The sequence below is a fragment of the Enhydra lutris genome, unplaced genomic scaffold (genome assembly GCF_002288905.1).
Source record: "Enhydra lutris kenyoni isolate GAN:26980312 unplaced genomic scaffold, ASM228890v2 scaffoldscaffold16, whole genome shotgun sequence".
In the NCBI taxonomy this organism is placed as follows: Eukaryota; Metazoa; Chordata; class Mammalia; order Carnivora; family Mustelidae; genus Enhydra; species Enhydra lutris.
Genome location: NW_019154100.1, coordinates 12,379,487 through 12,921,651, shown reverse-complemented (window position 1 = coordinate 12,921,651; position 542,165 = coordinate 12,379,487). Strand labels below are relative to the sequence as shown.

Here is a 542,165-nt window from a genome sequence, read left to right as displayed (position 1 = left end):
CCCCCCCCCCCCCCCCCCCCCCCGCCGCCGCAATCTTCAAATCAGAAACAATGCACCAGGTCCTTCTCACACTTCAAATCCTTTTGACTTTTCCTGGCAGCCCCATCTCTTCCATCTCCAGCCAAAGGAAGTCTCTACTTTTACAGGCTCCTACATTCTATCACCCAGATAATCCAGGATAATGTCTCTTTTAACAGCTGTGAACTTAATTACATCTGCAAGGTCCCTTTTTCTATAACATAGCATATTCATAGATTTCAGGAATTAGAGCATTGGTATATCTGGAGGTCTATTATTCAGCCATTTTAAAAGATGATTGCTTTTGAGACATCTTGCCATCCAAGGTAAGAGCTTGGAAAGGTAATTTGGGTCTGTAACTTGAGTCCTATCAGTGACTTCCTCCAGAGTGGGAGCATATGATTTGGCATGTAGAGGATATTAGATTCCCTAAGACAGGGGAACTAGATATGGTCCCTTAAGGTTTTGGTCAATGCTCTATGTTGAGGAATTCATGATCATATATTGTCTTCTTCCTGCAGGGTTTGTTTTTGGACATGTTTGTGTCCTTTGACTAGAATATTATATTTCACTCAGGATTCTCCATATGTTTGCTTGTGTATCTAGAAAGCTGCTCTAGGCCTTTATGTTTATGGTCAGTGAAATTCTCTGAAAACCTTTTAACATATAGCTGCCCATTTGCTGAGAGCAGCAGTTCTTAAGCTTTTGGTCTTAGGATTCCTTTATACTCTTAAAAAGAACTGAGGATTCCAAACAGCTTTTTTTATAGGAGTTTTACCCATTGATTTTTAATATACTGTAAGTAAAAACTAAGAAAATTATAAATGTTTATTATTTTATAAACTAATAAGATAATTTCATATTTATGAAATATGAAATTCATAATTTCATATTTCATAAATAGCATATTTTATGAAAAAGAACTAAAAATTTCCAGAACAAAAATATATTTAATGAGAAGACTAGCATTGCTTTACTTTCCTGCAAAACTCTTTACTGTCAGATTTAATGGAAGATAAGCCATATTCTCATATCCACTTCTATGTTTGGCCTATTGTATAATACATTGTTTTGGTTTAAGCAATTAAGAAAATCTGGACTACACAGATAAATAGTTGGAAAATGGAGAATTCTTTAATAACCTTTCAGATAATTGTAAATATTTTTCTTTGACACTAAAGTTCTACAAGTGGTAGTTTTTAAAAGGCTAGTCATTATATGGAACCTGGTATGATATGAATGAAATTCTTATACATTGTTACTTTAAAATTCATTGTTCTACTTTGCCTAAATGGATCTTTCTGACACATATATGATTTTGTAATATCATGTATTTGTCATTTGGGCAATGTGGATTCACTGAGTTATGCAGGTCTTCCAAATGCTAACAAATTTCATTATAAAATAAAAACGAAAAAATCATTTTCATCAGTATCATCACCAATCTCAAAAGAAATTATTAAGCTATGATGTTCCTAGTGGCAGATACAAGTTTTCCAAAATTCAAAATTTTACTTGAAATTTTATCACTGGCAACAAATACTAACAGATGTTTTTCTTTTTTTCCTTTTTTTTTAAAAAGATTTTATTTTTAAGTAATCACTATACCCAACGTGAGGCTTGAACTCATAATCCTGAAATTAATAGTCACAAGCTCTACTGACTGAGCCAGCCAGGCACCCCTCAGATGTTTTTCTTGAAGTGACAGACTTGCTTCCTTCATTTTCAGAGAAGTATCTTCCAACTACCCAAGTCTGAATAACCTGAGCTTTTCCTTCAAGTAAAAATAGTATTCCATGAAAAATGCCACTGGTTGGACGGTTCATCATTTGTGTGACCATGCGGCTACCTAAATTCAAAACAAATAGGCCTTTCAGCCAAGGGGACTCAAGAGAACTTTTTTATCTATTTATGCATTATAGAGAAAGCTCTAAGATACTTAAGAACATGTAAATTATTAGAAATCATTTGAATTTACAATGGTACATTAACTATTGCCGAGTAACAATTCCCATATTTAAAAGATTTTTTAAAAAGGTTTGTCATTCTTACAATACTGTGGTTTGGCCAAATGTTTTGCTGGTTTTCCCTGAACTCTTTCATGTAGCCAATTCAGTTGGAGGGTCATCTGTGCTAGAACATCCATGATGGCCTCACTCACATGTCAGACACTTGGTCCTGGTTCTCACTGGGAGCTTTGATTTCCCTCTAGGTAGCCTTTCATCTTCCAATAGGCTAGACTAGCTTTCTTACATGGTGATCTCTGGGCAAAATCCAAGAAGGTGAAGGTAGAAATTGCCACATCTTATTGGTCAAAGCAAGTCACAGAGCTTGATGGAAGGGCCTGCAAAGACCCTAGGGCCATCTTTAATCTATCATAATGACCACCGAAGGTCACTTTTAATATGACTACAACAAGCCACTTTAGAGAAGCTTCAAATCAAATAGGAACAAAGTTTCTTAAAGTCAGTGTCTGCCATAGAAGATGGAGGAAACATATTCTCAAAAAGATAACACAAATCTCAACTGTTAAGTGTTAAGTGTCAAGTGTTAAGTGTTAAATACTATTTGATTGCTTTGTAAGGCAGTGCTTAAAGAAGGATGGGACATGGCAAAAGGGCACAAAGTTTCCAGCTGGCAAAATAAGGAACAATTTCAGTGTCAAAATAAATAACGATAGTAATGGATTATGTCCCATTAAATAAGAGTCCATGAGCCCATTAATTTATATTAATAAACAGAGGGAAAGAAAACTGTTCTACTTTACAGTAGTAGACCAAGTAATAAATGAAGAAGGAATACTGGAACTGGACAAATTACCATTTGACAACCACCTATTAATAACTGCTCCAGGCAAATATCATCAATAAATACTCAAACTAGTGGGTGTAAGCTTGATGAGGAATATTGATAAGGTCTTAAAGTAAATCTCCATTAAGACGTTTTAGTTACTGGAAAGAGAAACCTGGCAAACATGATCTGACCGAAGTGATCAGAGGTAACTTCACCAGTAATGGGAAAAACAAATGTCATGTGCCTCCTGATAGTATGCACTGAGAAGAACACAATATCATTTCTGTGATATTCTTGTCAAAATGTTACAGTCCAAATTTAATCAAGATGAAACCTCAGATAATCCTAATTTGAGGAAGATTTTACCAAAATAAATGAACTATACTTCTCAAAAGTATCCAGGAGATGAAGGAAAAAGAATGATGTGGGAACTGTCATAGACTCAAGGAAACTAAAAAGACATGACAGCAAATGCAACATGTGTTCCTGGATTGGATCCGGTGCTCTCAAGTGTGCACAAAAGGATATTAGTGCGATAATTAGTGCAATCTGAATGAGGTCTTTGGATTAGACAATAGTATTTTATTGGTGTTAACTTCCTGATTTTGATAATTGTGCAATGGTTATAGAAGAAAATGTGTCCCTTAATAAGAATATACACTGAAGTGTTTATAACACTATTAACTGTTATAGATCTGCAATTTATTCTCAAATGTCTCAAAAATTATAATACTTAGGTGTATATTTACATAGAAAATAACAAACCAAGTGTGATTAAAATGTTAACATTTGCAGTATCTATATGAGGGCAATTCAAGGAGTTTTTTTGTACAATCCTTATAACCTTTCCCAAAATAATTTTAAAATATAAAAATTAAATAAATAAAATCAATTTTTTTAAAGATTTATTTAATTGACAGATAGAGATCACAAGTAGGCAGAAAGGCAGGCAGAGAAGGTGGTACGGGTTGGGAAACAGGCTCCCCCTGCTGAGCAGAGAGCCCGATGCGGGGCTTGATCCCAGCACCCTGAGATCATGACCTGAGCTGAAGGCAGAGGCTTTAACCCACTGAGCCACCCAGGCACCCCTAAAATCAATTGATCCTAAAATCAATTTTAAAATTAGTCTTCAAAATAAAGAGCCTAAATTGTCTTTTATGAACCAAAATATAAAATTATATATAAAACTCTGGAAAGCAAGTACCAAATTACTAAATCTGCTTCTACTAGTTATTTTTACAACATACTGGTATCACATATGCTAATATAAAGATAGGAACATTTTGGCTGCTACTTCTTAAGGCTAAATTCTGAAATTCAAAGCTTAGTGAAAAGCAAAAGTTCAATTGTTAAAGAGCCACTTTGGATGAGATTCAAGGTACATCAGAACATTGTCCAAAAAAAAAAAAAAAAAAAAGAATAAATAAATAAAAAAGAACATTGCCAGCATAACATCCTAGGAGACAATAAGAAATCTGCAAAAAGTAAGTGTTTGTTTGAGAAATACAGCAATCAAGATGCCCAAATTAGTCCAAATTCATTTCAAAATCCCTATTAAGTGTCTAACTCTTTTAATCCACCTCTATATTTGCAAAGGAAGAGATCACTGAACAAAAATGAATACCTAAATAGAAACAATAACTTATACATTAATTGTGTTGCAGTAAAATTTTTCATGATTGGTTCTAAAAATAATTATGACCCTCTTAACAGAAAGGGACAAGAATCTCTGAAAAGGAAATGACAGAATTTTATTAATGCCTAGGATTCTGGTGACAAAGTTAAAAAAATAAAAGATAAATAGTTAATCATCAGGTCATTCTAAGAAACATTTTTTTCATTTTAAAAGAAATTTTTAAAAATATTAGTATATAAGTGTTTTAATTATTGATAAATATTTTATAAATAAATATTTTATAGGGGTGCCTGGGTGGCTCAGTCTGCTAAGTATCCAACTCTTTTTTTTTTTTTTTAAGATTTTATTTATTTATTTGAAGACAGAGATCACAAGTAGGCAGAGAAGCAGGCAGAGAGAGGGGGCAGCAGGCTCCCTGCTGAGCAAAGAGCCCCATACAAGGCTCAATCTCAGGATCCTGAGATCATGACCTGAGTCGAAGACAGAGGCTTAACCCACTGAGCCACCCAGGTGCTCCAAGTATCTGATTCTTGATCTCAGCTCAGGTCTTGACCTTAGGGTCATGAGCTCAAGCCCTGCATTGGGCCCCACACTATGTGTGGAGCCTACTAAATAAGTAAATAATTATATAAATTTTATATAAATATTCTATACAAATATTTATACAAAATTACATTAATATGTTATATTAAATTTTAAATAATTATTTTATATTTAAATATTTTATATTTTATTATCTATAAAATATTTTATATAAAATTACATTAATACTCATCATAATGGTAATACATGTACAAATGAAATATTATTACAGTGCAGGATAAAATGCAAACAAAATTTTCCTTTATCCATGACTCTAATTTATTTTCCGCCAGGGAGCCTAATTTATTACCAGCAACTTGTATTTGTCATACAGATCAAATAATCACTAATTATACTGAGATTTTAAGATTGTGAAGATGTAAATATGGATATAAAACCATGCTGAATTAAAATAATGAACATCTTAAAAATTGTTGTTATAAAATTCAAGCAATGCTAAGAATTACCTAACTCCACAATTACCTTACTTGCATTATCTGAGTAAAATTTTAGAGATAAGGGTTTAATACCAAGTAGATTTATTTTCTTTAATCTCAACTTAAATTGTAATTCTAAAACCCTTAATTAACTTTAAGACTTCAGACTTAATTAACTTTAAGGCCTAACACTTAAAAATGTTTAAGTAATTAAAATAGAAACTTCTTGCAACAAAGAATGTAGTACTTGGCAAGTAGGGACACTAGCAGTAGTATAGTTACTGCACAATTTTTACTTATGTAGTCTTATTTGTTACTCTGATTTTTTAAAAAGATTTCATTTACTTATTTGACAGAGAGAGAGAGAGAGTACAAGCAGGAGGAGCAGTAGAGGGAAGGGAGAAGCAGGGTCTTCGCCAAGCAGAGAGCCCCATGTGGGGCTCAATCCCAGGACCCTGGTATCATGACCTGAGCCGAAGTCAGATGCTTAACTGACAGCCACGGAGGTGCCCAGTAAGATTAAAGTTAAAAGAAGCTATGTATAATAGAGAAATTGAGCACTGGTGGCCCACAAAGAAAACTGGTCTTTCAGTATACAACCTGTTTTAAATAGAAGGCTGCACAAAAGTATTTTTGTTTTCTTCATATTCTACCCAGATGTCAGGACTTTTGCCTAACCACTGCATATGTGTACTGTCACAAAGGTTTACTGAGTTTGACATTTAATAAATTAATATTTAAAACTGTAAATAATTATTGGCATATTTCATAGCTGTAAATAATTAAAAGCAAACAAATAAAAAATAAGGGAGTTCTCTCTTTTATAAAGCTAACATTCCTTTGGTAATTATAATGTATTGCCATTCTGGTTAATAACACAGCCAATACTGTGGCTATTTCTTGTTCTTTGGAACTGTAATTTTATCTAACAGTTTCATTGTTGATTCAGGATAAGGCCCCAAATTCCAAATAATAAAATGACCAAGTGTTTCTTATGTTCAAATCATCTCTGGTACTCTCTTGAAGTACAGACCCCCTCTCCTTGCAAGAGAGAATGAATTGGCCTTGGAAAGGAGGGATACTAGCGATAGTTAGTTAACATAGATATGCTCTATATTTTCTTAGTTAATTGAAAAAAGAAAAGCTCAACCCAATTAATCTCATTCAGTGGACGTGTTATTAATATGAATATAATTTGGTAAGTATGTAACCCCTGAGAATAAATGAAAACATACTTAAGTTCATGAACATGGGCTGCCACAGTGACTCCCAACAAACTGACTTCTAAGAAATTTTTTATTTCATTTAAAATTTTAATTTTAAAATACCTGGATTACGACCTCTGCTTCTGGCCAACATGGAGAAACAATGATTGGATTTTTCTCTCCTGCCTGAAAAAACAAAAGGCATACAAACTATATGAATGGTTTTCAAGGCATTGGATATCAGGCAACAAAAGGCAATGACCCTTGAGAGGTGGAAAATAAATGAGGTGAACTCCACAACTGTCCCAGTCAACTACTTTGATAGAGTTTCCACACAATGGAGATCCAATAAATTAAATAAATTTAGCAACTCAGGCTGTCTTGAAAGTCACAAACTACCAAAGCCCACTCAAAAAATAGATAACCTGGATCTCCCTATACATCTGAAGAAATTAAATTTTTAGTTAAAAAGCCCTCTGATAAAGAGAACTCAAGCCCAGGTGGCTTCACTGGCAAGTTCTATGAAATATCTAGAAGGAAATATCAATTTTTCAGAAACTCTTCCAGATAATTGAAAAAGAAGGAACACTTCTCAATTTATTCTAAAAGAAAGAACACTACTATGATACTAAAACTAGACAAAGATGTTACAAGTAAAGACGATCACAAGTCAGTATTTCTCAGGAACATAGATGCATTCAAAACAAAGTTTTAGTAAACCAAATCCAGTGATACATAAAATTAATAATTAATCATTAATAAGTAATGTTTATTCCAGGAATGTAAAATCGGTTTACCATTTGAAAATCAATGTAATTTACCATATAAACAACTAGAAAATAAAACTGTATGATATCTCAATGGATGCAAGAAGAGCATTTGACAAAATCCAACACCTCTTCCCGATAAAAACTTTTTCAACAAACTTAGAAGGGAATTCATGAAAATTAATAAGGGAACTTGTGAAAAACCTATAGGTAACATTATACTTAATGGTGAATGCTTTCCCCTTAATATCAGGAACAAGACAGGGATGTATGCTCTCATCCTTCCTATTCAATATTTTACCAGAGGTTTTAGTCAGAGAAATAAGGCAAGAACAAGAAATAAATCTCTCATTGGAAAGGGAAAAGTAGAATTGTCATTATTCACATATAATACAATGGTCTATATAGAAATTCAATGGAATCCACAAAAAAAGCTATGAGTTTATGAATTATTAATATGAGAACTGTAAATATAACCACTGGATTTTTGAAAGAATTTAAGTATAATGCCTCTAAAGTCTAGAATTCAGAAGTGATTTTAAAATAGGTTGAGCTCAGAAAAAAAAGCATAATTGTTTTTGTTAAAAGATGTTGAGATAAAGTTTACTTATTCTAACCACAGACTATCAGTAAATAATCGAACCACTGATAGTATTTATGATGATTCTGTATAAATTGCATATGTGTGGTTTGGCCTTGCTTTAAAACTTGTAAAATAGGTCCAATATTATGAACAATGCCTTTATGGATTCCCTGTACTGCTCATGGCAATGTGGTTATTTACATAATTTCAACATAACTAGGTAAAGCTAATTTATAATCATAACTGTACCAGAAAAGTCAGACTTGAAGGCAAAGCTGACTTAAGTATGACAAGCCCACTCTGAAGGAATTAGGCACTTCATACATCGCATTGGGACTGGTACCTATTCTCTGACCAACAGGGTTCTAGCCTTACAGGATATAGCACCACTCTAACATAGCAGGCCACTTACAGTGATGAATTTGGAATCCTCAGAGACTAATTAAATAAGTAAGTAAGAATAGTCCTACATTTTTAGGGACAGTGGGTAATCCTAGAAGAAAATAGCCACTTGTTCTTTGGTCCTTTGACCTCAGCATAGACAAGGTGACAAGAGAATCTGAAGGAAAGAAGGAAGGAAAGAGAAGTAAGAAAAACTAAAGGAAAAAGAGGGAAGCGGACAGTAGAGGATCGAGGTGAGAAAAGAACAAGATAAAGCCGGGGAAGGAGAAGATGAATAAGGAGGGGAATACAGGGGAAAAGAGAAAAGGAAATTCTGGAACAATAATGTAATTAGGTAAATAATGTAGGCCATGTTGAAAAGAAAATAGATAAAAACTTTAGTCCACAGACCATGTAAAACAGCTAATATTGATTCTGAGTTGCCACAGGATTTTGTTTGGAAATACTCCTATTAAAGAGGAAAGGGACTATCAGTATATAATGAAACACTGTGGATATCCTGGTGAGCATGAACTACATATATACTGCATAAATTAAACCTATGTCTAATTTTTACCATTTATAAAAAATGTTAAAGTTCTTGAACAAAAAAATCCTCTGAATGATCTTAGCACAAATATGCAATGAAAACTTGCCTTTTGACTGAGACAGATCTTTAAAGACTGAGTCAACAGGTGGACTTAAACCTAAAAACTGTCCCAAAATCGCTCTGAGAATCTTTTTTGTAATGTAATATAAAAACCTCATCCCAAGGGGAAAAAATGGTATTCCTCATGGACTATTTAAGCCACTTCTGATGGATGCTAACTGGATTAAAACCTCTTTGGAGTAAATAGTAACCCACCCAATTTAGTTGCCTATCATTGACCTTTAACTAAATTTAACCTTTAACTAAATTAACTAAATTTAACTAAATTTATTTTTTAATCTCGCTCTCTCTTCCTTATAAATATCTCTACTGAGACAGAAATCCTTGAAATGGCCTGCTATTTTATTAGTCTGTAAATATCTTGGCATGTGTACATAGCTAAATACTCAATGTTATTTAATAGCATTTTGTGCAAAAGAGCAAATTGTAAATTATTAATAGATGTTTAAAAATGACAATACTAAAGATAAATTGCATTGCTATAGCTTAAGGGAAAAAAATCAAAATAATCATTACATTAGACACCAGTTTGAGGGGAAGATAATTCCAAAGTTATCAGTATCAACATGTCACGTATGACATGACAGCTACCCCTGGGGATGACATGGGACATATACCTAAACATGGAGAATAAGAACAATGAATAATTCCTGGTGAGATAGAGGAAATTAGGAAAACCAGCCCATGTTTAAGGTTCTGAATAGGATTAAATACCACAAATGGGACTATGAGTATCAGAGAAAGTAGTCAGGAGATAGCATATTAAATAAACATAGTGATTGAGAGGAAAGAAATAATTCATAGAAAGATGGAATTAGAGTAGTATGTCTGTTGCAACCCCCTCCTCTACAGCATAGAGGGCTGAATCATACGCAAAGACAATTACGAGGTATTCAGCAATCATGGCCCTGGTCAGGGCACATGAAAAGCTACTTAGACTGTCACTAATGAAATTATCCAAAATTTATTTTCAATTACTACAAAAAGATTTGAGATAAACACTAGATTTTTACCCCTCAGAGTTGTTTTCTTCTTCTCGATGTTTATTTTTTCATTTAATTTTTGAGTTTGTGTTAAATTTTTTTTTAAATTATGTTATATTAGTCACCATAGTCATCGTTAGTTTTTGATGTAGTATTCAACAATTCATTAGTTGTGTGTAACACCGAGTGCTCATTACAACATGTGCCCTTCTTAATACCCATCACCAGGCTAACCTGTCCTCTCACCCAGCCCTCCCTTCTAAAACCCTCAGATTGTTTCCCTTGGTCCATAATCTCTCATGGTTTGTCTCTCCCTCTGATTCCCCCCTTCAGTTTACTCTTCCTTCCTCTAATGTCCTCCATGCTATTCCTGTATGAGTGAAACCATATGATAATTGTCTTTCTCTGATTGACTTCATTTAGCATAATTCCCTGCAGTTCCATCCACGTTGATACAAATGGAGGGTAGTCATCCTTTCTGATGGCTGAATAATATTCCACTGAATATATGAACCATATCTTCTTTAACCATTTGTCTGTTGAAGGGCATCTCAGCTCCTTCCACAGTTTGGCTTTGTAGACAATGCTGCTATGAACATTAGGGTACATGTGCCTCTTCTTTTTACTACATCTGTATCTTTGGAGTAAATACCCAGTAATGCAATTGCTGGGTCATAGGGTAGCTCTATTTTTAACTTTTTGAGGAACCTCCATACTGTTTTCCAAAGTGGGTGTACCAACTTGCATTCCCACCAACAGTGTAAGAGGGGTTCCCCTTTCTCCCCATCCTCTCCAACATTTGTTGCTTCCTGCCTTGTTAATTTTGCCATTCTAACTGGTGTAACAAACCTAAGAGGCAACCCACGGAATGGGAGAAGATATTTGCAAATGACATTACAGATAAAGGGCTGGTATCCAAGATTTATAAAGAACTTCTCAAACTCAACGCCCAAAAAACCAAATAAGTCAAAAAATGGGCAGAAGACATTAACAGACACTTCTCCAAAGAAGACATACAAATGGCTAACAGACACATGAAAAAACGTTCAACATCATTAGCAGTCGGAAACTCAAATCAAAACCACATTCTTTTTAATCCTAGGCTGCCTGAGAACACATAACTCATATCACGTGAAAAAAATTAGAGAATGGGAAAGTGAACAACAGGATGTTTAACTTCAAGTTATAAAAAATAAGCTATGTACTATTTAAGAAATACGGATACAACAGATGAAAACTTATAACCACACCCAAGAGGGGGTAGGCTTGGGCACAGCTTTTCCAACATACGTGCCACATCTTGATTCTTTTTTACCTCTTGCAAGCCAGGGAGGACAGAGCTGCAGAGAGGCTTTATAGGATCTGGGGGGCCCACTGATACAAGGGAGAGTCAAGAGTATTGGGAAGACGGTAAATCTAGTTTTCCTGGTAATTTATATTTATCAGCTGTTTATAACCTGAGCAATGGGGTAAGAAAATACATTACATTTTGTTTGCCAGCCCCAAATTATATCATGTAACCTTTTAATTAGGATAGTTTGTTTTTAGTATGCTAATATTTTCAGTGATCATCCCAGAGTTCTGAGCACTAGAAAACAGTGATTCAGGTACAAAGAATGAACTGTAGCCAGAAGGTCATTCAGGGACTCATTTTCCACCAAGTGTGTGCTCAAGGAATTCAAATTTTCTTTGATTCTAAGATATTAAAACTATAAAAACCTCTTCAGATTCTAGTTCTCTGCCTGAACTGCAATTCTCACCCATAAGCACCTAGAGGTCCTATTCTGAAAAGGATCATACTTCCTCTAGTGCCTTCCCAGCTGCCCCAAGGAGGGGCTCAAATCAGGTTGGAGCATAATAAGCACCTGTGGTGAAGTCATCCCAATGGCGCTATTCTAGGTGCTATTCTAGGTGCTATCCAGATTTCATTCTACACATCACTCTTTTGAAATGCATGCCAGACTTGTCAGCCCCCTTTTGAAAACTTAGACCACTCTTCTCATTTTGGATTTTCTCCGTCATCTAAATTTCTTATAACTAAACTTAAAGGTAGCCTACGGAATGGGAGAAGATATTTGCAAATGACATAAATGATAAAGTGGTTAGTATCCAAAATCTATAAAAAAAAATCTTATCAAACTCAACACCCAAAAAACAAATAACCCAGTTAAGAAATGGGCAGAAGACATGAATAGACACTTTTCCAAAGAAGACAACCAGTTGGCTAACAGACACCTGAAAAGATGCTCACTATCACTCATCATCAGGGAAATACAAATCAAAACCACTGTGAGATATCACCTCACACAGTCAGAATGGCTAAAATTAACCAGAGGAAACAACAGATGTTGGCGAGGATATGGAGAAAGGGGAACCCTCTTGTACTGTTGGTGGGAATGCAAACTGGTACAGCCACTCTGGAGAACAGTATGGAGATTCCTCAGAAAGTTGAAAATAGAACTATTTGATCTCTATGATCAAATATGAAAATATAACTCAGTGATCCAGCAATTGTACTACTAGGTATTTACACAAAGGATACAAAAATATAGATTTGAAGGGGTACATGCACCCCAATGTTCATAGCAGCATTTAGCATTATCAACAACAGTTAAACTATGGAAAGAGTCCAAATGTTCATCTGATGAATAGATAATGAAGAATATTCCATTTCATACATAAAGTGGAATATTACTCAGCCATAAAGAAGAATGAAATCTTGTCATTTGCAAAGATGCAGATGGAGCTACAGTGTATTATGTTAGGTGAAATTAGTCAGTCAGAGAAAGACAAATACCATATGATTTCACTCATATGTAAAATTTAAGAAACAAAATAGATGAACACATGGGTGGGAGGAAAAAAAGAAAAAAGAGAGTATCATAAGATACTCTTGAAGATAGAGAACAAACTGAGGGTTGATGGAGGGAGGTGGATGGGGGAATACAATAGATGGGTGATGGGTGATGGGGATTAAGGAGGACACCTGTTATGATGAGCACAGGATGTTGTATGGAAGTGATGAATCACTGAATTCTACTCCTGAAACCAATATTGCATTGTATGTTAACTAACTAGAATTTACATAAAAATTTGAAAAATGAAAACATAATAAATTTCTTATAATTAACATTACCAACTTGGTTTGGAACTTCTCCTTGCCTCCCACAGATTGGTCAATCATCTATTGCTTTCACTCTGATAAATTAATGGAGTCTTTCTCCTCATTTCTTTGTACCCCTTAGATTTTCCCATCAACCAGGATGCAGAAGTCTATGGACTCACTCTTATGGAAATTATATAGAATAGAAAAAAAGAGTCAAATTCTTTGGTTTAAAAATCTACAGCAAATACAAATATGTGAAAGCCAGGACCTCTGAGTGCAACAGTCACTAGAAACACATATAAAGGTGTTTTGTCATTTTCTTCTCATTTTATCCCCCCAAAATAAATTTAAATTATAAATAATAGAATATAGGGAAGGATGCAAGTTAATGGAAGGTCTGACTTTTCCACCAATAGGAGGTAAAGCTAGGAGATTTTCTAAAGGAAAAAAAAAAAAAACTAATGGAAAAAAGAGCAATGGGATAAACTTCCAGTGTGAATTTCAGAACAGGGACTTCACACACACACACGCACACATGCACACACTCAGCCCAATGTGTTGGGAGCAGGGAGCACACAGAAATTCCATTTATATTTAAGGGGATTTGAAAGCAGACCGCAAGCATCCTCATTTCTTTCTGGTATGAACATGGTACCACAGCCAGAAAAAATATGATGGCAACAGGTAAGGTCCCAGAGGAAAAGAACTGAGGCAGCTTCCCAAGTGGCTCATAGCCATGGGATACAGGAAAGCATCTCACGTTCCCTAAGTACCCAAGATGAGCACAGCAATGACTCAAGGAAGATAGAAAAATATAAGAGGTCTCATGGTTTTGCCAAAGGGACACAGTCTGCAGAGGTACTATGGACAAAAAAGGGTCAGAAACCATGCTAAGAATGCAGATATCAGCAGCAGATGGTGGTGGACAGATGCCAACTTCCAAAACCCAAATAGAAGCCATAATGAACACAGGACAGTATAAACCAGATACCTCACTCCAAAGTCCAACTACAAGACATTATGGTGAAAGCTCCTTAAAGCATAAACATACCCCTGGAGACAGGACATGGAAACCAAAAATACTAAATACGAAAAATGACAGAAAACATTACTGAACCTTATTCAGTATACCTGAGAATGACAGACTAAATTTCCTCTTTTCAGGGGGAAGAGTGGGCTCAAGACAGATACTAAGTTTGGTTGTAAGACAATAAAGAAAGTGATGCATTTCTGTATACGAAGTTTGTGGAAATTATTCTTGCAATAGAAAAACATCCTTTCTCTTCTCTCTTACTTTCTAGAATAACTGAACTTCCTTTCCTTCTCCTACTTAGCTTATGTTTTGGCACTTTCAGACTCCAGAAGTTCAGTCCCACTTACCATCCTAACTAGATGTCTGGGCTACTGTAGACAGACATTCAGCAAATGGCATTGCACAAAGTTATTAGCTAAGTAAGGCAGCTAGATACATAATGCTCACAAACATGATCTACTTTTAAGCCCATCAATTTTTATTTCTTTTTAATATTTAGGGATATTTTAGTATTATTTGGTTTTGTTAAATAGTTTAAGACTAATGTATTATTCCAAGTCCAACAAGAAGAAGAGAATGTGAAGAGTGTGTTATCACAATGCCACCTAATACTTCAAACTGTTTCTAAGTTATATGTCAAACAAAAAGAAAGTCACATACAAATATATAATTTTTTTAAATTGCAATTAGTCTTCCCTTTGGTTGAAAACAAATTAATTGGAAACCACCTGAGTCATGAGACTATTTGCTATCTGCGTATCTGAATGCTTCACTTTCTAAATTTGGTCACATCTGTCACCATTTTTTTGGTGCCTCAATACATTATATTAAGATAGGCAAGAAATAGATACTATTTTTTTTAAAGGATTTCAGAGGCAATTGTTAAAAGGTGGTTGGCAAAAAAAAATCTGAATGATGGGATTCTCAAGATCAGTTTTAGAAAAGAATACATAAGGAAACTGGACTAGAAGTGGATTTCTCTTAAAACTGTCAATTTTTGGGGTGCCTGGGTGGCTCAGTGGGTTAATGCCTCTGCCTTCGGCTTGGGTTATGATCTTGGGGTCCTGAGATCGAGGCCCACATCGGGCTCTCTGCTCAGTGGGGAGCCTGCTTCCCCCCTCTCTCTCTGCCTGCCTCTGCCTACTTGTGATTTCTGTCTGTCAAATAAATAAAAATAAATCTTTAAAAAAAATGTCAATTTTTATATTCCACTGGGAGTATTTATACTATAGTTTGAAGACCAGAGCTGTATATCATTGTAGAGCTGGGGATAGAGCAATGAATAAGACAAAGACCCTGACCTCAAGGAAATTTTATTCTAGTCTGAGGACACAGATTTCTTAAAAGGCAAGTAGAAACATAATCAAGCAATACAGTCTCAGCAAGAAGTGCCACAAAACATTTAAAAAAGGGCGACAGTGTGGTCAATGGAAAATTCTCTGAAGGGATCACTTTGAACTGAGACCTGAAGGATACAAAAGGGACAGATGTAAACAGAACTAGAAAGAGAAAGTTCCAGGCAGAAAGAAAACTAGTCACCAAAGAACGCAATCAGAGAAGAAGAAGGAAGCAATATGCAATGGAGTTTGAGAAGTAAGTGGCAGGGACAGATGTCTAGGTCATACGGAAGAGGTATCACTTCATTCTAAGACCGCTGGAGTGGCACACTCTATTATATTCCTTAAAGTCTGGCTTGTAAAGAAGGTACTACAGAGAGGCCAATTAGGATGCTTCTGTCAGTGAGGAAAAATAGAAGTAGGTGGGTTTGAGATGCATTACAGAAAAATCAAGAAAAATTCCTTGTGGTGTGCTTATGGGAGATGAAAGAAAGGGAAATAAAAAATAATCCCCTAATTTTTATTTGAGTCACTAGGAGGATGACTGATCTGAGATGGAGAGGAAGACGTCTGAGAGGGAAACCAAGAGTTCAGATTTGAACGCTTGGAGTCTGAAAAGGTTATTAGATCTCCAAATAAAGATGTCAATTAAATATTTGTTTATGTGAGATTCTCCAAGAAGAAAAGATGAGGTCAGGGTTAACTACATAAATCTGAGAATCATCAGTAGACAAATTGTATGTTAAAAATAGGTGTAGATTAGGGTGCCCGGGTGGCTTGGTCAGTTAAGCAGCTGGCTCCTGGTTTCAGCTCAGGTGGTGGCCTCAGGGTTGTGAGATTGAGCCCCATACTTAACAGGTTCCTTACTCAGCACAGAGTCTGCTTGTCCATCTTTCTTCATTCCCCTCCTGATCCTCCCCCCCGCCCCCCCACTCACATGTGTGCACTCTCTCTCTCTCTAAAATAAATTTTAAAAACCTTTTAAAAAATAGGTCTAGATTAACTCAATTGTGGAAAGAATGAAATGGGTAGAGGAAGATATAAGAACAAGCTCTGGAACAATCCAACAATTAGTACTTCACTGAATTTTAGAACACGGTAGTCACTGGAGACCTTGACAAGACAGTTTCACTGAAGTGGAGTAGGATTAAGAGCAAGCAGGAGGTGGACAATGGGGGCAAGCATTGGAGATCAGATAATAGCTAGTCAGGGATGATAACATAAAGCTTGTTTTCATTGCTTTTTTTTTTAAAGATTTTATTTATTTATTTGACACACACAGAGAGAGAAATAACAAGTAGGCAGAGAGGCAGGCAGAGAGAGAGGGGGAAGGAGGCTCTCCACTGAGCAGAGAGCCTGATGTGGGACTGGATCCCAGGACCCTGAGATCATGACCTGAGCCGAAGGCAGAGGCTTAACCCACTGAGCCACCCAGGTGTCCTTCGTTGTTTGTTGTTTTTTAAGATTTTATTTATTTATTTGACAGAGATCACAAGTAGGCAGAGAGGCAGGCAGGGAGAGAGAGAGGAGGAAGCAGGCCCCCTGCTAAGCAGAGAGCCAATGCGGGGCTCGATCCCAGGATCCTGGGATCATGACCTAAGCCAAAGGCAGAGGCTTTAACCCACTGAGCCGCCCAGGCACCCCGTCCTTCATTGCTTTTTAATAGAGACAAGTGCTTGCAGTATTTCTGCCTCCTCAAATGCCTACTTGGAATTTATGAAATCTATGCCTACTTCAAATGGTCCAGTCAATAAGGAGAAGTTGGTGATACAGGACAGCACTGGAGAGACCAAAAATGGTGGGAAAAAGCGATTCTATGCTTGGGCAGATAAGGGACATATCTGAACACCATGTGCAAGGGAAGAATGTGAACCATATTTTAAAAATAACTTGGGGCTATAGGATGCAAACGCTTCCACATAAAATAACTCCCTGGGTCAGTACATTGAAGCAGCCAGGCAGCACGGTGGAGAAGACTGATCCAAGAACTGCCAACAGAGCAGCTGGCCCACTTCATCCCAAGGAGCACAAATCAACTGCCTTTCCAGTGGTGTGTTGGTAAATGGGCTCTCCAGGGGGAAAAAAAGAGCAAGGGGAAAGGGGGAGAGAGGGAGAAAGACAGCGAGAAAGAAAGAAAACCAGGGAGGGAGGGAGACAGGAAGGAAAGGAGAAAGGAAGGAGGGAAGGAAGGAGGGAACTGGAAGCAACAGGAATCTGTCTCCCCACCTAGACAACAATTACACTGGCAGAATCTTTCTGGAATAACTCTTTTGGAAGGAACTCTGGAGTCTATCGAAGGCTTGTAACTACGGGAGAAAGCTTGAACAGTGAATTGCAGTTAACTGCAGTCAGCTTCAGCTCTTAGCACAGTAGCACTACCCATCTCCCACCTCCAGAGCAGGCAGCCCCTACACGTTCTGAGCAACCTGCACCAGGGTTGGCAGGAAACAGTGTAAACAAAAGGATCTATGCTTTGATTGCTGAATGTGGCTTCTGGCCACAGCAGTTCAGGGAGCAGGTGCGCCACTGTGGTTGCACCTCTCCCTATTGTCGCAAGCCCCTGCTTCTTGAGCTGAAGTGACTTCTCCGGGATTCTGAAGTGACTTCTCCAGGATTCTCTGGGCTAGCCCTCTTCCTTCTGCCCCCACTTAATTTTTATCTTTACCTTTGGGAGCCAGAAATCGATTATTAGGTCATTCTAAAGCAACTGTGTATATGGGGAAAATAAGAAAATGACCATGCTTGCCCAGGCAAAAGTACAAACTCAAAGATATTTGATCTATCTCTCAGGCCCATCCTTTTCTTGTCAAGTTTCATTTCTCTGATAGAAAGAAATAATTTCTTTATATCTGTTTAGAGTCATTCTGTTTAAAAAAAAAGATGACATATATATTTGTTAATAAATTTACACTCACTAGTCAGCATAATACAAAGGAGGAAGTAGTTCTTAAGTTGCCAATAATCTTAAGATTACAATAAATAAGAGGTTGAATTGTACAGCATGGAGCAAATGGTGAATACAAAATGAAAATCATAATCGTTTTTTTTTTCAATGTGTAAAATGCCTTTATTGATATGTCCTGTTCTTAAACAATTCATGCTAAATAAATATAAGATAGAAACCAAATTCTGCAAACAGTAACGAAGAATTTAAAGTTTTCTTTTGTCTTCATATGAATCTACAATTCCCAGGTATAACAGATTCAGAAAGCACTGGGCAAACTGAATAGAGTTCTGAGAATGCTATGCACATTTGCTGAAGAATCAAAATACTTCCAATAGAGGGGATGGGACCGAGGCGGGGATGGGGAGATGGGGGGGGGATCTATTGAAGAACATTTTCATGACACAGGACCACTGAATTAAATAACTTTCAAATAAACACATGGGACACTTACAATATTTTCAAGTAACATTCAATACGAAGAAAAGATTTACAAGAAAGACCTTCCTTAGGTGTATAAACATTCAGATGGAAGAAAGATGTTCAGTGAAGTAGAGAACCCAAAATGTTTGCAAAAGCCTGTCCATTGCTCAAGCATTATGACTTCAAAAGGCACTACAGAAGGAAATGAAAAATTGGAATAAATACGGATCAAGCAGTGAAAGGGCAGAATGAAAGCAAGTTTCCATATTGATATATCCAAGTCCAGACATCATTTCTCTATGGATGATCCAGAGATGACTAAGTCACAGCAAAACCTGAATTCATTCTCAGTCTGTTGCCAAATTTTCTTTCTTTAGATCTTGTTTGAAAATAGTCCATCGACCCAGGTACAACAAACCTCAGTCATCTTTGAATCCTTGCTCTTTTTCATTTTTCCCATTTTTTATCAATTATATTGATTTCACTACTAGTATACAGACACTCCTTTCAATCTGTATGTTAATGATATGCATCAGAGACTCATAGTTCTCTTGCCTAGGTCACTCTAACAGTGTCTTAATTGATTTCCCTGTCCCGGGTGTTCCTTCTTTTAATCTATTCTCCACATTGCTGCCAAAGCAATCATTCTAAAATGTAAATCTGATCATATCACTTCCTTGATAAATATTCTCCAAAAGTTCCCTGATACTAACTGGGATAAAACCCAGACTCCTTAGCATGACATAAAAAGCCCTTGATAGAGAGATTAACCTCCTTCCTACTCATTCTTTCCCTAGATGCTTCCTGGGTGTCCTTCCAGATCCAATTTAAGAATTATCTTTTCTGAATATTCATTTGTGAAACCTTTATCTGAATCAGGTTCCATAACCACAGTAGTTACTATTCCTTTTGTCTTAGAATTTATCTTAGTTTATTGTAATTGACCACATCTCTTCATTCTTAAGATTCTGTCAGCAACTTAGGGAAAGAAATCATTGTCTTTCATTTTTGTATCCCCAGCATGGAACACCAACACAGTAAGCAATTAAAGTCCTTGAGGAAGAAAAGAAATAGGAAAGGAAAAAAAGAAGGGATCAACTAGGTAACTCTTAGAACTCATAGTTCTAATATTCTGCCTCCATGATTTCATTTAGTTGGCCAGACCCTCATGTTATGCACATATGATTTACATGCAGTGAGGTGTGAACTATCAAAACCAATAAGCAATAGCTATTCTTCTATTCTCCAACTCCTAGGGAAATAATTCCCTTAAACTTATCACATAAAGGCAACAAGGAAATTTTTTAAAGAGAGAAACTTTAAGTACTGTAGAGAAATAGGTCCCCAAGTGGTATAACAGAGACCTGGTTTTTACCTCCAAAGCAAATGCCTCCTCCCCACCCTCCCAAACCCAAACCGTGACTGCAGAAAAGTTGTCATCAAAGCCAAATGTCACAGAGCTGAAGCTTTCCATACACTAGAGGGCAGTCTTGGAGCAGTAGTTGGTGTTCTCCATGCTGATGAAGTTCCTTTGTCTTGATTTTTCTGCCCTTCATATCTAGTTAAAATGTATCTTCCCTTCGTAGACTCAGCTAGGTTGTGACCTCCTATGTAGCATACTCATAACCCTTTTTCAGAATACATCACACAGTTGTTATTATTGTTGTTATGTAAATGTTGATAGGGGATTCTCCATGGGGGTCTTGCATTCCTGCTCATTTGAGGCAAAGACACAGATTTTGTTTCTAACTATCTTTTCAAGGATGTGTGTATGGCAAACCGCCTTCAAAGACAAAGAGAGTGTTTCTCTTTGAGGGGGAAGAAGGTGGAATTTTTCTTAAGGGTACTGTCTCCCACCAAGGTAAAGGTTAGGCAAATTTGCCAGCAGCCTCCTTTATACAATGGAGAGCTTCCTAAGCTTAGGGTTCCTCAACTGTCATACAAACCTACTGTGTACACATCTACCTGGCCATTTCACATCACCCCATGGAACTCGGTGAGGGTGGGGAAAGAATTCATGAGAACATAAAGTTCATGTTCCTTATTGTACCATGAGAAATAAAGTCCTTTTCTCTGACCAGGAATCTCATATCTTATACCAGCATCTATGAAACTGTAGTGGGCTCACTTGTTAAGCATTTAACTATAGTAAAAGCTCAGGCCCTCTCTGAGTTCCTGATAATGTGTAAAATATGTGTGTAACCCATTCAGTTTCTTCTGATCATGAACTCCTTAAGAGTACGAACTGTATCTAATCCATCCTGGTAAGTCTAAGAGCTCACCTGCTTAAAATTAAAATAGATGTTAACTGAGTAAAAATCTAATGAGAATATGAATAGTTAAGATGAAAAGGGTCAGGGAAAACCTGCCACATAATTTACAAATCTTTTCATTACCTAAATTCATGCTTTTCGTTAAGTTAAATTAATACTATTGTTCCAAGTTAGAAAAATACTAGACTGTTGGTCATATATTTTTTCATGACAATTACTACCTTAATACCAACTCTCACACTCTCATTTTATCCTCATATTATAAGTTTTTTTCCCTACTTCAGTAAAATAAATGCTTTCATTCTAAGCTCCAAAACGTTTTATCACAGATGATATAAAAATTTACAAAGAGTTTTGCTTAAGCAAAATCTGTGCTTAGATGTAATCAGTTATAGAAATGAGATGTCATTCTTCCTCCATTCTTTCTCTCTTGATTTGAGAGGAAGTGGGGGGAAAATCCCTCCTTTAACATATATTTATCTCATACCATAAATTTATATACAAGAATACAAATCTCATGGAAGATAAAGAACTTGGACCATGATTCTTCTCCCCACTTCCCACATCACCATCAACAATAAAGTTCAAAATATAAAATCACATCTTTTTGCAACAGAGGACAATGAGAGCTTCTCATTGAACCACAAGAAAGGGGTGTGTTTCTGTGTTCCACATAGGAATGCTGCTTCTGGATTCCATGTTTGGTTAACTTTGGAACTCATCGTTATTCAGTCACTTTTGCACTGTGGGTTAGTCTGGAGAAATGACTCTATTGATGTGCATTCAAAGAGGTAAAACATTGTAACTAATAATAATTACTTATTGTGGGTCTGTTGTAGGTCTCTCTTCTGACTGTGATAGCAAGGAAAGAAACGTCCCCTTCCTCCCTACAAGGAAACCTCACAGCTGGACAAGGCATCCAAAGAAGTGGGAGGTTCAGTGGTGACAGCAATGCCATTAGTAATTGAGGCATAAGAACAAGGAGGAATGGAAAATTTACCTAAGCCATATCTCTGTGGATCTTCTGGGTCCTTGTGGCTTTTCTCATTGACCCAATGAAACTGGAGGCACCTGACTGATTGGACACACCTGACAGATCAAGTTATCTGGGTATCAGCCACAGTGGGGTCCAGACAAAAGGTCTGAATTTCTATTTCTTCTGAAACAACTGATTCATGGGCAAGTGTGGTCATCCCTGGAGAGTCTTAGAAACACTTGGGAAAGGGAACCTTGCTAGTAAACGGGGTGAAATTTTAAAGCCATTGAAATTTGGTCATAAATACAGATGTAATTTCATTTTATCCACAAGCTTGTGAAGCACAGGGGACATTTAGTAACAAAAATATCAAAGTACAAAAGACAAATTTCAGAGGAAAAGTTTACAGCTTGTCCTCTGCAGGGCAGACTATCTCTGATGCTCTTTCATCACAGTTAGTTAAATGAGGGTTCTGGCAGTGCAATGACTCAGAGATAACAGAATAAAGTTGTAACATCAATATCCTCAGATGTTTGGGGATATATTTGAGAACATAAATATTAAATGTTGAAAAAGGGATTCAACCGGCCCTTCAAGGTCCAGCCAGCTGGCTTCCTCCATCATGCAGTGTCCTCTAAGATTATTCAACTGAAAAAAAAACAAAACTCTCCAAGAGCAATGGACTGTAGTACTTTGTAAAGAGGTGGTGAATTAGTGGTTTTGTTGTTGTTGCTGTTTTATTTTTATAAATCAAAAATGTAATTGCTCTAATTCCACAGGAAAAGATACCTCATTTGAGGGCTGCTATTATAGCACAAGGGGCTCTACGTACCAAATAAAGCCTTCTCGCATCTATCCGACATTGCCAATGGTAGATAAATTTCAGCAAATCCTTTCTTTAAAGGAAAGCCTTGTTAACATTCAAGGTCTATTGACTCATAATGCATTAAAGTAACTTTGCTTATTACCCTTCCCCATATGGCAGTTATGGAGAGCCATTTAGAATAAGGAAAAATGTGAAGAATAAGTGAAGAGCACTACATACAAACTTCATTACCCAGACTGCCATAAAAGAGAAAGGAAAAAAGGAGAAAACAATTAAGAAGGAGGTGAGACAGCTCATAGATTTTAAAAGGAGAAAACAGTAGAGAAGGAGGTGAGACAGCTCATAGATTTTTAAAAGGAGAAAACAGTAGAGAAGGAGGTGAGACAGCTCACAGATCTGACCTGAGTCCTGACAATAAGAGCCATGCTAAATATCTAAATTCCTTTCTGAAGTATGGAGCTTTCTACTCTTTCTTGGAAGTGCACCTCTCAAAATTATGTTAAATGACAGCCACTTAGGGGAATCTCTGAACCTTGCTTGGCTATGCATTACTGATAGAAGTATGATGTCATCTTAATACACTAAAATGAAAATCCCATCAAGAAGTAAAAGGATGATAGAGAGAAGCAAATATTCCCCTAGAAAGTATGATTAACACCCCTGACTATTTTTCTTAAGTTCAAAGAGCTATTATTAGAAAATTGTAGCACTGTGCAGTTAAGTGTGGCAGATGGCATATAGGAGTGAGTGGTGTGCAATTTACAGTAAACAAATTCTTTATCTTTGACGGGTCATGGGGAGAACTAAAACGGTCTCCAATTCAATCAGGGAATATGCTAGAAAACACTGACATGCAGATTCACTAATTATAGTGAAATGTGTTAAAAAGCTACAATTATCCCAATGGATAGAATCTTTTCCCATGAAGATTAAAAAAAAAAAAATAACCAGCCATGATGGACTGACAGCAGGATGCCATTTGTAAATGTGCCCCAGATTGGTTGACACCTGTTCAGAGAAGAGATTCAAGTCTTCAGGGCCTTCCACTTGGTCTCCTTTCAAGGTAGGTACACTTTTTGATAGTATGTGCGAATGGGATTTGATCAGTTGCTCTTGTATCAAATATAAAAGGAAAAATTACAGCTGACATTCTTTCTGTCTTAAAAAGGAAGGGATCCTAAGTTAGTAGGGAGTGATTCCTATAATAATCATTAGTTTGGTTATCATTGAAATAATGTTTGAAATACTCCAGAGTTTGGTTTCTACCACTACAAAAGGGGGAAAGGGAAATAACACAAATATTATAAAAGATATTTTTTAAAAAATAGTTGTCTGATCACACAGTGAACTGTGACCATGAAAATTTACCAGATTGTGGAATAAAGGTACAAGAATGTACAATCACATAATATACAAGAACCACCCAACTGATCTAGAATGTGTTGCACATCATAGTACTCCATGGAGTTTCCTAGTGGTTAGGGGCATATAAACCTGCATAGAGGTATGATAGGAAGCTCTGAAATACCACGTGGGATTTTGATCCAAAGGGATGAGATCACTGCACTGGAAGAAGAGTGGACAATCCCTTTAATTTGATTATAGATACTAGGATGGGTAAAAAACAAAAACAAAAAACAAAAAACACCCAGGATTTCAGGAGAGTATCTTCTAAAATACCCTAAAATACTCTGGAGGCTTGGGAAATTTTGCTGTGTTTGTGCCATTTTTTGTGTGTGTTATTACCTGTAATATAACCATTACCTAAAGAAGCTCAAGCTAGAATTTTGATTGTCAACTGCTGTCTGGTCTACTAATTGTACTGTGAATGACCTAAGCATCCCTGAGTAGGCCAGGCAAATTCTACAATTTTTTTTTCTTTTTTTTTATTTGACAGACAGAGATCACAAGCAGGCAGAGAGGCAGGCAGAGAGAGAGGAGGAAGCAGGCTCCCCGCTGAGCAGAGAGCCCGATGTGGGGCTCGATCCCAGGACCCTGGGATCAGGACCCGAGCCGAAGGCAGAGGCTTTAACCCACTGAGCCACCCAGGTGCCCCGGCCAGGCAAATTCTAGAGTGTAAGTCTGCAGACGTTGCCCTGGAATGGTGGGATTCCCCAGTTTTAAAATGAGAGATTGATTTCTCATTCTAACTAGGAAGAGGCAACTCCCTGCTCCTCTACAAAATGTAACAACATGTTATCTAAGAGATTCACCTATAAGGAAAAACTGAGAATTGTTTGAGCCCACTCAATGTTTATCATGTCACTGACCATACTTTCTCCTAAATTCATGACTTTATGCTGGGGACTGTAGTATAGGCCATTGTTTCTGGACCTGGGGCAGATGTAAAGAGACTGCCACCACCTGGGCCTCATGGTCATGTTTTTAAGAGATTCCTATTATACAAGAACTGGTAGAAGAAAAAAAAGTTGAACTCTAATTCATTGATGTATAATTCACAAGAACAAGAGAATTTGATTCAGGACTTTAATTGTTTTGGAATTTAACTTAAGAATTCTGGAATTTAATTTCTTTGTGTTTTTAATCTTTGAACTTTAGTTTTTTCCAGGCAATTTGATAACAGTGTAGCACAGATATTCAAATTTAGGGCTCCCCTGTGTTAGTGGCATTGTGTTATTGGAATATCTTTTTGTTGTTGTATAATCTCATTATGTATCTGGTGAGCTCTAGTAGACCATATGTCTAGATATAATGAGGGAGGAGAAACAGAATAAGGTGACCTCTAAGCAATGGGTAGAGCAGGGTCCTGGAATTGATTTAAATAACGTTATCATTCTCATTCATTTTTAGAGCCTTCTGGCCCAAAGTATACACTATTCACCAGAAGTTTCAGGAAGCTGCATGGCTTGGAATTAAGAAAATGGCTTCATAAAGGTCAGAGTACTGTCTGGATAAGAGGTGATCTCTGGGGCCCACAGTCACATCCCTGGGCAATCACAAGCTAACTGCTAAGCCAAGTAGTTTAAAAGAGTAAAAAGTTGGAAATGTTATGGAGACTATCTATCCCTCACTCTTCACGATTCCCTGTGGAGAGTTTCAAGTACAGTAAGTCTTCTAGACCTTTGCACTACCACTTTCTCACTACTCACCCACTGTCTAGTAGGGAGAAGTCAGCAGATCTGGTTTCCAAAGCAAATGGAGTCTCATATTATGTCTCTTAAACATTGAGGGTTAGTGTCTTTTTCTTCTCTGGGCATCCAAATCAGTGAGTGGGTAGCAGTGTTATTGGGTAGGTCTCCATCTGGGAAGCTCTAGCAACCTCATTTGTTCCTCTCCTTTAAGCCACATTCTTCAAACTATTAGTAAAAGTAGTGCTATTGGCTGATGTAAGTAACTATCTCCAATAGTTCTGCACTCAGGCAGAGAATAAGGGTGCCGCTCATTAGTCTACTCAGATTCCTAAACATCCTAATTGTCTTAAGTTTCCATATTATTTTCAATATCAAAATGGGAACATTCACTCCTACATATTTGCTCTTGGGAACATTCTCTGGTTTCTAAATACTTAGAATGTCATCTTTTCCGGAAAAAGTGAAGGACAAATAAGTATAGTTTTATAGATTTTATAAATCCCTTCATGTTATATTTTCGGCATAAAACAAAGTCACAAATTCCATGGGTACTGCATTCATATTGGGAAGAAAAGAATTCATATATTCTTTCCATTTAACTTTTCTAAAATTTTTTAATCTTCAGAAGCCCTCCATCCTAGGCTACTGGATAGTCAAAAAACCCAAGCTTATTGGGCAGACACTGCCCTTCTTTTGGACTACAGCAGCCCCACTCCACCCCACTCTATTTGTGAGGAAATGCCGCCTCCATGAATCTTGATGAGAGGCTCTGACTATCGCCCATTCTGAGAACAGAAAGCTTTTTCCCCCAGTGTTCCTGGTAACTAGGTCACATGACTGAGATTCTGCCAATAAAACGCACACACAGTAGACACTGGCTTAGAAGCTGGGATGCAAAGAAGCAGGTTGTGTGAAGAATCCTTTCTGCCAATATTGGCTGTAAACACAGTAGTTGAATCTATTTCCCGGAGGTGGAAGCAGTGAAAGTGGTTCTAGTATTATCTCTAATGCCCAGCATTGATCAAGGAGGCAATTCTAGTGCAAACACTCATTCTCAGCAGTGCTGTTTTGATGGACCAGTTCTGCAAAATGATTTGGACTTGTCTCTGACTATCTGATTATGTACTCTCCAAGTCTAGTTTTCTAGCAGTCACAGAGATTGTTACCCACCTAATAACCTTAACAAATCTGATTTTCTACTTAAATTAGCCAGAGCTGGTTCTATCACTTGAAAGTAAGAACCCTGATGGATAGATAACCCTGTCCAGTTAACACTATCTGAGTTACTGTTAGCATGAACCATCTCCGATCAGTTTAAAACTCTCTGTTTTGGGGTTAAGTCCTAAGTTTTGCAGAGTTATGCCCACTTCCCTTTTTCTCCCACAAAAAGTACCTAGGTCTGCATAGTTTAATAGAGCAGAACTAGTCACAAGTGGCTATTGAGCACTTGCATGTGTCTTTACTGAGTTTCAAGGACTTAATACAAAAAAAACCCCAAACAAACAAACAAAGCAGAATATCTCCTTAAAATTTGTTCATATTAATTACATGTTACAATGGTGTTTTGGGGGCTTCTGGCTGGCTCAGTTAGTGAAATGTCTGCCTTTGGCTTAGGTCATGATCTCAGGGTCCTAAGATTGAGCCCCATGTCGGGCTCCCTGCTCAGCAGGGAATCTCCTTCTCTCTATGCCTCTTCCCTCACTCTCTCTCAATAAATAAATAAAATCTTTAAAAAATCAAATAAATAAAATGGTATTTTGGAAATATTAAACAAAATTTCCACATTTATTTTTACTTTTTTAAATATAGCTACTAAAAAATTTAAAATTACATTTGCAGCTCACATTATATTTCTAGTGGACGAGCGCATGGAGAAGCAAATGGTCATACCTTTATATATTATATCATTATCCTATTAACAATTATCCAAATACTTAGTACTTAAAAATAATAAAATCCTTATTTTCCACAATGCAATTTTATAACTAGATCATTTTTATTACCAAGGGAAGATAAAGGAGCCAATGTAATAAAACTGCCCAGGTGCCTGGCACAGTGCTATGTAATTTGTATATATTATTTCATTTAATTTCATTACCATGCTATGAAGACGATATTAGCATCCTCACTTTATAAATGAGGGTATACACTAAGAATTTAGGTAGTTTTCCAAGTATATATATCTATTATGTGGAAAAGCAAGGTCTGGAACACAGATCAGTTTGGCTTCCAAGAACTATTTCCCGTTGTACTGTGTGTGACACTCCCTCCCTCCCATCCTCACCCCGTTAACCACTCAGAGGAAAGATTCCAAAATAAACCTACAGCCCACAGATCAACAGAAACTCTTTGTTCTAGCCTACACATCATATTCCTCTATATTTCTATTTCAGAAAATTATAGTATCTCCCCTAAGTTACATTATTACTTACTGTTTCAGACTGTCAAATTCTATAACTAATGGGGACTTAAACTTATTGGAATGAGACATTCTTATTCAATACAATTTCTGAACCAAAAGCAATTTTCCATTTCTTCTATCATTTAGGTCTAAGTATTCAGGTCTCCTTGAACTTATATCTATTTTAAAACATAGTTATTTTTAAACTATTATTTCAATCAACTCACTTTCTGGCCCATTTGAACCCTCTGAGCCAGTGTGAACACTGACTATATTTTCTGTACATATGTACAAGTGGTCAAATAATTTACTATGTGCAAGAAGTTGTTTAGGAAATGTATTTTTAAGTTATGGAAAATTGAAATTTTCTGAGACATTTTGATAGTTTATGGGACATCTGGAAAGACTTCTTTTATTAGTAGATATCAGAATATCTGGAGCATTTGAAACTATAAACAAAGATTCTGGAAAAAAATTGATACCACTATTTATAGGTTCAAAATAATTACCAAAATAACTTCATTAACTTAGACTATGAGACAGACTTTTTCCAAAATCTGGTTCTTTTTAGCCTCTGAACTTCTATTAGTTGTACACTAATCTGTCCCACATACACATTCATCCTAAACAAACTAACCCTGCTGTTTTGTATTCTGTGGTGGCCATAGAAACAATAGTGGTCCTGTGGAACCAAGGGCTCTATTGAAATGTCCATTAACAAAAATCTTCACAACTTCTGAGTGCCACGATTCACATATTTCAGAGCGTAACTGATATACCTCCGTATTAGTCGGGGACTGGGATCTGAGAAAGGTATAAAAGGTGTCACAGCCTGTCTTCTGGTAATAAAATTCACATACTGAATTCATCTAAGTAGTTTCATTTGGAAACTTAAAAAATTTTAGAAAACTTCTAAAAGGTCCTCAAATACGACCAAAGGAGAGAAATAAAGAAATATATGTATGATTTTGTCTTAAAGATGAACACAGAATAATAGTGAAGTTGAAATTAACAGACTTTCAGACTTTAAATGCAGGAATGATTGCTGTAAACCAAAATGATCTGAGGAGGCTATCAGGCCTTAGATAGGGACAGGCATTGGGGGATGGAAGCAAAGAGACCTCAGAAGTAAAAGTACAAAGGCAGAAAGAGAATTGCATTTTCCAAGACAGTGAAAAGATAAAGTTGGTTGCAGTAGCGTGTGAAGGAAATGAAAAGGAAATCAGATAGAATATCTTTGCTTTAGTTTATGCTGTGAAATGTCTTGAATGTCAGGTTAAAGATTCTGGATGTTATCCTATATGCTACTGGGTAATATTAAACAATTTTACACCAAATGATGAGAACATATCGATTGGATAAGATTTTTAATGAATGAGATCAAAATGAGGAAAGGGGGATGTGATACATATGATATAGCAAGCACGAACAAAACCGTGGTTCTAGGTGAGGAATGAGAAGAGTTGAATACAAACTGAAGCTAACGTACCAAGCCTGGAAGTTTAGGAGAGGCACTTAAGTATGGACAAAAACAGAGATAATACGGATGTTGTAAGAGGACGCTAAGTTGGAAGAGTAAGATAGAAAATTCTATCGATTCCGAGTTGACACCTCTATTAACAATACATTTAAGCCGCTCAAGACTGTGGACAGGCTTATGGGGTGTGAGGTTTTTTTATTTTCTAACTTCACCAAATTTATTGAGTGCATTAGAGTGAAGTGAACAGTCAAAATCACTGAAAATTTGCTTTTTATTAGAATTACCTACCAGTTGAAATAACATAGGATGAAGTGATTCTTTGAGAAAAAACACTAGTAATTGGGCAAATGAGCACACACATGCAGAAGCAAAGAGACTACTAAAGGCATTTATCCTCCAAAGATATAAAACATGTAAACTAGGTGTTTTTGTTTTCATTCATTGGAGTGTATTCTTTGATTTGACATGATAAAATTTCTTACAACAGATACAGTTCACCTTGATCTTCACTTTTTAAAACTGCAATCAGCAGTTCTCCAAAACTCCATTTATTAAAAATAATTTTTTTATTTGAGAGAGAGCAAGACAGACAGAGAGCATGAGTGGGGTTAAGGGGCAGAGGGACAAGAAGCCTCCCCTGCTGAGCAGGGACCCCAATGCAGGACTCAATCCCAGGACCCTGGATGACCTGAGCCAAAGGCAGATGCTTAACTGACTATGCCACCAGGTGCCCCCGAAACCATTCTTATTCCGTATGACCTTTATACCATGCACCCAAACATAGGAAGTGAGAGAATGAAGAATGTACTGAGTGGTGAATTTGTTTATTCCTTTAATATACTTCATATTTTAAACTAAGATTATTGAGTTTTCTCTAAGTTATTTCAACCACATGATTTTATAAGAAGCATATGAGGACTTGTTTTGGGGAGGGTGCATTTGGGAGGACTGGCTTTTATTTGATCACATACTCAATAGTAGTCATTTGTACAGATTGGGGGTCTATTTATCTAACTGCTCTTTGTCATCTAAAATTACCTCCAAGGTCACATTCTAAGTCAAACAAATTTGGAAATAATAGAGATTTGAGAACTTTAGGAGCATTATAACAAGTAATACTTGATGATTCTTTATGGTACTTTGTAACAGACAAAAAATTACTTACATTTTGTCTCTTCCTAACCCACCTTTACATCACAACTATAATAGAGACACTATGAACTTTATTCTATCTTGATTCACTTGGAAAAATAAAAGTACATAAAAAAGTTCTAAGATAAATGGACTACTATTACTAGTGCCACAGCTATTAGTATTATTTATAATTGCTACTCTCTTTTAAAAGGAGCCCCTTGCCAAAGGAATCATAAAAGCTACCGATTTTCACTTCTGTGGAGATGGATTTGTGGATATTAATGTCTCCTTTTGTCACATCTTTTTATTTTATTCAGCAAAGTCCAGAGAAAAGCTAAACTAGGCAGAACAAATAGAAGTTCTTTGACTCGTATGACAGAAAACTCCCTCAGGTGGAGGCTTCAAACAGCTATAATAAATCTTGATTTAGAGAAGTGTAATATTTCATGATAGAAGATATTTCATTTCCCTAAACTGTATTGCACATGCCTATAAGAGAAGAGCAAGAAACATGAGATTTTTATTGATTCATAAAAGCAGGACTGATAGTTACTTAGGATCTGAAAAAAAACACAAAAAAACAAAATCTTAATTTGTGAAATTAAGACTATAAATTATAGGACAGTATTAGTACCTATTTCATAGGGACAATATGTTTAAGGTGCTTGTCAAAATCACTGGGTATTCCGTCAAATACCTACTATGACCACCATCAAGTGTTACTTTTTGTTTGACATTTTATTTTTTATTTTTTTTAAGATTTTATTTATTTATTTGACAGACAGAGATCACAAGTAGGCAGAGAGGCAGGCAGAGAGAGGGGGAAGCAGGCTCCCTGCTGAGCAGACAGCCTGATGCGGGGCTTGATCCCAGGACCCTGGGATTGTGACCTGAGCTGAAGGTGGAGGCTTTAACCCACTGAGCCACCCAGGTGCCCCGACATTTTATTTTTAAGTAATCTTTATACACAACAGAACTCACAACCCTGAGATCAAGAGTCACATGCTCCACTGACTGAACCAGCTAGGTGCCCCACTTGTGTTACTTCTAGTACTACTAATATACCTTAAGCAACGCAATATATTAATTAAAAGTATTTATATTATATTTAAATGACTTTATCAGAGGTTACTACCAATTAGGAATCACACTTTTGTGGTGGGGGGGGCACCTGGGTGGCTCAGTCAGTTGAGCATCCAACTCTTGATTTCAGTTCAGGCAGTGATCTCAGGGTTGTGATCTCAGGGTCATGAGATTGAGCCCCACCTTGGGCTCCACACCATGCAGCTCAGAGCCAGCTTGGGATTTTTCTCTCTCCTTCTCCCTCCCCTCATTCTTTCTCTCTCTAAAAAAATAAATAAGTAAAATAAATACAAAACTTAAATAAAGAAAGAAATCACATTTTTCTTACTCCTTTTTACACTTGAATGTAATTTAATATAAATCAGGATTAGTCGTATAGTCATCATAACCCTATTTGATAATTTAATAGACAAAGATCAAGTTGAGCCAAGTCCTCACTCTAAACATTCTATTCTAGCCTACTTAAACAATCGATATTTAACTCCAGAAAGAGTTCTAAGATTATTTTGTGAAGATACGCTGGAGGCCGTCATCAGGCTACACCATGATGTAAGTGGGGTTTTGGAAATGTGCTTCAGGAAGTCACAGAGGGGCTAGTTTGGAGAGGAAGGGCATGTTGGCAGAAAAAATAGCTAAAACGTTGTTAGAGCTATTCAGGAATAAAATGAGAAAGAATGTGTCCATTTTTGCACATAATATGAAATGAAATTTAAAAATGGAGTAGTACCCAAGCTTAGGTAAAAATTAACATTGACTTTTAGCAGGTCATAGTCATCCAAAACAAAGCTATGAACCTGTCCTGGAGCAAACAAACAAAAAGACCACAAGCACATGCATAAGCAAATGACCCTCAGCCCTATATAGAGCCTATTTTTACTTTGCGTATAAATCCTGCAATCCATCCCAGGCTGCAAAGAAAGTATTTTCAAAATGAAGGAGAATTTTAAAATATATAAAAGGAGAAAAACTATTATAGCAATACCTCTAGGGAATATTTTCATCTAACATCATCATCAAGATGAGTTTTGTTATATTTATAACTCAACAAGACAGCATTTCACCAGAATTCTTGAGAGCTACAGATGGTCAATAGCAAAGTGAGGCTGATTCTCAAGAGGATAATAGGATAGCAGTGGGGAAAGAAAACTGCCAAGTTTCCTAACTGGCTGCCAGAAATAGGGAGGACAGACTTGGGAGGAGACAGAGGGCATGGGAACTAAAGGAATGCCATGGAACCCCATTTGAATGCTGTAATCCACGCACAGCTACAACCAGAACCAAGGTTCAGAACAATGTCCACCTAAATTTCTAAAAGACAGACAGGATTTCGATGGCATCGACTTTCTGATTAATGAGAAAAGCCCAAGTTTTATTTATGCATTACTGTTTAAAATTTCTGTCACCTGAAACAGACTAGTTTAATAGTTCTAAGAAGTGACTTTGGAGTCAGGCAGATCTGAGGTTAAATTCCTATTTCACCTGGGCTGTATTACTTTGGGCAAGATATTTAACATCTCAGTCTTTCTTCATAATAGTAATGACAATACCTACTTTATTGGACCGTTCTAAAGATGAAATGATGTTTCTGAAGTTGTATTAGTTATTAATTACTGCACAGCAAATTACCCCAAAACTTAGTGGCTTAAAATTCATCATGCTATAATCACTTAACTCAGTTCACAATCAGAGGAAGAGATTATACAAGAGATGAATTCCAGGAGGTGGGATCATTGGGGGTCAACTTGGAGGCTGCCTGCCACTCCTGTGTTTCACAAAGTGCTATAGCATATAGAAAACTTATTACATGCTAGCTCCTAGGATTATTATCTTCTGGAAAATCTACCAAACAGCCAAATATTGTTAGCAGATAAACAACTTAGTACTTATGCTCAAGTTTCAAAAATGTCCTAAAGAGCAAATAAAATGGATATACCCAAGTATGAAATTCATATCAAAATATTAATCAAGCAAGTTATATCTGAACACACAATATTATAAAACATTTGTATCAGGGAAGAGGGGAGACAGTCAGAAGCAGAAGGCTATGAGGAGGGTTAGCATCATCTCTCCACTCTGGAGACTTGAAAAAAGTGACCTGCTCTTTCCATGACCGTGAGATTCTGCAACTGAAGACACCTGAATTAAGAAATGCTCTGCTATCTCTCAAATGGTGATGTGGGGCAAGGAAAAATTAGTATCCATTACCTCAGGAATTTCGTAGAATGGCTAGGCAATTGTAAATCAGACTTCCTTCAAATTAAGTGAATACAGTTGTGCTGTAGGAGAAAATGAAAGAGGAATTCAAAGAACTTGATGGGCTAAATCCTAAACTAAAAGAGCTGGTCTTTCTAGTCTTTGCCAAGAAAATACTAGAGATGTCAAAAACAGGTCACTACCACTGTTACAAACATGAACATCCCTCAGAAGAGCCCAATCTTGGATACTGTAGACACCCTAAAATGGACAAGCTCAAATCCATTACATTCTAAATGTATCTTTGTCCGCAACCCACCCACCAACAAAATGTCCTAAGACAGCTGCTAATTTAAAGGCAGGATTAATTATAAGTGACTTAGTGACAGATGCTCTAGTTTGGACTCCAACTGAAAAGTCTCTGTGTTCCGGGCACAATGCTGGTGTTCTACTCTAAAGATTTTGCTATTGCCATGCAGTGCTACTTGGCGGGTGGCTTGCTTGCAACCTGTTTGGGCATACCACTGTGACTTAGCCTAGTTTTCTGATTTCCCCAGCTTGCTGTCCCTTTGCTGGTCCTTTTCTTCTTTCCCTACGGCTAAAGCACAGTCTTACCTGTCACAGTCCATCAAGGTATACAGGAAAAAGGGGATCCATACCAGGTAAATTTACACACCCTTCCTTCCTCTATAAACCAGATACTTCAGATAGAAAGCACAGACACCGAGAAGAGTCGCTTCCTCTTTGGGACTGGTCACTGCGTCAGTAACTCACAGCTATTGTGTCTGTCAGTATTCCCACTTCCCCAGGAAACATCTGATTCTTCATACCAGAGAAGAAACCTAGGATGTTTTAATGTTTATTTTAGAAGTAATACATTTGAATTTTACAAAATTAGAACTGCAGAACATTTTTAAGAAAATAAATAATTGGAATACATTTTCTAGTCTATTAGGTGAATTTTTTTTTAAGATTTTATTTATTTGACAGACACAGATCACAAGTAGGCAGAGAGGGAAGCAGAGAGAGACGGGAAAGCAGGCTCCCCACTGAGCAGAGAGCCCGACTCGGGGCTCAGTCCCAGGACCCGGAGATCATGAACTGAACCGAAGTCAGAGGCTTTAACCCACCGAACTACCCAGGCGCTGCTAGGTGAATTATTTTAAAGAGTTCTCCGTGTCTTGTTTTTGGCAGAAGTCCTTGTTATATATCAGACATAGAGGAAAAGGATGTTTTTGCCTTAATTTTATACCTTATATGCCTGGGGTAAGTGTTGATCAATGCTATTTTTTGCTTTTTATTTTGATTAAGGCATTCTTGAATTCAATTCAGCATATTCTAAACACTGAATTCTACTATGTCATACAAGATAAGATAACCAATGTGACTAATTCTTTTTCTTTATAAAATTAAGCTTCACTTACTGATAAGTTTAGAGAAAAATTATGGTGCTTGGGAAACCATGCTTTCCTTTTTGTCTACTTAAATCATATTTTTTTTAGAAAGAGTTGACTTTACAAATGTTACTCCTATCACATGTTTTGTCCACCAAACTTCTAGGAACTTAACAATCCTCTTTCATAGATTCTACCCTTCAGACTGCCATATATTTTTTTTAAGTAGGCCCTATGCCACTTAAACATGGGGCTTGAACTCATTACCCGAAGATCAAGAGTCAGCTGTACAAAGTGAGGCAACAAGACGCCCCCAGAGTGCTGTGTCAACTTCATGTAATCATTACATTTGACAATCGTGACTTGCAAAATATTAAAAAAAGGGAAGTTATTTCTGTGTCTTATTATCTTTTAAAGAACGCTCTATGGATTAGATCATTCCTGGTACCTGGGTGAAAATTAAGGCAAGCCCCTTGATGTTTTCTGGTACTTCTAGGTAATAAAAAGTTCTTTGGTCAAGTCTCACAATACAGTTTCAATAAAGTAATTCGATGTTTCATTCCTATATAATAGTCAAAATTCAGTCCTGCTTTAAAGTTAGAATACCTCCTTTGAAACTTGTGCATCAAGTTTTTGTACCTCACTTTGAAATACAGTATCAACTTCTCACTGCTTCAACCAAAACTTCTGTGACAACATTCTTATGTATCCCTTTTTCCTTATGCCCATAACTTTTAGAAGTTATACTAGAATTCCCCAAATATTAGCTGTTAGTATACTTTAGAGCACCTGTACTCTGTGTCAAATGAAAATAAACCAACTCTCATGTGTCAATGGATTTACCTTTCAGAAGAAAAAATTGCCTTATAATTTTGCTTTCTCTTCTAATTATCACAAGCATCATATGCTTCCTCCAAACAGTAACAACAAAAGGTCTAAATTTCATCTTCAGGGCCTTCAGTGAATCCCAACGAAGACAATTTTATTCTAAGTAAAACCTCGCCAACTTTTTTTTTCTTTTTAGAATAGAACTATCCCTGCCTGCTTTCCTCCTTAGTGTTTCTGGTCTACTACTCTGTAAATTACCTCATTCTGGTAGACATTCTCAATTCTCATCACTCCCCTTCCCAAACCTACCCCCCCCACATTATTAATATATTCACGACCCACTTTCCAACCCACGATCTTATTCATCCTAGTTCTCTTCATCAATACCTTTGGCACCAAAACCTACTACCCTTACATGAATGCAAGTTTATCCAAATCTACATCTTAGTGTGTGAAAACTCTGTTTTACTCCATTATTATGGCAAATATCCTAACAGAAATTAAGCAATGCATTGATGTAGAATCTCTTACTGGTCTATTAAAGGTTTTCCTGCCTCCGCCTCCATTCACTCAGAGCAAACTAGAGAATAAAAAGGTATCTGCTATCTCTGTTCCTCTCTACCACTAAGCTGGGTCACTACTGACCCACTCCATACCACACTCCTAGAGCGATCAGAGTGCAAACATGTCATAACCATGCTTTCGGTCAGAGTTTCCCCTCATGTTGTGTATTCTGCATCCACAGAATCTACTTTGTCTTCATAAAACCCAATCTTAAATCACTTATCTCCTGCACTTATAGTACATTTTCTCCACCATTGCTCCAACTAAAGACACAGGAATTATCTGGGTAATCGGAAAAATATGACTTATCATCTATCCCACTATATCACTATCATTTTTTTCTCCTAAAACACAACTCTTTCTTTACAAACCTTTGCTTAAGTACCTTTAATAGTTCCCCTTTACATACAAGAGTAAATGCCAGTTTGGATTTGAGCTCCTGCACTATAGAGACCTAGCCTTACTGTACTGGAGATAGGGTTGCCAGATTTAGCAAATAAAAACACAGGACTTTATCTGGCAATCCTTATTGAAGGATAACCAACTGTAGCAGAGAGACAAACTACTCCCAAACCAAACAAATACTACGCTTGCTACTATTTAAAATTCTAAATCGTCAGGGGAACCTGTGTGGCTCAGTTGGTTAAGCATCCTACTCTTGATCTCAGCTCAGGTCTTGATCTCAGAGTCACAAGTTCAAGCCCCACAGTGAGCTCCACACTGGGGGTGGAGCCTACTTAAAAAAAAAATTCTAGGGGCGCCTGGGTGGCTCAGTGGGTTAAGGCCTCTGCTTTCGGCTCAGGTCATGATCCCAGGGTCCTGGGATTGAGCCCCGCATCGGGCTCTCTGCTCGGCAGGGAGCCTGCTTCCTCCTCTCTCTCTGCCTGCCTCTCTGCCTACTTGTGATCTCTGTCTGTCAAATAAATAAATAAAATCTTTAAAAAAAAAATTCTAAATAGTAAGTATAGCATGGACATGGACCAATCAGAATGGATGCAGATGGTTAACATGCAATAAGGCTGAATCAATGTTCCCCCATAACCTATCAACTTTGAGCACTTTCCAACTTGTACTGCATTCTTCAAGAGAAATACCATTGCCCTTTTCCTTATACCTCCAAAAACTACCCATCTTTCAAAGATCTCTTTAATGTTAACTTTTTCTGTAAAACTCTTCTGAGCCAACCAAACTTATTTGAGTTTAGTATAAAGATCAAGTTGCATGCCCCTTACCTGTATTTCTCTAGCCAGGATTGCTTGTGTGGCAGCCTGTGCAGAGTCAACTCTCCATACACCTTTTGCATTTCTGCATATCTTACAAGCAGAGACACTGGCTGATCTTTATTCTAGACTATCTTTTCAAGGATTATTATACAGCAAACAGCCTTGGAAGACAAAGGTAGTGTTTCCCTCTGGAGCAAAGGACAGGCATGCTTACTGCCTATTATAAAAAAATTCAGGTTTCCCAAGCCCTGTAACAAAACCCAGTGAGAGTACAAGTATTCATCAAGCCCATGGGTATCACTTCTTTGGAACTTAGAAGTAAGAGGAGCTGACTCAAATATGCTAATGCTTATATAGTGGGCTCTTCTGTAAGTATTGAAGTCCTTGTCCTCCCACCTAAGAGTCTTGTATCTTCTATGAGTATATATGAAACTGAAAGGCCAATTTGTAAGCTTATTAATACAGTAAAATCTCATCAGTTATTGCTACTCCCTTATTATTTAAATGTTTCACACATGTGAATGTAGCACCTCCAACTAGATTATACTTAATTAATCATTTAACTATCATTTAAGGCCTAGCACTGTCACAGTGACAATTACACACACAAAAAAACTCATTGAATAATACTTTAGCATATTTTGAGAGGAAAAACAAAAATGTAAAGGGGAAGAGGTTATAGGAAATGTTGAGGAAAGACTCTAAACAAGGAAGAAAGACTTCTTGAGAAACTGGGCATTGGTTAAGAATAAAGCTAAATTTGGAATGTTGGAAAAAGATCAACAAAGTGAAAGCATCAATAGGAACCTATCTCCAAATCTGATTTCTGAATCAGTGCTGCTTATCAGCACTGCCTAATTTCCTAAGAGCCTACATCATCTTCATCCTTGTCTTCTCCAACAAATGATTTACTTCTTTTGCATGTCTAGTGGATAGTATTATGGCTGTCACTGCCACGAGGGCAGGACAGTTGGACAGCAGGATGGCCTCAAGCTACCGTTGTTGATTTAGAAAGAGAAATGTGTGGTATTGTTCACCATAGAAGCTCAGGTAAAAGCGTTCATATTATTACCAACTTGACCTCTCCAGCATTCCACAAGCAATCTGTCGTAAAATGCTTACCTTCTGTCATTATAAAGAAATGCCAATGGAATGCACTTGATTTTTAAGTAGCAAAGTCCACATTTGGAAACTCAAAACCTTTCTTGACCTGAAATTTTATATTCCAAATAGGCACATGGATTATGAGCTAAATGTCAAAATTTTTCTAGCCTCGTTCCCTGACTTGTTTTAATTTCATAAGACAATTTTGGATGCCCTCATGCTGAGTCTCATCACCCATCAGAACATTTAAATTAAAAATATCTGACAGACAGACTTGGCTTATGAATTAATTTTCATAATGTTCAAATATCCATATCAATGCTCTATGTCTGATAAGTGGGCTCTTTTTTGAAAAAAATATAAGCATATTATAAACCAGCAGGAGTTATCCTGCTACTTACATTTTTATGCAAGAATTAGATATTAAGAGATCCCTAGGTCAGTGTAATCAACTTCAATTTAAACTTTTTTTTTCTTTTGTAGTACTTAGCAGGTTCTAGAAATGGGCTATGATGACTTCCAAATGCAAAAAGAAAAAATTGCAGGGAAAAGAAAAAGCATTGTGTTATCACATTTTTCTGATATCCTCTAAGCTCCTTATCTTAAAATCTATAACTGAAGTATAAAAGTAACAGGTTTATAAAACATATACTCTGTGTTTTTCTTGTCTCCTTCAACAAGGCCTACAACTTGGATATTCACAAAGTTTACTTTGTTCACTTCCTCCCTAATCTCAGTCAGATTTCTCATTAAGAGCTGAGCCTCCACAGTTTACCCCAGATGCCATGTTCTCTCCCCAGTCCAGGACCCCAGGCTTCCAGAGTATAGCCACCTTCAATGACTAAGAATGCCATGGTAAAGGGAAGTACCAACCATTTCACATATGATTTTTCTGAGTCCAAAACAATGTACCTCACACCAGGCTTCCTGAGAATTATTTTCTTAACATCAGAAGGTTATTCTAATAGTCACATAATATAGTTCCTAGCACATTACATGGGTTCAATAGCTCTTTAACTGAACTGCACTAATCATAACAATATTTAGCAAAGAGAGAAGATGCTCTAGTTCTCACACATTTGTGCTATAGACGCAGGGCCTGATAGTAACAGACGGACAAACCTTGCATAGAGAAAGGGATAAAACCAAAAATTAGGCTGAAAATGTTACTCAATAATTCATCGTACAAGCAAATTTGAGCCATTTTATATTCATTATCAATTTTTTGAGTCAGATAACAAATCATACTGATAATCATAAAAAGATAATTTTAAGGATTTATTATGCAGTACATATTATGCCCATCATGTTATATACAGTGCCTCTGCACTGGGTTATACCATGTATCAGTCAGGACATGTTAGTTAATACTATAAAACAAATAGCCCTGAAATATCAGTGGCTTGAAACAGCAAAATTTTTTTCTGGCCCACATTGTGCAGCCAGGAGGGACCAGCTGGCACTGACAGAATACTGTGTCAACACTTGCTTCCATCATCTCCAAAACAGGGGGAAGGTTGTGGCAATTTGTGCATTGGTGTATAAAAACTTCTGTCCAGAAAACATACCTATCACTTCCACTCACATTTTATTGGCAAGCAAGTTACTGACTCCCAAGTGTTCCCAGAAGAAAATCCATAATATTATGAACAGTCCTAATTACAACACCTTACAACATATTAGAGCCTCAAGAGACTTTGGAGATTATCTTGTAATAACCTGTAATTTTACAGATATGGAATGAAGACCTAGAGAGATGAAATTCACACAGCCATCAATGGTAGAGCCAGAGAAAAGAGTCTGCATCCTGCTGCGGGACTTTCACATTTAAGTAATCACGTTATTGTAGGAAATTTGTCTTTATGTGTAGGCTATACATAGATAAGGCAGCATTTGTCATGGGGGCTGTTTTGTGGGTTTATTTAATTCAAAGAGAGTTTGACTATATATTTTAGTATGGTTCTGTTCTGTCCAGATATTTACCTATGAGAGAATCTAAAAAAGTCTTTGAAGTTCTTAAAATGACAACAAAGAATTAGTTTAAGGTAAGTGTATACTACCCAATAGCTAATATAGTAAGTTTAAACTACAATGATAGCAAAATGTACTGCCATTTACTATGTGCCAGGCACCACTTTAACATTTAATAGGTACTAGTCATTTACTCCTTGGAGCAGCCTTTTAAAGTATATACTACTACTTTCACCATTTGACAGAGAACTGAGGAACCAAGAGTTAAATTACGTGTCCAAGGCCATGCAGCTATTAAGTAGTAGGCCTAAGATTTTAAGTTGGACATTCTGGCTAAAATCTGCGCTCTTATTCTCTGCCATCCTAAACCACTACACTATATGTGAGGACTTCATTGATCTGTTAATCTAAGTATGAAATAAATACACACAATAATTTACCGTTAACTTACAGATCCTTCAGTCACATATGGTTAAAGGAAATGTCCCTGGCCTACCTAGGTTATTTCATTCTATCCATTGTACCTTTTAAGTTTCTTGAGGGCAGAGATTAGGCCAATATCCAGCAGCATGCCACCAATGTAATTAGTGTCTAATAAATATTTCTGGAGGGAATGAATGAATTCAAGTTCTCCATTGTTTCTGACTTATCATTGTTACTCATAACATCTAATCTAGAAAGTCTTTTTATTAGAAAGTTTTAAAAAAATGTTAGTATACATTCCAAAAGAAAAATACATGTCGTTGGGCTCATGCTTAAACCTCATTCCTGACATCACGATCAATTTCTTCATTAGCTTATTTATTCTCTTCAAGGGAGCTTTCAATGTTAGTTAATTTCACCTTCTCATCTCCAATTCACTCTTGAACCTGACTCAATCTGGCACTCATACTCACCACTGGATTTAAATAGCTTATTTAAAAATCTATTTGTTTATTTATTTATTATTTATTTTAGTGTTGCGGGGGCAGAGGGAGAAGGAGAGAATCTCAAGCAGACTCCCTACTGAGCACGGAGCCAGATGCAGAGTCCCACACAGGGCTTGAAATCAAGAGTTGGACACTCAACCAACTGAGCCACCTAGGCACCCTGTTAAATAGCTCTTTTTAAAAGAACTAAAAGCCTCCATTTGGCCAATGTAATTAATTAGCATCCTTTTCAACACTCTTCAATTCTTCTTCTTGAAACTTTGCTTATTTTGGCCTCTGGAATCTCACTTTCTTCATTTTCTTTCTACCTCACTTCTCTTTGTTAGATACTTCTCATCTCCCATCCCCAAGGCTCTATCCTGAGACATCACTTCCCTGTCTGCCCTCCCTTTAGAGGTGATAGCATAGCTTTAACTTGATCTCTTGGCTTTAACTTTCCTTTATAAGCTAGGAATTCCCATATTTATATCATCAGTTCAGACCTTCTCTCTAAATTCCATACCATACAACTACCTACTCAATATCTTCATATATTCATTTAATAGGAATCTCAAAAATAATACCCACAAAAAGTATTCCTTCCTATCCCTCATAAAATTCCTCATAAAATCTTCCTTAAGTTAGTAAATGCAAACTTTATCTCTCTGTGGTTCAGACCAAAAACTTTGGAAGCATCCTTGACACCTCTTCTTTTCTTATACCAATATCCAATCTATTAGCAAATTCTGTCAGCTCTACTCCAAAAGTATATTCAGAATCCAACCACTTCTTAATACCTTGCCCACAACCTCTCTAGTTTAATCCATTATTTCTTTTCCTGAACCACTAGTTTCCCAACGTGGCTCCTTCTCTCCCCATCACTTTCTACAATCTATTCTCTGCACAGCATTCCAAATGATCCTTTTAAAACATAAGTTATATCATGTCACTCTTCTAATTGAAATTCTCTAGTGCCTTCCCACCTCAGAATTAAAACTCAAAGTCTTTATTGTGCTTTATAAGACTCTACATGATTAGGCATCTGCCTCCTCTACTTTCCCCCTTGCTGTTTCCAGAATAAACCAAGCATATTCCTGCTATCTATTTGAAACTCTCTATCACACATTTACCCCTTACTCGTATAAAATTCTCTAAAGGGTATATAAAATATCACTTCATTACTCTCTACTTCCTGACATTTTTTTCCTTCTTAGCATTTATCATCCCCTGAAAATAGTATGTATATTTTTATTTCATATCTCTCTTCCCCCTAGAAGTTTATAAGTTCCAGAAGAGCAAGGACATTTTTGTTTGTTTGTTTCATTACCATTATATCCCACTTCCTCAAACACTGCTCAGAATATATAGGGATTTGGTAAATATTGGTTGAATTAACTAATTCAATACAGAAGCACTGGAGTAGCAAGGGAATGAGATTGATTGACATTCATAGGATGGTCATCTTGTCCTTTGCAATAGAGTACTTTTCATGAGAATTCACATAAGACCCAAATATTCTCTCATCTGGGATCAAATTAGAAAATCCCCCCCAAATTTATCTTCCCTTAGACCTTTGTGTTACCAAACTTTGAATTTTTCTGTTTCTCAGACCCTGATCATTTAGCCAATCTTTGTCATTACACATGAGTCATACAATTCTTTTTTTAAAGATTTCATTTATTTATTTATTATTTGACAGAGAGAGAGATCACAAGTAGGCAGAGAGGCAGGCAGGGGAGGGGGGAAGCAGGCTGCCTGCTGAGCAGAGAGCCCGATGTGGGGCTCCATCCCAGGACCCTGAGATCATAACCTGAGCCAAAGGGAGAGGTTTAACCCACTGAGCCACCCACGCATCTCGAGTCATAGAATTCTTTTATCTCAAAATTTCTTCTGCCAGACAAAGAGGACAATGTGATATATTTGGAATTAAGCCCACCTAGAGAATTTTCTTTTCCACTGTCCTCTAGGAACACTATACATCATGCAGCATCATCTGTAATTAAGATTTGAATCTTCTCCTCAATATCATCATCATCCCCAGGTGGCCATGAATGTAGGTTCACAAAGGTAGAACAGTAAGGAGTAGGATGTTAAGAATTTAAACTACCTACTCAGGCAACTTTTTTGTGCCTTCAGGATCTGCTGGCTTGCCATTCAGTTTGAAGATGGGGTGCTGCTGGGCACCCACAACTTAATGGCTAGGCATATATGACAGCACCCATCTACGAGGCACAACTCAGGTCACTTCATCCCTTGATTCTATGGTGTCTACTGAGCTAGTTGCAAATAAGAGCTACTTCTTTTGTTTTTGTTTTTGTTTTTTTTCAAGATTTTATTTATTTATTTGACAGAGAGAGAGAGAGATCAAAGCAGGCAGGCAGAGAGAGAGGGGGAAGCAGGCTCCCCAGTGAGCAGAGAGCCCAATGTAGGGCTCGATCCCAGGACCCTGAGACCATGACCTGAGCCAAAGGCAGAGGCTTAACCCTCTGAGCCACCCAGGTGCCCCTAAGAGCTACTTCTTAATGTGACTACAGTTACTTGCACAAAGGGAACTATTTTGCTCCTTTTCTTATGGTTTCTTGTCTTGGAGCTTGACTTGTTTTCACTCAACTTCCCAATCTGCCACAGACAATTTTTTTCATCACAATATCTGCTACTTCATTAAAATAGAGTGGCATGACTACTGGACCAGTTTGAGAGCTCTTCTCTCATTCTGAAAACCTTCAGGTTCACATGACATATGTAGATGTAAAAAGCATAAACACATACTAAAGCATAAACTACTAAAGCATAAACACACACACACACACACACACACACACACAAATTCAAAGATTTTTACCCCTTTCTTAATGATAATGGGCTCACTGAATAACTATTTGTTTTTCACTTTGAAGAAAAAAATCCTAATATTCTTCAAAGAGGTGACAAGATGCTATATTGTCAAGATCTTTATCCTCCTCTTCAGGTCAGATGTCTTACAAAGCTTCTAGAATTTCTTCCACTTCCCTTTCTCCTCATATCATCAAGATGTGAAAAATGTAGTAAACCAACATGACATTCAGTGGGACAGTGATACAGCCACATTTCCTTTACACAAAACTGTAGCATAAAGCTGAACAATTGGTTGGACCCTGGGGCAAAACAGTAAGAGTGTACTATTTTCCCTGTCAGGTAACAACAAACCGGTTCTGTTATTTTTTAGTTACTGGATAAAGATAGAAAATATTCACCAGCTTATTAGCTACAGAACAGATTCAATGGGCTGTAATGATTTTCTTGACTTAGGAGACCTCATCAAGAAAAGTAACCATAATTGAATTCACTACTTGATTAAGCTTATAATAATCTACCATCATTTTCCAAGATACATCTGTCTTCTACATTAATCTAACTGGGGATGTGATAAGAATCATCAATCTTCATCTTTCAAGCCTTTAGTAGGGAGTAGCGACACTAATATCTACAATTTCTCCAGAGATACAGGGTTGATTTTGATTTCCTCTTTTGGAAAAGAATAGAAATTTCAGATGCTTCCACTTGGCCATTTCTACCACAATGGGATTCATACCAATTGTTTTCAACCCAGAGAAAAATTGTGATTCAAGAAGTGTATTTATATTTTCTTTCTGTTTTGCTCCTTACTCTCAACCGTATAGATTGAATGCTGCATTTCTAATACCTCTTGTAATCAAAGTTTAAGATGTTAGTGTCATTCGCCCTTTGAAATACATCATGTCTTCCTGAAAAAGGAAGATCATAAGCTCCAAACAGAACCAAATAGATTTCTAATTATAAACCCATTATCCGCTTAAACACATGTGATTGCCCACATTAACTTTCCTAAGCCTCAGTTTTCTCATCTATATAGGGTGTAAGTCTAAAGATTTATGAGGCACCTGCCTCTCTGCCTACTTGTGATCTGTCTGTCAAATAAAAATCTTAAAAAAAAAAAAAAAAAAAAAAAAAGATTTATGAGGCAAAATCACTGAGCATAGGCATTTATAATAACCACAGACAGGGTTGTAAAGCACACACTGATCTTTTTGCCTAAAATATTCCAATTCTAACTTTCCTTTGGATTTTTCTGGGGAAAACACTGTTTCTTTTCTCTGCTTAGGTTAAATTCCCCCTTATGTATATTCCCTTAACACCAATTCTCTTTCCTTTCTACCGTTTGTCTCGGTTGTTATTTTATATTCATTTTTGTATTTACTTGAGGATTATCTGTCTTTACCAATGCTCTCTATGCCCTGTGAGGGGAAGCCACGTCCACTTTAGCTCATCTTTGTAGTCTTTATGGTAAGCATAGGGGTTGACTATTACAGGAACTCAAAAATTAGTTGAATGGGGTACCTGCCCAGCTGAGTTGGTAGACTATGCGACTCCTGATCTCAGGGTCATGAGTTCAAGCCCTATGTTGGGCAGAGAGATTACTTAAAAAAAAAAAAAAAAAAATAGTTGAATGAATGAATATCACAAAAGAACAACTAATTAGCACTTAGGATGGGTAATATATACTCCATGCTTTATGTACATTACACATATAACCCAAACATCTTTCATATTTCATTATAAATTTGAGATTTATAATTTTGTGAATTTTATGGATTTTATAAAGGTGAGATTTAGAGAAGGCTCTCTGCTGAAATTTATCCATTTTTTTCATTGGTCTGCATATTCTCTCTCTTCCCACAATATCTGGGTCACACAAAAATCTCAAGAGCTGATATAATTTCTCTGCAATTTCAAGACCTCCAATGCAACACAGCTGATTTGGGAACTCCAGTCTCCGTGAGCTTTCATATGAAAGCTAGTTTAAGTACCTCTATCATGCACAGAGATTCTATTCTGTAGTTCAAGAGAGAGACCCAAGTATGTATATTTTTATAAAATACCTCAGGTGGTGCTGATGCCAATGCAAAGACTATGCATAAATCACTTCAGAAATTTTGAAAGCTGGGAGTTAGGGAAGCAAACAGGTGGTAGGTTTGGAATGTTTAGTGGCAGATCACAGATAATGTCAAAGGAAAGTCTTAGGGAAGAGAAATTCTTACTCTTGGAATCTAAACTCCAGTATTCTAAAATGTCTAAGTGTTCTAGGTGGTAAGAGATTTTTAACTAGTACTGTGATAGGCAAAGAAACCATCAACACTGATAACTTAAAAAAATACATCCTGGAAAATTGACATCATAGGCTGAGATATCTTGATTTTTTTTTAATTAAAGAAACACTAAAATTATTTATGTGAACTATTTTACATTTATGTCTAATTACCATACAGCCTAACAACATCTGTGTATCCTCCTAAATGTATGTCATAGAGCTTCCGTATAATTGCAACAGAGATTTCTGTGAATCTCGGTCTTTTTAGGTTACTTCTCTAAAATTACAGATATTTGTTTTGGTTTTTAGAGAGAGAGAGAGCATGCAGGAGAAGGGCAAAAGGAGAGGGAGGAGAATCTTAAGCAGGCTCTGTGCCCTGTGTACAGCCCTACAAGGGGCTAGATGAGATCATAACCTGAGCTGAAATCAACAGCTGGATGCTCAACTGACTGAGTCACCCAGACACCCCTAAAACTATAGACGTTTGATCATAACTCTAAAACAAATAGTAAAAATCTAGTGTTTGTTTGTTTGTTTGTTTAGGGTGATTGCTTTTGGAATTGTCCTATAGCTTACTGGAAAAAAAAGAGTGTATATACTTTCTAGAGGGAAATTTGGCATCTCTGAGAATGACAACTGAGATTTTGGAACCAGACACAAAATGTTCTGTGCTCTTCTAAGCATTCCACTTCATATCTCTGGGCAGTGGACAAAAAAGCCTTATATGCATCACTGAGGCACACTTTGAATGTTAACATAGGACTTCATGTATAAGAATGGGCACTTCACTCTACGAATTAAATGATAACCCTGCCTTTGTCATGGAGATTATTAGATTATTTATCTTTAAAATATTTGCCCAGATCTTTATGAAGAACAAATAGAATTTTCCACTTACACATTCAACTCATGTATCCCCTTTATATAATTCACTTGGTTCTCAAATATTGACATTTAGTCAATACAATGAAATTGAACAAATTGAGCTAAAAATAAATTATCAAACCAAAAATACTTTAACCCTATCTTACAGATTTCAAGTTTCAGACAACTCTTCTTTAAAATAATATAGATATTGTATAGAATATAGATGTATAAGAATATGTAATTACTAAGCTAAGACTCTGAAATCAGATCACCCAAAGTTCAAATATCAGATTGGCCATTTACTAGCTATGTGATCATTGGTCAAGTTTCTGAACTCCTGAAAGACTCAGCCCATTCATCAGTAAAATGGGAATATCTACTGCATAGGTTTGATGTGAGAATTAAATGAAAGTATGTATTGAGGAGTACATTAAAATGGAACTGGTGAAGGTAGATACCAAGAATTATTACTTTTAGGGGGCACTCAACTAGCTCAGTAGGTGGACCGCATTGACGCTTAATCTCAAGGTTGTGAGTTCAAGCCCCATGTTGAATGTGGAGCCTACTTAAAAAAATAATAAATAAATAAATAAATATTAAATAAAATGTTACTGCTATATTTAAAAAAAGGAATTTTTGCTTTTTATTATTACTAGTCATCACTGATAATAAAAAACTTCTCAGAATAATCATAATAGTGATTATCATGATACGAAATGAAGGACCAGCAGATCTTTCAAAACCTCAAATATGTAAATACTTTAGATTGTGGCCACAGTTGTTTATAAACTCTGACTCTTGCCTTTTGGACTCTGATAGATACTTTTCCTTCTTAGCCCAGTTGTTAAAAAATATTTAAGAATTTGGGGTTAACGTACCTGTTGAACAAAATGACAAAGCTTCCTTTGGTTCCTAGTTTTCAAGTTTCATGCTTGTTTTGATGTTTTTTTGAAGGAGGGAAACTGTTGTGATGCTCTGTTGGTAGCAACACTTTTACCACATGCCCCATTAGTCAGCTCTCTTGATGTGAAAAGCTGAACTGGTCCACACAGCTGTCATTTAGCATTCTCACCTGTGAAAAGAAAAATTAAAGAAAGATGGAAACTTGCTATTTTTCTGCTTCAAAAAATAAAACAAGGCCAATAAAACTGTCATCAGGTCACTTTTCTCACAAAAGCACTGGCTGATATCCCAAAGCAAATTGAATTGTGGAAAATATCCCCACTGATTTTTGCAGGACAAAGCAAGATAACTGGGGACAAAGCAGGCCATGAGTTGAAAATAGGAAGGAAACTAAAATGTAAATGAGCACTCATGAACCCACATTTATGTTGCCTTGCTTTATCTGATGAACAAAGAAAAACACTGGGAACTGATTTTACTGTTAAATATTTACCTAAAGGTTGATTAACATAAAAGTATTTAATTTGGAGCACTGAAGTTGAAATGAGGTATGCCTAACTTCCATGGATGTTAACTTTGCACTTAGAATTATGTACAGATAAATGACCAAGGAAACATTCTGTCAGCCTGAGTTGCAACATTAGAAATTACTCACAAAGAGGGACTATGTTTCAAGTAACTCAATTTGCATTACTTTGGATCTCAGTGGAAATCATAATTTGACTCACATTCTAATGGAGAACAGGAGAGAAAGAGCAAATATCAGTACTAAATACAATTACATTATATAAATATATGTGTGTGTGTGTGTGTGTGTGTGTATATATATATATATATATTTTTTTTTTTTTTGGACACAGAGATCACAAGTAGGCAGAGGCAGGTAGATTGGGAGATAGGGTGCTGGTAGCAGGCTTCCTGCTGAGCAGAGAGCCCTACTCGGGGCTCAATCCCAAAACCCTGAGATCATGACCTGAGCTGAAGGCAGAGGCTTAACCCACTGAGCCACCCAGGTGCCCCCACATTTTATTTCATTAAACCTTTTTACTTTGGCAAGATGACACTACAAAGAATAGTGTTATAAAACCTCTATCCTCTGGGCCCTTGACTGGCTCAGTTGGTGGAGCATGGGACTCTTAAGCTTAGGGTCTTGAGTTCTGGGCATAAAGCTTACTCAATTAATGAAAAATGTTAAAAACAAATAAATTAATTAAACTTTCTCCTCAAGCATTAATACTTCAAAGACTGGGAAAGACATTATATAATTAAATAAATAATGAAATCATTTGCAGGAATAAAAAAGGATTAAGAGTTATTTGCTTTTGGGGCGCCTGGGTGGCTCAGTGGGTTGAGCCTCTGCCTTCGGCTCGGGTCGTGATCCCAGGGTCCTGGGATCGAGCCCCGAGTCGGGCTCTCTGCCGGGCGGGGAGCCTGCTTCTCCCTCTCTGCTTGCCTCTCTGCCTACTTCTGCCTACTTGTGATTTCTCTCTCTGTCGGATAAATGAATAAATCTTAAAAAAAAAAAAAAAAAAAGAGTTATTTGCTTTCTGGGGCCCCTGGGTGGCTCAGAGGGTTAAGCCTCTACCTTCGGCTCAGGTCATGATCTCAGGGTCCTGGGATGGAGCCCTGCATCGGGCTTACTGCTCGGCAGGTAGCCTGCTTCCCTGTCTCTCTCTCTCTGCCTGCCTGCTTATGATCTCTCTCTCTCTGTCAAATAAAATCTTTAAAAAAAAAAATGAATTATTTGCTTTCTTCCTTGGAGCATCTCTTCACTAGCTTTTATTAGATGAAAAATACTTTTGAGTGCAATTCCTAATGGAAAGTTCTTATGTTTATATGGTTCTAATTTTTTACACTCAGATAAGTTTCAAATTACAGAAACATTCTATTAGGGGTTTCCTTTTAAAGAAAAAGAAAAAGGTGGCCAGAAATTCTAAGGTCAGCTGGAAGTTAAAAACTGCAATAAATTGTAATTAGAAAATACAGGGTAAATTTATATGAGTAACAAAGAGAATATTTTTTTCTGAAACTTGACATAGCCCTCCACCAAAGTATTATTTTTTGATTATCAGTAAAGGATACTAAATAAACCAGATCATAATTTAAAATAATTTTTGTGGGAAATTTAATAGATCTAATCGTGAAACATAAAGAGACTTATAAATGGAAAAATTTATAAAATGAGGAAGTAGTCATCTTATCAGAAACGGCAATATAGTTTCATAAAAATAGTTAATTAAGATAATAGGGGAAGGGTAGCAAAATATGCCACATTAGCATAAATAAAATTTTAGCCTGAGTGCAATTGGGAAGGAATATAAACACAAAAAGCTCTTGGCCCTTCCCCATTTGCCTAAAAGTAGGACATAAATTTATAAAGTTGTTCCCCCCAACCTCTTCTACCAGGAAGGACACAATTTAATCACCAGTGACAACTCTAGACCATTATCAGCCCAGAGATGCACTAGAGGAATCTACATATCAATCTTTACTTACTAGACTTTATTGCCCATTAGTTCCCCCATACATTACCTTCCCACAATTTGCCACCTTAGAAACTCAAAAGTCTCTCTCCTTTGTCCTATCACTTCTCTAAAAATTTATTGTTCTTTTAAGATACTGCGTAAGCCCAAGTTTTAACCACCCCTTTCGGTATTCATCATTGAGTTCTCCCATGTACATGTTCAATGCACAGGTTAATAAGCTTCTCTTTGTTTTTCTCTTCTTAATCTGTCTTCTGTCAGTCTACTTTGCAGGGCCCTAGGTTTAGAACCTCAAACGGATAGAGGAAAAAGAAGACTTTTCCTCACCTACATAGGGACTCAGCAAATTATTTATTATCTTAAATCATAAGAAGACTTAAATTGTAGAAATAAAAGCAGGTATGATCACTCCACTCATTCATGACAATGTGGCTGGTGAACAACGTAAGATAAGGTGCCATATACTTAGCAGAACACCATGTGAATTACAAGCTCCTGTCTGGGAGATATCAGTGAGCTGTAGCATGGTAGGGGGAAAACATAAAGATGTTGTGCTCTAGCCTCCATTCCCTGAGAAACATCCACAGTCCCCCGGATATGCCAAGGCTATTGTCTGGCCAAAGCTCCAGGATAACCAATAGGCCTCTGTCACAGGAAGACAGGGTAAGTCTGTGCAGTTGTCCTGGGAGTGGCAGCCTACCATGAACTACCTCTATGATTGCCACAATCCTGTGGGATCTAGGAATGCAAGCTCCCCTGACCACCAGACCCAGGCTATCAAGGGCATTCCCTGGGAGGGGTGGGGGTGGCAGCAACAAAGACCAGGGTACCAGACATGCATTAAAAACTCCCCTCTGGGGAACCCTCCTACACTGTTGGTGGGAATGCAAGCTGGTGCAACCACTCTGGAAAACAGCATGGAGGTTCCTCAAAAAGTTGAAAATAGAGCTACCTTATGACCCAGCAATTGCACTACTGAAGATACAAACGTAGTGATCTGAAGGGGCACAAGCACCCAAGTGTTTATAGCAGCAACATCCACAATAGCCAAACTATGAAAAGAATCTAGATGTCCATCTAGATGTATATTTATATACAATGGAATACTATGCAGCCATCAAAAGAAATGAAATCTTGTCATTTGCGATGACATGGATGGAACCAAGGGGTATTATGCTTAGTGAAATAAGTCAATCAGAGAAAGACAACTATCATATGATCTCCCTGATATGAGGAAGTGGAAATGCAACGTGGGGGGTTTGGGGGGTAGGAAAAGAATAAATGAAACAAGATGGGATTAGGAGGGAGACAAACCATGAGAGACCTTTAATGTCACCAAACAAACTGAGGGGGCCAGTGGGGAGGGGGTTCGGGAGAGGGTGTGGGGTTATGGACATTGGGGAGGGTATGTGCTATGGTGAGTGCTGTGAAGTGTGTAAATCTGGCGATTCACAGACCTGTACCCCTGGGGCTAATAATACATTATATGTTTTTAAAAAAATTTTTAAAAATTTAAAAACAACAACGACAACAAAAACAACAAAAACTCCCCTCTGGGAAACACTGGCAGACTGGAGTACAGCAGCAAGATAGCATGAAGATAGCACCCACCCTCCGAGGGCTCTGGAAAAGATTGCAGGTGGCCCTTACAAACCTGCCCTTCAAGCTACAGCAGTATACAATGAGGAGCTAACAGGCCTCTTTCACAGAAAAACTGACCCGCTGGGTCTGTTGCCTGTTGGTGGACCCTGGAGATAGTAGCCATTTAAGAACTCTGTCTCTCTCTGTAGGACGCAGGGGCGCCAGCCCTATTGACCAGTAGAGCCAGGCGATGTAGAGGTCGCCCCAGCAGAAGTCACAAAAACTGTGGCAGCAGACCAGTAATAGCGGTCCTCCAGGAGATACTGAAGCTCGGGAGAAGAGTGGAGGGAGGAAACAAAGACGGCAACCACCGGCTGGAGTGGGCAGAGAGATGAGCTGAGAGATGGCGCCTGCTGGGTAACGAGCACTTTAAAAAAAAAAAAAAAAAAAAGGAAAAAACAAAAAAAACACACCAAAGTTAGCGTTCAAAAAAGAAAGAAAAAATATGGTATCTGCCAGCTAAAGTAAGACAAAGAGAAGACAGAGAGATGGCATCTGCCAGGAAAGAAAAAAAAAAAAAAAAAAAAAAGAAAAAAAGAAAAAGAGGGGGGGGGTGAAGAAGAAGACAAAAAGCCTGCAATTAAAAAAGAGAAAAAGAAAAAAGATGGCGGCCCACAGTGGCAGCAAGCCGTGAGGAGAGCACAGAGGAGGGGCTCCCCTGTCTCCGCCCTGCAGACACCCCTAGTGTGTGTTAAAGGAGATGCCTGCCTCTCAGACCAACATCCCAAGACAAGAGAACGGACCTCTCCCACGCGAAATCCCGGAGCCCTCGAGGGGCTGCTTCTGTGCTGGGACCCGCAAAAGGTGAGTCCGTGGGCACGAGCCCTGTAAGAGTTCTTTCTCAGATCTCTTGTGGATCTTGCGGACATGAACCCCACTGGCTTCCAGAGCTAGGTGGTTTTCAAGGTTCCTGTCTCAGGCTCAAGTCCAAAACGCGGGGGGCGCCCCTTGTGGGGTTTGAAGGCCCGGCTCCTCTGGGAGACGCTCTGGGTTGCGAGCTCCCTCCCAGCCTGCACTGCGCTAGGGGTGGGGCTTACTGCCAGGCTGATCGTGTCCCTGTGCCTCCTACCCAGGTCACTAGGGACCGTCAGCGTTTTGTTGTCGTTGCTGTTTTCCAGAGGCAGTTGTTCCAAATGTAGTGTAGATTTGGTGTCTTTGTGGGAGGAGGTAAGTTCCCCTCTTACATCGCCATCTTGAGCAGAAAATACATGTGTGTGAACAGTGTGTTTTAAAATTACCCCTGAAACACAAATGTGTTAAGCCATTAAGACCTACTGTAAATGGGGCCCAAGAGTGTAAGAGCACCTCACTCTGAGGGTCCCAAAGGCCTCAACAAAATCCAAACGCAGAGAGACACGTGGTGGTGAAACAAGAAAGGATTTATTTCAGTGTGGCCAATATTCGGAAGACAGCTCAGTAACATCTCAAAGGACAGTCTCCAAAGCGCTGGAAATACTTTTAGATTTATATAAGGGAAACGTGGAGCAAAGGTCAATGGGTAGGAGCAGGTGGGCAGTAAAGGTCAGGCTGATTATTGTTTTAGGGTCAGTCACTTGGGGTCTTACTGGTGTTAGGCCAGTCCCTATTGCTTGAGGGAGAAGTTTTGATTTCGAAAAAGGAATGCTTGGCCTGCAGGATCTTTTGCCGGAGTTAAAACAGAAGCTGAAAAGAACTTAATCACAGAGTGCAGAGGGCGAGGTGGGGGTGTGTGGTTTGGGTGGCTCAGTGGGTTAAGTGCCTGTCTTCTGCTCTGCTTGATCCTGGGACCCTGAAATTGATCCCTAGTCAGCCGGGGTGTGGGGTGGGGGGGGGTGCTTCTCCCTCTTCCTCTGACCACCGTCCCACCCCTTACCCTCCTCCCCCCTCCCCAACCCTCAGCCCGCAGTCCTGCTCTCTTTCTCCGGCTCTGCTATCTCTCTCTTTCACAAATAAGTAAAATCTTAAAAGAAAAAAAAAAAAAAAAAAGTACAGATGGAGGCCAAAATGGGGTAGTTGAAGTCCTCTTTCAATACCAGTATCTACTGTAGGCCAAGGGCTTTCCCAGGCACTACAGGTACAGCAAGGAACAAACCCCATGAACCAATGGAATTTACATTGTAAAAGGGAAAGAGTGGATAAACATTTTCAAGTAATGGCAGATACATGTTTCAAGGGGAAATAAAACAAGGTAATAGAAAAGAGAGTGCTGGGATGTTGTTTTCCACTGGGAGACCAGAGCATTCTTCTTTGAGTAGAATATTTGAAAAGTAGGCATTTGGAAAGAAAATTGAATGCGGAAGACTGAAACTGAGGGAGGAAAAACCAGGGAAGAGGCTGTAGGCATGGCCCAGGTAAAAAAAAAAGCCAGGATCATTGCAGGTTCGTTGTCGTGAGCACAGAGAAGACTTCAAAAGAAGTTCACAGTGTAGCAAAAAAAAAAAAAAATTATTTGAAACTGCCATTCTAGGGGTGCCTGGGTGGCTCAGTGGGTTAAGCCTCTGCCTTCAACTCAGGTCATGAACTCAGGGTCCTGGGATCGAGCCCCCTATCAGGCTCTCTGCTCAACAGGGAGCCTGCTTCCCCTCCTTCTCTCTCTGCCTGCCTCTCTGCCTACTTCTGATCTCCGTCTGTCAAATAAATAAATAAAATCTTTAAAAAAAAAAACCAAAAACTAGCATTCTACTGGTAGCATTTACCTCAGTTTTCTCATTTCACACCAACTGCAAAATTCACAAGGGGCAGAGATGGGAAGAATTTTACATGCACATTTAAAACTAAAAACCCATCTTCAGCATAGTAGAAAAAAATCAAATCCCTAGGGCTCTAAGGACTGCTGAAAGAGAAAACTGTCACATTTCCACTTATGCTCAACAAAAAGGGTACAGTCAGTAACAGTCATCATCAAAACATTTAATGAGGAAGAACTGTGTAAGAGATGGAGACACTCAGAGGCAAGTAAGCTGCCTCTATTAATGGTTGTATTAATTATTTAGTGGAAGAATATAGCATGTAGTTACCTTACAATGTGTAATACAAGCTATGGAAAACAAAAGTTAGGGTTATAGGCTTTATGGTGCTTGCCATAGCAAATGATAGCAGAATTGTTTGCAATAATTAAACATTTTACTCAGAGTATTGCTTTATATTTATCAGACTTGCATATAACCTGAGATGTTAAAATCCTGTATGTCCAATAAAACCTCATACTATTTTCTTACCTCCTGCTTAATGTAGTTAATAACTGAGAACCTATACATGCCTGCTCATAAACAGTCTGGACATCTTCAAGGAATGAAAAAAATGTAATGAAAATGTTTAATAAACTTAGTTCAATCCTGGGGTGCTGGATGCCTCAGTTGCTTAAGTGTACCACTCTTGGTTTCAGCTCAGGTCATGATCTCAGGGTCCTGAGATCTAGCCCTGAGTCAGGCTCCGCACTCAGGGGAGAGTCTGCTTGTCCCTCAGCCTCATGCTCTGCCCTTCCCCAGCTCCTATGTATTCTATCTCTCTCTCTGTCTCTTAAATAAATAAATAAATAAATAAAATACAGTCTTACAAAAAACAACTTAGTTCATTACCTGCTAGGATAGTTCAATATGTGAAACCCAGCTGGTGCTCAAATAGTAATCAGGGTTTTGTTGTGGATTCTTTTGTTTGTTTAATTCTCTAATACTAGACAATATATATATGTGAGTGTATATATGTATACATATGTGCATATGTATATATATGTATATATGTATATATGTATGTGTATATACATATATTTGAGCTACAGAAGAGGTAGCTAACAACAAGACAAACCTTTGGAAAATCATAAAGCAAATACTTCAAAGAAAATGTGCTTTCCCTGGAACACTGCACAGTGCTTAGCTGGCGTGTTGTCAGCAAACAAAAAGAAATTCAGTGTTCTCATCTATGACAGAGCACACAACATAATAAAGAACATTTGGTCTGAATAAAGAGATGGTCCTAAAACACCTCAGACCATTTGCAGCAGCACTTTAGGACCCGAGCAGCCTTGTGGCCATCTTCTTCTCTAGCAACTATTTGTTGCCAGCCCCTGAGATAAGAAATGCCCTACTGGTATTATTAAAATGGGAAAAATGGGAAATCTCATTAAACACTGCCAACAGCTTCAACTCATTCTGAATATCTCCATAGAGCAGCCAATAATCCGATAATGGTATTGTTTCCAGTAATACACTAAATATATCTCACTACAAATAATTGTCTTGACACTCCATAAATGTGTTGCATAGTGAAATCTTTTTTAGTTCAAACGTCTTCATTTTAATGATATTTCATAAAACTTGACTATTAGGTAGAATAAACCAATACTATAAGCAACTGTGCAAACCACATAAAACAGCTGCAACATTTTTCTTTTTTTAAATCTATAGACTGTTTTCCTATAGCCACTGTCAACAATATTGATAAACTTAGCTTTCTTTCCCTAGTTGTCCGGGCTCATTTGAGTCTACCTTGTTGTCTTTCATAAACAATGTTTTCTTCTATATTTGCTTTCTTTGCCCCTTTCTTCTAAACACCCCCAATACTTAACATGCCAGTTTTTGAATTTGGTGTTTGGCTTGTTAGAACTGTTATATCAAATAAACTTAGACTCTGGCCCCTTCCAATGATCCTCCAACGCTCAATATCTAAAATATTTTTTTCTTTTTTCTTATTAATTTCTCAGAAAGACACCCTGCAGGAAAATTTTAAGTCTGTAAAAAAATGTAAGTGACATCAGCTGTGAACAATAGTAACTGACAATCCTTGAAATGGGCTGTCAGTATTTGAGTTGCGTTTACAATGGCAACAGCATATGTTGTATTGGTTTTATTTTTTTTTTAAGATTTTATTTATTTATTTGTCAGAGAGAGAGAGAGAGTGAGCGCAGGCAGAGTGGCAGGCAGACAGAGTGGCAGGCAGAGACAGAGAGAAAAGCAGGCTCCCTGCTGAGCAAGGAGCCCCATGTGGGACTCGATCCCAGGACGCTGGGATCATGACCTGAGCCGAAGGCAGGCGCTTAATCAACTGAGCCACCCAGGCATCCCTGTTGTATTGGTTTTAATGGATAATACCAATCAGGGGAAAAGAATGTGGAGAAGTTAGATGTTAGTTCCATGCATAAAAAAATAAAAATTTTAGAAGGATATATGCAATACATAATGAGGAAGGGCTAGGCAGTACTATTAGGAAATTTTACCATCTTAAAATCAGGGAGAAATTTAGAATGGACAATATGTTGTAAGAGATTCTGCTCTATGATAAAAGCAGAATGAATTACATCAACAGAATGACACAGATGTGATTCAGAAAACAAAAGATGTCTTTGTCTCAGGGGCTCTATAGTTAAGGTATAGTTTCTTTTTTTTTTTTTTTAATTTTGAAATCTGGTAAGGTTTTACTGGTGTTTTTTTTTTTAATTTTATTTATTTTTTTCAGTGTTCCAAGATTCATTGTTTATGCACCACACTCAGAGCTCCATGCAATACGTGCCCTCCTTAATACCCACCACCAGGCTCATCCACCCCCCCACCATTCTCCCCTCCAAGACCCTCAGTTTGTTTCTCAGAGTCCACAGTCTCTCATGCTTCATCTCCCCCACCGATTTCCCCCAATTCACTTTTCCTTCCCTTCTTCTAATGTCCTCTGTGTTATTCCTTACGCTCCACAAGTAAGTGAAACCATATGATAATTGACTCTCTCTGCTTGACTTATTTCACTCAGCATAATCTCTTCCAGTCCCATCCATGTTGATACAAAAGTTGGGTATTCATCCTTTCTGATGGTGGCACGACACTCCATTGTATATATGGACCATATCTTCTTTATCCATTTATCTGTTGAAGGGCATCTTGGCTCTTTCCACAGTTGGCGACTGTGGCCATTGCTGCTATGAACATTGGGATACAGATGGCCCCTCTTTTCACTACATCAATATCTTTGGGGGTATATACCCAGTAGTGCAATTGCAGGGTAATAGGTAGCTCTATAAAATTTCTTAAGGAATCTCCATACTGTTCTCCAAAGTGGCTGTACCAACTTGCATTTCCACAACAGTGTAAGAGGGTTCCCCTTTCTCCACATCCTCGCTAACACTTATTGTTTACAGTCTTGTTAATTTTGGCCATTCTAACTGGTGTAAGGTGGTATCTCAATGTGGTTCTGATTTGAATCTCCCTGATGGCTAATAGTATAGTTTCTGATGATAACAATGACTGAGATCCTATGGGAAGAAAAAGATTGTGTATATTAAAAGGAAATCTTTGAGCTCATGAGCTCAAGAGCATCTGCTTGGTTCTGCCTGTCAGTTCTTCCACAAACCTGATCTACCAGATCTGAAGTAAATCAAATATTCATAGCTCCATGATGCCTCCCAGACTGGTCTTCTGCCATCAGTACACGAAGAAACCCTATAGGAGGAAGCATCAGAGCTTCTACATGTGATCATATTTTGTTCTTTTATAAGTAGATCAGCCATGTTACTTATTATCCAAATGAAGAAATTTTTTTTTTAAGATTTTATTTATTTGTTTGAGAGAGGGAGGGAGAGAGAGCACACACTAGCAAGAGGAGGGGCAGAGGGAAACTCAACTTCTACAGAAGTTTTCTACACGTATATCTGTTTCCTGCATTTTTCCATCTAGGCAGTATACTTCAGAAAATCTTATCCTTAATATGAAGAAAATGATTGCTCTTGTGCCTGCTAAGAGGTAATATGGGGCATAGGCCTGACCCTGTAGTAAACCGGCATTCAGCAGGCTTTCCCTGGCTCCATGAGAGACTGGAGCTCTGTACCTCAGCTCTTCCTAGTGTCCAGGTACTGCTAGAACAGATTGTCTCCTACCCTGTAAGGCCAACTGACCTCTGATTCACCCACTGGCAGCCGCTCAATCCTACCTGCAGGCTGGTCGCACTGAATGGGGGTTTCCTTGGCCTCCCAGGCCCCAGGGCTGAGAGACAAACCTAAAAGCAGAGTGGGAGCCAGCATCCAAAGGACAATGTGGTGGGAGGAGGGGGGATTACTCGGAATGGTGTCTCCAGGGTCCTCTCCACAGCTCTGCCCCAAGGTCTGAGTCGGTGCTCCTGCCTCTGGCTGCCTCCTGCCTGGCCGTGCGGCCCTCTCACCTGGTTCTCTGGCCTCACAGAGGTTCTGGGAACTACCTACAAGCCTTTAATGAGTCCCTTTCTGCAATTCTGTGAGGGACAATTCTGTGATCTGCCACTAAGAATCCTAACTAAATCAACTTTTATGTTTGAAAATATATTTCTTCCCTTCTTGTCTTTGAATAATAGATTCATTGGGTATGAAATGCTAGCTTCAAGTATTTTTTCCTTCAGACTTTTTTTTAGGATTCCATTTTCTTCTTGTGACTTATATCCCTGCTTCTCATTCCCCGGTAAATCTGTTTCTTCTCTCTGGAAGTTTTACCAGTCTTTTCCTTATCCTAAGTGTTCTGAAATGTGCCTTCCATTTACCTGGTGTCACTTGAGGTTTTTTCTTTGCCCTACTTAGCACTCAGGAGGCCATTCACTCTGACATTAAGTGCAGAGAAATTCTGCTCTGCTCTCCTTGGCAGGTTGCCTTCCATCTGTTCTCTCTGGTGTCTTCTGTCTCCTCCTTGACTGGTACCAGAACTTCCTCACCTATCCTACATCTTTTAAAAAGTTCTTTCATACTCTTTATGACTTTATTTCATCGCTGCAGATCATGCCCTGTTGGTGTGTTGCCCAGACTTCCATGTGCATACAAATCACCTGGGGGTCTTAGTGTCAGTGAAGATTCTGATTCCTCTTGGGCGGTGGTGCCTGAGCGTCCGCATTGCTGAGGAGCTGGCGGAGATGCCAGGGCTGCTGGTCTGCAGCTCCTGCTTGTGTAGCAAGGTCCCAGGCAACCTGGGAGGCAGTGCAGATACTGGACCGAATGTGCACTGGGAGCACAGGGAGTCCGCCATCAGCCAGCCTGGGGAGCTCCCTCCCCTACTCACTAGCCATATGACCTTGGGATAACTGAGCTCATCTCTTTTTGAGAATCTGCTTTTCCCCCTACGAAATAAAGCTACTTGTCCCCACGATTCAGATTCCCTGCCATGACTAAGTGTGATATTTAGCCTGCACATGCCATGGGGGACAGGAAGTGGACCAAGGACAACCCTCGGCTTCTGCTCTCAGGGGTAGGCTTTCATCATACCAGACAGAAAGTGTCCTGGCAGCCAGAGCTCTACCCAGTGGGGAGGGATCTATTCTCAGCTTGACCTCAGCCATGGAGTTGTTCTTTGAGCTGAAGGGATTGGAACAAAACCCCCACACCTGTTTCATCCCCACCCATAGGATAGGAACAAGCACACTCAATTTCAATAAAGGCAACCTTCAGGGTCAGCCATACAGATACAGTAAATCATTCTGTGATTAATGGAGTATATTGAAAGAACAGATTTCTGTTTAAAACATAAAGGCAATACTTCAAGTGAAAAGTCATGGACAGACAGTGAAGATAAGGGCCTGGTGTTTGGAGGCAAATCTTCCCCTAAAACCGTTTGACAGTTATGGCTGTTCTGAGCAGAGAGAATGAAACAGGAAGTAAGGAAGTCGACATTAAGTAGATACTTCATGCCAGCCATTTTGCAGATATTATCCTGGGGTCCACTCTGATAATGTGGGGTCCACCAAGCTGACTTCAGCTCCCCAGTCTTAGTTACAGGGCCTCAAAGAGCAAACAAAGTAGCAAAACAAGCAAACAAGTAGCCTCAAAACAGCTAAATGAGAGGATAAATTGGCCCAGAAAGATGTTTTAAAATTTTTTCCAGTATTGATGATTGAATTACAGATTTATGTTTGGTTATAATCTTGCTATCGATGCAAACGTTTGGTTACAATTTTGCTGTTAGGAGGCCAATTTGCGTTTGTTCAATCAAACACAGAAAGAACAGCAAAGCAAAATATCACTAGACTCTTGAAAGAATGGGTGACAGTTTTCCTAAGAATAAATTTTATCCTTATTAATTCTCCTTAAGTTTATCAGAAAATTGCTTAGTGGGGCACATGTGTGACTCAGTCAATTAACCATCTGACTCTTAATTTCGGCTCAGGTCAGGATCTTGGGGTCCTGAGATGGAGCCGCAAGTGGCATGGAACCTGCTTGGGGTTCTCTTTCTCCCTCTCCACGTCTCCTGCCGTGTGTGTGTGTGTGTGTGTGTTCTCTCTCACGTGTGGTCTCTCTCAAAACAAACAAAAAAGAAGTAAAATTGCTTAGTATTTTATTAGCCATGTCAGTATTTTTCCAAAGGGAATCATGAATTGCATTGCATTAAAAAATTCTGTTCTGGGGGGGCTTGGGGAAATTTTTCTTTGGCTAAGGATTTTCACCAGTTTCCTTAATGTAGAAAAAGGAAGAAATCTGAAAGTGGACTCCACACAATGTAAGGCACAGTTTGCAGTAAAACAGTTAAAAGAACTTTTCCCCAAGAATTGCTTTAAGTCATTTTCTCTTGGTGGGAAGGGTTTAGGAGAGTACATCTATCAGTCAGGGTTCAACTTGTCAGAGAAAATTGTGATATTGTGATTTATAATAATAAATCTATAGTTGGTCTTATTCTGAGGTTCCTGGCTCATAGCTCCTCAAACCCTTGAAACTTCCTGTGATAGAGAATGATCAGAGATGTCTTTTGTTATGTTAATGAGGTAACTTATGGACCCCACCTGAGGACTGGGGCTTGTTGGTAGGAGAACCAACCTTTTGATTAAAGAGCTAGGACATGCCAGGGCACCTGGGTGGCTCTGTCGATTACGCAGTTGCCTTCTACTCAGGTCAAGATCCAGAGTGCTGGGATCAAGTCCTGTGATTGAGTCCTGCATCCAGCTCGACGCTCAGCAGAGAGTCTATTTCTCCCTCTGCCCCTCCCCCAACTTGTGCATGTACCTGTGTGCTTTCTCTCTCTCTCTCTCTCAAATAAGTAAGTAAATAACATTTTTTAAAAGAGAAAAGGAGCTGGAACTTCCAGGCCCACCCAGAGATGAGAGAGGAGCTAGAGATTGATTGCATTCAATCCTCAGTGGTCAGTGGTTTAATCAATTATGTCTATGTAATGGAGCTTCTGTAAAACTCCATAAGGATGGAGTTTAGAGAGTTTCTAGTTTGGTGAATGCAGGGAGGTACTGGAGAGGGCATGAACACTTTCTGCCCTTTCCCCATGCAACTCTTTCATCTGGCTGTTCCTGAGTTTTATCCTTCTGTAATAAACACAAATGATCTGGTAAGTAAAATGTTTCTGTGAGTTCTCTAGTGAGCTGCTCTAGTAAATTAATGGAACCCAAGGAGGGAGTCATGGGAACCTCTGATTTCCAGCCAGTTGGTCGGAAGCACAGGTAACAGCAGCCTGGGTTTGTGACTGGCATCTGAAGTGGGAAGGGTGGTGCATTCTTCTTGGACTGAACCCTGAACCTATAGAATCTGATGCTCTCTCCAGGTGTCAGATAGAGTCAGAATTGAACTGAACTTTTCAGACATCCTGCTGGCATCCAAAAATGGCTTGGTTTGTATGAGAAGTCCCAGCCATATGTTGGAATTGGGTCCAGGAACCCACAAGAAGGTGGAAGAGGTCTGTGGCACTTCATAACGTGTCTTCAGTAGGGCAGTTTCTATCCAGGTAGGCTACCAGCTCCATCAGAGCATATGTGAGATGTCCAGCACTTAAAGTGAACTCAGATCTACATTTTGTTCTTTATTTCCTGTGTACTACTCTCTACTCTTATTCCTTTCCTTCCTCCCCTTAAGAGCTAGGCTTATTTAGCATAGTATTTCAGGACTGAAGAGGTTCTCCCTAGTCCCAATAACCTTTGTAACCTACTAGCATTTACCTCAAAAATATTTAAAATAATACAAAGTGCTATAAAACAAAACAAAACAAACAAAAACAAAACAAAAAACAAAGTCCTAAATTCCTTTTTTTAAGGGGGCACCTGGCTGGCTCAGTTGGTGCAGCATAGGACTCTTGGTCTGGGGATTGTGAGTTCAAGCCCCATGTTGGGTGTAAAGATTACTTAAAACTAAATAAATAAATTCCTCATTTAGAAATCAGATTAAAATTCAAGTAACTAGGACAAAGACCACATAGTGTTGATGAGTTTTTTTCACCAAGCAAATATTTCAGATCTTTTTCTTTTTAATTTGAGAAGGGCTCAGACAAACAAACAAAACAAAAACAAAACAAAAAACCACCACCAATAACAAAAACAAAAACAAAACACAAACAACATCAACAAAACATGTACCTGAATTTATAGGGTTAAAGAGGAATGACTTGTAATTAGGCCTGGCTATAAACTACACTTGCTTATAGAACTTCTCTAAACTCCAGTTTCCTACAAAATGGAGCTAAGAATATCGCTCACTAGGCTGACAAATGATTCAGAGCTTAGCCTGGAGCCTTGGATACAATGTTGTATCAGTTAGCTATTGATATATAACAAAGATGTCCCAAATTCAGTGTCATGACAGAAGTGAGCTTCATTCTCATCTGCATAGGTCTAGATTTACTAAGGAGATAACTTCAGGCCGCCATTGTGCAGGGAAGCTGAGCACATGTCTCAGGCTCTGATGCATATGTCTCCCTTTTCTTGGCACCAGTGCCCCCCGCCCTGCCCAGGGCGTGTTCTAATGACAATGACAGAAGCACAGTCAATTAAGAAGGATTCAAGCATTTGTTTATGTAATCTTCACTAACATCCCGTTGGCCAAAGTAAATCACATGGCCAAGCTCAGCACCAAGAAGCTGTGGGAGGCAAGGAAAAAGTGTTTTTTTTTGTTGTTGTTGTTTATAGTCAACTCTCTGTTTATATTAATTTATATCCTTCCCGTATGAAAAGCACATTCATCCCTATCCCAAGACCCTCTAGAAGTGTCCTCTAATCACAGCATCAGATTCAAAGTCCAGAGACTTGTGACCTACATCAGATCTAAAAATAGCTTTTCTTGTTCCAGAGGTCTTTTCATTAAATCTGCCCAGTGCACATCCAACGTACAAACGCAGAACACGGAAGGGAGAAGTAATAACTCCCTTTAGAAGAGTAACAGTTTTCCCGCACTGATTCCTGCCTGAGGAAAGCAGGTCCCAAGAACTTTTTATCCCTCAAATGATTTCAGTCTTTTAGTTCAGGCCGGCAGTGCTTTCCCCAATGTGGTTCTTTTCAAAAACATTCCAAGTTCCAAACATTGTGGCACCAAAATATATGACACCCGTAATTCTTTTGGAGACATGCCTCGCTCTGTCTCTTGAGACTCAATTACAGATAGTTTGGCAGTTTCAGGCATCTGTAGACCAAAATCTTAATCTTTGTAGGAACTCTTTTGTCCATGTAAGAGGATCTAGTACACACCTTAATCATTTCAGTCAGGAGTCTCAGCAAAGGGCCTTACAACCACAGTCTTCAATTCATCTTTACCCTGAGGCAGTAGCTTACTGCCAGTACCCTGAATTTGTTCTTTTCCTTGACACTATGTCATCATGGCTGTACAGTTTTGATGAGAAATGGTTTCATTTTCTACTTCCACTCCCACTGACATTTTTTTAAATGTATTTATTAAACAGAACCTGATTTTTCTATGTGAGTAAGGGATGACCACCCATACCGTCATTCTTCAAAAAGTATTTGGAAGTGCATGGAGCCCTTCAGATGCAGACTTTGGTCCTATAAATGAGTTGTCAGATTATGATTCCCTCTGATAACACAGGGAGCCTACAAAGAATCCAAGAGATTCAGCAACAGGAGCAAAATTAATGATTGCACTTCAGGCACGTGATGAGTTCTTGGTGCCGGTCTACGCAGTGCAATGAGAGACGTAATAAAGAGTTTCAGAAGATATTCATGGACTAATTCACTGTAATAGAGTGAGCATTATTGATGAATAAAAACAACCACCAGTGATTATACCTGGAACCTTGGTGTGAGGAGAGCAATTAGAAGCCACTCAATTAAAAAATCTGAAGGAAATGAATGTTCATAATGGATGCCATACAATTGTGTGAAACTACACCTTCTCACAGTATCAGCAGGGACTAGAAAAGCATTTGGTGTCATCAGCAGGCCTTTCTGGATTGACATATAGAACCGTGAATTAAAAAGTTGAATAGAATTACCTGGAATCATGCTTTTGATCCTGTCTTTGCCATTCCTGGCCCACAAAAGTGGCTTCTGGTTTCCTCTCGAGTGTGATGAAAAGTCTAATCATAGGTACTCCACACACTAGCCCCATACAACTATAGGCCATTCCCTGAATACATTTTTTATTCTTTCTCAATTCCCTGTGGCCTCCTTTAGCCCTTCATTATCTCTGACCTGGATATGACTGTTGCACTATTCCATAGGTCTTAGTTCCTATTCCCTTGTCTTTCAAAGTCTTGTTTCAACGCCATCTCCTCCCTAAGCCCTTCCTAATTACATTGTTCAGAATTATCACCATTACATAGTGCTCTGTTTATCCCTCATTTGGGGATAATTACCATGTAATGCATTTTACTACAGTCTGATATATTGAAGTCTGTTGCCCATATTGGACAATAAGCTGCCTGAGGTAGCATATGGGCTTTCTTCCATTTTATCCTTTACACATGATATCATTTTTCTAAACTCTATTCTATGCAAAACTACTAACATTTGAATTATTTTCAAAACGATCCTAACTTCTCCATATACTCAGACCCAAGTTAGACAAATATACCTGTCAACCTGTTGACCTGAAACCTTTATTTTCCTAATCCATAGTTCTACCATCAATCCTCTTATCTTTAAGCCCTTCAGAACAATCTTCCTATATAATTTCAAGCCAAATACTCCAATTAGAATACTGCTAGCAACAGTAGTCAAAGGGACTCTGAAGTATGCACTAGATTATTATGAAAATACATAACTATGGATATGCTCATATGTGTCTATGTAGGTAGAAGATTTTTGAAAAATTCTGAGGCTAGCTACAGATGGCTGACAAATATATCTGAGTAGAAAAAGCATAAAAACTTATTTATGAAACTAATTAAAGAAAAGCTATTCCTGAATGCTTATTTGACTGCTGTATGGCATCTTGTACATATATTTTATGAAGCCAAAGATGATAAGACAGGCTTGGAAATCACCACATGTAGGTATTAACTGAGCATGCATTTTCTTTGTAAAGCTCAGGTAAGATGAACAAAACATCTTCTAAAAAAAAAAATTGCATGTGAAAACTGAAGTTGGAGGCTCTAGTTTATTACTCCATATTTTCTTTCTGACCACCCAAAAATGCAAGCAACACTTAATAGTTACAGAATTTTCAAGATGTTATTTGTGATGATCTCAGCTGGGGAGGTGAGAAAAGGTGGGATCAGTCTAATCGTGGTGAAGAATCCTCTAAAGAATTGATGTAATTGTCTCCCCAAAGACGGAAAGGGAAAACCACATCAGACATATTTAGTTCTGGATATTGAGTTCATTTTTGTTTAAAATTTGTGGTGAATGTGAGATATGTTTGAAATGATGAGCACAACCTAGCCATAAAAAATGATGGTTACAAGGGGCCTAAATATTACTACACTTGATCCTCCTGAGTAAGAGCAATCAGTTAGGCCCTCACTTGTGTAAGTAGTTCTTCAGGGTGCATGAATCACTGAGGGAAGACCTCACATCTCCAATATTCTGAAGCTGGAAGGGGTAGCCTTTCAGGTCATGGAATGATTTAAATTGCGTATAACAACTGACGTGCTCTATGCCCATGCCTAGAAGTCCAGCTCTGCTGTTCTGTGCCCTTCTGTTTGCTTCATGAATAGGATCCTGGGAAGGGGAGCTACCATTACACAGTCTCAGTCATGGAGGTGCTGTTAAGCCTGCATCCTTCACAGTCTCATGACCTTTAGTGAAAATTTTCCCAGATGTAACAGGGGTCAGGGGAACTGGGTGAGGGTGGGCAGTTGCTGCCAAAATTTCCACTTGGTCCCTTGCTGCTTAGCAAGTAAGTCTCTATGCCTTTTTCATTTTTTTGAGTGCCTGGAGTTGGATACCCAATTCTAATGTTAGATCTGAGTTAGGGAAAAGCCACGGGAAACTTTCTGGCTAGCTTAAAGAAGGTATTCCTAACAATAATGATCTTAATGAAGGTGGTATAGGTGTATGTTGTCAGTTGGTATAACTGCAAATTTTAAATCCATTTTCCCTTTTGTTGTTGTTCAAGTGTCTCTCATTGCTTTTAAGTTAATAATCTGACATCTTCCTTTACATCTCTGCTCTGTATTCATTTTATCATAGATTTCTCCCAGAGAAACCTACCCAGTGCCTGAATGATTCTAAATCCTGGTGCTATCCCAAATTCCTTGATACATTAACAATTTGTTGTTGTTGTTGTTGCTTTTTATTCCTACTGTTTATTCCTCAGGACTGTTGACTGTCATTTTCCCTTTCTTGATCATTCTAAAGCACCTCCTTGTTCAGGAGTGTTCTCCATCCACCCCTCATCCAAAGGATAGAACTATCAAATGGGTTCCTTATGTGCGTTCTGTCCACACCCATACTACCTCCAAACCCTACTGGTTCTACTTCAGGAAAATATCAATTTCCCCTCCCTCATGGCCACCACTCCACACTTTTCCATATTCCCTGATTCCTCCGCCTAACTCTCCTAATTCCAACAGAATTGTTTCAATCCATATGCCGCCCATCATTGGCATTGTTAAAATACAGACATAATTATGTTATTCTACCATTTTAAGGCTTTTGATTTTCCCATTTCTTCAAAACAAAATTGAGAATAGAGTATTTTGTATAGTAGGAAAAGCTATCCATAACTTGACTCTATCTTTCCACCATTTCTTTCCATTTTCCTGCATGTGCCCTTATCTCTAGTCACCTGTACTTCCTCCCAGTTTCCAAAAATAACTTGCTTTTGTTCAAGCTGTCCCTGCTTCTGAAATACCCTATGGCTACTCAAAGCACCTCCAGTCCCTAGATGTATGTATTGAATTAATATCCACCCTTCTAGACCCTCCTATCACAGGATAAATGTTTTCCCAGGAAGCATTCACAGTGTACTTTGCATTCTCTTTGTTGTGTGTTAGTGTCTTGCAATTAATTTAAAGTAAAATGTGTTCTAAATGCAAACTTGTGTTAGTGCAATATAAAGTGACTATTGTTTAATCAAATTTTGGATTCCCTGTACTAGGTAAATTGCAGTAAGAATGGGACCAAAATATTTCTAAAAACCCCTTTATGGACAAATATTTATTCAGATAGTCTGTGTTTTATTAAGAACTTGATGTACCGCGTGGTTTTGTTTTTGTTTTGTTTTAAAGATTTATTTTAGAGAGAGAGAAAGAGAGCATATGGGTGGGAGGGGCAGAGGGAGAGGTAGAGAATCTCAAGCAGACTCCACATTGAGCATGGAGCCTGATGCAGGGCTCAATCGCATGACCATGAGACCATGACCTGAGCCATAACCAAGACCCAGATGCTTTTTTATTTTTTATTTTTAATGAGAGAGAGAGAGAGAGCACAAGGAGGGGGAGTGGCAGAGGGAGAGGGAGAAGCAGGCTCCCTGCTGAGGGCCTCAATCTCATGACCCTGGGAAGTAGGGATCATGACCTTGGCCGGAGGCAATCACTTAACTGACTGAGCCACCCACGTGCCTCCAAGAGCCAGACACTTAACAGACTGTTCCACCCCTGTGCTCTCAAGTGTTTTGTAGTAGGCCGAGAATACACATACACATACTCTATCCTTATGAGGTTAACATTCTGAGGAGGGGTTTTGAGGTAGAGGCAATTAAAAAAGTAATCACAATATCAGGTAGTGAGAGAGATTTTTTAAAAGAATTGAACAGTGTAATAGGAGAGTGATAGAACATCCAGCAAAGGGTTTTTGAGTGCTAACATAGGAGAAGAGACCTGAATCAAGTGAGAGCTCTCACCTAAGCTCCAGGGAAGCATAAGTGCAAAGGCCCTGTGGCAGGAATGGGCTTCCTGTGTTCAGGTACAAATCAGCAGACCCATGCATATGGAGTGAAGTGAGTGAGGGGAGAATGATATTAGAGGAAGCAGGAGGTGAAGGCTAGAGGAAACATCTTGAAGGACTGTGTAAAGGGTGATGGATAAGGTGACTGTACTGGGATTTTTCAGAGTACTGGAGGAGCTGGGGACTCAACACTGTTTCAGACTTATACTTCCACACCTTTCCAAAGGTAAACACTGGAGTATCCATAGTGATTCCCAAGAAGAGCACCTCCCAGTGTTTAGTTCTTTTTCTGTGTCAGAAGTTCATGGACCAACTAGGCCTCTGGAATGAGGGGTGGGAGAAGTAAACAGAACCTCTGCCAGCCTTCCCATTTGACCGGAGCTTGCCAATAGCTACTCTGGGTTTTTTTGGAGCCTAAAACAGTGTTCTAAAATGCTATAATGTTGGGGTCACCTGGGAAGCTTGTTAAAAATATAAATTTCCATGTTCCTCAGCATTCACAAATACAAAATATATAGTTTATGAGAGCCTACTATGCATATCTGGTGGAAGGAGGCAATATTTTCATTCTCATCTTCTGTTGGTACAAATAAGGAGCCCTCCAAGGTACCATAACTATACATTAGAAGTTGCCAATGGCAGCTGTTTTCTTAGTGATGATAGAATTTATTTCCTATGCTTTTAAGTATGTTAAGGGCTCTTGTAATAATAAACTCTTAGAAGTGGCTTTGTTCAAAAGTTTCCAGCCATATGTATTTATGTACCTATTTTCTATTTCGCCCAAGTCTCATGGAACTCTGTCTTTTCTGGGTCCAGCTGGCCCAGAGATAAGGAGGTGTTTGGAAGACTGGTGTGATGGGACCCAGTGCTGAGGTTAAGTGAAAGGGGCAGTGTTTCCCTGAGATGCAAGACTCTTTTTTGTTACAGTTGCCTTCCTCTTGTCATCTGCATCTGTTAGAGTGGTCAACCCCAGTGACAGACAAGAAGTAAATCTGAGAGTAACAGATCTGTTCTTGAACAACTGATCTTGCATAACAGGACTGCCGCAAGCTGTCAGTTCTGTATGTCCCCAGGCTCTAGACCCTTGCACTCTCTTCCACGCTGCAAGCCTGCTGACCTGTTAGCCTATACATAAAAGAATAATGCTAGCTTGCTGTCTGGCTCAGTGTTTTCCATGAAATGCCACAATTTGAGACAGGGAATTGATGTTTCAAATGCATTTCTTTTCCTAACTTGTTGAGGTGAGTCTGGTTGGCTAAGTGGGAAATACTAGTTTTTTAAGCTTAAAAGTGTAATTAGAAATATAGGTACCACCCTGCCACAAAGCACCATGATGACATGAAATGGCAAATTTTGATTAAGAACAAAAATGATGGAAAATCTTTACCACAGAAGGAGTGGTCACATTTGTTTCCCATGTGAATGGTCCAGCAATTTCAAAATCTGAGATACTCCAACTAGTTAACCCATGACCAGTAAGATCTCACATGTTCATCTAATCAGAAAATGGCTTTTGGGCTTTTTCCTGTGGCTTTGCTTATTTGCTTTTGTTTATATGTAATGATGAAATAATTTTTGATTCATTCCACTCTGTGACAGTTTTATAAGGTATTAAGACAATGATTTGCTTTCAAAGTCAGTGTAGTTATCTGAGAACAATGAAGAAATTATCTGTCACAATTTTAAGCATTGATCTTTCCGTAAACCTAATTTTAAATATTTGTTTTTTTTATCAATTCCTTTCTCTTTATTAAAACACATTTATTTGTTGGAATAAAACTAACAAGGATACTTTTATTTACAAGACATTTGAAAAAAATAGAAAAAAAAAACAAGTCTTTAGTAGATCCGTTTATCCAATGACATTTTTTGTCCCTTGCCTTGAGGATATAACCACCCAGATAAACATATGAGGGAGAGGTTTGGGTCTAGGCATTCACTCACTCTTCTCCTAAAACCCATTTGTTTGCAGAGGCCATATTTTATACACATCTGTCTTTAAAAAAAAATGAAGTCTTCTTTTTTTTAAAGATTTTATTCATTTATTTGTGTGAGAGAGAGGCAGGCACAGGGAGAAACAGGCTTCTCATTGAGCAAGGAGGCCAACACGGATCATGACTCAGGCTGAAGGCAGACTCTTAACCAACTGAGCCACCCAGCTGTCCCTGGAATTTTATTAATTTGGTTGATCTTTATGGCACCAAAGACAGAAGGAAGATAAAACATTTATACAGAATGCTGTAAAAATACAAAGAAACAAAACAGAAATACTTGGGGGGAAAGGGTACGCTGCCATGGCCAGTAGCACAAGAGACATTAAGTGTGAATTTGAATGTCTTTCCTGATTTCATGCTAGTGCATATGCAAAACTTATGTGGGGAAAACTGGAAAGCCTTCTAGAAATTAAGAAAGAGTTCACATTCTAGAGGGCCCAAAATATCAAACTACACAAAAAAATTGTTAAGTTAGCTCCCCCCCCACCTTACTTTATTCAGGAGACATCTATTCCAAGAGCCCCAGTGATGTCTAAAACCATAGATATTAAAAAACCTTATATAGGCCATGTAATTTTCCTGAATATACATACCTATGTATACTTTACGTATGGTAAAGTTGCATTGATAAATTAGGCATGGCAAGAAATTAACAAGAATACTAATAACAAAATAGAACAGTTATAACAATACACTCTGATAAAAGTTATGTGACAGTTCTCTCTCAAAATATTATACTGTGTTCACCCTCCTTTTTGTGATGATGTGAGGTGATAAAATGCCCTTGTGGTGACACAAAGTGAGATGAATCATGTAGGCATTGTGACATAGCATTAGGCTACTGCTAGCCTTCTATGTCAGAAGGAGGGTCATCTGCTTCCAGAACATGGTTGACCAAGGGTAACTGAAGCCACGTAAAGGAGGGACCACTGTGCTACTGTCTACAACTTTTGGGTTCTTTATTTTTAATTCCATTATTTTTGTTGAACATAATCCTAGATTTACCTGCTGTATTCCTTTTGCTCTCCCTTTATACTATTGCTAAAGTAAATCTGGGTAGTGTTCATTAAAACAGGCAGACAAACAAAAATAACTAAAGGATATATCCATATTTACTCTGTTCAGTTTAATCTGCAGGATCTATGTATCTTTCAGTATGTAAGCAGCATACACAGGTCTGTTGTTTTTCCATGTGGTTTACTCACTGTGGTATATTTAAAAGTAAATGGAATTGACAAGTGTGCAAGAGGGTTAGAAGGAAAAATCTAATTGTTTTTAAGAATGTCAAGAGCTGCCTTGTTTATTTGATAGCTGCTACCTCTTTCTTCAAAATTTCCCAAGTTTTTGTAAGCAATTCAAATCTGTTTCTTGCACAACATTCAGAAGGAACATTTTTTTTCTCAAAGAACACATTCAGAAAAAATACTCGAGGACCCTGATTTTTGTTGTGATGTTAATTGGAGAAACAGAGAACCTCTCAAGAATGAAAGCAGGATGAACTTCATAAATGGACAGTCACAAAATTCTGTCATGTTTTATGTTCCCCCAAGACTGTTGTTTCCACTGTTCGCTTGTTATTTTACAACATTGTACAGTTTGTCCTCAGAAAAGCTCAGGATGATGTGTAAATCTAAAGGACAGATTCCCTCAGCTGCTCAGAAGCTGAAGTGGGCAAGTGTTTTCCAGTTACAAACATCTGTGTGTGGGTGTTTCCTGTGGTGAGTCTACTTTGGATCCACTCCATTGCACTTAACTTGCTCTATTATAATTTGTGTGTCCTATATTTACTTCTTTAACTAGATTATGAACTCTAAGAATATGCACTTTCATCTTTAGAGCCCCAGTGTCCAGCAGGGCCTGATACGTAGAAAGTGCTTGACGATGCCTATGGAGCAGAACGTGGTCAGTGTCGTAAAATGGACATTCAAGCAGGAAAGTTCAGTTTAGCCAGTTATCAATAGGCTTCATGCACAGATTTTCTTTATAAGTAATAACAAACCGTGGGTGACGTCTCAGGGTGTGGTGGCCTCTCAGGTCAAATTCCTACTGAGAACTGAAGACCCTCTTCCCCTCAAACAAACTGGCTCCCCTCACTTACAAGCTTTACAAGGAAATGAAAATTAAGGACTCCAACCCCCAACTCCTTGGGAGTTCACTGTTGCTGAAATAGCTATGAGTTTGTTCCAGCCAGCATTGTTAGTAGCCTCACACCTAAACAGGGTCACGAAGAGTAATAGAAAGTAAACAGTGCGTTCCTCTGCGTTGATGACTGTCATCAGTGATTTTTTCCTACCATTTCTAGATGGTTTTTTGTAATTTTGCACAATTATTTTTATTCAATTTCTCTTTCCCCCATTTCTTGACATACTTTGCAGTTGTTAGAAATCATACTGAAAGAGAAAAGGAAGAAGAAGAACTCCGTTGCGGAGGGATGTGTAAACATAAGATCACACGACGAGGATGCACCTGAATTAGTCATTTGGGTCCCCCCACCTATCTTGAGGCAGGCTATGTTCACAAAAATCCTGAAAGCCAATTATACACCCCCCTCCCCCCCCCTTTTTTTTGAGTATATTTAAAGTTTTCATTAGTACAAGATACTGGCGATTGAGATACATCTATACCTAGATAGATAGATATATCTATGTATATTTTTTTAACCCTGTACAACAGTATCTAACTTTGACCCCTCAGGCACATTTTCCAGAAGAATGATTTTTCAGAGTTTTCATTCCTTTGCAGAAATGTTCTAGGCATATACACATGCTTACTTGTTTTTCAGGTGGAATCATGCTCCACACACTGGTCTACAGCTGGCTTTTTCAAGGCACACTACTCATTTGATGCTGAGTAATATTTCATCATGAAGTTGCACTATGATTTGTTTAATCAAATCCCTATTGACCAACATTTAGATCACTTCCAATGTTTCACCTTTGAAGGGTGCTTCTGTGATTATCCTTCCATCTATCTTGGTATGTTTGTATGGATATATGTGTAGGAAAATTTCCTTAGTAGTGAAATTACAGGATCAAAGGAAATTTCATATTTTAAATTTTGCTAGGTATTTAAACTGCTTCCCAGAAGTGTCCCAAGTGACTTTGCCACCAACAAGCTACATGAACATACCTCCCACCCTGTCTCATCAAGATTCCTCCCTTTGTTTATTCACTTACGGTAAAATTGACATATAATGTTATATTAGTTTCAGGATTACAATAAATGATTTGGTATTTGTATCACTGCAAAATGATCACCAGTGAGTCTAGTTAACATCTCCCACATACAGGGTTACAATTCTTTTTCTTGTGATGAGAACTTTTAGGATCTGTCTTAATAACTTTCAAATATACAATGCAGTATTAACTATAGTTATTATGCTGTACATCATATGCCCAGGATTTATTTATAATTGGAAGTTTATACTTCCCTTCACCCATTTTGCCCTCCCCCTTCCTCGGCCTTGGGCAACTTCTCTGTATTTGGTTTTGTTTGTTTGTTTTTGAAGTCCACATATACATGAGCCTGAGTACATCTATTTGTCTTTTTCTGTCTAAGGTATTTTATTTAGTACCCATCCACATCATAAGTGGTTCCTCAAAAAAGAAATCCCAGGTGCATTTTATCATTAGCTCCGAATCATTTAAAATATTATAATGACAGATTATTTGTAAAACTATAGTAATAGCAGGAGAGACAGAAGATAAAGCTTAGTCTTCATACATGCTATATGACTGTAGTTTGTGTTACTTTTATTACATTAGTTTTGTAACAACAAAAGTCAAACACATGCTATAGCACAATGTAGAAGGATAGGAACATAATCAATGTATGTATAAATTCCAATTTGCTCTGTCTCTGAGTCTCCTGCTTGCTGAGATAAAGGAGGCAGGTTGTTGGCTTCAGCCAGAAAAAAAAACAAAGCCTATTACCCACAGTTCCTTGCAACTTCTCTGCTCGATGATGTACCAATGACAATACAATAAATCTGCTTGTTCATGAGAGCCTGACGTAGCCCAGTTAGGAAGGTAGCATTCAGCAGCCTGTATCATCATATATCACCTGGAGGTGCTGCTGGCCATGCTCTCAAGAGTGACACTGCTTTGATTTTTCTCCTTTTTGTCACTGACTCCTCCAGACATCACTGTCTCATTGAATGTAGCTGATTCCTGGCCATATTTCCCCTCTTCTTGCCACCTCCTATTATTTCTACTCAGATAAATCTTCGCACTTCGGCAGAAAGGGTTGAATATACAGCCTCTTCCCCTTGCAGTTATCAATACTTGCACGGAGATAAGCCAACCAACAAAGGGTGAATGAGAGCAAAGGGACTGGCTCTTACCATGATTATATTTCATAGTTGAGGGGTATCTACACTTGATGTTGTAATCCATAAAAATAGCACACATTTAGGAAGATCTGACCACAAGATGGGCACCATCACAACACATGTAACGGGTAAAGGGTACTAAACCGCAAGACCCAACCAGGTATACTCCAGAATCTAGCATTGCTTATTTGCAACCCGAATCTCACAGATCTTGCCCATGTGAGGGAACAAATGGGACTCACGCTATCTAGGTTAATGCTAACTTCAGTGGCACTAACTCCGTCTTCTTAGGCAGTATGCTATAAAGTCTAGCCTAATTTCCATGGAATCACTCTGCATACACACCTACATACTTTCCCATTCTAGTCGAGTTACGCTGCAGCAGCTGTCATGAGTACACTGGTCTGCTCCAGGCTCTTCCTTTGTAACTCCTACCTGCAAAGGCGCTCACAGATGCTGTCCTATTAGCCGTGCTTGCTATGAGAACTTGAACGTGCCTGTCAAGGGAGCAGTCTCCTGATCTCTCCTAACTTCAGAGAGCTAGTGTGGTCCGTGTTCCTGAGGAAGTAGAAGAATGGTCTTCTCCCCAAGACTGTCCTGCCCTTCAGCACCTGACTACAGAGCAGCTCTGCCCCTTGCCTCCCGTCCCCTCACAGAAACAGCTCCATGAATGTTAGCCTCTAGCCCCTCTTCACAGGGCTCAACAGAAATCTCTAGACCTGGGCCACCAGGAGCAGTAGCCCTGGCTTGGACGTCTGTATTCCTGTTTTTAACTTCTCTGAAGTGTGCTTCCACTCCTGCCTATCAGCTCCTGCACGCCGTCTGTGCAGAGAGGCAGCATAAAAATGACAGTTTACATAACGCCAGGGGCACACGGGAGACACATTTGTTCTGGTCTCAGAGCCTGTTCCGGACTTTGAAAAGGACAGAGCTGGCCGGCACCCTTTTCCTCCCAACTCCTCCCCCACCCCCGCCCCGCCCCGCCCCGCCCCGCCCCGCCCCGCCAGCATAAACACAGAGCCTCCGGTAGGGGGCAGGGCTGCACAGACGCTTGTAGCTTGGGCCGGGAGCTCAGGGCTGATTCCGTTAAAGCTGCAGGAGCCGCCCACCTAGCCCCTGGGCTCGGAGCTGCCCAGCTGCTCCACGGCGCCCAGCCTTGCGCCCCCGCCCCACCTGGCGTGCCGCCCCCAACTGTCTCAGCGTTCGGCGGTCTGTCGTAGGACCTGTGGCCAACCCAATTTTGCTAACACCAGGGTCCCCCTCCCACGTCCCTTCAGAGCTGGCCTGTTGGGGTCCCACTAACACCGCAGGGAGCAAGCACAGCCCACAACAGGCAGAGTCGGTGTCCCTCCAACTGTCCTGGAGGGAACAGCAACTCAGACACAACAACAGGGCCTACACGACATGCTCCAGACCGTAGGCTAAAGTGCCAGGGGCTGGCGAAGGGGGTGGCGGGTGGACCACTGCGCTGCATGGCGCCCCAGGACCTCTTCATAGTCACTACCTTCCAGAGCAGGAAACACAGCTGACTTTCTTAGCCCCCAGAAACAGACACAGAGAGGCAGACAGAATGAGGAGACAGAGAAATGTATCCCAAATAAAGGAGAGGACAAGACCCCAGCCAGAGATCTGGGCGAAATAGATAGAGGTAACATGCCTGCTGGAGAATGTAAAACAATGACTGAATGATGTTCACTGGACTTGAAAAGAGAGTGGAAGACCTCAGTGAGACCCTTTGCACAGAGATGAGGACGAGCATAGCCGAGACAGAGGGCTCAGCTCCTGCGCACAGAGGCCTCGGTGCCCCAATCCTTCTGCTTCATCAGCCCTCCTCTTAAGTTGCTGTTTTTTTCACACATTTTCTAATGCAATTCCATGTCCCCAAAAGAAGTTACATGCATAGCTGCATTTTATAAATCACGTGAAAAACACATTTATATAATTAGAGTCATCACTAATTAAATTGTACCGCCGGATTTGCCTTCTAGAAAAATTCCTTGGTTTTTTAAAGTCACAAATGTGTATATTCCCAAAGTCACAATTTTAAACACATTTGAGTGTTCCATGTTCCTGCCAGGAATGTTCCACATCAGCTCAGTAGTGAGGACAGTTACTATCTAGTCTGATGTACAAAGTCTCCATGATTGTCCCTTCCTCTTTTTCCAACTCTGGCTTCACACCCTTTATAGCCACTCATCAGTCATACCGAATGACTTTCAGTTTCCCAATCAAGTTTTATTTTCATGCCTATAACCTTTGTTCCCAATATGATTCAGCCTCAAATACGTTCCTCTCCACCTACTTGTCTCAAAACCCAGGTCAAACATCAGTGCATTAATGAAGATTTTTCTCTCTCCTCTATCTCCTCCCTCACTACCCTAAAAGAGTTGATTGCTTTCTCCACTGACCCAACACCATACTCCATATAAAATTCTTCCATATCACCACAATATTTTATTTTACAAAACTTGCTAAACATAAGGGCAGAGTTGTTTCATCAGCACTTTCCTCAGTGTCTGGCGCTCAGTAAAAGTTTGATGAACTCATCTCTTAAAATCAAAAGGTGTTGGCACATCTTTGCAGGCATGTGGAATTCCTAGTAATCAACCATTCTTTCCCCCAAAATGCTTAATTTAACTCTGTCTAGCTTTAGATAACTTTTTGTTTATAGGAAATGTTCCAGTTGAATGACAAAATGAATAATACTACACTGAGGAAAAAATGAGGAAGAAAAGACAGGCAGAGCCATAACATGTGCTATAGCTCCTGGTGCCCACATCACATCCTCTTAGCCCACCTTTCGTTGCAGCTGGACTGGACAGATGTTCGGTGAGCCTCTCTGCATTCTTGCCCAGGACCTTCTCTGAGAGGCATAAGAACAGCTAGAAGCAGAGAGGAGTTAATGCCCTCCGTCCCAAGATGAGTTGGCAGATGAATGCTTCAGATGCCTGTCTCTCGGGTGGGCAATCCCTGAAGCATCTTAGGTGCTTCTCAGTAGTCCTGCCTGAATCGAACCCCATTCCTGACAGTCACAATGTCAGTAACTCTTGTGCCTCTTAGCCTTCCCTTCTACCTTTTTGTCTTCCTGCTCCCTCACTTCTTCTTCATGAGATTGCCTTCCAGAAACTACTTGCACAAAAGTCTTGATCTCTGGCTCTGCATTCAAGGAACGTAAACCAAGCCATGGAACCTTGTCCTGGACAACTCACATCCTTTCTCAAACATTAGTGCATGAGAAGATGTACCAGCCTAGATTGAAAAAAAACCTAGGACACATAACAAAGACACTGTTGTTTCTGGGTTAGATGCTAGTTCGGACAAGCGAGGTATAAAGGACATTTTTGAGACAATTATAGACTGTGAATATAGTTTAGGACTTGCGATAAAAATACACTGAAGTGGAAAAATTAGACGTTGTTAACTAGAGGAGCAGATTTCAAAACAAAATTTTGTGTATCCCCGAGATATACAAAAGTTGACAAATGATCCAGAAAGATATATACTAAGGCACTGACTGACTGTTCAGTCTCTAGGTATTTGCAATATAATCCTTTTATTCCTTTAGTTTTGCTTGTATTTTTAAAAATATTCTACCATACACAGCCTGCTTCTGTATTTAAAAGAACAATTTTTAAAACGCTAATGCTACATCCAAGTTTCAACCTGTTGTTTTGTTATTCTAGGGCAGTTTCTATACAGTTCAGTGATGAATGAGTGTGAGAAACAAAGAAAAATGTAAATGGACCAAGAAGGGTCCCATAATGCACTGCGGCAGGATAAGGCTCTACAAGCCATGACCCCCGGCTGCTGTGCAGACAGGATCCCATAAATATCAGAGTCCTATTCTGTGTGAATTATAGTCACTCCTCTCTGTAAACTCATTCATGTATACTCATTAAAATACTCAGAAAACACAGACACATTCCTCAGCCCAGATGGAGGAAGATGCTTGTTTTAAACTGTACTTTATAATTTATGATTGTGGGGATTAGGAGCCAGCCTTCCTGCCTACTAACTGCACCTGATGTGACTCGGCAGGAAACTTCCAACGCAGCACGCACAAGCCCCGTAAGCTGGTGATCCTCCTATATACTTAATCTTTTCCCAACCAATCCCCCTAAAAGAAAATAAATATTTGTAGATTAAAGGAGAACTGCCTTCTCATCCTTTACAGCTGCTGGCGTGCAAGCTGTTAAGCACCGAGTGTTTAATTAATGGATAGATACCATTAGAGAGACAGCTAGACCTGCATTCAGATGAGCTGGGATTCAAGGTGCCAGGAGATAAAGATCTGAAAGTGGAAAGCTGAGCTGCAGTTGGGTTCATTTATAAAAGAGGCTGTTAAAGGTCAACTGTGTTTCCTTGTGCTAGAGATAAAGAGATGCTATTAAAAACAATTGGAAAGTAATTCATAAGGGAGCAGTAAGTCACTCATGTTAAATTAATTTGTCTTTCTGATAGCATGGCACTCATGATGGGAAAGTAAATTTACCTAAAATCAAGATCTTTCGAAAACAGCCATTGATCATGCCTTCCGCTCAAAGCCATTGGCATACACACCGGGTGCCAGGCCTACTGGTCCTGCCTGATCACAATGTCCCCTTCGTTCACTGCAGCCCTATGTGGTGAGAGAATTTACCATTTTCCCTTGAAAGGGTAGCAAGTGCAGCAGCATTTCTGTGGACACCCACTGAGGCGCCTGAGCCTGTTGACATCTTTCTATCTCCTCTGATGAACTAACAGCCAAGCACCAGGACAACCCAACATGCACACAATCCCGGTGTCCTGACGTTCAGCAACATGTCAGAACATTCTAGCCCACTGTGCTCCACTTAAAATCTCTCCTCTTCTCTGTCCTCACTCCAACATACCGCATGTTCAAAGGTATACGTTCCAGGATGAAAATTGTTAATTTATCCAGAGACTGTATCTGTAATCATGACTGGCAGTTTATTTAACTGCACATAGAAACCTGGTATGTTTTCTTTGTCCGTGTCCTTCTCAGGGTAAATCCTTTCATTCAAGTGCTACACTCTATTCCTCTTCTCCCCGGCTCTCCCTCCCACCCCCTCACCAAGCACATCTCTAACATCAGCTTGTGGTGTGACAAAGGGTAGATGCTTTCAGTGTGGAAAGGCCAGCTTGCTGAAGCACACCTTCATCTTCGTCTGGGCAAGGTGGGAGGTGCGCCTTCCTGCCGCCAGGCATGGGGATAAGAAGGAACAAATGCCCACCATCAGACTGGGATCATGGGTGGACAACCGGGTCTCCTCAGCTTTTCCCCTTCCTGTTGCCAGTGGAAAACTGCCAGTTGTTCTCTTGGTTTTGGAAACTAATTGGGGTCTTTGTTCATTTCCTGAAATGATGGGAATAATGAGCAATTCCCTGCAAAGGTCTGTTTGTGAGCGTGCATTTCGAGGCACACACTCATTACAGCCCAGCTCGGCGGGCGGCTCACCAGGGCCCAGTGTCAGTCAGGAGTATCAGCCAAGGAGAGACGAAGAGGGTCAGAGGCAGTTAATATCACACTTTTACTGCTGCTGATCGCTTGCAGTTTTTAATAACAACTTTGCAATTCAGATTTTGCACTAAAAAGGGTTTCCAGATCAGATATCACAAGTGTTTTTTTTTTCCTAAGTCCGTCACCTTTGAAAAATGAGAGACACATGTGTTCAGCATTAACCGCACCGCGATGGTTGCACCTTTCTCGCGTTCAAACTTGACACACATGATCTTCATAGGATGTGTTTTAGGCCACAGCCAGCGGGCACAACTCCAGAAATGAAAGAGGCCAAGTCAGGAAGGCTCTCCTTCTGCAACAGAAGCTAAGGAGAAACAGCGCATCACAGAACGAGCCGGGGATAACAGCAGCAACCCGGAGACACCACTTAGAGAGTAGCTGCTGTGTGTCCTGTACCCTAGCATACATGATCTCACTTAATTCCTGAAACCACGCTGGGAGAGGGGAGTTCCTGTTTTCATTCTCCAGTATGCAAAGAATTTCAGTAAAGCTAACTGAATAATCCGGAAGATTGAATGCCTGGTGACTAGAAGAGATAGACTACGCGCATGCTGCCTGCTCTGCAGGTACGTGAAACCATCTCTCATGACTCAGAGTTTAACAATGAAACCAATTCGGGAAAGAACTACAAGGTCCTGGGCACATTCTCATTTGCTCTGCCCAGCCTGCCTCCCATCATAACGTGGAGTCAGCAGCCACAGCCTCCAGGGAAGGCTTCTTCCACCGTATCTAACCATCTCATTAAATGAGAACTGCTTTCTCCTTACAGACCCTCAACCCCTTTGTCCACTGGCCAATCTCTAGGACACTTTCTACCTTCCTGACTGCAATTGTTTGCGGCTGGACATGTGAAACAGTAGTAACAATTTTTTAAAAGTTTGTAGATTTTTTTTTCGTGTGCCAGACACTTTACATTTTAACTTGTCTCTCCTAACAATTCTGTGATATAGGTATGATTACTATCTCCATTTTGCAGAGGTGGAGAGTGAAATCCAGATGGCTAGGCATCTTGCCTAGAGTCACATATCTGGAAAGTTGCAAAATTGAGATTTGGTTTTATATCAATTAGCTATTGCCACCAAAAAAAAAAAAAAAAAAAAAAATGCTAGCTGAACAACTCAATGGCTTAAAAAAACAGTCATGGATTGTCCTGGATCTGAGAGTCACTTACATGTTGGCTGGCCGAGGCCAGGCTCAGCTGGGTAGCTCTGATCTTGGCTGAGATCACTCATGTAGTTGGGTCAGCTCAGCACATACAGCCTGGACTGGCTGGGTGGCTGTGCCCCATGTGTCTATGGGGACCTCAGGGGCTGGCTTGAGCATGTCCTTCTCACGGAACAACTAAAGAGCAAGACACAGATGGAAATTAAAGAGGCCTCCTAAGGCTTGGGCTCAGAATCCACATACTGCTATCTTCACCTCATCCAAACATTGCCAGGGAGTGAAAAATGTAGTCTGTCTTTTGTGAGAACTTCACAGTGAAAGACAAAAATGAAGATTCTGGAAGAAGCGAAGAATAGGGGCAATGCCACAATCTCCCCCATGATCCCATCTCCTTCTTTAGGATGTTACATCCAGGCTGGGGAATTTCAGGTCCTTGTTGGTAGCTGACATGATGAGAAATTAAGCTCTGAGATTGTCAGCACCCACATTCCCCAGAGAGAGGAAGCAGTTGGTCTGCATTGGTATGTGGAGATATGAGACAGAAAGTCCCGGGGATGCTCATGACCCGAAGACCAGTTCTCTTCAAGCCTCAGCTGTGTTCCTGCCTTTCCTGTCATTTGGTGGCTCAAGCCTGCTTCTGAGGTTCTCGCCCCAAGGACGTCTAATTTAAGTTTATTTTCTGCCAAATGTTCCTGAAAATGTTCTAAGCAATATAACATCCTGTGAGTAAAACTCAGTCAAGCAATCTACAGTAATTCATGCTGAGATATTGAGCATTCAACATATTTTATGCATCTACTATTTTCAGTGGATTATGTTAAAAACTGAGGATTAAAAAGAATGGTTAGGATTGAATTCCTGTCCTCAAAGAACACATCACCTAGAGGAGGACACAGCACATACATAGCTTGTGGTGCTCTGAGACGAGAGCAGTTTGCTCCTAAAGGAAAACACAGGAGAAGAGGGGATTAAACTGTGATTTAGGCAAAAATGGGAATGCCTCAGAGGGACCCATGTGTTCCATCAAGTCCTGGGAGATTTGGAATATTTCTACAATCAGAGAAGAGAAAAGAGGTGGCAGTGAGGGGCCTGCTTGGGGTAGGGAGATAGGAAGCAAGGACAATGAGCAAAGTCATTGAGGTTTAAAACTACATGATATCAGATAAAGGGATCGGAATCACCTGGTGAGTGATAAGAAATCTTTTAAGTGTGATGTTGGAAAGAAGAATTTGTCAGAGTGCCTCTAAGGGTTATGCAAGAGATTGCGGCTTGTTTGGCTGGCTAACGTGTTCTGCCCTACTTAGCAGGCATTATGTCCCCAAAGTGCCATGAGGTATAGAAAGGGGCCCTTGAGATTCTCCTACTCCTTTCATCCTGATACTGTTCTTGGGAAGCAACCTTTTCATCCTAATTTGGTTTCCCACATAAGCTGTCCTCTAGGGGGGCGCCTGGGTGGCTCAGTGGGTTAAAGCTGTCCTCTAGGGAGGAGAATGAGCTCACCCACAGTATTATCCTAATCCACTTGACAGTTACATTTCTTAGCATAGATTTTTAAATTGACAGCCTAATTTATAAAACAAACTCATGGGAGTTGAGTGTTTAGTCAGGACTCTTTATTTTACAGAAACCCAACATAAGCTAAACAAAAAGAGCTTCCTGGAGAATTGTCAGTTCAGCTCGCGGGGGTGGGGGGACCTGCAGGTACCAGAGCTACTGGAGGGCCTTCAGAACATGGCAGCTGGAAGCCCATGTTCTGCTGTCATCCTTGTTTGGAGATTTACTCCACCTAGAAAAACACTGGCCACTCTGAGAGTGTATTTATATAGCTCAGCAGTGAGGAGAAGAAAGGAATTATTTTGCTTGTTCCAGCAGAGATGTGGTTATATGTTCACTGGTGAGGGATGCCAAAGGAGTGAGATGGAATGATGGGTCCAGTTCTGGATCATGTGGTTAGAGGCAGATGAGAATATTGTTCCAGAGTTTAAGGAGTGGAGGGGTGAGTGTTTTCTTGAACAGCAAAATCATTGTTTCTACCTTTGTTTATCATGAACCAATTAGGCCGTATGCCCGGTGGTCTCCAGGCTAATAGATGAAACTGAGTCTGAACCTGAATAGCAGAAGACGAGACAGAGACTGTTCTCCTTTCCTAAGGATGGAGCAGCCAAACAACGTTTAGTCTGGTACTGCTTTTCTTGAGTCATGATTTGAAATGATACGGGTTGAGTAAGCTTTCAGACAGGCCATAAATTAAGTCTGCAAAGGTCAACCCTGTGGGTAGGATGCTAAATTTATACTGAGGTGGAAAGATCTGGCTGAGCATCAAAAGACAAGAGAGTGGGTGTGATTTTATTTCCTTTGCTCCCTTGGGGAGGCACTCATGTGTCTTATGATACTGACACAGAAGATTTGGAATCAGCAGCCTTCCAGATGCCTAGGGAAAGGTGGAAAGGGGAAGAGTGTGGCCAGATCCCAGCCCAGGCAGCTTCCCTTAGACCCACCCCTACCTGAGAAACTCAGCATTGCTTTCAAAACAGCACAGGAACCTTTGGTACTCACAGATACAAAGGGTCAGCACTTTTTTGGTGTGATTTCTTTCAGCCTTATTTAAACCAAGGACAGCTCTCGCAGGTCAAAAACAGCCCATTAATACACTTGATAAGTTGAGAATAGTTAAAAGCATGGCCAATAATACAGAGTTTTGAAAGGGGAGCACAAAATACAAAGAGAAAAGCAGTGGACATCGGGAGACCAAATCTCTGATGCTCATTCTTTGTGTGCTCTTGGGCAAGACGCATCCTCTTTGATGCTATTTCTTCATCTTTGAAAAGCACCAGTTGGACAAATTAATCTCTGAGAATCTTTACACATTGGAAAATGTACAATTTCACTGGAATGCCCAATTCCTAACCTTTTCTGGGGTTGATGTGTTCTCAGTGTTCTTTGTTATTAGTGAGGATGATGGGAACGTTGGTGTGGGAGCAGTGTCTATATAATGAACCATCCTTAGTAATTAATTTATACAACACAGAAGAGCATTTAGAACCTGGCATTTGGAATGCACAGATCTATGTTCAAATCATGCCTCTTCCCCACTGCCTGGTATGAGGGACATTGTGAACAAAGAATCACTAAAACTTGGCTCCTACCTTTCTGGTATAGGACATTCAATAATGGCTCCTTGACTTTGAGTTTGGGAGAGGTAGGAAGGTGGGCTTGAAGAGTCTGGTTTTAGATATTCAAGAGAAAATGTGCAGGAAGTGGAGATAGAAGTGAGAATGGAGGCCAAGAGCTACAGATTTTTAAATTGGAAAACAGTTGGTATCTTTTTTTTTCCTTTCAACAATGAGGGCTGCAAGCCAAAAAAAAAAAAAAAAAAAAATTCTGGCTCAGACACGTAGATTAACAATGACCTTACAAATGGTGTTTTATAAGGGATAAATGAAGGTGGACATTGGAGGACAAATCCAGCTCGAATGGTCTGTTGACACAGAGCGTACGAGGTGGACAGCTGGATGAGGCTGCCATGCCTTCCTTTCTCCCGTTACCTGGTGTGATGAGAGAAATTCCATTCAACTCCATCCTGACTTTATTTTAGTTACCTGACTCTCCCTATGTTGGTTATATTGTTGTCTTGTGAATGAAAGAAAAAGTTCTTTTTAGGTACCTGTCTTCCTATAGAAGGTGGGGCAGGGCCTGTGGCCTGCGGTCAACTAAGACTGGACTTGAATCCTAAACAGACAGCGATTCATTCCAATTGTATCTGCGACCTTCACAGAGGTGGATTGACAAGTGCCCATCAGTAGATGCCCATCATTGATCTCTCATTGATCTCTAGTAGCCGACCCAGTGAAATACTATGCAGGTATAAAAAACGAATGAGTAGGCTCTTGTATAGTAGAATAGAAAGGTCATCAAGATATTTTGTTATGTGAAAGGAGTAAGATGTAAAACAGGTTTTTTTTTTTTTCAAGATTTTATTTGTTCAAGAGAGAGATAGCAAGAAAGAGCAAGAGCAGTGGGGAGAGGAAGAAGCAGGCTCCCCACCGAGCAGGGAGTCTGACGTGGGGCTCGATCCCAGGATCCTGGAATCAGGACCCGAGCCAAAGGCAGATGCTTAACCAAATGAGCCACCCAGGTGCTCCAAAACAGTTTACATAGTATGCTACCTCTGGGCTAGGAAGGAAAGAAAAGAGTATGTTTGCATATATCATTGTTACATACTTTTGTGTAGTATGTATAAAGAAACACTGGGAAGATATCCAAGAAAATATTAAAATAGGTCACTATAAGACAGAGGGCAGAGGGCATGAAGCATTGCATACAGAAATGACATGGGAGTGAGACTGTCAATGTGCATCTTTTATATTCATATTTATATTTACATTTACATTATTTTGATTGCTAAACAATAGGAATACATTGCCTATTGTAAAAGTTTTAAATTCAAATGAAATTTCAAATGTGTATTTGTTAGTTAAGGTAATACTAGCTGTACTTGAAAATAAATCACAAAATTCAAAAGCTTAATACAATGTATGTTTATTTCTCACTCACGCGAAGTCCAGAAGCAAACAGTCATTCAGGACCTCTGCTGCTTTCAAAATAGGTCTCCTTCCTTCAGTATATCTCTGAGTTCTCGGCCTCCAGATGACAGAGCTGGGGGTGCAGGGGAGGGATGGCCCTAGAAGTGTATCACTTCTACCCACGTCGCTTGGCCAGAATGCAACCATACGGCTACGCCTAACTGTGAAGGAAGCTGGAACACAGTCTAGCTGTGTGTGCCTGGAGGAGATGAATTTGATGAACAGGTAGTGTCTCTGCCACCAGCAGAAAGACCCAACAAAAGAGAATGCTGGTGAATTTTATTTCTCTGTTGAGTATATAAAATTAAAGTTATTTCTATAGCATTATTTTGAAATTGTGCATTAGGGTAACTGTTCTTGCTAGACAGCTTTGTTTACGTTGATGAAATAGGGACATTCACTAATCTGATCCGTTCATCAAATGCCTTAGTCTCAGACTGAAGGCAGCCATTGGCAGATCTGTCATTAGAGCAAATCTGACGGTCCACAGAACTGTAGGACTCTGTTCAGAACCCTCTCTTTTTTTACTTCAAGTAGGATGAGGATCCCTGCTCTGTTTATGAATCCCAGGAGATAAGGAGATCATATACTTTGAAATCCCTCCAAGGTGGGTGCTGCTAGTACCAGCGGGTTGTCCAGGAGGGCGGTCATGTTCACTTACCAGGGTAAGGAAATTCAGATAGAGCAAATAAGATGACAAGTGTTTCCCGTGGTGGACTCTGCATTGTTTAGAAACACCTTTCCAGGGTGGTCTGCTGATAGCCTCTCATTGCCTCTGAGCTATTTTACAGTGGATGGCAAGGCAAATCCGACATGTCTGCAGACATGCAGATGAATTGTTTGGCGGAGGGACCGCTCTCTTCTTTGTGGAAAAGACACGTATGGATCCACTTACACATTCAGTTCAGTACTCCTGCCTGGTAAACGTGTCTGTTCTTTGGCTTCTCCTTTAAACCGGTTTTAACATCTGCCTGGTCCCTTTGTTAACAGTTCAGTTAAACAAAATCTTTAACGTGTGTTCTTTTTATCTGCGTGAGAGTTACAATTTTATCCTCTTTTGAAATGAATCCTGTAACAGCCGTAATTGTTCAGAGCTAAGGAACTGCACTTCTGGCTCTTGTCAAGCTTTGCTTGCTTTCTTTGGTTTATTTACTTGTTTTGTTTTCTCTTTTTGTGACACCTATCAGCATTGCCAGAAAAACTGTTAGGTTGTATGGCATAAAAATTAGGCAGCGAAATGATTTTACTCTCTTGCACTTCCTGCCCTCCCAACCCCAGCTGTTAGGCTGCTAATGCCAGCATAATGTCATCAGAAAGCCTCTTCTGACGACATTTCAAACTCCCACAGAAAACGCTGTGGATTTTTTGAGACAGCCGTATTTGCAAGATTTGTTCAACAAAGAGGTTGGATAAGCACTTTGGATTAGACCTTCAAAGCAGCAGGCCTTTGGCTACTTTTCCCGATTAACCTGGGAACACTTTGAAACTCTCTTCTTTATTATACTCTGTTTTTTTGAAACCATCCATTTTCATAACGAGAAAATTTTTGCAAATACACTTTTTGGCATTTCCTTTTAATTAATGAAACCTTTATTTTTGCCCAAAGATTTCCATATATCAACTTCATCTGCAAAGAATACTTAGTGGGAAGTATTAAAGAATTAGAAGGTTAATGGAAATTACATTTTTTCTACTGATAACATACCAAAATCTGTTGGTCTATCCATTAATATCTAGCTGCTTAGCCTCCAGGAAGCTCAGGGCCAAATTTGGGACTCAACTTTAATAACTCTCAGTAGGACTTACCTGTCTGCATTCTGCCTTTCCCAGTCTTGACCTTGGTTCCTTATTTATTTTTTACTTGTTACTGATTTTACTTATTTTTCTTTTCTTCTATCTTTTTGTTAATGTTTCATAAGCCATCTGTACTGCTTTAGGGAGTAGGCCAGATATAAAGGAAAATTTTATACGGGTGCATTATAAATGCCTCTATATTCAATCTTATAAGAGTAATTCCTGGAAAAATTAGTTTCCCTTGTCATTGTTCTTTCCTAGTGTATTTCATTCAGAGACGAGGAGGCACTTGGATATTTTACTTCTCTACTCCACATGCTGTGTAACGATAGTATACACTACCGGAACAGACAAAGTCATAGTAAGGTCAGTTAGTATGTTTCAGTTCCTAGAATGATTCACATCGTTTAAATGATGTTGTATTTTCAATCTCTAGAATATTTCTTAGCTATATCATTATTTATTAGGAAAGTACTTGCTGACCATCAGAATCTCATCCAACTTTCTATAAACAGTTCGTGAGCTAGAAAATGGCTTGCCATTATGCCTAGAGGTTAAGAATTCAACTTGAACAGGCTTATAAGGGATTTAAGCTATATCTAAATCACGCTGGGAGGAGCACCTGGGTGGCTCAGTGGGTTAAGCCTCTGCCTTCGCTTCAGCCCTGCATGGGGGGGGGGGTCTCTGCTCAGCAGGGAGCCTGCCTCTCCCTCTCTCTCTGCCTGCCTCTCTGCCTACTTGTGATTTCTGTCTATGAAATAAATAAATAAAATCTTAAAAAACAAACCAAAAGAATCATCCTGGGAAACCCGTGGTCCTCAGTTCCATTTATAGAGGTGAAATCTCCCTAAAAGGAATCAAAGTATTACCTTAAAGGGAGAAACAAAAAGGGCTGCTTAGGTGCCTTCCCACTGTCATGGGGAAAGCCCCTTTGCTGATGTATTAAAAACACATTGGACTTGGGAACACTTTCTTCCTTATGAAGAGTGTGTTTCTGGGACAGCTGTCCTAACTTGAGCTTGGATAGAACTCTTTTCCTTTCTCTTAAAGCAACAACAACAGCAGAAACAACAAAACCACCCTGGTATGTTTTGTTGTATGTATGGTTTTGTATTTTCCAAAGATGGGCACAACAATTTTTCTCACCCCATAAGCTCTTCTGCAGTGTGAAAGTTAAGAAAGGAAAAATTGGGGTTTGAAAAGGGTTTAACACTCAGCCTTATGGTCATTCACTTTCTAAGCACAGACCCCAGTGTTTCAAATTGACCTTCTGTTTGTCATCTGGAGCTTTACTGGGGTTAAGTGGAAAGGACAACTTTCTTTTGTAAAGGAAAGCAAAGTTGAATACTTCTCCCCATGAATATTGTTTGGCAGGTTAGTTTGGGAAAAACAATACAAGGAAGTAGGAATCTGGAAATTGATTTCCTTACGATGATGGTAGGCCTGTACCTGTTGCAGGTCTTACTGTACCTTTGATGGGATGAGCCTCCTAGCTTGAAAGTTACTATTCTTTGCAACCATTAATTTGTGGTGTGATAATTTGAATCTGGTTTTATAAGATATTACTAGAGGTTTAAAAAAAAATCAAAATGAGGCTGGGCTCCATAATGGAAAAAAATTCAGGTAACTCTGATTTAACAATATTTCTTTGTTGTATGTCTCAGAATACAGTGACTCTCAAGGGGTAGAAGATATAGAATGCAACATTTCCCAAACTGAATTGGATAAGAAATCTATTTTTTTTTTCATGGACTCTGATATGAGAATAATGTTAAGTTACACATGCTTTTGGAAGCATGGACTGTATTAGCTATTTATTGGTGCTTGACAAATTACCAGAAGTTTAGCTTGGAGCAACATATATTTATTATCTCACAGTTTCTATGGGTTAGGAATGTGGATACATTTTGATTTGTCTTCTGCAGGGGAACAATTCAGGTGTTGTCTGGGATGGATCTCATGGGAATGTTTGGCTGAGAAGGGGTTCAGTCCAAGGAGGTGGGTGGCAGAATTCATTTCCTTGTAGTTGTGGGACCGAGGGCCTCATTTGCTCACTGGCGGTTGGCTGGAGGACATCCTTATTCCCTGCCACTTGGGTCTCCTTTCATCAAGACCAATAAGTGAGCAGGCAGCCTCCTCACAAGATGTTTTTGCCATCTCATGTAATGTAATTACGTAACTGTAATCATGTTCATCTTGTCATCTTTGTTGAAATCAGTTGATAAGAAGCAAGTTATGGGTTTCACCTACACTCAAAGGGAGGTGATTACACCAAGGCATGAATATCAAGAGGGTAGGAATCACGGAGGTAAGAACTGCAAAGCTATCAGTACAAGTGACTTTGTCCACTACCCACACTTAGACACTTGAACAAACTCTAGCATAGCTTCTATCATCTCAAGGCTCTGTCCCTGGGATAACAACCCTTTAAAGGGCTGCCTGAAAAAGCTCAGTGGCGCCAAAAGAATTTACTCTTTCTCGTAGCTAAAATCTGATTATAGGGGCACCTGGGTGGCTCCGTGGGTTAAAGCCTCTGCCTTCGGCTCAGGTCATGATCCCGAGGTCCTGGGATCAAGTCCCGCATCAGGCTCTCTGATCAGAGGGGAGCCTGCTTCCCCCCCACCCCCCGCCTGCCTCTGTGCCTACTTGTGATCTGTCTGTCAAATAAATAAAATCTTTAAAAATAAATAAATAAAGTCTGATTATAGGTCCCTTTTTTCCTTTTTGGTAAAGCATTTACTTTGGAAACCTTGAGATTGTAAATCCACTCTCTGCCTCTTTGAGATGTGTCTTCTGCAACCCAGAATATCTTTCTCAAAGACCTGAGAGCCATCTCTCTGAAATGTAACCATTGAGGTAGGGACTTGTCTCCATTTTTCTTGGGAAGTAATGAGCCCGACTTCAATAAGCACCAGTTAGCAGGCACAGATCTCTAATGGCATTGGCCAGCCTCCCCCGACAGTGTCCTTCAGTGCTTTTCCTTTAGCACACCCAGCATTTAAAAGGCATTCTTTTTGTGTCAGTGGAATGTAATCAGTTTATACTGGGGTCTCTGTCCCCTACTGCCATAGCCTGAATAAAACGTGTCTTGCCACCTTTGACAAATGTCTGACTCTTTTCTTTGACAGAGGCAACTTTAAAGTTTATCTTCCACTATCACCCAGAGCCTTTGGAATCATTTCACTTTCCATTCTAACACATCTAGTCTAGCAAAAGCTGAGCTTCAATCCGCATTTTTAGATTACACGTTTGTAGAATAGCTTGGGTGTATCTCCTTTTACATAATAGACATGTTTTTAAAGAAAGGTAATTGTTTCAAAATAAATTAATAAAACTTAAACTATGAGGGGACTTTGATATTGAAAAGAAGCACAGGCAGAGAAGTACATGTGGCTTCTGGCTCTAACATAGACTAGTCCAATGGTTAGTAGGCAGAAATGAACTCTCTTGGTGGTGAAGTATGATTACCTTTAGACAATTTTGGAAAATTGGAAATTTTCAATTTCAATCAAATTCAAACAAATTTGGAAAAAAAAAACAAAAACAAGTCTCAGCCTTGCTGGAACAGAGAAACGAAGCTGGAGCCAAGTAACACACCATTACTCCCTACTCTCAGCCCTTCAGTGGGAGTTCACTCTTTTCCCTTGAGGGAGTCAGGCAAATTCTGAGTAGAGAAATAATCCACTCATCCAGTTCAGGCCCAGGCTAGAAGAATTGATACGCAATGAAAAAGACCTGATGCTATCCCGTGTTTGCCAAGCAAAGGTTTTGGGATATTTATTTGAGCCCTTTAGTTAAAGAATCTCTTTGAAGTCGTGTTGGATCTAGAAGTGGTGACAGCAGGTGTTCCCTCTGGCCTCCTCCACCGGCTCCCACAATCAACCAAAGAGCAGGGGCCACCTCTTGTGGTTTCTTGCAAGGAGCGGATCACTTTCTTGCACACAGCTCTCTTCTGACCCTATTGAGCCAGCTCCTATGGATGGAGCCTGCACCTCCTCCCCAGCTTGTCAAAGGGTGAATGAGCTTCAAGGATCATGATACACTAAGCCAGGAGGAAGAAGACATTGCACAGGTGTTGAATGAATACAGAGCAAGAGGGCTTTGCAGGTTCTGGTGTTTTGTTTTGTTTCTTAAGGGAAGCTCACAGCTTCTTTTATGTTTTATATGATAAACTATGGATAAGAAGAGCTGAGATTTCCCTTTGACATTTTGTTCGTTCAATGAACTGCAGAAAATGCAAACCTTTCCAAGCCAGAGAAATATATCTTCCTTGTGTGTGTTTAGAATATTTAAAGACCAATCATTGTCTAAGTTTTTTGTTCTCAAAGTTTTGGAAATAATATTCCTCTTAATTTCATTCTTTTAAAAATTAATTGGTTCCAATTTTGTAAGAGTGTTTTATATCAAAAGTATTTCCCCATTTTTATATTCGCTTTAGTATCCCAAAGTAATCATTTCTCTCATTGCAATATCATTATATAGTATCCTTCAAACTATGATTCTTGGGAAAAATAATAATATTCCAAAGCTACAACAGTTCTAAAATGAAATTCTACATAGATTTTTTTGCTTCTCTTTTATATTTTGTTATTTTCCCTTGAGATTTAAACCTACTTTTCAATAAAATAGTTTCTTCTCATATGGACAACTTCACTTATATTTTTAAGCCATCTAGATTCTTCACCTTAACATTGTTCTTACTACATTAAGAAGTTCCAGGTCTTGCTCTGAGTGTTGGTCATTGAGTTGTAGATTTTGGGCTAGAATCTTGCACCTCGACGACCTTCTTATTCAAGGTCTCTGTAGACAGTCATACTCATCATGCTTTGAGATTCCATCACCATGTGTAGTTTCTCTGAGCCACTTAGCTAACCTTACTAGCTTTCATTTTCATTTCTTACTAGATGATATTATCTTATAAGCTTATTTAGGAGTGAAAGATTTTCAGGAAATTATAAAAGATGAAGATATTCCATAAATTTGGAACTACTTGAGAAAAAGTTTAATATCTACTTCATACTAGAACACTCTAATGTCCACTACTTATTTAATCATTATGTGGTAGATAAATCCTAGTGCCCTTGGTCCAGGAGAAATGCCTCTTCCAATGGCCCTAGCTGTTACTCTCTTTGTAGCCTATTACTCCCTGCCCTCAGCTGTTTAGACACAGGAAAACATGTGCCTCAAGAAGTAGGCCAATTGGATTACCTCATTTGAGACTTTAGAGTTAGCTCATGGACATTGCTAGAGTTGGAAGATCAGGAGCCTGTGTTGTGGCTCATTTAGACCCGATGCTGATGAGGAATCAAAAAGAGAGTTTTTATAGGGAGGAAGGATGGGAGGGGGAAGAGAGAAAAGGGAAGGGAACTGATTTTAGGTAAAAATAGAGGGGAAACTCCGGAAAGGTATGTTGCCAATCATCTCCCCTGATTCTTGAAGATTTTCTAGTTCCCCATTCCAGCCTAAGATTTTCAGGTATTTGGATTCTGTGAGACATTCCTGTGCTCACACATGAAATGTCCCTTTACATAAATAGGCTTGAGTGGATTGTCAGTACTTACAAACAAGCTATATATGACTAAGTAATTTCCTAACAATTGTGTGAAAATTATATTTAAAAATTAGGACAGAATTTTGTTTAAAAAGTAGTGGATTGAACTCGTGTTTCTCTCTGCTGCCTCTCTGAGACCCAGTAAAACTGAAATAAAGAGATAAAAAGGACTTGAAATCCCAGGGACAAGGAGAAGAATAAAGTCATATTTTAGAACAGTGGAAGGAGCATGATGAGTGGTCCCCCTCTTAGCTCAGCAGAGAAGATGAGAGCCAGGTGCCTCAGAATCAGACTAGTATGTGTCTCCAAACCCCCTCAAAACCCAAGAAATTGAACCAGCAGACATGGTGGGAGACTGGAGTGAAGAATGTAGCTGAAAAAGAACACAAATGAGGAACAGATATCTGGGTCCACTTCCCTAGCATACACAGGTGAGTGTCCTTCCAGCTAAAGGAGGGACACCCATCCCCTACTGAAAGACCAGAGGGTCTCCAGACAGACAGCAAGTCCTACTACAAACAGAGGAGGGAGGCTCCCTACTGATCACAAGGAGATTGAGTGAGTTTACAAATGGCGCCACGAGACTCTCTAGTCCCACTAGAGCCCTGGTTCTCTCACTCTTTTCTCACCCTTGGCATACTGTCCTAAGATGCATAGTTTCAAGAAGGAGGCTGTGGCATTTTTCCTGGAAGAAATGGCCAGACATACACACACACGGGCACACACAATCAGAGTGTGCTGGCTTTTGGCAGATTTTCTTGCCAACGTATCAGTGCCTTCTGGGGTGAACCTCATCAGCTTAGAACCTGCCCCATGTACATAGCACACACAGTGCCCATTTTTTAAGGGTGAGTGGGCTGTCAAGAATTTCCAGACAGTTGAGGAAAGGCTTCAACATGAAAAGGGAGAAAAAGAGGGAAAAGGATATTTGGGTGAACAAATGGGAAAAAGAGGCAATGCAAGATAGCTTTAGCTAAATGCAGGTTTAGAGGTATAGGCATCTATAAGGAAGTGCGAATTGCCCAGAGCAGGACATAGGGGTAGTGAGACAAAAGCCTCATTACACAAAGAGGTGAATTTGGGGGCTCCTGGATGGTTCAGTCAGCTGGGCAGTCAGCTCTTGATTTTGGCTTAGGTCCTAATCTCGGAATCCTGGGATTGAGCCTGGTGTCCAGCTCCACACTCAGCATGGAATCTGCTGGAGGATTCTCTCTCTCTTCTCCCTCTGCCCCTCCTCCAACTCATGCATATGTGTGTGTGGGGTGTGTGTGTGTGTGTGTGTGTGTGTGTGTGTGTGGTGTGTGTGCACTCTCTCTCTAAAATAAATAAATATTTTAAAAAAGTGAATTTGAAGACATCAGTTTTGTGATGTGGCCTCAGATAAGGGAAGATAGGTGGCTATATTTAACAAAAGGAGGCTACTAATCCAGAAAGCAGGATGTAGAAGGATATTTAATGATAGAAAAAGAAAGTTTGGTTATTGTAATAGAGGAAAAACTGACTGCCTTGGTCATAGTTAGAGAAAAGCAATGAGGGACATTAAAAAAAAAAATCACTGTAAACAACCCACCCAATGGAAAGATGGGGAAAAGATCTGAACAAGAACTTCAGTAGAGATTATATACAGGTGAAAATAGGCACAAGAAAAAGTATTCAACATCATTAGCCATTAGGGAAGCACAAAGTAAAACCACAGTGAGATGCCCATTTGAATGGCTAAATAATTAAAACAAAACAAAACACACACCAAGTGCTGGTGAGAATGTGGAGATGTGGGGCAACTGTGTCCATCTTACATTGCTGGTGGGAATATAAAATGTTGCAGTCACTTTGGCAAACATTTTGGTAGCATAGTACACACTTAAATAAATATACACCTATCACATGACCCAGCAACGTCACTTCTAGGCATCTGCCCAAGAGAAATAAAAATTATATTTTTCACAAAGACACAGATGTTTACAGAAACTTTATTCATAATCACCCAAACCTGGAAACTACTCAGATTTTTCTCAAATGGTGAGTGGATAATATAAACAGTAGTATGTCCATACAATGAACACTACTCAACAATAAAAAGGAATTAACTCCTGATATATGAAACAACATGAATGAACTGTTTTAAGTGAAAGAAACCCCACCCCCAAAACTGCATGCCGTAGCATTCCATTTTTATGATATTCTGAAAAAGGCAAAACTATATGGACAGGAAATAGATTAGTGGTTGCCAGAGGTTGGGGTTGGGAAAGAGACATTGACAGTGGCTATAAAGGGGCATAAGGTAATTCGGGGATATGACAGAACTGTTTTCTACCTTAATTATGATGCTGCTTACAAGACTGTATGGTATGTCAAAACACCAAGGACTGCACATTAAAAGTGTGAATTTTACTGTATGTAAATCATAACTTCTAAAAAATGGAGGAAAAATGAATGAGGTTTCTGGCTTGAGTGACAATTGGAGAAGACATTGCTAAGTTCCATAGGAAAGCCTGGCTGGGCAGCACACAAGCCCGAAAGGAAATAAAGGCAGATTCTGCCCTGGCAAATAGAGCTTGAGGCAGCAGAAATCCAGACAGATATTATGATCAAGGTGGTGGGGCGTTTTATTGCTGGTCAGTATTCCATTGTGTGAATATATGAGTTTATTTTCACGTTTATCAGCTAAAGGACATTGGAGTTGTTTCCAGATTCAGGCTATTGTGATCTCTACACACATTTGCGTGGCTACTGAAGGATCTGAGCAGAAGAGTCAGGTATCTACGTTCCTAAACTGCAAATCTGATCATGTTATTCCCCTGATTAAAATTCTTCACTGGTTCCTTATTGCCTACAGCAGTGATTCTGTGCTGTGACCACACATCAGTATCACCTGGAGTGCTTCAAGATGCTGAATGTTTGGTCTACCCCCGCAGACTCTGGCTTAACTGAGCATTGGATGAGGCTCAAGTGTCAGTTTTTTAAAGAAGATCTTTATATGATTTTATGTATCAAGGCTTCAATCTTTTTCAATTGAACTAATTGAGATATAATGCATGTAACATACAAATTATCCATTTAAAGTTTACAATTAGATCATTTTTAGCATATCCCATTATTGATTTTTTAAAAATATGTATTTTTATCACACAGTTTGCCATTTTATTTACTTATTTATAAAAAGATTTTATTTATTTCAGAGTGAGTGAGAGAGAGAGAGACCATGAGTGGGCGGGAAGGAGAGAGGGAGAGGGAGGAGCAGACTCCCTGCTGAGTAGGGACCCTGATGCGGGACCTTATCCTAGGACCCTGGGATCATGACCTGAGCTGAAGGCAGACACTTAACTGAGCCACCAGGCACCTGCCATTTTTTTAGGAACCAGGTGGTGGGTATTGGAGAGGGCACGGATTGCATGGAGCACTGGGTGTGGTGCAAAAACAAGGAATACTGTTACGCTGAAAAAAAAAAAAATTATAAAAAAAATATATATATATATTTAAAACATTTTATTTTTATGTAATCTCTACAACCAATATGGGGCTCAAACTCATAGCCCTGAGATCGAGAGTCACATGGTCTACTAACAGGGCCATTCAGGAGCCCCTAAAATTTGCTATTTTCATGTGTATAATTCAGTGGCATTAATTACATACAGTGCTCTGGAGGTTGAAACGTGTTCTCCTTTATGATTTGCATCTCTGATTAGTTCTATTTTTCTGCCTAAGGGGCAAAAATGCAAATGTGAATTGAGATTCTGTGTAATTTCTGCTTCTTACATCATCAGCACTTTAAAAAGAATTCAGACCAATTGTTTTCTTTTGAGAATGTGTGGTGCACAAGGCAGAATTTACTGTTCTCCAATCTTCCATAATCATATTAACCTACAGTCTCACATTATTAAAAAACAAAACAAAATGTACATCTGTCATAGAAAAACATGTGTAAATTAAACATATCCAGAAGTAAATTGTTGAAAGGAGAATAGATGTTCAAAGGCACTGTAGTCTGGGATCTGCTTTAAAATAATTAGGCAACGGGGCGCCTGGGTGGCTCAGTGGGTTAAGCTGCTGCCTTCGGCTCAGGTCATGATCTCAGAGTCCTGGGATCAAGCCCCGCATCGGGCTCTCTGCTCTCTAGGGGAGCCTGCTTCCTCCTCTCTCTCTGCCTGCCTCTCTGCCTGCTTGTGATCTCTCTGTCAAATAAATAAATAAAATCTTTAAAAAAAAATAATAATTAGGCAAAAGAGGGGCGCCTGGGTGGCTCAGTGGGTTAAAGCCTCTGCTGTCAGCTCAGGTCACGATTCCAGGGTCCTGGGATCGAGCCCCACATCGGGATCTCTGCTCAGCAGGGAGCCTGCTTCCACCTCTCTCTCTCTCTCTGCCTGCCTCTCTGCCCACTTGCGATCTCTGCCTGTCAAATAAATAAATAAAATCTTAAAAAAAAATAATTAGGCAAAAGAGAAAGAGGAAAAAATTTATAAAGCGAGCATGGGAAAATCTCAAGAACTGTTGAATCTCAGTTATGAGTAGATGGAGATTCACTGTAATCCTCTCCCTACTTTTGTGTATGTTGGATATTGTTGATGATAATAAATAATAGAGGGGTCGAAAACCTACAGATAAAATGCCTTCAAATGTTTGCATAAATTTAAGGGCACAATTTACAGAATTAGGTTCCTTAATCAGAATTACATTGTGTTATATCAAAAAGTAATGATATTTTGCAAGGAATAGTTTTGATTATTTCTTCAGTCCTCTTTCACTATGTTGCTCACCATGGAGCGTAGAATGACAGATTCCTGCAATGCTTATTACCTCTTCCTGATGCTATGTAATAAGCTGCTTTTCTCACTGCCCTGAAATCTGAATATTCTGAAAGTGTTCACCTGTCTTTAGAAGTCACAATGATCTTGTGTCACCTTTAGAATTAGACACAATATTAAAAATGACAGTTGGAACTGGCATGCATGAAGTTCCACATTACCATCTTCAAACTTACACATACAACATCTGATTCAATTACTGTTTTGTAGAAACCCTATCTATTGTTTGTGGCTTGAATCATGGATTTGAAACTAGGGATTTTTATTTTACTCCCATGACAGTGTCAATAAAGGTAGAGTAGATCTTTTGTCTAGAGAGATATTTAACATGCTGTAGGTATAAATGAAAGATAAACTAAGAGACAAAAGTGAACCTTTCAAACATTAACGTGATGTTGGCTGTGTTATTAGGAGCCTAATGATATCAAGTGCACACAAGAACACATAGGTGTCCTGCTGGGAAACCAATGATCTAGCTTGACTGCAGGCAAAGCATATCTCATTAAAGCTATAAATTTCAGGAGTCTGTTCCCAAGTTTAAAGCCCTTAAGGAAAATGGTTTTTCATGGTTCAGCAGTTTTAAAGGGTCGTACTTACTTGGCTTTGTAACAAGGAAATTAATACTTTTTCTTAAACAAATCAGAATTATGCCGTAGTTGCATGTGTTTTCACACCGTTGCCATTAGCACTTAACTTGCTCTATAGATAACAAACCAGGGGCTCCACATTGAATTCACCATGGGGAAACATTTATTACCGGCTATGTTTGTTCAGGATAGTCTGGGATGGGGATGAAAGTTGCTCAATCATGGCTAGGTAAAAATTGTTTTCTTAAGGTGATGTGAAATGGAGTGAAATGGAGTAGGTTTCTAATCAACCTTCACTATTCAGAGTGAATCTTCCTTGGCCTACTATGAGGAGGAGTAAGTTGCTCTAGCCCCACGCAGTGTCAGCAACCAACTGACTGAAATGCGGGCAGGCCTCGGGGACCCAAGGGATTAGGAAATAAATGTCCGTGCAATGAACTGAACTTACTTCTTTATCTCAGTGGACTTCGTAATAAATCTTATATAGCCATGTGAGAGGTGCACTTGTAAGAAACATTCCCCTGTTTTTGTCTTATACGCATTTAACTTAAAGAGCAACCATTTGTTGTATCTGGGGAAAACAAGACAAATAACAACAGAGCTAAGAGAGTACAGAAATGTCAAATGCCTCTAATGGTTTAAGCTCAAAGGAAAGTCATTAGTGATTTACAGAAAGAGTATACAAAACAAGAGGAGCAATCAGAATGTAGTTATAATTTTCTTAAAAAAAAAAAGTTAGAGAAGCAAAACTACCTAGACTCACCTCATTTCATCAGGATGATCAGAAAGTTACAAATAAAAAACTCTTACACCCTGGAAAGAGCCTGTCCTGCGAGGCATGTGTCGAAGTGAAATTCGGAGATGTTCGTGGACACTTGAAACTCAAAACATATACACTTAAAGTTGGAGCGACTGGGTGCACATCTTGCTTTCCCCCTCAGTCAAGCTTTCTAATGATGGAAAAGGATAGAGTTTAACCAGAAGATACAATTGTGATTTAAAAATTTTAGGTTGTGTATACATGTACTTTCAACTGCAAAGGTTATTCAAAACAAATCATTAAACCAGAACACGAGTCATTAAAAAGCTTTAACTACATTAAATGTTTTCAAATAAGGCATTATACTGTTTATTGAATGCTGAATTTCTTGAATTTTTTGGTATGTTTAATTTCTTTTTAAATTTTCATCAGCATCTTTGGTACGTAGTGATTATTCCCACCCCTTACACTGTTACAAATATATTGCACAAATTATCCAGTTTCCCTGAAAGAAAATCACGGGGGTTTGTGAACCATATACCCTACAGCTTAGTGTGACAAATGGTTTCTGAAAAGAATAACCATCATGAAATACAACTTTTACTTAAAAAGAAAAAAAATACCTCCAGTTTTTGGCTAATTATGAATAAAGTTGTTTAAAATATTCATGTAACAAAAAAAATAAAATATTCATGTAACAAATGTGAACCATGTATGTAACTATATGCAATTCATGTAATTTACATGTAATTCATGAAAACAAATATTTGTGTGGGCTTTTATTTTCATTTCTCTTCTGTGCAAATCTATAGCGGAGGTACGGGGTTACATGTTAAAGGTATGTTTAACCTCATACAAAACTCCCAAACTCCTTTTCAAGGTGTACTGTTTTACACTCACCCTGATAATCAGGTGGACTTTAGCTGTCAGTCAACCTCTTTCCATGGCTACATCATTACTTTCTCAATAGGCTCATCCTGAAGGGATGGAGCTATGTATGTACTCTGTAACATTACCGTTTACTCCTGAAGGGAGATTTGGTTACCACTGCTGAATGCCGGACTTGCCAACAGTAGCAACCTAACCCCAACTTCTCATGCAGTATCTCATTAGTTTTCTACTGCTGCATAACAATGACTACAAAATTAGCAGCTTATGACAACACACGTTTATTATTTCACCATTTCTACTGCGCATGAGCCTGAACATGGGTTAGTTGAGTCCTCTGTGTAAGTTCCAGTTGCTTCATACCTCACCAGCATTTCATCATCAGACTTGAAAATAGCCCAGGATTATCCAGTAGAAATACAAAGGAAACCACATAGACAACTACATTAAAACAGTGGAAATAGTTGAACTTTATTTAAAAAAAAAATTTTTTTTTAAAGATTTCGTTTATTTGTCAAAGAAAGAGAGAGCAAGTGCTCAAACAGGGGGAGTGGCAGGCAGAGGGAAAAAGAGGCATCTGGCTGAGCAAGGAGCTGGATGTAGGATTCCATCCCAGAACCTGTAAGCACGTGACTGAGTCACCCAGGCATCCCTGAAGTTTATTTTAATAGTATACTTTAGTTAGCCAAATCTATTTAAATTTATTGTCATTTCAGCATTTAGTCAGAATAAAATTAATGAGATACTTTATCCTTCTTTCATACTAAGTTACCAAAATCTCGCTTGTATTCTTACAGCACAGCTTCATTCAGACTAGTCATATTTCAAGTGCTTAATAGCCACATGTGGCTAGTAGTTGCTGTATTGAGTAACATTAATCATACATATTTTAGTGGGCATACCGTGGTAATTGTGGTTTTAATTTACATTTTCCTGGCAACTAAATGATGTTGAGTATGTTTTCATGTGCTTCTTGGTCATTTGTATATCTTCTTTTGTACAATATCTGTTCCAATGTCCAGCAGTACATGGGATATGCAAACTGTGGCATACTCACACAATGAAAAAGTGCTCAGCAATAACAACGGAAAAAAATAACTACTGATTCATGCAATAACCTGGATGATCTCAAATATTATGCTGAGTGAACACAGCCAGACGCGGAAGAATACACCTGCAGTGATACTGCTCGCACGGAACTTTAGAACAGGCCGACGAATATAGCAAGCAAGCAGATTGGTGGTTATGATAGGGTGCATGAGTGATTGCAGAACTGCGTGAGAAAACTTTGTAGAGTGAGGGGAATGCTTTGTTTCTTGGAGTGGTGATTACATAGATATGTATATTTGCCAAAATTTATTGAACTGTATGTCTAAAATGGGTACTGGATACTGTAGGTAAACTATACTCCAATAGGGTTTTTTTTTGTTTTTTGTTTTTTTGTTTTTAAGGAGTAAAAGCAATACGTGTTAGTCATACCTGCTATGTACTTTGCAGGTGCAGTGCAAAGTAAAACTGTGGGGTCCCTTATTTTAAAAGTATTAAGAATTTCAAGACAGGGACAGCAGAGGGAGTTTGTCTGTTAATCGAATTCCTAGTACTAGATGGTGCACGGCAAATAGAAGCTTCCAGTAAAGTTCTGTTGAATGAATTTAAGATCTCATGCTCAGCAATTTCTATTTGAGAATAGCCTAACACCTTTTCCTACTTATGCTGTTTATTTCATATTCTGAATACAATTTTTTTAAAAAATGCTGGTCATAAGTATGCTAGAGAAGAATACTGAGCAAAGTGGGTTTATTTTTAAATTTTCTAAAGATGTGAAGAAATATAGCACAATCACTAACTTGAAGAGAGAACAATTTGGCTGAGTAGGTGATACCATACAGGGTCATAAAGGAATCTTGTCCTTTCGGTATTCTGTATTGTTAGTCCCAGGCTGACTTATAGTGGCCTTGTTACACCTAATCTGAGTCAAGAAACAAGTAATGGGTATATATAGAGATAAAACAGGCACATATAATTGTGCAATGGTTTGTCTTTTTTAGAAATCAGTTTTAGATCATGTTTCAATTATTACCATTTCTAGTATTTTGTTCCATCATAACTCAGTGTACAAAAGATAAAGCAGAAATTTCATGCTTCGGAGCAGGTAGAATAGTGGTTATAAGTACATATAATCTATACTCTCATAGGCATTTCATTGGGAGTTTGCTCTAGTGCTTTTTAACTGCTAGAATAGTTAACAGAGGCACACGGACTTAAATCACGTGTTATGGATTGAATGTGTCCCCTCCAACCCCCATGTTCATATGCTGGAGCTCTAGCCCCTCAGTATGGCTGGACTGGAGTACGGAAGTAATTAAATGAGGTTAAATGAGATCGTAAATTGGAATCCTGATGATTAGGATTAGTGTCTTTATAAGAGACCAGAGAGCCTGCCTGTTCTCTTGCCTCATGCACGTACAAGAAAAGCCCCTGTGAGGACGCAGTGAGGCCACCATCTGCAAGCCAGGAAGAGTCCTCATCAGAAACTAAAACCTGGGACTTGCAGACTCCAGAACTATGAAAAGAGAGATTTCTCTTAAGCCACCCAGCTTGGGGTATTTTGTTATGGCAGCCTGAGCTAATACAATATGTAATATTCTATAAAATAATAAAAAATATAAAATATGCACAATCTGATTCAAATAAAATGACCAATTTAATCAGTTACATGTGGGAAGCCCTGTAGGGTGATAAAAGTATTTATATGTATGCACGGGTGGCATGAATTTATGGACCCTAAAAATTGGAGAAATTCATAGGGCAAATTATCCCTAAAGGGAATTTATAGTGATTCTACTTCATCACTTACTGTCCTAAACCAAGGGGTATTTTTAAAAATTTTTTAAAAAGGAAAACTGGGGTTTTACATGATTAAAGGTATCCCTTAAATATAAATATCTAAAATGCCTGTCTGGTGGCTGTCACTGTGCCTCTCGTACTATTCAACAACTTATTTTAGGAATGGAAGTATTAAGAGATGAGATGGTAGTGCACTAACAACTGAATAAACAGTTCACTGAAAAAAATGGCCCCCCAAAGTGATTTTGTTATACTTGCTTCATTGTAACTCCGTGTAAAAAAGATAAAGCAGGATTCTCCAGTTTTGGAGCAGGTGGAATGGTAGTTAAACCTGTTTTACTTATTCCACTTAAGCCGAAGTCTTCAAAATAAATTAAGCATGGCTGAGTAGTTGGAAAAGAGAAGTAACTAAAGGAGAAGGACCAAGTGATGATGAGGGGCTAACAAGCAAGACAGTACATTTTGGGGGAAGATGGTGGATTGAAAGAAGTATGGTGGTAATAGGTATTTCCATAGTAATTAAATGCGATATTCTGAGGTGAGACCACTTGGGTTTGAAGTCTTTATGCCAGTTACAAGCTACATAACCTTAATTAGCTTACTTTCCATCTAAACAGAATGATTGTTGGAAAATGGGAAAAGTAATATTCACCATCTTCTATGCCAACAGGGATGATTAGTGGCATAATGTAGAGTAAGCATTTAGCACAGTACCTGCAACATAATAAACATAATAAATGCTGCCTGTGGTATGAATCATATATTCTTCTTTTCAAAAGTGACACTACTAAGGTAATTCTGATTTGTGTGAATTTGGGTACTCTAACTCAAAAATAGGAAAAAATGGGGAAAATGTCATTTTCATATTGGCTTATTGCCAACACCCTCTTTAGACTCTAACCTGCCTTTCTCAGGCATTTGCCTTGAACTCTTTGTTCCAAAATTTATCTAAGGAGTCCAATATGGACGATATAGCTATTTTCCTGATATCCACAGTTAAACCTTATTTGAGGCTATGCATCAATCAATTTTCTATCTTGCCTACTTGTAGTTTTTTCCATTTTGGTTTACCGTATCATAACTGTCAGCATGTCCCACTGTCACACCTTTGTTGAGCTTGTCAGATCCATGTGATAAAACTATGGCTTCAGGGCAAGTACAGATTTCATTCTCACAGGGAAGAAGTTGTATGCTGACATTCTCTTATAAGCCCTCAAAGTTCTGCTTCTCATTTTAAGAAACTCTGCCTTAAACAATCCAACAAAGACATCTGCCAAAAACATTTGGCTCTGAAAAGAGCAAGTCGTTTCGTTGCTCCTGCTGTAGGTGGCAAATAATAGCTGAAGAATCAGAATGAGCAAAAGTAAAATGTCTTGTTGTGAGAACTCTCTCTCGGATAGAGATAGGTATCAGAGGAATTTTAGAAAATTCCTAAGCCAAAGAAATATAGCTGGGAACTGCTCCTAAAATGTCCAGGAAAGGTGTGTAGGGCACAGTAAATAGCAGGCCCTTAGTTGGTATTTTATGAATTAAAAATCATGGTACTACTATGCTGCTGCAGAGAATGTTAAATTATTTCTTTTTAGCACTTTCCTGCAATCCTAGGGTAGTATGTCATACACATGTTGATGAGATCACAAAATGGTATTTCATCTTGTGGCACCATCTGATTTTAAGTGTTTTCGCATGCAAGTGTTCCCTGTTCATTTTTGAACAATGTTGGTTTTTCTTGCTATTAATAGTTGGAATTCTATTTAAGGCCCCTGAAGAAGACAAGACTATTAAGGGGAAAATGATTGTCAGAGACTTGTTGCTTAGGTCATCCAGATGTATACTTACAGATTACATGTTACAGATAAGAGAAAATTCTGTTTCTTCTCAGATTTTAGTTCAGAATTAATATATATATATATATTTTAAAGGTCTTTTATGTAAAAGTTTATATTGCTTTAGAAAACATACAAATTCCAAATGCAAGGTCCTATTTCATTTTCAACGACTTTATTGAGAACATCTTGCAAATTAGATTTTACAATTAGCATTTTACAATTAGAAATTTTATCTGCTACTACATAAGTTGCAAACTTTTCAAAACACTACAGAAAATCCTTTATTTCTTTGGATTTTTCTGTTCCATGCTGAGCTCCTGAGATATATTTTTTCTTTCAGCTTCATTTTCATCTTCCTGTGAAATAAATTTTAAAAAACATTAAAACATAAAACATTAAAACATAAACTTTCGGGCATTTTATCAGCTATACTTAATACATTTTAATTCTGTTCCCCGAAGAATTAACTATTGTGATTCTGGTAATCCGGAAAAAAAGCTAGAAACAAAATGATAAAATTATGTAACATTTAAATATTTACAGTGGGTGTTCTTTTACACTACACACTGACTAAAATTTTCTGTATGTTTTTAAAAGCAACTTATTAATGACCTAAAAATTACTTTTGAAAACACCTGCTCATAAAAAGTGTCCCTTTTAGGAGGTGAATCAGGTATTTTTACTTCACTGCTTGATAAAAATAAATTTAACTTCTGAGACACTTTATGTCCTCCAGCATGGCAGTTCTGTCTCATCTAGCATACTTTCTTGACACGTCTGCCAATTTTCCAATTACTTGTGCCACCATATGTTATCTGAAGATCAGTCAGCTCTAAAATAGGAAACATGGTCATGTCAGGCTAGCGAATGCTTACAGTCTTCTACAGTTTCAATTCGAAGTGGTGGCTTCATAATTCACAGCAGGTTTCTGTGGAACATGGTGAGTAAATGAAGTGACTTCATAATGTCGGTCTCCACAGGAATGAGGTACATCTTGTGTTCAATATTAAATGGTGACCTCCAAAGTATAAATAATGAAGAGTCTGGAAAAATATTTCATCTTACACTTTGTAACCCATTTCATCATCTATGTTCCTTCAACAATACCAAGTCTAAAGCAGTCTTGCGTTCCTAATATTTCTAGTATTTGTTAAGTAAGATCTTTTGTTTTTATTAATTGAAGTTAAGAAGCATTGTCTCTTCTATTGAATTAAAGCATGAGTAGCAATTTTTTTAATTTATTTTTTAAGATTTTATTTATTTATTTGACAGAGAGAGATCACAAGTAGGCAGAGAGGCAGGCAGAGAGATAGAGAGGGAAGCAGGCTCCCTGCTGAGCAGAGATCTCGAGGCGGGGCTTGATCCCAGGACCCTGAGATCATGACCTGAGCTGAAGGCAGCAGCTTAACCCACTGAGCCACCCAGGGCCCCTGAGTAGCAATTTCTTAAGTATCTCTAGACAACAATAATATCAGTATCATCTATTTCTGAATCATATAAAACCCAATTCAACTCAATTAAGTAGTTGTTGAGCTCTATTTAGTAAATTAACATTATTAAGTAAATGCAAATCGAGACATAAATGTTTGTTTCCCTGAAAAACCACATCCTTGCCTCTGAACGTTAGGGTGGAGAAAGCTTCCTTTATATACTTTGTCTCTCTCAAAACTCATCGGCATCTGTGATTTAGAGTCTGTCAACACCAGAAAAGTGGAGAAGTCACCAATATTACTATCCAACTTGGACCATTTATAGATATATGGCATAGAAGAGATGGGGTTTTGAATATTATTTTGGCAATGTGATTTTAATATATTTTTTAACTATAATAGCCACTGTATGTTGTTTAACTTTTTTTCCAATTTATCTCTATTGAACAGAGATACTATGTTTGATTGACTCTTGAACAAGTAGTTTTCACTTTTGACAAGTTTCCAGAGATTATATTTTTATTAGATCCTAATAAAAAGCAAATCTTGCTCTATACTTTCCACTGTCTTCTTCGGGTGAGACATTGACAGGAAGTGTTAAATCAGCAGGTAAGGGTGGCAAGAAAGTTTTTGATAGGTAGCACTGAATTTAGCTATATGTTCCTCAGGGCAGGGCTTTCTTTTTTTTAGATTATACTCTTATTGTCAACAATGCACATTTAGTATATAGTTGGAGTACAATAAATGTTTTCTGAATTATGTGAAACAGTGGAATAAAAAATAAGAGAAGTCTGCCTAAACTAATGTAACTTGGAAAAGCGTAATATTCTTCCTTATCCAACAGTCACACTTCTAAAAATCTTAAACTTACCAGGGCAATACCAAAAACAAAAATAAGCAAAAATGTTTGAAGCAACATTAGCCAAAACAGCCATTATCAAGCTCATGTCCTCTTTTTTTTTTTAAGCTCATATCCTTTAATTTGAAGGACAGGATTGGAACCTTTATTTTGTGGACAGTCTTAAGTTCCCACACTGATATGACATACTGGTTTAATGAGCTCGGTTATCTCAATTTCCCTAGTAGCCTTCAGTAGTGCTCTAAGTCAAAATGGAAATGTAAAGGCTTAATAATAACCCTGAGGACTAGGAATTATCTATAAACTTTCTTTCATATTTGACTAAAATTCTTGTAATGCTAGTCTTCTTGCTGAATTTTTCTTAGTAATAAAGTATATACAGTTGACTCTTGAAAAACACAGGTTTGAACTTTGCAGGTCCACTTATACACAGATTTTTTTCAATAAATACAGTATAGTACTATAAATGTATTTTCTCAACATCTCTTCTCTAGCTTATTTTATTGTAAGAATATAGTATATTATACATGTAACAAAATAGATATTAATCAACTCTTTATGTTATCACTAAGGGTTCTGGTCAATGGTAGGTCATGTAAGTTAAATTTTCGGTGAGTCAGAAGTCACATGCAGGTAGGTTGTTACCAGCCTGAACCCCACTGCATTATTCAAGGGTCAACTACAGTTTATAAATGTGTGTCTCTTCTAACATTGCCTCCTGTTCAGGACAGGTGAAGAACTGTTCCACATTTTTCTTTATGCTGAGGATGTCTTACAATATCTTGCCTTTCTATGCTTTTAAACCATTTCCATAGGTAACAAGATCCAATCTCTTTTTTTCCATTGTACAAGGGTAACTGTGATTTAGATGAAGAAAAGGATTATGAAGGGGAAGAAAAGGCATTTTTAACCCTAGCTGTTAGAGTATAACACACTGTAATTGCCATAGTAGAATATCATCAGAATAATGAAAATAACAGTAACAGATTTTATCATTATAAATAAAAACATTAGAATTAGCCACAGTAAAGGTCCAGAAAGGATTTTAGAGGTTGCTTTGCTGTTTTTTGGGTTTTGTTGTTGTTTTTTGGAAGTGCTCATTTGTGTTTCTAACATTACAGGTCAATTTGTATAAGAACTTTATAAGCAATTAAGATTAATAAAATCATTAAAATAGCTCAGGCAGCAAATGAAATATCATTGACAAATGATTGCATAATGAATGAAACTGCAAAGAAAGGAAGATTTTGTCCAAGTATTTCTTCACTACTAGATATTAATGGCAGGCAAAATTTTCTTCTAAGTGGAAGGTTTTTGTTACTCTTTGCTGAGATAAGACATCTGTTTGTTTCCCAGTGAAAGAAACCCTTGCTACACGGATCATTTTCTTAGTGACAGTCCTGACAATTTTGACATTTGTTTCATGAAGTGTTCTGAAGCAGCCAGCAAGAAAATATACCCTTTGGGGCCACTGGAAAGTGTAGTCAGGTTTACCTCTTAACTTTGAAGCTTGTTAATTCATACTCCAGAAAACATGTTTCTAACAATCTTGCAGACCTGCTAGTTACATGTGGAATTTCAAGAATACCCATTCACAGAACAACAACTACTCATAATGCCAAATAATTAAGGTGGTTCTTTAGCCTTCAGGCTCTTTTGGCACTGACTACATTGTTGTAGTAAGGAGAATGATCATTTCTAGGCATATATAGACTCTATTTATATATAGACATATATTATTTATATAGACATATTATGGTCTAATGCTCCAGGTGGCAATGTAAGACTGAAAGAGTTATTCCTACAGAGAAATCAGTAAAATCACTGCCATTCTTATTTGAACTAAATCCCTCTTATCACTGAATAAAACTTGCAAGATTTTGTTTAAATGCTATTCAAGCTTCCACCTTCAATTGAAACAGAGGTGCCCTTGACTTTCCTTATTTACAAAATTGCCTTGGTTTTCATAATAGTTCAAAGAATTGATGCCAGTTAATCAAACCTACCCATCCTGCTTTCCCTTTCTCTTAGGAGATAACTCCAAATAAATGGCAATTATTTTAGCAGCTGGAATTTCTACTGCTTAGGTGATATTTGGACTCAAATTAGTCAGAGTACAGATGACTCTGTCTTCACCCTAGAGACAGCCGAACTGTAAATTCTCTTAAAGTAGTGTTATACAAGAGGACAACTTTCCCCATTGATTCTTTATCTTTAAAGATGACTGTATGAGTACCTTTATAGTGCAGAGACCTGTCAGCACCATACCCCCAAGTGATCAAGGTTAACATCACCAGTGAAACAAACATATTAACACTAAACTTTTGCTATGATATACTAAAAAGGACACAACTCTGGACTATGGTGTCTTTCCTAAAAATGCATAACTTCAATCTAATCATGAAAAAATATCAGATAAACACTATAAAATAATCGAACAGTAGTTTTCAAAACTGGCAATTTCATGAAAGAAAATACAAAGATTTTACAATTGCAGATGGGAGAAGACTAAGGGAACACGATGACTAAAGACAGTGCTGGGATTCTGCACCATAAAAAGGATATTAGTGGGAAAACTGGCAAAATTAAATACGGTCTATGCAGTAGTAAAGAGTACTGTCTTGATGTTAATTTCCTGGTTATAACAGTTGGTAACACTATAGCAAGCTGGATGCAGGGCAAATGGCAATTATCTGTGTGATTTCTGCAACTTTTCGCTAAGTCTAAAGTTATTTCAAAATAAGATTTAAAAACTGCAACTTAATGAAGGTTTTCTAAATCAAAAACAAGTATCATGTTTGTGCAAAGGTTTTATGTGGAAAAAAAATTCAAGGCACTTATAGCTGCCTACACTGAAAATACACAGCTCAAGTTTGCTTTTCATTATTCTACTTAAGATTCCTTTTGTAAGTATCTCTAATGTTCAAAATGGTGATGTTCTTAATTTTTATTCCCTTGTTTGTGTTTTCCTGTGTTTTCCTTTTCCACTCTGAGCATGGATTACTTTTATAAACACAGAACATAAGCTTTCTTTTAATAAATCCCTTTATAACCTGGCCATTTGAACTATTTCCAGAAGTAAGCAAGCATAATGGAGGTCAATGTTTACAAAGAGAATGGTTTCAGTTGTTTTTACTTAACTGAATTTTTACTGAGTTTTTACTTAACTGAATTTCATAGCAGACAGATATGCAGTAGCACAACAGTAAAATGAAGCAAGAAGGTGCAGCTAAGCACCAACTTAACGTATTTCTATTTTCATATATAATCTTTAGATTTTAAATATTCCTTTGGCCAACCAAAGAATTATTGTAATTAGATTCAAATTAATAACCAAAATTATCTGTATGCTTGAACAATGGTCCTTTTAAAATGTTAGTGTGTGTGTGTGTGTGTGTGCGCGCACGTGCGTGTGTGTAGATAGATACATGTACCTCTGGCAAAAAAATACGTACACCTAACCTGTTGTTAGTTATAGAGTAAGTGTCAAAAGCAATAAATACTGTTCCAATCGGTGGTCAAAACTGCTTTCTTTTATTCACTTAAAGCGTATTCCAGATAGAATACTCAACAGCACTTATGATTGTGCTTTTAATACAGAAAATATGCCAGTGCTGCACAACGAGGAAAAAATTCATCTTAATAACTGGAAAATACTGATGCTAATGAAAATGTTTTAGGCAAAATGGGCATGCTGCATGCTTCAGACTAAAATTAATTAGAGTTTTAATGTTTTACAATTCTACCATAATTCTTTAAATGGTGCATTTACTTCATAGCAATAAACACTTGGATCATTAAGTAAAGTGCAAGATGTGTGTGATGTGCTACATTTAACCACCTTTGGCTTTTTTTTCTGTACTTCAGCATTCAGTTTTCCAATGCATTGAATAAGCAACTGAAGGCCACAATTAAATGTCCTGACTTTGCATATTTGAGATTCTTATTTCATTTAATACAAAAGCAACTAATCTACCATTTTACAACTGAATTCCAACTTTAGTGGGCCATGATAGATACTGAAATGAACTTACAAGAAATGCTTAATTAAATATACTGTAAAAAGCATACGACAGGTTTTTTCTTATGACAGAAGTTGCATATTTAATTAGAAATTCTAGGCTATGTTATAAAATTAACTTGGGAGGTTCTTAGTAAACCTAGCTAAAACACTTAAGTTATTACACAGAACAGAGTTATTTTGTAAATTTCTGCTTTTTCTCTGTACTTAGTGATTCAAACAAGAAATCATAAAGGAAATTTCCCTTTATTTAATATTATAAAATCATATCCTTTATTTTAATAGCAAGTAAGATAGATAAAAGGGCAGTCATGAATATCTAATTTCATATATAAGAATATATGCACAGTTCTATTTCATTTGTTGGGCCCTTAACTCCAATTCATGATTTTGGAGAATTAGAGGGTAGGTTTGCTTTTCTAAGTTTTTAGTTCCTCTTGTCACTTTTTACTTGGTGGTTGCTTTTGGCAGCATGGAAATGGGAAAGTTAAAAAAATAAAACATAGGATTTTCCATATATAATCTGGGACTCTTTCTGGGAAGAAAGGCCCTATGGTCTGGTACTACCATCTAGAGAAGGGTATATTTATTGTAAAGGAAATGAAGATGAGTGAGTGGAAGTTGAGAGTCAGGCAAAATAAGTAGGACAAAGGAAATGAGTGACGAAGGGTAGACTCTTAATTCTGTAAGCTTGTATCCTTTTATCTTCCCATAAACATTAGAAAAAAGTACAACTTCCATAAATTGAATTTTTGGGTATTTCAGGTATGTTTAAGATATGAACCTTCTAGAGCTAAGAATATCACTAGTCTACATGTGGAACTTACGGTCTTGAAGATTAAAAAAAAAAAACTCCTTCTCTAGTAGAAGTCTAATATTTGGAAAATTAATGCTCAATTCTACATTAGAAGCCCCTACCTTGATAACTCACTGTCATTTATAACATTTTTATTGATTGATAGACTTATTTATTTTGAAAGAGAAAGAGAGAGAAAGAGAGACTGTGCACACATGTGTGAAGAGGGAGAGGGGTAGAAGGAGAAAGAGATTCTGAAGCAGACTCCCCGCTGAGCATGCAGCCTGACATAGGACTTGATCTCAGGACCCTGAGATCATGACCCAGGCAGAAATCAATCAACTGAGTGACCAGGTGTTGCATTTTTTATTTAAAAGATATTACTTGGTTAGAAGAATTCAGGTTGATAAATTGGTATGTAGTCAGCAGTGAGTATAGAAGAAGATGAAAACAAAACAAAAACACCTCAAATTCTATTAATAGGCCAACATAAATATATTTTAAGTGAGGACAGCACAAGTCCTCTATATGTATTTTTCCATGTTTTTCCATGTAGTATGTTGTTTGCTTGTGTTTACTATTTTAATTGAAACACAGTTGACAAAGTATATTAGTTTCGGGTATACAACACAGTATTTCATAATTATATACATTACCCAGTGCTCACCACAGTTAGTTACCATCTGTCACCATACGAAGTTATCAAAATATTGACTATATTCCCTATTTTGTAACTTTCATCCCCATGACTTATTTTATAACTGAAACTTTGTACCTCCTTGTCCCATTCACCTATTTTGTCATTCCCCCTCCCTCTGGCAGTTACAGTTTGTTCTGTTTAGGAGTCTGTTTCTGATTTTTTGTGTGTATTCATCTGTTATTTTTTAGTTTCCACACAGAAGTAAAATCATATGGCATTTTTATTCCATTTTTATTTTATTTCTTTTCAGTGTTCCAAAATTCATTGTTTATGCACCACACCCAGGGGTCCATGCAATATGTGCCTCCATAATACCCACCACCAGGTTCACCCATCCCCCCAACCCCCTCCCCTCCAAAACCCTCAAGTTTGTTTCTCAGAGTCCGCAGTCTCTTTCACTGTCTGACTTAACTCAGCATAATACCTTCTAGGTCTATCCATGTTATTACAAGAGACAAAACTTCATTCCTTTGTTATGGCTGGGTAATATTCCACTGTGTATATATACCGCAACTTAACTATCCATTCAGCTATCCAGGGACACTAAGGATGCTTCCATATCTTGGCTATTGTAAATAATGCTGCAATAAACATAGGGGTACATGTATCCTTTTGAATGACTGTTGTTCTTTTCTTTGGGTAAATACCCTGAAGTAGAATTATTGTGTTGTATAGTTTTTCTATTTTTAACTTTCACAGTAAACCCCATGTGCTTTTCCATAGTGGCTGCACCAATTTACATTTCCATCTGTAGTGTAAAGGGTTCCTTTTCCCCTCCAGTCTTGCCAACTCTTGTTATTTCTGGTCTTTTTTTTTTTTTTAAAGATTTTATTTATTTATTTGACAGAGAGAGATCACAGTAGACAGAGGCAGGGAGAGAGAGAGAGAGGGAAGCAGGCTCCCCGCTGAGCAGAGAGCCCAACGTGGGACTCGATCCCAGGACCCTGAGATCATGACCTGAGCCGAAGGCAGTGGCTTAACCCACTGAGCCACCCAGGCGCCCCTATTTCTTGTCTTTTTGATAGTAAGTGATATCTCTTTATGGTTTTGATTGGCATTTCCCTGATGATCAGTGATGTTGAGTATCTCTTGGCCATCTGTATATCTTTGGTAAAATGGCTATTCAGGTCCATTTCTTAATTGGATTTTTTGTTTTTAGTAGTGAATATATATATATATATATATATATATATATATATATATATATAAAACCCCTTATCATTTGCAAAGATCTTCTTCCATTCAGCAGTAGGTTGTCTTTGTTGATTTTTTCCTTTGCTGTGCAAAATATTTTTATTTTGATGCAGTACCAGTAGTTTTTCCTTTTGTAGCTATGGCTTATGTCTGAGAAATTACTGCCTGTGCTCTCTTCTAGAATTTTTATGGTTTCAGATTTCACATTTAGGTCTTTAATCCATTTTGAGTTTATTCTTTTATATGATATAAGGAAGTAGCCCAGTTTCATTCTTTTTCCATGTAGCTGTTCAGTCTTCTAATACCATTCATTGAAGAGACTGTTTTTCCCATTGCATATACTTGCATCCTTTGTTGAAGACGGACCATATAATCACGGGTTTATTTCTGGGTTCCCTATTCTGTTCCATTGATCTAGGTATCTATTTCTGTGCTAGTAACATACTGTTTTGATTATTATAGCTTTGTAGTATAGTTTTGAAATGTGGGATTGTGAAACCTCCACCATTGTTCTTTCTTAAGTTTGCTTTGGCTATTTTTTTTTTTTTTTTTAAGTTTTTTTTTTTGGGGGGGGGAGAGAGCAGGAGGGGAGGGGGAGGGGCAGAGAGAGAAGCAGGCTCCCTGCTCAGTGGGGAGCCCAGTGTGGGATTCATTCCCAGGACCACGGGATCATGATCTGAGCTGAAGGCAGATGCTTAACTGACTAAGCCACCAGGCGTCCCTGTTTTGGCTACTTGAAACCTTTTGTGGTCTCATACAGATATTTAGGATTATTTGTTCTACTTCTGTGAAAAATACTATTGGTATTTTGAGACAGATTGAATCTGTAGATTGCTTTGGGTAGGATGGATATTTTAACATTATTAATTCTTCCAACTGATGACCATGGTATATCTTTCCATTTATTGTGTCATCTTCAATTTCTTTCATCAAGATGTTATAGTTTTCAAAGTGCAGGTCTTTTACCTTTTTTGGGTTTTTTGGGGTTGAATTTATTCCTAGGTATTTTATTGTTTGATTGCAATTATAAATGGGATTTTTTTTAAACTCTGATAATTTGTTACTAGTTTATGAAAATACAACAGATACCTGTATATTGGTTTTATATTCTGCAGATTTACTGAATTCATTTATTAGTTATAACACTTTTCTTTGGTGGAGTCTTTAGGGTTTTCTATATATAGTATCAGGTCATCTGCAAATGTGAGTGCCTTTAATTGGATGGCTTTTATTGTTTTTCTCATTATATAGCTACAGCTAGGATTTCCAGTACTATGCTGAATAAAAGTGCTAAAAGTAGACATCCTTGTCTTGTTCCTGATGTTAGAGGAAAAGCTTTCAGCTTTTCACCATTGAGTATGATAGTGGCTGTGGATCGGTCATATAGAGCCTTTATTATGTTGAGGTATGTTCCCATTATTATCCCTACTTTGTTGAGGTTTTATCATGAATGGATGTTCAATTTTGGCAAATACTTTTTCATGCATCTATTGAGATAATCATATGATTTTTATCCTTAATTTTGTTCACGTGGGATATAATGTTGATGGAACCATCGCTGCATCCCTAAAGTGAATCCCATTTGATAGTGGTAAATGATCATTTTAGTGTATTTTTGAATCTACGTACATCAAGGATATTGGTCTGTAATTTTCCTTTTTGTAGTGTCTTTGGTTTTAATCAATGTAATGTTGGCATCATAGAGTGAATCTGGACGCATTCCTTCCTCTTCTGATTTTTTTGAATAGTTTCAGAATAGGTATTAATTCTTCTTTAAATATTGGGTAGAATTCACCTGTAAAGCCATTTGGTCCTGCACTTTTGTTTGTTAGGACTTTTTGATTATAGATTCAATTCTCTTACTAGTAATCAGTCTGTGCAGATTTTCTCTTTTTTTCTGCTCTACTCTTGATTTCGACTATGTTTGCAGGGATTTACCCATTTCTTCTAGTTTGTCCAATTCACTGGCATATAATTTTTCATGGTAGTCTTTTGTAAGCCTTTGTACTTCTATGGAGTTGGTTGCAACTTCTCTTTCATTTCTGATTTGAGTCCTCACTTTTCTTGATGAGTCTGGCTAAAGGTTTATCAATTTTTGTTATCTTTTCAAAGAATTAGCCCTTAGCTTCACTGATTTTTTTTCTATTGTTTTTAGTCTCTCATTTATTTCTGCTCTAATCTTTAGTTCCTTCCTTCTACTAAGTTTGGGTTTATTTATTCTTTTTCTAGTTCTTTATGGTGTGAAGTTTAGTTTATTTAAGATTCTTCTCGTTTTTTGAGGTAGGCCTGTAAGACTCAGCTTCCCACTTAGAACTGCTTTCACTGCATCCCAAAGATTTTAACCCGTATGTTTCCTTTTTCATTTGTCTCCAGGTTATTTTTAATTTCTTCTTTGATTTCTTCATTGATCCATTAACTGTTTAGTGTTATTCTAGAGATCACTTAACCTATCCTCATTTTTAAAAATTCTTTTTTCTTTTTGCTGTTCAAGCTTGGTTGCTTTCTGCTACACTGTCTTCCAGATTGCTGACCTATTCTGTATCCTCTAATCAGCTGTTGATTCCCTCTAATGTATTTTTCATTTCAGTATTGTATTCTTCAGCTCTGTTGTTTAAAAAATATATATACATTTTCTTTCTCTGTGTTGACATTCTGTGTTCATCCACTTTTCTCTCAAGTGTGGTGAGTGTCTTTATTACTTTAAACTATTTATCAGGCAGTTTACTTATCTCCATTTCTTTTAGCTCTTTTCTGGGTTTTTTTGTCTGTTCTTTCATTTGGAACATATTCCTCTGTCTCCTCATTTTGTCAGACTCTCTGAGTTTGTTTCTGTTTTTTAGGTAGGTCAGCTACATCTCCTGGTCTTGAACATGGTAGCCTTATATAGAAGGCATCCTGATATGCCCTGTAGCACAGCTCCTTTTGGTCACTGAAGCCAGGTGCTTCTAAGGGTGTCCCCTATGTGGGCTGCTGTCCCCCTATGTCCTCCTGTTGTGATTGGAGTGGAAATGGGTGTGCTGGTAGGTGGAATGCTTGCAGCCCAGCTGTCAGCAATGACCAGCTGCAACTACTATGGGTACACTGGTAAGGAGGGCTTGCCCTGAGCATGGCTGGATGAGAAACCTGAATGAAGCCACTATGCGTACACTGGTGAGCAGGGCTTGCCTACCTTTCTGCAGTGACCAGCTCTGACTATGTGGGTGCACTGGTGGGCTTGGCTTCACCAGCTGAGAGAACCAGCTAAGCAACTGTAAGTGTGCTGCTCAGTGGGGATATCTTCTCCTGTCCCGAGGATAGGAGTTGCTCTGGACGAGTGCTGACCCAGGACAGGGCTGCCTGCCAGGTGTGGCAGGACAGTAGTTGCTCTGGGGGGGAATGCCAGTCCCATTAGGCTGCCTACTGGGTATGGTGAGGTGCAAGACATTGTGAAGGAGTACCTGCCTGGGTGGGTAGGGCAGGTCCACAGGAGGAATGTTGGGGTGGGATAGGTGGTGCTAGCAAGGTAGAAGTTGTCAAAACTGGCTCCCACAAGCCTCTGGCCAGGTAGGCTGCTGGGAAGTAAGTAGATGGTGCTCACCAACCATTCTGTTCCTGGAGAAAACTCCTGCGGATCCCTGCCTATTTGGTACCCATCCTAAAATTAGTCAATAAATCTTCATATATAACCCAGGTGCTTTCAAACTGCTACTTCTGTGTTGGGTCTTGAACTCAGTGATATGGCATGCTAACCTTTTAAGAACTGAGACTCAAGTTTCTTAATAGCCCTGTGGCTCTGCTGGAGTTAAGTACTGCTGATTTTCGAAGAAGACCTTATGAGGGCTTGTCTTGCCAGTGCAGGTCCCCAGGAATGGGGGTGCATGACGAGGGGCTTGATCCCCTCAGTCTTCTGTGCCTATAATATTTCTATCACTTTGGGGTTGCCACACTGGTGGTTTTTAGGTTCTGACCATGTCTCTGTCTCTCCAGCACTCCTTAATGAAGCCTTCTCTTTATATCTTTAGCTGTGGAAGATCTATTCTGCCAGTCTTCAGGTTGTTTTCAGGGTGTGTTGCATTACATGTAGTTATTTCCTTGGTGTATGCATAGGAAGCTGAGGATCCTCCTATTCTGCCATCTTTCTACCCTCTGGATAGTACATTCACAAATTCAATATATATTAAAGTTTACAGTATACCAAGATATATTTAAATAGATTCTTTAGAATGTATTTTTTTTATAAACCATCTACTACTCACTAAATGTAACATCTCAAAAATCCCAAATGTGCTAATATTTAAAGACTTTACACAGAAATTTCTACTTTCCCCATAGTTACTCAAAGAGAAGAGACATTTTAAATTTATGCTATTTTATTTTTTACCCTAAATCTACATATACAGGTTTAAATTTCCAGGGGTTTAGAAAATTCTACCAAATTAAAATGAGATAAATGGTATCTCAAAGTCTTTGAAATAAGCAAAATATGAGATACAGTGATCACCAAAGTATAGTAGTCAAGAGATTTCCAAGTTGGAGTAAAAAAAGAAAAATCAGTAACTGGCTATTTAAAATTTTCAGAGATACATACATTGTTTACTGTGACCAGAAATGATTCAGCAAATAACGGAGTTTGTTATAACAACTGGAAAATACTGATATGCAGCATATTTATTTATTCATTAACATAAGCAATAACCATGATATTGGAATTGGCCACTTGAAGAGTACCTTCTTTAACAGGGTATGACAGCATTTTCTTTATCCTTCACAATACAACAAGGAGTTCAATGCAACACAGATTTAAAAAGATACTTTATATTTTAAAAGAAATTTTTGTTTGCTCAGTAAGGCTCTAAGGTTATTTTTTACCAAAACTAACTTCTATAACTGCCATTAGAAAAATCTCTGGCCATTTTAATTGAAACCATAATAAAAAGAGAGGGAGAAGGAAAGAGAGAAAATACATTTTATATTTCCTTTGCTGATTCTGATATTTTAAAGAAAGGATAGTTATAGTTCATATGTATCAAATCACAGTCAAAGAAACAAACAGAATTTACATAAATTGTAATGTTACAACCTTAATAATTACTTTTGAGCTATGTAGAAGACATTCAGAAAGTAAAAGGTAGCAAAAACTCCCTTAATGGAAATTATATTATTTACATAATTTGCTGTTATTTACAACACTTGATTTCACTGAATGGAATTTATCAAAGTGAAAACTACAGTTTGTATTAAGATGAAACTAACAGAGTATTTCATTAATTAAAATTCTTTTAATGTTACTGTTTCTGAGGCTAGATGATGTAAATGTTTTAAACTGACAATTTTTAGAATAAGAAAATAATTTCCTACCTAAGTAATAAAATATCTAGATAGTAGACCTTTAGTTGGGGATTTATAAACTATCTCAATTTAAATTGTTTTCAGCATATAATGACCTAGTTAAGCAGGAAGTTGTTGAAATACTTATTTCAAAAGCCACATCAAATTCAGATGGACTTGAGGCATTTGTAAACAACTATGATATGTATAAGACATCTCTTAACTCACTTCCAGATCTCCTCAGGGTAACTGAGTCCCAGAATATTAAAGATGAAAAATTATCAGATCTTATCTAATCCCCTACTATAAATATATGAAAATACTGAGCACTAGAAAGACAAATACATGAAACAAATTTCTTTAGTAGGTTTTCTAGTGGTTTTAAACAACTCCCCAAATTGTTTTCCAAACTCAAATGATTTAAAACTACATTGTTAAAGAAAAACAGTAATTTACAGTGGAGAAACATGATAAACACTAACTTAATTTGAGTAAGCAAGGTTAACCTCACTAGTAATACATATTGACATCCTATTTTCTGTCAAAGGATGCACTGAGAAGGAACATCATCTCTGGTCTGTGGTAGTCTCAAACTAATCATGAGAAAAGACCAGACAAACCCAAATTGAAGGATATTCTACAAAATAAATGAATAATACTCTTCAAAAGTGTCAAGATTTTGAAAGGTAAGGAAAGAATAATTTCCACAAAATGAAGGATCCATGACAAAATGAAATAGGGGATTCTGGACCAGAAAAAGGGACATTTATGGCAAACCTGGTAAAATCCAAATAAATTATAATAGTTTTAAGTAAACTATTGTAAAGGTTTGATAATTTTCCTATGTTCATTCAAGATGTTAACATAAGGAGAAGTTGAATACTGCATACTCTCCATACAATTTTTATAACTCAAAATCTAAAGTTATCTCAACACAAAAAGTAAAAACAGATAAGCAAATAAACAAAATCTTTGTTAGGATGATTTAGAAATAAGTGTACTTTGGTTTAAATAGTGTAGAGTTTCTCACCAAAGAAGTATGCAAAGGTAATCAGAATTATACAAAAAGAGGCTTTGGGATTTCTGTGATAGGAACAGCTCACTATAGACTCTATACTATGAAGTAGTGCTTTTAGTAAAAAAGTGCTAGGAAAATCATACATTAATCCAGAATAGTGTTTTGCACATGAAGTTCATTGTCATGTTTTCCTGATTCATTCAGTTTAAAAATCATTAGAACAATATTCAACTGTAATATGGTAAAATATGACTTGTTTTTATTACTTCATTTGATAGTTTTTTGGATAGCAGATATTCTTACTAATATTGAAATGTTATTTCAATAACCTTTAATCTGGGTCTTCAAAAATTATGTCTATTATCTAGAGAAAAAGAGGTACTCTTGCTTAACAAAAGAAATTTCTCCAAAGAAACATCATTTGACCTGAGACTGACTTCATAGAGTACAAATGTCAAAACAAAGTAAAAATATTAGTAAATCAAAACCTAGAGATTGAACAATCGATCTATTTTTTTCATTTTTGGTAACCCAATGAATTACTTGATTGTATTGACTAAATAATCTTTACATTTTAGAAGAGTCTGGAATATATTTTGTCAATTGACTCATATTAAAATTATTTTTTTAAGATGATCTTAACTCGAAGTAAATTCTATTCCTAGAATCCTGCCTTTTATTCTCTCACAAAAATTTAATGAACAATGACTATGTGTTAGACACTAGGCAAGGTGTTGGAAATAACAAAGCTGAATAAAAGGTCTTGCTGTCTAGAGGAGTCCATGTTCCATTTTGGTAGAAAGGAGGCATATAATTACAATATAATGAAGAAAGTACATCAGACATATAAATGTGAAGAGAAGAAAACTGAACCATGATAATACATAAGAGAGTATTTTTTTAAATGAATTATATTCTACAGAGCTGGGCTATGTCATCAAAATAATAAACCTTCTCTTGTGCCCAAAGATTAGTATTGTGAATTGTTAAAACAAATACTTCTAAAAGTAACTTACACTGTTTTTGTATTAAGATAAATTCAACTTCAAGGACATCATTCAGAAATAGACTTATGTTTAGGAAGTGAATTTTAAAAACTTTACTCCCAAGTGAACAGATTAAGTTGCCTTAAATATCTCTATTTCAAGTTGAATGCTATTTTCCTCAGAGTGAACCCATTAATCTTCACGGTTTTATTGGAAATTAATACCTCATTAGATGTCCAAGTAACACATCTATGGCACATTAATTTTTCATGGATTAAAACACTGATTTTGCTCCAAGAAAAATTTAAAATGCTATTTTAGAAAATTTTACACAAAAAAATTGTCTAGTGGTGGTATTTCATAATCAGTGTCAAAAATAACAGCCACATTTCCACAACTTGAATTTGCAGATTACTCCATAGCCACTATTTTGCCTTTTTAAGAAAAAGATTAAATGTTTTAAACTGTTACCATAATGAAAACCATGCAATGATACATTCAAAAAAAGCAGGCCTCTTGGCAAGTAACAAATCATTTAGAAACCTTGCCTAAAAATGCACTCACTTATTTAATATTGTTCTATGACCAATTAATTATTCTGTAAGTTTAAAGTATTTCTCAGTATTCCATTATTTAGGCAATAGGACATTAGAAAAAATAATTCATACAATGACATTTTCAAATACTCTATTTGAAAAAAAGATACCTGGAGAGATATATAAGCCATCTATGTATCCCTCTCTGATTATTAACTATGTATCAAGTATTGTGCTAGGTGCTCAAAAAATATGATCTATTAGAAAGACACAGTCCCTGCTTTATGGAGCTTGTAATCTGTGACTAAAACAATTGATCACTGGAGTAACTATATAATTGCAATTACGATATGTTCAATGGAAGAAAAGTATAGTGCCATGAAACTTTTAATAGAAGGATCTGAAAGTTTCTGGGAAGCTCCTCACCCTCCTGAAAATGACAAATATATTGAGATCTGAAGGATAAGAAGGAGTCGAATTAAGGAATCCGAAGGGATAAGCATTCCAGGTAAGGAAAAGAGTGAGAAGGTAAAATCCGCTGAAGTCCAGTAAGAGAGAGGAAAAGAGTAGGAAATGACATGGAAAGGTACACAATAGTGGTTCTAGCATTTTCTGGTTCTAGCATTACACGCTTTGCACAGATGGTTACTTTAGATGTACTTTTATATTTGTCCTGTTTCTTCTATGCAATTGGGTAATAGTGGATGTATAACTTGGGCTTTGTGGTCAGTAACTAGCAAACCCAGGCCCAAATCCTAACTTGGACATGCGCACCATCCAAAGCTATGCAACTCTGGAAAAAACTGCTTAATCTTTTTGAACCTTGTTTCCCTCCTCTGTAAAATAATAATAACTGTTACTGATGGCTACTGGTATCAAATAAAATAAAATGTGAGGAGACTAGCACAAATACTGGTCCGCAGAAGGCATTCAATAAGCTTTCTTCCTGCTTCCTTCTAAGGGCTGACTTTATGACAGAGTTTAATCATCAATGGCATACTGATATGCTGTTAAGTAGTGGGATCCTCTTCAAAAACAGTATTAGCTAAATTGCCATCATTATGATATTAAGTTGAACTCTGTTCCATTTGTGTGTCTTTAATTTTTTGATCTTGCAATTTCTTGTAATTCTTGTATTACCAGACTCAAAGCAATAGGAAATAAAAGAGTAAGTTAACTGGGTGAATGATGACTCTCAAAGGTAATCATTCAAAAATAGTAATAATTAAGGAAAGGCAAAATAAATAATTTTTCAAAATTACAACAGGGCCTTTAAGTATCACTTTTGACTGAAGTTCCTCTCAGAATTATCTTATAGTCTGCGTGATGTTGTGATTACTGATGAATGTAAACTAATGCTTTTCTCCCTGAGTAAAGCAACATTCTTATTGTGTAGTCCAACTGAAATGAAAATAATCTGGGGATCTAGATAGGTCTAATACAAAAGAATAATGAATAATGATTTGTAGAGGTTAGACAAGTATAGTTATTATTCTTTAATTGACTTAAACTTTTAGGCATATCATTTAAAAAAATAGGCCATAATTTTACAGATAATTTTTTCAATTTTTAGAGATAGGAATCTTGGAAGAGAAGCTAAAAGTAACTTAATTCAGCTCTCTTAATAGTTAAATTTTTTCTTTTATATATGTATATACTCAAATATATACAGATATACAATAATGGACAATATTTCTATTTGTGAGGCCTATATAAATAGATGATAAATATAATTATTCCTTATTATAAACATGATATTAATTATTTGAACAAATAGTCCATGCCACAGGAATGAGTCCTTATTGCAAGGTAAATTCCATAGAAATAATCTGGTTAAATTTATTAGTTTTTTAAAAATGTGGTTGACTATCATGATAGACCCCACTGGATATATGAACTGGGTTTAGATAAAATACGTGGAGAAACCTACTGGGAACTTCTGTGAATGTATTCCTTACTAAACAAACAAAAAACAAAAACAACAAAAACCCCCCACACAAGGCAGGGATCACTTCCTTTGGCTTGCCTTTATGTATTTTTATGTGAGGACAAAAACCTAGAGCTCCAAAAACCATCTTGTGATCACTGAGAGACCAGCTTAATGCCAAATGTAAATACACTGATAATTCCAGAAGACAAAATGTCTTCTTTAATTAGTGCTATAACTACCTAATCTTTCAATTCTGAAATACAGGGTCGGAAACATTAAAAGTAGTTGGGTTTTCTATTACTTGCAGTTAAAGCATCCTTACCAATACAACAATGGCATCGTTCTTAAATTTCTTCTCCTAGTTCTCTGAGTTTTCCTCATATCTTTTCTTTTAACTTCCTTTTATTGCGGTCTTTAGAACTGTTACCCTTTGATAATCTTATCCAGAGATGGCTCTGAAGAGCCTCAAATTCCACCTATTTTATCATGACTCTCTAATTTATATCTTCAGCACTGACATATATATTCCATGCTTTAAACTCATATAGCCACTGCTATTTGATGCCTTCAGTGAACTTTTAATAGGTGGCTCAAACATTCAACATACAAAGTCAAATTCTTTCTCTTTTAACGCTTTTTTTTTTTTTTTAAGAGAGAGCGCGAGTGCGTGTGGGGGTACAGAAGGGGGTGGAGGATCAAAGGGATAAGTAGATGCAAAGAAAATCTTAAGCAGGCTCCATACCCAGCATGGAGCCTGACGTGTGGCTCAGTCTTAAAACCTGAGATCATGACCTGAGCTGAAACCAAGAGTCAGACACTTGTTGTGTAAGTTGGTTGACTGAGCCACCCAGGCACCCCTTAAAGCCAAATACTTAATTCCTCTTTCTCAACCACTATCAACCCTCCCACCCCCTGCAAAAGCTTTATACCTCTCTTGGTCAGTAATTCACCCAATTGCTCAAACCCAAACTTTAGGGGTCATTCCTTAATTTCACACACACGGCCAGCTCCTGCTCTCTCTCACCAAAGGGTATCTAAAGTCTGTCTAGTGTTTTCCATCTCCATTGTTACCATCTTAGTCTAGGATATCATGTTTCTTGCCTGAATTATTCCAACAGCCTCCTAATCAGACTTCTTGCTTCCACTTTATACTTGTAAAAACTATTCTCCATAAAGACAGCAATCTCTGTAACACACAGATGACATAACATCTCACCCTAGAATGAAGTTCTCCTTATAGCCCTGTATTTAGAGTAGAATCCAAACTCCAGCTGTGACCTATAAAGTCTTATATCATCTGGTTCCTCTCACCTTTCCAGCTTCATCTCCATACTTGTCCAACTTGTTTACCTGGCTCCAAACATGCTCGTCTTGCCTCTAGAAGAGATTTGTCTTTCTAGACAAATGGTGGTGTTTCCTCTGCATCTTTATATGCTTAGTTTACTTCTGTCATACAGGTCCTAGTCAATGAGGAGTTCTCTAACTTTCTGCATGAAACTAGCTACTCCTTCAGCACTTGGATTATTCTCCATAACATTTATCACAATGAAATGATCATTTACTTATTTATATATCATGTGTCTTCTTTCACTAGAGTCTAAGCTCCATGATAGTAGATTTTCTGTCTTACGATATCCTCAGGAACTTGTGCTATTCCTATTATACTCTGGCTTCTCAATGAATATTTCTTGACTGTATGAGTAAATTCACTACTATACAGATGGCATAGGAAACAAATAATACTTTTGACTTTTTGAGTATTTATTAAATACCAAATACTTACATGCATTATATGTAATCTTCACAAATGCCACGCAGGAATAAATATTATCATTCCCATTTCTCATTGAGAAAATTGAGGATTAGAAACATTAAGGAACAGCTCTTGTTCACACATTTTAAAGTATGAGATCTAGGATTCAAACTCAGCTCTGACTCTAAAAATACTAAATATACTAAAGGGACAATATACTATATACTAAAGGGATATATCTAATTAGCATATCCAATATACGAAAGGGACAATTAGAATTGCTTGTGATCAATAAATTTTAAAAGCTTCCCATATCTTCCCAAAGTAAGTCAAATTTTGCATAATGAATACTGACCACTAATTATTGAGATAAGGTCCTAAAAGTCTATCTTGTAGAACTGACTGAAAAGCAACCTTTAAATTCAAAACAGTTTGACAATTCTGCTCCCTTAAGATAATTCATAGAAAATCTTCACAGAAATCTTAATAAACATGGCTTTTCATTTTTTTCAAGCATTAGGATTTTTTCAATTAGGATTTTAATTTTCAATTAGGATCATTTTTTTTCAATTAGGATTTGTTGTATTATATTTCTTAAATCTCATGAGGAAATAGAAACAGTTGACAAAAAAGGGTACTGGGAAGCTGCTGCAAGGATCAGTTTCTGAGCAACATATAATTCTGCATTATCTTGGAATGACTGCTCTTAGATCTTAAAATAATTTATTTTTATTTATTATCAAGATCCATGACTTTCTCAATTCTTTAATAGCTACTAACCCAAAGGCTTACTTTCTAAGAAAATAAAAATAGCCTCCATTTGTAAGAAGAATCATAAGCCTCTACAGGAAGGTCAATGATGGACTCCTCTGGGCCCTTGGGAATGTTGAGATTTCAAACTCAAGAGTCTCAAAAGGAAATCCTAAAATACTATTAAACTGAATACAAAATTCTGATATAACTCAATAGTTAATGAAAAATAAAGTTATAAATTCAAAAATATAAAAATGACAAAATTAAAGTTAATGATCTCATAGTCACATCATGTGGCAGAAATAGTGTTCAATCAGAAATGCATTAAACATTTAGGAAGTGCTAATTTTTAAATACAGATGTTCAGCAAATACCCAGGAAATTTAAATTCATAATTCTCCATTGCATTATGAGAGGGTTTTTAAAAAATGATTTTATTTCACTTATCGTTAAAATTACTGGTATATATTTATCACAGAAAATACATAAATACCATGTGACTTTTTTCCAGTTTTCTTTCAAAAAAGAAAATAAAGAATATACTCTCTAACTCACCACAGATTGAAATGTCTTATTGATATATTCAATTTCAAAAGAATAATAAAGCAGGATTATAACTGAACAATAGCAGGTATTTAATGCTATTTTACCCCCTCTGAATGTAGGTAGCCTGAAATCAGTTAGGACTTTATTTCACTGATACACAGGTAGTAAACCCCATAATTAATTTCCAAGAAGAGCAAATCAATATATAAGCAGTTCACATTCAAGAGCTAAATTAGCTATCAAGATGTTACAACAGATTTCTATGGTCTTTTCCAGACCACTCTTCTCTACCAAGAGCTGTAAGATTTTAGAGATAGGAGATACCTTACTTAGGGGTTGGATCATTTGATCTATTCTTTTTATACTGCTGACATAATAGCCTCTTACAGTACATAATTGACTTCCCCAGGGTCCCACAGCTAATTAATAGTAGAGCTGGGATCAGAATTCAGGTCTCCTAAGTTGCTGTCTGGAAGTCTTTCACGATGAGAATTGACTGCAATGAAGCAATATGATTTTAAATCAAATGTTGGCAACATTGTGTGTATACATCATTGGTGAACTGAATGGTTTTATACTGAAAAGCAGTTGTGTGATGTTCTTACCCAAGACATCTACATGAGCACAGTGGACAATGTCTAGGCTTTGGTGTAATCCTGCCTTGGCACTTACTATTGATGTGCTTTTGGGAAAGGCACATGATGTCTTAGTCTTGGTTTCCTTACCTGTAAAATGGGGAAATGAAAACCTAACCTCAAAACCTAACCAGAATAAAAATGATCATTTGGCTTCCCTTTCTAAGTACAATTTTAGTATTTCAATATAAATGATAATTGTTACATTAAGAATTACTTAAACTTACAATATATTATTGTTTTCTGTTTGTTGACTAATCTACACGTATGTGTATACTATGTGCCAGGTTCTGTTCTAGGAAATGGGAGAAATAGCAAAGCTATCCCCTTGGATCTTAAATTCTAACAGGGAAAGACAGATAATAAACTATTAACAGGTAATTTCAAATTCTGATGTAGTAGAAAAAAGGAAAAAGGAAGGGGATACCAAGTGTGGCAGCATACTTTCTTAGACAAAGTAGTCAGGAAAGCACCTCTACTAACATGGTGACATTTAAGCTGAGACCTGAATGGTATGAAGGAGCCACTCATGTACTCATCTGTGAGAAGAGAATATCTGGGCATGGAGAATAAGAGCAAGGACCTTCCAGTAAAAATGAGTGCAGCATGCATGTGCACCAGAAGGGTCAGCATATTTGGTATGAGATTAAATGTTCCATATTACTATATATGCAATGCTGGGTATTCTATGTGTAATGGGAAGCCATTGAAGGGCTTAAAAATTTAAGTAATCTGATTTGATTTTGAATTTTATGCTTGTTTTAATTGCAACATAAAGTAGAAGATAGGTAAGAATGAAAATAGGAAATAAGGCAAAAGGCTATTACAACCGTCCATATCAGGAATGAGGGTGTCTTGGAGTCCTATAGACGTAGTGTGAATAGATATAGATACGCTTCAGAGTATGGTATAGTTCAGAGTGAGGGTAGGCTGATAGGTAAATATGGGAATAAACAAAAGAAGAGTAATTAGACATGATTTCCTGTTTTTGGCACCAAAAATGGTTAAGTTGGTAAAAATTATAGGAGAAGTAGTTGTGATGGAGTAATGAAGGATCAGGAAACAAGAATTATATTTTGGTACTATTAAGCCTAAGACAATCTTTAAATATTCAATGGGAATATCTGACACATGTTTGGATATATGAATTTAGATCTTGGCAGAAGAATTAAGGGCTGGTACTATAAGTTTTGAAGTCCTCAACATATAGCTAAGACTATTTGTAATCATCTAGGAAACAATATGTAAATTGAGGAGAAAAAGGCCTTAAGGACTAAGCCATGGTAATACTACTTGGGTGGAGGTGGAGAATTTAGCTAAGAAGACTGAGAAGGAGTTGCCAGTCGTGTAGGAAGAAAATGGGGGTCACAGAAGCCAAGGTAAGAAAATTTTTTAAGAAAGAGGGAATGGTCAATAGATTGACAAATGATATTGAGAGGTCAGATCAGATTCAAACAAAGGCAAGACTATTGAATTTGACAAGAAAGAGATTGTTAGTGACCTTAACAAAAACCATTTCAGTGGATTGGCAGGTATCAAAACCTAGCTGAAATAGTTTAAAGAGGGAATGGAAAATGTCATTTTACACTTCATCCTTCTTTTTAAATTTTAAACATAGAAGTAATGACTAGAGTTATAAAAGCAATCTTTGAACCATGGTAGAAAGACCAAAAGAATCCTAATAAAATTACTCCTGATCGCCTGGGCGCCAGACAATACTATTTCTGGGCTTTTTGTTAGGCATTATATTTTATATCTTCTATATTAATCAAACCTTGCCTGTAGCATAAAAATATTCCTCTAAAAACAATATGTGGTATATTCTCCATCCTAGTCTCTAAGACTTTTAGTTTGAATAAAAAACAAAATATAACTGCAGCACTGATTTACACAAAGTCTTCTGCATTTACCGTAAATAAGAACACCTTTCAGCATCTCCTTTTAAGTCTGGTATGTTCTAGTTATCCTCGAAATGACCATATGAAGCTGAATGTATATATGAAAGGGAAAAATTTTCAGACAAAGCAGAGATCTATAATTGCTTTTATTTTCTTAATGTGCCTATATGTCACTTTATACAGCCAACCATAAACAGTTAAATCAGAGTGAGCATCCCAACTTCAATTTAGTGTTCTGAGAATTATCACTACATGACTGTAGTCAGGAGGTATATAATATTTGTACTGTTTCACTTATTTTTTATAAACATTTCTAATTTTAGAGGAAAAGGAAAATGAAAGTATTGAGTACAGACAACTACTCAGAAGTTTTGTTGTAGTAGTTTGGAAATGGGCAATAGTTGGAGAAAGGATGAGGCCAAAGTTAGAGTCTCTGAAAGATTGGGAGATATTAAAACATGTTTGTCAAAGAAAATTTAAATAAATGAAATTCTTCTTGAAAGAACTAAAATATTTCTATCTGATATTCTTTTGGTATTAGTTTCTAAGATGAAGTCTTAGACCATAACAAAATTATTTGCTTTCAAAATTAGTAATATTTAAATATTCTATTATAGGAATTTTCGTGTTCTGGCTATAAAGCACTGGAAACTATGTCATGAAACATACTGTTATTAAGTCTAGATTTTCCAATGAAACATTTTAGGATAATAGAATTAATTTAATATAGTTCATTCATGATGAAGAATTTAGGCTCAACAAATTCAAGAACTTGCCATAATTAAAATTTTTTAATATGAAATATGCTTTCATATTTTCCTGTTTGTTTTGTAATATAAGAAGTTTAAAATATGATTATGTATAACATACAGAATAGAATGAAAACATAAATAAAAAGATCAAAAGGCTTAGCATTCTATGATATTAATTTACTGTTTTTAATGAAACAATTATGGTACTGTTTGTGTATCTAATACATGTTACTTTTCAAATTAGCATATTTCACAATGATAAGAACAAAGCACATAATTATTTTATTAGAAAAACTGGTTTTTAGATAGTTTGATTAAGTATATTACTATAAAATATTATTGCAAAATTGATATGAAACTGTGCTAACTGCTTTAGGACAATAGCAATGTTAAAGCTGGATAAAATAAAATACTTCCATAAATTTTAACAAGTGAATCAGCAACTTTATATTATCATTAAAATAATTTGGAAATGCTAAATTCTTCTTAGCCTGTAATGAAGAAATTGCCTAAGAGACATTTTGGAGATTTGCTCATTTTCAGTCTACTTAAGTTTATAGCAGTGATAATGACACCACAGCGTTTTTTTAAAAATAATGTGAATTTTTCACATATGAAAGTTTATGCACACAGAATGTTATTTTCTTCTAGATCCTCAGTGAAATGGCCAATGAAATTTTTAAAATAAGAGAAAGAAAAAAGAACAAGTGAGAACATATGCCTTTAACATTCCTGGCACAGAACACTCCTACTACATTCTAAAAGTAACAAGAATATTTGCTGGGACACAATCAACCAGATTAGTTCCCTTGCTACAGGTTTTAACAGTACCTGGGGCCTTTTCCCATAGCTTCCATCCCATTTGTCTATATTCTCTGACAGACTCTAAGCAGGCTTCATGAGGGTTATATCCGGCCATGGATTCCATATACTCAGCAATGATTACTGGCTCTTACACTTAAAAAATGCTCAGTAAATGTTTGTTAAATGAAGGCAAGATCAAAAGCTAAAAAGAGATATACCAGTATGCTAACAGTGGTAATCTCTGAAAGGTAGGTTATGAGTTTTGTTTTATCAATTTTTCTGCATTTTCTGAATGATGTTAGTGAACATACATTACTTGTATAATAATTAGAGCAAGATAATACATTTTAAAAATGCAGCTATTAAAATAATCTGCCACTGGGGCGCCTGGGTGGCTCAGTGGGTTAAGGCCTCTGCCTTCGGCTCAGGTCGTGATCCCAGGGTCCTGGGATCGAGCCCCGCATCGGGCTCTCTGCTCGGCGGGGAGCCTGCTTCCTCCTCTCTCTCTCTCTGCCTCTGCCTACTTGTGATCTCTGTCTGTCAAATAAATAGATAAAATCTTTAAAAAAAAAAAATAATCTGCCACTGAATTCCTTACAAAACACACCTTAGATAAGCAGCAATATGAAAAAAGGTAATAATAAAAATAACGATGCAGGGGCACCTGGGTGGCTCAGTCTTTTAAGCGTCTGCCTTTGGCTCAGGTCATGAAACCAGGAGACTGGGATCAAGCCCCAAATCGGGCTCCCTGCTCAGTGGGAAGCCTGCTTCTCCATCTCTTCTGTTCCCCCTGCTTATGTTCCTGCTCTCCCTATCTTTCCCTCTGTCAAATAAATAAATAAAATCTTAAAAAATATTACGGACATTGGGGAGGGTATGTGCTATGGTGAGTGCCGTGAAGTGTGTAAACCTGGTGATTCACAGACCTGTACCCCTGGGGCTAATAATACATTATATGTTAATAAAAAATTAAAAAAATTTTTAAATCTTAAAAAATAAAATAACAATGCATTATTTGTATTAAAAGTATGCGAAATGAAGCTTATGAATTTTATTTACTTTAAATTACTATAGCATACCATCTTTTTGAGGAAAATATTTTTTAATAAAGGGCCTATTTTAGTATATAGACTATTGTTCAATAAAATTTTACTTTTCATTGTTGGAAAAAGCAATGTCAAAGTCAAAAAATGTAGATCTAGGGGTGCCTGGGTAGCTCAGTGGGTTAAGCCTCTGCTTTTGGCTCAGGTCATGATCTCAGGGTCCTGAAATCGAGGCCCACCAGTGGGCCCTCTGCTCGGCGGGAAGCCTCTTCCCCCCCCACCCCCGCCCCTGCCCGCCTCTCTCTGCCTACTTGTGATATCAGGCAAATACATAATCAAAATCTTTTTAAAATAAATAAATAAATAAATAAAAAGAAAAGAAATGTAAATCTGGTTCCCAAAGCCTGTCATGTATTTCTGACATACCTAAAAAACCTTTTATAGTTCTAATTTTTTTAAGTAATACATATCAAGTAGTATATAGATTGTTCCCATCCCAAGCAAATACTTAACTGTGAAAACACTGAAGCAGTAAATTACACAGCTACACTTTGTGTGAGCAGAATATACTAGATTTTTCAAACTGATAACTTTTATGACATTAGTCAACTAACCGTTAGGTCCTTAATGACATTTTTATCACTGTATTTTTATAGAGGATAATGTTTTTGTGAACTTAAAGTATTACATTATTAAGAACTATTTTACCTTTTTTTTTTTTTTGCATTTTACTGGAGTTTTTTGGTGATTTGGTATAGTAAACATGTGACTACAACAAAAATCTTACTATTTTCCCCCCCATCAAAAAAAAAAGGATCTTCTATAAGGTAGGTTTGTGATAATGATAGGTTAAGCTTGTCATACTATTTTTAATAAAGTAGTGCATCCTTACTTTAATATATGGAAGATACATTTTCAAGAAGGAAAATGCTGATGTTATCTTGGTTATAAGCTTGCTGCTAAAATGATTTAGATAGTTTTCTCTTCCATACAGTATTACTGTAAGGTCTTTCTTTTCAAGCAATGAATTATAGTGGATACTTCAAACCTGTTTTATGTGTATCTCTTAGTTCAGAAAAATGAGAAAACATAAATATTCTATATAAACAGAACACAAGATGTAGATAAAAAATGATCCATTATACACCAGTGAGTAATTTCAATGTGTATCACTGTAAGAATGGAAAAGGGCATCAAATATTTCTACCAGCTTTAAATTTCAGGATACCTAAGGTTACTGAGAAAATTTAAATCTGCAATTACATGTGTTTGGGATATGCATTTATGGCTCATGAATTTACATCAATAATAAATTTAACATTGCCTATAGCACATTTTGTAAAATACAGTAAAACTACTAGCTTTGCTTCAAAAGCATCTGTAAACAAACAAAAAAAGTCTAAAAAATCCTAATGTGTAAAAATAAAAATAACCAGTGAAGTTTTTAAAGTAAATTCTTCCTTTTACTTTGCCATTTCTGATACCCAGATATTTAAAAGGTAGCCACTGAGGTTTTTGTAAGCAAAAAATTCTCATAGTCTGATAATTTGAGGAGAACATGCTATTATTTTTTTTTTTTCTTTCATGAAGCAGTATTTTTAAATTTTGGAAGACTACATGCTAAGGAGAAGGAAGTATCAATTAGGAACAGCAATATCACTAATAAGGTGATAAGTATAAAAACATACATGCTAGAAACAATTTCAAACTAGATTAAAAATGAAACACAAAAATACCTATAATCAGAGATTCACATAATACACTGATGCAAGGGGCCCCTGGGTGGCTCAGTGGGTTAAAGCCTCTGCCTTCGGCTCAGGTGGTGATCCCAGGACACTGGGATCAGCAGGGAGCCTGCTTCCCTTCCTCTCTCTCTCTGCCTACTTGTGATCTCTGCCTGTCAGATAAATGGATGGAATCTTTAAAAAAACAAAAACAAAAACAAAAAACACTGATGCAAAATGAAGCTGATAATTTCAAAGAATAAAATATGTACACAGATTGAACTTCTCTATTGGAACCATATATCAAATTATGCTCTTGATGAAACTCAAACTATTACACAGGACAATGCAAGAAAAAATTTTAAATAACTTATTTTACATCAAAATGATAAGAAAAATATTTTCATTTGGTCTACAAATGCCAAACAACAAGCCCAATTAGATAGTCATAGAACTTTGACAATATTTGGGAAATGTATAGGCACTGTAAGAGATTTAACCACAAATATCCATAAAGGACCACTGAACATCAGTACTATATAGGGCAAAGACTGATGGACTTGGAGACAGAAAGTCAAAGTCCTTAACTGGGCCCTGCTAATCCTTATAGGTCTTGGACAATTCACAAATCTTTTGGAACCCCAGATTTCTTAAATACAGAGATAAACTTGAGGGAAATGAGGTATAAGAGCATTTGACCAGGTGACTGTAAAGTCAATTCTAGATTTAAATTCAACGATTCTGACAGGAGAGAAGCAAGATGGCAGAGGAGTAGCAGACTGAAATGACCTCAGGTCCCAGGAGTTCAGCTAGATAGTTGTCAAACCATTCCAAACACCTACAAACTCAACAGGAGACTGAAGAGAAGAAGAGCACTGATTCTAGGAACAGAAAATTGACCACTTTCTGCAAGATAGGACATGCTGAGAAGTGAATTCAAAGGAACGGGAAGAGAGACCACGGTGGGAGGGGCCGGCCCCCGGCAAGCGGCAGAGCAGTGGAGCACAAAATCAGAACTTTTAAAAGTCTGCTCCACTGAGGCATATCACTCCAGAGGCTAGTTGGGGTGGAGCCCTCACAGGAACATTGTGGTCTCAGGGCCTGTGGGTCACTGAAAGACCGGGGGTGTCTGAGTGTGACAGAGCTCCCGGGTATCAGAGTCGGAATGGGGAAGCAGACTACAGAGACAGAGCCGAAGAGTGAGCTCTCAGCTCAGGGTTACCTTAAACCATGATCCAAGGCACAGTCAGACCACTGCTCCTCAAGCAGGGACCACACAAGTGGGAGATCGGAGAGACCCTTTCCTTCATCCTCCGGAGAAGCAGCGTGGGAGTACGCAGCAGGATTCTACTGGGTTTGGAGACTCCAAACGGGGCCGAGCACCAGAGACAGAAGTGCTTGGTTACAGGCCGGGTGAGCTTGAAGCACAGCCAGAGACCAGGGAGATGGGAGGGATTGACTGCTTTTCTCTGAGGGTGCACTGAGGAGTGGGGACCCTAGCTCTCAGCTCCTCTGGGCCAGAGATTGGGAGGCTGCCATTTTCATTCCCGTCCTCCAGGGCTCAAGAGCATTGAGGGAACAAAAGCTCGCAAGAGTGAACCCGAGCAGATTACTTAGCCTGGCCCCTGGCAAGGGCAGTACAATTCAGCCTCGGGCAAAGACATCTGATACTCACTGCAACGGGCCCCTCCCCCAGAAAATCAACAAGAACATCCAGTCAAGAAAAGCTCACCTACCAAGGAGGACAGCGGAATTCCAAAGCTTGAGGTAAGTAATGCATAGAATGCATGGCTTTTTGCCCATGATTCTATAGTCTTGCAAAGTTAAATTTTTAAAACTTTTTTCTTTTTCTATTTTTTTTAACTTTTCCTCTTTCCCCTTTTAACGTTTTTTAACTAGTTTCTCTTAACAATACCTATCTAAAAAAACCTTTTTAAACCTTCATTGTTATAGTCTTATTTTATCCCTTCATTGTATTTAAACCTATTTTTTGTATACATATACATTATTTTTTTTCTTTAAAAATTTGGATACAAAAAAATTTGGGGGGGAATATAATTTCTTCTAATAGATCAAAATATACCCTAAATCTAGCACACAGCTTTGGCCTGAGCACATTCTCTCCTCTTTTTTTTTCTTATTCCAACCAACTTAATTCCTATAGAATTTTTTTAATCTTCATCTTTACAGTCATATTCCATCCCTTCATCGTGTTTATCCTTATTTTTATATGTATATGTTTTTCTTTCTTTAAAATTTTGGTAGGTAGTTACTTCTAATAGACCAGAATACACCCAAAATCAAGTGGGTGGCTCTGTTCTTTTCACCAGTCATACACACACACACACACACACACACACACACACACATCACACATACATATATACACAAACACACATATATATGTGTATATATACATATATATGCATATGGTTTTTTTTTTTTAATATAATATTCATTTTTCCCTGTTTCTTCTCCCACCGGTTTTGGGTCTCTTCTGATTTGGTTAGCGGACATTTTTCTGGGGTCTTTGCCACCCTTTTAGTATTTATTTTCTCGTTCATATATTCTTATTGGGATAAAATGACAAGGCGGAAAAACTCACCACAAAAAAAGAACAAGAGGCAGTACCGATGGCTAGGGACCTAATCAATACGGACACTGGTAATATGTCAGAACTACAGTTCAGAAAGACGATTCTCAAGGTGCTAGCTGGGCTCGAAAAAGGAATGGAAGATATTAGAGAAATTCTTTCTGGAGAAATAAAATCTCTTTCTGGAGAAAAAAAAGAACTAAAATCTAACCAAGTTGAAATCAGAAAACCTATTAATGAGGTGCAATCAAGAATGGAGGCTCTTACTGCTAGGATAAATGAGGCAGAAGAGAGAATTAGTGATATAAAAGACCAAATGATGGAGAATAAAGAAGCTGAGCAAAAGAGAGACAAACAACTACTGGACCACAAGGGGTGAATTCAAGAGATAAGTGATACCATAAGACAAAACAGTATTAGAATAACTGGGATCCCAGAAGAAAAAGAAGGAGAAGAGTGGGGCAGAAGGTATATTGGAGCAAATTACAGCCAGAGAATTTCCCTAATTTGCCGAAAGGAAGAATCAAAATCCAGGAGACACAGAGAACCCCCCCCTCTAAATCGGTAAAAAAAGGTCCACATCCCATCATCAAATAGGAAAACTTACAATTCTCAGTGACAAAGAGAAAATCCTGAAAGCAGCATGGGACAAGAGGTCTGTAACACACAACAGTGGAAAATTAGATTGTCAGCAGACTTATCTAAAGAGACCTGGCAGGCCAGAAAGAACTGGCATGATATATTCAGAGCACTAAATGAGAAAAATATGCAGCCAAGAATACTATATCCAGCTAGGCTGTCATTGAAAATAGGAAGAGAACTAAAAAGCTTCCAGGACAAACAAAAACTAAAAGAATTTGCAAACACCAAACCAGCCCTATAGGAAATATTAAAAGGGGTCCTCTAAGGAAGAGAGAGCCTAAAAGTTGTAGATAAAAAAGGAACGGAGACAATATACAGTAACAGTCACCTTACAGGCAATATAATGGCACTAACTTCTTATCTTTCAATAGTTAACCTGAATGGAAATGGGCTAAATGCTCCAATCAAAAGACAGAGGGTATCAGAATGGCTAAAAAACAAGACCCATTAATACGCTGTCTACAAGAAACTCATTTTAGACCCCAAAACACCTCCAGATTTAAAGTGAGAGGGTGGAAAAAAATATGCCATGCTAATGGACATCAAAATAAAGCTGGGATGGCAATCTTATATCAGAGAAATTAGATTTTAAGCCAAAGACTATTATAAGAGATGAGGAAGGACACTATATCATATTTAAAGGGTTGGTCCAACAAGAAGATCTAACAGTTTTAAATATCTATGCCCCTAACACAGAACCAGCCAATTATATAAACCAATTAATAACAAAATCAAAGAAACACATCAACAATAATACCATAATAGTAGGGGAATTTAACACTCCCCTCACTGAAATGGACAGATCATCCAAGCAAAAGATCAACAAGAAAAAAATCAACAAGGAAATAAAGGACTTAAATGACACACTGGATCAGATGGACATCACAGATATATTTAGAACATTCCGACCCAAAGCAACAGAATACACATTCTGCTCTAGTGCACATGGAATACTCTCCAGAACAGATCACATCCTGGGTCACAAATCAGGTCTCAACTGGTACCAAAACACTGGGATCACTCCTTGCATATTTTCAGACCACAATGCTCTGAAGCTAGAACACAATCACAAGCAGAAAGTTGGAAAGAACTCAAGTATATGGAGGCTAAAGAGCATCCTACTAAAGAATGAATGGGTCAACCAGGAAATTAAAGAATTGAAAAAATTCATGGAAACAAATGATATGAAAACACAACTATTCAAAATCTGTGGGACATAGCAAAGGCAATCCTGAGAGGAAAGTATATAGCCATACAAGCCTTTCTCTAGAAACAAGAAATGTTTTAAGCACACAACCTAACCCTACACCTAAAGGAGCTGGAGAAACAACAGCAAAGAAAGCCTAAACCCAGCAGGAGAAGAGAAATCCTAAAGATCAGAGTGGAAATCAATGAAATAGAAACCAAAAGAACAGTAGAACAAATCAACGAAACTAGGAGCTGTTTCTTTGAAAAAGAATTAATAAGACTGATAAATTCCTGGCCAGACATATCAAAAAGAAGAGAAAGGACCCAAATAAATAAAATCATGAATGACAGAGGAGAGATCACAACCAACACCAAAGAAATACAAACAATTACAAGAACATATTATAAGCAATGCTACTCCCGCAAATTTGACAATCTGGAAGAAATGAATGCATTTCTAGAGACATAAAAACTACCAAAACTGAAGCAGGAAGAAATAGAAAACCTGAACAGACCCCAAACCAATAAGGAGATTGAAGCAGTCATCAAAAATCTTCCAACAAATAAGAGCCCAGGGCCAGACGGAATTCTGGAATTCTACCAAACATTTCAAGAAGAATTAACACCTATTCTCCTGAAACTGTTCCAAAAAATAGAAATGTAAGGAAAACTGCCAAAGTCATTTTATGAGGCCAGCATTACCTTGATCCCAAAACTAGACAAAGACCCCATCAAAAAAGAGAATTACAGACCAACATCCTTGATGCTAAAATTCTCACCAAAATACTAGCCAATAGGATCCACCAGGACATTAAAAGGATTATTCACCACGACCAAGTGGGATTTATACCTGGGCTGCAAGGTTGGTTCAACATCTGCAAATCATTCAGTGTGATACAACGCATTAATAAAAGAAAGAACAAGAACCACATGATACTCTCAATAGATGCTGAAAAAGTATTTGACAAAGTACAGTATCTTTTCTTGATCAAAACTCTTCAAAGTATAGGGAGAGAGAGCATATACCTCAGTATCATCAAAGCCATCTATGAAAAACCCAGAGTGAATATCATTCTCAATGGGGAAAAACTGAGAGCTTTTTTCCCCTAAGGTCAGGAACATGGCAAGGCTGTCTACTATCACCACTGCTATTCAGCATATTACTAGAAGTCCTAGCCTCAGCAATCAGACAACAAAAAGAAATAAAAGGCATCTGAATCAGCAAAGAAGAAGTCAAACTCTCATTCTTTGCAGATGACATGATACTTTATGTGGAAAACCCAAAAAAGGGCGCCTGGGTGGCTCAGTGGGTTAAGCCGCTGCCTTCGGCTCAGGTCATGATCTCAGGGTCCTGGGATCGAGCCCCGCATCGGGCTCTCTGCTCAGCAGGGAGCCTGCTTCCCTCTCTCTCTCTCTCTCTGCCTGCCTCTCTGTCTACTTGTGATCTCTCTCTGTCAAATAAATAAATAAAATCTTAAAAAAAAAAAAAACCAAAAGACTCCACTCCAGAACTGCTAGAACTCATACAGGAATTCAGTAAAGTGTCAGGATATAAAATCAATGCACAGAAATCAGTTGCATTTCTATATACCAACAACAAGACAGAAGAAAGAGAAATTAAGGAGTCCATCCCATTTACAACTGCACCCAAAACCATAAGATACCTAGGAATAAACCTAACCAAAGAGGCTAAGAATCTATACTCAGAAAACTATAAAGTACTCATGAAAGAAATTGAGGAAGACACAAAGAAATGGAAAAATGTTCCATGCTCCTGGACTGGAAGAACAAATACTGTGAAAATGTCTATGCTACCTAAAGCAATCTACACATTTAATGCAATCCCTATCAAAATACCATCCATTTTTTTCAAAGAAATGGAACAAATAATCCTAAAATTTATATGGAACCAGAAAAGACCCTGAGTAGCCAAAAGAAAGCCGAAGTTGGTGGCATCATAATCCAGATTTCAAGCTGTATTACAAAGCTCTAATTATCAAGACAGTATGGTACTGGCACAAAAACAGACACATAGATCAATGGAACGAACAGAAAAGAGCCCAGAAATAGACCCTCAACTCTACTGTAAACAAATATTCAACCAAACAGGACAGAATGTCCAATGGAAAAAAGACAGTCTCTTCAACAAATGGTGTTGGGAACATTGGACAACCATATGCAGAAGAATGAAACTAGACCATTTCCTTATACCACACACAAAAATAGACTCAAAATGCATGAAAGTCTTCAGTGGGAGACAGAATCCATCAAAATCCTTGAGGAGAACACAGGCAGCAAGCTCTTCCTAGAAACATTGCCAAAGGCAAGGAAAGCAAGGGCAAAAATGAACTATTGGGACTTCATCAAGATCAAAAGCTTCTGCACAGCAAAGGAAACAGTCATCAAAACCGAAAGACAGGGCGCCTGGGTGGCTCAGTGGGTTAAAGCCTCTGCCTTCGGCTCAGGTCATGATCTCAGGGTCCCGGGATCAAGTTCCGCATCGGGCTCTCTGCTCAGCGGGGAGCCTGCTTCCTCCTCTCTCTGCCTGCCTCTCTGCCTACTTGTGATCTGTCTCTGTCAAAGAAATAAATAAAAAAATTTAAAAAGAAATTTAAAAAAACCGAAAGACAACCGACAGAATGGGAGAAGATATTCACAAATGACCTATCAGATAAAGGGCTAGTATCCAAAATGTATAAAGAAATTATCAAACTCAACACCCAAAGAACAAATAATCCAATCAAGAAATGGGCAGAGGACATGAACAGGCATTTCTGCAAAGAAGACATCTAGATGGCCAACAGACACATGAAAAAGTGCTTCATAGCACTTGGCATCAGGGAAATACAAATCAAAACCACGGTGATATACCACCTCACACCAGTCAGAATGGCTAAAATTAACAAGTCAGGAAATGACAGATGCTGGCAAGGATGTGGAGAAAGGGGAACCCTCCTACATTGTTGGTGGGAATGCAAGCTGGTGCAACCACTCTGGAAAACAGCATGGAGGTTCCCCAAAAAGTTGAAAACAGAGCTACCCTATGACCCAGCAATTGCACTACTGGGTATTTACCCTAAAGATACAAATGTAGTGATTCAAAGGGGCACGTGCACCTGAATGTTGATAGCAGCAATGTCCACAATAGCCAAACTATGGAAAGAACCTAGATGTCCATTAACAGATGAATGGATAAAGAATAATTGATATATATATACAATGGAATACTATGTAGCCATCAAAAGAAATGAAATCTTGCCATTTGCAATGGTGTGAATAAAACTAGAGAGTATTATTCTGAGTGAAATAAGTCAATCAGAGAAAGACTATTATCATATGATCTCCCTGATATGTGGAATTTGAGAGACAGGGTGGGAGCTTGGGGGATAGGGAAGGAAAAAATGAAACAAGATGGGATCGGAAGGGAGACAAACCATAAGAGACTCTTAATGTCACAAAACAAACTGACGGTTGCTAGGGCGTTGGGGGTAGGAAGAGGGTGGTTGGGTTATGGACATTGGGAAGGGTATGTGATATGGTGAGTGCTGTGAAGTGTGTAAGCCTGATGATTCACAGACCTGTAGCCCTGAGGCAAAAATACATTATATGTTAATAAAAATAATAAAAAATAAATTCAAAGATTCCAACTATTTATATGAGTGAGAAATATATTATGACTAGAAGTCAAGGTGAAGCTGGTATTTTCCTCTAATAACCTTGGGGAACCAATTCTCTTCCTGGGCTTTATAATTCTAACCAACTGAATTTTCAAGGCTGACATTTACTTATTGAGGACATTACTTATTCTGAGCATATTTGCAGTATCTATTGACCTGTTATCAGCAATAATTTAAAAGCATGTGGAAAAATAACACTAATAGCTTGAATTAAAATTTGGGATGCCTAGTAAATACAATATTCATATAATCCTTTGTTGAAAAAATCATGAAACAGTACTGTGCTATAATTCTAATTAACCCAGAGAAAAAGAGTATACAACCAGATTTATACATGATACTATTTTCCTAAAGGAATCTTTTTTTTTTCCCTTCAAGGCATGTTTTTGACAGTAACAATTATATAAAGAACTACTGTAAAGTTTTTTGGCATTCCTATCTTTCAGTTATGAAAAATCAAACATGGATGCAACAAAATAGCTTGGCTTTGCTCACAGATCAGGATAAACAAAAGATTATTACTGTAGTAGTACAATACATCCTATCCTATGGGAAATTTTATTCAACTCTCATTGATTCTAGAAGCATTTGCTATATCTTTTGTATACCTACCATAACTTTTGGTATATAATAATAATCAGAATTATATATATTACCATTTATGGAGGATTTAATTAGCCAGGATTGTGTGAGGCATTTTATATATGCTATTCTTTGGTCCTCAGAACATGCCTCTAAGTATTATCTTAAGTTTACTGATGATGACATTGAAACTCAGAGAGTTAAGGAATTTGCCCAGAGTGTTGCAACTACTGAGTGGAGGAGTAGATATTCAAATCCCGGTCTGACTGACCATATACCTTACATTTCTCAGGCATGTTTCAATTAACTTCAATTTTGTAGAAACAGATATATAAAGAAAGCAGTTACCTCACAGATAATAAATATAACAGAAAACATATTGGCTTCCTGACATTTTCATGACAAGTCTGAAGATACATCAAAGATGATTCCCAGATATTAAACATTTCTCGATGTCCGTAAATAGTTGGGAATAATTTCAGATAATGCCAAACTTTGCAATCTAATGCTGTTCTACTGTTATGAAGCCTATCATTTAATCATAAAGTATAGAAATTTCAATTGTATGACAGAAAGCTATTTTAAATCTAACATTTGAACCTTTTTGCTTCAACTTCTAGTTTCTTTATATATTTCTACATAAGATATTCTTGTAGTTTGTGCATCCTATGGTGAGAAAATAATTATAAATCCATAGCTCATCACTGCTGAACAATCAGAGATCACAACATGAAAGTTTAACAAAAGTGTCTAAAAAATTTGGAATGTAAGCAAAATATCACTTCCTCCTAGGTTTTATTTGCTTCTGTATCTGTATTCAAATGCCTAAACACATAGCAAAAATACACTGACCAATATATCAATCTGGATGTACTAGAACAGCAAGTATGTTCTAGTCTAAACAAGATGTTGGTTTAGTGACTTCTGAACAATTTGGTTTTAATAGTAAAATTTAATAGAAAATAAGGGTACATCACATGTACTAAGGACAAGAAAGGTAGGTTTTGTTTTAGTTTTGAGTTTGTATGTGTATATACAGGGTGTGTGCATAAAGGGTCTTGTAAAGGGCTCTGTAGGGGATCAGTGTATAGGGATAGATGTAGTGTATGAAGGAATGTCTATAGGGAATGAAAAGATTGGTGTACAGAGGTATGTGTAGAATCATGTATAAAAATGTGTGTAGGGACATATATAGCAGTATGTGTAGAATGGTATGTAGAAATGGGTAGAGAATTGTGGGTCTTCAAATAACTGGCCTCAGGTCACCCCCATACCCAGACAAGAATCCAGAAGTCAATGCCATTATTATATGAACTTGCTGATCATAATGTTGCATTAGTACATTATTTTTAATAGTACATTACTTGGTATCCTATGGAAAATTTTACTCAACTCTCATTTCTAAAAACATTTATTATACCTTTTATATACCTACTATAACTTTTGGTATCTTTTAAATTTTCTTTTTTGTAATTTCATTTCTTTCAGAAACAAAGCTAAGTGCTTGCTATACTCCATACATTTGCCTTTTAACATTTTATATTACCTGTACTTCAGGGTTAATGTAAAATACATACATTCTTCATTTAAATATACTACAACTGCAAAATCCTTTAAATTTGATTTCAAACTAAAGGCTGATGATCTCTATTTGTCTTTTTTTTTTTTAAAGATTGTATATGTATTTATTTGAAATTGAGAGAGAGAGAGAGAAAGAGAGAGAGAGCGAGCGAGCAAGAGAACATGTGCACACATGTAAGCTGGAGGGAGAAGGAAAGAGAATCTGAAACAGACACTGAGTCCACCACCAGGCTTGATATCACGAACCTAAGACCATGACCTGAGCTGAAACCTAGAGCTGGCCACTCAATCTACTGAGCCACCCAGGCATCTTCCTATTTGTCTTTAATTTCCTCTCAATATAAAGTTCATGAGAATGTGATAATTAGTTAACTTGATTATGCTCTCTTACCTGGGTCAATACATAAGGCTACTTAAATAAAGAGTGCTTCTAAAATGAATATTCCTATATGCAAATGGAACTAAGTCATGTATTAAATATCCTCCAAATATTAGAAGCAACAAGTATACATTCAAATAAACACAATGATTCTAAAAGGTTAAATACAGATAAATGCCTTATATTTGATAACAGAAACAGCACATTATTTAGACGTTTTCTCTTAATAGGTCACTTATTAATAAATCTGTAAATGTTTAAATAAATCAATTCTGTGCTAGGGACAAATTTTGCTTCAAATTATTTTGAAGCCAACTCCTTTCTATTGTAAATAAAAGCTGTCTTTTTGTAAAACAAATTCTTTTCTTATGTAAATGTGAATATGAAAACTTTTTTTTTTTTTTTTTTTTTTTTTTTTTTGCAGACAGTCCTACTCCCTGAAACTTCTGTAATAAGAGTATCTCCAAGGACTTTGTTTTTATTAGATTTTTAAAACTCATACTGGGAAAAAATAAAATATTTGCGCTAAAAACAATATCCTCCCAAAACTATAAAAACAAGAAAAATATAACAACCATATGTTTGCATTTGGTTACAGTACTTGGGTTCGGAAATCACTTCTTACAATGGATTCAAATTCACTTAAAAGGCAGTGCAGTTTTTAAAAATAAAGTTTTTTTATATTAGAGGCCATAAAAAATAATAAAAATATAAAAATACTATTTTCAGTCTTAGAGTGCTTGTCTCTCAGAATCTTTTTTCTCAAGATAGTTAACAGAAATACAGATGTGTGGTAAGTTTTAGAAATTAAACTACTGTTACAGTATTGAGTGTAATATATATGGTTTATATGGTAAAACATTGGTTATTGTCACACTTCATTCTGCCAAGTATTTGTTTGCTTGGCTCCATAAAACAATGGTTTCTATATTTCTACAGTATCAAATACCTGGTACTGTTAGTTGTTTTTTTAAAGATTTATTTATTTAAGTCATCTCTCTACCCAACGGGGGGCTTGAACTCAACCCTGAGATCAAGAGTTGTATGCTTTACTGACTGAGCCAGCCACGCGCTTCTATTTAGACATCCAAAGCACTAATAAGTCCTTAGTTCCTCAGTTACATGCCTATCTGCCCAATGAGATAGAGTTACTCAGAGGAATAATTATAGTCTTGCTCTCGTTTTTAACTAAGACAAAATGTCTTATTCATTTTTTAATCTTCATAGCAAAGTAATGGCCATCACAAAGGCATTCATATTTGTAAATGATAGTCATAAATCATACCCTAGAATTATGTAAGAGAATAATATGCATACAAACTAGAAGGGCTATAGTAAATACAAAGATCAGATAATTTGAAAGACTTCAAACAATAACACATTAAAAAATGTTACAAAGGAATCCCATTGAAACTTTGATTTTTTTAAGACCGATGTTTCACTCTCTAAGTAGATATTTACAATTCTGTCTCCAACAATCATAAAATGATGTAGTGCTTTGTGTATATCTATGGATTACTAGAATTTATAGATTATCATCTCAAATGAAATTTCAGATAAAACTGACTATAATGACTGATGTCACAAGGGAATCTACTTTTTCTTAATTTATTATACCCATTGTGTGCACGAAACTGGCTTTGCATAAAAATAATTTGAAGAGTTACTATGTAATATTAAGGGAAAGGACAGGATAACAGTTGTTTATGCTAGTGTTTCTCAACTGTTTTATTAGCATTTCCCAAGAGTCTTTTTAGAATTTTTTTCCTAACTTCCTCTTCATGAAATTTTAATGCCACAGATATACTGTATATCTGTTTATGTGCTCTACGTATAGCTAGCTGTACTTTATGTAATAAAAGGAGTTAAGCTTTATGCTTAAAAAGAGCTTAACTTTTTATTTAATATAAGGTTGTGAATGACTATAAATTTTTATCCTTTTGAACTTAACAGAATTAACTTAAAATTAAATTAAAAGCTATTAATATGTAACTTAACTGTGTAACTATAACTGCTGAGTAATTTATTTATATAAATTAAATATCAAAAAAAATCCTATTTAAAAATGGGCAGAGGACCTGAACAGACATTTTTCCCAAGAAGCCAGATAGCCAATGGATTCATGAAAAGATGCTCAACATTACTGATCCCATCAAAGAAATGTAAATCAAAACCATAATGAGGTATCATCTTACACCTGTCAGAATGGTTAAAATCAAAAAGACAAGTGTTGACAAATACCTGGAGAAAAAGGAACTCTCATGCACTGCTGGTGGGAATGTAAATTGGTACAGCCACCATGGAAAACAGTATGGAGGTTCCTCAAAAAACTAAAAATAGACTTTTTAAATTTACCCAAAGAAAACAAAAACACTGATTCAAAAAGATATATGTACCCCTATGTTTACTGCATCATTCTTTATAGTAGCAAAAATATGGAAGCAACCTAGGTGTCCATGAATAGATGAATGGATAAGGAAGATGTGATACACACACACACACAACAGAATATTATTAGAAAAAGTATGAGATCTTAGGGCGCCTGGGTGGCTCAGTGGGTGAAAGCCTCTGCCTCCGGCTCAGGTCATGATCTCAAGGTCCTGGGATCAAGCCCCGCATCGAGCTCTCTGCTCAGTAGGGAGCCTGCTTCCATACCCCTCTCTCTGCCTGCCTCTGCCTACTTGTGATCTCTGTCAAATAAATAAAGAAAATCTTAAAAAAAAAGAAAACAAAAAGTATGAGATCTTGTCATTTGTGACAACACAGATAGACCTAGAGAATACTATGCTAAGTGAAACAAGTCAAACCCAGAAAGACAAATGCCATAAATTTCACTTACATGTGGAATTTCAAAAAATACAAATGAATAAACAAACAAACAGAACCAGACCTATAAATACAGAGAATAAACTGATGGTTGCCTGAAGGGAGGGGCGTGGGGAATGTGCAAAATGGATGAAGGGGATTGGAGATAATAGGCTTTCAGTTATGGGACGAGTAAGTCATGGGGATAAAAGCACAACATAAGGAATAGTCAATGATACTATAATAGCTTTGTATGCTGCCAGATGCAGCTACACTTGTAATGAGGAAAACATATGCATACTCTTGTCAAATCATGATGCTGTAACCTGAAAATAATGTAACACTATGTCAACTATACTTAAAAAAATTATAAAGCATTACAAGATGTAAAAATTAAAATATGTCAAATTACGTATAATAAACATGTAAGAATAACAATGTAAAATCAAGTCTTAAATCATTCAAACTATTGTATTTCCAGCAAAAGTAACCAAAAAAATTAAATAGGTCTTAAAATTTTAGTGAACTTTAGGTTTTGCTTGGTAAGAGAAAATAATGAAATGCTAAATAATCATTCATATATTGTCAGTATGTTCTCATTTCAGCAACTGATATAATTAGTGATGGATTAAATAATTTTGTAATATTAATCTATTTTTATTCATACTCAAAGCCTAAGTTATACACAAAAGTACTGAAGATCAAGCATAAATATCTATAACACAGCCAACAGAAGCCAGCAGGCACGTGTAGCCACCTTGTGTGAAATAACTTCAAGATCAAGCAACTGATGGAATGTCATATGATCATAACCATCTGTTTTTCATTATTTTGTCAATGATTACTGATCATTATTCATTTTGTATATTTTTCATGAATCTTACTGACAGTAGTACTTGTGTGATACCCAAGGAATCCTGAAAGAAATTAAATATTAAGAATAAGATTTTAGGGGCGCCTGCGTGGCTCAGTGGGTTAAAGCCTCTGCCTTCAGCTCAGGTCATGATCTCAGGGTCCTGGGATCGAGCCCCGAATCGGGCTCTCTGCTCAGCGGGGAGCCTGCTTCCCCCTCTCTCTCTGCCTGCCTCTCTGCCTATTTGTGATCTTTATCTGATAAATAAATAAAATATTTAAAAAAAAAGAATAAGATTTTATCAGAAAAAGTTTAACAGTGGACGGTCACAATCCTTATTTTGTTCTTATTCCTGTGAAAACCAGTTTTTGCCCCCTTGGAGCAACACTGCCTCTACTGAGAATGCATGGTATATGTCACATTACATTAAGATCTTTAAAAATACAAGTAGAAAAAATAACAAAATGCTAGCACTGGTTATTCCCTAAATGATTTTTATTTTCGTCTTTATATATTATTCTATAATAAGCATGTACTGCTTTATAATTTTTAAAAGAGTAATTAATTATGGCCATGTTTATTATGAGAATTAGATTAACCACAATCATATTGTCTTAATACCTCACAAGTTATCTAGACAAGCTTCACTGAAGAAACTACAAAATATGAGAGTATAGTTTCATATATCTAAACCTATGTTTATATACACTTACTAACATTTTTAGCTTAGATAGTCGAAACATATGCAATGTGTTAAGTGTGACACATATGGTTAAGGATGTTAAGTGCTCTTCTCAAAGTTTCATCATTTTGGGGCACTTGGGTGGCTCCATCAGTTAAAGGGTCTGCCTTCCACTCAGGTCATGAACCCAGAGTCCCAGGATTGAGCCCAGCATCGAGCTCCCTGCTCTGTGGGGATTTTGCTTCTCCCTCTCCCTCTGCTCATGCTCTCTCTCTCTCTCTTTCTTGTTCATTCTCTCTCGCAAATAAATAAATCTTAAAAAAAAAGTTTCATCATTTTCTGGGATCCTATAATAGCATATGACCAAAGACATGCTCATCCTCCACTGTCTCTCTTTTTTTTTTTAAGGGAAAAAGTTATATTTAAATATAGAAAGGCAAATGTAATCCATTTTTACTCATGAATGCTGACATGAAATTTCTGAAAATCTGGCTTCACTCATAGCTCAAAATACTTTACTATGGTAGTTATATTATTTATGGGTCAAAAAATGTTCAAATAAAGAGAGAAGGCCCACAAAAGCCAAAGCCTATGGATTTTTTTTTCAGCCCAAATAAAACTGAAGAGTTCTTCCTTCAGCTTGCATCTTGAAAAAGATTAAGTTAAATGCTGACAGAACTATTTAGCAGCAGCGTTGTCACTGTGGCATGCAATACATTTGTCACTGTGGAAGTCACAGCAGCTGTTAATTACCCAGCCTCTCGCGAACCTTACTACATATGTGATGAAAAATGACGGACTTTAAAAATACAAGAAATGCAAACAGAGCTGATTTTAAGAAGACAGGACAAAAAGTTTGGTCTGAAATGAGATGATGAAAAATCTTAACTATTGTCAACAATGCTACTTATGTGAAGCAAAGCTCACTAATTATTAGTCCTGCCATTCTGCTCCCACCTATTTTTTAATACCAGTTGACTTTAACAAAACAAGTCTGAATGTATCATAAGTTAATTCTTTATCAGTTTTCATGTATCATCCTTTACCTTGGTCAACTGGCTAAAAATTATACAAGCTATAAATTAGCTTTAAACAAGCTCTGAATCAGGTTAGAACTGGTTTTCGAATTAAAGAGCCTTCCGTATATTACAAGTTGCTGTCATTTTATTACCTCAATCAATTCTGTGTGGCCTGAGGTGGAAGAAAATGAATGCTGTCTTCATTTGCAATGGGTTTATCTCTTACAGCAGGCTCTGGAAATCACAACCACAGCAATGAATCGAAAGCTAAAGTTATATTTAACATTACCAATGCAGGAAATTGTGCTCCTTAACAAAGTTGAATTTGCAATGGAAAAAAAGACAATTCTTTACCGTGAAAAATATACAAAAAATTAACACTTGCCTAAACTTAAATTTTTATGGAGTATTTAAAGAATTATAGTTAAAGCCAACATTCTATTAAAATAATTTTAGATGGTCCTCAAATGAAGAAAAATGTGAAAACAAGGAATATACTGTTCTCCGTGTTTTGGAAATAGTAGACTGAAAATACATATATTTCATGTTTATCTTAATGAAAACCAATTCTTTTCTTTTTCTTGTGGACATGCATGTAAATGGAAGAGTGAATCAGGTACTGGTAGGCTCATCAACATTGTTATCAGACTCTAAAACACGGATAAAATAGCCCCCAAAAGCCCTGATGAGTAAGTATTATTATTGTCTCCATTTTACTTTTTTTTTTTTTTTAAGATTTTATTTATTTGACAGACAGAGACCACAAGCAGGCAGACAGGCAGGCAGAGGGGGGCGGGAAGCAGGCTCCCCGCTGAGCAGAGAGCCCGACGCAGGGCTCAATCCCAGGACCCCGGGATCACTACCCGAGCCGAAGGCAGAGGCTCCAACCCACTGAGCCACCCAGGTGCCCCTATTGTCTCCATTTTAAAATGAGGAAATGAGGCAGAGAGATTAAGTCACTTACCCAAATTTATATAGTTACCTATACAATATGATTGTGAGTCTGTTCTTGAAGCAGACTATTTGACTGTGATTACAGGAAAACTGAGAACATCTAAGGGACTAATTTCTTCTTGCACCACAAGAAGTAATGAGGGACACTGATGACAGAATAAAAACAAGTTTACAGGCCTTAGAAGGCTATGTCAAGTGAAGAAAGAGTTCTATGCCAGTAGACAAAGAAATCAGGATATTTCTGTGCAAGTGCTCATATAATGTAAGAATTATTAGTCTTTCGATGAAGCTTACTTTTATTAAAAAGGACTTGTGTTTCTCTCCCTAATCATTCACTGTATATTGTTATACAGTTTGAGTTGACTTATATTTTTTACAAAATGCTTTTAAGTACATATATTTTAGCACTAAGCTTATTTTTTTTTAAGATTTTATTTATTTTACAAACAGAGATCACAAGTAGGCAGAAAAGCAGGCAGAAAGAGAGGAGGAAGCAGGCTCCCTGCCGAGCAGAGAGCCCAATGCAGGGCTTGATCCCAGAACCCTGGGATCATGACCTGAGCCGAAGGCAGAGGCTTCTGAGCCACCCAGGCGCCCTAAGCTTATTTTTAGTCAAGGAACAGATTTAATGACAATGTATAATAATTTCTTAAGTGCTCAGTGATAGATTAATGAATGACTATAGGAGTACTAACTAGCACTAACCTGGTCATAGGTCTGCCATTAACTAGCTATATAACCCTAATGTGAATCTGAGGTTACTTCTCTGAGTTTTACCTTCCTTATCTGTAAAACAAAGCATTTTGACTGGAACTTTTTTCTTTTTTTAAGATTTTATTTATTCATTTGAGAGAGAGACAGAGACCGAGGGAGCATAAGCAGGAGGAGCTACAGAGGGAGAGAAGTAGGCTCCCCACTGAGCAGGGAGCCTGATGTGGGGCTTGATCCCAGGACCCTAGAATCATGACCTGAGCCAAAGGCAAATGCTTACCAGACTGAGCCACCCAGGCACCCCCAAACTATGGACTTTAAATAGTGCCTCATTAATTTTAACAAATGTACCACACTAATGCAAGATATTAATAAAAGGGCAGGAATGAGGGGGCATATGGGAACTCTCTATAGTTGTCACTGAGTTTTTCCGTAAACCTAAAACTGCTCTGAAAAAAATTTTTATTTAAAACAAAAAAAATTTAAAAACATATTAGTAACTGTTATATGACTTGTTAAATAAGTTTAACAGTTTCCTCCTTAGAACCTGTACACAGTTTTTCACTCCCAAGGATTCCCCCACAGTACTTCAAATACCAGAAAGGCCTTTGAAGTGTGGTAGCATGTGGTAGCATTATATTTCCCTGGCTTCTTAAAGGTAGGTTTAACTATGTAATTTGTGGAATGTAAACTGAAGTGATATGTCAATTTCCAAATATGATTTTAAAAGCCATTCTGCAATTTGCTGTATTTTCTGCTACAGTGCCAAGAACTATATATATATATTTATATATATATATAAATCTGTGATCAGCTTGGGTTCCCAAATTACTGTGATATGTGGAGTTGCTCTGCCAATCTCTAATGGCATGTTACTTGCATGAGAATTCAACCTGTGTTAATCTGCTAAAAATCTGGGATTTGGGGGTGTTTGTTGCATAACTTAGTTTATCCTCACTTACATTCTAGTCAAATCCTACCCAGTTTTCATAATTCCATTCAAATGATGTATTATTCACCAATTTCTTTTTGATTCTTGGCGTTGAAAGTAAACTAATGTTCCTAATCTCTAAATTACCAGAGTACCTTCTCTATACCTTCAAATGGCATTTAACGCTTTAATCTTGTATTATGACTATATGCATACATGTCTTATCTATCCTACTAGAACATTAAGTTTTTTAAGGGCCAGATTCATGTCTGATTTTTTATTCAAAGATTTTATTTAGTTGAGAGAGAGAGAGAGTATGAGTGAGAATGAGTAGGGGGAGGGAGGAGAAGGGCAGAGGGAGGGAGAGAAGCAGACTCCAAGGGAGTCTGACATGGAGCTCCATCCCAGTATCCTCAGATCACGAGCCAAAGGCAGACCAAGCCACCCAGGCAGCCCAATGTCTGATTATCTTAGTGTATCTCAAGCATCTAGTACAGTGTGTCGCTTATCTTTTGAATACGATACAGATTTTCATTCAATGAAATCAGGTTCCTGTTATAGACATATTGACAGGGCCAACAAGATAAAGAAAATACTGGTATAGTATTTCTTCTCAATTTATGTACAAAAAATATAAAATAGACATTTTCTTTTAGATTAGTTTTACCCTCTTAGACAACCCTGGTGTTCTTCATTCTGGAGGAAACGATTTCTTTTTAATATAAAACTGTATCTCTTTTCTAAAGAAATATACTATAATCAACAGGTACTCATAAATGTTAACAGAAATGCTGAGTGAACTAGACAGGAATAGAAACTATTCTAAGAAAAGATACTTTAAAATTTGCCGAACAGATATTTTCTTATGTCTCTTACTCTAGGTCTTTTATGCATATTTGGGTCATAGCTGGCAGAAATTTATGTTTCAGACATCATTTGTTGTTTCAACAAATAGCCTTGGGCATCTAAGGCAAAAAGTAGAACTATGCTACTTCTACTGCCATTCAGCAAAATAAAACTTTAAACAAATAATTTTAATAACAACTAATAGGAAATGAGCCAGTAGTAAAGAACTAGTAGAAGCAATTTTAAATCTATCTTGGAAAAAATTGTATGTAACACAGAGACTCCTTGTCTTCAAGAAAGTATGGAAGAAATACTCTCTGCCATGCACATTTGTAATCTAGCTGGTAAAAAGAACCCAGACATAAAAAGATAAGTAAGAAAACAAAGAAACATGTACTAAATGCCAAATGAACATTCTAGCAAAGAATGAAAAAGAAATTCAGTCTAATCCTAAAGATTATAAACGGAAACTTAAGCTGAACAATTAATTTAAAAAATACCCTCATATTTAAAATAGAGGAGAGTGAAGCAAGAGGGAAGAGGGAGAGAACGGGAGACAAAGCTATTTGCAGTATTAGTATGGAGGCAGATTTCAGATGGACTTGGAAGTCACGGATAAAACCCCGATGTCTGTCCTCTAGTATGGACAACGGAGAACTCCTTCCTGGAGTTTTCTAACCTGGAAGGACATGTGAAAAATGGTCTTTCAAAAATAATGATTTGGAAAAGTTTGTAGATTGGCTTAATGAGAATAGAAACCTAGATTACGAAGAGAAAGGTGATTTTGGGAATAAGGAAAAAAAAGTAAACAACATTCCCACCCCACCCCACCCCACCCCCAGCTTTGGAGAGAGGAAATAAGGGACTGAGGTAGGGGAAGTAACAAAAGTTTAGTAGGAGAAGTATGAAGGACTATTTCTAAGGTTGAGAGGAGATACATGGGGATATGGGCCCTTTTCCTCAATGATCTTAAGAGACAAAGTCATCTTGAAAAAATGAGGGTGTTGGAAATAAAACTGAGACTTGAAATATGTGGCAAAGATTTGCTACAGCTCTTATAAGAAATTTGATAAGGAGCTCACAAGTGAACATAAGTCCATAAATTCCTCCAGTTATTTCTGGCCAGAAAACAAAAACAAAACCACAAAAAAAACAGTTAAGATGAAACAGTACAATGGATCCAGAGAAAGCTGGGGAATTGTAATAGAGGGCTCTAATGCTTTTTTATAAGTGTAATATTAAATGCCAAAAAAATACTTTAATAAGGGGAGAGGTATAAAATCAGAAGGAAGATGAGGGCCTAGGGGTCTTGAAGAGTTGAGGAACTAGAAGAATGTATTTGAAGTAGAAAAACTAAGAAAAATCATAATTTGAGTTATGGAGATGGGGTATTTGGTATACATTAAAGGATTCATGGGGTGGGTGAAATTTTCTCTGTCATAAATGGTTTGAGATTTCATTTTTGTAAAGATACACACTGATAAAATATTTCAAAAAATATTTACGTCAAAGTCACACATATAAAAGAGAAAACTGAAGACAGCAAAGGTGAGACGAGAGAGCAAGGATTTCTTTAGAAGAGGAAGTTTAAAGGGAGTCCCCCTATGAGAAGGATTTTCTGAAATGTACTCAGAAAGTTTGCCCCTAGGAGTTTGAGAGTCACAGAGACTGAATGGTGACGCCACTAGCCGCAGTGGTGGAGCAGCGGAGAAAAAAAATCAGGACCCCAGATGGAATGCCTGCTTTTCTGAGCTTGCAGGGCAGGGCTGTGTGTGTATGTGCTTCTTTTAGGAATGACAATGAGATGTGAAAGACAGCAAGATTCTAGTTATCCAGCAAGGGATTTAGCCAGAGGACAGAGAGACTAGCGGGAATGAGGTGATGCCAAGCAAAGAGGAAACAAAAAGAACTTAAATTCTAAAAATGTGTTGTAAGTAATGCACAGGAGAAGGCATCCAACTCTCACTCACATCAAAGGAACTGCAGGTAGGCAAGCCTTAACAATATGAGATCACCAAAAACCCACAAAAGCAAGCAAGAAAAAGACTCAAAGTCCAGTATGGCCTCCATCAAACTAAAGCTTTTCCAGTTTGAAGCAGGCCTCAGCTCGGGAGAGGAGAAGTCTGGAACTTTTTGAGAGAATGAAGCCTTGACATTATACCAGACTGGATTTTTTTATATTAAAAAAATGACTATTAACCTTAAGGAGACTGGAAAAGCCAGAGATACCTCCTAGAGTCACTGGAGAAAAGCAGATCCAACACAGCTTCTTTAAAGGCACAAGGAAGAAAGAATTAAGTTGCTGTTTGTATCTTGTCTTAAATTTTTTTTTTAAGATTTGTATTTATTTATTTGTCAGAGACAGAGAGAGAGTGAGAGAGAGTGCACAAGCAGGGAAGCGCAGGCAAATGGAGAAGCAGACTCCTGCTGAGCAAGGAGCCGGATGCACGCTCAGTCCTAGGACCCTGGGATCATGACCTGAGCAGAAGGCAGCTGCCTAACCCACTAAGCCACACGGGCATCCCTGTTCGTATCTTGTCTTAAATTCAAGACGGAAATTTACTTATATTTGAATAAAAATGAAAGATCAGTATTTTAAAAAGAGGAATCTGGATAGTCTTCAAAGCATTTGACATGGAGAACAGATAAGACCAACTCTATTGGGGCGCCTGTGTGGCTCAGTGGGTTAAAGCCTCTGCCTTCAGCTCGGGTCATGATCTCAGGGTCCTGGGATCGAGCCCTGCGTCGGGCTCTCTGCTCAGCGGGGAGCCTGCTTCCTCCTCTCTCTCTCTGCCTACGTGTGATCTCTCTCTCTGTCAAATAAATGAGTAAAATCTTTAAAAAAAAAAAAAACCACCTCTATTTTCTTATATAGTCTACTTAAAATTAATTTGAAGAGTTTTTATTTAAAGGTATCAATTTCAGTCTGTGGATTTTTTTTTCAAATTGCTACAGTGAGTAAAAGTAATAATATTAATTTAAAAAACAACTAACTATATTTGACACTATTAGGGAGGTTCCTATCCTAGGGAAGATTTTACTAATAAAGGACCACAAACACATAGAGTATTCATTACACCTCAGAGGGAAAATGAGGATGGGTGAACGAGTAAGGAAGAAAAAGCTGGTGTATTTTGGAGCAGCTAAATCATAAAGAAAGTTTACCTCACTGCAAAAATTAGGTTCATGAGTAGTAGACTTGGGAACACTCAAAAGAAGTGGGGAATAAGACAATACTTAATATAGTCATTATGCTGGAAACAGGTTAAAGCTTCCACATTGTCATTCAATGTCACAGGGAAAAGACAGACAAGTGTCTAAATTATATAGTACTTCACCTTCTCGTAAAAGAAGGGAATGTTTTCTGAAAATATCCATTTCCTTCATAATCCTAAGTGACGTGAAATACAGAAAACCTAGTAAGTGAGAAGTAAACTTAATGACTGGATACTAGAATACATTTTAAACTGAATTATTAAGTAATTATTTTTGTTGTTGTGGGTCATATGTTGAAACTGCTGCATTAAAACAAGGAAATAATGCTAAAATACCTTATATTCATGACTTGCTTTAAACTATCTTGCTGTACTTTGGAAACTGATTCACAAATATCTGGTAATCTAAATCTAGAAATCTAATCTAGAAACAGAATTTACACTATAGAATAATGTAATGTCTTTGAAAGTTGAGAAAATAGTATAGTCCCTTAGGAACACAAAAGTGAACTGATAAAAATGCATTCATGCAGCCTGAACTTTTCAAAGTGATTCTTAAAAACTGTAACCTCTATATGCATACTTTAAAGAGTTTTCAAACCAGCGAACCAGATAATCATTTGTAGCCATTATTGAAGGTACATTTAACAAAAAACCAACTTAACTCCAATGAAGATATAACACTACAACATAAACCTTTAAGAAACCTTCAGAGAAAACATTAAATTGTATCTTAGGTGACCAGAGTTTAAATTTAGCATATGAATATAGTTCAGAGGAAAAAGGGAACAATATATTAAAGCTAAAAAAAAAAAAACCAAAAAAAAAAAAAAACTCGTAGAAGTCTGAAGTCACAAAAGAACATAAGATGGCTGAGCTAGGTCACAGGTGGAAATTCGGCAGAACACCAGTTACACATATGGATCTGTAGCTGCCAAGGATTGGTGGGGGGAGACATTTTTTAACATAAATCAAAAGTTAGGTAATAAGTTCATACTCTGGCTGACAAAAAAAATTAATGAAAGAATTAATCCAAATGAATCTAAATTGCATTATAATTAGTATTTGGTCCATGTATGAGGTATTGGTTTTGAATAAGAAGGAATTTTTTCTGTAAAACAATGCTGATATTAAAAAATATATATTAAACCTTCCAGTTTGTACACAAAGTGGCAGACACTGCACAAATCATAACATTCTTAAACTATCTTTGCAAAGAAACTAAATATGGCTGCTTTTAGTTTCTTTTCACAGTACAGATTTTCAAACTTCACAGTTAATGACAAACATTAAGATGCAATATTTGATTCAGCAAAAATATAGTACTTAGTGCCGAATGAAAAAAAAATCACTTTTAGATCCCTTTCCCTCACCTCCCTCCAAGTACAATAGATTAGATTCTGCTGGGTCTACATAAATCATCTATACTGTGAAGTGGTAACTCCCTTTACAAAAATAATCATTTCGTTCAATTTTATGAAGAAAGGACCTTGAGAAGTTATGGTCTATCTTCTACACCTTACAGTAGGACCATCTTTAATTAATTCATCTGTTTAAGAATTACCTCTAGGCTTTATTGATTTCCCTATTCACTAAAAACACCAAAACAGATCCCACTTAACAATAAAGGTATTCCCTTTTCCTGTTACAGTGCTGTTTATTTACAATACAAAATTATCTGAGTTCTACATTATCAAAATTTACTGTGACTTCAGGACAAAATCTAATTTGAGAATCTCATGCAAGAAGGAATAGAAAAATACCTATTTCAATACGGGAAAGTGGGGCGCCTGGGTGGCTCAGTGGTCAATACGGTAAAGCAAGTTTCTAAAACAAAGACTCCAGAATCAGGCAGGTCTGGGTTTGAATCACTGCTACACCACTTACATGTGGAATCCTCCTTTGTACCTCACTTTTTTCCCTACACAAAGGAGATCAAAACAGTAACTACCTTGAAGACTGTGGTGAGGAGTAAATGAGATGATATGTTTTAAGTGCTTAAATAAGGCTGGGCACATAGAGGTTACTCAATAAACATTAACTGCTATTATAATTTCTAAAATTATATTTTATTTTAAATATGTTCAGTTTTTTGACCCAGAAATTATACCAAGAGTATATCTGTGCAAAGAAATGTACAGTACTAAAAAATCTGGTCAAAAAAAATCTGGTTAGAAAAAAAGTATCTAACATCACAGAAAATGGTCCCATACACAGTTACAATTTAAAAAATTATATAACAAAAAAAATTATGTAACAGAATACATAATATGATTGAAATTTTTAAAGAGTAGGTTGTAGTAGGATATACTACTGAAACATGAGCAGAAATGTGATACCTACAGGTACTATAATTGCAGGTAATTTAAAGGATTTTATTTATTTATTTGAGAGAGCACGAGTTAGGGGTGGGGGAGAGGGAGAAGCAGACTCCCCGCTGCACCAGGAGGCTGATGTGGGCGCTCAATCCCAGGACCCTGGGATCATGACCTGAGCTGAAGGCAGCCGTTTAACAGACTGAGCCACCCAGGTGCCCCTGCAGGTAATTTGAATTTTTTTAATGTTTTTAAAAATTTTCCAAATATTCTCTAATGACCATGTATTGTGTTTGTAATAAATTAAAAAAAAACACAATGTATGTAATTTCTTTTCTGATTCCAATTTTCTCCAGAAAAGCTGAGTCACAGAAAAGAAAAAAATAAAGATAAAAAGACAAGCATACATTTTTTTAAAGCAAGATTTTATATAAAGGATGTTAATTATATTAAAAACTGCTATTTTGAATTATTACTCTCTAGCTTTAAAGAAAAAAACTTAAAAGAAGAAAACTCAAAGTCTGACACTGCAATTACAGCATGCTTAATCACATGTCCAGAACAATATTTCACTTGGAGTAAGTATTCTCCTACTTAGATAAATTGCTATTTAAACTTTGTAGTAATTTTGTTTTTCCCCAACTTTATTGAGATATAATTGACATATAACACTGTGTAAGTTTTAAGGTATGTAATGTGTTGATCTGATACACATATATTGCAAAATGACTACCACCATTGTGTTAGTTAACATATCCATCACATCACAATTATCATCTCCTTTTTTGTGATGAGAACACTTAAGATCTACTTCCTTAGCAACATTCAAGTATATAATACAGTATTGTTAACTATGATTAATATGCTTTTCATTAGACTACCAGAACTAATTCTGCATTCCAAGTGATCACACCATTTTACATCTTCACCCAAAACTCACTTGCTCCTCTTTCCTGTTAGAAGTTGCTACTGTAAAATTTTTTAGTTTTTCCTCAGTCTACTAGATGGTAGAAATGGCCAACTAAAATTTGGTGAATTTATCACTAAATTATGTCTGAATTATTAGGCAAAAAATATTTATTTAAAAATAAATATTTAATAGTAAATATTTAATTATTTTTCAAAGGATAAGATTTTAAAAGGCAAAAAGTCTCTCTTTCTAAGAAAATTAACTAAGAAAAAATAGGTAGGTTAGGGCATCTGGGTGGCTCAGTCAGTTAAGCATCTGTCTCTGCCTCAGGTCATGAGCCCAGGATCCTGGGATCGAGCCCTGGGCTCCCTGCTTCTCCCTCTGCCTGCTGCTCTCCCTGCTTGTGCGCACATTCTCTCTGTGTGTAAAAAAATAAATAAATACATCCTTAAAATAGAAAGAGAGGAGGCGCCTGGGTGGCTCAGTGGGTTAAGCCTCTGCCTTCTGCTCAGGTCATGATCTCAGGGTCACGGGATCAAGCCCCACATGGGGCTCTCTGCTCAGCAGGGAGCCTGCTTCCCCCTCTCTCTCTGTCTGTCTGCCTCTGCCTACTTGTGATCTCTGTCAAATAAATAAATAAAATATTTTTTTAAAAAGTAAAAAAATAAAAATAAAAATAAATAAAATAGAAAGAGAGAAAGAAAAGGAGGGAGGAAGGGAGGGAGGAAAGGAGGGAGGGAAATTGGATCATTAAACCTAAATCCCAAGTTTTTGTAGCTTTGGGTATGGATGCTGTCACCTGCAAAGTAAGAAAAGAAGCCTATCAAAAAGACCAAAGATATATATGGTCTCCTAAGAAGAGAGAAAACCAGGAGAAAATAAGTTCACTGAAGGGGCAGGAAGGCCGTTTGTAAAAAGGAGGAAGTTACCACCAGTTATCAGCTGCTGCAAAGAAGTAGAAAAAAGATGAAGCAGAGCAACTGAGGAAGATTCTGCATGGGAGTAAACTGAATTTACAGCTCAGAGAAGATCCTGAAGATGTTGCTGAGCAATTCCAGAACTTGGAAAGAAGAAAGGGAATATGGTATACTAGTAATCCAGGAATGCTACTGTATCAGGTATCATCAGTCTACCTTGAATCTGCCCGAGGAGGTTTGAAACACAGTCTGTAGGTACAGTAAGTGGGCATCTGAAGTAGAGACAAAACTATTTGTCTCTCTCCCGAGTCTCCTTCTGTCCCTCCCCTCACTTGGGCATGCACATTCTCTTAAATAAAAATCTTTTAAAAAAAGACATATCGTTGTCATATAAGACTGATGAATCACAGACCTGTGCCCCTGAAATAAATAATACACTGCATGTTAAAAAAAAAGACATATTGAAGGCACATAATCATGTTATGAAATTCTAATTAAGTTTACACAGTATGCCCTAAAAGTTAATAACCTTAATATCCAGGCTTCACAAGGAATGTGAAAGACTAGTCCAGAACCTTCCATATTTCCATCCTTAGGAGTTTTCAAACATTTATATGATAAAAGGATGTGTTACTGATATATGCCTGTTCTCTATAATCATTCATTAGGCTTGATGAAATCTTTTATCATCAAAAACTGTATATACTTTGACAAGTAGACTCAAATTATCTTATATCTGTCTTCAATGGTTTGTTAATTTTAAATTTCATTTTATTTACTTCCTACTTTCATTTCAGTTTCAGGTTTATAGTTTTCATGATCTTCCTTGACCAGGAAATAATATCCCTCTCCACAGTCTATGGAAATTTCTTCTTGTATTTCTTTACCTATTAAGAAAATCTATCTTTAGTTAAAAACAAGTTTCCTTTTATCCCCATGCCAGTTACTTTTTTTTATTATTATTCAATGCATGGCAGAACCAGTGGTTTAAATATGACCGTAAACCTTTATTTTCTAAATAATATGCCTTCTTCTTATAAAATAAAGGAAACACATTAGTGTATGATCTGTGTGATTCACAGAAGACCATAATTCTATATTCAACATGAAATAGTGATTACCATCAATATTAAAAAAAATGATGTGCTAATGAGCCACAATAGACTTAGAAAAAATACACTATAAAATAGAATAATATGCAATTTTCAAAGTTTAGAGAGCCATTGGTACCTTAGTTTAAAAAACAGATGAATTATAAAGATAGCTTTCATCACCTCTTAACTTCAGCAAGAAATTTAAACAAATGGACTTTTTTGTGAATAGAAATGTTAGACATGACCTTACTCTATTTAGTATGGAACTCTGAAAGAGGCAAGAAATGATTTTTAGTTGGTACGTGAAGACAAAAAAATAAAACAGAAAATTGCTGAAGAGCAATTACTTTTTAAAAACATTTCTTACATTCAAAAATCAGAACATTAGGACTAGTTTTGAACTTTTCTCTTTGTAACTAAAATGACTGTTTATTTTTAAGAGTAAGAAGAGATATCATTTACTGAGTATTTCTATTGTTCCAAGTATTGCCATTAAACCTTTCACAAATAAGCAACCTGAAGCTCACTGAAATGAAGCAACCTGCTAAAGGTCACAAGCACCGTCAACAGTTAATATCTGGACCCAGTCTATTTCTTTTCAAAGCACATAAAGCTATTTATTCTACACTGAACTGCATACTTTGACTTTCCCTATATTTTAAATTACTGTTTTGTTATTCAACAATGCTTCAGATTTTAAGAAACTCCATAAATTTAATGGTTAATTTTTAAGAAAGGAAGAATATTTTGACTTAAAAATACAAATTACAGAGACACACACCCTAATTTCATGTTAAATGTTAAGTAACCTGGCATAACACTCTGGCTATGTCCCTGACCCCTAATCTATAATATCTTATCAATCTCAGAACATCAGGATTAGAACACTTAAATATATTTAACTTAAGAGCTCAATTCCATTAACTTTCAGAGTCATTCTTTGAATTTTCTTAGCTTAGATATGAAGAAGTCTTACCTGTAGATAAACAGTACTTCTGAAACCACAATACATAGGTTAGAAAGAAATTTTTTTTTTTTTTTAAGATTTTATTTATTTGACAGACAGAGATCACAAGTAGGCAGAGAGGCAGGCAGAGAGAGAGAGAGAAGATGAAGCAGGCTCCCTGTGGAGCAGACAGCCTGATGTGGGGCTTGATCCCAGGACCCTGGGATCATGACCTGGGCCGAAGGCAGAGGCTTTAACCCACTGAGCCACCGAGGCGCCCCTAGAAAGAAAATTTTTAACAGACAAGTAATTCCACACAATGATGAAATAGTTAAAATAAATGTTTAATAAATTAGAAGGGATAAATTATCTGTAGCAGGAATACATGAAATCTGTTTTTTGAAGCTAGAAGTTAAACCTTTCCTATTATTTACGTTAGTTCCACAGCTCTGAAAATGGGCTAGCTTATTCCAACTAGGACCATCTCTTTGTAGCAAACAAGGTCTCTCACCCTCATTGTATTTATAGATACTGGAATAAAAACTTCACATAATTAATATATTCTACCTTCCTTCTAAATTCTTACATTAATATATTATATAATCCAAATTTAATAATGCTGGGTTAACAGTAAAAATATTCTTACTAACTTTTTAAAATCTGTAATGAAAATCCTTCAGCCTAACTACCAGATTTTTAGTAGATGGCTTTTTCCTCCTACATAATCTAAATATATATATTTAAAAAGTGATTTAAAAACTAAAGGATAGAAAAAAGGAAAAATAGAAGAAGAAAAAAACTAAAGGATAGTATAAAGTTAGTGAGTTTTTTTTTTTTAAGATTTTATTGATTTATTCAACAGAGAGAGAGAGAGATCACAAGTAGGCAGAGAAGCAGGCAGAGAGAGAGGGGGAAGCAGGCTCCCTGCTGTGCAGAGAGCCTGATGTGGGGCTCAATCCCAGGACCCTGAGATCATGACCTGAGCTGAAGGTAGAGGCTTAACCCACTGAGCCACCCAGGTGCCCCAAAGTTAGTGAGTTTTGAAAGGCATTCCCATGTATGGCACCCTACTGTACTTTGATTAATTATCTCTCAGTTATGAGTTAGTTTCTTATCACATATGGTATTCCACAGCATGCTATGCAAATGCATCAGCCCCACATGCCATCTATATTAGAATACAGTTTGGTTTTTCCAGTTTATAGTAAGTATAATCTAAAAAGTGATTTAGTTTTTCAATTTTGTAAATTATTAACATAAATTAGACAAAAATATGTTAATATTTTTTTCAGTGGTTCCAGTAATTTTTTTTCTGTGAACATGATGTTGAAATATATACAAATGTATGTCATAAACACTGACAAACTCTTCCTGGAGGATAGAAATCGTATTTTCAGAAAGATTTGTAAGGAATATCTACCCATGACATATCACAGCATATGAATATGCTTAACATTAACTACACAGTCCCCATGAAAATTACCTTATGTTACGGAACTACACAGATCAGTAGAGATTCCAATTCTACTATAAAGAATAACCACAAACAATCTTTCTTTAGCTCAAACTGTTACTTGATAAAAATACTACCTGGAACAGGTTTCAGAAAATGTCTAGGACCATCAAGTAAAGAACCTCTGAGCAAGCAATAATGACAACCAGTTCAGTATACAAATGTTCAGTTTTTAAAAATACATTCTACTTAAAAACAACAACAACAACACAATAACCAACTATTATTAGTGGAACGGTTAATGACTATACTTACTATACTTACTGAATTCAAAAATCATTGTTACCAGTCTCAAATTACAACACCCAGAAACTAAGGGCTTAAATAAGACATTTATACAAAAAATTCTGCCTGTCACAAAAAATGCTAGAGTAACTGCCAATTGCCTGAACTTAATCTAGATATAAGGTAGAAGATCCACTGGAGGACTGTGGGCTTTATCTCACGTACTAGCGAAGAGGAAATCTAAAGTTTAAATATGTAACTATAACTATCATCAAGGATAACTACACCAGTTTTAATTCTCAGACTTTTAGTAAGTCTACAAACTACCACAGATTTATTCTATGATATTCTACTATAAGATACTGTATAAACAACTTGTCTCCAGACTTTTACATACCTGTATCAGGCAAATCAAAACTCAGTAATGCTAAAGAACTGTTGTAAGCTTTAATGCTTGTCATACAAATGCTAGAAGAATACTAGGTAAATGGTACAATTTTTACCTGAAAGTAACCTCTCAGTCAACCATGCTAAATCCATAAACTTAAAATTTAACCTAATATTAAATAAAATCCCAGACATCAAATCAATAGTTAAAATATTCTTTAAAAATCCCAGACGTCAAATCAATAGTTAAAATATTCTAAAAAAATCTTTCTTTAACAGGTAAGTTATATAGTTCAAATTTAAAAGCACTTTAAATAATAATTTAATTAAAAAAATTTTTAATAAGAATTTAAAATAATCTCTACCCTCAACATGGGGCTCAAACTCACAACCCTGAGAACAAAATTCCCATGCTCCAACAACTGAGTGAGCCAGGTGCCCCTTAATTTTATATTTTTCATAATTTTCAACATAAAAAAAATTCAGACATCCAATTCTACCAGGTTCAATTAAATGTGCTTGTTTAATTTATTGTGGCAAGATACTCTTTGGAGAAATTGTTTTGTTTCATTCTTTTTTTTTTTTTTTAAGATTTTATTTATTCATTTGACAGAGAGATCACAAGTAGGCAGGGAGGCAGGCAGAGAGAGAGGAGGAAGCAGGCCCTCCACAAAGCAGAGAGCCCGACGCGGGGGCTCGATCCCAGGACCCTGGGATCATGACGACCCAAGCTGAAGGCAGAGGCCTTAACCCACTGAGCCTCCCAGGCACCCCTGTTTTGTTTCATTCTTAAAGGGGCAAAATTCACAATGAATATTTTATTTGAAAATAAGCACTTATATATGTACTTTTTACTCAGGTATATCAGTTATAGAATTCTAGTTGCTAATGCAGAAAACTAGAAAATAAAGATGAAAGTCATCACTTTCCCTACTCATGGATTTCTAATACAAATAAATGGTTATCAACTAGTACCACTTGCCTCAGGAGGCATGCATTGTATTTGTAGTTCCAGAAAATCTTACATAGGGATGTAGACGACATTTCTGTGCATATCAGTTCAACTTAGTACTGCTCAAAAGTAGTACACTATATAGATCAAATACAAAGAAGCAGAGGTCTCCATGCTAAGACAATTCATCTTCTAGTAGTCATACAATGACCTGCTAGGTATACTCTATAGCTTTGCACCAAACAGAGCTTAAATAAGGATGAAAGCTAAAATCATAACTGGCACAGGCACTGTAAAGTACATAATACACAGTTAAATTCTCAGTGGCATTTGTGAATATATATGACTTGGATGAAGCTCTTTAAAAAATATTTATGCATATTCATTTTACCATGTCAAAATAAATTACCTTCATTTTGGGTGTTTTAGGAGACAGAAGTTGTTGAGATCTCTATCAAGTATACTCTAGAAAAAGACTGAATAGTGAACTGTGCCCTATATTTAAAAAATACAATATTTAGTCTACCTTGTAACTTATATGTAAGTATACAACATAATTTTAAACTGGTTTGTTGATGTTTCACTTGGGTTATAGGCATTGTGTATATTTGGTTTGAAGTTCTAAAAATTAATTTTTAGATTAAAAATTTTTTTTTAAAGATTTTATTTATTTGACAGAGAGAGATCACAAGGAGACGGAGAGGCAGGCAGAGAAAGAGAGAGAGAGAGAGGGAAGCAGGCTCCCTGCTGAGCAGAGAGCCCGATGTGGGACTCGATCCCAGGACCCTGAGATCATGACCTGAGCCGAAGGCAGCGGCTTAACCCACTGAGCCACCCAGGCGTCCCAAGATTAAAAATTTTCTGAATAACTGAAGAATTCATAATATACATAACAGATTCTTATTCTTGACTGCTCATTAAAATTATTTAGGAAGCTGTAAAAGATATAAATATCCACCCTCTTTCCCTCTCTTACCTCCTCCCAAACAATTCAGTCTAAAAACCATCAGACTATAGTAAGCAAAATAGGTGTCCATGTAGGGTGGGATTAGAGAGTGACAAGAGATTAGTTTACCATCAGGGGACTGATCATATAAAATTTGGAAACAATATTAACAGTCAAATTAATATTTAAAGTGCAATGCATTTTCAAGCACATATTCAGCTATATACTCTCGACCTCACCTTGTAGTTTATCTAAAATTCTAAGCAAAATAAATAATTTCTTATTTGGGAGTTGAATTTTCATAATAAAGCTGAGACTTCTTGGACTTAATCCTGATTACCACAGAGAAAGGAAGTTGGATATATGATTTTATGGTCATCACAATTTTACACATTTACTTCCTCCCACCTAAATTTATTAGCAACTGATTCACTTCCCTTCCCAGGCAATAACTATTTCTATCTTACTTTTCATATCATTAAAATATATGATCATGGCAAACATACACTGTATTACCTAACAAATAACAATCCACCAGATACAACAGAAGAAAATGAAGGACAAGCAACATATATTAATTTCCATTGTGGGTTTCTTTTAGGTCCTAAGATGATACTAATTTTGGCTTAGATGTTAATAATATTTTAATATTAATATTGTAACTGATTTCTTAATTTAAAATGGCTTCTGAAGCAATTCACTGAATTTTAAAGCATGACATTATATCCATCAATACTTTCTTCGTAGGACCCAAACTGGCAAACATCTTTCAAAGGAAAATTTAAACAGAAATCTACTACCTGCTGGTCAAGAATGGAAGTCTTCAAAAGTGAACAAAACAAAACGGATGCAACACAAATATTCAAGGAAATAGATTAAGTTTCCAGCTTAACTACTACACTAAATTTAATTTTTTTATTGGAAAAAAGTATAAGCACACAATAGTCATGTTGGTATGATAAAAATACAAATCCACTTCACTGCTGTAAACCTTACAGTAAAATGCTGTGACAGTCCAGAGATTAGATACCATAATTAGATGAAATTTTGGCCAAGTTGGGTGTTTATATCTGGTATTCAATCAGAGGCCAGAATACAGAAAATACAATGCAAGTTTTCTAACAATGTGCCTCCATAATGGATTTCCATTAGAGTCCAAAGACCTATTGTCTTGTAAAGAGGGAAAAAACAAAAACAAAAATAAAAATACCTTATCCTTCTCAATGGCTACTGGCATCCTAGTGCATTACAAAACGTGTGATATACTCCTAACATATGTGAAATAGGACCCCTTTACTATATAATTTAAGGCCATTCTTTAAAAATTGAATAAATGGGGCTGACTGGAGAGGTAAGATGGTGGAGGAGTAGCAGACTGAAATGACATCAGGTCCCAGGAGTTCAGCTAGATAGTTATCAAACCATTCCAAACACCTACAAACTCAACAGGAGATCGAAGAGAAGAAGAGCAGCAATTCTAGGAACAGAAAATTGACCACATTCTGAAAGACAGGACGTGCTGAGAAGTGAATCCGAAGGACGGGAAGAGAGATTGCGGGGGGAGGGGCCGGCTCCCGACAAGCAACAGAGCAGTGGGGAACAAAATCCGAACTTTTAAAAGTCTGCTCCACTGAGGGACATCGCTCCATAGGCTAAGCAGGGGTGGAGCCCTCACAGGGACACTGTGGTCTCAGGACCCATGGGTCACTGAAAGATCGGGGGTGTCTGATTGTGACAGAGCTCCCAGGTATCAGAGTGGGGAAGCAGACTACAGAGACAGAGCCAGAGAGTGAGCTTTCAGCTTGGTGTTACCTTAAACCATGATGCAAGGCACAGTCAGACCGCTGCTCTTTGAGCAAGGATCCCACAAGTGGCAGATCCAGGGAGACTCACCTTCTTCCTCTGCAGGCAGGAATCTACTGGGTTTGGAGACTCCCAACAGGGCTGTGCGCCAGAGACAGAAACGCTTGGTCACTGGCTGGGTGAGCCCAGAGCGTGGCCGGAAATCAGGGAGATAGGAGTGATTGACTGCTTATCTCCGGGGGCGCACTGAGGAGTGAGGCCCTGAGCTCTCGGCTCCTCTGGGCCAGAGACTGGGAGTCCACCATTTTCATTCTCATCTTCTGGAGCTCTACAGAAAGCGTTCAGGGAACAAAAACTCCTGAGCGTGAACTCAAGCAGATTTATTAGCCTGGCCCCTGGCAAAGGCGGTGCAATTCCGCCTTGGGTAAAGACACTTGAGAATCACTACAACAGGCCTCTGGCCAGAAGATCAGTAAGAATATCCAGCCAAGACAAAGCTCACCAATCAAGGAGAACAGCTGAACTCCAGAGCTAGGGGAAAGCAATGCATGGAATTCATGGCTTTCTCCCCATGATCCTTTAATCTTGCGAAGTTAAATTTTTTAATTTTTTTTTCTTATTCTAATTTTCTTAACTTTTCCTCTTCCCTCTCTTAACATTTTTTAACAGTTCATCTTAACAATACCTTTCTAAAAAAAATATTTTTAAACCTTCATTATTACAGTCATATTTTATCCTTCATTGTACTTAACCTTATTTTTTGTATACATATAAGATTTTTTTTTTCCTAAAAAATTTTGGGATACAATTTCTTCTAATATATCAAAATATACCCTAAATCAAGCATAGGGCTTTAGTCTAGAATCCAGCCTGAGCACATTCTCCCCCCTTTTTTTTTTCCCTTCTTCTTTCTAGTTCCAACCAACTTATCAATTCCTTTTTTAGAATTTTTTAAAATTTTCATCTTTATAGTCATATTCTATCCCTTCATCATGTTTACCCTTATTTTTGTATATAAGTAAGTTTTTGGTTCTTTAATCTTTTGGGAGGTAATTTCTTCTAAGAGACCAAAATACACCCAAAATCTAGTGGGTGTCTCTGTTCTATTCACCAGTCTAATATATATATACATATATATTTTTTTAAATATATATATATATATGTATTTTTTAAAAATTTCTCCCCCCAGTTTGGGGTCTCTTCTGATTGGGTTAGTATACATTTTTCTGGGGTCTCTGCCACCCTTTTAGTATTTTATTCTCTCGTTCATATATTCTTATCTGGATAAAATGACAAGGTGGAGAAACTCACCACAAAACAAACAAACAAACAAACAAAAAAACTAAAGGCAGTACCGACAGCTAGGGACCTAATCAATACAGACATTGGTAACATGTCAGATCTAGAGTTCAGAATGATGATTCTCAAGGGGCTAGCTGGGGTCAAAAAAGGCATGGAGGATATTAGAGAAACACTATCTGGAGAAATAAAATCGCTTTCTGGATAAATAAAAGAACTAAAATCTAACCAAGCTGAAGTCAGAAAAGGTATTAATGAGGTGCAATCAAGAATGGAAGCTCTTACTGCAAGGATAAATGAGGCAGAAGAGAATTAGTGATATAGAAGACCAAATGATGGGGAATAAAGAAGCTGAGCAAAAGAGGGACAAACTACTAGATCACCAGGGCAGAATTTGAGACATAAGTGATACCATAAGATGAAACAACATTAGAATAATTGAGATTCCAGAAGAAGAAGAAAGATAGAGAGGGGCAGAAGGTACACTGGAGCAAATTATAATAGAGAATTTCCCTAATATGGCAAAGGAAACAAGCATCAAGATCCAGGAGGCACAGAGAATCCCCCTCAAAATCAATAAAAATAGGTCCACACCCTGTCACCTAATAGTAAAAGCTTTTCTTATCTGGATAAAATGACAAGGTGGAGAAACTCACCACAAAACAAACAAATAAACAAACAAACAAAAAAACTAAAGGCAGTACCAACAGCTAGGGACCTAATCAATACAGACATTGGTAACATGTCAGATCTAGAGTTCAGAATGATGATTCTCAAGGGGCTAGCTGGGGTCAAAAAAGCTGAAAGCAGCTTGGGTCAAGAAGTCTATAACATAGCATTGTAGAAATATTAGATTGGCAGCAAACTTATCTACAGAAACCTGGCAGGCCAGAAAGAACTTGGCATGATATATTCAGAGCACTACATGAGAAAAGTATGCAGCCAAGAATACTATATCCAGCTAGGCTATCATTGAAAATAGAAGGAGAGATAAAAAGCTTCCAGAACAAACAAAAATTAAAAGAATTTGTAAACACCAAACCAGCCCTACAAGAAATATTGAAAGGCATCCTCTAAGCAAACAGAGAGCCTAAAAGTAGTAGACCAGAAAGGAACAGAGACAATACACAGCAATAGTCACCTTACAGGCAATACAATGGCACTAAATTCATATCTTTCTATAGTTACCCTGAATGTAAATGGGCTAAATGCCCCAATCAAAAGACACAGGGTATCAGAATGGATAAAAAACCAAAAGCCATCAATATACTATCTACAAGAAATTCACTTTAGACCCAAAGACACCTCCAGATTTTAAGTGGGGGGGGGGACAATTTATCATGCTAATGGACATCAAAGAAAGCTGGGGTGGCAATGCTTATATCAGATAAATTAGGTTTTAAGACAAAGACTATAGTAAGAGATGAGGAAGGACACTATATCATACTCAAAGGGTCTGTCCAACAAGAAAATCTAACAATGGGGCACCTGAGTGGCTCAGTGGGTTAAGCCTCTGCCTTTGGTTCAGGTCATGATCCCAGGGTCCTGGGATCAAGCCCTGCATTGGACTCTCTGCTGAGCCTGCTTCCCTTCCTCTCTCTGCCTGCCTCTCTACCTACTAGTGATCTCTGTCTGTCAAATAAATAAATAAAATCTTAAAAAAAAAAAAAAGAAGATCTAACAATTTTAAATATCTATGCCCCTCACATGGGAGCAGGCAACTACATGAACCAATTGATAAAATCAAAGAAACATATCGACAATAATACAATAATAGTAGGGGAAAGATCAACAAGGAAATAAAGGATTTAAATGACACAGTGGACCAGATGGACATCACAGATATATTCTGAACACTCCATCCCAAAGCAAGAGAATACACATTCTTCTCTAGTGCACATGGAACATTCTCCAGAATAGATCACTTCCTGCGTCACAAATCAGGTCTCAACCGGTACCAAAAGACTGGGATCATTCCCTGCATATTTTCCGGCCACAACACTCTGAAGCTAGAACTCAATAACAAGAGGAAATTTGGAAAGAACCCAAATACATGGAGACTAACCAGCATCCTACGAAAAAATTGAAGGGGTCAACCAGGAAATTAAAGAAAAATTGAAAAAAATCATGGAAACAAATGATAATGAAAACACAACTATTCAAAATCTGTGGGACACAGCAAAGGCAGTCCTGAGAAGAAAGTATATAGCCATACAAGCCTTTCTCAAGAAATAAGAAAGGTTTTAAGCACACAACCTAACCCTACACCTAAAGGAGCTGGAGAAAGAACAGCAAAGAAAGCCTAAACCGAGCAGGAGAAGAGAAATCATAAAGATCAGAGCAGAAATCAATGAAATAGACACCAAAAGAACAGTAGAACAAATCAACGAAACTGGGAGCTGGTTCTTTGAAAGAATTAATAAGACTTATAGACCCCTGGCCAGACTTATCAAAAAGAAAAGAGAAAGGACCCAAATAAATAAAATCATGAACGACAAAGGAGAGATCAGAACGAACACCATAGAAATACAAACAATTATAACATATATTGAACATATGTTGAGCAACTCTACTCCAGCAAATTTGACAATCTGGAAGAAATGAATGCATTCCTAGAGATATATAAACTACCAAAACAAAACTGAACCACGAAGAAACAGAAAACCTGAACAGACCCATAACCAGTAAGGAGATTAAAGCAGTCATCAAACATCTCCCAACAAACAAGAGCCCAGGGCAAGATGGTTTCCCAGGTAATTCTGCCAAACATGTAAAGAAGAATTAACACCTGTTCTCCTGAAACTGTTCCAAAAAATAGAAATGTAAGGAAAACTGCCAAATTCATTTTATGAGGCCAGTATTACCTTGACCCCAAAACCAAAGACCCCATCAAAAAAGAGAATTACAGACCAATATCTTTGATGCACACAGATGCAAAAATTCTCACTAAAATACTAGCCAATAGGATCCAACAGTATATTAAAAGGATTATTCACCACGACCAAGTGGGATTTATTCCTGGGCTGCAAGATTGGTTCAACAACCGCAAATCAATCATGATCCAAAGGGGCACATGCACCTGAATGTTTATAGCAGCAATGTCCACAATAGCCAAACTATGGAAAGAACCTAGATGTCCATCAACAGATAAATGGATAAAGAAGATGTGGCATATATATACAACGGAATACTATGCAGCCATCAAAAGAAATGAAATCTTGCCAGTTGCAACAATGTAGATGGAACTAGAGGGTATTATGCTAAGCAAAATAAGTCAATCAGAGAAAGACATTTATCATATGATCTCCCTGATATGAGGAATTTAAGAGGCAAAGTGAGGGGTTTGAGGGGTAGGGAAGGAAAAAATGAAACACGTTGGGATCGGGAGGGAGACAAACCATAAGAGACTCTTAATCTCACAAAACAAACTGAGGGTTGCTGTGGGGAGGGGGGTATGGAGAGGGTGGTTGGTTATGGACATTGGGGAGGGTATGTGATATGGTGAGTGCTGTAAAGTGTGTAAGCCTGACAATTGACAGAACTGTACCCTAGGGGCAAATAATACATTATATGTTAATAAAAATAATTAATTAAAAAAAAAGAAAAGAAAAATTGAATAAATGGTACACGTTTATAGTAGTACAGAACCTTTTTATAAGAATGTATGCAAAAAAGTATATTCATAAAGGGCAATAAATCCTTTAAAAGATGCTTTCCTAATTTGCCTGTTGAGGGTAGGAAGAAACTCCACACAAGAAATGTGTTAGAAAAATTGTATTATACCACAAGGAGTCCAATAAGACAACTCTCTAAGATCTATAGGACAACCACTATTTTTTTTAATTTTTAAATACAATTTATGTAAAGCATTTTTTAAATCATGCAATAGCTTTTGTTATTAAAATCTGGGTCTTAGTAAAATGCCTGGAAAATAATTATTGATATTGTATATTTAAAATCTTGGGCAAAAATGTTTGGTTAGTAAATAAAATGCACATTATTTTCTATTTTAATAATCATTACACAAGTCTATAAAATTTTTTTTAATAAAGTTGATTAAAGAATGCTTTAAATGGTTTTTTTTCTATAACCAAATGTTTTTCTGCAGTTTTTCATAAGTAAATTTTTACAGATGGCCTCTGTGGTAACCTACGTAATCATTTTAACTTAAAAAATATGTATTTGGGGACGCCTGGGTGGCTCGGTTGGTTAAGCAGCTGCCTTCGGCTCAGGTCATGACCCCAGCATCCTGGGATCGAGTCCCGCATCGGGCTCCTTGCTCGGCAGGGAGCCTGCTTCTCCCTCTGCCTCTGCCTGCCATTCTGTCTGCCTGTGCTTGCTCTCTCTCTCTCTCTCTGACAAATAAATAAACAAAATCTTAAAAAAAAAAAAAATATGTATTTGGAGTTTTTTGTTTTTCTTGCAAGAGCTTATACTTTATTAAAAGGTAAAACTGCAAACATTTATACAGACACCCATTATGCCTCTGGGGTTACTCATGATTCAGTATGTTCTGAAATTCACTGAAAAGTGAATTTCTATCCTTTGGAGAATCTCAAATTAAAAATGGATCATTCATTAATGAATTACTAGACTCAATCCACAAACCATTCTCCTTGGCCATTATCAAGGTTCTTGAATATTCAAAATTAGACTTAGAATCTAAAGGCAACAATTTGGCCAAAAAAACAAACACACGTATGCATATATACACATTTGATTCCAGCATCAGAAAGGAATTCAATATCAATTTTAACTAACTCTAGGACTGACAAATGTATTTAAATGGCATTTGAGAAAGACGTTTTCATGTCCCTGGATAGATAGCTGATTTCCATTGTCTACTTAAGGAAGAACAATATGATGAACCTATAGCTGACCAGAATGTCTTAGTTCAAATACATTCAATATTTTTGTCAAATGAGTTAAAGTACCAGGAGTCTAACTATTCACAGACTTTAAAGAAATAATAATCTTAAACTGTATATTACTACAATTTAAGATTATAGTATTGACATTCAAAAAATATAACTTCAGTAATTTTTGGAGATAAAATATTAAACAACCGTATACTTTTTACTTAGCTAAATAAATATAAAAAACAAGTTTTAGGTTATAAAAACTAGTTTTCTCAAAAATAGACTTCTCTTTTATTCCCCCCATATTCATGTCTTGCTTTTTTAATTCCATATAAGTGAAATCATATAGTATTTGTCTTTCTCTGACTTATATCATATCAATCTCAAAGAACAGATTTTATCAAACATTTACAATATACTTAATGAGTCATCTACAAAATAAAATTGGATTTTATTGGTTATTCTGTTGACTCACATTTATATATATTAATATATATTTGTCAAAACAAATTTCTTATTACCCAAGGCAGAATTTCCCTGCCATTCCCTACGTGTGGTAAATTAGCACAGGGTGACTTTCTTTGGTGACTAGAACACTACTTAGTATGTTACATTAACTGGAAAGTATACAAAACAGCTAAAATATTTCAGAAGAAACTACTATAATTTAGTAAAGCTGTTTATTCCTTATTTTAAGCACTATAAAATCACCATCAGAAAATATTAGTGAAGTGCATTAGATTAAAATGTTGGTCATTCATAATTATAATTCTCTTTAAAGTAAGGAAGCTGATGGTATGATATGGCTATCAAAATGAAGTAAAACACTTCTTCTTATGGACTTTTTTTCTCCTTACCTTAGAAGATGAAGAATCACACTCCTGACATATCCATCCATAGCCTGTTTGTTTAGGAGACTTTTTCAAAGGGGGATCCAAACAGCCAAAATGGTAGCACAGTCTGCATTCATCACACCTGCAGGGTAAACACATTTATGGTATATCTAAATAGTATTAAAAAAAAACTATCTTTTTCAAAGACAAATGGCAAACTACTATACATTTCAACATGGTTAATTCTATGCTTAGTTCACAAAATTATTAAATTAATGTCTATGACAAAGACAATCTAAACCTGAAATAAATGTTTTAGGAAAAAGCAAAATACAGGAATAAACTTAACAAAGTAAATATCATTTAGAACACTTTGATAGTAGAAATGTTAAGAACATGTGAGTGAATGTACATGTATAGCCAAATGTGTTCAAAACTAACATAATTTCACTTTGAAATTCAAGAATTAATCATTTACCCACTAGCTTAAAAACATTTAATATAAGATACTACATATAATTCTAGATTATGAATTCAATCTAATACATTGTAATTACTTAAAAAAAACTTAAGGTGTAATCAATCCTATACAATTTATACCTTATTATACCTTATCACTCTTCCTCCAAGTTAAGGTAGATTGTAAATGTATGGTCTAATATTTACAGCATGCTAACACAACCTAGCAAATAAAAACCATCCTAAGAATGTGGTATCATTTTTCTCAAATATAAATATTCTCAAAATTTACCTGTCACTTTCTCTCAATGCATTTGGGTTTTCAAAGTACTTCCTAGTACACCTTAAAGCTTATGAACAAATATTTTGATAGTGTCTTTGCCACCTATGATGTACAAAATCTAAGAATAAACTATCATACCTATTCTTCGTTTCAGACAATCTCATCCTGCTGACAATGAAGAAAGATCTGCATTATTTCATTGTTTTGTAAAAAAAAAAAAAAAAAAAAAAAAATTGCATCAGTTGGAAAAACAAGACCAAAATTTGACAGCAAATAACAAATATGTATACATGTTATAGAAAGGATTATATCCTCATTTTCTTTGTGCTCTTTTAACTTAAGATACTTTTCTTCAATCTGTCAGATTCTCTTTGTATATGGTTTCTCTTACTGATTTAAACATTGAGAAATCCACAACTACAAAACCAAGAGAAAAATTTTATAATACATGTTATTACTTGAATAAGATATAAAATTACTATTCAGTAACCTTTATTAGCAAAAAGGGGGAAGGAATTAGTGCTATAAACCACACATAAAGAAAAACAATTGTTTTTCACAATAAAGGGGACTATAAACCTACATTTATGTAAAAATTTCAAATCATGCTACCAAATCCAATTGTCCAAAGACCCATTTTAGAAATCAAGAGTTTCAGAAAGTTAGCCAATTAGCCAAGTTATTCAGTTATAAAGAAATTTAAAACACAATATGTCACAAGTTTATGCATTTCTTCCTCTAGAACTTTCTCTTTATGAACGAAATAAACTTATGCACTTTTCCAAAAACCTTTTTTTAGACTCAGGACACGGCCTTGAAAAAAATTGTCTACCATAATTCTAGCTACATGAAAAATAAAATCAAACAGGAATAACAGCATTTTATTTATTATGCCGTTATAAATAAACCAAAGGATATTTAGAAGTCAAATTATTCAAATACCTGTTGTTCTAGCATTAAGAAAAATTACAGATAACATATAACTAACATCAAATGTAACATAAAGAGACTAAATAGCAAGCCCACACAATTTTATGTTCTTTCTTGTCAATTCAACTTATTTACCTTTCAATAGTTAGAACTTCAATTACTTGATATATAGTTACAGGAACCTTCAGAATATGAGTACTTCTGAATTTATGAGGAGGTTGAGACTTCTAGACAGCTGAGTGCATATTCCTTCAAGCATAAAACTAGTATTTCAATCATCTTTGATGGGAAATTTAAAAAGAATCACATTCTTTGCTTCATCAAGAAAATACATTAAATATAATTTACTTTGTCATCTCAGGGTCTTGAATACAAGTAACACATGCTGCTATGTCCAGCAGCATGCCAGCCTTTTATGTTTGGAGTACTATCCATCATGAGAATTGAATTCTCATATTCGACTTTTTATAGGTTTTCAGCGTCCTCACTTGCTTAAAAAGTATGGGCTACTGCTTTCTGATATTGTGACCCTATTTGTCTAAGCATTTCCCTAACAATAATTCGTTGTGGATTTAGAAAACAAATCTTAAACCTCAGTAAAACTATGCAAACAGACAATTAAAAGACATGAAAATGAGAACTTCTACTGAGTTAAGTATATGGACTCAATTTTGGGTAATATAATCCTTTTTGCTTCACTTCAGGTTTTTGCACAATGTTCCTTAGAGTTCAGATTGCCAATCTAGGCTCTTGATAGGTGAAGAGTTATGGCATTAATGTTTTCCTAGTTCATATCAAATTACAACCCAATTATTGCATATTTACCTTAAAACTGTGTTGAGCTAACTTGAAATTACAATTTATAGTGTATAACTCACATCAAACACCATAATCAATATAAAGGTAAATTTTAATTTATTTTTCACATTCATCGGTGCAGGTGATTCTTCTTGTTATATCTATGTATTTCCAGCTAATAAACTTAAAAACAAGTTTGCTACACTGATAGAGTTCCAGTTTGTACCAGATTTCAATTTATTGTAAAATCAAGTTACCAGCTCAAGAATAAATGCACAGAGAAAAGAAAGGTTTTATATGCTAGATTTGTTACATGATAATGTTGAAGTATATGCCATTTGGAAATAACATAATCCTTACTGAGTACTTCATTAGTAATACCTTTTAGAATGACTTAATCTCCATATGGAACTCTAATGTATTTGTAATGGGTCTCAGAGGAAAGGCAAAATTTGCTTGTCAGAATTAAGGGGATATTATAAGAGTTCTCTAAAGTTATAGCTCACTCACCAGTAAATAAAAACTGCAATTGCAAGACTAAATAACAAAAAAAGAGTAGTTAATATACTTAGGAACTGTCAAAATCCAGGAAAGAAAAACACAAAGAGAAATAAATCAATCTTGAAATCAACAGTTCTGTTAATAAATATGCAAATTAAAGCTCTTTCTATAAATGGCTAAAATTATTTCCATGTGGAAAAAGTACTGTTGTTTCTACATTAGAATACTGAGGACATCCATAGCTTTACATGCTGGTAACAAAAATATCCTCGATGATACAAAGTAAACTCCAACAGAATTTGTAAGAATTAATACATCATAGACAAATGCAAGATACCATTAAGAACTTAAGAAACCGAGGAACAATGTAGATGTTAAAAATACTGGATTACTTATTTCATTCACACACACTCCACTCTGAAAACTTAAGCAACTTCTATCAGCCAATAAATTCTGGCCATGTTACAAATTTAGATCTTTTTTAAAAATTGAAAAGCAGAAACTCCTAAGGGTCTGCAATCATTCTGCTACTTAAAAGGTGAAACAAAGTTGAAGTAGTTATTGATCAAATTATTATTTATGGTCTCTACTATTTCTCACATATACCTGGAAACACATAACTACAGCACATAATATATATATCTAATTAATCAAAAATAGTGAACACAATGTTTTAAAATCTTTTCCAAGAGCAGTCATTGACCCACAAATAATATAACACAATATACTTTATTAAAGAACACAAATGTCTATGTAAAAAAAAAAAAAAACAGATTATAATACCAATAGCACATATACTAAGTAGAAAGGCAGTATCTTAAAATATTTAAAAGAGAATATTAAATTAACCTATAAAGAAATACTATGGATTTTTTAAATAAAATACAAATTGGATTAAAAGGATACTTAAAGAAGTATCTTTTAAACACCTAATAAATATTGTACACATTAAACTACAGAGCATTCTAAAATTACAGTTTTAATAAGATAAAATGAATCCCACTTAAGATGAAAGGAAACCTGATTTTTAAATTAGATTATTACTAAATATTACTTCCTAGGTATCAGATTCATAAAGGATACAATGTAAATAATAAAGCAGATATAAACACAATTCTATATGTATTTAAAATACTTACTTAGCATATGGTTAAGTCTAGCACCCTAGACAAAGAAGAGGAAGAAAATGACTTATGTTCATGTCTAAGATCCATACAACAAGCAGTCCTTGGTTTACCTGATTACTGAGGACATGAATACAAGTAAAAAGAAACAACTGATTTATTTCTGCCTGTACCAAGAAAAAGGCTAAAAACCAATATTCCAAAGGATTTCTTTAACCCTCTTAATTTCCAATTGATAATTTCATTAGAATACACTAAATAACTATTTTTAAACTAACTGAAACAATTAAGTGCACCTCCTATGCATGTAACTTATAGCCAACTTATAAGCTAAATTTCAGAAGAAGAAAAATCCATACATGGGACTTGAAAAGGGATGTACATTTTTTTGTGATCAAGTTGATTCATAATCACAACTATTTTTTATGTCAAGGAACATTTTATTTAGGTCCATGTCTATATACGGTAAAATACTGATTGAAAATATATACTATTACATCTCTTCACTCAAAAGGAAACAGACTAAATATTGAGAAAACTGATGGGTTGGGTTTCCTTACTTTTTCATGATCTCTGTGTAAAACTTCTATATAAGAAAGATCAAAAGAATATTAACATTACTTAAATAAAATTCACTAGCAGATTAAAACACCCACACAAATCTATTAATGGTAGTGATAGATTCTTTCATTGAATAGTAGCCAATTATTTTAACTACTCATATTAACGGATGGAGAAAATGCTGGATTGTGGCCCATGAGTTAAATAACTTTTAAAATAATACAAGCTTAAACAAAATTTTGTATTCTACCAATCATAATAACATTTCATATCAGTAAAGACATTTTACTCCTTGTATTTTACAATTTTAGTGCAAACCATCTATACAACCATTTTCTAAATGAAATAATTAGAAAATGTACTTTAGATCACATCTCACAAATAAAAGACTAATGTGGAGATCTTCAACATTTTTCATTAGTGCCACTATAGACCTCTATTTTTATCACAGGCAATAATGAATGAATGAGTGGTAAGAAAGACAAAAATAGTCTTTACCCATGAGAGTGTATTAACTGAAAAAAGTATCTGGATAATTACTGAAATCCAAATTCATATTTAATGATAACTTAAATAATAACATCAATTCAGTTAGCTACATCTGTAACAGCCAGGTTACAAGATCCAAAGGGAAACAAAAAAATAAAACATGAAACCAAAAGAATTCATATAAAAATACATAATTAAGGTCAAGTACCGCCTCACAGCATGAGAGAATGATGAGACATTTCCATACCTGAAACACGTCTGCTTTGTTTTTTAATAAACTGATCTCCATCTGCTCATGCCCTTGGAAATTTTTCAGCAGTACAACCTGCTGTGCTCAAGCCCCACATAACTTTGTATTTCCCTGCTCATAATTAACTAATTGTGCTCTAATCAATAGTGTAGATCCTGATTTTACAATGTAAATCAGATAAATGAGATGATAGCTGGGGGTCAATCTCATTTTATTTAGAAAACCCAGCATGAACATCCAATTTTATTTTATCTTATGTACCTGAACAGCAGTGAATCTTATCAGCAGGCCTGCAGAAAGTCTAAAGAGTGAGCACTGGGAGAAAGAGGCCTATGTTCTTACAGAGAAAGTATTTGCAAACCATGTCCATCTCAGAAATACTTTTAATCATAATCCTTAATAGTATGTAATTTTACAAAGTGCTGACTCAGACAGGTATGAAAAAAATCTATCTTCATATACATGCAACCCTAAAGCTGAGTCTCTCAAACAAGTTTCAATTGTCAAAAATAGTTTCAGAAGATAAAAAAAAAAAATTTAAACATTACTCCACTCTACTGTAGAAAGTCCTTCTACAACTCCTTGAATAGATTTTGCTGAAATACTCATAAAATATTTCCATATTGTGAATCAAGTAAAAGAGTGGTAAGTTTTGTAAAATAAGGAACACTGTTTAAAAAAGAGTGGTCTCATTAAGTGATAGGATGTATAAACAAGGAAATAGGATAATGATAATAAATGATTATTATTTATTGGTCAGTAATCTATTTTTAATGTCATCAGTGTAAAATCAGATAAACATCAAGCAATACATGAATAATGATGGTATGTAAGTGATACATAAATATCCTTTCTAAACTAAAGATGGATAAAGGTTAAGGCTAACCCTTGCATATTCAAACATAACCCTAATTTCCAACCTTTTTTTAAATAAACGAAGTAGTGAATTATATACAAAGGCTATGTTCTTTGATTAATTTCATAAATTAGTTACATAAAATAGTGCTGTCCCCATAATAATTAAAATTAAAACTTAAAAAGTAAAAAAAAATTGCTTAAATGAATTTATGAAAAGAAAGACAGTGTATGTTATAGATACAACTCCTATAAACTTATCTAGAAACAAATATTTTTGGAAAACTTTAGGGCTCTTTTCAAGACATTAATGCCATCTTCAATCAATGTAACCACAACACAATGATTCTTTTAAAACCTATTATATACAAATGGTTCTCAAAGTGGTGGTCCCTGGCCATCAGTATCACTCAGGAACTTGTTAAAAATGCAAATTTTCAAGCCTCATCCCAGACCTACTGAATCAGAAACTGGAGGGAGACAGGAGGAGTAAGGTAGGGAAGAGGATAATAAGAAGATGGAATGGACAGCAATCTGTGTTTTAACAAATCCTTCCTGTGACTCTGATGCACTGTAAAGTTTGAGAATCACCACTATATACTACTATGTCATTCTTCTTGTACTTCTGAATCATTTAATTTCCTTCCTGATAGAATTAGTGTATTCTTCCTCTCTCTACTTTGTGAGAAATAGCCATCATTTACCTAACCTACCGATTTCGCACATCTGTGAAATATGTATCATTTTGCTCCTATTTTTTTAAGGGCTCATTAATATCTCCTTTGAATAGGAATTGGACCAATCATGGAAAAGAGTTAATTATATACTGTGGAAATATGAGAGCACTCAGGAGATTATGAGGAGAAAATGTTTAATTCTACTCCCTTTAAAAGTTCTCTTACATGTTTGCAGTACCAATGATCTTATGAATTATGAGATTTGTATTTGTGATGTGCGACAAAGATTTTAGGGTTAGCAACAAATATGGAATAGCATATCTACCACTGAAGATTTTAAGATAGAGAATGATGATAATGTAGTATTCTAATTTAAACCCGGTGGAAAGGATTTTGAATAGTGACACCAAAACCACAAGGCTTAATGGTTTCTCAAAAAATCTAAAATAAAATGACCCACTAGTAATTTCTTACCATATATCAAAGGAGGGTGAGGAACATTAGCATATTCTTTTAAGGAAATGGCAATCTGTCATTTTACTTATTATCTATTACAATTAAGCAATAGTAATAATTATCAACTTTCTCTTCAGCTTACGTAGAGATAATGAGTCCTTATTCCAGAAAAAAAAAATGCCTACTGGTTTTGCTACAGGCCATTAATAATTTTCCTCCAATGTTAAAAGATCTTTTGATAAGTTAATAATCTCAGTTTATACATATTGTATATACATATTACTTTTATTAAACATCTTATCCAATAATAAGGTTCCTTACTGTAACTATAGATTACTAGCATACAGCAATTTCATACTTACACTTGCTTTTGCTTATCTAAATATCGCCTATTCTATTCCTACAGTTTAAACTATTTTCAATTGCCACTATACCTGAAAAGATGTCCAAACCACATTTATAAATCAGGAAATTCCAAGAAACAAGTTAACAATTACATGTATATGTACATTTCAATTTCAGCCAAGAGTCTCTTCTAAATCAGTTCAAGATGGAGTGATGGAATATTCAACATATTTCTGTCGTTGATTTAAAACTGGATCATTAAAACTTGAAGATCAAATTTTAATTCTGTAAACCTCTGGAAAAATATAGATGTTGATGAAGATCTTTCAGTTGGAAGGTTGTATAGTCATTAAGCTTTGAATCTCCCTCCTTATTTCATAACCTCAAATTTAAGGTCACGAAAAATAAAATTATATCGAACACCGAAAGTTCGTATTAAATCAATGAAGACTGAATAAAATTGGGTATTACTAAAAAATATCTAGAGATCAACACAGATATATTTTACTAATGAGCTTAAAATTTGAAGTTGTAAAAGTTTCATGCTAATCATATTAGTGCTTTCACACTAGGACTAATGAGCCAAAACTAGAATGGCATATGCTTCACAAGTTTTTCACTTTTGCTGAATATTATAAATAGGAATAACCATTAAATAAGAGTCTATAGTTGTTTCCCATGTAATATTTCACATATGAATATATGTTTTAAATTGGATGAAATAGAATAGCAGACTAGTGGAATGCATTGTCTTTCTTGTTTGTTACTGGTATTGTTCAACAACAACGAGTAGCACATTGCACTTAAGTTCCACAGGCTTCCAAAACTCTTCAGTAAGTCCAAACACTGCATATCATCATTTGCCAAAGAAGCAAGAGGGAAAGACATTACTTAATAGGACAATTCTGACAAGACATTATCTACTATTATTCAACAATGCACATATCAAATGTTTCTGATTAGTGCAAGGAAAAAAAAAAAAAAGAAGAAGAAAAATATAGAAAAAAATCCACACAGGCAAATTAACTGCCTTGTCAGTCCAAGCAACAAACCAATCAATTACATTCTATCCAAACCTGACAAGCAAAGGCAACTTTTTGCAGTGATAAGCTTATGGGAAGGACAAGATAGCTGTTCTCCTTTACTTTATGTACTCTATTGAGAGTGTTATCCACATTTTTAAAATCACACTTATAAAAGAGGTTTCCAGGATTGCCTCCGAGGATGAGCTGTGGCAGAGTTGGGTCTCATGAAGGGTATCTACACAGTAAAGTGATAAGAAAAGAACATTAACATTTAAAGATCATAGCAGCTCTGTACTATGTCTTATGAAACATACTAACAATACCACAGTAGATTCAAATAACATGATTTGGTCCAAAGAGATAGATACCCTAAACCTAAATGCCATGATCTTGTATAGGTTCTTACTGTTTAAAATGGAATCATATTATCCTTTGAAACACTGAGTTGCCTCCTCTTGTATTATTAGTATTGTTATTATTAGCTTAAGTTACAAATTAAATCTATCTTACTAAAACAAAAAAGAAAACATAAAAATGTTGGAGAGTTTATATTTACACAAGCAAATACGTATTTGATCAATAAATGTTTCAAAAAATAGCAGTTTGCTCTTTTTTCTTCAACTATGGCAATTTAGCAAATGCTTGTGAAACTGCAGAAGGCATATTGAATGTAACTGTGCTGAAAACAATTACACCTAATTGCCATGTTACAGTAGGGCTGGTTCTGCTGACTATAGTCTCAGGGAGGACATTTTCAAATGATGTCTGTCCCCTAGGCCTACACTGCCTTCCTTTGTTAAGGAATATACTAGAAATGCTTGGTTACAAGTATGAAAAGTATATCCTGAACTAGCTATTTTAGTGGACTGTGCAACAAAAATGGCAGAGAAAATACCTCACAGTGAAGACCAGGAAGATTATGAATGTACTAATTTTAGCCAGATTTTCAACACTCATACACCTGCATTTATTTCTCAAAACTTTTTCTATTGTTTCTTGTATTTATTTCACTAGCAACATGTATTCATTTGCTACCTTCGTGCCTTTATTTTCAGAGGAGAAATGTTAGGTGCTTAGTGATTAGAAGAGCATTTTTTTTTTTTTTTACTGTGGTAAACACAGAAATTTATTTCCTTCAGATATCTGTCTGTACCTATATAGATGAGGTGAAACTGTCAAAGTAGTAACACATCATAGAGAAAATTCATTTTAGTATTTAACTACTGGAAAGATGTGTTTAATGCTTCTAAGTTCCATTGAGAAAAAGAAAGTGAAAAGTGGCACATCACAGACAAATATAGCACTACTGAGAAGAGCTACCACACCAAGCTGAATAATTTCCAAAGAAAGCAAAAACAAAACTGTACAAGAAAAAAAAGAATATAATGTGAAACACAGTTTTCAGAGAAATGTACTTATCACCATATGAGAAATAAACAGAAAGACCTAAAGTCCTTTGTCAAATAACAAGGACATAGGAAGAGCTGAATTCCCTTGTTGAATAGTCATAGCGCTAACTTTTCTCAGTGCTTCAGTCTCTCAGAGCTTTAAGCATATTCTGAATGTGATATTCTGAGAAGTGCTTTGTCTGCAACTTAAGAACTACTACATAAACATAATGTAACAGGAAGCAACCACACCATTTACCAAAGAAGTATAATTAAATCTTAATTACATGCACAAATGATGGAGACTAGCAGATAATCCAAAAGATGTATCTGTATTTAACTTTGAAAGGAATTTGAACATAAAAACATTAGATATCATGGAAATCTGCTTTAAACCCCAGTGAAATCTAAGTTGAATTTTAACTTTGAAAAACACTAAAAAGCTATTGCTAATATTCTATCCTACAATTTCACTTAATATTCTAAATTTCCCTTGAAGCCAGAATAAGCAGTGTGACTTGTCTGGGCTACTATCTTCCTAGGACAAAAGACTGTGGTCTTTTACATCAGAGATCAAGTTGTGGCTTTGTATTTGTTCCATATGTATCTAGTAAGCTTACTTACAAATTACTGTAGAAAAAAGTAATTATTTTCAAAGGGCTTCCCTGATGCATATACCAGTAGTCTGTATCTTGTATAGTTGGAATTGCCTGCCAAGAAGCATTTACTTCTTTTGACCCAATAAAGTCAAATATGCTGACACAGTGTAGTCTAGAGAGGCAGTATACCTAATGATTATGTAGAACATAAGCTACATAGTCAAGACTATTTAGACTCAAACCCTAATTCTACCACTTTCTAGCTGTGTGATCTTGGACAAGTAATTCTTCTCAGTTCCCTCTCCCATAAAATAAGGATAAAATCTGTATCTATTCCCTGGGATTAAATGAGATAAAATATGGAAAACACGAGCACACAACTTGCCCCATAAAAAGCACTCAGTAGGGGCGCCTGGGTAGCTCGGTGGGTTAAGCCTCTGCCTTCAGCTCAGGTCATGATCTTGGGGTCCCGGGATTGAGCCCCACATTGGGCTCTCTCTTCAGTGGGGAGCCTGCTTCTCTCTCTCTGCCTGCCTCTCTGCCTGCTTGTGATTTCTCTCTGTCAAATAAATAAATAAAATCTTCAAAAAAAAAAAAAAAGCACTCAGTAAATCTCAGGAACTAAAAGAAGAGCAGCAGATTTATCAAATAGTATAAGTATTTATTGGAAGGGAAAAATTTATGTTTTAATACATAATTTATATAGTTTCAATATAGAATTGGAATAATTTCTATTTCATGATGCTTAGTATCTCTGTCCCTCAGTTACCTAACTTCCAAAATGGAGATATGCCTACCTCACAGGACTGTTGTAAATACTGAATGAGAGCATACATTTAGAGAGCAAAGAAGAGAGTCCGGGACATAGGAAATATCTACCATTAGGATTATTTAAATTCCCAGCCCATAAAGACTTTAAAATAACATTTTTAGGGTTCAATTACAAATGTTAAAAATATAAGATTCTTATACATTATTACCTAGATATAAATATCTATCAACTACAAAATTCATATCTAATGTTATTTTCAAATTTATTTCACCTCTAATTTCATTAATATTGTTTATTTCATAAAACTATGCAAAACCAATACAAATCAAAACTTTGTTATACAAGGAACAGATGAAACAGGATGTTTGATTAAAAAAAGAAAGATGGGGCGCCTGGGTGGCTCAGTGGGTTAGGCCGCTGCCTTCGGCTCGGGTCATGATCTCAGGGTCCTGGGATCGAGTCCCGCATCGGGTTCTCTGCTCGGCAGAGATCCTGCTTCCCTCTCTCTCTCTCTGCCTGCCTCTCCATCTACTTGTGATCTCTCTCTGTCAAATAAATAAATAAAATCTTTAAAAAAAAAAAAAAAAAAAGAAGAAAAAAGAAAGATGGGCGCCTGGGTGGCTCAGTGGGTTAAGCCACTGCCTTCAGCCCAGGTCATGACCTCGGGGTCCTGGGATCGAGTTCCGCATCGGGCTCTCTGCTCAGCAGGGAAACTGCTTCCTCCCCTCTCTCTCTCTGCCTGCCTCTCTGTCTACTTGTGATCTCTGTCTGTCAAATAAATAAATAAAATCTTTAAAAGAAAAAAAAAAAAGAAAAACCAGAAAAGATAGTTGGTTTCTAATACTAGGAATTGGATTATTCTTATTTTTTATGACTCCAAGGACTGAAATTATTAAGGAGAGACATGTCAATCACTTAGAGAAACTGCCAACCATCAGACCTGCCTTAAGAGGAAATGTTTTTCTTATACACTTCTATCCCCCACAGCAACTCATTCACTGTCTCTTAGTAGTGATACTGAGCAGATGATTCAAGTATCAGATGGATGGTGGGATTACATGCTTTGAGATTCTTTTCAGGACTGTACAGTGTTTATTCTGGAGCTTCTTCAAGTTACAAAAGTTATAAAATTTGAGAAAAAATGAGATTGATGCCTTTATTTCACAAATGAGAAAATTACTTTAGAGATAACTTAATTCAAGGTCATTTATCTAGTCAAAAGCAGAACTGTGGCTTGGGTTCCAGTCTTCCAATACAATTTAAAATTTAATACATAATCCCTTCCATATAACTTAAAATATTAACACATTGTCATGGAAAATAAGTAAAAGATTTCAAAAATAAATTTTACTGAAAAATAGATGAATGAATGAGAAATATTTCACTGCTATATATGCTTATGTTTACTACTCTAAAATTACTTACTCCAGAAATACCACACTTCACTATGTAATTAATATATACCATGTTCAGGCTTTTGTTTTCTTTAAATGCAAATTACTTATTTATAATGTATTTAATTTAAAAAGAAAAATAAAATCTAAAAATTCAAACACCGATAACATGAAACATACAAATATTTATGGAATCATGCAAAGTTACTTAAAGGTTAAAAGTTTCAATTAATATAGATCTAAAAGTCAAAGAATGTCATATTAAATACTGAATGTGTAAGGCAAATTAGGCAACCTACACATCTAACAAAATTCATTAAATCAACTTAGTCATAAAAGAAAAAAATATAATGAGTAAAATACCTTCTTTTTAATGTAATTTTATCAGAATATCACCTTAATAAGAAAAATTGCCTTCATTATCTAAATATAAGTATTATGAAAATTAAACATCTCTCTCCAAATTTTTGCTAGTGGAAAAGCATTCTTAAAAAATAACTAAAGTTTTCTTCACCAGACCCAGTTTATTTTCTAATTTCCTCTTTAGGATCTAATCTTTTTATGATGTACAATACAGCATCATTTTATGTTCAAAGACATTAACTTAAATCACTGATCATTGCTTTTTATAAACCCAGGTCTAAAGCAAAAAGGCAACATTCTTGGTGGTAGGAATGGCCAAGTAGCTTCTACAAGTGGTGATATAAAGCATTCAATTTTAAATTTTAGACTGTCATGCCCGTAAGATATATCTCTGTTATCCTAAGTCTGTTCAGTAAATGTTCACAAGAGCCTTGGAAAATTGCATTTGGAGAATAACATAAAGCACAGCCGGGTCAAGTGGAGGATAAAGAAGCAGGAGAACAGTTGGCCTACTCTGTGAGCTTTCTACATTGACTGGAGTTGAGGTTTAAGCCATTTTACCAGGCAAGAGAAAGATCCAAAGGCTTGGAGGATCTGAAATATATTACAGCTACAGAATGCAGTTACATACTAACAATAAAAATGGATAGAGCCAAAGTAAACAATGGAATCCAGGGAGAGCTAATCAGAAGTAAGAAACACAGGAAGAAGGCAAGAGAAAACACTGAAGCAGCTAAATAAAAACACTGAAACAGAGTAACATAGTAAAGAACAGTGAAACAGATATTGAGAAAGATCTCAAGGAAGCCACAAGAATGAAAAATGGAGGGAATGGATATCAAGAAATGTTATGATGGAAAATTGTTTCCAAATTATTTGGATATTTCTAGTTTTCAAATAATACACAACAGCTATATTTAAAAATTTTTTGGAACAAAGTCATAATTATGAATAAAAGTAAATATATTAGGATGCTATAAGATTAAAGGAATTTAAACTTAGAATTTTTTGTATTTTTGTAATGAACAAAATTTAAAATGTTTCCATGTACCTGCCTTAAATTTTTTAAAAAGATTTATTCATTTATTTATTTGAGAGAGTGAAGAGAGCACAAGCAGGGAGGAGGATCAGAAAGTGAGGGAGAGGCAGAACCCTGACTGAGCAGGGAGCCTGATGCAGGGCTCAATCCCAGGACCCTGGGATGATGATCGGAGCCAAAGGCAGAGGCTTAACTGACTGAGCAGTCCAGGCGCCCCTGCCTTTAATTTTTTTTTTTTTTTTAATTAACAGACTTTATTTTTCAAAGTTTTAGGAAAATTGAGTAGATATACAGAGATTCACATATACTTCTTACACACACACCCTTTAAATTTAAAGTCCGTGTTTTTATATAATGGGCACTTTTGATAGCTCAAGGAAGAAAAAATGAAAAAGAAGAATGCCAGGTAGAAATAGAGGAAGAAACAAACATGCTGAGATTTGGGAATGTGCACACTTCATTGATTCTTATTTAGTGTAATGATACTGGACAAGTCTCTGAGTTACAACAATGAAGATAAACAATGAACTTTTGAATATTTAAAGGGAAGGGAGATTTTCATAGGAGAACTGAACTAGCCTTAACATTGCCTCTGGCATCAGTGTGTGTTTCAAGATTCTTACATTAATTGTGAAGAAGTAAAATAATATTTGAAGAGTGTCAGTGATACAATAAGGATACATACTGTAAACAGGGCAAATATTAATTCTAAAAACAGAGTCTAATTAATAAGACAACAATGGAGATAAGAGAGAATCATTAAAAAAATACTCTATGCAAAAGCAGGCAGAAAAAGAGAATAAAAAATAAAGAACTGATAAAATAAATAGAAAACAATACGAAGATGGTAGATTTAAATCCAACCATATCAATAATGACATTAACTCTAAATGGTGTTACCTCATGAAAAGACTGAGATTGTGAAATTGGATAAAACAGCAAGTTCCAACTATATGCTGTTTACTTGAAATACAATCCATTTTAAATATAGTCTGTATACCTGAGTATTCATATATGTATGGAGATATATATATATATATATATATCATAATTATAAATATAAAGCTATTTTAAGCATAAAGATATAGTTAAAAGTAAAAAAGGGTAAAAGATATACCATGCAAACAGCAATCAAAAGTTTACTGGAGTGCCTATAGTACCATCAGACCAAGTAAGCTTCAGAACAAGAATATTACCAGATATTAAAAGGGACATTATATTGATAAAGGGGTCAATTCACTAAGAAGAAATAATGTATAAAGCAAATGCTAATAAAACTGAAAGGTGATATATACAAATCTATAATTATAGTCAGACTAATACTCTTCTCTTAGTAATTAATAGTATAAGTAGATAGAAAGTAAATATGTATAAAAACACTTGAACAATGTATCAACCAATTTTTATAGGACATTCCATTCAACAAGTGATGAATATACATTCTTTTCAACTTCACATAGAATAAGACAGACCACATTCTGGACCATGAAATAAACCTCAATGAATCTGAAAGAATTGAAATCATATAAAATGTGTTTATGATACTATTTTGGCCAAGAGAACTGTGTTTCCTCACTAAAGGCTCTAAAAGTCAATGATCAGTTTCAACTAGGAATGAATGGGACTCCATCGTAAAAAGACTTTAAGAAACCCAACTCATTTGGGTTGGATCAGTAAATGTGTGAGCTGATGCAAAAAAGGCAGGGGATGTTTTATCTCTGAGGTACCATATAGATGTTGTTCACTTCTGATTTGTGTGTGTGTGTGTGTGTGTGTGTGTGAGAGAGAGAGAGAGAGAGAGAGAGAGAGGGAGAGAAAGAGATGTGGTTGGGGGTGGGGCAGAGAGAAAGAATTTCAAGCAGGCTCCATACCCACTATAGAGCCTAAGGCAGGGCTCAATCTCACACTCCTGAGATCATGATCAGAGCTGAAATTAAGAGTTGGATGCTCACTGTACTGAGACACCCAGGTGCCTCTATTCACCTCTGAATTTCTGGAACTAAGGCCAGCATCTGGTACAAAGGTACACAGAATAATTATTTGCTGAATGAATGTTTTTCTAAAATGTTCTCCCAAACAGTTGAACTTAGTACATTAAAAGGGTGAATCTAAGGGCCAGAGTGAGAACTGGCATAAGTACTATCAGGTAGCTAGTACCTGTGAAGCTTTGTAAAACCACAGATACCCAAATTCCACCCCACAGATTGAGAATCTACCAATTCAGAATCTCCAAGACTGTGATTTTTCTTTTTGTTTGTTTGTTTTTGGTAATTCTTTCTAAAGGTGATTTGCATCCTTAGCAAGCTTAGAACCATTATCTTAGGGCTTCAGCTAAAAGGATTTCTGGAATAAAACAGTGGTTCTCAAAGTATGCCCAAACTTTCAAAATCATCATTAACTGAGAACTTGTTATAAATATAAATTTTGAGGCACCACCGTAGGACACTCAAAACAAAATTCTGGGGCTTAATAATCCTCTCAGGTGGTTTGAATGTACCCTGAAGATTGAGAACTTCCACTTAAAGTAGAGCAAATAGAGCTGGTATGAAGAAAAAACAAAGAGGCATGGAAAGGAAGTTAAATTACTACTACTACTGCTACTACTACTACTACTAATAATAATAATAGTAAGGGTAAGAGACAAATTACAAATATTTCATAACTTTACTTAAGGTGGACCAAGCTGACATTCAACTACTCAAAGACAAGTTTTATTTACATGGAGATATTTTGGTCACGAAAACAAATCTTAAAAGAACAAACAAACCAGAGAATACTGCACTACCTCGTCTTGAGGATTTCCTACTTGGCAGTTAAATTTCTCTGGACTTAGTGTGTGACCCAAGGACACCTTAGTGTGTAAACCAAGGACACCTACAGCCAATTCTTTCAATTCCACCATTCCTTCCCCACCTCCCCCCAAATTTTTTCAGTTCCTCCATTCTTATAGAACATGATTTCCTGCTAGCCCTTCAGTATCCATTCAGAGACACAGTCATTTACTTAAAAGTAAAGATAGTAAAGTTAGGATTGGAAAATTGAGTTATACAGATCAAATATGTGACAGTTACCAAATCTATAACAGTTATCAAATATATTTCCAGAGTTTGATTCCTCTCTATTAATTATAATCCCATAACTTTAAATGCATTCTGGAGATCTCTAATTAACACTCCTAAAAAGGAATCTCACAATTCCCTATAATACCATTCATTTATTTTGTTTCCAAAAATTAAACGTGGCTGCTCATCTTTCTGTTACTAGTATCGCGATTCTTTCCAATTAGTTATCTTGAAGTCAGTCAGCTGGGTTAGTCAGTCATCCTTTTAGGAATATTTCCATGATCCTCTAAGTTCTTATGTATCTTATATAACCTCCATAATAACAATTTCATGGATGAATAAATGAATGGGTTTTAATATCCTTAATAAATAGGAGGCAGATTAGAAAATAAATCTGAGACTAAACATAGGAATCTTATTTAAAAAATAAAGAACAAAGAGATTTCATAATTTATTTATAAATGAAAGCCTCAAAAGAATAGTCAAAGAAATCTTTGGGCCATGTGCTCAATGCTGCAAATGAAACTCAACTTTCCCTTTTAAAAAAACATTTATATTTACAGGCCATGTCACAAGAAGATCCTTGATATAACTAGGCAATTTTCCTTTTTCTTTTTTTTTTTTTAAAGACTTTATTTATTTATTTGACACAGAGAGACAAAGTGAGAGAGGGAACACAAGCAGGGGAGTGGGAGAGGCAGAGGCAGGCTTCCCGCCAAGCAAGAAGCCTGATGCAGGGCTCTATCCCAGGACCCTGAGATCAGGACCTGAGCTGAAGGTAGACACTTAACAACTGAGCCACCCAGGCGCCCCATAACTGGGCAATTTTTTAATTCCTTAATAAATGACATAAATGAGTACCTGACAAGAGAAATTTGGGACTGGAAGATTTTAGTCACTTAAAAGGAAAGTTACTGACTGATGTAATTTCACTTGGATGTGACTGAATCCCATTGATTTAGTCTTTCCTAAGCCTATTTTCCTTGTGCAGCTGTGTCTATCAGATTTCATGAGCAATTACAGGGAATGTCTAACAGTTTCTTTCAAAGCAGAACTCCTCCTCCACTTGCTACATTTGGAGAGAACGTACTTAAGGAGTTACTTTTATGTAGTTCAATCTATCAGTTCTCAAGTGCTCAAATGGTTGCCTATTTATGAACTAAATCACACTAAGGATCCTTGGTTTCATGTATTATCTTTATGCTAAAAAAAATCACATATACACACAGAATGCATGAACTAAAATTTTACCCTAAGTCACATCATGCAGTCACATTTTTAATAGTATATTCACAAGGTAATACTCAACCATTCTAACCTGTTCTTTTTACCCATAATATTTTCCTCAAACTTAGGCCTAAGTATTTTAGGAATATATACACACATACACACACGCATGCATACATTAAGTACCCTGATTTTAAAAAAGAAAAAAGTTTCTAGAGTTCTGAATTTTACCTTTTAAAAAAAACCATGGCATATTCAGATAAGTTTCCAAGAACACCATGAAGAATCAAACAACTACTATATTACCTATGAAAGGGAAGCTGAAGAAACTGGGTAATTTCACTTCCTTTTTTTTTTTTTTTCCTAAATTTCTTCCTCTCTCTTTCACCAAAGAACTAAAGTAAGGGTACAACAAAATAAAACAAACAAACAACAACAACAAAAACTTTGGTTAAAAAGCAGTGTAACTCTTTTCTAGGACAGAATTAAATATAACAATAACCAACGTAGGAAAATTAAAAAGTATTATTTTGGAGAGAGGTAAATTCTGGAATCGATAGGTTAATTTTCAGAAAAGAATACATTCAAGGGAATTAAGGTCGCAAGAACATTTTTTTTTTTAATGTGCGGGGTTTTAAAGAGAAAAATCCAAATTTAACAGTAAATAAATCTTTTGAAAATTCTGGTAAGTCATTTCACTTACTTGTGTTTTAGTTTCTAACTCCAGTTCTATTAAGCTAAAAAAGTTCATGTAAATCAAAATCGAAGGTGATAAAAATAACAAGATAAAGACAATTTCATGTGATATGTAATTCTTTAGAGTAGTATAGGTTAAGAAATGAAGTACAAAGGGAGCAATATTATTTTATATACATATATATGCTTACATATTATATATATATGTTTATATATTATATATATGTAATAAGAGTTTCTTCTATTATTTACCAAAACAAAGAGGCTTAATGAGATTTTAGAACAGGGGTGCAGATAACATGACTAGTATCAATAAATCACATGTTACCAAAACATTTTTTGCAAGAATTTGAGAGCCAAACAGCAGAACAAGGTCTAGGAAATTTACTAAATGAACAATTTTATATATGGGATATACTACTACTTCTAAAATGGGTGCAGAATTTAAAAAGATGTGACTGTGATGATTAAAACTCATCAAAGAAATACATCAAGAATTGGTTACCAATTACAGTGGAGTGATCAGATTAACTGAATAAAATTTTACAGAAAGTAGCTCTCATCATAGAAGGGAAATGAGGAAACCCAATGATATACAGTGACATGACACATGCACATGATACTATTTCAAGTATTCAATGAATACTCAATTCAATGTTCAAGTAAACAATGAAGAGACTTAAACAGTTAATCCAGAAGGAGCAGTATTCTCCAAAATGATGAACAGTCAAAACACTAGAACAAAAGTGTTAAAAAGTACATACAATTCATTAAAAAAAGAAATTGTTGACAGGGCGTGCAAAGATACAACTGTACACTATAATAGACTCTAAATAAAAAGAGTAGAATTATTTTAAGAACTTAATAACACAGGGGCGCCTGGGTGGCTCAGTGGGTTAAGCCTCTGCCTTCAGCTCAGGTCATGATCCCAGGGTCCTGGGATTGAGCCCCGCGTCGGGCTCTCTGCTTGGCGAGGAGCCTGCTTCCCTTCCTTTCTCTCTCTGCCTGCCTCTCTGCCTACTTGTGGTCTCTGTCTGTCAAATAGATAAATGGAATCTTAAAAAAAAAAAAAAAGAACTTAATAACACAGCACCTATAGAAACAGCAAGATAATGAACATTGAAGTCAAGAGGTCTGGGTTTTTTTTTTTTTTTTTTTAAAGATTTTATTTATTTATTTGTTAAGAGAGTGTGTGAGCACAGGCAGACAGAGTGGTAGGCAGAGGCAGAGGGAGAAGCAGGCTCCCTGCCGAGCAAGGAGCCCGATGCGGGACTCGATCCCAGGACGCTAGGATCATGACCTGAGCTGAAGGCAGCTGCTTAACCAAGTGAGCCACCCAGGTGTCCCATGAGGTCTGGGTTCTAAGTGTAACCCACACTAAGCAAGTGTCTTTTATAAACCACACATTCAAAAAAATTACTGAAAGATTATAGCACACCAAGTTTTATCCTAGCTCTTGAGATACAAAGATAAAACTTATTAAGTTCACTTATGATGAAGAGGTCAACTGAACAAAAGTATAAGACTCCAAGAGAGATTCAGTACATGGTGACAAGTATTATCACAGAAGCCTGCCTAAGCTGCTAATGTAGTAAGAGACAATCTTTACTTGAGAAGTAGGAGAGGGTTAAGTAAAAGATTAAAGCAAGTATTAAAAGGTTAAGTTGGAATTTATCAGGCAGAGGATATGTGGAATAAAAGTTGAGGCAGGAGGAAAGTACAGAGGAATTTTTAAAAAGAATATGTCAGAAAAGCCACATTGGCATGACTGGAGTAAAGGACACTTGTGGATAAGTGACAGGGATCTAGACAGTTTCCTGGAGATCCTCTGGAAGTACTTAAATCAATAACATAAGTATATGATACAGAAAGAGAGCTGTGGATACATTAACTGGAGGAGAAGGAAACTATAAGGAGGGAGAGTTTTAGAAAGTTATCAGCAAAAGTTCACACATGAGAAGATAAAGGCCAAAACTAAAGCAATAGAAGTGAAGACACAAAATGAAGGCATAGATATAGAAGGTACAGACTGCTATGGAGATGTGTGTGACTGGCCATACCAGTCAGAAACTAAGTAGACAGAGTCTGGCTAGCGTTAAAAATTCTGAGTATTCCAAATTAAAAAGAAAATACCAGATAATCCAGTAATCCCACTACTGGGCATTTACCCAAAGAAAATGAAAACACTAATTCAAAAAGATACATGGACCCCTGTGTCTACTGCAGCAGTCTTTACAATAGCCAAGATACGGAAGCAATCCAAATGTCCAGTGATGGATGAATGGATGGATGGATACACACACACACACACACAAACACACACACACAAACACACACACACATACACACAATGGAGTATTACTCAGACATAAAAAAGGATGAGATCCCACCATTTACAATAACATGGATGAACCTAGAGGGTATTCTGCTTAAGTGAAATAAGTCAGAGAAAAGACAATTATGATTTCATTATTTACATGTGGAATCTAAAAAATAAAACAAATAAACAAAAAGCAGAAACTACCTCTTAAATATGGAGAACAAACTGATGGTTGCCAAAAAGTTTGGGTGGTAGGGGTATGGGCAAAATGGGTGAAGAGGAGTGGGAGATATAGGCTTCCAGATATGGAATAAATCAGTCATGGGGATAAAGGTACAGCATACAGAATATAATCAATGACACTAAAACAGGATTATATGGTAACAGATGGTAGCTACATCTATGGTGAGCATAATAAAATGTATAGACTTGTCTAATCACTATGATGTACACCTGATACTAATGTAACATTGTGTGTCAACTATAATTCAACTAAAAATAAAGAATACGAAAAAATTTTCAGAGAATTCTGCATTAATGGGAAAATTAAAGATATGTCAAAGAAGAGATTACCAAGAACTCTGTAGAATGAAAAAAGAATACTGGACTGAATGTAAAACAAACAAACAAAACACTAACATGAGCAGGGAAAGCAGAGGAGAGAAGTCTATAAAAGGACTATTCAGAGACAGAATACCTAGAATGCCATGTGTTGAAAGCCAAGGAAAGTAATCAATGGAAAAGAATAAGTTGAAGATAGAGGAGTAGGAAATAATCTGAGTCAAGGAGAATGGGACCCAGGGCACTCGTAGAAATATTACCTTCAAAAGGAAAAAGGACCACCTTTTCTAGGTGTACTGCTAGGAGAGATACAGGTGATAGAAGACGCCTATGGACACCAATATATTTATAGGTAAGTTATAGGGTATATGTTAGAAAGCTCGTGCATTTCTGTCTGATTGTTTCTGTTTTCTATGTGAAGCAGGAGATGAGGTCATTGTTTAAAAATGAAGAAAGAAAAGAAGAGGTGTTAAGATGAGGTACATAAGGAGAATGGAAATAGATGCTGTCAGCAATGAATTTTCAAGTTGACTAGGAAAACATGGAAGAACTGCCAGACAACAACAGGGGCCCAATTTATAAAGATTAGGTATGTCAAAAAATATAAAACTTACATATGAATCAATAAATTGTTTATACCTCAGTAAACATGCTTTCCATCAATTTAGTGTTTTGTTTCTTAACTGAAACTATATGTATAAAAATTTATTTAGTCTGCCTTTAGTGCCTTTTTTGAGGAATAATTTGATGTTTATTTCATTTGAATATATTTTCCCTAGGAAATGGTAATTTCTGAGCAAAGGTCTGTTAGGTTTCTAAGAGCCATGGTCAACTGATCATAGCTTTTTTATATTTAATTAGCCTTTTTGTATGTGTGTCATATAGAACTCTATTTAAACATTACATTCATGTAATTAACTTACTTAAAACTTTATAAAGAATGTTTACTATTTACTCATAATCCTACCATACTAAAAAATACCATGTTCACTTTTTATTCTCTTCCAATCTCTAGCTACCTATATGTAACAATTTAGTGGCATATACTTACTCTCTAAAATGGGTTTCTTCGCTCCTACGTAATTATATTGTAATCTATAAAAGATACATAATATGTTTGTTATCCTGATTTGCAGTTTATCGTCCACCTCCTAAATACCACGTTTAAGCTGTTTTTATTTGGGGATTTGCGTGTTTTGGGGGGTGAGAATTTTCCTAACTATAAAAATGTATTCATATAGCTTATTTTCTTTGAATATTTCTTTGTGATAAATTCTGAGGAGGAAGATTATTACGATGAAATATAAGAATATTTATGTAATTAGCACAGCCAAAGCAGTAAAAGAATTGATTTTTTCCCCTTAAAATGAAACAGTGGAATATATGAAATACACTTAATTTACAAAAGATATTTTTAAATGCCAGAAATTCAAAAATATTGTGTTACTTGCAATAGTTGTTAGTGTTTGGCATTCAGCAATTTGTAAACTATACATGTTAGGAAATAGGCTATTATGTGTATACATGTGCATGTATGTGTATGGCCAATAAAAAATTTCCTTCTAAAGTTGGTAATAATGACAATCTTGTAAAGTTAAGTTTTATACTGAAGGAAGTAAGCAGTATTCTACCATAAGTGAAAACTTATAAAATTATGTCCTACAAATAATTCTGGGTGATTTATAATCTTTATGATAGTTTAAAAATGTATTTTTTATTTTATTTTATCTTTTCTTTTCTTTTTGCCACCATTCAGCTTCTGGAAATCTTCAAGATTTTCCTAAACTATTCATAGTTGATTTTCATCTTACATATTTAAAATGCTTACCTGATACCAGAAAAGAGTGATAGAGTTAGAGTCTTATACATACACAGATAGACTAATGAAGCTACAAAAATAAAGGGTACTAGAAGGTAAAGAGACAGTTGATAGATGTAATTCATGTCAGCAAGAGCCACTAAAGAAATAACTGCACAGGTAAATAAATACTCCTTAGGAGCCAATCACTACAGTGAAGTAAAAGAAAATGGTACTATATCAAAGTACCTATTATCAACAAAACAAACCAACCTGAAAAAAAGAAAAAAAAGGACAAAAAGAAACACAGTGCTTTCTATTGCCATAGACTTACTCCAGGAAGTGAAATTAGAAGTTCTCAAGCTGTTAACAAATTTCTTTAAGATTAGAGTAAAACAGAGACCCAATTACACATTACAAAACAAATCATATAGCTTTATTTCCTCTATTCTGACCAAACTAGATTGATATAGTCAGACCTAACTTACCTGACTCTATCATTGCCCAAGCAGTTAAAATCAGCAAAAACTAATGGTAACATGTATTTTCAGATTAGATACTTCGGATTTTAATGAAATAGGTACTATCTTTAGAAACAACAGGAATATTAAGGGTAGTAAAATTCATCTAAGAATTTTAAGAGAGAATAATATAGAATAAGAATATAGAATAATAATACAGCCATGAAAAAAATTAACTGAATTACTATACAAATTATATTAAAATAGATGATTACAAAATACTACCATCCAGTGTAAACAAGGCTTCAGTGTTTTGTACATAAAAATAACTAAGTTAAGTTCCCACTAGTTATCTGATGACTGTTGCTCTTAAAATATTAAATAAAAGCTACTTTAACTAAAATCTATAGTTTCTTATTCTCTTCAGATGTGTAAAGGGCATGCTATATGATCAGCACTGAGCTTGTGATTGGAACTATTAAAATGAATTTGCTTTAATTTTTTAGATATTGTATTTATACACTAAGAATCATGAACTGACAAAGACATATAGACTAAATATAAACAAGTGAGAAACCCTCATTCCAGAAAACAAGGGGAGGTCATATTAGATAAAAGGATACAACGTAAAGTAAAAGGAAGATGGCATGAAAGTAACAGGAAAGTTTTATTAAGGAGAGATAGTCTGCAGTAGTTTGAATAGATGTCACCTGGAGCTGTGAATGAAGTGAAATGAAGATAAAAATTAAACTAAGATCAGGTTTGGAGAACCTTAAAAGCCACAGTATAAACTTGATTTACCTTGCAAGAAACAGAAAGTTGCTGGACAAATTCAAGTACAGCATGAACAAATTCATTCAGACAACTGGATAAAGACTATAGACATTCAAACTAAGGAAGGTGCTTGTTACTGCAACAGACTAGAAGAGATTTGATGAAGGTATATGATCACTATATATTTACAGTCATTTAATCCTCATAGCAATTCTATGAGATAGAGATAGAAATGGCTATTACTCACAGTTTACAAATGAGGAAACTAAAGCACAGATACTATAAAATCAAATCAAAGTCACAACTCGTAAGTGTTTGGTGGGAGGGAAGATATGACCCCAAATTACTTGGTTCCAAAATTCAAGCATTTTAGCCACTATTTTGCTACTGAGAAATAAAACAAAAACAAAACCAAAAACAATACCACTGCATAATAAAAACGAAAAGTTTCAAAAAGTAAGGTTGGTCACTAATATTATATGCTGAAATGAGACCAAATGCCGCGAGTACTTAAAAATTTAAAAGGCCATTAAATTTAGCATTTCAAGGTCAACATTCTTCAACATAAATGACAATTTTTGCCTTAGGAATCAATCACCTACCATATATTCAACTTAAGATACCAAACACTATACAAAAGGTTAGAATATGAACAAGTAGCTTCAACATGCTTTAAAATTTAATTTTAATGAATAAAATCTAGGAAATGAAATTTATTAAATTTATTTTAATTTAGAATAGAGTCTGAACGCTAACAAATTATGTTTTTAAATCAAAAGAATAACATTTTTATAATAGTCTAATGCCAAAATGTAAAGTAAAAAATTATTCTTAAATAGCACGGTATTTCAGCAGATCTTTAAAAATATTAGAAGCAAAACAAGTCATCACACAGGTCATCTAGAATGCAAAGACAAATAATATGTGGTGCCTGCCTAAATAATGTATGATATGTTATCTATTTCATAATGATATATCAGATTAGTTTTTTCAGACATCAATATTACAACATAAAAAATTAAAATTTTGATTTGGCAAAAAGTACCATTAGCAAACAAAACACATGCATACAAAAAAAAAAAAAAAACCTGAAAGAAAGTATTTGCAACTTATATAAAGACATATGATAAACTCATTTTAAAAAAAGGGAAAACAGCTAATAGAATAACAGGCACAAGAAACAGAAAGACAACACATGGGTGATAAAACCCAGAAGGTTAATGCTAATCAATATTTGATAAATTCTCAGTCTCACAGGTAGTCACAATATGTAATCAAATGCCAATTTCTATCCACTGGATTGTTAAAAATCTATGTGATGATATTCTCACACATCCGTGTCTATTGGGTAATGAAATAATTGTATCTATTAAAATGTAAAGTACACACACACACTTTATGTATATATACATTTAATAAACATATTCTTTGGTCAAGCAAACTCACTTTTAATAGAAATCAAAAAGAAAAAATTCCATAAATAGAGAAATATTACAATAAATCATGGCACATCCACATTACATTTTGTAGCTATTTAAAAACTGGTTTAGTTCTATTTTTATTGAAAAAAGTCCTTTATGTGTTCTCAAGTTAAAAAAAAAAAGGTGTTAGAGTAAAGCCTATTACAACTGTAAAAGGGAGATAGAGGTTGGAGGGAGGAGGTCAGCCAATGGGCCCTGATATTTTGTTTGTACTTAAAATAAAGAAGTATAGATGATTATACATGAAACTTAACATGTTCCATCAAAGGAGTGGGGTTTAGAGTAAGTAAGGAGAAAAATAATATTCCTCTATACATGTGTTATTTACATGGTTACAAACAACATATATTGCTTTGGTACTTTAAAAAAATCAATCCATAAGTTAATAAATGCGTTCTAATCCAGTATGCCATTATTTACTCTTAAAATAAAAAGCTATCTATATATGCCAAAGCATTTGTTTTACTTTTGGTTTTATCTGTTTTTCCTGATATATATATATATGGAAAAAAACTATATCTTATATATGTATCTTATTTATGTATCTTATATATATATAAATATATATAAATGTATTTTTTCTTCATGAACATTTTGTAGTTTTATAATTGTTATTTTAACTGAATTTTTAGCAAAGAGTAATAGTTTGAAAACAGCATCATATAAAATGTCCTTGTATATCTTACTTATATAATGTTACAGTCCAAAAGAAAAACTGCACATTGTGCCATTTCAGGTCAAATAATTCACCATGGATCTCTGCTTGAATCTACCTACTGCCATAAAAGAACTTCCCATCTTCTGGCTATGGTCACAGAACCTCTCTTATGGAATGCCTTGCTCCTTTCTTCCCTACTTGCTTAAACTACCCAACCTTTTACAGCCCCATTGCTTTTACTGGATACCACTCATTTTTTACAATCATCATACTGGGTAATCCTATACTAAGAGTTCCCATTATGTAAAATTCTTGGAAAACAGGTTCTTCCTCTGTAACAAATTTCTGTGGCTTTCAGATCCCAACGATGTAGGGGGTGAAGTGGAGAGAGGAAGAGACATAGGGGGAGAAGGAGAAGAGGAGGGAAGAAAAGGGCAGAAAAAAAAGAAAGGTACTTGTTCAGTAGGACATACCTGAATTATATCACCAACAAAGGCCTTCAGTCACTTTTAGTTGAAAGCATGGGAATATATATACATACCACATACTGTCCTGACCAGTTCTTTTGAGCTAGGTAACTGCTATTAGCAAAAAATCAAACAAGATAAAGTGAAGATAAAGAATTGTTGAACTCGGGATGCCTGGGTGGCTCAGTTGGTTGGACGACTGCCTTCGGCTCAGGTCATGATCCTGGAGTCCCGGGATCAAGTCCTGAATCGGGCTCCCGGCTCCGCGGGAGTCTGCTTCTCTCTCTGACCTTCTCCTCGCTCATGCTCTCTCTCACTGTCTCTCTCTCAAATAAATAAATAAAAATCTTTAAAAAAAAAAAAAAGAATTGTTGAACTCAATGTAAACTCATATTTTGAGAAATTTGGAAGAAAAGCAACAGAGTTAACGTTTGTTAGGAAACTAAATCTAATCTACACTTACAGAGCTCAAAGAGAGCAATATTCAAAGAGTTATTCAGTTGGGTAAAAGGGAACAACAGACAGCATACTGACTGAGAAATTTCCCATTAAATTTACATTCCTTTAATTGATACTGCACTTTTTATAAATATTCCTATATTCCTGGGGGTAGGGAGAATCAAAGTAATATTTAAACACTACTTAATGCATTTTTTAAAAACATGAGATATTAAGAAATGTTCATGTTACCAAATAAATTCTCAAGTTTTTTGTTTTTTAAATAATTGTGTGATTGGGCCCATACCCAAGCATTCCATATCAACACTAAAATTGAAAGTCCAATGCCCCAGAAGTCTTACAAACTATATTTTGGTAAATTACTTTCTCTTTCTTGGCAATGTTTTCATAGATGCAAATAAGCTTTGTACTTGTTTTATGTGGGACGACTTTATAACTTAAGTCCCACTAGAAATATATCCTCTCAAAGTTAAAAAATGTTGATTTTTCTTCTTATTATTTAATTTTAGAGCAAAAGTGTGAGCTGGGGGAGGGGCAGAAGGGAAGGGAGAGAGAAACTCAAGCAGACTCGACACTAGTGCAGAGCTGAGGTGGGGCTGGACTAGACTGACCCTGAGATCATGACCCCAGCAGAGACCAAGAGTCAGATGCTTAACCAACTGAACCACCCCGGCTCCTAGGCAGGCACTGATGTTTTAGACTTTTGAATCTATTCATGTTTTGTTTCCTTGTATAAGCAGCTCAAGTAATATACATGCAAAGTGATAATAAAAAGGATACTTTTCTGGGTTACATGTATAAATGAGACATATGCATTTACTAAACAAAGATTTCCTAATTTATTAACAGGTCATTTAAGATCAAGGGTTACTAAGATGAAAAAAGAACAGGAAGTGCATAATGGAGAAAGGGATTAACTTTAAAGAATAAACAAGCTGTCCCTTGCAGATATGACAAACTAAATGATTTGTGTATCACAGTTTATACATAACGTAAAGGGGAAAAGCCATGCTCCTAAAATATTTTTTTTATTTATTTTGAAAAGAGACTTCTATAATAGAATTCAGTGCTTGGTCACCCTTCCCCTACATTTCTATTCCAACTTCAGTTTCTTTTTTAATGAAAAAAAGGAGTCAGCAAAACAAAATGCCACCATTAAATCATTTTGCAACACTTTGTGTCAAAAATGTAATGGGAAATGCACACATCAAGGGAAAGGTTACTGTTCTTCCAGAACATCTTTTCACTTGGTTCATGGCTCATCTTTCTACATAACTGTGCAGGCACTACTGATGGTTTTCTTTCTCGGTTTAATGTGGCATTTGAAGGATTATGGCATTTTCAGGAAAGCACACTGCAGTGATTTTAGTGGTTATCTGGCTGAAAGTGATACGGAGATTTAGAATAACTGTGCTGTTTATGTGCAATGGTGAAATTCAGCTACAAAGTCATCTCACAATGTCAACTTAATTCTTGATTGTGTATTTTCTTAATTATACATGAGGCAGTCTAGAAAGAGAGACCAGAATTAGAGGAAACTCCTAGATGGGAGCTTGCTGTATAAATAAAGGTATACTATAGAGGTATACTATATACAGCTTTAAATACTATATACAGCTTTAACTCCTACTAAGTGCATTGTAGTAGGAAGAGCTAATTCAGAAACTGATCATCTTAAATCACTGCAGTTGAGGATAGCGTAATTGCTCCTTGAAACTGTTTCACAAAAAGGATTAAAAAGAATGAAGAATTTTTAAAAATCTTAATTAAAATCAAAAGAAACTATATATCATGCATGTAAAACAATCAGGAGATAATAAAGAGTAAATAAGAAACCTGTTATAAGTACTTACTTAGGTAACACATCATTTTTATGTACAATATACTTCAGCCTAGTTAAAAGCTCAACCTATCTTTTGTTTTAGAGAATTAAGGAGAGAACAAAAATGTTTCAGATTTCACATTTCCTACTATAAACTATTCCTCACAAACCTACATCTCAATTAGTAAAAAATGTGCAGTGGCTACCTTATAATTAACTCACATTTTGGTAGGCTATGATCTATAAGATGTAATAACCCAATTTAAAATTAGAAAAATATTATGGGCTAATAATACATTAAAAATAATACTGTAGGTGAAAGTTTTATGCTGCAAATTTTTCAGAATTCTACACACCTAAATAATTTCTGAATTTCTTCTTCATTGCTATACTATTATAATATCATAGAATGAAAATTGAAGGGATTTTCAAATCGATCTAATATGCCGCTCATTTAATGAATGAGATAACTAGTTCCCAAAGAAGTTATCTTCATTCCTCATGGTAACACAGCCTCTTGCTGGCAAAGTCTTACCTAAAATTTCAACTTCTCAATTTTAGCTCTGTGCCATCCCTACCATTTTTCTTGGCTGGTTATTTAATTAAGTTTTCAAGTAAGATTCACTTTTTGAGTCTATTAAATATTAAATGCACTACCATTGGGAAAAAAAAAAGATTTCTTCCTTTCGTAAACAGAAAAATTATCATCCTCATTTTTCTTATTAACAATCTTTCCATATATGTCAACAATATTAATTGGAATATTAAAGTTACACTTATGAAGCATACTATATCTAGAGAATGTGTGAATAAGATGAAATGAGGGAAAATGAGGTTTAACAGCTTCTCTACCCTTAATCATAAAACAAGCATAAAATCATGTGTGTTCAGATACCAGAGTGTTAACTAAAATACACATGCATGGCATACACACACACACACACACACACACACTCACACACTTTAATACCTGAGCAAGATTTCCCTAGGGTTATATAATTCTGAGGTTATGTATTTCTGAGATTTAAATCTGACTTTCATATATGCAGGTGTAAGAATTAAATTCTCAATTAATGAACAAATTAATATTTGTTTTGTAAAGATTCTAAAATCACAATGTCTTATTTGCTAAGCTTACTAAATTTCAAAGGACTGCAAACTCTATTATCTTGTATTGTTCTGTTCATTTACATGATCCCTCCTCTCCAAACAAACAACCCACCCTCAGATTATAATCAAGAGGCTGACTTATATATATATATCTGTTCTACAAATATAATTCACAAAATACAAATACACTATGCTTATGATTTTTCTTTTTTCTTTCTTTTTTTTCTTTTGCACAACTCGTGATTAATACAGATACACCTCTCTAAAATTTCACATCATTGTGCTGACATATCCAGAAATTGCTTTAATCTACAATTAGTACAATGATGTATGTTGGTCTTATGGCAAGACAGAGGGACTTCAAAAGCATTTAGTAAATAGCATAGTAGAAGAATAAAGATTATAGCACTTAAGTCTCAGACAATATCATGAAAACTATAAAATAAACACATCGGATCATCTTGAAAGGGCTGTTACCATTTAACCTGCAACAAACACATTAATCAAAGGCATATTTTATCCAATCAGGGAGCGGAAATGTAAATTATACTGAGACTGTATAAGATTCACAGCACAGACTCTAGAGCCAGATTGCCTGAATCTGAATATCAGCTCTACTTCTTCTAAAGCTATGCAACTTTGGGAACTTACTCAGGTTCTCTATGGCTTAGTTTCCTCATCAATTCAATGGAGATAATACTCCTTAGCTCACAGGATAAGGATTAAGTGATTAAAAATATATGGTACACATTATTTGTTTTATTACAGTTGTTGTTTGCATGTATAGAGCATTTACAATTCCCTAACAACTGAGCCAACCCCTATACTTGCATTTTATCTCACTTAATCCTCCAACAACCTAAGGGGTAGATAATAGTGATTACTGCTATTTTACAGATAAGGAAACTAAGCCACAGAAACAATACTGGTCAGAGTTAATAATAAGAGAAACAGGTGTCAAATCCAGCTGAGTGGATACAAATCCTCAAACTAATCATCTGTTACACAATACTGTCCCCCAAAATGTAGAAAAATACTGAAATTTAATAAAATTTAGGCTCTTCACATAAATCTAGCAGGCTACTTTTTAAAATATCCAATGTTAATAAAATACAAAGGTAAAGAAGGACTAAAATGGAATGTTTTTTTTCATATTTCAAGACTCATTTTAGCATATATTTAATTAGAAGTTCCTTTAAAAAAATATTCAATCACACTTGTTAAAGATGGCAAAGTATACTTCATTTGGGACCATCACAATAGACATTAGGACCATAGCAACTGGATTTTATAGTGGAAGAGAAAGATGCAGCTCAACTCAATAAGCATGGGCAAGTGGGAATTTATGGCCAAGGGAAAGGGTGGAAATCAGTGGATGAAAAATTACTAGGAGGAGACATCAAAAATAAGAGGAGATTCTAGCTAAAACCAACCAAACAGGATTGTTGCAGAAGCTCGCCCTGGTGATCAGACATCCCCTTCAGAGAGGTGGAGGATGAAGAACCTGACCAGATATCTAGGATGGTAAGATATCAAGGGTGGGGGGAATTCTGATTGAACTGACTCAGCAGGATAAACAATCTAAACTTACACCTAAAGGAAGCTAGCTAAAAAAACAAAAAAAAAAAAAAAAAAAAAAAAGGAAAAAAAGAGGCAAGAGGTTAGACTCAAATAAATAAAACCAGAAATGAAGGAAAAGTAACAACCAATACCACAGAAATACAGGGGGGGTTATAAGGGAATATTATAAAATATATGCCTACAGATTCAATAACCTAAAAGAAATGGATAAATTCCGAAACTGAATCAGGAAGTAATAGAAAATTTGGACAGACTGATTACTAGCAATGAAACCGAATAGGTAATTTAAAAAAACAAGAACAAAAACAAAAAAACTCCCATCAAGCAAAATTCCAGGACCAGACGGCTTCAAAGGTGAATTCTAGCAAACATTTAAAGAAGAGGTAATACCTATTCTTCTCAAACTATTCCAAAAATATAGAAGAGGAAGGAAAGCTTCCAAATTTATTCTATAAGGTCAGCAATACCCTGATACCAAACCAGATAAAGACAACAACAACAAAAAGAAAACCACTGGCCAATATCTCTAATAAACATAGATATAAAAATCCTCAACAAAATATTACCAAACTTTACATTAAAAAAATATTACATTAAAAAAAATCAATTACCAGGATAAAGTGGGATTTATCTCAGGGATAAAAGGGTGGTTCAATATTCACAAGTCAATGTGATACATCACATTAACAAGAGAAAGGATAAAAAACATATGATCATCTCAACAGATGAGAAAAGGCATTTCACAAAGTACAATATCCATTCTTGATAAAAGCTCTCAACAAAGTAGGTTTAGAGGGAACACACCTCAGCATAATAAAGGCCATAATATGAAAAGGCCAAAGCTACCATCATATTCAATGATGAAAAAGTGAGCGCTTTTTCTCTAAGTGCAGGAACAAGAATGTCCACTCTTGCCATTTCTTCAGCTTAGTACTGGAAGTCCTAGCCACAGCCATCAAGTAAGTAAAAGAAATAAAAGGCATCAAACTGGTAAAGAAAAAGTAAAACTGTCACTATTTGCAGATGATCTGATACTATATATAGAAAACCCTAAAGACTCATAAATGATTTCAGGAAAGTCACAGGATACAAAATTAAATATCAGTTGCATTTCTTAACAATAATAATTATCAGTTGCATTTCTTTAGACTAATAATAAAGTAAAAGAGAAATTAAGAAAACAATCGCATTTAAAAATTGACAAAAAATAAAATACGGATGAATAAAGCAAGGAAGTGTATTCTGAAAACTATAAAACACTGATGAAAGAAATTGAAGACAACACAAACAAATGAAAAGATATCCCAAGCCCATGGATTAGAAGAACCAATACTGTTTAAAATGTCCATATACACTATGGAGTATTATGCCTCCACCAGAAAGGATGAATACCCAACTTTTGTAGCAACATGGACGGGACTGGAAGAGATTATGCTGAGTGAAATAAGTCAAGCAGAGAGAGTCAATTATCATATGGTTTCACTTATTTGTGGAGCATAACAAATAGCATGGAGGACAAGGGGAGATGGAGAGAAGGGAGTTGAGGGAAATTGGAAGAGGAGGTGAACCATGAGAGACTATGGACTCTGAAAAACAATCTGAGGGTTTTGAAGGGGCGGGGGGTGGGAGGTTGGGGGAACCAGGTGGTGGGTATTGGAGAGGGCACGGATTGCATGGAGCACTGGGTGTGGTGCAAAAACAATGAATACTGTTACGCTGAAAATAAAAAATAAATAAATAAATAAATAAAATGTCCATGAGCAATCTACAGATTTAATGCAATCACTATCGAAACACCAACATTTTTCACAGAACGAGAACAAACAATCCTAAAATTTGTACGGAACCACAAAAGACCCCAAAGAGCCAAAGCAATCCTGAGAAAGAAAAACAAAGCTTGAGTATCACAATTCCAGAGTACAAGTTATATTACAAAGGTATATTAATCAAAACATATGGTACTGGCACAAAAGCAGACATATAGATCAACGGAACAAAACAGAGCCTAGAAATAAACTCAAGCATAAATGGTCAATTAAACTACAACAAGAGGTAAGAATATACAACGGAGAAAAGATAGCTTTTTCGACAAATGGTGCTGGGAAAATGGGACAACTACATGCAAAAAGAAAACCAAAAACTGAAAAAACAAAAACAATGTACCATTTCCTTACACTATGCACAAAAATAAACTCAAACTGGATTAAAGACCTAAATATGACACCTGAAACCATAAAACTCCTAAAAGAAAACATAGGCAGTAATTTCTTTCACATCAGCCTTAGCAACATTTTTCTAAATATGTCTCTTCAGGCAAGAGAAACAAAAGCAAAATTAAACCACTGACACTACAACCAAATAAAAGCTTTTGTATAGAGAAGGAAACCATTAACAAAACCATAAGGCAAACTATGGGATAGGAGAAGATATCTGCAACTAATATATCTGAGAAGGGGTCAATATCTAAAATATACAAAGAACTTATACAACTTAACACCAAAGAACTAAATAATCCCACTAAAAAATGGGAAGAAGACCATTTTTCCAAAGAAGATATTCTAATGGCCAACAGACACATGAAAAGATGCTCAACATCACACATCAAGGAAATGTAGATCAAAACAATGAAATATCATCTCACACCAGTCAAAACAGCTAAAATAAAAAGGACAAGAAATAGTAAGTGCTGGCAAGCACTTGTGGAGGAAAAGGAACCCTCATGCACTGTTGGTGGGAAAGCAAATTGGTGCAGACACTGCTGAAAACAGTATGGAAGTTCCACAAAATGTTAAAAACTGTACGATCCAGTAATTCCACTACTGGGTACTCACCCAAAGAAAACAAAAGCACCAACCTGAAAAGCTATGTACACCCCTATATTTAATGCAGCATTATTAACAATAGGCAAGATATGGAAGCAAACCAAGTAAATAAATGTCTATCCACAGATGAATGGATAAAGATGTAGTGTGTGTGGGTGTATCTGAGTATGAATGAATGAATATGAATATTACTCAGTCATGAAAAGGAATGAGATCTTGCCATTTTCAACAACATGGATGGAACTACCACGGATATGGTGCTAAGTGAAATAAGTCAGAGAAAGACAAAAACCATATGATTTCACTCAAACTTGGAATTTAAAAGATAAAACGAATGATAAGACAAAGAAAAAAAAGAGAAAACAAAAAAGCAGACTCTTAAATACAGAGAACAAAATGGTGGTTGTCAGAGGGGAAGTGGATGGGGAGATAAATGGAATAGATAAAAAGGATTAACAGTACACTTACCATGATGAGCACTGAGTAATTTATAGAATTGTTAAATCATTAGACTGCACACCTGAAGCTAATATAATAACACTATATCTTAATTATACTTCAGAAAAAAAAAATAAATAAAAAGTGGGGTGTGTAGGTGGCTCTCAGTCACTTGGGTGTCTGACTCTTGGTTTTGGCTCAGGTCATGATTTAGGAATCATGAGACTGACCCCCACCTCAGTCTCCATGCTCAGTGGGGAGTCTACCTGGGGTTCTCTCCCTCTCCTATGTGCTTCCCCTCGCTCACACTCTCCCTCTCAAATAAATAAGTATATCTTAAAAAAAAAAAAAAAGTATTTGCTATTTAACAATGGAAGTAGGTATTATGAATAAACTTATTTTCTTCTCCTCTTTAGCTAAAAGAGAGAGACACAGCAACACAACAGCTTCCACTCTAAGAGATTTTTTTTTTCTTGAGACTTAATCAAGACATATAATCACATTGTACATAGTTACAGAGTAGCCTCGAAAGAGACCCTACTGACAATATGTGTTTCCAGGAGAGCTTGTGAGGGAACGTAAACAAATAGCATGGGCTTGGGAATTTGGGAGTATCGCATAATCTGTGAATATCAGAGCTACTATGTTAGACTTCAGAGATGATACAGCCTAAGTTCTTCTAAAATAAGAAAATAGAGATCCAGAGAGATGAACTAACTTGCCTAAAATGACAGAATTGGCAAGTGACAAGTATGAAGTAGCTGAGATCTCTTAGTGAAGTATCTCAATCAAAAAACTATTATATAACTACTTTTTCCTTACAACATGTATATACTATTTTTAAGTTTGTTTTTAATAATTAAAAATGCTTATAAATTTTAAAAACAAAACAAAAACTATTTAAAGAACTGTCTCTTCCCTCAAAGAAATTACAAAATATTTCACTTATATAAAGCTACAAAGGTGTACAGACCTAGCAATGTATCAGCAAATAATTTATTAAGTATTTATTTGGAATTAATTGCCTCTGGCATACTGTATTAGATTATAAAAACTATCACAAAACAATGGAAGGCCAAGACCCTAACCTTATCTAATAGAAAAAGTAAAAACAATTCATAGATAATTTTTAAACAAGAGGATGACAACATGATGTAGGACTGTATATGAGTCCCAAGGGCAACTGAAGCAAGAAAAAGATCACTGTGGAATCATCTAAGTCAGGAAAGGTACATGGAAGAAGTAAACATTGACCTTGCCTTAAAAAGAAGAGAATGTGATCCAAAATATTACAAGTAGTAAAGTAAGCAAATAGCTGCAGTGCACATTCAAAAGAAAGTACAACTAAACAAAAGAAGCAACTGACAACTGAGATGAAATTTAAAAATTCCCTGGAAAACCCATCTTATCAAAACAGACACAAAACAAAATTTAAAAGAATCTCAATAGCACTATATTTATTTTTAAAAATGAATTATCAAAAACTGCCCAAGAACTAAAACTGTGATCCAAATGGTTTCACACAGAAATTTAGTGAAAAAGTATCAATTATAAAGATAAATGAGAGAGGAACACTTTCAAGTATACTCTAAAAACAAAACCTGATAAAGACTTTACAAGAAATTAACAAAAACAATACTTTCATGAATAGAGACACAAAGCCTTTATCAAAATATTAACAAATGAAATCCAAAAACATATATATAAAAGGCAATACCTCATGACCTAGAGGGGCTTATCCCAGGATTGCAAGGTTGGTATAATTTTTTAAGCCTCCTTATGTGGAAGAAGGAGCTAGACTGAAACCCTGAAGAAGGAGCTCATGCACCTCTGCCAAAATCTCCTTATTGAGGGGTCTTACAGACACTCTACTGACTCAGTCCTTTCTACTTCTAGCCCTTGCACCCATCCTCTCCCCTAGTGCCCAGAAACCAGCAAAACCTTTTGTTCAGGACTTCCTTAGCAGTGACATAATGCCTCACTCCCCTCCACGTCTGCATTGATTGATTTGAACTTCACCCAATGCTATTCAGCGGAGAAAACATGGAATATCTAGGGAGCCAGCAACCTTTCCTGTTTGGCCTCTTGTTTATGCACTACAATAAATAAAGAAATTTACCTATCCTAATTGACCACCTCAACACCTGGCAGCTCTCCATTTTTGCATTAACAGCTTCAAAAAATTGAATTTAAAAATTATACAATAACATCAAAAAACACTAAATAAATGGAAATACATTTAATAAAAGATATATAAGACTTTTATACTGAAAACTACAAAAACACAGATGAGAAAAAATAAAAGATATCTGAAAATCTGAATAATGTAGAGCTATGTCAAGTTCAAGGATCAGAGCACAATCCTGTTGAACACCCAAAAAACAAATAATCCAATTAAAAATGAGCAGAGATTTCTTTAAAGAAGACATACAGATGGCCAAGACACACAAAGATGCTCAACATCACTTATGATAACAGAAATGCAAATCAAAACTATATCACCTCACATATGTCAGAAGAGTTAAAATAAAAAACACAAGGAACAAGCATTGACAAGAGTGTAGAGAGAAAGGAACCCTCATGAACTGCTGGTGGGAATGTAAGCTATTGCAGCCACTGTGGAACAGTATGGAGGGTCCTCAAAAATTTAAAAATAGAACTACCCTATGACCCAGTAATTGTACTAGAGTATTTATCCAAAAAATACAAAAACACTACTTCAAAGGGATACATGCATCTTGATGTTTATTGCAGTATTATTTATAATAGCCAAATTATGGAAGCAGTAATTTACATTACATATATATAGCTCATATATATGAGATACATAGGGATCCAATTTCACCACATCATCACCAACACTTGCTATTTTGTTTTTAAATAGCCATTCTAATGGTTTGAAGTGGTATCTTGTGGTTTTCATTCTAATTTCTCTATTGAGTGATCTCTTCATGTCTTTGTTGGCTGATGTGTATCTTTGTTGGAGAAATGTCTATTCCAGTCTTTTGCTAGTTTTAATCATGTTTTTTGTTTTGTTTTGTCTTAATGAGTTGCAGTTCTTGATGTACTCTTTATTATCAATCCCTTATCAGATATTTGATTTATAAATATTTTCTCCCATTTTGGGGGGCTGCCTTTTCACTCTGTTGATATTGTCCTTTTGATACACAAAAGTTTAATTTTGAATGAAATCCAACTTATCTATTTTTGTGGTTGTTGTTGCTGCCTGTGCCTTTTATGGTATTATATCCAGGTTTCTTTTTTTGTTTTTTCAATGAAAATGGGCAAGCATTTCTGACATGTATATGAAAATGCAAAGGAACTAGAAGCACAAAATAACTTACTATATAGTAACTTGATTACTATAGTAATCAAGACAATTGGTACTGGCTAGGAATAAATACTTAGCTTAATGAAATAGAATACAGTTTCTAAAAAACCCACTTTTTTTTTTTTAAGATTTTATTTATTTGAGAGAGAAAGAGAATGAGCAATGGGGAGGGGCAGAGGGAGAAAGAGAAAAAGAGAAGCAAAACCCCTGCTGAGCAGGAAGTCTGATGTGGGGCTTGATCCCAGGACCCAGGGATCATGACCTGAGCTGAAGGCAGACGCTTAAGGACTGAGCCACCCACGCGCTCCAAAAGGACCCACATTTAAAAAGCCAACTGATTTTTAACAGTGACACCAAAGCAACTTCATGTAGAAAGGCAAGCATTCTCAACAGATGGTGCTGGAAAACTGGAAACCCACATGAAACAATAAACCTTCCTTAACTCTGCCTGAGATCATAAAAAGTAATTTCAAATGGATCACAAATCTCAATATTGAAGTTAAAGTTACAAAGCTTCTAGAAGAAAATTTATGTGATAATCTTTGTAACCTGGACATAGGCAAAGGATTCTTAGATAGGAAACAAAAGCAATACTCATAAAAGAAAAAGGCACTTAACTGGACTTCAACAAAATTAGTAACTTCTGCTCTTTAAATGATACCATTAAGGATATGAATAGGCAAGCCACGAATAAGGAGAACATGTTTGAAAAACATTTATTTATAAAAGGACTTACATCCAAAATATATTTAAAAACTTCTACAACTCAATACTAAACATGTAACCCAATCTTAAAAAAAATGGACAAAAGAATTAGTTCTCAAAGAAAGACACGCAAATAGCCAGAGTACATGAAAATGTGCTCAACATCCCTATATCTATATCTACATATGTATCTTTATCTATATATCTATAACTATATCTAATTTACATTACTCTGATCAGAGTAAATTAAAACTACAGTGGGATTCCCTCACATACCTATTAAAACAGCAGACATCAAATAAAAACTAAACATATTATTTATATGAAATTCTACAAGAGGGAAAATGCAAGGTCGAAAAGAATAGCAAAACGGGTGCCTTTGAAAAGAATGACTGACTGAGAAAGGGCACAGCTTCTTGGAATTAATGAAAATGTTCCAGATCTTATTAGAAATGGGGGTTATATGAGTGCATACTTTTCAGGAAAGTCATCAATTTATTCACTTAATACTTTTGCATTTCACTGTATATAACTTACTACCACCCTCCCAACACACACTAGTGAACAGAGCAGATTTACTTTTTGTAGTTGTTTGGGTTGGCAATTCTGAAACTACTTCCTGTATATTCTAAACTCAAGCAGGGAACTATTGAACATGATACTTTTAAATAAAGTTTAATAAATGGAAACAATATGAAACTGTTTAAGTTTGTTTCATTATTTCATTATTACTTTAGGATTTACAATTTAGGGACACTGAATTTTTGTTTGTCTACGTAGTTGACACAGTGTAGATTTTAAAACACTGAAACAAAACATGTATGATTTAGTTTCTATTTAGGGATAGCCATTTTTTTACTTTTAATTTTCTGTTTCTACATCCAAATAACTAAGATTGAAATACAGTGGTATTTCATCAAAACATCTACTTTTAAAAATATATCAGCAAGGATAATATCTTTTAAAGCTTTTTTTCCTACTTATCGTTAGAAATAAGGGAAATAAAAATATCGTTGTAAACCAATAATCAGACTGATTTCTTAACGCAGCTTCCTATAAAGTGTGTAAGCCACTAACCACTATGATTGATGGGGGTTGGGGGGAGTAGTTCTAGTAACTTGGAAGGAGAACATAAAGCTTTACAAGGTTAAGCTTAACAGAGACTATGGCCTTCAAGATGGTTATACTTTCAAGAGAAAAAAGCCAAGTTAAACATATACCAAAAAGAATAGCAGCCAAACTTGAAGAAAGAGGTACATCACAAAGCTGTCAGGGTGACATGAGAGGATACATTTTTGCCACACGTATCTGAAGGAAATAATTAAAATTCAAGCTTTGGAAGTAGTCCTTCAGAATAAAGTAATTTTATGATACTAACTAACCACTGACTCAGGAATACAAGACAAAACAAAGTAAAACAAAAATGTAAAACCTATCCTTGAAACTGCTGGTAGAGGCAAGGAATAAAAACAAGCTTGTCCAGAAATGTCTTTGTACAGAGAAATGTCTGGTTTTCATACATTTGAAAGTTATTAGAAGACATAAATCATTTTAAAACTTGTAGTTATTTCTAGGTTTTAATTTATAATTATCCAAATAATCCAAACACCACCACTTACAATCATTATATTCCTACATAAGTATGCAAATTTTATCATTAAGAATGATTATTATGTGATAAACTGCACAAGAAACAGTAAACTAACAAGTGCATAATCAAAACAAAAAACTCATTCTATTTGTTTTAAGAAATCTACCAACTGCAATTTTGACTGTTTTTAAAAAATAATATTAGGTTTCATTTTTTAAGTATTTTTTTAAAGATTTATTTATTTATTTTAGAGAGAGTGCATTGCGGGGGCTGGGGGGCAAGGAGCAGGGGGAGAGGGAGAGAGAAACTCAACCAGCACGACACAGGGCTCAATCTCATGAACCATGAGATCAGGACCTAAGCCGAAACCAAAAGTCAGATGATCAGCCATCGGGGCACCCCTCATTTTTTAACGTAATTTAAAACAATCCATTTTTAGTGATCTGATGTTCTATGAGCATAGTTAACAAGTTATAACTAATCTTAGCTTTACCCTCTAGTCTAATAAAACCTTTGCAAGAAAACAACCGTTCAACTATGACACAGGTAATCTAGTAAGACTCCAATACATGTTAGAACAAAATGGGTAATTTAAGGAAAAAAAAAAAACCTGAATAATCAGAGACTAATATTTGAAATAAAATTCTGATAAATATGAATTTTTGCAGGTGCTCCTAACAGGTTATAATACAATCAAATCTAGTTAGGAGGGAAGCACTCAGACGCCAGATATTGAAAATGTGAAATAAGTAAAAGTAATAACGATATTGTTGAGAGACCAAACATTCTAATCTTATGGTTCAATATCTATATAATTTGCCATATGCTCAAATAAGGAGGAGAATATAGTAAGCATTTAATAGTGTGGACTCAGCTATAAAAGTAAAACAGCTTCATAGATCGTTTCCTACACTCAAAGCTTTTGAGTAATGGCCACAATACAAAATAAAATTAAAGATACTATTCATGGAAACAAATAGATTCCAGGGTTTTTAGTTTTAGGAAACCTTTTTTCTCTCTCCTATCTCCCATTAAATATTAAGATGTACACAGTTAAGCTAAAATCTAAGGTCTAAAAGTTGGTCTTATTCTAAATCTGATAGCTTGATAAAGACTTAGAAGAAAGGCATACCGACATCTAAAAATCTATCTTTTGCAAATCAAATATGATTTCCTAAGGAGAGGGATCACTTTAGTTCTGTTTGTTACACTGATGTATCAACTAACTAATCTCAGATCTGTAGTGCCTATTTCCTTACCTAATACACAGAAAAAATTCATCCCCCTTTTTTTAGTGACACAAAAGCAATTTTCCTTTATTAAGCCTTCTAAACAACTTCATCAAATACTTGTATTTAATGACCAATTTGTTCTAGGAATAAATTATAACAGTAAAAGTTTTCTTTATTAATTCAGCAAAGAATGATCAGTCATTATTTATATGAAGAAGTCATTCATTTACCAAGCACGTACTGAGTATTAATTATTCCAGGAACTGTGGAAACAAAAACCAATAAATAATGTATCACTACATGGCCATAACTATCTCAAAAAAAGAACATCCATCACAGAGAAATAAATACCTAAAAAGACTTCACAATTCCAAAACAGAGTTTCAATCTGGCCTTTAGCATTAAGAAATACACATTTTTAATTGGAAATTTCCCACACAATTTTGATTTAAATTTTAAAAGCAGATGGCAAAATGGAAGCACTGTTTTTAAAAAATGTGTAAGATACTGTAAACCATCTTCCTCTTTAGGACCTTGATCACTGTCAGATTTCCCATGTCTAGTGAAAATAGTGGAGTCTAATCATTTTAAGGAACATGTCTCAACAAACTCAACAAAAACAAGGCATGCACATTCTCTGAAAGGCAAAAATAAGCATGTATTATTACTAAAACATATTTACCAATTGGAACCCTTATTTCAGAACCCTCATATATGTGTCCTTTGTATTACTAAACAATACTACTACCACTACCCTACTATTTTATATGGAAAAATACTTATTGCTCATTTAAGTCCCTAATGGAACAGAGTATAATTTTGATCATGTACAATAAAGGGAAAAACTGAGACACAGAAATGCTAAATTACTTGCAAAAGACCTGAGAAAAACTTAGACACAAACCAAAAATAATAGTTGGAACCTAGTATCACAGTTAACGGATTAAGTGAACTCAATTTCCCAATGATATTAAAAAATTACACATGTAAATTCACATATACACATATACAAATAAAGGAAGAAGCCAGGAAAATAATTAAGAAGGAATTTTTTATATAGCCTGAATTACATAGAGAAGTGTGGTTTCAAAATCAAAGCTGCTAAACCTGAGTCACATCTATCAGTTCAAAGGAACTTAAGAAAATAAATACAGTATATTCAGTAAAATAGTAATTAAATTACCACCCAAGAAGTTTCATTTTATAATAAAACCTAACAGACATACATAATAAGTATAAATGTGTCTCTGACTAAGCACTGAAATATATCTTTAGGAAAAATAAAGTCTAATTTAAAATGTCTTAAAATGAAAAGTTAAAAAATAGCATGTGTACATAATACTTAAGATGCAATCATAAAAGTGCAGAATTTTGTGGGGTGGGGTGATTTGGAAACAATAATGGTGCCAATTACAAAATAAAAGAGATGTTAGGGGAAATGGCTGATATTAACTTATAAGATTACCTTTTAAACACATGAAATTCTACATTAAAAAAAAAAAATTCTTCTTTAACCCACGAGCAATCGTGCTTATATTGAATATGTACTTTGTTTTTAACAGAAGAGTCACATTATAACCATAAAACATTTTATGGCACTGCTTTATGTCCAGCTTATTTTATCCTCAAAAACATTAACATATAATATTTATAAAAACATTTAATTCCCTCTTCATTACCTCTTTAAAACCTTTGCAGAAAATCTGTGATGTTATCTTCTTAACAAGGCAAAACCAAGGAAAACTTTGTATATTCATCATTTCTAGAGTAACAAAAATATCTTTACCTTCCAGAAGACTATCCACAAAATCCCAGACACTGGCATGTTATAATAATGCAATTAGGAATGGAAATTTTATGACAGAAATTAATTAAATGATAGGAAAGGCCAATATTATTTTTAAAATCTCACCAAGAATCGAAGAAAGATTGTATCTACTTTTTTAAATGACAACTAAAATATGATGTGTTGGAGATGCTCTTGTTATAAAGTGGTTTTTAAAATTAAAATTGAACTTATGTCTGAGGTTCTTTCAAATATATGACCAAGCAAATAAAATAAATAGAAACCTGGTAAAAATGTATAGGTCCTATAGCAAAAATGTCATGAATCAGCTTCCTATCCTGAAAAAATAAATAAGAGGATTGATATTTACATAGTTTCAAATAACTAAAGAGAAAATAACCAGTTCTCTAAGTTTTTAACTAGTTTCAAATTGATCATGTCCCACGATGCAACCCTCAACCCCAAGGGGATTTCGTTTAGATTGAATTTTTTTCATTATATAAGACTGTTTTAATGGGTTTTTTTCTTTTATTTAGTTTTATTGTCTTATGCATTCTATCATGTTATGCTTATGGTTGGGATTTCTTTTTTTTTTACATAAAGAAAATTATAGTATGGTCAGAATTATTCATGTGTATCTTCGAATACAGGAACTACTCTAACCTAAATTTAAGTGAGTTTCATTTCCAGGAGAGCCCTCATGACATTCTATATGTACTACTTCTGAGAACACTGACAAAACATGATAGACCTTCTTAACTTTAAGGAAGCACTTTTAATTTCTTCACTGGAATATTTATTTTCTCATTTTCTTTAATGATAGTATTAAAAAACTCTAAAATTTAAATTTAAAACTGCATGCTTTTATTTAAGGAATTTAAACAAATAGAAATTAGATTTTTAATGACAAATGACATCATTTTGGAAGCAAATATTTAACATCATTTAACAGTACTAATATATGGTTTAAAAACTCACTTTTGAAACATTTAATTTCTGTGCCCTCAGTTAATTTCACAGGGCTTCATCAAAAGACAATTTTTTAAAGAAATCAGAAATTGTTTCCTTAAGACACAAAAAGACTCTTTGTGTCACTGTCCTTTGAAAGAATGATACTACTTTTAAATTAGATCTCCTTTTGCTCACCCCACTTTACCCACTCCTTCATCTCACCCAAGGCTTTGAGTAATTTCTTCATCTCAGCAAAAGAGGCAAAGGCTAAAATTAGCAGTCTCTGGACCCTCAGGAATAGCCACTGTGCAACATCAGCTGAGATTCCTGATTAGCATTATGTCTCATAAAAAAAAAAAAAAAAAAAAAGAAAGGTACCAAAGCAAAACAAAGAAACAAAGAAGAAAACAAAATAAAAAAGCAAAATCTATCTAGGCCATCTTTTCACCTTTCTTTATTTCATGAGAGAAGCATTTAACACATTCGTTTTGATAAGTGGTAAGGAAGTGCTAATGAAGCTCTTGTCATTGAAAAAGAATCTGTCTTATCATTATCACTAATAAACTTCAACTTTTATAATATGTAACAACTTAGTAATTTTATTGTTTTATGAAATAATCTTCATACAAGGTGTTTAGACCAAATTATTTTTTTGCCCTCTATACAGAGCATTACCAACTGCTCTTATCAAGAGAAAAGTGTTTCTTGTGTTCAAAATCCAGATTATCACTCTTAATTACACCTAAAGCCAGAAAATAGCCATGCACATGAAATCTGTTTCTGAACTACTATTTCCACTAAATAAGATTTTAAGAAAGGTCCTATATTGTGATTTTTTTCCCCATTATATCTGTGATGAGAAAATATGAAGATGGAACTTTAACCCCCTAAAGACAAAGTCTCAGCATCCAATTTACCTGACAAGATTTTCATTGTCTCCAGTTCCCTTGCAAGTTGCACATTCAGTTCGTAAATCTTCAGCCTTAGGCTTCTTTTGTAACACAGACTGCCTCTGCCTTCTCTCTCTAGGAATTCTTTCCTGCCATACAAGGGAAAACAAAACAAAACATAAAAATCAGGATATGGGGGAAAAAGAAATCATTTAAGAAGAAAGTTTCTCAAAGTTTAGATTGTGTAAAAAATGCTTAACTTATTCCAACCTCATGTTTTTCTTCCTCAGGAATGAAGCTTCGCTTTCGTCCTCTGGTTCTCTAAGGAAAAAAAAAAATCCACAAAAATTTCTAATGTTTAATTTAATAATAAAAATAAATATTCTCTGTTAAATGTTACTGCTTAAGTTAAGCACTTGGAAAATTAGTATTTCTAATTAATACTGTATTGCTCTAGTGCACTGTTAAAATTTATGTCACAAGAGATAAAAACATGACAAATTAAATGCACTTTATAAGCACTTTACTTTTAAATTACACAACTATCTGATAAGAAAAATAAATTCTTCAAAATCAACTGGAATGACTTCTCGATACTTCGCACATGTCACACAACTATGATTCATCCAGAGCATTTAAACCTTCAGAACTTACATGACTTTTATAGCCGAAATGCTAAACCTGGGCTCATACTACTTCTAATACTCCTGTGTGTGTGTGCAGAGTACATACATGTTTGTATAACATAACCAATCAATTTTTAACTGCCATCAAAAAGTGGGAGTAAAAGATCTCAGATGTCCCCAAATCCTAGATGAAATAAAACTAACTAAAACTCGGGTTCCATGCCAAGAATGGAGCTTACTGAAAAAAATTTAAAAAATTAAAAAAAAAGAAAAAGAAAAACTAACTAAAACATGGTATAAATGACTTATTTTAAACTTAATTAGTTGAAATTTTATATCCTATATTTCAGAACACATTTACCATTAGAATGATGACATCTAAATGTTAAAAGTAATTCCAATAATAGTATTGCATCCAATATGTTCAAAATCTCTACCCACATTGCACAGCCTCTTGTAGATTTATAAGCCCCATGTGCAGACCATAGTTCTTTAGAGACTGAAAGGGAAAGAAGGCACCATTCCCACAAATTCTTTTGTCTGCTAATATCGAGGAACACTCCCAAATTAGAATAGGTACCAAATAATCCTAAACAGAACTGATAGCCAGTATAAGAACCCTGATGTTTTCTTAAATTACTGTCATCTCAATTCTTCAAAATACTGACTCCTTTGTTATTTAATATCATGGCTAATTGCATACTGTTTAGCCTGGCCAAAGATAACCAACAGTTAACTAAATTAGTCATTCAAAAGAAGTAATTTTATAAACAACATATTCATTTACATTTGTATTGCTAGTCAGTATGTTCTAATTACATTATGGAAAAGTTGGAAAAAGTAAGGCTATACCAGGAAAAGGCTTTAAATGCAGGCCCTATATATGTCTATTCTTACTTCTAAAAAACAGCACTGAGCCTTGCTCCTCAAAATACCAACATAGCTCCTAAGCACTGGCATGCCCTGGGAGCTTGTCAGAAATGTCGAAGCTCATGCTCACTTCACCATACTGAATCAGAATCTGCCTTTTAACAAGATCTGCAAGTAAATTATACATATATTAAAGTCTGAGAACATCAGTGTAGAACAGCCCTTAATATTGACAACACTTACCCAAGTTCTACCTAAAACCTTGAAGCTAGCTCTTTACATATTCATCCTCCCCTTCCATGACATTCCTGTCCTTTATACTTCAACTTCTGTCCTCCAAAACAATTCACTGTAAAAACTGGTAAGAACCATGTCATACTCATCTTTCTAGACCCAATTAATCTTAAAACAATATGTATTAGATAAAAGCTCAATAAATTTGTTTTAATAAAATAAGTGGTTAGATTAAAACTCATAAATAATTATACTAGATAATGCAAATGATAAAACAACTGACAAAATGGATAAATTATTATTCCCTTCTCCAGTAATCTATTTTAAATTTGCATAATTTATGCACACGGGCATTTCAATGAGCTGATCCAAATAACCACTACCAAAGGGAAAATATTGGGGGCACCCAGCTGGCTCAGTTGGAAGAGGCTGTGACTCTTGATCTCACGGTCATTAGTTCGAGCCCCATGCTGGATGCAGAGGTTACTTAAATAAATAAAACTTTATGAAAAAAAAAAAAAGGGAAAATATTGAAATGACTCCTTTCAGTTCTACAAACATCTAAGAATGCTCATGAAGCCTCACACATTTCCATATTTCTCTTCATTCAACCCATCTTTAGGTAATGAAGTAGCAATTCAGTTTTCTACTTTAGTAATAAACTACTACTTGTAGTTGGGTTGGCTTTTTTTTTTTCATAGAAGTCAACTATTGCTAGTTTTTTAAAATTATAGAACCATTGAATTAATTTTTAAAGTACATATATATTTATTTTTGAACTACTTTATCTAGCAGCAAACTATTACTAACTTTTGAATCACCTAATCATTGAATTAATTTTTGAAATACATGTGAATCCTCTAAGTTCATGTTTTCAATTCTTTTGAAGATATGAAATAATTGGGGGAGGGAAGGGAGAGAGAAAGACAGGAGAAAGGAGGGGCAGAGGGAGAGAGAAAAACTTTTTTTTTTTAATTTTATTAATTTATTTGACAGAGAGAGAAAGATCACAAGTAGGCAGAAAGACAGGGAGAGAGAAAGGGGGAAGCAGGCTCCCTGCCCAGGAGAGAGCCTGATGTGGGGCTCAAAACCCAGGACCCTGAGATCATGACCTGAGCCCAAGGCAGAGGCTTAACCCACTGAGCCACCCAGGTGCCCAGAGAGAAAATCTTAATCTTAAGAAAGCTCTATGCCCAGCAAGTAGCTTGACATGGGGCTCAATCTCACAACCCTGAGATCATGACCTAAGCTGAAATCACAACCCTGAGCTTGCTTAACTGACTGAGCCACTCAGGTGCCCCCAATAATTTACCATTTCTTTAAATTTTTTTTAAAGATTTTATTTATTTACCTAACAGAGAGAGCAATCACAAGTAGGCAGAGAGAGGGAGGGGAAGCAGGCTCCCCGCTGAGCATTTCTTATTAATACTTTAAACCTTTAAACCTCTGGTATGATTCCATTATTGGAAGTTTTTAGTATCCATACTGTTATTAGTATCACAGAGCATAATGCCAGTAAGTGATACTATCACACAATGATGTAGTCACATTTCTCTATAAATTTCTTCTATCTATATGTCTTATTAAAGTGCTATTTTTTTTAAGATTTTATTTATTTATTTGTCAAAGAGAGAGAGAGAGAGAGCATAGGCAGACAGAGCAGCAGGCAGAGGCAGAGGGAGAAGCAGGCTCCCTGCCGAGCAAGGATCCCGACGTGGGACTCGATCCCAGGACGCTGCAATCATACCTGAGCCGAAGGCAGCCGCTTAACCAACTGAGCCACCCAGGTGTCCCTAAAGTGCTATTTTTAAAGTGAATATATTTATAATATATAAAATAGTAACTTTAAATTAAGTACACTTATTATCAAATGTAATCACTGATGTATTCCTGTGGTAATTTTAAAGAACTAAACAACTTCCAGCCAGAAAAACAGAGGTGTTACAAGCAATATGAAATTATTGCACCTCAGAGCTCTGAAAAAGCAGCCCAAGGAAGTGACCTGATTATCACACAGCTGGTAACTGACAGAAGTAAACTGCAAACCCAGGTATCTCGACTCTGATTTCAGTGACTTTTCTTGCCTGCCAAATCCAAGGTTAATAGTATAATCCAAGCAGAAATGAGTAAAATTATTATGAGAAGGCAAATCTCTTATTCTGATTTGAATACGTAAATGAACTATAACACTGTGATGTCTAAAGGAAGAATTCATCTATTTTGAAACAAGTAGAGACTTTTACCCATAAAGAGGAGTCCTCAATACCTTAAACTGACACTATATTCCACCCAATTTGGTACTCTATATAGTACAATGACTAACATGATCCATTACTAAAGTAAATTACAGCAAGCTTCTTCTTTGGCACTTATCACATCAGTAATATTAAAGGAAAGGAAAGGAAGAAAGAGAAAGAAGGGAGGGAGGGAGCAAAGGAGGGAGGGAGGGAGAAGGAGGGAAGGAAGAAAAGAAGAGAAGAGAAGAGAAAAGAAAAGAAAAAGTAAAGAGAAAACAGGCTTTAATCCAAACACAACTTTTCATAAATACCAAGTCCTCCAAACAGGAAAATACTGACAGTTCTGGGTTTGTTTTCTTTCTTTCTTTCTTTCTTTCTTTCTTTCTTTTTTTCTTTCTTTCTTTCTTTCTTTTCTTTCTTTCTTTCCTTTCTTTCTTTCTCTCTCTCTCTTTCTTTCTTTCTTTTTCTTTTTCCCTACCTTTAATAAAGTGGCAGCAGCTTTAAGTGTAAGATTCATGACTGCCTACAATCACAAGAGACAAGATATCTTAAACATGGTGTCCCTGAAAGAATCAGAAAATGTTAAGAGGAATTAAAGGATGGAGAAATGATGCAAAAAGGAATAACAAAAACATGTTTGGCTAATCCAACAAATTTCAATTATCCAAAAGCCTGCCCCATCTTAGATATATAGAAGTATTCATAAGTGGGTGGTCATTTCATGATATACATGAGGCTGACACTATTTTAGGAGCAAAAAATAAAGAAAGAAAGAAAAAGCAAGCAAGCAAGCAAGTAGCCAGGTAAAAATAGCATGTGGAAAAAGGAAGAATTCATTTATCAAGTATATGCTTTAGAACTTAACACAGATGTATTACCTCAAAGTTCCAAATGACTGAGGGTTCAATTGCATGTTGTGCTTTATTTTGTAATTATCAAGGTATTAAGAGTAAATGAAAGTTTGAAACTCACTCCAAAACTTGATGTATTTCTATTGTTTTTCTGTGTTGTTATTTTGTAAGAATTTTATTTGCCTAAGGAATAAGGACATCCTGAGTTGCATAGATCACCTGGCTCTTTATCTGCCTATGGTAGATTTTCTTGAAAACAGAAGGTCATAAAATAACCACAAAGAGAGTAGCATGGTATTACAGACAATATATATATAACTTAAAAAGGAATAAGTATTTTTAGCTACTAAGCATCATTTCAATAGTTTATTCATCTGAAACAAATAATTAAATGTTTCAATAACTTCACTCATTTGGACTAGAAAACCTGTAACAAATTTTAATTAATTCTTTAGTGCTGGGGTTATTTTAATGTTAGATGCATGATGATTTTCCCAAGGTTAGAATGATTCATTTGACAAATGAACTAAATTTAAAACTAAAAAACAGTGCCTCAACATCTTTGATATCACTAAGATGGGTTTCACATATTCACTGTGTATTGTTTTCTCTAAATTTAAAATCGATCTTTTTTATGACAGTTAATAAATAAACTATATGTGGTTAGCAGAAACACAGAATGCCTCCCTGTGTAATTTCTATACAAAAAAAAGACAAAATGCTCATGAATAGAATTCCAAATTCAATGTTAATTAGGACAATTAGGTCAAACCTTGAAAACCTATGAAGCTAAAATTCAGATTTATGCCGAGGAATAAATGCCAACAGCTGTGTGGCAGTTACACAAAAATCCTACAGTATAACTTATTTTTAATTTTTCAATGTTATATAACATAAAATTCCTTAAAAAAAAACAAGTATATGTTTTCCAATTATTAAAAAATATATTGAACACAATCATATATTAAAGCTCATAAAATATTTAAAATAAAATGTTATACATATAAACAAGGTGTGAATAAAGCACCATCTGTTTCTATTGGCTACTGGCATATAACAGATGGAATGGTGATCACCAAAAGAGAGTGCTTTCCTTTCTTGTCAACTGGCTGTAGAGTTTATTTTTTATCTAATTTAATTTATATTAACAGGGTTAGGAAAATACGCTGAAGAATAAAATCATGACCAACTTTTCTTAACACTCTAAATTAAAATAACCACAAGCCTAAAAGTAAAAAACAAATTATACATTTTACATATTAATAAATATTCCTATAAAACCCTTCTCACAAATAATGGTATATTCAAAATACGTAAAATCCTGAAGCTCTGCCTATTCTGTTTTCCTTATTCCACACTCCAGGAAGTAAATAAAATGACAGATTTCCAAGAGGCAAAGGCACAGCAGGAGCCTTTAGGCTCTGAATAGGATTATTTGAGTTAAGGATACCCATAGTAAATCTCTTCTAAGTGAGCCAAAGTGAGTTAAATATAGTCAAGTTCACCACAAAAATTTTTGCCAGGGTTTCTTTTAAGGATCTATAACAAACAGAGGTTACATAATCTGTTTAGTACCTCAGAGGTCACCCTGAGTCTAATAACAGAGTCTAATAACAGACTCTGATATCTAAAGCCTCCATGTATAACTTTCTTCCCAGAACTGCAATAATTTAATTTAAAAAGTATAAAGATAACAAGTAAGTTAAGAAACAATGCACAGTAACCTTTAGTCATTTCAATAGGGCTGAGTACAAACATTTCTATGTTTTCCCTAAACTAGAACCAAAAATTATACATACACACAGACATACACATACACACAAAACATACTCTAGTTTCTTGAAGTCTCAGAGGACTTAGGTTCTGACTTTGTTAAACAGGCCTCAATTTTGCATGTGTAAAATTAGTTTACAAACAAATGTAATGGAAGTAAACTCTTAGGATATTTGATTATCTCTCAAATTAAGAATGCCACTTGGAACAGGCTATTGACTTAATACTGTTAAGTTAGATGGAAAACAGTTTAACCACGTGTTTAAGCGTTTTTTCAAAGTAATGATCTATAACAACAGGTGCATCCTGAAAAGACAATATGGTTTTAGTCAAAGCTGCTAAAAGGTATTTTGACTTTTTATTACATTTATTTACCAAAAAAGGAGATCTGTAACACAAAATAAAATGTATGAGATAGGAAAAAATATGTACAACTTCAAAGAGAGTAGAAGATGATGCATGTGTATAAAAGACTACGAGAAGATAGGTTCCAATAAGTCCTTTGGCACTTGTATAAAAGATGAAAAGTCACTAGATAACAAAGTGTAAAGAAAACGAAAAGAAAATCTGAAAGCTTTCAAGTTACATTAAAGTCATTAGAAAATATGCCAAAAAGTACAAACATCAATTTTAAAGTAACTTCAAAAGGGACACAGGTAAGCTAATTTATATTTTCTTCAAAAGTAATTACTTGCATAAAAGCAAGTGAAAAGTTTCCAAAGAAAAAATAATGCAGAGAAAATGTCTAAATAACAAGATATTTACACAAAAGTATCCCGGGATGCCTTTAAGTAATTCTATAGTTTTGCCAATGAAATATGATGAATATATAAAGTGAAAAGGACCAATTCCCTTCCTAACAATAAGGAGCTAGAAAAAAGACTCTTCCAAAGTATACTAGCTTCAGATGTATAGCCACAATGAAAGACGGAAAGAACTGTGAAATACTAAGTACCTGCTGTGAACCAAACCCTGTGAAAGTTAACAGACATATAGCAATAAACAGGACAGTTCCTATCCACCTGGGAGTTCATGTCTGTGAGTCCACTGATACCAAACAAATAATTACATTAATAATTATTTATAAATATGTTAAGTGCAAACCAAGGTAAAGCATAAAAATAAAATCATGTAATACTCAGATCTTTCAAAATCTCAACTACAATCAAAAGTGTTCTTAAATTTAGGCATAAGTCATTTTTAATACTATTAATAAGGCTATAAAACTCAAAATTCACCTTAAAGATGGGTATAGAGAAAATGCCTAACAGCAACAAAAATTCTCAAAAAACACATTTAACTGGCTACTCTCGGGCAGGAATGGAAAAAAAAAGGAATTCAGAATGGCAAGAGGATGAAAGAATCAAGGATGATCGCAAAAGCATTACTAAAATGACTAAATACAGGATACAAGTAAGACACTGGAATTTTAAGTGAAGGCAAGAGGTATGCGAGTAACTATACTGCTCGATAATAGTGACAATAAGATGGCTATTAGACTAGGAATATAAAGAAGGATCCATGACATACTGAGGTCAAAGGAATTGTGGTTAAATCACGGTTATTTCACATACATCTTAAAATTAAGTATTGGTTCATACAGTCCCTTCTCTTTACCCAATTTGGAAAACCCTTCATAAAATATTCCTGATGACTTCAACTATTCCACAGAATCAGGCAGCATGTTTCATAGTAAGACAATTCTAATTGTTGGTCCAGTTTTACTGTCTGAACTCAACCTAGCATTCATGTAACAGAAGTTTAAGTATTTAAAAATAAATAGCCAGGTCTCTATTATGTAAAGGGTATCTGTTCATTGATTAAAAAAACAACATACAAAAAATTTAATTCCAATTGTGATAAGGACAGTGAAAGAAAATAGTTCTATGGCAATATTTTTTTTTTTAAGATTTTGAGAGGGAGGGAAGGAGAGAGAGGAAGAGAGAGAGAGAGCACATACATGAGCAAGGGGAGGGAGGAGATTCCCCACTGAGCAGGAAGCCCTATGTGGGCTCCCTTCCAGGGCCCTGGGATCATGACTTGAGCCAAAGGCAGATGCTTAATGACTGAGCCACCCAGGCACCCCAGCAATAATCTTTCAATTATTCCCTAGAGTACCTTTCTGGAATTTCATCATATTATCACATTAGGTTTTTCTTGCTTAGCTCATACAAACTAAAATTAAGGATGTGGGCAATAATAATAGAGGATTACTTAAAGCTTTACCAACAGATGTGTAATCTCAGTCATTTTTCATTTGTTTAACAGTCCAACTAGAAGCATCACTTTAGCACTGTTACATGGCACACATAAAAGAGTGGGAAAAGGAGCTGCATCGTTTTTTTTTTTCTTTTTAAAATATAGTCAGAGTCATTAGTCAGTGAAGAAATACAAATCAATCAAAATGAGATACTACTTTACACCCACTAGGATTACTGTATCAGAAGGACAGGTAATAACAAATGTTGGTGAGTATTTAGAAAAACTTGGGTCCTCACACACTGCTGGTGAGAACAGAAAATTATATGGCCAGTTTAAAAAACAGTCTAGCAGTTTCTCAAATGCTAAAATTAGAGTTATCACAAGACCCAGCAATTCCACTCCTAGGTATACAACCAAGATAAGTGAAAAACTCACATTCACACAAAAGCTTGTACATGAATATCCACAGCAGCATGATTTGTAACAGCCATAAAGTGAAAAAAAACAAAAAACAAAACAAGCCCACAAATGTCCATCATGTGACAGATGAATGGATGAATTTTAAGATCTGGTATAGCCATAAAATGGAGTATCAGAAGAAATGAAATACAAATATCAGAAGAAATGAAGTACTGATAAATGCAACAATATGAATAAATCCTGAAAATATTATGCTAGGTAAAAAAATATCAGAAGAAATGAAGTACTGATAAATGCCATAATATGAATAAATCCTGAAAATATTATGCTAGGTAAAAAAATTCCAGTCAAAAAACATCACATATTATTCCATTTTTTAAAATATTTTACTTATTTATTTGAGAGAGAAAGAGTGTACATATGCACAGAGGGAGAGGGAGAAGTAGACTTCCCGCTGAGTGGAGAGCCGGATGTGGGGCTGGATCCCAGAACCCTGAGATAATGACCTGACCTGAAAGAAGATGCTTAACTGACTGAACCACCCAGGCACCACCATATTATTCCATTATGGTATGTCCAAAACAGGCAAATATACAGTGATAGAAAGTAAATTAGTAGTTGCCATGGCCTGAGGCTGGGAGAGGGGAGAATGGAGTCACTGCTGCTGGGTATAGGGATTTTGTTGGGAATTTGGGGCAGGGCACAGCAATAAAAATGTTCTAAAAGCAGCTGTGGTAATGGCTATACAACCCTATGAATTTACTAAAAACCACTATATTATACAACTTTAAATGAGTGAATTACATGGTATGTTATATCTCAATAAAGCTGTTATAAAAAATCATCAGCCATTAAGCTGATCAAGTTAATTTTAATTATAGCAAACTTTAAAGAAAAATGAACCAATTTTCCATTACCACATAAATGATTAGTTTCTATATTTAACTTACACTTAAATAGAACTAAAATGCCTTTCAAAATTATTTCAACATCAATCAGTGTTAAAAAAAAACTATTAATCACTATAAAACTCACCCCCACTGAGTATTTTACACAATTTATTGATATAAAACATTTGTGTATGAATAAACTACTGTACCACTGGAATACTCCAAAAATATGAAGGAATATGCCATACGTTTCCAACATGCGTGGCTTCAAGTAAAAAAATAAAGTATTATAAATCATTGTCCCATTTTTATTTTAAATGTGAAAAGAAATGTACAAATTACTCTATATTAGTTTCTATTACTGCTGTTAACAAATTACCATAAACTCAGTGGCTTAAAACAAAACAAATCACTATCTTACAGTTCTGACATGGGTGTCACTGGGTTAAAATTAAGGTGCTGGCAGGGCTGCATTTCTTTAAGGGGGCTCTAAAGAAAGAATCAGTTTACTTGCCTTTTCTATCTTCTAGAGGGTGCCAACATTGCTTTCTCGTGGTCCCCTTCCTTCCATTTTCCAAGGAAGCCAATGCTGCATCTTTCTAACCCATTGTCTGTAGTCACATGTCCCTCTTACTTACAGCCAGGAAAGGTTCTCTTCTTTGAGTACTTATGTGATTAGACTAGGCCCACATGGATAACTCTGGTTAACCTTCCACCTCAAGGTCTATAACTTTAGTCATACCTGCAAAATTCCTTTTGCTATGTAAGAGAACATATTTACAGGTTCTGAGGGTTAGGACATGGACATCTTTGTGGAGGGCCATTATTCCACTTACCACACTGTGAAAATCACCATATAGGTAGGAAATAAAATGCTACTTTGGGTTAAATTTCACTAACATAAAGATATAAGGGATTCCACTCCTTCCTTAAAATGTCAAGAGATTACTCCTCTCCCACCAGACACAGGAGGCCTATCCTCTGGAGAAAAATAACCAAACGCTGACAATGGATTATCAGGCACAGAGAAGGGAGCAGTGATGTAGCAAAGAGAAACCAGAAAGTTTACATGGAATTCTGCTTTCTGAACTATGAGATCTTTAGCCCCCTTCTCCTCACCTGTCCAGGAGTCTGGCAGTCAAAATTATACCTACCACTTAGGAGATGAGAGAGTACTTCTAATGAATTGATGTGGGGAAAAAAACTATAGATACTGACATTTAAGATGTTCTCAAAGACAAAGTCCCCAATCATAAAACCATCTCTATGAAAAAAAACAGCCCCACATAAATTTAATTACTATTAAATATATATGTGAGTGGACATCTAAGGATCCCCAGTCATCTAAAAGCGTCAACATGAAAGGGATAAACACGAACAGAATTAGGAAACCCAAGGAAACAAAGACAATGGAGGATTAAAAAGAACAACTGAGAAGTGATTATTACTGAAGAGGCAAAAGACGTTTCTTGTCATCATGAAAAAAAAAAAAAAAAAGCTGTTACTAAAAGAAAAAAAGAACAATGAAAATACACATGCACTCGGGCACCTGGGTGGCTCAGTGGGTTAAGCCTCTGCCTTCGGCTCAGGTCATGATCTCAGGGTCCTGGGATCGAGGCCCGCATAGGGCTCTCTGCTCAGCGGGGAGTGTGCTTCTCCCTCTCTCTCTCTGCCTGCCTCTCTGCCTACTTGTGATTTCTGTCCATTTCAAATAAATAAATCTTTTAAAAAAAAAAAAAAAGAAAATACACATGCATCCCCAAATCAGAAATTCAGTAAGAGTTGGAATATAAAGTTGAGAAAAACCTCACAGAAATAAAAATGAAAAAGAGAAAGAGATAGAGAGAGAGAGAGGGGAAGGAAGGAAGGAAGAAAAATAACGAAAATATTAGAAGGGCGCCTAGGTGGCTTAATGGGTTAAGCGTCTGCCTTCGGCTCAGGTCATGATTCCGGGGTCTTGGAATCAAGTTCCACATCGGGCTCCTTGCTGAGCAGGGAGCCTGTTTCTCCTTCTGCCTGCTCTGCCTGCTGCTCCCTCTGCTTATGTTCTCTCTATTTGACATAAATAAATAAAACCTTAAAAAAAAAGACAAAAAAATATTAGAGAACTAATCTAGCAGCACCAAAATACAATTAGCAGAAGTTCCAGAAAAAGAGAAAAGAGAATAAAAATTATCAAAGAAATAACAAATATTAATTTCTCAGAACTACAATACATAAGTTTCTAGATAGAAAGGACTCACTAAGCTCCCAGAAATGAATAAAAATGTACCACACCAAGCAAGGTACTGAATCATACCACTGAATACACTCAGAAAAAAGAAAATACTAGGAATTTCAAGACAGAGGACAGGGGTGCCTGGGTGACTCAGTGGATTAAGCCTCTGTCTTCGGCCCAGGTCCTGGTCCAGGGGTCCTGGGATCGGGGCCCGTCGATTCTCTGCTCAGCGGGGGGCCTGCTACCACCCCCCCCCTCCCCGCCCACCGCCTCCTCTCTGCCTACCTGTGATCTCTTTCTCTGTCAAATAAATAAATATTTTTTAAAAAATAATTTTTAGACATGTAAGATCTGAAAAATTTACCTCTCACTAACCTTTACTAAATAAATCATTGAAGAAGTTGTCCCATCCAGGTAAGAGACTAAATGAAAAAAAATTAAATGCAAGCAAGAAAAAAATTCCACCTGTGAAAGTTGAAAAGGAAGTCCCATGATGATGATGAAGCAAAGTCCAAGGATGACAAAGAAAAACCAGTTCAAGATTAGAGCTGGAGGAGAAAGGGCTCCGGAAGAAATACTTAAGAAATTATTTGACATGGCTAACCATATCAAAAATTGTGTATATTTTAAATTTTTTTTTAAGAGTTTGTTTATTTATTTGACAGGCAGAGATAACAAGTAAGCAGAAAGGCAGGCAGAGAGAGAGAGGAGGAAGCAGGCTCCCCGCTGAGCAGAGAGCCCGATGTGGGGCTCAATGCGGGGCTCAATCTGAGGACCCTGGGACCATGACCTGAGCCGAAGGCAGAGGCTTTAACCCACTGAGCCACCCAGGTGCCCCCAAAATTGTGTATATTTTAGAAAGAAGGAAAGATAGAAAGAAAGAAAAAGAAAAGAAAGAAAAGAAAAAAGAAAAGAAAAGGAAAGAGAGGTTGATTTACAAAGAAGGTGAATGTTCTATGAAGAGTTGCTTTCAGATTCAAGGAGACTAAAAAAGTTGAAAAACAACGTTAAGCAAAGGAAGTTATTTTTAAAACTCTATTCATGCCTTCCTTTAAAAATAAACTGAATCGGGGTGCCTGGGTGGCTCAGTGGGTTAAGCCTCTGCCTCCGGCTCAGGTCATGATCTCAGGGTCCTGGGATCGAGCCCCACATCGGGCTCTCTGCTCAGCGGGGAGCCTGCTTTCCCCTCTCTCTCCGCCTGCCTCTCTGCCTACTTGTGATCTCTCTCTCTCTGTCAAATAATAAATAAAATTTAAATAAATAAATAAATAAACTGAATCAATGAGAATCCTTTAAATTTAATTAGTGGGATATGGTCTCAGTGTATGGTTTCTTTTGGCATCTGCCTCACCCCTGCCTACTCAGCCTTACAACAATAATACAGTAAAAAGTGTTCTTAAACTGAGAAAGCATGTTTCTATTATTGTTAATCAATATTTCGTCTTTGGGAAGTCATTATCATAAAGAAGTCAGTATGAAATTGGCTAAGTAAAACAATCAAATGTCACTTTGAAAAGTAAGTAAAAGGACAATTTCAAAAAAATAAAATCGTGGAAACAAGACAATATACAATATACACATCTGGTAGCTCATTTGTTGAAAAATGTCTCCTGGAAGCATTCGTAAAATTTTTTTAGAAGAACACTAATTATAATAAAGATAATGGCCAGAAAGGGAAAACATAAGATTATCAACAAATATGGTCTTTAAAAATAGAGCAATTTTTATTACACGTCATGAAGCCTAATTACAAAGTATTACTATTCCTAGATTCTTTTAATAACATTGTTTGTACTATAACCTCTAATCAATAGTGGGTTTTAGTTTTTAAGGTTTTATTTATTTGAGAGAGAGAGAGCATGAGAAAGAGAATCTGAGTGAGGCAGGGGTGGAGGGTGGAGGTGGAGGGAGAGAGAGGGAGAAGCCGATTCCCGACTGAGCAGGGATCCTGATAAAGGGCTCAATTCTAGGACCCTGAGATCGTGACCTGAGCCAAAGGCAGAGGCTTAACCCACTGAGCCACCCAGGCACCACCAAAAGTGTTAAGGATAAAATAATAAATGCAAATGTAAATTCAGAAGAGACTTTTAGTTCCAGAAAAGACTGCAGATTACCTAATTTATTTTTTTTTAAGATTTTATTTATTTACTAGACACACAGAGAGAGATCACAAGTAGGTGAGAGGGGGGGAAGCAGGCCGCCTGCTGAGCAGAGAGCCCGATGTGGGTCTTGATCCCAGGACCTGAGATCATGACCCAAACCAAAGGCAGAGGCTCAACCCACTGAGCCACCCAGGTGCCCCAGATTATCTAATTTATTTTATAAATGAGGATACTGAGTATAAACAAGGTTAAGTACTTATCCAAGGGCACATACATGGTTATCGGCAGAGTATGAACTACAAATCAAATCTACCATGTGTTAGTCCAGGTACTTCCACCACACACTATGCTGTCTTACAGGTTTTGATGCTATCTAAAACATACAAGTTGATTTTGTACCATCTTCTACTTTTTAAAGGGAATAATAATACAAAGAAAATTTCTTAGGAAAATATCAGTACATTTTAATGGATAGTTTCTAAACCATAATTGTAAGTCATATCCATAAAGAAGGTATTTCTGAGTAAGTAGAAGAGTTATTGAAATTAAAATTAAATTTCATATCCATAAATAAGGTATTTCTGAGTAAGTAGAAGAGTTATTGAAATTAAAATTAAATTTAATTAATTAATTAATTTCCCAAAGGCCTCCCTCTTATCTTCTGTCTACAGTTCCCTATCAGTAACATTAGTTCTGAAACATTTAAGTAAAGGCCATTTTACTCAGGGGGTCATAAGAGTCAGATGCTTGGCTTTTGCATAGGCTTTAGCCTTCTAGACCTTTCCACTAGCTCCCACTTCATGGTCCCCGCAGGCTTTCCAAACTTCCCACAAATTCTCATTTTTCTACCCACTCAACAGTGTTCTCTGGGCTGAGATCATCACTGTCAAATTCTTTGATCTGGAGTCAGTTCCCACCACCTACTCAGTGCTTCAGGATAGATATATCATTTACAATTTTTCTCATGTTCAGCAGAACCGCTCTGACATATGGTAAAAGTTTTCTTGACATCCACACCCTCATCTATGCCAACAGTAGTATAAGTCCTTAACTCCCCACAGAGCGAATTCCATTTTCCTGACCACACCTTTAGCCACTAAGTTGCTGAAAGCACAGAAGCCTGTGATTCTGGCCCAAGGACAAGTGCTGGGAACAATCCCTGTAATCCCACATGGAAAAGCAGCATAATGATGCACTTAAAAGTTTCACCTCAGAAGCTACCTTAGTTTGATTCCTGGCTATACATAGCATTTAGAAGCTGTATATCCTTGGGCAAGTTACTGAAACACTTTGCCTCAGTTTCTCGACTATAAAATGGCAATGACATTTGTAACTACTTCATAGCATAGTAATGACAATTAATATAAAATACAAAGTAAGTAACAGATAATGGTTAAATAAAAATACGCTTTTCGGGGACCCTGGGTGGCTCAGTGGGTTAAGGCCTCTGCCTTTGGCTCAGGTCATGATCCCAGAGTCCTGGCATTGAGCCCCACATGGGGCTCTCTGCTCTGCAGGGAGCCTGCTTCCTCCTCTCTCTCTGCTGCCTCTCTGCCTACTTGTGATCTCTCTCTGTCAAATAAATAAATAAAATCTTTTTAAAAAAAATGCTTTTCAATCCTTTTCTTTCCTTAGACTTAGTCCTTCTATTTGTGACCAATAATAAAATAGAGAATATGGTTCCTGAGAGACTGAAATACTGAGGATGGGATATTTGTGAGCCAATTTAAGATGATGTTACAAAGTTACATTCCTGGAGCAGGAAACAATATGTGAAGAATTTTCTAAAACCAGATCATTCCTCTTTTATTTATTAATAATATTTCATTATTTCCATGTTTCTTGAACTATGCCCATATTACTTTTTCATATAACTCACTGATCACTTTTTTTCTTATTTTTTGTTCGACAGATACACCAAAAGAAATTTCTAAGTACAAAATATATACCCTTATGATAAACATAGATTCATGGGCTGGGGAAGGGTAATGTTGGGAGGAAAGTCAAAGGAGATGATACTTTTGAATTTCTTATAACAAAAAAAATTCACTTTCATAGTTAATATTTTCAAAGTGTTACTTTCATAGTTAAAATTTAATTTAAAAATAATTCTAACTTTCAGAATCAATTTTTTAAAAATAGTAACCTAACAATTAAATATGAGACAATTAAATATGAGATAACATAAAAAAAATGAAAATATGGATCAGAGAGAATCTCCATCTTTGCACATGAGGAATATTTTCTGGAAATACAGTATTTTCATTCTTACAACTCAAAAATAGCTCTTTTAGCCCATTATTTTTAAACACCTTTAACTCTTTAAAGCTATCATTTATTTCAAGTAACTTTTCTGGCTAATCTTTTATCATCTTTGGGTAGAAAAAAATTAGGAAGAAAAAGTAATACTGGAACTACTTACTTTGAAAAGCATCTATATCTTACCGGATCTACTGTCTCAAAATGTGCTATAGTCATTCAGAGTTCTATAAATCCTTATTAAGGAAATCAGAGTAGAATAAAGTGAAAAATGAATTTCCTCAGCATCTAAATAGTAAAAATATAGTAAGGCTTGCCAAAGTGTTCTATTCCCCATTGCACTCTCCAGCTATGATAAATGGAAACTGCCTGTCAGCAGGAAAAAGTGGATGCCATTCTTCTAATAGCAGCCTTATTTGGCACAAAGCAGGCACTCAAGCATAAAAATTGAGTCCATGGGCCCATCTCTCTTAACACTGATCAAATCAAATGAACAAATCAAAAAGATATTTGTTGCCTAATAAAAAAAGCTGAGATACAATAAGCCAAATGTTTCACGTAGATTTGGAGTAACTAGTTAGGAAACAAAAACCACTATATACTTCTCCATCTTCACTGCCAATTCCAAAGCATGCACTCTTTTTTTCTACAGCAAGTTTCACAGTATTCACAATTTAGAAGGAAAAAAGCAAACCAACATAGAATAGCAAAATAAATATATGCTGGTGGCTAATATATACACACATTCTGTCAGTATGCTTACAGATTTGCTGCTTCTATTTTTTTTAATATCAATTTCCTCAAGGTAGAATAACCTTCAAACATTTTATTAATTAACTTCTACACTACTGCACTGTGACTTTTGAAAGCAGCAATGCCCTTGTACAAGCTTGGGGGGGGGAACACTTCACACTTAACAGAAAGTGCAAAGAAAAAGAGTGTTGGATCTTGTATTTAATGTGAACAAACTCAGGTACACAAGTTAGTAAGTGGATATGTAACTGTCTTACGATAGATAACACTATGCTAAAGAAAGACACATGAACGTACTGGTATCACATTCCTAGCCATGCTACCTAAAAACCAAAATGTTTTATAACTTCATTTGAACCTCACTTAAATTTCTTCTACAGACCTTTAAAAAATAAACAAAACCCACAGGGTATTAATTCAGGCTGAGTTTAAGTCCTATTCTGCCTACTATTTGTAAGATCATGGTAGGTTACTCAAGCTTTCTGTGTCTCAGTTTCATTTTGAGTAAAATAGGTTAAGTTATAACAGTCATATACTAACTAATTTTTTAAAAGGGGGAGTGGGTCAGATTAGTACAGAGGATTAGTACAGTGTCTGGCATGTGATGAGTCCTCAATAAATGTTAGGTATTATTATTATTAAACAATTTTAGGTAAAGGTAGGCTAATCCCTCATGTCCTCTTCTGACCTACTAGCCTTTGAAGAACGTAATGAAGTAAAATAGCCAATGATCGAATAGTAGGAAGAAAGAGAAAATAATAGGATGCTGGATTTATTAGTAGCATGGATAAACAGAAGTTAAATTAATAGTAGTAACATACCAGGATTTACACAAATACTCCAACATGTAAATCCCTTCCATCCCTCTTTTGCTTCTTTACTACCACCATGATGTTACTCTTAAACATAAAGATATAAAGTATAAAAGATGAGAAAGTAATAGCAGGGGGAAGAAAATATGTTCAATAAAAAAAGGACTTCAATCTATGGCAGCCATGAAAATTTTATATTTTTGATGGTTCTTAGAGACAACTCTATAGAGACAGTCCTTCAAAAGAAAATAAAAGTGCTATATATACTCAATCATACTATAAAGTCTGAATTTAAAAATAAAATTATTTAATAGAATAACAATTCACATATCCCACAAAAAAGATTCATAGAAAGTTGTAGAACAAATGATCATTTTAGCAGTTTTATTTAGTGATATATTATTTTGAATGAGAAATTAAAGCTTAGGATATATGTCATGAATTCCCTACAACACAAAGTTAAATTTTATTTAAAATTTTGATAGAGTAATAGGACTATTGTGAAATGAAGTACACTTTGATCAGTAATGGCAGGAAAAATAAAAACTAACGAAAGAATTATTATAAGAAATTTAAGGACAGAATATCCAAAAATGTAATATATGTACTAAAATAAAAAGTATAACTAAGAAGATACTAGGAACAATTAAAAAATTAAACAAAAGGAGAGATAAATCACTTATTTATTGTGAAAGAAATCACTTATTTATTGTGGTTATATAAATACTGAGATATTTATGAATCAATTCATTGGATTAAAGTAGCAAATAACAAAAGGAAAAACTCCATTCATACAAAATTCAAAACTTGCAAAACTATGTATTACTTATGAATACACACATTTGGAGATTCATTATTAAAAAAAGAAGAGAATGAGAAATATAAAGTTGAGAACAGAGGTAACCCCTGTGCCAGACAGATGAGAATGTAATTACCAAGGATTCACAGGGGACATCAAAGCCTTTCGTAATGTCTGATTTTTGAAGCAGGCTGGTGGATACCTTGGGCATTCATTATTATTATGCTTTAAGTTGAATTCATAAACCATAAATTCTCACGTATGTATGGTATATTTCATGATTGTAACAATAAACTCTTAAGAATGACCAACAGCAATACGATGGTTTCTTTCTTTGACTCCTGAGTATATGTTCACCCTTTGTCTTTTTCACCTCTTAAATTCTGACCTCAGATTTCTGTGATGATTATGATAAACAGGTAAAAAATTACCGTGTTTCTTACTGGAATCTTCTTGGGTTCTGGAGGCATATCCTGTGGAACAAATTTCACTGGTTCCTTAATCTGCCTCCTTGATCGTTTGGTCCCATCTGGTAAGGTTTCCATGGCCATGTCTGCTTCCATGTCACTGCTCCCTGCCTGGTCACATTCTGAACACTGCCTACATAAAGAAAAAAATGTAAGTTCATATATTTATTTTTATTTTCTAGTATTAGTTATGGTTTCTATTAATAAAAATTCAGGTACATGTGAAGAATATATAAAAATATACACTCCTGTAAGAATGACAAGAGTAAATATATAAAGCAATTCCTGTATCCCTGTAAGTATCATAAACACATACAATAATGCTACATGTTTAAGTGAACCAACATAAGAGATTCAACACCGATGGTGAAGTCCAAAGTAACAGAAATCTGTCTCTCCACCTAGAAAACAACTGCACAGGCACAATGTTTGATGTAATTATTTTCAAACTCTGGACTCTAGTAAAGGCTTGCAACTTCCAAGGAAAGACTTGCACAGGTAAACTGCAATTAATTTCAGTCAATTTCAGCTCTAGGCGAAGTCACAGCTACCCATTCTCCAACCAAGCCACACAGCAGGCAGAACACTGCACATGTTCCTGCAGTACCTTACAAACAGCTATTAGGAGCCAGGATGGCCAAAATAAATCATGTCCTCCAAATACTGAGCATCTGTGCTCTGATCACAGAAGTACAAAGAGCTGGGTAAGGTCCCCTCGGCCTAAAAATGACTTCTAGAACTTAAAATTATCTCCCACCTTCATTTTTCTCCTTGCACCCTTTTGGGAGCCAGACACTAAAGACATGGACACTCAAAAATAAGTGCATATACAGGAAAAATTAGCAAATGACCAGACTTGCCCAGGAAAAGGCTCAGAAAAGACATAAAAAACTGTAAGTTTACACCTTAGACTGATCCTCAGCACAGAGACAGCACACTATGATAAGAAACAAAAACAAACAGAAACAGTAACAAAACACAGCAAATGTTGGGAATGGTTGAAAATCTCATTTCCAAAGTTATCACATTATTAAATACAAATGTCCAGTTTCAGAGAAAAACCTTACAAGTTAAACAAAGAAAAAGGAAAGTATGGCCCATTAAAATGGGGGGGAAAATTAACAGAAACTGTCCCAGAAAAAGACCTGAAGGCAGATCTGCAAGACAAAGAATTATTTTTTAAATGCTCAATGAACTAACAGAAATTGTGACAAAGACAAGAAAATAATTTCTGAACTAAACAGAAATATCAATAGAAAGCCTAAAAATAAACCAAAAGATAATTCTGGAGATGAAAAGTACAGTAACGGAACAGAAAATTTACTAGAGGGATTAAAAGGACAGCTCTGTGCAGCAAACTTGAAAGAAAGAACAATGGAAACTACAAAGTCTGAGGAACAAACAGAAAAAAAAAAAAGCTTGAAAAAAAGTGAACAGATCCTAAGCGGCAAGTGAGGGCATCGACAAATACACCAACATTCACATCGTGGAAGACCCAGAAGAAGAAAAAGGGGGAAGAGATAATGTTTAAAGGAATAATGACTGAAAACTTCCTAATTTGATGAAGGAGATAATATGAAATCCAAGAAGCTCAACAAATACCAAACAAAATAAACTCAAAAAGTCCCACGCCAAGATGCATTATAATCAAACATTCCAAATAAAAAGACACAAAGAGAGGCTTGAAAATAGAGAGAAATTCAGATTCGTCACATACAATCAATAAGATTACAGGCAGAGCTCTCATCAGAAATTCTGGAAGCCAGAAGGCAGTGTTATCAATGTATTAAAAGTGTTAAAATGACCAGAAAAACAAACAGCAACCAAAAAACCCTATCAACTAAGAATACTATGTTCATCAAAATTGTCCTTCAAAAGTGTGCGAGAAATTAAGACAGTGCTAGACAAACAATAGCAGGGGGAGTTCGATACCACCAGACTTGTCCTACAAGAAATGCTCAATGGAGTCCTGTAGGGTGGGGGGAGGGAGGAAGGACACAAGACAGTAACTCAGAGTCCATTATGGAGAAATAAAAATCTCAATAAAGGTTAATACACGATCAATTATAAAAGCTAATATTATTATAACAATGGGTTGTAACTCTACTCTTGTTTTTTTACATGATGTAAGAGACTAATACACTTAAAAAAACTAATACCATAAACAGCTTATACTATTATAACTGTTTCTTAAGTCCACATGCATGTAGAAGAAGGATTTAAATAAGCTATAGAGCTTATAGCTTACAGCACCTCGGTAGCTGTGTCAGTTAAGGGACTGACTCTTCATTTCAGCTCAGGACTCTGCACTGTCCATGGAGCCTGTTTAAGATTCTCTCTCCGTCACCCCCCCAAACCTCACTCTCCACAGGCGCTCTCTCAAAAATATAAATAAATAAATAAATAAGATATACAAATGGCTAATAAGCACAAGAAAGGATGCTAAACATTACTAATCATTAAGGAAACGAAAATCAAAACCACAATGAGATAGCACCTCACATCAAACAGGATGGCTATTATCAAAACAAAAAACAGAAAATAGTAAGTGTTTGCAAGAATGTAGAGAAACTGGAATCCTGTACAGCTGCTTTAAAAAGCAGTATGGTGGTTCCTTAAAAAATTAAAAATACAATTACCATATAATCCATTCTTTTTTTTTTTTTAAAGATTTATTTATTTATTTGACAGACAGAGATCACAAGTAGGCAGAGAGGCAGGCAGAGAGAGAGGAGGAAGCAGGCTCCCCGCTGAGCAGAGAGCCCAATACGGGGCTTGATCCCAGGACCCTGGGATCACGACCTGAGCCAAAGGCAGAGGCTTTAACCCACTGAGCCACCCAGGCGCCCACATATCATCCATTCTTAAAGAGGTATCTCTACACCCATATTCATAGCAGCACTGTTCACAATAGCTAATTGTGGGAGCAACCCCAGTAACTACTGACCTATAAATGGATAAGTAAAATGTGGTACATATACAATGGACTATTATTCAGCTTTAAAAAAGAAGAATATTCCCAATATGCTATGACATGGATGAACCTGAAGACATTAGTCTAAGTGAAACAGGCCAGTCACTAAAAAGACCTATACTATATGATTCCACTTACATGAGGTACTTAAGAGTAGTTAAAATCATAGGGAGAGAAAGTGGAATAGTGATTGCCAAGAGCTGGAGGGAAGGGAGGAATGGGGAGTTATTATTCAGTATGTATAGAGTTTCAATTTTTACAAGATGAAAAATGTCATAGAGATAGATTATTATTGTATTTAATATGACAATATAATAATTATTAATGTACTTAATACCACTGGACTATACCACTTAAAAATGATTAAGATGGTAAATTTTATGTCATGTGTATTTTGCCACAGTAAAATATTTGAAAAAACAAGAGTAACATTAAAAGATAATTAAACACTGAAATTTCAGTCTAGATCAGTACATTCCATTAGAACTGTTAGAATTATCTATAACTGGGGCGCCTGGGTGGCTCAGTGGGTTAAGCCTCTGCCTTCCGCTCGGGTCATGATCCCGGGGTCCTGGGATCGAGCCCCGCATCGGGCTCTCTACTCGGCGGGGAGCCTGCTTCCCTTCCTCTCTCTCTGCCTGCCTCTCTGCCTACTTGTGATCTCTGTCAAATAAATAGATAAAAAATTAAAAAAAAAAAAAGAATTATCTATAACTGCACTATTTAGTACAACAGTCACTAGCCATATATAGCTATTGAACACTTGTAATGTGTGACTAAGGAACTGATTTTTAAATTTTAATTTTAATCAATTTAAATCCAAGGAGTCACATGTGGCTAGTGGCTAACATTGGACAACAAAAGTCTACAAAATGATTATTGAAAATCTTAATATTGCCAATTATAAAGGCCCACTTAAAAATTCATTAGAAACTGTTAAAAGTAATTTTTTTTCATATATTTTCTTTAAATTTAAAAGAATGATCAGAAGGTTCTTTAGAAGTCTAACTTACAGTGTTATCTCTATAAAAATAGTTATAATAGAGAAAATAATGTTTCATATTTAGTTTACTTATCAGTACCTTAGTTTCTTAAATAATCTTAGTTTACATCAGTACCCCTGAATGAATCTTAGAATTCCCTCACCGACTATTTTCAAAGACTTATTATTTGAGGTCATACTGCATCAAAAATTCACATATCTTGCTCACTAATATAGTAAACATTATCAAACTAATATCTATTTTTTAAGAGTGATAACTTTAAATTCCAAATTCCAGTAACAGAGTTAAATGCAATATGCCATTTGTGTTAATAAGACATATACATTAATTATTAAAATGCAAATTAATATTCAACGCTTTGTTGCTGTTGTTTTTTTTTTAAAGATTTTATTTATTTGTTTGACAGAGATCACAAGTAGGCAGAGAGGCAGGCAGGGGGGTGGGAAGCAGGCTCCCTGCTGAGCAGAGAGCCCAATGCGGGGCTCAATCACAGGACCCTGGGATCATGACCTGAGCTGAAGGCAGAGGCTTTAACCCACTGAGCCACCCACGTGCCCCTAATATTTAAGGCTTTGATCTTAATATCTAAAAATTCTCATTCATTTAACCAAAATTGTTGAGGAAAAATTTTAACACTAAAAAAATGACCAATAAGAAAAAAAAAAAAAGTAAGTAATTTATCATGTGTTACTCAAAAAGTTTTATATATCTATTGGTAGAATAGCCAACCACTTCATTCCTTGGATTCACAGATTGCCACGGATATTAACATACAGAGCTCCTGGGTGACTCAGTTGGTTTTGGCTCAGGTTGTGATCTCATGGGTAATGAGATCAAGCCCATGTTGGGCCCTGCTTTCAGTGGGGAGTCTGCTAGAAGATTTTCTACCTCTGCCCCTTCCCATTCATACCCACTCTTCTCGCTCTCTCAAATAAATAAATCTTTTTTAAAAAATTAAAATACAAATAAAGTGTAAGATATCCATTTGCTCCTGTTTGTCCCATATGAAAAGATTAAAGATTAGTATGAACAATAAACACCTAACAATATTCGTAATTTAAATAATGAATATATTTTCAAACAATCTATTGGCAATCCTAAACTGTGAAAACCCCACAAATGTTAGATACTATTAGTAAATAATAACAAATACAACAAACATCAAAACAGAAATGGCCATAGAAAGAGATTAAATTATGTCACAGAAAAGGACTATTTCCTTAAGTGATCATTTCTACCAGCTGAAGTGAAATGTAATCAAAGTTTCTCAGTTCCAATTTATTTTTAACATACATGAATTGCTGGGATATAGAAACAAGTACCTTTTTAGGATGAATCAGTGTGTTGTTTTTCTTTTAATTGAATTTTTTTTTTCTTTAGTTTCGCATTTTGTAACGATAACCCTTGTCAGGACATTCTCTAACTTCTTAACGCTCATTTTCATCCTCACCAAAAGTAATACACTCAGGTCACAAGGAAACTTGCTTTAGAGCCCTCTGACAGAACTGCTACTCCCTAAACTCCACGACAAAACACTGAACAACACAGAAAGTCAAAATAAAATTTAACCACCAATACAGAAATTTATCTGTTTGTTTCAAAACAATTGCCAAGTGATAGTTACAGTACAAACTCTACACAGATGGAGACACTACTTGAAACTTTTTTCAACAACCTATTAAATACTATCATCTCTATCTTTTATGTATCATTTTTAAGATATGAAAAAGCATCTCTACTACATTAATCAGTACACAAGATCCTAAGAATAATAATCTAGGATATAGCTATGGCCTATCCAATTCAATGGGATTAATGGGATAATATTTGGGGGCAAAAGTCGTAATTATCCTTCATAATGTCAAAACACATACCTGGCTTCTTCTAATAACCCACTAAGCTGCTATTTTATACATGTAATCCTGTTTATTTTTACTTAATATATTCTACGAAGGGAAGAGAATCCTATATTTTATAATTCCCGTGCAAAATATTAAAAATACTCTTAAGTAATCAAAATATTCAATTAATTAAAAAGGAATTTTTAAAGTACAAGTAATAAAAATTCATTTCATGAATTTATGCAAAAGGGCAACCTTCTGACTGAAATATCAAGAGATTTTTCTCATTTGCTATATAATCTTCAACTCCTGAACCATATATTGCAACTTTTTTTTTTGTTCAGAAGGGGGTTTAGAATTTTTCAATTACTAAAGAAAAATGATTTCATTGTATAATAATTCTAAGACAAGTGCATGAATTCAGTTTATAAAAAAATTTACTTGTATATGTTAGAGAAAAAACAGATTTTATGAATTCTTAACTGTAATAAATTGTGACACTTTCTCAAATATTATATATAATTCATGTTTTGCTTTTTTTCCTTTACAAATTACTTCTTTCAGTCTTCAAAGATTGCATAGCATACTCTGTTTTTTCCCTTATCTCTAAGATTTTTCCATGTTTTCCCCTTTTTTGAAAGGAAAATCTTCACAGGTGCCTATATAAAACTTCATTAGTGAAATATAAATCAAAACCACAATGAGATATCACTTCAAATCTGTTAGAATGGCTGTCATCAAAAGATAAGAAATAACAAGTGTTGGAGAAGATATGGAAAAAAGGGAATGCTCATATACTGTTGGCAGGAATGTAAACTGGTGCAGCCACTATGAAAACGAGCATGGAGGTTCTTCAAAAATTAAAAATAGGGCACTCCTGGGTGGCTCAGCTGGCTGGGCATCCGACTCTTGATTTTCATCATGATCTCTGGGTCATGAGATTAGCTCTGAGTCATGCTCCACACTCAGCACAGAGTTTGCTTGGGATTCTCTCTATTCCTCTGCCCCTCGCCCCACCAGTCTGCTCTCTCGCTCTAAAATAAATCAATCTTTGAAAACAAAATAACTAAAAATGCAACTACTGTATGATCCAGCAATTCCACTTCTGAGTGTATATCCAAAGGAAACAAAATTTCTATCTTGAAAAGATACCTACACTCTTACGTTCATGCATCATTATTTATAAGAGGAAAAAGATGGAAATACCCTGTGTCCACTGATGAATGAATGGGTAAAGAAAATGTGGTAGAAATAGATAATAGGATATTACTCAGCCATAAAAAAGAAGGAAACCCTAGCTATTTGCAACAGCATAGATGGACCTTGAGGGAATTATGCTAAATAAGTCAAAAGCAAATATTGTATGATCTCAATTATATGTGGAGTATTTTTTAAGATTTTATTTATTTATTGAATATAGAGAGAGAGATCACAAGTAGGCAAAGCAGCAGGCAGAGAGAGAGGGGGAAACAGGCTCCCCGCTAAGCAGAGAGCCTGATGTGGGACTCAATCTCAGGACCCTAAATTCATGACCTGAGCTGAAGGCAGAGGTTTAATCCACTGAGCCACCCAGGTGCCCCTTATGTGGACTATTTTTTTTTAAACCCACAAATTCATAAATAAAGAGTACAGACTGGTGGTTGCCAGAGGCTGGGGTCAGGGAGGTGGCGAGTTGGGGAGATGCAAAAGGGTAAGGGTGGTCAAAAGGTAAAAACTTCCAGTTAAAACATAAATATATAAATAGATAAATAAATAAATAATTCTTAAAAGGGGGCTGGTGCCTGGGTGCCTCAGTCTGTTAAGCATCTGACTCTCAATTTCAGTTTGGGTTACAATCTCAGGGTCGTGAGATGGAGCCTCAAGATGGAGCCTGCTTAAGATTCTCTCTCTCTCTCTCTCTCTCTCTCCTGTGCCTCTCACCACACTCTCTCTCTAAATAAATAAATCAATAAATAAGTCCTGGGGATGTAATATACAACATGGTGACTATAGTTATTAATACTATATTGTATATTTGGAGAAATATTGTTTTTTTAAGATTTTATTTCTTTAACTGAGAGAGCGCACACAAGCACATGCACATGAGTTGTGTTAGGAGAGGTGAGGGAGAGGCACAAGCAAGCAGACTCTACCCCAAGTGTGGAGCCCTACACGAGGCTCCATCCCAGGACCCAGAGATCATGATCTGAGCTGAAATCAAGAGTTGGCCAGCCACTTAACTGTTTAACCAACTGAGCCACCCGGGTGCCCCTAAGAGAATACATCTTAAGAGTTCTTATCATTAGGGGGAAAAAAAACAACAAACATTTAACTATGTATTACAATGGATGTTAACTAAACTTACTGTGGTAATCATTTCACAATATATACATCAAATCATTATGCTGTACACCTAAAATTAATACAAGGTTATATGTCAATTATCTCTTGATAAAAAGAAAGAGTTAATGGAAGAAGGGAAGGATAAATTATTAAGAAAAATGGGGGAGAAACCTATAAATTATTAACTGAAAGTTCTGTGCTATAGATTTTCTTTTCTCTTAAAAGAATAAACAAAGGGGGGCGCCTGGGTGGCTCAGTGGGTTAAGCCGCTGCCTTCGGCTCGGGTCATGATCTCAGGGTCCTGGGATCGAGTCCCGCGTCGGGCTCTCTGCTCAGCGGGGAGCCTGCTTCCCTCTCTCTCTCTCTGCCTGCCTCACTGTCTACTTGTGATCTCTCTCTGTCAAATAAATAAATAAAAATCTTTAAAAAAAAAAAAAAAGAATAAACAAAGGTATACCCAAAGAATAAAAGGATATAATAAATATTACTCAATTATCTGTCAAATAATACTCTCCAGAATATTCAGGGTTGTTTTTTTTTCCACAATATTCTTTAATTAGAAAAGGCAAGAAAAATTCTGATCAGACGGTGATAGAAACAAAAGATTATTCTAAAAGAAGTATTTATAGGGCACTCAGTGGGTTAAGCCTCTGCCTTTGGCTCAGGTCATGATCTCAGGGTCCTGCATTTGAGCCCTGCATTGGGCTCTCTGTTCAGCAGGGAGCCTGTTTCCCCCCACCCCCCGCCTGCTTTTGCCTACTTGTGATCTCTGTCTGTCAAATAAATAAAATCTTAAAAAAAAAAAAAAGAAATATTTATTATTTGAGCTACTCTAATAAATCAAACCCTTACTACTTCATTTATATACCTATCAGGCTTATCTGGGAAGAATATAAGGCAGTGTGCAACATTATATATTTAAAAAGGAACAAACCAAAATAATATAAACTAAGAGTAAGACAAAATAAATTTCAAACAATGGGAGTAAGTAAAAACAAAATGGAGCCTAGATCATACCTTCATTAGCCTCTTTATCCCTTGCCAAATTCCTCACCCAACTAGCATTCTCATCTGATTTGCCCACTCCTAACCCAACATAAGAAGTCCCTGGGTTTTTCCCTCTCCTGCTCCTAGACAGCTATGCATTATTGGAGAAAGATCAATTAATCACACTTATTAAACCAATTCACAAACATTCTTAGTATAGAACCTCAGGAAGTCATCTGTGATTTTTTTTTTCCATAGTAACTATCGGAAACTATCTCCTATCTTCTTAAGCCACCATCATCATCCCAATTCCTTTCCCTTTCCACAGACTGCTTCTATTTCACTGAAAAGTCAGAGCCTGTCTAATGTGAGCTTATTCAACTTTCCTACTTTCCATCAATAATTACCTCTGTATCTTTATTCTTTCCTGTCACATGTCTTAAATTAGTCCAAGATAAGCAGTGAACTATTGTGGTATGGACCAAACGGAAAGCATCCAGATCTCAAACTAGTAACTCCCAAAAGTAGTACTGGTACTAGAAGAAAAAAAAAAAAAAAACTGGACAGGAGGTGCTTAGAACAGTCTACCAAGCAGAACGTGCTATTTGAGAAGGGAAGACTGCATAGTAATTTTGGCTAGCAGTGAACATAAGGGGTATATAGTAGAAAGGGTGTTACCAAATACACATAGCATAAAGACAAGAAAAGGAGTAATTGGTGACATTCAAAAATGTGTACCAGTAGGCTCTGTATAAATTTAAGCCAATAATGAGCCCAGTCATGAGATAAGGTTACAGGAACCCTTTCCCTAAGACAAAAGGACCTTTCTAGGACCTCTTTTCCTAAGAAAAAGACTAAGAAGAACTAAATGGAATCTAGGCAGAGGTTAGGCAGTAGTGTGCTAGTAAATATCTAATACCTAATTCTCTATGGGAAAAAGTCATTATTTCTAGCATTTGCTAATTTCTGTATCATGCATACTACTAAGCACGGTCAATTTCAAAATACCAATATGGCATCAGAGAATGCAGAATGGGTAAAAAATGTATAGTAGCATACTATTAGACAGTTTTTCTACCATACATATATAATAGACTTAGGAAAAGAGTAAAGGTAATAATAAAATATTTGGGAAGTGAAATTGCTTTAATACTTATTATCTTTAATATAACTTCAAAATTAAACTAAAAATGTTAAAAAGCAAAAAGTGCCTCTCACAACTGAGATACACTAAAGAAAAATATAATTCCATGACACTTACTCTAAAACTAATACACTCAATTAAGTGTTAAGCAAAACTAAGTTGACTTCAGAGGCCAAAATAAATTTGATTATTAAAAACTAGAAGATATTGAAGACTTCACTTTGCCATGGTATTAGCTTCTTTTATTTTAAAACACTGTAACCAATGCATAGGACCCTCAATAGTTTTAGGTCTTTGGGGGAGACCTTTCCCTAAAACATTCCAGGCAAGGCAGTTTATGTGAAATTCTTCCAGAAATTTACTGGAAACCAGAGCTCTGCAGGCAGAGTAGTATTAGAAAAGTTCATAACTGCACATCTCCATGTCAAAGATCATGACTAGCACACTAGCCCTGGAGATTACCAAACAGGCTTTCAATTTATAAACATCCACTTATAGGGCACCTGGTTGGCACAGTTTGCTGGGAGTCTGACTCTTGGTTTTGGCTCAGGTTGTGATCTCAGGGTCATGGGATCAAGCCCCACATCAGGCTCCATGCTCAGTGGGGTCTTCTCAAAGACCTTCTCTCCCTCTCCCTCTACCCTTTTCCCCTGCCGTGTGCACAAGCGCACTTGCTCACTCGCTCTCTCTCTCAAATAAATAAATAAATCTTTTTTAAAAAGGCAAAAAAACCACCCACCTAGGATACTTATTAACACTGCTGGCATTCTAATAAGCCACAGCATTTTTTAATAAATTCTGGTTTAAAAAGCACAGATATAACGTATATATATATTTATGCCCTCCATTGTACTTGAAAAGGGCAGACTAGTAGGACTCTCTCAAGACAAACTAATAAAGAACACCATGAGGGATGCCTGGGTGGCTCAGTCAGTTAAGCATCTGCCTTCGGCTCAGGTCATGATCCCAGGGTCCTGGGATCAAGTCCTGCATCCAGCTCCTTGCTTAGTGGGGAGCATGCTTTTCTTTTTGCTTGCCACTCCCCCTGCTTGTGCACTCTCTCTTTGACAAATAAATAAATAAAATCTTTAAAAAAAAAAAAAAAAGAACACTATGAAAAAGCATTCCTGTGAAAATGGTGAAAGAATGTAAGCTTCCCGGTAAAATAAACAGAGATGCTTTAAAACATAAAACAATAAGGTTAAAAAACATGCTTACTGTGTTTGACAAACACACAACTTTTCATATAGATTAGCATTTAAGAACCTGGGGTCTACTCTTTTCTAAAAGTAGAAAGGTCGGCACTTGGGTGGCTCAGTCGGTTAAGCATCTGCCTTCAGCTCAGGTCCTGATCGCAGGGTCCTGGGATTGGCGGGAAGCCTGCTTCTCCCTCCCCTCCCTGGTCATCCTCTCTCTTGCTATCTCTGTCACTATCTCTGTCTCTCTCTCAAATAAATAAAAAATAAAAATAAAAATAAAAGTAAGTGTAGAAAGGCAATTTGCCTAAGAAGAATACTGAGATTTATTCCAAAATTTTCTGTGTTCTATATTCTTCCTATATAGAATCATCATATTAAAACTGATTTGTCTCTCCCTTGGACTAAAATTAAGGAAAGGATAAAATTCATCATACATAAGCTTTTATCAAATATCTGCAGTAATGTAATATACCTAAGTTAATGAAAAAAATTAAAAACATATGTCAAATGTTTCTAGATTGGTTGAACATAAATATAACTAGCACAAATGAAAAACACTAAAAGTAAAGCCTTGAGTGAAACTATTTAAAAATATTAAACAGCAATAAAAGGATGAGTAAGGAGGCAAATTCCTGATAAATTCATTCAATTTCAAAATAAAAATAAAGCATTTCAGAAATTCGTATAAAGTAAAATACAACTAATATAGGAGACAGAATTCATGCTTTAACCATTGCTAAGATACCACGATAGCTTCAATTAACTCAATATTCATTTGTCAAAAAAACAGATACAGATTTATTTATATATTATAATAAATATTTATGACCAAAGTGTTCTTACCACAAAAAAAGAAAATGGAAACTAAGTGAAGTGATGGATATGTTAGTTAGTTTCGTTATGGTGATTACTTCACAATGTATACGTATATCAAATCATTAAGCTGTATATCTTAAATATATATAGCTTTTAATTGTCAATTATACTTAAAGTTGGAAACATATTTATAAAAAAATCAGTTAAAAAGTGTGCTGAAAACTTTATTGTGAAGCAATACGACGTAACATCATCTTACACTGTTGAAACACAGAGCAAACCATTTCTAATATTAAAATCTCTTTCAGGGGCACCTGGGTGGCTCAGTGGGTTAAAGCCTCTGCCTTTGGCTCAGGTCATGATCCCAGGGTCCTGGGATTGAGCCCCGCATCCGCTCTCTGCTCTGCCGGGAGCCTGCTTCCTCCTCTCTCTCTCTCTCTCTCTCTCTCTCTCTCTTCCCCTGCCTCTGCCTACTTGTAATCTCTGTCAAATAAATAAATAAAATCTTAAAAAAAAAAAAAAACCTTTAAAAAAATAAATAAAATAAAATCTCTTTCATTTTACTTACCAGTAACTGTTCTTGGTCTTTCTTGGCATCCTCGTAAGAGGAGGGTCCAGACATCCAAGGTGGTAATGGAGTTTACAGGTATCACACAATAAAAGAAGATGCTGATCATGGTTCTTCTTACAAATTCCACAACTTTGAATAAAGGCAGCAAATAAAGGATTAGAATAGTAGTAATCTTAATGAAACAGCTATTCATAGCCTATTTTTTTAATTTCAAAATTTCACCTTAACTTAAAATTTCTTCCGTTAAAATCAAATGTCTTCTCATAACACATACTTTTTTATAATGTCACTACTTTTCAGTTCAAAATATTTTTGAGACTATAGAAAAATAGCTGGATCTAATATAAATATTGCTCTATATCAAACCTTTCAGAGAAAGGCATATATAAAATAGCATTCTCAACATCATCACCATCTCAATTTTAATTATCACTTAAACTCATTTAATATTAGCTTAATTTTTCTCTAGAAAGGTAGCTATTAAACAAAAAAACTTTCCAATTTTTTACTTCTCTAAAACTACCAAAGAAGTTAACTTACAAACGAAATTCAGTTTATTTTCTATCATTAATTACAAACTTTTCAAAGAGTCTTAAACATAAAAATAAGCTAAATTTATAAGTAAGACTCTTTCCAAAATCTGACTCTGAGTCTTGAAAATATACCAATTGATATTTATTGCAAAGAATGGGGCGTTTTACTATTGGTGTTAACTGTTACTTCGATTTTTGTTTGTTTTCAAGGAATTCAACTTCTCTTGTGCAAAAAGGCAACATAACCACTCCTAGAGCACAAGCCCTTGATCTGAAAATCTAGGTCTTTTTTATATTGGGAACATAAAGAGTGAAGAAAAAGTTGAGAATCTATAAGAGCCATCCATCAATGTACAGAAACAATGATATTTGAATTTTTAAATTATCCTAGAAAAAAAAATCATATAAATGCAACAACAACTAATATTTCATCTCAATGTTGCTCAGAGTAAAAAAGGAAAATCATCTAAAATACATTCTGGAACAAAAATGAATGAGTGGTAAGTCAGAAGCACTGTGTTATGTGTGATGGTTCCAAATGAACCAACTTTGTTTAGAAAAGCTGGGCTGAGAATGTGCTAGTCTGCATACTGTACACTAAAACACTAGTCGGCTTTTCCCACATTTCAAGGAAGTCAACTGCTATTACCTACGGAGGGAGTCTCCAACCAAGAATGAAAAATAATTATGGAGATTGATGTTATTACTCCTGCTATTTCTGAGAAGGGAAGAAGTTGTGGGGAGAATATTTATGTATTTATATAAGTATATATAGGTATATACATGAATATATACATTTGTATGTATATATATATATACATGCACACATAAATACACTAGCATCTTCTAACCTTCCCCAGTTAATATGCTCAGTTACATTAAAAAAGTAAGATCCCAACCTATTCATATACGGAAAGAAGTCTAGGCTATGTAAAATTACTATAAATGGTGAACACTATAAACTACTGAGACAAGTAAAAAAAAAGCCAAAACACTTCTGTAAATAAAATTATTACAACTGAGCACAGAAAAGAATAAAGACAGATACAAATCCAGAAATTATCGTCATCATCCACCACTGTACAAGGGCAGGAATTCAGACTGTATATGATAACTATCACCACTTAAAAACACATGCAAAACTCTAGAACTCATTTAAGTAAAATAAAATATAAATGTATATTTATATATCCTTTTAATTATTTAAGAAAATTATTATCTATGTTATTTAAAGTCACTTTCCAATTCTCCAAAGAGGACTGACTATTCACTTCCATGGAACTTTTGGACATACATATCCACCTATTTAAAGGATATAAGTTACTTATCATTAAAAGAGAGCAAAAATCTCTTCTGTCATTCAACCTAAAAAGCATCTTTGATGAAAATATTCACAAAATGAACTTCAAATGCATTTAACATAAATTCTAGTATGGGCATAATTCATTCACAAATATTTGAATCACCTTGTTATTAAAAGCACGAGTTTAAAAAAACACAATATTAACTTATTTTATTACTTGCCTATAAAGTACTGCAGGAAGGATAGATGTCTTTTGTGCGCCTCCTTCTTTTTTACTTGGTTTTCTCTCCTTGGGTGCTCGCAAAATTGCCGGTATGTTCAACTTCTATTGATTTGAACAAATGCAGTTTATTTTGATTTAAAGAAAAAATATAAAGCAACATTCTCCTCTATTTGCCACTCAAGTCAACTAAATACGCTAGAATTGTGAGGGAGAAATGTTTTACCAGCTATTACACCAGCAAAAAAAAATTAAAATGAGTTTCTTTGGTTACTTCCATTAGAAACCTATAATTAGGGGCACCTGGGTGGCTCAGTCGTTAAGCATCTGCCTTCGGCTCAGGTCATGGTCCCAGGGTTCTGGGATCCAGCCCCACATCGGGCTCCCTGCTCTGCAGGAAGCCTGCCTCTCCCTCTCCTACTCCCCCTGCTTGTGCTCCCTCTCTCACTGTGTCTCTCACTGTCAAATAAATAAATAAAATCTTTAAAAAAAAAGAAAAAGAAACATATATACTTTCAATTTTCGGTGAAACACTAAAATATTATGAGAATTAAACTGCTACTTCAGCTTTGAAAAGTGAAAGACAAGGACAATCATTTAAGAGCTTAAAAAAAAAAGCCTCACACAATATACTTGACAAGAAGAATATTGAAGCCGTTTATTTTCCTCAACATCTCAGCTACATTGGTGCTCCATAAGTTAATTAGAAAAATTATCTTATTGGACCAAACTCTCCACAAAGCAAATGAGATTCTTTTTGGTCTTCTACTAATCTGTAGTATGCTGGCTTCTGAGACAGCAACCATCTATCAAAGTCATTTCTCAGTGGCCCAGTGGGCCGGCATTTGTTCAACCAACTGGAAAAAAGTGTCATGCAAATGGTACAAATGAATTCTACTTCTGTGTATTTTACATTTACACAAGGAAATTTGTGAACTTCTGTTACGAGTCATTTAATAAATGAAAACACCCTTTTATGGCAGATAATTTTTTACACTAAGTAGGAGATTCTTAAGAGACAGTCTTGCAAATCAAACCAAAGCTAGCTTGGTAAATAAACTAATAATAGTCTTGTACTCAACATTAACTTCTCTAAATATCAAACAACATAATCTCTCAAAAATCCATCAACAACCTATCAATAGAAAGTCACCTATCAATAGAAAGTCACCAAAGGTGACTACTCATTCTCACTTCTTAAATTATGTTATTCATTTTAATACAAGCCACATACATCCTGTTCACAAAAGAAGCATCTTTAAAGCTAGCATAGCACAATACATATCAGTATTTATTATCTTCTAAAATATTAAGTCTACATGAACTGTATGATAAATTTGACCCTTCTTAAACCTCTGAAACAAGTACAATGAAAAATATCTCTTCATTGATAAGCCTCCTTCACAAATAAGATTACTTTCATTGTAAAAGGACCACAATGAGTCTCCAACATCCTTTTAAAATATAATTGAAATTACTTGAATGAATTTTTAATTTATGTGTTATACACATAGTACTAAAAAAAAAGCATTCAAAGAAACTACTATTTGACAATGATTCTTCTTTTCAACACCAAGAACTTTAACAGGCTAAAAATGCTCAAGGATAAAATAATTTTTGTCATTACCCCAGTGATATTTACTGCAGGTAAAAAACTATCCTTTAACATTAAAGTTTCAAAACCCATCTCTTAGGCAGCTCAAAACTAAATCAATAAAAAAAAAATTTCTCTAGTTTGCCTTTTAAATTTTACACCTAAAAAGAAGGAACTAAATATAACAGAAGAACAGGATAGGAAAAAAAAAAAATGTGGCAAGGAGTCTAACTGCTAAATTAGAGACAAGAATATGATAGGAGTAACTCATGCTTCTAATCTTAGCTTCATCTCAAATGATAGGTCAATTAGTTAGAGCCAATGAAAAAGTTTTGTAAACAAGACAGCTCTTAAAACAACCAAATTAGGCTACAGGTTCCCAGTAGGCAGCTTTCAATGCTCTAGATGTATTTCAGGCATTATCATTACCACAGAGGATTAGTTGCCCCTAATCAAACAGAATTTTTTAGTTAGGAAAGTTGTATCAGAAATCTGATCTTTGAAAATAACAGAGTAAGAATAGGAGATAGCAATTGGAAAGAAACTAACCTGCCCTGTGATTCTGCCTAGTAAGGCCCATATTCCTTGCCCTTCGCTTCGAAGTTTTCCATTCAGATTCTGCAGTTCTTCTAAAGATTCACATAGCTACAATGTAAATAATCCAAATCAGTAAACCATTACAATACACAGTAAAACATGGGGAAATTTAAATAATTTATCAACAAATGTCCAAGAGTATCTGTATTGCTAGTCTGTATTTTTAAACATATTTAAGTCACAATACCCTGAAGAGGAGGCTATCCAATTATTGAATAAGCAGTATCAATAAGATGTAAGCATTTTGTTTCATGTTAGCATTTTTACCGATAAGAATACCTATATTTATCATCCCATTATAGTTTACTAAATAATTTCAAACACATTCTGCTAATTAATCCTTGAGTCTATGAAGATGCATTTCCACCATTTTCTCAATAAGAAAACTAAGGATCATAGGGTTTCTGTGACTTGACCAAGATATAGAACTAGCAAGAATCCCCAGGTCTTCTGAATATAATCCCAGTACTCTTTTCTTTCACTACAGTGTGGCTGATATTGGAAATGTATCTCTTACTAATTTTTTATCACTTAAAATGTTATCTAACAGTAAGTCAATATCAGCTTTATATGCTCGTGTTACTTATTACCTAATATTTTAGCTACACCTTTCTTTTATAGGATATTTCTTTTGATCTCCCTCATCATTACAATGAAGATGTAGAATGGAAATTTAAATTGGGAGGTATTTTTCTTAAATCAAAAGTAACATTACAAAACAATTCAAGATAAAACTAGTAATTTAAAGGAAGTTTCTAAGTTTTCTACAAACTTAGAAAGAGAAGTTCTATAGTACACTAGTTAGGAACAAGGGACGGAGTCAGACTGTTTGGCCTCAAATCCCAACTCTATGACTTGATTAGCTACGTGAGTCTAGGCAAATAACTTCACCTCCCTAGGATTCAGTTTTCTTCTCTAAAAATGGGAGCCATAATTACAGCTCACATAAAACTGAGGTGAAAATTATATCAGTTAATATATGTAACATGCCCATATTGTACGTAGCACATAGGAAGTACTTAGTGTTATGGATGATAATGAAGCCAGTAAGAGTAGGAAGTGTAGAGAAGGGCGTAAAAACTTCATAAGAATTTCAAAATAAGACATAAATAGAAATTCTCTAAAATCACAAATGGCATCATCAACAGGTCTATGATATTATGTTGTTTTGTAGCCAACTTACCTTATTATATTCCACATGGAGCTTTTCCTGTTCATTCTCTAATTTATCCTTTATATTCTTTTGTTCAGCCATATTTTCCTGAATTTGAATCATGCGCATATTTCTCTCTATTTAAATTAAATATCCAATTTTACTTTAGTAGAAAATAAAAACTGATATACAAAACACACAATGGAAGAAGCTAGCCATAAAGATGATCACGTGGATAATTTTACATTGTTTACAATACTTTAACCCTATTCACAAACACAGGAACTCAGCATTTTACAACAACCCACAACTTATTAGGAAAATAAATATACTATTTATTTAATATATGTAGCATGGCTAATAAATTTCTAAAAATTGACAGTATAACAAATATTTCTAATAGCAAATTGTTCTCATTGACAATGTGCATATATCAGTGTCTATACTGACCAAAGTAATAATTCACAAAATCAGCAGTGAGAGCAGGTTGCTTATGCTTTCTCCTTCCGTCCACACTAGAACTAGTATCTGAATTGTCCACTGGAAAGATATCTGTACTGATCCCCATTAGCTCTGCTTTCCGCATCAGCTTACGAATGGCTGAAGCACTGCTAGTGAGTGGTCTGGGCAATTTTTCCCTTGGAACCCAGGCCTGAGGTCTGGTAGATCGAGCTAGTTCTGCTTTGGCACGATACTGCTGAAGCCGGGCATTGATCCTTGCCTATAAAAGAAATGCATACAAATTTTAAAAGATCTAAAATGTAACATATTCCCTCTGATTTCTACTTGCATGCTTAGAGAAAGTACAGATAACCAGAATTTCCTATATCAAGGCAAGTTATACCTATCCACAGTTATTAAGATACACTGTATTATTCTTGGGTTACAATAAAGTAGGTCTACTACTAGCAACTATTATAGGTTCTAATCTATGATCAGATTTGTCAGAACTAATTTGATTAAACAGAAATTTCTCTTTTTAGTAACTGCAAGTCTCTATAAATTCATCTTAATTTACCTAGAAATACATTTTAAAAGATAGGCAAACTGATCAGATCCTTTACATAAATAACAACGGATCAGACTGAAAAAAGATATGGTCAACATACTGCACTGATAGAATAATTTCCTCTAAGCCACATTTTTCACTGTATTTGGAAATGCGCTTCATAAAAGGCTGCTCTGTTGACCAGGTGAGGAGTACTCGTCAGCTACAAACTATACACTCACCATATACCTTAATTACAATCCACTTCCTAGGTAACTAACCACATTTCATAAATACATTTCACATGTCGCTGGCACACACATATGAGAGCTGAAATCCATAACCTTGAAAGAAAAAACATGATTTTGGCATGAATCTCATACCTGTGCTTCTGGTGACAGTTGCTTCTCCCTCTCTTGCAAAGACATTTTACAATAGGATTGTAGAGCCAAATAGTTTTTTCTCTTCCATTTTCTGTCTAACCTATCTGCATGCTGCTTACAATAAGCAAAAAATGGATCTGCTATATCCTATACAAAAAACAGAAGGGCGGAGGGAACATTTTTACTACAAAGGGTCATAAACAACCTAACATAAGAGCTAATATTTCTTTTTTGAAGAATTTCCTACAGTGTTGATATTTCTAAGATAAATTATAAAGTAATTTTTGCCCATAATGATAAAAATTGCTACTTTTGAAACTTAATCTTATATATAACTTCAAATTAACAACCACTTTTTTCTTTTAAGGGCCTTGTAGATTTTAAAATACTGTAATTAAATCTTATGTATTGTATTTAGTTAAACTTGTATACCTGAAAAACAATCAATGTTTAAAACAAGTAGGATTTTAATAATCTTAGGCATTATTAAATATTAAAGTTATGCATGCACAGATTAATATTACAAGACAATATAACCAAAAAATACAGGACTAGCCAACACACATAAGCAGAGCATTTTTTACTGGCTAGCAATGAATTCATGGACATATTCTACCCAGGAAAAAATGTTTAAGAAAGCCAGGCCCTGTCAAATGAACACGTTAGGTATCACCTTTAACTCTTTATATAACTCTAAAACCTCAAATGGAAAACAGAGCTCTCTCACAACCATCCTTCATGATACTAATCTAATGCGTTACTCTTTACAAAGAGTAGGGAAGGAAGGAAGGAAGTAGGGGGAGGAGACGGGAGGGAAGGGACGGAATTTACTCTGTTAAAAAAAAATAATAATTTGTAAATAACCAAAACATGTAAACTGCATTGTAACTGCCAACAAAATAACAGGGAATTCATTCTTTAGATCTGTCCTAAGGAGGAGAAATAAAGCTATGTTCTCCATATAGTTTTTATAGAAACTATGTTAAAAGGGTGTCTTAGAGTAAGGTGGGGTTTTACAATCCAAAGAGAAATCATGACACTAAAAAAGAAGCAAAGGAATAAGAACAGAATGGGACATAATAATAACAACAACAACAACAACAATAAATTTAAGGTATCCTTAAAAATTAAAAAAGCACATGATACAATTCTGTAGTGTGATATCCACAGATGCCACAATATAGGACTGGATAACATCACAGAATTTGGAAATACAAAAGCCTGGACACAGGTTTGGGTCAGCTCCATAATTTACAGGTTTTACAACTTCAAAAAAGTTTCTATACATCTCTGGGTCTCTTAACTCATTTGTAAAATGGATTTAATAATAACTACTTCATATAGTAATAAAGTAAAGTAACAAAAATGTAGGTAGGAGATTGTATTAACACACACACACATACACAGCTGCTGTCTCGTGATGTTCTAAACCTTGGTGACAGATGATGATAAATGGAAACAAAGATTATATCAAACCTCAGACAAAATGGCCAGATCTAGAGAAGTATTTTATTGTTTTAAAGTAGGTAAGGTTGAAACTGAGTCATCAGAAGTAGGATTCATGCTTGCATAGATGAATTAAACATTAGGACCAAGACACTGAATTAGGATAAAGACCAGTCATCTCTAGTCTAAAAGATACCTGAAAAGGAACAAGTAACCCAGATAACTTTTTAAAACTAATTAATTTGGGATTACAGGACAATAAACCTAATTCTAAGGCTAGAATGACCAAGGGATTAATGCTGCTCAGAGAATGAAAAGATATACCAAGCAAATATTAACTGTGACAGAAACCACTGTCTTCCAATATCTATTCTCCCTAACTTCCCCTTGGTAGAACCCTCTGAGTTTTTACTGGGTAAATGGTTACCCTGCTAGAAACGCTCTGCTCCAGCATCCTTGCATTTAGATATGGCCATGTAGTAAGTTCTGGAAAATGAGATGGGTGAAAATTCCAGACTATGCCCTTGAAAGGAAACTGCCTACTCTTAAACTTCTCTTTCCTTCTTCTAATGGGTGAAGCCCAGTCAAAGTAGAGATAAATCATCTCTGACGTGTAAGAAAGTACAACAGACTAAGGAAAGATAAAACAACAATAAAAGCACCTAATCCCTAGAACCAAACTCCCCTGAATATTAAACCAGTCTAGAATCTCGTATTAGAGCTAGTTCAACTTCTTCCTTCTTTAAACCACTAGTTATTTGATTTTGTTAAACCAGTTAGTGTCCTAATTAATGTATTGGTTGACTTGGAATATCCTTTAAAACTGCTTAGAGAAATGAAACTTTTAAGAAAGGTTCCCAATGGAAAACGGAAAACATTTATCTGAATGTCTACTATATGCCAGGCACAGGTGCCTTTTATATACTACCTCACTTATTTTATATCACTACAACTTGAGATGAATTATTATTTTAATATCAATTTTATGGACAGAAAACTAAAAATGAGAGAGGTTAAGGTGCTGACCCAAGATCTATGACTCATAAGTAAGATTTCTCTTTTCCAGCCGCTACCTGACTGATCAGATTCACTTAAGGAGGTCTCTAAAGAGAGATGAGTAAAGCCCAACTCTGGGAGATTCAGAATCAGTAAGTCTAAGGCAAAGGTTTTAAATGAGAATGCTTTGAGAAACAATACCAATAAACATAAATGAGTAAAGGAGACTTCAAAGAAGCTATAAAATTATAAGACAAAAGTAAATGACGTTGGTAGAAGGGGGGAAATAAATGAAGATAGAAGAACTTCAGGGCCTGTGACAAACTGGAATGTTCCACCTACAAAGGCATTCAAAAGCATACAAAACATACTGCTACCATTAAAAAAAAGAAAAAAAAAAATCCAAAGTCCTTCCCATGTTCTTCCAAGTCCTACCTGGTATTCTATGCAACTTCCTCCCCTCTTACCAATCCTAGTCCCTAATTCTGTACAAGCCATACTAGTCTCCTTGTTGGTCCCCAAACCAAGCATGTTCCTATCTCAGGCTCTGCGTATTCTGTTCCCTCAGGCTGTCATGCTCTCCTCTCAAATAAATATATGTCCACTACCACCTTCCTTACATATTGTCATAAAATGTCATCCTGGCGTGTCTGGGTGGCTCAGTGGGTTAAGCCTCTGGTTTCAGCTCAGGTCATGATCTCAGGGTCCTGGGATCAAGCCCCAAACTGGGCCCTCTGTTCAGTAGGGAGCCTGCTTCCCCCTCTCTCTCTGCCTGCCTCTCTGCCTACTTGTGATTTCTCTCTCTCTCTCTCTCTCTCTCAATAAATAAATAAAATATTAAAAAAATAAATAAAATAAAATAAAGTAAAATAAAATGTCACCTAGCATTACCCTACCTCCTTTATTCTCTGAATGTTTCACCTTACTTTGTATTTTTTCACAGTACTTATCACAATGTTGCATTTTGTTTTCTTTTGTTTTTGTTTTTTTTGTTTACTTTTTTACTTTCTGTCCTCTCCCCACCTGCCACTCAAATGTAAGCTTCCTTAAAGAATATATGTTTTGTCTGTTCTCCTCACTGCCATCTCCATAGGGTCTGTAACAATGCCTAATACCAATAGGTAAATACATCTGTTGAACAAATATATTGAATAAATGAGAAAAACCACACTAACGCTTAAATAGCTAAAGGTAAAATATAGATAAGGTGAAATATAGATAAGGTAAAAAATAAATAAATAAATAATAGTAAGTCCAGCTGAAGTTTCTGATTCTTCCATGGAAATTTCTATCCCTATTTATATTACTTCCTGTCCATACTAGACACTTGTGACATCTTTTAATGTCATACTATTTATCCCCACATAGGTGAATACTGTGCCTTAAAGCTATTTTTATGCTCCTTGACAGACTTCTCCACCCCACTCTACCTTAGTGCCTTGCACATATGCATAGGCCCTCAATCATGACTGACTTCATTGAGTGCTACGAAGTCACTTCTGAATATAAATTTCACTGCTAAATAAAATATAGATCACCTCTTAACATAACTGGGTTTAGGAACATGAATTCAATAAGGACTATATATTCATATTCTATAAATGCTTGCTGAGTTCTATTTCTGTCATCTGTTTTGACATAAGAGAACGGAAAAATCTACCGGAGTGAAAATATGAGAAAATTTTTCATTTCTAGTAAGAAGAGAACTCTTGTTCTCTTCTTTTGAATTCTAAAATGAAGTGCTTAGGATCATTCCAACAATACTGAATGCTTTGTATCATTCCAACAATATTGACACCAACAAGCTTAACAAGAACAAAAAAGGAAACCATAAAGATGCTGATGGGATAGAAGGATAAAATAGATGGGTTGTTAAGCCACTAAAAAACCCCCAGAACTACATATGTTTATACCTCTTGTCATATGAGATAGTTAATACATTACTGTTAGGTCACTGTAAATGTTCTATTACTTGCTGCTGAAAAACTAAGTAAGATGCAACATCAAGAAGATAAACAGCCAAGACATATCTTAAAGACCCCATGCATATTGGCATTAGACTCCAAATGTGGCTCTGAAGTTTTTAGAAAATTAAAGGAGTTAATAAAATCAGTTACATAATTCATTATATCTATAAGATAAAAACCAAACCAGTTAATAACCTAACACAAAGCTAGAGGCATCATGCACCCTGATTTTAAGCTGTATTACAAAGCTACAATAATTAAAACCAGTTACAGACTGACATAAAAACAGACCTATAGATCAATGAAACAAAATAAAGAGCCCAGAAATAAAGTCATGCATGTATGGTCAATTAATTTACAACAAAGGAGCCAAGAATATACAATGGGAAAGGATACAGCCACATACAAAGGAATAAAACCTGACCACTATCTTACACAATGGATTAAAGATGCGCACATTAGACCTGAAACCATAAAACTAGAAGAAAAAAAAAAAAGGCAGAGAACTACTTGATAAAGGTTTTGGCAATGACTTTTTAAAATCTGACATGAAGAGCAAAAGCAACGAATGCAAATAAATAGTGGGACTACATTATACTAAAAAGACTGCACAACAAAGGAAACCATAAACAAAATGAAAAGGAATCTAGGAATCTACTAAATGGGAGAAGATATTTGCAAATAATGTATCTGGGTAAGGGGCTAATATCCAAAATACATAAAGGGCTCATATAAATCAACAGCAAAACAAAATAAAACAAAACCCAAACAATCTGATTTAAAAATGGGCAGAATATATGAATATTTTTTCCAAAGAAGACGTACAGATGGCCAACCAGTGTATGGAAGACACACAGCATCATCAATCATCAGGAAAATGCAAATCAAAATTACATGACATATCACTTTTCATCTGTTGGAATGGCTGCTATCAAAAAGATAAATAACAAGTGCTGGTGAGGATGTGGAGAAAAGGGAATCTTTGTGCACTGTTGGGAATGTAAATTGGTGCAGCCACTATAGGAAACAGTATGGAGATTCCTTAAAAATGTAAATGTAGAACTACCATGTAGCCAGCAAATCTACTTCCAGGTATTTATGCAAAGCAAATGAAAACACTAACTCAAAAAGATATATGCACCCTCACGTTCACTGCAGCATTATTTACAACAGACAAGATATGGAACCTAAGTGTCCATCAGTGGATGAATGCATAAAGAAATTGTGATATAGATTATACAATGGACTATTATTCGGCCATAAAAAATGAAAATTGCCATTTATGACAACATGGATAGACTCAAAGGCATCATGATAAGTCAAATAAGTCCAAACAGAGAAAGACAAATATTATATGATCCCTCTTATATGCAGACTCTTAAAACACACACACACACACACACACACACACACACACACACACATACACACACAGAAAACAAGCTCATAGAGAGAACAGACCAGTAGTTGCCAGAGGAAGAGATGGGAGGAGAGAAATGGGTGAAGGTGGTCAAAAGATGAAAACAAACAAAATCACAACAAAACCAAATACATTCATAAGCAAACTCACCACAACACCTAGTATTAAGAACTAAGAGAAAGAATACTATGTACTGAAAAACTGGCTTATCAGTATTCTCAGGTTAATTCAAAAGAAAAAATTCAGTAAGGCAAAATGCAACAATAAAAAATGTAACAACATCAGAATGTAAAAAACTCATGTTAGCAAAAAGAATATCATAAGAATCAAAATAATTTTGTCCAGGTATGTGTCTAATAATAGAGCTTATATAGACTATTTTAAAAAATTGATATATTCTGCATATACCCCAAATACATCATGCTTGTTACAGTTGAACTTTAAATAAAGGTTAAATAAGGTTACCTTAGAAAAGTACCAAAGTGAAAGTGACCTATTTGCTAACACATGTTTTAATCGTTCCCTGAACTGGGATGGCAGGAAACATCATCTCATGTAAACCAAAGAGATAAAGAGACACACATATGAATAAACAGTTATTCCAAAACCACAAAAAAGTATAACAAAGGTATACCCTCAGGCAATGCCTTTATATAAATAGAAAATTAAATAAATGGGAAAGGATATATGCAAAATACTACAACACAAAATGATGATTTGAAAACTAACTGTACCCTAGAATTATTTTTTTAAATAAAATCTTACCTAAAAAGTCAATAATGCTAAAGAGCTGATCAAACAAAACCTGACTGATAAAAGGGACCACTCCCTCACAACTTGTATTCTAATGACTAAGACGCAGTGAAAAGCAAGAGAAAACAAACAAAAAAAACCCCTCTCCTCATAAATCAATGTTCTAATAAAGGTGAGAGACAATAAACAAGATAAATAAGAATTAATATACTGGACAGTGGTTAGGTACTAAAAAGGTGGCAAAAAAATAGCAGGAAAGGGGATTAGAAAGTATCATGGAGGGAGAGTGTTACAATGTTAGACACGGTGACCAGGAAAGTCCACAATGAGAAGCAGACATGGAATGAAGATCTAAAACAAAAAGTGAGAGCGTGGGTTGAAGCCTCTGCCTTCAGCTCAGGTCATGGTCCCAGGGTCCTGGGATCAAACCCCCATCAGGCTCTTTGCTCATCGGGGAGCCGGCTTCCCCCTCTCTCTCTGCCTGCCTCTCTACCTACTTGTGATCTCTCTCTCTGTCAAATAAATAAATAAAATATTTAAAAAAAAAAAAAAAAAGGTGAGAGCGTAGCTTGGGCAGCTCAGTTGTTAAGCATCTGCCTTCAGCTCAGGTCATGATCCCAGAGTCTGGGATCAGATAGCCTGCTTCTCCCTCTCCCATTTCCCCTGCTTGTGTTTCCTCTCTCACTGTGACCCTCTCTGTCAAATAAATAAATAAAATCATTAATTAATTAATTAATTAATTTGTAAAGAGTGAGGGAATGAGCCATGAGGACATATGTGAGGGAAGGGCAGCCCATGCAAGGAAACAAGTACAGAGGCCCAGAGCATGAGCTTACCCAACACATTCATTACAGGAGCAGGGAAAAGGCCAGGGAGATTGAATGAGGGGAAGTGATGAAGTCTGAAAGGTAATATGAACCCAGATCACACAGAACTTTATAATCATTGTAAACAAACAAACAAACAAAAAACTGGCCTCTAGTGTGAATCAGATGGGAAGCCACTGAAGGGTTTTGATCAGATCAGTGAGCAGATCTGACTGAGATCTTAAAGGAACAGCATTAGTTGTTACTGAAAAGGTCCTCTATTTACTAGAAAAGGATTAGTGGACTATGACTTAAGAGCCAAATCTGAGCCCAGCTTGTTTTGGAAACAGTTTATTTCAACACAACCATAGTTACTCATTTACATATTCTCTAAGACAGTTTTCACAATCAATGGCAAAAAGTTAAATAGTTGTGACACAAATGATAGGGCTAAAAAGCCTAAAATATTTACTATCTGGCTCTTCAGAGAAAAAAATTGCCACCCTCTGTCCTAAAAAGGCAAAAAAAGTAGGGAAAGAGTTAGGATGTTATTAATTCAGGTGACAAAGGACTATTGGGACTAGGATAGCAGAAATGTATTTGTTAAGAAGTGGAAATATTCTAGACATACTCTAAAGATACAATTGAATACAGTTGATACAGATACACCAAAGGTATATATTTTAAATATATATATATGTATATATATATTTAAAAATGAAAGACTTCTTAAAATAAAAATGTAAGTTACCAAATGCCTAATAGCCAAATAAAGGTATTACTGAAGATCTCATATAAAATGTCAAGTTTTAAGCAATGTAACTTCTTGATGAATTCATGTAAAATTACTGGATCCACCAAGAGCCCATTCCTACCAACTGGGGTTTTCCCAGCAATATTAAGGCGTCAGTTCAATAACTAAAGATCTAACTTGAGCCCTTGACATTTAATCCATGAATGATTCCAGTCCATTAAGTCAAAGGTTATGCAAAAAAAAGGAATCAATAAAATCTGTAATCTTTTATTGTTTCAAGGAGAATTTTCTACATGGTAAAAGAGTGTGACAAATCATACTTTATCACAGAAGAAACTACCATATGTTTTACATGAAATATAAGTAACTTGAAGGTTAACTAAATGGTGTAAAATATAATCACATAAATTTCAGTCAGCATAACTGAATCTGTGCTATTGCTGTTTTAGTAATAAATATGTTGTATCATAACATGGTTTGAATATTCTAAATAACCTGGAATTTTCACAAAGTGGATCAGAAAGAATAGAAAGTTCAAATGGATCCTCACCAATGAGAGAAAGTACTATGTCAGAAGGCTATAAAAAATCATTAAAATATGGTAAGGTATGTGAAGTCACTGGATGAAACTGAAGTCTAATTCTTTTTCAACCTTTCTTTTACTGCCTATATAAAACAGCCATTAAGAAGAAATCCTGCTTAACAAACAAGTCTTTAAAAAAGCGGAAAGATTTCTAGAATGTCATAGAAAATTGAAACAGAAGATATGCTCACAAACAATAGATCTGTTTTAATTTAAAATGTTTCTTAATTAAATATACTATTATATTACATGAATCTTAGTCTATAGAAGCACAATCATAAGAAGTAGCCAAGAACTTCTTTTAACAGAATGATTACTGCCAAGAGCAAACCTCACTGATATAGATTCATAAAAAGTCTTGGGTTTTAAAACATTGTTCTGAAATCTTTATAATTTTCCAATTCTATTTTATAATAAGATACCAGAAACATATGCAAATATGTTTTAAATCATTTCCCCCCCAAAAAATATACATAACAAGGCAGTAGTATATGGCTCCTCCATGCATTTTCTTTTTATTTTTTTAAAGATTTTATTTATTTTAGAGCGCATATATGGGCACATGTGTAAGCATGCGGGGGAGGGGGCAGAGGGAGAGAAAACTTTAGCAGACTCTGCATTGAGTAAAGCCATGGCCTCTTGATCGCATGATCCTGAGATCACAACATGAGCTGAAACCAAGAGTCAGACCCTTAAATGACTGCGCCACCAAGGCACTTCCAACTTCACACATTTTCCTTAGCTACTATCTACCCACCCCCCAAAAAATGGTGAATGGTGCTATACAAAGGAACCCAAACTACCATAGTATGAAAGGTAAAGTTCTCAATAAGTTCTAAAAGAAACAGCTACAAAGGAGTTTCCAGACTGCAAAGCTCAGAGTTTGCCACAGTACAGTAATAACCTAACAGATTCTGTGATCTTAAGTATTCGCCTGGGATTACCTGGTCTTCTAAATCTTACTTGTATTGCCCCTCTGCACTTCTGTTCACCATCCTGAATTGTAGTCATAACTAATCCACTGAACCCTATTATATAATTCATTATACCTCTGTTTCTGCCTAAGAGCTGTGAAAATGTTCAATGTTTACCCAGTACCCTTCATCAGTCAATCAAAGTACAATTCATAAGAATCAGAGACTGATATAAAACTATGTACCAACATATAACTGCTATAGAATTTATTTATTCAAAAAATATATTACTGTAAATCTACACAACAAATTTTCATCAGATTATCTTTTTCACTTGATTCCTGTCTATAGATAAAGATAAGTAAGATAAAGACCCTATATAATAAGCATGTTATCATATGACACAAAAATTTAGCCAGTAAAAGAAGTAACTCAACGAGAGACTTGGATATACCACAGATCCACCATGAATACACAGCAAGAATTACCAAGCAAACACTCAAATACCTGCCTACATAAGAAAGTTAAAGAAGCAACAAAACTTAGTCTCAGGACTCCTTAAGTCTTAAAACTTATTGGAGCCCAAAAGAGCGTATGTAAGTTATTTATAGACGGTCTCTGTATCAGAAGTTAAAATAATAAATAAAATTTGAATATATTTATTCATTTTAAAATAATCTCATCACATGTTAAGATAAATAACATTTTTATTAAAAATACTATAATTTACATACACAAATTCAGTGAGAGGATTGGCACTGTTTTACATTTTTGCAAATCTCTTTAACATCTAAATAGCCCACATAAAAGAATAGTGGATTCTCAAAACATTCTCAAAAAATAGCTGGATTCTCAAAACTATTTCCACATTATGTTATACTGTTATGTGTTATATAATCTCTGAAAATATCCACTATTGCTCATAAGAGAATTAAGAGTAAAAAAAATGTATATACCATTCTCATAATTGTTACAAAGATAGTTTTAACCTTATAGACCCTTTGAAAGAATATTAAGGTGTCCCCAAAACATACTCTGAAAACAACTGACTACTTAATCTAAAACTAATAAACCTGGAAGGAAAATTATGAAATAAAAAACAATTGTAAAGAGAGAAATACAGATACAGAAGATGGGGTAATGATTTTATTTACAGAAAGAGTAAGGTTATCCAAGATGCTGACATTTTAATGCTTTAAAACAACCTGGATTATGTTTCATTTTATCTGTCAGATATATCTGTCACTATAAGAATTTTAGTTAACAGGGACGCCTGGGTGGCTCAGCTGGTTAAGCAGCTGCCTTCGGCTCAGGTCATGATCCCAGCGTCCTGGGATCGAGCCCCACATCGGGGCTCAGCAGGGAGCCTGCTTCTCCCTCTGCCTCTGCCTGCCATTCTGTCTGCCTGTGCTTGCTCTCTCTCCCTCTCTCTCTCTCTGACAAATAAATAAATAAAATCTTTAAAAAAAAAAAAAAAAAAAGAATTTTAGTTAACATATTTTCCAAATGCCTAACTAGCTTTCAAACTGAAAAAAACTCATATACTGTTTACTTTTGGAATTTTAGATCAGTGATCTGGGCAAAGACTTTTAAAATAAGCTTGTTATTTTCTTTTATGATGCACACCTGTTGTGGGACATTTATAGTCATGAGACATCTTATGAACATATTCAACAACAATGAGTTTAAATAAACCCACCTCTTCTGCTGCTGCCTCTGAAAGCAGACCTTCCTTCTGGGCACAGGTCACATGGAAATAGGCTCTGCACATCCCTGCATCACAGCTAATACAAACTCCAGTTCTAGCAAAACGAGGGTCTTCACAAAAGCTACACTCCTACAATGGAATAATAGGAAAACTCTCAGAATAAAAATATCTCTAGAACAAGACTGCATTCTCATACAAAGTATCCATAAGATACAAATAGTGAATCAATAGCATATTAATAGAAACAGTAATTAAAGGCAAGAAAAGCGTTTATATGAAAAAATTCTCTCTATAGTTCCAATAAACCAAATTCCACTGATATAAAAATGATGACAATAATAATAATAAGTTGAAGGTTTACTATGTGCTAGGCACTATTCTAAGCACTTCATATCTATTTGTACGTAACCATACTGTGGAACCTTCCACTCTAATATGTGGAATGGGTATTATCTCCATTTTACATATGAGAATACGGAGCTGAAGACAGGTTAAGAAATCTCCTCAAAATAACACAAAAAATAACTGCCAAGTCAATATTCAAACCAGGGTAATCTTACTTTAAAGTCCATGCTCTTAACTATTAACCTATACTGATTTGAACAATATAATACTGCTTGGAAAATTTAAGAAAATAAGTAAGAAGTCAGAGAAAAATTCACCAAAAAATCTAGGCAACACAGTCCAAGAAATTATGTATTTTTAAAATACATTTAAGAGAATTAAATACTATTAAATTAAAGAGAAATACTTTAAAGAGAATTAAAAGTAATCTTAAGTAAACAATTTAATTTGTTGTGATAGATATTACAGCCAATTATATCCTTTCTGAATACAAAGGAAAAAACTGTAAAACTAAAAGTTAGTTTAAACCTGAGATTGCTCCCAATTCCCCCAAATTGACTTTATCCTTTTCACTATCTAAAGCACAAAGAAAAAAAAATTTGGTCTAAAATATAAATTACTCTAGTGATTATAATCTTCATAAAAGAAAACCCTACTAAATTCTGAAAGACTGCCAATTGACAATTAAAGAACTGTTTCTAGTAAATACATTCTAAGTAAATTAGATATAAGGGAAACATAAAGAAAAAAATTTATAAGTTTCAAAAGATACTAAAAATGTCATTTTAACAGTGTACATATTGACTATCTTATAGGTAGACAGCACCAAAGTGATACATCAGCAATGAATGAAAACAGCAAGAACAGAACTCTGGGCACAGATGTGAAAACACACCCAAATCCTGACACTCTACTGCTTGGTTATGTGTCTTTTTTCAATAACAGTAGAAGATGTATGGTATAAAATCCTAGCAAATAGCAATCTAAACATGAAACCAAAAAAGGAGAGAAAGAATGAGACAGGAGAGAGGAAGGAAGAAAGAGAAATGAAGAATTATTTCAAGAATATCAATAGCACAAACAGAACCAAACTGTTCTGTTCAGGATAGTTCCCAAACTAATTCAATGTAATATGATGAAGTAGAGCAAGGGATTTCAGAGTGAATACAAGGAAAAATTTCCTGACCATAAAGTCTTGAGAAGACTGTACAACAATCTAGTAAAGAAAAGGGAATTTTCTCAATTGCTTGAATCATTTAAAATGCTAGGGAACTAAGCAACTGAGAACTCAAGAAAGCAAGCAACCAGGATTAGGAAATGGATAGACAGGTCTAGAAGAGCTCATTTTACAAATGAGCTAGAAAATACATTATTTTTTACTCCACTTCCTGGTCATCAAAACAAAAGGTGATAATGAAAAATCAGGTCACAACTGCATATTTAATGATTCTCTTATTTGGTTCAGAGGTCACTGCAGGCTTCAGATATATGAAGTAATATCTGGTCCCTGTGTTTTTCAGTGCTTGTAGATTTGTATTTATGATACTAATGTCTGTCTACTGAAAATTACTTAAGTTAGTCCCTTCTAGGCTCTGTGTGAATTATGAAACCGTTATCAAAAAGCAGTACCTTTCACTTCCAATAATGGTGCACTAGGCAATTCGTACTAATCCTGCTAGAAACTAGAAAATATGGACAAACTTTTTTAAAACTATAACTTAAAGGCATCAGAGAAATAGTAACATAGTATAAAATTACCTGAGGACCAGGAAAGTAAGTTCAGTGCTTGGGCCTGTTTTTCTCCCTGGGGACTTTAGCTAATTTTGGAGAGGGAACTGCAGATAGTTCAATAGAAATTACCCAAACTAAAGCACAAGAGCTTTGGAGTGAGGCTGGAGGGTGAGGGATGCAGGTGGTGGTTAGAACCTAAGGAGGATATTCTGGATATAACAGCAGAAACTGTCAAATTCTTGAATTTTCAGGGGCGCCTGGGTGGCTCAGTGGGTTGGGCCGCTGCCTTCGGCTCGGGTCATGATCTCAGGGTCCTGGGATCGAGTCCCGCATCGGGCTCTCTGCTCAGCAGGGAGCTTGCTTCCCTCTCTCTCTCTCCCTGCCTCTCTGTCTACTTGTGATCTCTGTCTGTCAAATAAATAAATAAAATCTTTAAAAAAAAAAAAAAAATTCTTGAATTTTCAATATCAGAATTTTCCAACAACCTGTAAGCTTCCCATCCCACTTTAATGTGTTACTAATGCTTTTCAAGAGTCTTCCTTCCCAATTTCCCAAAAGACAGCAATGGAAAAGAATGTTATCAGTGCCTAATTCATTCTAATATTACAGGCATGTCTGTGGTAATTTTATACCTAAATTTAAATTAATAAGTGTATTTTTATCACTTATAATCCTAAAGCTCAAGCAATAAAAACCAATTCATAAACTTGAGGCTGACAGGTTGCTGAACAGGTTATGTAGTCTTTAAAAAAACAAAAAACAAAAACACAATACTCCTTCAATTCTAAGTAAAACATCAGGTGCCTTTTGTACTCTTTTCATAATTTTGGTAAATTCCACTTCAAAAGTAAAGTCAGAAATAGGTTTGTATTTGTTCTGACTGGTCTGAAAATTCGTATGTGCTAAGAAGTGTGCTAAATGCCACCGAAATGAAAGTAGACTCAATTATCATTTTACCCTACAAGTTACTTTAAATTAAGAATACATGAAAGAATTTATAAATTATGGGCTTTCTGGGAAAATTACTATCAATAATAGATGGTTAAGTGCTAACTGCTCTACAAATAGTATAATAAGAATAAGCATTTCTATACTCAATAATGATACGGACATTAGTAAAAAACCATATGAACTAGTAAGTAAAAATTTTCTCTTTTAAACAATCAAGAAAACTTTGTCTCACCTTGGCACCATATTTGGAATAGTTCATTTCTGTTAGTGTTACTGGTCGTAATTTGTCAATATCTCCAAAGGCTACTCCGGGAACATATAGGGCACATACAATGTGAACCCATCTATGAGGAGAGAAAATATGATTTTGCTATCAAACCCTTTCATAAAATGCCCAAGAGGAAAATAAACATAAAATATGTGCCATCTCAAATAACTACTGAAAGAATTCTATGGTCAGATCTCAGAATCTCACATACCTGAAGAATACGGAATAAGCACAACTGCAATAAGTAGTTTTCTAGCACTTAGCCAAAGTGAAGAGTGAACAACTATAATTGCCCGTTACTTCAATTCACTGCTCTTTGCACTCACCTGTTATTCTTAAATATTTGCACAAAACCACTATTCGAATGAAACAAAACATCATTTTCTTATGCGTGGAAAGGTACTCACATTCATTATTTTAAGCACTGAGAAATAAGGATCTAATTTAAGAACTGTGCAGTAATTCTGCAGTCATTAGGTAAATTGTTCTTCCTTGTTACTTTTTCTAAAAGCTGTTGGAATAGTCCTTCAGAACACTTTAAAACAATTTTTGGTGTTCATCCTGACTTTCTCTCCAGGTTAAAACTGATTCCTGAAGACTGCCCAGAACAGTTGTAATAATAAAAGGAAGTCCTATTTCACTCATCTGTTCACCATACAAACTATGCACTAAAACTTACATGCCCCATGTATTTTTTTTAAGTCTGAATGATGCACAACACTAAACAAAGAATGCTCAAAACTAAAAGGGGAGCTGATTCTAATTTCTTTTTTTTTTTTTTGAAAGTTGCGCTGAAACTTTTGAAATGCATTAGGAACCCCTTCTGTTCATATACAACCACACAATATACGGATCACCGGATTTTGAATTTTAAACAGATCTACAATACTTCTCTAAGAAAGAAGGTAAAAATGAGATAGCAAATCTCTCTTAATCTTGTGACTACATTAATAACAAATTCTGCTTTATCACAGCTTGAGAGGCTATGATGGCTACATGGTTGTGTTTTGTGACACACTATAAATTTTAAAAGATTAAGATTAAGAATCATTTTATAGAGGCACTGGGAAAAACAGTTACAAATCTTTAGAAATTATCTTTTTTATTGAGAAGAAAATCCAAGATTTTGAGATTTTCTTGATAAAATGTTTTAATCCAACTTCCCAAATGCATCCTGTGGAGTTCAATATAAAGATACACATCTTCAACAAGCAGCTGCTTTCTCAATTTAATTTGCGCAGGTTTTTCATGCTCCACTGGTGTATTAAATGCCACTGTACTCTGTAGGAGTTTATCTTTGATAAACCCAACAGCTGGCTGCTTGCTTCATAGTGACCTTCTGAAAATGTTTTAGTACAAGTCATGCAAGTACTACAGATTTAAACTGCCATTTCAGTGTGACTGGCACACAAGTGTATCATTTCCCCAACCACTGATGTGAGGATGTCAACTTGAGTCTTTACTAAAATGCATATCAAACAGCTGAGACAATTTTGTTCCTTTTTAATACCTGTTGTGAATAATTTTTTGTTCATTTGTTTAATTGTACATACTTTAGAACTCTGTAATTAAAACAAATGAAGAAATCAAAAAGGAAAAATCTTTGCTACTTTAACATTCATTCTGGAGCTATGAGGACAGATGTTGACTGGGGAAAGGAAAAAGAAAACAAGCACCACATAAAACCACCAAAAAATGAAGAGTCAAAATTGCCATTCTAGCATGGAAACTAGTAATATATCATTTAAAACATGTATTTTAAAAAAGCAAACTAACTAGATTTATCTAGGACTCACTTAGAATGGGAACTACTTTAATCAATCAAATTCGATTTTGAAATGCTTTGTATCTGTAGTGCCTTTACAACATGTAAAATAAATCCACTTCCACTATGTTATTTTCATTTTTCTTTTATTCATTCAGTAATCAATTACTAAGTGACTCTGAGGAACGGAGCACCACAAAGGCAGTTTGAAAGTTATTATTACTTAACATGAACTACTTGTAGCACAGTGTTAGGCATGAAATCTTTAAGGATTAGAGCTTATCTAATACTTCCCATAATCAGGTAGATAGAAGCTACTTGAGACAGGGTAAAATACTCCTCCTAACGAATGGAATAAAAATTGAATGACAAGAAAAAAAAAAATTGAATGACGGGGCACCTGGGTGGCTCAGTCGTTAAGCATCTGCCTTCAGCTCAGGTCATGATCCCCGGATCCTGGGATTGAGCCCAGCATTGGGCTCCCTGTTTAGTGGGAAGCCTGCTTCTCCCTCTCCTACTCCCCCTGCTTCTCCCTCTCTCACTGTGTCTCTGCCAAATAAATAAATGAAATCTTTAAAAAAAAAAAATTAATGACAAAAAGTACTGATGGTTTCCACACATTAAAGCACATCATTCTCTATGTAGAACGGCTCCCATCAGAATCAGAGGGGAAAAAGTCTAATTAGCCTATGTGATACACAGTTTCAATACCTTTTTCATTCTTTTCCATACTGAAGCTAGAATACTAAATGACTTGTCAAATTTTGTCTTTTTTTTTTTTTGCCTTGAATCAAAGTATATCCAGCTTTAACCATATCCTTCAAACTGTATCAAGACCTATAATTTCCACCATAGCCTATAGATGAATGTGTGCCTCAATGCAAATAAAATGTTCAAATACTATAAAAAGAATTTCTGCCAGGCTGTACCATCAAGGGAAGTTATATACAGGTAAGATCCACAAGAGTCAGTACAAATATTTCTCAGTGAATCTAAATAAAAGGGCCTCTCTTTTCTCCATTCAGAAACAATTTTACAAGTTATTTTGTGGTTTATAATAGCATGAAAAGACAGATACTTTACAGTTTTTCAACAGAACTTTCAACTTATGAACAAGTAAAGAGGTAAAACAAATTCTTTTCCCTAAAAGGAAGCTCTGTGTTTTCCAAAGTTGTCTTACTTATTCACCACGATTTATCACCAAAAATTTCAACTGTCAGGACGAAATAGTTATCAGGAGGAATTTATGCAGCTGGTACTCTATGATCACCTTAAGGAAATGGAATACTGGTAATAGGAAAAGCAACAGAAGCAGCATTAGAAATAAGGAGACATTTATAACTACTTATTATGCTCCAGAAACTGTATTGTTCTATAGGAATCACCTCTTTCCTCTCAAAAGTACTAAGAAAATGGAGGTTTTGAAAGGTTAAATCACATGCCTATAATCCCAGTTATTAAAAAAAGACCAGAACTCAAATATATGCAGTCCAACTTAAAAACCTATACTTTTCGTGCTGTACTAAATTCCCTAATTCTGGGCCCAAATCAGTCCAAACATGAAATAATACTCAGGTCTACGATAGAGACTAAAGATTCATGTCAATACATCAAGTCATTTGTTATGCCTCATATTTTACTTCATCTTTTTGGATGTACAATGAGGAAGAAGAGCTAGGATTTTCAGCCATTTATCCTACACATCAACACACAGGGTTCTCCAAGATTCCATGGTAGGTTCTATGCTATCCCAACAACTTGTATGGCAACATTTCTCAGGGGCCTTTCCACCAACTGAGGGAAATATAAGAAAAATATTTTTGACTTTACTAATGTAACATGTATCAAATTTTAAAGACTATCTTTATTTTGGGATAAAATGTATCCTAACCTTTTCAATGTTAAAATATAGAAAATAATGCTGAAAATTTACATACATTATTTTATCATTCATGTATATTAAATATTTTTAAAAATACTGAAATAGTTCATCACAAAATAAAAAAATCACAAAATAAAAAACAACATCACAAAATAAAAAACTTATTTTAGTACTTCTCTTATATGGGAGAGGATGGGGTACGGGATGGGGAGGTCAGGTAGGTAATGATCCATAAAATATAAGAGGGCAGAAACTACTCTTAAACTACCCAGATGGTAGTCTCTTGGTCAAAAACATGAAAAATGTCAACATAATTATGATGACAATTGCTCAAATGTAGTAATAAAGATGAGTATGAGTGTAGTTAAAAAAAAAAAAAGAAAGAAAAAAAAGAAAAGAAACATAGGTCTTTGTGCCAGTTACCAATTTATTGCCTCTCAGCTCCAAATCCACCTTAAATACCTGCTATGCAATAACGGACAAAATCCCTTCAGCATTTCTCCTTTACAGTGAGCATGATATGAAGCTGTCTTAGTAGAAGTGGTAGAGAGCACAGGAGGAAAGCACTTCGCAGTAGGGATGATGAAGAGCAACTGCCAGGGTTCTGCCCCAGCCACATACGGCAACTACTGACTCTGCGACCTCACCCTAGCCTGAAGATCACTTTTCTATGGCCCTCTTAACAAGGACCCACATACTGCAGACACCACACTGGTGCCCCGGTTCCCTCTCCAGCTTGTGTCTAGACACCCACTTGCCAAGAACTAAAGACCCAGTTCTAACCCAGGCAAACCAGTAAGCATCTCTGCCATCTAAAAGGTTGCAACTACACCTTCTCCATTACCGTCTGAACTCCAGCCTTGGCCGGGGGACTGGGGGGAGGCGGGAGTCTTCCAAGTTTGTCATTCCCTGGATACTCTCCCTCAGCTTTAGGGTATCCTTTAGAGTTCTTTTATATTGCAGTAACTTTTTTTTTTCCTTTTCTTTATTTATTTAAATTCAATTAGCCAACAGGTAGTACATTATTACTTTTTTTTAAATTACTTTTTAATTAACATATAATAGTATTACTTGTTTCAGGGGTACAGGCTGTGATATCACAGTTACTCTTATCATAGCATAATAATTGTGTAAAGTTCCCCTTTAAAACCACTGTAAGGGTTCTGTCTTCTGGTATACTTTTGAAATCAGACAGATCTGGGCTCAAATCTGACTGCTTACCTGCTTATGGCCTTGATCAAATTAAGATTACTTAATGATCTGAGCCTCAGGTACTACACCTATAAAATGGCAAACTTTAGCACCTCTCATTATCTCATTAACGATGATGGGATTAAATGGGATTAAATTAATGGGATTAATGGGATTAAATGGGACTATGGTTATAAAGGCAAATGCAGGTAACCAATAAAGTCTTTCCTCCCTCTTCCCCTGATCTGTAGCCTACTGTTCTTTTACCCTATGCCAAAAAAAGTACAAAGAAACAATCAAGCAAAAGTTTGTAACTGAAAAAAATTAGGATAGTCAGAAGCAGACACATTATAAAGCAGGCATATTAACCCATCAGAATTATGACATCAACCTTCCAGCATCTGTCTCCTTGAAAATTCCATCCTGATTAGGACACAGTTCACAGCTAGGGGAAACACCACATTTACAGGCATCACAAAACCAAGGTTCCGTGGAGTTTTCAGAAGCTGAACTCATAATAGAGTCACTCTCTCCATCAACTCCATAGCAACCTAAAAAAAAAAAAAAAAAATATGATTAAGTAGGTTACTGTTTAACTCATTTATAAAATTACAAAAGAAAAAGGGAATTAGAGAACAAATCTGAAAAATTAATGGTTTATAAGAATGATATTAAAGGGGCGCCTGGGTGGCTCAGTGGGTTAGGCCGCTGCCTTCGGCTCAGGTCATGATCCCAGGGTCCTGGGATCGAGTCCCGCATCGGGCTCGCTGCTCAGCAGGAAGCCTGCTTCCCTTCCTCTCTCTCTGCCTGCTTCTCTGCCTACTTGTGATCTCTCTCTGTCAAATAAATAAATAAAATCTTTAAAAAAAAAAAAAAAAAAAAAAAAAAAGAATGATATTAAAGTCAAAACAGTGAAATAATTTTATAAAAGTATTTTTTCACCTACCATAGTATGTACAATGAAACAAAAATGACCTTTTAAAATAATTTTACATCTATTGGAACAGCATTACGGGAATAGAAAAATGTATAGTTCTTTAAAAGATTACATAAAAACAGGGCGCCTGGGTGGCTCAGTTGGTTGAGCGACTGCCTTTGGCTCAGGTCATGATCCCGGAGTCCTAGGATTGAGTCCCACATCAGGCTCCCAGCTCCATGGGGAGTCTGCTTCTCCCTCTGACCTTCTCCCCTTTCATGCTCTCTCTCACTCTCTCTCTCTCAAATGAATAAATAAAATCTTTAAATAAATAAATAAATAATAAAAGATTACATAAAAATAGAAATTTTCATTAAGGAGAAATGAAATTGCAGCTAGGAACTACTGATTAGTATTTATGGAGCTCCTTTTATAATGGACACTTAAACTTATTTAAGACCATGCTCACACAAAACAAATAGACAATCAAAAAAGTCTCTAACTTTGAAGATGACAGGTAAAACACAAACTCCTATAACCATAAACACAAGTTAAGTATTAGTAAAAGAAAAATACATAAGAAACCCACACAGACATAAATAAAGGTTATAGAACAATTTGAAGTGTTCAGACTAGAGTTAGACAAACTGAGTTCCATTTACAATTGAGCCAACTTCAAGTTCTAGAAGGTATTTGATCTTTTTAAAACATTTATAAGTCTATCTTCTGTAAAAATTTATCGATAACTGAAATTAATGAAAACAGGAGATTTTTCTTTTTCTGTTTAACTCAATATTCTGAGAGAAGTTAAATTATTAGAAAATGTGATAAAAATTTTTAAAGATCCTCATTGCAAACAAACAAGATTAGTTAGTTTTACATTTTAGAATAGGTCATGTTACACTTAACTACCTTTCAATTATTAAGAGCAAAATGTTTCCTTATCAATGCAAATATACATATCTACAATTACAAATTATATTTAAAGTTACTGTTTGCACTTCCAGATTTAAAATTTTTATAAAATCAAAAATATTTTCCTTGATTTTGAGCTTAAAAAGAGTGTATTAGATATCAAACATGTACGCCAATAGGAAATTCAAGCAAAACATCACTGAACATTTTGGTAAGATCAGGTTCTCATTAAAATTCCTGAAACTCAATTTTTTCAATGAACTCAGTGTTGATGAGGCTCTTAGTGTGTGACAAACGAAACTCACTAGAAAGTGATGTCATATCCATTACCACAAATAATTTTTTTTCAGTATTAAAATACCAAGAAGAATGTATTGGCACTGACATAGTACTGATAAATTTGGAACCCAATAAAGGGCAACTGAAAAGTCCAGAAATCATTTCACCCAGACTATAAAAAACCATGACGAATTCTTGATGACTTACACTATGGACTATAAAAATCATGAGTCCTAAATAGTTTTCTTTTCCCTAAATGATGCTTGACACCAAAACTTCATATTACCTAATTTCTCTTTTTCTAAAAAGGAAGACACCATCCTCATGATAAAAATATCCTGAAGAGAAAAAAAATTAATGCATAAATAGAAATAAACTACAATTCTAGGCCCTCATCACCTTTAGGCATGAGCACTTCTCTGATCTCCCAAGACTCATTTATTACTTCTCCAAGATAGGTTGCTTCTACAGATAGCCAAATAAACCAACCACCCCAGGATCTTCTGACCAGGTTTATTCTAAGAGTCTAAGTGCCAAATTCTAAGGGGCATCCAAAGTGACCTCTATAAACTGAAGACATTAAAAACAAACAAAAGGGGTGCCTGAGTGGCTCAGTGGGTTAAAGCCTCTGCCTTTAGCTCAGGTCATGATCCCAGGGTCCTGGGATCAAGCCCCACATCGGGCTCTCTGCTCAGCAGGGAGCCTGCTTCCTCCTCTCTCTCTGCCTGCCTCTCTGCTTACTTGTGATCTCTGTCAAATAAATAAATAAAATCTTTAAAAGAATAAAAATAAAAATAAAAAATAAATAAAAATTAAAAACAAACAAACCAAAAAACACTGTAAGAAACATATGTAAGCAACAATCATCTCTCAAAAGGCTTTACCACACAAGTAGGTTTATGTGCATCCAGTGTAAGATGTGATTATTTGAACTGTTACACACTAAACAATTGGAGCCTAAACTGGAGAGTGTCTTCTCACAAACACCAAAGATACTCAAATTAAAATAAATAAATAAATATATAAATACTGAGTTAAATCACCCAGAGAGAAGAGAACCATATACAACAAGTAAGTAATTTTAAAGTACCAACATTAATTTACTAGATGTCACTAACAGGTTAATAGTCATGTGTAACTATTTAAGTCACACAATGCTACCACTGCCTATAGATTAAAATAGCCTGGTAGGCAGAAAACTAAAAACTTGGTATGCAACTATGACTTACATAAGCTGCCTCAAGCAGATGCCATAATTGTCATCTTCATGCTATTCAAAGGCTTTCTAACAGTGAACCTTAACGTAATCTGACAATCATACAAAAGCTTGCCAAAGAAAAGATTTCAAAGTAGCTATACTATAGTACACAAGATGAGCAAAGAAATCAAAACTTATTAAATTCTTTAATATCATTAAATTGTAGCTGATAGTCATTATCTTCACTTCTGTTTAGGTATATATTTTTTAGATGACAAATCCCAAAATGAAAAGGAAATACAATTTTCTCCTTGGGAGCAGTTATTATTATCACCAATAAAAGAGAATTTTTCAGTAAACACAATAGTAAGCAAAATATCATATTCAAAGAAAAATCACAAAACAAAACAATAAAAATTAATCTGCTATCTCAAAGGTTTATACAATACTACAAGGAAAAAAGTCTATTTTCTTTACAAAATAATGTTCCTTTGAAGTAAATTCTTTCATCTGTATTCACACAAAGTAGGCAATTACCAAAATAACAAAGCCCCTGTGGGGTTATTTTATTCACTTATTTGCCAAAATCAAGGTAAATCACAGCATTTTTTTTTACAATAAAGCAAAATTTCCATTCTACTTTTTAAAGAATATTCTACACACTGGCAAAAATCTGCATAGAGATTAAACCTAAAAACAACCTGAAGAATGATTTTTTTTGAGCAGTTCTCCTAGGAAATCCCTACTTTGTAACCTAGAAGATCAGGATCACGTAAATTCAAAGAGCAGCCAGCAGGTGCCTAAGTATTTCTTCTTCAGCTTCAATGCCCCTGAAAGATGATTCACAGTGTGTTAGGACCTCTATAGAGTTCTTCACTTGCTGTTTTTCCAATACTTCTCCACCATACCTATTTAGTCTTCTGACCTCTAGACCAAAGTTCTAACATGGTATAACCACTCTGATACCTTTTAATTAATGACTAAACACATTTTAAGATCTTTTTATTTCCTCCATGCAAAACAGAATTTAAAGTTCTAGAAAACAATGTTTAGGGGCACCTGGGTGGCTATGGGTTAAGCCTCTGCCTTCGGCTCAGGTCATGATCCCAGGGTCCTAGGATGGAGCCCCACATCAGACTCCCTGCTTGGCAGGGAGCCTGCTTCTCCCTCTCCTTCCCCCAGCTTGTTTTCTCTCTCTCTGTCAAACAAATAAATAAAATCTTTGAAAAAAAAAAAAAAAGGAAAGAAAGAAACCAGCAAGACTAGCTTCCTATTGTGCTTTAGAAAATTTCCCTTTCTCTGGATTAATTTTATATAAAAATTCATTTTGGAACTTAAAAAGTTCCAAAAAAGAGCTAAAGATCCACTGCTGTAATTTTATTTAAAAGGAAAATTCTATAAGCAATGAAAAATAACACAAAGTTACAAAGTACATGAAAGGGTGGAAAAAATATTTGCAAGAATGGAAAATCTCCATAACACATATAGCAGTGAAAGGATTAAAGAATTCCAGTAAATCAATGAGAAAAAGACAAGCAAACTTATTAAGAAATGACAAAGGAAATGCAAGGCAAGTAACAACATAAAATGCAAGTGGCCACAAGATACCAAACTTCACTCATAATAACATGAACGCATATTTTAATCAAGTGATAATTTCCAAAAGATTGAAAGAAAATTTACTAATATGCAGTTATCAAGTATTTTGTACATTGCTGGTAAGAATATCAACAAGTACAGTCTTTCTGAAGATCTTTCTGGCAATTCTGTCTCTTTAAAATTTAAAACATACTTATCTTTAGATTCAGTAATTTCACTTCTAAGAATCGATCCCACAGAAATTATTACATGATTATATATGACACATATCTGTTAGTACTATATACAAGTGAAAAACTTAAAAGAAGAAAAATAAAGACATCGCGGTTGAACTATTCTATAGCTAACTATGTAACATTAAAAAGAATAATATATCCCATTTGTACTCACATGAAAAGAATCTCAATATTAACAGATTAACATATGAGTGAAATAAAGCAAGTACAGGAGGGAAAGTCCCACGGTATTTATCGCATTTATTTAGAGACAGAGACAGAGAGCATGAGCATATGCATATGTGATATGTGTTCATGTATGTACAAGGAAGCCTGCACAAAAGGTCCCCTGGGGAAGGGGCTCTCACTGGCCAAATTTGGACAATTTAGGTATCAGAAAGAGTAATATGGTAATAAATGATAATATCTGAGAGCACAATAACAACTGAAAAGAAAAAAAAGGGAGAAGTTCTCTATAAAACAAATGCTACCTATTAATGTAGAGGAATGACAGAATTAAAAATCCCCATCTTGCAACTACATATATAACTGATTCTGACAGAAACCCTAATACCACTATGCAAAAGGCTATTAGGAAACAGGATATTAACAATGTCTCGAAGTTACTACCTCAGAGATTACTTGTTACTTACCAAAAGAAAAATAAATGGCTTTAAAATGGAGAGTTCTAGGTGACATTATCTTAACTACCACCAAAAATTCAATAAACTGGCATCGTACTTTTTTTGATGTGGTATAATGAGAGGTAAACATCAACATAGTACTTTTGCCAAAAAATGTTTAAACTGAGTCTAGTTATGAGGAAAAAAACAGACAAATCTGATTGAGGGAAATTCTACAAGTTATTCCAAAACCTGGCTTACATTCTTCCACACATGGTCATGAATGACACAAAAAAGACAGAAAATTTGTTTTAGGTTCAAGGAGATTAAGACACAAAAAGCAACGCATAATATGTGAATGGATCCTGGATTGGGATCAGGGCAACACCACTGTGAAAACAGAGGTATAGAGGTCACAAGAAGAGTTTGCACAAGGGTGCCTGTGTGGCTCAGTCAGTTAAGTGAACAAGTCTTGATTTTGCCTGAGGTCATGATCGCAGGGTTGTGGGAAGAAGCCCCACCCCGCTCCATGTTACGCTCAGCACCTGCTTGAGAGTCTCTCTCCTCTCCCTCTCCTTCTACCCCTCCCCCCATGCACGTGCACTCTCTCTTTCCCTCTCTCTCAAATAAAATCTTTAAAAAAAAACCAAAGTTTTCATATTACCAGCCATTAATTTTTTTGAATGTGTTTGTGTATCTGTATGCACACGAGAAAGCAAGACAAGTCTGGAAGAATATACACAAAGTTTAAAGTATGTTTATCTCTAGGTGGTATGATCATGGAAGATGTTTTCCTTAGCTCATTTATACTGATACGTTCTACTATGAAAATGTATTCAAGTAATATGATAAAGTTAAATGAAAAGCATCTGTATGGAGGTTAGAGAGTTGCAAAGAGGGACAAATGTGAATATAGACCAAACTGTGAACAGTAATTTCCTAAGCTACAAAGTAAAAAAAAAAAAAAAGAAAGAAAGAAAAAAGCAGAATTCAGATGAAGGCCAGTAATTCATTGTTCTACTTTATGTACTTTCATATTTGCAACTTCTGTCTTTATATGCTACTTATATTTAATAGGAAATATTTTAATAAAAATGATTTTTCAAATACCTTAATAAGACAAGGCAATGGTAAACACTAATTTAACACCTATACATTTAGGTTATATTTGTGGAACATAAGGAATATGAGAAGAAGGAACAGTGTAAGTGAAAGCCCTCTAATACTGGAAAAGTAAGTCATTCAAATTGGCAGGTTATGAAATCTGAGAGTCCTGCTGTGAGTGTGAACTTTATTCTAAAAGGACAAAATGATTTTAAATAGGGGAATAATATGAACAGATGTGCATTTCAGAAAAATCAGCCCTGCAGACAGTAGGAGAACCGGAGCAAGAAGAAGCGCATCTGTTTAGAAGCTTACACCCTAGCTCCCATCTGCCTCAAGTCTCAACCTTCTATCAGCTTGAACCATTATTTTTTGTGTTCAGAGTTTCATTTTATCTCTTTTTGCCATGTTCCCAACCACTTCTATAAGAAATAAAAAAGTCTAAACTTTTAAAAATTTTATTGTGAGTCTTAGCTGCCTTATACCAGAAAGTATACTTTACTCTTCATTGCCCTGGCTCCTTGCCATGACCTGTACCTGTAGCTCCCTTAAGCTCTAAGATGACAGCCACCTACCCATTCCTTTTCCCTCTCAAATTTTACTTCCTTCTAAACACAATGTCTCTCAAAGAATAACCTTCCCCACCTCCCTGCAAGAAAATCCCAACATACCTTTTAAAACTGTAGATACTAGAGCCCCACCCCAGACCTACTGAATCAGAATCTCTAGGAGTAGTACCCAAGAATCTGTTTTAAACAAGCACCTCAGGGGGTTCTTGGGTGGCGAGTCAGTTAAGCAACTGACTCGATTTCAGCTCAGGTCATGATCTGAGGATCTTGAGATCAAGCCCAGCACTAGGCTCCCCACTCACCAAGGAGTCTGCCTAAGATTCTCTCTCTCCCCTCCCTCTGTCCCCCACCTCACACATGCACACACACGTGTGCTTGCTCTCTCTCTCTCAAATAAATAAATCTTAAAAAAAAAAAAATCAAGTACCCCAGGTAATTCTTTTCCACTATAAAATCTGAGACCACTGGAAGAAACATCAGACAATTAAAGAAATGACCTCTATTCTAAAAACCATTAATATTTATTTTGTATACCACCCAAATATCAGCCACAATCATGGCAGAAACAGAAACATTCAGGAGATTTAGACTCTGACTACATAAAAAACACAGGAATTTGCTAACAAGATATTCACAGATTCCAATCCTTACATAGGTACAGTGGCTTCAATCATTCAAAACTATACCTCTAAACAACTTATTATCTCTAATTCACATAGTTGGCAACAAAATGAGCTAAAGAAAACATCTCCCATGATCATACCACCTAGAGATAAACATACTTTAAACTTTGGTGTGTATTCTTTCAGACTTGTCTTGCTTTCTCATGTACATACAAATATACAACAAAAGTATTTGCTACTGATTATTTACCACAGAATAAAAAACCCACAAATTCATCAAGGTTTTACTTCACATTCTCTTTAAAAAAATAAATTAAGATTATACTCATACAAAATATCTCTAAATTGTCTTACACCCAGGGATGCCTGGGTGGCTCAGTGGATTAAAGCATCTGCATTCAGCTCAGGTCATGATCCCAGGATCCTGGAATCGAGCCCCACATCAGGCTCTCTGCTCAGCAGGGAGCCTGCTTCCTCCTCTCTCTCTGCCTGCCTCTCTGCCTACTTGTGATCTCTGTCTGTCAAATAAATAATCTTTTAAAAAATTGTCTTACACCCATTTCTTTTTTTTTTTTTTTTTCAAAAGATTTTATTTATTTGACAAAGAGAAACACAGCGAGAGAGGGAACACAGAAGGGAGAGTCGGAGAGGGAGAAGCAGGTTCCCGAGGAGCAGGGAGCTTGATGTGTGGCTCAATCCTACGACCCTGGGATCATGACCTGAGTTGAAGGCAGACACTTAACAACTGACCCACCCAGGCGCCCTTGTCTTATACCCATTTCTAAAAAAAAACAAAGTTTATGATTCTGTGCTGAAAATTTTTTTTTAAAGATTTTACTTATTTATTTGACAGAAAGAGAGAGGGAAATCACAAATAGGTAGAGAGGCAGGCAGAGAGAGAGAGGGGGAAGCAGACTCCCTGCTGAGCAGAGAGCCCAATGCGGGGCTTGATCCCAGGACCCTGAGATCATGACCCAAGCCGAAGGCAGAGGCTTTAACCCACTGAGCCACCCAGGTGCCCCTGAAAATATTTTTTACAAGAGTTATATTTTGTTTCCACAAATACAAAGTAATCTCTGCTTCAATGAGCTCATTTAATTTTTTTGTTTCAATTCAATTAGTCATCATTAGTTTCAGATGAAAAGTTCAATAATTCATCAGTTGCATATAACACCCAATGCTCATCACATCACATGCCATCACCCAGGGAACCTGGGTGGCTCAGTGGGTTAATTAAGCAGGCAGAGAGGCAAGCACAGAGGCTTCCCTGTCTCTGCCTGCCTGCCTGCCACTCTTCCTACTTGTGATCTCTATCAAATAAATAAATAAATCTTAAAATAAATAAATAAATAAAGCCCATCACCCAATTACCCCATCTCCCTATCTACCTCCCTTCCAGCAACCCTGTTTGTTTCTTAGAGTTAAGAGTCTCTCATGGTTTGTCTCCCTCTCTGATTACTTTCAATTTAGTTTTCCCTCCCTTCCCCTATGATCCTCTTCACTGCTTATATTCCACATGAGTGAAACCATGTAACTGTCTTTCTCTGACTAGCTTACCGGTTTATTTCACTCAACATAATATCCTCCAGTTGCTCAATAAGCTTATTTTAATGAACAGTAAAATAACACCGAAAAGTAAAGACATAAAAGGAGCCTTGAAAAAGTGATTTCTAAATGCAAAGAAAAGGTTGCATTAACAGACCACAAATGAATTTAATAGTATAAAATGTAGTACAAATCATAAACACCTTAAAATTTCTCAGAACTAAAAACCAGTAAGCTAAATACAATGTATTCAGAAATATATATTTTAGTGCAAGGATTAGCAGCCTATTGTTTGCATATCAAAATGTTAGCTAGGATGCAACAGAAAGTTACTCAAATGAAAGTGCTGAACACTACCAGCAGAAAAGGAGGAGGAGAAGGGACAAAAGCAGAGAAGGAGTGTGTTTATTTTGCAGAATGGACAGTTCCAGCCAAGGAGACACCCAACTAGGTGTTTCCCTGATAGGAGTGTCTTGTCAGGTGTGTTTCACCTGACAGCTTCTTAGGAGAGCCAGTCTGAGCTGGGTTGGAGCTGAGGACCTGCACAAAAGCCCCCTGAATTATAAAGTTATCCTTAGCTCATTATAATACTAAAATCTTCTCCTACGGGTAGAGCTTTCTGCCCTTTTTTGAACATATGATGTATCCATGAGCATCCTGACATATTAAGCATACATAACTGAACCAGAAGTGCCTATATGAGTTCCCTGACCCCGCCCCCAATACACTGAATAAAAGTTTCCTGTACTAACCCCATGGGAAATAGTACTATAAGAGCTATCTCCCTTTCCCTTACTTGTAACAAGAAAAAATTCTTTGTTTTCAAACCTTCCTTGGGTTGTGCTCAGTTTGATATACCAATGAACGCCTTGATATCAGTTACAAAAACGGAATATGCAACTGACTCACAAGCCACCTAGATTTACCAATAAGGTATGATGCACTCAATACACCCACAGCACAGAATCTAGAACTCACTTATAAAACATTATTCTTTGTTTTTATTTTACATGATTTCTTCCCCTATTATATAAAAACAGCAGACATTATATCTGGTATATCCTTCACTTTCCTAGCACCAAATCTTACATTTAAATGTTTACAGAATCAAGGTAACAAAAGAAATTCATTTAAATAGCAGTTAATGTTTACATCAACACCACAGAGAAACTTGTGCTCACCAAATATCTCTCTTCAATCCTCTCTAGGTGGTAAAAAGAGCAACACTAGAGAGACAGAAATGCTGATGGGATCTATGACTGAAAGAAAGTAACAGGCAAGTCCCATGTGTAGGGGTGGGGCATTTAACACAAGAAAAGAACTTTCAATTATTCCGGTGGTTTATGCACATAATAGTAATTGCTATGGTCAACAAAAGGCAAGTCTAAGAGGGGCTCATGCATTAGAGCCCTTTGTCTCTTAGTCCTCAATATAGAGAACTGTGGGATTCCCCAGTAATTCCATTAACCCTTTCTCCTGCTTCATTAGACTCTAACTTTTAAGTTTCTATCTTTGTAACTCTGGGAACCTGATAAAGAATATCAATTGTGTTACTTGGACATATTGCTTATGGTAAAAAGGACCCCACTAGCAGACTGCATCTGAAGTGAGAGTAACAATAAATGGGGATAGGTGGGGGAGAATGACACAGCCCAAAGATGGCTCCCAAAGGACTGTGAGCTGCTTGCTGTAGGGACTACTACAAAGATTCACAAAAAGGAAGGCATGAGGCTGCTTTGGTGGCAAGCTGTGATTTTGTTCTTCTATCCTTCTGAATAAACTGGTGCTAAATGTGCCCAATGATAATCCTGAAAATCTTTAAGTTCAGCTACCATGGTAAGCATTGCAGGGATGCCTCTTTGTATTATCAATGGAGCTAATGTTTTAATAGGTGTATGAAATATCTTGGGATCTTCTTAAAACATAGATTCTGATTCAGAAGGACATGGTCTGTGATTCAGTATTTCTGACAAGCTCCCAGGTTATATAGATGCTACTACTTAATGCTGTGGATCCATGGACCGTACTCTGAGTAGTGACACTTAAAAAAAAAATTACTGAAATAGGTAAGAGTGACATTTTAATTTAAATACTATGAGCTCTGGGGGCACCTGGGGAGTGCAGTCAGTTGAGCCTCCAACTCTTGGTTTTGGGTTGGGTCTTATGATCTGAGTCCTGAGATGGAGCCTCTGGTACCTTACATCAGGCTCCGCACTCAGTCAAGAGTTAGCTTGGGACCCTCTCTCCCTCTCCCTCACCCCCTCCTGCTCATGTGTGCACACGCTCACTCTCCCAAAATAGATGGATAAATCTTTTAAAAATAAGTAAATACTGTGAGTTGTGGAGCATTTTTTAAAACTTATTTATCGGGCGCCTGGGTGGCTCAGTGGGTTAAGCCGCTGCCTTCGGCTCAGGTCATGATCTCAGGGTCCTGGGATCGAGTCCCGCATCGGGCTCTCTGCTCAGCAGGGAGCCTGCTTCCCTCTCTCTCTCTGCCTGCCTCTCTGTCTACTCGTGATCTCTCTCTGTCAAATAAATAAAATAAAAAATCTTTAAAAAAAAAATAAAATAAAAAAAAATAAAACTTATTTATCTACTTACCACTTAAGATGCAGCGAGAGTTCAGTTATATAGGGATAAAGTCCTTAAAAATTCTAATAATTGGGGCGCCTGGGTGGCTCAGTGGGTTAAAGCCTCTGCCTTCGGCTCAGGTCATGATCTCAGGGTCCTGGGATCGAGCCCCACATTGGGCTCTCTGCTGAGCGGGGAGCCTGTTTCCTCCTCTCTCTCTCTCTCTCTGCCTGCCTCTCTGCCTGCTTGTGATTTCTCTCTCTGTGTGTCAAATAAATAAAATCTTTAAAAAAAAAATTCTAATAATTAAGCAGTCATGAAAGCTCTGATTGGGACAGTGAAGAACTGACACTTCTAAAAAGCTGCTGACCCCATTTTAGAGAAAAAAAAAAAGAAAACTAAAAATTAAAGAGGACTAAGAAGATGGTACACCTCGAAAGAGACAAAAGAACAAAATATCTAAATTATTTGGACCAAGTCACATGTCACTGCTATTTTTTCAAACCAGGATTTAATTAACATGGGCTTGCAACTATGTGAGGACCCAAAAAGGGACCAAAAAATATCTATACTGATCAGTCTGCACATTACTATGCTAAGAATTACCATCATTACTCTTCCCCAGAGGAGAAAATCAACCATTTAACCAATGAATATTAAGCAGGGTTTTTTTGTTTTGTTTTTATTTTTGTTTTTCTATTAGTAGATTCAACTGATCTAAAGCTAATGGAAGATGAAAAATTCTTCACAGATCTATTAATCAATATAATTTCTTGCTGCTACTACCCAAGTATTGTCCAAAAAAACTTAAATAGAGAGGAGTATTTCCATACCAAAACTACCCCTTCTCAAACATACTACTCAGTGATATCTGATAAAGGAATCTTTTTAGACTAGCCAGATAAAAATAACCTACAGGAAATTAAGTTAAAAAGGAAAAATGTATTTATGTAATGCATTTATGGAAAATACATTAATGTTTATTAACACTTCTTCCCTTCGGGTGCCTGGGTGGCTCAGTCTGTTAAGTGTCTGCCTTCAGCTTGGGTCATGATCTCTGGGTCCTGGGATGGAGCCAGAGTCAGGCTCCCTGCTCAACAGGGAGTCTGCTTCTCCCTCTCCCTTTGCCCCTCCTCCCCACTAGTACACGGAAGCACACAGTGGCTTGAGGTCTCAAAAAAGTAAAATCTTTTTTTTTTTTTTTTTTTTTTTATAAAGATTTTTTATTTATTTGTCAGAGAGAGAGAGTACACACAAGCAGGCAGAGAGGCAGGCAGAGAGAGAGGAGGAAGCAGGCTCCCTGCCGAGCAAGGAGCCCGATGCGGGACTCGATCCCAGGACCCCAGGATCATGACCTGAGCCGAAGGCAGTGGCTTAACCCACTGAGCCACCCAGGCATCCCAAAAGTAAAATCTTTTAAAAAAAAAACTAACACTTCTCCCCAAACCAAAATAGATATTAAAACTCACTAAAACTAGGAATTTTTCAAGCTACTAGTTCTAACTCTACTAAGAAACCAAGAAAAAAGAGAATTATATAATCACAATTACACAACAGAAACTCCAAGATTAACAAAAGAAATGGGATATTATGCTAGAGGGGAAAAGCTGTAACTTTTTTTTTAAAAAAACTCTCAAGATTTATGTTTTACTTTTGATTTATACTTTGCACTTTAAATTTATCTGAAGTTCACAGAATTCACAATACTACCAACAAAGCAATTATACCACAACATAAAGATTTATCTAAAGATGTAGAAAAATGTTCAAGTTCCCCATCTAGTTTTCCTTATTTATTCATTCCACATATTAGCTGCCTCTCAAAAAACTTACAAAGCTTCACACTCAAGAGCATTAATTTTCCTTTCCTGTCTTCCCTTTTTCCTTCTCCCATAACAGAAATTCTAATGAGTCAGTCTTCGAAGAAAAACGAGCAATCATTAGCAAATGCTCAAAAACATTTGGAACTTAAACTGCCATCAGAGCCAGTTAAATGAATTATGCAAGAAAATATGATACACGACTTTACAGACACAACTTGGTTCTGACTTAAGTGGAATTACCACTCAGCTTGATCATCTTATTTGTCTACCTTGACTCAGAAAGACTTTCTGGCTGTTTCTAAAAAAATCAGAGCTACCTTAAAAATAAGGTAGATTTGCCATTACTGAGGCTATTCACCTGAAGTAAAGATCCCATTATGAATCTTAAATAGCTCTACGCATGTTAAGGGTACTAACAGGGTACCCTTCCAGAAATCTACATTTGTGTGAACAATGAATCTACTGGGAAAGAACTCGTACTAAGAATCCAAGGTGCACACGTCTGAATCAAAGACAACGGAACCCAAGAAGAAGGCTCACTCTGAATTGTACATGGCAATTGTTCCTGGTGGACTCAGGGCTGAATTTTAAAGGCAGGCATTTAGAAAAGTAATTCCTTTACTACTAAAGCTGTGAGACCACAAGGCCTCAGCAGCCTGAGCACCAACACCAAGAGACGACATCCTCAAAATAGATGGGGAATTCTACATTCAAGTACCTTCAGAGAAAATGCAACTGACAAAAATGAGTAAGTGGTTAGGGAAAGGACCGTGGTAAAAAAGAAACTGTAGGCTTTACCAGCAGGGGGCAGACCTATTCAACTCCAGCAGAAGCCTCAGGAAAAACTACTGCTGCCAGCACTTCAAGAGAAGTTTGAAATCCAAAACGTATAAAAATAAAATCTCCCCGTTTTTAAATATTAGGAACCAATTCAGTTCCTTAAAACCACTGTGTTGGCCTTCAAAAACATATGCATGGTCAAAGGGATGACCTATGAAGTAGAGATAGTGCTTTCAGCATGATAAGTCAACATTAATAGCCCTGGTCATGTCTGCAACACACATCAGCAATGACATTTATGGATATAAGCAATAGTAACATATTTGTGATCAACAGTGGTGATGAATACAACAAACACATCAGCAGCACAGCAGCTGCTTTTCATGTTTACCTCTTCTGCACCTGCTCTGAGGAATCTGAACCATGCCTAGAGAAAACAAAACAAAACAAAACAAAAAAACAAAACAAAACAAAAAAACCCACCCCAAACATATACACAACCATGTTGACTCGTCTGTTTAATTCATTATCACTAATCACAAGTGGTCCTTTATAGCTGTCAGTAAAACATATATATGTTTTATATATATATATATATATACACACACACACACACACATGCACACAGTGTTATGCCAATATTTCCCTAATCCACTTCATTCTCCCAAATAACTATTTTATACCAACCTCTGTTCCCAAATCTCCCAACATCTATCTCCCCCATCTCCACTCTACTAATGACTTTCCTTCCCATTTCACCAAGAAAACAAGAAGCATTAAAAATAAGTTGCACATGCTCTGACCACTACATCTAACAACCTACCTACGTCTGTATCCATATATCCTTTCCCCTCTGCTTACTATGGCTACTCATATTTACGCAATCTCTTCACCTGATGCTGGATCCCATCCCCTCTAGCCTTGTATTCAAAGTCCTAGCTCCAGCAACTGCTTCCTTTTCTCTCCTTACATCAATTGTCCACTCTCTTTCCACTGGTCACCCCCCATGTTAGTACTATACTAACACGCTATTTAATCTCTGTATCTGTGATAGGCAGCCTCTAAGATGGTCCCCAATGATCAGTGCTCCTTGTATTAATCATCTTAGAATGTGCCCTCCTACATTTAAGTAGGATTGTTCTGTGTGAAGAATATGCAGAAATTATAGTATATATTTCCAAATTAGGCTGTAAAAGACACTAGCTCTCTCATATGACTGCTTCTAACCCTTTCTCTCTCTGATCACTCATTCTGAAGCCAGCTGTCCTGTCACGAGAATACCCAGGCCCACATGGTGAGGAACTCAGATCTCCAGCCAAGAGCCACCAAATAACAGAAGCCTATCTGTAACTACATAAGCAAGCTGGGAAGTAGATCCTCCAGCTCCAGTTAAGTCTTGCAATGACTATAGTTCAGGCCAACAGCTATGACTGGAACTTCATGGGAGACCCTAGACAGAATCACCCAACTAACAGTTCCAGCAGATGCTTGACCACTAGAAACCGTGTGAAGTAAAAATGTTTGTTGTTTTAAACTGATACATTGTGGGATAGTTTGTTATACAGTAAAAGATAACTAAAAGCATCTAAAATAAGAAGAAATAAACCCTTCCTCAACTCCACATCCCTGTAGCTAAGGTCCCATCTTGCTGCTTCCGTTTATATAAAAATTCATTGTAGGGATTGCATTTAGTCACTATCTTCACTTTCCTTCTTCCATTCCCACCTGAACTCTCTTGAAATAAGAAATGACATTCATGTTACTAAGTTCAATGGTAAACTCTCAATTGTAATGGTGTTTTGTTCTGCTTGAGAATATTCATTTTGCTACAGAAAAACAAAATGAGACAGATGAAATGTGCATGTACAGATAAAAAGCAGGTATGTATTAAACATGGACAGAAAAAAGACAGAAAGACCAAGAAACATTTAACATTCTTGAAGCACCTAGTTACTACATATACAGAAGACACAGAAGAATAAGAATATACTAAATGTACATGAGACATGAAGAACACAATATTCATGAGATCTCAGTATGGCCACCCATCAGTTATACCTATTCTAGCTCCATGAGTCCACAGCCCAAGAAACATAAAACCCATAACTATTCTGTAGGTTAACTGGAGAACTAAAGCATACTTGTCTCTGGATCTGTCCAAGAGTATGTGTGTTTGGCCCAGGGTAGTGCCCACGTGGGCTCTGGTCCTCAGAACCATACTACCAGCTGCGAAGGCTGAAAAGGCAGAGAGAGAGGTAAGACATACAATACAAACTCTGTGTACCCCAGGATTCAGGTGATCCTTCCACCAACTTGTACTCTATCATAAGCATGTTAACTAATTTCGTATTTTTCCCTTTGCTTTTTTCCATGTATTTTATTTTACACTTATTTAATAAGCCATGTAATTAAAGCATCTTGTCCATGAACCTTTTTCCCTATAACTTTTGGGATGGCTTGCCTGGTAGTGTACTTGGGAGTCTACCACTGCATTAGGATAAGTGGCCACATGACATAGGTCTTTATCTGACTCAAGAAACAAAATATGACAGTTACTCACTTTCTCTGTTTGAAACATTTTCCTTACTTAGCCTCTGGGTCATTACTCCTGGTTCTCCTCCTGTCCCACTGGCAATGCGATTCCCATCTCCTCTGAAGTGCTAGAACCACTTTACTACTCCCTAGATAGCATATCCAATTTCACAGCTTTATATAACATCTACAGGCGATGAGTCCCAAATTTTTATCTCTAGTTCCAACATTTTGCCTAATTTTACCTATTTTACCTATCTCAAAACGTTTTCCTCACTTGCATCATTGCAATGGTCTCTGAAATGATTTCCCTGATTCCCAACTTAGACCCACTTCAGTCTACTTCCAACCCAGCAATCAGAGTGATCCTTCCCAAACATAAATCTGATCATATTAACCCGCTGCCCAAAACTCATAGGTCTTACCACATCCATCAGAATCAAATCGAAAATCTATGACCTGCAAGGCCTACCTGGTTCGCTCTCATCTTTACCCCCACCACTCACCAGCTTGCTCACTTAATTCCTGCCATGACATAAACACTCCAACTGTGTTCCAACTTCAAGATCTTTACACTTCCTACTCCTTCTTCCTAGGGTGCTCTTTCCCCAAAGAGTTGCATGACTCGCTTCCTAACATCCTTCAGGTCACTGCTCAATATCACCTTATTAGAGGGGATTTTCCTCTTCACCTTGCATAAATACAAACTCCCACCTGTCCACTCCTCCCTGCAAATCCATAGCATTTCCAATTCTCTTTGTCCTGCCTTATTTTTCTTCATAGTTCAGACTATCACCTGATATGTATGTATGTATATATATGTAAACATACATATATATAATCATTTATTGTTTTATTTTTTTCATTGCCTGTCTTACTAGATATTAACCTCCATGAGGTCAGCAATTTCTATATTGTTTATTTTACTTTATTTTACTTTACTTGTCTAAAATCTACAGAATGCCTAGCATATAGAAGGTACTCAACAAATATTACTGAAAAGACTAAATGAATAAGTAACAATAATAGGAGACATTTCCATTGTGAGCCTTAGCAGCAAGGAATGGCAGCTTTATATGAAGGCAAGAAGGTACTGGCTAAAGAAACATAGGCCCTGCAAGTCCCATAAGCCCAGCAGACTCCAAGAACTATTGAGAGAAGGGCTGTAATACCAAAAGAGCAGGTAAGGACAAGGCCATAGAAAAATTCTTTTGTGGTAATCACAGCCCTGCAGGAAAAAATTAACTGACAGAAAGAAATAATTTTACCACAGAGAAACCTGGAAGATACCCTCTCAACCAAGTGATGAAAATAACATCACCAACGATGGGAAAAGTAAGTACTATATGCTTCTTAATATGATAAACTGAAAACACAACATAACTTCTATGGCATTTCTGCCAAAAGCATGTCACCTGAGGGGCGCCTGGGTGGCTCAGTGGGTTAAAGCCTCTACCTTCGGCTCAGGCCATGATCCTGGGGTCCTGGGATTGAGCCCCATGGCGGGTTCTCTGCTCAGCAGGGAGCCTGCTTCCCTTCCTCTCTCTCTCTCTCTGCCTGCCTCTCTGCCTACTTGTGATCTCTGTCAAATAAATAAATAAAATCTTTAAAAAAAAAAAAAAAAAAGCACATGTCACCTGAATCTAACCATGAGGAAAAAAAAAAAAAAGATAAAATTAGTATTAAGGACATTCTGTAAATGAACTGGCCTGTATTCTTCAAAAATGCCAATGGCATGAAACACAAGGTCTCAAGAAATGTTCCAGATTAAAGGTAACCAAATAAGACATAATGACTGAATGTAATGCATAATCCTGGATTTTACTTTGCTAGAACAGACATTACAGGGATGATTGGCAAAATTGAACATAGTCCGTAGGTTAGATAGAATTCAATCAATGCTTAGTTCCTGACTTTGATAATTATATGGTTATATAAGAAAAAGCCCTTGTTAATACACACTCAGGTATTTAGTAGTAAAGGGAGATGCTATGTCTACAGTTTATTCCCATAGAGTTGAAAACAAAATTGTTGTATCAGAGAATATAAAACAGCAAAATGTTACCATATGGGAAATCTGAGTGAAGAGTATATGGAAATTCTTTATAATACTCTTAAAGGTTTTCTGTAAGTCAGAAATTACGTCAAAATGAAAAAAAAAAATTAAGTGAAAAAACAAGCAAAAGAAATAACAAAAAAGACTCAAAAATAACTGGAAAAATATTTTCCATATATTATAGTAGCTATTTCAGATTTTAAAAGATAATCTCTCTACACAAGTTTAAAATTAAAAATTATAACCGTGAAACAAAAACTGTATATCACTAGATTCAGAATGTGATTTTTTTTTTAATATTTTATTTATTTTTTGACAGACAGAGATCACAAGCAGGCAGAAAGGCAGAAAGAGAGAGGAGGGAAGCAGGCTCCCTGCTGAGCAGAGAGCCCGATGCGGAGCTCAATCCCAGGATCCTGGGATCATGACCTGAGCTGAAGGCAGAGGCCCAACCCACTGAGCCACCCAGGCGCCCAGAATGTGATTTTTTAAATAACATATTCTACCACACTAACATACTACATTTTTTCCTATATCTAAATTTCATTTAAAAACGAGAAACAAATGCCAGGAAGAAAATTATCATAACACTGACCTTCAAAGAAATACTGTGATTTCCATGTAATAGTATTTCTATTTCAGTTATTTAAAAACACATGTTAAATTAACATAATCTGAAAAATGATACTTTGAGGATTCAATATGTCCTACTTCAATTGAAAAACTGTGAAGTACTACAGAAAAACCTTAGAACAGTACAAATGCAAAAGAGTTGATTTTACTTATTTTAATGCAGTGTCAATTAGCTGTTTCAAAAAGGAGATAATACAAAGCAAAATTACCTTCATGGACTGTAATGCCACAATTGTCACACTGAATTATTTCATCAGCATCCTCGCTATTATCTCCAAGACAAACACAGCAAATCAGAATGTGGTCCATTTTTTGAGAACTCCAGTTTTGACTCTTCTCAAGAATCAGCGAGTCCTAATATTAAAACATATCAGAAAATCACATGATTAAATTAAAAGATAATTTTAATAACTATAATTCTCAAAGTTATTTTATGCATTTCTAAAATTATGCTGCATTCTCCATTGTTTTAGTAATTTAGTTTGAAATTTAATAATTCCAAAACATTTGAAAAGTCCATCTGTTTATCAAATGGCCCTCTAAGCACCCTATAATTTTTTATTTTCCCTGAAGTCCCATATTCTCCTCTTTAAAAAATAAAAGAGCAAGCTTGCGACTAACAACTCTTCACCTGCTTTACCATTCTGGATTATAGTAAGACATGGTTCCTACACTTTGGAAGCTTATAAGCCTGCCTTAAGGGAGACAAGACACACACATATCAAACAGGAAAAAATCAATCCAAGATAACATATAAGCAAATATGTATGGGATGGTATATTTACATACTGGCATAATTACAGACTATATACTCCTTAACTGCTGAGGAATTCAGAAGTTTTAGAGTCATCAAACTACTGGATGATCAATTCAAGAGAGCCTAGATAGGCATATCTGTATATACAGGCACAGAAAACCATCTAAAAAAGGATCCAGGTTATCTAGTTGATAAAGCGTGAAGTACTCTATTAAGTTTGTGTCAAGAAATAACTAGTATAGGGTGCCTGGGTGACTCAGTAGGTTGAGTGTCTGCCTTCAGCTCAGGCCATGATTCCAGGGAGAGCCTCTTTCTCCCTCTGCCTCTCTCTCTCATGAATAAATAAAATCTTAAAAAAAAAAAATTTAGTATAAACTGATAATAAGATACTGACTAATAATATAAAAGGAGAAACAAAGATATAAAGATAAAATTTCAAGAAGGAAAAGAGGTTTGCTTTGTTTAATTTAAACTGCATTACAGATTTAAACTTTAAATGGTTAACAATGATTCTTATATTATCAGATTGGATATTATACAAGATAGCACTTGAGTCTATATTTTCATTTGAGAACCTAACCACTTTTTCTTATATTTTTGTATTCTTTTAAACAGACTAGTAGCTCTAGGTAACATTTAGAGTCATCATTTCATAGCAATCTATAAATGACATCTGAATGACCCCTGAACATCCCATCAATAACATTTTTTTCAATTCTGTGCTATACACCTAAACTTGCAGCTGATCTATAAAACAAATCAGAAAAAATGCAAATCAGGAAAAAAAAGCAAAGTCAAATAGGAGACAGCGTCCATGCTCTAGAGAATCCTAATACTTTAAAATTGTATATTTCGGGTTTGTTTTGTTTTGTTTTTGTTTTTTTGCTCCTCTTTGTTATAAAACCATAGTGTTTGGGGCTTGGGACATGAGTACTAAAAAAGGTAAAAAGTTCCTAAGAAGAAAACTCATGTTTTATAGTACTTTGGTACATTGAGCAAAACAAAAATCTACCCAAATGGTCACCCCATTGGCTATGCTTCAAATTTAAGAGCATTTGACTTAAAGTCTAATGTTTTGCGTTTCATTCTCAGTTCTCATTTAATAACTACTGAACCTCAAAGCTACAGTTTTCTCATCTGTAAAATGGGATGGCAAAAGTAATACCTACCTGCTGACATTGTTGTGAAGATTAAGATAATTGTATAGTAAAAATGTTCCTGAGATATACTAGGTACTCAGTTAATTATGTTCATTTCCATTCCCCTTTCCTAATTCTTGTAGGTGGTTCAAGAAGAGGAATATGAGCTGACCATTTATTATACTGAGGAATCTTCCTTAGAATCCCTCCAAAAGTTGTAAACCTCAATGAGTACTGCTATTTTAAATATCTTCCCATGGCAAGTCCAAAAAGACTTTTTTCCCAAAATACCACATCTAGGTTAAAAATCACAAACTAGAAAATGATCTAGCCAACAACCTGAGTTTGATGATTGACAGGCTACTCGTGTAAAATGGGTTCTGCCAATGCTTTTCTGGTGGAATTCCAACTAATGAGCGTTTGAAAAAAGGTTTATCCATGTGGGGAACAAGTAACTTTCTATGGATCAGAAAAATAAGCATTAATAGGTAGCTGTAATTCCATTATTTTCCTGTTCTTCCATTTTCTTCAGAAAAAAATGTCTAGATTGTATATCTATACCAATTTCACTCTCCACATACTATCATTTAGAGGAAGAGAAAACAAAATCAACTGGTATTTCTGGGAGACCCATCATTTGAGATTCTTACCAGAAATGTAATGCAGAGAGAGAGAGAAATCAAGGGAACTGGAGCCCTACCAAATGACTGACCGATAATGCTTCTAGTGGGAAAATCTTGGTAACACACTCTCTTTTTACCAAAGTTTTTACCAAAAAATACATTATTTGAAAATTCGGTTTTCACATTAAAATAGATATTGGGAAAGTAGGTTTTGGATGGCACAAGAGTATCACTTACAAAAGAACTTTGATATTATATCATAATTCAATGGTATCTATGGCAATTAGAGGAATAAATGGGGCACTATAGTTGTAAGTCAATGACAACTTTCAGTGAACTTATTCATTTTTTTTCCCTTGGGATTTAAAATTTACACCTAAAATGATAATATTGTCTAATGCACTCCATGGGTTTAGTGCTCATTTATTTATGTATTCTACAAAGATGATTATAAATACTACATACAACAGGATAAATTCTAAGTTTTATGTATGTCTAATTAAAGGGAACTCCTGAACACTTCATGCAAAACTAGAATTAAAAGAATCCTTATTGCTCTGAATATGAGAAAAAATTAGTACACCAAAAAGTTTGAGCAACAGGTCTTCCTCTAAGTTTTGTTTTTTTTTCTTCCTCTAAGTTTTTCAAGAAAAAGTTAAATTCTCAAGAATTGGAAGTAATTTTTGCACAGTATTTTGAACTGTCTTTTAATATATTAAAGCAGTTGTTTTAAGGGCACCTGGGTGGCTTAAGCTGGTTAAGCATCTGCCTTCGGCTCAGGTCAATGATGCCAGGATCCTGGGATCAAGTCTCACAACGGGGATCCTACTTGGCAGGAAGTCTGCTTCTCACTCTACCCCTCCCTGCTGCTTGTGCGTGCTCTTGCTCGCTCTCTCCAACAAATAAATAAAATCTTTAAAAAAAAAAAAAAAAAAAAAAAAACAGTGCAGTTCTGGGGTGCCTAGATGGCTCAGTTGGTTAAGTATCTGCCTTCAGCTCAGGTCAATGATGCCAGGGTCCTGGGATCAAGTCCCACATCGGGGTCCCTGCTTGGCAGGAAGTCTGCTTCTCCCTCTACCCCTCCCCGCTGCCTGTGCTCGCTCTCTCTCTCTCTCCAATAAATAAATAAAATCTTAAAAAAAAAATGCAGTTCTGGGATGCCTGGGTGGCTTAGTCAGTTAAGCGTCTGCCCTTGTCTCAGGTCATGATCCCAGAGTCCTGGGATCTAGCCCTGCATCAGGCTTCCTGGTCAGCAGGGAGTTTGCTTCTCTTTCTCACTCTCTCTTTCCCTCTGCCCCTCCCCACTGCTCATTCTGTCTCTCTCTAGTAAATAAACAAAATCTTAAAAAAAAAAATTGTTTTATTTTGAAATGTGTAAAAAGCAACTGATATTTAATAAGTCAGAAACCACAAACAGAAGTAGCTATTTATAAATTTTGGCAAAAATTTAAATTACCAAAAATGGGATGACAATTGCCATTTCTTCACATCCATTTAACATCTTACAATCCATTTAACGCAAGGGAGTCTTTTATGAAAAGAAACCAAAAAACTTCCACCTGAAAATTTCTATTGATATAATCTTCTGTCAAATATTAATCCTCAATCAAAGCTCTAGTTTCAAAGTCCTGAAAATGCAAACCATTCTCTGAAAATGCTACACCACCCATCCCCAAAAGATTCACTTCAGAAAACCAAAAAGCAATATAACATCAATTAATCTCAAAAGCATCAAGATAAAAGTTTGAAAATGGCATGTAACCATACTCCAAGGTGATTGTTCAGACCTCACTAAATTCAAAAAATGTCATAATTCTATAGGCCAAGGGAAGTCCCCATATGTAGAAAATGTCGGTTTATCAAATGTTCAATTATAGAACAGTAGTTCTCAAGGTGTGGTCTGTGGGACTCTGCTTCATAAGGTCCACAAGTTAAGGCTATTTTCATAATAATAGTGAGGTTGTTTTTGCCTTTTTCACTCTCATAGGTGTATGATGTAGTCTTCCAGAACTAGACAACAGGGAATAGGGTCATCAATCTGACCACTTGTGTGCTTCTGTATGTTTTAATTTTTGAAATTCCTGAGTTTTAATTTGAAAGTAACAAAAGCTATAACCTACATAAATACAATTAGGGTTCTCAGTAATTTTTTTTTTAAGAGTGTAAAGTATCCCGAGAAAAAAGTTTAAAAACTACTACTCTAGAGTATTTTCAAGGCCTTTGGCATAGGCATGTTAAGTCCACTAAGAATCAATAAAAGGCCCCCCACTCAAAAAAAAAAAAAAAAAAAAATCAAATTCCCTAAAAAACTCTAAAATTATTGAAGTTTCTGGAAATCACTTACAAAATGTCCAACATCATTTCTCTACAAGAGCACCTGACGTAACAGCCAAGAAAATATGCTGTTTATAAACTAAATATAATTCAATTAAGTATTTCTAAAACCACACTTTCAGCTAGTTCTACTACAAAGCAGTATTCGAAAACATAGAGAAAAATAAAATTTCAAATATAATCAAATATATTTGTATTAACTAATAGATAATTGATACCTTGATGCCAAAATATCATTACCTAAAATAACCAGGAAGATTAAGATACAAACAATGGCCATAAGGAAACAAGAATTACCTTTAGTCATCTTTACAAAATCAAGAGCATACGAAGAGGAAATTCAGAAATGTAAGATAAAATAATAATCTTGATTAGTTTTTATTAAAATTTGTTAGCTAATTTGAGTGATAAATAGAAGAACCATCAAAAATTACTAGTGTTGGGGAAAAACAGTTACCAAGATTTCAGGTAGACTATTATTGAGTTAAATTAACTTCTATCAGTTCTCTGTATTTCGGCATAAAGTAAAACAAAAGGAAAAGTAACAGAAATTAACACAACAGAAATTAGTTTAGCTACTATAAGAATAAAGTTCTTGACAACTTCATCAAGGCACATTTCCAATAAATGCTCTGCAATCACATTCCTTTAGGACTTAATCTAAATATATGAAGTCCCATTATTTACTGAAGTCTCTCCTGGTAGGAAAAAAAAAAAAAAACCTAGACAGCACATGTGGTCTTCTAATGCATCATAAAGGACAGTCTACAACCTCCTAAGCAACGTTACATATTACAGTTTATTAATAAATGGATAAGGTATACATTTTACCTGTCAGATTTCTAACCATCTGCAGGTATTCCCCACACCATCACATAAAATCTAACTCTGACTTTATCATTAGCCAGCCTACTTTTGTGAATGTCAGGCTAATAAAAATAAAGAAAGTAAAGCTACCAAAGGTAAACTTATTCAGTAAATATAGACTATTAAATACTATAAAGTGAACTGGATACAAGCCTACATCAAACATGAACAACTGAATTTTCCATATTTCTAGTTTCCTAAATTGGCACTGGGAATATGGAACTGTTTGTGCTACAGCATTATAAATACTATATTATATTATATTCCAAATGACAATTTCCCATTACTTAAAGATAAGAATTAGGATAGATAGCACTGGAAGCAGACAACATTCTTCATATGAAAGCGGATAACCTAGAAGTTAACCAATGTTTATAATTAAAATATAACGTGTTTCATCACTACTGACATATATGCCCCTCATAGCCTGTTACTTATTATTTTGGCAAGAAAAAAATCACCCAGTTTTTAAATGAAACTTACTTAAAATAGGTAATCACTGGTATGTAAAACTTGTAACGTAGAAAAAATGTAAAAGAATAAAGAATAGAAGGAAAATCTTTCTACCAGTTTAACCTTTTTCAATGATATGAGAAAACAAAAAATAAGTGCTTGCTAAAGAACTGAATTTTTGTGACAACAAATACACTAACAGAAATGACAAATTTAATTATTATAGTTCCACATGTTGATGTAACAGGTACATCTACATGTAAGACGACAACTCAATCTTGCTTTTGAAGAAAAACATACACATAAACACACAGACAAAGAGACACAAATGTGTTTGACTGAAGAATCTTGAATGTTGCATCTTGGGCCCAAAGGATAAACCTAACTTTCGGTAGTAGAACTTCAAGTGGAAGAACTGAATCATTACTGTAGTTTTAAGACAGAAATGTTTGTTTTATGATACGAGTGTTTGGTTTTTCTTTTTCATTTCTTTGTAGAGAGAACTTATTCACTAAATATATGTAAACATTTTTATTTACTCCCATACATCTAAAGCAAAGACTTGGTAACTATTCAGATGATGAATGCTATGACTGGTAAAGGAATTAACTTTAAAATGAATCACTAAAAGTCTGAGGCAATCATTAAGCTGTTTGCTGTCCTGCTCTAAAATATTCTAGAAGTCTAAATTTTCATGTGGATAGGGCATAGCTAAGTTGAAATAAAGGTGACCTTTGTTTTCATACTCCAGTCAGCACCATTCAGCAGTCCTATGAAGAATGGAGTGAGAGGACAGGAAAGGGAAAGAAAAACTACCATATCCCTAGTTTATGGATATAAAAATATTTCTCTAACTATAAAGACTGTGAGCTCCTTGAGGCCGGTGATTGTGAGCTCCTTGAGGACGGTGACAAACAGCAGATACTCAATAAAGGCTGGTTGACCAAATGAATATATGTTACAGTTAGTGTGCTCATTCACTCCCACAGCTGTCTATCAATAGGATTTCAAGGAAGCTACTTAATATAACGAGTAGAATGGTTTAGAGAAGAATTCCCTTTTCCCCAGACAGACAGAGATCATAAAAATTGGGTTGATCTACCTCATTACTCTTGCTTTGAGATAGTGTCAGGCTATCATTGGTCAGTTCCTCATCATCAGCACTGTTTCTGCTAAGAACTTTACTCTTCTTCTTCTTGCAACCCCCTTCACTGGCAGGGCTGCTATGATCTTCATCATTGCCTTCATCATTCTCATCCTCATCACTCCCACTTCCCTCATCTTCATCATCTTCATTGTCTCCATCACTTCCTTCTTTCTGAGATGCAGATCTCCCCTTTCTCTTTACTACAGTAGGTCGCCAATCATTGTCATCTTCGCTGTCATAGTCATCCATATCATTCAGCTCTTCCATGGAAACAAAATCCAAAAGCGGTCGATTTCGACGAAGATTCCACTTTTTTGGCTCACTGACTTGTTCCTCTGTAGTGGTTGCTGCAGTGGGGACTGAAGGAGATGTGTTAACAGCAGGACTTGGGGCTGGTGTGGTGGCAGCTGCAGAAGCAGCCACATTATCAGATACTGTTGCTTTTTCTTTATCCTCTCTCTCCTTCTCTTTCTCCTTTTCTTTCTCCTTCTCTTTTTCCTTTTCCTTCTCTTTCTCCTTTTTCTTTCTAGGTCTTTCTCCATTTTCTTCTTCCTCCTTCTTTTCCATTTTAATTAACTGTTTTTCTGATGACAGTATTTCTTCCTCTGCAGAATTTTTAAGTTGTTCCTCTTTTACTTTAATATCTTCATTCAGTTCTTCTTCTAAAATATTTTCTTCAGAATCACTACAGGAACCTTCTCCACTGTCCTTTGAAGGATCTTCACTTCCATTACCACTCCCTTCAGAATCTGTTGAAAATATGAGAAAAAAAAACCACACATATGTATATACATACACACACACACACACAACGCTGACACAAATGAAACCACCAAAATTTGTGAGTAACTTGCAAAACAATATAAACAAATTTAAGTCAAAGAATGATAGACATTCCCAACCTGATTAAATAATAAATCAATGGAAGTTGGTATAATGGTTCTAATTCAATATAGCACTAATGAAGATGAATATATGTAACTCTAAATTAAAATGTTTTTAAAAAAGGAACACTATTTTGTGTTATATAGCTCATGCTATATGTGGTACCCTAGAAGCAATTTTTTTTTTCTAAAAGTAAAGGTGCTTCTTTTTAAACTGGGCACTTGATTTTAACTTAATAATATAATACAGACCAAATTCTTCTTCTCTTCCATCTTCATCTCATAAACTGTAAGAACTTACAAGCATTGAGTCACATTGAGAACAAGAAAAACCTGGCCCAAAAAACTTGGGTCTCATTTATTTTATTCCTTACCCAGCAAAAATGAACACAGGTATTTATGACAGGCAACATCCCGAGCATACTAATCAATTTTAGGAGTATCAAGTACATAAAGGAGACAATAGCATGGCATAGTAAATGGAAGTTCCAACAGCAGTTATCAATTTTCCTGCTGATTAGTATACTATTCATACCAATAAGAGCCACCTAAACTTTCAAAAAGCCCCCTAGAATGAAAGAAATCAATAATTTTTTAAAAAAAACAAATCCATCTTGGAAATAAGCAACCATGGTAGTCATTGAAAAGATTGGCTTAGACTATTAAAGAGTTCATACAGGACTACAAGCTTTCAAGCAAGTTTCTTCCATTCCTGCCTAGGGCAGCCCAGGCCATCTTGGCCCAACATTACTCAATAAATAACCTTCTGATCCTCTTTATATCTAATTGAATAAATAAAAATCTAAAATTTGAAATAACGAGAAGAAAAACAAAGGAAGGGAAGCTGAAAGAAGTAAGAAACAAGTGGTCATTTTCAGGTCATGGCCAACAACTATAGTAAAATCTATAAGGTGATACATTCTTTGAGCCTATAACTAAGAAAAGGATAATAATAAAATGGTGAAAAAAGTCTATGTTTCCACACCGTTTTAAGTTCCGTTAACTCAACCAGGCTTAGCTATTATAATTAAATGGACATTAAAAGTAAAGAAAGTTTAAAAAAAAAAAAAAGTAAATTGTAATTAGTATCAGGTATCTAAACTATCCTAGAAATCCTTTACAAAAGGCTTTAAAAAAAATCCTGCAAGTTAAATCAATTAAAAATATAGTAACGTACAATAGATACTGACTGGCCCTACAAAATAATTGTCAATCTCAAGATTACCACACAGGGACCCACAGCTTATTTAAAACTGTTGTGAAAAAACACTCATCCTAAACAATCTTACAAAGGACACAAGAGCAATATCATTTAGGTCAACAATCCCTTATCTGAAACTTATGGAGCCAGACAGCTTTCAGAATTTTGATTTTTTTTTCCCAGATTTTGGAAGGGTAGCATGGTATATACACAACGTATTACACTAAAATCTCCAGTGAGTCTATGGCACTATCCTATAATCAAATACATTTCCACAGTGAAAAATATAAATATTTACAAATATGATAAGGAAACATTACAAATAAACTATCATTTCTGGTTAGGTTTTGCCAAAAATGAGTTTGTATCAAATTTAGGAAACACCTTTAGATTTGAGCTTCTTGAATTTCAAAGAGTGTAAATCCAGTATCACCCACAACTAGGTAACTTCTTTTCAGTCCAACAGTTATACAAATCATTAAGAAAATTACGATTTTTTTAATACCACTCATAATTAAACCCAACCTACCAAAAAAAAAAAAAACCTACTTCTGGTAAAAATAAAAATAATAATTGATTTCTAGATATTTTTTTAGATAAGAATCTAATAAATAATAAGCAGAGTTGACCAAATACTTCTAAGGCAAAAAGAGTCTCTGTGCATAGTGACTAAAGAAAACTGGAACATCTTGCAAATGATGCCATAATTAAGAGAGATGGCCATAATTAAGAGAGATACTCCTTAAAGTACCTAAAAAAGGGTGCCTGGATGGCTCAGTTGGTTAAGTACCTGCCTTCAGCCCAGGTCATGATCCCTGGGTCCTGGGATAGAGCCCCACATCAGGCTCTCCCCTCAGCAGGGAGTCTGTTTCTCCTTCTGCCTCTCACTCTGTTCATGCTCTCTCTCTCTCTCTCTCTCAAATAAATAAAATCTTTTAAAAAATTAAAATAAATTAAAATAAATAAAAGCTTAAAAAAATTAAAAGTACCTAAAAATTACCAATAAAAATATAGTAGATATAAAAGTTAGATTAACTGGGGCGCAAATGTGGGTACCTAATCAAAACTGAGACCAATCCAACTTTGTTATTACTTGATAAAGTTTGCAAAATGTTAAGAATTTTTATGATTTTTGTCTTGGTGGTTGTTGCCAATGCCAATCATTTCTAAATGCATGGGGGTGAGGGGCGACTGGGTGGCTCAGTCAGTTTAGCGACTGACTGGTGGTTTAGGCTCAGGTCATGATATCATGGGTCACGGGATTAAGACCCATGCGGGGCTCTGCACTCAGTGGGGAATCTGCTCAAGATTCTCTCTCGTTCTCCCCCTCCCGTGACTCACACGCAAGTGTTCTCACACTCCCTCAAAAAAAAAAAAAAAAAAATCTTAAAAAAAAAAAAAAGTATGGCAAAATTGGAACTCCTTGATTGTTTTTGTTTTGTAATCATCTCAATAGAAATAAATTTGAAAAGAAAAAAGATTTAAATGTTTTACATCTGTTAACATATTAGATAAATCTGAAATTTTCCCACAAATCCAAATCCTAATAGCTTACCAAACCCTTCATTCTCCAAATATAATATATTATCCATACTCCAACTGCAGGCATCAGGAATATATCAAATTTTATGGCTTTGATTTCTGAAAAATAACTTCTTCATCTGATTAGTCATCACTTCCTTTTGATACATATGCACTTGAGGGATGGAGATAAACAATATTTAGTTACAAGCATAGCTTGACAAAAATGACAATGAAAAAAAATCAGTCTTTGGCTGTCTATAATTCTATTCTTATAGGCTGCAAAGAAAAATGTCTTATTACTACAAATTCAAACAATGACTCTGTGTCATGTTCCAAATCCATCACTCTTATATCTTTTTTTTTTTTAAGTTAATAGACTAGAGAAATAAGTCAGATACTTCAAATAAGTCAGTTGCTTCTTAGCATTAGAAGAGAAGTAATTCTGGGATGACTGGGTGGCTCAGTTGGTTAAGCAACTACCTTTGGCTCAGCTCATGATCTCGGGGTCCTGAGATCGAGTCCAGCATCAGGCTCCCTACTCGCCGAGGAGTCTGCTTCTCCCTCTCCCTTCTTCCCCTTCCCCTGCTTGTGTTCGCGAGCTCTTGATCTCTCTCTAATAAATAAAATCTTTAAAAAAAAAAAAAAAAAAAAAAGGTAGGGCCACCTGGGTGGCTCAGTCGTTGGGCATCTGCCTTTGGCTCAGTTCATGATCCCAGCATCCTGGGATTAAGCCCCACATCAGGCTCCCTGCTTGGTGGGAAGCCTGCTTCTCCATCCCCCATTTCCCCTGCTTGTATTCGCTCTCTCGCTGTCTTTCTCTCTCTGTCAAATAAATAAATAAAATCTTTAAAAAAAAAAAGTAAATCTAACTCTACAATAAAAATTTTTCTTTAAAAAAAATCTTTAAAATTGAAATAGTTAAATAAAAGGTACCTTTCTCAAATATACAATATATAAAAATCTCTCTAAGTAATAGCTATTTCAACTAATAGAAGTTAAGGAATTTTTTACAGATACAGAATTAAAAAAACAATCTTCAAGAATTCCTTTACAATATTCAATGCTCAAGTTTTCCCCATGATAAATATTAAACAAATTTATATTTGTTGAAACGAAATTATATTTAATTCAGTTTTATTTTAGCTTTGCAACATAAAGAATGACCTTTGTTCATCAACCTTAATTAACTATTCTGTTCTTTGATCTATTCTAATAGTAATTAGTGTTTATAAATATATAGAATATGTAATGGACAGATTACTGGTCTACTGGTTATTCAGTTATCACCTTGGGGCCATTTTTACTAATCCTATATTTTCTCTTTTTAAAAAAGCCAATTAATCAACACAACTCATCCTCTACTCATCATCTCTAGTTCCAGCTGTGTCATTTATCATTTTCTGAATAAATCTGGACCAGCGGTTCTCAAGTAAGAACAATTTGGAATACTGTCCCAAAGAGAACATTGGCAATGTTTAGACAATGAATGATTGCCATGAAGGTGGGGTTGGGGGCAGGAAGGGAAGATGCTACTGGCAGTAAGTCGAAAACAGATGCTGCTAAACATTCTACAGTAAACAGGAAAAGCCTCTTACAAAGAATTATACAACAACAAATGCCAACACTGCCGAGATTGGGAAACCCTGGTCTAGCAATTAAAGGCCTTAATTTGACCTCATTATACTTGCCCAGGTGCATCTCTTATTCTTTGCTCTTTACTCAATCCTGATTTCCAAATATAAATGATATTTTCCAGCCTCCACACTTCTAACACTTAATAGTTTCCCTCATCTATACTGCCTCTCTTTCAGTTCCTAGTTCAACTCTTATCTCCTCAGTGAATTGTTCTAGATAAATCCAGTCTACAGTAGTCCCATCTCCTTGACTTGAACGACAAAAGGAATCAATCATGCTTTGCGTTATCTGTTATTTTACTTATTTAGTTATTCTGATATTATATTTCTTTGTGAATTCACCATAATATTCAGCAAAATGCTCCTAAACAAAACTACACATCATCAATGACCATTATCTTGATCCACTTAGCCAAAATTAGATTAAGTACAAAATGCCACCAAAGCAAAGTCTCAGCCAGACTCTTCCAGCTAATTTTCTGGCAATTTGGCCTAATTAACTTAACTATGGATCAAGATCTAAAGTTAATCACCTTACTCTGGCAAGCAGGTTAGAGGGGACATAACACTGCTATTTTGTCTTGGTTAACAAAAGTTATATATGCATTCATCTTCAAAGACATTCCACTTATATCTTTTATATCTGTGTGTGTGTGTGTGTGTGTGTGTGTGTGTGTATTCCACTTATATATATCAGATAACTAAATAATTTATCTTAACTCCAATTCCAGGACCAAGTCTCAAATATAACCACTTTAACTAGCCTGAATGATGAAACTGCCAATAATCTGAAATTTGTAATTTCATATGGTCCAACATTTCCACATATGGTTCTTCTGGTGACTATCACCATAATTCTTTTTTTTTTTAAACATTATTTATTTATTTGACAGAGAGCGATCACAAGTAGGCAGAGAGGCAGGCAGAGAGAGAGGGGGAAACAGGCTCCCCGCTGAGCAGAGAGCCCAATGCGGGGCTTGATCTCAGGACCTTGGAATCATGACCAGAGCCGAAGGCAGAGGCTTAACTCACAGAGCCACCCAGGTGCCCTATCACCATAATTCTAATATGATTATACTCTGCCCTCAATCAGAACTGAGAAATTGTAGGGCACCTGGGTGGCTTAGTTGATTAAGTCTCTGCCCTCAGCTCAGGTCATGATCCCATGATCCTGTGATTAAGCCCCACCGGCTCCATGCTCAGCAAGGAAGCCTGCTTCTCCTTCTCCCCCTGCCCCTCTTCCTGCTTGTTCTCATTCTCTCAAATGAATAAATAAAAATCTTAAAAAAAAAAAAAAAAAAAAAAGAGGGGCACCTGGGTGGGTCAGTGGGTTAAGCCTCTGCCTTCAGCTCAGATCATGATCCTGGGGTCCTAGCATGGAGCCCCACATCGGGCTCTTTGCTCAGCGGGGAACCTGCTTCTCCACCTCGCTCTGCCTGCCTCTCTGCCTACTTGTGATCTCTGCCCGTCAAATAAATAAATAAATAATTAAAAAAAAAAAAAAGAAAAATCTAACTAATTTCACATTAAAGATGAAACGAGAGATGATCTATTTTCAGTTTGTACTCTTCCAAAATCAGAGGCTTATACTTATTAACCTTCAATAATCAATCACTTGACAATCTTATCGGCAGGTCATTTTTTGAGCAATATTTATCTTTTTCTATTTTGTTATCTGAGAAACACATGAATAAAATTATGTTTATCTGCAAGGTGCTGAATATAATATTTCAGAATTGTCTATACTCTTAACGCCAGACAGAAATAGGAAATTTTATAGTCAGAATTTCTGATTTCAAAAAGGAAAAGAAATTGATGCACAGAATCCTGTTAACAAAAATTAAGGCCAACCAATCTAATCACTTTAACATTAAGTTCTAAGGGAGTCAGTAGTTCATTCAACAAGTCATTTCTAGACATTGTTTTGAAAGAAGCTTTGGTCAGATAGATGATTAGCTACTATTTCTCCACCTCCAATTTAATCTATTCCTATGTAAGGGCTGGGATTCCACAATTCTAACATGACTGAAAACCAGTGATAAGTCTAATATTTTATTTCCTGTAAGAGTCCAACTACCTCAGGCAAAGAAAGGATTCAAACAAGAAACGCTGGTAATCTATAGTAAGCCACCATGTTGGTTATGGGGGACACCGATGCACCTTAACCTAGAATGGAAAATAGGATTCAATTTCTACTATTAACTATTTTAAACAAAATCATTTACTACTATAATCTCCTTTGCAGTAACATAACAAGAACTACACAGTAACCAAGGAAGTAAATTACAAATAGAGCAGACTAGATATGATAACAAGAGGGAATAGAAAGTACTTTTTTAGCACTTTAAAAAGATATTTTAAAAAATTATCAGTCTAAAAAACTCATCCTCCCACTTTTCACACATAATTGATAATTCCCATCAACTCTGATTAAGATTTAACAAGGTCAGGAATTTTCACTTAGCTTGAAACCAGAAGTTATCCTGAAAAACAGTTTGTATCATTAGATTGTTTTAACCTTTGTAAGGAAACAGGATACCTGTGCATGACTATAATTCGATAAACAAAAAGAAAAAAAATCTACAAAGTCAGGATTTATTGTCACAGAAACAATTATGGAATACCTAAAGATTAAGCTTTGGAGTTTTTTCATAATGGTATTCAAATAAGTCATAACCTCTGAAACCCAATAACTGTTGTCACAGTTAATCTCTACCAAAACTACATTCTAACCAAAAATATCATCTACCAAGATTCTCAACAAGAGAACTTAAAGAGTTTTGGCTCCTCTCCCTTCCCTTTCTTTCTTTCTTTGGAAGTACCAAACATCAGTGAATTGACTAAACTGGAGAGAAACTGGCTAAGAAGCAAAGGTTAAAAACCAATTAATCAAGATAAACTTAACTTTTGATTGTTGGGAGTGACCTCAATTAGCCACAATATCCAAGTAGTTTCAGTTTAAGATTACATCTAATTATTTTTAAGATCTAAGGAGCAAAAAGACTTAAATTTTGGCATCAAAGGCATGGATTACACCCATTATGGCCTAAGTGACCTCCTGCAAGTTCTTTAAACTCAAGTCCCATGTTATCTGTAAAATAATATCTCCTTCACTAAGCTATTATAAAAGTTAAATGAGATTACAGTAATAAAAAGTTCTCAGTAAATCACCATGCAAATTCTACTTGTTGGTGCTATTTAGAGTAATAATGGAAACATAACACAACCTAATTTCATCTCTTACCATCCCCAGCAAAAGAAAGGAAGAAAGAAAGAAAGAAAGAAAAAGAAAGAGCAACAGAAAGGAGAGAGATATGACTAAGCACAGAAAACTCTCTGGGGGAATACTTTAAAATTATTAAAGGGATGAAACTGAAAAGTCTTTAATTTCTTACTTTATTTAAACTCCCATCAGAAGGGGCAAAATTATAAGTAATTTTTATTGTGCATGTATGCATTAGTATTTCTCATATAAAATATTTAAACAATTTATATGCATTTCTCAGATTCTTGCAATTAGAACTATACATATATATCTATACATGTGAAGTACAATAAACAGAAGATACCATGGAAAACCGTATTTTTCTATGTTTTCCAATCTCGTACAATGTGAACATATGACCTTTTTTAAAAAGTTTGTTTTTAAAATCACAAAATATAATGAGTAAGCATATATCTTTGTGCTTAGGAGATTTCTGAAAAGCCCAATCCACAAGGTCCAACACCTACCACAAAGTACAACTTTTTACTCTGGTCAACTTTATTCTGATAAGCTAATAGACAAAAAGCAAAACTCCCCTCAGAGGGTGCCAAGTGATCTGAATAGAGAAGAACCCTGCTTATGGGCTGTTCATGGCTCACATTACTCTCAGGATATTATTTGACTTCCAGATATTTATATATATATTTTTCCCTCTATCCATAAAATAAGCATAAATTATTTTTGAGTAAAGAACAGAGAAAACGCTCTGGTATCTATACTCTAAGTTCTTTTCTACCTGTTAATATCTGAGTATCAATATAAACAGAAGAAATGATAGGGATCTAGTGAAAGGATCTTAGGGAAATGTGAGAAAATAAATGAAGTTTATGTGCTTTAACTTTAAATCGGCATTTTAATCAAAACCGATTTTTTAAGAGGGTCTGAAAATAAGCCCAACTTTCAGAAAGCTGGGAAAAGGGAAGGAAAAGAAACATTTACCTGAGGCATCTCCAACTTTAAAATCACTGTCATCTGAACTATCATAATCGAGAGCTTCTAGCAGAGAAGCTGCCAAAGGCTTCACCTGCCTCCTCTTGGAGCTGCGATCCACTGTTAAGAGAAAAACATTACATCGTCATTAATAATCACGCCAAGCACAGAAGACAGCGGTGATGCTAAGGGAAGATACAGATGACCTCGAGCAGGGAATCTTTGTCTACTTCAGTTCTCAGCAAAAAAGTGTAGGAAGCTCGCTTGGGGTGGGCACACGGTCTGGGGAGGGCTGGCCAGCAGCACAGGCGGCTCCAGGCTGGGGAGAGGCAAAGGCGAACCCCGGCCAGCCAAAATCAAAGCTGACCCCCGTAACAACATCCTCTTATGTTTCAGCGACTCGCTCAAAATCCCTCACTTAGACACGGAGACAGTCAGCAGAAAGAAAACGCGAAGCCCTAGTGACAAAAGCCTTGTTCATTCCCGCAGATGTGGAAGGGAAGCTCCCACGAAAGGTCCAGCTTCCAGCAGAAACCTGCCACCCCCACCCTGCTCCCACAGGCCCTGACTTCTAGAAGGGCTGAAATGCACCTTTCTCCCGGCAGAGGCCTCTGACACACTTACTAAGGAATCCGTGAGGTGGTCGTTTGGAGGAGACCTAGGGAGAGGCTGCGAGAGCCTAGGCAGCGCTGAGGTCTGGACTGATACCGCGGGAACAAATCCGAAAGATGCTACTTAAAATCGGCTGCAGCGCCGCCGACCGGACCCGGGCGCCTCAAGAGCAGCCCCTCCCGCCCCCCACCCCGCCCCCTAGTCCTCGCCGAACCGGACCCGGCTGCTCGCGCCCCTTCCCACGGCGCTCCACTGCCAGAGGCTCCCTTAGGCCCCGGCAGCTCTGGGGAGTTAATTTCCTCCGTTAAAACTGTTAGAAAAAATAAAAGAAAGAAAAACTTTATTAGCCTGCACCAGAAGAAACAAAAGACCCAGAAATGAATTTGCACAGTCCGAGGTCGATTGCCTGAGACAATAGAGAAAGCAACGACCCGGATACAGCTCGGAAGAGAAGGAAGTGAAAACCCAAGGCAAAGCGCGGCCCTAAGAACAGCAAGAGGCTTGAGCGCGTGCGCCGGACTTGGCAGCGGCTCTCCGTCTCTCCTGTTGGAGGAGCCGAACAGATCCGAGAGAGAACCGATTGGGAACCGAGCGGAGCCGAGTAGTGACGAGCAGGAGCAGAGTGCCCTCCCGGACCCTGAGCGGCTCTTCCCTCAAATCACTGAGGCTCCACCCCCTGCCCAAGTCTGTGGGAGGCCAATGTTCGTTACTGGTGTTGGTTTCTTAAGGAGTTGCTCAGAGTACTCTTTACAGAAAGAGCCGTTTCTAGCTTAAGTTACTACCACAAACATTAGTAATACCAACAGCAACATTCTACCTGCTGCCTCTGTAAATTGCAACCCTTTAAATATTTTGGAACGTGCGAATATCTTATTTCCTGAAAGAGGGAAATGTGAGAATCGCATTAGACTTCACTACTTTGAAAATTACAACTGCGACGAGAGGGGGAAAACCATTAATTTAGTTATATTAATTAACTATTATTACAACGAGTGTACTGTGGACAGTCATTTCCACTTTAAAAAAAAGTATTTAATTTTACTGAGAATACATTTAGGGGGAAATAATCCATTTCACAAGTATATCATGTGTTACGTCAGGATGTGTGTGCACGTAGATGTGAAATAATGCCTTGCATTCACTTAGGGAATTTATTTTTTAAGCTGAATTTTTAAATCTGTAAAAACGCAGGTCAGTATATACAACTGGATATGGCAGTCCTGTACAACTGGATATGGCAGTCCTTCAACAGTTTCAAACGCCACATTTATTTACGTACAGGATAAATACTTTTTAAACAATATTAAAATGTTAGAATCTGACTAGCATTAATACTTGACAAAAGTTTACGTATAGATAGAGAAAGGATTTGGATGAAGTTGATTCAGTTCACTAGTTTATTCCACACATAAACATGGAGTGGTAGTGTTTGTAACGTGGGAAAATAAATATGTGGGAATCAAATCATATAATGCAATAGTGGAGCTTACTCTTTAAAGAAACGTGTTGAATTATTTTGTGAACTGGAATTGAATTTTATAATATTAAATTTGACAAAAAATAGCAAATATTTACACAAAATAGTATAATTTATGGAATAATTACACAGAAGGTGGAAGGACTGCAAGATAGTTGTCTTTTCCGTTCCAGAACTTAAGGTACAGGTAAGGATAAAAAACGGGTCAGACAATTGCTGTATATTGTGAGGCTACCAGAGTTAAGAACACACATGCTAAGAAGAGAGAAGGCATTCAGGGAAGGCTTCCTGGAGAAAGTGATAGAACCAGACACAGTCTGAACTTACCTGAAAAAAGGAGAAAAGGAGAAAGGAGAAAAGGAGACAGAAGTGTTCCAGACCAAGGAAAGGTCATGTCCAAATGCTCAGGGCTAGGATTACCTAGTTAGATTCCCCGAAAGCTGGACTACTTCTAATGTCCCAGGACATTCCACCATAACAGTAGTTGTATAAATTATATTGCAAGCTCATCTCTCTGTTTCCCTTATCCCTGCCAAAAATGTAAACTCTTCCAATCTCTAAGAATCTCTAGTCCCTCATCCACTGCTATGTGCCCCTCAAACCTTTCCACAGTGCTATAGAAACTTACATTCCTGAAATTTAAAACTTACTTAGTAAACCCTCTTCCTTTCTGTGTCCTTGTCTAAAATGGAAAGTTACCCTGCAGCCCTCTCAGTTGGAGGTCACTCAGCCTCCCACACCTCATTTTCTCAAGATCCAGAGGTGGCATCTAATCCTTAATACTCCCCACTGGCCTTCAGACTTGTTATTCCTCCAGTTAAAAGCCTAGAAAATTAATTATTTGGCCAGCTCCACTTTGGGAACTTAATTTCCATTCTATTTCAAACATTAACCATACTAAGGATTGTTTTACTTCTGAGGTTAGAGAACCAAACATTCCACTCTCCTCCTAGATTCATTGGGAGGAATTATGCTGAATTATCTAAAAGGAAAAAGACACTCCAAAAGCTAGCATTTAAGTTTCTATAAGAAAAAATCCTAGAAGTAGATTATCTTTTTTTTTTTTTCCAGAGATTTTATGAAAGGTCTTTACAGAGCAAAATCCAGACTCCAGATCCAGCTGCCAAGGACGCCCTGTTATCCTGTGGGTACTGGCAGCAGCACAGCATAGCAGGACGCTCTAGATTCCCATCCTTCTGTTCCAAGATGGGGGTGGTAGGCAATATCTCATCTTTGGGTTCCACAACCCTCACATGATCAAGCATGGGCTTCTTAGAGACAATCTTAGTACTTGGGTGCCTGGAAAGCATGATCTTCACTTTGATGCTTAGCACATCCTATCTGAGGAGCACATGGTAACAACAGTGTCAACATAGTAGTTAGGGTTCCCACTGTGAATCATCAGGCTATCTACAAACATCATAAATTTAGCCCTCTGTCCTTGCACTTTCTCAGACACCAAGATCTCACAGCTTTTGGCCCCACTCTTCATGATGAACTGCCATACATTATAGCAGGCCCTCTGCACAGCAAGTCCTCCTAGGAGTCTGTATCAGAGAGACTCTGTCCTAGTAATAGCACACAAACCTCTTGTGGTCGCCTTTTCAATTTAAAGTTCTACCCTGCACCCCGCAAATCAAACCTCTTCTGAACCCAGTGGTCAATTCCCAGATCTGCTGGCCCTTCTCACCAAGAACATTCTGTGTCCTAATGGCCAAGATATTGATTTCTCTCCTAGTTGCTATAATTCAGACCTCAACCCCAGAGTAGCCATCTTCAGACATCACTCATTTCGTAAGTGAGAAATTCATTCAGTTCAGCTTTAAAGATGCCATTGGAAACAAAGTTCTCTTTTTGGAAATTTGCACTACCATCTTGCTGTCATGGGCCACTGCTAGAAATAAACTTTCTGAATAAAAAAATGTAAACATATTTATATTTAACAAACATTGCCTAATTGCTCTCTAAAAATAGGCTGTACTAATATATATTATCACCAAGAGTACATGAGGATTCTTTCCAAACCCCTGGTCGTTGAGTATTCATAATCATTTTTTTAACTTTTAATTTTTAAGTAGTTTTGGATTTATGAAAAAATGAACAATAATACTGAGCTTGTATATACTCCTCACCGTGCTTCCACTAATGTCAACATCTTGCATAACCACGTTACATTTACAATTCTAAGAAATGATCGTTAGTACAATATTATTAAACCGCAAACTTTATTTGGATATTGCTAGTTTTCTCACTAATGTCCTCTTTTGCTCCAAGATCCAATCCAGAGGACCATGTTGTATTTAAATTAGCAATCTTTTTAACCTTTGCAATACATGTGTTAAAAGAAAAAAAAAAGACAAAAAGGAAAAAAAGAAGGAAGGAAAGAAACAGAGAAAAAGAAAAGAAATTCAAATAGTGAATTGCTTTTTGATTTGTATTTAATGTGGAAGAAACTGCTAGATGTTTCCCAATACCTATTATCCTTGCCTCCAAAAATAAAAGTCCCAAATTTTAACTAGACACAAGTTTTTCCTTTTTCCTTTTCTTCTTTTTTGAAAAGATTTTACTTATTTATTTACCTGAGAGAGAGAGAGAGAGAGATCAGCGGGGAGGAGCCCAGAGCCCAGCACAGGGCTCAAGCTCAGGACTCTGAGATCATGACCTGACCTCAAATTAAGAGTCTAATGCTTAACTGACTGAGCCACCCAGGTGCCCCACTAGACGCGTTTTTCAAGAATAGAGACTACATTCCTAATCTTCTTGAAGTTATATGTGGTTACATAATTAAGTTCTGGCCAATGGGATGCTAGCCAAAAAGGTATGTACAACAGGAAATTACACGAAATGAATTCTTTTTTTTTTTTTTCTTTTCTGGAAGTCCTCCCCCCACCACACCCCCAATCATTGTGGCTAGAACTTCCAGTACACTGTTGAATAAAAGTAGTGAGGGCATACTTCCTTGTCTTGTTCTTGATCTTAGAAAGAAAGCTTTCAACCTTTCACTGTTTTAGTCTGATGTTAGCTGTGGGTTTTCATAGATGCTTTCATTTCATAAAAGAATAACTTCTTTTCTGTTTCTAGTTTGCTGATTGTTTTCATTTTGAAAGAGTTTTGAGTTTTATCAAATGCTTTTTCTGTATCTATTGGAACAATCATGTGGATTTTATACTTTTGTAATTTTGTCGGCATAGTGTAGTACATTGATTTTCATATGTGAGCCAACCTTGCATTACTGGTACAAATTCCATTTAGTCACGGTGTATATGTTACTGGATTCAGTTTTGCTAGTATTTTGCTGAGTATTTTTGCTTCTATGTTCATAATGGCCATTGCTTTGCTGTTATTTTTGTCATATAAAGAATCTTCATTGTTTATGAACTGCTACATTAGCATCTCCTATAATATTTTTCTATATGTCTTGAAGGCACACATTGTAAATTACTATTGGCATTCTTAACTCAGAAAAATTTGAATCTCCTAGTGATATGCCATCTTCTTGTTAAAATACTTGTGTTATATAATCCATCATGTTTTTCTTTTTGTTCTACATTCAATTCAAGGTATTCATGCATTAGTACACATATTGGGAAAATAACTATTTCATAATTGTTGCAACCACAGACTGCCTTAGTGTGGTATTTTGCCAAAGAATACTCTTAATGTTCACAAATCAAACTGAACATGATTGTACAAGCATCATCAACAAGTATAAAAAGCAGGTTTATATGTAGAACTGGTCCTTCAAATTACTCCTACAAAAGTTGGTGAAGTAAGGAGCATATTGTTGTATGGACACTTGCTATATGAAAACAATAACAACAACAACAACGGAAAAACAAAAGACAGTGAACAGAGAGTCTGCAGACCTGAATTTGAATCCAAGCTTTGCCACTGAATTTTTGCTTGACCTTTAAAAAGACAACTTGAACTCTTTAAGCCTCTGATTCTTCATTTAGAATCTGGACATGATAATAATAACCTCTCTCACTAACTGAAAATTTTGAGAAGCAGATGACAAAGGACTCTCTCCAAAATTACTCCAGAAAATGGGAAGGGAAAAAAAAAAACACGAACTAGGAGGACATGTAATGCACATAATAATGTAAAAAGAAGAGAAAAAAATTATAATGAAATATAAATAATTATTGATAATGAAATTATGAAATGTAATACAATTATTAAGCAAGAATAGGTAACCAAAAGAACCATAATTTGAAAAGATTATAACCAAATCCAAGAGATTTGGAGGTAAAGAGATGGGAAGCATGGGGAAAGTAAATAAGAGAAATGAAAACAAAAATTGAATTGTCATATATGGTTCAAGGGAGAAGCTGTAGATCCTGATTAATTTTTCTAATCCAGGAAAACACAAATCAGTTTGTTATAAATCTAAGGATAATGTATCTGGTTCACAAAGGGTAATTGAACACGTGAATTATCTTTCTACCCTTCCCAAATTTCACTGAAGTTACAGAATAAATATAAAAATAGAAATAAGGCCATAAAGCCATAGTACTGCTATAAACACTGGAGGAATGTCATGAGCAAACTTTTGAAGGCTATTAAGGAATTTTGATAGTTACAGAAGTAGGCTCAGATTGCCAACAACACCCACCAAACTAAGAAGCTAATAATTTCATCCAGGTGAGAAAAAGGAGTTAGTGAAGTGAGATTTTCCTATAAAGTATCTGCGTAACCCTCAGATGAGAGATAATAAGGCCTTTAAAAAGGACTAAGACTTGGACAACAATCTGGGTGTTTCATTAAAACGAAGAAGTCACACAACAACTGTTTTCAGCTTCTTCTCTGGAATAAAAGTTCAAATTCAGTTCTAATAAGTGGGAAGTTTGACTCCAGAAATTTTCAGAACAGGCACTAGCTTTATAAGAGAAAGAATGATAGTGAGCCCAGTGACTATCAACTGCCACAGGAAATAGAAAAATCTAGCATTACAAATATTCATAAACCATAAAGGACAGCCTACTCAGTCCCATGCACCCTCCCCATACAACGGACCTTCTTCCCACCCACTATAACCATTGGAGCACTGGACGTCTGTAAACAGAGCTTGCATTCATTAAACAGAGCTTGCATTCATTACCTACCCAGTGAACAGGGCTTCTTATTTAGGCAAGGTATATAAATTCTAGCTACCAATACCATGCAATCTATGTATACAGACATATAGGCCAGTAAGCTTCATTAATTATTAAAGTAAAACTAACAACACGAGAGGAACTAAAGTTTTAAAAACCTTTAAAACAATTACATTATTCAGATATATCAGGCTTCTGTGTACACCATGAGATTTAGAAGGTAAAAGGAAGGCAGAGGCCATCTACTTTTAGCAGCAGCAGCAGCAACAAAACAAGTTTCATTATCTATGAAGATAGAATCCACATTCTGGCATCTACTCAGCCAGCTTCACAGGTATAAGGTTATGGTGAAGGAACAGTTCTGGAAAAGGTTAGCAACGATAGCTACACTCATTTTCTGACTTCTAGATCACAGCTACAAGTGTATGATCTTCAAACTAAAGTCTGATTGGATCCCTGACTTTCCTTCCAGCCTTTCAAATGACTTTATATGCACTAAATTTCTTTTCAGCATAATATACCTAGAGTGGTTTCTGTTTCCTCTACGGAAACCTTGTCTGATGCAGTGTTTAGTACAGAAAGACGTTCAGAAAATATACAAGTAAAACCTCAAAATGGGAATTTAAAATTTATTATTTCACTTGGTGTAGGTCAAAACACAGTGGTGATTTTATTACCAGTGGAAAATAAGATTTGGGCAATCCAAGGCATACACGATGAAAGAGTTGTTTACATTATTACATATGATAACCTGGAATAAGGTACCTATTTAAGGCCAGCTTTTTATAATAAGTATTTGTTATGACAGGATGCTAAGTTGAAAAAAGAAATATTGAAGTAGGTTGGTACTCACACAAGCCAGCAGCTAGCCATCATTTATGATACTTTAAGAATATCCCCTGCAGGGACGCCTGGGTGGTTCAGTTGGTTGGACGACTGCTTTCGGCTCAGGTCATGATCCCAGAGTCCCGGGATCGAGTCCCGCATCGGGCTCCCAGCTCCACGGGGAGTCTGCTTCTCCCTCTCACCTTCTCCTCGCTCATGCTCTCTCTCACTGCCTCTCTCTCAAATAAATAAATAAAAAAAAAAATCTTAAAAAAAAAAAAAGAATATCCCCTGCAGAGAGCCCATAGCTCATATTATCTTGCCATAATTAATATTTTCAGAGACATTTGAGAGAAAGCAATATTAATGAAGAAAAGTGTGTGCTCAGATTTCTGAACTTCAAGAGAATTCTAAATTTTCCTTTAGAGAAAAGACAGAATATCTACAAAGAAATAGGAATTAGGTTCAAATCAGAATTCTTAACTACAACTTTGGATGTCGGGGAACTTAAAATCCTTTCAATGTTTTGTAATAAAGTGTTCACTGATGATCATCCTTTTCAAATTATGTAAAATATACTGACTACAGAATCTTCTTGGAGGATTTAGGCAGCAAAGATCTACTATAGTATTACATGAATAAAAACTTTCTACATATTTAACAAATGAATAATAATGAAAATATTTTAAGTTAGTTTTTCACAGCTAGTATGTCTGTACAGTAAAAAAAAATAAATGCACAGAAGACTATCATGAAAATAAATTATCTTATCTTTGTACCTTAAGCAGTCAATCATCTCTCTAGATATATCTAAACAAGATTACTTTTTTTAAAAAGTGCTTGAGTTGTGTAGTTGTGTAGTTGTAGTTGTGTAGGCCCACTCCCTTAAGCATCTGTTGGTTTTGGCTCAGGTCATGATCTGCCATCAGAGATTGACCCCAGCAGGGAGTCTGTTTCCCCTTTCCCTTTGCCCTTCTCCCTGGTCTGCGCTCTCTCTCTCTCTCTCTCTAAAATAAATAAATAAACCTTTTAAAAAAATAAAAAATAAGAAAGGTACTTAGCTCAATGCTGAGTTTTTATAACAGCTTTATTGAGATATAATTCACATACCATAAAACTTACCCCTTTGTGGTATAGAATTCAGCAGTTTTTAGCATATTCAAAAGTTGTATAACAATTACCACTATCTAATTCTAGAACATTTACTTATTCCAGAAAGAAACATCATACCCATTAGCAGTTACTTCACATTTCCCCTATTCCTAGTCCCTGGCAATCAATAATTTACTTTCTGTCTCTGTGGATTTGCCTATTCTAGATATTTCATATAAATGGAATAAAAAATGTGCGGTTTCATGTGTCTATATTCTTTTTCTTTTTTTAAGATTTTATTTATTTATTTGACAGAGACACAGCGAGAGAGGGAACACAAGCAGGGGAGTGGGAGAGGGAGAAGCTGGGCAGGAAGCCTGACACGGGGCTTGATTCCAAGGTCCTATGATCCTAGGATCTAGCATCATGACCTGAGCCAAGAGCAGATGCTTAACAACAGAGCTACCCACGCATCCCATGTCTGGATGCTTTAATCAAGCACAGGGTTTTCATGAATCATTCACATAGTAACATAGTAACATAGTAACATAGCTCTTTTTAAAACTAACACAAAACTGTGAAATGTTATCAGTATTTGTTCTGTCTGAAGAAAAAATAAAAGGGAGAGGTAAGTACTTCAGTATTTGCTATAACAGGGGCACCTGGCTGTCTCAGTGGCTTAAGCCTCTGCCTTTGGCTCAGGTCATGATCTCATGGTCCTGGGATTGAGACCAGCATAGGGCTCTCTGCTCACCAGGGAGCCTGCTTCCCACTCTCTCTCTGCCTGCTGCTCTGCCTACTTGTGATTTCTTTCTATCAAATAAATAAATAAAATCTTTTAAAAACTTTTGCTATAATAGCTGTTTATTAGACAGATCTCTTAGACAAGCTAAGGTTTTTAATTATTTTTCAGTGCATATGAATGGCAGTCTTAGGAGCCGTGTTTCACAAGGGGCAAGTCCCAAGAAAGCAAAGCAGATGGGCAAAGACAGCATCAGTGAAGCAACATCATAAAATGAACAATATTGGATGTTAGAGAGACAAATAAGGTTAGTTAGAGACAGGTTTCATGTCATCAACACAAAAGCTACAGAGAAGCTTTCAAACAAACAAAAATGCATAAATGATACCTTCTGTTCTTTTTTTTTTTTTTTAAGATCTTATTTATTCACTTGACACAGAGAGAGAGATCACAAGTAGGCAGAGAGGCAGGCAGAGAGAGAGGAGGAAGCAGGCTCCCCGCTGAGCAGAGAGCCCAACGCGGGGCTTGATCCCAGGACCCTGAGATCATGACCTGAGCTGAAGGCAGAGGCTTAACCCACTGAGCCACCCAGGTGCCCTCTTCTGTTCTTTTTTAATCCAACATATCTTTAAGTGACAATCATAAGCAAACTCCCTAACATTGTTCTAAATCTATACAACTCAGCTTGAAGAAATTATTGGGAAACATAACAGAGAAAAGGGAAAAATAAATAAGTGTACAGATTAAAGGATTATCAAGAAGCAAACATCATGCCAAGGGGCGCCTTGGTGGCTCAGCTGGTTAAGGATTTCCCTTCTGCTCAGTTATGATCTCAGGGTGCTGGGATTGAGCCCCTTGTCAGGCTCTCTGTTCAGCAGGGAGGCTGCTTCTCTCTCTCACTCGCTCTCTGTTTTTCTCTCTCTCTCAAATAAACAAATATATCTTAAAAAAAAAAAAAAACAAAACCAACTCTACCATGCCAAGACCAAAGAAGCCTCTCCTGAGCCTCCTCAATTAATATTCCTTACTTCTTATAAAGTTAGTCATTATCCCTAGTCTAATACTATTTTTAAATTTTATATAAATGGACTCACACAATGCTGTTTTGTTTCTGGTTTCTTTGACTAATTTTTTTTGTGTGAGAATCATTTATGTTATTGAGTGTACTTGTAGTTCATTTGCAATGTGGAATCACATACTTGAATGTATTACATTTATTTACTCATTTGCCCATGATTAACATTTTTGCTCCTTCTAGCTCAAGGCTATTATAAATGATTCTATATGCATTCTGGTTTGTGTCTCTTGGTGCACATAAGCACACATTACTGTTGGGTTTACATCTCAGAGTGAAATTACTGGATCATATAGTATTCAAATATTCAATTTTGGTGCAAAAAATCAAGCAGACTTTCAAACTGTACTACCAATTTATACTCTCATCAGCAATGTATTTAGATCTGTTTTTTTTCTCTTCTATAGGATACTTAACGAGAGTCTTGAGTCTTTAATTTGATATCCTAGATCAGATTTGAAACAATCTTTAGTTATTATATCTCCAAATTTTTTTTGTCTTAAAAATCTTAGTCGTCTTCAGGACTTCAGTTTCATGTATTTTGGATGCTATCTATTGCTTGTGTCTCTTGCACTATCTCCATTTTGCTTAATAGTTACTTAAGTCTTTTCCTCTTGCATTTTACTATAAGTAGCAAGGAGAAACAAGGCTGTACATTTAACACTTTACTTGGAACTCTCCTCAGCTAAATATCCAAATTCATCAGTAACAAATTCTACTTTATACCCCAAAAAGGACACAATTTAGCCAAGTTGTCTGGCGCTTATAACAAAGATCATCTTTTTTCCAATGGCCAATAATATTGGCCTCATTTCTTTCTGTCACCAGAAGCACCTTTAATATTTATAATTCTACCACTATTCTGTTAATGACAATATGTGTATTCTCTAAGATGATAGAAGCTTTCTCTACTGTGTTCTTCATTTCCAACGGAACCATCATCAGAATTACCTTTGATGTCTCTATTTTTACCAATTGTCTCTTCAAGACAATCTAGGATTTTTCTATTATGCACTTCAAAATTCTTCCAACCTCCCCCATTACTCAATTCCAAAGGCACGTCCTCTTTTTTAGGTATTTGTTATAGGAGCAACTGACTTCTGGTACCAAAATCTGCTTTAGTTTTAAAGTTTACCATAAAAATTATTACAATTGGGTGGCTTAAAACAGTAGGGATTTATTTTCTCATGGTTCTGGGGGTCAGAAATCTGAAATCAAGGTGTTGACAGGGCGACACTTCTCCAAAAACTCTAGGGGAGAATCTTTCCCTGTCTCTTCCAGTTCCTAGTGGATCCTGGTGTTCCTGGGCTTGTGGTAGCATAACTTCAATCTCTGTCTTTGTCTTTACGTGGACTTCTCCATGTGTCTATGTCTTCCCTTCTTTTCTTATAAAAAAATCAGCCATTGGATTTAGTGCCTATTCTAATTAAGTATAAGCTTAACTAATACTAATCAAGCGTGACCCTAACTAATTACATCTGCAATGACCCTAATTCCAAATAACTTCACATTCTGAGGTTCCAGGTGTTCACAAATAATGTTAGTGGACATTATTCAACACCCCCACACTCTTCAATGTCTTTGAACAGAAAAAGTCTGCATTGCCTGAATAACATATGTAGTCTGCCAACCCTGGAAGTGAAAGTCTATGAACAGTTTCTAAATCAAGTAATTTTAACTCATATTTCACTAGGGCTCCACATTTTGAGGGATCTGGTATTTCTTTGATAAAGCTGTTGTTATTAGACTGGTTGGGATTAAAGGAAACCTGGGTGGACTATTCTTGTCAAGTTTTATTATGAGGTTAATGTTTATTTTGTAATGTGAATTTGAAAGATTCCTTTTTCAAAGATATGGGACGAATTTAATAGCATAAGAATTATCTATACCTTGAAGGTTTGGTAGCTATTATGGACTGAACGATTGTGTGCCCCACCCTCCCTCCCCACCCCCGCTTTATATTTTAAAGCCCTACCCATCAATGTGACAGTATTTGGAGATAGGGTCCTTGAAAGGTAATTAGGTATAGATGAGATCATGAAGGTGGAGCACCCATGATCAGATTAGTATCTTTACAAGAAAAAGAGCCACTGCTCACTCTTTCTGCCAAATGAGGATGGCCTCCATCTACAAGCCAGGAAGAGGGTTCTCACTAGGGTTAAAATCTGCTGGCGCCTTAATTTTGGGCTAGTAAATGTTTTCACATCTATAGCTGTTATTAAAGACCAACAAAAGTAGTTTGCTTTTCACACTTTGACTATCTTACCTCATGAATACATCAACTCTGCAGCCCTATTACAGAGTCTTGATCATCTCTTTATTCCACAGAAATTCATGTTTGTCAGTTACAGTGATGGTATCATGGTAACTGGACCTAGTAAGAAAGAAGTAACAACTACTTAGAACATTGGTAAGATAATTATAGGCCAGATGGTGAGAAGTAAATCTGACCAAAAATCAGGTTTCTGCCACCTCCGTGAAATTTCTAGGGTTCCAGTGGTCTGGGACATGTCAACATAGTTCTTCCAAAGGACAGATTATTGCATTTGGCTCTTCTTATCACAAAGATGCTTTACTATTAGGTTGGCCTCTTTGAATTTTGGAGGCAACAATTACCTCATCTGTGTGTGCTACCCTGATCCATTTAGTGAGCAACCTGAAAAGCTGTTAGTTTTGGGCAGGGTCCTGCAACAGGTTTGGGCTCCCACACAAATTGTACTTCACCTGAGATGTATACCCTAGAAGATTTGTTGGAGTTGGAAGCAAATTACCATACTACTTCAGTTATCTGTCATGAACTGGGTCTTATCTGACCAACAAAGCTGTAAGATTGAATATATACTGCAACATTTCATTACCAAATGGAAACGATCACCAGATGTATTTGGGCAGGTCCTGAAAGCATAAGTTGTATGCCATGTTCTGTGGTCCCCTCTCAACCTGCACCTATGGTATGGAGCATTGCCTATGACCAATTAACTAAGACAGACATATTTGAGCCTGTTTTACAGATGGTTCTGTATCAAATGCTATCAATATTCCAAAGTGGGCAGCTGTAGCACTATAATCCCAGTCTGGATTGACTCTGAAGTACAGTAGTGAGAGACAATATGGAAGTGGTCCTTCTAGCTTTCCCTAATGATCCACTAGTAAAATTATGACTTACATCCCTGCAACTGTGGCTTCACTGGTCTAGAAGTCATAATTTCAAGGAAAGAGAACTCTATTACTCTATTAGCTTGGGTGGTTCTTTTGATTAGCAAGAGAAACTGGGATACTACAACTCAATGAAGGCAAGGAGGAATATGTCTAGAATGTGTGAGATTTTCTTAGGGCATCTCGTAGTTTTCTTTTTCTTGTCAAATTCCTTCTTTAGTTTCTATATTCCTGAACTAGGCTTATAGCTAATTCTGTGACAAAGGGCTCTAGAAATAGGGTCTCTCTGTCCTTATGGGTTCCAGCTATCCTCACAGGTTCTAGTGTATTTTTGCTTCTGACTTCCTGTTCCTCTTCCCTTACTGACTGCCTCCCCTGTTGACTCCAGACCGCAATAAGATACTGCTCCCACAATTGCATAATGTCAATTCCTTGTAATAAATTCCTTATTAAGTATGCATATTTCCTAGAAGTTGTTTCTTTGGTTAAACCCTGACTGGTATAAAATATTTATCTGCCTCCATTTCTGACTTGATCTATCTTTGCTGTTCTGATTCCTCCCTCCTGGCCTGGTCCCCATTTTATTCATATTCTCTAGGGTTTTAGCATTAACCCTCTTCTCTCATTACACTTTCCTTCACACATATTCCTCATGAACAAGCTCATCAGTTCCCAATAACTGTCACTTATATCCCCTTTCCTTTTAAATTGTACCTGTAGACCAAACTTCTCTGTTGAGCTGAAGAGTGATGTTTCTGCCAGCCTTCAGAACATCTCTAATTGGGTATTTCAGAGGTATACCAGACTTAACATTTCCAAAGATGAATTTACATTCTTGATCTTGGCTAGGACACTAGGACACTATGTATCCAGTATTCTAAGTCATATATCGTGTCTATTGTAGCGCTTATCAGAAAGCTTTGTAATAATGATAGTCCTAGCCCCACTAGACTTGAAGATGCTGAAGAAAGACAGCAATGTGTTCTTCTTATCCTAAGCACTCAGCATGAGGAGTAATATATAGTGGGCACTTACTATATGTTGAATGAATGAATGAGCGTATGGATTCATAGAGGAGATAGAAATTTCAGAGAGAGGGACGCCTGGGTGGCTCAGTTGGTTAAGCAGCTGCCTTCGGCTCAGGTCATGATCCCAGCGTCCTGGGATCGAGTCCCACATCGGGCTCCTTGCTCATCAGGGCGCCTGCTTCTCCCTCTGCCTCTGCCTGCCATTCTGTCTGCCTGTGCTTTCTCTCTCTCTCTGACAAATAAATAAATAAAATCTTTAAAAAAAAAAAGAAATTTCAGAGAGAGAATAAATAATAACAGAAGAATAGAACATAGCTATTCTAAAAAAAATTCTAATTTGATGATCTAGGTGTATGGTATGATTTTCCAAAAATTGTAAATATGCAGTTTTCCTAAAATATTGTTTGACCAGAAGATTTCAGTGAAAATGAGTGTCACTATTTCAAATTGTTAGTTTTGGGGTGCCTGGGTGGCTCAGTCGGTTAAATGTCAGACTCTTGATTTCAGCTCCAGTCATGATCCCAGGGCTGTGGGATCCAGCCAGGATCAGGCTCCACACTCAGCTGGGAGTCTGCTTGAGAATCTCTCCTTCTCCCTCTACCCCTCCACCTGCTTGTACTCTCTCTCTCTTTCAAATAAATAAATAAATAAATACACAAATTGTTGGAGTTTCTTTGCTTTTTACTATTCATTGAATTTTGTACATAAAGTTCTTCAGGTATTTGATTTAAATTAATGACAGTATGTGAAGCTTTGAGATTTACAACAGGGGAAGTAAACTTTCACAGACTAAAATATGTTCTTATTTTTCTAATAGAAATTTTACAATTAAATAGTTTATGCTAAGTAACCATAATATAGTGGAAGAACATATTTATTTTTAGATTAAGGATAGATAGCTACAGAATCTTCATTAACAAGTGGAGGTATAATTTGTATTTGCATTATCAGAAAAACAACAACAGTTGTCAATTTATCTGCTAGCAAAATAATTAAATGCCTAAATGCAAACAGAGTAAAAAATATAAGATGCTGCCTTCAATTTGTATTATTATCATATTCCACGGCTCACTTACCAAATTATTCCTCTCTAAAGAAACCATTTCTAAAAAATAAGAAAGAAACCATTTCTTTACTGTCACAAATTAATAACAACATATAAGCAATATACCTCCCAGAATTTTCTAGGCTTAAATTTTTAGGGAAACTCTGCAAGAAAAATCATTTTTGAGGGGTGCTATTAATATACTGCTTAGACTTTTCTTAGAGCTATTCACAGTACAACTTACATTTAATTTAGACAACTACTATTTATATATTTTTATATTTAAATATTATTCACAAAACTAAATCAAACAATGGAACAAGAAATCTAGAGGGCACAAGTCTCGGAGTGAAGTTATAAAAAACAGCTCCAATTCATTTATTATGAAGATTTTACTGTTGCAGAATTTTTTTCTCCACCTTTTGCCTGTCGTTCTTGGTCGCACCTCTTCAAAGAACTAAGTGGTAGGCCAGAGTGGTGGGCAGCAAAGTAAGTTTTATTGAGCAACAGCAAAGTGATAGTACAAAGCTCCCAAGGAGGGAGGGAACCTGAAGGGGTTGCCACTGGAGTTTCTTTTCTTTTTTTTAAGATTTCATTTAGGGTGCCTGGGTGGCTCAGCCATTAAGTGTCTGCCATTGGCTCAGGTGATGATCCTAGGGTCCTGGAATGGAGCCCTGCGTAAGGGTCGCTGCCCTGTGGGAAGCCTGCTTCTTCCTCTCCCACTCTCCCTTCTTGTGTTCCCTCTTTCACTGTGTCTCTCTCTGTCAAATAAATAAAAATTAAAAAAAATTATCATTTATTTATTTGAGAGAGAGCACACTAGCATGAGAGAGAGAGAGAGATCAAGCAGAGGGGAGGGGTAGAGGGAGAAGCAGACTCCTCACTCAGCCAGAAACCTGGCACAGGACTCAATCCCAGGACCCTGGGATCATCACCTGAGCCTAAGGCAAACGCTTAACCTAGTGAGCCCCTGAGATGCCTGCCACCAGAGTTTCTAAGTTTAGGGGTTTTTATGGGCTTGTTAGTGGGCCATTTAAATCTGATTAACCTCCCTTCACCTGTCATCCAATCAGATTTTTGTCACCTATCTATCATATGGAAAAGGGTGGAGGACTCCTTCCAGGTTTCGATCAGAGAGCTATACCCTTATCTCTTTGTCCAGACATTGAAATTGTTCAGTTGAGAGAGTTTACTGAGACACTTTGATTTATTGAGATGTTTCAATAAAGATGTGATGGCTACAGTCCTGATTGTGTCATTATCTTGAGATTTTTAATTTATCTTTTTGATTAAACATCAATCTCAGTTTTATCTTATACAGCTGAAGATAAGCATCAGCCATATCTTCTAACTCTGCAAGTCTCTAAATATCTAGATGCTCCCTTCTCTGTCACTGAAGCTTGCAAACCAATCAATTATTTTCTGAGTCCATCTCTCTATTGTATTGCCTTGTCAACTGTTGCCAATAGTAGTGGACGCATGCAGCTAACATACCTGATGCCCGCCATTTACTGAAACCTATGAATTTATGCAGGACATTATCAACCTTCCAATTAACTGAGAACAATTTCATCAAATGTTCCAGCACTGTATGACATAATTGCTATCCTTCCAGCTTCTGGTAACAGTTACCCTGTGACCTGTTGCTGGGACCTGAATCCAATGACAAATATTTTAGTTTTATTATGGTAATATACCACACTTTCAGTGCCAAATTCTTCATTAGAGTAGGCTAAGTAAGGCTGCAGTAACGAACTCTTAAATCTGGTGACTTACAGCAATAAAGGCTTATTTCTCATTCTCATTACATGTTCCTTGTAGGTCAGCAATGTCTCCGCTCCAAGTAGTTTTCAATCTGACACCCAAACCTCTATCTAGAACACTGGTGACCTTGTGGCAAAAAGAAAGAACATGGCATATATTGGCTGTTAAAGCTTCTGCTTGTGCATTTCACATCTCATTTGCTAATAAAGCAAGTCATCTTATTAAGCCTGACATGGAGGCAAGTGAGTGATATCCCCTTGGAGGGACAGGCAACAGGTACTTGTATACAATATAATCTACCACACATACCAAAACTAATTCTAAAGCTAAAATATATTTTTACAATATGCATCCTCCACTATGGCTTCTTTTCCTTGAAGGTCTCTTCCATACTTCCAATTCCTGCTTAAAATATAAGTCATAGACTCTTTCCTCTAACTTTAATATGTATAATTCAAACTTTTATAATTTGACATTCTGGTTAATATTTAATGACATTTATATGCTGGAACCCTGCTTTGTTAACATTTCCAAAGGCATCACTTGATTACCTATATATTATTATTACTGCTAGAAATTAGGTTAATGACCAAAAAGTTAGCCTTTGGATTTTACTTTCTTATCAACAGTGGTATTCCTGTATACATATTTACTTATTTTATTATTACCTGTTATCATTAAAATAAAATATTACAAGAAGAAATCTTCCTCCTTCTAATTTCTTTGCTAAAAGTCCACCTGCACTTACTGCTATCAGGTTTCTGTGTTTACTTTTAAGGAGTTTCCATTATTTTTATGATGATTTTTGAAAATATAGCCACATTCCTCACCATCGTCTATAAAGTCAATGTCAGATTCCTTTACAATCTCCCTGATCTCATTTTCTTCTCCTTTAATATGGCTCAGCCATACTGGTCTTGGGTTTTATTTTGTTTTTCAATCTCAAAACCATTTCTCTTGAGAACTGAACATTCTTCACCCGTATTTTCACCAGGTTACCTCCTTATTCAAGTGTGGTACCCTTAATTTATTTAGATATTATGGCTAAATTTATTTATTTACCTCCTCAGAGGAAACTTCCTTGTCTACTCTCACTTAAGTAACCTTCTTTCCTTTACTCTCTCATGTCCTTCTCTCTTATTATCATATTTTATTGGTTTATCATAATCTAAAACTATCTTAATTATTTATAGTTTGTCTTCCCAACTTCCATGTAATCTCAATTAGAATATTCCCATTCACTGCTTTCTCCCAAGTTAGAACAGGCCCTGGTGCTGAGCAGGTACTTAATGCAAGATTTACTGAATGAATTAAAAAGACACCATCTTCTGGGCACCTGGGTGGCTCAGTGGGCTGAAGCCTCTGCCTTCGGCTCAGGTCACGATCCCGGAGTTCTGGGATCGAGTCCCACATTGGGCTCTCTGCTCGGTAGGGAGACTGCTTCCTCCTCTCTCTGCCTCTCTGCCCACTTGTGATCTCTGTCTGTCAAATAAACAAATAAAATCTTAAAAAAAAAAAAAAGACACCATCTTCCTAAGCATCATGATATATCAACTTAATCACCATTTATTTATTTATTGCTGACCTTATCTCCTTTCCCCAAAATTGCATTAGAATTCCTCACCTCCATGTCCTTTGTCTCTCTTGTTACCTTCTACCTTCCCAGTTTAGAGCTCTCTTTGGCCCTACAGAGATCTACTTGTATCTTACATAAATACATATCCATTATTCTCTATAGTTTCTTATTTCAGTAATTGAGATCAACATCCAGCTAGTTGAAACTGAACCTCTGTAATTATCCTGGGCTTCTCCTTCTCCTCACTTCCTCACATTTGACCAATGTCTGGAGCCCTTTCTATGTCATCACATTGCCCACACTGGTCCAATCTACTATAATCTCTCCTCAGGACTACTACAGTGGCCCCTGATCAGTCCCCTCCCCTTTCATGCTTATCTCCTCAAATCCATTATTCATAGACAAAGCAATCCTTTACAACCACAGTAACTTTTATTTATTTATTTATTTTTGCATAACTTCCTAATGCTCTCAGCATAAAACGCTTGATATTTAAGTGGTCACTGGCCCAACAGATCTGATCCCCACTCTGCTCTCCCTCTTCAAGTTCAAACCATACTAGACCTCCTTCAGTTCTTCAGAAGGTTATCTCATTTCAGCCTGTCACACTACCACTCTTGCACACCCGCCTCATTCGTTTTCACTTGGTTAACGTTTACGTCTACTTTAGATCTAACGTTGCTTTCCGGAGGAGCCTTTTCCTAGTCTTCCCAATCACTGGTTTGATGATTCCATTAATGCTTTAAACTACGTTAGAGACCAGAGAGGGTTCAGCTGTCCTGAGACCCCTGAAGTCTGCCTGTCCCAAGTGACAACTTTCCGTTAAAAAAGATAATAAGAAGAACAACAACAGATAAATGAAAATTGTGTTAGAGTACTGGAAGGTATGTGTAGGAACAGGAGCACTCAAAACACATTTTTTTTTTTTTTAAGATTTTATTTATTTATTTGACAGAGAGATCACAAGCAGGCAGAGAGGCAGGCAGAGAGAGAGGAGGAAGCAGGCTCCCCTAGACAGCAGAGAGCCCGATGCGGGGCTCGATCCCAGGACTCTGAGATCATGACCTGAGCCGAAGGCAGCGGCTTAACCCACTGAGCCACCCAGGCGCCCCTCAAAACACGTTTTAAGAAAGCAATTTCGAATCCCAGGACAGAGTATAATGGTAAGGCACTGAACATTAAATCCAGAGCAAGGACCTGAGGGAATTTAAAGATTACATTGAGAAGGCTACTACCATCTTCAAGTCATTTACTAGTTTTTAACTTCTGCCTTTAAGCGACAGTCTAAGACAGGAAGCAGCTGCAGTCTTCTTAAACCACAGTCGCTGACCTTAGCAGCACGAGACTCGACCTACTCGCCCGGGCGCCGGATGCTGAGCAGCCACAGGCGCCGCGCAGCTCCCTCAGCGCCCGGCAGGGCGGACAAGCGGCCGGCCAACACGCGCGCCCTCTGCGCCTCAGCGCGCGCGGACAGGCTCGCAGGCACCTCCCAAGAAGACCCCACCCACCCCATTTCTCAATGTGTGTCTCCCCGAGAAAGTGCCTGTCTAGTCAATCAAAGAATTCCAGTTTCAATGCAAAAATTTACCAGTCAGAAGCAATATATGACAGGGGTGAGAATGTTTCGCTTGGGACTGGAACGCTAAGGGTCTGGCCAGGTTAGAGCGGACGCATAAGGCACAGGATCAAGGCAGGCACTATTACGGACAGCTGCATCCGGGCCCTCCTGCCGCAGACTGCCCTCCGAGCCAGGGGTCCTTCAGGTAGGAGGTGCTGGGTGACTTTGGACGTCCGTTCATCCTGGGTGTAAGTTTTACTTAGTCCCGGGCCTGCCGCGTTTGGTTTTTCCCTTTCCTGGTCAGGAGGCCTCTGCCGCAACCATGTTACGCCAGATCATCGGTCAGGCCAAGAAGCATCCGAGCGTAAGTTCGTGACCCTTTTAGCAGTGTCTTCCTTGTCCATCCTGTATCCGGCTGCGGCTTCCTCAGCTCCCTGGAGGTTTCCTCCTTCATAGTCGTTAACTGTTGCTCGGGGTGGATCCTGCCTCACTTAAGCTGTCCTCCTAGTTGCCTCAGACCCTTGAGCTTTGACCACGCCTTGCACTGAGAGTTTAGGCTGGCAGGCGGAAGGTGAGAGATACCTTCGGGGAAAATAAACTGGGGAAGGTTGGAGCAGTCTGGTGGTTGCACCTTCTTGTATGTTGGTCGGACCTAGGGATAGTTGTGCGCCGTGTGGGTTGGAGACCAGTAGGTCAGGTTTTGTGTTTATTATGTCATCTCAAAGATCTAGTGCTCACTGCATTGCACCACCAGGCCTTGTGGCAATTACAAAGGTCTATAATCTTGGAATCCTCAGTTTGTGTTTGTCTTGAGATTTTGGGAGACTTCGGTAGCGCAAAGGTGACTCGCAGTTAAGTTCTTTTGCATGCCGGTTTTCTCCCCAGGACATCAACGTGTTGTCTTAAAACTCCGTTACGCAGTCTTTAACTTAAACCCATTGCGTAACTACGCATTAAGCATTGGTAGCAAGGTGTTTTCAGAGATTTACGCATGTAGCGAATGTTTGTAATGGACGTGCTTTTGTTTGCTCATTCAGAGTCTTAATTTCACCGAATTTATGTTTTTCATGACACTTATAAGACAGGGCAAGAAGTTGTTTTTACAAGCCTCGAGAAAAAGGAAGCTGGGAAATTTAATGAGGATAATGTATAAATATTAGAGAGGTGAAGAAGACTTGATATATTTTCCTGGAAATTTAAAAATTTGAATAGAAGTTTTTCTGCATTAAACCGAATTCATCTTCACATCTTTCGGAAATTCCATTTCTTTAGAACACAGTTATAAGAAATCTTACCTCAATGTAAGGTCTTGATTTTTTTTTTTTTTTTTTAGGTCTTGATTTATTCAGATTTTCAAACAAGACCAAAAAGTAGCAGTTTGAGACTTCAGAATTAGCGTGTAGGAACTACTGTAGCCTTTCTTTTTTTCAGTACCTAGGTATTTGAAGGTGGCTGCTAATTCTCGTATATTTTCTGTTTGATTCCAGTTGATCCCCCTCTTCGTATTTATTGGGGCAGGAGGTACAGGAGCAGCACTATATGTCTTGCGCCTGGCATTGTTCAATCCAGATGTCAGGTAAGTACTTAAGAGACTTTATAACTTTGATGGTCTAAAGCTGGTTTAGGAGCCACAGTCTTAAGGGAGGCAGCATCAAGTAGTAGAAAGAGCCTAAGTTTTGTAGTCATATATGGGAAGTTCAGATCCTAGTTCTGCTGTTGTCATTTACTTTTCTTGGTTCATAAAATTGTCTAAATTTCTGAGTCTTATTTTTCTCTTGGGTAGAGTAGAACTGCTAATATCTATTTAGAATCTTGTGAGAATTGAGATAACTTTTTATAAAATACTTAATCGGAGTTGCTGATACATGTAAATGGCTTTTGCTTTCTTTTCTTCAATAAGGAATGCCTTTTTTTTTTTTTTTAAGGTTTTCTTTACTTATTTGTCCGAGAGACAAGGGCGGGTATGCGTGCACAAGCATGGGGAGTGGCAGGCAGAGGGAGAAGCAGGCTCCCTGCTGAGCAAGGCGCCCTATGTGGGGACTCAGTACCAGAACACTGGGCTCCTGACCTGAGCTGAAGGCACTTAACCGACTGAGCCACCCAGGTGTCCCAGGAATGCTTCTTTTTGAAGTTAGAAAACAACAGGCAACAAAAAAGATTTATTGTTATTCTGTATACTTTTCTATATATCACTTCTTCAGCAAAAGCCAAGTTAAAAGTTCCATGTGACAGAGATAGGGACAAATACACTATCCCAGAGGCCCTGTGTTCGTTTGTTCGTTTGTTTTTTTAAATTCAGTTAGTCAATACACACTACATCATTAGTTTTTGGTGTAGTGTTCAGTGACTCCTTAGTTGCTTATAACACCCAGTGCTCATAACATCCTGTGCCCTCCTTAATGTACATCACCCCGTTACCGCATCCCCTCACCCACCTCCCTTCCCACAACTCTCCGTTTGTTTCTTGGAGTCTAGTCTCTCTGTAGTTTGTCTCCCCTCTCTGATTTCTTCCCATTCAGTTTTCCCTCCCTTCCCCTATGGTCCTCTGCTATTTCATACATTCCACATATGAATGAAACTATATGATGATTGTCTTTCTCTGATTGACTCATTTCACTTAGCATAATTCCCTCCAGTTCCATCCATGTTGATGTAAATGGTAGATATTCATCCTTCGCAATGGATGAGTAATATTCCATTGTATTTATGAACCACATCTTTATCGATTCATCTGTTGGAGGACATCTCAGCTCCTTTCACAGTTTGGCTATTGTGGACATTGCTGCATGAACATTGGAGTGCAGGTGCCCTTTCCTTTCACTACATCTGTATCTTTGGGGTAAATAACCCAGTAGTGCTCTACCCTTTTTTATAATTAATTACATGGAATTACTAATTATAGAGCCCCGTCTCTGCTTCAACTCTAATGAAAACACCACCATACTTAATCTCATAGAAAATGAGATCTATTCAAATACTATCTTCTTAGAAAGTACAAAACTATTTTAAATAGTTTTATTACTTTAACAGTTACAATGTTTGTTCCTTTTAGTTGGGATAGGAAGAATAACCCAGAACCCTGGAACAAACTGGGTCCCAATGATCAATACAAGGTAAGCTACAAAATTGTTTCAGAATTGCTAGAAAGCGTTGTTTTTGTTTGTTTGTTTTTTAAAGAACGCATATTTTAATACTCATGTAGTAGGGCTTCTTTTCAAATTAGATATGCATGTAAAATTCATTATAATGAACTTTGGAGGAACAGCTATATTGTTCTTTGAAATTAAAATGGCATATTTCTCTAGCAAATATTTTTTTCTAAGAATTTTATACACAGACTTTAGATCTGGATGTGAAGGTAAGATAATGTTTTCATGATTTGACTAAGTAAAAAAAAAGGAGAGGTGGTATAACTATCATATACCATTTTCTTAGATCTTAAATAGTTTGGTGCAGTGGTTTTCAAACTTCAGTGTACGTAGGCCTCACCTAGATGGGTGGTTAAAACACATTGTTTAGGTCCATTCCCAGAGATTCTAATTTAGTTGGTCTGTTGTGGAGACTAAGAATTTGCATTTCTAACAAGGTTTTGGGTGATGCGCATGCTGCTGGTCTGTGGACCACACTTCGAATAGTACTGTATCAGTGGATTGGTTGGCTCTTCTTGGTGTGGTTGAAATATTTCAGGTGAGGGTAATTAGGAAGAAATGAAATTCAGTTGACACTTAAATTTTACATTGAACCTTCTAATTAAATTTTTTAACATTTACCTGTAAAGTGATGTGTGGAACTACTCTTTAACAGAATGAGTTTATGGACTGAGACCACTTATTTATTTTATTGAGGTACAGTTGGCATATAAAATTATGTTAAGTATGAAGTATACAAAGTGTTGGTTTGATAAATTTATGTATTGCAGTATGATTACTATAGTAGCATTACCTAACACTTTTATGTGTCACGTATTTAGTATTCTTTTGTGTGTGTTGAGAACAGGTTAAGACCTAGAGTCCTAGCAGCTTTGAAGTTTATAACACATTATTGTTGACTATAATTCCTGTGTTGTGTATTAGATCTCCAGGATTTATTTATTTACTAGTTGCAAGTTTGTACTCTTAGACATCTTCCTAATTCCCCCACCCCTAGCCCCTGGTAACCACCATTCTGCTACTTTTACAAATTCAGCTTTTTTCGATTTCACATATAAGGGATATCATGTAGTATTTGTCTTCTCCATGTGATATAGCTTACTTAGCATAATGTTTTTTTTAAGATTTTTATTTATTTGTCAGAGAGAGTACAAGTAGACAGCTTTAAAGCCCATCCATGTTATAAACCTGAGACCAGTTGTTAATTCTCTAAACATAACCCTCCTTATGTGTAAAAATTTTGCATACAAAGAAACTCTAGAAATGTTAAAACCAGAGCAGCTTTATTAGGGTGTAATTTACATTATGTACAATTTACCTATTTAAAGTGTATAACTCACCATGTGCACTTTCCAGTATACAAAGCTACTTCATCAAAAGAGAAATAGCTTAAGCATTCTCAAGAAGGTGTGCTCTAACCAGTGTGTGTCCAGGACCCTTTAGCACATCTGCATCTGATGGAGGTGGCTTCTGTTATTAGTAAGAGTAACTTTTAAGAAAATCATTGCCTTTTGCTGATGCCAAGCTTTCCACTCAATTGTCTGATCATAATGGGGCTCTCAGATCTCTAAATGGATCTCCCTGCAAGAAACAAATAGGAATGTGCTGGCAAATATGAAATGAACTACTTAACCTGTGTATTACATTTTAACTTGAAAAAATGGTAAATGGGCATCCTGATTTAGTTTTCCTCTTTTTTATAAGATTGTTTAAATTAAGTACGTTCTAGAGAAAATGATTTCACACCCAGTAAACTTCTAAAAAGTTTAGGGAAAAAGAAAGGGGAAAGGAAAAAGAAAAGGGAAAAAAAAACCAGCCTTTGATCCTTCCACCAAATTGTGTATTGGAGTCTCTGGATAGATGTAGTTCAAAAAGCTTCCTAGGTGATTCTGATAATGAAGGCAATTACCAATGCCCTGGCACTATGATAACACATGCCAGTATAAGGACATGTGATTTGGAAATGGAATGTTCCTGCAACAAAAATCTAATTTGTGTGGCATGAATGGGATGAGTAGCTATGACATGGATTTAGAGATTGGAAAGATGAATCACTTATATATGATATAAAATATTTGATTAAGTATCACCTGCTGTAACTTGGAAGGTGGACCATGTGCCTGAAGAGCTTTTTATAGGAAAAGATTCTGGAAAACAGTATGTTAGTGGACTATTATTGGCTGTAATATGCCAAGAGATGAATTTGAGAAGAATTGGGTGATTTGTAAGCCAAAATAAAAGGGAACCATATCCAGAAACTTGGTGAGCCTTGAGAATGAAGCCTGCTACTACTTTTAAACATAGACAGTGACGTGGACTAGATTATTTTTATCGTTCACTACCCTCACCTAAGGTAATTGGCATATAGGTTTTTGGCCACATCACTTATTCTGGAAAATCCTAAGTGAGGGGAAGTGATATCTGCCACTTCTGAACCAGTGTGTGCTTCCCCCATTGTTCTATTTCATCTGTCCTGAGACCAAAATGGTCAGTTCAGGTTTACCCGTTCAACCCAGAATTTCAATGAAGAGGACACAGAGCAGTCAGCTTACAAATGGCATGTAATATGAGTGAAAAACAAACCTTTGTTGTTGTAAACCACTAAGTTTTGGGGATTATTTGTTGTCACTTTGCAAGTCTAGCCAAAGTTAAGACCAATGAGAGGACTAAAATTAAGCATTATAGGCCCAGCAATACTCAACTGAATAAAATGTCATAAAGCCACGATCAAAATACATGTGGCTTCCCAACTGTTGTTCCAGAGACCTTCCAGGTAGCCACTGTTAAATTGAGAAAAAGAATGGGAACATGGAAGCTGAAAAATAAAACAGATTGAAAATTACTTGATTACTTCAACAGAGAAATTTGATGCTGGCACATGGAACCGAAGAGAAGCAAATACATCAGAAGCCTGCTTAGTTTTGAGAAAATTGGCAAAGATACTATGATCTTTTCACTCTGCATGAGTGTAAGGTCTTGATCCTGCTTCTTGTTCAGTATTTGGGGAATCTTACAACTTGATCTTCAGTTGCCTCTTTTATAAAGTAAGAATGAGTAAGATAAACTTAAAGCATTGTGCCCACAATGTCTGGCATCCATTAGGAGAATCCAGTCAGTGTTTATTTTCTTAATATGTAGCCTGTAGTTCTTTTATAAATGCTCCTAATTTTGTTAACATGTTAAGGTAACACAATTAGTTTCTTTTGAAAAATCTCCTTGTCTAGAACAATGTCAGAACAAAGATGCTTCTCTGTCTGTGCAATTTTGTGTATATCTCAAGGAAAAGCTTTACAACCTGGGAATTTTTCTTCTTTAAAACTTAATTAAAATAAGAATTTTTCAGTTAGAGATAAGGAAGTTAGGGTTTGTTTGGGAAAATAGAGAAAAGGATTTGAAGAAATAATAGATACAGATTTATGAGCCTCTTAAAAACCCTGAAGAAAATGATGATTCTGCAGTTTTAGTTCTTTTGGAGTTAAAATAATATAGTCTTAAGTAACTATATCACAACCTCTTCAGTGTTCTTTGGCATAAGAATGTATAAACCCAAGATTATAGCCTTGGACTTAATATATAAATCCTAATTTATATATATTTTTTTCTAAAACAGTCCTAGGTTTCTAAAATTAGTTTTAGTTGGAAATTTTTCGAAATTATAGGTTTCTAAACATGCATTATGATTTAAATGCAAAATTACTTAGAAGCAAAATTACGGTATTATTTAAAAACTTCCGTACCGGAGGTGGTCAGATGTCAGTTTGATATTGATGCAGTCTGGTTTAGGAAATTGAGGGAACATACTAACACTGTTCTTCTGAGGTAGATTGAATATTTTTCCCTACCAAAATCATTATTAAAGGACTGGAATTTTAGTGTCTTTGGATGATTTTTATATTGTTAAATATAAGTGATAAAAATCTTTATGTCTGTAATTGTTACTATAGAAAGCTGAATAAAAATAACTTTAAAACTAATGTATCATCTCTGTGTATTTGATAGATGATCTAAAATATCTTTTTTCTTTTCCAAGTTCTACTCAGTGAATGTAGATTACAGCAAACTGAAGAAAGAAGGTCCAGACTTCTAAATGAAATGTTTCACTATAAAGCTGCTTAAAATGAAGGTCTTCCAGAAGCCATCCGCACAATTTACCACTTACCCAGGAAATATTTCCCCTCTAAATACACGAAATCATGTTGGTGTATTGTGTTGGGGTTTACACTGAATAATAAATACCTGAAACTTGATGTGTTGTCACTATTTAATGCTGAAAATCTGCTCTGAACTTCATAAGTAGGGTATAGGAATAAACTTAGAATTTAAGGAATTTCTTGAATTTCCATCTATTTGTATAATTTGAAAGTAAGACTTTAAGCTGCTCAAAACATTTCATTTTTTATATAGGACATTGGTACTTCACTAGAGTGTATTTAACAACTGAAGCTGAAGCTGTAAATTATGCAAAGATTGGGAAGAGTATTCAGGTGTTTTTGGCATTGGCAAAGTGGAAACCTTTGGGTTTCTGCTACTGACTGATGTCCAAGTGTTCTGTTATTAATGGTTTTTACTATGGCATACTCTGCTGAAGATTTTCAAGGTTATCAGGGACTGTAGTTGGATCTCAGTCCAATTGAGATCATTGAGCTAATAACCATTATGCTTTTACTGTGCTGATTTAATTGCTTAACAGACTGTTTTGTCAGTTCCTTATCTTAATGAGGTCACCAAGCAAAGCTGCATTTAAATAATGATGTCTTGGGTTAGCATTATACATACATATACACATACTACATATGGATATATCTATGGTCACTCAGTGTCTCCATGTGGATGTCCAATGGGCATCTTAAATTTAAAATGTCCAGTTCTGAATTTGTGAACCTCTCAGACTCCACGTCTACAATCTTCAGTCCCATTATCTTCAGTCATACCAGTTCATAGGAGCACTATCCTTAACAGTTAAGGTCAAAATCCTTGGCGTCTTCATTTACTTTTTTTTCTAGTACCCCAATATATCAGTAAGTCATGTTTGGTCTGCCTTCAAAATACACCAGAATCTCACTGTTTTCAACATAAAATTTCCTCCCCTATCACCGTGGTCCTAAGTCATTGTCAGCTAACCTCAATTATTAAAATAACCTCTTATTTGTCTGTGATTCTCAACACAGCAACCTAAGTGATCTTTAACATATGTCAGAATATGACATTCTTTTGCTAAAAGCCTACCACCTTCCCATTTTATTCAAAAGCTAGATATTTCAACTTTCTGACTCCACTTTCTATTGTTTTCTACTTTGCTCACACCTCCAAGTGGGCTTCCTCGGTTTTCTACCTCAATGCATATTCCTACTTCAGGGATTTGATCTCTGGTTTAGAATTCTCTTCCCCAAATACTGGCATGGCTTTGTTTCTCACTTTTCTAGTCTTTGTCCGGTGTTACATTTTCAATGAGGCTTTCCCTGTCCAAAATTTTGCAGCCTGTTTCACCATCATCACTTTCCACATCCTTACTACTGTCCTGGTATGTAATGACCTTACTTTGTTTGAAATACCTCCCCTCGCTAAAATTGAAGCTCCATGAGGACAAATATATTTGTTCGTTTGTTGTATCCATAACATGTGCAGCAGTACCCAACACATAGTTGGTGTTCAATAAATACTTGTTAAATAGATGTTTAAATAAAGGGCCAGTTCATAAAGCATCTAGAACAGAGTAGTTGTTAATGGGTACAGGTGACTCTTAATGGAGGCAGGCAGACAGAATTGCAGATGGTGAAACACCTTTTACAAAAGCGCTCTGAGCTATACTCCCTCGTCACTGCACCCAGTTGATTTTCTTTCCCCAGTTGATAATTTTAATAGGTTTTTAAAAATATCAACTAGAACATTATGTTCGTACTAAAGTAGTATCTACTGTTCTCAAGTTTGAAGGTTATTTTCTTTCACAAACTAGAATCAAGATGAATATAAATGAAGAAAAGTATAGGTACAAAACCAGATCCTCTTTTTATTAAAAAAAATCCTTGAGTTCCCTGTACCATAGTCCTTGCCAAAACTCCCATTTTCTTGTTTCCCTTTTGTTTCTAGTTGTAAAAGCAGTGCATGCTCAGCGCAGTTAAAATAATTCACAGAAAATATATATCTAAGACTTGTTTTTTGTGGTGTAGAGGATATGTTAGGTGTTATTTTGTAACTACTTTTTTAAAAATGCTCAAATACAGCATTCAGAAATGTCATTTTAACAACAGTTAAGCAAATAGACCATGTATTTTAATGAATATTTAAATGCAAAAATGAAATAATATATATTATACATATTAATTATATGTACATTTACTACACTTTAACATTTCCCATTGTACTAGTTTGTCCCTTTCCTCTGAGGTGGTTGGTAGAATTCATTTTTGGAGGAACTCTCCACTTGGTTGTGTAGAAGGCAATGAAACTGAGAAAGGGTTATAAGAGGGCATCTTGTAACAGGATGCATTTAATATAGATAACATTCAGGTAGGCACCACACTAAGCTCCTTACATTTGTTCATTTATTACTAATTACAACATTGTATGGCAGACTTTTTACTCCTCCCCCACCCTTTTATTTGACAAGGAAATCAAGGCATAAAAATATGCCTAAGGTCAAATATGATTAGGAAGTGGTGGAGCCAGAATTTGAATCCAAGGAATTTAACCTAAGAGTTCATTCTCTGAACCCTCTAGAGTTGTCTCAGGGTTGTCTGTAGAATTAAATAAGATAATATATGTAAGAAGTTTAGTATATTTCCTGGCAGGATAAGCATTATTTAAGTTATAAGCTATTGTAATTATAAACCCCGGAGTTTATTTCTTCCTCTCCTTCCACGAGAAACTTCAATGAGAAACTTCTAAAAGCCATATTATATAAAACTTAAAATCACTATTTAGTAAAAGCTTATCCAACTACCAACAATCTGATGAAGAGATCCTCTATTATAAATATAATTGATTTCAACATGTGGGCAAAGTGGGCCACCTTTTATACCACAGTTGATAGACTTAAGAAGTCATCTGATTTATGTTTCTCAACTAGGTTTGCTAAGCATTGCCTACCCACATAGCATACCATAATAATGTTCTATCTTCTCTAGTTTGCATTATGACTCAGTGAATTAAAATCTTGATATGCAGGTCATTTCTTCTAGGTTGAAAACGATACTGAATTAATCCATGCCTAATACTGAAAGAATTCTTTGATGTTATATGAATGACAAATAGCATCTGAAAAAATCCTTAGGTCTCTTCCCTGTTACTGTTGTTGTTGTTGTTTTTAATCTTAAAAGGCAACAGCTTATGTACTTTATAATAACATTTTCCTGTGTGTTCCTTACCAACTAATGCTACACAAGATTTTTAGACTCCATATTAATTCATCCTACATGAAGATACTTTGCAAACTTCACTCATTATCTAGTGTACTTAAACATCTTAAGATACAAAGTCACTTGTTAGAATTCTATAAATTGCTTAAATCCTGTAATTCTTATAAGGGTTTTGTCTGATATTCCCTCATGATTACTTGTAGCAGTGGTGTGGTGGTAAATGAATGTTTAACAACCAGCTTTCTGAAAGGAAGAATCTTGATCTGTAGCATTTGCCCATTTCTGTTATTAGCAGATTAATGCCCCTCCTCTTCTCCCCCCCCCCCCCCGCAAAGTAGTTCACTTCCTAACACCTGGAACCTGAGAATGTGTTAAGTTAATGGCAAAGGAGAAGTAAGGTTGCTGATGAAATTAATGTTCCTAATCAACTGACCTTAAAATAGGGACATTATCTTGGATTTTACAAGGTTCTGTGTAATCAGAAGAGTCCTTCAAAGTGGAAGAGAGGTGGAAGCAAAGTCACAAGGAGGTGTGACTGCAAAATAATGATCAAAGAAATGAAATATTGCTGGCTTTAAAGATGGAGAAAGGGGCCATGAGCCAAGAAATGTGGGAGGCCTCTAGAATCAGGAAAATCTTTGGATTTTGTTCCCTAGAATTCCAGAAAGAAATTCAGCCCAATCAGACCTGTAATCGAATTCTTTTTTTTTAAAGATTTATTTATTTTAATAAATAAATATTATTTATTAAATAAATAATAAGCAAGTGGGGGGAGGGGAGAAAAAGAGAATCCCCAGCAGACTCCCTGCTTAGTGCAGGGCCCAAAGCAGGGCTCAGTCCCAGGACATGAGATCATGACCTGAGCCAAAACCAAGATTCATACTTAAATGACTGAGCCACCCATGCACCCCGTTGACCTGTGACAGACTTCTAACCTACATAAATAAAATATTAAACTTACGTTGTTTTAAATCACTGAATTCTTGGTAATTTTGTAACAGCAATAGAAAACTAATACACCTGCCATGGCAGGGTTCAAAGGCACCATGGTGGTGTGATTGATCACAGGTTGGGGAAAGTTGAGAACATTCATCTCTTAGGAACTGATGTGAACTGGTTCCAGCACACCACTGAGTGGACTCAAATAAAAGTTTTGTTCATTTTCTCCTTTTATTTTGTAATAGAGTAAAAAACTAGATAAAAAGTGAGTAATAGAAAATCTTACACTATCGTTAAACTATTTCCTAGTACTTAATTTTTTTCTTGCTTTTTAGGACCTAAGGCAGCTGAAAGGTAGGAAGTGAGCAATTAGAGAGGGGAAAGAATATGAGACAGGGTCACCACATTGAACAACTCCTGAGAGGGCTTTTTCATATGGACTATGGTACAAATGACATCCCATGGAGTTGAGCAAAATTAAGCCTCCAAAATGGCTTTAGATTTTTATACAAATACAAAAACTGCTTTTCTTTGATCACGTGTTTCTTTTAAATTTAAGTTCTTTTAAATTAGTGAATAGAAACTAAAGTTTTTCTTAAATTAAAAATTCAGACTCATTCAAATAAAATATCTTATTTTGTTTTTTTTTTTAAAAGATTTTATTTATTTATTCGACAGAGAAATCACAAGTAAGCAGAGAGGCAGGCAGAGAGAGAGGAGGAAGCAGGCTCCCCGCTGAGCAGAAAGCCCGATGTGGGGCTCGAACCTAGGACCTGGGATCATGACCTGAGCCGAAGGCAGCGGCTCAACCCACTGAGCCACCCAGGCGCCCCATCTTATTTTGTTTTTTTAAGATTTTATTTATTTATTTGAGCAAGAGAGAAAGCAGGAGAAGTGGAGGGTCAGGAGGAGAAGCAGACTCCCTGATGAGCAGGGAGCCCAATGTGGGACTGGATCCTGGGATTTCAGGATCATGACCCAAGCTGAAGGCAGTCGCTTAACCAACTAAGCCATCCAGGGGCCCCTCAAATAAATAAAATCTTTAAAAAAAATTCAGAATCATGTAGGAAAAAGAGCATGAGGTTTGGAATATATGTAACTTGATTTTAGTTTTGTCTACCTCAAAGAACCAAAAAGAAATACAAGAGATCAAAACATTGTAACAGAAATGAAGAATGCCTTCGATGGGCTCTATATAGACTGGATGTGGCTGAGAAAAAGTCTCTGGGCAAGAGAATATATCAGAATACTTGAAAGCTGAAAAACAAAATGAGCAGAGTCTGGGGGGAAAAAAAAGGAACAGACTACCCAAGGACTGTGGGAGAACTATAAAAGGTGTAACATACATGTAATAGAAATGTAAGAAGGAGAAGAAAGAAAGGGACAGAAGGAATATTTGAAATAATAATGACTGAGAATTTGCTAAAATTAATATCAAAGCAGATCACAGATCTGATCCAGGAAGCTCAAGAACACCTGGCAGATAAATTCAAAACAAAACAAAATGAAAAACTACACAGGCATATTATTTTCAAATTATAGGAAATCAACTTTAAATTTAAAAAATCCTGAAAGAAGCCAGAGAAACAAATATGTTAAGAAAAGAGAGAAAAAAAAAAAAACAACAACAACAAAAAGCAGAAAAAGAGTAGAAGACAAATATAGGAACAAAGAACAAGGGCAACAAATAGAAAACAATGACAAATATATAATATTTATTCCATCTATATCAATAATCACCTTAAATGATAATAATCTAAATATACCAATTAGATGTTAGAGTGGATCAAAAAACAAGACCCAGCAATATGTTGTTTATAGGAAACTCACTTAAATAGAAAGACAAATAGACTAAAAGTAAATGGATGGAGAAAAGTACACCATGCTAACACTAATCTGAAGAAAGCAGAAGTAGTTGTAATAATTTCAAACAAAGAAGCAAAGAAGATTAGGGATAAAGAGGGTGTTACATAATGATAATGGGGTCAATTCTAAAAGAAGACATAGTAATTCTTAATGTGTATGTACCTAATAATAGAGTGTCAAACTATATGAGGCAAAATGTGATAGAACTGCAAGGAGAAATAGATGAATCCATCATCGTAGTAGGAGAATTCAACACCCCTCAGTTCCTACTTGAGGAACACAACTTATCAAAACTCACAGGGAAGAGATAGACAATCTTTTTTTTTTTTTTTTTTATTTGTCAGAGAGAGAGGGAGAGAGAGCAAGCACAGGCAGGCAGAATGGCAGGCAGAGGGAGAAGCAGGCTCCCCGCCAAGCAAGGAGCCGGATGTGGGACTCGATCCCAGGATGCTGGGATCATGACCTGAGCCGAAGGCAGCTGCTTAACCAACTGAGCCACCCAGGCGTCCCGAGATAGATAATCTTAATAGGATTATATCTGTAAAAGAAGTTGAGTCAACTATGACCAACTGTCAAAACCAGAAAGCACCAGACCCAGATGTTCAATGGCAGATTTCACCAAACATTTAGGGAAGATACACCAATTCTCTGTACTCTCTTTGGAAGTCCTAGCTAAAGATAAGCATATTGTCTTATGACAGTTAAAGGGAAGACAAATTATACCAATTGGGAAGGAAGAAATAAATTGTCCTTGCTCATAGATGATATGATCACCTATGTAGAAAATATAAAAGAATTCGCCAAAAAGTCTGGAACTAATAAATGACTATAGCAAGGTTGCAGGATACAGGGTTAATATACAAAAGTCAATCATTTGGGCCGCCTGGCTGGCTCAGTTGGAAGAGCATGCAACTCTGAATTTTGGGGTTCTAAGTGTCAGCCCCATGTTGGGGCTAAAAAATTAAACTGGAGAAAAAAGTATTAAAAAATGTCAATCATTTTCCTGTATGCCAGCAATAAAAAATGGAATTTGAAATTAAAAACAATACCATTTATATCAGCATCCCAAATAAGAGAAATATTTAGATATAAACCTAACTATATATGTGTTGTGTGTGTGTGTGTGTGTGTGTGTGTGTGTGTGTGAGAGAGAGAGAGAGAGAGAGAGAGATCTATATGAGAAAAACTATAAACTCTGATGAAAGAAAAAAAAAACCTAAATAAATGGAGAGATATTCCATGTTCAAAGGTAGGAAAACTTAGTATTTTCAAAATGTCAGTTGTTCCCAGCTTGATTTATAGATTCAATGAAATTCCAATAAAAAATCTTGGTAGGTTTTTTTGTTGATATCAACAAAATGATTCTGAATTTTATATGGAGAGGCAAAAGATTCAGAAAAACCAAAATGATACTGAAGGAGAAAAAGTTGGAAGACTGACAGTACCCAATTTCAAGACCTACTATAATGCTATAGTAATGAAGGTGTGTTGTTCCTGGCAAAAGAAAACACAAATAGTTGAATGGAACAGGATAGAAATCACCCCCCACCAAATTGTTCAGGCAGTTTGGAAAACAGTTTCGTGGCTTTCTAACAAAACTAAACATGCTCCTGGTATTTACTTAAAGGAGTTGAAAACTTGTGCCCACACAAAAACTGAACATGATCTTTATAGCAACTTTATATGTATTTGCCAAAACTTGGAAGCAGCCAAGTTGTCCTTTAGTAGGTGAGTGGATAAATAAACTGTTATGTTTAGGCAGTTGAATATTATTCAGCACTAAAAATAAAGGAACTATCAAGCCATGAAAAGAATGAGGGAGGGCCTTAAATACATATTACTAAGTGAAAGAAGTCAATATGAAAAGGCTATATATACGGTATGATTCCAACTATGTGGCCTTCTAGAAAAATCAAAACTATGGAGATAGTAAAAAGTTCAGTGGCTGCCATGGGTTGGGGGTGATGCAGTGGTGAGGAAGTGATGAATAAGTGGAACACAGGATTTTTAAGGCACTGAAAATACTCTGCATAATACTATAATGATGGATACATGTCATTATACATTTGTCCAATCCCATAGAAAGAACAATACCAGGAGTGAACCATAATGTAAACTGTGGACTTTGGATGATTGGGATGAGTCAGTGTAGGTTTATCAGTTGTAACAATGTAACACTGTGGTCAGGGATGTTGATAGTGGAGGAGTTTATGCTTGTGTGGGGACAGGGTGCATTTAGGAAATCTCTGAATCTTCCCCTTAATTTTGCTGTGAACCTAAACCTGCTCCATTTGAGAGAGAGAGAGAGAGAGAGAGAGAGAAGAAAGGAAGGTTAAAAAAAATCCAGAATGTGATTTTCAGCCTAGATTCTTTCCCCCCTTGGACCTCTCATAATACATGGCCATAGGTTTAATATTTATGGTTTATGGCTTATAACTATTTATAGTTATGGCTACCAAAACTCTATGTGTAAATCTACTTCCCCATTTCACACATCTTGAGTGAAACACTGAGGTTCTCTGTGTATCCATACCAACAGCATCTATGTTTATTTTGCTCATCATTGTATCCTCAAGGCCTGTATGTATCTGTACTTAATAGGCCCACAAATATTCATTGATTGAGTATATAGAACATAATGTGATTGCCAGAGCTTTTGATTTATAGACATTTTCTCTGTGAGTGTATAACTTAATTTGTGGATGGTAGTTGAATTTTGAATGAATGTTTGGAAGCAAAAGCTCAAGTGCTTATAGGTTATTAAAATGAAAATAAAATGCATTAAAATTTTTTCATATAAGCCCGAAGGCATCACATATGAAACAGCAATGAAATAATGATTGAAAAACGCTAATTACTGACAATTGTTTACTTGTAGACACCTAATATGACATTTCTAGATGGAAGCTATTAATTTGAATTACTCTAGAAAAATAATGTATATAGGCATTTGCAGTTTATCATTATAATATGGTGATATGCCCCCCTTTTTTACTAGAATCCCACAGTGCCTAACAGTCATGAATAAATTTATAGACTTGTTTTTCATATTGAAGGAAAATGACTATGAGCATTAAATGTCCTCTTCTTTTAGTTTCCTTACTCTAGGCATATAAAATAAAAGACCTATTGGATAATGAGAGTAAATTACTCCATGGAGGAGCAGAACTAGATGACTATTATCAATTTTTAGGTCAATAAACAAACAAAAAGATCATATTACTGGCCAATATTGGGACAAAAATAATTTTAGTTTTAGTTTTGAACTTCACTTATCAAATAAGTATAATTTTTGAATTCCAGAAAATGCTGGCAGGAGAAGAAATGAGTTTGGTATTTGCAGGCATGTAAACATGTAGACCTGATTACTGATCATAAACAATTGCAAGAATTACAGCACTATTTATTTATTAGAGTGCAGTGAGATTTAGTTCACTGAAAAGAAAACAGAAAGACCTTTTAGCTAATTTGTAATGCTTCTTAACCTAGTAAAATATTGTGTTAGGAAAGAAATGCTTAGAAAGCAAAGTACATGGAGAAATACTGAATAATCAGACTTGCTAAGGATAAAAAAAAATAAAGCTTCAGGAATTAGGGGGATTAATTTTGCTTTTCCTTCTGTTAATGGATAGTGAGAGGAGAACAGAGGCTCATGTTTGCATATGCAAGACTATTTGCTTGGGCTACCTCATTTTTTATCCTCCCATCAGTCCTATTGGCCTGCTTTATTTTACTTACTTTCATATAGGAAAAATGAAGTTCAGAGAGGCTGGTCGAATAAGTGATTTTAAAGTTACACTACTCGTTTATAGGAACAGATGTTTGAATCCAAGTGTACATACCTGCAAGGTCTATTTTCTCTCTACTATACCATACCTCTACTCTGGTGAGAATCTCTCTATTTCCAGCTATGCCTGTCAGGGTAGCACATGAAAAGCATCAGTAATTTTGAGTCCTAAAGCCATTTGCAAAATGATCTGGCTTTACAAAACTGCAAACCTGGTGGGAGTGGCTCAATCTTGCCTTTACTGTAACTTGCTCTTTTCATTGCCTTTGGACTATTTTTATTCCTATTTTAACAGATGAAGAAATGAGTATTGCAGTTAAGTAAATTACCTGTGGTTACATAGACACAAATTGCTGAAATGGGATTTGAAACCAGGCAGGGTAACTCCAGAGTGCATATGCTTAACCACTGTGCAAAAATGTCAGGCTTCATGGAGGAGGAAATATAATCCTTCCTCCTTGCTACAGGTTTCATTATCTTCTGGTGATTTATACTGTTTGTGGAGAAGTAGCTAGGGATAAGTGTATGAGTAGCAGAGGAGGACAGAGGGAAGGGAACTCAAATTATTTATTATATAATTATCTTTAATTATTGATTGTTTTATGGTTTATATCTGCTCTTGGTATATGTTGTGGGAAACAGGAACACAAAAGGTATATTTGGACAGTGATAAATAGGGATATAAGGTATAAGGTTTATAGCATAAGGTATGTAAGCTGATAGTAAGAGATAAGACTGAAATTGTTGAGGACAGATCAAGAAAGGAAGGCAACACCAGATTGAATTTTACATGGTACTTGGAGAGGTACATTTTTTTCAAGGTTTATTTATTTATTTGAGAGGGAGAGAAGGAGCTTACACAAGTGGGGGTAGGGCCAAAGGAAAGAGAGAGAGAGAGAAAGAGAATCTCCAAGCAGACTCCCTACTGAGTGGGGAGCCTGATGTGGGGCTCAATCCCAGGACTTTGAGATTGTGACCTGAGCCGAAATCAAGAGTTGGATGCTCAGCTGACTGAGCCACCCAGGAACTCCAGAGAGGAGCATTTATGATAGACACAATCATTATGCTAGATAGAAGTTACCTTTAAGAGATTAATCTGGTGTAGGTGGTATATGGTGTGAGTTGGAAAGAAAAGACATTGGGATTAGGAAGTCCAACTGGAAGGCTATTTGAAAAATAATATAGACTACAGGTATCTATTAGGTGAATATTGTTAAAACAGATAAATCTCCTGTATTAGTTAGGCTGCCATAACAAAATACCATAGATTGGGTGGCTTAAACAACAGAAATTTATTTTCTCACAGTTCTGAAGCCTGGAAATCCAAGATTAAGGTGCCTACATGGTTCAGTTTCTGGGGAGAACACTTATCTAAGCTTATAGCTTTCTCTCCCTCTATGTCATCACATGACAGAGAGAGTGAGAAAGAGCACTCAGATTGTTTGTTTTTGTGAGGGTATTAGTGTCATCATGAAGGTACCACCCTTATGACCTCATCCAAACCTACTTACCTCCCAAAGGCCCCATCTTAAATGCCATTACACCGGTGTTTAGGGTTTTAACATTTGAGGGAACATAAATATTCAGTCCATAACATCCCAGACCTTCATGACTTAACACAATAGAATTTAGTGAGGCCCAACACAGGCATTCATCGACAGAAGATTTTAATATGTTTCATATTCCAGGATATTTCTGTGTGTGATTCTGTCCTTTTATAGCACCTTGGAGAAATCTGCATTTATTTGGCATATGGGTAAAGAGAATGAGGATCATACATGGGAATTTTTATAGGGCATGCCTGGAAGAGGCTTCTGTCACAATCCTTATACAGTAACTCTTTCATATTTCAATAGCTAATTCCAAGGGAGATGGACTGGATAGTGTACTTTAGCTGCGTCAGTCAAGATGGGTTAAGTTTTGCTACTGTAAAAAGCAATATCAAAAACTTAATTAACTTCACTAACAAAAGTTTATTCTTCACTCACAGATCATTTCCAAAACAGGTCAGTGAGGAAGCTCTGCTTTTTAAAGTCACTCTGCACCCTAAGCTAATGAGGACATTATTTCTTAGGCTACTGTTCTGATTACTAAAAATTTGACTCATCCCCCTTCTCTCAAACAGAAGTGGTCACCTCCTAATTTGTATCTAGATACAGAATTAACCTCAAATTTGAGATTGATTTCTGGGTTCTACATAACAGTTTCTACATCAGGGAATACTGTGTGGTAATTTCTAAATTAAGTCTGGATGTACCTCATATTTTTTTAAATAATTTTTTCTATTTTTTTATAAACATATAATGTATTATTAGCCCCAGGGGTACAAGTCTGTGAATTGCCAGGTTTACACACTTCACAGCACTCACCATAGCACATACCCTCCCCAATGTTCATAACCCCATCACCCTCTCCCTATCCCCCTCCCCCCCCCCCCCTCAGTTTTTTTTTTTTTTTGTGACATTAAGAGTCTCTTATGGTTTGTCTCCCTCCTGATCCCATCTTATTCCATTTATTCTTTTCCTACCCCTCAAACCCCACATGTTGCATCTCCACTTTCTCATATCAGGGAGATCATACGAGAGTTGTCTTTCTCCGATTGACTTATTTCGCTAAGCATAATACCCTCTGGTTCCATCCATGTCATCGCAAATGGCAAGATTTCATTTCTTTTGATGGCTGCATAGTATTCCATTGTATATATATACTGCATCTTCTTTGGATATAGCTCATCTTGATTCAGGGAAACTTGAAGGGGGCACCTGACTGGCTCAGTTGAAAGAGGATGTGACTTTTGATCTTGAGGCCTTGAGTTTGAGCTCTGTATTGGATGTAGAGATTACTAAAATAAAAAATAAATAAATAAATAAATAAAACTTATAAAAAACTTATAAAAAGTTTTTATAAAACTTATAAAAAATAGATTTGAGAACTACAAGACAAACTATATATAACCCACATACTCAATATATAGTGGTAGACGAGGCACAAATTAACCACAATAAACATTCCCATTCAGAGGAAGAGTGGGAACACGCAGTAAGTAGTCTCTGGTCAATTAACATACTGAAATTTCTCTATGTTATGAGGGTCCCCAAACCTAAGGATAAAGAATGTTCCCTGATTGGGTCAGTTCTCCTTTCCGGGAGGTGCTACACTGTCCATTATTCTCTATGACTCCCAGGCTTTACTTTTTGAAGATCCTTCACATCCATTATTCCTCTTAGTCTCACCTAAAGTGAACATTGTAGAATATGTTTTCCTTGGAGGCTGAGTAGTTTTTGTTCAATCTGCTTCTTGTCCAAGGAAGGTTGGAGGCCAAGGGTCATGCTAAGTCTTAAACAGTCATAGACATTTCTAGCTTAGACTTGTGTTTTTTTTAAAGAAAAAGGTTCTTGTAAACTTAATAGGCATTTAATCCGATTCATTACTCTTAGTACCAATGGCACACCCATAGTTCTTTTCTAGACATATGTAGGTTTACTATGTCTATTTACTATGTCTTTTCTTTTTCATCCCCATCTGCTCTCTGTCTTTCTGTTTCTCTCACTTTCATCATTCTCTCTTGGTATCTCAGCTTGCCTGGAGTGTCTTGGATTTATCAGACTTCAGTGGCAGAACACACAGTTGATTTATTTTCCCTGGGTCATTTTGACCAATTGAAAACATATGATGGGTATCAGCTCAATTTATTCACAAACCTTAAGTCTGACCTCTGCTAGAAGGCTGAGTTTTACTTGGTCTTTTTTGCTCAAAGATCTCTGTTTTATCTTTAACTCTTTGGGCTCGAGGAGTTACCTCTTCCAACGCTGTAAATCACCAAATTCAGGCTTATTACCTGCTTGTTACCAGCCAGTTCTTTTTAGGACCTTCTCATTTTCTTGTAATGCCTCATGGAATGTAGGCAACACCAATTAAAACATGCTACTAAGCTTCTCTTTCTAACCTTTCCCTTATGGCCTCAAGTCCATTAGTTATATAATCTTCCATCTAAGTTATTGCAGGTGGCAGATCTATCAAATGCTTTGCCATGGCAGTACTATTGGAAAATCATATTTTCACCCCCTGAAAAGAGTTTCTTCACAGTTTCCTGTTGTCTGAATACAATGCCACATTTGGTTTTGTTGACTGGTAAGTACTAATTTAGCATTTTTTCAGAATAGGCCAGATATAGAATAAAAATCTCCTAAGTCTCAGTGACTTAATAAACCAAATTTATGTTCCTTTCATTCTACATTCCTGGTGTGGGTTTGATAAGAGGTTCTGTTCATAACAGACACTATGGAATCAAGGCTAGTAGAGGTTTCATCTAAAAACCACTTTCTTCCAAAAATCATAGGGTGACCAAGCCATTCTGGTTTGTCTAATCTTTCCCAGATTTAGCTCTGAAAACCCAGCTTCCTAAGAACTCCCATTAATTCCTGTTAAGCCAGATCAATTTGCCTGAGACTGTTCTGATCTTAAATCTGGAAGTCCTATGCCCCAGGAATGCCCTCAGTTCTGGGAAAATTGGGGTGGTTGGTCGCCCCATGCAATCATTGCAGCACTGGGAAGGAAATGTTGCTGCTCAATAACCACACCTGTCACCTTTTCTTCCTCTCATTGGCCAATGCAAGCCAGATGTCATTGTCTAAAATCAAAGTGGGCAGAGAAGAACAATGTAACATATGTATGTAAGGCAGAAATACTTAGTGAACAGCACAAAGAGATAGTACTGTACTCAGTAAGAAGCTCTGTACTCAGTAAGAAGACAAAATGGTTTGATAAGCAGCTGGTTAGACCACAGCATAAAAAAGAAATTGTGGTAGCTTATGTCACTAAAACTTATGAAAAGTTGCACAAATAAAAGCAATATAAAAACGGATGTTTAGAGAGTGATCCAGAAAATAAATCAGGTCTAGAAGATAACAAGATCTGCTTTTGAACTAGAAATTTGAATTTGGTTTTAGCTATTATATGTACATGTCCGTATGATGGTGGATATAATACATGTAGAATTTTAAGATCAGTTGCACTCTGAGGGTGAAATTTTGGAGAAATTACAGGCACAGAGTACAAAGCAGCCCCCTGTACAGATTATTCTTTCTGAGTTCAACAAATGTGAAAATGAACTTTAAGTATTTCCAAGTCTATTAATTACTAGAGCTTAGGTTCAGAATAGTAGTCAATCATTTATTCATGTATTAGTTTATTCAACAAATATTTATTGAGGGACAAACAGTGATAGGGACTAAGAATGTACACATATAACTGCCTTCTTACTGGGGGAGATAGGTAAGCAGGTATGCATGTTATAGATTGTGATAGTTATTGTGGGAAATAAACAGGATGATAAGATGGAGAACTAAAAGGGCCAAGAAAAGGTAAGCAGTATTTTGAATCAGGACATAAAGAAAGTTCTCTGTGAGGAAGGATATCATATAGCTGAAACCTGAAGGGTAGGCAAGAGTTGGCTAACGGAAGAGCTGCTGGAATAGCTCTATAGCCACAAGTGTTAGTAAGTGCAAAGGCATGAGCCTTGAAAGAAGAGCCACATGAAGCCTATATGGCTAGAGTGTGGTCATTGGAAAACTGGTACCAAAAAATGTGGGAGAGGAGGTAGGAGCCAGGCTAGAGTAAGGAGACTGGACTTTATTCTGACAACAGAAAGATTTTTATTCAGTAAGTGATATGATCTGTTTTTTTTTTGTTTTGTTTTGTTTTGTTTTACAAAGAACAGTCTGATTTCTGTTTGAATAATGACTAGAAGAGGCAAGAGTAAAGGCAAGGAGCTAACTGGGAGCCACTTTTAACAATCTTGATGAGATAAAATTATCTTTGGATTCAGGTGGTGGCAGTGGGGATTGAGAGAAGAGGATGGATTTTAGATATAATGTGGAATGAGCAGCAAAAGGACTTGATGGATGTAAGGAGGGAAAGAAAGAGAAGGATTAAGACTGACTCCTTAGTTTTCAGCTAGAGCAACTGAACAAGAGGATGTACCCTTTACCAACCTATGAATAAATTAGAAAGAAACAAAATCTGTGGGAAAAATAAAGATTTCTGATTGGATTGAGAGTTTGATATATTTGTTGGATATTCAAGTGGGTTAGTAAGCATTTGGGTATGTGGGTCTGGAGACCTAGAGAGAAGGCGTTTATGAGATGTCAGCATATTAATGGTATATAAAGGTAGGGTAGTGGTTAAGAATGTGTAGGGAGAGCATGCAGATGCAGAAGAGAAAAGATCCTGGACAGATCTGGAAGGACTCTAACATTTAGAGATTTTATAGAGAAAGAGGAACAGGAAAGGAGACCGAGAAGATGAGCTCAGATAGTCTAGTGTAATAGGCAGCAAATGAAGAGACTGTTTCAAGAAGGCAGTGTGGTGGTGAATTGTGTTATTGCTGCTGAAAAGTTCAATAAGAAAAGGACAGAAAATAGCCACCACATTTGGTAACATCCAGATTGCCACATGAGCAATCTCTATGGAATAGATTGAGAAATGAGTGGAAAATGAGGAAATGGACACAGTCAGTATAGATAAAGATCTCCAGACATAAATTAATCATATTAAATATAAACAGCTGTATCATAATCAAGTGGCAAGTTAATATACTAAATGGAAAATTTACGAGTTCGTAATTATATTACTTATCTCTAAATGGAAATTAATTAACAGAAGGTGATAGTGAGCATAGAACCTACAAAGAGGAGACCACAGTCCAGAAATCAAGTAGTTAATCCAACAGGCTCAAAGGGAGAGTGACCGTGAACCTGGAGGGAAGAACTGTTTTCATGATCACAGAGTTGACTCAATGAAGAGTAAGGAGAATTATTCAGACTTCATTATTGTATAAGCGAAAATCTTCTCAAGACTATGTTTCTTCAGTTTTTCTTACCTTCTCACTAATAATTCATTGTCTCCAAATAACCAGAAGGGAAAGAGAAACAGAGAGGAATTTTGATGGAAGGCTATAGATGGAAGGATTTATTTTGGAGATAAGAGGTTTTTGTTTCCTTCCTAAGAGTCAAGTAGAGAATATAGTATGTAATCGGATACAGCAAAAATATGTAGTAAGTAACCAAGTGTGGAACTTCTCTACAATAGTGTTATTAGACAGTTCAGGCTGCCATAAGAGAGTATCGCAGACTGGGTGATTGAAACAGAGAAATTTATTTTCTCATAGTTCTGGAGGCTAGAAATCCAAGATGAAGGTGCTGGCAAATTCAGTTTTTGGTGAGAATTCTTTTTCTGATTTGCAGATGGCCAGTGTCTCCCTTTGTCATTACATGACCTTTTTCTGTGCATGTATTTTTAGAGAGATCTGTGATGTGTCCTCCTCTTCTTACAGGGACACCAGTCCTGTCAGATCAGGACCCCACTCTTATGATCTTACTGAACCTTAATTACCTCATGAAAGGCCCAATCTCCAACTGTAGTCACTGCAGGGGTTCAAGGTTCAAAATGCAAATTTGGTGGGGGGGGCATGATTCAGTCCCTAACAGATGGTTTTACTTTTTTTTTTTAATTTTTAAATTTTTTAAAGATTTTATTTATTTATTTATTTGTCATAGAGCACAAGCAGGCAGAGTGGCAGGCAGAGGCAGAGAGAGAAGCAGGCTCCCGGCTGGATAAGGAGCCAGATGTGGGACTCGATCCCTGGACCCTGGGATCATGATCTGAGCCGAAGGCAGTGGCCCAACCAACTGAGCCCCCCAGTCTTCCCGGTTTTACTCATCTTAATAAAAGAGGGTGCATTCCCTTTGACTTTAGTTAGTAAGAAATGTGTACTCATTTATTATAGTTTGATTATATTCTCAAGCAAGACATGGCAGGCTGGTAGTGGGACTTTGTATAAATGCCTGGGATTTAACAGGGTTGGGAAATGGAGTAGTAGATATAACACAAGAGTGTTTGGGAGGGTAGGGAAGGAGAGATGAAGAATAGATGATATTGTTAATGAGGTCTTCCTCAAAGTGGTTGGCAATTGGATTTACACTAATACTTTCCAAACTTTCTTCTGTGGCAGAAAAATGACACAAAAATGACATTTTTTGTGGTATTTCGAGTTATCTACATGGGTCTTAGAAAAAAATTGTATTGCTTATTTTATTTTTTAGTAATAGTATAATAAGAATAATGAATACCAAATACCATAGAAGATACACTATTGAATTTGTATATAAACTCTATATAAAATTATTTAAAATTTTAAATGAAAACTCGAGTTTGTTTTCTGAGCATATCATTTTTAATATCAGGATGTTTTCTCTCTTAGAATAGCCATATGCAATTAAAGATCAAAAAATTTTTTAAGGATTTTATTTATTAATTTGACAGATAGAAATCACAAGTAGGCAGAGAGGCAGGCAGAGAGAGAGGGGGAGGCAGGCTCCCCACTAAGAGAGCCCGATGTAGGGCTCGATCCCAGGAGGCTGGGATCATGACCTGAGCTGAAGGCAGAGGCTTTAACCCACTGAGGCACCCAGGCGCCCCTATGGAGCAAAATTTTTATGTGAAGATCTATTTAAATTCTTAATAGTTATTATTGATGCAAAACATTACTCACATAAGTATATTAAAAAATTAAAACAAATTCTTTAGACTAATTTAATTTTACAAGAGTTGTAATCAGTTTTTTAAATGTTTGCATGTTAAATGTGGTGCTTTTTTGAAATAGTGAAACAAGATTTCAGATCCAACTAAACTTTTTCAGACTGAGCATTTAAATATATATGCATTGTTAGAAGAATCTTCCTGTAGATAGCTTGGTGGCTGCTGAAAGGGCAGATGAACTATAAGTATTATTTATGATGATGGATTTTGGTATATAGTCCCCAACTGTGACTGCCAGATGACCTGTCGGACCTCGCCTTGGTGTTCTGGAGAATGGGATATATTACTTGGATGCCTGGAACACAAACTCCTTCAACAGCTTCCCGGTCCATTTGTGCAAAATGGGCAGTGATTGACTGCTGAACCAGATTTTGAGGATGCCTAGGTGATAGAACACATCCTTGTTCATATCATCATTGTATGATAGAACAGGACACACCAAAGGATACTCATCATTTTTTGAACACTGCATTTGGGTTGCCCCCTGAGGAGCCCCAGAGGAAGTTGGTTTGTGTAAGAGGTTAGTAGGTGGGGCTGTGGTAGATCCAGTCCCCACTGTGCCTCTCTAAGGTTAAAGAGAGCATTATTTCAGGGAATTCTGCTTAAGTTTTGGAAAGAAGCAAGTATAATCAGAAGAAGGGTGATAGTCTTAAGGAACTAGGATAAATTTTAATAAGGAAAAATAATAGGTTCATTTATTCAGAGCTTAAATTCTAAGAATTCTGTTTTTATTTTTTTTTTCTGAAAATTCTTTATTTCCCCTTTCCCCCCCTTTTGTCTGACATGCAAAAAACCCAAATTCCATATTTGTTTAGACCAATGGATCATCTATCTGTATCTGTTTTTGTATGCTGACACCAAGAAATATTTATGAGGGACCATCATTCTCTTCAAGCAAGTAATAAAACCAAATTTGTTAACTTTTCTTTATACTCTGTTATAAGTAAGTTATATCTTGGGGTGCCTGGGTGGCTCAGTCAGTTGAATGACCAACTCTTGATTTTGGCTCAGGTCATGATCTCAGGATGATTGAGCCCAATGATGAGTTCCACATTCAGCATGGAGTCTTGAGATTCTCTCTCTCCCTCTCCCTTTGCCCTTCCCTCAGCCACCCAGGCACCCTGACCACTGTAATATTTTTAAAAAAAATTTATTTCCAGAGGTGCCTGGGTGGCTCAGCGGGTTAATCCTCTGCCTTTGGCTCAGGTCATGATCTCAGGGTCCTGGGATCAAGCCCCACATCGGGCTCTCTGCTCAGCAGGGAACCTGTTTCCACCCCCCCCACCCCCCATAGCCTGGCTCTCTGCCTACTTGTGATCTCTCTCTCTCTGTGTCAAATAAATAAATAAAATCTTAAAAAAAATTTATTGCCAGTATAGTTAACATGCAGTGTTATATTAGTTTCAGGTGTATAATATAGTGATTCATCAGTTTTATACATTACTCAGTTCTATCCTGATAAGTGTACTCTTAATCCCCTTTACCTATTTCACCCATCCTCCCACCTCCCCTCCAGGAACCAGTTTTGTTTTCTGTAGTTAAGAGACTGTTTCAGTTTTGTTTTCTGTAGTTTTTAAAAAATTAATTATTTTTATTTACATATAATATATTATTTGCCTCAGGGGTACAGGTCTGTGAATCGTCAGGTTTACACACTTCACAGCACTCACCACAGTACATACCCTCCCAAATGTCCATAACCCAGCCACCCTCTTCACACCCCCACCCCAACAACCCTCAGTTTGTTTTGTGAGATTAAGAGTCTCTTATGCTTTGTCTCCCTCCCGATCTCATCTTGTTTCATTTTTTCCTTCCCTACCCCCCAAACCCCCCACGTTGCCTCTCAAATTCCTCATATCAGGGAGATCATATGATAATTGACTTTCTCTGATTGACTTATTACACTCAGCCTAATACCTTCTAGTTCCATCCACATTTTTGCAAATGGCACGATTTCATTTTTTTTGATGGCTGCATAGTATTCCATCTTTATCCATTCATCTATTGATGGACATCTAGGTTCTTTCCATCGTTTGGCTAATGTAGACATTGCTGCTATAGACATTCGGGTGCATGTGTCCCTTTGGATCACTACATTTGTATCTTTAGGGTAAATACCCAGTAGTGCAATTGCTAGGTCATAGGGTAGCTCTATTTTCAACTTTCTGAGGGACCTCCATGCTTTTTCCAGGGTGGCTGCACCAGCTTTTATTCCCACCAACAGTGTAGGATGGTGGCCCTTTCTCTGCACCCTCTCCAACATCTCTCATTTCCTGACTTGTTAATTTTAGCCATTCTGACTGGTATGAGGTGGTATCTCATTGTGGTTTTGATTTGTATTTTCCTGTTGTCAAGTGATGTTGAGAACTTTTTCATGTGTCTATTGGCCATATGGATGTTTTCTTTGCAGAAATGTCTGTTCATGTCTTCTGCCCATTTCTTGATTGGATTATTTGTTCTTTGGGCGCTGAGTTTGATAAGTTCTTTCCAGACTTTGGATACTAGCCCTTTATCTACTATGTCATTTGTGAATATCTTCTCCCATTCTGTCAGTCGTCTTTTGGTTTTGTTGACTGTTTCCTTTGCTGTGCAAATGCTTTTGATCTTGATGAAGTCTCAATAGTTCATTTTTGCCCTTGCTTCCTTGCCTTTGGCGATATTTATAGGAAGAAGTTGCTGTGACTGAGGTCGAAGAAGTTGCTGCTGCCTATGTTCTCCTCAAGGATTTTGATGGATTCCTTTCTCACATTAGGTCTTTCATCCATTTTGAGCCTATTTTTGTGTGTGATGTAAGGAAATGGTCCAGTTTCATTCTTCTGCTTGTGGCTGTCCAATTTTCCCAACACCATGTGTTGAAGAGACTGTCTTTTTTCCACTGGACATTCTTTCTGCTTTGTCAAAGATTAGTTGATCATAGAGTTGAGGGTCCATTTCTGGGCTCTCTATTCTGTTCCATTGATCTATGTGTCTATTTTTGTGCCAGTAGCATACTGTCTTGATGATGACAGCTTTGTAATAGAGCTTGAAGTCTGGAATTGTGATGCCACCAACTTCGGCTTTCTTTTTCAACCTTCCTCTGACTATTCGGGGTCTTCTCTGGTTCCAAATAAATTTTAGGATTATTTGTTCTAATTCTTTGAAAAAAAACCTGATGGTATTTTGATAGGGATTGCCTTAAATGTGTAGATTGCTTTAGGTAGCATAGACATTTTCACAATATTTGTTCTTCTAATTCATGAGCATGGAACGTCTTTCCATTTCTTTGTGTCTTCCTCCATTTCTTTCATGAGTACTTTATAGTTTTCTGATTACAGATTCTTTGTCTCTTTGGTTAGGTTTATTCCTAGGTATCTTATGGATTTGGGTGCAGTTGTAAATGGGATTGAGTCTTTAATTTCTCTTTCTTCTGTTGTTGTTGGTATATAGAAATGCAATAGATTTCTGTGCATTGATTTTATATCTTGACACTTTACTGAATTCCTGTATAAGTTCTAGCATATTTGGAGTGGAGTCTTTTGGGTTTTCCACATAAAGTATCATATCATCTGCAAAGAGTGAGAGTTTGGCTTTTTTGCTGATTAAGTTTCTTTTTGTTGTCTGATTGCTGGTCTAGGACTTCTAGTAATACGTTGAGTAGCTGTGGTGATAGTGGACAGCCCTGCCATGTTCCTGACCTTAGGAGAAAAGCTCTCAGTTTTTCTCCTTTGAGAATGATATTCACTGTGGGTTTTTCATAGATGACTTAGATGATATTGAGGTATGTACCCTCTATCCGTACACTGTGAAGAGTTTTGATCAAGAAATGATGCTGTATTTTGTCAAATGCTTTCTCAGCATCTGTTGAGAATATCATGTGGTTCTTGTTCTTTCTTTTATTAATGCGTTGTATCACTTTGAATGATTTTTAGGTGGTGAACCAAACTTGCAGCCCAGGAATAAATCCCATTTCGTTGTGGTGAATAATCCTTTTAATGGCCTGGTGGATCCTATTGGCTAGTATTTTGGTGAGAATTATTGCATCCATGTTCACCAAGGGTATTAGTCTGTAATTCTCCTTTTTGATGGGAGCCGTGTCTGGTTTTGGGATCAAGGTAATGCTGGCTTCATAAAATGGGTTTGGAAGCTTTCTTTCCATTTCTATTTTTTGGAACAGTTTCAGGAGAACAGGTATTAATGCTTCTTTAAATGTTTGGTAGAATTCCCCTGGGAAGCTGTCTGGCCCTGGGCTCTTGTTTGTTGGGAGATTTTTGATGACTGCTTCAATCTACTTACTGGTTATTGGTCTGTTCATGTTTTCTATTTCTTCCTGGTTCAGTTTTGGTAGTTTTTATGTCTCTAGGAATGCATCCTTTCTTCTAGATTGTCAAATTTGCTGGTGTTTAGTTGTTCAAAATGTGTTCTTATTGTTGTTTGTATTTCTTCGGTGTTGGTTGTGATTCCTCCTCTTTCATTCATGTTTTATCAATTTGGGTCCTTTCTCTTTTCTTTCTGATAAGTCTGGCCAGGGGTTTATCAATCTTATTAATTCAGAACCAGCTCCTACTTTCAAGAATCTGTTGTACTGTTCTTTTGGTTTCTATTTTATTGATTTCTTCTCTTTATTATTTCTCTTCTCCTACAGGGTTTAGGCTTTCTTTGCTGTTCTTTCTCCAGCTCCTTTAGGTGTAGGGTTAGGTTGTGTACTTGAAACCTTTCTTATTTCTTGAGAAAGTTTTGTATTGCTATATACTTTCCTCTCAGGACCACCTTTGCTCTGTCCCAAAGATGTTGAACAGTTATGTTTTCATTTTCATTTGTTTCCATGAATTTTTTTCAATTCTCCTTTAATTTCCTGGTTGACCCATTCATTCTTTAGTAGGATGCTCTTTAACCTCCATGTATTTGAGTTCTTTCCAACTTTTCTCTTGTGATTGAGTTCTAGTTTCAAAGCATTGTGTCCTGAAAATATGCAGGGAATGATCCCAATCTTTTGGTACCGATTGAGACCTGATTTGTGCCCAGGTTGTGATCTATTCTGAAGAATTTCCCATGTGCACTAGAGAAGAATGTGTATTCTGTTGTTTTGGGATGGAATGTTCTAAATATATCTGTGATGTCCATCTGGTCCAGTGTGTCATTTAAAGCCTTTATTACTTGTTGATATTTTGCTTAGATGATCTGTCCATTTCAGTGAGTGGGGTGGTAAAGTCCCCACTATTATTGTACTGTTGTTGATGTGTTTATTTGATTTTGTTATTAATTAGTATATATAATTGGCTGCTCCCATGTTAGGGGCATAAATATTTAAAATTTTAAAATTGTTAGATCTTCCTCTTCTTCTTCTTCTTTTTTTTTTTAAATTAAGCAGGCTCCCCACTGAGCAGTGAGCCTGATGCAGGGTCTGATCCCAGGACCCTGAGATCATGACCTGAGCCAAAGGCAGGGGTTTAACCCACTGAGCCACCCATAAAATTGTTAGATCTTCTTGTCGGACAGACCCTTTAAGTATGATATATTGTCCTTCTTCGTCTCTTATTATAGTCTTTGGCTTAAAATCTAATTTATCTGATATAAGGATTGCCACCCCAGCTTTCTTTTGATGTTCGTTAGTATGGTAAATGGTTTTCAAAAAAACCACATGCTGCTCAAAGTTTCCTCTCTCAGTTCTCCCTGCACAGAATGCCTGCACAACTCATGGAGATATAGCCCTTACACCTCTTGGGGAATTCACATCTTCTTTAATAGTGGGTTTAGAAATTACCAGTGAAAAATATTGGCAAACCTATATTTAGTCAACTGATAAAATGTGAGGTGAGTACAGTAAAAGGGACTAAAATATATACTTTCGTTTCCTTTTACCAAAAATACCTTCTTAAATTGAATATTAGGAAAATTGAAGGGTCCTGATTGTTTTCAATGGCTCCTACTTTAGGGCATTAGCACTCACCTGCTATGACATGATGGATTTTTTTTGTTCACGGGAGTGAATGGCAAGAAATTTTCTGCCCAGGATGAGAAAGCACCAGAATTTTAGTAGGATATTATTAAAAGAATAAAATAAGAACAGATGTGATTATTCTTATTATAGCAAACTCTCTCTCTCTCTTTGTAAACAAGTACAAATGTTCTAGAATGATATTGAGAATACATATGGTAAAACCTCACACATATTTGCAAAGGTTGACGTTATGATTCCTGCTCTGTATCCCACTCAGTATTGTTCATGTACATCAGTTGACCTATTTCACCAGCTTGGTTACATAGAAAGTCACGTTTAGTTGAACAATTCACATAATTAACATACATTTCTTAAGATTCCACATGTTCAAACAGTAGAACATCTGGTGACTAACTTTTGAAGTTGTCTTCACATAAATTATTAAAAAATTTAGTGGGCTTAATTTGTCAGAAAAGGATCATTTTCCCTACAGATTCTTGAGGCAGAGAAGCAGGAAGAGAATGTGACTAACCATATAATTTTATCTTGTTACTGTAACATTTTTCCCTATCCATACTAATTCTACCCATGTCCTTGGCTATGATGATACCACTGTCATTTTGGAGATCCTACTCTCTTAGTTTTGTAGTCAGGCATGAGTGACTCACAGTTTGCACACATGGATGCAGATTTATGATTATAAAATATCACACATCATTATGGGTTAATATAAAAAATAATTACCAACCAACATTTCAGACCATTTCTTTTATTTTTTTTCTCTATTATTGGGATCTTACTGTAACTCTCCTCCTCCTCCACCTCCTGCTCCTCCTCCTTCTTTTCCTTTTTTTTCTTATTAAAGAGAGAGGGGGGAAGGGGCAGAGGGAGAGGGAGAGAGAGAATCTTAAGCAGGCTCCATGCCCAGTGTGGAGTATGATGCAGGGCTCGATCTCACAACACTGAGATCATGACCTTAACTGAAATCAAGAGTCTGATGCTTAACCAACTGAGCCACACAGGCACCCCTCTTCTTTTTTTTAATGTTTAGCTGTTAAACTTAATATTATATTATTTTCCCGTAGTTGTGGAATTTTTTTTGACACAATTTTTAATAGTCACAAAATATACCATTGTAAGTTACCAAAGTTGATTTAAATAATCCCTGGTTCTTGGATGTCTAGGTTGTTTTGTCACTTCTTCCTTTTGAAGTATTCCTATGGCAGGATTTCAGTTGAGCAGATGGGGGGATTAAAGATTTGGACACTTGATGAGCATGAGTTGGGCAGCTAAATTGAGGTATAAAATAATCTATTACATGCATAGTCACTACCATTAACTCCATTATAGCCTGAGCTTTTAAATTTAATTCAATTTTATTTTATTATTTTACATTTTGTTTTGTTTTGTTTTGTTTTGTTTTGTTTTATCGTCCTAACTTAAAATGAGGCTCTGACTCAGACCCAAGGATGGGGATATTACAGAACATTGGCACTAATTATATGTTATTTATTTATTTTTTTTTTAGGTCATATTTACATGATGCTTAACTAACCCATCAAGTAATTGTATTCAGTAAAAATATGGCTTTATTATTTCATGTCCTGCCATGCTGCTAATGGCTACTAGAGGGCAGCAGAAGCCAGGAACTGACAGAAAAAGAACCAGCTTGAAAGGCTGGGGAACCATCTGTATAGGGTTGAGACAGAAGATTGGGTTCAAAGAATCTTCAATAAAGGTTTCTTTAGTAACTTGAGAGGCTAACAGAATAAAGGAATGGCAAGAGTGCTAAAACGGTTAGGTGCTTATAAGGCACTAACCTTAAACATTTGGAGGAGTGAAACTATCAAACGAAGACTAGGGAGAATCACCAAATTTAAGCCAAAAGCCATGGTTATCAGGTTATCCATTTGAAGGAGAGGCTAGGGTTAAAGCTGTGTCAAGTTTGAAGTGCATATAACAGGGAAACTATATGTCTTTACAAGAACTTGGGTTATCGTAGGGCCATAACAACGTGACATCATCTGAGCAAACCCTCCATTTGAAGAGGCCACCTATCAAGGCCACAAGTGAGTAAATGTTAGGGCATGATAACCTGGGAGGTTTGGAAACTATGGGAAAGAGGGAATATTTCAGTAAAACAGTTTCTAACTTCTCATAGTAGAAGAAACACTGGGCAGGAGTACCGAGGGCTGCATTTAAGATCTACCACCAACCAGTTACATGACCATGAGCAAGTCATTTATTTTTCTTGGAATTCTGGTTTCTCATGGAAAAATTTGGGAGTTGTACTGGGTGAATTCCAAGATACCTAAAATATTTGAAATCCTAGGACTGGCTTAACTGGTGATTAATCAAAATCATCACCCAGTTACACTGTGTAGATAGAGTGAGAAAACTGTCTAACCTATCAATCCTTTTTTGGTACCTACAAATTGTTCTCTTATAGCTAGCCAAGGAGTGCTGTAATCCCATTATTTCTTATTTGTACTTATATGAAGAACAGAAGCCAGACTATTTGATGTTTCATACTGCCTATCCATGTAAAAGGAAAAAGAAAGAGCATGGTTTCTTAGGAGTTGTTGACCTTGTTTTAAATAGACTGGTGTGTGTCTTTGTGAAAATTTTAAAGGATCTGTGAAAGAATGCACAGAAATTCATCATTGTTATTTGACTCTTTAGTTGTTGACGCTGAGTCCTAGAGTTAGGAAGACCTTAAATAAACTTCAGGATATTTTAGATTTTTCCAATGGGAGTTCATATTTTTGAATTCTAAAGTACTAGATAATGATAAATACATTGTCAAAATGTTAATAATTCCTTTTCTCCTAATTATCACTGTACAATTATAAGCAATTTTTTTGCTTTCAATTTCTTTTAAATTTGTAACCCTCATTTTAAAATGGGAGTTAATGCTTTTTGAATTTTATATCTTTATGGACAAATTCTGTAAGTAACAAATCTAAGGAGGCTGTGGATAGTTATTAAATTACAAGCACCTTTTTTTTTGTGTGTGTGTGAAAACCTACTCTCTTAGGAATAGAAATAGGAGAATGTCAAATGTAGATACTTTAAAATTCCAACAACTTCAAAGCTGTGGAAACAGAATCTGATCTGCTTTTTCATCTAATTTTATAAGAAAAAACTCAAAAATATTATTAAAAATGATGCATAGTTGACTTGATTTTTGAAGTGGGAAGATATCATAGACATTGTCTGGTATGAAGGATCCTTGACCTTTACATTGCCAAGTGCTCTTTTAATTATTTTTTCTCTAGTGAATCAACATTTTGAAATATTTTGTCTATTTTTTTCCTCACCAAGAGCACTCCTAAAATGATAATTAGGTTTTTCATTTTAAACAATCTGAAACACATGCAACTACTATTCTCTTTAGCATGAGTTTAGCAATGACACCATTCTGAGATGATGAATTGCAACCAAATAAAAAATAATCCCCGTATTTAGTGCACATTCACTGTGAGCAAATACATCAATTCTTTTTTTCAAGTATAATTAACATACTAGGTAGTATTAGTCAAGGGTACAATATAGTAATTCAACAATTCTATACATTCCTTAGTGTTCACCACATTAAGTGGAGTCACCATCTGTCACCAAACAATGTCATTACCATCTTACTGACTATATTCCCTCTGCTGTATTTTCATCTCTGTGGCTTATTTATTTTATAACTAGAAATTTATACCTCTTAATCCCCTTTATCTATTTCACCCATATCTCCACACACCTCCCATCTGGCAACCACCAATTTGTTCTTTATAGCAAATACATTAGTTCTATTATAGTTTTGAAATATTAAAAATAGCTCCAGATCTCCTATGGACCCTGGGAATTACTTCTTTTCTCTACCTGTCTCAATTTGCAGATAAGTAGCTCAATTGTTTAAAGTACCACTAATACAAGTCCAATCTCTGTCTACAGTAATAGATATTCCCTCTTCTTTAGGATTAATCATTACAGCTTATGGGAATGAGTGAAGTTAAGTTCATACTTTTCAAAAAAAGTGAAGCTAGAAATTTGGGTTGGTTAGTTTTTTGTGTTTTTTTTTTTTTTTGTTTGTTTTGTTTTGTTTTTTAGATGACATTTAAATTAACCAAATTTAAGTTTAAGTTATCTCAAGCAGATACAAAGAACTAAATTCTGAATATTTCCTAGAAAAAAGTTCCAAAGTAGTGTCTTTACTGTTGTTTTCTTTTTGGAATCCTTTAAGTATAAGAGTTGAGATATTATTTTGTTTTAGCAGCATGTCGACGTGACTGCCATTTCATTACTTAAACTTTATTAGACATAGTTGCAAAAAAAAAATCTTTAATTTCTGACTCCACTGAAGCTAAATAGTAATATTGTGTGTGTGTGTGTGTGTGTGTCTGTGTGTGTGTGTTTGCCAATTACTTGAGGTATCTCCACAACCCTGCCCCTAAACGTGTTATACATGTATAGTTTTTTAGAGGTGAGGAAGAAGACTATTTTGAATAGCCTTGAAATACCAAAGTATAGATTACCTCTTGTCATTTTGGAACTAGCTCTGGCTCCTCCTCTTTCCCTGCGTACACATAGCTAAAACTATCTCTTGCCATTCCTTACTGTGATATCTGAAAGTTCTGTATCAAACCCCCCTCCCCTTTTTTGTAATCAAAATATCCAATAACTCATCTTGGAGGGTTAACACAATGATTTATTACCAGCATAACCAATGAACTGTTTCGTTAACAAGGCTAACTAACAGAAAGTAAGGATGAGAAATGGGAAAAATCAAATTTGGAAGAGTAGTGAGATAAAGGACAATGGAACCTAGAATGTTCAAGTGATAGACAGTGACAGCTGCAGTTACCCTGGAGGCATCAGGAGCCTGGAGTTGGAATCAAAGAATCAACTGATTCTATCTTACTCATAATTTTGTTTGGATTAATTCTATATATAGTATTTGTGTTCTAAGGAAAACCAATCCTTTAGGGACATATTTGTAAATGAAATATTTTTGTGCCTACTTCTAGCACTGATCTAGCATTGAAACCCTCGTTGCTAGGCCTTGCTTTTATTTTTTTTAAGATTTTTATTTATTTATTTGACAGACAGAGATCACAAGTGGGCAGAGAAGCAGGCAGAGAGAGAGAGGAGGAAGCAGGCTCCCTGCTGAGCAGAGAGCCCCGATGTGGGGCTCGATCCCAGGACCTTGGGATCATGACCTGAGCCAAAGGCAGAGGCTTTAACCCACTGAGCCACCCAGGCGCCCCTAGGCCTTGCTTTTAATATTGCTGTCATCACTAGAGTAAAATGAAAATTTAATTTTATGTTTTTTTTTAAGTATTAACAATTAAAAAATACTTTAGTCTTCTACCTGAAAAAAAGTTCTTGGGTTTGTACCTTATGTTTGCACACAGAGAATGTTGTGAGGAAGGCATCTTTAAAAACAGAACCAAATAAGTTGACTAAAAATACTTAGAACTCTTCAATGGCAACTATTAAAAAATTACTTAGAGAATTCTTTGAAAGGAGAATATTGCAGGCTTTTATAGAATCCTGTAGCTCATACTCATATAATTTGTTGTTGGGAACATCTGACCTAGAGACAAGTTTTCTGCTCCTCCTTCAGATGCTCAATTCACAAGGCAGGAACTCCTGACGATCTGAAACTGAACCTAAATTAAAAATGTTTTAAATTCTCTGTTTAATAATGATAGATACCACTTTCTTGTCAAAGTCTTGTCATGAACCAGACATTTACCTTATCAGCTGCAATCTTTACAGCCATCCTGGAAGGTTGTAATACTGAGAGGTGGAATAGCACAGAGATTAGGAGTATTGGTTCTGAGTCACATAGAATAGTGCCTAACGTACCTGTCTGGAATCAGATTCCACCCATGTTCCTTCATGGCTTAGTGCTCTTGGTTTCTTTACCTTTCAGATCCAGTTAAGTAGTACCTATCCTACAGCATTGCTATAAGTGAGAGAGAGACCTGGCTCTATCAGGCCTTGGATATAGCTAGAAGCAGGCTTGATAACTGGCAGCTAGTTTGTGGTTATTTCCCCTGCTGAACATAAAAATTTCATAGAACTTTAATGGCAGACAAGGCCATTCTGTGGTCATGATGAATCAAGACAAGACTATAATCATGTCTGAACACAGACAAAAGCAAGAAAATTGACCACAAAAATGATCAAGCATCCCCTTGTTCTGGCTAAAATGAATGACTGTAACTTCTTTACCAATTACAATTTTAGCCTTACTGTATTCTTCCTGCCTTCTACATAAGAATTATTAAGATACCAAACATAGAATTACCTATACTTTCTGACAGTTTCAAATACAGAACAATGTTCTAATTCCTCTAACTCTCCCTAAATCACATAATACAAGCCTGAAACTTAGTCCTTTCTCACACCTACTTGCTGAGATGCCCCACAGTTGTCCACAATGTGTGGTCTCTCTCATTGTAACAAGTCAAAAAAGCCAACCTTGTTGGACCAAAGGTATGCTCCTTGTGGTCCTTGGCTAGAGGGCATTGACTTGAGGAGTGAATGAGTTAATCCATGTAAATCTTAGAACAGGCACTTAGAATAGTGCCTCGTACTGGGTTAAGTGCTCAATGATTATTATCTATGTAGTGTTTTTGTAGATGGTGATATGGAAACTCAGAGAGGGCCCACAGCTGTGGGCTGGTAGTGCTGAGATTCCAGTTCAATTTTACTGGGTTCCGGAGTCCATGTTTTCCCTACACTTCCCTGCAATCACTTTGATTCATCACCATAGCTTTTCCATCCCTCTTGTCAGGAGGTGTATTTATTGGCCCCTGGGATTCTAATTTTGTCTTGATTTATGTTTGAGCAAAAATTCTTTAACTTTAAATGGCATTAAAAATCAACTATTAATCCTTTTCATTTATGTAGAGGCTTGTTAGGTAAAAGACCTTCAGATTTTCTTTCTTTTGCTACATCTTTAGTCTTTTGATCATGGAAAAATTCTCTTTTATCCTTTGAAGTCTCATTGACTGAAAAGGCTATGGTAAAGAATGTTAACTTAAATCTTTTGCAAGAGAAGGTAGCTGAAAGACAAGAATGGCAATAGTCCCAAGCTAGCCCCAGGGTAGAGAAGTCTGAAGATGGGATCTCCAGTGTAGGCCTTAGTAAAACCATACAGCCAACTGCTACAGGGATAAAGGAATATTAAGGGGACCTCAAAGAAAGAAAATATTGACAGCAAGAGGGATTGATAATAAAATTAGACCACATATATAAGTGCCTTTTGCATTTACTTGCTTTTTAGTTTATCCCATGGGGATTTGTTGTGCTCGGGTGGGTGAGGTGAGGTATGTATTTGCATTAGGCAAGAACCTCTAATTAAGTTTTTTCCAAACTGTCTTTCTGAGAGTGCTGGTGTTCTTAGGAGATACTAATATATGTTCTGTGAAAGACTATTTAAGAGCCAATTTTTTTAATTGTTCCAATTGTGTCTACTTCTTGTACATTCACAGATAGATATTAACAGCAATTAAAAGCTCTTAAAAATGCAGAATACCTGTTTAACTTTGTAAGTCAAGCTTTTCCCAAATTTATTTGAATTCAATTTTTTTTCCTTAGAACATATTAACATCATCATCATCATCATCATCATTTTAGCTAACACTTTCAGAGTGTTTACCATCACCAGATACTGTTCTAAGTACTTTTCATATATTAATTCATTGCCTCAACAATTTTATTATTGTTAGGGTAACTGAAGCATAGAGCAGTTAAGTAACCTATTCAAGGTGACACAGCTAGTAAATTAGTACAGAATATTCTTTTAACTGCTAATATATTAGGAGAAAAAGTGGGAGTGCTCTTTTGACTGAAGGAGGTAAGAAACAGAAAAGAGCTACATTTATTTAAGTATTCAGCCAACCTTTATTGAGAAACTAGTATGGACAGATGCTATTCAAAGTACTGGAGAGAACAGCATTAAGACAGATAAGATTCCAATTCTTATGGAGCTTACATTGCAGTTGGAATAAATAGAAAATAACAAATAAGCACATAAGTAAACAAACAAACAAAAAGCCAGGTAGTGATAAATGCTGTGATAAAAACAGAGTGGTTTGACAGAGTGTGGGTTAAGAGTATCTTCATTCTTCTTGAAAATTAATTGCAATGTCTTACCAAATAATGTCACTCTACAGCAAAATAATCAGCTTAATCATAACCTTTTAGTATTAGGCTTATTGATTCATTGATAAGGTGTGTTTTTCCCTATTGGAAATGTCACCAATTTGGCTTCTACATTCTTAGGCCCTCATTTCCCAAAATGGGACCATTGTAGTACTAGTTCCTGGGAATTTTACTAGCCGTATATGTGTGAAAATATTTTTTGCAGTCAGAGAAGTTAAACAAGTTTCTTTACTCCATCAATTACCCAGAGCTTCCAATATACCAATATATATAATATAGGATTATAGGGTGGAGTATTCTTATCTGACCATGGAAACTTCTCTAGGAACTTTTCATGGGAGTAACATTTTGTGGGACCCACTTTGGAATGCATTGCCATCTCTCTTTTTTTACTGCATGGTACATTAAAAGCTGTTCTGATCTTTTGCGTTGATTTAGAATAATTCTTTTTTTTAAAAAAGATTTTATTTTATTTATTTGACAGAGATCACAAGTAGGCAGAGAGGCAGGCAGAGAGAGAGGAAGGGAAGCAGGCTCCCTGCTGAATGGTCAGTCCCATGCAGGGCTCGATCTCAGCACGCTGGGATCATGGCCTGAGCTGAAGGCAGAGGCTCTAACCCACTGAGCCACCCAGGCCCCTCTATAATAATTCTTTATTAAATTATCCTTTGTTAAAATTCTGAAAAGCCAAGTTTTACATCTAAGAGAAATAATATTTCACTGAAAATTATTGTTCTTTAATATTCTGAATCTGTTAATTCTGTTTGCTTGCATTTGGGTTAGTAGGTAGAAGATTGGACAGGAAACTAGATAATCCAGTCCTTTCCCCTTGGGTTCTTGCTTTATTATCATGAGTCACTCTCTCTTAATAAACCTGTGCAGCTCTTGGAATCTCATGGGCACTATGTGTTATGTGCTCTTTCTCTATCCATAAGTGGAAGAAACTCTCCACCTTTCTGTCTCTGCCATCTCACATGAACAGAACAAGGAGAGAAATAAAGTTTTGCCTGAATGTACAGTGAAAAGTAGGTTTCTCTCTCACCCACATTCCCTGTTTCCAGTGGCAAATACTGCTACTAGTTCCTTGTATATTCTTTTTTTTTTTTTTTTAAAGATTTTATTTATTTATTTGACAGAGAGAGATCACAAGTAGGCAGAGAGGCAGGCAGAGAGAGAGGGGGAAGCAGGCCCCTGCTGAGCAAAGAGCCCGATGCGGGGCTCGATCCCAGGACCCTGAGATCATGACCTGAGCTGAAGGCAGAGGCTTTAACCCACTGAGCCACCCAGGCGCCCCTCCTTGTATATTCTTTAGAGGTATTATTTATACATAAGCATGTACAACATATATCACATATGTATATAAAATTTGCATTCACTACACATATAAAGCCTCCCTTTTTGAACACAAACGCAACAAATGTAATAGCACACTGTTCTACCCTCCCACTTTATTCAATTTACAATTCATTTTGGGAACTTTTCCATATCAGTTCTTAGAGATCCGTATCATTAACAGAAAGAAAAAAGAAACACTACTGCAAGCATTCCACCGTATGGATTGTTAAATTTATCTAACTATTCCAGTGTATGGATTTCTATAATTTATTCCACTACTCTCCATTTCATAGACATTTGGATTATTTTAAAATCATTGTCTAAATCAGAATAGTCCTTTAATGTTAGTTTTGTGTCTAGGTGAATTTTGCCTTGATATTATTATTTTAATAACTTTATCTTTTCTAAATTGACGTTTTATAATTTTAAAAGATTTTTCAGTTGTTATGTGGTTTGGTATAAAAAAGTTTGCAGGTTTCCAGAACACTGAAATTTTTAAACTTGTGCTAAAAATAGTAGGGTTGGGATGCCTGGGTGGCTTAGTTGGTTAAGCAGCTGCCTTCTGCTCAGGTTATGATCCCAGGGTTCTGGGATCGAACCCTGCATTGGATTCCTTCCTCAGCAGGGAGCCTGCTCCCTCAGCTTGCCGTTCCCTCTGCTTATGTGCTTGCTTTCTCTCTCTGACAAATAAAATCGTTCAAAAAATAAATTTAAAAATATAAAAAAATAAAAATAGTAGACTTATAAAAATCCAAATTGTTTCCTTTATTAAAATTCTTTCTTTTAATCCTTGCTGATATTTTGAGTTTTCATATTTATTATATCTTAATGCTAACTACATATTTTCATCCCAAAATGATATTTTAAAAGCTTTTAAATTCTTTACTTGTGAATTTTAGACCCAGGACCCTTCTGCATGGATTATTGCTCTGAGGTACACTACCACTGCATATTTGGTTGGCTTCTTTCTATATAAACAAGTCACGTATAATATAAATGAGCTTAGATTGGATCAGATACAATGAGGGTCGAAGAGTGATGGTTGATGCAAACAAGAGGGGTGATTAGTATTGTTCTTGTTGCATGATGAATTACACCATATCATGCATTAAAACAATGGATTGTCCTTCAGGATATCAAAGACTTTTTAGCAACAACATGATGGGAAATAGTCCTTTATCATTTTGCAAAAAGTGAGAGTTACAATAACAATTTTGAGAATTCTTTTCAAGTTTCAAAGAATATCGTCATGCCAGCAATGATGAGAATGTATGCACCTTGTCCTTGGTAATGGGCACAGTGTGTTTTATTGTTCTTTTACTCTGCAGTACTGACTCGTAAGTTGTTTTGATCTCTGGATACTTTAGCTTAAAGTGGACCGGGAACTCTTCTACCCGTGGGGGTGTTAGTAGGATTCTAATGATTCTGTTTGATCTACCATGTTAAACACAAATGAAATAAATCAGAAGAAATACACATAGTGAGTATATCAAAGAGTTATTTCTACTTCTGGGCATAAGGCAGTTGCTAAGCAACCTGTGTCAGACTTCATGGTCATCTGTTAGGAAGGACACAAAGTCAATGCTCACTCAAGACACATAAGATTATAAATGAAAAAAAAAAAACAACAACCCTATTTTGTTGGATTCAAGAAAAAGCTGCTTGGATGAACCTATAGTGGTTACAGGATATGAAGCATCTATTTGCAGGTGTGTTTAAGGGAGCAGTGAAATTGGCAACAACAACTACAACAACAGCAAAAACAGACACACACACACACACACACACACACACACACCAAAACAAAACAAAACAAACCTGTGTTCAATCCAAGCAGGCTGGGAGGACAGAGAAAATAAACTAAATTTTGTGTGAATTGTTCCCACTTCCCAGGATCTACTTTCAGAACACTGTGGTTATCAGTAGGATATAATAGCCGTATCAGGCTGTGCTACAAACCTTTCAACAGGGAAGTCCACAGCGCACCTTTGGAATTTGGAATCTTATTGATGATAATAAGATCACTTACAATCTTCTTTCACATTTTTATTCAATACCACATTTTAAAATATGAAGTCTGTAACTTAGAAAAGAGTTTTTTCAAAGAAGAGAGGTATGAAGTAGGTTTTAGGTTGAATTTAACAAAGCTATCCAAGGCACAAAGTGTGGAGGAATTATGGTTTTTGCTTTGCAGAACCCATACATTTAGTATCTAAAAATGACTGTTGGTTTTTCTTCCCTATTTTTCTCTGGATAAATATTTTTCTTCTGATATTGGATTATTGCTTGACTGATCAAAACCTTTCATTGTGCTCTGTTCCACTGAGTCATGCTTAACTGCAATGTCTCTGTTGTACCATGCACTAGTCTCTTGGCCTTAGATAATATGTTTTAATTCATTTGAGCTCCAGTTTCTTAAATGTAAATGTAAATAATCAACAGTCATCTCGTGTAATTGTGAGAAAGTAATGAATAATATATAATAATATATAAAATGCCTACCAGATAGAATGTTTTCCTTTTGTGGTAATTATTACCACGTATGGCATAGGCTACTAGGACATTGTATGATGAATAGGATTATTGCAATTTGTCCACTAAAAAGCATAAACATTTTTTAAATGAGAAAGTACATAGTTTGTGTTTTCTATTGAGTTTTTTTAGAAATTAATTAGAATTTAAATAATTATTACATTGAAGTTTAAAAATGATTACATTTGTGTTTGAAGTACAGGTTGCAGCCATTTTCTTTTCATTTCTGCAGTAAGTATAAATACCCAGATTGTACCAATAAATTAATTTTCTTTTCATAATGTAATTATAATATCTTCAACATACACATGATCCAAAAACCTACTACCTGTAGGTCTAACCTCTCTCACAGATTCATAGACTCTCCTTGAAAGTAGAGGCCAGCTTTTTCTTTTTGGAGAGGATTTTTTTTTTTTTTTTAGTGTTATTTGTTTATCAGGGAGAGAGAGAGTGCACACACAAGCAGGGCGGGCAGCAGGCAGAGGTAGAAGCAGGGAGCTTTCTGAACAGGGAGCTTGGGATCCCAGGACCCTGGGATCATAACCTGAGCTGAAGCCAAATGCTTAACCAACTGAGTCACCCAGGTATCCCTGGAGAGGAAATTTTGCATTTAATATTGGAAGTCTGTTAAAAATCTGTAAGCATTTTTCATCATGTTGAGTTCAGCAATGATGAGACAAAACATCCAGAATACGTTCTTGAGAAGTCATAGCTTGGGGCGCCTCATTGACTCAGTGGGTTAAGCCTCTGCCTTCAGCTCAGGTCATGATCTTGGGGTCCTGGAATCAAGCCCCGCATCAGGCTCTCTGCTCAGTGGGGCTCTCTTCCCCCCACCCCGGCCTGCCTCTCTGCCTACTTGTGACCTCTCTCTCTCTCTGTCAAATAAATAAATAAATAAATCTTAAAAAAAAAAAAGAGGTCACAGCTCATTTTTTAGGCCTAGTTGGGTCTAGGTATTCTCTCTGTGGCAGAGGAACATTTGTTAATTTATTTAGTAGCTGTTTTTTCCTAGCTACTATGTGCTAGGCATATGTTAGATGTTGGGAATATAGTGGTGAACAAATCTGAAGTGAGCTCTGCTCACTCCTGAAGCAGTGGGGGGGAAAAAGTGGAAAGTGCCTTGAAGGAAATGAACAGGGTATAGAGACTGAGGACGTGGCTTCCAGGTTGGGTGAGTTGAGAGTACATAGAGAGGGAAGGGGGAGGAAGGATCTTTGAGCAGGTGTTTTTAAACTGAAACCATTCAGAACAATGTTGACCCCCCCTGGACCTGAGTGTTTAGTGTGGGTAACTCCACTACAGCTCATGTGGCTGCCAGTGACCTTTCTTTGTCTCCAAGGCTTCTGAGCTTGAATGATACAGCATGGTCTTCCATATCCCTTTCCTTTATGAAGGCATTCAGCTTTTATCTTTGTTTTCTGAGACAACTGTTTCATTTTACTGATCTATGCTATGTCATCCCTTAGCAAGCCACTGCTTCTTTCATTATGAGGACAGTTTTCTCCTACACTTTTTTATTTCAACCTGTGTCTTTTCATATAAATAATGAGCTCTTTAAAAATAAACTAAAATAATCTGTTAGTACAGATCAGGGAGGAGCTGTAATCTACAAATTAGAGTGGGGTTGTTCCATTCTGCAGGTTTGTTTTTCCACATCTTGATTACCAGTTTCTCATAAATAATTGGGTATTGCCTAAAAAGGGATTTAGAAGATCATTTATGTAGTACTAATTACTGCATTTCATAGAGTTTTAACTCTTTCAAATTATTATGTTCTGGCTTAACAGCAATAATGAAAGCATCTTTGCACTGGTGGGAGCAGTGTTTTCAATTCGGTTACCTTTCAAAACATCCGTGAGTTGTAACAGTAGGAGTATATTAATCTACACAATTTAAACGTTAATAGACTAGCAATCATGTTTATACATTTATATGATTAAAGCCTAAAGTGCATGATTTCTATTTTATATCTAGTGTCTACATTATCTATTTCGATGATTGGGAGTTTTTGAAATTTATAATTAGCATCTAACAACTGCTAGAAAGGTATTATGAGAAAAGAAGGGAAACAATACGAAACATAAAACAGAATGCCACATTATGATAACATCTGTAACCCATGTTTTATCTGTCTTTTGTTAAGTGCACTATAGTGAGCAGCTTCTGATACTTAGGAGGGTTATAAATGTGAATCAGTGTACACAAAATAACTGGTTAGAATTAATTTTTTCCAAGGGATTTTTTTATTGCTCTCCTTTAACTAAAAAAAAAAACAATGGAAAATTAAGCTATTTTACAGTCATGAAAAAAATTTACAGTAAATTTTTCGATTTGTAAGATTAGAAATAAGCATAGTTACAAAAAATAAAGTTAGAAGTTTAGTTATGTTGAAGAATGAGGAAGTTGTTTTTCAGACTAACTACACATTTTTATAAATATTTTTTCAGATTATATATGTTTTTCTCAATCATGAATACATGTTATCTTCATAAATACCCTTATATCATTTTTCAGACTCTAGTTCCATATATACCATGCCCATAAATGCAATGGGAGACATTTGGGAACAAACATGAAAAGAATTTCATTTAATTTTCAAAATGCTGTTTTTTTAATTTTTCTTTTTTCTCTTTCTTTCTTTCTTTCTTTCTTTCTTTCTTTCTTTCTTTCTTTCTTCTTTTGAGAGAGAGAGCACGAGTAGTGGGGAAGGGGCAGAGAGAGAAGGAGAGAGAGAAAATCCTGAACATGGGGGGCTTGATACCACAACCCTGAGATCATAACCTGAGCTGAAATCAAAAGTCAGGTGCTTAACGGACTGAACCACCCAGGCACCCCAAGTTTACAAATGGTGTTTTGAAGAATTTTTTAAAAAGATTTTATTTATTTATTTGAGAGAGAATGAGTGAGAGAGAGCATGAGAGAGGTGAAGGTCAGAGGGAGAAGCAGACTCCCCAAGAAGCTGGGAGCCCGATGCGGGACTCGATCCTGGAAGTCCGGGATCATGACCTGAACTGAAGGCAGTCGCTCAACCAACTGAGCCACCCAGGTGCCCCGAAGAATTTTTTTTAACAGGGAGAGTATGTACATATACACGCACACACACAAGTATGTATACATACATACATACAAATATATACATTTTATATATATATATATATATATATATATATATATATATATATATATAGTGGTCCAACTGTCATTTTTGGCTATGGTTATTAAGACTTGGACTTACAGCAATAATTTAATTTCATTTGATTCAAATGCTGTGTTTATCTTTGACTAACAGGATCATGAAATACTGCTATGTTCAATTTGACCTGAGTGATCCAGAATCAATTAGTCCAGCTATATTTCTTCATAGTCATTTCACTAATGGCCTTACTGAGGTACCCCCATTTTCTGAGCGAGTGCATGGGAATGCTGACCTGGATAACTTCTCTCTTTTCTTCAGGGTCTGAATTCAGATAATTCTTCAGGGTCTGAACTTTGGAGCTCTGATCTGTAAAATCAGGATCCAAGTCCAAAGTGGAGGAAACATTAAAAAAAAATTTCTTCCCCCACTCCGTTTTCTCTGGTTTCAAACTAATTATAAATACCAGAATACTATGTTTATGCTTCCCCTATCTTTTAAGTCAAAGGAGAATTTAATAGGGTATAAGTAATCAAGTATTTTATTTAAATATGTATTTCTTAGTGTGCATTTCTGTGTCTCTTCTCTCAAAGAGGATGTATGTGTATGTATATTTTTCTTATACATAATTTTCTTTCTTCTTATATGCATCTTCTCACCTATGGCAGTTATCAGGAGCTACAGTCCACACACCTTGAGTTGAATAGCACTTGAGAGAGTTCCTGGGTAAATGAACATTTAATCAGTTATCATACCCTTTTTACTTTGACGAGAACCAATGGGGTCAGAGGGAGTATGGGAGATTTTGCTTTATACTGCAGTTGCTACTTATACTCATGGAAGTTGGAGTAGTAACTGTTACTAAAAAACAAATTGCCTTGGCATCTTCAGATATTTTAAAAAATCTCAGCAAAAATTGTCATAAAAAATCTCAGCAAAAAGAGGGAGTGATAATGGGAGTATATTTGATTAATAAAATTTAAGGTAATATATTACTAACACTGTTACTCTATTCTTCCAGAGGTTCTTTATGAATATAGGAACAAACATAAATATGTTTCTATTTTCTTTTTTAATATTTATTTATTTATTTGAGAGAGAGAGTGAACACCCTTGTGTGAGCAGGGGGAGGGGCAGAGGGAGAGGAAGAGGAGCAGACTCCCTGCTGAGTGGGGAGCTTGACCTGGGCTCCATCTCATGACCCTGAGATCATGACCTCAGCTAAAACCAAGAGTCAGTTGCTCAACTGAGGCACCCAGCACGGAGCCACCCAGGCACCCCAATATGTTTGTATTTTCATTCTTCAAAGAAATCCTGTTAAAACATTGTTTTTTATGTGTATTAAATATTTTAAAAATGTTTTATATGTCTTTATGTGTGTTTTAAAACATATTTGAATACCAAGTTAATTTTTGATTCCTAACAGAATATTTCCTATGGTTTTTTAAAAAAAGCCTAAAATTAATTAATTAATTTGGGGGGCAGAGAGAGAATCTGACTCTACCCTGAGAGTGGAGCCCATAGTGGGGTTTGACATCATGACCCTGAGATCATGTCCTGAGCCCAAATGAAGAGTTGGGTGCTTAACCCACTGAGCCACTCAAGTGTCCCTAAAATTTATTTTTAATGTATGTAATTTAAGCATGTAATATGTGATACATAATTTAAGCATGCAGTTTTTAAGTGCTTAATGACTTGGTTGGAATATTAATAGCTCTCAATCTTTATTTTTCTTACCAAGATTATGATCTAATTCTGAGAATGATGCACACATGCTTTTAAAAAGAACTCATGACTGGGTGCCTGGGTGGCTCAGTCGGTTAAGCATCTGCCTTCTGCTGGATTTATAATCTCAGCGTCCTGGGATCCGGTGCAACATCAGGCTCCCTGCTTAGCAGGAAGTCTGCTTTTCCCTCTCCCTCTCCCTGCTGCTCTGCCTGCTTGTGCGTGCTCTCTCTGTCAAATAAATAAATAAAATCTTAAAAAAAAACCAAACCACTTATGGCAATATGTATAACTTTTAAATGTGTTTGGAAAACTATTATGTCTGTGGAACTCATTCTTGTCATTTGAACCAAAGTTTTTTCATAGAAAAATTACTTTATTATTTTTGTAATAAAAGATTCAAACAATTCAAAAATTGCAGAAAAGAAATTAATAAAAGTGATCTTTAATCTCACTACCCCTAAACAACCATCATATTAAATGAACATTATTCCATTATCTTACTATATATGTTTGCAGATAGAGGCTAGAAAGAAAGCTTCGAAATATTTGTCATGAAAGAGGATCATATTGTATGTTATATTTTAAGAACAAAATATATTAAATTTAGTTTTATTTAAATTTAGAGGTAGCAAATGATACTAGGTGAAGTGAAAAGTATTCATGAAACTCAAATGTTTTAAATTATTATTTCTTAAAATCCTTTTAGATTGGGGTACCTGGGTGGCTCAGTGGGTTAAGCCTCTGCCTTTGGCTCAGGTCATGATCTCAGGGTCCTGGGATCAAACCCCTCATCAGGCTCTCTGCTCAGCAGGGAGCCTGCTTTCCCCCACTGCCTGCCCCCCCACCCCCTCTCTCTCTGCCTGCCTCTCTGCCTACTTGTGATCTCTCTCTCTCTCTGTCAAATAAATTTTAAAAAATCTTTTAAAAATTTTAAAAAATCCTTTTAGATTAAATAAAAGGATTATGAATAGCATTAAAAGTTTTGATCCTTTTTAAAAACTACTTCTTTAGTTTAAGATGGTGTTGATTGGCTCTGTGTGATGAGACACTAGTATTTTTCTGTTTCCTTTTACTTCTCTTTAATCTTCTGGTATTTGTTAATAACAATATTATTTGTTTCCTTTTACTTCTCTTTAATCTTCTGGTATTTGTTAGTAACATTATTATTTTCATACTGTTAAGGTTTATAGCATTTACATTCTTTTTTTTTTTTTTAAGATTTTATTTATTTATTTGACAGACAGAGATCACAAGTAGGCAGAGAGGCAGGCAGAGAGAGAGAGAGGAGGAAGCAGGCTCCCTGCTGAACAGAGATGCCCGATCCCACTACCCTGGGATCATGACCTGAGCCGAAGGCAGAGGCTTTAACCCACTGAGCCACCCAGGCGCTCCTGGCATTTACATTCTATTTTATAAACAGAATCTACACAATTTTCTTTCTATTCTATTTAAATGAGACAGTACTCATCACATGCCATTTTTATATTGTTTTACCATTCCTGAGTTCTTTATTTTCATTCATCCTGTAAAAGTAGTTTTAAATTTTGATATATCTTTTTTTTTGAAGATTTTATTTATTTGAGAGAGAGAGAGAGAGAGAGAATGAGTGGGGGAAGGGCAGAGGCAGAGGGAGAAGCAGACTCCCCACTAAATGGGGAGACCCTGTGGGCCTCTATCCCAGGGCCCTGAGACCATATACCTGAGCTAAAGGCAGATGCTTAACTCACTAAATCACTCAGTGATTGATATATTTCTGAAAAGCAGTCTTGAAGAAAAGCTAATGGGTTTTGAGGTCCCCCAATTTTTTCATGTTTTAGAATGACTGCCTGTGGGTTTTATACTTGACTAATATCATGGCTACATGTTGGGTCATTACCTTTCCTTTAGAATTCTGTAGACATTGTTCATATGCTTATGCATTAAATGTTATGCGTAGAAACCTAAGTCCAGCCTGATTATTTTTTAGGTGATTTTTTTTCCCTAATATGTTTTAATATTTAGCATTTTGCATAAAATATTTCCGAAATCTCATAGCCTTTTTTGATCTGAAATGAAAGTGAAAACACAACGTACAACTCATGGGATGCAACAAAAGCATTACTGAGAGAAGTTTGTAGCTATAAATGGCTTTATTAAAAGAAAGATCTTAAACAACCTAACTTTATACCTCAAGAAACTAGAAAAAGGAGAATAAGCCCAAAGTTAGCAGAAAGAAAGAAATAACAGACTAGACATAAACAAAATAGAGGATAGAAAACAATAAAAAAGTCAACAAATCCGAGTTGCTTTTTGAAAACATAAGCAAAATTGACAACCTTTACTCAGATTTACTAAGAAAAAAAAAAAAGAGAGAACACTCAAACTCAGAGGTGATTCACTATTGATTCTATGGGAGACGGTGATTTTCTTCAACACATTGTACTTGACGGCTAATGTTGCTGTGCCTTCCATAGAGAAGGATTGTGGGGAGGGGGTTGGGAAGAAAGTTGAGTTGAATTCTCTGTACGTTTTGTTAGAATATTTGTGCTCCATTCTCATTTCTCATGTTCTTTTAACCATCCCACAATGGTTAGAAACTAGTTAGAATATATGTTCTGTTCTTACTGAGGGAACAGGCAAATGCATCTGCCCTATTCCTCATTCCTCATGTGTAGCCATGGAGCTTTTGCCTCTGTTAGAGATACTCAGTTTCTTAGCTTTACTGTACATTCCCTGAACTTTACTTGTTTCTTCCCTGTAGCCCTTCCTACTTCTCCCCATCAAAATATCACTCAGTTCTTTTCCCCCAGATTTGATGGTATTCAGAGAGGACTCCTTGGTTTCTGTGGGAGAGGGCTGGCTGAAGGATTAGGTAGGTGCCTTACTATAAAATACCTCCCATACTGCTCTGGCGACTCATCTTTGCCCCATCTTTTGGCTACCCTTTTTGAGCTTCATGGTATTGGCTTGCTGAGTTGATGCTGAATTTTTCCTGAGTTTTGCTATTTTCATTTCACTGAGTTGGATGTTGGAAGAGGAAATTATTGCATCAGTTTTATTCCACCATCTTAACTCAGAAGTCCCCAAAGCTTTTTATTAACTAGGAAAATATTTCTATTCATTGTGCAGATAAGGAAATTTTCAAATAGAAGATTAGAGAGGACACATTATCATGTGAACAAGTACTTAATTACATTAGAGATGCAAATGTTTTTTGAGATTATACTTTTGTAAACAAGATGATCTTGTTATAATGGAGGATTTGTGATAACTGCAATGTAAAGGAGCCTCAGAGGAAAAATTAGGAAAGATGAGTATGAGAACTATTTATTGCCTGAGTTAGTGGTATGCATAAAATCCAATGAATGCCAAAGACTGTGTGCAAAATCACAACACAGTACATTCTATGTCATAGTCCCATATGCTTCTTTTAAATGTCTAGGTAACTTCTCATTTCTTATAAGGGAAGTGAGGAAATGTTGTCTCAGACTGATACACTTCTGAATGTTTTAAGTCTCTAACAGTCAAAAACACACTTGGCAGAGAACTAATTTCACACCTCAGGCATTGAAACCCAGAGTCTGTATTCATTGTTTATTTTATGTAATGTAAAACAGCATGAAGGATGATATATTATACAACGGATGAATGGGAATTTTAGAAAATAGGAATCATTTTACATTTACACCTGGTGGATGACATTATATATATTTGAAGGTGTCCTGATATATCAAACATGATGATTTTTTTTAATCAAGTGGATTTTTTGTCACAAGCATACATTAAAGAATAAAAGATTTCTGTTATTATTGTTCAGTTATATTTTTATGGAACATAATGGTAATTTTATGGGTTATTATGATGTCAATGTTGACGTAATGTAGTAGCCTTTGTTTTAAATATGGTATATATAAAAGTTAGAGATCATCATAAAATCTAGATTAATAAAACTATAATATGCTTACCAGTAAATAGCTGAGCCAGTTTGAAATAATCCTCCTCAATTGGAATGATTCATTTCTTATTATAAAACCTTCGAATTATTAGGGAATATGTTAATAATTTCTGATGTAATTGCTGGAGCCAAGTAGCCATATGTTAGTGTAATTTCTATAATTTAGAGATGTTTAAATTATTTCAGGTGCAGTTATTGTTAAATTAGTGCTCATTGAAAGAAATAGTTTGGTAGTATGCCACGTTTTTTTGTCTTTTGAGAAAAAAAACTCCCATGTTGTGTAAAGGTTAAACCGTATCGTATAGAATCATCATTGTCAGCTAACACTAGGTGACATGTTGCTTCATTTTAGGATTTCTGGGCTAGAGTTCATTGGAATTGACCACACCCATCCCTGCTATTTCAGGTGCATGCTATGCTTTATTTGATAGACTCAAGTGGTTGAAATCAGCTCAGTATTGAGTCTGGTGGCTTCTGTTCAATTTTTGAATCTGTAACTTATATATTCCTCCAGATAGCAAGTTGTTATAAGAAAGTTCAGTATGGACAGAAGGGAGAGAATGGATGCTGAGTAGCCAAAGGAGTGTGCTGAGCTGTCTTTGGGTTGCTCTTAGATCCATTCCTGCCCTTCCATGCCTTATTACATGTACCAGGAAGCTGGACCCTTGAAAACTTCAATTTCCAGTCTTTTTTTTCCCACGTAACTTCCAGTTAGATTTGACTAATGAGAAACATTTCTGGTAGACCTGGGAAGAGAAGGACAGCCTCTGCTTCTGGTGGTATTTCCAACACCTATCCAGCTCTAAGTTTCAGGGACCTTTTGTAGTTCCAATGGCAGAGGTGGCTCCTGCTTTTGGTGGTTTCAGAAGTGAGGCCAGGGGTGCCTCCTGCTCCCAGTGGGTTTGGGTAGCTCAGGAAGGGTGTTAGAGGTTTCACTGTCGGCAGCATACCCCAGCAGTGCTAGCAGTCAGTGTGCTGTGGGTTCCAGGAATCCCCTCTCTTCCTTTTTGTTATTCCAGCCCAAGGGGTGGTAGATTCTGTGCTGCTTCTTCTTTTGCTTTCCTCATCCTACTGAAAGCTTTTTCATCCTTCAGCCCTTCAGTCATTTTTTATAAGGGTTCCTTGCAGTAAATACTCTGTATTTAAACTGTTTAACACAATTTCTGTTTTCCTGATGAGACCTTCCTGTTTCTGTACTGTTACTATCTTTTTGGCATTACCCAAGACTGTTCTAAACTAGGCCCTCTTAAGCCTGGAGTGGGCACTCTCATTCCATCTGCGTGGCTGAGGATCTGTCTTAGACTCCAGTGACAAGAATCAGGAGTGACCTGTGACATTGTGCATCAGTACGGTGTGATGGTGAATATTATTGCCCTACGTATATTAACATTCCTTAGGTTTTGCATGTTTTAATACAACTCATTCTTAACAGAAAAGCAGATAGGGGCATCTGGGTGGCCCAGTTGGTTAAGCCTTTGACTCATGATTTTGGCTCAGGTCATGATCTCAGGGTTGTGAGATCCAGACCCGCCTCAAGCTCTGTGCTAAGCAGGGAGTCTGCTTGGGATTCTCTCTCCCTCCCCTGCCTCTCTCCCTGCTCTCGCATGCACTGTCTCACTCTGAAATAAATAAATCTTAAAAAAAATCAGATAATGCATATAAAACATTTTCTCTGTTTGTCACAGTATCTGTAGAGCCCACATAATAGCACTTCATGCACTGGCTTAGAATTACCTTTATTTTTTAAGGCATCTTTCCACTAGACTGTGAGCTCCACAAGTGAAGGGATCATGCCTATCTTGTTTATTGTTTTATCATTAGTTTCTAGATACTACCAAGGACTTAACTGGCTTCTCATTAAATCTTTGAATGGATGAGCGAACATCTTGTTCTGTGTGTGTGTGTGTGTGTGTGTGTGTGTGTGTGTGTGTGTGTGTTTGGGTGTAGTATTTTGGGGAGGTGAGGGGCTGCACTGTAGAGCCTACAGCCTTCAGACCTCTACCACTGTTAGACTTGATTCCTCAATTCCTCTTGTTATTCTGTCAGTTCATGTTTTGTTTTTTTTTTGCAGTCAGTTTATGTTTTTTTTTGCTGTCTATTTGAGTTAGTTTTTGCCATCTTACTTTGTGTTTTCTGTTTACCTTAAATTGTTTCTCTTGTTTTCTATCTTTTGTAAGAATAATAAACTTTCTTTCTTTGCTTTCTCCTCTTTTTCTCTTTTGAAACCCTGGGCTACTTCGGAATTATAGATTGCATTTCTAATCTTTCCATATCTATTGTTTAGAAAGCCTAGAGTTCTGACATTTTGACTCAAAATTTATATAGTTATAATTAACTTGCTAATATTTTATTGAGGAACTGTCTAGATTTTAAATTTCTAAAAATATAATTATTTACTTCACACTAAAACCTTTTTATTTTGAAAAACTTCAAACATATGCATGTTTCTAATACCAGTATAATGAATCTTTTTGAGCCTGGTACCAGCTTTAATGGTGATTACAATTATAATAAGTGGTTAACCATGTTTCATCTATTAATACTCTCTACTTCATATGATTTCTTTCTTTTGAAAGAATTTGTTTTCTAAATAGTATTTGTTTTTAATACTGTTTTTAGTAAATTTGTTTTTGTTTCTAAATAGTAAAGGCTCTCAAAGATATAATCACTTCTAAAACTTTACTTAATGTCATCACATATCCAGTGTTCAAATATTCCTGACAGTCTTAGTTCAAATAGGGGTCCATAATGACAAGCAATCGAAAAGACCCATCTGAAATCTATTTTATCTTTTTTCTTCTTTTATCATTGCACTTTAATATGCAAATTTTCCCGCAGCATGGATTTTGCCAACTGTAGTTCTGCTATTTTCTTTAACAGGTTCCCCTTTCTCCTTCATTTTATATAAATTAGTAGTTAGATTTAGAGGCTTGCCCAGATTCAGTTTTCGGTTTGTTTTCTTTTTCTTCTTTCTTCATCTTCTCCTTCTGTTTTTTTTTGTTTTGTTTTGTTTTTTTTTTGTTTGTTTTTGTTTTTGTTTGGTTTGCAAGAAAATTTCTTATTTTTTTTAAGTTTTTTAATTTATTTGACAGAGAGATAGAGAGCACAAGTAGACAGAGCAGCAGGCAGAGGGAGAGGGAGAAGCAGGCTCCCCACTGATCAGGGTGCTGGATGTGGGGCTCTGTCCCAGGACTCCTTGATCATGACCTGAGCTAAAGGCAGCCACTTAACCAACTGAGCCACCCAGGCGCCCTGCAAAAAAATTTCTTAAGGAGTATTCATAGAAGGCACAGGGTATCTAGGTCTCTCCCTTTTGTTGATGTTAACAGCTACTGATGATAACTGCCAGGATATGTTATTTTATTAGGAGTTGCAAAATGACGATGTTTTAAGTCTCCCTTTAAAATTTATTTCTTACCACATTTCTATAAAAAGAAACTTCCCCTAATCAACTACTTAATTACCTTGAACTTTCCTTGGTTCATACAAGAAAGTCAGGATTTATCAATTTTCAAAATGATGACTTTTGTTCCCTAATATTTTCTTAAGGTGTGCAATGATTCTTTTTAAGTTTCATTATATATTCATAAATTGTGGCATTTTTAATTTTTAAATCCATTGCAGTTATTATTCTTATTGATTCTCAAATTGTTTCATATTTGGCTAGGAAGAATTTCTTCAAGTTGGTTCTCAAATCCTTTGTATCTATCAACAGTAGTCTTTGAGTTTTTGGTTTTTGGTTTGACAAAATGTTCTAGAATTGTCTTGTACATTTCCTGATCCATTTTGGAATACTCTACTTATCCAAGGGGGTTCTTGTTTTTCTTAGTGGAAGATGGTATTTAGAAGGCACCATGTATTAAGCATACTACTGCTTTTCCAGTAAACGGAACTAAGAAGTGTATATGTGTTCAAAATAAAATATATCATGATTTCACACTGATGATTTCAGTTCCAATTCAAGAATATAGAATCTTTACTTAAGCACTTTAATCTTACTTTGCTTCCTCTCACACCACTGTTAACTAGTCATTTGCTTCCTTTTGCAATACACTTAGAATAATACCAACACTATGTCCAATGTTATGATTACTGAGAATAGTTTAAGAATTTTTTTTTTGCAGCTCTTTTTGTACATTGTAGCTTAGTGTATATTCCACTGGATATGTAGGACCAAATGACTATATTTTAAAATCACTTGAAATAATGCCTTGTGTGATTATGCCCTAATTTGTAATATAATTTGGCTTTTAAATTTCTTCTTACTTTTCCTTATTAAGGGATTGCTTTTTTGAAAAATGTTCATTTTATGTTTATATGAGATATTTGTATGTTCCCAACATCAAATGCACAAAACAAGATATATTCTGGAAAGTCTAACTTTATCTTTGTACCCTTTTGCTTGTTCCCTCTGTTCCCTTATAGGTAACTCTATTAGTCAGGTTTCTTCAGAGATTGATTATTCTATCTATCTATCTATCTATCTATCTATCTAGAGAGATTTATTATGAGGAATTGGCTCATGTGATTATGGAGGCTTAGAAGTCCCACAATCTGCAGTCTACAAGCTGGTGACCTAGGAAAGCCAGTAGTGTAATTTTGTTTTGAGTCTGAAGGCTTAAGAACTAGCAGAGCTGATGGTATAAATCCCTGTTTTGAGGGCAGGAAAAGATGGGATGTAATGTTCACCCTTCTAATGCAGTCCTTCTCAGTCTCTCTTTTCCAAGAGAGGACTTTGTCCTCACTTGGGGATTCTTACACAGTATTGTCATATATATGGATAGTTGCTAGTTGGCCTTCTTCTAAGGAGGAGTGAAGTCCAGTGAGAGATCCTGAAAGCTTAGCCTTCGAAGTTGGTGAGGATACTGCAGGAAAATGAATAATTAAACAGGTATGTAGAAGCCAAGATTGGTAGGACTTGGGTATGGGATACTGAATATTGGTAACAAGGAAGTGGGCGGTTTTAAGAACTCATATGGGAGGTGCTTAGGTGGCTCAGGTGGTTAAGCATCCAACTGTTGATTCTGGCTCAGGTCATGATCTCAGGGTTATGAGATCGAGCCCCACTTAGGGCTCTGTGCTGGGCATGAAGCCTCCTTAAGACTCTCTCTCTCCATCTCCTTTGCCTCTCTCCCCCACCAAAAGAAGTCTTTTTTTTTTTTTTTAAGAGAATTTACTTTTTCTTCCTGAATGTCTTTGTTTGTTTGTTTGTTTTAAATTTTTATTTCTTTATTTGAGAGAGAGACAGATAGTGACAGAGATAGTGAGAGAGAGCACAAGCAGAGAGGAGAGGGAGAAGCAGGCTTCCACTAAGCAGGAAGTCCCATTGGGGGCTCAGTCCCAGGACCCTGGGATCAAGACCCAAGCCAAGGGTAGATGCTTAACCACCTGAGCCACCCAGGTGCCCCTACAAAAGAAGTCTTACCAGATTTTGTCATAAACGATCACTGACTCAAAGAAAAGTGACAGAGGGACCAGTTTGAATTCCAATTTTCAATATTCTATGTTTAAACACCTCTCACAGTGGAGGTGTTGATTATTAATTAGATATACAATGCTTATGGCTTTTATATGGTGTTACCATTTAGTATCTCTTTTGAGACTGTGAACTCTTTGAGGCTGGGAAGCATGTTATATCACTCAAAGTGATACTTTCAGGCAAGAGATGCTGGCTCCAGTTAGAAGAAAGGAGTTTATTGGAAAAATAGGTATCTTCCTGGTTTAGTGGAAGGTTGGAACACTAGGCATGGGAAAATATTTCTAGGGACAAAGCTCCAAATCCCACATCAGAATTGGTCTGAAGAGGGAACCATGGAAGAGCACCAGTCTACACCTTTACTGCTGCATCTTTGATGCCAGCAACTCAGCTTTACCACAGCCACTACCACATGCTATTTCTGTGCCTTGACTTTGCAGTGTCCATTACCAATACTGCTTCTGTATGCAGTGGGGATGAGTCAGAGTCAGATATGGTTGCACTGATTGCCAGAGCCTAGGTCATAAGATTATTCTCTAGCTGCAGGAATGACCGGGAATGTGAGTGTCTAGCATTTTCAGCTCCTGTGTGGTAAGAAGTGTTTGTTCTTCTATCAAGTTAATAAAGTGGAGAACCTGTATACAAAGTAGAAAGAGGTTCACATTCTGTAGGGATAACACAAAAGGGAGATTAGCCCTTAGATATACCTTATTCATCTTTGTACACTTAGCTTCTCATGTAGCAATAGTAAACATGAAATAATAAATAATTGATTTGGAATTGAAATTATTTTCACAGTGAGAGCAATTCAGATGAAAATTTCCTTCATTTTGATAATTTAGACAGTCTATTACTAGATAATTAGGTATCATTTTAATTTGTTTTTGTAAACTAGCCTCACTATTATAATTATCATTATAGTTTGTTTTTTAGTTTTCATTATAGTTATCATTATAATTTGTTTTTTAGAAAAATATGTATTTTTTCATAACAACAGGGGTCTTACATTTCTTATTTGAGGGATAATAGGGCACCTTTCAGTGCCCAAAATATTTTAGATATTTTATTTAAGGAAAATATTTTTTTTCCATTTTTCCTTTCCTACCTGTGCCTTATAATGCTAAACAAATAAATACTATTTGACGTTTCCTATTGTTCCATGGCATGTTTTTGCCCTAGAACTTATTTCACATTCCATCAGTCCCATTCAGATTGATGGAGTGCAATCATTTAGCCCTTCTTTTGCCTTCCTCTGTTTTGTTTTGGGCCTTCTAAGTTTCATTTTTCCCCTAAAAATTTTGAAAAAAATTTTGAAAAATCCTGCATTTTCTTCATAAACTGTAACAGATGAGCAACAAAGATTCTAACTGAATCTTGCTTAATGGTAGTGATGATTAATGAGGAAACAATTTGTTATTAACTTGAGAAGAGTAATCTTACTAGATCATTTCTCCTCCAGACATGCAAATCAGACAATTTCACTTGTTTATTCCCATTTTACTTTTTATGTTTTGGTGTGAAAAGAAAGCTTTTGCTTTTTTCCCCTCATTTAATGTTGCAGTTTTCCTTAATGCTCACGTCTTGATGGCTTTTTCTTTCCTATGATAACAAGAACTGTTAGAGTAGGCATGCTGTGTTATAATGCTAGTCCCCTTTCCATTTAATCCAGACTCTTGTGGTGGTTTGTACTGTGTCAGTTATGCTAAAACCATTTGTGTTAGAATGCTCCTCTCTGTGTGGTTTTAGGTTAACATTAGTCAAAAGAGAACTTTATCCAAGATTTGGAAAGTAGCAATGAAGCAGTAACCATATCCTTAGCAGACTCACGTGGTTAGATGTATGTGCCTATGGATGCAGAAGTGCCTGCAGATGCTGACAGGTTCCAGCTAGTCCTTGTTCTGCAACCAGCTTTAGTTTCCGACTGCTGACCCTACCTGGCCCACGGTGGCTGCTGGCCCACTCCTTGGCTCTGCATAGTGGACTCACAGATGTGGCAGCTGCACAGAAGAAGCATGCTTCCCATAGACATCTCCATGAGCCTTCCTTTCATAGCCAATTTCAGGAGTTAGATATACTTGGTTTCTCAGATTGTCTGACTGGTCACTCTTACTCTGATCTTCCAACTTTTTGCTTGGACTTCACTTGCCCAGCGCTTTCCCTAACTGTATGAGATGGTACTTATAATAAATCTCTTAGCTTGCATCTCATGGTGAGTTTGTTTGCTTCCAAGTTGAACCTTGACTGATTAAATTCTTCATGCTGAAACCTGTTCTGATACTTTTTCTTCTCTTCTTGTCCTTTGTCATGAATTATTATGGATGCGTGTGTGTGTCTCTGTGTGTGTGTGTGTGTGTGTGTGTGCACATGCATATTTAAGACTTATCTCTTGACCTAAATAAATTCGATTTCATTATTGGCAAGAAGTCTAAATTAATTTTTCTAGTGTTATTCAGTGTTCTCATTTTAGTGCATACTGAGAGTAACCAAAGCTATAATCATACCTTACTCTGCTATTTTTAAAGTTAATTACGCTGAAGGCCTTGTGCAAGGTCATGTGAGGGTATAATACCAGCGTAAGGAGTGATCAGATCATCTCGTTTGAATGGTATAAACTACATTTTTGTACTGAATACTTATTGGAGGTGTATCTAAATAAGTTAATTTGAGCTCTTAACAAATGTAAGTGTTTTGTCTGCATATGGGTTGAGTAAGTAATCTTTATACTTTTTAGATCAGCTGTTACAGTTTTGAGGTGTAGCTTTGTTTCATATTTATTCTTAATGGAGGATGAAATGTATATTGTTTATTTCAGAGAGCATAAATATGACAATGTGTCAAATTAAAGTCTATATTAATTAAGAGTATGGAAGGAGTAAGGTAACAGGTTAAAAAAAAGGAATGCAGGCATTAATCATATGCTTAATAAACTGATTTTTTTCATTTGCTTTTTCAAACAAACCTATGCTAGATTTAATATTTTTTTATGATCTTCAGAGTTTAAGAGATTAGCAACAGAGGCACAGAGGGGATAAGTAATTTATACAAAATCATAGAAAGAATAAGTGTCAGAAGTGGGTTCCAGATCAAGGCTGTTGGACTTGAGCGCTCACACTCACTACAACTACACAGTACGTTCTCCCAGCTCCCTGCCCTATCAGTATTATAAGAGGAAGGTGGTTGTTGAAGTTGGAAAAGCATGGGGTAAAGAATTAGCTCCCCAACTTACTTTTTTTTTTTTAAAGATTTTATTTACATATTTGACAGACAGAGACCACAAGTAGGCAGAGAGAGAGGGAGGAGGAAGCAGGCTCCCTGCCAAACAGAGAGCCCGATGCGGAGCTCGATCCCAGGACCCTGAGATCATGACCTGAGCCGAAGGCAGAGGCTTTAACCCACTGAGCCACCCAAGCGCCCCTCCCCAACTTACTTTTTGCATTTGATTAGAGCAATTAAACTCAATTGTCCACAATTTTTTAATTTGAAAAAGTGACATAATTATACATCCTGGTGCAGTTGTAAGAATTTTAATAAATTACAAAACTCACTATAATTGTAGTCATTAGTTTATTTTCTAGATATATGTGAACTTTCTATACATTGTCCTTAGTAATAGAAGAGATACAAAGAAAAAAAAGCACTTGTTTTATCACTTGGAAGTTGGGTGCATTACCTCACTATTTCTAAATGTAAGAAAGATTGCTTAATTTAGAAATAAAAAAATTCAAGTAATAAAAATATGCGAAATACATATGCATAGTGATAAATAATTATATTTCAAAGAGTAAATATTGGGCACCTTCTAAATATCTGGCATAGACAAATATTAACTCAACTTTGTAACATATACTTACTGGAATGTTATTTAGCCATTAAAATGTTTATGAAGACTTTATAATAACATTCTAAAAATGTTTAAATATTAGTGAAAAGTAAGATACAGAATGCTACATGTAAATATACATGAAAAACTGGAAGGAAATACTTTATGAACTATCAATAGTAGTGGGGCCACAGGTGAATATTTTCTTTGTTTTATTTTCTGAATTTTGTTTCCTTTAAAATAAAGTATAAGTTTTATTTGAGAAGTTGTGAATTGCTGTTGAGAATAGTACTCTGCTGTTTATTCATGGGTGTGAATCCCACAATAAAATGATAGAGAAATTAATAAATAGCTTTTTATTTCATTGGCAAAGCTAAAGAGGTACACGAGCAAACATCTTGTCTTAAATGGCTGGCATACATTTTCTTCCTTCTTTTTCTTTTTTCCCCACAATCATTGCTGGATGTAAAGGTGTTGGCACCAGTACAGCATTTCATTTCCTGCAGAGGACTGCATGCAATATTTATATATTATATATCATTACTTTGAAATCAGTTTATGATAAAAGGAGCCAGAACTCTTCCACAGGGCTGCTTCTTTCTGTTTAAAGAGGCATCTTTTCATTGGAGTGTAGTAATGGCCGTAGTACTTTAGCAAATAGCTATAAAACATGAAAACGTCCTCCTTTCTTGTATTAATCCATCAGGAAGCTTTCAGGGATTCTTCTTGTCTAAAATATTCATAGGCAGCAAAATGTCCTGAATGCCCTACAGAATTTGTGCAGAGCCAGGCAGATGATTGATAGTGAAGTTCTGTTCTGAGTCACTCACAGTATGTAATTCTATTTGTCTTGCCAAATACGGAGAGCAGGCAACTCATAAAAGGTAAAGGTAACAGATACCATATTTTCTTACATTTAAAAAAGAACTTGGTGTCTCCCCTTCACATACTCCACAGAATATAGCAAATTTTTATTAAATAAAATAAAAGGCAGGTGAGCTATTATTTGTAAAGTAGTATAAAATTTTATTAAGCACATGCCATTTATCATAATACACATTTCTCTTTGGTATATATTTGCCTGCATGGGTGTATCTTAAGTAAATGAGGTCCATGTGTTGTCTACTTAAAAAAAAACAACTGTTAGGGTGCCAAGTATAAACAACATATAAATTAAAACATTCAGTATATCCCTTAATGAATAAAAGTCACTTTCATTCCGCCAGTATTTTCTACATTAATGTATTTGAGATATCATTCAGTTTTCCATTTAACCCATGTTAAAACTGAAATTCTGCCCAGGTTAATCTCATGAAGTCAGGTAATGCAATAGATAAGAAATAAGTGATACCGTGAATTTGTGACTGCTAGCTGGATTTAACACTTTGAACTGCTCTTATTTCCTAAGGGCATGAGTCTATCCTGTATTCAAGTCTCTGAATTTTGGCTGAGTCAGGACCTTGGAATCAGATCTGGAGGACTTGCTTTTCATTTACATGCTTCAGTATGTAAATTGTCATTGTTAATGTCAGATGTTGTGCTCCATTATATCTAAATGAATTGTCATGTACAAGAAAGAATAAATTAATTATAGTTTTATATTTTATTTTTCTGTAGTGGAAAGATACTAGAAATACAGAAATATAGCATCACTATGAAGAAATTTTTGACATATGAGATCATGAAGTCAATTGGGACTTTCTACTTAGGAAGAGGTATTTGAGGTAAAAGTTGTTTGTAAGTGTGCATAATTTGGTAAACTATAATCAGTAAAGAGCAGGGGTCACATTTCAACATTATTCAATATTTAGATTACATGTGTCAGTTTGTATATAGTAGGAAATCAATAAACGTTACATTCAGCAAAAACCCCAAAAGTCTTGGATTGCAGGAAATAATCATTTGGGCAGAAATTGCAAACTGGTGGTTTTTCATAGGAGACCCGCTGGATCTTGAAATTTGGTTATCACTTTGATTAGTTTGCTTTACATTTCTCCTTGAGCTCTCTTTCTATAATATTTCATGTTTTAGCACATTCTTTGTTTTTATTCTTGGCATACAGAATATGACTATCTTCCAGTCTTTGAAACAGACAAAGAATTTGCCCATTAGACAATGAAAAATATATTGACACAGTTAATCAAAATGTATACACATGTTTAACCTATTCTGAAAATATCTTCTTATTGATCGTGATATTTGAGAATTTTTGCTAGTGATACTGCACTGACACTGAAAAAAAAAAAAAGAATTTTTGCACTCTTACCACTGAGGTGGTAAAAAGTAGCTTTTCAAATTATATGAAAACTAAGTAGAATCTGAGATTTTCTAAGTTTGTTAGCTTGTTTTTTTTTTTTTTTAAACAAACAAAAGCATGTAAAGGAACAAGGATAGATTAGGCTATTTTAAAAAATGTTCAACCTTTATTTCTAATTTAAAATTATTTCAATACTGTGAGTTTTGGGGCCAATTTATGAACTTTGCAAAGCATTATGCTTTTTTTGGTAGCTTTTTCAATCAGATTTAGGATTATGGTTTGTGGATATATATATATATATATATATATATATATATATATATATATATGGAAATATTTTTAACTTCTTTTGGTATATGTGTTTGTCTACAGATTTCCCTTTAGTATGACCTAATATTCTCTTCAGTTCCTTGATTTTTTGCATATCTGAGAGGAATTTCTATAGCTAGATTTTAAAAACAGCAGGACAGGAAGTTTGGAGAGTTCACTCATTCATTCAGAAATATTTATTGAGTTTCTACTGTCCTGGGCATGGAGTACAACAAGAAATAAGAGAGAAGTAGTTCCTACACTTGGGCCTGCATTCTAGTGGAGAAAGCAGATAATAACTACACATTTTGGTAAAAACCTTAATGGAAATAAGGAGTGGGTTCTCATAGATGGTAATGGACAAAGCACGGGGTCATTGTGCATGTGTGTGCTACTTTAGGCAGTGGTCAAGGAAAACATTTCTAGGGTAGTGACATTGAGCCGAGTCCTAATGGATGAGGTGGAGCAAGCCCTCTAAGCAAAGGGCCAGGTAGAAAATATTACAGGTAAGAGTAAATGCAAAGGCCCTGATGTGGAACAGAGCTTAGCTTAAAAGAACACAAAGAAGACTGGAGAGACTAAATCACAGTGAGCAAGAGGAAGAGTAGTGTGAGCTGATGTTGATTGGCTTGATTGTGAAAGACTTTGTGGCTATGTTAGAGTTTACATTTTATTTTGAGAGCAGTGTGAAGGCATTGGAAGGTTTTAAGCATAAAAGGGACATAATCTGATTTAAATTTTATAAAAATCATACTAATACACAGAGGGATTGTATTTCAGGCGTTTAGAGGGCAATACAAATGGAAAGAAGCAGATAAATTAAGAGGTTATTATAGTAATCCAGAAAAGCGATGGCAGTAACTGGGAATATAATAATGGCAGTGGAGTTGGAGAGTAGTGGGCTGTTGGGGATTTTTTTTTTTTTAAGATATAATTGCCAGGCCTTGATAGTGGATTTTGGAGAGGGAGGGGAACTGTGATATAAAAAATTTAAAATTGTGTTATATTGAAATACATGCTGACTTGTCTAGATTTAATTTAAAAATATGGAAGAAGATTACAAAGAGTTTCCTTTAAATATTTGACATTCTACTTTTAAGTGGACATGAACTTATTGGCGAACTCTATTTGATCAGATAAAGAAAACAGTAAAGTTAGTGGTTATCACGGAACAGGAACCAGACCACATGCATTGAATCCCAGTGCAGTCACGTGCTAATTGTGTGACCTTGGGAAAATTACTTTTTCTACCCATCAATTTTCTCATTTGCAACTGTACCTATTCAGAAAGTTGTGACTAAGAAATGAGACAATTCACCTAATGTATGTGGTACACAGTGGGACATGGCAAACACTCAGTGGCAGCTGTTAATTTTTTAATGAAAGGGGTAGTTCAAAAAACCAATCTAGATAGCCAAAGAAACAAGAAAAGGTCATCTCAGATATTTGAATATTTGAGGTTTATTGGGAGTGAATTACCTTAATTTTAACCTCTTCTACTCAAGCTCAAAACTTTTAAGCTATTCATGTCTTTTGAAGAAATGAGGATCTGTCTTTAAATATCTTGTTCATATGGAAAACTGAAACTACACAGAATATTTTTATTTACAATTGGAAATTTACCATTAAAAGTTTTAGTTTAATTAATCCTTGAAAGAAATGTTTTACACGTCACTAGTCTTTTCTAATAATACACACTGGTCATCTACCATAAGTACCGCCTTAGAGTAACACTTGGCTTCTCTCTAGTTATTTCATTAACTGGTATTTCCTTGGAGAGTCTGTTTCCCTAAACATGGTATGAGCTGACAACATGGATTTAAAGGCATAAGATCAGTGCTGCTCCGATTATTGATGTTGCCACATGGGAGGTTCTGGCAACAGAATGGGTGGTTTCTATCTGTCTCTATGGCTGCCCCTCTGAGGGGTACTTAGGAGCAGGAGCCATATCCATGGGAGGCAGCCTCATTAGTGTTGCAGCTATCATCAATTATAACTTGTCCTTGGCAAAGATAGTCCTCCTTCCCTCCAGTTTTCTTGTAGTGCAAGTGCCTGCTTTTTTGTTGTTGTTGTTGTTTTAAGATTTAATTATCTAATGGAGATAGAAAGAGCACCTGAATGTGGGGTTGTAGGGGGGAATGGAGGGAGAGGGAGAGAGAGAATCCCAAGCAGAGTCCCCCCACCCCCAGCATGGCTTCATCTCATGACCCTGAGATCACGACCTGAGCTGAAATGAAGAGTCAGCCACTTAACTGACTGAGCCACCCAGGCTCCCCACAAGTGCCCATTTTTAGAGAATACCTTGATTTGGCTCTTTTTTCCTATGACTGACAGAGGAACAAATAGAAATAATACTTGCAACAATAGGAATAACAACAATAACAGCAATTTACACTCACTGAGGCTTTATTTGGTTTTTATCAATTTTATATATTCATCTTTTATGATTCCTGAAAAATTGGAGAAAGACTGCTTATGTAGACAAGTAAGTAGCATGCTCCTGCCCTATTTCCATCATTTACCCAGCTTTTATTTGTCCTTATTCCGGACCTAAGAACTCAGAGGTCATCTTGAACATGTATTTGGGGAAGCCTGATTAGGTTTTGGATTGAGGAAGGGAGTGGTTGGAGGGAGAATGGATGCTTTTAGACAGAAGGGATTATGCAGACAGGAGGTTCTACAGGCATCCATGGAGTTGCCTATGTAGTCCCAGTGAGTTTGTTTAATGAAACCAAACAATTTTGACTTCAGTTTCCTAACCTGGACATCTGATTTGGAGCTGGTTTAAGGCTGAGCAACAAAGTAGAACTGGGACTGTATATAACTTGGGCATATTCTTTACTATTAGGAATCCAGGTGTGACATTCTTTTTCTAAATTAAGGATGAATGGTCATGGGTTTATTTGCTCAGGTAAATGATATGCTAAAAGACAGCATGGGCCATTAGGTCAGTGGCCCAAGTTCAAGTGAAAAAGTAATGAGATACAGATATAGATAGATACAATGCAGATATATAGTTATCTATATACCTATAGATATATATTTTTTAATTGAAGCTTTTTAGGTAATGAAAATACCAGTTGCTTGGGATTTGGTTACCTACTGAGGCTTTACCTGTGGAAGTTGTTTGGAATGTTACTGGGCTTTTGTTTTACCAAGTAGGCTATATCAGCTAGGGTGGGGAGGAGAAATAGAGCTAACAGGGGTTGATAGGAGAATTTTTTTCTCTATGACTGTAATACAAGTTCTCTTCTGTTTCCCAATAAAATTTTGTTTAAAATATCCATTTTGTGGTTGAATTTGGATTGTATTTGGGTACAGTGCACTAAGATGGGTTCAAGGAGAGCATAGAGTGAGCTCAAATTCTAAAGCATACATGCCTACACACATTCATAGCTTCCATGGGAAAGAATATGGGGGATTGTGAGGTACCCACTCTTCCCTTGAGTACAGCAAGTAGAATGAGTTCAGAAAACATTCATAATGGACTTTAACATCTTTTTCAATGCCTGTCATGTGACAGATACTCAAGAAATATTTGCTGAACATTTTTATATTTTAGAATGAATGAAGGAGGGTGGCAAGAGAGAATCTACTTCATGGAAATCTCAGGATTGGGTAACCAAAATGTGCTCATTGTACTCCGAGCAAGTGAAGAGCTTAAAATCTGTGTGTGTGCACATGTGTATGTGTATGTATTTGTGTGTGTTTTTAAAGATTTTCTATTTATTCATTAGAGAGAGAGAGAGAGTGAAAAAGAGAACAAGCAGTGGGAGCAGCAGCAGGAGAGGGAGAAGCAGGGTCCCTGCTGGGCAGGGAGCCCTGAGCCTAAGGCAGACCCTTAAGCTACTGAGCTACCCAGACGCCCCATGTATGTGCTTTAAGGATTAAACATATGCAGGAACTCTGTATTTGTGTGTGTGTTTTAAGGATTAAGGATAGGTAGGAATTTTCAGGAAATTCCAATTTTTGTGGTTTAATAATAAAACTAGCAACCCAGTACATTTATAGCACTTGAACCTCTAATACCAATAACTTCTATTTGATTCCTTGATATCCCTCCTTTTACATTGGTGGGACCTGTTTTACTGTGGAAGTGATGGTGGGTTATGAAGGGGTGTCTTTGGTTAATAAGGGGCAGATTATAATTTATATAGACTGTATCTTCATTATTAGTAGGTTGTCTTCTTTGAAGAACATGACATGGATTGTGATTCATAATTGTTTCTTTTTTTGTAAAGCAAGCTAATTTTCAACACAAGTGAAAACAAACAAAAAGGAATAAAACAGAGGCTATTATTTTTCTCTTTTTCAATTTTTTCATTTACACTCCTTTTGGTGGTATTGATGAAATAAATAGATTGGAACCTAGTTGGTTTATTAATTTAACCCTGACCAATGCGGATTGCTGAAGGACTAGTTAAGTTGATGAGGAAAGTGACCAAAATGAATGGATTTTGTATAGTCAAAACTACATCATTCACCTTAGCACACACTTATCTTTGTTTTAAATAATCAATTTGGCAATGAAGCTGGTGATCTTAAAGGACAAAGTTCTTTTTCTTATTCTTATAGACATTGTCACCTTAATTCTAATTGCCTTTTTATGTTCAAAACAGGATGAATTGTGATTTGAAATATTTGATTCCCTGAAATAAAGGCAGAAATATTGGAGCTAATATAAGTGAACTCCAATAAACCCTTGGCAGACAATAGTCCTTAAAAATTTTAGGTTTTTCATTTCCTGTCCCTTATGGAAAGCTATGTGACAGAAAAAGAAGAGCACATATGTTGGAAAATGAAGTAAGGATAATTTATGTGTACATATCTAGTCACCAGTATCATTCCATCTTTAAAATTTATTTTCATTAATATATAATGTATTATTTGCCCGAGGGGTCCAGGTCTGTGAAACGTCTGGCTTACACACTTCACAGCACTCACCATAGCACGTACCCTTCCCAATGTCCATAAACCAACGACCCTCTCCATACTCCCTCTCCCCGGCAACCATCATTTTGTTTTGTGACATTAAGAGTCTCTTATGGTTTGTCTCCCACCTGATCCCATCTTGGTTCATTTTTTCCTTCCCTACCCCCCCATGCCCTCCACTCTGCCTCTCAAATTCCTCATATCAGGGAAATCATATGATAATTGTCTTTCTCTGATTGACTTATTTCACTCAGAATAATACCCTCTAGTTCCATCCACATCGTTGCAAATGGCAAGATTTCATTTCTTTTTTTTAAATTTTTTAAATGATTTTATTTATTTATTTGGGAGAGAGAGAGAGAGAGAGAGAGCATGAGAGGAGAGAGGTCAGTGGCAGAAGCAGACTCCCTGCCGAGCAGGGAGTCTGATGTGGGACTCGATCCCAGGACTCCAGGATCATGACCTGAGCCGAAGGCACTCGCTTAACCAACTGAGCCACCCAGGTGCGCCAAGATTTCATTTCTTTTAATGGCTGCATAGTATTCCATTGTATATATATTATATATACCACATCTTCTTTATCCATTCATCTATTGATGGACATCTAGGCTTTTTCCATCATTTGGCTATTGTGGACATTGCTGCTATAAACATTCAGGTGCACATGCCCCTTTGGATCACTACATTTGTATCTTTAGGGTAAATACCCAGTAGTGCAATTGCTAGGTCATAGGATAACTCTATTTTCAACTTTCTGAGGAACCTCCATGCTGTTTTCCAGGGTGGCTGCACTAGCTTGTATTCCCACCAACAGTGTAGGAGGGTGCCCCTTTCTCTGCACCCTCTCCAACATCTCTCATTTCCTGACTTGTTAATTTTAGCCATTCTGACTGTTGTGAGGTGGTATCTAATTGTGGTTTTGATTTGTATTTCCCTGACATCAAGTGATGTTGAGAACTTTTTCATGTGTCTATTGGCCATCTGGATGTCTTCTTTGCAGAAATGTCTGTTCATGTCTTCTGCCCATTTCTTGATTGGATTATTTGTTCTTTGGGTGCTGAGTTTGATAAGTTCCTTCCAGACTTTGGATACTAGCCCTTTATCTACTATGTCATTTGTGAATATCTTCTCCCATTCTGTCAGTCGTCTTTTGGTTTTGTTGACTGTTTCCTTTGCTGTGCAAAAGATTTTGATCTTGAAGTCTCAATAGTTCATTGTTGCCCTTGCTTCCTTGCCTTTGGCGATATTTATAGGAAGAAGTTGCTGTGGCTGAGGTGGAAGAAGTTGCTGCCTGTGTTCTCTTCAAGGATTTTGATGGATTCCTTTCTCACATTAGGTCTTTCATCCATTTTGAGCCTATTTTTGTGTGTGATGTAAAGAAATGGTCCAGTTTCATTCTTCTGCTTGTGGCTGTCCAATTTTCCCAACACCATGTGTTGAAGAGACTGTCTTTTTTCCACTGGACATTCTTTCTGCTTTGTCAAAGATTAGTTGACCATAGAGTTGAGGGTCCATTTCTGGGCTCTCTATTCTGTTCCATTGATCTATGTGTCTATTTTTGTGCCAGTAGCATACTGTCTTGATGATGACAGCTTTGTAATAGAATTTGAAGTCTGAAATTGTGGTGCCTCCTACTTTGACTTTCTTTTTCAACCTTACTTTGGCTATTCAGGGTCTTTTCTGGATCCATATAAATTTTAGGATTACTTGTTATGGTTTTTTTTTGACAAATATGGATGGTATTTTGATAGGGATTGCATTAAATGTGTAGATTGCTTTAGATAGCATAGACATTTACACAATATTTGTTCTTCCAATCCATGAGCATGGAACGTTTTTCCATTTCTTTGTGTCTTCCTCCATTTCTTTCATGAGTACTTTATAGTTTTCTGATTACAGATTCTTTGTCTCTTTGGTTAGGTTTATTCCTAGGTATCTTATGGTTTTGGGTGCAATCGTAAATGGGATGGACTCCTTAATTTCTCTTTCTGAATATGCAACTGATTTCTGTGCATTGATTTTTATATCCTGACACTTTACTGAATTCCTGTACAAGTTCTAGCAGTTTTGGAGTGGAGTCTTTGGGTTTTCCACACAAAGTATCATATCATCTTCAAAGAGTGAGTTTGACTTCTTTGCTGAATCGGATGTGTTTAATTTCTTTTTGTTGTCTGATTGCTGAGGCTAGGACTTCTAGTACTGTGTTGAAAAGCAGTGGTGATAGTGGACAGTCCTGCCGTATTCCTGACCTTAGTGGAAAAGCTCTCAGTTTTTCTCCATTGAGAATGATATTTGCTGTGGGTTTTTCATAGATGGCTTTGATGATATTGAGGAATGTACCCTCTATTCCTACACTTTGATGAGTTTTGATCAAGAAAGGATGCTATACTCAGGTGCCTGGGTGGCTCAGTGGGTTAAAGCCTCTGTTTTCAGCTCGGGTCATGATCCCAGGGTCCTGGGATCAAGCCCCACATTGGGCTCTCTGCTCAGCAGGGAGCCTAATTCACCTTCTCTCTCTGCCTGCCTCTCTGCCTACTTGTGATGTCTCTCTCTCTCTCAAATAAATAAATAAAATCTTAAGAAAAAAAGAAAGGATACTGTACTTTGTCAAATGTTTTTTCAGCATCTATTGAGAGTATCATGTGGTTCTTGTTCTTTCTTTTATTAATGTATTGGGTCACATTGATCGATTTGTGGATATTAAGCAAACCTTGCAGCCCAGGAATAAATCCCACTTGGTTTTCATGAATAATCCTTTTAATGTACTATTGGATCCTACTGGCTAGTATTTTGGTGAGAATTTTCACATCCATGTTCATCAAGGATATTGGTCTGTAATTTTCCTTTTTTTTTTTTTTTAAAGATTTTATTTATTTATTTGACAGAGAGAGAGAGAGAGAGATCACAAGTAGGCAGAGAGACAGGTAGAGGGAGAAGGGGAAGCAGGCTCCCTGCTCAGCAGAAAGCCTGATGTGGGGCTCGATCCCAGGACCTTGAGATCACGACCTGAGCTGAAGGCAGAGGCTTAACCCACTGAGCCACCCAGGTGCCCCTGTAATTTTCCTTTTTGATGGGTTCTTTGTCTGGTTTTGGGATCACAGTAATGCTGGCCTCATAAAATGAGTTTGGGAGTTTTCTTTCCATTTCTATTTTTTGGAACAGTTTCAGGAGAATAGGAATTATTTCTTCTTTAAATGCTTGGTAGAATTCCCCTGGGAAGCTCTTGTGTTTTTTTTTTTTGGAAGATTTCTGATGACTGCTTCAATGTCCATACTGGTTATGGATCTGTTCAGGTTTTCTATTTCTTCCTGATTCAGTTTTGGTGGTTTATATGTCTCTAGGAATGCCTCCATTTCTTCCAGATTGTCAAATTTGCTGGCATATAGTTGCTCATAATATGTTCTTATAATTGTTTGTATTTCTTTGGTGTTGGTTGTGATCTTTCCTCTTTCATTCATGATTTTATTAATTTGGGTTCTTTATCTTCTCTTTTTGATAAGTCTGACCAAGAGTTTATCAATCTTATTAATTCTTTCAAAGCTCCTAATTTCATTGATTTGTTCTATTGTTTTTTCTTTTTCTTTTTTTGTTGTTGTTGTTGTTGTTTCTATTTCATTGATTTCTGTTCTGATCTTTATGATTTCTATTCTCCTGCTGGTTTTAGGCTTTCTTTGCTATTCTTTCTCCAGCTCCTTTAGGTGTAGGGTTAGGTTGTGTATTTGAGACCTTTCTTGTTTCTAGAGAAAGGCTTGTATGGCTATATACTTTCTTCTCAGGACTGCCTTTGCTGTGTCCTACAGATTTTGAACAGTTGTGTTTTCATTATCATTTGTTTTCATGATTTTTTCAATTTTTCTTTAATTTCCTGGTTGACCCCTTCAATTTTTTTGTAGGATGCTGGTTAGTCTCCATGTATTTGGGTTCTTTCCAAATTTCCTCTTGTGATTGAGTTCTAGCTTCAGAGCGTTGTGGTCTGAAAATATGCAGGGAATGATCCCAGTCTTTTGGTACTGGTTGAGACCTGATTTCTGACCCAGGATGTGATCTATTCTGGAGAATGTCCCATGTGCACTAGAGAAGAATGTGTATTCTGTTGCGTTGGGATGGAATGTTCTGAATATATCAGTGAAGTCCATCTGGTCCAGTGTGTCATTTAAGGCCTTTATTTCCTTTTTGATCTTTTGCTTGGATAATCTGTCCATTTCAGTGAGGGGGCTATTATTGTATTATCGTCGATGCGTTTCTTTGATTTTGTTATTAATTAGTCTATGTAGTTGGCTGCTCCCATGTTAGGGGCATAGATACTTAAAATTGTTAGATATTCTTGTTGGACAGACCCTTTAAGTATGACATAGTGGCCTTCTTCATCTCTTAATATAGTCTTTGGCTTAAAAATCTAATTTTTCTGATATGAGGATTGCCACCTCAGCTTTCTTTTGATATCCATTAACATGGTATAATCCCCCCCCCCACTTTAAATCTGGAGGTGTCTTTGTGTTTAAAATGAGTTTATTATAGGCAGCATATTGATGTGTTTTGTTTTTTAATGCATTCTGATACCCTATGTCTTTTGATTGGGGCATTTAGCCCATTTACATTCAGGGTAATTATTGAGAGATATGAATTTATTGCCCTTGTATTGCCTATAAGGTGACTGTTACTGTATATTGTCTCTGTTCCTTTCTGGTTTGTTACTTTTAGGCTCTTTCTTTGCTTTGAGGACCCCTTTCAATATTTCCTGTAGGGCTGATTTGGTCTTTGCAAATTCTTTTAATTTTTGTTTGTTCTGGAAGCTTTTTATTTCTCCTTCTATTTTCAATGATAGCCTAGCTGGATATAATATTCTTGGCTGCATGTTTTTCTCATTTAGTGCTCTGAATATATCATGCCAGTTCTTTCTGGCCTGCCTGGTCTCTGTGGATAAGTCTGCTGCCAATCTAATATTTCTACCGTTGCATGTTACAGGCTTTTTGTCCTGAGCTGCTTTAAGGATTCTCTTTGTCATTAAGACTAGTAAGTTTTACTGTTAGATGAAGGGGGGTGGACCTATTTTTACTGATTATAAGGGGGGGTTCTCTGTGCCTCCTGGATTTTGATGCTTGTTCCCTTTGCCATAGTGGGGAAATTCTCTACAATAATTTGCTCCAATATACCTCCTGCCCCCCTCTCCTTTTCTTCTTCTTCTGGAATCCCAATCATTTTAATATTGTTTTGTCTTATGGTATCACTTATCTCTCAAATTCTCCCTGTATGGTCCAGTAGTTGTTTGTCTCTCTTTTGCTCAACTTCTTTATTCTACATCATTTGGTCTTCTATATCACTAATTCTCTCTTCTTCCTCATTTATCCTAGCAGTAACAGCATCCATTCTTGATTGCACCTCATTAATAGCTTTTTTGATTTTAGCTTGGTTAATTTAGTTCTTTTATTTCTCCCAAAAGGAATTTTATTTCTCCAGGCAGGGTTTCTCTAATATCTTCCATGCCTTTTTTGAGCCCAACCAGCTCCTTGAGAATCATCATTCTGAACTCTAGATCTGACATATTATCAAAGTCTGTATTGATTAGGTCCCTAGCCATCGGTACTGCCTTGTTCTTTTTTTTGTGGTGAGTTTTTCCACCTTGTCATTTTATCCAGATAAGAATATATGAACGAGAGAATAAAATACTAAAAGGGTGGCAAAGACCCCAGAAATATGTATGCTAACCAAATCAGAAGAGACCCTAAATCAGGGGGAGGAAAGGGAGTAAAAAGAAATTAAAAAAAAAAATATATATATATATTAGACTGGTGAATAGAACAGTACCACCCCCTTGATTTTGGGTGTATTTTGGTTTCTTAGAAGAAACTACTTCCCAGAATTTTAAAGAAAGAAAACTTATATGTATACAAAAATAAGGGTAAACATGATGAAGGGATGGAATATGACTGTAAAGATGAAAATTTAAAAAAATTCTAAAAAAGGAATTTATAAAATAAGTTGGTTGGAAAAGTAAAGAAAAAAAAAGGGGTGGGGAGAGAATGTGCTCATCCTAGAGACTAGAACAAAGCCCTGTGCTAGATTTAGGATATATTTTGATCTACTGGAAGAAATTGTATCCTAACATTTTTTTGAAAAGAAAAAACCCTATATGTACACAAAAAAGAAGGTTAAATACAATGAAGGATAAAATATGACTATAATAATTAAGGTTTAAAAAGATTTTCTTAGAAAGGCATTTTTAAGATAAACTAGTTAAAAAACATTAAAAGAGGAAAGAGGAAAATTTTAAAAATAGAATAAGAAAAAAATAAAATTAAAAAAATTAATTTAATTTTACAAGACTAAAGGGTCATGGGGAGAAAGCCATGAATTCCATGCTTTACTTTCCCGTATTTCTGGAATTTTGCTGTTCTACTTGATCAGTGAGCTTGGTCTTGGCTGGATTTCTTGCTGATCATCTGGGGGAGAAGCATGTTGTAGTGATTCTCAAGTGTCTTTGCCTGTGGCGGAATTGTGCCACCCTTGCCAGAGGCCGGGCTAAGTAATCTGCTCCAGTTCGCTCTCTGGAGCTTTTGTTCCCTGAATGCTTTCCGTAGAGCTCTGGAGGACGGGAATGAAAATGGCGGCCTCCAATCTCTAGCCTGTTGGAGCAGATTGCTCAGGGCCTCACTCCTCATTTCAACCTCAGAGAAAAGCAGTCAGTCACTCCTTTCTCCCTGGTCTCCACCTGCACTCCTTGTTCACCTGGCCTGTGACTGAGCATATCTATCTCTGGCACCCACCCTGTTTGGAGTCTCTAAACCCAGCAGATTCCTGCCTCCAGAGTAGGAAGGTGAGTCTCCCTGGATCTGCCACTTGTGGGATCCTTGCTCAAATAACAGTGGCCCAACTGTGCCATGGATCATGGTTTAAGGTAACCCCGAGCTGAGAGCTCACTCCTCAGCTCTGTCCCCGTAGTCGGCTTCTCCACTCTGATACCTGGGAGCTCTGCCACACTCAGACACCCCTGGTTTTTCAGTGACCCCACAGGTCCTTAGACCACACGGTCCCTGTGAGGGCTCCGCCCCCACTTAGCTTCTGGAGTGATATCCCTCAGGGGAGCAGACTTTTAAAAATTCTGATTTTGTGCTCCAGTGCTCTACCACTTGCCGGGAGCCGCTCCCTCCCCCCACAGTCTCTCTACTCATCGTTTCAGATTCACTTCTCTGCACATCCTACCTTTCAGAAAGTGGTAGATTTTTTGTTCCTAGAATTCCTGTTCTTCTTCTCTTCAATCTCTTATTGAGTTTGTAGGTGTTCAGAATGGTTTGATAACTATCTAGCTGAACTCCTGCAACATGATGTCATTTCAGTCTGCGACTCCTCCACCATCTTGCCTTTCCACCCCCACAAATATTATTCTTTTAAAGAGAGAAATGTATGCATGTGTGTGTGTGTGTGTGTCTGTGTCTGTGTATGTATATATATGTACATATATGCAGAGTGTAAAAACAATATTGATTTGAAACCAGTCCTGTGGCAAAAAAAATTTTTCTCATTTGATGTTAATAATAGTTTAAAATTCACTGCTTTGAAATTATAGCAAAAGAAGTGAAACTTTATCTGTTCATCTTCTATGGGATATCTTCTATCTGGATATAGCATCTGATAGTGTTCTATTCTGATAACCTCTCCTTGGTGTTTTTCTTCTTCCCAAAACAGTTTGTTGCAATTTGGTATGACTCATACTAAGAATTTTGAGATGTACTTTCACCTTCTTCCCAGGGAGTATTGCTATCTTTTAGAACTCTTTTGTTGAGTACAGCAGAAGCCAACTAGCCATATTTATCTTTTGAGGTGAATTCATTTACAAAACAGTCCACTAGCAATTTGTAGCTGAAAATTTCAGAAACAAATCCAAGGAACATATTTATAAATTAATCTCTCACCCTTCAAGAAAAGAAACCCACACCCCGGCAGTGTATAGCTCCTGCAGGGATTGTGATGCAGTATCATTTGTGGACGTTCTCTTTCTCTTAAGTCCATGTTGATTCAGCATAGACATGACTTTCTTTTTATGTGAAAGTAGAGAAGGAATTTCATACAGGGAATTGGAATAATTGGAATATTCCTGATATCACCAGAATACTGTGAGCTGTACAAAGAACTTGAAGAACTACTTATATTAGTTGTCCCATGAAATAATCAGGTAGAAAATGAATCTGAAATGTGTTGAAAGTTTGTGGATTAACCAAAGGGATCCTCAGAGAACAGCTGATGTTGACACTTGATTCCCAGTCTGCCACAAGATTTAGTACTAATTAAAGCAAATGGGGAATGAGGCATGGTTTGATCAGGGTTTAATGGACAGGTGCATAAGAAGAAGAGAAGAATTGAAAGAAATACAGCAGCTCTGTAGTTTAGATAAACCGGAATTCTCTCAATTTCATCGAGCTGCAGCCAGACTACACCTGCTTATGGGCTTCCTTGAGAAGCAAGACCTTAAATGGGAAATTAATTGATGAAATGACTCTTTTATTATTATGGATTGTCTGTCTTTATCTCTGGTAATACTCTTTGCCTTGAAGTCTACTTTATCTGATAATACTATACCAACTCAAATCTTCTAATGCTTGCTGTTTGCATGGCATATCTTTTCCCATCTGTTTATTTGTAATCTAGCATCTTTATATTTAAAGTGAGTCTCTGATAGAAAATACATAGCTAAGTATTGTTCTCTATACACCCTGACAACTTTGGCTTTTTAACCAGTGTGTTTAGTTCATTAATGTTTAACATATATATTTTTAATTGATTGGATTTAGGTTTACCTTTTTATAATTTATTTTCAGCTATATATTATTATTTTTAAGTGTTTTCTCTAAACGTGTTTAACTTTTTTTACAGTCTATTAAAATTTTTGCAACACATGCAGAAGTGGATTTCGTGTAGCTGTTTCTTGTAGCCAACTTTTAAAAGGTGGTTTAGTTTGATTTAAATAATATAGTCCAAATATGTAGCCTTTGGTAGTCTAATCTTACCAAAGAGTAGAATTAGACTGTTTAGAGGAGAGCTTCAATCTTTTTTTTTTTTTTTAGATTTTATTTATTTATTTTGACAGACAGAGATCACAAGTAGGCAGAGAGAGAGAGGTGGAAGCAGGCTCCCCGCTGAGCAGAGAGCCCGATGTGGGGCTCGATCCCAGGACCCTGGGATCATGACCTGAGCCAAAGGCCGAGGCTTTAACCCACTGAGCCACCCAGGTGCCCCGAGAGCTTCAATCTTAATATTGATGTTATATCTGCCAGATATATCAGATGTATGTGGATATGATATCAACTGCATCAAGGCCTCTGTCCCTGTTTAATCAGTTACCACAAGAACCCCAAAGCCCATTTAAACAATTACTTGACTGGCTCTGTGTACCTCCTAAGTTGGATCCCATATCCCCCTTTTCCCCATTTCTTAAGTCCCAGATCTTCTGCCCTCCAGCTCTTCTGCATTTGTCTTAAGCAAAAATATCTCGGCTTTAAAGCTCAGTACCTTCTCTATCCCTTTCACTTCTCTCTTCCCCACCGCCCCCCATAACCGAAGATAATGATATGCTTCTGTCCTTCTAGATAGGTGATTGCTTTCTTTCCCATGATCTTTGAGCCACTGGGCTGGTTCAAATAGTATAGATATACTACTTGCACCTCGTTACTCTCAAATTTTTCTCTCTTTCTGCTCCTAAAGAATCACAGCTTTTAAACTCATACCATCAGAATGTACCATCCACCTGTCTCCTTGCACCATTATCTGGAGACCCTAAGTTGCTTCTCTTAATTCTTTGAAGACTTCAATATCTGGATTGTTGTTATTCTCTCTAGATTACTCCATTCACAGTTTTTGATGGATTCAATATTACAAGCAGAAATCTCTGTAATGCCCTTGTCTTTTTGATTTTTCCTTCTCTTTCTCTTGTCGTCTTCTGATTTCAGCTATTTATTGCCATGCCTGTAGTCTCCACTTTGATACTGTTAATGACTACTTTCTTTTTAAAATCTTAATTTCAGGCTTTCTATCTCCTGTATGTCCAGCTTCTTCCTTCCAATAGATGATTTCCAAAATTGCTTTGTACCTATTGAGACTTAATAATCTTTTGATCACATCACTCTTTAAATATCTCTCAGTGGGGTGGTTATGAGCATGTAATTTGCAGACCTCCAGCTACAGGGATTGAATTGACAAAGGACCCCAGGGGTGCATTTTCAGTCTGAAATCCATTGCTGAATTTGCACTGAGGCCAATGATTGAGTGTGGTAGGCATTCTAAGGTAGACCCATTCTTGGGTAACATGGGACTTCTTTGCTAACTTTGGGTTTGATGACTAGCCAAAATTTTCTTAGACTGTATGACAATCTAGGATACTTATCCCCAACATTCTATTCCACTTGTCAGATAACTTGCATAATGGTTTGACAGTTCTCCTACCTTCTCTACCTCCATTCCTACTTCTTTCATACAGGTATTCTTCCTCCTAAAATTTGTGCACTTTTAATCCCATTTTGCATCTGCTTCTTGGAAGAGTGAGACTAAATCCTCTTTCTGCTCATATCCTTACTTCCATTCACACCCGTGTCAGACTCCATACTTTACTTACTTTGTACTTTGACTCACTACTCCTTTTTCACTTTGTCATATTTGACTGGCAAACATTCAATCGTGCTTATATACAGTGATTTACCTACTCTCTGCCTGCATCTCTATGGCTGAAAAAAAAAAAAATTCCGAATCATCTCATGTAAGATTCAAGACCAGCGATGTTTAAGGGTAATCCTACTATTCTTTCCTATTTCACATAGGGCCTTGTGGACTGTTGAAGAGCTTTGGAAGTTATGATCAGAGAACTTAATGTTTTAAAAGGATTATTCTGGCTGCTGGATGGCTAAATGATTCCATTGAGTTATGACAAAGAGTATTTAGTTGCCACCAGTATTTATTCTCTTACCTTCTTTTACTATTTAGCTGTTAATTTGGCCACTCAGAATAAACAGTATGTTTTCTGGCCTCTTTTGTATCCATGTGTGACAATGAAACCAAGTTCAACTCTAAAGAGGGAAACTGGAAATATTAAGTGGAGTTTTCAGAAATTGCCTTTTAAAAGAGGAAGACTTTCTTCTCCAATCTTCCTGCCTATATACCAAGTTAGATGTGGACTATATGGCTGACACTTGGGTGAACATCTTAGACTATGAGAAGAACCCTCTTCACTGTGGAACAACAAAGTAGAAGGAGCCTGGGCCACTGATAGCATAACACACCAAGCCAGCCCTGCATTACCTCTGTCTGGACTATTTCATGTGTGAGGACTATAAATTCTTGTCTTGATGAAGATCCTATTATTTTGGGTATTCTATCATATATACCAATACCTAGCCCTAACTGATACAGGAAGAAGTAAGAAAAGCAGAAAAGCATATTAAAAGGTCATTCCAGTGACCCAGGGAAGAGAGGACAGTGGCTTGGTAGGCTATCACCGGAGGTGGTAAAAATATTCAGATTCTGAGTATTTAATGCAGCAGAATGTTTGCTTATAATGAGTTAAAAAAAAAAAAAGAAAGAAAGGAACAGTGTGATCTAAAGATGCAATCCCAGATAACTGGTGGTGCAATAAAAAAGAAATGGGGCCACAAGAGGATAAAAAATGTTTGGAAGGTAAAAAGGGTGAGTTCACTTTAAACTCTATTGTTTTCTGTTTGAAGTGCTGCCAAAATTAATGGGAATACTCAAGATATCTAAAACACTCATATGTAGATTTATGGATTATTCACACTGAGCTTCATATGTAGATTTGTGGATTATTCACACTGAGCTGAGAGGTGGTCACAAAAACATACAGGCTGGGCACCTGGGTGGCTCAGTTGGTTAAGTACCTGCTGTTGGCTCAGGTCATGATCCTGGAGTCCATAGATCAAGTCCTGCATCAGCTCCCGGCTCCATGGGGAGTCTGCTTCTCCTTCTGACCTTCTCCCCTCTCATTCTCTCTCTCAAATAAATAAATAAAAATCTTTAAAAAACAAACAATCAAACAAAAACAAAAGCATACAGGCTAAGGCAAAGAAGAGAGGAGGACCCAGAACATAGTTCTGTGGATTAATTCTGTACCAGGGGTATCCATAGTTAGAACGCTTTATGTGGTATTGAAGTACACTGTGAAAAGATGTATTAACCTTACCATCAATGACATTGTGAAAATAAACACTGCTGCTTTTTGGTTGGCTTTGTTCCCCTACTTAAAAGAATGCATTTTGTTTTGTTTTCCTCTCCTAGGTTTTCTTTATTTATGAAAGGACTGAATCCAAATTCTCTTGAATTAAATTATTTTGGTAACTTTGGCTGAGCATTCTATGGCTTAGAGGTTATATCCAAAAATTACCACACTTTCGTCCCACCTGTTCAGGAAAGTCTTTTATGTGAAAAGCCAAAATTAGCATTGAAACTGGCAAAGAATATAACATATCCTCTTTTTGAACCCAAGGAGAAATCTTTCTGTACATTTATATTGGCAAAATGTTGCGTGTATCTAGGCCTGCTTTGAAAATCAGAGCAAAAGCTTCCCTCTGGGGAATAAAAAGTTCAGCTTAAGGTAGTTTTTCTTCAAAAAGTTTTCTCGCCTTGAATGTAAATGAGCCTCTTACACATTGTTTTACTGATAATATGGTCAGGAACATAATACAGTAAAGTATGAAGTCTTGTACATATTAGAAATTTTTTTTGATAGTTTACTGCTGGATTTGTAAATGTTGGAAACAGTCTACAATTAGGAGGTGGCTAATACTTTTCTGGCATTTCTGATTTTCTTTAAGCTTGTTCAATAGAGGAAGCGTGTTGGGGTAAAAAAATCATGGACTTGGGCATCAAGCAGATATGACTCTGAGTATTGCTCTGCCACTTACTACCATTGGTGTGACCACTTTGGCTTATCTCTAAATAAAGATAATCAATTACTCCTATGTTATAAGGTCATGAGCATTAAATGAGGTGATGCATATAAAATGAGTAGCATTATGAACCTATCATAGTGTGTTATAGTAACTATTGTTACTGATGTAATTAATAGTAATTATTTGCCTTCATAACAAACACTGGCTTGGCATTCTTTTCAAGGTTAAAAGAAAAAAAAGATTTGTTTAAGAAAGAATTTGTTTGAGATTTAAAATAGTAATTATCTCAGGGTGCCTGAGTGGCTTAGTTGGTGAAACATCTGACTTTTGATTTTGGCTCAGATCATGATCTCATGGTCTTGCTGGGGCTCCATGCTGGGCATGGAGCCTGCTTGGGATTCTCTCTCTCTCTCTCCTTCTGCTCCTTCCCACACTGCTCATGCTCTTTCTCTCTCTCTCTTAAAAACAAAAAAAGAGGGGCACCTGGGTGGCTCAGTGGGTTAAAGCCTCTGCCTTCAGCTCAGGTCATGATCTTAGCGTCCTGGGATCGAGCCCCACATCGGGCTCTCTGCTCAGCACGGAGCCTGCTTCCCCCTGTCTCTCTGCCTGCCTCTCTGCCTACTTGTGATCTCTGTCAAATAAATAAATAAAATCTTAAAAACAAAACAAAACAAAAAAACAAAAAAAGAAAGAAAAAAAGACTAATTATCTTTTTTGTTTTGCTCTGTTGCAGTGCCTCTGATAGATGATGTTCACATAGATGACATACTACCACAGACATAGGAATTTCATGCGGTATAAGTAAATCCTAGCAAGACGGTTATTTTGTCACCCTTTCTCTGCTACTTAAGAAAGTATATTGGGATAAAAGTGGGATTTATTCATTTACCAACTATTTGATGAACACCTACTATGTCAGAGGCACTTTCCTGATGAAGGAAAAAGGGTGAGTCTTACCCACCTGAAGAATATAACTTAGTAGGTGTGAGAATGGTGTTTTATATGAATAACCTTAAATGTGATCTAATTTTTAAAGTGAATCATTTCCGAAATTTTGAAGCTTTGACATGTAATGAATCACTGTGACATTTTTGCAACTAATTGAGACATTCTAGTATGTCGCAACTTTAGATTTGAAGTCTTTCAATCTAAATGATCCCATCCCATGATACACACACAAGGGACAGTCATGTTTTATGCTGAATCTGTCTAGAAGGGGTGGCAAAGCAACTGTAACAGGAGATGATAGAGAACATGTATAATATCTAATAGGTAACTAATTGGTAATCACAGTGTTAGGTACTGTGTGGTGAGGGCTAGTCAAGTACTTCAGGAGAGCTCTGCTTCTGTCACATACTGGTCTGAGAATATAAATCAAGAGAATCCCAGTTTTAAAATAATGTCCATCCTTTTGCCTGCTTTGACTTGTGTCCCTCTCAACACACTCTCTGCCTTGGAAGTCCTCTAATGATTCTACCAGGATATTGATATCCTTTGCTGGATAGTTGTATTCAATGGCAGTCTTCCTGTGGGAAGCACTCTGCTCTGGTAACAAGGTTGTCTCTGACTGTCTACCCATACATAGCAACATGCCTTTTGGGAGGCCATGCTAGTAATTCTGATACAGAAATCAGCAAAGGATTCCAGAAATGTGTCATGGCAGCAAGATGGGCGGCATCATAGCAAGCTTAAGAGAAACAGTTTAAAACTATATAGAGTCAGAAGATGGATTTTTGGTAGAATGTGCAGTAATAGCTTGTAGATATTTCTTTTACATAAGCATCAGTAGAAAAAATTTTAATAACATGTATTATTGGTAACAAAGGACACAGAGTTTAAGAATCCAAACGAATTATACTCTTTTTATTTCTTAAAGTTCACCTCTTTTTCATTCTGAAGGATGGAATTTATGAGACAATCTTCTGATTCCTAGAGCCCTTTTATTGTTTAATTTGGCTCTTTTATGAAACAGCTTTAATTGCATGGGCAAAAGGGAAGAACACAGGTGGTTGCACAGATATTTCCGATGTACCATAAGGGATGAGAAAATACCACAAACTGCCACCATCCTAGTTGCCTTAGGATTATGGAGACATCTGTTGGTTATGTTATTGGGAGTAAAAATCTGCTCTTTTATGACAATGGAAACACAAGGAGCCGCTGGAGCGTTAAGGAAGGCAGTGTCCCTGAAAGATAGGTAATAGGTCATTTAATCAACCATGTCTGAGAGCTGCCTCCTCTCAAAGCGTTGCTCTGAGCTTTAGGGCAGGATGGGGCAGGTTCATAGTGATATGAACAGGCAGTTCCCTTCAGTAAGTTCTAATTTTTATGATTTTAAAGGTGGTTCTAATTAGAGTAATGTTTAATTTGTTTATATCTAAATTATTCGTGATTGCAATAAAAAAATTCCAAGTAAGCAACATGTATAAAATAAGCAAATATGTTTGGATTCTGAGAGTTTTCTGCTTAGTGTGCTTTTATAATACTGGTTCCCCTCTGTCTGTATGATCCCCACTTAATTTTTTGATATTCCATTTCCAAGGAGTTTTGATAAAAGCTGGCCTATTAAACTAGCTAATGCCAAGAATCTTGAGGAAGGATGATTCAAGAGGGATAAGTGGGGGAAGGCTCCAAAAAGCAATATTCCAACAGCATAATCACACTTTATCCCAATATGGTAGAAATAGGGGAAGTATGTAAATAAACCAATGTTGGGGGCACCTGGGTAGTCTGACTCTCGGTTTCAGTTCAGGTCATGATCTCGGGGTTCTGAGATCCAGCCCTGCCTTGGGCTCCCTGCTCAGCAGGGAGTCTCCTTTTCTCCCTCTCCTTCTTTAAACAAAAATAAACCAATGTGGCCCCAATATCTAGGTTTTAAAGGGGCTTCCACAAAAGATGAAAGGAGAATAACCATGGGAAAATATGAAATTAGCAGAAATCTATAACGCACAGTAAGAAGAATAAATTTGTCTCATTTTGTTTATATTTAAATTCGATATAATGCAATAAAAACGAACAAACTGTTGTTACATGCAATCACTGAGATGAATTTCAAGACATCAGGTTGAACGAAAGAAGCCAGCCTCAAAAGGTTATGTACTGTATGATTCCATTTGTATGCATTCTTGAAAAGACAAAACTGTAGTGACAGAGAAAGGATCAGTGGTTAGCAGAGGGTAGCAGTGAGAGGTTTGTGTCTGTGACTATAAAGGGGTAGCACAACAGAGGTTTTTGGGGTGATGGATGTTCTGTATCTGATTGTGGTGGTGGTTACATGAATCTAACACAAATTGGTATTAATAGAACTGTACACCTAAAGATAAAAAGTTAATTTTACTGTATGACAACTCAGAAAATAACATGAAAAAATAAAACTTAGAGGTAAAAAGGAATTATAATAATATCAGCTCATGGAGCAATTGGTAAGATTAACTGAGACTATGTGATTGTATGTATGTACATAAAGCACTCAGTACATTCACAGTCCGTATTCAAAGTATGTGGTTGTTTCTGTACTTTTGCTCTCAGGTAAGTCATTCAACCCACCCAAGCCTGTGATTCCTTATTCTTTAAAAAAAAAAAAGAGAAAAAAAAATCACACAGCAAATTGTGTGTGTGTGTGTGTGTATGTGTGAAAGTAGGAAAATTCATCAGAACATGTTTTAGATTTTTTGGATAGGTTTGATATACAGTAGGGATTTTTCTGAGCCAATGAAATATTGCTTTCTAAGAAATCTCATATGGTTGTTTTGAGGAGTAAGTGAGATAATATATGTAAAGCATAGAGTAAATAGTAAGCACTCAATACATGGCAGTCGGTTATATTTGAAGTTAATTCCAGTGCTAGCCATATCCACATCGCAACATTGTGGAAAACGTATGTCTGTGCAAGCCATAAAGCATTATTTAAATATAATATCATCTTTGTAGCTTATTTCCCTTTAACATAGTCAGTACATACCAAAAATGAATATATTCAGTGCATCATCTATTGAAGTTCCTCACAGTGGTTTATCTTTAAAATAATATTTTTTCTCAATAGCACCAATTTTGTTTAGAAGTAAAGATCTCAGGAATATACTAAATTAAAATAATATATATGCCTTTGAGACAAACAGTTGTGTGGCATAAGATAACATAAAGAATAAACAATTTTTCTAAGTGGAAGGAAAGCATCTTTTGGGGGGGGTGTTTGCCTTCGTCAATGATAAGTTTTTATTTTAAAAGCCTTGGAAGACTTAAAAAAAAACTTCAGTTTGTGACATTGTGATATATTTCTTTTTTGAGCATTCCTTGATTTCTTTTTTTTTTTTTAACTCTTCTATGAAATAAATGGACCCAACTGTAAAGATGGGTAATCTATCCCCCTCTTGAAATATACTGATGTTTGTTTAAAAGCCAAGGTTTAAAAATATTCTTTTAGACTAGCATGCTTAGTGAAAAAAATGTAAACAAAAGGAAAAATCTTTTTTTTTTTTTTTTTTAATATAGTCTGTATTTCTTCACTACAAAAGAAAAAAAAATCTGGGTATATTTTCAGAAGAACACCAGAGAGCTTTCTGTGGGAGTTGGCAAATGCATCAAGGCATTGTTTGTAGATATTATTTTTGATAGGTTTGATATACAGCATAGTTTTCCAAGTCAATGGAATATTGTCTTCTTACAAATCTCATCAGGCCAGCAGTGCTGCTGCTATGGGCTGGCTTATCAGCTCCAGCCAGAGTCTGCTCTACTTGCACGCACCTTCATAGCCTGAGAGGAAAATAAATTGTACCCAAGCAGTTAATAAGAAAGAATTATTGAGAGTGAGATGCATGACATTATGAGCGAGCATCGTGTTTTACAGACTAAATGTTGATTTGCCGAAGGAAAAAAAAATCCTTCCTATACATGAAATGAAAATTTCATTTCAAAATTGTCATTTTAAGTGTATTTTCTGGTTTCCTAGTTGAAGAGCTGAATATTATCTATTTTTGATGCACAGTACTGAAGAGGTAATTTTCATTTTCTGTGGTTTGCTGATGGATATTTTTATCCATTCCAACTATTCAATGAAACATCTGTTTTTGTTTATTGAAGCAGATATACAGTACCTATAGGTACATAGGATATATGTTTTAAAGCACTAACGTAAGAACATAATCTCTAATAGCATAACTAGATTGCTTTATGAGGAACCCAAGGTCCTTATTACTTTTTCAGTTGTTTGGGTCAGCATCTCTAATGCCAAAGGATCTGTGCATGAAAAGCACGATTAGTGGCATTTAATAGGCATTAACTCTTAAATATAAGTATGATCTTTACTGAAGAGGGAGATGAAGTCATAGTCCTTCTATTTTAATTAGGTACCAGAATTTTTTAACACTTGATCACAGTCAAGACCACAAAACTATTACTTGAAGGAACTGGACTTCAAACTGAGAATAGTTATCCCATTCTACTCAGAAAATGTGCATTTTGAATTAATTTTGCTTATTCCACATTTAGAAAAGGAAGAAAACAGATATCTGGTAAGATGGCATTATTTGCCATAGCAGATCGTTGAGTTCAAAGCTTAACATTGATCTGGCAGATGGGGAGAGAACTACTTGACGGAGGAACACCTGATTTTTCAAATCCCAGCCTGGAAGAGACACACAGCATTTCTGCTGATGTTCTATTGGTGAGAACAAGCCAACACATTAGCATATAAGAGAGGCTGAGTGTGGTTGGCAGAATGGCTTCCCACAGACGTTTTACCTTAATCCATGGAACCTGTGAATATAATGAGATATCACTCCCATGATCATGTTATGTTAAATGTCACAGTTAAAGTAGACATGATCTGGGTTGGTCTGATGTAACACATGAGCCCTTGAAAGCAGAGCCCTTCTGGCTGATGACAGAAGAGGAAATCAGAGAATCTCTAAGCACAAAGGGGGATTTGACAGTTGTTACTGGCTTAAATATGGAGGGAGTCACCTGAGGAGGAATGATGGCAGCTTCTAGAAGCTGAGAGAGACTTCCATTGACAGAGCTAATGAATTTTAAGCCACTAAGTTTGTGATAATTTATTATTCAGCAATAGAAAACTAATCTACTTTGAAATGTAGACCCTGGTTAGGCAGCTGCCTCCAGCAACAGATTCACACTATATAAGACGTGTACAAATATTTAATAAGCTCTTATCATCTCTGGGTATGGAGAATGTAACAGTGACAGTGAGCCATTCACCAACCTGAAAAATACATGAAACATCTGAGACTAAAACTTTGGAAAAACTAATCAGAAAATAAGGAATAACATAGAATTGGTAGATCTCTTCCCCAAAGCAAACAGATTATCACCAAAATCAAGGTCCAGCCCTACTAGCTTGCCAAAGGTATCATAGTGTAGATGGTATTACTATAACTAAAAGAAGATTTGTTAGCCAAAAAAAGTTTTCCAAGTGTCTTCGTAATATTCTGTGCAGGACATGGCCTGAGCCCAGGTGTTAACCAGTCTCATCTACCAGTAGGGAGATGCATTTGTTGGGCTATAATAGCCTGATCAAATTAAACAATGGAGTTAAACAACTAATTTTCTTGGCTTTGATTCCATACTTGCAGGACAATCATCTGATTATTATTTGGATTTCTGTAAAGACGTGAAAATATTTTCTGGAAACTCTGACATGAACTGTCATAATTTTCTTGGGAAAATAGGATGTCTATAAATAAAAATAAAACATTTAATATTGAAAGTGAAAAAAATTAACACATTGACATAATTTGATCCCTTTATTAAGACCACTTAGTTGAATTAATAGCTTTGCTACAACTGGAGAACATTTTTTCTGTCAAAAATGTTTTAGCAATAGGGCACCTGGGGGTCTCGGTCAGTCAGGCATCCAACTCTCGATTTCAGCTAAGGTCTTGATCTCAGGATTATGAGTTCAAGCCTCACGTTGGACCCTGAGCTGTGCATGGAGCCTACTTTAAAAACAACAACAACAAAAAACACCAAACCCCCCCCTCCACAAATGTAGTATCTGTTTGCAAGTGACAAAAGTATAAACTGGTACAAATTTTCTGGAAAGTAATTAAGAAATAGGTTTGAAAAAACTATAAAAATGAGCATTTAATTAATTTATCTTTTTAGAAATATTAATGAGATTATTTAAGGTATACACAAAGATGTTCATAAGAGGGTTATTTATATAACTGCAAAATATTAAAAAACTATATCCTATTTTTCTAAAAATTTGGTGGAATAAATTATGATTTATTTGTATTTTCAAGTATGCAGATTTTAAAATCATTTTAAGAGATATTTATTGATGTAATCAAAAGGCTATAAAGTTTATTTATTTATTTATTTTAATTAATTTATTTTTTTTATCCCCAAGGGTATAGGTCTGTGAATCGCCAGGTTTACTATAAAGTTTATTTTTAAGATAAAAACAAATAAAACCAAAACAGTATGTACATTCTTATTTGGGTAAAATAATATGTATGAATACATATAAGTGAGAAAAAGGTCAAAATGTTAATATTATTTATGTATTGACTTTTGGATTATGGATTCTTGATTATGTGTAAAGGTGCATTTCTATTTTCTAAGTTTTCTACATTGAACATGCATTAGTTTTGTAGTTGGAAAAAAGTTATTAAATTTAAAAAGTGTAGATTGTATTGATATGGATATTTCATTCATATATTTAACTAGGATCTACTGTGCATGTTCTAGTTTGATTAGGTGCTGGAGAGACAAATGTGGATAAACAGATCTAACTTACCTAAAGGAGCACAGAAAGTGGGGGTGATTTTACTGTTTATCTAACGATGATGTGAAGTCAAATATTCATATGCATTTTCATTTTGGGCTAGGACCCTTTCTAGAAAAGTGAGGAAAAATACGTTATTTCCTTCTTTGATGAACAATTCATTGTCAGTTAGTCTGTAAGAATAATTGTGAATAGTATTTGAATTTAAACAGGGTTTACCTTGCTTGTGGTTGCTTGTTGCAAAATATGTAGTCTGGATTTTTCTTTACTTTTTTTTTTTTTTAAAGATTTATTTATTTATTTGAGAAAGAGAGCAAGAGAGTGCCTATACATGTGAGAGTGGGAGGAGGGGTAGAGGGAGAGAATCTTCAAGCTAGACTTCTAGCTAATTGTGGAGCTTACCACAGGGCTCAATCTCATGACCCATGAGATCATGACCTGAGCTGAAACATGGAGTCTGTTTCTTTTTACTTTACTTTTACTTTTAATAAAATGTATTTTCTCTTATGTCCTAGTCAGTATGTTTAAAATTATTATGACTTTGACAGTCTCTTGATCTGTTCAATCATAAGATTTCTTCAGATTTCTCAGTAGAGTGTTTGGATGAGAGAAAATGCTGGCTTTACCACAGACATTCCATATAAAAGTGTCAGTCATATCCTAAGGAATGGGGTCATAAACCAGGACTGAGTCACCTGAAGAAGTGGGTTGCTTTTCTTTATGATACAATGAATGGCAGATTTAGTATTCTAAACGACCTAAACCAGATGAAAAGCATCTTCAAAAAGTCCTTGTAGGGGCGCCTGGGTGGCTCAGTGGTTAAAGCCTCTGCCTTTGGCCCAGGTCATGATCCCAGGGTCCTGGGATCGAGCCCCGCATAGGGTTCTCTGCTCAGCGGGGAGCCTGCTTCCCCCTCTCTCTCTGCCTGCCTCTCTGCCTACTTGTGATCTCTGTCTGTCAAATAATAAAAATCTTAAAAAAAAAAAGGTCCTTGTATGTTCTATTCAAGAAAGTACTAAGTAAAATAAAAAAGAGTACGTCCTATATTGTTCTTTTTTTCCCCAAGATTTTATTTATTTATTTGATAGAGGGAGAGAGATCACAAGTAGGCAGAGCAGCAGGCAGAAAGAGGAGGGGAAGCAGGCTCCCCGCTGAGCAGAGAGCCCAATGTAGGGCTCGTTCCCAGGACCCCGAGATCATGACCTGGGCTGAAGGCAGAGGCTTAACCGCTGAGCCACCCAGGTCCCCCCTATATTGTTTTTTTAGTCCCCTACAGATGAGGTTTATTTTGCAGAATGAACAGTTGATTAGTTGAGAACGGTCTCTCTATGGCTCCTGAGGTTGTCTTAGCAGGGCGGGCAAGGAAAGGTTTGTCTACACTCAGGCTCTATGGACATCACTGACTTATAGGCTCCCTAGTTTATAATTGACAGTGACGACAACAGCTGAAGTTTTCTAATTTGGAAAACTGAGCAGTAGTATATAATGTATTATAAATTGTGTATTTTAAGGGATAAAGTTGTCACAGTCTTATAATCCCAGGGTCTAGCCACTGATCACCATTATGAGGTCCATTTCCTCACAAATTAAGGAAGGATTATCACATGGCAAAAGGCCAGGAATCTCTGCCTGTAAGGGGAGAACCTCCCAAGGATTTCTTATACATAAAACTTTAGAGTCATGTGGCAACAAGATAAAGAGACTTCTTTCTTTGTTTTTAATCCAAATACAAAGAATAAATTATATATTAGTAAAGAAATTAACTTTGGAGTGGAGAAAAATAGATAAGAGATGTATGCCTAGCTGAAAGCCTCTTAAGGCAGTGATTCTCAAACTTCAGTAGGAATGAGATTTAATTGGATTCTTTTTAAAAAAAATTATTTATTTATTTATTTGACAGAGAGAGACAGCAAGAGAGGGAACACAAGCAGGGGGAGTGGGAGAGGGAGAAGCAGGCCTCCTGCTGAGCAGGGAGCCTAATGTGGGACTTGATCCCAGGACTCTGGGATCATGACCTGAGCCGAAGGCAGATGCTTAATGTCCGAGCTACCCAGGTGCCTGATTTAATTGGATTCTTTTTTTTTTTTAAAGGTTTTATTTATTTATTTGACAGAGATCACAAGTAGTTAGAGAGGCAGGCAGAGAGAGAGGGAGAGGGAAGCAGGCTCCCTGCTGAGCTGAGAGCCTGATGCGGGACTCGATCCCAGGACCCTGAGATCATGACCTGAGAAGGCAGCGGCTTAACCCACTGAGCCACCCAGGTGCCCCTAATTGGATTCTTAATAAAAGGAAGATTATTGGATCCCAACCCCCAGACAATCTGATATAGTTAAAGTCAAATCTGGAATGTACATCTTTAACAAACATATTAAATGATTCCACCTCAAGATAATACAATGAATCATATTTTGAAGGGAAAAGAAAAGCTCTAGGCAATGGTTTTATTTATATTTATATATATATATATATATATATATATATATATATACACACACACACACACACACACATACATACATATATTATATATATATTTATATATATATTTTGGACAAGTGCATATAGACTATGAGAGAGTCCAAGGAGCCCTTATTCAAGGTACAATTTTGGAGGGTTGACTTCTAGCGTGTCTGGATTAAGGCCCATAAGATCTGTACTTTTTAGATTCTCCCTAGATAATTCTGGACACCTCATATTAGAAACCACTGTCCTAAGGTTTGTAGTGTTCTCCTTCTATGAGACTAGGCCCTGGCAGACCCAAATTCCAAAACTTAGAAAACCTCACTATTAAAGAGGAATCTGAGAAGGGACCACCTCTTTTCTATCCAATCCAAGAAGAGCATGGCTTTTCTTAATTTGTGTAGATAATAAGGAATATAGTTTTGCTATTGTGAAAAGCTGATTTTTTTTCCTTCTGAACCTTCCTAAAAGCATTAACGCTCACCATGTAATGAAATATGCTTTTATTTGGAGACAGAAAATGAAAGAAAGAAACAACAATAATTAAATCCCCTAAATAATGTGAGCTTTGTGGTTAAATCTCCATGCAACTCCTTGAAAATTTAATAAGGGAATAAAGGCTGTTTTCCATTTGTGTAATACAGTGTCGCATTTCTCTTCTCTATGAAATTGTCTCTGGCTAAAGAGTGTCTCACAATTTAGGTTACTGAGTATCTAGCATGAGAGAATTTTATGTGTCTATTTTTTAACTCAAGTCATTCATGTACAACCATATTATCTTACATCAAAATAGGATATAAAACCAAGAGACTAGGTGAGGGGAAAAAAGTCAGGGATGAATGTCATATTATATGATCCAATTACACACAGTCCCTGACTTGCATATGCCTGACTTATGAATGTCCTTGCATTTACAGATAGATTCCCTAGAGAGGGTCAGCAGAATCCTCTCTTCCTCTCACCCTCTTCCCTTTCTGTTTCATTCATAGGTGGAGCACTTTCAGAGCAGTGGCGAAGAATGGGGTACTCACTGCTGCTTTGCATCTTTGTACTTTATAATTTCTTAATACTAAGATTAGAAGTAGTAATAAGTAGGAAAAGAAAGCAAAACTTTATGGGGGAAAAAAGAGTACAAACTTCATTCTACCTTTGTTTCTTATTGCCTTGTCCTCTTCCTCATCCCTCATAGTGCTTTTTTTGAAATAATTGGAATAATGGATTCACCTTTGCTAATAACTGCCTTCTTCACATGTCTGTGTCTCACCCCAGAACCTCTGTCTTAGACCATTGGCACTACGTTACTTATGGTCCAGAGCTGATGTGCCTCACTGCTGCACAAAACACACTGGGAGAGGAGGAAGGTGTAGTTTTTGCTCCTACGGGGAAAAACATGCTCATGCTGGAACTTGAAATATATATATATTTTAGAGAAAGAGAGAGTGCTAGGGGGGATGGAAAGAGAGAGAGAGAGGAGAGAATCTTAAGCAGACTCCATGCCCAGCGACTAGCTGGATGGTGTGGGGCTCAATCTCATGACCGTAACATCATGACCTGAACCGAATCCGAGAGTTAGACCATTACCCAACTGAGCCACCCAGGAACCCCAAAATATTTTTCTATAGAAACAATGATTTGAGTGATAGTTATCATTTGCCCTATTTTGGGTGTTATTAATACACATTTTTATTTTAGTGAGATAGTGATAGTTATCTTTGAGCCTAACCACAATGTATAAACCACATCATGATTAAGCACCTTGCTTAGGGAATTGGTGTGTGATGGCATGAATTTAGAAATGAAGATAAAGTTCCTATCACTGTGCTTAACCCACAGCAGGCAATTGATTATTGTTTGTTTTAAAGATTATTTCTCTTCCTTATGATTGTTTTCTTGAGAAAAACTTGTACAAATTCTAAATGACTGACTGACTCACATGTCAGACATACCTATCTGTTAGGTCTTGCTGGGGCCATACTGCCTGCTGAGTGTGTGTGGTCCATATGAAATAAAGAATGAACCATCAGTCTTCAGCCAGCCATTCTCCACAAGCTGACTAAGGGTTATGACGCATTGTCGTGCAAAAGGCTTTAATTAAATCAGCTGGGATAGGCAACTAGAATTTTTTTCCAAAAAAGCTTGAACTAAGAAGCCATTGTTAATCAGTGGAGTTTACTGGTGATGAGCACCATGATAAGGAATTGAGGCCAGCCTCCATCTTGTGCCTTACCCTAGCTGAATCAGTTGAGGGAACTGCTGAGAGAGGAGGATGGGGCAGACAGGATCCCAGTGAGAAACACAGCTGGGCGACCAGGAGGCTGCTGCTGATAGTCTGAATAGCCATGCTTCAAGAATTTACAATACCCAGCTTCTATTTGCCTGAGATCTGATTACATTTTGATTCTGTTCTTGGATCAAGAGTTCACAGTTTCTTTCTGTTTTGTGTGCCCCTTCCCCCTTAGCCCTGTTCTTTGTGACTTTGACAAACAACTTTGACACAGGCAGCACCTGCTCTGTATTTTGTAGTGCTCTTAGTCTGCCACTTTTTCTGGAGTCTCCTGTTGTAACTTTGATACTAAAGAGAATAGTGTGTGAATCCATGTTAATTATGTGGTTGACACAATGTCCAATATTAAAGCTTTAATATTTAATAGAAGGAATATATATTTTCTTTTAAAAATTTTGTTTTACTGTCCCCATTCACTCAAGAAATATCTCTGCCCCAGAGTGCACAAGATTTTGTAGCTCTAGGCAAACAGTGTTCATTTACCCTTTGCACACCTATTGAATTATTAAACTCTGTTGTAGAAAATCTTTTAGGTAGCTTTTGAAATTGGGAAAATCAGGACCGAAGTTGATAAAAAGATGAAGGCATTTCAAACTTGTGATGAGATGGAGTGAACAAAATATTTATAAGAGCACACAGCAATGGACATTAGCTTTTATTTTATTTTTATCGAAGCAGAAAATTTAACTTTCCTTCAGATCTCTTTCCATTTCCTTCTAGATTTATCTTGAATGAATTGCTGGATCTCAAAGCATTACATTGAGTTTAAAGCAGTAGTGTCTCCTGTACTCCTAGTTATGTGGTCCTCTGGAATTAGCCAGGGATCACAGCTCAAGTTGACCACTTTCTAGTTGCAACAGGGAGGGTCAGCTCATTTAGCTATTTAAGAGAAATGAATTTTTGTTTCTGCATATATGAAATTCCCAGTTCCCTTTTAATTGGATTTGTAGGAGTTACAAAACTAATACATATTTGTTATAACCTGTCAAAAAAACCCAAGAAACAAAAATACAAAAACAACCCATGTAGGTAGGTGTATGACTTATTATTCTTACCGTTTCCCTTGTCAGCCCTCCCATTCTGATATAATTACCATTTTGATGGGTATCCTTACTCATCTTCTTCTATGCTACTATAAGCACATACCAATATAGCATCTAGAACACATCCTAGATGTTAAGTGAATAAAATAAGTCATATATACATTATGCATCAGTGTTTTGTGAAACTCATATCTTTTTTTCTTACAAAAACAAGATCATGTTGTATACATTATTCTGCGACCTGCCTTCATTGATGTGATTTTCTTTTTTCTTTTTCTTTTTCTTTTTGAAAGAGAGTATGAGTTGGGGGTGGGGAGGGGCAGAGGAAGTGGAAGAGAATCCCAAACAGATTCATGTTGAGCAGGGAGCCTGATGTAGGACCTCATCTCATGAGCCCAAGATCATGAGCTGAAATAGAGATTCAGAGGCTTAACTTACAGAGCTACCCAGGGGCACCTCATCCATGTGATTTTTAATTGGTTCCTTTTTTACCACTAAAAGCAATACTTTAATACACTCCCTTGTACATCTCATTGTGTTGAGGTGCTTTCAGTTTTAGAAGATACATGCCAAAGTAGGATTGCTGGTCTAAAGGTAGGTACTTTAAAATTTTCAATAGATATTTTCAGATTACTTTCCAAAAATGTTGTAAATCACACATTACCATCAATGTGTGGACTGCCTATTTATTAAAATGGGAATGTTAATATCTAAGGTATAGGATTGTTAATATCTAAGGTATAGAATATATAATTAATCTCTCACTCCCCCCCCCTCCATAGACACAGCACTTGGTATGTAGTTGCAACAAAAAGCTTTCTTTTCCTCACTCATTCTCCATGCTTTCTTGTTACAGGAAATGTCTCATGAAAACTCACAATTTTTTAAACTGTCTTTCTCAGTTGACTGCTGTTAGGAATATGAAATGTGTGAAAAATAGATAGCTTCTGGTTATATAAAGACTCTTCAGATTAACCTTAAAAATTAGGGTAGAAGCTTTCTGTTGACCAAAAGCAAACACTTAGGCTAGGTGACATACTTCCTAATTTTCCCGGTACAATCTCTATTTTGTTCACTGTTGTCCTATTCTTTCTGTTTTATGCCTCTTTTCACTTTCCGAAGTGCCCTGGTTTGAATCATAAATTATATGGTTACCTTACCTAAGGCTAAAATTGTCTATCTAAGCCAGGAGGAAAAGTTGCAGGATAAAGCTTAAAGATGAAATTTTGAGGGGAAAAACACTTAAAGACTTTAACACAGAAGGACTAAGTCACCCAGAGTAGGTAGCAAGATTTGAAGAGCCTAAAATGTTAAGGAAGAAGAAAATGGGAAAAAAATCAATTAAACTTTTTTTTTCTTTTGCCTGGATGAGTGCAAACAAAAGCTTCCAGTTGAGTATGTCTGAGAGATTATCCCAGTTAATGTTAGGATGAAGATTTATATAGTGTGCACATTATTGCTTTGCCTTGGGAACTAGAAATGTGGAGTGTTTATTAAATAGATTCCTGTTTTTGTTGAACAGGTATTTTTCTCTTATGACTTGGTTCCACTATATGATCACATTTCTTTGCATAATTTGTATTTGATATATGTATGAGTCCCCATTTTGAACAGACCATATGGAAAGCTCCACGAGTGCCCTGGGAACCAGGAGTGTGCGGTGATTAACCATGGGTTCTGCTATTTGTGCAGCAGATGAGCAGAGCTGTGAAATAAAAGGCATCACACAATTGTTTCATTGCCCTTATTTTGTCCTTTGTTTGGTGATGCTTTACTAAGGGTAAGGAAGTAAAACAAAATAAGTCCCACACAAGCACGGAAGAGAAATGGCAAAGAGTTTTTCAGAGTACAATTGACATTGTATGGACTTTGACAGCCTGAGGAGTAAACTATTTCATGAAACTGAAACTAAAAACAAGGTTACTGGTTACTCAAGGAACCCCATGGAACTTTTAACATGTGTGAGACAATGCAGTTGCCAGCAGTTGGCTCTGTAATTAAATTTGGTTTAACACGAATTTGTTAAACAAGTGTGCGTATGTTACTGGAGGCTACTTTTGTGGGGCAGTCAAAAGAATGCAGCTGCTTATCTTTATAAATATACAGTCTGTTGGTGGAAACCATTCTGACACAAGAGTAAACATCTAGATGAAATAAGTTAAAATTCAATATAGAATGTTTTACCTATATATCAGTTTCAGAATTGGATATTTGAAGTTCAAATTTTTTATTAATTTGTAATCACATTGAATGGAGATGAAACAGATTTTCTGGTCTTTGTAAGGCATGCTTTACCTTATTAGTTCAGAGTAATACAAAACTGGCTAGTTTTCTCTATAATAGTGTTTTCTTAAATATGGCAAAAAAAAAAAAAAAATTACCCAGAGGGTAATTTCCTTCAGGTCCTTTACTTATGAATCTGCCTCAGTGTACTGAGATTCCAGGGTGTGAAAAGGGGACAAATAAGAGTCTGAGGGAAGAAACTGAAGAGCTGAGGGCATTCATTCTGTCCACCAACTTTATGGCATGAGCAACCTTTCTCTGAAACTTACGTTAATTAGAACTTCCCAGTGAGCATAGGTATTCTCCAACATTCTTCAGATTTATCCCACATTTTACGATAATCTGAGACACCATCCAGAAAAGATGGGTTTGAGGCTGTTAACTGTGTTGATGGGGGGTTAGGGGCTGGGAGGTTGGCTCTAACTTTCCTCTTAGTGGCTCCATTTAGCTTTTTATCCTTTCCTTCTGGGACAAACATGTGAAATTTGCCACTGTGAAAGTTTCAGTTAGATTCAGGAACTCCTGATTTTGGAACTTGTTGTCAAAGTAAATCAGGCCTAATAAGTGGTAAAAAAAGTAAAGATTGTGGTATTTTTGTGGTCTGGTATTTATGATGCTGTGGTGGATGAAGGGCATTTTAAACACCAGAATGTAGCTTGGAGCTGTGTAAGGGATGGCTCATTTCCAGCTACTCAACACATTCAATGTACTATCAAACATATTCTGCCATCCTCCTCTCAACACAGAAACTCTCTACTTTTCCATGCAATCTCAACTCTAGAAAATAGCCACTTGGTGCTATTGTAATTATGTTTATCCTCTCTTTGGGGCTGTTCTTTTGCACTATCTCATTTTACTGCTCTCATTTGAGTAGACTGCTACAAATCTACTCAGGAATGCTCTCCGTGACATCCCAATCTGACGTATGACCCCTTCTGCTACTCTCCCAGATCATCTTATGATTTCCCTCCACTTCACTGCTACAGTTTGTGAGACTACAAGAGTTTCAGTTTGACATGAACAGGATAGAGCACTCTGCTTCTTCATTCTCCAGGGTATTACTAAGATCTTATACAGTGTCCAGGATAGTGCATATTTAATAAATAAATAAAAGTGAAATAAATAAATAAATAAAGTGAATAAGTAGAATGAAATCCAACTGTGTGAAGTAGCACTTGAAAATGCTGCCTCCTTCACATCCTTGAAGAGCCAAGATATTCAGCAACTAATTTTTTTTTCACAGTCTGCTTATCCAGTTATTTTTAGAGTAATTGTTTTTAAAAATAATTCTATATGTAGCCAAATAAGAATGGCATAGGAAGTCATCCTGCTTTTACTGAGAATCAGAAGGGCTTTCATTTTCTGGTCTAGATAAAATGAAAGAGAATCTGGAAGCTTTTCATCGAAATGTTAAAAATATTACATAGCTTTGATTACATGAATCAGTGAATGCTATTATAGTTTTAGTGCATTAATAACTTTCTGTGAAGCATCAAGCATGGAATTCTATAAACGACATTATACTCACAAGGTAGTTCCAGTTTGGTGATGATTATTTCTGTGTTTTCTTTTTAAGAAAACAAAGTAATTGAGAAAGAAACATCAATGAGAAGGCTAGAGAGAAACCATTCTAGAGTAGTGTCAATGATGAAGTGAAGAGATTGAGAGATAATTGTACAGTTGGTAATAGAGTATGGATTGCCGAATAAAAGCAACTAAGACAAAAGGAAGGGAGGTGAGCACAGCCAGGAGAAAAGACAGCTGTATGGAGGATCTCATAGGGACAAATAGAAGCTATTTTTTAAAACAAATTAAATGTTATGTTTTGGGAAAAAGCAGTTAGTCCCGTACCTTCTGCTAGAGGATGAACATACATTTGACTTGGCTTTACAGAAAACTCTTTAAGCGTGATGGCTATATAGAGGAAAAACAGTTGTTAACTCTCCATGGGGAAATAAGTTACAATGTAAGTAATACAAGTGCCTATTTAGTCACTATTAAAGGACCTGATTTAAAATAATTGCCTGATTTAAGGTTGAAATTTAATTTGGTTGCATCAGAGAATTACCTCAACAACCTCTGAATAAAGGTCACTTATGACATTGAGAAGGTATAAATTGCTAATTAATACTTTATGTTGAAATAGAGTTACTTAAGATTTTGAAGAAATGTTCAATGAAATAGTAAGGGTGCTAAGATTTCAAATTACTCTGATTTCTAAAGGCAATAAAACTGAAGGAAGGAAATTTCAGTCACTAACTTTGAAAGTCTGTTTTAGAGTAGTGAGTGTTAATTAGATCAAAATTTCTGTTACTTTCAAGGTGTATTCTTTGATTATCTACTGAGAACTAAAAACTTGATGCTGTCATGCTTGGCTTTCCCTTCAGGAGTTTTGAGTAAATTAAAGAAATGGAAAGACTAGAATTGTCTGGTTTTTATCATCTACGAGCTTCAAATTCCTTTGATGGTAGAGTGATGGAGATCTAATGCTGGTTTGGGTTTATAGCAAGGGCATCATGTTTGGCTGTTGGTGGGCATGGAGAAGTGGTGGATTCCAGAAGCAGACCCCTCTGAGCTTGAATCTTAGAACCACATTTTTGGAGGTATCAGATCTAGAGGAAGCCGAGCAGACAGAAAAGGGTGCTACAAAGGGAGGAAGAAAAGGGAGCACTTTCTGATGTCTACTCTGTGCCAAAATCTGTAACTTGAACTTCCATATATGTTATCTATTTAATATATGCAACAACCCTGAAAGGCAAGTGAGGAGACTATGCCTATGAATCAGAAACTAATTTGTTACTTTGCTTGAGTTCAAGTGTTAAGAGTCCAGATGAGCACTTCAGTGCTATGTGACTATAGAGTTGTGCTGTTGTCTAGCTTATTATTTTGCCTTCCTTGAAGAAGTATGGGTGTCTGAGATATGATGGAGAAAATTATAAGATGGTGCTTAAAAAGACGTAATTTAAATATGACGAATCTATAGTTGGAAGCTTCTAACATTAGCAGAAATGATTTTCTGACATTGATTTATTAATTTTTCATCCATTTAACAAATCTGTATTTACTGAATGTTTACTATGTACTGGACACAGTGCTAAGCTCTGTGGTGAACAGACCAGCTATGTCCTCTATTTCAACCAGTGCCATTACCTAGAGTAGCAAGCTGACTAGGAATAGAATTTCTTGTACTGAGAAAAAGCATAAGAAAGTAGATAATAACTGTTAGACCTAAAGGAACAGTAATTTTAGATAATTAAAATTATTAGATAAGAACATAAGAATTTTATAGATCGTAATCTCTGATTTATTTATTTTAATTTAAACAGGCTGATATTTAATTACTAAACAATACTAAAGCCAGATTTTAATTTCCTTCATTAGGCAAGTCTATGAATTTCATAAAAAAAATCTCTGAAGTGTGCATAGTAGAAAGGTAACAGTCAGAAACTCTTTGGAGAAAAGTGTATCATCAGTAAACAAGTAGTCATTGATATTCTAGTTCAGTGAAATATTCAAATTTAGAGGCAATAAAAGATGATTATAAGTCTTCCCAGGGATTCATTTGCAAAATTCTATGCATTCTTTATTAATTCTTTTAGTTCACTTTCACTACCTTATATACCATATATATTTCCCCAAGGTCAGTGAGGGGTTCCTAATGATCTGGCTGTGAGGTTTATTTTCTTGGCCCTCTTTTTTCCCTTTCAACTTTCCCTTTCAACTTCTTCTCTTTGAAGCACAGTTTGAAAACCATCAATCTAGCTAAATGGCCCAATGGATAGGGGTTACGCCAGGGTTGGTGAGGAAGAAATAATCATAGATAACAAACTAACCAATAAATATTTGCCAAATATCTAGTACTTGCTCTGACATTGTGCTGGTTAAAGACGGTTGCCATCTAGTTCAGGAGACAAGCCATAAACCTATGTAAAATGGATAAAGAATAATCTCAATTTCAAAGATTAATTAAAAACAATAATAACAACTTGACATAGACAAGTTTGGAAGATGCTAGAGAACCCAGGGAAATCTTCACAAAGGAAAAGATCCTGATTGTAACTTTGAAGGATGGATCAGCTTCAAGTAGATGGGGAAGAGCAGAGACACAAGTCAGGAAACTAGCTTTTGTCCTAACGTTCTATTGACTTTTACACTGCCTTCGGAACTGCAAGGATATGGCCTACTGTATAACACATGACGTAGATTTTTACTTGTTCTGTTGTAGTCTTGGAATGTTTAAGCCAGAAACTCTTTGTATGATGACTCCTCCAGCGTCTAAACTTCCAGCCAAGTAATACCACAGCATCAGTTATAAAGAACTAGGTTTTACTTAATGTCATTATCTAGAATGGGAAATAAATGTTCTATAGGACCTATCTTAATTCCTCTCCATAGTTTATAATTTGTAATTTTTATTCAAAAACTTTCTTCATAAGTCTTAAGCCCATCTGGAAGAATTTAAATAAAGGATGAAAATAGGCAGAGAAACTCCATATATTTAAATAGTTTAGAGATTTTGCTGACTGCTACAATGCCCTGAACTTGAAGTAATGATTCTCTAGTGCTAATGGCATTGCCAATTGTATGGAAGTAGTTTTTGATTGCAGCTCAATAGTTTTTTTTTTTTTTTTTTTAAGATCTTATTTATTTATTTGAGAGAGACAGAACAAGCCAGGGGGTTAGGTCAGAGGGAGAAGCAGACTCCCTGCTGGGGAGGTAGGTGGGGCTCAGTCCGAGAACTCCAAGATCATGACCTGAGCCAAAGGCAGACACTTAACCAACTGAGCCACCCAGGTACCCCTGCAGCTCAATAGGTTTTTAAAGATATGTATATTTTAGGGGAAACATTAGAGAAATAACTTTTTTTTGCTGTTACTATTTATGTAGGTTTCTGAATTCTTAAAACTAAAAGTTAAATTAGTGGCACTCAGAGTTTCACTTTAGAAATACTGTAAAGTTATTTTTATAATTTTATTCTGAGTCATTTATGGGAAATTGTGGATTGTGACAATTTCCCTCAACCTATCACTATTAATGCTCAGTAGGGACTCTGGGATGTTTTCCAGTGTGGAGGGAAAGATGATCCTGCCATCTATTGTTAAAAAATAACGATTTTAAAAAAAGAAAAAGATTATTTTGCAATCTATTTATATAAAAAAATCAGAATTTCTTTTCAGATATGAGGATTGAACTATCTCCATTTTATCATAGATATTCTTCTGAAGCTGCAAAAAATTTTTTTAAAATTATCTTTTCCCTTTAAGACATTGTTCATGTTCTTGTTTGTGAAGGAAGAATCAGTTTACATTGCACATTGTTGAAGAACTTGTTGGATTTACATCAGTATTGCACCCTGCTAAGAATGGCCCTATCCCCACAACTCTGGTCTTCAGTTACCTCAAGCTACTCTTTTTAGGTCCCAAATGCTACTTTAGGATGCCTTCTAGACCTGTTCTTGCCAGAGTTGGTACTTCATTTACCTTTATCATTTTATAACTTTTTTCCTGTCAGAATGTTCCTAAACATTCCTGGTATATTAATGGGAAGGCAATCTGTTTGAGATACTTCATAGCCAGTTATGAATTCCTGATAACCCCCTAATCTTACTAGGAGTGTTTATACTTTAAACATTTTAATACAAATAAATCTCTAATTGGTGGAATTGTAGCTAATCCCCAAAGGAGTTTACATCCAAGGAGAATTATCATTGATATTCCTTTTAAAAAGTCTAAATTAGAATGACAAGTCATTCTGCTTATACTTGACCCACCTTGATGGCATCACATTGAAACTTCAAGTCTGTCGACTCCTTGTCAGATCCACTTTTCCCTTACCAGCTAGCGTTAGATGCTAGAGTTTCATCTTGTCCATTCCTCATTCCTCATGTCCTCTGTAGAATGATCTTTTCAAAACAGAAATAGCCTGTGGTGACTTGCGTCTGGTAGCCCCTTTTGTTTATACAGCACAGGGCATCTGCCAGTCTTCCTTTCCAGTCTCATCATCTGCAGCATCCTCTTTCTCTTTCCATCAGAATGATTGCCCCTTTCCTTTGGATACTACTGTAAACAACATAATTACTATGTTTTAAATTTTGTTGTGTAATTATTATTATTATTTTTAAAAATTTTGCCTTCTTATAAACACTAAACTCTTTGAGGATGAGAACTCGGTCTTTTTCATTTTTGTTTCCCACCACCCAATAATATTTTAGGTAACTCAAAAATGATGTCTTGAATTTATTTTTTTATGAACTGAATTATTGTGGTATATGAAAAGATTGGTATGCAAAAATGTGTTTAGGGCTTTGAGGATAGATGAAATCATGTTTGGGGAATCTTCTTTGTGTTGAATGTAAAATGAAGGGACAAGAAAAAAGGAAGTGTTGGAAGTATATAAACAATTATATTTGTTGGAAGGAGTATTTAAGGCAGGAGCAACTGTGTGGCTCAGTCTGCTAATCATCTGTTTTGGGCTCAGATCATGATCCCAGGGTCCTGGGATAAAGCCCCACACCAGGCTCTCTTCAGAGGGGAGCCTGCTTCTCCTTCTCCCTCTGCCTGCCACTCCCCTGCTTGTGTACTTGCTCCCTCTCTCTCAAGTAAATAAATAACATCTTACAAAAAAATGAGTATTTAAGGAAGATAGCCAAAGTAGACTGACCTAGTGAGCACATTATGGGGGAAGAAGAAATTCGTCTCTGTTCAGGCTGGACAGAGAGCAGTGACTATGGACAAATCCAGAGATGGAGGAATGTGAATATAAGAGTGAAATTCAAAGCAAGATAGTTCTAATTTATGATATAATAACATGTTTACTTTATTGATGAGAATTTTTTTGTTAAGCAATACGCTAGTTTTTGGTGTATTAAGGTGAGTTTAGAATGAATTCTTTCTTAAGAAAGAATTTTTTAGATAGCATTTATAGTATGACCTTAATTGTTCTAAGTCTATGCTAGTAAGAAAGATAATTATTCCTGGTTGTTGGAACAAATCTTCACTCTGTCATTTGCCTTCAAACTTGACTGTAAGTCTTTTGAGTTCTCGTATATGATTTCTGTCTAATGTAATTAAGGATATAAAGTTGGGAGACATTCTTAGGCTGCTTTGCCAGTGAGATTTACCTTTTTCTGAAGAAATAAATGTTTCATCATGGTCACAATAATCAATGAAATACGTGTTTATTAATACCATCTTAAATGTTGATTACAACTTGGTTTTCTAGAATTGAAGAGCTTCAAAGAGGCAGTCTTTTTAAAAAATGACTATTAAATCCCACTAAATCTTTGTTTGGGTAAGATTTAGCCTTACTGATTTGTATAAATACTGGGATAATTCTTTTGCCCCTGGGAGGCCTAGGCTGACAAAGTGAAGGGAAATGTAACTCAAAGCATAATTAAGAGAGCTAACATCAAAGAATGTGTTGAAGTTCAATGTTGATGCTATCGACAGATGGATGATTGTTTTCTTTCTTATAAAGTCAAAAAGCTAATTTGACCTCTTTACCAAAGGAAGCTACAGACAAGTCATCTGCCCTTTGCTCATTGGTACTAACTTCAGAGAAGCATTTCCATTACCTGATTTGAAGTGTTTCTCCCTAATTGGCTCTTAGTTACACAGTAACTAAATGGGAAAGGAACAAAAGAGTTGGATCCTTGAATTATGTTCTTATCCTCTCTTTTGATAATCTGTAGTAATATTTTTCTAGTTCCTTTAGTGGATGGATTAAGGTTGGTATATTTTCTGGTTAGAAATATCATTGAAAAATAAGGCATTAAAATATAAATAGGCAGTTGTTTAAAATATCCCTTTCTTATTGTCTTTGCTTTCTCATAATTTGAAAATTCTCAGAAAGAGTTGAAGTTTGAACTAGAATTAGATAAAGGTAATGGACAATTGCAATTGATAATAATAGAAGGTAAGTAAATATCATCCTCATTTGGATACTTCTTTTGTCTTTCTCAGATTAAAATAGTGATAGAAACTCTTAGAGATATGTGGATGGAAAATTTTTAGAAAAATTCTATGATGATATGGGATTGGTGGAGCTGAGAAGAATATATATATATATACACATATATGTGTATGCGGCAGGGATATATATATATATATACACACATATATGTGTATATCTTTTAATCTGTAAATGATGAGATTTGCTTATATTTTGTCATTTTTTTTGGTGAGTTGTAATATCTGGACAGCAAGATGAGGAGTATTTTTTCACTCTTTTGTTTTAGAAGTTTGTATTGGAATGATAATATGATGATGAGTTAGGAGTTTGGACATCTGCAAGTGACTTTCTCTCTAGGAAATCTGCATGTCTCATAGTTCCTGTTGACTAGGGTAATGGGCTTGTACATTTTCCCAGACAAGAAAAGAACATCACCACATTAATAATCCCCAAAGCTTATGAAGCTTCAGAGTGAGAAAGGTTGAGAATTATTCAAGGACTGTGAAATGCTTCATCCTCCATGAGACTCCCTGCTTTTCTCTCTGGCCCTTCATTCCCAGGATGTATTATTTTGTTACATGAACAAGTTTGTTATTTTCATAGCTCCAGTGTCATATATATTCTGCTTTATCCTATAAAATAGGTACCTTAGTATTTGTCTTTTGCTTATCACCTAGACTTTGTATGAGCCTTTTTTTTTTAAAGATTTAATTTTTTATTTGATAGAGAGAGAGAGAGAACGCAATCAGGAGGAGTGGGAGAGGGAGAAGCAGGCTTCCCACAGAGCAGGGAGCCTAACATGGGGCTCAATTCCAGGACCCTGGGATTATGACCTGAGTGAAAGGCAGACACTTAATGACTGACCCACCCAGGAACCCTATATGAGCCTTTAAAAGAGACGTTGTGTCTTAGGGAAATTTGAGCCCCATTGAAATTATAATTATGAAAAGGTCTCAGGTAAAATAAATACCATTTCAAATTTGCTCATTATTATTATTATTATTTTTAAAGATTTTATTTATTTATTTGACAGATGAGATCACAAGTAGGCAGAGAAGCAGGCAGAGAGAGAGAGGATGAAGCAGGCTCCCCGCTGAGCAGAGAGCCCGATGCGGGGCTCAATCCCAGGACCCTGGGATCATAACCCGAGCTGAAGGCAGAGGCCTTAACCCACTGAACCACCCAGGCACCCCAACTTATTATTATTTTTTGTTGTTGTTGTTTTGGTTTGGTTTGGTTTTGGTGGGGACTGTAGGCTCCTAAATCCTAGTTTTCAAATTTAACATATAAAAATATCTTCATAGAATTTCTTTTATGAAAAATTTAACAGTTTTATGACATAGTTTGTGACCAAATATTTTTTCATTATTGATATAGCAAACCATGTAGTAAAAACTTACAACTGATAATTTCTTATGATTATATCATTTACTGGTATAGAAAGTTCAAGAAGTACATACATACAGGTATAAAAAGGAAAATAAAAATAAAAATTAATCCCATTTTCCATTGAGAATAATAGCTGTTAATTTTTAAATGAAATCCTCTGTTTATACAAGCACATAAATAATTTTAATCATATGAGCTATGTTATACATGTTAATCTGCAAACCTCTTTTTCACTTAAAATTATGTATAGATTTTCTTCTTTTATTTTCTTTCTTCCCTGTATTCTGATTTCTTCCTATGTATCTTATAGAAAAGATTATAAAGCTTGAATTTGTAAACACACATGCAGTAGGGTACACCTTACCTCTATTCTCAGCAATACCTATTCTTGTCAGTCTGTATAACAGAAAGCAAACAACTTTTTAGAAATCATTTATTATTTTTAATGAAGAAAAGAAAACAAAAGTGAATCATATTTCCATAAAGTCAGTTTGGCAATTGAAAAATGGTATGCACATGATTAGAAAATTTAGATACCACAGAAGGACATAAATAGTTTAAAGACTCCTCTCTACTACCAGAACTTACCAAAAGAAACTTCTGGAAAATTTTTCTTGGTGAATTTTCTAGAAAATTAAGGTGTATATACAAATATATGTTTCTCCTTTATTTTATTTTTTTACAAAAAATATATACCAATATTACTATAGTTCTGCACTTTATATTTTTCACTAAACATATTTGGGTATAATTCTATATTAATAACTAATTCTTTAAAATACTAACATTGATTTTTGCTATATACCATCTCATTTATATAAACTGTCTTTCATCAGGGGCATTTAAAGTATCTCTAGTTATTTTATTTTTGGTTATTTTATTTTTACTGTGATAAACATCCTTTCACATATCTTAAGATACACATGTTAGGATTTTTATAGGGTAACTTCCTAGCTTCAGAACTGCAAGTTCAAAAGTACATATATTTACAATTTTGAGAGACACTGTCAATTTCTTTCCAAAAGTATTTTACCAATTTATTAATTTTCCTCACACCTTGGAGGTAAACAGTGTATAAGCTACCTTTTCAGTTAGTTAGTCAGATAGATGAAAACAACATCTTACTGTAGTTTTCATCTGGCTTTTAAAACTAGAAGTAAAATTGAACTTATTTTTTATGACCTACCTCTGACCCCTACCTCTATCTGTGAATTGCTTTTTCTTCTTTTTTGTCTTCTTCTTCTTCTTCTCCTTCTTCCCCTTCTCCTCCTCCTCCTCTTCTTCTTCTTCTTGGTTGTATTACTTCTTCATTCCTTATTCGTTCTTTTAGATTGTTTTAATTAAGAACAAAAATTTTTATCCTTAAAATATACATTAATGAATTTCCCTTAATTTGCCACTTGACTCAATGGTATTTTTCACCATACACAATACTGAATTTATCCAAATTTATCAATCCATTTCTCCACAGCATCCTGATTTTTTCCCCTCTTCACAAATGCCTACTCTACACCAAACTTACAGATATATTTATTATTAAATCTTTTTACTTTTTTTTGTTCTTTGACACACTTAACGCATTATTTTGGTGAGTGGCATAAAGAAGAAATCTAGATTTATTTTTATCCAAATAGCTAACCAGTTGTCTCCAGATGATTTGTTAAATAATTCCCTTTCCTTCTAACTGAAAAACCACCTTTAAGGTCAACAGTATTTTCATGTTATTTTAAGTATTTATTCTGTTCAATTTCTTTGTCTGTATGATATTTCCCTATTACCAAAGTAAACTAATTATTGTAGCTTCACAGTATATTTTAATATCTGGTAGAACTTGTCCTTATTAATGTTCTTATTCAAGATTTCCTGCATACTTCCATTATTTTCTAGATGAACTTCAGTACTATTTTGCAAAAGTTTAAAAACAGTCCTGTTAGTATATTGAATCTTTCCAGTTTTGAGTATTACTATCCAGGAATAATTTTTAAAAATATTTCAGTAAATTTAATATTTAATTTTTAAGTTTAAAAGTTTATTCATTTTTAAAAATAAACTCAATACTCAACATGAGACTCGAACACATAACCCTGAAATTGAGTCACATGCTCTTCTGACTTAGCCAGCTAGGCACTCCTCTGTAAATTTAAAATATTTTCTTTACATAAGTTCTTCACATTTGAGAAGAAGTTTTTTTTCTAGGTATTTTATCTTTTTTTTTTTTTTTTTTTGGCTATTGTAAATGATACCTGTTCTTCCATGATATTTTTAGCTGGTTATTAGTTACATATGGGAAATTATAGATTTTTGAGTATTAATTTTAAAATTAGACATATTACTGAATTATTATACTTTTTTATTGATTTCTTGAGATTTTCTAGGTATATAGACTTTCATCTGCAAGTCATGGTAATTTTACATTTTCCTCTTAGTGTACAGTTCTCTTCTTTCTTTCCTTTCATTAACTGGTCCTTCCAGAGAATATTAAATAATAATGGCAAAAGTAGATCTTCTTTTATGAATGTTGAAGTTCTTCAAGTGCTTTTATTTGATATTTGTTGAAACAGATATATTTTACTCTCCTTTAGCCTATTAATATGGTATAGTATATTAATAAGTTTTCTGATATCAAATCATTTTTAAGGTAAATGGATTTTAATGAAACCAATTTAAAGGGCACAAAACCCCAGTATCATATCTTAGCAAGTGAAAAGAAAATGTTTTATTTTAAGAACATTATCCCAGGTGAGGTAGAAATGGCATTCTCAATAGTTTAAATTTTAAGCATTCCTGGAGTTCTGTGTGTGATGATCATTTTTCTCTTCTTTGTTGCCTTAACAGGCATTATTATCAAATCCTGGCCAATTAGCTATCTTTCTTTTCCTTTTTTTTCCTAAAGCATTTTATATTACATATTTAAGGAATAAATTATATATTTTCTTTTTTGGGTCAGTTTGCAAACTAAATAACTATTTTTAATTTCTCTGTCATGGCTTTACCATTCTGTAATTTTAAAAAAAGCTTTGTATAATAAGGTTTCACACATCACAAAACATAATCAAAAGATGTTCGTCTCTAGTTTGTTTATTGTGGAAAAGGGATTCTACTTTACTATGCCATTATCTTCCTTCTTTCAAGTGAGATATCAAAAGAATTTTATACAAAAAAGAAAGAAAATTTGGGTCAAATTTCACATGAAAAGAATGAAAATAACGCCAAATAATATGTTATTCAGGGGGAAAAACCCTTTCAAATGTTTGAATATCATATCAGACCAACCTATTTTCCTCAATAGGCTCTCAGAGTTGTAAGCTCTAGTGTGTGTTCATTTTGATGCAGAGATTTATTAGAATAACAAATTTCAGGACTTTTGAATTGAAGTGAAATATATTTTATTAATTATTATTTTCATTTTTCTTTTGGTAAACATAGTAAAGTAAAATAGCATGGCATTTCAAGGTGTTATTTTACAAAATGTGTCAAAGTTATATCTATTCTGAATATGTGGGGAAAAGTAACATAGTCTTTCCTTTCATCTAATTTTAGTTTGTCACATGCTTTTTTTCAGATTTCCTAATTTATCTAGTCAAAAGATGCCTGCACCAAAAGAAAAAAAATTGAATTTATGCAAAATCTAAGATATAGGTCCCAGAAGAGTTCAGTTTATGAATCCTGAGTTTCATTACTGGTTGTGACTCTTGTGCAGATTATTGGAGGGTTTCCATGATTCTCTTTTAAACTTCTTCTTTGGCTCTAACTTGTAGTCTTGCTTTCCTGCAGTTTACCTCATTGTATCCTTTATATTGTGAGCTCTTGGGAGATCTGTATTTTATAGGTATTTGTGTCTCCCACATTGCTCGGTTCAAAATATTTTTCATAATAAATACTTCAGGAATAGCTTTATGGACACTTTATGCTTCATAAGTACTTTTTTCTAGAACATACAGTCAGGTTTCATTGGCAGTAAACGCAACCATCTAGATAAAGAAAATAGAAAGTAATTTGCAAAATTCGATAACCGAGATATTGATGTCTCTGGACTTTTAAGTAGATATTTTTTCTCATTTAATTCTGAGATATGACCCTCATGCATCTTTGCTCTTTCCCCTGAAAAGTAGTCCTATTGGTCTATGGAATTTACAAAGTCATTGGGGACCATTCTGGTTTATAGTTATTTTGAGTCTTTGGTGGTCCCAAAAATATTTGGGAAAAAATATATAGGGCTTAAAGATTTATCAGGAATGATCTTATCCCATAAGCTGTATTTTTTTTCTTAAATGATCATCTAAATACAAGGGAAAAAGTGAGTGTTGCAAACACCCATCAGTCACAGAAAGTTTTCATTTCTAAATTCTCCTCTTTCAAGATAAATAATGCCCATAGAAGTTTCTGTTACTTAGTCTCCCAAACTTTCTTTGGAACATTGCTTCTATGTGTTTTTTGGTGGGGCTTTTGTGTGTGTGTGTGGTGTTTTTGTTGTTGTTGTTTTTTTTTTTTTTTTTTTTTTGGTAAGTAAACTCTATGCCCCAACTTGGGGCTTGAACTCATGACCCTGAGATCAGGAGCAGGAGTTGCATGTCTACTGACTCAGCCAGCCAGCTGCCCTTAATACTTTATATCACATTAAAAAATTTTTTTTAAATTTTTAATTTTTAAAATTTTTAAAAAGATTTTATTTATCCATTTGACAGACAGATCACAAGAGGCAGAGAGGCAGGCAGAGAGAGAGGAAGGGAAGCAGGCTCCCTGCTGAGCAGAGAGCAAGATGCAGGGCTTGGTCCCAGGACCCTGGTACCACGACCCGAGCAGAAGGCAGAGGCCTTAACCCACTGAGCCACGTAGGCACCCTTTTATATCACATTTTAATTTTTGTTTATATGCAGCTTAACTTTGTCACTAATGTTTATTTTACTTTGTATGTGGTTTGGATTGTATGCATAGCTGATCCTTTTTTTTTTTTTTAAATTTCTTTTCAGTGTAACAGAATTCATTGTTTATGCACCATACCCAGTGCTCCATGCAATACATGCCCTCCATAATACCCACCACCAGGCTCCCCCAACCTCCCCTGCCACCCCGCCGTCCCAGCCCCTTCATAGCCCTCAGATTGTTTTTCACAGTCCATAGTCTCTCATGGTTCATCTCCCCCTGATCCTTTAAGGATAGTTAGAAGGTTGGTTAACATTTTAAATGGTAACAGTGGCAACCTATCAACACTGGCCATATTTAATAAAGAGCCTTCTGCAATACCAGAATTGTTGCTTATGTATAGTAAATTGTTTGGATCCACATGGGATATTTGAAATAGTCACTAATCCTGAATCTGACTAGTAGACTGTCTATTTAAGAAGATAAATTTAGATAAAATGTCCCTATTATATTTAGTTGGTATTATATATTAGTGTTCTCAAAGTCTAAATGGCAGAAGAGAAAGTTTATTAAAGAAGCTTTATGCATTTATTATAGTTTAAGCACTGTATGAGGGACTAAATAAGATCTAACACTAAAATCTAAACAAATCTAACACATCTTTATGTAAAAGGAACAAAAACCTACTTGAGGAGTTAAGACATAGACATTCTCTAGTGGTTGTCATCGTTCCTGGGCCTTAATAACTAACTAAATGAATGAACGAATAAGCAAAAGCACAAGACAGAAACAACATATCAGAAAATGCCTTTATTCCACCCTAATATTTGAGTGATAATTTATTTGAGAGGAAGAAGTGCTATGGTTTATATGGTTGTGTTTTTTTCTGTAGTGTTTTGGACTTCTTTTATCAAATTTTTAAATTCCTGGAGCCATTTTTTTGTTCTCTGAATATTCTTTACTTATAGTATTATGTCTTTGTGAGTACAAAAGAAATTCAGTATTATTGATTATAAGTTTATTGGCAACTTTGGTTAAAACAATTGTAAAATTTTGCAATCTAACCTTTTGAAAATAATTTGCTAATTTAGTCAAAGAATCTAGCTAATCTTTGTCTTGAAATATTTTTAATAGCTAACACTAGAATTGTGTAGATTCATACCCTTAAATGTTTTGGTTTGAGTATGAACATACTGGACATTTTAATTACATTTTGCCTAAATTATAAATTGAAACTATAAGTACATAACCTTAATCTGCTGAACATAGATTTCTATACACTTATCTGTAATTATAATCAGTGAATTAGCATACACTTCTGTTGTCTTACTTACATTTTATTGTGTAGTAATACTTTTTTTTCTTTTGTTTTTGCTGATTTTTGTGAATACAGCCAAGTTTCATTTCATGGAATGCAACTGTGTGATGTATTTTCCTCCCTTCTTGGGGCTTCAGGAAATAACTAAAACCAAAGGCAGAACTCCTTAACACAAAGTTTTGTATTTTTTAAAAAAGATTTTATTTATTTATTTGACACACAGAGAGAGCAATCACTAGTAGAAGAGACGTAGGCAGAGAGAGGGGGGGAAGCAGGCTCCCCGATGAGCAGAGAGCCCGATGCAGGCCTCGATCCCAGGACCCTGAGATCATGAACTGAGCCGAAGGCAGAGGCTTAACCCACTTAGCCACCCAGGTGCCCATTAACACAAAGTTTTATTGAACAGATCTGAATCTATACATATCATATATACATACATAACATCTTCAGCATTAAGTGTAAGAAATTACATATAGATGATGTATAACCAGTAAGCCCACAGGACCCACTCACTCTTCCAGTGGGCACCTGCAGTCATGTCCTGCTTTTCAGCCTACACTTTGAAGCTTTTCTGGTATCACAGAACTCTGTAAAATGCACTTACTTCGTTGCTTTGTAGGAAGTGATTTGTTTTCTGCTGGCACAAGCCCGTGTCCTAGGTATTTACATTCCATACCTTAAAATATTCTTAGTTACACTTCTTTATGGACAGGAAGCTTTCATTCTATTAGATACAGACATCTTTTTCCTCTTGCTCTGTTGAGCGAAACCCCCTGAATTCTAGGACCTCTTTGACTCCTAGAACTTCAAAAATCCTCTGCCCATCTTATTATGTATTTTTTTCACTTGTTCTAGAAAAAGGAAGAAACACTGGATTAGTATGTGTTTTGCAGCATAGGAGTAACACTTGACTTTTTGGACACCTTGTGTAAATATCCAACTGGTTCCCAAAATAGACTAGGTTACGAAGATAGTACATGGTAAAGTTCTCCTCCTGCTTTGCCTTATGTTCAGATATCCGTAAGTCCGTAATTAATACACTTTGCTTGATGTTTATTGCTTAGAAAAAAAGTTGCCAGTTAGCTGGCCATGACTGAAATCCATAAAAAAAGACCAGGACATTTGTAGGAAATTCATTAGTGTAGCCAATGTAAACTTTTTGTTATTTTAGAGTTCTGGGATGATATCAATGTAAAAGATTATAGATCATTTAATTCTGTATGCTTCTTAATTATGCCTCTGAGTTGCATACCAGAAATGTATTTCTTATAGCCATATATGTTAGCAACATATTCAGTATCTTAGTAAATGCTAATAGGAATGGATTTGGACCATGATGTAACTGGTATATCTAAGTTGGATAATAGCTACTCCAGTTAATGGATTGGATTTATTTTGGGAAGCCTTAGAGTATTTAAATGATTTTGGGAGGCTTATGTCTGCATGAGAAGAGCAGTCCAGAAATTTTGGCTATTCTTATCCACTGGGTCCTTGGCAGGACAGCTCAAATTCCCAGAATCAGGCCAAAATCTCCAACTCCTGATCATCAAAAGTATGCTATCGGCTTGAGAGAACAGATGAAATTTCTTTATTCCTGCCCACCACCCCTAATCAGAATTCATACAATGTGGGCTTCTGTAGCCAGATTTCATTTAGGATGCCCAGAATTCTAATATGCACTGGCATGCTGAATGTATCAATCTACCTGAGCACCTGTGGAGGCTTATTCAAGTCTTTGACAAAGAATTCTATTTTGGTCACTGTCAGAGAAGTCTGATAGGCATCACTGCTACAAACACTAAGACCTTCCTGGGAAGCAAATGTTCCCGGTCAAAGGATCTCAAACGACTTTTACCAGAGCAGATTTCCCACTGCCCCAACCCATTCTTGTCCTCTTCTTCCATATTTAGTTCATCTTTCTCCCTCATTCTCTTTCTCTTTCTCTGTTGTTCTGTTACTTCTCCCACTCTCTGCCTATTTCCATAAAATAATGTAAACCTCAGGACCTTCATGTTTTATATTTTGTTCTTGTCACTAAAACTGATAAATAATACAGCATTTTATTGAATAAGATACTTTGGAATGTGTTATCTAACTTAATCTTCACAAAAACCTTACAAGATGAGCTATTCCCTTTTTAAAGTCATGATCTCTTTATTTCTTTCTCCCCCTGCTCCATGTTTAAGACAGAGTGATTTCTGCAGACTACTTCTTAAGTTGGGATATCATATTTGAATTAGATTGAGAGCACAACATCTACTAGAATATCTTGTACATTTAGTCTGTAATCATTTAGACCCTACTTAATTTGTGTTTCTCACAAGTAACGGGACGTTTTATACTTACACATACAGGTTTAACATGCTTATGTCAAATTGAATGTTTCAAAGTGAAGCAAACTCACAAAGATGAGAGTACAGTGGTTCATTATTTACACTGAGCATCTTTGTGATTTCTACTTTTTTATGGATACCTCTATGAAGTAATAGGACATTGCAACTGCTGTTTTTAGGTAGTACTGCTTATATTATTCTAGTAAAGAGTTGTCACCATGAAAATCAAAAGCAGAGACATCATTTTAAATCCTGCAATTAAGTATATGCTTGTCAGCAACACAGTCACGGCATCTTTGATAGTGTGGGTAATGTGTGTTTTCTTCTCAGCTTACTGAGGCAGTGGTAATGGAAGCCAAACTCAAACATCAAAGAAAAGAGGTTTTCCTTTGTAGAAAACCATCATTACATTTTCACACCATTAGGGTGATAGAAGTATAGCATCTCCTCTGCATGAAGTAGATGCTTTTGATTATGTTTTTTTTTAAACTAAACATAGACTAAGAAACATACAATATTGATCATTACTTATATATGTGTTAATACTACAATGTCTGAAATAATGTATATTGATTACTTTATTAACATTTTTAGGTAAGGCATGGAATATTAAAGAACTCACTAACTGAAACCTATTTTAATTAATTATTAGCTGTTACTTAGGCATATCAGCATCTAATTTTCTGTCTTTTAAATGACATTCCCTTGAAAGCTTGAAGCGTTCCTCATGATAGCCTCATAAAAGTCAGCCTCAGCAATTATTAAAGTGAGGACATCAGGTAATTTAATCTCCAACTGAAATAAGGACTGGATGCTGAGGACTGACAGCAATGCCTATTATTCCACTCTTCTCCATATTGTTAATGAACTATTTTACTAAATAAAGGGTACATATATTTGAGAAACTGAGCTTACTGAAAAGTTGTATTTAAATAAAGCTGACATTGCCAAGATGTTATAGGTGAATTATATATGCCTTAATTGTATAGGTGTTATTATCATTGTTGTTCATAGAACCACATCAAACAAAGTACTGTTCCCAAGACAGCACTGCTAAAATAATAACAATGGGAACAGTAATGACACAACCACCCCAGATCCACAAGGATGAAAAAATACTTCATATACCTTAGTATTTCACACATCCGAAAAGATAGCCAGATGTAGAATACAAACTATCCCACTGGGAACAAAACAGCAAGAGAGGAATATGTTTTAATGGTTGAATCATTTTTCTGATTGGTTGAAACTCATCCATCTTTTTGTTAAAGCTGCTGAGAAGGTAGCAAGGCCAAAATGGTACCCTGAGCAGCTGTCATTTATTTGATTTTTACTGAGCAATATCCCTCAGATTAAATAATGTCATCACAAAAAACTTAGCAGCTGTCACTTAGTTGATAGTCACTTATCAATATCCTTCAGATAACATAATGTCAACTACAAAAACTTTGGGGCATATTGTAGAAATAATGACATTGATTCAATATCTTCAGTTGAAAAGTAAAAACAGAAAACAAGTTTTTGCTTTACTGTGACATTGATTTTCCAAAAATACATCATATTAGCTCTGTTATTTAGGTAAAATGGGAAACCATTTTCATGAAAATACATTCTCCACTATTAATGATATAAAATGTTAATTTATTTAGAGTAGTTCTCCAGGTGATTTGATAACTTGTGCTAGCCACACTGGAGACAAGAGCAGCAGAGCTTGAAAGAGAAAATGTTTACATTTGTTCTAACAACATATATAATTCTGATTTTAAATTATACTTTAAAAAAAAAGATTTATTTATTTATTTTAGAGATAGTGTGTGGAAGATCAGAGGGAGAGGAAGACAGAGGGAGAAACAGACTCCCCGCTGAACGGAGAGACTCCCCACAAAATGCAGAGATCGATCCCAAGCTCTATCCCACCACCCTGAGATCATGACCTGAGCCAAAATCCAGAGTCAGATGTTCAACTGACTGAGTCAACCCAGGCTCCCTTTCTATCTGATTTTGTTTATTATTTATGCTACTCTATTTTCTTTTCTTTATTTATTTTTATTGATTTGTACAAATTGCTCTCTCATTTATTCTTTAAATAATTGGTGATTGCATTGTTATTTGGCACAGAAAAATACAAGTAGGCCAATGAAACAGAATAGTATCCGGAATATTTCCCACCAAATAGGAGAATTTAGTATGTGATAAACATTTAATTCAATAGGAAAAGCATGGTTTACTTAAAAAAAAGGATTTTGGCAAAATTGGCTATCTCTTTGGAGACAAGTTTAGAAACCCACCTCACATCCTATACATACAAATAGACTTCAGATAGATTACAATTTAAATTTAAATATTAAAAATTTTAGAGAAAAATGTAGATTACTTCATATAAAGGTTAGAGGTTGGAGGGCTCCTGTTAGAGATAGCAAACTCTATGAAAGAGAAATATATTTAAATATCTGTAAATGAAACAATTTTGCATAAAAATTACCAAAAATTCAATAAAAATGATAGATTTGAGGAAAAAATTAAACTGTAGGTGTCAGAAAGATAACTGATATCTCTAATAACAAAGCCCTTAAATACTAAGTAGAGTTACTTAAAAAAACACTATTAAAAAACAACCCTATTAGAAATGTGCAATTTAGCAATTTAAACCCAATTAAAAAAACAGGCCTCTTTAAGTGTACAAAAAGATTTGGCTCTGAAATGATAGAAGAACAGATTCAAATGGCCAATTACATTTGTGAAGAATCTGATGTTGACTTCTTGGCATTGGTAAATGCAACTTAAAGTAACAGTGAGAAATCACTCTATACCCATCAGATTGATACCATTTAAAAAGAGCAATTACATCTACTCTGATGGGGATGTTGAGACAGGGTGCTCTCTTATACTGCTTGTGAAATGCAACTCAGAATGCAATCTGACATTGTCTAGTAAATATAGAGATACACATAAGCTTTAATCAGCAGAACTACTCTTGGGAATTGAGCCCATAGAAGTAAAAGGCTGGGTTCATTAAGATTTATGAACAAGAAGTATATTGCTGGAATATTTGTCGTTGGAGCAAATTGGAAACAAGGTGAATGCCTATGAACAGAGTAATGGTCGAATAGGTTATGGTACATCCTTGCAATGGAATATTATGTTTCATTAAAAAGTGTAGATTGGATCATTTTCAGTTAACTTGAGAAGATTTTCAAATGAAAAGAACAAGAAAACATAAATAAAAAGGTATTAATAGTCTCAGTTTTAGGAAACAAACACTGACCAAAAATTTCTCGAATCCCTACATGGGTGGCCACGCCTTGGTTTATTATTCTTTTGGCATGGAGAAGGTTATGGAAATCACACAGTGGGGTGCCTACATTGACAGGTGATGTTGAGTAGTCATGATGAACTTGGACTTTGGAGCCAAACATCCTACATTCAAGGCCTGTCTATGCAACTTATTAGCTGTGTGATTTTGGAGAACATACTTATTTATTTATTTTTTTAATGCCCCAAGTTTTTTTAATGCCCCAAGGTGGAGTGTCTGACTCTTGATTTCAGTTCAGGTCGTATGATCTCATGAGTTGTGAGATTGAGCTCTCTATCAGGCTCTGTACTCAGTGGGGAGTCTGCCTAAGATTTTCCCTCTCCATCTCCTTCTGCCCCCTTCCTCCTCCTGTCTCCCACCCTCAACTCATTGTGCTCTCTCTCTCTCAAGTAAATAAAATAAGTCTTTAGAAAAAAAAAAATAATGCCTCAGTTTTCTCTTCTGTAAAAGAAAGATGATGTTAGAATCTATATCACTGGGTTGTATGAAATGAATTTATGTATATATCACTTAAAATCATGTTGGTTGGGCGCCTGGGTGGCTCAGTGGGTTAAAGCCTCTGCCTTCGGCTCAGGTCATGATCCAGGGTACTGGGATCGAGCCCCGCATCGGGCTCTCTGCTCTGCAGGGAGCCTGCTTCCTCCTCTCTCTCTGCCTGCCTCTCTGCCTACTTGTGATTTCTCTCTGTCAAATAAATAAAAAATCTAAAAAAAAAAAAAATCATGTTGGTTGCATTGTTAGCACTCTGGGTTACATAAGCATGAGTAAGACAAGGGGGAGAAAAGGAGAAGAGAAAAAAAATGGGAAAAAAAAATCACCACACATAGGAAAGGAATAAAGGTCCTCTTTTGAAACACACGGTTTCAAACTAGGTGTTTGAAATGGTTAGTTTCTCTGGGTGTCCAAGCTTCCTGAGGCATGGGGGAGAGGGTTAACCTGAAGAGTAGACTAGAGCTGGCCTCTAAGAACATAGATTAACTGACTCTTTAACCCAAATTCACTGGATAATTACTTAATGTTTCTGTCTACTTTGGTTGTGCAAAAGGTTTGTTTTCCCCTTAAACATCATTAATGCTGCCCTTGCTCTTTTCTTTGGTCATGGGCAAGGGATTGGTGGGAAAGGGGCTAGAATTTACTTCAATCTGATGTTTTCATTTTCCTTCTTCATAGAACCTGTGCTGAAGTCTAACTATTGCCATTTTTTAGGACACGGTTCTCCATAGATCTGTACCTGTTGAAAAGAGTCACAGATAACTTTTCCCCCCCCAAAATTCTTTTCAAGGATGTTTGTTCAACAAATAACCTTAAAAGACAGAGACAGTGTCTTCTCTGGCAAATGGAAGATTTGTTTTCCATCTAGTATGATAGAGATAGTAATGCCTTCTAGGGTAGAGGGCAGGTTTGCTTCTAGTTCATTATTAGAGATTAGGGGTCTCCTACATTTGATGACACAAACCCTCTGTGTATATAGCATAGATCCAGGCTCATACACATTGCAGTCAACGCACTTCGGGACAAGAGAACTAATGTAAGCAGAAAGCTCATGCTGTTTGTGGTATGAGTGATAAAGTTTTGTCTCTGATCCAGGAGTCTCATGTCCTCTGCCAGCATCTGTGAAACTGTATCAGGCTAACTCATTAACCTGGAAGTAGGGTAAAATCCCAGACTTTTCATAGTTCTTGACATAATTCACCATAACATATTTTTGTACTTTGAGATGAGATAATGTAGGTGAAGTGCTCATGTATATAGATGAACTATAATGAACAGTTTTAAGATTGTAATGAGGTAGAGAAAAGTACATTTACCATTTTTTTCAAGAAAAGTGTGGTTCATATTTTGAAGGAAAAAGTTGCATTTTGGAAACATTTGAATTCTTGCAGTGTTGTGAGGGACAGTGATATTCGCTGGGATATGACTAAGTTTTAGTAAGTAGACTATTCCCTAAATTCAAGTGGTGGCACCTAACTGCAGGGAGACTGAGAGATGTGGTCTTTGTATAGGTAAGATGTGCTCACATAAACCTCTCACTATGGAAAGGCAGGAGAATGGGCATTGGAGTACAGCTGGTGAGTCTGGCCCTGGCCTGACAGTCTTAAAAATATCATTTGTAAGTGGATCAGGAACAAATTTGTCTCAGGGGGCAGACTCACACAAAATGAACTAATAGAGATTGATGAATAAAATCCAAAAAGTCAATCTATTAATTTACAATGAGAACTGAATGTGTTGAGAGGATCCAGAAATCATGTTTGCTGATCAATATATTTTCTTCCCTGTGGTGAATCTTACCACAAGGGCAAATTATGGTCATAAGGTTGCTCAGAGAGCCTGAGATAGGACCCAGAAGAGTCAGATAAGTTATCTTTGGCCAGAATCTCTCTGGTGGGTCCATTGAGATGCTCTGTGCTTTGGGGCCACTGGACCCCAATGCTTAATATATACTTCAATCTTCGGATGCTGAATTCCCTCCTTAGAAGTCTTCTTGACAATTTTTTTTTGTCTCTTACAGTTTTTCAGAGAGATTAACATGCAACTGTACTTGAATATTCTTAGTTACAATTCCAGTCCATTTCTATTTTCCTGGGGGCTTGTACACAGCTCACTTTGATTTACTGTGAGTCATTTCTACAAATGGATGATTTCATCCCTTGCATTTTTAGTCAGCTATGACTTGATGGTCTTGGCTTGGGGGGAGGGGGTGGTGGTGCGGGGTGGCTGGGAGAATGCTATTAACAGGAGAAACTACCTTTGGGACTCAGAAAAAGAATTATTTACATATTCACTGACTTCGAGGAATTTACCATTTGTTTGTAAGACCAGACTTACAAATAAAACCAGTATAGAAAATTTTCTGGGAAACATAATTGATATAATAACTGAAAGCCACAGCATTTGTTTAGCAGAGGGCAATATACAAGCATTCCATTTTATCCGATGTCCCTAATGAATGTTAATCAAGGAGGAGAGACTTTCAGTAAGTGTGTGTGTGTGTGTGTGTGTATGTGTGTGTAAAATAAAAAGCAAATACAACATACACACTAGATGTTTTTGTTCATGGAGAGATGTGGCTACTTACTATTCACTAGCCATATCCTTAAGACAGTGAGAAATTTGCGGAGCCTGCTTCTCCCTCTGCCTCTGCCTGCCATTCTGTCTGCCTGTGCTTGCTCTCTCTCTCTGACAAATAAATAAAATCTTAAAAAAAAAAAAAGACAGTGAGAAATTTGTATATAGAGGAGAAATGTCAGAGGTAGAAAGACCACAGATCATCTATGAATAGATGGAATTGATTATGTGGAACTTTCCTAAAATGATAATAGGAAATTGGGGGAAAAGGTTACACACTTTATGAGGCCTTAAAGTTATGAGTGAAAGAGAGAGTGTGCACTTAACCGTATATATGAGAAACTTGACTTGATTTTCATTCAAATGATCATTTTAGCAATAATTTAGGGAGTGCTTACGTTGGTCAAAGACTTTTCACATTTTGTCACATTTTATCCTTATAACCCTCTTTGAAGGAGGTTTATTTTATACATGAAGAAACCGGTGCTTAGAGATGTTAAATTCTTTCAGTAACCAGCAATTATATTCTGGGCCAGGCATGGTTCTGGGTGTGAGGAATACCTCAGTTGCCAAGACAGACAAGGTGCTTATTTTGTGGAGCTTGGATTCTGGAGCACTGTAAAAAGACAGGACAGTGTCTCAAACTTAGGGCTGTCTGAGACAAAAAGCTATGAGCTAAAGCAATAGACTGCTCTACTTCCATGGAATAATGAGCTCCTTTTTAAAGACAAAGTTGAATGTTTTAATCCTGTTTTGTTTGTTCCTGTGAAATGAAAGAACTCACATTTCCCTGTAACAGACAGTCAAAATGAATGGACATGAATGAGATCTGACATACACACAGCCCTCCAAAGTCTGGGGAAATCAATTCCAGAAGTAGCAAATCTGTATAGGGTGACATTTCTTTCCAAGTGATCCACTGTTCTGCCATGTCTTTTAGTTCTTTTATAATGAAGTTCACTGAAGGTAGTCTTTCATTCATGTGTAATTCATATTGAGTGTAATCCCATTTATAACAATTTCTTTATCTCTAGTGACTCTTTTTAAAGAGGGCTGCACTGCAAAAAGCAGTTAGAAACTCCTAAGTAAGGATCTGCATGCACAAATAATCATTTAAATTATTGTATACATCTTAAATCCCCAAATGCATCTCTCCAGTATATCAGCTCTCCTATAATATTTTTTTTTAGATTTTTTATTTTTTATTAACATATAATGTATTATTAGCCCCAGGGGTACAGGTCTGTGAATCGCCAGGTTTACACACTTCACAGCACTCACCATAGCACATACCTTCCCTGTTGTCCATAACCGAACCACCCTCTCCATATCTCCATACCCCCTGTCCCCCCACCAGCAACCCTCAGTTTGTTTTGTGAGATTAAGAGTCTCTTATGGTTTGTCTCCCTCCCAATCCCATCTTGTTTCATTTTTTCCTTCCCTACCCCCAAGCCCCCACTTTGCCTCTCAACTTCCTCATATCAGGGAGATCAAATGATAATTGTCTTTCTCTGATTAAATTATTTTGTTCAGCATAATACCCTCTAGTTCTGTCCATGTTGTTGTAAATGGCAAGACTTCATTTCTTTTGATGGCTGCATGGTATTCCATTGTATATACATTCCACATCTTCTTTATCCATTCATCTGTTGATGGACATCTAGGTTCTTTCCATAGTTTGACTATTGTGGACATTGCTGCTATAAACATTCAGGTGCACGTGCCCCTTCAGACACTACATTTGTATCTTTAGGGTAAATATCCAGTAGTGCAATTGCTGGGTTGCAGGGTAGCTCTATTTTCAACTTTTTGAGGAACCTCTACGCTGTTTCCCAGAGTGGCTGCATCAGCTTATATTCCCACAAACAGTGTAGGAGAGGTCTCCTTCCTCCACATCCTTGCCAGCATCTGTCATTTCCTGACTTGTTAATTTTAGCCATTCTGACTGATACGAGGTGATATCTCACCATGGTTTTGACTTGTATTTCCCTGATGCTGAGTGATATGGAGCACTTTTTCATGTGTCTGTTGGCCATCTGGATGTCTTCTTTGCAGAAATGCCTGTTCATGTCCTCTGCCCATTTGTTTATTTTATTTTTTAATTTTTTATAAACATATAATATATTTTTATCCCCAGGGGTACAGGTCTGTGAATCGCCAGGTTTACACACTTCACAGCACTCACCATAGCACATACCCTCCCCAATGTCCATAACCCCACCCCACTTCTCCCAACCCCCCTCCCCCCAGCCACCCTCAGTTTGTTTTGTGAGATTAAGAGTCACTTATGGTTTGTCTCCCTCCCAATCTCATCTTGTTTCATTTATTCTTTTCCTACCCCCTCAACCCCCCATGGTGCATCTCCACTTCCTCATATCAGGGAGATCATATGATAGTTGTCTTTCTCTGATTGACTTATTTCGTTAAGCATGATACCCTCTAGTTCCATCCACGTCATGGCAAATGGCAAGATTTCATTTCTTTTGATTGGATTATTTGTTCTTTGGGTGTTGAGTTTGATAAGTTCTTTATAGATTTGGATACTATCCCTTTATCTGATATGTCTTTTGCAAATATCTTCTCCCATTCTGTCAATTGTCTTTTGGTTTTGTTGATTGTTTCCTTTGCTGTGCAAACGCTTTTGATCTTGATGAAATCCCAATAGTTCATTTTTGCTCTTGCTTCCTTGTCTTTGGCGATGTTTCTAGGAAGAGGTTGCTGCCTGTGTTCTCCTCAAGGATTTTGATGGATTCCTGTCTCCCATTGAGGTATTTCATCCATTTTGAGACTATTTTTGTGTGTGATGTAAGGAAATGGTCCAGTTTCATTTTTCTGCCTATGGTTGTCTAACTTTCCCAACACCATTTGTTGAAGAGACTGTCTTTTCCATTGGACATTCTTTCCTGCTTTGTCAAAGATTAGCTGACCATAGAATTGAGGGTCTATTTCTGGGCTCTCTATTCTGTTCCATTGATCTATGTGTCTGTTTTTGTACCAGTACTATACTGTCTTGATGATGACAGCTTTGTAATAGAGCTTGAAGTCTGGAATTATGATGCCACCAACTTTGGCTTTCTTTTTCAACCTTCCTCTGGCTATTCGGGGTCTTTTCTGGTTCCATATAAATTTTAGGATTATTTGTTCCATTTCTTTGAAAAAAATGGATGGGATTTTGATAGGGATTGCATTAAATGTGTTTATTGCTTTTAGTAGCAGGACATTTTCACAATATTTGTTCTTCTAATCCATAAGCATGGGACATTTTTCCATTTCTTTGTGTCTTCCACAATTTCTTTCATGAGTACTTTATAGTTTTCTGAGTATAGATTCTTTGTCTCTTTGGTTAGGTTTATTCCTAGGTATCTTATGGTTTTGGGTGCAATTGTAAATGGGATGCACTCCTTAATTTCGCTTTCTTCTGTCTTGTTGCTGGTATATAGAAATGCAGCTGATTTCTGTGCATTGATTTTATATCCTGAAACTTTACTGAATTCCTATGTGACTTCTAGCAGTTCTGGAGTAGGGTCTTTTGGTTTTCCCACACAAAGTATCATATCATCTGCAAAGAGTGATAGTTTGACTTCTTCTTTGCCAATTTGGATGCCTTTAATTTCTTTTTGTTGTCTGATTGCTGAGGCTAGGACTTCTAGTACTATGTTGAATAGCAGTGGTGATAATGGACATCCCTGCTATGTTTCTGACCTTAGCAGAAAAGCTCTCAGTTTTTCCCCATTGAGAATGATATTTGCGTTGGGTTTTTCATAGATGCCTTTGATGATATTGAGGTATGTACCTTCTATCCCTACACTTTGAAGAGTTTTGATCAAGAAAGGATGCTGTAATTGTCAAATGCCTTGTCAGCATCTATTGAGAGTATCATTTGGTTCTTGTTCTTTCTTTTATTAATGTATTGTATCACATTGATTGATTTGCGAATGTTGAATCAACCTTGAAGCCCTGGAATAAATCCCACTTGGTCGTGGTGAATAATCCTTTTAATGTACTATTGGATCCTACTGGCTAGTATTTTGGTGAGAATTTTTGCATCAGTGTTCATCAAGGATATTGGTCCGTAATTCTCCTTTTTGATGGGGTCTTTGTCTGGTTTTGGGATCAAGGTAATGCTTACCTCATAAATGAGTTTGGAAGTTTTCCTTCCATTTCTGTTTTTTGGAACACTTTCCGGAGGTATTAGTTCTTCCTCAAACGTTTGGTGGAATTTCCCTGGGAAGCCATCTGGCCCTGGGCTCTTGTTTGTTGGGAGATTTCTATGACTGCTTCAATCTACTTACTGGTTATGGGTCTGTTCAGGTTTTCTATTTCTTCCTGGTTCAGTTGTGGTAGTTTATATGACTCTAGGAATGCCTCCATTTCTTCCAGATTGTCAAATTTGCTGGCATATAGTTGCTCATAATATGTTCTTATAATTGGTTATATTTCTTTGGTGTTGGTTGTGATCTCCCCTCTTTCATTCATGGTTTTATTAATTTGGGTCCTTTCTCTTTTCTTTTTGATAAGTCTGGCCAGGGGTTTATCAATCTTACTAATTCTTTCAAAGAACCAGCTCCTAGTTTCGTTGATTTGTTCTATTGTTTTCTGTTGTTGTTGTTTCTATTTCATTGATTTCTGTTCTGATCTTTATGATTTCTCTTCTCCTGCTGGTTTTAGGCTTTCTTTGCTATTCTTTCTCCAGCTCCTTTAGGTGTAGTGTTAGGTTGTGTATTTGAGACCTTTTTTGTTTCTTGAGAAAGGCTTGTATGGCTATATACTTTCTTCTAAGGGACCACCTTTGCTGTGTCCCACAGATTTTGAACCATTGTGTTTTCATTATCATTTGTTTCCATGAATTTTTTCAATTTTTCTTTAATTTCCTGGTTGACCCCTTCAATTTTTTAGTAGGATGCTCTATAGCCTCCATGTATTTGGGTTCTTTCCAAATTTCCGCTTGTGATTGAGTTCTAGCTTCAGAGCATTGTGGTCTGAAAATATGCAGGGAATGATCCCAATCTTTTGATACTGGTTGAGACCTGATTTCTGACCCAGGATGTGATCTATTCTGGAGAATGTTCCATGTGCACTAGAGAAGAATGTGTATTCTGTTGCTTTGGGATGGAATGTTCTGAATAAATCTGTGATGTCCATCTGGTCCAGTGTGTCATTTAAGGCCTTTATTTTCTTGTTAATCTTTTGCTGGGATGATCTGTCCATTTCAGTGAGGGGAGTTTTAAAGTGCCTTACTAATATTATTGCCAATGTATTTCTTTGATTTTGTTATTGATTGGTTTATGTAGTTGGCTGCTCCCATGTTAGGGGCATAGATATTTAAAATTGTTAGATCTTCTTGTTGGACAGTTCCTTTGAGTATGATATAGTGTCCTTCCTCTTCTCTTATTATAGTCTTTGGCTTAAAATCTAATTGATCTAACGATTGCCACCCCAGCTTTCTTTTGATGTCCATTAGCATGGTAAATTGTTTTCCACCCCCTCACTTTAAATCTGGATGTGTCTTTGGGTCTAAAATGAGTTTCTTGTAGGCAGCATATTGATGGGTTTTGTTTTTTTATGCATTCTGATACCCCGTGTCTTTTGATTGGGGCATTTAGCCCATTTATATTCAGGGTAACTATTGAGAGATATGAATTTAGTGCCATTGTATTGTCTGTAAGGTGACTGTTAGTGTATATTGTCTCTGTTCCTTTCTGGTCTACTACTTTTAGGCTTTCTCTTTGCTTAGAGGACCCCTTTCAATATTTCCTGTAGAGTTGTTTTGGAGTTTACAAACTGTTTTATTTTTTGTTTGTCCTGGAAGCTTTTTTTTTTTTTAAGATTTTATTTATTTATTTGATAGACAGAGATCACAAGTAGGCAGACAGGCAGGCAGAGAGAGTGGGGGAAGCAGGCTCCCTGCTGAGCAGGGAGCCCTATGTGGGGCTCGATCTGAGGACCCAAGCCAAAGGCAGAGGCTTTAACCCACTGAGCCACCTAGGCACCCCTGTCCTGGATGCTTTTTATCTCTCCTTTTATTTTCAATAATAACTTAGGTGGATATAGTATTCTTGGCTGAATGTTTTTCTCCTTTAGTGCTCTGAATATATCATGCCAGTTAGGTCTCTTTGGAGAAGTCTTCTGCCAATCTAATTTGTTTGGGCAAAGAAAGAAAAAAAAAGTGGAGAGAATTTCTTCAGTCTGCAAACTAGAACAAACCCCGTGCTAGATTTAGGGTATATTTTGATCTGTTAGAAGAAGTTGTTTCCCAAAGTTTTTTAGAAGAAAAAAATTTTTTTTTCAATAAATACATGCTGATTTATTTATATGGATAAGATGGTTTTCTGGGGATAAATTCAAGAGGATGTGCAAGCATTTTATTCATTTGTGACGTCCCTACCCTGACAGGCCCGGCAGCAGGTTCTAGGACAAGCTAAAATCATCCCCTATTTAAAAAAAGAAAAAAACGTTACCCCCTGGGAGTCCTGGGGCAGGGGTTAAATTAAAAAAAAAAAAATTTTTTTTCCCAGTGATTTCTAATTGTTTTTGATACAGAGCCTTGGGAAGGAGTTTCCACTAGATTCAGGATGAAGGCATGACTTTGCATAGTGTTGGGGAGAAAAGGGTAGGAGTAGGGCTCATGCAGCCTGGCCTCTTAGCCCACAGACACCAAGATGATGTCTACCGGCAGCTCCTCTGAACTTCTGACTGTCACCTGCGTTGTTACTGTGTCCAAAAGCAGCAGTCGGGAGCGCACCAAGATGTCATGACCTCCCTGGAACATACCAGCCCGGAGCAACGTGTGGGTGTTCTTGTTATCTGGCACTTTGTGTGACCTCTCACAAGGGTGCATTCCCAGGAATGCAATGTGTATACAACAGATAACGTTAGATACAATGAAGAGTAAAATATGACTATAATAATAAAGGTTCAAAAAGATTTTTTTTAAGAAAGGTATTGTTGGGCGCCTGAGTGGCTCAGTGGGTTGGGGCCTCTGCCTTTGGCTCGGGTCGTGATCTCGGGGTCCTGGGATCGAGCCCCGCGTCAGGCTCTCTGCTTAGTGGGGAGCCTGCTTTCCTTCCTCTCTCTCTCTGCCTGCCTCTCTGCCTACTTGTGATCTCTGTCTGTCAAACAAGTAAATAAAATCTTAAAAAAAAAAAAGAAAGGTATTGTTAAGATAAACTAGTTTAAAAATGTTAAAAGAGGAAAAGTTAAAAACATTAGAATAAGAAAAAAATAAAATTAGAAAAATTAATTTTGCAAAACTAAGGAATCATGGGGAGAAAGCCATGAATTCCATGCTTTGCTTTCCCATATCTCTGGAATTCTGCTCTTCTACTTGATCAGTGGGCTTGGTCTTGGTTGGATTTCTTGCTGATCTTCTGGGGGAGGGGCCTGTTGTAGTGATTCTCAAGTGTCTTTGCCCAAGGTGGAATTGCACAATCCTTGCCAGGGGCCGAGCTAAGTAATCTGCTCTGGTTCGCTCTTGGGAGCTTTTGTTTCCTGAACGCTTTCTGTAGAGTTCTGGGAGGACAGGAATGAAAATGGTGGCCTCCCCATCTCTGGCCCGGAGGACCCGAGAGCTTGGGACCCTACTCTTTAGTATGCCCTTAGAGAAAAGCGCCCAATCACTCCTGTCTCCCTGGTCTCCACCCTTGCTCCCAGCTCAGCCGGCCTGTCACTGTCTCTGGCATTTCTGTCTCTGGCACACAGCCCTGTTTGGAGTCTCTAAACCCAGCAGATCCCTGCCACTCTTCCAGGAGGGTGTCTCCCCATATCTGCTACTTGTGGGGTCCCTGCTCAAAGAGCAGTGGTCTGACTGTGCCACAGACCACAGTTTAAGGTAACCTGAAGTGAGAGCTCACTCCTCTGCTCTGTCTCTGTAGTCGGCTTCCCTGCTACGATACCTGTGAGCTCTGCTACACTCAGACACCCCCAATCCTTTTGTGACCCCGTGTGACCTGAGACCACGCTGTCCCCACAAGGACTCCACCCCTGCTTTGCCTCTGGAGTGATGTCCCTCAGTGGAGCAGAGTTCTAAAAGTTCTAATTTTGTGCTCTACAGCTCTGCCGCTTGCTGGGAGCCAGCCCCTCCCCCCCGCTGTCTATCTTCCCGACACTTAGGATGCACTTGTCCTCAGGTCCTACCTTTCAGAAAGTGGTCGGTTTTCTGTTCCTAGAATTGCTGCTCTTCTATCCCCTGTTGGATATATAAGTTTTTTGAATTGTTCGATAACTATCTAGCTGAACTGCTACCTGATGTCCTCTCATCCTGCTACTCCTCTACCATCTTGACTCCTCCTGTCTCCTATAATATTTTTAAAAAACATACTACCTTAAAAGAGATATTTACTTTGACTAGAAAACTATCTGTTCATCTAAGAACAAATGATCTTGAATTAAGGTTTATATTGTAATGTAGGTATAGTGGTTTATTTCTTTTGGAATTATGTTTTTATGTCTTTGGAGTTTGTTTTAGATAATTGGATTTTTTTTCTGAGTGGAGGTTTTCTGTTTTTGTTTTTGTTTTACAATTCATTACGAAAGTGAAGCAACCACTTTCTTGATTATATTACTTGTGAATGTTTCTAAACTTGCAAAACCTAGGATGGTGTTTTAAGGAGTATTGAACTTCAGCATTATCTTTGTGTTCTTGAGTATATAAACAAGTTTTTGTGCATTATATTTCCCTAGAACCTAGCAACTTAGATTTTCTACATATAAACCCATTGAAAGTGAAAATTTCTATCAAAATACTATTTTGACATCACTACTTTTTATACAACTATTAAGTACTGAGATGTAGAATTATATGCATTTATTTTTTTGTTGTTATAAAAGAACTTGACTTCCCCCAAGGAAATCCAGAATTTCCTAATCTGTCAGCAAAAAAATCCTAACAAGTGAATTTACTTATTGAGTTCCAAAGTTCTGAATTGTTTGGATAGTTCTCCAAGTGTGTGTGTGTGTGATATTCCTCTAAATTAAACTTCATTATTTTTTGATGTCTAAGATCCATAATGATTCTAAGGAGCATCAAAACATAGCTCAAGAAGGTCAATCTGATATAAAAGGAATCATTTTAGTGAATATAATATAATTGAAATTATAATATCATTGAAATATATTATTGATATCATTGAAATTATATTTGGAGTATCTGTATATTTATGAATGTACATTAATAGTTCACTATGTCCTCAAAAGGATTCATGACCCCAATATGTTAGAAACAAAAATCCAGACAAATCAAACTCTAAGAGCTTTCTCTTCTGCTTTCCTCAACAATATATAAATCCAGTTAAAGTGAATATCAGGGGCAGTCTTGAGTGGCAAGGAGGAGTGTAGAGGAGGTAAATGTGGAGAGAAAGGGAACTTATTGCTAAACAGCTAACCTCAATCTTGCCTGATACTGGGATAGATTGCCTGGGTTGAGTATATATATGTATGTGGGTGCTTGAATTTTTTCAGGACTGACTCCTAATGCATTTTCCTGAATTCCAGGAGGTCAGATCTCTTTAGTGGAGGACACTAACCACAATGAGCTTCTGTTTTCATGGTTTAGGATAGTGTGAAAACTTGTGATCCTGAAAAATGAGAAAACAGTGAGAGCTCATGTTGTCCACAGGATGACCAATACTATACCATAAAAAGTGGATCCAGCCCATGTTTTTGAAAGACCATGTTCTTTAGAGGGTAAAAATCTTGGTTCAAATAACTAAACGTGTAGGCTTAGTATCTTTTAGCTTTAATTCTCTTGCATGTTTAGCAGGCAAAATAACATCTACTTTGAAGATTTATAGTGAAGATTAAATAATATGATGTATGGAAAGGAGCTAGCACACCCCCCAGGACCCAAAATTCCAACTTTACATTTCTTCCTAATCCTTACATGTTACATTTTTGTATTTAAAGTATAAGCCTGCTTTAAAAACAAACAAAAAGCCTGCTTTTAGCTCTTAATACTGAATCAATATGGATAATCGAGAAATTTGGGAAGTCTGCAATGACCATATTGCCATGGTGTAGTATCAAAATTAATCAGTTTCCATCTGTCTTTGTTTGGTGATACTACTTGATCAGACATCACATATTATTTCTGAAGAGTGTCTCCTGCTGCTGTTGCACTGTCTGCTGGTTTTATTGCTTGCCCAAGAGAGATAATATTTCCTTTGGAAATATGAATGAACTGGTTAGAGAAATGATTTGCTTGTAGCTGATTCTATGGGACAAGCTTACCTGATAACCAAATGTTTTTGAATTGCTGAAGTCTAGCAAGAGAAAAAAAAATTCTAATATACATATTATTTTATATAGGGAAACATTTGTCTTACTGAAAAACCTTGCCAAGTAATAATTATTAGCAACTTCAAAAAGATGCACAGGGTTTAATGCTTCTTTTAGCAACTAAAACATCTGCTCACTTGTATGAGAATTCATTCATTTACTCACTCACTTAAACAATATTTATTGAGTATCTATAAGATGTGAGTCACTACCATTATCTTACTGTTTTTTTTAGAGTAGCATTTGGAAGAATCAAATTTGGAATATTGATAACTGAAGATTTTATATATGTATGTACTATATATATGCAGTATATACAGTATACAGTATATACTAAACTACACATATAAGTTATATAAACTATATATAATAAATATATTATATATATACACATATATATTCTCAACTGATTTCAGTTTAATTCAGTTCACCAATTGAATTGAAAAATTGCTAGATGTTCTGTGGATAGAAGCTCCTTTTCCATGCAATATACAATACAACATTGTGTATAAATTGTGAAATATATGTGCAAGTGGATAAGAACTGAAAAGAAGCTTGAAAAGTGAAAGCAGTTACTATGCTAAGATGGCAAAAATTTTAAGGTATTTTTCTTAGTTTTAAAATTTGTCAATAAAGGCATTATGAATTGAATTGTGTCCTCTTTTTTTTTTTAAAGATTTTATTTATTTATCTGACAGAGAGAATCACAAGCAGGCAGAGCAGGCAGAGAGAGAGGGGAAAGCAGGCTCCCTGCTGAGTAGAAAGCCTGATGTGGGGTTTGATTCCAGGACCCTGACAACATGACCTGAGCTGAAGGCAGAGGCTTACCCACTGAGCCACCCAGGCGCCCCAAATTTTGTCCTCTTAAAATTCACAATTTGAAATCCTAACCCTGTGAATCTTAAAACTTGACTGTATTTGGAGATAGGATCTTTAAAGTGATAATTAAGTTAAAATGAGGTAATTAGGGTGGCCTTTAATTCAGTGTCCTTGTAAGAAGAGAAAATTGGGACACAGACATATACGGAGGGAAGACTATGTGAAGACATAGGTAGAAGATTGCTGTCTACAAGCCAAGAAGAGAGACCTCAGAAGAAACTAATTCTGCCACCACCGTGATTTTGGTCTTCTAGCCTCCAGAAACCATGAGAAAATACATTTCTGTTATTTGAGCTACTCCATCTGTAGTACTTTGTTATAGCAGCCCTAGCAAACTAACACAGATGACAATAAAAAATGATATGAAAAAATCTTGAAAAAGATCTTTTACATTGGTTACCAGGTGTTAACAACCCTGAGTTTCACTGTTAATTTCCCATTTACTTGTTCTGTGACCTGCAAGTCACACATAGCTTTGAGTAAAATCAACTTACCTGTGAATTAGGAAATAATATCCTTTTCCTTTATGTAATACGACGGTTCTAAAGAACAAATGGTATGTGATTTGCAAACTTGCTGTAGGCCCTTAAGAACCATGCATAGATGAGAGATATTGACTTGGTAAAAGATAATGTTTTTGAATTTCATATAAATGTGCACAGCCTATGCCCAAGTCTGTAATTCTATGGGACGACAGTTCCAGGAAAGTCAAGGGTCTTCAGTGGGCTAATGAACATTCATTTTTCATCTTACAATTGAAATAAAAATGACACCCAATGATTTATTTAATTGTGATTTTCCTGTTCATGGACTGTTCATATTTGGTCAGTGACAATGTATCTTCAACAATGAGGCATTTTACTTAAAAGGAATTCTCTTGTTCATGTCAACCATCCCTGTCTTCAAGCAAGATGCAATCTAAGTATTCTAGGTAGGATGGCATTTATTTTATTAATAAAAAAAGAGGAAAAGCAACTATTAAAAAACACCATTACAGAGTAAAGCCAGCTTTAGTTTGGACTGTACTTCCTGCACAAATATGGAACACAAATGACATGTACAAGAAGTACATGTCATTTTATGAAGTCCAAGAAGGAGAGAGGGAACTGAAGAGCTTGCTGGAAATGTTTGGTCAGTTGATTGAAGTGAAAAAGGATAAGGGAGTACTGTGCAAACTAAAATGATGTTTCAGTGGTAGATAAGGGATAAGGGACGCAGGGCAAAATGAGTATGGTTTGAATACTGAACCCAAATCAGAGTGGGTAACCTGATCACTTTCTTTGTATGCATTTCTCTCTTAATCTTATATTTTCTCTTTTATTCTCCCTCTGGCATCTCTGCTTTTTTATTTGAGAACTCTGCAATTGACCTTCATGACTTCATTTTCCAATTCACATGCAGCTATCACAAATGGAAAGACTTGAATCTGAACTCTAGCTGAGAGGGAAGAACATTTTTATTTCAGTAATTCAAATAGAACTGGCTGTTATTAATGAAATACAGTCACTGAAAGAAAGATTTCAACCTTACAAGCAAGTCAGGTAGACCCAGAAAGTAACTTTTTTCAAAGCAGGTAAGCAAAAATATTTTGCTGCTATTATGGAGGATGCTTTTGCAAACTAAACATTACTGTTCCCAGAGATTAAGTGGTCTATTAGTGATTTGCAATTTATTTAAGAAAGGCTATTTAAATAGATAAAATCAGGAAGTCAAGAAATCATCGAAGGCAAGAAAATGGAAGTCTAATGCAAAGTAAATATATTATCAGAGGTAGCAACTTGGATAAATCTTAAAAAAGGTTATAGTTGACTGAGAAAAGCAAGCTATGAAGTGATGTACATGATATGACTATATTTTTGAAAATATTTAAAAATAAAATATTTTAAAACATCACATGTACATTTGTGGTAAACAATATGCACGGAAATGATAACATAAATGTTAGCTACTGATTACTTCAGCGAAGAGAGGATTGGGGGAAAGTGAAGCATTTGATGTATTTATAACTTTTTTATACAAGAATATTACTTTTATCCAAGAATATTACTATTAATATTTTATACAAGAATATTACTATTTTATTGAAAAATCTAAAAAATCCCAATATTATTAATCTCAGAGCTAGTAATGACCACTACCAATAAACCTTACAGACTTAGACAACTTGTACATTTTGATACATTCTTAATTATGGTACAAAAATCATTAAGAAACTTGTAAAATCAAATATAAAACATCTATAAAAGACTTTGGAGTAGTTCATATGCCAAAGTGTGATAAAATGGTTTGTGAGTAATGCAGTATAGTATCTTCTTATTAGTGATATAATTAATGTAAAGCCTCACATAAGAAAGCCGGATTTTTCTCCCAAACTTATTTTATATTATAAACACTTGGTAATTTTTAACTAATCTGGCCATTATCATTTCTGCTGTCACTCCCATCCTAACATCATGAGGAGGGTAGGAAGGCTCTGTCCCACAAACCAAACATCATCTTATATTGTCACCAAATAGAAAAAAAGATTTAATTTCTCACTAAGCAACTGAATCCTGTTGCAATAAGACTTAATGCTATTCTCATTATTCTAGATATCCTAGGAAAAGTTATTTCCAACTAAGGGACAAGATATCTTGACTTTCCAAAGGTAGAGGTTTCTTCTGATTCCATTTTTAGAAATAAATAGGATTAAAAAAGAAAAGAAATAAATAGGATTCAAATGAAATTTGGCATCTGGGAAAAAACTACAACATTGATTTTTTTAACCCATTTTGGGAAATAAACATTAGAGAAGAGACTTTTAACAATTCTGATACTTTCTGTATGTGATAATTTAGGCAACTAAATAAATACTGACGCTTATCTGGAGACACTTAACCTTTGTCTCACATACTTCCTTATCATTAAGGTGCATTCTTATTTCTTAAAAGAAATCTGAATAAAATATGGTAACATATTTTCTTATGTTAAATCTAGGTGATAGGTTCGTGGATATCTTTTTCATTATTTTATGGATGTTTCTAATATTTTCTTATGTTAAATGTAGGAGGTAGGTTCATGGATATCTTTTTCATTATTTTCTAGGTGTTTGAATATTTTCAAAGTATATCTAGAGTCTGTACAATTTGTGTTTTTTGTGGTGCAGTTTGCAATATATATTCATTAGTACATAGGTTTGTCTGCTTTCAAAAAGGCAAAAGAAACACACCCAGATAGTCTCTTCTGTACATTTGGGCATGTTATTTTTAAATGATATGCATTACTGTAAAGTGAAGCAACACAATATAGCGGGAATGGTAAGAGCATGAGCCCTGGAATCTGACAGACCTAGTACTGAGTTCCAACTTCAACATTTAATAGCTTGGGAAAATAATTTGACTTCTTTGAGCCTCTGTGTATGGGAGTACAGTTGACCCTTGAACTATGTGGAGGTTATGGGCAGTCAAAAATCTGCCTATTTGACACACAGAGAGAGATCTCAAGCAAACAGAGAAGCAGGAAGAGGGAGAGGGAATAAATCTGCCTATAACTTTTGACTCTGCCCAATTTTAATTACTGATAGCCTACTATTGACTAGAAGCCTTACATAAACAGTTGATTAACACATATTTTGTAACTTAATATATGATATTCTTACAATAAAGTAAGCTAGAGAAAAGAAAATAAAGTAATAAAATAATAAAGTAAGAAGAGAAAAGAAAATATTATTAAGAAAATCATAAGGAAGAGAAAATACATTTATAATACTGTACTGAATTTATCAAAAAAATCTACTTAGAAGTAGACCCCCATAGTTCAAACCCATGTTGTTCAAGGGTCAGCCATAAAACTACCCACCACATGGTGTAGTTGTAAGGACTGAATACGACAGTGGAGGTCAAATGTTCCAGCAAAGTGACTGCTGTACAGAGTAAACAGTAACTGGTAGCTATTAATGAGTCTATCAATGTCATTATCATTTTTTGCTCATTTTTATACATTTTTAGAAGGATTTTTAGAAGGATACTCCATTTTATTTCCTTTATTTTTGTTTTTTAAAATGATTTTATTTATGTATTTGTCAGAGAGAGAGAGTGCGTGCATGCATGAGTGAGCACAAGCAGGGGGAGCAGCAGGCAGAGGGAGAAGCAGGCTCCCAGGGAGCCAGATGCAGGGCTCAATCCCATGGCCCTGGGATCATGACCCGAGCTGAAGGCACATGCTTAACCCACTGAACCCCACAGGAATCCCAAGCATACTCCATTTTAAAAACAAATTATTGGTGTTTTGTTTTTGGTAAAATGCTAACATGGGAAATTGATGATAATTGGTTAATTGTTGATTCCTGACCTACTTACTTTTGTGATGACCTTTTTTGCCTCATGTTTACTTCTGTGTGGTCCAAATAATTGTTTCTTTCCAGGTTTTTCATAAAAGATAGAGCATTCTTCAGAGCATTTAGAAGAATGGCATTATAAGAGTCCCTCAATAATTTTACCAGCATTTATATAGTGTTTGCATTATAGAATTTCTCTAAACATGTTTAGAATTTAATGATTATAAATTTTGATAACAGTAGTCTTTAAGCTTGAGGGAATGTTTAACATTTTTATTTTAAAATGATTCCAAAAAAGTCAATTGATTTGATCAATATCACAAAATGAATTCTATGTGGAATTAACTCTAGAGCATAGGTGTTTTGACTCTTGTTGTTTTAATTAGACTGTGTAAAAAAATAAAAATAAGATTTTATGTGAAAAAAGTGAATTGTAGGCTACTATAACATCCTTGAAGAGAAATGTGTTCTTCAAGGAAATGAAGGGATGACCAGGTGATAACACTATTCCAAACTTTTGTGTTATTTTGTAGTTAGAGTGAAGAAATGGAATACAGTTAGTATGGATGAGAACATAAAAAAATTGTGATATAGAACAAACTCTGTATGTTCATTTTAATTCTTAGATATGGGTCCTTATAAAGACATTTCCCCCAAACATAATATACTTTCGGAAATCATTTAATATATTTATAACACATTTCATGTATTAAATACATATCACATATAAATATATAATACAGTATTATAATAAAATAGATTATACAATTATATGTACATAAACATTTAAAATGGTAAAATTGCATTTGCTCAATGATGTCATGTTATTGGTAGAAGAGTTTGAAATAGTAGATAAAGAAGTAAGAATAAGCAGCAAAATGTATTGCCTATTTGGATGAATCATGAATTATTTTCTGAAATAAGAATGGACTCAGCGGTGCCTGGGTGGCTCATTTGGTTAAGTGTTTGCCTTTGGCTCAGGTCATGATCCCACGGTCCTAGGAGGGAGCCCTGCATAGGGTTCCCTGCTCAGTGGGGAGTCTGCTTCTTCCTCTCCCTCTTCTGCTCCCACTGCTTGTGCTTTGTCTCACTCTCTGTCAAATAAAGAAATAAAATCTTTTGAAAAAAATGAATTAACTCAAAACAAGTCTCACTTATTAAAATATAGTGTTCATCTATATTTTATAAAACACTTTACTAAATGACTGTGCATGAATCCAGAATATGCCAGTTTCAAATTGGACAAAGATACAGTCCAACATTCAGCCAACAGAGAGAACAACATAATTATTCAAAAAATAACTTTAAGATATAGCTTTACTCTAAAAAAATTTTACAGGAGGAGAAAGACTGAGTTTGACACCGGAAAGATGATTATTTAGGAACTCATCCTGGTATGTTTAAATTGCAAATCCTGATTTGATTAGATGATATAATAACTCATTAAATGGCTAAAACTGGAGCACCTGGAGGGCTTAGTCAGTTGAGTGTCTGACTCGTGATCTCAGCTCAGGTCTTGATCTCAGAGTGGTAAGTTCAAGTTCTACATTGGGCTCCATGCTGGGTATGGGACCTACTTAAAAAAAAAAAAGAAAAATGAAAATAAAATAAGATGGACAAAACTTTGCATTAAGCTTGGCACTTTCTTCTTTAAGAAATAGTATCTGGGGTGCCTGGGTGGCTCACTGGGTTAAGCCTCTGCCTTCAGTTCGGGTCGTGATCTCAGGGTCCTGGGATCGAGCCCCGCATCAGGCTCTCTGCTCAGCGAGGAGCCTGCTGCCCTCTCTCTCTGCCTGCCTCTCTGCCTACTTGTGATCTATCTCTGTCAAGTGAATAGATAAAATCTTGGAAAAGAAAAAAAAGAAGTAGTATCTTTTTAGCCAGTATCAAAGATTAAACTGTGAAAGAAAAAAAAAAAATCACTGGCCTGGGTACTGTCTGCCTAGCACCTTTGCCTCTCCCACTTCCCTTGCTACACTTCCGTTCAAGTTTGCTCTTCATCAAACTTTGCTCTAACTTTTCACTGGCACAATTGATTGGTCCAGGATGAAGCACCTGAGATAAGCTTGCTTCCTGGAGAAAGGGGAGGCATGTTTATCCATACACTAAAGCTGTGATTTGTATTTCACTGAATTTAAGATGCCCTTTTTTGTAAGATGCACCATTATTTTATTTACCACTGAGGAAAAAAAAAGTTGTTAAACTATGGTGGATGTTGCTTTACATTCATTAAAAGAGCTCGTTTAGTCTTTTTTATATACTGATTTTTGAAATCATATACTATTCTTGTATCTATATAAAAAGGAAAATATAAGGGAATTAAATTGGTTATGGCATCCTGATAATTCTTTCCATTCAAGCTGACTTTTTTTTTGAGTCACTTTTTGACAGAGTTGTTGGTATCTCTTTTGTTTTTCCCCATACATTATCCTGTGTTATCATAAGCAATGGTAATTCAGCATTTCTTGGAGTCTTTTAAGATTGTCTCTAGCTTTTTCTTTCAAGCTGCTGTGGACTCTCATTTTGCATATTTTGATATGTACAGGCAGTCAATAATCATAATATTACAATTACTGCCTGGCAGTGGTGAACATGAGTAGGCTAGTCACTACATCAAAACGGCTACTAGCAATTATAATGTACATCTGAGATTTGGAAATGTTAACAGATGAAATATTTATATCTCAGAATTAATGAAATATTATATAGGAAGTTCAAGAGCTACTGCTGGCTATTTTTCTAATGTGAAGAAAAATCTGGTTTATTGCAAGAAAGAAGAATGAAGCCATGGTTGAGGTAAAGGGGAGAAAAGCAGAATGAGTCCTAATAACACTCAAGCCCCTGTTCTCATACTACCTGGGGTCCAAGGTCAACTTTGTTCTACTATTGACTTGGTTGTTAGATGACATACTCTAGTGCCCCTGTAATAAATTCCTTTCATGGCTTAAGATAGTTCACATTGAGCTTGAGTAATGTCAACCCAAAAAGAATCTTGTGAATATAGCATAGGTAGTAGTATGTCTGTGAAAAAACACTTTCTTTTTCTTTTTCTTCTACTCATATATTGCAGTTGGAAGAGACAAATGAGTTCACCAAAAGCTTACTCATAGTGCTGTTCCTGAAAAATAAAATTTTAGGCAAAAGAGAGAGTCTTATTGTCAGGAAAGACATCTGCTGGAGGGAATGACAGTAGGAGTCTTGGTTAGGTTGGCTGGGCCACATCCTTGTGAAGCCAACCACCATACTGTGGTCTTCAAACTTTCAGCTTATTTATTAGGCTACACTTAATCTCCACATTAGAATAAGCGAAAGAGTTGGAATTCTACTGCTGTCACTCTGTTGACCTGGAAATGAGGTGTGGTGTGACAAATCTAGTATCAACTATTTTCCACAGGATTGACTCAGATGGCTTTGAGAAAGACCTGTCATCCAATCAGTATATTTACTGCTTAGAAAAATTGGCAAAGGGCTGTTGAACAAACAGATACATTCTGTTAACAAAGCATTCTTTATGGCCTCTTTCTTTCAGACACTCAAATTTGATGCGTGTATGTTTGATATTTCTAATACTTTGTTTTCTTTGAGTAGAACTATTTTTTTTGTGTGTGTGTGTGTGGAAAAGTTTGCTGAGTTTATTTCCTTGAAAGTAAGAGAATTCTTTGTGTTCTACTTTCAGAAATGGAGAGTAGCAATGCAAATATTGGGCAAATAGGAGATTTTAGGGACCATTTTTTCTTGTAGGCAATACTGTGTTACAATTTGGCAATCTCATTACCAAAAGGCTCACAAAGATGGTGAGATCTAGTGATACACATATTCCAAGGTAGGACATGTATGATCTAAGAAGATTTTTCCTTTGTCAGAGGAAACTTAAAACTTCATCATCTCTAGACTTTGATTCCTGCTTATATTAGATGTGGAACTAAGTCACACCCTCTTAAAAGGAGATTTTCTGGATTAGTAAATTGTTGGTAAAACGTTTTTCATCTTTGGGGTAAAAGTATTGATAATGACAGAGTACCATTAATAGTTAGCTAGTGTGAGCTCATTAATTTCTTTATGTGTATGTGCATGAACTGAATAGTTCAGAGGAAAAAAATATGTCTATTGGTGCTCCTCTTTGCTCAGAAAAAAAAAGTTTTCTTACTGCTAACATAATTAATTTGCAGTGAGAAGGATAATGCATAATTTAGGTGAGGTGTCTGGGGGAAGAAATGCTTTGTATCTGTGGTACCTAATGTATCTGCTAAACATATGATCCATGCCACTAAGATTTTAGAAAAATGCCAAACTGAAAATAACAATGGACATAAAATATTTATAATGTATTTCTTTTCTCTTTTATATTTCTCCAAGTGAAACATTTCCTTTTCACAGCAATCATCAACAGATATGTCAAATTAATCTAATGGTAATATACTTCAAAACACGTTAATGTATTCCTAGAGTTAATGTATTTCTAGAGGTGTGGGGGAATGAAGTAAATAGGAGCAGCATCTCTCTTTCTGTCACATTTGAATTTTCTTTCTAATGGCTTTAACCTTGAATTTCTTTTGATGAGACTTCACAGAGTGGCAGAAATATACTTAGGCTATAGGTTAGACAGACCTGTGAACATTAGGTGAGTTATTGATCTCCCTGGCCTCACTTTCCAAACTTATAAAATATCTACCTTGCAGTGGTTTTGTAAAGACAAAATGATGTTGTTTGTGGAGCATTTAACACAGTGGTGGCATATAGAGTGCTAAGGAAAAGGAAATGCTGATAACTGTGATGGAAATAAGAGTCAATGTGATGACTGAAGAAAGTATACTCATTATTTTCCTGAGTAAATGAGGAAGGCAGCTTAGAATACTTCCAAACTATTGTTTGCTGAAAGAAATCTAATCTCTTGGTCTTAATTTTTACTTATCCATCTGATGTAAAGACATTATTTTACATCAAAAGACTTTCTATGCAGTTCAATTCATGTAGTCCTGAAATTGGGTGTATAAAAAAAAACAAAACAACCCTCAATCATGTGTACTTCACATAATTTTTTCTGAATTCCAGACAATGGAAACTGTAGTGTATCAGAGGTATGACTGAAAGAAAGGACATCTGTTCTTTTTTATTTCCTCCAGGTCTTGCCTGCCTTTCCAGAAGTCAAGGGAGACAGAAACTACCCCTCTCTCCCAACTTACCCCTCTCCCCCAACTCCCCCACCACTGCCTGGTCCCTGGCTTAGCTAAACATATGTTCTAATCTGGGACCAATATCAGGAGCAAGAGACAAAAGGAAAAAGGTCTAGTTTTTGGTTGTATTGTTTGAACTGTCCAGTGGCAGAAATGTTGATCAGGGACAGCACTGAGGAGGGACAGCACTTGTGGTACAGGACAAGATGAGCAGCGATGGAGGTGGTAGCTGACTTTCCTTGCTCTGTCCATGGGTTTCACCTGTGGTCTAGCTGTGTCTGTTTCCTGCCAAATTTCTAGGCCTGGTTCTCCAAACTTTCTGTTGATTCTGACTGCTATATCATGTCCTCCAAATAAATTCTTTAAAACATTATTGTAGGTAAGTGAGGCAGAGTTAGTTTCTCTTATTTGCATGCAATAGATTTCTAACTAAACTGAGGACAATCCATACATTTTGGGAAGTGGTATCTTTTGAGATAGTCCATGTAGGAAATACTTTTCAATTAGTGTTTTGAGTTCCATAACAACATCTGCTTCATTATTTTGCGGTCAGAATCAGCTCTGAATTATTTGGGCTACATAGAAAATTGAATCCAAATTCAATTTGAGAAAAAAGCCAACTAAGGACATTGAATAGAACATGCTACAGGCTCAGATAGAAATTCCAAATAAGGAATTCCAAAATCGTTTTGATACTAGCTGTCAAAATAAGTATAGAACTTCTTCTGGTGCCTATTTTTGAAGGTGGCATTTGGATTGGATGTTTTAATTCTCTATCTCTCTCACACACACATACACATGCACACACACATATACACACACATTTTCTTTTCAAACCAAAAAGAGGATAAAAATTTTCCTGCCTGGATTTTAAGGAAATTTGTTGTTTATACCACTTCAGAAGTGCTAGATAAGATTCTAATGTGTTTCCTTAAAAACAACTAGAAGGTTTTGGGAAAAAATAATGATTGTATCTAGTCTGTATCCATTTACTTTGGTTACTATAGGGTTTTTTGGTCTTTTTTTTTCTTTTTTTCTTTACAAGAACTCGAGAGAACCTTTTTTAACTTTTCAATGTCTGGCTTATATTGAACACTCAAGTCGTAAGTTCTCTTTTCAAAGCCATCACTTTGACTTCTAGCAATCGTAAAAATTTGTAGCTGTGAGGACCAAACAGTTTCTTTGGAAAAGTATCAGTTGTCATTATTATGTGAAGATATGTTTCTAATGTATGATAAATCCATAGTAATACATGCACTTTCCCTCTTACCAAGTTGTTGTCTTCACAAGTATTTTTGAAATTGTTGCAGTTGTCTTGAAGTGGAATCAGTGACACTAGTTCAGGGTGGCTCCTGTGCTCATTTCTCCACACTCATACTGTACCCCATCTCATGTTGGTAGATTGCATTACTGACTCCGATCTTCACTTCTTTCTGTATCTACACCCTTAACCAAGGAACATCGACATTCCTCCACCTCAAGGTGCTTAGAGCTGACTTTCTTAACACTTGCTTTGGCTTATGGGATATGAGCAGGTAGGAGCTTGGTGTGTGCTGGCTTGTTCTCCCTAGCTTATACCACCACCAAGGGAAGAACATGTGTGGCTACCCTGCTAGCCCAGGAAGAAGATGAGAGACACATGAGACAGTGCTCCCATAGCTGACCTGCAAATTCAGGAGCGACAAATGCATGTGAATTGTTTCATGCCACTGTGCTGTGGGGTTGGTTGGTACACATCATCGTGTAGCAATAGCTAACAATTTCCTGGGGGTTCGAGTGGCTTGCAGGAAAAGGTCAAATTAAAAGTTAGAAAAGTAATCTCTAAGTAATCTTTCAGTCTTGAAATCTAGAATTTTACATCTAAGTAAAGTTTGTCCTATACATCTGATATACAGGTGGTTGTAATAGTGAATGTATGGATATAATTGATTTCTATTATTCTATAATTATCCTAGATATTTTTTGTTCCTGGATTTGTCTAGAATTATTTTGTCCCAGGATAAAGTAAAAATGTGGAAATAATTAGAATATGGATGATAGAGTTACATGTGGTAGAATAATCTAAGAAATTGTTTTCTTCAATAATTATACTTTTCTAAAATTATTCTAAGTAGCCAAAAAGCACAGGGGCAAGGAGAAATCCAAAGTGATAACTATATTATTATTTACCTGAGAAAACAATGCAAAGGGTTATCTAATTTCCTCAATTTTTTGCTTCAAAATAAAATAAAAATTCTAAATTTAAGTTTTATTATTTTTTGTTTTTTTGTTGTTACCAGATGAGGATCAAGTTCTTTTAATCTTCTTTAATATTTTCCATTTTAAAGAAAAGTAGTCTGTAAGATTCTTTAGGTAAGGTATCCATTCTTAAATAATAGCTGCCTCTAAAAAACATTCTGATTACATTACATTTTCCTCTCTTAAAATTAGTAAAAACAGCTTTATATATTTGTACCATTTTAAACCTATACCTACCTATTCTTGAATCTCTTAGTCATTCTTACTTTGTAAATAAACTAATTATCTTTTGGTAATTGTAACTTCATTAGAAAGTGGAACTAAGGAGGGGCACCTCGGTGGCTCAATTGGTTGAGTTCACAATCCCAGGGTCCTGGGATTGAGTCCCACCCTCATGGGGCTCCCTGCTCAGTGGGGGGTTGGCTTCTCCCTCTGCCCTTCCCCAACTTGTTCTCTCTCTCTCTTTCTCTATTTCTCAAATAAATAAATAAAATCTTAAATAATTGGAACTATGTAGAATAGCTAGAATGTGGGTGCAGCGAGGGCAGAGGTTTTGGTTATCTTCACTGATGTACTAACTTCGCACACCTAGAACACTAACACATAACAGGCACTCAGTGAATGTTTGATGAACAAGTATAATGAATTTTTCTCAGACTCCTCTAAAGACAGTTCAGTTTCTAAACTCATTTTTTGGAGGGTATCGTGTAGTGGTTTGCTGCACCATCTGATGTTTATTGGGACTGGCACCAGATTTTACAGATTCAATGACTAAGAGTAGCTGAACAAAAGTCTATTTTTTTCCAGGCTTCTGGGTCCTTCACAAATGATAATGTACCAGAGAATCACTGCTGTCTTTTTCTGAACTTCTAATCCTCTGCAACTCACCAGGTAGTTCTCTTTGGGTGAATGGAGACATCAATCCTTCGGTGTCACCATCACCTAATTAGCCCATTTTTAAAAGCTGTCCTCTCTAAAATCATAGATAATTTGCTAGAAAGAAGTCTAGCTTTCTCTGCACTGACTGTATTTTAGAAGAAAATGAGTCACTTTGTGGGAGGACTGTGAGGACTGGCAGCTGCTTACCATGATCCACTGAAGATTCTTCATATTCTAGCCTTTATTCTAACTGCCTCCACATTGTGCATTTTATGGTTGCCTAATTAAATCTTGCACAGACTTCAAAGTGTAGTTCACACCTCCTTTACACTATAAAGAATTTCCTGGCTGTTATAGTTCTCATTAATAATAATAATAATAACAGAAGTGATTATTATGTACTAGACACTATGCTTAATATTTAAAATACAATATCTGAGATTAATCTTTGTAACAACTCAGGAAACTGAGTCTCAGTGAGGTCATGTAGCCTGCCTGAAGTCCCACGTAAGTAGTGATCAGGGATTAGCATGGGAACCTTGTTATGTCCACACTAGGCTATGTGGCAGTAATTGGTTAGCTTATCCTTTTGTCCCGTCCTGTCCAGCAGAACTTTCTGTAATGATGGAAATGTTCTATATTTGACCTGTCTAATACAGTGATCACTTAAATCCAACCTAGTAAAACTGAGGGACTGAATTTGAAATGTTATTAATTTTATTTATTTGTTTGTTTATTTATTTTTAAAGTTTTATTTATTTGAGAGAGAGATGGTGAGAGAGAGCATGAGAGGGGAGAGGGTCAGAGGGAGAAGCAGACTCCCCATGGAGCTGGGAGCCTGATGTGGGACTTGATCCTGGGACTCTGGGATCATGACCCAAGCCAAAGGCAGCTGCCCAACCAACTGAGCACCCAGGTACCCCTGAAATATTATTAATTTTAATTAATTTACAAGTGACTAGTGATTGCTGTCTTACACTAGCACAGCTCTAGATACTTATGTACTGTCTTTTATATAAAAATTTGAGTGCATACTTTTTCCAGATATTATGCTAGGTTTGAGGATACGAAGATAAAAATCAATGCCCTTTCTTCTTCCCCAATAGATTATGTCTTGTCTTGTTTTTTTTTTTTTTCCTTCAGACATTCTTCTTTGTCTTAAGCATAGAGTGTAGACTTTATCAAAGTGCAGTACAGGTAGCCCCTGCATCAGAAGGGTTTAAAGTGCTATTGAATCAGAATCCCCATAAACGAGAGAGGTCACAGGTAAGTTTTGGGCACACTGGAGTCTGAGAATATTATGGGCACAGATTAGGTCAGTGCTGAGAACGATTAGTCAAGAAGCATTGTTGGTACAGTTGTGACATATTGGAGGCCCCTCACCAAACTGGGAACATTGGTAGCTTTGTGCACATAACAGGATAAATAGAAGGACAGAAAAAAAAAAGAGATAAGTATGCTATATATCTAGCAAATATATATGATATATAGTTTTTATTCATCTACTTACTCATTCAACAAATGTTATTAGGCACCTATGATGTACTAGGAATTCTTTTACTTGCTGTGGATAAGATACTCTAGATCCTACTGTGTGGGAGAGTATAGGGATGGTTGTGTAGAAAGTGAACAAATAAGTAAATATGTAGTATGTCTGATGATGATTACTATAGAAGAACATATGATATAGTAAAAAGGTTGAGGCAAACTGGGGGTGGGGATTTGGATGAGCTGGTTCTGTATTGTGTATTATATATCGGCCAGACAATGCCTCGTAAACAAAGACTTGAATCAGCAGGTGAGGGAGTGTGCTATGCAGGAGCGGCTGAGGTGAGGGAAGAGCGCAAGCAAAGGTCTTGAGATGCAAGTGTAATTAATGTGTTGAAACACCTCAAGTAGCTCAGTATGGTTGGGGCAGTGTGAGTGGGGTAGGTGTGAGGGGTGCAGAAAAGGCCAGGGGAGCCTAGTTTGGAGGAGTCAGAGAAGTTTTCAGGGGCTATATTTTGTAGTGTCTAGTAAGGACTTTGACTCAGTGGATCTGAGTAGAGAAGATCTCATGATCTGAGAATGGGTTGAACGTCTGTGAAAACATCTATTCAAAATGAACTTATATAGCTTTCTAAATTCTTTTGAGAACTCATCAACTACTTTTACTTCTTGTAGATACTATCTTGTGCATATGTCTGAGAGTTTAATTTTGGTCTTAGGACAATATAAATATGAAGCTACTGCTTCAGAAGTTGGTGCATAAAGCATCAAAGGGGCAGGAAACCTGTGCTGCTAATGAGAAACAGGGAAAATCAAATTGAGGGCTTCAGAAGGATGTTCCAGGCAGAGCTCTCTACATGGTGAGGGACTCCCTTTCTAAGTGTCATTCCCTTGGATCCGGTGTTCTTCTCTTAAGTAGTTTGTTTTGTTTTAAGAAACATTTATTTAGTATTGAATATTCTCTAGGCCTTGTTCTAAGGATTTTACAATGGTCAGCAGAGGTAAAATTCCTTCTTTGATGGGAAGCTGAAAAAAGGTGATCTTTACAGTCCTACAGAATCATCTAAACTGTGGTAAGAAATGTGGCAGCAGTATATGATACTTTTTTTTTTTTTTTGAGTGAATTGAAAGACAAAAGATTGGACAAAACATTGCAACTAGTTTATTAAAATGTGCTTGAAATTCTGATTGGAAAAATTACTTTGAGCCAGAATTGAAGCTCTAGTTCTCCTGTTATTACTATTGTTATTACTATTAATGAGTAGCTTTGACCGGTGAATTACATGACAACTCAACTGTTTTGCCAACTCTCTCATTATTTTGACCTGCTTGCACACCTGTCAATCGGTGCTCCAAAACACAGCATAATTAGAAGATTCAAGTGTTGCTTTCTGTCCAGACTCTTTAAGGCACTAAGCTTTGAAAATGCTACCACCCTCTCTGAAGCAAAGAAAATGTCTCCTAATTGGGGCCTGACTTTTTCAAACAGAATAATTTGAAAACATAGGCCACACCAAGGAAATAATGAAGGCTATGATTAAGGGTTATAATAAAAATCTCTTAAAAAATAAAATATCTGACTGACTTTTCTGCCCCAAACAACAAAGATCTTGATGAATTAGTGGTCTGGGACATAAAGGAAGCTGGTCTAACACAAAGCAGAAAACTGAAATATACTTCTTTATTGAATGCTACCAGAGTGTGTGTGAAGGCTGTTGTAGATCTCTGTGAATCAGAATGAGAGCAGAGGAATTCAGTAACTTAAGTAAATGTCATTGATAGAATTAAATTGACAACAAAATGGCTTTTTTTTTTTTTCTTGTTTCTGGCCTGTGGTTGGGTACTACTGAAATGACAACACTTAGCATTGTCTGGTTTTGACTCTAGCCCTTTTTGCTCTTTTCAATACCTTCCCCGTCTTTAATTAAAACTGTGATTGCTTTGCTGCTGAAAGATGGTGTATTGAGTGGATCTGTGGTAGAGACTGCTAATTATCTCCCAATATCCAGTATTCCTCTTCTTCCTTTTATCAGTTAAATTCCCTGAGGGTTAGTGGATCATACATTTGCCCTGCTGGTGTCTACTCTTCTGGCCAGCTTTGCCATTTGACGTGACCACAAAACTCTCTGTTCAGTGAAGTGTTAGAGGAAGCAATGTGTGCTAGTTTGAGGTCATGCTATAAGAGGAAACTGCTGGCCTTCTATTACCTTTTCCACCTCTTTTCAGTTGGAAACGTACATGTGAGAGTGGTGAGTCAGCTTTAGCTTCAAGTATGCGGATAAGGACTACACAGTAGGCATATAGCCAGACTGGGAAATAGAAACCACTGTCAGTATCCAAAGCAGAAAGGGACTTAATACAGTGAATTAAGTGCTCAAAAAATAATTAGAAGGAATAGCACAGTGGAAGTCAGGGAAGTTCCCCAGAATGGTTGGTTTTAAGTTCACATCATTGTACCTATGAAGCATTGGTTAAGCAGCTGCTATTGTTGCTGTCCCCTTGGCTGCCTTACACTATTAGAGGGTAATGTTTAGAATGTGGCTTCTGCAAACGCTCACATCTCTTTTGGAAATTGCTTGAGAGCCACCACTGTATCCATGGTTGTAACATCCCTCTGCTTCCCTTCTATCCACCAAATATTCCACGATTTGTGCATCTCATTGGCACAACCAACCTGGAACTCTAGATCCTGTGGGGTACTCAGGCAGTCCTGGGCTATACAGTGAGAGTTCAAATGAAGAAAACAAAAACAAACTGTCACCTTGTTTCATCTATTATTTTGGGTTTTCTATCACTTGTGACTTTATCTAGTCTTAACTAATTCAAAATTTCTTACCAGAAATAGGATATTGTAATCAACATGTAGTATTGGTTTAGTATAAGTGGCCAACAATTGTAGTTTGGAAAACTGGTGGCCCCTATTATGTCATTTCAAACATTTGGGAATGTTATTCCCAAAAGTCTCTTAAAAAGCAGTCCATCTGCATGCTTATCCTCAAAGCCTTATGGAAAATGGTAAGAATAATTTAAAATGTTGGGGTTCTTTTTTAGCTTTCAACAAGCCATACCAGTGAAATATTTACTTAGGATAGAGTTGCCCAAGGTACAAGTAGAGATAGGGAGACTATTACTCTGTGAAGCTCAACCTCCGGCTGCCATGTAAACGAGAGGTTGGTCATTTAAGGCCTTGTAGGATTAAAATAGCCAATTGCTTCTATAACCCCAAATAAGGTAACAACTTTATCACGATATAAAGCAATTTCCAAGCCAACCATGACAGCAAACTAGTGGCAAAAATCAGTTAAAAAGTATATTCTGTATATCTCTGAACTCTTTTTTTTTTAATTTATTTATTTATTGGACAGACAGAGATCACAAGTAGGTAGAGAGGCAGACAGAGAGAGAGGAGGAACAGACTCCCTGCTGAGCAGAGAGCCGGATGTGGGGCTCGATCCCAGGACCCTGGGATCATGACCTGAGCTGAAGGTAGAGGCTTTAAACCACTGAGCCACCCAGGCACCCCTATCTCTGAACTCTTATGGACTGAACTGTTTCCTTCAAATCCACGTGTTGAAGTCCTAACTTTTTTAGTACTATTATTTATAGTCCGAACTTATTTAGGACTATTTTTCATCTATTTGGACATAGAACCTTTAAGGAGGTACCTGAGGTTAAATGAGAGCATACGGCTGAGATCCTAATCCTATAGGACTGATGGCCTCATAAGAGAGGAAGAGACACAGCTGTCTCTCCAAATGGGCACAGAAGATAAGCTATGTGAGGACATGTTGAGAAGATGACTGTAAACCAAGAAGATAGAGGTCTCATCAGAAAACAACTCCACTGATATTTTGATCTTGGACTCCCAGTGTCCAGAACTGTGAGAAAATAAATATTTGTTGCTTAAGACATCCAGCCCATGGTATTTTGTTATGGTGGTCTGAGCAGACTCATATACTTACTTTTTACATATCCCCAAGGTGGCACCTTCATGGTCTGGCAATGGAAAGGAGAGGGATGGACAGAACTAGAACCTAATAATTAAAAGCCAGATTCTTTAGTCTTGAAATCTATGCCTTCTAAGAATTTGTATTAAAAAACAAACAAGAAGCGGGACGTCTGGGTGGCTCAGTTGGTTAAGCCACTGCCTTCGGCTCAGGTCATGATCCCAGGGTCCTGGGATTGAGTCCCGCATCGGGCTGCTTGCTCAGTGGGGAGCCTGCTTCTCTCTCTGCCTCTGCCTGCCTCTCTGCCTGCTTGTGCTTTCTGTCTCTCTCTCTCTGACAAATAAATAAATAAAATCTTTAAAACAAATAAACAAACAAACAAACAAACAAGAAGTTGTTCCCACCTGGAGCTGACTAGAAGTGAATAGTCTTTGAATGAACTGTAAATACTGAGCATTTCACACCTCCATCCCAATCAATAAAAGCAAAAGCCGGTAATTGTTCAATCTCTAATGAAATGTTCAGGCCCTCTATGCCAGTGGGCTGTGAAATCTCTACAGCCACCCTGAAGGTCAAACCCCGGTGCCTACCTTACATGTGAACATGGATTGAAATAAAGCAGAGAAGATCTCCCAAGGAGAGAAGTGAGGGCCAAGACAATGGGCAAGATAGTTGCCCCCAGAAAGCAAAACCAAGGCTGTCAAGTTACCTACTCATGGAAATTACTTTGTTTCTAGAGAGGGGAGTCTTCATAATTCTTGGCCAGCAAGTTTTGATAATTGCAAAGGGCCAGTGATGCCTCTGTACTTCCAATTTTCCCCTTTTCCTAATGGGAAATCCTATTCCTGCTTTACCATTGGAATAAAGGGGCAAATAACTTGTATTTTATTTTGTACATTCTCAGGCCATGGCTTGTCATATGCAGACTTGGTGCATCATAACACCCAGATAACCTGGAGTTTGAGGTGGATGCCAAAACTGGATAGAGCGCTGGCACTGGATTCTTGGGGTGAGGAACAGTGTGTTCCACATATGGGAGCAATGAATCTATTGGTTACTAAAGAGGCAGAGTGTGTCAGAGCCTTCTTGTTTCCCATCAGTAATTGTTTCCTCTTCCATTGCCAAAACCCCTAGTTTTTGGCTCAGCACAACCTGACACTGACTGCATTTCCCATTTTACCTGTTGTTATATATGGCTTTCTAACTAGGTTCTGGCCAATGGTACTTAAGCAGAAATGCTGTAATGAAAGTTCCTTAAAGATAATGCATATATGTAATTTGCCTCTTTTCCATCCCTTCCTCTGTCCTGTTGCTTGACGTATTGATGATTACCATCTTGGACCATGAGAACTCATTTTTTCTTATCATTAATTATCCTTTTTTATTGTTTCCTTAAGAATCTTAGAATTGAGAAAACGGCATGCAAAGCTCTGATGATTAGCCTGTTGGCAACATTGTACTCAGAGAGATAACCACAATGTAGGATGTTCTCCTGAACTCAGAATAGGAGAAAAATTTGTTCCTGCTGTTCTTCTGTTACCTTTCATTTTGGTTGACACAAAAATCTTAGTTTTATGTATTCTGGAAATGATAATAGATTTTCACTTAGACACACAACTTGTATTTTATATCTGCCTTATAAAAACATGATTTGTATTCCCTGAGAAGGAAGCAAAATAAATATAGAGGAAGGATTTACAAAATACTTCATTCAATTTTTTTTTTCAATTAAGAAAGAAAGAATTCAATGTAACTATCTTAACCCCAGTTTATATTCTTTGTTTTTCTCTGGTTTTCCTTTTGCCTTAAGCAATGAAAAGGATTAATTCTGTATAGTAATTTAAATAGAATTACTTGCTAAAAATCCTCTTCCAAGATCAGTGGAAAGGGATTAGTTTTAAGCTGCCCTAATCAGAATATTTTTAAGAGAAAGTGCATTAAGAAACAACTATTAACACTACAGGAACATCTATTTTGATGTCATTTGTAATGTATATTTTCTCTTAATGTTATTTATAAATAATTATCTCTAGACTTTTTTAGCTGTATATTTTGAATGGCAAAATATACCACCGAAAATACTAAGGTCCTCAATTTGTTTGACAGTATTCTATATTACTATGAAGAATATATATGCTCTCTGGCTAAAGCCAATGCATAAAGATTATTTCTTAGTTCCTCTCATAATCCTATATTCCTTCATTTGGGGAGAGACTAGGTCTCTGCCTAATGGTCATGATTTTCTCCCTTTCTGACAAAAGTAGCTCAAATTCTCCTGCTCATATTTGGAACTGATATTGTAGGTATAATATACCTTATTTTTTGGAATTAAGTATAACCTACCCAAAGAGAAAACCAGAATAGATAGAAAATAAAGGTGCTTGATATAGGAATCAGCACAGACATATATTCAGTGTATTTCTGGATTTATCCAGAATTTCTAAAAGAAAACTCAAAATATCAGGACATAAATGATAAAGAAACTACTGTTTCTTCTCTTACTCTTTAGGGATTTTATCTTGACAGCACTGGTTTTGATTTAACATCTCTCGTCCCAAACCACTACGTCTCATATCACAATTGACCCAGGGCTGTCATTTTTTATTGATACTGAAGCTGAAACAGTTCTCATGAATCCATGCCTCTCAACAGAATCAGATAAATTATTAGGCTCTATGTATGAATTGGGCTGTGGGCTCAAGAAAGTACAGCTGTTAAGAAAAGGCCTGGTGGTATATTCAAGAAGGCAAATGTCTAGTCTTGAGATTTGAAGAAAAAGGTATGAATAGAGAATTCAAAGTCTGGGAGGTCAGAAGAAGTCAAGTTCAACGCTGAAAATACAAGGCTAGCGGTTAGTCTATGGCAGATGCTTTTCACTCTGTTTCATATTACTTGGGATGGGGAACTTTATTTTTGGGATTCCTATTTTTTTTGCAAATAACATATACTTTCTATGTGATTACCTCTTAATCCAAGAATGAATAATATTCTCTCAAACTTTCAGACTTTCCATTTCCTTATTATGTATTTTAATAATTTTCTATTCATAGGCATAAAATATGAGGCAGAAAGTATGAATGAAAAAATTGTTTCTATAGTAAGGATTTGATATATCTTTCTTAGTTCTGGCTTTTCATTGTTAACTGAACATTTTAAAAAAATGATGGAAATTATACTATATCTTGTAGAATACCTAGTGTCATGCATTTGCTTTGTGGTTTTTCTCAACAGGAAAAGGGAGATTTTTTTAAAAAAGATTTTATTTATTTATTTGTCAGAGAGAGAGTGAGAGAGAGATCACAAGCAGGCAGGCAGAGAGAGGGGGAAGCAGGCTCCCTGCTGAGCAGAGAGCCTGATGAGGGGCTCTATTCCAGGACACTGAGATCATGACCTGAGTCGAAGGCAGAGGCTTAACCCACTGAGCCAGCCAGGCACCCCAAAGAAAGGGGGGATTATGGTTTATGAAAATACTTTGTAGTAGGGAAAGAGTAAGCTATCATTTATCCAAGGTCATTTTATTGATGACTGAGAATCCATTTAAACTGATTTCCCTTTCCTTACTTTGCACTCTAAATGAAGTTTTTGGCTGTGACCTTGTATTCCTGTTCTCTGGGAGAGAGCTACAGGGAGAACCTTTGGTTCTGAGGTGGGCCACTTAACTTTTCAAGGACTTAAATTCCCCACAATAAAATAGAGGTAATAATAGCACCTTCTTTTAGGATAATCATGAAGATTGAGTTAATCCATCTAAAGTAGTTAGGAGGGTTAATAATACATATTAAACTCTCAGTGAATGTTTTGTATTATACAAAAGTAATAATAACCAAAAAATGAACTGGGTGCTAAGCCTTCCCAGTTTTAAAACAAGTAAGTATAGCTACATATAATATAGGCACCTCAATAAACAGATTTCTAATTAGGACTCTTCCTCTCAGCTATACTAATAAAGACATAGGATTTGGGAAAAAAAATTATTCTTACATGTAAAGGAGAAACCACTAGTTAAATGTTACCATAGTTGATAAAATGTGACTATTTAGCAGACACTGGTCAGTTGGCATTTACTGAGGTCTCAGTGTACCATGAATTGCAAAAACAGCAAACCAAACCATATTTTTTTCCTGCAATCAACTCAAGGGAAGGATATAAAGGAAAATCTCAAACTGTTTCTAAAACAATAAATATTTTCCAGATATTTTAAAAGTTGAAGTACACTGTATTGATTGTATATTAAACCAAACAACAAGAGTGGGTAAAGTTATTCAAGAAAAGTGAAGAATCTAAGTTTTAGACCAAGTTTAGAAAAAATAGAAGCATCTCCCATTTATGAGCTCTATTTTTGTTTATAGATGGAAGGTCTTCCTTGAAAGATCTTCTAAAAGGGTGGCTTGAGAAAGAAGTTGTGTATATATTAGCGCTTCCTTGTCCGCTCTACCTTTTATTAAATATGAAAAGCTGTGTTTTGCCTTTCCCCTTAGATTGTGAGGCTGCGATCATGCCTCCAGCCCCAGCAGGAACTGCAAATTCCACAGGTCTTTGTGGGATTGGTCGTTGCATCTTAATCAATTCAGTACCAGATATGGTACAAGATAGATTGTTTATGTGGGGCGTGTGTGGTTGTATGTTTGGGGCCCTGATATAACAAATAGGATGGATACTCCTTGTATTAGGGTCAGAGAATGAAATCCTAGTCACATTAATGGCTTTGGGTTTCCTCCCCATTTCCCAAGTCCTTACTTAGCACTGATGGTGCAGTGAGGACAATATGAACTGAGGAACACCTGTACCTAAATTCCCATTGGAGAAACACTTGACCTGTATCTGGAAAGATCCTTGGGAGTGGAAGAGTGGCCAGTGCAGACTGTGAGGCACAGGTGTTTCCCGCTCCGCACTGGCAGGAGCCCGTTTCCGACAGGCTGCCACATTGGGCACCATCTGAGGCTCCCAGGTGGTCTTCAAGGACAGCCGGCACTGCAGCCAACTCGTTCTGCTGAGGTCAGGGAGAGGTCTTGGGCACACAACCAATGATCCACAGAAGGTAAAAGTGAATTATTAGAGGGCAAGTGTTGGCATTTGGGAAAATGATTCCTGACTAGTGATAAAGAAATGATTAATTCTCTCAGGACAGTTGTGCTATACTTAATTCTACTTTAAGTTCAGTGGGAACTTTGAATGAATATTAAAGAGAAAAAATTTTATTGCTAACACTTTGATACAATGTTTACTTAAAAATTTACCATATGTCTGAGTTTCTGCACCTAGGGACATACCACTTCTATGGCCTCTCACCACCTACACTTTTTTGATATCTTAACAAAGGCCATGAACAGCTGCCCAAACACAAGTTGAGACAGTCCTCAGGATGGTGACCCCCTAAATTTCTGTTTGTGCTGCGCTCTGCAACTTCAGATTTTTACAAGACTGTGGGAATTATTCAACCTAGGCCAGACATTCCAGCCTGGCCTGGTACAGCCTGGCCTGGTACAGAAATCTAGGCCAGATATTCCAGCTCGGCTTGAGTACAAAGTCCTAATAAGAAAGATGAGATCACGTCATTACCTCCATGCCTACTTCACTTGCCACCTTGTAACACCTCTCAATATGCAAGATCTTCCTAATGACCTATTCTGCTTTTTAATTGCATTTTCAAACTCTCTGGATTTGTCCTTTCTCCTTCCTCCCAACACACACATACCCTCACCAACCCCTTAGACTTTGTTGTTTGTAATTTCTAATTTAGGGAACACAAAATTTACATCTGTAACCTCTTCAAACAATGGCTGTTCTTATATGCCTCAACATAAATGGTTCTGAGATTCACAATTTTTACACTTAAGTATCTCTAAAATAGGAATACATATTAAATCTATGCTATTTTACAAATATGATTGGTAACTTTAAAAAATAATTTCTTTGTAGTACATTAAAAAAATGGTATGTCTTAGCCTTGAGGACACCATAGATTACATGACATATGGTAGTTCTCCTGAGGAGAATACTGTTACCACCTTTTCTTGAGTAGAGAAGTTTTACTTTTTTATTTGCCTCCTTATCTGCCTTGCCCTCTTACTAGTGAGTTTGGTTTCTTCTTTAAGATCTGCAGTACCCTGTGTAACCTTTACCATCCTACAGGATCACTCTAAATAAATTTACTTAAACTAAATCTGTTTGCAGCTCTAGCCAGAATATTAGTTTTTATGGATGTACCATCTCCTATTGACTTATTTATTCTCTTTTAAGTAAAATATAATTTGGTAAAATTGGGAGAAACAAAAGTGTGTATTCTGAAAATTAATTACTTGAGAAATGAGATGGCACTAAGTGGAAAAATCTCCTTCCTTGTAAAAGCCCGCAGCAGTTTAAAAAAATTTTTTTTAAAGAATTTTTATTCCTAACATAGCTCTTATGTCACCAGAATTAAGGACAATTGTGTCTGATGTATTTGTAGATCTGAATAAAAATAAAATTAATCTGTATAATTATGAGATTTTCATATATATTATAACTTGTATCCCAGTAGAAATTTTTTAAGAATTTCCTTTGCTTGTTTATGACAGTAAGCTTGATACATTTCCTCTTTTGATTTCTGTTTGTTTTTGTTTTTGTTTTTCCTGATAATTCCTATAGAGTCTTGGGGTTGCCAAGCCCCGTGAATACGTTAAGAGGAAGCTTTAGAAGGCAATACTATAATCTTTTTGGAAGACCTACTAAAAATTATTATGACATCAGATCTTTAATTCTCAAGCCCTCTTCTTATTTTCTCTAATGCCTTATGAGGGTGATTGAAACATGCAGCTCTTTTTAATGAGGATGTTTACATATGATGCATAGAACAAATTTTTAAATGGATATTAACCCAAACTATTATATTTATCAATAGAAATATATCATTGGAAAACTCAATACTAATCCATATATGGAAAGAATTAGACAAATATATTCAATAAAAATACTTCCTTACAAATCAATGACTGTTGTACTTGGATTATGGAATATTTATTCAGAGTTTTGGCTTTCTTCAAAACAAAATGTTTTCTGAAAGGAAAAAGGCAAAGAACACTACTTATCTTTCAGCTGTTCAACTTTTGATATATAAACACATACACAAACACACAGAACATTAGTTAGCATATACACAGCTAATATGTTTATATACCAATATTGGAAAGCATAAAACATTTCTGCCTGATTAGCCAACTTTCTGTGTACCATAAAGCTAAAGATTATATCAATATATCAATGGTTAATATTTTATATTTTTAAAGTATAACATGAATTTTATTATGTTTTTTCTTGTGCTTGTCTTTGCAATGATGGAGGTGATGGCTTTTCCTATGCTGAAGTGTCTTGATGTCAACCAGAATATTCTTGAGTCAGTTTTCCTCACCCTCTTCATGTTCTGTGGGCCATATTTCTGGGTCCAGTGATCTGGAAAGTGAGATCTCTAGTATCGATGAGGGCACAGTTAATAATCCCTTAGCAACCACTTTGTCTTAAGCAAAATGGAAACTTTGTGACAGCATCATATGCTCAGAAAATTTTCACAGAAGTTGGCAGTTCCTCTGACAGTACCTCAGTTAAAAGTTGGAAGAAATTTGTTAACATCAGAAAGATGAAAGAGAGTGCTATATTAATTTCCTTGGGGCTATTGCTGTTGCAATTGGAGATCCTTTTGAAGTGTAGAATCTAGAGACTTACTACCTTTGAGTACAGAACATTTTTCTGAATTAGCATTGTTTTCAACATTTTATAGTTTTAAAAATGTACTTGAGTTTTCCTGATATTTCCTTATTAAAATTATATTCCTAATTTTTCATTGCTCTTCTTTTCCCCTTGAGTTAAACACATTTATAAATTTATAATGATTTTTCAGTAATTTATTTTTCTTCCAAAGAATAACATATCAAATTATTACAGGGATGAATAATAGGATATAGATAGTTTTATTTTGTAGGTTACAAATCTAGCTCACATCTGCCCTAGGCTTGTAATGATCAGAACCTCTTACTGACTGATGTTTCTTTTTTTTTTTTTTTTTTTTTCAGTTGTATAAGAAGAAGATTGGTAAAATCAGACCACCTTTTACTTTAATGGTCTATGAAATGACAAAGCAAGAATATTGAAATATTGACCTCAGTATTAGTGCCTTGAGAGGAAAAACATTGTAATGACTTTATTTTATTTATATTTGTGTGTGTGTGTGTGTGTGTGTGTGTGTGTGTGTTATTTTGTTTTTGTACAGACTTTAGTTGCACTTGATTCTTATGATGATGTGATCCATTCAGGTCAGGGGTTAGGGCTTTTTACAGGATAATGGAAGGTTACCTCATGCCTCAGTTCAGTGGAACTATGAATTAAGTCTACAATAATTCAGTCATTATGGAAACATTTTATACAATCACTAACCTAGAGGAAAAAAAGAAAGTTGATTGCAGGATACCTACAAATAATTAAGGAATTTTCAGTGGCCACTAATATTTATTCTTGGAAGACAGTAATGGCACTTGTCTGGCCATGCCTACTTGGTCACTTTCAGAAACTCCTGTTTGTATTTTTACCCACTGGATCACATTCATATTGCTTCCCTCGTATGTAGGGCTTCTATAGAGCCTTCTATTGAACAGGCTCATTATTTAAAGATTTCCATTAACACTTATTTTATGTTGAGATCTATAGTCCATTCAAAAGCACCTCTACCTGATTGCTGGCTTTCTTGATTGTGTCTTTTTCTTAATGCTTACAAATAGCCAGGCCAGCCCTAAACTTACATTCACCCATTATAGACAGTCAATACTCATAGATTACATAATACCTGGTGCTCTAGTCTTAGTCATTTAAAACTTATTGTGTGCTTCTAAGGAAGATTTTTAAATATAAGAAACATCAAATTTAATATTTTTAGTCTCTGAGCAGTAAAATAGAAAATGGTCTGCATTCCCTGAGTCATTTGGCACTTTTTAAAAAATGGGATTTTAATTATCTGGATAGAACTTTATCCATATAGGGGTAAAAATGTCAATGCTATTCAGATGATGTGAACAAAATCTGGACATGTTTATCTGAAAGCTATATCTTGGTACTGACTCACTAAGATTAAGAGGGAGGTGCCTTAGTGCCATTAATATTTGAAGGAGATGCACAGATTTAGACTTAAGTCTAGTGACACTGACTCTCAAGGGAGAAGAAATGCATCTTAATCTCTTGTCTACATGTTGCCATTGTAGGCCTCAAGAAATCTTGAACTGAACCAATGACAAAAATCCGTCTTCAAGCACACGTTGATCTTTGCTCTCAGCGTGCTAAGATTTGCTGTTACCTCACATGAAGAGAAAAGAAAAGAAAAAAAAAGGAGGAAAAGTTTAACACAAAAACCTAATTTATATTAAATCATTTGCCATATTGTTAGTCTTTTGCAATCTGAAATTTACATCTTTCATGTAAAAGGATGCATTAAATTTTTTTTAATGCATTAAAAAGGAAAAATAAAATTTTGATTTGTGAAGCAAAGAAATAGTGAGGGCAAATGGGGATTTTTTTTATTTGTTCTTTGGTGTGAATTGGCATATGCATTATGATGAAGTTAAAACGCAGAGGTTAATTGAAAAATGAGATAAACAAAGCCCCTTGAAGGTCTCTGAATAATTTCGCCTGGCAGCATCGACAGTCTACAACATCAGGCATGAAAACCTTCTCCGAACTGCTGGAGATTACCAAAAAAAAAAAAAAAAAAAAAAAAAAGCTAAAGTTAATTGTCTTTCTGTTCCTTCCACCTCATTTCAGCCCAATTATAACTGGGAAAAGTCATTCTGTCTAATTTGCATTAATGCACCTCCATGGAAAAAGAGCTTAGACAGTGAATTTGATTTTTTTTTTGAAATTATGGTCATATTTAAAATATCTGTCACAATTCCCAAATGTAAAATTGCTTGTGAAATTCCTAGATGATAATTCTCAAGTTCTCCTAAGATGCTTTTAAATTATAGATTTTAATAAAAAATCAACATATATTGAGAGTATCCTAAATACCAGAGCCTGTGGTAAATTCTGCATATGGGTTATTTCATTTAATCCTCATGACATCTCCATGATGTGGACCTTTTTACCATTCCCATTTCACAGATGAGAAAGCAGAGGTTTAGAGAGGTTAATTAGCAGGCTCAAGGTCATGCAGCTAGGGAGCATTAGAGTTGAGATTTAAACTCGTTGTAGTGTCTGACATCAAATTCTTAAAATACTACTGTATTTGATGATACTTTAATGTGCTTATTTAGATTTTAAATTCAGAGAGAAGCAAGTATCAGTGAAGCTGTCATTTCAAGTCAATATGAGAAGAGGAAATACCGGTAGAGTATGATATCATTAGTTCATTTACTCATGTTTCTTTCATGGCAACTTTGGCCTGAAGCTCATATTCTCATTTCTATTATTAAATGGAAATATATTTAGACTGTTCCTGTTCAGCAGCAAAACAGCTGCAAATCAGAATAATGTTAGCTGTTTTGTTTCTAGTGTAAAACCAAGCTAAGCAGTGTCAGTATTTTCAAGGGGATATGCTTTGTTCTTATATTCATGCAACAGATCTGATCATAGTTAGTAGAAAATTAGGTATCTCCAGATATGCTTGATGTCTTGTTTTTTCTTGGAATGGTATGGAAATATTATTTTTATTGCTGTTAATTGACAGACTTGGAGCAGAAGCGGAATCTATTCAGAATCATTTATATTAATAGGTATACTTATCCACTGAGGCCTTTATTTTCAAAGTGCTGGGCTCATAGCCCCCTTTTGTGCCTCTTTCTGGTGCTAAAGTGTTCATAATGATGAGGAGCATCTGGCTGCAAACTATTGTTTCTCATTAAAAGGACATGTCTCTGAAGCTTTTGGGGATTCTTTGTGCTGAACAATGCAGACTCTGAACATTTTGCCCTTTTCATAATCTGTAAATGTGTGTTTTTGCTACTTAGGCTTCTAGCCTAAGGTACATGCTTGTTTTTTGTTCAGCTTCTGAGCTTCTAAATTTGAGATGGGAATGCAGTCCGTGACTGCTTGTCCTTTTGTTTGGCCGACATTTTAGTTTCTCTGTCTTATCTGTTGTCTGCCATCAATAAATACAATATGACAATAAGAGTGGTAATGACCTGAATCAATAATCGCTGGGGGTAATTTTAAATATTTTGCATATTTACATATTTAAATTCCTCCTCAGAATGAAGAGTTTTTACTTAGGACAGGTTAGTCCAAGAGATAGAAAACTGGACCAGGCGTAGAGTCCTGCTAGAGTCATAAACCTTCCTGGGCATTAATTTCCACATCACTGAGAAGAGGAGAATTATTTCCCTATTGCTTCCATGAGGCTCTCTTGAGCTTCTATCCAGACACTAGGGAGAATTTGGCTTACTAAATCAGCCTTTCCAATCATTAGAAAAATTTCTATTTGGCCTGCATGGTATGCATTACGTTTGGCCGCCTATAACTCTATAACTATGCCAATCCTGTCCTCTTTGGACTTTGACCTTCTCAGTCAGCTTCCTAGATTAAAGGAACAGTGAGATCTGACTAAACGAAGTATATTGTGTTTCTGTACAAAAAAGATTTACATGAAAACAAAACAAAGAGTGTCTGTGAGAGAGAGAGAGCACGCGCGTGTGTGAGAGCAGAGTACACTTATTCTTGCAGGGCCAGGAGGATTTGTTTCTGGGCACTTGTAAATATTTTTGGCTCTAGGCATGAGGTGTGGGGCCAATTTTCACTGCTATAGCTCCTCAAGGAGGAAAGCCTTCAAATCAGGACAGTTAACGTGACTCTTTCATTAAAAGGAGAAAAACAAATTACTTAGAATTAAGAACAGTACATTGTTTGCAGTTACAAACAGTAGGAAGGAATGGAAATGTATCTTTATTCGTGATAAATGCAAATTAAATCTCAACCTGTGATGGCTGCTATTGATTCTCAGAGAAATGGGTTTCCAAAAAGAAGAGCGGTGCTGGATATGAAAGGATAGATAGTAGAAGTGGAAAACAAATGTTTTCTGAAAATAACACATATCAATTCCTCAGGTACAGTTATAAGTTTTTGTTGTTGTCCTTGTTTAACCATGTCTGGGGACTGCCCTGATGCTCTTCTGTGACTGTACACATTCTTGTGCACCCTAACAAACAGGGTGAAACAAGGAAAGGGATTTTCCTTCCAAGAGAATGTTCATGAATGAAAGAGAGCTTTCAAAGATACTTTAGGGAATGATGCAGGCTGTGGAAGGGATATGGGCATAAGATGAATGAGAAAAAATAGTGGAGACTACCTGGAGATTGGCCTGGCAGAACAGAGAATGGAGGCTGCTAAACACTGGTAAATGAGATAGTTGGAAAAGGATCAGAAAATGACTGATATTATTATGTATGCAAAATAGTTGTCTAAGTTGCTCTAAACACTGAAAGATTAAGAGATTGCTCTTATGTTAAAGTTCACTTTATTAACTCTACTTTGTTTCTTCTCTGTTTTCTGCAAGCACGTTATTTTTGATTCATTCATATTTGAAATATAGAAGTGCCAGTTCTCTGATTAGCCAGCCAGCCTCATCTCAAAATCTGTTGCTCATTTTCTGTCATGAGTTCTTTAAAGAAAATGTATCTATTAAAATAGTTACTAACAATGGTAGCCTGTAGGCACAATCCCAGCTCTTTATTTTAAAAGGTGGTAGGTCACTTCTAAGTGACTTAAATAAATTTCTCACTGTACATCTATGTATTGTTCATTTTTACATTTATGGGGATATAAATCTCTGGAAAAGGGACTGCCTGAATTTGAGATAAGCCATGACAATTACATATGTTGAAACTATGTTGAGTGAAAAAAAAATGAAGTAATGTAGAACAGGGTTTCAATAATTGTGGTAAGTTTCAAATATTTCAAAGAATTTGTTTATTTTAAACAATACAATTTTAAACAAATACAAAACAATTTTATTTTTATTTATTTATTTTTATTTTTAAAGATTTTTATTTATTTATTTGACAGAGAGAGATCACAAGCAGGCAGAGAGGCAGGCAGAGAGAGAGGAAGGGAAGCAGGCTCCCTGCTGAGCAGAGAGCCCGATGCGGGGCTCGATACCAGGACCCCGGGATCATGACCTGAGCAGAAGGCAGAGGCTTAACCCACTGAGCCACCCAGGTGCCCCAATACAAAACAATTTTAAACAAATAAAAATTTAAAATTGCAATGTAGTATAACTCTGTCATTCAGATGGTAATTTCAAGATTTATAATAATACAATGTATTGTCATACTTGATATAGGTCACGTGGTCAGAATTGGATACAATTTTAAAGTTCTATGATGAGTATCCTCATCCAGAGACAACGTCAAAGTCTCAGCTTAAAGGCCCTTTGTATGAGGTCCAGGGCCAAATGGAACTCTGTTTATCCATGAGTCTGGCCTTATTTGGGACAAATCAGGGAACTTTTCTAGGGCAGCAGATGTTGAGCAGGATTTTGAAGTTTTGTTTAGGAAACAGCCAAGAATATTAAGGGTTTCAAGGTTATCAACAGTGTTAGCAGGAAGGCTGGGAATTTGGGGAATCTCAGTAGCCAGGGGTCACCACTGACATGTAGTTCATACTGAGTACAGCTGTGGGTGGCCAAAAGGGGAAACAAGAGAAGCCATAGGCACATTACCTTAGAAAACAACATTGCATCAGAGGTCAAAATATCTGAATTCAAATACATTGCTAGTCAACCCACTATGTCTGAGCCTCAATTTTCTTATCTATATAAAGGGAATAGTAATTTCTTTCCTTTCTAACTCTTGGGGGAGAAGATTGTTCTGAATAAAAAAAAAAAAAGAGATAATGCAATGAAAATTTGTTGCAAACACAATGTCATATATACATGTTCTCAAAGGGAAAAATAACAATTCAAAAATCAGATAAAATCCTCATCACCTTAAGGCAAAGAAGGGCAGCATATCCACAATCTGTGATCTTTTATTATGAGTGTCAACAGTAAATAATTGAAGACAGAAAAAAAATTAAAACCAGCAGTCTTCTGTCTCTTCTTTTCTTTGCTTCAGTAAGAGCTTTGTAGAATACAGCAAGAAGTAGACTGAAGAACATGCAAGGACACTTAAAGTTAAATAGGAATATAATACCTTTAAAAATGAAACATGAAAACTAGCTTTCCTTTTGCCAGCTAAATCCTGAATTTACTGCCCTGTGCTTCTTCTATTAGCATTGATAATTAAAGCGGAATAAGGAATGTATTGTATTTGATGTTAATAGAGTCATGCTGGCTGCTGCGGGACCCTGGGCCTGATCTCTGTCCCCTCTGCAGGTAAATCTTTGAGTTCACCTTTAAAAAGCACATTAAACATTCTGGAAGAGAATCTTTAAACTTGTGGGTTCTCTAGTGATCTCTTAAGTATCACAAGCTCAGATTAGAGGATGGCCTCTTATAATCTTCTGACTACTGCCTGACCTATGATAGCAATGGAATGGTATAAAAAGCCGTAGTATATTACACTTCTTATTTTTGCTTTGGACTGACCTTGGGGATCCATTGGGGCCGTAAAGAAAAGATCAGTATGTCAGAGCCAAGTTTTTTGCATGATATGCTTTGCTTTTTAAGAAAAAAACCTGAAGTATTACATTTATTAAAAATACTGACTATAAACAATTTCTTATATTTTATCAAATTAGCATATGACCAAAATAATATTTAATGTATATAAAATTAAATATATATTTAACTTCACTTGTTCACTATTGAATTCATTTACATTATATATTTTATGATACTTTGCAGATCGTTTACACTACATATTTCTGTGATATTTTGCAGATCCTGTATTTAGTTACTTATTTTAAAACCAAATTCTGGGGGTGTCTGGATGGCTCAGTTGGTTATGAGTCTGCCTTCATCTCAGGTCACAATCTGATCCCTGGGTCCTGGGGTCAGACCCGCCCAGTGGGCTGCTTCTCCCTCTCCCTCTGACCACTCACCTGCCCCCCACAACTCCTTGTCTCTCTCTTTCAAATAAATAAGCAAAAGCTTTATAAAAAATAAAACAACTAAATTCTGAATTTTGTTTTTCCATGAATGTCCTTCTGTTCCAAGATCTTCTTCAAGATACATGTTACATCTAGTCCTCTGGTCTGTGACAGTTCTTTACTTATTTTTCATGATCTTGACAGTTTCCAGGAGTATTGGTTAAGCATTTAATAGAATATATCTCATTTTGGGTTGTCTGATATTCTTCTCACGACTAGAGTAGGGGTATAGTATCTCTTGCCTTACTTTCCTCTAGATTAGTTCAACTATCACCTCCTTTTTGCCAAACCAGTTTGAAGTTATAACTGTTGTCCTCCACATTTGTTTTCTATTGCTCCATCATGATTACCATAAACTTAGGGGTAAAATAACAGACATTTTTCAGCTCTAGTTCTATAGGTCAGAAGTCCAGGCAGGGTTAACTAGGTCCTCCTCTGTCCAGGGTCCCACATGCTAAAATCAGGGTCCTGTCTGGACTATATTTCTGTGTGTCTGGAGGCTCTGGGGAAGAATCCACTTTAATGTTCATTCAGGTATTGGCAGAATTCAGTTTCTTGCAGTTGCAGTCACCTGCGTTTGCTGCCACTCACCCCTTCTTGCTTCAAGGCCAGCAATGGAAACCTCTCTTGAGTTGGAATCCTTTTCACACATGTCTTTCACCAAAAAGAGTCCAATCACTTTTGGGAGCTCCCCTGATTAGGTCAGGGCTGCCCAGGATAATCTTTTCTGAAAGCTGACTGTGCCACAGGACATACCGTAATCTTGGGAGGGACTGTCTCATCGTATTTACATCTGGCCTCCACTCAAGGGTGGGGGGGGATTATACAGGGCTTGTACACCAAGGGGCAGAAATCTTGGGGGACACCTTGGAATTTTGTCTACCATGTCTATGATGCATAATCTCAGTGTTGGCACATTAGATGCTCCATGTGGCAAGAACTTGGTAATACTACTCCAAACCCCTGCGTTTTTATCATAAAAATAGTCATATTCTTGCTTCTGGCCCTACTGAGCACATCTGAGAACTGACACAACTTTTTCTGCATCCTGTAATTAGAATAAAGTATTTTTTTTTCCTCCTTTCCTATTTCTACTTCTTTGTGGGCTGTATTTTAGAGGGACTTTGAGATTATTTTATTGATTTTTCATTTTTAATAAAAAACTTCAACAAATCAAATAGAAAATTTCAGCAGGGTTCTGTATTTTAAATGCTGAATTCCTTGTGACAAAATCCCTTAAAAGATTAGCAAATCTTTTTCATTAACCAATAAACCTACAAATCTGGGTTTGTTTACATTATATAGTGCTTTGAAGTATATATTGTTAGTTTGGAATACATAGTAAATAATATAAACAGTAAGAACAGACTGATCCCATATTCATTTTATGAGCAAATCTTTTTCTGAGGAACAGATGCCATCTAAGATTGTTGCTACTCCTGAAAAATACTTATTAAATTGAGAGCTAAACCTATATTGTAAGTATGCACAAGACTAAGATCAAAAGAACAATTTAAACAAAAGGGATCTAAAGGTTTAAAAAAAAGGAGTAATTTTGTCACCTGAGTGTGGAGGCCATGATACTTCTGTGATAGTTTGTACTCCCCCTTATTTAAGCTCCAGTGAGTGCCTATGGGGCTGTCAGAAGCATATCCCCTGTCCAGTGTTTGGTTGTCCTAGTAACTATTAGAAAGAGTCTGGGCCCAAATAATCTAAAGAGGTCTTTTCTTAGTCACTGTCTTTGAAATGCTTTTCCCATGCCCTTTTATCTTGAGGGGTGTGACCTCACATTTCAGAAGCACTTACTTGAAGGGCAGAATTCCAAATCTAAGTCCATGGGGGAAGCCATTTTTGTCTCACCAGGGTACCTTATCCTGGAATTTCCAAAACTCAGTAGTGGACCTGGTAGCTGAAACCCACTTCTGCCTCCATATTACTAGCCTTTCCCTGATCTCTATTACCTAGCAATTTTCAATTAGGTATAATACCTTTGTTTACCAACTGGAATCTACCTTCACTTTATCCACATCAGCACCCTACACTTCAGAGCCTTGACGATACTTGTGCATACTTACTAAATGGCAGCTGGGAAACTCTAAACTTAGAGGGCATCCAGACATGAAAGGATCTGATTCTTCTTCAATTACTATTTCAAACCTGATTGGCTAGGTTTCTTTTTCCTTGTCGTCTTTCATGTCACTTTGGGTGGATCCCAGGATTTCTGGTTTCTTCCAGTTATTAGAAAATTTAGCCCAATCAAATTCAATTTAAAGGGTACCTGGGTGGCTCATTTGGTTAAGAGTCTGCCTTCAGCTCAGGTCATGATCCTGGAGTCCCCAGATGGAGTTCCTCATCTGGCTTCCTGCTCAACAGGGAGTCTGCTTCTCCATCTGACCCCACCCCTCTCATGTTCTTTCTCCCAATCTCTCTCTTTCAAGTAAATAAATAAAATCTTTTAAAAAATTCAATTTCAAGTTGTATCTTACATCTAATTTAGGCCTCGTCTTCATTCCCTCAGAACTTGTAAGGATTCAGGCTCCTAGTCTTGATGAGGGATAGAGCCGAGTTCTGCTCTTTCCTTCCTTCCCTTCTGTCTCCTACCACTGTCTGGAGTGTTGAGGAGTAGCAGTTAGAGAAGAGTTCAGTCTTTTCACTTACCAATAAGTAATATAGATCTCTCTTGACTGTTGAGGCTTCTCTGTTAACATTAACCCTTGGAAGGCCCACTGGAGCCTCATCACTGCACTGAATGTGATGCAAGCTGAATGCAAGCCAGCTGGCTCTGACTAACTCTTGGGAACTCTTCCAGATCCTCCTGCTGGGGCTTTCACACACCTTCTGAACTATTGACTCATGGGAAACTTAAGCATCTTTGTCATAATGGAAAGCTTGCTATCTCATAGGTCTAGAGGTCATGGCAGCAACTCAGGTACATAACCAGTTTGTCCAACCCAGGAAAGGAGGTGGGTTGCCTTAGGGGTAGTGGGAAAAATTACTCTTTTCCTAGGTGGCAATTCCTTTTTCCTAAAAGTCTCTCTCCAACTGTTTCCTCAACTGTTTAGGTTGGAGTGGAAATGGATAGGGCGTGTGAGAGATGACTGGGAGTAGGACAGCCAGTTTGGCTCAGTTCCTCCTGAGTTCTAGACAGGACCTTTGGCTCTCAGTTGCTTGTTGGGTTTTGTTTTTGTTTTTTACAAAGGTGTGATATTCAGGACCTGTTTAACTCCAGTTTTGAATGCAATCTGTATCATTAACAGACAAAATACAGAATATGCAGTTAAATTTGAATTTTGATAAATAAGGGGCAAATATTACACAGGGCATACTTACACTGAATAATTTATGCCTTGTTTATCTGAATTTGAAATGTAACAGAGTATCCTGTATTTTTTTTTAAGATTTTATTTATTTATTTGATAGAGCGAGACAGTGAGAGGGAACGTAAGCAGGGGGAATAGAAGTGGGAGAAGCAGGCTCCCTGCTGAGCAGGGAGCCCAATACAGGACTCTATCCCAGGACCCTGGGATCATGACCTGAGCCAAAGGCAGATGCTTAAAGACTGAGCCACCCAAGCGTCCTATCCTGTATTTTTGTTTGCTAAATCTGACAATCCCACATTCCAGTTGGCAGTTACAGATTAGCAGGGAAGTCTCACTCTGTAACTGATTACTTCCCTATGTGCCAGGCCCTGGACTAAGCATTTTACAGATTTTGTGTACTATTTTGCCAGGCAGGTATTATTACTTCCTTTATATAAGGAAAATTATTCAAGTTCAGATAATGTTAGTAAAATATCCGAGATCATTCACAAACACACAACTATTCAGGGCCAGAGGGTGGATTTGAGTCCTTTCCGCTTGATCACACTTCACTATTATTCTTTCCTACCCTCAGACTCAGGAATCCCACACACTGATAATTATATTGGATTCAGAACCGCTTCTCACTCCCACTGGTCATGTCCTCCTACTTGGTTCCATTTTGTTTGCACCATTGATGCAGGTCTACAATGTATACTAACTTTCTCTTGGGGTTAGTGCATGTGGATAACATTAATGCATGTGGATTAAGTGCATGTGGATAACATTAATGCTTTAGTAGCTAAAATTCCTTTCTCATTTTTTAACCTGGTAAATTGATTGACAGAGACATAAAGGAAACTTGAAAGCCTTCTCTGCCTCATTTTCTCTTGAGTGTAAAGCAAACCTTAGTTAGACCCTACACTTCCTCTCCTCCAAGTCCCACTCACCATATTCTCCAGGGAAAGTGTCCAAAAGGAAAAGAGCTTTCAGAAAACTAAAGGGGATTCTTGTCCACACAACCAGAAGTGCCTCCATGTTCTTTCCAGTTTTTTTTTCTTGCCAAGTATCTCTGCCCCTGTGATGCTTTCATCTGTCAAAGATGAATAAAGCCAGACATATAGTTAAAGTAGTAAGGACAGATTTTAATCAGTTAAACCCTATTGCAATAGCAGAAAGAGTCCAGTGTGATCTGAACTCATTTTGGATTTGTCCAGAGATGACTGGGCATTTTAGAGGGAGAATGGAGAGATAGGGAGGGTGTTGAGTGGGGGTTCAGTTGATTCAGGGAAGTGAAAAATTACAAAAATGAGAAGTATAGGTTGATCTATGTGAAATTCATTTGGGTTTGCTAACTGGCTCTTATCCAAGGGAGGCTCCTACCCTCCCAGAGATTCAGACACAGGGGACTCACATCTTCAGATATTGGTTGGAACAAACAGTAAATTCAATTGGAAACTGTGAATTTTCTCAAGCAGGCACTTTAAGGGGGGGCTAGGTCATCCTAGGGAAGTGGGCTTGAGCTATTAGAAACTACATTAGTGTTTGTTCAAGTCTTTATAGCTCAAGGTTGTAGCGTAGTTGAGAAGAGGGCTCGGAGGGGTCTTGCTTGAGTTTGGTAGAGGAGGAATCTTTTCACATCTAAACTTGGAGAGAAGGAGGGATGACTCTGCCTCAGGCTCTCTACCTTCTCTCTAGAACTAGTTGATTCACTGGGCCAAATCCCTAAATTCTCGCCCATTTTAGCATTTCTATAGTGGTTCTTTTTTCTGGCTTTCTTTCACTGCTGTTTCTTGCCACAACCCAGGGATACTTCTTGAGAAGGAATGAGTGAGTGAATGGCACATGGGGCCTAGAATATGAATGATGGAGAAATGACAAAAGTTTAACACTTCAGCAAACAAATATAAACAGAGTGATTGAAAGGGAAATTAAAAGAATGTAATAAGGAAACAGGTGAGAAGAATGTAACAAAAAGAGAAAATGAATGAGGAAGAAAGATTTATAGCAAAATTTAGTAAAGTCAGATCTTCTAAAGATTTACATCTATTACCTATTTTAAACCAGTTTCCAAATATAATTGGCTGTGTATTATGTAGTGATTTATTGGTATTCTCACCACTTTCTCTTAAGTTGTCTGTAAACTGTTTAGCGGAAAGACATGCTGTCTTCTGATGAGTATGTGATGGGTCAGTGCTTCTAGGTGTAGTGTGGAGGTTGACTATTGATTAACACATTATTTACGAGACCATTTTTAAAGGAGCCATGAAAATATATTGCACCTTGGCAGATAATACATTATAAATGCTGGAACTTACGGGAATGGTGCTTGGTTCTAACCTCTCAGGAAGACATGTGGTGTGTCTTGAGTCTATGGCCATCTTTATGAGGCAATTTAAGGTGACAATGAAAAGTCCTTTTTTAAAAAATTTTGGAGTTTGTATACCTAAAGGGTGCTAGATAATTATGCCAGCTCGGGGTATCTGGGTGGCTTTTTTGCCTAAATATCTGACTCAAGCTCAGCTCAGGTCTGGATCTCAGAGTCCTGAGTTCAAGCTCTGCTTTGAGCTTCACAGATGGCTGTGGAGCCTCTTTAAAAAGAAAGAAAAGGGAAAAAAAGGAAGAAAAATGTTATATCAGCTTTGATATTGGGCAAGTCGGTCTTTTAAACCTTGGTTTCCTCAAGAAAATGCAGAAAATAGTGTTTCTATATAGTGGGAATTAAATAAGATAATGCATTTAAAGCATTTAATACTTGGTTTGAACAGCAATAGCTCAGTGATAGTATCATCATCATCATCATCATCATCATCATGATTGTTGTGACTAAAGGCACATAGTTTGGGTATGTTCTTCTTAATTAGGCAGTACTGCAGTATCATTATTTATGTCATTATTCAAAAGAACCCTAGCATGCTATGACAACTATCTGAAATATTCTTTCTATACTCGTTCACAATCAAAGTCATAAAAGTGGGATTTATATCCAAACAAGAGGTTGATGAGTAAGTGTATCTGAATTTTCATTCTGGCTTGCTGCCCATTGCTCTATGACTTGGGAAAGGCATTTTATCTTCCAAATCTTTGTTTTTTTTTTTAAATCTGTGAAATGGAACATTTAGAGGAAATAAGTGCAGAAATCTAATCCATTCTAAAAGTTTTATTTTCCATTTAGTTATCTATATTCAGAATCAACTGCTAGAGTAAACTTCTTTCAGTATTAATCATAGTCAACATATAGATTACAAATCTCATGTTGATTTCTTTAGCTGTTTGCAGTTCATATCTGAAGTCTTTATTTTTATTTTTAAAATTTTTTATTAACATACGATGTATTATTTGTTTCATGGATACAGATCTATGATTCATCAGTCTTACACAATTCACAGCACTCACCATAGCACATATCCTCCCCAATGTTCATCACCCTGCCACCCCATCCCACCAGCAACCCTCAGTTTGTTTCCTGAGATTAAGAGTCTCTTATGGTTTGTCTCCCTCTCTAGTTTCTATCCGAAGTCTTTAAAAAGCAGTTGGGATGGTGGAAAAAAGTCTAAAAAGAGGGTCTTATTACTCCACATTTTTAAGAAAAAATAATTTCTATTACAAAAGTTTTATCTATTATATAACACTCACAAAACAGAGGAAGCTATCAAGAAGAAGTGAAATTCACTGTCCACTCTCCCTCTATAAACTCCCTCCAATCTTTCCCCCAAGATAACCACTCTTGACATGAAAACTATGAAAATCTTAGAAATTTAAGATGCATATAAAAATATAGAAAATAGGACTATGTAAAAGGTGCTTTCTCATTTAAGGCTTTTATTCTGGGCATTTAATGGAATCATACAGCATGAACGTACCATCATTTTTAACAGCTGCATAGTATTCTTTTGTAAAATGAATCAACTTATTTATCAAATCTGAAACAATAAATACTTAATTTTGTTTGTTATACCTCATTATAATAGGCAATGCTTTGGATATTTATTGCTTATTGATGCAAGAATTTCTGTTTGATAAATTTGTAGAGATTGGATTTCTGGTATGGATATGTGAATTTCAATCTTTTATATGTCTTACCAGATTACCCCTGGAAATCTTATTTACAGATCTATCTTTGTATTAAAGTTTCTATTTCTGCACACTTGGCACTGAGTGTTATCATTCTTCTAAATCTGGGCTCAGATGGTAGGTAAATGGGGAGAAAAAAGCTATCTTATTTGTCTTTTCATTTTTAAAAATTTATTTGTTCATTTACTTGCTAGTGTATTTGGATATATTTTAGTGTGTTTATTAGGCATAACAACATATTTGTCTCTTAAAACTTTTATAAAAGCTCATTTTTTCATAAGTGTATTAACTATCAGTCTGTTGTATACTGCAAATATTTTTTCTTAGTTTTTTTGTAATTTTAGTTTAAGAAATTTAGTTAGGTGAAGTTTAGGAATTTTATATATCAAATCTAGCAGCTTCTTCTTTTATGGCCTCTGACTTTGATGTCCCGTTTAGAACGTTCTTCCCAGTCAAAAATCATAAAATTATTCATCAAATTTTCACTAGGTACTTTATTACATTTAAATCTTTAATCCATTTGGAATTTATTGTGCTTTCTAGAAAATGCTTGCAGCTATTTTTAATCATTTTTACTTAGATTACTTGAGTTCTATAGTTAGAGGGGAGGAGATCTGAATCAATTAAAAGCCAATAATAAGATACAGTGATACTGGCATTTCAGATGCACACCTGACAGCCAGCATTAGTCCCTGCTGCCTCCTGGCTGGCCGCCTCGGTCACCCATAACAGATCACAAGGGGGAGCCTTTGTGCTTTAGTAAATATATCTTATGCCTCCCAGGCCACTCCTTTTTCATTTGTAGCTTTCTGTCCAACCGCAATTTGATTCTTTCTTGATCATACAGAAAAGCAGAATTTGAGGTAGTCAGGAAAAACCAACACCCCCAAACCTAAAAAAATTGAACAACATAAGGCAATAATCCTAAATATTATTAAATGGTATTGGAAATATTTTCCTCTGTGTGTAGGAAAGATATTTAAAATTTCTTTAATTATTCTCTGGTTTCCCAAACAATCATTGGAATATGCTTCCTTAACAGTGGAATTCTGATCCATATTTAAAGTTGAGGGCTTGAACAAAAAGTAAAATGAGGTGTCATAATATTATAGGAACTTTTTTTTCAGGTGTTATGAAAGCTAGTATGTGTATATGATAAACATATATGCATATATACACATATGCATGTGATAACCTGATGAATATTACAAAGGATATCTTCCTACCCCTTATTCATTTACCAATTGGGCATGTCATTCAATTAATTTCATATGCAAATGTGTTTGAATTTACCCTCTTTTCTTTGTGCCATCCCTTTGCAGAACTCTGTTTTCTATACCTTTGGGGATCTAAGGTAAATAGAAAGGGTGATCCTATTTGTGTCTGATCATCAGTAAACTGGTATTTTTCTAATTCCTTTCTTCAGTAAAACCCAGAATTCTATAGAACGGTATCTAACTGGAAGCCACTTTTACTATTTTGTTGTTTGTTCTTAACCCTCTAGAACGAGAAATGGGAGTGTCAAACAGTCTCTTTGCCTGGATGTAAAGCATATGCTTTTATGAATGTTTGGATGATAGAGTAAATGTGAAGTTTTCTTACAAGAGGGTAAAAAGGCTCCCAACTACTCTTAGAGCACATATCCAAGGCTAAACATATGGCCTTGTCATCACAATTTCCCACATTTCCTTTCTAGTGGTTTTAACCTTCTACTTTATTTATTACCTGAAGGCCTTATCTCTCCAGCCTGCTGCTACAGACTGCTAGACCAGGATGCAGTGAAAACTCAAAGTAATGAAACAGGATGATCATAAAATAGAAGGGAAATGGCCACAGCCTCTGTCTGTGTTACAGCTGCCCAGGTTCTATAACCTGAGCCAAACCATGCTAAAGAGACATAAAGTCGCACAGTGCTAATCATGCTTCGATTCCTGTTACATTTGGTATCACCAGAAGACCTTAGACCTCACGAATGTCAAGCCTTTTCACAAACTTCCAGGAAAAGCGTCAGCCAAAGAAAGAAGGGAAGGAAGACGGCCAGAGGACCTTAAATGCTAAGATGCCAGTTAAAGGGCAAATATCAGCTCAAGGGAAGAAATGTCATGCGAATGAAGTATTTGGTGGACTCAAGGTGGCGGACAGTGAAGAGGAAAAGCAATGAATGGTGCTTGGCAGTATGGTCTTGTATGATTTTTTTTCTTCCCTGTGCAGCCTTTAGCAAAGTTATCAAACTAGAGCTTCAGACCTCATGATGAATGACTGACAGGTGGTTGACTGCAGCAAGTTGGATGACAGTTGAATTAGTACCTTCTAAAAGCTGATTCAAAGCTTTAACCAAACCCTGTTGGTGGTAGTTAATGCCAGGGCTCCTCCGGAAGGTCTGTGTCCGTCCCTTCTTTCCTCGAGCAGAGCAAAAAGGGGAGTAAGTAAGAAGAACTTGACTCTGAAGTCTAGATGCTATGTACAGTCATCTCCAGAAATGTCACATCTTTACATTGCAGCCTAAAAAATTCTGTAACAGTGGTAAGATGATTTTGAGTCTTAGATTGACAAAGAATTTTTAAGTCATAATATATGGTGTTTGTAAAGGATAAATAACTGAGAACTTTAATACATGATTAGTATGTCAATTGATACTAGCATTTTGGAGGCCAACATCTGTCATAATTGAAATGTATTAATCCCTTTGACCTAACTTTCTACATCTAGGAATTTATTGTGTAGAAATGCTAATATAAGTGAATAAAGTGATATGTTCATGATGTTGCGTCATTACTTCTAATCATAAAATGAAAAACAAATTTAAATAGATAAATTTAAAAAGTAGTCATTACAAAGAATAAAGTGGAACTATATAGATTTCAGTTCCTGGGATCTGCCACTTAGTAGCTGTGTGGACTTGAATAGATTTCATTACCTCTCTGTGCCTCAGTTTTCTCATCTGCAAAATGGGCATAATAATGTTATGTATGTCATAAGGTTTCATGAGAAGCAAATTGATAATACATTATGCAATTTTTAGATCTTTGTCTGGCACATAGTAGAAATAACTATTACCTCTTTAAAATTATTACTTTTCATTATTTTTTTTTGTATGGGAAAATACACAAGATCAAATGAACAATAAAAGAAAGTTGCAACTGAGCAAAGATAATACTATCCCACAAAGATAAAACAGCAAAGTAATATTCATTATATTGATGATTTTTGTTATCTTTGGGTCATGAGGTTATGATGGGCTTTCACATTTTACCTTCTGTATTCCTAAAATGTTTGAATTTTACTACTATTAATTCTTACAAGAAGCTTTGTGGCACACAGTAAATAACCACTCCCACCCTCTCATATTTCTTAGCTCCTACAAGGAGTTATCCATGATGTTTCCTATAGTCAGAGGAGCTGGTAGAGTTTAGAGTTGAGCATAATGAAAATAGAGCAGTGTCTCTCAAACCATTTGTGGTGAAGGACCATTTTTTTTATAGTAACTATTTTTTAGACCAGTTTCATGTTCACAGCTATGTTAAATGGAAAGTACAGGTATTTTGCATACACTTCCCACCCTCATAGATGCACACCCTTCCCCACCATCAACATCTTGTTCCAAAGTGGTACATTTGTTACAATTGATGAATTTATGTTGACATATTATTCACAGTTTATATTAAGGTACAGATTCTATGGGTTTTTACAAAGATATAATGACATGTGTCCACCATTAAAGTATCACAAAATAGTTTCACTGTCCTAAAAATCCTTTGTGTTCTGCCTATTTATCCCTGTCTCCCCCCCTAATTCCTGGCAACTATTGATCCTTCAACTGTCTCTAAGTTTTTCTTTACCAGAAGGTCATAGAGTTGGACTCACACAGTATATAGTGTTTTTAGGTTGACTTCTTTCACTTAGTAATATGCATTTAAACCTCTGCCATGTCTTTTCATGGCTCAGTAGTTCATTTCTTGTTAGCACTGAATAATATTCCATTGTTTGTATATACCACAATTGATATATCCATTTGCCTACTGAAGGACATCTTGGTTACTTTCAAGTTTTGGCAATTCTGAATAAAGCTGCTATAAACATTCATTCCCAGGGATTTTGTGTGGACATTTTTTCAGCTGAGGTTTTTTTTTTTTTTTTTTTTTTTCTTTTAAGATTCCAATCAATCACAGACTTTTTTTTTTTTTTAAGATTTTATTTATTTATTTGACAGAGAGAGACACAGTGAGAGAGGGAACACAAGCTTGGGAGAGGGAAAGGGAGAAGCAGGCTTCCTGCCAAGGAGGAAGCCAGATGCGGGGCTCCATCCCAGGACCCTGGGATCATGACCTGAGCCAAAGGCAGATGTTTAAAGACTGAGCCACCCAAGCGTCCTATCCTGTATTTTTGTTTGCTGATGGATTTGATAAGAATTAAGTGAAAGGGAGGAATCAAAGATGAATTCTAAGTTTTTAGCTTGAGCAACTGAATAAATATAGTTTCATTTCCTGAGAAAGAAGGAAGATAAAATTGAGAGAAATCAATAACAAGAATTCCATTTAGATGATATTAAGCCTGAGATGCTTTGTAAACAATTAAGTAGATCTGTCAAGCTAGCAGTTGGATATACCATCTGGAGTCCAGGGGAAGAATCAGGTGAGAGATATACATTTAGGAGTCATGTTCATACAATGATATTGGTGAGGTAGTCTGTGGATGTGGTTCTCAACATTAGTGTACACCAGAATCAAATACAGGGCTGTTTTATTAAAATGCAGATTGTTGGCCCTACCCAAGTAGTTTCTGATACGGTAGCATTTTAATGGGGTTCAATAATTTTCATTGCTAATTTCCCCAGATGATGCTATGACTGCTGGTCCCAGGACTACACTTGAGAATAACTGGTGAGAACAGAGGCTATAGTTGAGGAAAGAAAGAGAAGAGGGCTGAAGTAGTAGGAGCACATGCCACCATTTAGAAGTTTTATAGAGGAATTCTGTAGGAAGGGCCATTTCAGGTGGGAAGCAATTTAGAACACAGTGACATAGAAGCTAAGAGTGAAAGTGTTGCAGGAAGGAAGAATCTTGTTGAGGAAAGTGACTAACTTGTTAAGGATGGCTCTTCAAAGAACCGTGTCCCAAGAGACTTGGTCCCCAAGACCACAAATAAATAACCTTTTTGACTGGTTGAAACTATCTTATATACTAATGCTTCATTTCACCCTGTCATTAAAATATGGAATATAAGACGTATAAACTCTGAGTGTGGTGTCTTCTTTCACATCTCTATATCGTGAACCAGTAGAGTTTGTCTCAGAAGAATCTCAAGGTAGTACTGTTAGCATCAGGTTGGCATCCCTCAAATATAGCCGAGTAAACACTGCTGGCTTGCCCTTTAACCCAGTCTTCTTCCTATCCACCTATTGTCAGGATGGCTTCTGCCTAATTTCTCAGGGTCATAGAACGATGCTGTTGGGTTATGGTTACTTCTGACTCCCTTCTTATCCTGGAATAGGGTGAAAGAGAGTTGGGTAGTTTCCCTTTCACTTTCATTTTATTTGTCTGCCCATATTCTAAGCATATGTGTCTTTTCAGTGATCTTGATCTTCCCTTAGTATTTTTAGCTTTAAGTGGTCATAGCAAAATTCTTTGAAATCATTAAGAATATGAATCTGCAAAGGCCACCAATGCATATTCCAATTACATTGTTGAGATTCACTTTCAGTTTTATGATAACTGATTTGATATGTTCTTCTTGTTCATATAGCTTTATAGCTTTAACTGGCTAGATTTCAACTTTTTCTTTTTAATAATATTATATGAGTTTCAGTTTGTAAGCCTTCGTATTTATCTCCTATATTCCAATTGGACCGTATCAAGTCATTTAGAACTTAAAACTGAAGAGGAAAGAAAAACTCATTCTTTTATGTACTTCAGACCGTCTAAACTCTCACCCCTATCCCATCTACTCTGGGTTCCTCCAGTGGGCTATGCATGTTCCCATCTCCGTGCTCTTACTTAAATTGTTTCCTCAGCCTAAAAAGGAAATTTTACCATTCAAAATGAAATTCAAAGTCTCCTTCTGCTTTCTTCAATGTCCCCAGGCAGAGTGATATTTCTTCTTCTTTGGTATTTCCTCCATATTGTGTGTGTGTGTGTATCAAATATTCTGTATATGTAGTATTCTTTCTTGGTTGGAACAAAATTGTCCAAATGTAGCTCAGATTACTCAGGATATTTGCCCCAGACTGGGTCCCAGGTAATTCTTATAAGTTGAGAACTACCGATTTGGAATGTAAACTTCCTGAGAGCAGGACCAGTGATTTATTCACTTTAATGGACAGGTGATATATATTTTTGGACCTGTAGGCAGAACAAGCCTGTGAGGAGGCAGAGTAGGTGAATAAATTACAGTGTGGTGTGATTATGATTCCCTCATGTTTCCACACAATTACAGATGTGCATTTGAAGTAACCATCACTGAAGTCATTTCATCCTCAGATCTCTAGAAGGTTCTTATTCAGATACACAATTTCCTAGTAGCACCTTAGTTCAGGTTAGTTTATCAGATGAACCCTAAAGGAATGGACTTGAGGTGAGTGAATTTTAGAGAGTGCCATGAAATCAATGGTCTCAGGGGGTAGACAAATGAGATTGAAATTTGGGGTCCTACATGCCAACGTAACTACTTTAAGGTTAGCAAAATTTGGAAGGAGAGACATTAGGAGGGCAAATGCAAGAGTCAATGGTCTATTAAAATTTTTGGTGAGAGGCAGCTTAAATTCTAATATTTGAACCGCAGTTATGATGCATAATCCAAAAATATGGTGTGTCTAATTTCCTTTAGTCCATATTTTGTTATGATGAGAAAAAGGCCTCTATGTCAAAAATATAAATATTACAGAAGAACCCTACTTTTTAAAGTTGATCTAATTACTTTGTCAAAAGGCTAATTATAAAGGAAAATCAGTAAAAAAGTAGAGAATTACCAAAGACTGTCCAGACCTATTTCATCTCATAGTTTAGATGCATGTTTTCGTTTTGATGATAATTTTTACTGAATTATATTTACCAAAGTAGTGCATGTAGTCAGGGAGTTAAATTTAGCTGACAACCTACAAATTAATTGATGAAACTAAAATGTGAATTATAATCCAGTGATTGTAGACATTTGTGAATGTTTGTATTGTTGTCCAAATTCCTTGCCACTTGAAGGTTATAGTAGGTTGGATACAGACAAGAAAGTGTTAATAAAATTTGATTGAGTAAATTTAAAGATCAAATTGGCTTTATTCTAAGATTCACAAATTGGGCAGCATCCCATTTAGCAGATAGGAAGGAGTTCCAAAGGGCTGTAGAAAAAGAAAAGTTTTAAAGACAGGAAGGGGGTTAGAAAAGGAAATGTTTTTAGCAATGAATGCATTGTTTCAAGTAAGTTCCCTTCCTAGAGAGCATAAAAGCGTCTAGTGGGCAGTTTTCCTCAGTAATGCTGACCATTACAATTTCAGATTCACTGGTTAAAGTTATATTCTTGGGAGAAGCTGAAGCCACAGTTAGGTTAGGTATTAAGTCTTGGTTTGCTGACATAGAGCTTAGCATAAGTGACTCCATTTTGGGCTTATTGTCTCTTTGTAAACAGAAGTTATTAGAAAAATTAACAGAAGTTCAATAAATATTCTGGGCTTAAGCAAGAATCAGTGGGATAATATCCGAACAAAGCACTTTGTAAACCATAAAGTATTATGTAAATATTCATTGTAAGAAAGTATGAAAGAAAATTTATCATGTGATTGTTTATTGTTTGCATGACCCGAGGCAGTCAGAAGTAATACTCTTCAGCTAGTAAAAGTGATACCTTTTTGATGTAGAGGCCATACAGACAGTGAATAGAAATTGACATGATTGTTACTGATTTCATTGCTGTGTAAATACTAACAAAATTCTTGTCATACTGGTAAACCAGCTAGTCCATCAAACAAATTTAATGCACTTTATAGAACATCGCAAGAGCACTGAACCAAGTGTTGTAAAGGAGTCAGTTTTAATAGAAACAGACACTATGTTTCTGTCCTTTAATAGTTTACAATTTAAGAAAAGAAAGCAGAAAGAAAGCTCATAAATGAGTATCAGAAGTATTTGTACTAATAATCGCATAGTCAACTCTGGCTATTCAAAATGATGCATTTAATTCTGTAAAAGTAATTATTCAGTACTCACTGCTACGTAGCTCCCTCCATCCCAATACTGTCTGAATGTCCCTGTATTCAGTTCACAATCATTCCATTATTGCCAGATTGCCTTATCAACCCTTTTCCTTGTCCGTATAGATTATTATGTCTGCCCTAAGGATGCTGTCATTCAATCTTAATGTTTTATTTTGAGTACATATAGTTGGATGTTGTACTGACTCTAGAAGGAAGTAGCTCATGAGAGTTTGGGGACAATAAGAGGCTTTGTTGGAGACTGGTAAAATAAAAGTTTTATGTATATGTGTGCATTTTGTTCTTTTTAAAAATCTTTTACTGGTGTTATTGTTACTCGGTTTATTTAAAATTATAGCTTAAAAACTAGCCATTTCTTCAAAAAAATTACTGTTATTTACTATTTGTACATAACCACAAAAAATTAAGTAGTAGATTGTTGAGTACAGCGTTATGTTTTAAATGCTGATATTACCTAATTTTGATCAGTTTGCTTCCCTTGTGTGTGTGAATTTTTAAATAACCTCATAATTGTGTTGATTTGCTGAGCTGGCTTCCCCTTTGCTTTCTGTTAAGGAGTGTGGCAAATGAGGTTTAAATCTTGTTAAAATTACAGAATTTTCTTTCTCTCTAGGCTCTTACTCCAAAATAATCTGATTTTTTTTCCTAACTCATTTATGGTCCCTAAATAATTATTATGCCAAATGAGAAGTGACCTTTTTTTTCAAGTTGAAAGGGGAAAAATTTCCCCAATAGTGTTATGGCTAGGAAGAACTGGGTGTTTTTAACATTTTTTGAGGGAATGAGACAAGTCTGTGTTCTTCACATTGAGAGCAGAGGGACTTGCCAATTGAAGTGGGCTTGATTGATCTGCCTAAGACAAAAAACACATATTCTGACAAAGTGTTAATAAACTCTCTCCAGCAGTTGTAGGCTCTTTTCAAGATCTTACCGTTTGTTTTTGAAGTAATGAAAGTTACTGAGAACTATTATAAGGTTCTAATTGAATTTCACAGAAACAGCCCTGGTGTGACCCAAAATGGAGGGAAAAAACTCAGCTCACAAAACCCCACACGGTGAAGCAACTCTCTGCAGAATCATTGATTAAGAACATGAAGTGGAAAAGAGAGGCCTAACTCTCAAATAATTACCCTTGTTAATGAACACTTTTAAGATATGGCATGTTGATGTTGATAACTTCTGTGGGACATAGGGAGATGATGAAAAAAATTGGCAGCTATAAAAGAGAAGTGTTTATTAAAACACCTTTTAAATAGCTGTAGGATATAATAAAAATATATCTTTAAAGGAACTTATTAAAACAGAGCCTCGATGGAATGGATAATTTCACCACCTGCAGCTTTCACAAAACTTTCTTGGCTTTTGTGACAGCTTTTACACACTTCGTGTACACCTCAACATCTGATATCTATTATGTGCTCTTCCCATTTTGGTGGGCCACATTAAAAGAAGTTTATGACACATACACTAACAGGAAGGTGGCCATCTTTCAGCAAACACTGATGCATTTAAGACATTTTCCTTAAATGTTCTTCCAGATAGCCAGTGATCACAAGTGGACATGTAAACACCTGATCCTGTAGATAATAAAATAATTTTACCTGTGAATTTATTGGTTTATAGAAAGTTTCCATCCATTGTCTCTTGGTCTTCACAATAATTCTTTAGGGAATGGAAGGCAGGTAACAGTGTTCTTAATTTTCATGTGGGTGAATTGAAGCTAAGAGATGAAGAGACTTAGACTAGGTCTCACAGACTTGCACAATTTTACCCCATATATAAGTGGGAGGGGGATACAAACTCAATATTTTGGCTACAAGGTCAATAGTATATCTATCACCTTATAGTGGTGTCACGGCGGTCAAATGAAATGATGTGCACAGCCCTTAGGCCAGGTCCCATCATGTGCTAAGTGCTTGGTGTATGTTAGCCGTCATTATCACCACTGTTGTTATTTGACACTCTTTGCATATGAAAAACACCATTCAAATCTCTACATGTTTAATTGATATATTGTAGTATAAATAATGCTCTGTAGGTAACATAAACAGTACTAGTGTTTGAGGCTCTTTGGCAAAGAAATATGATTAATAACCAGCCCTCTTTCCATTTAAACCTCTGTGATATTTCAGTGGCTCCATTGGTTCAAAATTAGATACATGAACAGAGGATAGTCTCTGTATCTGTACCAATGCCACCTCAAAATCCTCAAACATTTGACTCTTCTCAGGCTCTTCTCTTTTGGATCTGCCATTGCTTAAGGGTTCATGCGGGTTTGAGGGTTTTGGGGAGGTATACAACTTGACCCTTTCAGTATAATGGGGTGAAACAGCCACTGAGTTGTAGTGGGTCGTTTCCCAGACGGTGTCTGTGACTGCTCCTACTGTGTGTGCTATTTGCTGTGATATGATTGTTCAGAGCTCTGAGTCCTGGGAAAGAGGCTGAAGTGGATGTGTGTGTGTGTGTGTGTGTGTGTGTGTGTGTGTGTGTGTGTGTATTTTCTTTTCTTTTTTGTTTTTTGAGTCTCTGGACTACAGAGGGTGAACTGAACAGCCTTTCTGTAGTAAATCGTATGGATTATAGGCTAAACTGGTGCTTGCCTTGGAAATTGACCTGTGTTGAGCTGTGGAAATACCCAACATGTGTGTGGTCTGTGCCTAAGGGAGCAGGAGGCAAACTTTGCTACTTAACTTGCACAGGTGATTACTATAAATAAAACATATGATTACTAAAATTAATTTACTTTGGTTTAGATCAGGTAGAGCTATTATGACCAAACAATTTCCTATTTTTATATTATGTTATAATAGACACTGAATCTATTATTTTTGGTGATCAGACTTAACAATGAACAACTAGTGGCCAGATGTGCTGTTTTTCTAGTGTGTGACTTTAATTTGAACATCAGAATTCTGATGGTAGGGCCTATGGGACAGAGACTTAAACTGCTGTCAGGGCTCAGGAATCCTTAAAGGGAAGATCAGGAGAGAAGATGCTCTTTTACTCCTTTGGAAAGTGCAAGAAGAGTGACCCAGACCTCTGCCCTTATCCATAGAAACAAAGAGAACAAAAGAGGGCAGAGATTCAGGCTTTCCCTCCTTTGATTTTATAAAATTATTTTGCCTCTACTGCATGACCTCAAAATGAAATCCAAGCTTTCTCCAAGAAGCACAGTCAGGACCAAAAAAAATAAATAAATAAATAAAAAATAAATTGTTTGATAGCTTTAGGGGGTGGCATTATTTTTATAGAAACAAGCATTACCTAACTGGCAGAGACAACTGTTTTAAAGTCACTTTATTACTCTAGGTTTCAGCATATATTTGCTTGTTTTAATACTGGAAATATATTTTTTGAAAATAATAAATGAATAGATCTAGTCAAAAGTAGAATTTAATGTGTAAGCTAAGGAACTTGCACTAGTGAACAGAACTAGTATTTCTCCTTTGAACAAAATTAGTATTCTGTTTCCCGGTTAGAGAAGAAGAAATCATTTCAGCTCTTTCTGACACTATTAATGGATTCAGGTTTCAGAGGCATTATATAATTCATGGAGCTGGTGTAAATAGTAAGGATTTCCATATCTAGTAGCTGTTGAAGTGGTTCAGTCATGACTGAGAAAGTCACCCTGGCTCAGAAGTGTTTTCATAAAGATTTGATCCCCATCAAACACCTTTAATGAAAATCTTCCCCACATCATCTCATATCATCAAAAAGTATTTATTTAGTGTCTGTTTGCAAATGAATCTGCACTGGATAGTTTTCAAACAGACTAAGCAGCTGTACTCTATACCGTCTGCTGGAAATTTACAGTAAATTATCCTGGGGATAAAAGAAAAATAACCCCAAGTAATTTTTTTTGGAAAGACAAATGATACCTTAATTGGCAGTCTTATGATTGGGTCTGAAATGCTATGGCCTTTTAATTTGAAATGGCATATGTAGACTCAGGTGCCGCAGAGATACGGATAAAGAGATAGTCGTGTATCCTCAGATTAATGCTTGGGAGCCCCATACCTGACTGTCATGTAAGGATGTGTGGCAAGCAAGGCAGGAAAACCAAAAGGGTCCATGAAGGCTGCACATCCTAGTGCCTCACAGGGTGATTTTTTCCTTCAGATGTGGTAGGAATACTCATCATAAACATTGCTAAATGAAGATCTTAGCTATAGAGATGATGAATTGATGAATTGATGAAAGCAGGCTCTGAATCTTCTGCTTTGTCCTCAAAAATGTCTGGGCCTTGGGTGACAAAAGATCAGCTCCACTCATCACCTCCCAATGTGGCTACTTAGGTAAAAAAAAATGTGGTCTTGGTAATGGGTAGGCATGACAGAATCAAAACTTTATAGGACTGAAATTTATAATTTTTGGAGTCCTCTTTAAGAAAAATAATCATATATATATATTGCTTCTGAAAGATTTCGAAAAGCAGATGAACATGTGAAAACATTGTAGGTCCCCTCCCAGGGTTTGGACAAAGCAGGAGAAAGGGAAGGGCATTGAAATTTAACTTTCATCATCCTAGAGGTAAAGCTCCCTCTGCCTCTGGCATACTGGGAGGGTTAAGATACGAAGACAATTTCTCTACTCCTTGACAGTCTAGGATCCCATGTTAAGCCACTGATTGATTCACTTATGTGTGGTCTGCAAAGTTATATGTCTGCACTCTTGCCCAAGGCATTGATGTAGTATCAAAGTTGGCTTACCCACAGCTTGAGTTTTTAGGTCTGACCAATTAGGACCCTTGTATCCTCTGTCGTATAAAAGAAAATAAAACAAAATGTTAGATGAGAAGTAAAATCCCCAAGTGATATTTATTTACTTACGCTTGGAAAATCTGGCAAGAAGGAGGAAAAAATACTCCTGAGTATTTGGGTATGAGAACATTGAAAATAGTCATTATGGGGTATTTGAATCAAACTCTCAAAGAAAGCACTGTGGTTTGCATTTGCATTCAAGATTGCAATTCCAGACAAGCTCTTGTGAACTAAAGAGGAGTTTTACCATTTTAACTGGTGAGATAAAACCATTTTAACTGGTGAGATAATTGGTTATCACAATTTTGAATCTTGGAGAACAGGTTCACTTTTAGTTTGTTTTCTAAGAATAAGACTTTGCAGTAATAATAGTGGAATGGAAATAAAATGGTTTAGGAAAAAAAACCCAAAACTGGTACCTATCCATTTTTTAATGTGAATTTCCTATACACCATGGTCAGCTATCTATAATTTGCTGGGATAAAAGTAAATTACATCTTTTCTAAATTCTCAGTTTCCTACTAGCTTTATGAGGTTGGAATAAATACAGCTCAGTTTAGAACTCAAAGACAGTTTTCATTGTATATGTATGTATGCATTGGCTTCCTTATCAAAAACAATGGTTGCAACATATCATAGTAATTATGACAGCAGAGATTTATGGATGAATGTTAGACCTGTGAGGTGGGTACAATCTTTTGTGCCCTGCCCAGATCCCCCCACCCTGCCCTTTTTTTTCCAGATCACCTTTACTAGGCTGGTGCACCCATCCCCACATGCTGTGAGTATTGACTGCCCAGCACTCATGGCTACATTATTTTTTTACTTTTGGCTAATAAAAGCCCCCTTACCTCTGGTTGGTACAACCCGTGAGGTTCAATTCATGTTCCCAAGCTCCCCGTGGAACTAGATTGAAGCTACGTCATGGTCCAGCTTCTTCCCCTGCCCTACCCGTTTCCTTTAGTTTCTCAAAACCATTACCTCAATCCATTTCAAGTTCTGCTTCTTGATAGACTATCAAGTTGCTTTGTATTTCCACTCAAGATTTTGATGAATGGCAGTGAAAAAAAGTAGGAGAAAGGATAAATAGGGGAAGCAATTCTATAATTTCAGTATTTACGATGGCTGACTAGCAAGCAGCAAAGTGAACTTTTAAATTAAATATGGAATAATTTTCCATAGTTCTTGGCATCAAACCAACACAATGCCCTTCTAAAAAGTGAATTTTGCCAGTCATTTTGAAACCAAGCTGTACATTCTGGCATGGTTTGACATTTGCCCCCTGGTCAGGGTCAAGCATTCTGTGATACCAGACAGCCAATTTCAAGCATTGCTGGAGCCACAAAATGAGCCATTCGTATGACAACAGAAGCCTTTAAAAGGCAGGTGAAGCAGGATGCTTGGGTTTCTCTTGGCAATTCTGCAGTAGGGCCAAAGCCAGATGCCAAGCTGTTTATCCGTCTGCTGTTGACTCCACTCTGAATTAGCTGAACAGGGCACAACACCTGTTGATTTAGGAACAGTTTTGAAATGAGTAAATGATCTTTTATGAAGGCCAGACATAAAGTCAAGATATCAAGATCACTGATATTAATATTACATTTTTGGTGTTCAAAGGATCTTTCTCAGTATTGCAGAACAGCATGCAAAGGGCTTGGTAACTGTAATTCATACCCTAAAAGATCATTTTGGAGTCAAGCTTTGGAAAAACTTGCCGTGAGGTAACAGATGTTTTCAAAAGGTTTTTCAATTAACTCCCCCCCCCCCATTTCATATTTGAAAGTGCAATGACTCCATGAAGTGAGCTGTGTGTCTAGAAGGTTGAGTTCCAGAAAAGAGATGCAAGAGATGAGGCTAGATAGAAATTAGGCAGAATTGGGGCATTTGGGTGGCTCAGTGGGTTAAAGCCTCTCCTTTCAGCTCAGGTCATGATCCCAGGGTAGGGTACTGGGATTGAGCCCCGCATTGGGATCTCTGCTTGGCAGGGACCCTGCTTCCCTCCTCACCCCCTCTCCTCCCACCGCCTACTTGTATTCTCTGTCTGTCAAATAAATAAATAAAATCTTTAAAAAAAAAAAAAAGAAATTAGGCAGAATAATGAAAGACTCCGTAAGTCCATATTTTGGAGCTTATTCTGAACAGAGTGAAGTCATTCAAGGGTTTAAGCATGGAAGCTATGATTATACTTGCATTTTAGTAAATGAGCTTTTGTGTAAACATTATGTCATTGGAACCTTAAAATAATTCTAACATAAAAAGGTTTGACATTATTCACTCCATTTCACATGAGGAAACTGAGGTACGGTAACATTCTGTCATTTGACTAACATCATACAACTACTTGGTGGAATGAAGACTGAGTCTCCAGTTCGGATTCCAGATCCTACCATGAAACTTACCTGAGTGGTCACAGTAAAAATCAAACAAAAGTTCCATCTGAGACAGTGGACTATGCACATGTGCTCAACTGAAATTGATGAAAGAGGAGTATAGCATTACAAAAAAAGATCAAGGGAGAGATAAGGGTTGAAGATACTGATGTTTCAACTACATTAAATTCTCACACGAAACATCTACATTGCTGTCAACTGTGTGGGAAGGAAAATGGTGTATATTTCTTTGCAATGGCAGTTGTCACACCCAAGTGCACACAGACCATAGAATATTTTCCTGAATTACAGGAAGAAGCCCACATGATTTTATAGAAGCAAATGCAAAGATAATGTTCTACTTTATTTCTAGACTGTTTGTCCAGGATCAACCCTCTACATGAAATGTAAAGGTGTCCACAAGTAATGGAAAAGTTTTATTTTCAAACCAGTAGATTTCTGGTTCTTTGCCCTGTCTTTCTAAAGCTAATAACTACATAAAACATTCTGTCAGATTAGTGTCGTGGGGACAGGTGGCTCTAACCTCTATCTAGAGGGGAGAGATCAGACTCAAGCTGGGAGACTGGGATAGAGTCTTTTGGACTAGATACCTTGTGGTGGTGTACACACCTCCAGGTGAATGCTCAGTGGTTGGGCAGGCAGGTGTTTTATGGGATTGTGACTCTAGAGTTTTCAATTAGAACTAAGGTGTTTAGAATATACAGATGATCATCCTTTCCATATTGTGCACTTGTGGGGCTACGCAGTATTAGTTGGCCATGAGCTCATCCCTGTTTGACCTTCTGTTTCCCTGCATTTTTAGTATTTCTTGGGGAAGAGTACAACAACATCAGGAAACCACTGCCTTTGTAACTATTGCCTGGTGACCACACCAGAGGAGTTTGCTTTGCCTACATAATAGAGAAGTATTTGATGTATGTATATTAAAGAGCATTCTTTGATTTGTTACCCTGACATAATGTGCAATCCATGATAATATGTCATTCAAGTTTAGATTCATATGCTATTGCTTGAAATCAACTCTCACAATGTGAAGTGTCAAAGAGTTTACAGAGCTGTATCAAATTTCATACTATTAAAAATAAAAATTGTAGGGGCTCCTGGGTGGCTCAGTCGGTTAAGTGGCTGCCTTCAGCTCTGGTCATGATCCCAGCGTCCTGGGATTTAGCCCTGCATCTGGCTCTCTGCTCAGCGGGGAGCCTGCTTCTCCTTCTCCCTCTGCCTGCCTCTCTGCCTAGTTGTGTTCTCTTTCCCTGTCAAATAAATAAATAAAATCTTTTAAAAAATACAAATTATAGAAACAACATTAAAGGATTTATTAAAAGTTATCTCTGAATAGTGGGTTTATGGATATCTTATATTTGTTTCTGTACATTTTTTCCTGGCTTTTTAAAAAATTGTGCAATGAACATAACTTTGAACATATAACTTTTATATGTTCATTGAACATATAACAATGAACATATAACTTTTTGTAACCAGAAAAATAAATATTTCAAAACTATAAAATACTACCAAATAATCTCCCTAGCTTGTGGAGGCAGGTAGGGGCAGTGATTATTTTTCTTGTTTTATATCTGGACAATTTGTCATATGAATGAACTAAATTTAAAGAGGGTAAGAGGCTGCAGGGGCACCTGGATGACTCAGTCAGTTAAGCATCTACCTCCAGCTCAGGTTATGATCCCAGGGTCTTGGGATGGAGCCCGCGACAGTCTCCCTGCTCAACAGAGTCTGCTTCTTCCTCTGCCCCTCTCCCCCCACCACCCTGCTCATGCTCTCTCCCCCCCCCCAAATAAGTAAATAAAATCTTAAAAAAAGAAAAAGAAGGTAAGAGGCTTCTATGAGATTTCCCAAGCATTTGCACTGCACTATTTGTTCTGATTACTACACCTTCCTTCTTAAGGTTGTTCTTAATTTTTCTGACATTCAAATATAGTATGTTTCTTATTTGTGTTATATCATGGAATTCTTATTTCCTTAATCTGGGTCTGTGATTTATTATTTATAAGTGGCGTTCTGATGGAGAGATAGGCAGTCATGCTGCCATGTTGTCTTATGGGAACAATGACATTATTTCTAGGATACGTTGAAAACAAGAAATTAACTCTTTAAAGTTATGAAAGTAATGACAAATATAGGAAACAGCCAATATTTTAGTTATTTTTTCCAGTTATATTAGGTACATGTGCTTGCCAAAATTTTATGCAAGTTTTAAGAATAGAGGTATGTAAACTGCATAACTATATATAGAGAAGTTTATAATGTAGTAGAAAAAGGAAGGCCACAATTTTAATAAAGATTGAGTTAGAGAGGTTGGATTACTAGTGACTTTTACATCTGATTGTCAATATTTAAAAAATGATAATGTTACTTTTATACTGAAAAAATTTTCTCCACAGCTCAAAAAATTAAATACAAAGACAGTTTTCTGAAAATTCCATGAACTAGCTTTGTGCAGTATTGTAGTCAATGAAGTTTATCCGAGACACAGTTGTTGATAATTGAAATTTCCATGAATCAAATTGACCAAATCAAGAATATTTTATGTAGACGAAGCAGAGGTAACAATGGAAAGGAAAGGGTGGCTGACCTTTCTCTACACACTACATAGATTCATGCTAGGTGTTGGCAAGGCTTCAAGGATGATGCCCATATCGATGGTCAGTTCAGATAATGTCAGAAAATCCAACATACTGAACAGTTTTTTTTTTCTTTTAAAGATTGAATGATTGATTAAGAGAGAGAGCGTACACACACACACACACACACACACCCCACATGTGTGAGAGTTGGGGTGGGGCAGAGGAAGAGGGAGAGAAAGAATCCCAAACAGACTCCATGTGCACATCCTGATGTGGGGCTCAATCTCATGACCCTGAAATCATGACCCGAACTGAAACCAAGATTTGGACACTCAACCATCTGAGCCATCTATGTGCCCCTGAACACCTTTTTAAATTACGTAGTTCTGTTCAGGTTCTCTAGCAAAATATTGCATTGTTTGAATTTCATCCTAGGGCAGTAGGATGAAACAACACCCATTTCCCCCTTTTTCTTTCCTGTAAGAAGTCTAATTTAATGCAGTTCATTAATGTAAGGAGTAGCTGACCTTTTGCCAAGATCTAGGGCTGAAAATAACTTATTCGTTATGTTTATCAATGATTAGTGTAGAAATGAACCTTGGGAAAAAGCATATGAGGAAAGTTTGCTGAAGACTTCTGAAAAAGTTGGTCTTACTATCAAGGGAAAACTTGCTATCCAGGGAGATGATTTCTCCTCTTCTTCATGTTGTCCTGCAAAGTTGTAATGCCCCAACTTTGCAGTCTGAACAAAATGCTGAACTGTAAGGAGTGTGGAGAAGTCTCTTAAATCAAATTAAAGGACTACTTTACTTTAGTCTTTCAGGTAGATGAGTCAGTAAATTCTTTAATACTTAAGTCAATTTAAGTTAGGTTTTTTTCCCCCCCTCAGTGCTGAACTCATTTTAACAGATAGATAGGTGATAAAATGCCTGGCATTTTTAATTGTCTAAAGTGTAAACTATAATTCTAAGAGATGGATCAATGTGAAAAAAAAAAGAGCAGATTGTTATATTCTTATTATATAAATGCTAATGAATATTTGTAACCAGTAACATAAATTGGATTTGAACTGCCAAATGAGTAGTCTATTAATGATAATTAATCCTTTTAGAACTATGTTAATTTTCCATGTTTTTCTGTTTGTGTCTCATTATTTACCTATGATAGCTCTAAATAACATATATATATGTATGTTAGTTTTATTTATTTATGTAAATATGTTATATATATGTCAGTTTCATTTATTTGTTACATATATGTCAGATATATATATGTATATATATATATATACATACATATATATATATGTCAGTTTTATTTATTTATGTAATAATATATCTTTACACCCAACATGGGGCTCAAAATCACCAACCTGAGATCAAGAATCACATGCTCTTCTGCCTGGGCCAACCAGACACCCCAAAACACACTTAATGTACATTATTTAGGTTAACTTTCTTAGAAGGTAAGAAAAATGACAAATTCTTATGAATCTCAGTAGATTTTTGGTGTTTTGATATAATTCTCAAGGTATCATAAATGCACTTTTACTTAAAACAAAGATTAAAAACACCCTCAGCATTCAACATAAAGGATGGTCAATTTATTTTGAAATAAAACTTTACAAAACTGAAAATACTAAGAGGGCATACTCTAAGTCTGGAACAAGTATCTAAGTAATAGGAAATAGATTTTTATTTCAATTATTCTTTAACAATAGTCAATAGTAGTTAATATATTGCTTTGTGTTCACTCCATGGATCAGTAGTCAACACTAGTTAGAAATATTAAGCCAAAGATGTGGCTGGAATCAGGGGTGGAGGTTGCTGATCTCTGAATGTTTGGGTTATGATGTGCCATCTATCTCAAGAGATGTATGAGGGCTATTCATGGACTGACATTGGAAGGAAGTATTACTATGCTGTCTCTTGTCAGGATAGTGCAGTAAATGGATGACACCCAAGTGACAAGCAGAGGATTTAGAGTTGATGATGGACCCATATTATTGAAACATCTCTCTTAGGACTACCTCTTAAGGTAGTCTGTCCGTTCAACACCCTTCTAGTATCTGCTCTCCCTTTTCTTGTTGGGAAATCCTTTCCATGTAGTTTATTTATTGCTAACTTTTTCCCTCAGACCAGAGGTGTGAGAAGATAACAAAGTATCCCCCACTGCTGCCCCACCAGAGTGACACAGACAGGACTAGCCCAACTGTACCACTATCCTCTCAGGACCATTTCCAGTCACTACACATAGAAGCAAGTTGTCCTTGGTTTTATCTGTAACAAATATAGAATTTTAGAAATATAAATAAATATAATTTTTTATTTATGTTATTAATAATTTATTCTCCATTTGCAGTAAAATATAGGTATTTCCCCAAATTTTGAAAAATCAGCAGAATTGCTTATGTTGTTAGACTGTAAGAGTATTTTCTATCTCATCCAGGGAGTGAAAGAAATAATAGGTTTCTCCTCAGTAAGGCTAAAAATAAAACGGTATAGGCATTTATCTCTAATGATTAGTTTTCTTGATGTGAGAACAGAATTGAGAGTTCAGAGGCAGCATCCTTCCTTGTGAGACATATTTTCCTCTCATTAGCCATTTTACAGATGTTTCTGGGCAGGTGCTGAAGTGAACTTTCTGTGATTCAAAATGGCCACTTTTTTCTCTCTTTCACAAAATGCTGTTAGAATATTGGTAAGGTCTAACTAAGGAATCAAAATTCCAGCAGCCAGTGTGCTCCACACTTTGAACTGTGTAGATTATTCTGAGTATAAGTAGACTTAAAATGGTTAGACATGAAAATACTAATGCCTTTTCTTGATGTTGTGGACAGGATGTTGCTGGCTTCTGTTGTACTGGATGTAACAAAGTTCCCAATGCCTGTTCAGTGAGAGAGACTTCTGATAACATTCCACATAACAGGTGTTCTTTTCCTGCAAACAACAACAAAAACAAAACTAGAATTGAAAAATAAAATATATACCAGGATAAAGAAGCCATTTTTGGCTCAAAATATATAGTTCTGTTGGTGGATGTTATTTCTGGGGAACTGATCTTTGTTTTACTTGGTCTACCAACAATTACTCAAGAACGTGCTAGATTTGTACTGGTTATCGCATCATTTGGACAAGCAGGTACCAAAAACCTGGGGTCTTTATGGAAGTCAGTCTTTAGAGGATAGAAAGGTTGAAAATCTGAAGACTGAATCTTTACTCCAACTATGTTGCAAGACGATTAGCAGGAAGTCTTTATGGAGATTTTAGGAGTGGGAAGCTTATATTTTCTTCTCTCCCTCTCTGTAATTTATGCCACACGTCCTTGTCTCCTTTATTCCCAGGAACTCGTTTTCTTTTCTTTCTTTCAGTCACTCCAGCATTACCTTTGTGACAACAGTCTACTAGGTGGGTAATAGTGCTGCAAGATATTTGGCAGGAAACCCTTCAGAAAAGCATGAGTGTTCTTAGTCTTGACAATTGTACAGACCTGTGCTATAGACATTAGAATCAGTCACAGAAAAGGCATAGGGCTGTGATTAAGGAAGCTCTCTGAAGTGGCCATGTTGACCTATTGCAAAAAGAGAGGCAGACTATATAGAATTTAGTAAAGAAGATTTGCTGCATGAAAGTCATTATTCTGACACTGGGTATGGGACATGAACCAATTTAGGACACAGGAGAAGGATTGATGATGAAAAGGCTAGACCAGCAGGAGATTTGAGTGAGATTTTCTGTACCAGCTTTCACTGATTCTAAAATGTACATTTTTTCATACTCTAATACTTCTGACAATGGATGTAACTTACAAAGAAGGCTATGCCATCTTTAATTGGCAGAATTTTAAAATTTTTAACAGAACATTAAAAAATTAGGGACACCTGGGTGACTCAGTCAGGTGTCAGACTCATGGTTGCAGCTCAGGTCATAATCTCATGGACTGTGAAATCCAGTTCCATGTGGGTTTCCATGCTCAACAGGGAGTGTGCTTGAAGATTCTCTCCCTCTGCCCCTCCCCCAACTTCCATGTGTGCGAGCTCTCTGTCTCTCTCTAAAAATAAATAAATAAATAAATAAATCTTTCAAAAAAATTCTACAGTTTAATAACCAGTGATATCTTAGAAATATGTACTAATGAAACAGGTTTAGAGTAACAACTCCACACTACTTTAAGGTATAGCACCAACATTATATCTTATGTGAAACATTTCATAAACTGTGTATAATGTATAGGCTGATGTTTGAATCATTCTCAAGTAATCATTTCTGTCATGTCTGTAATTTCCAAATATAAAGATCAATTGTTGGTAGTACTATTTCTCTCATTAGGCTACACTTTCTAGGGTGTCAGAGATCTGCCTATTTCATTCACCATTCAACTTCCAGCACTGATTTTACCTAAATTATCCACTGCCAGGGAATCCTATTTAAATCATCATTGATACCACCCCAGAGACACTGAGCCTATTCTAAGTATGATGGTCAGCTGTTTTGGTCATAGTTTCCATAACTATTGATAAAGCAAACCATGTGAAATTTTGTGTTTGAGACCAAGATTTAAGATTATTTTCACAAAAGACTTACCTTAAAATAAATACTAAGAACAAAATTAATTTTTCCAATTATTAATCAAGGGAAGGTTTATAAAGGAATGGAGGAAATATTACATATGCCATAAAGCAATTTCATTATAATAAAGGAGTTTGAAAATGTCAATAAATTAAATGACATAGTCATTTAATGACTAAGAATATTCTTTTATAAATAATCATAACTTCTAACTGCTAAATATAGGAGCTATATAATATAGTTACTCACTACATGTATAAGATCGTATTTAATAGAAAAAAAGTATCCATTTAGAATAAGTGATTTTTGTAGCTATACAAAATTAATTTTATTTATTTCTGCATATAGTATTTTTCTCAAATACAGTTCAGATGATACATGACTAAAATACATGTGTGTTGTGTATATTGTATAGACACACTGTTGGTGCAGTATCAGTCATTAAGCTTCACAGCTCATGAGGAGCTGACATTTACAGTTTTTCACTTTTGTCACCTCATTGTTAGATCCTGATCTCTGTACATGTTACTTTTAATGAAAAAGAAAGATAATATAATAAAATATGGGAACTTACTATTTACCTTAGAAACTATAAATATTAATCTAAGAATATAAAGTGAGTCTCCTCATGAAGATTGCTGTAATAATGAAAGGTTTTGGTATTATAAAAAAGTCATAAGAAGGGTACTCTCAGGACACTGAATAGGTCAGTCCTGAGTATTCCTGAGTGTTTGGAGATACTTTTCTTTTTCTTACTTTCAAATGTATTCCATTATCTCATTTTCACTTGTTTCTGACCATCTCTTCTATTCCTGTTTCTCTTACCTTGCTGCATCATCTTACCACTGTTCATCATTCCTCACCTTCCCGTCAGAATCCAGTCTCCACCAAGGTGAACAGACAAAGGCCATAAATTCCACAAGGTCAGAGACTGTGTCTGCTGATTACCCACTTGATCCTGGTACTTATCTCGTCACTGGCACATGGCAGGCAACAAAAATTGCCTGACCACTGACGGTATTTTGAGAATGGTGTGGATCCAAAGTAGACACCGTCTTTAAGGATCTTAGGCCAAGGACAAATAGTGGTTATGATGTTAAATATTGCTCCTTTGGTTCTTGCTTTTATTGCCATTACAGTGCTGTTGTTCTGTTAGATTTGAGCTGATTCTTTGAAACAGATATGATGTTGTTTGGAGGGTTTCCCCATTCCCTGCCCCCAAATAAACTAATCAACCTTTGTCACTCCTTTCTATAAATATGTGAGTATATAAGAGCTTGAGACCCCTGGGTATTATTGATGGTGTTATGAAGTTGGAGAGACTTTCCAGGTGCTAGCATAGAATGTGATGGTCATGCAAACAGAGTCCTTCAAGTGTCACTGAATATCTGATGATCATATTGAAATCCTAGGCATGGATTAGAAGTGATTGCTTTGTTCATTGCAGATAGGATCCACTTTCTTTCTTTTTTTTTTTTTTAAAGATTTTATTTATTTATTTGACAGAGATCACAAGTAGGCAGAGAAGCAGGCAGAGATAGAGGAAGGGAAACAGGCTCCCTGCTGAGCAGAGAGCCCAATGCGGGGCTCGATCCCAGGACCCTGAGATCATGACCTGAGCCGAAGGCAGAGGCTTAAGCCACTGAGCCACCCAGGCGCCACAGGATCTACTTTCTTAAACAGGTTATAGTTCCTAAGAAAAGTACCATAAATTCTGAAATGGAAGTAACAGCAACAATAATAATAAAGCTGATACTTTACTCATCCTATCTCTACCCTTTCATATCTTGAGTATTATAGAAAATTGTTATCATTTTATGTATCGACTTGGTAAATGGGAACATATTATTATGACATGTATTTTGTAATATGCTAAAGGGTTTATTTAGTATAGTAAAATAAAAATATGTGTACATTTTAAAATTTCTCAATTTGTGTTTCATAGACAGTCTTTCTCACTGGTAAAAACAAAACAACAATGAAAATCTTATCAGTGTTTTTCTATTCCTAAGTGTTTCAAATCATACTGCTAAAAGGGTAGTGAAATGTGTACTAATAAAATTAATTTAAGCAGAATACACTCCTTTTTTGGTTCTAACAAAAAAAAAAATCTGTGCTTATATCTATGCCATGGGGATATGGAATAAGAAGAGAATCAGAAGGAAAATTCCTTCGGCAGATTTCTTTTTATTTCCAGTTTCCTCAGGTCCTCTATTTCTGGTATGTTACTAGCTAGTGACTAAGCAAGCAGATCTTAGGGTTACTTCCTAGGTCCTCTCTTTTCTCCTTGGGGAACTTTCTGGACTCCATGCTCTTCATTCTTACAGTGGGAACAACAACAACAACAACAGGTATTGTGTAAGATTGTTGTGAGCCTGGAAGGAATTGATATAAATAAAATTGTCCCACCAGTGCCTGTAATATACCTGGAACATAAATATCAGTAAGTTTTAACTAAATTATTGCTATTATCACTGTCATTATTATCACAGTATTATTTATTATCCAAAACATTTCCAATGGCATCTCTATAGTCTTTAGTTGCTTTCTAAAAAATAAAACTAGTTCCTTAAAATCAAATCATCCTCTTGGTATTCTTCCTTCAAAAAAATTAATACTCTTACGTGACTCATTATATGACTCACTTATTTATGTTGGGAGATCAATGTAGGCTAAATTAGATGTATTTGATTTAATATTCATGAATGGAAGTGATTTAAGTTTCTAAGTGCTCACTGCAACCAGAAAAAGCTCCTGAACAATTAACCTAGATTCATATAATTTGTTAAGTTTTTGCTTTTTTTTTAAAGTTGGTCTTTTTGCTGAACCCACAAGAATGTCTGTATTATTACTATTTTTTTTTTATCTATTTCATTTCATTGTTCTTTTGCTCTCAGGTGGAGACCATTTCAAATCCAAGCATTTGAAGCTGTGATAATACTTTTCCAGTGTCAAAAAGAAAAGAAGGGAATTAACATTGGTTCCAATTTTACTTGTATTCTTATTTAACATTACCTTGAGGCAGACACTATCTTCATTTTACAGAAGTATCTGAGGTACTAAGGTAATACAAATAATGAATGGTGGAGTTGGGTTGGAATTGAGGTCAACTGATTCCAAGGGACTTCTCATTTCTTCATGTTATAGCACATAGGTCCTAGGCATAGACAAAGATTCAGCCAAGGGAACTCTAAAGGACTTTCCTTTGGCCAGAAATAAATTTCAAAAGCCTACTTTCTTGAGTATTTTATATGGGGAAATAATTTTCAACCATTTTAAATGAATTGACATCTTGGCAAGCACCTGAAAATGCATGTATTTGTGCATGGGTAAGAGAAGAAAGCATTGTTGATGACATATTTTGATGATACTAAGCACTTGAATCACGCTTCACACTGTTCCTGCCCACAAGGCCCTTGACAGGACTGACTGCAATCCTGTGATCTGAAAATGGGCCTGACCGTGTTGTGGTCTGGTGTTTTTCCCTTAGGTAGAGGCAGTCTGATTTACCCAGATAAATGAAATGGAAGATGAAGTAATTATTCTCAGAATTGGATTAATGTGGAAAATCAACATGTAAAACTTTAACATTTATTTAAGCTATTTTTAAAATTGTGCATGTTTAAACCTTAATTAAGTAAATATTTTCTTAGCCCTCTCTGTGATTTTGACACTAGGATTGAAGAGGACAGAGTGAAAGTGTTTCTCAGGGGGGTTTTCAGAACTAAAAATGTTATGTGGGGCCCAGACAACCATGGAGGTCTTTAGCCTGTGACAGTAATAGTCAAAGGGCACAGACATTGGTCTTGGGGCCTTATCATCATGTCTTCTGACTCAGAGCCCTGCACTGATCACTGAACCCAAGTCTCTCCCTCCTCACAAGGCCCCAGAGGGCTTACAAGTGCTCCACTGCATCTGTCCACATAGCATATAAAGTCTGCCTTGTGTGGAGCTACTCATGACCTGTAGTCAGCATCATCTCTAAGTCTGTTCAGCTTCTAAAGAGGCCTGCTGCTGTCCTCACTCAAAGTCCTTTTTGTACACTTAACCCCAGTGCATTTTCTCATGGGGTTCTCCCTCCTGGCCAATGTCCTTATTGCCACTTCCTCAGGGACCTCCATTTCCTGCTGCATCCTCTAACTACAGAAGAGAGGGTCTTTGAAGGGTGGGGGCAGGATGACAACCATAGGTCATTGCTCTGGAATAATTTAAGATTCCTGGTCTTTGATTCTTGTCAGTGAATGAAATCATTGGCTTTAACTAAAAGATGTGACAGAAATGGAGCTAGTGGAGGAGAAAGGCAAAGGTTGGGGTTAGGTGTCATGAGGGAAAGGAGGGTGTATATATATGTGTAATTGTGTGCACTGAAAATCAGTAGCTCTTTCTTGTCTTCACCGCCCCCCCAATCTAGAGGTAGGGTGATAATCATTAGGCTCAAAACTTTCCTTTTATTTAACCTTAAGCTTATGATCTCTTTTATTACCTACACATATCTAAAAAGAACTTAAAAAATATACCTATCACACATTTTAAAGTAGATATTTACAATTTTTCATATTCAACTGAAATTTTTGAAATATAAAGTATTTCAAAATAGTTGCTGATATAAGTATTGACATTAAGAAATAAAAGTTTTCATCATTCTTTTAAATATCTTAAAGCAATACCCCCAAATTACAAGTAGTTTGGTAACCATCATCTACATATTTTGTATTTATATAAGATCTAACGTAATGTTGGAAATTTTACATTGTTCTTTTTTCTCCTTGAATTGTATTTTCATTTTACTTTCTGCAAGGAATTTTTTCCTAATGTAATATACTTTTATGCTTGAAAGACTTTTATTGATCATCTGATCACAGTTCTCCACAACAAAAATCATTTATAAATTGAATTTTTTTTCATATAACCAAAGGCTTTAACTATTACAATTCTTTACTTCTTTGAGTTATCATTATAACTATTAATATACAATTGGTTAAATAATAGAAACATATTATAAACTTTCCTATGTGACTATGAAATGCAAGATATCAAGTTATATGGATGGGTGAGAGGGTCGGTTATAATGCCTTGATTAAAAGAGTAGTAAAGTTGTTCCTTTGCTGCTGTGGAAGATTTATACCTTGGGAGGCAATGAGCCATTGGAGAGCTGTGACTTTTTTTGTCACGTGGAAAGCTGGTGAGTGTGAAGGGGAAGGGGGAACCTTAAGGAGAGCCTGAACTTCAGTGGCTCCACAGGCACTTTAGGTTTGGGACAGAATATATACAGAAGCTGAGAATCTGGAATTTTTTTTTTTTAAATTCCTATCCTTCCAAAAAAATGTCCTCCACTGGAAGAAGCCTATTTTAAGTACTGGTACTTTTGCTAGTTTTGCTCCTTTCCCCCCTCCCACCCCTCCACATTGCAGGCAATGAAGCTCCACTTGCATCTCATTCTACCATCAGGGATAGAAACAGTATTTTTCTCCTGACTATATAATGGCTGAGAGAGCTTATCTTTCCCCATGATTTCCACTGTCCATTTTTGCCACCCCTAATTCTCCTCTTCCCTCTCTAAGAGCCTTTGCTATGTAAGCTGTGACTGCGCACTCATTCAAGTTACAAATAAGAAAGTCTCTGCTGGGGCGCCTGGGTGGCTCAGTGGGT

At 36.1% G+C, this 542,165-nt stretch overlaps 2 protein-coding genes and 1 pseudogene across 5 annotated transcripts; 1 reads left to right on the top strand and 2 right to left on the bottom strand.

Moving 5' to 3' along the window:
- Positions 1 to 107,048: 107,048 nt before the first annotated feature.
- On the bottom strand, positions 107,049 to 340,028 carry LOC111147237 (PHD finger protein 14). Of its 4 annotated transcripts, XM_022503156.1 has the most exons (22): positions 340,013 to 340,028; positions 339,804 to 339,879; positions 332,380 to 332,487; positions 322,871 to 323,177; positions 319,204 to 319,314; positions 309,712 to 310,505; positions 302,646 to 302,790; positions 282,848 to 283,007; positions 277,583 to 277,694; positions 274,315 to 274,452; positions 262,977 to 263,123; positions 262,056 to 262,326; positions 261,636 to 261,742; positions 260,405 to 260,500; positions 258,263 to 258,366; positions 256,203 to 256,334; positions 243,312 to 243,480; positions 224,105 to 224,155; positions 223,862 to 223,983; positions 178,184 to 178,210; positions 177,328 to 177,445; positions 107,049 to 107,317 (listed from the first exon to the last, which is right to left on the bottom strand). In XM_022503156.1, the coding sequence occupies exons 6-22, from the start codon at positions 310,321 to 310,323 to the stop codon at positions 107,243 to 107,245; spliced, it is 2,586 nt and encodes an 861-aa protein (XP_022358864.1). In that variant the 5' UTR covers positions 310,324 to 310,505; positions 319,204 to 319,314; positions 322,871 to 323,177; positions 332,380 to 332,487; positions 339,804 to 339,879; positions 340,013 to 340,028; the 3' UTR covers positions 107,049 to 107,242. The 4 variants fall into 4 exon arrangements, 2 of the variants coding, with proteins under 2 accessions (XP_022358864.1, XP_022358863.1); XR_002640605.1 differs by lacking the exons at positions 322,871 to 323,177; positions 332,380 to 332,487; positions 339,804 to 339,879; positions 340,013 to 340,028 and adding exons at positions 186,177 to 186,291; positions 319,819 to 320,145; XR_002640604.1 differs by lacking the exons at positions 178,184 to 178,210; positions 322,871 to 323,177; positions 332,380 to 332,487; positions 339,804 to 339,879; positions 340,013 to 340,028 and adding exons at positions 151,800 to 151,881; positions 319,819 to 320,146.
- LOC111147212 lies at positions 322,360 to 323,157 on the bottom strand (annotated as a pseudogene).
- Positions 340,029 to 340,418: 390 nt separating the features above from the next.
- On the top strand, positions 340,419 to 347,636 carry LOC111147374 (NDUFA4, mitochondrial complex associated). Its single transcript, XM_022503379.1, has 4 exons — positions 340,419 to 340,604; positions 341,728 to 341,816; positions 343,293 to 343,353; positions 347,420 to 347,636. The coding sequence occupies exons 1-4, from the start codon at positions 340,563 to 340,565 to the stop codon at positions 347,474 to 347,476; spliced, it is 249 nt and encodes an 82-aa protein (XP_022359087.1). The 5' UTR covers positions 340,419 to 340,562; the 3' UTR covers positions 347,477 to 347,636.
- The last annotated feature ends 194,529 nt before the right edge of the window (positions 347,637 to 542,165 follow it).

Bases quoted from the DNA above. Each gene is read 5' to 3' on its own strand.
- LOC111147374 (XM_022503379.1), top strand. From the start codon at position 340,563: ATGTTACGCCAGATCATCGGTCAGGCCAAGAAGCATCCGAGC. The intron at 341,817-343,292 runs GTAAGTACTTAA...TGTTCCTTTTAG, and splicing joins TTGTTCAATCCAGATGTCAG to TTGGGATAGGAAGAATAACC. The intron at 343,354-347,419 runs GTAAGCTACAAA...TTCTTTTCCAAG, and splicing joins GTCCCAATGATCAATACAAG to TTCTACTCAGTGAATGTAGA.
- LOC111147237 (XM_022503155.1), bottom strand. The intron at 283,008-302,645 runs GTAATTTTGCTT...TTTTTTTTTTAG, and splicing joins TGGCATTACAGTCCATGAAG to GTTGCTATGGAGTTGATGGA. The intron at 277,695-282,847 runs GTTGATGTCATA...CTCTCCTCATAG, and splicing joins AAGGAGACAGATGCTGGAAG to ATGGGTTCACATTGTATGTG.